We start from the raw sequence: 551,950 nt of genomic DNA, 5'->3' as shown, positions 1-551,950 counted from the left end.
TAGGCAATATAAAAAATAATGATTTCAACAACTCAGAACTTCTCGGAAAAGAAAAAATTTCTACGGGCTAGAACTTTTTCATTTCTGAGTTTACGGTATTTTCAATAGCAGAGAACTCTAGGCAATATGCCAATTAATAATATAAACATCTCAGAACTCCTCGGAAAAAGAAAAAATTTTTTAATAAATAATAGATGAATATTATTATTCGAAAACATTATTAACATTGAAAAATAAAATAGCGCGCGCCTGTGTTGTACTAGTGTGTATAAAAAAGAATTAACAAACTTTTACAAAATCTGTATTCTTTTTAGGATTAAATACATCGTTCCACGCTGGTCGTAGAAATTGCGCTGAGATACAAGTCGCCTAATTGGAGACGAACGTGAACCCAACTAGGACAACCACTACGAAAGGAAGTGGTTGCCGCTATTATCAACATCATAAACACGGTCCGTTACAGCGGACTGGCCATATCCTGGGTTCGTATACGAGCGATAGTAGATTTCGAAACGGCGAGTCGGTTTGGCGGCGCCGAAACGAGCGCGTTACCGACTTTACCGGTAATTCCGGTGATTCCTTCTTCCCTTGTTCTAACAATGGCGGAATACTACAGCTGTGGACAAGAATAAGACCGAAAACCGGATACATTGAGCAAACTCGTCAGTAACATTGCCAAATCGCTTGATTTCGGTGCTGCCATCAGAATTCTGCTCGGGATTATTGTCGTGCTTAATTGTGTGAGATCTATCGGAATAGCGTAAATGCCACTAAAGGAATCAGAGATTCCAGTTTATCCAAATCTGCGAAGATTAATCAGAAAATCAGGGAATATTAATGAAATTTATGGTGACTTAATTGGACCACTGATCAGTCATGGTTGCGATGGTTCCCGTCGCTGATAAATAAACGATAAAAAAAATGCATTATTCTCTGATAAATATTTTTGCCCAGCATATCGAACACTCGATATCATAAATCAATCTTGCCAGTCTGGCCGGCCGCATCGTTGTATTCCACACACGTTGATTACTAACAACTAAATTTTAATTATTGTACATTCGATTAACGATTAATACACAACAGACACAGAGGATTGATTAAAATGTTGATTGCCATGCCGGTGACCAAATTACATGGTGCTTTGTAACAAAATGTGGAGCGCGCCGGAAAAATACGAGCGCAGAATAAATGTAATTTTAACAGCGCACGCTACCTAAAATCTTGTCCCGCATAACAATTTCGAAAACAGCCAGAAGATTTAATATGAATCATACGTAAATTCAACACGTGACACGTTGACTCCCTCGTTGCCGTGCTATCCGAAGGGGGTTGAAAGCGTTCGTGACCAGCGTCGTGAACCGAACGGCGAACGAAGGACGGCAATCATACAGCCTATCCCTTTTATGACGTCATAATAAAGTTCCGATATCGCTCAACTTTTTTCTTGGTGATGACGAGGTCTTGTGTGGTCTTTTTGCCTTCCCTTTCTCTCTCTCTCTTTCCCTTTCGGTCTCCCTCGTCTCCATGCTATTGACTGCTGTAATTTTCCTTGCTCGCACTAGCACGAAACCGAACACAATCGCGGTAAAATTGCCATGTAGTAATTCCTGCCATGAATATGCAAATAACAGATTAAATTCTGCGAAAAATAACTTTCTTTAAATCAATTCATACAAATATAGAATTTCGTAAATTTCCTCCGCGATAGAGTTTTTTAATATTCGATTTCAATCAACAAATGCCGCTATGCAATTCTGAGGAACTTTATTATTATATTATGAGACAAATTGTGAATTCTGATCATCAGCACGCAATTTATCTTGCTGCAATAAAAAATCACTATACAAAAGATTGCTAAAATTCAGCAGCTTTTGGTACAGATATCCCTCCTTTTATAAAGACATTACAAGAGTAATTGAATACAGATGGCAATATATCTTGCGATTGGGATGGAAGGAGCAGCGTAGCTTTACCATCGTTATTTCGGCCTTCTTGCCTTGAAGGCCAAGCCGGAGAGCGTAGCCGATCGATTATCGCTTAACCGAGTTAATTCGGGAACGTGTATCGTGCTTACCGTTCGGGATACGGGTACACGGACGTGCACGCCAAGAGATCCGCCCTAAACTGGTCCGTCGCCGGCGCGGATGGGGTTTTAACGAGAAGCCGCCAGGACGATAAATCTGCTAACGTGGAAAACGATGAATAGCTTTCACTAACGTGTCGTGCGCTCTTTAATAATCCGTTTATTTCCACGTCAACGTATGGGATGAAACGATACCGGAAACAAGAGAGAAAAGGCATTGGAAAAGGCAATAAAAACGCGATACGAGAGAAGAAAACGCGGAGAAAGCGTCTAATAAGTTTCGAGGGGTGGCGCAAGATAGATTCGCGCGGCATACACGTGGAAAATGACGAAGAGAATCGAACCAAATATCGAGATTGAATCGAGGGGTTCTAGCCCTCGTAAATATGTCATCAAGCCGGTAAACAAGGACGCATGAAGCCGGTACAAGCCGCATTTCCGCGCACTCCGTACACACACGCATTGCGGAAAGCGGAAGCGGTCGACGGTCGTGGTCGTGGTCGCGCATCGACCGAGATTTAAGTCCGGGAAATTTATCGTTCCGCGAGAAGGCGGGTAGGAGCGACGAAAGGGATGACACCGGGGTTGCGTGCGTCGGCAATGTGTGTCGGAAGGGCAACGGAAGAGAACGTGGTGGAGGTGGAGGAATGAAAAGAGAAAAATAAAGAGAGAACGACGGGGAACAACGATGGGCCAGAAGAGCAGTACAGGAAGAAGCGAAAAGCTCTGGCGAACGTTCCAAAACTAGTCGTCCCGAATCTTGTTTCTCCACCCTCCGATTCCTGGCTGAGATTCAATGACCGATCTCCCGAATCTGAACCCGGTCACCGATTCCGTAGCGTGCGTACGTTTCTCGGTGAGACCGCAACTGTAAATGCCTCTGACTCTCGAGCTAGCTAATCATCGAACGATTTCCGATACAAGCGCGCGTAATATGGAGTGATTAAAGAATACTCGGGGCAACGGTTCCCTTCAATCTTTCATGGTTTACAACAGTTGGTTGAAAACCACATGTTCACGGAAATTAAAACCAAATAATGGCATGCAATTGTGCGAGATATACAGTATTTGTAAAAGGTAGGCCTGTAAAACTTTTCGTTTCTCTACGTCTCTACGTTACTTTTAACGGTAAATCAGAATTATGTATAAACGCTGGTAAATATCTGGTTTTCCTTATAAGAAAATATTATTTATAATTTTGTGTGTAATGCAAATTTATAGCTAATTGAATAAACGAGAGAAAATTGGCAAAGATATTATAACGAACAAATAGAACGCAACTATCTGTGTTTCGTAATAAAACCCTCAAATGCGCGAGTAAAACCTGAAAATGGCAACGTTTTCAAAAATAACCAAGTTGGTCGAATATTGTCCAGCCGCGGTAAGGAGCTTAGCAAATCGCGCGCACACGCTGCGTCCAATATGGTGGTCACACGAGACCGAAGCGATATAAATCCTGAAACGCTTACAGTTATTGCAGATCCAACGTAATATCCACTCGAACATCGCGCGGTCGGTTTACGCGGTAATTCGCCTCGATGACAACGTCGCGATAAAATGAAATCGGTCTACGGCTTTTATAACGGTTTTAGGCGTGCAACGTAGACGATAGTCGCGCCCGTAACTGTCCCTGCCGTTCTCTGTAAAGAAAATCGACTGGAAACCGCGGTTAAGATAAGGTGGATACGGCATGATTTTCCCGGGCACAAAACCACATTTTCGCCCCGGTTTCCACCCTCAACGTCGTGCTCTCCGAGGAAATGTAACTCGGTCCAGAATGAGCCGCGTTGACACAACGTCTCGCCATATCGCGTGTTCGAATCAAATGTCGATCTTTAAAACGACACACACGACACAGGCGGACGCGACTATACGATATTCATGAAATCCGATGTGGTTCTCAATGAGATGGCTCATGTCTTGAAATATAGACCAATGAAAGTCACGGGGGTGAGACGTGCGAGCGCCTCCGCTCGCGACAGGCGCGATTCACGCGCCTCGCTCTTCCCCATCTTGCGTGTCCCTCTTTCGTCCGCTTTTTTCCTGGTTTTTCGAATTCCTCCCGATTCGCAAGGGATTGGGATTTAGCCGGGTGTTACAACGCTCTAGGTTACATCATCGTCGTGAAATGATCGCCATGCCGCAATAAGACATACCTACGCGTATCGCACCGCTTAAGATTTCTCATTCGGTATTCATAGCCGAGAACTTTTTATTCGTCTATTCCGAGAAGAAATACGGGACGCAAACGATTAGAGTTTTTCTCGCGGAACGATCGGTAAATAAATCTTGGCGTATCCGCGCGAATTCACTATGCGCCGGGTGAATTCATACGAATTCATATCTCCACGCCTGCATCCGCGGTTTTTTCCCCGCGCCTATTTATCATCCACATGTCACGATAAAATATGATAAAAATTCCAAGCTAAGCCGGAGGCGTATTCTCGCAACGAACGAAAGCTCGGGTCGTGCGTACACGTTACGGCATACGTTATTTGAGTTATTTCACAGATGTGACGACCGATCGATAAATATCGAGTTGTGTTTGAGCGGTCTCCGTTGTCATGCGTCTAAGTCTTCAGTGTCGCGCGTTTTATGCGTGTGCCATGCCTGAAAATGCGTTCGTGCCTGCGTATGCATAAATTACGGCTGTTCGTTGTAATAAAGCTCCGTAAGCACGATAAAGCAGGAAGCGAAGAAACAACATCGCGCAAGGCAGGCAAGTGTCATCGTTGCTTCTGATCAAAGCCCGAATCGGGAAAAGGAACCGGGGTCGAGTCGCGACAACAATAGTCTGATTGTAAAACAAATCGCTTTACAGTCACGCGCGTGCGCGCGCGGCTAATGAATCCGTCTCATTAAGTCGGCGAAATGAAAGTACAACGGCTGTCGTTTACAGATACGCGCAGCGATCCGGCTGCACGCGACTCGCTCGCGGCTCCGTCATAGTTAACCGCTTCGCGGGGGCACGGGGGTGCGGGGGACCGCGGCATTTATTATATCCCAGTAAGCTACGCAGGGGTAAATTAAAGCTCATCGAGGGGGTCCGGGCGACGGCAAATACCGCGCGGGTCCCTTATTAACCCACTTGAGCGGCAGTCATTTCTCCCGCGATAAATGAGGAACGCTCCTATATTCCGGGAGCGAGATTATCGTCGCGACGGACCCGCGCTCCTCTCGGTCAAAAGAAACTTTAATCTCTCGACCGTAACCGGTGGCACTCCGAAGAAACGTGTCAGCAGTTCGAGAAACCGAGCGGAGCGTGCACACGCCAACGATGCGTCCGCGAATAAACCCACCCCATTTCACCCCTGCCGCGCCGGCGGTACTCGAACGGTTCCTGCGACTCGCGAGCTGCACCGGGGCGACCCGAGAGATTCATGGGACGTGAGGAAGCATGCTCTTGCTATTAATTTATGCATCGAGTGCAGGTGGCCAAGGGAGCGCGAGGGCGATCACGTTTCCCGTGGTGGTACCTTAATGGAGCATCGGTTATCGGGGCGGAATTTCCAATAAGAGACTCGGGGCCACTCCGTTCGCTTTCGGTGGATTCCTAAGGTGCTGAGCACGGCGACGCTCGCATCACGTAGCTACGTATCTTGCGGAGGGACAGTTTGGTGCTTACCGCACTCTCCGCGGCCAGAGCGTGGATAATGTAATGCGTCAATAAAAATGCAGAGTACGGTGTGCCACTCTCAAGCCGGCTGCTGTGGTCGCACATGCCAGAACGGGCCCGCGCGTACACACACCACAGATCACGCGCCACAGACACATACGCACACGTACACGCGTATAATGCGACCACTCTTCCTACGACTAGCGGCATCGGGAGAAATCTCGAAGCTGCGCATTTCAATTGAATCTTCGGGAGATGCTCGCGAGAGTGGCTGGGAAATAAGCATCACAAGTGCTACGGCAGTCCGCAGCATCCCTGCCGTCTTGCTGCATTCATGGAAAGCCGTGAAAATCAACGCGCACGAGAAAGATAGAACTGTTGGCCGAGATACTGGGAACAGGGTGAATTAAGTGATGCGTCGATCTGATCAAAGTATATAATAATAAAGGAAAGAGATTAAAAGTCATATAAAAGGAAAAGAATATGATTAAAGTGTTTTATTATTGCATAAGGTATTCGTTTCTGCAAATATTCCTGCATGCTTTTGCAGCGCACACAATGCATTTATTGTTGAATCAATATCTCGATATTACTCATATTGTTCACTCGTATTAGTTTACAATAGTACATTGAGAATATATATGAAGAAATAAAACAATAAATAGGAAAAACGGATACAATATGTAAACGATCGTTGAATAGATTCAAGTATACAAATTTATAGATTCGTAAAATCCTCAAATAAAGAGATGCCACATAATTATCCGATACATTTAATAATCCAAACGAATCAGTAGAAATTTATTTGCAGACTGTAATCAGCTGCAAAAAAATTGGATTACCATAACAACATCGCAAGTGTCATCCGCACACTTCCGCTCGCCCGCTTCCGCGGCACGAAGTACACAGAGGGAAACAAGAATCCAGACTGCAAAGGGGAAGTTGAGGAAGTCTCTCTAGTTCCCGCATTCTCCTCGTGCCGTCTGCGGCGGCCAGACTCATTAAGTACGCTGGACAAGTGGACGTTGGCAATAGGAGACGTCCAGCGTCGGCTTTATATTCGCGATGCAAAAATGTCCCGCACCGAGGGACATTATAAGCGCAAGAGAATGCGGTTAATACCGTCTACGATCACGCGATGCGTCAGCTGCGGAACACCGCTATGCTATTGTCAACGACGACACAACGTAAAGCACTACGCGTAAAGTACTACCGGATCGCAAGATCGATTGCACGGTTGCGTGAATCAGAGCAGTCTTCGACGTTTTCTTGGCGGCCATTCGTAACCGCTTCAGAATCCTCTCTCTCTCTCTCTCTCTCTCTCTCTCTCTAACGTTATTATTCCGTTATCATTCTACGCCGATACAAGTGCGCTCGCTCGCAAAAGCGCCGCCGCGATAAAGGAAACAACGTCGTGGAGCGAGATGCTCGGAAGAGCAAGCAGACGGAGCCGCGTTACCTGCTCACGGCTGCCGGAGATGAATGCAAAGCGAGCAGACTCCTCGCATTAACCGCGTTACTCGTCTTACTCTTTCCTTAATTAACTTCGATTGAATGCGAAGACCTCGAACGTCCCTCGAGAATTCAGCACCGTCGTACTGAGTATCTTCCCTCAAAATGCTCTTTTTCGCTTTTAACTCTTCAAGCGAGTTGATCTCATTTCGCAAAATACACGGATGTTACATTGATAGAAATTATCGCTTAAAATCGTATAATTTCCAGTTTCCTTATCTGCGAAATAAAATTAAATTATGCAAATACGAACAAACCCATGATAGGGGAATGTTAAATGTTCTGAACAAAATCGAATTTCAATTTAAGCATGCGAGATCGCAAGATAATCTTCACACTTATATAATAAAAGCAAGAAAATTTTACACGGGACGCGCCGGTTAATGGTGAGATTTGCGCGATGCTGTTGCGAGGAATCATCGGCAGTGTTGTTAGCAGCCTGCTTAGAAGCATTCTTAAGTTCATTCGCGTCGCCTGATTACGGGATTATCCCTGTGGCATCGCTCTCTGCCGTCTGCGCGGGACATCGGATTTATAACTTTAATGCTGGCAATAGAGTAGCATTAGCTGCTTGCACCTCCCTCCGTCGGCGATGTTAAATCGTGTTTCTATCCATGAAAATAATCGAGATTTATAAACCGTTGCGCGTGCAGCCGGTCTCCCGACGGATGATGGAAACTCGGTTGTACGCAGAAACCGCCAACGGTTTCTTCGCATACCCATGTCGCGGAGAACGACCTTTATTTTTGCTTGGTATCGGTCCCGCCATTCCGGAGCCGCCGCGGCAGAAAGTGTAATCGATTCTATTTCAGTTAAAATAACACAAATAAACGTGTTATTTTCCAATTACACGAGTAAAATGTATCATGTACCACACCTAGGTCTATCCAGCGTGCAGAAATCGAGCGCGGCTACCACGCAGACGGCAGGCTGCGATAATCGGCGCGGTAGCGCGATTAGAATGCGGTTGCTCCGTTATGCATAATCGATCACGTAAGGACGTGGCGCGAGGCAAAGCGCCGCTCATTAGATCGTTACATCGCACTAAACCGGCCATTCCCTTAATAGCTTATCTCCGTTTTGGCTCGTTCACGTGTCGTTCACACGGGGATGGAAATAGATCGAGGGGGAAGATCGTTTTTAATCAGTAACCGTGTGCTCAATCGCTGTTCACATGTTAATCACAGTGCTGAGCGAAGCCTGAAGGGACGACACGGCAGCGGTACTTTTACGCGTGCTGATGCATTTGTATCGTATGTTTTTGTCTGATTTGGCGAGACGTCGCAACGCATTGCGTCGCGTCGCAATTAAAGCCCACGAGTTCCGTAGTGTACCGCGTTCTTTGCTCGCTCGTAATGCGCGATACCGATCTTCACGTATCGCGGGACGCCTGAAGCGCGGTTGCTCGCTTTGAGCGTTTCGGATTACGTTAATTAACGAAACGAAGTTACGGAGCGAAAGGAGAGTTTCCGCGTCGAATCGTTCCGTGGAAACAATTCGCCGCCGCCGCCGCCGCCACCGCCGCCAACTCGCGCGATTCTGTCCAGTTTCGGGTATTACGAAGTTGCATACGTAACAGGTACACATACCGCTACGCGTAGGTGGATACCTACGTGTGGAGAAATACGCGCAGTTCCCATGATTCATCTCATTACAGGGGAACCAGATCCTCCGAGGCACAATGCGCGGCTGCTGCACGCGACAACTCGGCGAACGCGCGTCCTCGCGCGCGTGCATTCGTTTGTAATTAATTACACGCGCGTGCACTGTCTCTGCGACACACAAAGTACGCGGAGGGGTGGGCAGGGTACTCTACAGCGTACCTACCCATCTACCTAGCTATCGCCCGCGGTTCCGCAGGTAGAGATGCGTGTAAATCGGCGGGAAATAATCAAGGCGCGCTCCGTGACGGCGCATACTTAATGCCCGCTGATTGAGTGCCATTAGCGTATGCCGATGAGTGCGCGATTGGTCCTCCGGTGGCCGTCGGACGACCGGCCGGGGGACTCGATTACTCGCATTACACAGTTTCCGCCGCTTTCCGCGCGACGCGATCCTTAACGAATGCCATTAATCGGGTTATGAAACCTGTGAATCTGCAATTATGAAAAAATGCCGGTATGCGGGGCATGCGGCCGCGGAGCGGAGCCCGCCGGAGGATGCGGACGATTACTAACGAACGCACGGCGAGAATAATGAGCGGGCGGAACGACATTTTTGACGTTGCCCGTAATGGCGGTAACAGTAACGTACCGAAAATAGCATTCCTCGCGTCGCTCGGACGAAATGCTGGAAATGAAATGCATAATAGCGAAACGGAATCCCTGCTTTCCTTCCGGCGGTGTGCGTGTCGCGCGTGATTCGGCCGGCGGATTCGCCGCGCGAGTCCGCGGTGGTTGCTCGCTTTTTCGTTGACACTGAGGAAATTGCATGACTTTGGCGTTTTAACATATGTACGTATCGGGAACGTGCCAATTTACCGGGCGAAATTGCACCCGCGGGTAATGACATACACGATAAAAAGAAAGCAAATGAGTAATAACAGATTGGGGAGATCCGAAGCGGTTTAATATACGTGTACACTTTTGGAGATACGTGCACGACGACGCGCGTGATGCATGTAACCGGCCGGTTCTTCGATCGCTCGCCCATAAAGGGACTTCCATAATAGGTGAGTTCCGCTGCGACGGCTGACGCTATCTTTGCACCGGTAAATCGTGCGCCACGTCGTGTCACGTCCGTTGTGCTCTCATACGCTGTCACGATACACGGGACACCATGGCGTAATCTTGCTTCGGATATCAGCCCGTATTACTGATTTTTAACCCAACGATGCCTCGCGATGGCTCCAAGCGCACGCTTCGCAGATCGTAAATCATGTTGTATATTAATTTCAATATTTTTGCATGCTTACCCTGCGTATTTCGCTTTCCTTATGTCGTCGCTAGAGTACACGTCGCGTCGCGAGTATTTACTCTTTAAAATTGAGTAGCGAGGGGAAGTGTAAGCGGGAAGACGTTGCTACGAAGAAACTGCGCAGTGTTTACAGAAATTACATGAATAGCTTGGTATTTTCAGACGTTCGCACGGACGAGTCGTCGCGACGGCGCAAACGTTTCGCAAGGGAAGTGACCACCGGCGAGCGTTTGTCACGCAATTAAATATGCTCGGGGGAGACAGAACATATTTTTGTCAATATTTATGCCGCACCGGGCACGACGAAAAATGAAAGTCCGCTCCTGAGGGAATACGGAAAAGAGCCGAGCAACGAGAGCAGTAAAAAGACGGATAAAGTTACTGTACACCCCACTGAAATAAATGTCACGAGTTAGTTACTGCCCCGTGAAGTGTACCGCGCACACCCTCGTACACCACACACACGTACAAACGTACACGTAGATATATACACATTCGCGCACTTACATGTACTCGTTGTTCGGCGTGGCGCAAACTTAACATACCGCGCATTAATTCATCTTTTTCTTTACTTTTGCGCCTCCACCGCGTAATTTATACCACGCTTTACGTCGACCTTTATATTTCGTGATTGCGACATTTGCTTAATTGCGTTTACATACATTTGCAATTAGCCGCATATATCAAGTACGCCACTGGAACGGTATAAAACTCGTTTAGCTAATAAATTATCGTTGACAGACATAACAAAAGAGTAACAAATTTTGTCTGCTATTGCGTCGACGAGCTCATGGCATAATGAACCCTGCCGGAAAGCTTAAGAAGAGATCTCGTTCGTGAGAATACAATCATGGCGTTACTTAATCATTTTCTAATTGACTCAGGGGACCTGAATATCGCGGGACGCGGAAAGAAAATCACAGCAAACGCCTCGCGTTGGAGTCCGGAACAGAGTTCGTATCAGTGTGGAATGTGTTTTCCGTCATTCAGTTTTGCAACTCCTTCGTGTAATCCCCATCATTTATAATCATTTTCCGATGCGTATAATAAAAATCCGGATGATTTTAACGATAATGAAGCAACGTCAAGCTCGAACTCGTTTTCCTGCGTCCTTCGCGCACGGTTTTGCATTTTTTTCTTGTTCTTTTATCCATCTTGCATGCCCGGCTCTTTCTCATTTCGTGACAGCCGCAAGATTGTACCGGGATTGATATGTAGCGGCACGTTAACCGGCTGCGTAGTCCCGTTAATGTCCTCCGGGCAATTAGCATAGTGCTCCTAATTAAAAACGCTCAGCGGCTTAACTGGGTGGCCGGATTGTGCATCTCTAGCACTGGGAAAAGATCGCGCTCTTTGCAGGTGTGAACACGGATTTGCGACTCTTTATTTTTCCGGAAAATCTTATGCCCGCAAACGTCAGCGCGTATATCCGTATTTCTTTTCCATACGCTAAATTGTAGTAGCAATTTAGTTTTAAAGTGCGAATGGAAGAGACGAGCTCTCGTTATAGCATCATCGGGAATATCGGGAATAACAAAATAAAGGTTCTCGTGCAAATGACTCGTGCGATGAATGAAACTTTACTTCAGTCCCGTATACGGGCGCTGACAGCAGTGACAGAGAGAGAAAGAGAGAGAAAAATCTCTCCGTAATTGCTAATCGCGCCGTTTCAATGTCGCGCGTGCGCGATTAAAGAACTTTCCGAGGGAGCGTTATTAAATTCTGAGAGGACCGACGTCGGAGATATTCTCAAGATGAATCCCGACGAGCGACTTGGTAGTGACAGAAAGTTTTGCGCTCTCCTGCTCTCCGGCAGCAGCGGATTATTATATCGTAGATTACTCCCGTTTAATGAAGCAATTTCAACGTGTTTAATTAACTCCACTTAAATATTCAGATCCGCATCCCCGTTAAAAATGCGTCGTCCTCCGCTTGATCGTTATTGCGGGCAGTGAGTTATTCGCCGGCGTTCCGTTGCAGCTTCCTCGTGATACTCACGCCGCCCTTAGTATCGCGCATATCATTACACGCCTCATTACGTCACCATTATCTCGGAAATTAAGGAAACGTTATCATGAGTTTCATCGTAAATTGAGCGTGTTAAAAGTAGCAAACATCAAAAATAGCGCATGACGGTGTAAATATTTCGTTGCAACGAACGTTCGAACGCAGAATTGTAAATAACACAATTCGTTGATGGACCCCATGTCCGCGTAATATTCGCTATCGTAATTAATACCGGCAATTACAATTTTTTTTTCAATTCGCTACCTCGCTGCGGATAATGCATTCGGACTGCCGATAATCCCCTCCTCCTCCTCTCCTCCTATCAAGTAATACGGCCTTTAGGTTACATAATTCACGCGAGATCAATACGGGAATATGCAAGAGCCAATATTAACGATCTCCGAAATATGCTGGTAAATATTTGGCGACTATGCCCGAGCTTGGCTCAAGGATATCATGCGCATGCATGGCGCGTCTATGTACAGTGCATGCACGTGTGTTTGGATCGGTTTGCCTGTGTACGCGATCGTGCGATCGGCTTTTGGCGCCTCCATGTCAGAACGGCGAATGTCCACAGTCGATTTGAACCGTATTACGCCAAGAGCGATTTCGCCGAGCTCTCCCAGCGTAATTGATTCGCAACGGTTATGTCATCCTCGAGAGGGAGAGAGACAGAGGAAACCGGAGCAGTTCGGATGAATGTTCCTCGCGTACCATTACAGCTTGCGCAAATCGAGCTCTGCGGTCTTTTTCTACGCGTATCGTTACGCGAATAATGTACGAAAACATTATTCTGTTTGTTGTCCACGATTTGGTACGCCCGCAACGCTGTACCAATGCGTTTTTTAGTGAACAGAATGCATCTCTGTTTCATGCACTAAGAGAGTCTCCTAAATATTAATGGCAAAGGCAAAATGCAAGAGAAGAAAATCAAATGAGGCAAACAGGAAAATGCACAATACAATTGCAACAGCAAATATTCCTTAATGCAAAAATAAAAATAAAAATGTAATAAGTAAAAAAGCAAATGTAAAATCTAAATACGTAAAAATACTTTTGTGGAAACTACATTAATTATGCAGCACAGCAAATGATACTTTTCTCAACGAAACTGTACATATTATGCATTTATTATAAATATTGCACGAAATAGAAAAGGGGAAAGAGAAAGCAAGATCCCGTTCGCGATTCGAATTTAATTCTGCTGAATGTTTACGTCACACAAAACGCGTTTAAACGTGGCATATGCAAGGATGGATGCAAATGTCAACGTATCTGCGACATTGCTTTGACCAGAGGAGGAAACCGCGTTTCCACGTTTATATGGAAATCCATGCGACAGGAAAGGGACGAGTGATTTTGCTCACGCGGCACGTAAAGGGATCGAAAGCGAGAGGCAATATTGCTCGGGAGAAATAAAAACCACCCGAGACGTCCGAGAAACGTGAAGGCAGACCCATACCATCCCTACGAACGAACGACCGAATGGGGAAGAGAGAAATTCGACTAATGTGTGCACCAAATTGAACCCATTCGCTCGTTCGTTCCTCGGTGCAACACATACACACACATACACATGCGCGCGCGCGTATACATACACGTACACGTAGGCACATACCCTCGCTAACCAAATTCCTTTCGTCCGTTTATTCGTTCGGTTAGTGTGATTCCGCCTTAGGAGAATTCTTCGCGTAGCTGCGCGGTTACGCTGATTTAGGAAGTACGAAGTTTTCCTGTGTTTGCGCCTGAGCGGATGAAGAGCCATGAATGAAACTACAGTTACGTAAATTCAGACGATGTCTGCGGTGCATGTTGTGCAATTCATTTGTAAGAAGTGTGCCGAATCGCGCGATTATAAGGTGCCGATTAACGGTAGACAAGCAGGAAGGAAAGACAAAAACGACGGCGAAAGAAACCGTCCGCGGATAAACCGGCGGATATAACGCGCGAGGTCGTGAGAATCGTCGGATAAAACGTATCGATCTCCCTGCCTCTCTCTCTCTCTCTCTCTCTCTCTCTCTCTCTCTCTCTCTCTCTCTCTCTCTCTGACAGATGCAGGTCCTTCGCGGATTCATTAATACAGCCCGGCGCGTTTGATTTATCGTACGCGCATTGCGGATACCGCGCGCCATCGTTCATACTTATCCTTATCGTCACCCAAGGCGTTTTTCGGTATGCAAATCCTCTAAAAAATATGTGTGACGTGCAGATTCTTCGACAACGTAGCCATCTGGAACATTTTCTCAAAAACTTATAATAGTCACGAAGAACGTGAGAAACTCCCTGTCTTCCGCATATAATTTATCGTACATTGAAGAGCACGTTGATCATTCCTTGATAGTCTCGATGTATTCCTAGCAGAAAATCAGGGAGACTTTACGTCCCACGTCAACGTCACGTTCCGATCACGGCCACGACAAGAAATAACGTGCACGTTAGTGTACTTGCGTAATCCTGCAGCAGCGATTTCTCGAGAGCGATTAGCGTCTGAAAACACCGTAAGCGTAACTTGCTCGGATCGCGGTTGGTTTACGCTCCATCGTGGAAGCGTTGCGAGGTTCATTAAAACGCGACTTCGAAATAAAGATCTCCATCAAAAGAACATAAAGGATCATCGATGACAAGCTATTAATTGATGAATAATTTAAATGATGCAACAAAGCTGCAGGCGTGGATCGCGAAACTCCGTCGCATCTCTGTCGACGACCACGTAAACATTGAGGGGAGTGTCTACTTGCCTATAATATCGCAGGCGAGGGTATTCAAGCAATTAGCAATTACGGATAATCTCCCGCGCGCGATCGCCTAATAGCCCGGAATATTATTGTTGGCGAACCGGCGAAGGATGCGCGCGGCGCCGCCGTTACCTCGTCTTTCCTCGATTACCATAAATGGTAATGGCGCACTTATATGTGCGTCAGTGCCTAGCTCCAATCCAGTTCTTGACTTGACACGTGCACACACGCATTTGCGTGTCGAAGGAATTCAAGCTTTGCTCCTAACGCGAAATTCCTCTAAATATGAAACCTTTACGTGTATATTGCCCAATAAATATGTAATGTTTCTTCAAACTATAACTGAATATAATACCGATATATAAAAGAAATCAGCATTATTCTATAATTACACCCTCCTATAAAATTTCATCTAATTTTACGTAACAATCTCGATTAATAATCTCGCACGGAGAAAGCTCTGAGCAAAATTGCATCAATCCCGAACGCTTTTACAGCGGTCTCGCTTGTTCATCTCTGTCTGACGTTTCGCCAAAGAATCGATGACTCATACGTCATCGCAGTCGCGAATACGGGAAGGGTGCGAAGTATGGGTGGCTAATTAGTATTTCGACGTGAACGACAGGGGTGGGTTCTCGTCCGGATACCATGTTACGCGGGATTTCGCGCGTCACGACGAACGCGCGAATCCGATCCGACGCCGGTTAACCCTACGCACGTCCTGACGGACCTATTTGCAAATTGGTTTTCCTCGGCGTCGGCCGAGTTGTCCCGGCGATATAAACGCAGATACGCGCGCCCGACGGATGAACGACGTGCGTTTGCCTGATTGGAACTGCGGGCATCGCGCTCCGGGTCGGAATTGATGAGGAAGACGACGGTGTCGGTCCCGCGAATTTATTTCCCCGCGATGGCGACGGCGATGGCAGCGTCGGCGTCGCCGTCACTTCGACACGTAGCTGATGAGCGCCGACGCCGCCGTCGGAACGCCGCCGAAGTCACGTCTCCGAATGGTTGCCTCGTGTTGATTGCATTTGTTCCACCGGCCGACTACCGATGCCGTGTCCTGAGCTGGATCGTAAAGGAGCACCACCTGGAAGAACGGTATAATAAGCAGTAGAACACAGCGGGAGACGCATCGACGCGCAGCAAATCCAATGAGACTGGGTGGAAAGCTAGTATGACACAGCTCGTTTATGTATGTCAGGTACGACACGAGACAATTTACAAAATTGGCATTCTCCAGATCGACGTACATGACGCACCGCTGCGGAGGCTGAAGACGGGGTGAAGCCAACCCTTGCGTATGTGCTTCAGCCGGCTGGTTGCTGACGAAGCTACCGTCTCGTTTCGAGTGTACTTTTGTAAAATCCATTCGATCACCTTCCCGTTCGAATTATTATAATCATAGATCGTTGTGCAACGTGTACACTTGTATTCTCATGCTGTTTTCGCTTGATGGACGCCGAGATTCTTTACGGTCCGTCGCGTAAGAACGCTCGGTGTCCATCGCGCGTTTCTGCCTTCGCTAAGTAGGTACCCTTGATCAAAGGAGAACGTGCGAAAATGTAAAGCTGGATTTTTTATAATCACCGGATATGTTTTATCTTGATATTATAACTGGAATGGTGCTTCATGGAATAATTTATTTCGATTCACACGATCGCGATCGTTATGAAACGTTAATTTGTGATTGAACTAAAGTAGATCTCCTCCATTTTTCTCCTGAGAGCAGCATAAAATTAAATGCTATATGGAAATATATTTCGCACCTTTAAATATGAAAAAACTTACTGTAATGGTAATAAAAAGTTATAGTTTATCAAACAGTCCATTTGTGTGCACATGTGTATAATGGCTCTGTACGATGATACGTACATGATTTAGGTAATTATGCCTCAGACATAAATGACAATAATTTCCAACCCCTGCTAATTACACACTGGTTAATAACGTGCGTTCATGTAAACAATTGCATGCCGTGTATTGAGATAAAACATGCTAATTCTAATTATAACATTTATAGCTATAAAATGCGAATTGCTTTGAATGCAATTACATGCATAAACAGGATCATGCGAATCAAGTAATAATCACGTCATAATATGAATAATTTTTAATTATTAATAAAGTTAATTAATGCTGGATGGCTTTTGAGGAGCACAATGGGTGGGTTGACTCTTACTCATACCGGAAATGTCAATGTCGATTGTACGATATTCTGTGAGTTATGAATCATCGCTACAATGGCCATTACGAGCGTACCTTTATGAATAATATGCTCCGGGCGAGAAAGATATTCATTTCACTCTTGCCTAAGCACTAATATTTGTCCATCAGTTTTATTTCTGAGAATAATCATGTGAATATCAAATAACACGTTGCCAAAGCAACTAGTATGAGACAAGTGTCCAGAAAATTACCGAGATTATAAAAACATATATGCAAACAGACTTGATCATTATGTAAGCACATGATCGCATTGATCACATCGAAATTGTGCAATATTGGCATTTTCAGAAGAGATGAGAATTTGATAAGTAAATCGCGAAACCGATGACATCACTAGTGTAACTTAAAAGAAAAAAAAACAAGTAGTACCCGTCATCACGCAGCGTACGTCGTATGATGCGAGATATACGCCGGGTTATTCTTAGCACACGCTGCGATACAGGTTTCTGTAGGTCATTCAGAAAATGCGTGCTTATAAAGTATGAATCAGCTTTACTACTACGGCCGCACACGTGTTCGTTACATAACGGTCTTCTCACCGCTCAAAGCGATATTATCATATTCGAGATGTAACATGCGTATCCACATATGTCCATTTATCTTCTAGAACGGTTACGAAATTATTGCTTTACGCATATGCACGCGCTAAGACGATCTTCCGATTGTTGTACGTGATCTCTGCGCTCTCAGATGGTCCTCAATCCTGCGGATGGATTCCTTTGTTAGTGTGTAAGTTAATGCACAACATCGCGACAATCGAGGCAACAATCTCCACCTGTAATTGCCGTCTATACAATTTTAAGGATGTCCGAAATTTTATATGCATAGAACGCGTTTATCCCACGCTCATGCACGTTCCTCCGCGACAGCATAATCAACGTCTGTCCCTGAATCCCACACGTGATAATTCGCGCGATGCACGATCCCGACTTCTTTTCGTCCGTGAGATTACGTAAGCGCGAATCATTTTCGACACGACGAAAACGCACACGGACGCAGTTACGAACAATATTGCAAGGGAACATTCTCCGTCCGTGTACTGGTGGTCTTAATAATAATCGCTTGCTTGCGTACTCATGAGAGCCGTTATCGTTACGGTGATTCGTGCGCTTATACACAATCGCTTTGTAACAACTTCAACGTCCTCTTTTTCATTCTTATCTCCCGCATGTCCCTCCTTCTAAGACGCTCATTGCACTGCTGCTGCATAAAAACGTTAGCGAATCAGAAAGTATATTTCCCACCAGCTAACGTATCAAAGTGCCACATTCTTTCCTTCGAGACTGGAAAATTAAAAAATGGAATAGTCAAATCGAGAGATTTCTTAATACAAGTTTCTTAATGCAAAATACCATAAAACTGTAGTAACGTAAATGTAGAATAAATGTAAATGTACACGTAAATGTAGAATAAAGCATATAGATCGTGATTAATGGACACGTTACGCGTATATTTTCGTGACACATTTATCTCTGCAAAATATAGCTGTATATAAAACGACAACTTTTTCTTTCGCGCGATGAATGTATCTGTATTTTTCGACTCGGCGAGACTCGACGGTGGGCGATGCCGTTGGCTAGAAACATGTGTGTCATTTGCGTATATCTCGTGTGCAGCGTCGCGTGTATACATACCGCACGCAGCTGCATCTCGGCGCACGTACCGATCCGGACAATCGTACAGTCCAACTGCCGTAAGCTTTTGCGTGTCTTATCGCACAGCGGTTGACACGTACGAGCCGTGATTAAGCCAGCCACTAAAAGTTTCTTATGGGGAGAAACATCTATGTGGCCTCGGTCATATGTGCCGCGTTATCTCGCTTATTGCATGGCTCGCTCGAGTGGTCATTACATGCGCGTCGATGACGTTCTGCGGGCAACAGATGGATTTGCAGTGTACATTAACTATGTTGATTAAATGAAATAACGATTAGGGGAATCTCATTATCTGTCGAATAGATAGACGCGTTTGGATGATTTCCATGCATAATCGGGCGAGCGGGTGAGAAGCGGCATCTTTAGAGGTATAACAGGCTCGAGGCGGTTTTCTTGTTAATGGAAACAGTTTGTAGCTTGATAAAATATGATTAGCTTACAAATTTCGACTCGCTGCAACAACGCTGTATCCTCGTATGTAATCCGCCACTATCTTTGGTCTATGACAAGTTTTCTTTTGTTTCTTTTCGCTTGTAACTTAATCAACTTTCCCATCAACTGTCTCTTGTCAGTTATCGTACTTCATGTTTATATATTGATCGTTCTCACCGAAGATCCTTTTTTCGATTGAATCTCGTTAGTTTCCGTAATCTCTGTGCTCCTATTCCGTCCTCTTACGTTATGTCTATTCAATTCTTTAGCTGCCGCCTTATCGATTTGTAAAATATATTTGTCCCATTTGTTTAGTGTTTTTAATAGCAATTACATGTTGCAACCCAATATCTTTCAAAATTCTTACACTATCGAGATTTGTAGTCCCCATAGTCTTGAATACGCGCGCTGCGAACATGACCGAGTGACATATCTGCATCGGTGTCGCGGTCTCGTTTCACTGTACACTTTTGTTGCTATTTATCGGCACTAGGTATGCCGCATACGCGAGTCAGCTATGCGTATTAGGAATTTCAATGTTCGATGCTGCCGCAATCGTCTTTCAAAAGTGGACACTGCGAGCGATGCGGCTATGTGGTTGTCAGCTTTATCACAGCGTGATTCACTTGAGAGCGCGCAATTAACATTGCTGATTGTGAAACAAAAAAAAAGATTTACATTCTAATGACAAACGCGCGAGATGTCACGTGGCAGATGTTCTCTGCAAGGCATCCGCGTAAGATTTTTTGCCGCCTCTCCATGAACGGAATTTTCCTTATCAACGATTTCATTCGTCTGTAAGTACTCTCTCAAATATATAATATCTCACTGAGTATAAGTTTGTATGTGTATTAGTATCTGTATGGTAACTACGAGAGCTGTAATGCATCGCGATGTAATGCTCCACGTAGACTGGCCTACGGCGAGAAATATTAATAGGCGAGTAAGCGATGCGCGATGAGATACATTAAATCGCGTTCATAACGGGATGATATAATTCCTCGCTGCAAAAATCCGCGTTGCAGTTAACTCGCGTCCATAAACGCGGCCGTAGTCTACCCCGTTGCGCGCGTGAATATTATACTCGTCGTGATTTTCTATAATCGAAGTACGTGACCGCCGGTGTAACCGGTCACTTGGAACCCCATTACGTACCATATCCGCGCGATGCACAAAGCAATTTCTTTCTACGTCACGGAGAGCCATCGCCGATCGCGAGAGAGAACGCGCGCTAGCGCGCTAAGAGAGAGATACAGAGGATTCGGAAAGAATTGGAATCCAGTTGAAAATCGCTTTGAATTAAATCCATATCCTGTGAGAGATCCTTACTATCGTCGCGGCATCGTTTATCGTGCGAGCGAAGCGGCTGAGGGAATATTGGCGCGAGGATTGTCTCGTTAATAATCGCACGCGGGATATTGCCTAACAGCGAGTGGCGTCCTTATTTTCAGTTTCACCGGCGTATCTATTTTTCTTTTTCTACTCACGAACGAACGAATGAACGAACGAACGAACGAACGAACGAACGGCGCGCGAATAACGAGCTGCGCGCGCGAGAAACGCACTCGTGCGCCAGTATCATCTTTGAAAAAGAGCCGGAGGAGAGGAAAGCCGCGGTCCAGGGCCCGTCTCACTACAGGCCAGCCACAAATTATTATCGGAGTGCAGCGTGCATGCACCACGAATTTTTTCGTCAGGGATCTCACGCGAGGATGATGCGCCGCGGTGCGCTTCTCGACTCTCAACGCCGCGAATGCGGCATTGGCATTCACGCCGAAATAATAATTTAACCCAGCAAATTGCTGGTGACGTGAATTACGAGAGAGAAACCGACGATGGTGATGTATATTGTCCCCGACATCCCATCCTTCTGCATCGAATAACGCGCCGAGAACGTTGCAATGATCTCTGATCGCGCGGCGATAAGTGCAAAAGGTCAGGAAAGATCATGGCGAGACAAAGGATCGAGGAGTAACGTGAGGACAGCGGAAAATCGCGCTTCCGCTCGTTCGTGAAACGGGTCGGACGTGCAACGAGGAAATGCGATTCGAATTACGTGCTAGGTCCCGCCCGCGTCGTCGTCTAGTCGGCAGGAAAAAACATCGTGATCCTTTTCCCTGCCCGTTATCCCTTCCCCTCTTGCCTCCCTGCTCGACCTCGTTGCGGCTGCACCGCGTGACTATGCGTACGTACCGGTCTAAGATTACTCACCGGATGCTACGTGCACCGCTCAACACCACCGATTGCGCAATTGCATCGTTCAGCGCATATGCGCGTTATACGTGCAGCGAAGTGTACGCTCGCTCGAATAATCATTGTCGTCGTCGCCGTCGTCGTCGGAGCCGTCGTTGTCGGAGGCGTCGTAGTCGCTGGCACTGCCATCATCATCATCATCATCATCATCGCCGTCGTTGTCGCCGATTGGTCCCCGAGTCGTCACCGTTCCTCGCGAACGATCGTGACTCAATCGCAAAGGCACGTACGGCTAATTGGTCGTTTGCATGAGAAAAAGAGGTTTCCGGTGGTGGCACACAGCCGTGCGAATCGAATCCAGGTACCCGGTGAATGGAGACCCAGCAAGGTCTCCCGCGAGGGTATTAATATGCAATCGTTTGTCAGGCATCTTGAGAAATTAAGGAAGATAACGCAGCGGCCTGAACGCGCTCGCTCGCGAGAGGCGCAACGCGCGTAATTGTGGCACTTTTCATACGCAATTTATGGGCACTTTGATGGGCACTTTGCCAGTGAAAATGACGCCACATGGAATTCTCTCTTATTGCACGCGCGACTTTAAATTTTACTCGCTTCTGAGATTTCTATTGTATTCCAAAATTTTTTTAATGTAATGCTGTTATAGTAATAAAATTAAATACAGTGTAACATGCAAATCTAATCCTACCTTTAGGACAATTAACTTTGAACTAATATTCTTGCAGAGAGCAAAAAGAAGAAAATAGCCAAATATTAGGCATTTAACATGCTCAAATATTAGACATTTGCTCTTCTGTCTACAACACGCGGAACGGATATTGAAAGTTCGAACGTTGTTCAAAGGCTAATGTTGACTGTTCCGAAGTATTGATTTGACTTGATTAAGAAAGAAGGTACATCCGCGTTAATCCGCCGAACCATGAAAATTAATTTTTAGATGCAACTACGCGGGAAATTAAAAATACAGCGCAAAGGTCCGCTTTGAATGTACGAGATTGTTTAGAAAGATATAACGTTAACTAATGTGGATGCGCAAATCTGGATAAATAGCACCAGCGGATTATCGTGTTTCTGTCAGCGATAAACTGTAAGTCGTGTAATCTTCGTAATAGAGAAAATTCCAAGCCAACGCAACGAAGACGGTGCAACTACGCAGCTTCGGCAAACTGATGCGTTACATTTGCGGAAATTAAATTAGCCGAAAGTAATCTTGGCGATTTTCGCAATCTCTCGGCTTTACGCGTGCAGGTCGTAGCAGCCAGGATAACGCCAGATTACACGTGTCTCATTGAAAATATTTCCATGAGCGCCCATGCGTGGATGACCTCGTGCAAGATTCCACGTTTTACTATACAGAGCGTAAGATGAATATTTCTCTTTTGCGGCGTGGAGAGAGAGATGCTGCGGAGGCGCGGATAAAAGTGAATCCGAACATGAGATTTACACGCAAACGCAAGCCGAGCTTCGGTAAAGGCAGGGGGTCTACCGCACTTCAAAAAAGTGTACACCTATTGCCGAAAACGGTAATAAGTTCCGCATTTCTGCAGTTATTACCTTTGTTTCCTATATTGCCCAAATATTGCTTTTATTACCATTATTAATTATTACCGTTACATTGCCGTTATTGCCAAATATTGTACATATATTTCCTTATTTCTGAAGCTATTGTTTTCTATTTTCAAGAAAAAGAGAGTTAGAAAAGTATGAAAATTTGCATTTTAAATATGAAAGAATCAAAATTAAAAAATTTATTAGTCCTTAGAATGGAGCAAACACAAAATAACATAAAATAAAATATTATAATAACATATATAATAACATAACATATTTTATGCTAAAGAAATAATATTTCTTTTATAATAACAAACCAAAATTTTTTACATTAAATATTAATATTCGGAAATATTAATATTTAATGTAAAAAATTTTGGTTTGTTATTATAAAAGAAATATTATTTCTTTAACATAAAATATCTTATGTTATTATATATGTTATTATAATATTTTATTTTATGTTATGTGTTTTACATTAAATATTAATATTTTCGAATATTAATATCCCTAAAAAACCTTTTTAAAAAAAGAAAAAATATATACGCCAAGTACATAAAAACTCCCAACTTGTCAAAACTCAAAACTAAATATGAAATCAATAATTAACTAGCCAAGTATCTAGAAGCAGTTTGAGTATTTTACCCAAACGTTTTCCATGCATACTCTCTTATCGCATGACGACATTGAAGTACTTGGCGTGTCCGAATCACATTAAAACGTCCTGTCCTACCTATAAGGCCCGATACACACTAGCGGTCCGCTCACGGTCCGATCAAATATTCTTCCATTGGTTATAATGGACGTATTCACATTACGGGTAACGCTCAAGTCTCGCTCCGCTCCATTATAACAATAGAAAAATGTGATCGGACCGTGAGCGGACCGTAAGCGGACCGCTAGTGTGTAGCGGGCCTAAGAGACACAAAATCATTTGCGAGTCATTATTGAAAATCATGAAGATACAAGATACAAGATACAAGATACAATACAAATCAAGATATTGTACAAATTTACAAGATTTACAAAATTTACAAGAATACATGACCACTGCGATCCGGGCACGCCAAGTACTTCAATGTCGTCATGCGATAAGAGAGTATGCATGGAAAACGTTTGGGTAAAATACTCAAAATGCTTCTAGATACTTGGCTAGTTAATTATTGATTTCATATTTAGTTTTGAGTTTTGACAAGTTGGGAATTTTTATGTACTTGGTGTATATATTTTTTCTTTTTTTAAAAAGGTTTTTTAGGGATTATCTTTTAACAAAAATGTAGTAGTATTATTGATGTATTTTTATCTTATACTATCTTACCGGTTTGCATTAATGCTGCAATACTGTATCCGATACATAATGTACTAAGGCCCAATTTCTTCACCTCTCGATAACTTTATCCAAAAGATATCTCGTAGAATCAGTTTTCTTCACCTTTGTAATCTGACAGAATATGGTAATTTATAATAACATTCTAGACACTTTGTGTCAAAAGTGAGTAGTATGAAAAATAGCTATCCGTTAAATACGTAATCAGAGGTTTCAATGAAGAAATAAATTTTTAGTTATCTGGAAGATAGCTATTGAGAGGTATGAAGAAACCGGGCATAAGTGGAGAATGATAAAGGAAGAGAGATATCAGTCTGTTAGTTATCTCTGAGAGTTTTTTATTTTCTATGGATATTGCGGATACAAGTGTTGTATACCGATACTTTTGTTTTGTTCGCTACCGCGTCGCTTGAATGAACTTATTGGATTGGATATTGTCGTGCAACGTCGTCGTCGACGACGTGGTGCAACGTCGTCCCCGTCGCCGTCTGGCGACGTGGTGCAACGTCTTCGCCGTCGCCGTCCGGCGACGTGGTGCAACGTCTTTGCCGTCGCCATCCGGCGACGCTGACGCAGCGCGTCTCTGCGCCGCCGCCTTCGTGCTACGCTGGCGCCCAGCGTCTCTTCGCCGCCGCCTTCGTGCTGCGCTGGCGCCCAGCGTCTCTGCGCCGGCGCCTCTGAAAAGCTGGCGCCTCTGAAACGCTGGCGCCTCTAAAACGCTGGCGCAGCTACGCTGGCGCCTCTGAAACGCTGGCGCAGCTACGCTGACACCTCTGAAACGCCGGCGCCTCTGAAACGCTGGCGCCTCTGAAACGCCGGCGCCTCTGAAACGCCGGCGCCTCTGAAACGCCGACGCCTCTGCTACGCCGGCGACGCTGGCGCGGCGCGTCTCTTTATAGTGAGTATCCGGCTTTACGCCGTCGCCGTCGCCGTCGCCGTCCGGCGACGTGAACCTATCGTACGTATGTGAACGCGCCTTTAGGGACAAACTCGCTTTGCTTGTGTGCGTGCGAGCGTACGTACGTGAGTCTGAACCTGAATCTGGAGAAGAATGAAACGTCACAAGTGTTGCATACGATTACGGTATCTGAGGATGGAGTGCACCAATTTTTTTCGAAGTGGTCGCAATCGAAAGCTTGCATCCACATTATGTTATAAAAGTATCGTTAGGTTTTTCAGTACGTCTTTAGTTCCTGAGATATTGTAATCAAAAGTTTATTTGACATGAATTTAACGTAGAATTCCGGATAAGCTACTTGGTAGCGCGCGACGTCTATGCAGTGGCTCTCATTGCTCAGAACCTTGTTCTTTATGTACTTGGCGTCGCGACGCTACCGCGTCGCTTGATTTAATGTAAAAAATTTTGGTTTGTTATTATAAAAGAAATATTATTTCTTTAACATAAAATATGTTATGTTATTATATATGTTATTATAATATTTTATTTTATGTTATTTTGTGTTTACTCCATTCTAAGGATTAATAAATTTTTTAATTTTGATTCTTTCATATTTACAATGCAAATTTTCATACTCTTCTAACTTCCTTTTTCTTGAAAATAAAAAGCAATAGCTTTAGAAATAAGGAAATATATGCACAATATTTGGCAATAACGGTAATACTTAATTAATAACGGTAATAAAAGCAATATTTGAGCAATATAGGAAACAAAGGTAATAACTGCAGAAATGTACCAGTCGCGACAGAATGTGTCGTAGAATCCTGAATCTTTTGTAGGAATCAAGTTTTATGTATACATTCATGGAGATCACTTTTTTTACTGTGACAGTTATACTATATATACTATATAAGTAAAATATGGTTAAATATTAAATATTAAAATAATATCTGATTATTTACCCATTTTGACAAGAGAGAACACCAAACTCTTACTAGACTGAACTCAACTCATTTATTTGAACTCAATTTATCAAGAAATTATTAAGCACAGTTGTGAACTGTAGTAAGCACAGAAATAATAGTGAGGATATTTGCGCGCCGGCTCGTGCTTGTTTAGCTATTTCTGTTGTATTGCTTATTTATTTCCTGTTTATTTCCTCTATTGCTGCTTTATTATACACTATTATTTTTATTTCCGTCTATTGCCTACTATTGCTTTTTTGCCCAATATTGCCGCTTATTTCCCAATATTGTGTAGTTATTTCCTTGTTATTATTATGTATTGCTCAAAATTTGTACACCTATTGCCGAGTGCGGTAGACCCCCTGGGTAAAGGTCACGAACGTGAATTTCGAAATGCGTTAGGCGCTTCCGCGATTATTCCGTTATGGTGGAAGCGTAGGCGAATACTCGTTGAAAGTATCAGGAAATCGCGACGCGACGGTCATCGATTAACGTGAATATCTTGCTTATTACCAGCATCTATCTTTCGAGTCAGTCAAATTGACTAACTACGGATTACTATCCTCCTCATCGATCATCACCGGTTATTTACGCGGAATATAATGATGCAACTATGAGGTATATTTAATTGCGCGGATATTGTACACGATCGTGCATATATTTTCTTATTGACAGCGAAGATTAAAGAAAACTAACACGTACGAATATAAATTTTAGGAGAAACGCCGTTTCTCGTAAATATAAATATTCCTCTTGGCAGAAGCATGTTTCATGACTCAACTCTCGAAAAGCATTTCCTTTACTTCTGACGTCGCATTAAATAAAATAAATGTGCACTGTGCGTGTAAAAAAATAGCAACATCATTGTATTGTCCATGCGGTGCAGAGATTGTCATCGATCACGTGTGTGCGCGTCACAGAAATGTCATCTCATCTTAGAATTATACCGATTGCGAGACCTGACCTAGGATTGCTTAATTCGAGATCGAGGTTTTCGACTGGCTAACTATGAGCATGTTTTATCTCTCTACGATGTCAAGTCAAGTCAAAGTCGCTTTCACGGATCGTGCATAACGCAGCCCAAATAAAATGTTCCCGTCGTCGGCATATCGTGCCCGTTTCATATTCAGCATATTATTGTGTGACTAACATGTGAGCCGGCGGGACTTTCACGCATGAAATAATCACAGAGTCAAGCGGCGCGACTCCCCGATTGCACAAGCAGATACAATCTAGCACGTGACGTTCTGAATTCACAAAGCACGTCGGGGGACCGTATGGAGGAGGCGAACGAGGTCGAGTGACCCGCGGCACAAGAACAAGCTGCATTCGGGCCAGCAGCCGAAAATCGCGAGCGGACGGTAAGCGCCGCGAGTCTCAAGAGGTGTATTCGGTTGCAAGCGTCGTCGTGCCGATGCCGTTGCGAGCGGTTGCAAAACAGGAAAGCACGTTACGCGCCTGGCCGCTTGACGCTAATGTGATTTGCGGAACCCGGTAAATACGTGGAGAAGTGAAAGGGGGCCAGACCCGGGGAGACGGACCGAGGGAATCAGGTGGCAGGACGGAGACGCGAGACGGCGGGAATTCGCGCCATTGTGTCGTGTCCCGTCTCCTCCGACCTAGGAGAAACGTCGCCGCGACGAAAAAGGGAGCCGCGCGCGTAGGTGGCCTCTTAACGCAACGCGCGTCCGAATTTTCCACCCGACCATATCCCGCCAGAGACGCCGCATTGTCTCCGGAGGAGACGCAGCGATGCGGAAACGACGCAGAAAAGACGGAGAATCGGCGCGCTCGCGACGTGCATCCGCAGGCATTAAGGCTCGTCATTCTCCGGCCGTTAACGATTCACGCGATAATAAAAAGTAGTGAGAGAATACCATTTAATAACTATTCAATTGTATTTGATGATACCAGTGTTTCTTATCAATCTTGCTTTTTGAATCTGATTTCGTAATATCAAGAATGCCGCTCAGTATCTTATACAAACGCTCGCTTGTAACTAATTGGTACTGTGATATCTATGAAATATGCACAATTAATGATGATTAATATCATTGGAAGTAATTTAAATATCAGATATTTTCAAGTAATAATATTAAGAAATTCTGCCGGAGACTCTGAGAGACTTGTTGATGTCTTGATCAATGTTCCGAGCGACTTTTTAATTCTTTTCAGATGTCGATATCTGCTGATATTGGAAAAGATAAATATCATATCGATAGCAGAGGTAATTTATTGGCGCTTTATCTTCGGTATGAATACTTGGGCGGTATCGAAATATCCTTACTACATGGTTGCCTTACGCAGATGCGGAACGCGGGTGCAGTACAAAGCTTGCGCGCACGTGCGTAAGCTACGTTTCCGTGGTGTGTGCCGTACGTACGTGCAGGCACGCATGCACGTGTATTCGCGTATGCACAAGAGTCACAACGTTAACCGACGACCGTTCCGATATACACGGCACGTACCGGCGATGTATCGCCCGATCGTGTTCCCGGCGCGAGGAAGAAACTTTTCACAGCCCCGAAGCCCGATGTTACGGCTCCGTCCTCCACCGAAAACGCCCGGCGAGACGTTAGCGTGCAAGTATGTACGTAACGGAATCCCGTGTTTTTCATCGAGATGTGGAAACGCTCCGAGATTCCTCGGGTCTTTTCCCCTGCTGCAGCTATCCCGAGGGATCGCGAATTAGGGAAGTTTCCCTGATGCAGCCCCCGTCGAAGAGATTTCCAGGAAAAGCAGGAGAAAGGATGGAAAAACAGCATGTGCAGAAATCAACACTTCTACGTATTTATTAAAATGTTTATTAAAATATATAAAAATGTGATATTTTTTATACACCTTGTGTTGTTTCTTGCGCATAGAATAAATACATGTAAATGTTATGTAATAATGAGTTTCTCGCAATTCTTCATTTCCTGTTATATATTTTTTCTATCAAGAGACACGGTAGTTGTTTATATCGTGAATTAGAATTAGAAATAACGTTTCTATCGTGTATATTTCAGAGAGCGACACTATATTCGTAGGTATCTATAGGCATGGTACGTAATACAGGCTCTCACATGCGTAGCTTTTACAAAATTTTATTCAATTTTCCAGAGAATTTTATATTCTATCGGAAAGGTTTAAAATATTCTATACACTCGAACGCGCGTGAGAGAGATATTTTACGTTCTATAATTACATTCTATAATTGTTCGTCTTTAAATACACACGATTAAATCTTAATTTTTGAATATCCAATTTTTCATAATCTCTTTTTAAATATCTGTTTAAATTTGAAAGTTCCACTTCTCCCTCTTACGAATTAAATCCAGCTCTCGTGGAATTGGCTTTATGAAAAATCGCAAGAGCCCGACAATTCGGAGTGCACTCAACGTACCGCGCGTGGAGCACCTATCCGCACCAATGCTTAATTAACACCGTTAACATGGACATTGCACATACACCCGAGGTGATTTTTAAATCTATATCGCTGTCGCACCCAGAAAGCCAGCAATTCTCATGCAAAGTTTAAACGATTTATACGCGTGTAAACAGTTGCGATTGGATTTGCGTGATTTCACGGAGTGCGCGTCGCGTCTTCTTCTCCGCACTGTCTGCGTCTGCTGTAATTATCCGTGTATTTTAATTCCTTTTTTTGCTGCGCCGTCAAATACCATCGATAAGATTCTCGATGCGCAGTATTTTCTCGGAGGGTCAGTCATGGCAGCGGGAGAGAGCCGAAACGCGTCCATTAATAAAACCGTTGGAAGTACTCTCCTCTCCTCCTTACGGAGGCGATAACGATCGCCCGTATATTCCGGCCGTGATGAAAAATGGACGGGAGTGCAGGCTGGTGCGTCTCGGGAAGCGGTCCCCGGAGGATTTGCGGAGGTGGTACTACTACGGCTGGGCTCTCTTCGCGCGCGCAGCAGTATACGAGACGGGAGTGCGAAATCTGCCGGAACCGGAAAGCGTGTCATCGTCTGCATATCAACGAACGGCGCACCGCAAGGCGCGAAGCGCGCGAGGGATGCGCTTTAATAGTGGCGCATTTCCAACAGCCACATCGTGCTGGTGTTCGTATAATACGCCCGCGCGCGCGTGCACGCAATCACCTGGAGAAGATCTCCTCTCCCTGTTCTCTCCCCCGAGCTGCAGCAGGACGAAGAAGCCCGAGCCGGCAATCGCTCCGCTTCATGCTCGACTGGAGAGCGTCTTTTATCATTTAACATCCTAGCGAGGTGTTCTTTGACGCGCGCGAGAAGCTGTCGATTCCTTCCGGTGCTCCCGCTGCGACGCGGCGACTTAGGAATTCGAGCGTCGTCGTGGTGGAAACGCCGTCGCGAGCCTTTTATCGTCGCCTTTATCCATGATATTACAGGCGATGCGCTCGACGACAGACGTCGATCGATGATTCGCCGATGGATCCCTCATTCGTATCCGTTTTCATTTCGTATCCCGTCGACGAACCGTCACGCGATCGCGTGGCTCAAAGACTCGAAATGTGCGCGAATCCGACGCATCAGATCGCATGGTCCAAAGCGCGTCCGAAGCGTCTTACATGTCGGCGTCGTCCAATATCGCGGCTGATGCAGCGATGACACGCAAAGCAGCGGTTCTCCGAAGATCCAAGACGAGGATGCGCTTCCGGTAGAGTCGGCTCGCGCCCGTCTGTCTTTGCGAGGACCACTTGAACGTGATCGAATCGCGACAAGACTCGTGTCGCGGCTGTTCTGTCGCGACCGAACGCCGCCGAGCGTATCTATACGTACAACGTATACCCGTACGAAGTGTAGCGAATAGGTTGAGCATGAATGGGCGGCATGTTGATTTTTATTGCTCTTTCGCTCGCGCGCGCACGGAGTGCACTCCGTCCTATTGTTAAGTAGATTTATACGATGTACCGATGACTATCGGAAACCGCATCTACGGGGTCCTACACTTATTGCCTCTCCATCTTCTCCGGTCGCCCTCGTCTCGTTCTCGCTCTTATGATTCGCGTTTACGCTCTTGCATAAGCTTTTCCCGGACCGTCGAGTGGCACCTTTGCCTCCTCGCTATTTTCGTGGCGCGCGTTGAACACTTTTAGCAAATCGTTCGATTCGACTCGACACTCTCTCGTCCCCGAGAGTTATTGCGTCGCCGCAGGGATTGCGGCTTGCACGACCGTGCAGGAGAACTCGCGTGAAAGATTGAAAACCGCGGTGTCCCGATTGTCATAGCCATGCAAAGTGCAACGTGTACATTTGCAAAATGGTTGCTTTAAAATTACGTTCCTTTTTTGGCAATTTAGTATTGTTGCACTCTTGCATTATTAATATTTTTTAATCGCCGATTGATTTCCGGTGGGCAAAAGTCTTCTGATAATCAGTCTCGACTGCTCGATTAAAAAATTCCTTTTCTTCCATTGAATTTATTCACAATTTTTCAGAAATCATCTTTTAACGCTCGTTTTTACGGAAATGCGATGTAGCGGACAAACTTGGGAAGGCGCCTTAAAAAGTAGATCGTCAACGTTGTGATAATTTCTCAAATCACGATTAGCGTGGATTAGACGGAAGATTTATAGTCGCCAGGAAAGGGAGAGAAACAGCAAAGCGCCACGAATGCACCATGACGCGGTAATTTCGGTTACTCACGATTTCTCCTGCGTACGTTCGATTGCAACAAGAACTCCCTATCCTTCCGTCTTCTCTGTTTTTCCTTCGCTTATTCGTTGTGATTCCGCGTTCATCGTTTGCCGATATTTCGAAAGTAAACTTCTACGAAACTTCAGCCGTAGAATCTAATGAGACTTCTCACGCCAGCGTGAGAACTTCCTCCTCGCTTCGTCGTAATGAAGACTGATCAATAGTGAATCTTGTTTTTCAGTCCTCTTTAGCTTTTTCGAACTTTCCCTGATATATTACAGCGTAACCGCAAAAAGCTACGTGAATCGATACATTGTTTAAAAAAACATCTCTGCAATCTTCGGGTAACCGTTAATCGTATTCTCCAGCGTGTTTCCACATGACATGAGACATAGACACGCAAGATATTATTATCCGTCACGATCGTACGTTAATGCGCCTGAAAATCGCTGGACAATGTATTACCCTCGCTAATTCCGTCGTCCCTTATAACGATGTGAGGAAACATAAAAACACGGACGAGTAGACGAGCCGCCGAGAAATGAGGCGTTTAATTTCTCCGTTCTCGCGCTGGCACGTGCCATGTACGAGCCATTAGCTTCAATCGCATAGGGCTCGGCGTTTCCTGAAGGATCACGTCTTCCCGAAAAGACGATCTTTTAATCCAAATTAATGCTTTCAGCGAAATTACGTGAGAAGGGGGTAAGGTGCTCCCTCCCTATGTGTTCGTGAATGCTTTTTCCGTGTTACCCTCGATTTAGCTGTCGATCGATATCGTGCATCACGGTTTTAATCCCTTTGCCAAAAAATAAATGTTTACCTCTTTGTATTTCATCCTTGCATCAGCATTAAGCGCTACTTAAATGCTGTCATCCCGTCAGCTCCGAGTTCAGTAATTGTTTATTTATCGAAAAACCATTCTCCAGTTGAAAAGTTAACTGTTGTTGTTTGCGAGAATATTTAATAGCTGCGTTTACACGCGTATAACAAGATTCATTAAAAGTTGAACGGATGTATATTGTGGCTACAATTGTGTGCAATATACATACAGAATAATATCCATGTGCACGGACACGGATTTTAAATTCTGGACAAACCACAGAATCAATTTCAATAAAATTTAAGCAATATATATAAGCATGTAACGGACATGACGAGGTCCTACACGAGTTTGCAAATAACACGCTGTAACAGCACGAGTTAAACATAAATTGTATGAATATGATATACAATCGTATTTAAATTGAATTTTTGCAATCCGATAGTACCGTGCGCGTGAAAGCCATTGTTCGTAACCATAGAATTTTCTCCAAATACGTGAAAATGCACAAAACGTTGGAGCTATTTCGTTATCACTAACAGTAACTTACATTTGCAAGTTTAGAGGAACGCTCTAACGCATTTCGATTTTCAATTAAATAATTCCGCGAGTCAACGTGCTGTGAACGCTCGCATCGCGCCGGAAACGTATAATTTCTTCGCCTGAAACGAAAAAATGTCCAACGGTGCATTTATGATACACGCACTTTGCCGCAAAAACCAACTAGGAAATCCTACGAGCTGTGTGAATAACGGAAACGGAAGCGTGGAACAGAAACGACACGTATTATATATCTTAACGGTGCGCGTTGAGTATCATTTTCAATTTTCGCACGTGTGTTAGTCGCGTTAATGGCCATTTGGCTTGGCGTGCGCCTCGATTTCGCGTATTGACAATCGCTCGGACCGCGACAATAGCCGCGGACTTCATTGAGGCTTCATTGAGTGTCATTCGGCGAATGACGAGGTTTATCGCTCGCAGGGACGGCCGGCGCGCGTGCACTCGCGTTAGGAATATACGAGTACGCACGATGCCATTTCCTTCGATCAAGGGACCGTGCTTTCATCCAGCTCGTTCGCCCGGAGATCGTCCGTTCGTTCGGTCTCGCCACTAATGCCGGAGCAATGACCTTGCCGTATTTCGCTGCGCAAACTGCAATTCATTCGACTCTCCCGGCCCGATACGCGGTGTGTGCCGCCGTCGGAGAGATGCACCGTGGAGGTCTCTTGTGCAATCTGTAGCCGTTGCAACGACCGCTCGAGAGTGAGCTCGGCGCGGATCGGACTTAATCGCTTTAAAGATCGGGACCGTGCTTAAAGAGGATATGTCAGATTTGCCACGGTTATCCCCCGTGAGCACGACCGATTCGATTTTTTGATATTGCGTAGATTTATGTATCCTGAGTAATGCAGAAACGCGATAAACGCGGGACAGGAATCGGGTATTAAGCGCTCCTCGCGCCTTATTTCATTATATGATACACAGCTGACATTAGTTACACGCTAATTACTTCGATCCGCAATGATGATAACTTGCATAGGTGTGCGCCGACAAAATCGAACATCACGGTAATAAATGGAATAACTTGGATGATATTTTTAATTTTCAGTGTTTCTCGCGCGCGAGTAATGCGTAACGTATGTCTAGCTGGCCACGAACATTTATTTAATAAATGTATATTAATAGATCCACAGGAATTTTTTGTCAGATGGCGTGATAATATTTTCGATAAAATTGATCGCGCAGATACTTGCGAGAGCGGCATCATCGTAAATAATAGAAACACTGGAATTATTCAACGTGAAGCAAGATTGAATTACGTCTTCTTTTTTCGAGCGTTTCCGAAAGTTTCGCAGAGTAATCGACAATGCCGTTGCAAAGAACAGCAGATGCGCGATATAAACTCGCTTCGCGGAGCGCAAATCTAATTACTTTCGAAGCATTCGATTCGTCCAGGCTGAAGAACGCACACAGCCAATCTATTTCTGGTAATTGCAGTTATACGTACATACGTGCGCGGTACCATTGCCTGTAGAAATCGCAGTTTGATAGATGCGAATTCCACGCGATCGCGAGCAATTTCCGCGTCGCGGGCAAAACAGAGATTGTGATCCCGGCGTGAGTCATCTCGAGCATGCTACACTATCGTAACTGCGACCGTAGCTCATTGAGCACGTTACTGCGCCGCTCGATGATTACATTCCAACGACTTAGGAAGTTTTTGTTATTGCGAATCTGGTGAGAGCGTGATGGTACGCGTGCACATGCACGTGGCGTGCTCCCACAACGCGGACCGACGATGTTACGTTCCGAAAGTGCATTCATTCGAGAGAATACCGGAGCCGGATTAATGGTCAGGGGAGAGAGGAGAATAATATCCAGCAGCGTTTTTCTTACGTACGGATTTATTGGGCCGGATAAAGGGATTTCCGTCCGACGACATCATTTCCGCCTCGAGGATCAATCACCAATCGTAATGCGTCATTTCGGAGTTAGAAATGTGATTCTTCTTGAAAGGGCGCTTACGTATTCTCGCGCAATTTACGTCTCTACATTGTTCGTGCAGGACGGGGACAATATTCGTAATGCTCGCTGAAGTGGCTACGATTAAATGGAAATTAATAAGTCATGCTTTTCTCGATAGTTTTATAATTATTTTTTTCGCGGAGAAGACACATCTCTGGTTACTACTAAATATTTTTAATGATGGTATTAGAAATAAAATATAAGATAATTTGTTAGTAAAAAATATAAATTGTAATGCTATCTTTGAAGAAGTATTCGAAATAATATCTCGAGGCGAATCGTAACAATACCGCGGTTCATTACAAAGAGATAATAGGCGAAATTATGCAAACGTAAATGCGGACTTGCATTGCGAAGCTCGGAATAAAAGTCGTCCCGAACGGATTGAGATAGGTTGACTGTGTCTGTCCAAGGGGACGAGAATAGAACGCGAAGAGAACGAAGGAAATTGTCGAGAATCAGTCTCTCATAGGGGCGACTGCGGGTACGATTGCGACGGTCTCTTGTACTCGCCCTTAACGAACCTTTAATGCTTGCCGTAGCACGATGACGAAGGGTCCCACAATTTCGTGGCGCGGCGGTCGAAAGTAACACCGAATTCCCCGGCATTTAACCCGGTGCGTTAACCTTTCTGAAACCGAAGCAATTGCACTCATTGTCGGGAACGGCGGCTAAGAGAGCGAAGAGCGAGAGAGTCATGCGTCGTAGGGCGACGAGGAGTAGGAGCGAGTGAGCGGCAAAAGAACGAGAGAGGGATGGGTGATTCAGCGTTTAATTGGACATGTGCTTTTTTACCAGACCTTCCACTCTGACCGCTTCGAGTGTGGGTGCATCTGATCTGGGTGCCGGCGCGGAGAGACAAGGGAAAGGAACGAGAGCAGAGGAAAGAGAGAAGAAGAAACAGAAAAGGAAAGACAAGGAAAGTGGCATTAAAGGCCTGGCCGAGAGAAGGGCTGAGAAAGGGACAGGCACATCACGTGCGACACTTGCCCCATTGTACTCTCGCACCGTGTTACGTGTGTTCCACTCGTTCGGTTCGTGAAGCTTGCACACGCGGTCGGTATGCGTGTCACGCGGCGCCCGTGGAAGGTTAACAAATACGGTCAACGCTAATTGACTTTTTAACCGCTAATTAAGCCCCGCAGCATGTCCGGCCGTGATAACGTTACGCCCGGCCACGACGAAAAAGGCATGACGAGTAGGACCCAGCCGGGATGGTGAACGTGTATTTTTACGTGCGAGAGAGTGTCTTCCACGACCGAGCGAGGAGCCGCGGCCTCTAATCCTCGGACACTTGTTGTCCGAAGTGATTCAAGACAAACAGATTGAACGGTGGCACTGTCCATAGAGTTTAACGGCTGGCCGCGATAAGTTTGATCGCCAATGAAACTTCCATGTTTACTGCGACTGTTATTTCAGGGTTCAATGACCTTGCAGTCCTCGGCTTAATCGCATTAGTCCTTGAAAGAAGATCACATCATGGAGGATGGACTACTATAAACCGTTGACCATTATCGTACTGTCTTTAATTCACTATTAATTGTTGCTAAAGTAAGAGTTATATAAACGTAGCGTGGAGATAAGAATACGAGATAGGATGGAAATTTGTGATGTTAGAACGTCTAATCTTGATTCCGTACGATGGAGTGTGCATGTGATGACACGTAACGAGATATCATTAAGATAAAATTATATACTTATAGACGACAAAATTTATGGATTTCCTACTATAAATCTTGTTCCACGCAACCAAGAAAAACGCAAATAATTATATTCATTATAATTTATTCGTGCATGTACTTTCTCGTCTGCATTTCTATAAAGTTTAGCTAGTGATGAACATGTGTTAAATGCAAAATCGTGCAGTGACTACTGCGAACTGATCTCTATGCACACACAAATTAATCACGAGAGCGGACATTATCTTACGCTCCTAATATCATTCACGTTACCAGGTCAGGAAGAGAAATGCGTTGGCCTCGCGCCACGTGCCACGCCGGGAGTTGGATTTCGGAAATGCGCGTTTACCGAGAGAACCGCGCCAGTCGTGGTTCGTTATCGTCGATATTATTGACACGTCATCGGCCGGTCGTCCGTTTACATAAAAGCCAGCGGTAAATCGGCACTTTGGCGTGACGCACTCGAAAATGTGGGTCAACAGTCGCGTCGATCTCGCTGGGAACACGCGATCCGTCCCGTGATCCGTTGTTTTTTATTCTCTTTTTTTTATTTCAGACTGGAGAGATTCGCACGGTTCTCACTCGTTCCCTCAAGGTCTCGTACATGCATGGCACGAGCGCACGAATGCGTTGCAATAACGCGCAAGTCGCACTGGACTGACCTCGTTAGCACGTATCCGGACGTCTCCGCGTGTACATGGTCTCTACATGCATGGCGAGGAATTAGCAGCGCGCGACAGAGCGGAATCGAGCGAACGGCTCCGTCCTCGGCCCTTGTTCAACCATCCGAGAGATATTTCCGAAAAGACAATAACGCGCACTGCCGGCGCGCGATTGTGACGCTGCAGCTTGAATGCCGCGCGAAAGAGTTATTCGTAATTCACGACTGACCCCTTTACAGCGCCGCTTCAGCCACCATCGTGTGTGCCTCAGACAATCAATTCGTCGCGGTAACGATTATATTTGAATAATCATTCCCCGTAATTGTTCGATTAATAACAGGAATTAGCTCTTTTAAGCACCAATGTACATAGAAATTAATTCACAAGTGTCTTTTCTGAAATTCTGATCGAGTAATCTACATAAAATTTTAATTTTGTACCGGAGAAAGAAAATAAAATCTTTATGCAGTGCATCCCGTACGCAATTGTTCGACTTGGTTTAATTTCAGCTATGGCGCCTGATACGTAACCGTGCCCGTACGTCTCGCATTTACGCATTTAACGTAATTTAACGATTAGTGCACATGTTTATCGCGATAATCTTTCGCCATATATAGAACGTAGAGCGTGTCTCTAGATATCAAATATAGCTGTATTCATTCTCTCTTTTGGCAATTTAAGATATTGTGGCGTAACTCCAGGATACTTATAAATCTGCGGTTTTCGTGCGATAAATTTCAATTCGGCCGCCGTAAAAACGCGTATACTAATTTATCACGATCACGCGTCTCCGCGCCGGTAGTCCATCACTGTTATCTTACCCGCGAAGAGAAAGTGTAAAAGAAGATTTTGCAGAAATTCTTCTCCGGAGGAAAGATAGCACACCGGGTAGCGCGCGATATCGGTCAAATAAAATAAATTCAACTCGAGAAAGTGGTGAGAGAGTGCGGGGGCAGAAGAGCGACGTAGAAATTCGTTACTTTCCTCTCGCACGTATCCCAGGCTTGCCAGGATAACGGCGCCCACTCTTAGAAACCTGAAAACGTGCAATCCGAATAATACGAGAGGAGATCGTCAGTGATGCGGTTGTACGAAATCGTTACATCTGCTCTTGAATTCTCCTGCCACGAGTTATAAGCAGCGCGGTAACCCAACAAATCTTCTTATCGGCAAAAAGGATAGCAGATTGTATCGATCGCAATCTTCACCCTTATCCTAATTCCGCTCGGTGAAATCAACGCAAGTTATCTCGACGTTCACGTGACGCCAGGACGATCTCATGGGTACAAAAAGCGGGGCGGAGGTTCAGCGTAAACGAGATGGTGAGGGTGAGGGTAAGTGCCAAATGAGTTTCGCGTGTACATTTTTTGTTATCTGCTCCGCGGAATGCGAGGGTGTGCGCGAGAAAGAAGGAGCAGGAAAGAACCCTCGAGCACAAGAGCACGAAACCGTAAAATACTTCGAACGCCGTGCCGTCGTGACATTTCGCCTCCGCATCCCTCCTTCCGGTTCGCGAGGAAGGGAAAAGTAAGCGGCTTGACCGGAGCGCGAGGGCAGACGAGGTGGCGGCTGCGAATGGAGGAAGAGCAAAAGAAACGTCGGGATAACGTCAGGAGAATACAAAATTGATCGTAACATAAAGAAGCGGAAGGTGCGATGACGGCAACCCCCTCGTGAAGGGGAACTCGTGGTAACGTGCTCTGAGTATAAGTACCAGGCGTCTTCGCAGACGTAGGTGCATGTGCGCATAAAACGAAAGCGGAGAACGTTTCCCCAAGTGATTTTCAAATGAAGAGTCAAACTTCGCAAAATATTTCTTCGTTATTATTTATAACATTTTCGCAAATTGATTAAAAACCACATAAATTTTATTTTATATCCACCACTGCATGTCGGGAGCTCTCAAGACAGTATTAACGATGAAAGTGTCGCACGGCGACACGCCAGGCGAAAGTTTTCTCACGCTGCTATTAACGCTCGGCCAGTTCTTCCACTCGCGCAAATATCCGCGTTCCACGCGCGAAATCTCGAGTTTTCTTCGGAATACGTCACGCGCGTAGTCAACGACCGTTAATCACGTCCGCGATCAGCCCGACGGCAACCCGGTGGCGGTTTGCATCCTCCTATCCGTGATAGCTGAATTTAACGGCAAGTTTCATGACCCACCAAATGACGATATCGCGGCGTCCAAGAAAAACTGCTCCCCTGCGCCAGAATCGTGCCTGCCGCGCCGAGGATACTGGTAATCTCGAGGCTGTAACCCCTGCTTTGTAAAATTGGAACCCCGGCTCTCTTTCTCTCCTTCTGTCTCTTTCTCTCGCGGATGCCACGCTTCCCCGGTCCCCGTAATCATCATTGTGTGGCGAAGATAGGATCTTCCGTTAGAATTAGTACGGCGTAATCACGACCAAGACGCGCGACGCAGGCCCCACGGCGGTCGCTCAGGTAAAAAGGGGGCGTAATCTCCGGGGCGCCGAGGGCGACGATGTTCACGCTGAGAGTCACTGTCGCCTGATGGAAACTACTACTCGACACAACGGAGTTGTGCACCGACATACGGAAAGAGAGGCGTGCACTCAGCCCGAATTTACGCACGGGTGTTTACGGGGTAAAATGGCGCCAGGTTGCCACCCTTACGCGCATTAACGGCGGTCTGAGGGATGGTAAGCGCGGCCCCTTCGTCTTCATAGACAATGGAGACGATACTGCTGTCCCGACAATAATACTCTGACAGCCGTGTGCCGCCATCATCTCAGGCCTCGGAAAAGAAGAACGACGACAGCAGGAACTGGACTGTTCCAAGGACGATCTCGAAATTCAGCGACGGCATCTGTGCGATTCATATCGCGTTCAGTTTGCGAGTGCTCGAATTCTGCAGTTTCTTGATAATGGTGTATCGATGGGGCAATCTCAAATATTTGATCTCGCCCGCGAGTGTGAAGGGATAACTTATAGAGTTATAACAAGAACCTTATTTCAAGATGAGGAAGAATAGGACAAAGATCAACGCCTTGATCAACGATTATCAAAAATGTAATAATTAAGTAATCAGAATTGTAAAAGTTGCAAGGAACAAAAACGTTATTTTGGCGGGAATTAAATGTGTTATTTTGGCAATTTTTATATTTATTTATTTAAAAAACGAGTAAGAGATTATTTGAGATTTTGTCAATAGTCCATTGGAAGATAGCAATTTCAGAGAAAAGCTGCGGATAATGAACGAATGTTTCTGCATCGTTGTAGGCAGCAATAATCCATGCTTAATTTTACATGCATACCGGCTCGATACGCTCTACGACCAATAAGTAAGTCGGTGCCAGTCGCGCGCGTCACCACACATCCTCCGTTCACCATAATCCATCGGACGGACTGCATAATTCATTCCGTCATTGGCAGGCCCCAGAGTCCGATGACTCGTTACATCGCGGCACACCAACTACGACGATCGAATGGTAATGGCCGCTTGTGCGCATACTTGGCGTATGGTTTGGCACATAATTCGCATCATAGTCATCCAGGAATCGCTCGGACGTCTCTAAATAAAGCCGACGGGACTTGATGTGATGCGAGCTTTCATCCCGGATATGGAATAAAAGCTAGCGAGTAATTAGCCAGTGTTTGATTTTGTTTTAAATCTCAGAGCGCCCGGAAATCAACGTTCTTTTTATACTTTTATTTCATTGTTTTGACAAACACATATATGTATACGTGGATTAATTACGCTCGAGATTTATGTAAAGAATATAGTATAATATGTCTATATGAATTTTTTAAGAGAAAAGATTTATCTATGCTGCGAGGTTCGTGTTGGAATTTCGCCTTTCATTATTGTGTAGGGTTTTTTCGTTATTATCCGAGTGTTTTAATATTAATATTTCACTTTTTTCAAGGCTGGCCCGTGAAATTACACGATCAAAGTGTCAGCTGTGCCAGCACCGAAAGCTGCAATGTAAAAGATAACGGGGCTTCGCGTGAATCAAAATTACGAGAGCATATTCGTCCTTTGACTGACGTTAATTCTATTTTCCTGGAAAATTGAAGCGAAGCGATAAAATCGCTCGCTCGAATACATCGTAGGCTTTTCTTCGTTCGAGATCTCTGTCGATAAAGCACACGAACTCAAGATTTCCATCCTGAGATTGTCTTTGACAAGAATAGTCTTAAATTGTAGATAATTTATGAAGATTAAGACAATTTTCTCAATTTACCTGATATAACATTTTTTCGTTATATTTCAATTTTAGATTCATCATTATTATACTTTTTACAATATAAAATAATCTATGCACATAGCAAACGGCTAAAAACTATTTTTCAATGTACATTTTTGCAGGACTTGCGTGTGAAGTTACACTCGCGCAGTTAATATGTGTCTCGGCATTTCTTTCTAAATCTCGATCATTCCAGCCCTTTGTGAGTCTCGCGAATCTTCGTGAACTACTCTCGAATCATTCTTAGTAGGCACTTTGGGCCTCCCGAAAGAAGCGGCACTAACGTCGAGCGCCATTAGCTACGTTCTAAGGGCCGGGTTGCGCAACCGCGGTCCTCCTTACCTAATGGTCGCTAATATATCATACTTTTTTCAGCTGTCACCTGTACGACATCCATTTTGCGGCAGCGTGGTTCACGTCACTACCGCACGGCAGACTGGCATTTCATCTATCCACCGTCACTTTGCCGCCACGCAGTTACAGCTTCTTACAAGCCCTATCGTACCTGTTCTCCCTTGATTCTCCGTCCTTCTCATCTTCATTCCCGTTCCATTCGTTTTTGTCGGGAGCAGGGGATTCTCAGCTTTGCGAACGACGCAATTATACTGTCGAAAGATCTCTTTTTGTGTCAGCTTTATTATCAGCGAATTAATCTCGCAAGAGTACCGACATAATTTTCTACATGACATTTTTATATGCCAAGATAGAGATGTCAAGCAGCACTAAGATGTGGTAAGTGATATGTAAACGTGTACGTGTACATGTACGTATCTGGCGAATAGAAGCATAAGAATTTTCTTATCGCTAATTAGCGATAACGTATAAGTGGCATAGTCCATCCATATCCATGAATGATAAAGTAAAATCTATCTATGATTTTCTCTTTCTGGGAAAATTAATATAATTTACTCTATTTATAAAATTCTTCATTTATAAAAGTTTTAAAATATTTCATAAATTGTATCGATAAAAAACTGTTTCGGCACGATTTACCATTAGATAAATGTGCACAATCTGTTAATTGTCTCGAGTAATATTTTGTGATACAAAGTAAGAGTCTTTCGTGCATATCCTAGCTGATATATACCGCGAGTAAACGTGCATTTGAGCACTCGGGTCCTAAGAAGGAAGAATTTGCACGTACGAAACGATGTGTGCGTGTATGCATTCGCGTGTGTATACACTGCGGGATCCGGCAACCACACGTAAGCGCGACGCGGCATCCTCGAGGGAGGCGCACTCAAGGATCGGAATGCTTTGCCGCCCTCTTCGTGACCCTCCCTGCTCCTTCTCCGCCCCCATAGCAGCGTCTACCCAGAAAATCCAAACATTCTTTCGGGTTTATCAACTTTGTGTTTAATTCACGAGATTCCACGGTCGCAGAATCTGAGAGCTTGCGAGAGACAGCGTAAAACCAGAAGTCGCATAAATCCCGCTTTGCAAAGAACGATGCGCGGCCGAAGAAATGCTTTTATGAAGAAACGTACACTCAAAGTGATCATTCATCATTTATTTTTGACTGATATGAGACTTCTCTTGGTTAGTGCTATCAGTACATTGACTGATGATAGCAAACGAATTGTATTATATATCTCTTCGTTACAGCTTTAAATATTTCACACACGTCCCAATAGATATACATAAAGAGGAGAGCCTACGCGTTCCATTCAGTCTTCATATGAAACGAAAACTTATATCGATAATACATAGTTTTGTTCGTTACATTGAATCCTAAGAATACCACACAATGCCGAATGCACAAGTTGCATTACTCCGCATGTACCAGGCTGGATAGAAAGCGTCAATTCGGTTCAACAACGACACTCGAACAACAATCCGGCGAGGCGATACGAGAGTCTGCGCTCGGCCGTTCCGCTATTATCGGTTTAAAGTCAAACGAATTTCGCAAACTTGGCAATCCGGACTCTCTCTCTCTCTCTCCCTCTTTCTCTCTCTCTCAGCCGGTTCGACTCGGCGCACGCCTTTGTGCGGTCGCGTTCCACTTTATCTGCGCCGGCCAAACGGCCGTCTAGTCCAACTTACCGATTCCGACATTCTAATCTCGCCAGGATACCAGCGGCTAACGTACTTTCCCGACCCGATAAAGACCGCATCCTTCGCCGAGAGATAAAGAGCCTTCGCCATCCGTCAGTCCGCGTTTCCCCGACGTTGACGCTGATGTCGGGTTGAAAAACGTTTCACGCCGCGCGGATGTAAATCCCCGAGCAGATTTCAACGCGAGTTAGACTGCCGCGAGCGGCAGGCTTCACTCATGTCGGGGCCCTTCGGACGTGGGATTCGCCCTTCATCGATCTTCAAGCAAGCTTTATGAGCTTGCACAGCAAACGCGGAATGCGGAACGGGGTACGGGACTCAAAGTGGAGCGAAGTACACTTTTAAAAGCTCGCGGGGTTACGACGGCTGGATGATTCGCTTACAGCACTTGGCACACTTTCAACGTTGTCTCGGCAAACTTGGTCGAAGTTACGAGCATTCTCTTTCCGCGAGCAAAATGCACTTGATTATCGGTGCATGCTGCGCACGAAAGTAACCAGAGATCGGAAGAGTAGCGGATTTTATATCGGGGGCTCGATATGCATAGAAATCGGCCGTAATCTCGTCGGGTGCGCGTTTCGTACACGCGCAATTACTCGAATTTTATGCTCGATTTTCCGAGAATGGAACGACCGAGCTTATATTCTTACTTCTTTGCTTGCGCAGTCGGGCGGCACGGTTTAACGTCCACGCCGGATGAATTCTAATGTTTGACGAGAAAATTCGCAACTTGGGAGATCCCGCAACAACGGGGGTGATGTAATAATTCTCAATTATCAATCATCTGGCCGCGTGATTTTCGCAACATGCGATCATGAAAATTCATGGAGGATACCTTTCCATTATCCATGCCTTTCTTCGGCCGTAGTCTTATCAGCGTTGAAACTGCGCGAGAGTGACTCCATAAGTTTAGCAAGTATCGATCATGTGTCTAAGTACACCCGAGCGGACTCGCGCTTCTCTCGCCGTAAAGCGCGCATAACGCGTTCTTAATTTGAATCACGTCGACTTTATTGGTAAGAAGTTAACGAGCAGTTTTCGTAATAATACGTGAGTCAGCGTTCTTAAAGACGTCGCGACGTCAACGGGGTATGAGTCGGAGGTGACAACGGCTTCTCGAAAGTAGAGAGTCGCGTGTTTGTGACACGGACGGTGTACGTGCACCCGGGACGGGATTAATTGAGTACTCGGGGAGAGGCGGAGGAATGAACACGCGCACGGTTCATCGATTCTCGTCGGCTCTATGAGCTTATACGTGCGCGCGAGCGAGCGACGGGGTACGGGCGGGTTAGATGAATGGACGGATGAAATGGATTTACACGAAACGGCGGAACATTTTTCAGGAGCTCATAAGAGCGAGCCGGGAATCTCGAAGGTAGCGGCGTAGGGCGAGCGCACACAAGGAAGGACGAGGGAGAGGGTAGTACGGGAGAGAGGGCGCGGGATATCGACCGCGGGAAGTGACAGCCTCTCGAAAGTGGAGACCCTCGGCGCGCTCTCCTAACGACAAATGTGTGCTACCAGGATCAATTGAATGCTCCGGAGAACGCGCTCCTCCGGGGGGCGTAACGGGAAATCGATATCGTCCCGAAAACGCGCCATCCCCTTCAACGGCTTCGAGCGGCCGTCCATAATCCGTGTTCGCGGGGTATCGTCCGGCTGTGCGAATCGCATCGCGCAAACCGGCTGTTTTATCCGCCTGTCTCGCGTTTCGCGACAACGACGATGTTTCATCGTCGACGCGATCAGCGCCGAATAAAAGAATCAGCGGCACAAGCGAGCAATTTAACGCGCGCACAGATTTATATATATACATACATATATATATATATATATATATATATATATATATATATTGTCTGCTCGTCGGGCAGCACCACGCGCCGCAAATGTAGCACCGCACACTTACATTTCTCAAACTTTACGAGGAGTGAAAGAGACATCTCTTGGCGCGCCACCAAGAAAAATATTTCCGGAAGGAACGTATATGGGGCTTTTACGACGGCGCGGAATATGGATGAATACTTTTTCACCGAAGTGAAGCCGTTTCTCCCTGTCGACACGGTTGGGAATCGCGCCTTGCGATTTGCGCGGGCGAAACAAGAATCGCTCGCAAAAAAATTATAATCTTGCGCGGCTCCGCTCCGCCCGGATGAAGGGTGCGATTCGATCGATTCGATGTGCGAATCGCGCGCACATTTTGGCCCGGAAATCCTTGCACGAACTCGAGCGAGGTTCGATGCCTTTTCTATTTTTAGGTTACCCGATAGGACCAATCGTGTCCTTCCTTGAAACACGTGTAGTCATCCCAGCCGATGTGACGCATTGCCGGGAAAGGGGCTATCACGAAGACCGGCTATTACAGAGGAATCCTACTCCGCATCGATTCGGCTTTCTGTGTTTTTTTCCCCCGTAAGGCACACTTCTCTCCATATTACGGATCAGCAAGAGGTGGAAAAACAAACACATTCCGAGCCCCCTCGTAAACCGAGCGCTCGATTGTGCATTTCTATCTTTCGCGACGTATGTCTCCCCGTGGAGCAATTATCATCGTTATATCTGATTACATTGCACATGATGCAAGGATACATGCATAATGCACAATATAGTTGCGCGATAAAATCCCTGAAACTTCGTTTATAATAATGTAATATGCATTATTTCATATGCATCAGCTGCGTGATATGACGTTTCGCTTTTAAACTTGGTCAAATACACACAAGTATAAAATACGGGCAAACTACGTTCTACGCTTTATTCTTCCGTACCTGCTTTAGTTTCCATAAACCTGTTTAGCTCTTCCCATTGCTGCCTTGCCTGGAGTCAAATCCCTGGCACCAGGGGTCCAACAGGATTATCGTAATGGTTCGCTGCGACCTTCGACCCGGGCAGCTTTCCACACCTGCAATGGTTTGCTCTCGAAATACACCCGCAGGACTTTACGGACGGATTTATCGAAACGAAGAAACTCTGTCATTTGATCATAGTGGTTCATTTGATGGGAAACCTGTAACTTTCTCTCTCTCTCTAAACCTTACACTGGATGTAAAGACCTATTTTATCCTCGATTTATCGAGTTGCTCACGTACGATACCATATAATATTTTTCTAAACGATCGCTATATCGTTATTCTGTGTACAAACAGTTTGTTTCTTCAAAATTTCAGAAACTCTTGAGGCAAAAAAGTATTATTAATAAAACTTTCCTTGCAAAATGTATCCGATTTTCGTATATGGGAAAAATGATAAATATGGCATAAACTAAACAACGTGGCCGTCTAATCATCGTCGCGTCAAAGCGACTCTCATCAAATAAATATATTTTTTACTTGTCATCTATTATACACTGCTCACAGCATAAATAAACGGCATGAAACGACGAAGGTTGAGACCGCTTATCGGCGAATCTGCCGCCAGGCAAAATCGGGTATCAAGACCATAAATTCCACGGCGCCAAACGCGAGGTAACTATTTATCTAGTTATCCGTCGGGTAAGTCACGTATAGTTCCGCCCTCGCCGGCTTCATTATCTTCGCGGGACACGTTCTCTCCCCTGATGCAACGAGATTGCCGGATGTGCAGGACGGAGAAGCAGGACGCGGTGGATGAGCGAGCGGTAGTCTCGGCTTCTTCCTCGCTCGCGCGGACCAAGGGAACGAAGGGCCCGGACGGGTCCAAACCCGAGTCGTTCCCCCAACCTCCCCTCCCCCCGCCCTAGCTCGTCTCCCGTCCCATCCTCGTGGTTCGTTCGGGTTTCTTTCTCCTCCTTGCTTCCTTTCTCCGTTTCTTCCTCGTTGCCATCCGATGTCTCCGGTTAACGTCCCGAGTCACGTCGTGTCAGAAGGGTTTTGCGAGTCGGCGGATGACTGCCGGCGGGTGATACGTCGCTTTCTCGCGTGACGTCAGCCCCATCGCGAAAGAAAAGGGGCTGGCAGAGACGGTTATGGCACACGAACCGGAGGCGAAGAGAGAGGAAAAGAGAGAGAGAGAGAGAGAGTGAGTGAGAAAGAGAAAGAGAGACGCGGAGTAGATTCAGCGCCGCGAGAAACCCGCTTAGATGCTGCGCCAGAAGGGCTCAGCGTTACAAATGACCGTGGCGCAATGCATACCCAAACAGACCGCACGAGGACACGTCGACGTGTGGAGGGAAGAGAGGGAAGAGAGACATTTACTAGATTTACTAGATACTCAAGGATTAGATTTCTTCACGGTGCTAAGCAGCCGTACACGAAACGAGGATAACTGACAATAAACATAGGATGCACGAAATTGGACGATAAATGCGGGTATAAATGTCCATACGTATGATACACTTGAAAGGTGTAACGAGAGAACGGTTACAATATCTGTTACAATATCTGTCTGTGAAGAGTACTGACTATAAGCGGAAGTAACGTACGTACACATGGTTTGATACACATACTTGACACACGCAAGAAGAGGGATCTGGAAAAAAGCATATGAGCAAACAAGCAACCGACGAAAGAAAGGGAGAGATAGGTGGCTTAAGAAAAACCACCCCAGCATGTGAAACTTTATCTTCTTTTTATTCTTTACGACCTCCGCATTTTCTATCTCGATCTAATAGAAGTAATGCATTCTCCTCCCCGTGGAGAGCAAGCATATATCTGGCACCTTGCTATTGGAGAACGTACCCTCTTCGATTCCAAAATTTAAAGTCACATATCGTATAAAATGTAGCGCAATACAAATATACAATATACTTGCGTATGATAAAAAAAAAGGTATTACTAAAGCTACCGTGCGATACAAATTTTTATATTATTTATATTATAATTGTAGTATCAAGATTTGCATCGTGGTTTTACGAAGAAGATTAAAAATTTACGTAGTGCCGTACTCGGACGTTTCGTCGAGAGAGGATCGCAACCCTTTCTTGCTTCCCGTGTCAATTATACATTCGTTGCCTACTGCATTTGTTCGCTTCCCCTGCGATTACAGTGTCACTTATTCAGCCGATATGATGGCAGAGAGTTCGAAGTTACGAACAAATAAGAGCGTTGAAAATCGTTCATCCTCAGAGATGCAACGGATCGAGGAATCCTCGTTTCCGCGACGCGTAATGGCGCGTGCCTCCATTATTCTTAGCGCTCTCCCTCATCTCGCCGGCGGGAGTGACGCATGGGCATTCCGCGGGCACTTACACGCGAGAACAGAACGCGCAATCATCCCGGATCAATATTTCATTAAAAAGAGTTCGGGGCGAGAACTGATGCGTGCATGCATTCCTGCCATTGCACTAATTCCCCCAAAAAATCGAGCTTTCATGTATTCAGGGAAAAATCTGAATTTTCACGATTCTGTATGGATACAGAAAATAATCTGAAAATTTTCAAATCGTTTGTCCGGACCAAACATGAGATCTGGATTGTTCCTGATGGTGAGTAAAATAATTTAAAAAATATATCTTTCTCTCACATATTTCATATCTGAAATGATATACCATATTCGTTTATCTAATAAATGAAATAGTCTTTTTACGTGTTGGTTACTTCATTTATTAATAATACTGCTGATGACGCAAGTCGTAACTCAGAATATGCGAGCAAACTTGATGAATACCACTAAGCGAGCTAAACAGATTATGTGTTCGCATAATATAAACGAAAAAATACATTTCCATAATTTTGGATACAGGGGGACAAGGTTTAATAGAAGATCTTCATCGATGTGCTTGCGATGTTTCGTTGCTCCTTTTCTCTCTTAACGCGCTGGTATCAGCGTTGAAGGAGAGAAGGAGAAGAACCGCCAGATAAAGGCGAGAAGACAAGGTAGCCGAGTAGGCAGCCCCTAAGAACGACATCCGGGGGGAGAGATGTGGCGCAAGAGAGGACGACGGTGACCTCCGTGTCGCGGGGGAAACGCAGGCGGCGGAAAGATGGGACACGATCGCGTTTGCATGCAAATGTCGAGCGCCGCGCGGTAAATGTTTCTGCGCGATAAAAGTCTTGTAGCGGCACGGCAGCCATCGCGCGAATTTACGTGCTTTTTCGAGCGACCACTACCCCAAGCTTGCGAGTCGCGCAAGTCGCCACCCCCTTGCGGCGCGTCCGTCGTAAATGAGCGGGCGTGCGTGTTGTGTGTGCTCCGTGCATGCAGGTGCACGCGGGCGCACGTTAGAAGAGCCTACTGCGAGGCACTCTGGTGCGCCCGAATTATTAAGAGCCGCTAAGCCACACTTACCGGCCTTCCATATCCAGCCGCCTTCCAACGTGCCAGAGCTGTCTGTTACATTATCAAGGGAACGAGGAGCCGCTGCGAGATGCGCTCGCGGGCGCACGTACGCTGCTCGTACGTTGTCGGCCATCATTCTCCGTCATTGTCTCGATAACAATGCACCGCGCGGAGATCCGACCGCGGCACCGAACGTGCCGGCTCCCGTGGCGCGGGTGACTTCGCGGCGCAATTACACGTCGTTCTTGGAACGTTTGAGATGCAAACCGCAGGAGTTTCTCCTTCGCTCCTTCCTTCTTGGTACCCTTCGATGCTTTTGTACCGTAGCACAGCGACGAGGAAGAACCAGATCAGAAATCGACCAAGATGCGAGAAGATAACAGTTTTTCTCTTTTCTTTTTTCTTTTTTTCGCGTTGAACGCTACACCTCTTCGTATAGTAAAAAGATTTAACTCGCGTAAAGTTTGACTCGAATCCCTCCATCCCAACTTTCCCGTCGTGAACGACGATGGCGAGGGCTGCGAAACGAATCACTGCCCCGCCACCGTGGTTTTAGCCGCCTTCGGCTAATTTCTCTCGCTGCGAAAATCCTAATTAATGAGGGCGAATTATGCGGCCGGGGTTTGTTCTCGAGGCGCTCGCACGAAGGGTCGAGAAGCGGGGATGAACAGGAAGGAGAAACAGGAGCAGGAAAAGCGGCCGGAGCGCAGTGGTGGGTCGCTGCACCTTTCGTGGCGAGAAGAGGGCGGCGGAATAAAGGCGCGGTGCGGCGGGTGCCAACTAATCGGGTAATTTTTCCGGCATCAGGTCGGTGAATATCAACGCCGCCGTTAAGCCCTCCCACGGCGTTAAGAAGGACAAACGATCGTCGATCCATCTGGCTCAACGCGACTCCGCGTTGAGCGTCAGTCTTCCTTCCGTTCGCCGACCTCCCTTCCGCCCTTCCTTGCCGCCCTTCGTCGACGGATCTCTACCGGCTGTCTATTTCACGGATCGAACCGCCGATCCCTTTTCCGACCTGCGAGACCTCGCAGAACGTTCGTCCGGAACCAACTCACAAGGGTGATCTCTGAGAGTCCGATACGAGCGAACCGATCCGAACGTGGGATTGTTTTCTCACTCACCCTTTTGTATCCCCTGTGTCCAGCCCCATTTCGAGAAATCCACCGTATCGGGATAATTGCTCGGGCTACGGAGCACGTTAACCTGCCGAGGGGAGCGTACCGTGATTCATTGAGGACGTTAGATCGCAGATGAGACGCCATTCGTCGCGTATTAAAACTTCGTCATCTCGAAGTCATCAAAAACTGTGCGCATGCTACGCGAATCAGTTTTCCTAGTTGTTAAAATTTTCGCAGTCGAAATGTTTTCTTCGCGAACTTTACGGTGCGAGGGATTAATGTGAGGCGCAAAATGGAAACGCAGCGTTAATTGAAATTTTCGTATTCAAAAAGCCCGGTTTTATCTTTTATACTAGCGTGTACGACTTGGTGCGTGTAACAGCGAATAAATTAAGAGCTTTTTATTATGATCAGGCTACGCGTTAACGAACAAAGCTACGTGATGTAAAGAGCAATTTGTCGGGAGAGATTCTGGCGTTCGCTGCAAATGTACGTTAACGTTTTACGAGACCGCGGATGGGAGCGGAGAGGCACCTGAGCGCCGGTGGAAATTGTCGCTGGAGAGAAGAATAACCAGCTATAGCGCGCGGTTAACCGGAAGCGGAAAAGGTCAAATCGCGTCGGTGGGCAAGCTCGCTTGGTCGAGGGTGGAGCCGCGATAATTGGAACAAAGAGAGTTGGCTCCGAGAGTCAGGAGGAATCCTCGTCCTCGGGGCACCCTCTCCCGCCTGTCTCTTTCATTCCCTCCGCTTCCTCTCCGGTAGCGATAAAGTTTAACTCTTTCGAACTCTGTTAGCGGTGTACTCCTTCCGACGTACGAAGAAAAATTCCCTTTATCTAGTTCATCATTTCTTTTTTTATCTCCTTCCCTTCGTTTGTTCATTTTGCCCCGCATGTTGCTATGCTCTGTACTGCACTTGCAAACATATAATTGACGAGTTGCGAGAAATTGTGAACCTAGTTACAATGAAAAAAAATGTAATGTGCATCCGTAATTATGTGGAACATTGTGATGTGCGATGGATTCTTAATATTTAATTCGATCATCCACAAGTCTCTCTTGAAAAAAAAACAGTAAGATATTCTTAATGTCAATTTTTTAAAATAATATTTAATCTTTCTCTAATTTGCAGGATTAACTTTTTTGATAATCGTGTCGACAATTATCGACGGATTATATTCGTAATACAATCGATAAAATTCATGATTTCAATTAATTATGACATAAATTAGAGTTTAATATTACAATCACGTATTAAATAAATTATTTTCTCTCGTATTTTCGAATAGAGATTCATCTAAAAGACCGATAAACAATTACAAAACGCTCCGCGTGAATCTATACGAGATATAACGCAACGTTCAATCATTGCTGCAACGTCATAAATATACTTAAGGTTTAATGTCACTAGAGAGATCACGATCTTCCAATTTTAACTTTACTTGTGTGGAACGTGCTCGGATCTCTTCTTCGGGTACGGTAGGTGATTCATCGTACGGTCGAGTCACTCGATCATTAAGCTGATTTCTTCTTCGCGATGCGTTGATAACTGACAGTCATGCTACATGAATATCATTCAAGTGTGCTCGTTGTCCGTGTTACTAACTACGTGTCAATCAGTACGTTTTGAAACATAAATATACATCAAGCGTTTGAGACGCCAGATTTAATGCGGTCGGTACTTATTAATGACAAATAAAGTAGCGGCGAATATTATGTCCGACAATCTCGCTTGACGTTTTAATAAGACTTGGGGGATATTAACAAAGGCAGTCAGACCTAGGGAAACCGTCTGCGCAAAGGCAAAAGCGGCAAGTATGGCCCCGCAGCAGTTTACCGCGAACAGCGCGCGGAAACAAACTGAAAATTTCTGCAAAAGTTCCTTATGCAAAAATCCACCGCGCGACGTAGGAAGCACCTTTTATTGCGTCGACGAGACCGCAGCTTGCGTTGCGGACGAATTCTCATTTAATGTTCCGTAAGAAGCGCCGGTTCCGTTCTGAAGAATGTCTGAAGCGCGCGGGAAATCCTAACGCGAGTGGCTCCCCATAAAATACAGCCCGCGTAGGAGAATCGTCAAAAACTATTCGCGGTCGCTTGTGTTTTACAGCCTTTTGCATAAAATATGAAGTCGCCGCGTGTAAAATATTATCGCGCACGCTCCTCGCTGAATAATATATTACAGCCGATATCGGCGTATCAATATTCACGCGGCTGCATATGGATCTCCAGCCCGATGTGTTTTCCATCGGGGAGCCCCGCGTACCGCGATTCCCCTCACGACTCCCGCGGAATACCATTATTCGCGGTGGTTCCCCATTGCACTCTCGATGTGGCTCGATCAAACATTCGCGGAACGTTCATCTCGCAGCTATTAATGAATTTAATCTCCCGTTCTTTGCATTTTTCCTTCGCCACTCGATTCTCTGCGCTTCGGGGGTTGCATCGTCAGGCGATCACGTAAACGCACGTGAAAGTCAGAAATCCGACGTTTGGCATTGTAGCTCGGACAAATCGATCAGTGCTGTTCCAAACCGTAGCGAAAGAATGTCGACGAAACGGAAAATAAAGCGGAAGTGATAGCGCTCCAGGTGGTTGGAAATTCGTTTCGTCCATTAAAACGTGCGGCTTTCTTGCCGGCTTGTTTTTTCGCTCGTCCCGTCGCGGCTCCGGATGCACCGCTCGTGGCGTCAAGATGAACATGGGGAAAATACGGGGAGACGGTACGTACGGTGGCGCGATGTCGATCCCGGAATACTCACAGCGGCTCATCCTCGCGATTCAACCCTCGACAAGAGCCTAAGTGAAATTTCGTGCCGGGCGCGCGCTTCTTTCTTCCTTGCCGCGTCCTAGCCTTTCAGTCTCCACTCACCGGTCGTCTCTGCGGCGAGTCGAGATAAAGGATCTGACCTCCCGCCCTCCCCGGTCTTCTTCCGCACTACATCCCACGAGATATCTTATGCTACAGAGAAATTCCCGTACCCCGCTCATCGCAGGCGAAAAGAAGTTTGGCACGGGTTCTAACCGGTCGTGTCGGGGGGTTAAAGTAACGACGATCTTCCGCCACGGCCTAATATAAAGTTAATTCACTTTCGTGGCAGTGGCGCGTATCGCTGTATATGGTCGTATAAGGGAGAACGTGCGCGTGCACGACGGGATTTGCTTATCCCCGGAGTGGCTGTGGTGCGGCGAAAACGCTATAACGATGGAAAATAGCGAGGGAGAACGTAAGAATAGTTTCGGCAAGCAAAACCGTCAGACTGGGTCAGCGAGCCAGGATATCTAAATGCCAGAAAGAGAGATAAAACATCCGAATATTTCATCTGTTCAGCGCACAATTGTTACGTCGGAAAAAAGATTCGGAAGAAGTTCCGATTTTTTCAAATTAGATATGTAAACGGAAGAAGCGAGAATGACAAAATCGATGCGATCGATCGGAACACCAGACGCCTTTTTTGTTTTACTCCTGCTATGAATTATCATTTTTTACCCTTGCTAATCCGCTGAAACGATCAGGAAGAAAAACGGAAGCGTGAAGGGGAGCAACCAACGTAAGAACTTTGATCACGACAAAGCTCCAACATGGAATTATCCTATCTTTCGATATTAATTTTACTTTTTTAAATTATACGCGTCGCATTGGTATCAAGTTTTATAAATTACTTGATAAAATATTATGAAAGCTAGAGTAGAACGTCTCATTAAGTTCTCGTAAGCTTTTTAAATTAATTAATTTTAAATGAATTTTAAAGTAAATAATGCGCGTCATATTGTTGATATTCTTGTTTCTTGATTCATACATGTTGATCATATTTTATGATATCTGTTATTGATTTCTGTTTTATTTTTGTTTGCATTGTCACAAACGTAGATTTGCGGAGCGTGTATTTTGCGGAGGGCGAATGGACAAGTATAAGGATCGCGCATCGATCAAACCGTAGGCAACTTCTTTCAAGGGTTGTTTGCTTTACCCTTAAACTTAACCCTCGCTTATAAAGATGAAGGATCGTGGAGTAGGCGTGAGCGCGTTGTTGGTCGAGAAACCGGGCACGTTTCGTGTGACGAAGGTTTCAGTGGTATATATATAACGCGTGCTACGACTCGAATAAGGGGGATATAAGATTCGAGTTCAGAAATATCGCTAAGATATTACTTTAGCTTCATATTTTAGTATTAACGTAAGCCAAAGAGATACGTTTATGTTTCTTTAAGTATAACGTCTTATATCGTTCCTTTCGTTTGTCTGCTTTTGTGTAATATAGCGAATCATTTGTTATTTCTAAGAATTAATATATTTTTATAACATTATTTTTTGTTAAAAAGAAAACATTATTGTAAATGTGTATTGTCTTTTTCTTTGGTATTTCTTCTGAATATTAATGGTAGTATTTGTTTAGAAACTTGAGAGAATGCATTTTTTATGTGATTTTATATCAATGTCAATTTTATGCCAATTTAATTTTAATCTGAGTTTGATTATCAGGTGTAACTTTCATGAAGGGATGAACTTTTTGTGAAAATAATTTCTGTCAGACGCACGACGGGGAGTTTCGTGTCGGAAAAGGCTAAGCCGTGAGGACCAAGGGACTATCTTGTTCATTAATGTATGAAGAATGTTCTACGTCTAGAGCTTATTAAGACGAATTAAGTAATGCCTAAGTCCACATTTATTATAGATATTCCGTTGTCATTGACATTACACTACACTTCTTCGAGATAATAAATATATTTAATATACTAAAAATATTCATCCACACAAAATTGATGTTCAAAAAATGTGTGAGCATAATAATTGTCATTGCAACCAATAGTTTTATTAGATGTTACATTGTTTTCTTTATGAAATGCAATTAAATATCTATAAAACATATTTAATTATAATAACTGTTTTATTGAAAATCAGTGCGATTTATAAACTACGGCATGCATTACTGCTACTCTACAAGCGAAAGAATTCAGCACTCATCAATGCGCGATGAAATCCCACGCAACCATCCTAGTCCATCCATCGATGAATGTGACTGTCTGGAATCCCCTCAGCTCCTGGACTTCCTTCTCTTGTGGCGCACCTCTCATCTTTAGTCTTTAGTCTGCACTCTATAGTCTTTAGCTTTTAGTCTTTAGTTTGTTTTGTTAACACTCGCGACGCGATACGGTCATCAAAATTATCTCTCAGTCTCCGATTGCACTCGCGAAAATACTAACATCTTCCGGAAATATGGGTTCGCCGACTAACGAACGTTCACTTTATACCTTTTACTTTACTCGGCAGTAACACTCGCGACGCGATACTGTCATCAACGTGATCGAACGAATATTGTCTGCACAAAAGTCACTTCACTACACTTCACTGGCGGCGTGATCCACGATGAAGTGCTCCGCATAACAACAGCGAAGCTTATTTCCGCCATAGCGGACATTGGTTCGCAATGTATTTGCGAAGATTGTTTGCGATATATTTAGTACTTGTTTGTTTTTAGAAGGACTTTAGTTTTATTAACAACGTTTTACGTTTTTCTATTCGATATAAAAGTTTTGACGCGATCGCGAAATCTTCTAATATATACGCGAGGAGCATATAAACGAATCAATATTACGGGATAACGAAACTTGAATAATAAAGTATAATCGCGATTAGTTTTGCATTACTATTCTTCTCTAACTGTTCTCCGATCGCGTGTTTTAAATCGCGCCGCGTCTCTAATAGTCGTGCCTCTAATAACGTCGTGAAAAACTGCATATTCGATAAAATGAATGAATAACTAAATACCCTAACAATTACTACAATTCGAGAAATTTTATGAAATCTGTGTAGCGCCGTATTCGGCGCAACTGCTGCGCTGAAATTCAGTACCGCCTCGTTCGACGGTATTTGGATAATTATGTCCACGGCGAAAAAGTAAATTAATGATTGAAGTGATATAAATCAATCATGAAAATATATATAGATATTATAATATAGGAAGATAAAATATATTCAATAAACTGACAGAAAAATATGTTGGATCTAAAAAGAAATTTGCCCATGAAAGCTTATAGAAATATTATAGAACACGTTAAGATTTATACCAATCTTCAATCAATAATTCGTATAAGCATGCACAACTCTACATAGAAAAGCATCTACTTCTATTACAGTAAATCGCACTGTTATATAAAAATATATCCACCACCATAGAAAATACTGTTGCTCATCATTCACCGATCAGCCGCAATTCAGGATCGGCCGCGTAGATTCTGCTACTTACTTCTGAAACAAAAATGATGAAAAGCTGATTAAATTTCAGACACGCATTCAATAAATACATAAAGTAAATAATATAATAAACTTAATAAAATAATTTAATAAACATTTAATAAAAACATAAAATAAATAAATACAAAATAAATATATAAAAAATATCTATATAAAATATATTTAAAAAGTATTAAATCCTTGCGGCGTTACGTTGCGATTTGAATTAATTTACCAATGCATTTTGGATCACGAAACCGTAAAAAAGTATACAAACATAAATTAGAGTTTGCGAACTTATCTTCGAGCCGATCCTGCTTGGCCCGAACCGGATCCTCTGGTGCTGCGAATCTGTCGCAGAAATCGTAAGATACGTTTAATCTGGAACAGAAATAATTATTCCAACTTGTATTGTTGCAATTAACACTTGTGATTAATTGATGCAAGTCACATTTCATAGGAGAATTGTATTTATCTCATTAATGAATAATAAAACATGGAAATTTGATTTTGTGTCAAATAAATCTATCAATTACTCACCTTACGATTGGTGTGGTGATGCCCATCGTAAGGATGCGACGGCTTTCGCGAAGTGCTAAAACGCGGCTAAAATTCCCTAACTTGCGTAAAGCGTGCGGGTTCTGTCAGTCGCGGTATTTTCAACGCGCGAATTGGCGCTCGTAATCACCTCAATATTACTGAAAACGAAAGGAAAGACGATGTTAGTTTTATTATTGCTTGAAATTTTACTTTATGTTATATTTCGTATATATTTTTCACAACTTATTTGTATATATAATTATGAATTTAGTTTCGATATTTGCTACTTGCGATGCGATTAGCTTCTTATCAAATTTTATTCTGAAGTTAATTTCATTTAATTATATTTATAGTCAGGCGAATATTATTCACACTTTATTGTATGGAATTATGCAAACGTAATTGCATAAACGTAATTAAATACGAAAGCTATCAAGATATTCATGATTTGCCGTATCGCCACTTTTTATGTTCAAATCTCCACGAAACTAGCTTACCCCGTTAACGCGGTAAGAACAAATACGAAAATCGAAGCACCGTTGACAAAAGAATCCACTAGGCGCGCATCCGCGACTATCGATCCGCTAACCTAATATCCTAACCCTTCTAACACTATGTGAAAAAAATTAGACTCTACGCACTTAGAGTGCATACAAGATCGCATTAATAGCTCGTGTCTGCCTTATTGTTAATGCATTAAATGATTTGTGTCAACTTAATGAATAAATCTGATTTTTCTGGTCGAGGAATCAAAAAGATTTGTGGAGGCGATTCTTGATTTACCTTTCCGTTTGGACTGCACCGAATTCTTGTCTCGGCGCCGCAAATTTGTTGGAATCGCCGCTGAATCTGAGAAGCAGCGACATTGTTATTACATTTTAATGCAATTGTCTGATTAGTACAATCTTACAATCCATAATTCTTACATTCATGCGTTCGCATAACACGCGGTACGACGGAGATTGATAGCTAGTCCGCGAGACTTTGTCGAAGCGACCGCCATTTTCAGAGTTAGAAACTCGACCGCGAATATTCGCGAACTTCGTGAACTCATGTCTTTATAATATCTAATAAAATCGGCGCGCTGAATGTCGCAACGGGTTCGCAAGATTCACGCGCGTGCAATTTTGGCGGTAATAGCTAAAATACAAACCTTAGCGTGTCGTGAAAACGTTATAAAAATGGACTGCAGAGTGGATAACGCGATACGTAAGTCGCGCGGAGCGTAGTGAAGTTGTGCGCAGTGACGTTGCCGCGGTCATGTGACGCGACGGCGAACGGTGAGTGGAGAACGAGAGAAAGATCGAGAAATCGAGAGATCGAGAGATTACGTATTAACTTATCTATAATTTTTTAATCTATAATTATTTATCTATCTCTAAGTTTTGCGTTAAAAGATCAAATCATATTTAATTATAATTATAGATAAATACTTATTTATCTATAATTATTTTTGACCGCGGCAACTTCACTGTGTACAACTTCACTAGTGCTTCGCGCGACCTACGTATCGCGTTATCCACCTATTTTTATAACGTTGTTGACACCCTGTATATAAAAATAAAAAACCGGTGGAAAATTAAATTAGTATTCTTAAAATTTTGTGGAGTGACGGAAAAAGTCTAACTCGCGGATGGCACCGCAGGTGTACTTATCGGAGTTACTGGAATTTCGCGAGGGAGGGCGAGAATTCTTGGGACTGGCCGGCGGGGTTTCTCCGAAACGCGACCGACCGCAGCTGTATGTACGCGAGACGCGCGAATGCGCCCAACTCACGGAATTCTTATTGTTCGAATCCCAATCAATGTTATCAATGTAATCATGAAATTTACGATATGTGATGTTTTTTGGTTTATCTTTTCATAATAATATTAATATAATATTATGGAGAAAATAATATTATATTAATAATATTAGTTTTATTATATTAATAACAATAATTATATTATATTATATTAATAATATTATTTTATATCAATAATATTAATATAATATTATTGAGAAAAGTTAATTAATATTAACTATCTATAAAAATCTTTAAACTTTACTCAATAAAGACATTTCATAAACGTAGGGATAGCAATTATCAAACAACAATTAACAAAAGAAATGCGATCGGTATTCATAATATAAAAGCGATGATGGTCACAATATATAATAAATTGGTTGCGCAGCGAGATCTTTTCCGATAGGCACGTGCAGAAATTGTCATGTTGGGATTTATCAGCTATAATCCGACCCATGCATCATCCTGAGGAATGTGTATCGTAGTCGGCCTTAATTTCGTCGAGATCCCCGTTTGTGGGAATATTTACACGCACGTTCAAAAAAGCTCTCAGTCGATCGTCCCATTCTGCCATCGGGAAAGAGGGTTCCTTAAATCGGCGGCTTTGTCAAAGTTATAGCGTCGAAATTCGTGGACACAAGGGTCGCCCCTAGGATATCGGCACCCTTGCGCGTGTCTCTTGGCATTCTCTAGCGTGCTTTACGCGTAGAAAGGACTCGAGATATACATTCCCGTGCACATTCTTTCATCTCCTTGATCACGCGGTAATAACATGTGCGTACCGGTTCTGCAGGCACCATTAAAATGTAATAAAATCGAGGCAAACATTAACCGGAAGTATTCGAGGCGTTTCGAGCGTCGAAGCGTAAACGCGAGTTATCAAGCGCAGATGCAATCTCGTTCACCTTCTCACCGACTACGCAACGTAACATTTCCATAGAAACAGTGTGGTAAGAACGATCACGTATACACCATTTCCAATTTTGCAATATATATGCCTTCGGCATTTCCCCATTCCGTAATCGAGGATCATTAACAGCAAATGAGTCTCTCGATCGCGAGAAATTTCAGGAGCCGCTGCCGGAGGGTTTAGATGCGTCGTCGACGTTAACGTCGTCGTCGTCGCTCGGCGTTTGTCGGAATCCGTAGCGCAAATTTTCAGCACGGCTTGCCGGAGTCATCTGGCGCGCACAATAGGATTACGAGATTAAGGATTTCCTCGTTGAGAACCGTTAATAATAATAATCGCCGTCACTACCGGCGACGAGACGTGGCGAACGCCTTCAGAAAGAACGCTCCTAATGCCGCTTACCGTTTCGCGAACGCTGTTGGCGCGACAACGTCGAAAGAAATCCTAGACGAGCACCTATATACGACCTCGTCCCATAAATTCCAGTCCCAAGGATGCGCGAGTGCGCAGCGTGGCGGACGATGCTGCGTCGAGGGTCGTTCGAAGAATAATAGTTGACACGAATAGTTGGTACTATGCGCGCATGCTGCGAGCGTTCGCTACGGCATTATGCAACCGGGGTTACGTCATTCTTAGCGCGTTCTTGCGCTCTAGGCTCGTCGAAACTGCTGGCGCGACAGCTAAAGGAAACGTGCACCAAATATCGGCGACGTGGCCGTTGCTGTTATTAACCTTGGTTTGCGGTATGCAGATAATAGTAGCGACTACGAGGAAACTTGCGTTACAGGAAAACACACGCAGGCGACACACGAGACTCGTTAAGCGGTTTCAACGAAACGTTTTCTAGCTCTGCGGATTTTCTTTGAAGCCACCACGAAAGAAAGAGAAAGAGAAGAGAGAGAGAGAGAGAGAGAGAGAGAGAGAGAGAGAGCTTTCGGCGATTCGGTTACGCGTTTAAATGTTTTCGTGCTGCATAATTGTAAACGTTATGAAATATTTATTTATCATCGGCCGTATATTGTATCGTTTAATTATTCGGGGTAATAATTGGAATGTAATAACGTCAAGCTGGAATAAAATCCACTGTGCTAATTTTAATTTTTATTAATGCATTAGCGCTGCATGAAAAACTGCAAAATTACGTAATAATGCCGCAACTGAAGTATACCAAAGGAAAGGATTTTTCTATGCCGGCTTCCGCGTTATTCGGATTACATACATGATGCTTTATTTCTGAAACGCGAATCAGTGGAGGGTTGAAATTCGTCGTGCCATCCCGCTAAATTATTTACGTATGCTCGCAGCATTTCATGCTAGAAATGCAATACGGTTTGCAAACATCGATCAGCGTAATATAGCGTTCTAAACTGAATAATTGAATTAATATGTTAATGGCCCTGGACGCCCGGTCGGTCGGTCGGTCGGTCGGTTTTATTGGGACATGCGCTGCGCGGGAGAGCCATTTTGTGTCTAACAAACATCCCGCTCGACTCGCCGCGGCGAAAATCGACGTAACGCTGTATCCCGCTACAAGAAATCCCGCTGCTCTTGGAGGGTTGGGCTTGGGTCCAACTGCGGCCGCGCCATGTTTATGGTGCCGGTCGTCTTAACCCAGTGAACGGCGAATATATCCGGAAAACGAAGTTGAGGGGTTACGCGAGGTCAGGCACCAGTGTGCACGCACCGCTGTACATTCTGCTCGCAATTTGGTAAAGCAGATAATATCCGCGCTCGGTCGTGGCATAATATCAAGATAAATGTGCGTTGGCGGAGCCTCCTCTACTTGGATTCATTTAGGACGCACCGATGCGCATGCTAAATGCGAACCTAATGGAAAGAAGGGGATGGTAAAAGTGCCACATGCACAATCCACTTCGTTCATGAGTCTTCCGATTAGATTAAGGGTTGCGGCGGACCTGGAACATCTTTGTCCCCGCGGAGAAAATGTTTCAAGAATATCATTAGGTAGTATCGTCGATCGAGTCGACGCTGTCGATCCTGAAGCCCATTATACGGTCTCCCATGCAACAACAACAACAAACATTCATTGTTCGTATGACGCGCGCTTCGCGCAGCGCGAGAGGAACGACGAGCTCGCGCAAACAGAACGATTCGAGTACAATAACCGATTGAAAAAATATTTTTCGAATTGCAGGCCAGCCTCCCGGCGTGGCGATAGCTCGGACGGAAACGAGCTACGAGTCTGATAAGCGGTCAGTCTTCATTCTATTCGCCGTAAACGCTTACGTATCTAATCTGGTGTTCCCGCGTGCTGTACGCGCGTCTACAGAAAGGCCTTAACGAACGCATAGAATCCATGAATCATGCACGGAGACATAAGGCGTCCTTCTCTCTCGCTCACTTTCTCTCTCTCTCTCCCTCCCTCCCTCATCTAGACTCTCTGAGTTGACTCACGAGAACGATTATTCATTTGCAAATAATTCTCCGCGTCCGTGTGCTCCATACTTGTGCATTCCTCGTAGTCGATTCGCTGAATGAACACCGTTTCTCTCGGTTAAATCTCGACGTTATGCAAACGTAAACCTACGACCCAGGGCCAGAATCGGCTTAGGGGATGGGTTCATAGTGATGTCCGCAAAATCACGATAACGTTAAGTTTTTTTAAATATGCACGCTATATTAAAACAAAGGTAACAGTAAACAAAATGAGAGAATTGCTAATATAATAACGGAATATAAATGCATAGAATAAGTATTAAGCAGGCTCGTGTCTGTGTGCTTGATTTGTTAAACTTGATTTCTGCAGAACACGATTGGAAATTACTGAACTTTCGCTATTCATTCAATAATTTATTTCCGCATGACGTTACGTACGTAAAATTACGCAACAGCTTTAAATATCTCTAGCATCACGTGGATTGAACACGAAAAGGATGACGAATGTGAAAATTAGCTTAGGAAAATAAACTTACGTCTTTTATTGCTTTTCGTAAGATTCCCTGCGTGACTTCTGGCTCTTTTGGGTCTCTCGCAAAATTTTTAGTCGAGTTTGCCTCTGGTACATAATGCACCAGTTGCAATCCTTCCGCGCGCGTGCTGAAACCAGAATCCTGAATGGTCGATCGTGGCCACGCTGTGAAAGTAAGACAGATGCATAAGTTAGACGACCTTTACTCCATAGTCACTTGATTGGGAATTCGAGGCACATTTGTCTATGCGTAATTCGAACAGAGCGTAATATCGATTCGCGCAGATAACGATTTTAATGTCGTAATGAAAACAACGCTGGACTTGTATGTATGATTGTCACGGAATTCTGCAATTAAAGCGCAAATGATAGAAATTTTTCTCACTGTATTGTGTGAAGAAAGAGACACGTAACAAATTATTTTTTCGCTATATTTAATTGTAGAGATACGAGAAATGCACAAGAATTTCTATTGCGCGTAAATCAAAACAATTCCACCATGAAATTATTATTTTCAGAATTACGACGTTACCGCAAAATGGTAAAATTACTGTTTTGTTACGTATAAAGCAATAATTAATATAATTTTTGAAATATTATTATTTAAAAAATATGTAAAACATTAAATTATATTTTACGCATTATCTTAAATATATTGGAAACTGATATTTTAGTATAAATACGACATATGTCCCAAACAAGGCTAATTACGATATTTTAAATTAAAAGAGGAATTTTCAGCAATAATGTCATTCATTTCAGTTTTTTAATATTGGAAACCGATTGTTACTATAAACATTTCGCGGGAACATGTCTTTTAAAATTAATAACAGTGCAATATTGGAAATAAATGCATGAAATGTTAATAAATAATATTGTTGAATGCGCATTATGCTAAATCAGCATTATTTCTCATTTACATTGTCAAGATGAAAAAATTAAAAGGAACAATCTGCCACGATATGGAAAGCTTGTACAAGAAATTGTCGTTACATCGAGAAATCTCGTTTAAATAAAGCCATTTTCTCGACTCCATCCGCGTAGCACTTGCGCCTCATTTCCACATAACGTGCAACCGGCGTCGCGACGCCACTGAGCAGTGCTGCCACGGCGTCGCGCGGCCGCCGATAGCGGTATCGCGTCGCCGGTGGCTCGCGCGTTCTCGGTTCCGCTCGGCCGTGTTCGGGCCTCCTCGCGCGCAGTTACGGCGAGGGAACGTCAGTCACTCTTCGGCATTCGCGCGGAGGAGTCTGTGCATTTAGCGGTTGGGGATATCGCCGGTCCCTTACGGAGTGTTGAGTATCTTGTAGGTGTTAACTCGCGGTCTCTACCCGGTGACGTGCGGGGACCCGGGCATTCGTGCCGTGATACATCGCGATCTCGTCAAAGCGATCGAACCGTCGGAGTTGAAACCGGCGTCGGTCTCGGCGCGCGTGCAGGAGAAAAGCCGGTACGCGACGGAGCGACAGATAGGGCAAAGAGGGTGAGAGAGGGGAAGAGAGAGGGAGAGACGGTCGCGTGTGTGTGTCAGCAGTGAGTACGAGAGCACGAGAGTTTCGTCGAGAGTTGCGCGCAACGAGACATCGTTCGGATGCACATTCGGATATCGGAAGAGAAGGATATCGAAGAGATCGAGAATCTGTAAAGGGGAGAGATAGGTCTCGGGAGCGCGGCGCGACAAGGACGACGACTCGCGAGCCGGCATCTTGACGTTTGCTGCGTGCGCCCAGCCGCGCTCCTCCTCTCCCCCGCGTGTGATGGATACTGTCGCGAGCGAACCGCGCACGCGACGCCAGCAGCAGACAGAACGTCGAGCCGCACGACGGGTGACGTCGCCGTCGCAGTGAGTTCAACCCTCGCGAGTTCAGTCTCCGCGCGCGTGTTCCACGGCACGGCGACCGGCAGCGGCGACATAGCGACGACAGCGACAACGCGCGATCTGTTCGCGACCTGCGATCCCCTCGCGCAGTAGTGCGTGCGCATCCGCGGATACCGGCGGCAGAAATCGGCTGCTTTCCGTGACCGTCCCTTTAATCCGTGACTCGCGGCGACGCGTTATCGTCCCGCCGTCGTACTTTCGCGTCTACTACGGGGGAGGGGAAGTCCTCTCTCCCCGATGATACGCACGTGCGCTCGCCGCTACCTGCTGCGTTTACGTGCGTGCGTGTGCGTGTGCTGCTGCTACGCGATTCGTCGCGAGTAGCCACGGCCGCGTCGCGTTCGGCGCGCGCGTTCACGAGTGCGAGTTCGCGCGAGCGTGTACCGTCTGAACGTAGCTACGAGTGAGTGACGCGAAGCGTCGTCGCGTCTCGTTCGCGTCAAGTTCGGTGCGCTTGATCCGCGTTGCTCTCGTCGCGCTCGCGTTTGTCATCGCGTCATCCTGTGCGGCGCATCTATCTGTGTGTGAGAGAGAGGACCGCCGAAGCGGAAGGCCGCCGCGAGGGACGTCGTAATCGCGCGTAGCCATGGATACACTTCTACCGAGCGGCAATATATTTCGGGAGCTGCAGGACATACACGACACCGGATACTTCTCGGCCCAGCCATCGCTCGAGGATCATTGGCAACAGGTAAGACGCCCCCGCGCGTGTTCGGCCAACTTCAGTTGGATCAACTTCGCATCGCGACGATCGAATTTTCAGTGCCGCCGGCATTGTGCGTATCGACTCTCGCCGTGTCGATACTCGATCGTAAAACCAATGACACGAAATATCTTACGTGGGACATTGATGGCAGTGAGTCGAATACTTTGTGCGATCATTTACGTTTTGAGTAATCGATAGTCACACCTGTCGCCGCCTGTCGTTGTTACACTGTTATTTTCATTCTCACAATTACCTCTTAAATGAGATTTGCTATTTGAGATTAATGACAGTCGCGTCTTCGAGCAGTCGTTTCATCCGCCTAATGCAAGCTACACAAGTATCGAAACAAGATGAAAGAATTTTCCTGTTCCATTTAAATTTCCCGATGTCACTTTGAAAAAAGACCAAGTGTCTGAAATAAGTTATAGCCAACTCTTTCGCGCACGCTGCGCGCGTGTTATTAAAAGATCTGTCGTCTAAACACGTCGAATTGTGGGCAGCACTGTGTCACGTGAGGACTGCGATGTTGACAAATGTCAGTATCTTAATATGGCATGGAACGCCGCTAATGGCATTCTAATCCTACTTGCATCGTTCGACTGTTGTCGATTGTCCACTTTATTATCTCTCGAGTGGAATGGTAAGACGCGGGTTCGCGGCTACACATCGTTTGTTCGTCATTCATTCATCGCATTTAGGTAAACCGGTCAATGCGATGCCGCTTAGCTGCGTTTGGGCGTACGAGCGTGGTTAGTGACCTTTGACCTTCTCGTTCCGGCCGGTGTCGAACGCTGGCGCATGAAAGAACGTCCACGCACGTGAAATGGAAATTGTTGCATCGCGCGAACACCAGCCAGCTCGGGAGTTTCGCGTCGCACAATGCGAGACACACTGGACGACGGGCACGGTGACCCCGCGACCTTTGCGCTCTCCTCCGCGTGTGATACTTGTCAAAACTAAGCGAGTTTCGAGATTATTATGGCGATGCGTGGGCGCGGAATGATCGCCGAGCTTTTCCGCGAAGATCTTAATGTCGCGGTATAAATTCCGCATTATTTACGTCCGATGCGCTGGTTTCTTCTCTTCTTTACACTAAAATAAAACGTGTTTTAGACGATCCATAAATGTTATATTGTTCGTATATATATATATATATATATATATATATATATATATATATATATGTGACTATTATTCTTGAAGAGTTTTTGCGGGAATTGTCAGGTTTACATAACGGATCGCGATTGTGTTGTTTTTTTTTTTGAAGCAGCAAAACTGCATTGACAGCTAAGTCAGTGCTTACGTTCTTTTTTAAGGCATTGTATTTTGCGAGTGCTCGTGGCGTGACAGGTTTTAAAGTCGCGCCATTTAATCTTTAAATTCGACGTACTCCCGTTAAAGGGAATATGTTGTGGACTGAGAAGTGCTTTAAATGTATGTCAATCGGGTTTAAACATCCATTCTGTTTGTGCGCTGTGTGTGTGTTTATGTTTGCTACAGACTTATGACATATTCACTATGACAAGTACAGCGGACGCAGTGGCTGGTTTACTATGGATTTACTAGTATCAGATTCGAAATCGGATCCTGAATGACAGCCGATTGTCCGTCTATTTATGTATTCGTGAAGCGACGTAGATAATAACTTCGAGCTACCTCATCACCGTGCATGTCATCGTTTTTGGAAAAAGAACCCGTTATTGGAAAAATTCGTTTTTTTTCATGCTGCTCCGGGTTTGTCGATATTTTTCTGTTTATTTTTTCCATTTGATCTGTGTATTTACTTACACTTTGGCATTTAACGAATTTGACATTTCGCGATGGGCATGTCATAAATAACCGTCACATGCCACGACGCACAGATCGCGTCAAATTAGCATATAACGACAGACGTATAAAGTCATTTTACAGACTTGGGATCGATCTAATCGGAAATATTAAATGTCATCTCATAATTCATCGTAATTTTTTAACGCGATCGTTATATGTATCTTCATGGTTAATCTCCGCGTTAAAATTCGAATAAAGCCGTGATAAAATCAGCGTACAGCTAGCTGAAAAATTGTTATCCCTTTCAGCTATTGAAGCTAAAGATTCGTCGCATTCGCCTGTTACGTGAGCATCGATGTTTAACTGATATGTCTCTCGATGAGGAAAGATAAGTAATTGGACAATTTTTGCAAGTCGCGAATGCAGCGTTGCGTCTCGTACATCGGCGAGAATTTGCGAATGTGCGGAGCGATCGAATGTGAAGCGTGGCGTATTTAAAAGGCAGCCACGTGTCAAAATCGCTCGTTCACGGAGCCACAGTGGAACGACCTTGAGCTGCCACGGCATTAGATCGGTGTGTACGTTTAGTGACGGCGCTTGGTCACTCGCTATAGACGCCACGCCGCGTCCTGTTTGTTTACGAGTGTGCAATGACCTTACTACGGTGCGACCGACCAGCGTATAAGAGGGACGGCACTCGTTCCCCATTCAATATCTCAGGCAGTAGAGTGCACTTCTTTTTTTTTCTACCAGTGCGCCACGCCGCGCCGCGCCGCGCCGGTGTGGTAATAGTATATCGCGCACGCTTTTTCAAGTTCTGCCCCGCCGCGAAAACTACGACCGACATCGTGATCCGTTTAACTCTTTATTTGCTAACGTTGCCTCCGAGGATTGGCATCGATTTGTGTCGCGCGGGATAACCTGCCGGTAGCATCGAGAGTCCTTCGCCCGCTAATTGTTTAATTGGATCGAACTATTTGATACTCTCGATATTAATTAAAAAGTAGATTAATGAAATTGTAAAATAGTATAAAATGAAGAATTCAATATTAATTTTTGTTGGTCACGGAATTCATCGACAATGAAATTTTCATAAATATATAACAATTGATAAAATTTTAAAAGTACGCATTTAAAATGCATGTATTTTCATCAATTTCGTTAAATTATAATTTCACTTGTTTTTACAAATTATGACAATGTATGTGGAATATATATTACAAAGGCTGTGAATTGACAGAATTTTAATGCCGACCAAAAAATCAGTTATTTTTGTGTGGAAATGCGAGCGATTAATTTGTTTGCGCCATATTGGAAGCAATAAGAAAAACTAAAATATTGATAAATATTCTGCTCGCACGTATCCCTCGCGTAATTTGCATGTTGCGATGAGTCACAGTTCGCCCGATTACGGATGACCAAGGGGACGTTTATCGCAAGAAAATTTTGATCGATCGTCTGGCACTCGTACATTCGACCTGCTCTCACCCCGGTTGCGATTGGCGAGTTGCCTAATTGAATGTCTCGAAGCTTTTCCAGCGGAAAACCACTGGCGCGCGAGGCGTCTCCCCTTGTTTGCCGTTAATTACACATACGATCGCTTGACCATGGGCCGCTTATCATCGTCGCTCGCGAATTCGCGTGGAGATGCGCGAAATAAAGAGAGAAACTAACAATGACAGACACTGTGTCGGCGGATCGGTAAGTCGATGTTTCGCGTAACCACGCGATCATGCAAAACACATGGCGCCAACGCACGTGTCGGCTGTACCCAATAATGCGATTTGACAGGTGCTTCGTCCCGTGTTTTTGTATTTCGAATTTTACACGATCTCGTCCGTCAAATTGTTTCAACATCAGTTTCATGTCCGCGCGCGACAAAGCCGCCCGATGCGTGTATTGTATTCTATCCGCGCAGAATATTCCGCTACCTATCGTGGATTACATTTTTTTTTAAATATTCGGCTTTTTCTTGAGGGCTTTGGATGGCGCATCAAGAGATCAATCGAAAAATACTAGATCGATTCTCAATTGATTTGAAATAAAAACGTAACAATTTTTATGTAGCGGGAAAAGTAAAATTAATGGTTCCAATTGCCTTCAGATATCTATTTAATTAGTTTAATTTTTAACGCATTATATATACATTTGCTTGGTCAGTAAAACTTTTATGGCTTTATTTTAACATATAAATTCTCAGTTGAGTTTTATCGATTCTACCCTCGTTCATTATACGAGACTGTCTCTAGTGGCGAATCTTTTTTCGTTGTCTCGATATCGATTCGCCACTGTAGAAAGAGCCGTAATTACATGCGATTGTTTTAAATGCTAGTTGTATGCAGCAATGCAGTTCATATCGAATTTAACATCGCGGAAGTTATTACTCAGCTTGAGAGACAGTTCTGTGGCTGCGGAAGATACGCCAACGCGCGTTTCCCCTGTCGCTGCTGATACTGCGGATTCCTGCGACGTGGACATTTATTTGTAGTAATTGTCGTAATCTGCGTTTTCTACAGGATTTATTAATTTTCCGTTTCTTTTAAGGAAGGATGCAAAATCAAAAGAAGACTCATTTTTTTCAAAAAATCTAAATTATTCAAGTTACCATTCATATCTCTCACGTTTCATATTTTTTCGCAAAATAATTTTTAAATTTTTCGAGGGAATGAGATCCACGCATTTCATCACGCAATTTTAAAATAAACTCTAGAAGAGGAGGCTGGAAAATGGAGATTGTGAGATTTATCGAAATGAGGAGACTGCGTAGTGTGTTATCTAAATTGAAAAATGTAAGTGTATAGCATTTCGTTGCGAAATATGCGACATCAGAACTTTCTAATAAAGCATTCATACGGATGACAGTATCGCAAGGATCATGTCGAAGCAGGTTGTCGATGTACATCGAAATTCAATATTTATATCGTAATAGTGCGCGTTCGTGTCCGGTCCTGTATTCGATACGGCTCTGTCATAGACAGATATTCCGTGAATTAAAATTTTCTCCTTTTCGAAGCACTATTTGCACAATATCCCAGATTGGATCCCGGCGCCACCCGGCAAGTCGCGCCGATTGTTTTTCACGATTTGCGATTTACCGAGCCAAATGCGTGTCTATTGCATGTCGTCTGCTCTCCTCGCTCCTTTGCTCTTCGTTCCAAATAAATACATTTACCGCGAGCCTGTTTACCGGGATGCGCGATATATAATATCGTCTTCATAATGATTTAGTCATACAATCTCCTTCGAATCTCCGCGTTTTATCATTATGTGTAAAATACACATAAAAGCTTCAATGATCCTAGACAAGAACTGGTACAAACATCGACGCTTACGCCTCCGCTTCGCAGTATTGACGATCTCTCTTTCTCTCTCTCTCTCTCTGCATCTTTCCCTCTTTTTCCATTTGTCCATGTCCTCTCATCTCTCTCCGCCATTCTCGCTCTCTCGTACTCGTCGAGTTAACATTTCCACTTCACGTGTCGCATTACGACACACTTCGTCCATGCGATATTTTACGGTCCGCATCGGTACACATACGTTTCACAATTCTACCCGTGCATATCGGCGGCAATATCTTCTCCTGTACGCGACGGTCGGTTATCGATCTCGATGCGATTTTGCGTATGCTCAATTACTTATCGCTTCGAACGCTCTCGCGATATTCGGCTGTTACATCGTACGCATTATCGAATTGTATGCAATTTTGTCGCGCTGTTGTGTCGCCGTGCAAAAATGGGGATAAACAGAGGCGGATCGATTTATCTTTTCGTAGTACGGACACTGTTCATCGGGAGCGGAGTCACCTTTATCCGATTTTCGCGAATTAAAAATACAAATACGTGACATTGGTGCTTACTGATTTTACAAACATAAAATTCGCTCAAAAACGCTACGAATTAACGAATCCGGCGCAGTTTTATTTAATTCGAGGAAGTATAAAAAGCGCCAGAATATTTTTTCCGATATTTTTGGTACAACGCTTTCCAGCGGAGCGCGTAGTTTTATTTGAGGCTCGGAAAAATTAAAATAACGTGCCGGATTTGTTTTCACTCGTTGTTAGATTATCGAGTAATGTTTTCCATACAAAAATACAATGTCGCAAAAATACTTTGATTCGTTCAAGCTGGAATATCGAGATTCTTTGATATTCCTGGCAGGATCAGAATTAATGATGATGTGTCTGATTTTGATGATGATAGTTCAGAGTGATTATACGGCTCGCTTGTATACGGCGTCGCGCATTCTCGAGAAGTTGCACTTCAGGAAGTTGGTGCGGTGCATCAGGTAGTGTCGGTTCTTCGATCGTTCGAGAAGAATGTAAAAGACCGTGGCTACTTTTAAACGGTGTCCGACGGACGAGCGAGCCAGCGAGCGAGCAAGTTCCGAAGTTCTTTTCGCGCTCTTGTCTTTCCTTTCTTCCTCTCTCTACGGAAGATTTATCTTTAATGTAAGGAAGGATGGTGATCATACTTTCTTACATTAAATTGAAACGGCTCAAAACCAGCGGAGGAAGAATTTATTTCGCAGCTGTATAACTTTGCTCAGTTTTAATGACTTTAGAGCTCTTCTTATCATTGCGAGGATTTCACGGGTTTGAAAACTGAATACTTAAGCAAGATCTGCGTATAGTTTGGTACATGTGGAAGCGCTACATTTCGTAAATCCTCTTTAATTAGAGTGCCTCTAATGTCTGTTCTTTCGTGCGTAATTGTCATCTTTTATTCTCGCAACTTTATAGGATAATTTCTATTTTCTCGTTTAATCTGCAGACATTTCTCTTCCTACATATTTCTATAACGCGTGCTGTTCATTATCCGACAGTGTATAACCTCGTATTTATTTAGTTCACGCATCTCACTCTTCACTTTCCTTTATAATGCATTCCACCTACTTTATCGCGTGATACATCACATTTATCTCCGCTGTTTAGTGTCACGGTGAGATTTATATCGTACTTCTGCTGCAATAAACCCCACTCTGCTCCGCTGTCCTCCTTTTTCTTCCGAAAATATGCGAATGTTCAAAGACATTTTTGGTAAATGGGCCTGACGTAACTCTTTTGTCTGAACTGGTACGCGAATGGGTCCCGCTCACATTCGGCGTCGTGTTCTCTCGTTCTCCCTTACCCTTTCCCTTATGTCCCTCCCGTATTCGCACCCGCGAATGCACGCGATGACGCGAGAAACAATGGTTCGCCTGTACAATGGATCGCGATGTGAGTGATGCGAAAGAATTCCACATTGTAACCCGCCGTGGCTGCGGAACGTGGCATTGTTAACCTTCGACGCGATACAACCTCCTTTTCGAATTGCGTCTTCTCCGGTATTACGCCGACGGCACTTGCGGAATTCGTGGCCCTTGACGCTCATTGACGTTCGTTTGTCATTGATTCATCGATTTTCGCCGCCAGGCGAATCCGAACGTAGCTCGCGTCGTCGTTCAACTACGAAACACGTAGCTTTCGTTTCAAACGTTTCGACATGCAGTGACGTTCCGTTTTTATAAAATTTCACGTCTAAAAGGCACTCAATAACGTATCGATCGAACGTGTCGCCACGTTGACCCACAAGCAGTGCTTCGCGTGGGTGCGGAAATCCTCGAGGACTTCAACAGAACTTCTCTACAATCTCTCAAACTCTTGATTTATCTTGATTTGTCTCCAAGAGATTAGCGCGACGTGCGAGAATTGAAATCGTTAGAAACAACATCACAAAAGGAAGCGTAACTTATTGGAGCACGTGTACACGGAACGCTGTCATGTCGAGCTGATCACGCACATCACGTTGCTGATTCGTTTGCTGATCCAGTGTTCCTTTTTCCCTTTCGCAATGACGCGGTGCGCGCGAACGTCGGCAACGGGATCTGTTTGGAACGTGGCGGCGGGTTATTTCTGAGTTTCTGCTAGTGCGCTCACTGCCGAAGCATTCGCGCGTTTTATGTTTCGCGCGTGTGTGCCAGAACGAAATCGTCGCAGCGGCTTGCGCTCATTCGCGCAATACGCCCGTGGAGCCGTACGCGCGATACGTTCCCTCGTTCATCATAGCTGGGTCACTCGCGAGATGGATCTATTAACCCTACCATCGTTGCGGGCGGGAGGGTGACGAGGAGATAATTTCGAATTCGCACACGCGCCATGGCCGAACCTACCAGCTTCCTCGGTCAGGTTGCCTGGAACGTTCATGATTATCGGGTAACCAGTATATCGTAGAGTTCACTGTGGCATCACGCGCTGTGGATAATTGAACCTTCATCTGAGGAATTCATTATTGCACACGAACAATAAAAGTATAAAGTAGATCTGTTGAACGATAGTTCCAGCTATCAGCGGAGAAAAGTGGGGTAGATTACGGGAACAAGAGATGGTTCTTTTCTCCCAGAGGAGGAAGGGAAGGGACGCGTACGTACGTTCGTTTATAATGTTGCGATCCGGGTCGCGGAGATCGGCGGTAAAGCACTAGAACCGGAAATGCAAGAAGGCGACCGCGTACAAGACAACTACGCGTTCTACACGGGGAGAATGAACAAGAGGGCAAATACGGGAGAGAGAGATAGAGTGACAGAGGGGGAAAGAGATGAGAGAAACGTCGGGAAAGCTAGTAGAAAAAGACGATGCAGGTGATCAAACCGGTCGCTCGGTACGCCAAAGCCGCGGCAGAGATTACGTGCTCTGAAAAGAGACGCTGCCTCAAGAATCCATACCTTCCATTTCCAATTAAGATAACTATCTCGCACGCACGCTATCGCCATCGCGCGTCCGCGGCGTCTCTCAATATTTTTGCATCATGCGGATTCGGAGCGGTGTCGGAGCGGCTTTGGAACTCACACACTGGGCGAATCGTCTCGCTATGGGATACTTGAAAAAGAGTGAAGCAATCTAAATACGGTAATATTGTGTATGAGTTTTTAATTTTTAATTTTCTACTGATCAAAACTATCGTTCAGATCAGAAGCTGAATTTATTCTTTACATATCGAACTTGCGCTGCATCAGGATAATTGAAAGAATTGCATCAATAATACAGTACTTGACCGAAATATTATTGAAACAGCTACCGCGTTTTCGATTGCACTCTCGAGGTATCCAAATGTACATCGACCTAGCCGTTGGTTTTGGCAAAATTTAAACGACGGTACTCGACGACGAGGAACTCGAGCGCAAACAGACGCTCACTCCTCCGTTAATAGTTGACCATTTCGATAGCACAATCGGCGGCGGAGGATTCGCCCGGCGGATAGTCACGCTCGAATTAACGAGCTTTGCACGATGCAGTGAACGAAACGCCGAGAGCGGAAGGATGAGCAAGGGGACAGGGGGCAGGAGCAATGCAAAACCGAAAAGAGAAACAAAGGACCGATAAAAACAAATTGGTCCTCCTCTCCGCATCCCTTTGTCCATCGTTCGGATCGCCGTCGGGCTCGATCGGTTCGACAAATTTTGCGGTCCTTCTGCAAACACACACGCATATATACGCATGCATCCAGATACGCGTACGAATGCGGTATAAGGATGCGCATAATCTTGTTAAAATTTGCTTCCGAGCATGCGCACGTCGCGCATAATATCGGCTGTTTGTCGAGTATGCACGCGAACGTGACGATATGCCTCGTTATGACCGCTGATAAACGATCGTGTGTGAATTACGTCGATCCTGTGCGGTATGTGAACGTGAATTCTATGAATGTACTTGATCCTACGAACACGAAAATGCCCGACTTCTCTCTTATCATGATGCTATATTTTTTGAAATTCTTTTTATTGAATTTTTGCATATTGAGATAACATTGTAAATAAATATTTGCACTAAATATTTTCTGTTCTTTTTAGAAAATTGTATATTTACATAATAAACAGGAGAAAATTCTTTATGTGTCAGACGGCATAACGTATATATACATATATATTGTATTTAAGCTATACGTAATCCCGCGGAGAGAAACACAAAAAGACATTACTCTCTCTCGCTTCCGGCTTGAAAACCGCGACATAGCGATCATCGCTTCACTGAGTTCGATCGTCGTATTGTTCCGCGTTCGCGTACTTTGCATTGAATAGCAACGAGTGAGAAAACTACTGCGAGACCGCGAATTGGGTTAGATTATTGTTACCTCGTGACCTTTCTCACTGCTGCGTCTTCATCAATGAATCATGAATCGCTAACAGATCGGTAACTAAATATATCTCGCGAATGCTGCCAAACAGCTTAATCAGTGCATCGCGTACATTTATCGTTATTTCACATGTTTCATCGTGCGAATGTAGCGGACGTATGTGTAAGTATATGTGTTACAATCGAAATTTGAATCCGAGATGCATACACGTGAATTTCATTAATTACTGAATTTAATCTCGCACACATGTATAAAATCGACCCATGATTTTTTCGTCCAAACGAAATCTCCATATTCTCTCCGAATACATTTGCATGCCCTTTTCGGCGGCCGACGCGTGGATATACCGCGCTTTGCATTTTTGCATTCTCCGTACCGTGAATTTTGCATCCTGCGCTTTGTCCGTCGTATAAAAGAATATTAAGGATATTCGTGGTAAACAAAAAGGGGATTTAGGTATTTCCAGCGCGAGCCAGCCGGTGTTAGAACGGCGTTGTCAGTTGGTTAGCCGTTCGTCGCGAATTACGTGTTGAAATACAGCAAAGTTTATTCATTAACACTCGTGCGTGCACGTCAATACGACGCTCCGATTTCACGTGCATCCATTATGCACTGTGGTGTCGTGTTATTTAAAATAAATCTTTGGGTTTGCGAGCCGCGCGATTTGCAAGTTCCAAAATCTGTTATACTTCGTTCGATATATTCGGTTAATCGTGTTTATTCCAAGACTTTTCTGTCAATTATTTTTAACTATATTTCGGCGTCTCGAACAGGTACTGCATATGAGAATTTACAAAGCTACTTCAGAGATGCATTTTCACTCTGAATGAGTTTTATGCAGAAATTTACAAGGTTTTATATACGTGCGTGTCTTACTCTTGCGAGAACGAGAACGTTACTGTCCGTAGTAGCGTGTACTACCGTAACAATTAACTTTGTCAGACGTTTTAGACGAGTGTTTGCACAATTTCTATTACGTTCTATTATACGTGCGCGCCGTACGTGAAAGCTGCTCGAGCTACGCAATTTGAGCGTAGCTTTGTAATTTCTTATTTGCCAATCCATCCCCCTTGTTAACTTAAGGAAAAGTGGCTTACGCCGTTTTCCAGAGGGCTGCCGCCACGAAACCCCGACTTACTCGTAGACCTCTGGGAATGAAACGTAATGCTGCAACTGCAGGCATGTTTACTTTGTCCTTAAATATTTGTTACTTACATAAGGGTTTGGCTATGCGCTCTGCGTTGCTGCCTATGGAGAAGGAATTTACAGTGCATATGTCGCGTCGCTCGCAACTTTCCTGAAGAATCACGATAAAGCGATCCGCGATATGAATATCTCGACGATTTTTCGCAGGATACTTGGCGGCATCGATTTCGCACGACTCGCGAGAGACACGTGCAACACCAGTACAGATGCAGAATCAACTACAGCGAGATTTAACAGCGAGGGTGTCACGGAATCTCCAAAGTTTATCACACGCCCGCGCTGTTTGTTTACACGACGACGTGCTGAAGTTATTCTTAGCGCTTGGAGTGCAGAAACGCCGTCTAAGTTTAGCGCGGCGCCTTTAAGTCACGTTTCCAAATATCAACGCCGCGAGATCCGGGCGCATGAGAGCGAGATTCAGGTGAAACGCAATCACGGCCGCATGCTCCGATTTACTTTATCCGACCGGTCCACTGAAATCCGCACGCGCGAGCTACAAATTGAACGGGAAACCGCGAATTATGTGTGCACAAGTGCTATAATGCGATAACGTAATTCGTAATCGGATATTTGCCGTGACTGTTTCGTGGATTCAAGGACGGAGCGCCGAATTCGCACGATCGTCTGGAGTATCGTTGTGTGCCGTTAATTGGACATCTGACATTCCCGACAAATGTCAGAGCAGCCTGGCCGTGTTTTTAATTTTGATCCCGCGCACGACACGCACCTGTGTTCCCCATCGAGCCGGTCTTGCGACGCTGAAAACCGGCTCTCAATGTGGCCCCGCAGGTCGGAATTCGGCGTTAATATTAGTTTCGTGCATGGCGATTCATCTTGAATAAAGTCGTAATCTTGATGGCTCTGTTCTCAAAGGGAAAGCTCAATCTGCGCACTGCGAAAGATGCGGATTGAAGTTATACTCCATTACTCATCCACAAGTTGCACTTCCATTTACCGCGGCGACATTTGTCTCAAACTCGTAAAACAGTTAATTTCTCTCCCGGTCGGCGTGTGATCAACAATGTATCGGCATCTCTGCTGTGATCTCTATATCCACTGATTTAACGATCACCGTATTGGAAACCTCTATTTGTCGATCATTAACGATCGATAATTTGGCATACCATGTATCGTTGCTTTGTGACGAGATCTGCGATCAAGATGCGTATTTGTCCAAAATACGTGAACCGTACACAGATGATTTCATTGAGTCATTGATAGGCGTTGTACGATTAATTAATAATCCATTTGATTTATAACCGCTGAGTCATTAGTGCACAGCAAACTGCGTGCGAGTATCGACGAAACGACTGAAACTTTTAATGATGGAATATAGGGTGCAAATGTTTGTAAGTCCGCAGGAATTCTCTCTCAGAAAGAGCAAGCTCATGTTGGTTATTCCGTTGAATAAAATAATCCCGCCCGAACCGTCGACTATCGGAAAAGAAAGTTAATATCCACAAAAAATAAACTTATCCGAGGAGAATTTGCTTTGTGTACCTGATTAAAGCATAAATAATGTGTCCAAACTTTGAAACTCCGCAGCGAAAAGTATGAATATAACTAATGTAACAGACATTAACTTTATCATTCTGGTTCCACGATCTCTCCGGCATATAAAATTCGTCGCCGACGATCGGCGTAAGCGGATCGAAGAGGATTTTCCCCCTTCGATCCCAGCCCGAGACAGATCGCAGCTTCGATAGGAGACGTGCAACGCCTTCAAGTTGCGACATCGGCGCGTCGTTCTCACGGCCGGAAGCGAAGCGATAAGTCGTTCCTCGTTGAGGCAGCATCAGCCACCATGCCGTTAACAACTGGCAGACACGCGTTAATGGGTTTCAGCTCTGTAAATACATTAAGGCTGCTCGTCGCGCCGTTAATCGCCGTTACAACGCGCGCCCGCGCGAGCGCATTCCGCGCGACTTAGGCGCGTGTATTAATCATCGGCGAGCCATGCGCGCGATTACGTGTGGGACGATTAATTTCGGCACGCGGGAGCTACGCGTTTAGAGCTTGCGTCATCCGCCGGGAAAAGAATCACCCTCGACACACTTGAGCGGTTAATTGAATCGCGATAAAATACGCCAGACGACTTGCGTATTTTATTTACGTCGTTAACGAAGTTACTCTCATGCAAATTTTCGATTGCGACGGTCGTCAATCGATGTTGTACGCGTTAAATCGCATTAATTAAATGCTGCGATTTTAAAACGTAATGCACGAGTGTCCATAGGTAACGACTACATTATATTTTTTCTAAACCTTTTATGACCTATAGATGCGTGTATTTAGATTTCAGATATTCTATTTTAATGTAATGTCGACGATTTTATTTTTGAGATTTCGTGAATTGAAACGAAGCATCTTTTAACGAAGATCAAAAGGTTTCCTTAATTTCGTTAGTCTGATGGTATGCTTAACGAGCCCATGTTGCCGCCAGGCTGGCAGCCGCTGAAAGGCGTTGCATTAGTAATATGGAATTTCGTTAGAGCATCTGGAAACGATGCAACCGTCTCGATCCGCTTTTTTCGATGATTACGGACAAAAAGCTGTCTAACACAAAAGTGCACCAAGATGTGCACATTTTTTTACTCTTTTTTTTTAATGTCGTGATGTACATTCTTCTCTCGTTTCACTTCGCTCGTGAGAACAATGAATAAGAAAGGAATACTTTCATCGCCATTCTAATCGCCGTTTGAAGATTGCAGAAAATAGAACTTTATTATATGCCTCTCACGTATCACGTAACACTCGAACATAAATCGCGATACTGTAGTTTATAGCCAGCCTTGTGATACGCACTGCCGGTCCAGAAAGGTAAGATAGCTTTTCCATGTCATCGATTAATTTTATCGTCTTTATCGTCCTGAAGAATTCGACGTGAATCAAATGGATATTGCTCGGCGATTTCTGGCATAGGAAAACCTAAATTGATAGTGTATCAGTATTTTTACTTGTTGGTTATTGAATACCATCAGTATTCACAATTCTCTCGACAGTTTATATAGAAAACTCTTATTCTTTAAAGAATAATAATTTCTCATATTTGTTTAAACAAGTATGAGAAGCTTAGAGGCTAGCTTAGAGGTGTCTCAATGCGTAAAATTGCGTGCCAGATTTATTTTGATTTATGCTCAATATTGATATTAAAATTATCATTCAATTACCGTTCAAACAATTCTGTTTTGCTCTCAACGAATGAGAGCCACTGAAATTTCTCGAGCGCAGCACTCGTGTCGCAACGGAGCATCATTGATGTTAATGAGCTAGATTGGAAAGCTGTCTCCGCGTTTGAAAGTTATCGAGCTACGAGCGTACAATCGATGTCTCTCCAGTATCTCCGGTATCGGGGAACGTTTAAGGCGGCAATTGCCGTACATACGCAATCCGCCGATCGTACGCCAATGCACGTACGCGGTCGGCGTGCTTAATTTCATGAATGGAATCTAAATAACTCAGCACACCGTGTTATTACGAGGCGTAGTGCAACCGATAAATTTCACTGATAAACAATGCGTCAGGATAGCAGCCAGACAAGATCTCAAAAGGGATGTCGACGATGACGATGACGATGATGACGACGACGACGACGACGAGGAGGATGACGATAACGACGAATGATGATGATGATGATGATGATGATGATAATCATAACGAGGTGACGATTTTTCAAGGTCGCGTGCCATTTACTTATCCTGCCTCTTCGTTATGATGGTGTTCGTTATCGTCGCGGGAAAATCAGCCATTAGCGATCGCGTGGCGCCTGGTATCTGAATCTCAACGGAATACGAGGAAATGAGTTTTTCGTGATGATATTAACGATTTACGGGATTTATACGGGTCTTGTGCGTGGATCGTTAAGAAACATCGGATTATGGCACTTGTATTACGTGGTTGCGTCTGTTAATCGTACCGTAAATATATCCGTCAGATGGTTTTCTTCCCCTTCGTACCCTTTCACCGTTTAAGCCTCGGTCACCCGCCTCGTCCATAATAACTTGGGCATGTGCGCACCGTGGATTTTATTAATATCTCATTAGTGTCGATTGGTTTGGGCGAAACTTCGATAAGTGGTCGATTCTCCGTTTGTCGTTAATCGAGTTGCAACGATGACTAGGTGCTCCTGCGTTTAAGTGTACTTAAGTATTCCCAAGTGTGATCCGATGTTATGTACGCAAATTACCGTCTTTCACGTGTTGCTTCATGTTGTTCGTCCAGTAATAATATTTACGTACTACTTTGTGGACACATAAGCATCGAGTGCACTCCAGCGTGTCCTGTTCTAAAACTATCAAGCGATTAGATACTTTGCCACGATGAACTAAGAACTATATAGACACATCGGATTTCTACTTTCTCAACTCATATGTCATCATATCTAGTTGTAATGTAAAGTGCTTTTCCTCCGCGTATTGCCACTTTCCTCTACACACGGTTTCCTGTCCTACAAAGCTTTCGATGTGCATTGACTCATTTTGTTAGATACAATTTATCGCCAAGATTCTCTATATACAACTCACTCTCTACAAAAATCTGACTTAAGCTCGTATCAGACCACGCGTTATAGATTGATATTTCGATTTGGATATTGAGATTTGTCCATTCAAAACGTTGTCTGCAACATTTCGATTTGGTCATCTCAAACCTTCGAAATTTCAAATCTCCGAATCGCAATCTCAATGTCTAATACGAGCTCTACTACTCCTATTACGATCATCCAAGAATAATTTCGAACAACATAGATACTTGCAGACTACTAATTATTGCAGGCTTTTCTTCTTCAACATTACGGTAAATAGGCTGATCAACGGGACTCGCGCGTGTTTCCATGAATCGTGCGAGCGTTGCTTAGCATTTTTATTCCTTCCACGTCGCTATCTGCCGTTCGCTAATTGCCGCACGAATTGCATCAGAGTGGAAGTCCCGCGTATCCGGCGTGGGACTTTTCTCGTTATCGGAAGCTTCGTCCATCAGAGGGGAAGCTACATACGTGGTCGTCGCCGCGTACACGGACGGCGGCGCCGGCGACGCGGACGGATGGAGTGGCTGGAATCGAGACGAGAAGTTGGAAAACAGATATTGATCGCTTTCCGGCATACGCGGCCCTCTCTCCCGCGAATACTACGCGTACGCACGTGAGCGCTTGCGGATATCGTAATGATCGCGTGTGCCGGTATATTCCATCAACGATGTTGCCACTCGAGCATAACGTCGAATCGACGTCTGATGTTAACGTTGAATCTGAATACGACAAGTACAATATCATATAGAATCTTGAACGCGCAAGCTTTTTTAATAAGCTCGAACTTCACGCGCGAATTAATTGCTTGGAAATAACACACTTCATTCGCTTTCGGTTCTTAGCGCAAAAATTGACAGTCGGGATCTGATTAGGATGATAAAGCGTCCTTTATCACGGTACTCAGCGTGTATCGCGTGGCATTCAGACCGTAAGACCCGCAGGCGTAGATTCTGCATCTCCCGTGCGTACAATCGAATTAATATTTCCACGTTACTATCAAGCTCGTAACCTGGAAGTAGTTTTGCGTATGAGGAGCCGGCATGTCGTTTACGACTGTACGTACACTATACAACACGTGCATAACCGGATAGACGGAGAGAAAGAGAAAATTACAACTGAGAATTCCACTTTCTTTCACCGCATCATTACTTTGAGATGAGGACGATCAATGTTATTTTCGACTAGAATTGCATGAATTACCTTTCTACGACTTAACGACAGATAAAATAATTCCGAAAAATGCACTTTCTCACTTAATTCTGCATTCTGCGTCGACATCAATCGTATCCCGTTCACGTCGAACGCGCCAACTTGCTGCACTGCTCGGCCGAAACGCGGTGGCCAAAGACACAACAGTTGTAACGCGATAGGAAGCTAGGAAGCGGGGGTTTAATTTGGTGCAGCCGCTACGCACGCGAGTACACACCATGACGCGCGGGTGCATCCGTGCACAGGCATGCGTGCGCGACGTGAATCCTGGTCTCTCGGGAAACACGATACACGCATGATATCGATACGGTAGTAGACGCGGCACAATGTTTTCGTTACGGTGCGTCGAGCTCGTTACTACGTTTCCGCACTTCTGTCGCGTGTTTCGTGCGTCGCGATACGTATTTGCACGCACGTGCACGCGTGAGGCCTCGTCGAACGCACGAACGGGAAGTGCGCATTGACTGGTATGCAGATACTTTCGGTTCCATTGATTTAACAAGTAACGATAAGTGCTGGATATTTTCATACGCACGCACGTACACGACAGTATTAATTAATGCCAAAGCCCGCACTCTTAATGCTTTTAATGCTATTATCGGATGGTTTGCAGTCGCGTCCAATGATGCATCAGGTTTCCGGTGATCTTTGAAATTCCTGCATGACATATCGACGTGACATTCGCGTGCTTATGATATATGCTTGCTGGAATATATTGAACTGTGCAATTAAGATCTGCGACGTTATTTATCATATCGTATATGGTAGGTACGTGGTTAGTAGACGACATTTGTTTATACAGCAATCTAAATTGCAAACATTTTACCTGCTTTGACTGAAGCATCATATAATTAATAAGCGGAATATGGTTGTGACCGCTCCTCTCGTAAATAGTAATCTGAGCAGTTCGATATTTAATCATTAAATTTTTTCGTCGAAGCTATCTCATCAATGTACACATTAATAACTGCCGTTGCTAGCTTGACGAGAGAGATGCTTAAATAAATTACACTTAGAAATTCAGATGGCGGGGAATTAAAAATATACTAGCAAGAGTATCTTGACAACTCCGACGGCAGTATCAGCTTTACTGCTGCTGGCATATCGTCGGGCGAAGTTGACGCATGGCAGTAACTCCACACAACTGTAAATCACAAAAAACATTCGGTAGAAGACAGCATGTCAGATACCTTTCCGCGCACACGCTTACCTCGCGGATACCATAAAAATGCAAGAACATGGTCGGTGCACTAGCGTGTTGCTGCTGCGTCTTGCTAATAATGTACCGCTTCTCGCGAAGCTACGCGGAAACGTCCTTACAAACCGTCCCAGAAATCATAAAATCGCCAGGCGTAATTAAACACGCGGCACGGAGCGCGATATTTTTCTCCGCGCTCGGCTCTTCTCTCCGCCGTCGCGTTTTTCGTGGGGTTCGAAAAATACCAGCCATTTATCTCCGAGGGTAACTGTCCACCTTTTTTCGGTAAATTATCGTAGCTTTCGGTGGTTTTAAAACATAACGTTCGCGCGGTATAAGATTCCAACGAGATATAAAATTTCGTGGAATGTAATCGCTCGGCGTAAGATTTCAACGGGATGCAAAATTGCTACTCTCTCCAGAAGTTTCCTCCTCAGCCGAGATACATACATTTTCTGCTAGGTAATAATGAAAATATTCTTCCCTCCTTGTTTTAATTTGCGCGCCGTGGATGAAAGACGAAAAGGCGAAATCATTAATAAAATAAATGCCACGTTACTTGATGCTGTTTTTATTCTCCGCTCTCTTTTACTTCGATAGTTTACCGCAATTCATTGAGAATTATTACTCTCGCGAGTGCATTGGCGAATCTCCTGAGGGTACCGATTTTTTGGCTAATTATCGTGACTCAGATTGCTGGTTTCTCGAGGCAGCCTCGTGGTTTTCCTTGGCAGGATCAATAAATCGCGGAACCGCGGGTGCTGTGCACGTTCGTTCTTCCGCGCGTACCTCTCTTCCCGCTCGCGCCTCCCTCGGTCCTCACCCCCTCAGTCTCACGGGCCCCCACCGGGAGAGCAGCCAAAGCCGGCCGACCGAGCGATAATAAAATAATTCTCCACCACAATAGACAATGCTCGGCGGGATGATAGTAATTCAAACCGGATGGAGGAAAAAGAGGCCGGTCGTCGTTTTCCGTACTTCCGCTCGGCCAGCGTATACGCTCCGGCGCTTCGCCCGTTCCGGGGCCCGCTCCCTTCTTGCGCCCCTGTGTTCTTCTCTTCCTACGTGCCTTTCATAATCCCGTGCTGGTCCTGCTCTTTCTTCCTACCACGGAAAATTTGTCACCGAAGGAAAATAATACGGTCCACGTAGATGGCATTGTCGTAATTCACGCGGGTGTGATCGGTACCCCTGAATATCTCCGTATCCGCTCGAGAACAGGTTGACATCGCGCTGCGAAAGGGCTAGCAAAAAATTCTTTTAAAATCACCATGTGAAGGTGAACAGAGGAATTCAGTAGCCCAAAGATTAATTATTACCGGCCAGGATGAATTGGCGTTGATCAGCGTTGAACGTTCATCATACAATTTTCAAAATCGGCATAATTTTAGTGACTTTACAGTTTGTTATTCTACAGGTACATCTGAAAATGTCGTTTGCGTTTCAAATAAGAAACCGATCATTAAAGCTGGTGAGGAGGTGGTTTTTCCGGGGCTGTCGGAAATCATAAAAAGCTGATGAACAGCGAGGAATCGAAATTGCATGCTCGTTTGAATTTTTCTTCGTAACGATATTCCACCTGCTGATGGTCGGTGTTAGCGGTGGTCCGTGGGCTACCAACGCTGGTCGGCGATAAATTATGACCGTGCTGCATCAGTGTGCCTGAGCGGGTTCCGCGCGCGGTAAAAATGCTCGCCATGACGACGACGACGACGATGCGATAGTAAAATCAGCCGTTTCAGCCGCGGAAAGTACCACGATAGCGGTTATTGTTATTGCGCCGCGTTTGTCATGGTAACGAAGTCGCGGTGCGACGAATCCCGCTTTAGCGCGGCAAACCCGCGGCGAACGAATACGACTCCGACCTTAATGACACCGCGAACGCGAAGGCGATGAATTGAATATACGCCGACATCCTGCGATGGTTATGGCAGCGCTTACCGCCGTTCTTCCTCGCGTTCCTCTGCGGCAGCAGCACCGTTTACACGAATATTAATACGCCGACAACGATTGCGCAACTGCTATTTAAATTAGCTACTGGAACCGCCTACCTCGAGCGTGTAATAAATGAAAAAGCATAGGATGCAGTATATTGAAGAACTTGTTTGTGCAGCAATTTTTAACTGATACTAATGAGATAATAATGTAATATTGACGTGTTCCATTATGTTCCTGTAACGTACGTTCAGAATGACGATTCGTATTTGAAAGCTGAAAATCACTCGTCTGATTTGGTGCTTCACTCATAACGTTCAGTTATGAGGCACGTTTCAAGATGAGTTTCTTCTGGTCGACATCATGATGATTGAGAGAATACACTCGCGCTGGCACAAGACACTGACAAAAGTATGAACGGTCATTAAACTAGCATACTGCACGTTAATTCCCGTTGCAAATTGTCCATCGCCTGTAACTCGGTTAGGAGAGGGAAGGCTAGAAAGAGGACAAGGGGGGGAGAGTCCGAACTGTCCGGCTAGCGCACCAGATTACGATGGCCGGTGATAAAGTGCTCTCAGGTGACTGTCGCTTCGTCCGCCGTAATTACTTCCCCGTCGCGAGAAAGGAGATCGTCGCTCGCGTCACCATGGCGAGGAATCCCCTCGCCGACGGTGCCTCGCCATGGAGACGCGCAACGAGTTTCTCCTCGGCACTTTTCTTCCGCTAACGCCGTCGTCGTCGTTGTCGTCGCCGCCGTCACCACCACCACCGTCGTCACCGTCGCCTCCTTTTTCACTCCTCTTTCTTCATCCACCGTTGTCGGTTCTTCCTGCGAGCTTCACCGCCATCCCTGTCGTCCACCTCGCACCCCAATGGTCGTACTGAGTCCTCTTCCGTGCGGCGTTTCGAAGCGGGGCTGTCCTGGCCTCCTCTTCCTCTCGACGGCTCTCGGCGAGCGAGTTTTAACGAGAAATTAATATCCCGGATAAGAGTTGGCTGCGTTTCAGAGAAGCAGGATCTCTCCTCCGTTTCCTCCTCGCACTAGTATTGTCGTCTCGGACTTTGTCTTTATTCAACCTCCCTGTCCCGTTCGCCGTTTCCCCCCCTCCGGGAGAAAACGGCGCGGCCGTTTCTTCTTCTGAAAGACGTTCGCGATTCGCGTCTCGTCTTTTCCCTTCGTTTCGCTCGTCTGATATTCTGACTTATCTGCCGCCTCCTCGATGTTTTCTCCCAATGTTCTTCGCGCACGTTTCTTTTTTTTATTGCCAACGCCTCCTACGCACTGCACCCTCCATTATTCTCGTAGACACAGCCGCTCGATGTTTAATTAACTGCGCGACTCGGTCAATTAGCTAATTAATGCCGGTAGGAAGCGTAAGGCATCGTAACGAGGATACGCACGGTTCACGTAACTGGGTTAACAGCCTTTTCATATCGAGGATTTAAGATTATAACAGTAAACTATGTTTCTATAGTTACGTCGCATCGCATCGCACCGTAAAATAGCGCTGATCGATCGTATCATCGACTGATATTTAATTTTAGCACCGATATTTTTTTTCTTGAAACTGCCCGCTGTAGAGCGATGGGAAACGATAATGCGATGGCGTGTTTACAGCGAGTGTGAAAATAATCGTTAAATCACCACGTCATTCTGCTCGTCGTAAAGAATCGAGCGCTGAAAGTTTCCCGCGACATATATTCGTGCTCGGAAACTGCTCCGCCGCTTCTGAGATTCACGGATATTCGGAAAGTTTGTCAAAGCTACAGTAGAAGAGAATTCACGAAATCAAATTTGAGTCTCGGTTATTATGCGCTTTATGTGCTATGAATGCTATTCATTTTCCTATTACGTCTTTTAACTCCCCTGACTGTGAAGATACGTATCAGTCTCGATTTATGCAATACTTAACTGTTAACTGCATTACGCACAAACATTTATCCGGAAAATTTGCCCGATTCGCATCTTAATAACTTCCTCCTTCAATCAGCGAAGATTAATCAGATTTCTCCATGAGCGGAAGAGGCGAAAGCAATCCTGAAATTCGGCACGGACGCCTATCCATTCTCATTTTATCTCCGTATGTCTACGGATACGAGCGCTCCGAAATTTCGTAAGTTTCTTTGGCGACGTCGGGTCGCGTCGCGTTGTCTCAAGAATTTCCAGCTCTTCGTGTCACGTGGCAGGCTGGTGACATCACGATCCCTCTTTTATCCTTCCTTTAATGCGCATGGTGACGCATATCTTTCCACAACCGCGGCGTTTTCCAGAAAACCGTAGTCGAAGATTTACGAAACTTTTTCCCGGGCGGGTGCGCATACACGTGCAACCCCTCACACGTACACGCATCACAGACACAGACACAGTCACATGCTCAACTTCCTCGATAGCCGTGTATCTGGCTCGTCGCGCGTGGTTAATACCAACTGTCGCTCCGTCATCGGCTTCTTCGGGAGAGTTGTTGGGCCTCTCCGGCTACCGCGACGTACAACATACCCCGAGTTGCGGCTTTGCCAGACATCTGGCACGCATCCACGGCGGATACTCGAAAACCCTCGTGCATGCCTAGTACACACCACCTATACACAAGCCGGCATTACGGACGGTCGCTGTCGGCACGACACGGATATCTGGGTCTAGGTATTTCGAGATACCCGCGCTTGCTTGCAAGCCGCGTGCGATTCTCGCGCGAGTGCGCGCACGCCCGCACGCGTGACGCAGAACCTTCTTTTTTTGTGTGGATTTATCGACGAGTCTATTGGGGCATCCTTCTGGAAAAGAAGTCGTCGGCGAACTTACGTAACTAAGGCCAGAATAAAATTCTAGCGCGGGTGAAAGCAACGGTTTTGGCAGACCGAAAGCGATTTCGATCGTACGTTGGTAGTCATTACGATTGTCATTTGGTCTGTCGGTGAATCGAGCGGGCGTTCCGATATTTGACAAGTTGTAAGATTGTTATAAATACCCGAGTCGAAATTTTGCGCCTACTTTAATGCTTTTAGCAGTCGTACGAACCTACTTTTAGGAAAATAGAACCTAGAACTCTTACATTGAAACTCAAACTCCTACAAACAGATGTTAAGATGCTATTTTGACCCTGCAACATTCGGCTATAATCTTGATCGTAACCTGCTTTGACGCTCTAGCGGTAAAAAAGGAAATTTCGCACATATTTTAGTATTAAAGTAGTAGCTAAATAGACGCTGAATAACGCCTCAAATGAAGAATTCGAGGTTCAATGTAGAACTAAAATTTCGACTCGGGTAAGCATTTCGCTAGATGCCTCGCGGTGATGAAAGACACATCTCGATGTGATATTTTGATATTTGATAATTACTGAAATATTTGTTTTGATATTGAAATAGTTATTGCACAGTTGATAATGACATTTTTTAACAAATTATTAGGTAATATATATATATATATATGTATATATATGTAATATATATTCGTTATTAAAAGTTCTAAACTAACTTTAGAAACTATTGTGCTAATTTTCACAGACATGTTGATCTCGTGCATAAAAATTCCACAAGGGTATCTCTCGTAAAACGTTATCGTCTATTTGATAACATGTCTTCTCTATATTTACTGTCGTCATCCTCAAAAGCCAGCCGCCGGAAATTGCTGTTCGTCGAAAAGACGCGCCTTATCGATAAAAAAATCCAAGGAACGTATCCTCGTACGTTCGCGACTCGACGGTCATAAAGCTCGTCTGGCACACACATTATTCGCGTTGTTTGGCGCGAATTAAATCGCACGTGTGTGTATGCTCGCTCTCTTTCTCTCTCGTGACTCTCTATATCGAGTGGTCTCGCACGTTTCTCGTCCGCCAATAGTTTCTGATCGGTTTCGCTGCGATTTTTACGACGACGAATAAATTCGTACGAAAACGTGTATCTCGCTAAGCGCGATCGCATCGTCAGACATCATCCACGACTCTGGAATTTGTCCTCGGCGGATCTTGATCGGCTACGACGCAATGAAATTTCGTCGCGACGTTCGCGGCTTTATTGCGTATGCTCGTATAAGATTCCGTGTTTGTGAAACGACCGTGGCCGCCGACGCGATCGAACGCGTCCCGGTTGGATGATGAACGCACGCGCAAATTGGATTGCCGTATAATGATGGGGCACGATAGGATCGGGTTTGAGGACGTATTAACGAAAAGGCCATAACCGCTAATTCGATCGTTTGCTTTTTTCACCCTGAATCACCCATCGTGATTTTCCCGCAAGGATGATATAACCGGATCTTAAAGCGAAGCAGCTCCTTCCGTAAAAGTTTATTACCATGCACACCCACCGTTCCACCGTTCCACCGTGATTTGTCCAAAACGGTCTCTGGCGAAGGTCGAGGTATGATTCACGGCGAAGCCTCGAAACACGCGAATCTCAAAACCGATTCCCTACGCGAAGACACGCGATACTCCCGAGTAAATCGCGGTTGACTTCGTATTTTTCTGTATCGTTGAACGCTTTCGTCAGGACAGCTCTCCGTGTTTCTCCCTTGTTTCTTGTGGCTTTCTTTTTCTCCTTTCTTTCTCCTTTCTCTTTTCGAAGAAAAGCACGTGGCGACCGTGAGCACCGCGGAGCGTTTTCGCCCACAGGCCACGTTGCGGAGGGAGCGAATTCGCTTTAATTTTAGCCACGCTCCTCTCCGCCCATGCCTTGGGCAGGCCATGGTATGCATGGTGGTGCGCTCGGCAGCAGCCTTGGCATCGCAGACGCATTATTCATACCTTAATGAATTCTCTCTTGCCCCCTAACTCCTTTCCCCCGCCTCCCCCTTTCCCCGTGCCATCGCCCTGTTTCTTCTCCCTCGCTGTTGCCGCGACAACTGTACATCCTCTGACCACAGTCGTTCTTATCGACAACAGTTTAATTTTGCGATAATGCACCTACTTTGTCTCGTTTTTTCCACCACCTGATCGATTCTCTGCGCTTATCTCGCTTTTGATGCATACGTATGAACCTATCTGATATCTTGAAATTGTGAGAAATAAGTAGATTTGACGGCGGAAGGAAGAAAGTGCTTTTATGAAATATAGCTGCGGCATGACAGAATGCACAAAGATTTTGACGTGTTTCTTGTGTAAGGATTAATGGAAGCTAAATGGTGGATATCGCCAGTGTTCTACTTCTGTAATCTGCGCGTTTTTTGCGAAACAACTTTATCCGACGTGCACGGGAAATTCTACCCATCATACAGGTTTGTTCTGTGTTGCACAGAATATGTAACCTCTGTTGTGGGAACTTTAGCAAGACGGTAGGAAATGTAACGTGAGCGTCCAGGTTACATTAGCTTGGAGAATGCATTACTTATGTCTTCGTGATAACTTACAGAAGTGCATGGGAAATATTATTCCGCGCGTATTTATAATGTACATGATACGGGAAAGAGATATAATGAAGCAGCAAAGCACCACACGCGTGATTTATTTCTTAATTATAGCACCAAATAAAACATGCGTACGCTTGTCGTTTCAACTTTTATATCTCGAAATGGAAACCGACTCCGGCTTATCTCGTGAAATATAGTAGTCATGAAGCGTATCACGTTTATTACATAACTGAAAGTAATGTCCTATTTTTTTCCTATGCATTTATGAAAATTTTCACTTCTCTCGACCCAACGTTGGTCTCTCATAATTGCGCAAAAATAATGCATACGCGCGTGCTCGTCAGCGTGTCGAGGTATTGCGACGATACTGTCATTCTCACGCGAGCAATAATAACGTGAAATAACCGAATCATCAAAAACTGTCCGAGTTGCGTAGCACATACGTTACCGCAATAGTGTTTCTATTCTACGATATTAACTAAATATTACTATTTCAAAAGCTAATGTATATTTCTAGCTATAATATAAATCATTAATATCAAGGTACGCTTGCAACTGATTTGTCAAAAAAGAAGACCTCACAGGTCAACGTGCATGATCCTGCGCGTCGTCCGCCGCGGCAGTCACGCGTCCTTGCATCCTGTCCTCTCTTCCATGCGCTTCTCGGTTCCGACGCAGGGCGTTGCGGCGTCAGAGTAACGCCACGGTAATTCTTCCGCCGGTGCGGGAAAATTCCGGTGACCAGCCCGGAACGAGGAAGCCCCAGTTCTGGAAGGTGGGGACGACGCGAAGAATTCGTTGGTCGCGGTCGGTGCATCGCGCGCGATTCACGGCGTCACATTTCGGATTCTACCACGCTTCCGGTCGGCCGACGTGTCGTAAGGAAGAGGTAGCCCGAATTCGGGCTCGCGAAAGAAGGGCGAACTTGCCGCGGTGCGGTAAGCGGGGAACGCGAGCGCGCGTGTCCGCGCAAGCGACGAGGGAACGTGCATGAGAGAGAAAGACAGGGACTGAGAGCGAGAAAGAGAGAGAAAGACGGAAAGAGGTCGCATAGGTGGATAAAGGGAAGCCGAGAGGGATGCAGTGGGATAGTATATGGGGTTAGTTAGCCGACCTCGTGCGTTGCATATTAAAAATATTCAAATGCTGCCACCGCCAGGGGAGCGGAAGAGGGAGAACAGAGAGAGAGAGAGAGAAGAAGAAGAAGAAGAAGAGAGAGAGAGATATATATATATATGGAGAAAGTGAGGGATGGAGAGAGAGAAAGGGCGGGAGAGGAAGAGCACCGCGACTCGCGCCAGAATTTACGGGCTGCACGGCGCGATAGTGCAAATTATGTTCATGAAACAATGTAACGGGCGTCGTCCCCTGTTTTCCTCGTCGTTCGCTCGCTCGCTCGTCGCCCGTGTATTATGGCCGTGCACTGTATTCGTTGGACATTGTTGAGGTGGACCCGTACTTGCGCGTCGCGCAGATAGGTAATAGCAGCCGGAATTCGCGTGCCGATGCAGCATGTGACAGGCCCCGGACGTGGACGCGCCCGGCTTTCGAACGCGTCCGTTAGGATGCATTTATGCGCTCGTGGCTGCGAGATAAGAAACGACACCGCGCTCTCCCGGGGGCCCCGGGCCAATCTTCTTGCCATCTTCGCCCTACCCTCCACGTAGGTCTCGTACCGGCGATAAGATTTGCATGAAGCTCGCTGCTACCTGCTATCCGTGCTGCATGCTTCGATCGTGGCGACGATTTACGTCCGCGTGCTGCTGCCATCCCCGTCTTCTTACTCTTCCCCGCCTAATCTACGTCGGGCTTTCGGTAACATCGGTGACGTTGATCGTGTAGCTCGGAATGCTACATTCTACTTCGAGCAGAACGATCCGCCATGCGATATTGCGCCGTCATTCGTCAAACGGAAACGAACCCGCGTAGAACGTATGCGTTCTATCAAATCAGTTCAAGGATCTTGCTGAATAATTTAGCCTGGTGTATGATAATAAAATTTCCTCAAGTACTTGACGAGTAACAATTGAGATTGAAGTTTTTGAATGCTGGTATCGGAATAACAGTATGAGAATGTACCATCGAGTACTAGTACATGCGAATTGAAACATGAAAGAAAACATCTTTATCCATATTCCGTGCAAAATTGTGTATTTTAAATGAACGATTTTGCATGCACGACGTAATACTGTAATTAATTTGATTCAGTGTTTCAAAACATGTACGATGTCTCGCGTGCTTGTCTGCGTTTCTCGCTGGCTAGCAGATAGAATCCCGAAGTTGGTCCGTCGTATTTGCACGGAAAAGAGGAAGAAATTAGAGGGTACTTTTATGCAATCGTTATTTCGTGCGAAGTACCCCGCATCACATTGTACTTGCAGCGTAAACGGCGAAAGTAGCGTAATTGAGGCATTTTAATTTCACGAGACACAGCAGCGGAGAAAAAGAGGGTGCAGAGTCCGCTTTTGTTCCGACTGAAAATAAAGTTAGGATCCTGTGCCTCATTTGCCGCGATACTGTCGGACAATGGCGGGGAATGTGCGGGAACAGGTTTTCCTTGAACGCGGCTCTCTCTCTCTCTCTCTCTCTCTCTCTCTCTCTTTCTCTTTCTCTCGCATAAAATAGCCAGTTACTTAATCGTCGTTTGTATGTAATGCTTAAATGTCATCTTGTGACTTAACATATTATCATCTCGCTTATGTTAACTCGCCGGTGAGATCATTGGTGACGTGAGTGAGAAAGATTTCGTGTTGGTTATCGAAACGGTAGGATCATTCCGGCTACATTCTTTCATTATGTGTGTAAACTTCAATTTTCCATTTTTTCTTTATACATTTTTTTCAAAAATCGAAGTTTAATTTTAAATTTATTTTTTAAATATTTATTTAGAATATGGAGAGCTGGACCGTGCGAAATAATAATTCTCGTAATAATTATATTGTGAATATATTACAAATGTGTTTCTATATTCTATATAAAACACTCTCTTTGTTAATATTATTCACTCATCGATGAATGAGAAAATGAAATACGGGGATTGTTACAAAATGACATGTCGCTTTTAAAGGATCTTTTTTACAGGCGCGATATTTTTGACCGTTCACATGTATAATATTTCGCTGCACGGGATCTGCTCGCACAATAGAATCGGAAGGTGTCTCGTTATTCGTTTTCATTCTTCCCTCTGCTGACGCAGCGTGAAAGGGAGATCGAACTACTTTACTATCAGAAATTTCACGAGACATTCGTATTGAGCGGTGCGCAAGGAAAACGTGTCTGCTGAGATGTAACTGCAATTTTATGCAAATAGGTAGGGGGGGATACGCGTGCCTGGCTCGAGGAGCGATATTGCAAATATTGCCGACGTACCATTTTATTCTTTCCACCGGTCTTATTTAGATCGTGGACTTCTTTGAACTCGGTTTAAGAGGAGTGAAAAATGTCGCGCGCTACCTCGACAGCCACCTCATCTTTTATTACATCGTCCTGTTAATTATTTCGATCACGCGCTTTTCGTTTTACGTCGCACGTTGAGACGTATCTCACGATATAGCGTAGATAACGATGGATCGCTAAATACTGTATTACGCATCGTCGTCTCAATTCCTGCCGATGCTATCTTGCTCGATTTATTGTGACAGCGCGAGGATAACTATCGCGCGCCGTTGATGTAATCGCTCGTTTTCACGATTCTTGTTATTCGTGGCACTCAAGTCTTCTTTTTACGACAACCTGAATAATCGATCAATCATAGTCTGGTAATCAGCGGTTGAAGTTGAGCAGCAATAGCGTTAGAGACTATTCATGAACTCGCGACTAACTTGTTTGACGTTGTAACTGTCGAGTCGCAGTTATAAGGCATTATTACGATGGAAATGCAAACATGTGTGTACGAATATAAATTGCAGCACTATGAATATCGTTCAATTTGTAGCAACAATGTGCATGATATTTAAAATCGAGATATAGTCAATCATTTGTATAATCGCGCAAGCAGCTACGCACAAATATCGTAGCTGCGCCTGTATATACAACTGATTACATCGTGAAATTTAAGTTGCTCGGAGAGTTCTTTGGATACTTGTTATATTGTTCCCACCGCGCTAAGAAACGAACAGTAATGCGATTATTAAATTCACGAGAACTCACGCGGCCCGCCCGTCGAATGGCTTGCTACGGTATTTCATTAAAAATTCTTAAACGAATTTTTATCGCGTCTCGCTGAAGTCCTTCGCGCTGTACTTCGTGCATTTTACTTATTCTCACTTCGTCAGCCGGCGGAAGAGTCAATTTACAGCAACCGCGGGGTCGGTTATACACGGTGAAACATGGTCGGTTTAAATTCACACACGCCGTTTCTTTTCACGGCGTCCGCGTCATCGTCGAGAATTCACTCGAGTTTTGTACGAATTACTTTCACGTATAAAGAACACGTATACACGAGGGCGGGGGAGCGACAAAGATATTCCCGTCTTTCCACATCTGCCGACTGTATGAGGAAACAAAGGAGGAACGGTAAGAGCAAAGATACTCGAGACACACCGAGCGAAGTCGCAAGGAAATCTTGGAATTTCCTTGTCATCGTGAAGCTCCAAAAATCCGGATAATTTCACGGCGGAGACACGAGCGATTTATGAGCGCGTTTTCATCGTCTTTGCGGAACTGTTCTCTCTCTTCGCCACCCTTCTCCGCGGAGCTTGTGTTCCCCTCCGTACGACGGAGGACATTTCTAGAAGGAGCCGGTTGCTAACTAAAGTTGCTATCCGTATTTAGGTCGAGCACGCCCCTGGACCGCGTCGTCGTTGCGTCGCATTTCGTAACGATATCGACTGGGTGCACGTGTTCACGCGTGCAACTCGCCCCTCGCACGCGTGCACCAGCCCCCTCGTTGTCGCACGCGCGCGTGTGCTAGCGATATAAATTTCCGTGCGCGAGAAATTCATGCTCCGCTCCACTTCTGCCTCGTTCGCGTCGCCTTCGCGGAACACTGAAAAGGAACGAGCACCTCTCGAAAGATCTCGTTTTCTTCAACTCGGCATATGGAGCAGCAAACGCTCGGCTGCGTTCGGTGTACATACATACGTGCGTATGTATCTGCGCTATCGTGACATGTGCATCGGACGTAGTTAATTACGTTGTCATGTAACCATTTTTTCTTTCTATTGACCATTTCTTTCTAGGTTGAAGGAATTACGACAATGTGGATATTCTTGTATTATTCTTAATCCTAGAATCATGATATAAGTTTAGGTTTATTGACTTTATTGTTAATTTTATTTTCTTTAAAATAATATATGAATAGTATATTGTTTGAAGTAATTTACATAATTTGAATAATTTATAGAGTAAATCTAATATTTTTAAATTGGGCGATATGTATATTAGAAGATGGCAATTACCACTTCTTGATCATATGTGAGATGATTACGTGTTGCGGTTGTTAGGTTTAACAATTTTACGCACGTCCTGATGAATAATCATTTATTTGTTTCATCGAACGTGTCTTTTTATCAGAACTTGCACATTTCCTCGTACCCTCATCGTAATTATCATTCGTGATTCAGTGCAGCCGTGATTCATCGTCGACTGCTAAGCACCGCTACAGTCATTTCCGGCAATCTCGCGACAGTCAGAAGTGCTGGAGTAGTAATTCTTGTTGAACCAGCCGCGTTGATTTTAACTCATCCTGCTCTTAGACTTGTTCTTCTTTAACCAGCACACGACGCTGCCACCTGAATAAATAATACTTGCTTTGGTCCTGGCCTTCGAGCATCATTATTCTGTTGAGTTCGGTTGAGAAACGATAGTCAACATGCCACAATGCAAAAATATTCGCTTTGTTCATGCGCGTATTTTAATCTGAAGCGAGGACAGCTCATCGCATTGTACACAAATCAAGGATTGAAATCGCAGCGATTTCTTCAAGTTCAATTTTCGATTCCACGGACTTACGCGAATCCTCTCACATTTCCATTATCGTAAATGTATATCATGTGTCTTATTTCCCATCTACGGCTGCGTCATGGAAACCTAAACTCGCTGACGTCACATCGTGATATTTCGATTCCTGGTATAAACAATTTATCTTTTTTATCTTGACACACCTGCGTCGAATCATCGTGTACGGTTAACAGAATCGTGCGGATTCCTGCATAACAATCGTGTCGCGCGTCGAATCGCGCCACATGTATGGTTTATCGCTTTCCAGCATTTTCCGTCGCGCGGAAAGACGCATCGCGATTTCTCGCGACAGCGGAATGCGGCGAAGAGGGTGAACGACATCTCGAAGAGAACCGATAATCCCCGCTTGCAGTCGGTCCCGGAGGGCGACCGGGGTGCATCGTTCCCCGAGTTATGCGAGACGTAATCCAGTTAGATTCGCCCGGTTCCCTTCCCCTCCGTTGGTCTTCGGTCGGAACGCGCTATACTTTCTGAATAATCAGTCCCGTATTCAAAGCGGTACCGGTGCACCGTTTTGTCGGAAGGGAACGCATAGGGTACGCACACGCGGTACCACGCGCATGGACGCGCGCGTGTACTCGCGTTGCAACGAAACACTGATGGCCGAGAGGAGAGGAGAGCAGAGAGAAGGTGCGAGATGAAGGACCGAGAGGGCGAGAGAGGTCGCAGCTCTCTCTGGCCCGGCAGGGCTGCTGCTGCAGCGGGAAACGAAGTAGAGGGAGAGAGGGATCGTGTGGCATTATCATCGCTAATGAATATTCAATTCTGCCTGGTTCGGCCATTGGCGGCGCGGCGGTGGGCTCTCAGCCGATGTCGTGACTCCGGCTGCAGGTCCCGTGACGATTATCGCGATTACTCGCGGTAATCGTCGTACCGCTCGCCCTTCCCCGCGTACCTCGCAATTCCCTCTCTCGCGTGTCGCTCTATCTTCGGATATTACTCGGAACATGATAAAGCGGGCAGGGTCAATCGGGGCAATCTCGTGACAGCGAGCGAAACGCGACAACTGACCTCCCGTCTTTTAATCTTCCGCAATTGTATCCGTCGTTTCACTTCGTCGTATCCGACTTTCAACCGCGTCGTTTGTTTCTCTTTTCTCATCGTGCAGAGTGTTTTTCTTCGGCGAACGTTGTCGATCCGGTCTCCGATTCCATTGATAAGTACGTCGATCATCGACATATTCGATTTCCAATGAGTCCGATTGAATCATCATACGCTTTACGGAGAATTCATATCTATTTGTAGCCTCAGCGTATTACTCGGAGCTCGTCGATTAGTATTCAATAACAATTTGCGTGAATCACATATTTAGCAGACATTTTCTGCCATGGGACTAACAAATACATGATCTCTGTTGCATTTGTTTTTTGCATAACAAAATGTTATCATAAAACTTTCACGGGCAAGTCAATTACGCTTCGGGGAAGATTATTTTCGAGGCAACTGATGAAACGGGTTCTTGTAATTAAGTGTAATTACCAGTTGCCTGGTCAATCGTCACCGACCCTGAATAAAACCCCGAAAATTGGAACGCTTTCGTTTTGCATAATAAGATCTTGTTTTCGTTAATTATAAAACTCACGTTGCCCGCGATCGCGACGCACTGGTTATGACCGGTGGCGCGCAGTGATTGCGCGCCCGATACGATCGAAACCTGATTAATTATTCGTGTGTGGACAGATTGTCGATGGCGTGAGTATAGTCGGAGCTGCTTAATTGATCCTCCCGTGATTGACGTGCTGTGTATCACCGATTACTATGATCACGTTGTTACATTACGCGAACGGTTTTCGTACTCGCCGCAAACGAGACACGTCTCGTCGGACGAGCGAAGGGCCACGTCGCAGAAATCGAAGAACTCGCACTAAATCCTGGTTCGATTTGTTCATCGCACAGGGTGATAGTCGATCCCTCGACATCGGCAGTTTCTGGTGCGGAGGCTGTAAGGGTGCGAGAGTCCTGACCGCGCTCGTACGCGAACGGCCGGGAATGAGCGCCCGGGGAAACTTTATTGCCGGGTTCCCCGAGTCGTTATTCCTCTGATTTGCATTTGTTATTATAATTGGGAATAATCGATGTTGCTGCAGTATAACGAGCGAGCGGTCCCAGACTCGTACGCGCGCTGCCGCCGGAAATGGATAGGGACAATTACTGTCGGAGGAGAGCGACAGAGAGAGAGAGAAGCGACTCGCCCCGGTGAAGTTTTCCCCGACTTTGCAACAGTTCTCTCCTAACTTGGCACCCCTGCTACATCGTCGTCTCTCGTGGCTCTCCCCTCGCGAGGGATGCACAATGATATTTCGGCAATTAAACAGCTCCGCTTACACGCACTTCGCTCGCAAATGCCGTTTATTTACGGCGCTGTCAATCTTTGTTTGAGGCAAAAATTTAATTTCGACGCCGGTCGCTCGTCGATTTTATTTCAATTAAATGCCGTCACTCTCAGCGACTTCTTTCGTTTTAATTGAAACGTTGAAAAATTATTTTCTCTGCTGTTCCGAAAAGATTTTAAAGCTTTCGACCGGATTTTTTCTGACAGCTTATGCTTTGTAACGTTCTTGAAACGGTGCGTCGGCGCGAAAAAGCATATAAAAACGTAATTGCGCAGCTTTACGACGATTAATTAGACGGAGAACGTAATAACTCCATTATGCTCGCGAGCGAGGAAACGGAAAGCGTGGCCGCAGGTTCACGAGCTTCGAGGATAGAGTTGTATAGTTTCCATTTAAAAGCTGGAATGACTATTGCCGCCACTATTAATTGCCGAGATCTGCATTCCAGCTCTCCCGACATTTTGGACGGAACGAGATTAGCATATCGAATTGCGTTGCATCGTTATACATGGAATTTCAATATTTTTCAACGCGATAAAAAGATACAGTGATAAATAACGCATGCCTGTGTATAAACAACAGCAAATGCGTTTTGCAGTAAGGTAAACAATACATTATCATCGAAAAATTGGAGAAAAATGTAGCGAGTCGCATTTGTCAAAATTATTGAACATCTCGGCGAGCGAGGATCGAAGCGAAGATTAACAAAGCGAATTGCAGCAATCAGGAGAGGAATTCGTGATAATAAAACGTGGCGAGATGAACCCCTGAGGACAAGTTCACGGAGTCTCTCCACTTAAAAGCCGGAGCGACTTATCGCTGTGTCGCCGCCAGTAATTGCCCGGATCTGCATTCCGGTTCCGACGTGATTTCGGACGGCTGTCGCGGAGATCGCCGGCGAGTTTGACAAATCGCACGGCGGTCGAGATCCCGGGATTCTTCCGGGCGATATATGGCGCCACGGTGAGCAATGTGTCGCGTGTGTGCGCTTTGTTGCTTCGCACTTTGTTGCTCCGCACTTTGCTGCTTCGGAGCGGAGCAGAGCGAGCGATGGGGCGCGCGCTCGCGCGACTGACAAAGTGGATCGCGAGAACCGCCATCAGTCACGAGTTCCGCGGCGCATTCGTCCCCGTCTTTCTTGCCGCAGTCCGCGTTACTTACCGTTATTAACGCTGCGAACACGCGCCGCCGTCTGTTATCCACCGACAAACGCGAGCATGCACGCTCGCCGATATTGCGATTATTTATAAACCCGCGCGCACGCCCACCGCTTCCGTCGTTGCTTTTCCGATCGGCCGTGAAATCGATTAACCCCCGCCGGGCATCGACTTTTTACATGGTTCCGTCGAAACTGCGCACGGTACATTTCGCGGTTTCATCATTCGACCGCCATTCTATCGCTCTTGTATAATTAACATATGCCTGACTATTTCTCTCTTTCGTTTCTTTTTAGAAGGAAGTTGCAATATTTTACGAAATACGAGAATTCCGCGTTGTCTGACGGATGAAGCGTGTGTTATTCTTAAAAGTCTTAAGTGCGACGTGTAATGATTTAGCATTAATCGATTAATCAATTTTCTTTTTATTTTACAGGTAAGAGATGCAAACACGCTCATTCAATGTTAATCCGGATTCCAATACATCACGAGTTTCGCTAAAAGAGACTTTGGAGGTGTAAGGTAATACAAAATATAATCTATTTCAGTTAATTTCAATTAAATTTTACTGTGATCTCAATTTAAGATTTATTTATCAAGGATGCATGTCTGATGTTGACTGGTAATTGAAATTGATTGTGTGTTTCGTGCTTTTATTCCTTCTATTTTGCACTTTTCTGTGATATAAAAGAAAAGAAACGTGCATTGAATTAAAATTAAAGTTAACCCTGCGTGCTGATGAATCTGATTTTTCTATGAGTTACATAAGACGAATATGCAACGTGATAGGCAAGGTGTATTATTAACGCCAATCTTAGAGTTTAACTCATAATTGTTATTTATTGTTAGTTGATACGACGTTACGTGATATTCTTGTAACGTAGATACCGTTGATACGACGCTGCTGATGATAGGCGTAACAAGGGGACAGGGGCCCCTGATGGTTGCTCCAGTTAACGCGGTCGAGCACTTATCGGAAATTATCAGTGAGACGTAATCTCCATTACGTAGGCAAATGCAGCTCGTTAAGGTCTATCTTGGATGCAGGTTAACGCGATGCTATGCATCCCGTCGTCGATGTATCGCGGGGTCTGCAAATATCGGGTAAAACCTTCTCTCACTTTTCTGCGGCTTCCTTACGAGGATACGATCGCAAAATGCGCGAAAATGGTATTTTCAAATAATGAATACTCATGTGACTAACAGAGAATCGAATATCTGAAAATGCTAGTAAAAATTACAAATCACGTTAGTTTTGCAAGATTATATACGAGCATGATGAAAATACGATAATTATAGTTGTTTTACTTAGATGTTTTTGTATTAACAATTTACTCGAGGAGAGATTACAAAGCAATCTTCCGTGAATTTCGCCTATATTTTCTTTCTGCGAAACAGACTTGATCTGTTGGTATTTTCAGTGTTGAATTACAGACGCGATAAATGAAGATGGACGATTCATTCTCGTCCGTACCGCGAAATGGTTATCCTCAGGTGTTGACTTAATCCAATAATGCCTTAATTAGATTATTTGGCGGGAGGGCAGAGGTATTTGACTTCCCTGCGGTGCTTACATCGCTGCATTCTCCAGCGTGTACGATATTTAAATGCAAATGTAAACGAGTTATTTGCCGCGCGTTTTTGATTTAATCGAATATATGAAGCAGTGATGCAAATTGAAAATATTGCAATGGAACATACAATGAAACATGTGTGATACACACACATACATACGCATGCACGCGTGCACATATGCTCGTAACAAATAACGGATAATAAAGAAACGACAATCCTCGAGAGATAGATGTTAAATGAGCGGTAATTATCTTAGTAAAAGATAAATAATAATAAATTCATTAATTTAGTTATCTTCCTATATAAGAGATATTTAATCAACGTGTGTGGATGCCGAGAGCAGTGTCGCGCAGCTTCCCGCCGACGTTATGCCGCGCGATCAATCCTCGACGAATAAAGAGAAGGTAGTCATGGTGTATTAGCCTCTTCTCTATCTTCCGCGCGAGTATTCTCTCATTTTCTGATATTTAACAGTACCAACTACGAGGCGCCCCGCACGCTGGTTTCATTATCGCCGCGGACCCGCTTTCTCCCGCTTGTCGAGTCCTTGAAAAATAATTACGGCGATCATTTCCCAGGCCGTATCGGCGCAGGAGAGAACCACGTTCTCCCGACAAATTGAGTAATAAATTGCGGAGTGATTACTTGTCGCGCGCGTTCTCTCGCTCGCTCACTTATCTCGTGGTTCCTTGCTGGCGCGCTTGTATTCGCACGCTTCGCAGAGTCTTCCTTCGCTTCGATGTCGGATTGAGCGACTCGAGCGAGTGCGTTAATTGGAAAGTCAAATATTGGGAGGACGCGCGAGCGTGGGAATGCGAACTCGTTACCCTTCGCTGCTGCGAACCTAGCTTGGTCGCGGACTTGGAAATTCGGCCGACACTTCCTGTTCCGTACGATCGCAAATGCACGAGGGGGTTGCCGGTGTAATCGGGCCGAGGCATCTAAGTGCGCGACGGGAATGTCGGTTTGGTTTTTCGTCACGTCATGCTGGCTGAGCGCACCTGCTCGATCCACTACGTTTCGTCTTGTTTCCCTTTCTGCGCGTAAGAAGAGATATTGAAGTGCGCGTCGGTTAGATCTCTCTGCAGTGGAAGCTACGTAGATCTCACGGCGTTTGAGCTACGCGGTATTTTCTATTTAATTGATCAATATTATCCTGATAATAATGAATACATATATCGACTTTTCGCTTCACTAAGCTTCACTTTCTACATCTTGCTTGATTGATGGCCGATTATGAGAGAAAAAGAAGTATCGTTTGTAATACCAGCAAATTTACCTTGAATCATGAGCACGAGTGATTCTTCGAAACGATTTCTCTGCAGCTATCGACGATATTAGATTCAACGCGTAACGCGTCAAGACGCCAAGGAAAGTGCATCGTGGCTTTGAGGTGCATCGTAAACGTATCGACGTGGTCGTCGATCGTTACCGATCGTTGCGCGTGAGACGTTTACAAATAGACGCGTCTGTCACGCGCGGTACAATATCGTTTCTTCGTTGCCGCTGTCAAGTAACTCCGATAACAGCGTTTCGTTCTAATGAGTGTTCGATGCGCGCCAACTTCTTCCCGTTCTCCCTGTTCTCATTGTTATTCTGTCGTATTGTCACGTTGCTGCTGCGGATCACGCCGGCTCTCTTATTCGCCGAAAGTTCGAGCTCTTCCCTTTGATCCGTATCATTTAATTACGCGATGCCGTGCGCCGATCTGCGCGCGTGACCCGTGCACTTCGGTACGGCGATACGTGAAATAGCGCGGTCGGAGACGACCGGACGAGACGACGATCTCATTTCCGTCGGGGAATGGCCGATCGCGCTCGAGAGGAATGCAACTCGCGGCTCCATCTCTCCGTTCCTGGATCCGCGAGAGTCGTGTTGCTCGAGATTTTTCGCTGGCCGAAGAGCAACGAGCGGAAAACGATGGAGTGTAAGAGATAAAACGTTCCCTTTTCTCTCCTTTCCTCTCTCCCTCTCTCTCTTTCCTCGTTTCTTTACTCTTTTTCTCTTTCCTTCGATTCCACCTTGCTCTTTTTGAACTTGTCTTCCCATTGCTCTTCTAAGAACAGCTAAAACCTCGTAAATCGACGGCGAACCAGTTATCGGGCGGGTAACGGAAGCGTTAGTTACGCCAGCGAGAGGTTGGATAACGTTCGGCAGGATAGTCCGTCTGTAATGCGCGCGGCCGAGGGTAGATATTTCCCATTTTCGTTCTATTTTCGGTGCACCATCGGATCTCTCGATCTCCGATGCGCTCGGATATCCCGTCGAGCAGATATACGCGCCTTTTCGCTCCATTAGGAGAGAGAGCGAGCGAGTGAGCGCCCTCGATGTTGCGGATCGTGTGGGATCGTACTAAATTAACAAGACCAAGAGAAGAGATGATTATCGGCGACTGCTCGTTCAATCCTTGAGATACCGTGTCATCGATTTTCACCGTCATACGATCGTCGTCGTCATCATCATTGCCATCAGGCACTTTCGCAGTATCGCGTGGTCCGGAGTTAGGCTGGAACCTTCATCGAGTTCGCGAGGGCTAAGCGGAGGTCGGACGAATCTTACGAGCTAGGTCGACGAGAATCGCGTTACTTTGATGGATGACCCGAGGCTTTCGAACTATTTTGCCTCGACGGGAGCTTCGGGCAAAAACGGTTATGGATCGAGTCGGAAGGCGGCGCGGGGGATAAGTTGAGTGCCGTCGATGGTGGTGGATAGGCGGGAGCCGGCGGTCGGAGGTGAGAGTTCGACGAGCGATCGCAAGAAATTCCCGAGGAGAGACCGAGACGCGCTATCGATTTTCCTCTTCTCCGTCCGCGCGGCGCGCGCGGCTCGCTCTCTCGGTGGAGGCGGCGCATTCGTCCTGCCTCGATTCATGAAATTTTCCTTTCCTTGTCGGTTCTAGTCACGAACTGCGAGCGACGGCGCACCGAGCGGAAGATACGAAACGAAATTGCGGTGCCAAGCATCAGCCATCTCGACCGCTTCCGCCGTCCTCCGGCCGGAAGGTGCCGAGCTCGAGATTAGAATGGCTATTTTTAATCCATCTCCGCCTGTAGCGACTTTATAATCCTTGTACAAAAATACAAAAACTTTTCTTCGGTAATCAGAGGTAAATTAGCAAATTAAAATATTGTGTATAATTATCTCTTAGCGCCGAGCAACGTGAACTTTTGTCGAGTCTGCGCGTTGGAACAATTAAACAAAAAGTTTCACAAGGTACTGTCAGGAAGCAAATTTCTGCAGTAAATTTAATTACGTGATTCTTTTATTGGTGCTATAGGGGGACAAGAAGAAGAAAAGAATTCGGCTCGATAGCGTATGATGTGGCTTCGATGGCGGGCGCGCTGATAAGTCGCACTATAAAAGTCTGCAGCCGGATGAAAGAGTTGGCTTTTATCTAAGCGTTTCCAGACGCCGGTGGCACCGAGCTCGCGCGTATTTCGACGGTACATTCAGGCAGTCCAAGATAAAAAGAAAAAAAAAGATATCGAAAAGTTACGACACTGTCAGAGGGATGAGAGGAGGGTCTCGCGAAACGGCGGCGGGCGATATATCTCGACGCGGTCCTTGCGGGACCTTCGGGGTATAATGCAAGCTTAAAATACTCTCGCGCGCATTTCATCCTTTACGGCTCTGCTGAATGCAATGAAAAGGTATTGTCAATAAAATATCAAATTCTCTACAATATAAGGAGAAAGAGAATTAGTAGAATATTACTTTTGCATCTTCATTACGACCCAACTTGCGTTGGGTACACAAAAAATTAGTATATACTCATCACTTGTTCCTCTCCACGGAAATCTTTAGTAAAAGGCGAAAGATTTATACGTGAATTGAAGAGAAACCAGAGTTGCCTGAGCCATCTCGTCTCTTCACTTATATTACCAACGTAGCACATCTTGAGTGCGAGTATTTTCGCCATCTAGTTAATGTGACGCGTACTATTTTCCCTCTAAGATAGGATGTAAGCTCTCAAAACATTTCTTTTTATTTGTTTCTTCATGTTGATAAAATAATAAAAGAAATAATAAAAGCCAATTCAGACGACCGTACCTCGAGCGTCATTTTGCGCTAATAAACGTGTTATCGCTTGATGTTTGATAATACTTATTATCGATATATTGCGACGGCGAGTTATGTTACAATAATGACTTTTATGAAGATTTAACAGATATCGATAATATCTCGACAAGATATCCTTTATCTCGATGAGATGATTCCAGCTTATCGAAGATTAGAAGACAGAGAAGCTTACAGCCGCAACGTTTGCAAATTCATACAGCTTACATTCATCTGAGATAATCCGCAAGGAATTAAACAGGACGTGTAATGTATAAATAACAAACTAACACGCGTGTGGCGAAAACGTAAAGTAGCAAGAACGATCAAAGAAAAACATTAGCGAAATGAGACACTGAGAATTTTTCGCGGAACGGAAAACGTTCTTAATATCGGATGCGATCTTGCTGCGCGCATAATGTACTTGTATCTTGCATATCCGGTATAAATTATAAAAGGAATCCTATATTTATAATTCCTCACTTAAGCGATCGAAGTCGTTATAGAGCAGGAAATTTTAATTTCTAAGGAAGATATATCATTCTCTCTCGCTTCCTCTTCTTCCTTCCTTTTTTTCTGCCCCGTCTCTTTTGCTCCATCTCTCGTGCACCTTCGTTTCCTTCGGTTCTCGCGTGCCCTTCCGCGTCCACGTTCTTCGTTTCTTCCTTGAGCCCTCCGGTGTCATAATATGGTATTCCCCGCGAGTTCCAGGGTCCCCTAATGGAGTTTGCGTGTAAGAGTGAGACAGGCTCGCGAAGGGGCTAGAGACAAGGAGGGGGACCGTAGCCGGGTAGAAACGCGGCGGTGAGCAAGGCGCAAAGGATCCGGGGGTGAAACGACGGCGATCCACCCCTTTCTTCCTATCTGCGTCCTTTTCTCGCTCGCGTCATTCACATAGACGGTGGGGTGCATAAAATGTTACGAGCGCTAATTTTATTTTGCGTTAGCGGGACGCCCGCGACGCGGCGTCGATAATAGTGAAGCCCCCACCGTACTCTTCTTCCTCCGAGATATCTCATCCTCTCTTCGTCTCTCTGGTTCACTGCACGCGACTCGACGGTTGAATCGATGGAGAAAGGCTGACAAACAGCCCTTTCCCTCGTTCGGCGCGTCTCCGGGGAGCGCAAGCGAGCGAACGAGCGAGTGCAATAATCGTGTCGAAGCGGCACGGAAAGAATGCCAAAGAGATTACGAGAATGACGCTGTGGCGACGATATTGACACTTTCGCAAAAAACAAAACGAATCATTTGCGAGTAAGATGGCTGAATACTCGAATGGTGTCAACTTTGGCAATACGTAGGGCGAATTAAGAATGGTATCGGGGGAAATGAGAAAGGGGCATAGCAGACTGCGTAAAAAGCACTCATTGCGCCAAGAATAGCAAGGCATCTTTGCTACTTCGTCCCTTCATCATACGTTCTTCTTGTAATATCTCCCTTTTGCTGGTTTTGAAAATTAAGGTATGAGCAGGAAGTAAGCGCTGTCTGCGACAGTCTTCTTGAATTGGTGCATAGTTCTCTTTGATAAAAACAATAGATTAATTATCCTCAGGAGAGAGCAATTCGAGACTTTTTATTCGTCTGATTTGCACGGATCTATACATTTTATTGAATATTTGTAATGGAATATTTATATATTTATATAACTTGATTGTTAGGTTTTAATTACTGGTGATTCTCGAATAATTATTTACTTGATAGCTCATCTCAATTAAATATTTCAACATTGAAACCTTCAAAATTAATTAACGTTTCTAATGATAATTACCCTAATAATCAGTGACTCATCAAAGGCCCGACACGGGATTCATGAAGACGACTGAACTTTGCGGAACGAAACTGAGGTAGCCTCAGCTGAGATTAACTTCTTTGGGTCCCCTTCTCCATTGCGACGAAAGACTTCGTCACCCCAGAGTCGACCTCTTTTTTTTCCTCCGTTCGTCGTTGGTGCTGCGGTCGTTTTCTCCGCGAATTTTCCTCGCTCTATATCGCCCGTAAGTAAGATCTCTTGAAGTGTTATTTTCACCGGCCTCGGCCGCCGGTCTCTTTGCCGCGCGTTGGTATTTTTATGAGTAGAGTGCCTGCTCTTCCGAACCTCTTTGCTCGGCGCGAGCTTGCTCGCTCGCCTGTGCCGCTCGTAATAGCGCGCGGCTGGGGTATACGCGAGAGTTTCGCAGTGGTACGTACGAGGCTCCCTTTAGCACTCGTTCTGAATTATGGTGGTCCACCCTCCTTTTCTCTCCTCTTCATCCTCCTCCTCGTCCGGGTCCCCCTCAACGTTTATACGTGCCCACGCTGCCGTCAGCGAGCCGCGGAAAAGCACGACGAAAGTGGCTGTTCCACCGAGCTATACCGGCTTAGCATGGAAGTACGGCCCGTGGGTGCATTACGACGGAAATTCAAGGCTCGCTGTATGCGCTACTATGGTGGAGGGAATTGAGTCCGCGTCGCTGTTCTCCAAAGATTCAACGCTATCCTCGGATCGATTTCGTCGATGCTCCACTCACGGAACAATTGGCTGATCATTCCGGTATCGAATCGAGAATCGCGATGTTAATCGAAATACTGCTTTTGCACGTTTTACGGAAAGAAATGAGATACATTCATCAGCTATTTGATAGGGTTAAATTTATTTACTTTGAATAATGTATATAACTGTTTCTGTTGTGTACGATATAGCGTGCACTTCTTAAGACTCTAGAACGATTCCTAATACTCTCACAACCATCATGCATCGTCGCGTCTCATGAATCGCTACGTGTTTTATCGGCGTTTATCATTTATCGTATAAGTAAATAAAATTGATTATCGAGAGATAGAAGATAAGAAAGAGGAGGAATATTTGCTGGAAGCTTAAATTCACGGACAGTAGATAGTCAGACGTTTAATTTTGCTCGCACGAACGAACGAGGACGAAAGGTAGACTCTAAGAAAAGACGGTGCTTCGAAGAGAGAACAGTAATCATGATAGATATCGGCCGATTAGATTATTCGAGTTTCTTTGCTCTTATCGTAAGGCTGAGTGCACTCCCGTTCCTAGAATCGACATTTTCGATTGCCTCAGGGTTTATACGAGATTACTTTCTTGTCTTTATCCCGCCTCGGCTTGCGTTAGCCGATAGCTCTTAGGATCCAGAGTAGACGGGTATAAATGACGCATCCGAGGGGTACTCAACATTTCAGAGCCCGAGTATTCTGAAAATTTGTGAAAATATTTAGAGATTAAAAATGTACCATAAAAATTCTGCGAAGAATGATATTTCTGTATCTCTTTGCGAAAATACTTTGGAGAATCATAAATTACAAGTATCTTAGTCGTCACAAATAAATTCCTTTTTCTTTTCTTTCGTAATGTCGTAAAGATGATGCATCTTGTTTGTTACTCGGAGATCTATTTTTGCGAAGGCAATTTAATACATGATTGCTTATGATGTGTGTGTATGTATATTCTACATCTGTAAAATATAGTACATGAGATATAATTGCTTTATGCATACGCAATCAATTTTGCATTCTCGCTGGCGGATGACATCGGTCTAGGTAATCATTTTCTTGTATCCCGTTTCTGTTATATTGTATGTATACATCACAACTGCGCTACGTGTCCAAAATTATTATGAAGTCTGTTCTCCAGTGTCCGGAGTAAATACTGCACAGTCCGAGTATCGCTTATAATTAAAACCCTCGGTGGTGACGTGTTAGTCTCGAATACGAGCCGCGTATTCGGACCCTCGCGATTTAAACTAATCCGCTTGTAACTCGACGTTGGATATTCCGGGCACGGGCTGTTGTTGCCGAATTAGTTCCAGGTAAAACCGGGGTGGCGACTGGTCATTTGCCGGGACCAACTTGTCTGAGGGGTTTCGTGCGACGAACGAATGAGTCACGGAACTTCGTTGTGTGTGCCCTATGACGTACAACTCAGCACGCACAAGTGTTACTTATCAGTCATACCGAGCTGTGCTTTACACGTGGTGGTGGTCGTCCTCCTTTCCTCCGTTCTATCACCTCCTTGCGTGTGCATGGTAAATACGAATGGTGTACACATCGTGCCTGATACACCGGTGGAAGAAGCGCTCGACAGTCTTGACGCAATCCGTATTTACGCAAGAAGATACTGCGCGATCCATGTAAACCTTCAGCGTCCGGGACTTCGCTATCTAGAGAAAGAAAATTCTTTCCCGCTGCTCGCGAAACGAACCAGCGGAAAAACGATGATACAGGTGCAGCTAGTTTCACCACGGAGTGTCTCTTCTTGGAGATATGCTGTTTACGCTGAAGCGATAGCGCCGATATTGACTGAGCTTTCGATCGACTGCATTGAAAAAAAGAACAGAGCGCAAATACTGCACGTATCGTGCGGAAGAACTTTATAAATTACGTTTATGATTAATTTTTATCAGATTTTATATATAAAGTTTTGTTAGGCGATCGCCGTTAAATATTTTGCCAGGAAAAGAGAATGTTAACGTCCACAAATAAATCTCGTATAAACATTTATATTACAACATATTACAAAAAAATGATTTGAATATAAATTATGTTACTATACGACTGTGACAGAGCAAACCAAAAATGTTCACTTCCGAATACAATACCGCAGTAGATACGCTTATCGCATTTGTTCCAAACGCAGGCACATCCGCTTTAAGTTCGAACTACAGAGACACTGATAATGCATGACAGTTTTAGCAACGATAAATTCACGAAAATAATTTGCACACTGATTACGCACGTGCCTGCACGAACATCAAAACAGATTTAAGCTTGTTCATTTAGTATGCTGCTCGGATTATAATTGAACCAGCTGATTACGATGCAGAAATTGATAAATTGATTTTGCTAAGAATCTTTCCTTTTGCACCAGAAATATGCATTATACAAGAACAGCAGACACGACAAGTAAAGTAAGACAAGAGGAAATTTTTGCATGTAATTGTCCCGCTTCTAGTTTGCAAAGTTGTATTTGCAGAAACCTTTTGCACTCGTGAAATATTTCTGCTTTGCGAAATCCGATTGGTAAGAGGCGCGAGGAAACGTTTAAAAAAATGACTTGGACGATGTTTACGGGTATATGTGCATTGCTGTATTTATGACGTTGTAAATATCGGAGCTTTTTGATTGTGGCGATACTCGAATCTTTATCGGTGATAAGAGGCACAGGTACATGGCTTGCGCAAGAAAATACTCACGCTGTACCTTGATCGCAGCTGTGATAGTGTGCGTCAGCAATTTTGTCCGTGTGACTGGTTCAGCCATCGCTGGCGATAAAATATACAACTGCACGTATTTACGTAATTTACGTAATACACGAGGAATTTGTATAAGTAGCGGTCTTCGGTTCAAACGAGTCACGTACGTTGCTGGTAGCAACTTCCGGTATTTCTCGGAAAGCTTGGAGAGCCTTGCGTCGATAAGCGATATGACGCCACGAGTTTTTCGCGATCTTGAATCCGTTGCACTTGCAATGTACAAAATCGAGTCGTCAAGTTACAAAATTTCTCCTAGGAAATACTCGCATACGGTCAGCCATTACGAAGTTTTGCGTCAGCCAGATCGGCCAAATCGGCTCGAGGAATGCGTCCATCTACATCTTTCTCTTTCCCTCTCGTACAAAACCGGAAAGATCGTGAGAGGCATTTCGCGTAACTTTGCCAGAGCGCAAAAATTTTCACTTGCGGAAGAGACACGCGTGATCCGCAATTACACGGCGCATTGCTCGCATAGTCCTGGAGCCCCTCTAACCCCGTTATCGAGAGAACGAATCGTAAAGATAATATCGTTTCATTAAAGAGCCGCACATAGTACAAATATAGATACACGAAGCTACGGAGAACGAGTAGTCACGTACCAGTTACGCGACTGAGAACTTCGATTCTCGTGAAATCGCGCGAAAGATAACTTGTTGCCCGGTGATAATTGCATTATCGTCGCGATATGTTGCAGCTTTAATGACACAGTAGTGTCATTATCCGAACACTTTTGCAGCAGCTTAAAGAAATTCAACATTTTCTCTGCTATGGGAGAAATTTTGCGATTCAGGGGCCGTGCACGTTAAATCATTATTGATCAACTTTGTTCGAATGATTCAAAAATTATATACGATTCAGACTTTACTGCGTTTGCCTTTCCGTTTTGGATAACCAATTTCTTCTTTTCACAAAGGATTTCTGTTTGGAAAAATGAGCGAATTCGCGTATAAGTTATTTATTTGAATCGCACAATCTCTTTACGTGGCTTTTCCGATTAAAACTTACTGGCTCAGCTGGACATATCCAATCCCACCAGTGCTCTGTTTGTATGCCGGTAATCCTATTACATTTATCTCTCTTTATTTCACTCTGGCTCTTGACGTATATCGTCAAAGATAATCAGGATGATGACGTAAATAAAACGCGGAATGGCTACGTCCTTCTTGCAGGAGATTCTCGATGCTATATCGCGCGACGATCTCGGCTACGAGGCGCAAAGAATTCGATCCTCCCGGTCGTTGACTACTCCTCGCTTCTTCGTCGACTGAGCCTCAGCGACGTCGTCATCGAAATGAAAAGAAAGCTTATGTAAATTACAATCGTCACAACTCCGTGGGGACCGCGGCCAGGATGCGTTTCTCGTTCTCGTTCCCGCTCGTGTCGGATCGTAAGCGTGGTGCACGGGCGACGAGTGTCGGACGAAAAAATAAAAAGGGAAGAGAGAGAGAGAAAGAGAACGAGGTCAGAGGATAGGACGGTGCGGAGGGATGAGAGAAACGGGAAAAAGGAAACCGAGAGTGGAATTGCTTCTCCTCCTCTACGCCAAGTGTCATTTTCTTTTCGTCATCCATTTACTTTTTCTGTCTTTTTTCCTCCGCGCTTCGGCTTAGCTGTATCTCCGTGTCGTATGTTATGTACATGGGCGAGTGTACGTAACAATATATCGTTAGGAAGTTGTATACCTGTCGCATGGTGTATCGCTCCCTAAGTATGCGAAATACATCTACTTGTTTGTTAAAATTTGTAACTTTCCTGCTAAACTGTGTTGCTCTTAAAAATTACGTTTCCTTTTTTAGTGCAGTTAATTTGTATCTCGGAATTTAGAAGTCATCTAGTAAAGTCAAGTAAATATTTAAGATATTTTGATGGACGAAATTTTCTATTATTTTTTAATAATTTTGTCATGAAAATATAAATAGTTTTTATTCGTCGTCGTGTTTCATTCGTCGCTTTCGATTAACTTTACATACATGCCTGTCGGCACTTTCATGTCATGTTGCACTCTCTAGTTGTACTTTAGTTTACATACGAAGAATGCCAAACGAACGAATCCCTCGAGTGTTTCGTTTTCTATTCTCGCCATCGATCAATTCATTTCACCCTCAACCGCTCCTTCGTTTTTCCGCTTTTTCGCGGCACTCTCCCCCGCGGCAGCGGCAAAAGGAGAAAGCAAAACCGACAATACATTCGCGGCAGAGTGATTAGCGGCACGATGGTGGCAGCGGATGGAACGAAATGGAGGGAAACAGAGGGGATGGTTCAGGTTGAAGAGGTTGCTCCTGAACGTTATCCAACCATCCAAGAGGTGCTGTATAAACAAAGAAGAGAGAAGGAGATCCCGGAAAGGCGGAAAAGGTGGAGGACGTGGTCCGGTTTTTCCACCTATAAACTCTGTCCCTTCTCTTTCTCTCGTTCTCGTTACGTGTGCGTATGTGTATTTTATACGCGTACTCCTATACGGGGAAGTCGGCGCCCCTAGCTAGTCACATCAAAGGCGTCGTGGAAAAGCTGCAAATGCATGAAAGAATGGGTTAAAAACCCGGGCACCGCCGCGTCGCTGCACTCACCGGGTGAAAAGAAGAGCGGGGATTTCCTCGCGGGAAAGCTCTGGAGGACGTTGGAGGATCTCAAAACGAAAACATTTCGCTCTCAAAGCGTCTCCGCCGCTCCGAATGCACGTACAATTCCCCTCGAGTTTCGCTCCTACTTCGCGTCACCGTTCCATTTTTGAAGCGCGTGTTCCTGCTCGTGAGGCCGGAAGTAAAGGCCGATTGATAAGCAAATCGTTTAAGGGCGTAGTCACGTGTACTCAAGATGAGATACTCGATTTTGAGAAATTCTAGCAACGTCTATGTATATCTTTATTTTATTTCGATAACGTGCATATTTGTTTACTAATTTATAAATGGAAGTAAATTATTTTCTTTATTTTTTCCAATATAAAAAATACATTTTTACGCTGGAAATGTAATATTAAAACATATAATTGATTTCTTTCATCGTAAATCGCGGCAATATCGTCAGCGTTTACCTTACACTTATGCAAGCACGTAAAATCTTTGCGACGACTACTTCTCGCTCGCTTTCTTATTTAAAATTAATGAAACGCTTATGCCTACGAATTCAATTATCAATCGTCAATTAGTAATCAAAGATTCCGTTGTCGTCGTGCAAGCTTTTTTTTCTGTTTTACTTCGGCGGGCGATATTGCCGGGCCGATTCGAGGAGAAGAGAGAGAAGGGCGTTTGTTTCATTCTCATTACCAGAAGTGGCGTTGAAGAGATGAAAAGCGAGCGGGAGAGAGAAAAAGAGGAGCGACTCGAAATTGGCGCAATTACGACTTTAAACGACTCTCGCTGTGCCCGTCTCGCCCCCGTCCTTTCCCATCCCCATCTCTTCATCCCTCCGTTCCTTCGGGGCGGAAAAAAGAGGACGCGCGAAAAGCCCTCCTCCCTTCTTTTCCATGCGCGTCGCCGAAGTTGCCGAGGTTTATTACTGAGTCACAGCTTTAAACTTTTATCCGATTCGGATACCGTTCTCGCGCGCGATACACAACCGGACTCCGTGTGTGCATGTATGCACCTCGCACACACGTGAATATGTATGCCTGATCCGACATGAGGCAACAATGTCAAATTGAATCGGTTCAAGTTTACCCTCAAACGAAACGGAAACTTTTGTCGAAACTTCCGACTCACGCCATGGCCACCCCGTTACTTCTCCGCGATTATTCACTGATGTATGACCATGTGTGTACGCACGTATGTGTATGCGAGAAGGAGTGGATATTTTGGGGTTTTCCGAGGAGCATCGTGGACGATTGCTTCTCCCTCTCCTATGGTTTTTCCACCTGTCTTTTTTTAGTTTCAACCATCATGTTCCCCGGGGGACCACGTCGTGGTCCCTGTGCGATTCGCTTCTCGCCGGTCGTGCCACGAGTCGCGATACGTCGTTAATCTCTGACGGTCTGCGGTTTTCAGGCGGAACCGGAAGTCGATCGCGCGCAGCGATGTCACTGCCGGTCATCATCGTGCGCCGCGGCGCAATCTTCGAAATTGCACGACGAACGACGGAGACTGGCTCCACGACGGATAAAACTGATTGGTCCGTGGGACATCGCGTCAGCTGTTCTCCGATCGTAGTTGATTCGACACGTAACTTCCATATACGTACGTACGTTCGTATCGGGTATGTAGCACGGCCACGTAGCTGTCTGCTGAAAATGCAATACGCGAGTATATCGGCCCGTACAGGTCGTGCGCGGCCGCGCGCCGGAAGAAATATTCGGGGACCCGGAAATGCTCTCTCGCGTGCACCCGACGCGAAATGAGAAAAGACGCCGTGCGGATTGCCAGGTTGTTTTTTTCCCGTGGTGCATTTCAGTTCTCGTAAAAACTGCATTGTAACGAGCACTATATTAAAGTCAAGGAATAAGAAACGCGGTAGCTACCGATTCGTTTGCGTATAAAACAGAATCCGACACAAGGCACGCAACAAATATATTTATTTTAATATTTTATTTCTGATTATGATATGACTAATCACTATTCCTATATAAAAGCAAACACTGACGATTGTTATGAATTTCAAAGTGCTCTCCCGAGCTTCGTCAAATTTAGATCTTCACCGATAATTCGGTGAAGATTGCAAAGAACCGATCGCTAAGGTGAAAATTGCGAGCGGATGAGTTGTATGCGCAGGGAAACGTAGACGAGGTGGGTGGTAAAAGTTTCGCGGTTGCACGGGAGCGATGCACCCTTTCGACGCGCCCGCGGGAAAGCGTATACGTTGTGGCACATATGTATTCGCATAGGTGACGTCACGTATCTATCTCGCGTATTTACCTATCGCATCGATGCGAGACGCAGGAGAACTTTTATCCCCCTGTCGGCCCTGCCGGAGCTCGAGTTTCGGTGCGGACCGGCGTGGCCACAACTCGACTCGACTCGACTCGATTCGACTCAACTCGACTCGGCTCGTTTCGACTCGACTCGACTCGACTCGGCGTGGCGCGACGCGGTGCGGCGCGGCATGGCATGGCACAGCACAGCGCGGCGCGGTGCGGCAGAATGGTAGTCGATCTCTCTGCTCGTTTTTCATCGGTTCCAGTCAATAAAGCTCGTGGCTCTTGTTTTGCCTTCGGCTGACCACGCTGGCGCGGTTCCGTTCTTCTGCTCCGCAACTACCTCCGTCGTTTTTCGCATCCCGCCGCCCGCGCTTCCCGCCTTTTATTCTCGCTCTGGTTGATCCGCCGTCGGAGGATGCAATCCTCCGGCGTGCTCCGGCGAAAATAATGCAAGAAAAGCCTTTGTGGCTTCTGGAAAAAGGGAGGATTCGGCCCGAAACTTTGCCGGGGCGCCTGCCACGCGCAAGAACCCGACTAGCGGAACAATCGAATTGATTTTGCGCATCTCCATTCTTTGCCAACGGCCATTGCGGTTATCGCGTTTGTCATAATAATAACAGTAACTCGATTAAAGTGACGCTCAGGAAATACCTTCTAAATATTAGCAAAGCTTTTAAGCAAGTATACGCGTAATGTCGACATTTTCTTAGTTTTTTAGATGAGGAATTTTGTTAATTTTCTGAATGCACATAAATTATACGTGAATGTATATGCGTAAAAGATATCACGCTGTAATACACGAAATTCATGCTTAATCTCCTCCGGATCAAATTCCATAAGGCAAGGTTTTATTTTCGCCGTTCACTTTTATTGAAGACAGATTTGGCACGAAGTGCTACACGGCATCCACGTGAAATTCCAAAGTCGTGGACCGTGTTTTCGCGTCGTGAGCAGGAAGAGCGACGTGTACAGATACTCGTACCGGATTCACGGTCGGTGCCCTCGATACAAAGGGCCCTTTCCCCCCTTGACTGTCGCACGAAGAACCACAGTGTCCACCCCTGACTACCCCGTTCTTCCTGCGCTCCTCCGTCCCGCAGCTCCGGTTACCCTGAAAGGGGCGAAAGCCCGCACCAAAAAGTCCCGCGACGGTCCCGCGACGCGGATATCGGGCGCCGCTTCTGTGCACACGCGTTCATAACGGAATCCGCAGGAAACTGCTGAAAGCAGTCGAGGAGTAAAGAGAGAAAAGACGGAAGAAAGAAAGAGTTGATCCTGTGGCAGGAAGGATGCCAGCAAAAAGAGAGAGGGCGAACGATAGAGAGATAGTGAGAAATAGTCAATAGTCTCGAACGGAACATTTATGCTATTTTCTATTGTCTCGTCTGTATGTGTGTGTGTTTTCGCATTATTTTTCAGGTTACATTTTCCGTGTTTTATCATTTCGAGAGATTAGTATATAGAAACTTAATTAACAATAATCTTGCTTCTAAAGATATTTTTCGAAAAATTTAAAATCAAGACAAGATATATTCCTAATAATTTCCTTGATTTGATCACAATTAGTTGTAACGTAGAAAATATATAATTACAGAAAAAGTTATCAGATTTTATCGTCATCTTAGCAATCATATCTCGCAATTACAATCCATATTGATTTTCTCACTGTCTTTCGGAAATTGAAGTCGGTAATTCGCTTGGGAATTCTGGTTGCCGTAGACACGCCAATTAGACCATGTTAATCTATGTCGGATAATCAGTGTCGAATAACTATGGAGATGGTTACTACTGGAACGAATGGTTGTCCGGGAAGCTAGCTAATACCTTTAACGGTCACGTCATAATTTATGTGGAGCGACCTTAACTGAATTAAACGGAAGTTGCTTAAGCGATACGCGTCATTTTATTATACCGATTTAAAATTCATTTCAAGCTTGATTCAAATTTTCCCTTTGTTTCACCTATTTGCTGCGATGTAACATTATTCCACAGTTAAAATTGATGACTGTTTAATAACTCTTAAATAAATATTAATTTTAATAATGATAACTAGTATAATTCGTCTAAAAATTCTTTATCTCTATCGTGAAAAAAGTAGTCAAATAACTTGATAACATGATTTACCTCCCTGCTATCTTCATGTAAACTTGGCACGACAGCAAGGAACAAATCGTTCCCTCTTCTTTTCGATTTGTCCCGTGTCATTGCGGGAGTGCTGTCGCAATGACTGATCGGAGGGGGGCCGACTTCTATCTTTTTCCAAACTTAGAAGAACGGAAGACGACGGTGCGTCGTGTCACCCTCGCTTCAGGTTTTAGATTTATTCGTACGAGCATCAGAGTAGATCCGTAAGCCGTCGCGCGGGTCTGTACGAGTGATCGACTGACTTTGGATCCCAGGCAGGCGATAATGAAATTGCCGTAAAAAATAGGAGAGCGCAGAGCTGATGCTACTGCATCAGTGTACACGTGGCGTATCTTTCTAAACGATACGGAATATGGATTCTTCACGCTTGTTTCGCCTGCCCTTCCTGTGATGTTCGTCAGGTCTTACAAGATTGCGATCACCAGTCGTTATGCATCTACGTATCTCGAATAGCAGTCCGGCACGATACATCTCGCCTCTTTTTTTTTAAGTTTCCCCATCATCAATATTAATCCCGCGCAGTCCGACGCTAGAAGAGGGATCGTTCTAGATGTGTCACCGAGGCGACACAATCGTCGCCTCCTCCACCTTCCCTCGACGGCGAAAAAAAGAGAAGAACCAAGAGATCTCCCACGATCCTACGGGTACCTGCCACGCTGAGGGATAAGGGAAGATTAAGCGAAACCTTAAGCGACCAAGTCGTTTTTAGCTTATACGGATTGGGCAAAGGGGGGGGGGGATCAAGGTTTCAGGGAGGACGCGGGCCGAAGGTACGACGGTAACCTGTGAGGGAGGAAAGGAACCCTGCAGCGCCAGGGCACACTTCCACGGATGAAGAGAGGAGCGGGGGCAGGAGCTCCTGCAGTGTGCGACCACGCGTATATACACATATATATATATGTGTGTATGTGCGCGCTCGCGTGCGTCTGTATCCCCGTAAAATACGGGCATGCCGGAGTTAAGCCGGCTATAGATTGTGGAAAGCGAAGGAGAGGGAAAGGTAGGACGTGGGGGAGGTTGAGGGTGAGGGCTTGTGCAACCTCACCTTTCGAGGGTGAGCTACAGGAGTCTGCTCTTTCAACTCCGGAATCTTCTTACGTTCCGTCGGTTCTGACTGTCTCTCTAGACACCTCCCTCTGTCCCCCTCGTCTCTATCTGTCTCGTGCTCTTTTCTGTTCCTCTCGCGCCTAGCGAAGGAATCCGTGACTTCTTTGTGCAATTGCCTCCGCCATTGGAAATACTCGCGCAATGCTCGAGATCGCAATATCGGTAGACTGAAGCGGTCCTTCCGTTCTCTCAGCAGCGATCGCTCTTTCTCTCCGGCGAGACCGAATCTCCGCCTGCGAGATGGTAGACCGAGCACGAGTTAGTTATTTATCCGAGCATCAAAACCACGTCTTTTGACGCAAGTTTGTGTGAAGACAAACAAGCAGAGCCCACCTTACAGAGAAATTTATAAAGACTGTAAACAAAAGTCATAATGCGCTAGATATGCGTATAATCGCACAGCTTGTACCTTTTCTTGGTCTCTTGTTAGAATTAAAATCAACTTAGCGTTACCAATTTCGCGTTACTACTTAAACTTTTCACCCGAATTTAATTGCACGGCAATTGTATCATGTCAATCTCGCGCTAATTTCTCGCTTGAGATGCTCATGACGAACGCAAATCGCTTTCTATTTATAACGTAACAGTGCCGTGATTCATAGGGACACAACATTCTACTTAGCTTACGGAACACTGCGCGGAAAGTAATTTCGGAGTATGGCATTCTCGTTCGTCTCTCGGTGCGCGCTTTTCTTCTCGGCAGATTTAAGTTGAGCACAAAAGTTCAGACGTTCGTGCGCGCGCGCACAGGGATACAGATTAATGTTCCTCGTGGTAATACGGATATGACTAAATCCGAAACCGTCCATTAGCGACGGTGCGGTAGGAAGAAAACGTTGCGCGGTTCTGTTTTCACAGGCGTCTCGGTCGTTATTCATTCGTCGCTTTTTCTCGTCCTCTTACGATTAGACGCGTTCCTCCCAGCGCTCGTTAAGCCAATCATTTTCGCGACCGGACAGTCGACCGTCGTGAAAAATTCCTTCTCGTTACCCACTCGCCATAAAAACCGCGTAAATAATTCCTGCACATCTATACGCACGCGCTCGCACCTGAGCGACAAAGAAGAATGATTAGTTCGTTAAGGAACATTGCACTTTAATCGTGATGCGAATATAAATTCTTATAAAGTCTTGATCACATCATCCATTTTTTAAAAAGTACTTGTTAGTATATAATAGATTCTATTTTTCTTGCAAATAATTCCTTCGCAATGAAAACGTTCACATAACAATGCTTGCAGCATTGCCACCCGGCATCATATACCGAACGCGTCGGGAAAGTTTATAGTTTCAGTGTAAAAGTTTAAAGTCCCACTTTTTACAAAACCGCTTTCTCGATCGCTATATTTCTCATCGAAAAATATTTATAGAACTTCGTCAAAGTTGAACGCAGTCCCGAGCAACAACGCAATTGACTCCACATGATCCCGGCGTATCGGGATCCCATAGCTAACCGGAGGTTAAATCGGAATTTCAACGGTCATAAACATCCACCCATAAATACAGACGCGTGGCGTGATACAGAAAATCGCATTTATCGCGGCTATTATAAAACATCGCGCAGTTTCGGCGGAACGTGAAACGCGACGACAGCGTAAATCTCGATTTCGTCTGAATAAATGCGGTCACTTTTACCGGTCGCTCCGTGTGACAAATGTTTGTCAGTGAATGTGCATGCGAATGTGCACGCACGCGAACGTGTCGCGAACGAACCCTCGCGCACGTGCAACAGCCGGCCCTCTCACATTCGCGCGCGATTTAAATGGATATTAATGTGCTTAACACACGGACGGGGGTAGGGGGGTGGCACGACCCGGCCTTAAATCCTGTCTTATGCATGCACGATGACCGCGACTGCAATTCCTCGTGAATGTCACGAATGCCGACCGCGGCTCTGTGCGCGTTGCATTTCGCGGGAATTAAAATCGACGCCGACCATGCGCATCCCAGCGATCCCCCTTCCGCGGCCGCCGGCGTTCATTTATTTATTTTTTTCCCTGACGGCCGTTTATCGTGCTCGTGTCGACGGTAGTCCGATAACTTCATTTACGATCGCTCACGACCGTCGACGTTTCAGCATTCCCTTTGCGCCGACGGCGCGTCGGCGTTTACAGCGATTTTGTTATCAATATAGAGACGTTAATGACCATCGATCGCGCGCGAGCGGGCGCGAGTATGCGCCGATTGGACGCATTTATTAAACGGGTATGTGATTGCCGGATCATCCGCGGATTACTGTGCGTGCAACGACAGTGCTGACTTAATGCTGGCTTATCGCAAATTTAGCATCGCGTGATAAAAAAAGAAAAGAGAGAAACGGAGAGGAGAAACGTCGCAATGCGCACGTGTTATCAAGCCGGTGATGCCGACGCGACGTCGCGTTGAGAGGATGGGTATCGTGCAGCAGTCGTTGAATTTTAAAGCGACCGTGGAAGCACCGGCAAAACCACTTTTCAATTGAGCCCGCAGAATGCGTCGCGCGATTATTATCCGCGCTTATAAAACCACCGTGATAAAACAAGTCTATGCCGCGCGGAGGAACGATTATTCGGAATGCTCTTTATGTAAAAAGGTAGAAGAGCCGTCCGTTGCTTTTCGCTGTCTACGCCGTTGAAGCGCGCGGTCGGTTATTCTGTTTTATGTGAAATTAAAAAGAAGACTCGTTATGCATTTGCATGCATCGTCCGGCTTCTCATATCATATCATTTTTCGAGGAAGTTACGGTTCTCGTATGACGCGCGCATCGCACAATCAGTCGTCTTACGTACTTAGCCGCAATAACTTAGCGAAATATCGGCAGCGACTTCGCGCGAGAATCACGATACATGTCTGCTCGGCGAAATCTCATACTGTTCGCGTTGCACATCCAAGTTGCATTATTCCCGACTGAATAAATTCTTTCGGCGTCATCTCTGAGAAACAGTGTCATCGAAAATTGCGCCACACGCTGTTACTTGATGCGAATCTACATGATTCATTGATGATTGTTTCGAATAAAACATAACATACGTGATGTAAGTTGCATGCTGTATAAATAGGTTTTTGTAAGATGACACATGTGTCATCAGAAGGAAACTACGAGGGGTTGGTCACTGAGGTAATCTTTGTACAAGGGCTAGGTAATTCTTGGGTAGTTTCAGATAATCTGAGGTAATCTAAGGTAATCGTGATGCCATGCGCGATATATATTCAGTATATCTAACCGCCGAGAGACAACCAAATATCGGAAACGCAACCTTTCATATGTTTTCGGATCTATATGTCCACCGAGCTGCCTACTCTGTGCTTGATTCTTTTGCTCTGTGCTAGTTTATTATTTGTTTCTGGTTTTATTATCGAAATTGATCAAAATGGAAAATTCTGAACAATGATCGAGGGAACTACCGGCTGAAATCAATATGGAAAATACGGCATTGATGAATTTTGACAGTAAATTGAAACTTTTGCCAAGTTATTTGATCGAACTGTTGTAGTATTAGGTAATCTTAAGGAATCTGAGGTAATTTAAAGGTAATCCGTATCAAGGGTAATTTTTGTACACTATAACTGCTAGTGACCAACCCCTCGGGAAACTATAATATAAACTATAATATAATCTAATGAAATTCGACCAACATTTACAACTTCTTGAAAAATCTAAAATGACTAATGCATGCAATTTTTTGTATAAATAGCCATTATTTTGAAATATCAATTTGTATAATAATATAATATGAATTACTTAAAATAATATATGATTTGCAAATACACCGTAGGTGATTCATCACCGAATGATTAATCACAATGAGCAGAAAAAAATAACAGCTGCATTCCTTTTATGATTCGTGGATAATTGTTTCTGTGTAAATATTGCTTACATTTTGCTGTTTTTACATTTGGAATTATTCATTTGGAATGAATATCGCATAGCTACGGATACCGAAGTCAAACTGTTTTGTAAAATAAAACGTTGCAGAGGCTAAGTATTGTATTTCGAAAGTTTAATATTATAGATAAAACAAAGTATTGATATTTTATTAATAAGAATTTTATTTTTTTAATCAGTTTTTATTATTCTCCGCATATTTTATAAACAATATTTTGTTTCATTTAATTCTTCTCGATGTTCGATCAAGGATAAACACGAGGAATATCATTATCGTGTTGTCAGCGAGGGCACTTGGTGTACATTTCAGCATTAGATTTCAGCACGCGTATAGACCCAGTCTACCGATATAGTCCCTTCCTCACGGATATTTGCACGCAACGTGTATCGTAAAATTCCACACACACATACACCCAACAAATTTTAATACATGCAACAAATTCTCGCACGCATGAATCTGTATACTTAAGTAGAACTTAAGTAGACATCAATTTAAACTCGATTTACACAAGAAAGATAAACAATATATTTGATACGCAAAATTATTAATAAATATTTTATTTTAATAAATATGTTATTCGTAAAGAAATTTTTATTTTTATAAACAATTTGCAGTACATCATAAGAGTATAACTGGCAAGTTCTTAAAAAAGAGATTCTATTTCTACAGACAGTACAGACTAGGAAACAGTACATCACTTATTATTCTTTCGTGAATCAGTTCGATATTTCAATTCACGTCTCAATTCTGATATTTCCTCTCTCTCTCTCTCTCTCTCTCTCTCTCTCTCTCTATTGTTACATAACAGGAAAATTACATCGATAACGTAACGCTATAGACAACTTTTTTAGGAGAGGCGAAACATTCTTTAGCACTCTCACACTCGTGTAAGCTCAAGAAAATGAACGCTGGTAAAGAAAGCTTACTCGACAGGGCGAGTCGTCTTCGAGTCAGACTGAAAATTCAACGATTTCACAGATCTTTCATTTCACAGACCTTTTCCCAATTCTTTTTTTTGCATACCTATATCGAACACGTGTGTATAACGAACACGCAGTTTTACAACGCTAGGAAACTCGTTAAAAAAAAGAAAAAAAGAGGAAAGAAGAAGAATTCCGAAGCAGTGCTTTAAAAGACGAGGCAAAAGCTTTCATGCTCGACACGGTTGCTTCACTTGCGGACGCAGAAGTTCTGTCACTTCGCCGACTTTCGCGCGGGACAGAATTTTTATGCGACTCACTTGCGAAATGATAGCATAGATGTTTCTTATTACGGTTGATGAGCCAGCGCGATAGCGTCAGAGATCGTGGAAAAATACGCTTTACTTGCTTGCGCGCCCGTAAGTATCCTGGTTTTATTTCTGCTAAGCGGTGTGTGCGATGTGCTTTATCGCGTTGCATATTGCTTTTACTTTTGTACACTGTCCATTTCAAACCTTACGTTTTTTTATCGCGGTAGTTAAATGAAGAAACATGTTATATTAATCAATTTCATTCTTCATTCAATATTTAGAAATCTTATATGCGTTCAAAATAGTGTACAAATTATTCATTGATATAAGTATGATTTATATAATATTGTTTAATACGATCTTTTAGTTATAAAATATTTTTAATTAAAAAAGAATATGAACCGAATGACGAATTCCTGCTTTTTCTAGTATTCTTGCTTTTTAATCCTTAGTATTTAATTCAGGTGACAAGTCTCTGCAAAATCACAAACTTTTTTACATCTGATTTACCTTATTTCGTTTTCTTCCAGAAAACTCCTTAACTTTCGAGATAACACGATACGTGTTATGTTACCCATACCATAGCAAAGCTTTTGCTTTTAGTACTGCTTGGCTTCCTCTAACTTAGCTCCTTTCTCTCTCTGTCGCACTATACTACGGTTAAACTCGTATTTCCGAAACGCGGAATAATCTCGGTGTGCATGTAGTAAATTTTCGGCGCACGTTAGGTGAAATATAGGAGAAGACAGGCAAGGAAAGGGAGGAGAGAGAACAGACGCTTACAAGCTCTTCCCTCATGTTCTTCCAAGATTCCGGACACGTAACCGTCTTGCGGCCCATGCACCGAATCCGATAGAGAGTCTCATGAATGGCGGCAGAAACATCAGACCATTGTTCTTATCGGAGCTATCGTGGTCGTGCCTTCGTATCTTGCCATTAACGCGATTTATGCAATAGATTTCTGAAATGCTCTTGACATGAATCATAGGCTCCTGATGTGAAACAACGGCGGAAAATCCTCCTCACGTTTATGAACGATTGAGAAACACAGTACGAGCGTGGAGATATGGAGACCAGCTGATAATATAATTTTGCGAAGGCTTTATCTTTGGTGTCACTCGTCTATATCGAAGATATATGTCTCTAACCGAACTGGGAGCAATGTGTGTGGGATGGTAACTGCCTCAAACGGATAACAAGTGTCGAGTAACTAGATCCATTCTCCCTCCCAAATAGCAACTCGTCAGTTCGTTCCTCTGACCATCTGACGACCGTCTTTTTGGCCTTATCGACCATAGCTTCCTGTTTAATTATTGCTGATATGCTATCGCGTTCTAGATTCTCATCTATGATGCATTATAAATAGTATCATGAATAACCATTTAAATTAGAGGTGCATAAAATGTTCAATAAAAATTCATATGCAATATAGACACAAATACAAAATTAAATTGTCAATATAAACAACAGATTTTACCAAATTTATTATTTTTTGAAAATAATATGTTTAGACGGAATTCAAATGCTCTTTCAAATGCTTTTATTTTTTTCTATATAAAAATTAATGATATATTGTTTGACAAACGTTTGAGGAATTAACTATCAAGAAGATATCAAAAGGTCAAAAAGGAAGCGTTGATAACGTTTGGTCAAATGACAGAGTCATGACAACATTTTATTATCAGTAAGGTAAAACGTCACAGTGGGCTATCGTTTTTTACAGAAACCGATGTCGCCCTAGAGGAATGATTGACACTTCCAAGTAACTGCACTCCTTGGAAGAGATATCTAAGAGACAAGCGATAATCAACGGAAACGTTGGGTCAACACACAAAAATAGCTATCTGTAGGATGGAAATCGCAAATCGACACGGTAGTGATAATAGAGTCAAAGAATGATGGAATCGCAGATCTGCGACCGCTTGCAATTCGGTGATCGATGATAATTGAAATGAAACTTGGCAGTTAAATTAATATTATTAGCAGTAATAGGAGATCTTTAAATGTTACAAATTGTCTGTGTCGGCAAATTCACAAATTGACGGAATTACGATTACGAACATCCTATTGAATATCAACAATCTCTTGAAAGCCCTGCGAACACAAAGGGAACAAGCAGAAGTTAGAAGACTATCGGAGACCGGCGGCGGTTGAATAATGCCGAGCGATTCTGCGAACGAGACGAATGATTTGCGGCTAATTAGAAACCTCTCCTGGCACGTGCCGCAGGTACTTGGTCCCTTGTCCTTTCGTCCAGCGCGTCCTCAAGAGAAGATCTTTGACTTTCCGACTTCTCCGGTTGGGATATTGGCCTATACGGAGCTATAGGGGTTCAGCGACCGAGCGAGAAGGATCCTCAGGCAGTGAAGGGCTATCGATTTCGAACGGGTCGTCGGCCAATCCATTTGCCTCAAAGGATCGGGGATCGAGATCGAGACGGAAATCCTCCGGTGAAGACGTGCTGCAGGATTCGGTTGGTGCGCGACGCCTTCGTCGTGCCGCGACGCCCACCAAAATCCCTTTTACGGCGTGTCCTTCGACCCCTCCGTGCCCGTAAACCTCACAAATTACGTCCCGAAGGGCGACACCGAAAACTTGGTGGGGAGCAGGTGCGCGAATTCCACCGCACACATGTGAAAACGTGCATGCATGTCCACGTGCGCATTACTCCACCCCGGTCCTCCCCGCATCTTCTCGCCCGACCGGTCTCCTCAGAAAACCGGTATACCGGGGTGAGAAGAGGGCTGCTCCCGCGCGACACCGAGTATTATATTAGCATAATATCTGCACCCTCCCCTCCCCTCTCCTCCTCCTCTCGATGCTTCTGAATACATCGCCGCCGAATACGGAGTCCGGGATAGAGAGAGTTTTGGTCCCGCCTTCGGAATCGCTATTTACTATCGCGCGTCGACCAAATTCTTGTTCGTGTACAATACATAATTTGCTTAATTTAATCGAATAAGAATCGCGGCTAGTTACACTTTTTGTGTGTAAATGTCGTAAGAAGAAAAAGAAAACAATATAAAATGTATTCAATATTTTCGCTTATCGCGAATCGCAATTAACGTGCAATTTTTATATAATCGCTGAAAATGATAAGCAGTCGAACATTTTATTATTTCTTAGAATAAAAGAGAGAAAAAGAATATTTTTTATGTACCGAAAAATAATAATATAATAATCAGTAATATTCTGATCTACTAAAATATAACAAAACAAAAACGGGAAAAAGATTTTAATTAAATTGAAGTAATAACACGATTGTTGCTACTACAATACGGTGTTAGTTACATGTATGCCGCGTGTTCTTATTACGTGTTACGGTGGCTACGTTGCGTAGTTCGCCGCAAGGTATACAGACGATGATGATCACCTGCGTGCTCACCGGCGATTTCGTGGAGGATCGCTCGGGCGCGATTCTACGCCCCGGTCCGCGAATTTATAGTAAGTGGATTGCAAACAGCGAAAATTGCACCCGTCCGTGCCCTAAGAAATATCGTCTTCTACGCAACGCTTGATTTATGCGCACGCTGCCGCACTGTGTTTATGCGGTTCCCTTTGCCGCCCCGAATATTTACCCCGCTTTAAGCGTTAAACGTGGAGATGATAAATAGATCGTGCTGTGATTCTCCGCGAAATTAGACGCACTGGAACAATTCTGAGATTATCTTTGGTGAATATGCTCACCTGAAGTATACAATACTTGCTAACAGAATGGTTTTTCGATAATCTTTCGTATAAGTAGACGTAGTGGATTATATTTGTACATTTGAGAAAATACTTATCGAAAATTTATTTCTACCAAACAGCAAATAAGGAACTCAGATTTTAAAGTTAAATATTTGAACATTTAATACTGATACGCTAAGATGTAAACATCACAAAAACAAACCTTACATTTTCAAGCGGATTTCTCTGTGAAGGGAGTACTGTCTTCAAATCTTTTGAAAAATCTACACTTTCTAGAATGATACGCGAGCTTTCATGGATATTTTCCCGTCCTCGCCTTTGAGGATAAGTGGATGAAGCGCGACTGTGTGTCGCGCCAGGTGAAATCCGTGGGTAACTCTCGTGGTGCACGTCATACGAATCTCCTCTGTAGTGGCACGTACATATGGTACCAATTTTAACACCTTCGTTTAGCCGCGGCCTCGCGGCTTGTAGCCGTCGTAATTTCGCATAAGGCGATTACTCGCTGCCGGAAAATGAAACGTTAAGGAAGTGAGCAGCTGGAACGCGGACGCCGCCTCCTATTTCACTCTTGCTCTCACTCTCTTTTTCCTAGCTTTTTTCCTCTTTCTCTCCATTTTCCGACTATGTTCCTACGGCTCGCCGCGCGCGCGCAGCCTTGCTCAGCTCCGCGCGCTCGTAAATTACTGGCGCGCACTTTTTGCCGGCATCTAAATATTTTATACTTCGGACGCAGGCGGTGCCCGTCTCTCCGCGGGCACTTTCTGCACGCCGCGCCGCCAGCTCAATAATTGAGCAATGTTAACTTATCGGCGTACTCTACCCGGCCAACCCCCGCCGAGTCCCACTTTTCCCCTTACGATATGAGGCTGGTACCAGCAAGTATGAGCGGGCGCACCCCAGCGAGGGTACCGCACGAAATAACGCTTCGAACGACGGCCGTTCGGATATGCGTGGCGGAAGATTATTTTCCAGACGTCAAGCAAGGAAACGCGTTACCGCGTAACCAGTGACCCGGAGAAGTTATGCATTTATCATGACAAGAGCGAACGGGTGGCGGGATTTCAAGTAAAAAGATTGATAATTTGATTAACGTACCATGATATACAAGGTATCTTCTCAGAAGAAATAGATTTTCTTTGATCTCTCGGATTCCATGGTAAATATGCAATCAATTCTGTCGAAGATAAATTAATAAACTAGGAGCGAGTATCATCGCGATAATGCGCTCACGTGTATTTATAAATATTTATTTATATTTTCGAGAATTATTAAAGTATTACGAGAGTGAAGTATCGACTGTCATGGATCATTGACTTGGCGCGTCGATGTCAAGCTCGATGCACTCTCTTCGGGCCCGCCACATCAATGATACGACCTGCTCTCTGTAGGCTGTACACGTAGTTTACGACTGCACTTCCGTTTCGCCCTATATCCGGGCCTCGCGAGCATTTGGCGGCGGCTACGCGCATACTGGCGCTCATCCATGATATTTCGCAATATTTATTATCACGTCAAGCGCACCCTCTCATACATCCTGTCGTCCGTTGGCGTCTCTCAACCGTTGTCGTATATCTGGGATAGTGCGACGCATTTGTTATTACGACTATCAGAAAATTGCGATCATAACGTCGCGTCGCGACTTTAGAGGAACTCTGAGACCGGGGGGGCTACTTTTACGCAATGTAATGAATCGCAGAATAGAGGATTCCGTCTCCATTCAATGAATTGAATGAATTCCATGATATCTGTTGCTTCTTGTTCTTATCTAGTGTTATGAGCGATATTTTTATTGATGAGAAATTATGAGTATGCGTATGTACGCGAAGTTAACTGGAAAGATGACACATAATGGTACCACGCGATACAACTCGCTGTAGAGCACGCTTGATAATTCCTGATAAAACGTTTCAGCACTTGGGTGCTTATCGGCGGGCGTGCTATTGTTATTTGCTAGGTCGACGCGCGGAACAGTCGCGGGCGCGTGTCGTTGGTTTTAAATCGCGGGCAGCTCGCAGCCGATGGACGTAATTTCGCTATTCGGTGGCCTATGTCGTCGCGGAATTACATGTTTATCAATTACAGCTTGATTACCTCCGCTCAACGGAGTACGATATTACAACTAGTTTGCGTGCATACGTGCGTGCGTGCACGCGTGCGCACGTGTGGAGGCTAACTGCGTCACCGGGTACGTTTCATTAGCGAAATTGGATTGCCTCAAATCGAGTAAACGCGAATCTACCCCTTGTCGATTGTACGTTGGCGAAGCGCTTCCGATCCCACGTTGAACAATTTTTTCTTCCCTTCTCGCGCTCCCTCCTTCGCCTCTTGCACGTTCTCCGGCTCGTTCCACTTCCCTTTTCCGCTTCTTTTTCTCCTTCTGCTCTCTGTGCATCGCGCGAATACCCGTGCGAAAATTGCATCGAAAGTTCCGCTCGCGCGCGGCTTGTTTGCTCGCGAGAGACTCATCTAACCAATGGATTTTCTCCGAGAAGTATTCTTGTGCCGTTTCCATAAAAGAATTCCCCGCCGGTGTAACCACGTTTCCGCTTTCCTCCGTTTCGTTTCGTGCAGACGCAGAGAGCATGCGACCGCGATTTTTATTCGGAGCGCGTTGTTCGTTTACGCAAGCAATTTTTAATTTCGCCGCCAATACGCCAAAAGCGATTGAGTTTCTTTGAGTTTACTTTTTTGCAAAGCACAAATGCGTTACGGCGAAATTTAAAGAGAATTTTACGGAAAAAATAACAGTTATTGCTAAATTATCAAAAATATCGCTACATCCATCTCATATTTTAAAAAATTATGAAAATTGATAAAAAAGCTATAACTACTAATTTTATCGTCAGAAATTTATGGAATATATTTCATTTAATTAATTCACTTGACTTTTTGCTTTGATTTTATCGAATATAACTGGCTTCGATATTTTTTATTACGTTCGAGATGTTATCGATATCCTTGCATTTGTCGTTCGTAAAAATATTCCCATTTTAAACCGTATTCCGATGATTTGCGCACGTACATGTTATACATATATAAGAGTTGACACATTTAAATGTCTTCGTGCTCTAAATTTCTCGCAGAAGTTTTTGTCTTGTGGCGTTAATTATAAACGGCAGATTTAGTCTACTATATTTCCCAGGAATACGAAAAAATCCAAAAAAGGTATCGCCTCTGACAATGTACATTGGTCGAAAAATTTCGCGACTACCGTGATTACGATGTCGGAATTACGTCGAGCAAGGTGTGGAAACCGCAAGGGCGAAACTGCGAGATTATGACACGACCGCCTCGTATGCACTGCAGGGAGGATCGACGTGAAAATAACCGAAACCCATTGTCGAAGGTTGTTGGAGATAAAACGAGGAAGACAAAAATCCACCACGCGAATATGTCCGAAATGCGATTCTTTCAACTACGAATATTAGAGATCAAACTAATAAGAGTAGTAGCCTTCCTGTCATTATTCCTTCGCTATAATATAATATTAAAAATTTCTGCAAAGAATTTTTGCGTGAATTAAGTTCAAAAGTTGCAGAAATAACATGAATCTAGTTCTATTTAGTTATTTATAACAGTTTTATCTAAACAGAAAACAATGAAGTTTTGGCTTCATTAAAGAAGCCTGCAATGATTATTAACATTTAAAAAGAGACTCAATTAAAAATCAATAATGGAATTCGCATTTGAAAAACAAAATTCGGTTTTTGCGGAACGATTCAGCAATACAAGACATTGTTGGATATCATCTGGCACGTCGAATAAGAGCGATCAACAAATCACACGATGCGAAGAAGCTACTCGTGAAGGAGGGAAAGGAAAGGCAAATAATCAGAGCGAAGTAGCCACCCCCGCGGTCGCAGTGGCGGCGATTTCCCGTGCTGGCGAGGGGGCGACGGCGGCACGGCGGGTAAACAGTGCGGCTGCTGAATGATAAAATTCGGGCGTTAATCAGAATCTTGTTTCCACGGCAGGGCTCTCTAACGAGGGAACGTCGGCCATTGTGCCATTTACACAATTACACGTTCCCATTCCCTGCGGACGCGTTTCCGCGTTTGTACGCCCGCCGGACCGTCCGCCTGCACCTGTGTGCGCGCGTACGTGTGTGTATGTATGTGGTGCGCGCGCGTTCGCTCGCTCGCAAGCCCTCTCTCTCTCTCTCTCTCTCTCTCTCTCTCTCTCTCTCTCTCGCATGCGAAGTACGCGTGTGCGTAAAGTGTAATGCACGGGGTGGCCTTCGCGTCTGGTGGTGGCACGCGAGAAGAGGGGTTGAAGCCGCTAGTGCGTCGGTGGTAGTGCCGTTAGCGGTGGTGGTCGTACAGATCGTTCGGGTTTAGGGGTAGGGAGCAGAGGGCAGCGAGGGACGCGGCGGGAGGGGGCGTGGGGGGACGCCGCCAGCGTGAATGTAAAAGTGCGTGCGGGGGTGTGTGTCGTTGCGTACACACGTGTTATTGATCGCGCGCGGCTCTCTCTGCTCGTTCCTCGTTGCCGGCTTGGCCGTAGCAGGACCGCCAACTGCATTCCCGCTGACTCTATTCTCTTAGGAACCCTCTCGTGTGCCCGTGTGCATGCGTATACGCACATACGCGTACTCCAGCGACAGGAATCCGCGCGCGAGCGCCGTCACGATCGGTCACGTGAGACATGGGATATAGCTCAAACTTTTAATTTTCTCCTTCATCCCCCGGGAGAAAGTGCAAGTTTGCATGAGGGATGCTATTCGAAATGAGATTAATGTCTTGAGAATGTAATTTTTGCACCTTTTTCTTCTGGCAGAATATATTGTTATATTTGCAATGCTTTCATGTATAATATAATGTTTGAAATAGTTGAGTTACAATCGTGTTTTCGTCATCTGACAACGACAGTTTGTCGAATGCTCTTTGTACGTCTTGAGATTTCTGGTCTCCAAAAAACACGTAAACGTGTCACATTTGTTTTCACTGTGTCGCATGTTCCACTGTGTTTTACTCTGCGAGTCACGATGGAATTATCACTGAAGATACTTCTGGGGAAGTGAACTAGCATTTCGCTATCTGGATAGCGAATCTTTCGGTAAATATCACGTGCATCTCGAACAACGTAGAATCTCGACATCGAATGAACGATATATGGAAGTGCGCAGCATAATACGGTAAAATTAACGACCGAGTCTATGAAGTATGTAATGAATTGCACACTGAGTCATCCTATGCGGGTAAACAACTCGGGTACCAGCCGTGAGTCAAGATCGAATGATGTCTAGTCGAGTCATAAGTGCGTAAGACGCAAATAACTTGTGGAGCCTGTAATGGCCGATGATTTTGTAATCGTGAAGATGAGTTATGGGAAGACGAGAGCGGACGTGCACGTGCACTTACTAACACAAAAACACGCATATCGGTAAGACTGATATTTCGTAAGAAGAATTTCATTGCACATTATTGCGAAAGATCTCATTTTACCTTTTCTCTTCGTATGTAGCAAATAATGGTTTAGATTATCGCAAGCTATCCAATTATACCGTGTTGCAATTGACCCGATGCCCGCTATAACGGCGTAATGAGAGAGCGAGGAAAAGCGCGTCCGCGCGGCATAAGAGGGGTGCTCGCAACCGCAACAGAAGATTATTAATTTTCCGACGGACAATAGTCCGCGCGAATCCATAAGCGGAACTCCAGACACCGGTAGTCACCCCCGCCGAGTGGACGAACCAAAAAATTGCCTTATCGAAGATTCCATCCGACTGGCGTTGATCCGGCTATAAACCCCCTGGAAATTCAGCATCGAGACTGTGTAGGGATTTGCGTGACGCTGGATCGCGCTTTCGCGCTCGCGCCACGCGGCGGAACGGTGCGACGCGACGCGGACGCGAAAATCTCTCATTCCGGCGCGTTGTATTGAACGCTCGTGAAACGAAATAAATCTCTCGAATTCGACGCGTATCCGCCGCGGGCAGCGTCGCGTGCGAAAGATCTTTGTTCCGGAATCGATCGTGGAGTCGCGCCACCGAATTATCGCGCGCGAGTTATCACTGGCATTTCTCCGCATTTTCGCGATGTCACACGGGCTGCGTATATATCGGAATTTCCGCTCAGTATTCAGCTGTTACGAATCTAATTAGCCTACGAGCTAATTAAGGATTTTGTTTGCATTTCACGTTGACGCTGGATAGTTCCGCGCAAGAACCGTTCTGTCACCGTTGCTTTCACTGCATACCTTTGTTTCCCCGAGAAATAGCCCTCATTATTTACGCCCGAACACCTTTCGATCACGAAAACTGCGACTCGACGCGACGCTATTAATCATAGTACTTCGCCGCTTCTTGTCTGCGTTGCGTTCCAATGGCCGGCGCGCGCTTCCGATCGGCAATCGCGATTCGCCCGCGCCTTCGCTCAGTGTCACGCGGTTAACTCCGGTGATACATTTGCACGACGAATAAGGCACGACGCATACACGGACGGCTGAATCTGACGGGCAGACAAAAAGAGAAAGAGAGAGAAACAGGAAGAGAGACTTTGGTGGTCGCAATCTGCCGATGTCGCGATAGTAAATCTCGATGTATACACCACGATACAACGAAGCTGTTCTCCGCTCTCTTATGAGCTCTCTTGAACTCGCATTCTCACAGTCTTACCTTCAGCTGGCAGATTCGGTGATGCCAGTCACTCGAGAGGCAGTAGAATGCTCGTGGGATGCATATCGTAGGATGAATTCCGTTCTGATTACGAATCTGATTACGAGAAAGAGAGTCGTAGAAAACTAAAAAGGAATTTTTTTTAACTGTGCTATGATTCAGAAACATCATTTATTAGTCTCATGAATGTTCTCAATTTTGGAACTTGATCCGCCAACGGGTCTGCATAAAAATATCGCTCACGTATAATATCTCGGCGTCGACGATTTCGCATGCTTGTATACAAAGCTTACGAAAGCGAGGCAGCAAGGCGAGGAAGACTCACGGAAGGGAAATTACCAACGCGCTCTGTACTCGGCAATATTCTGTGTATTCTTAAAAGTTACTCAAGGGATACCTCATACCTGCGGGCGATGCCGAACGGGGGTTGCGTTCCCCCTTTGTTGGCACAGGGGAAGAAAGGGGCGGCAATTTTGTGGCCGTGGCAATTGCACGATTCATTCTCGGTGCTCACGCACGGCGCCGATGCACGCGCAAAACGTAGCAATCATTAAGTTCTCTCTCTTTCTCTTGCTTCTTCCTCTGTCTCTCCCTCATGGTCGCCGGCGACCCATTCCCTCCGTTCTTTATCTATACATCGTGTCCCCTCTCTGTGCCGGGATTCGCCAGGAAGTCGGACGGTAATTACAGGGGCTTCAAAGGGTCTGCTTCTGGCCTCGGCGGACAGTTTCGTGGGAATTCGAGGCGGCCCGAGCATTTGCGAGAGGGTGCCCTCCGACGAATCGACACGCGAAACTCCGCAAGAAATTGGGATTTGAAAGAGGAGCTCGGCGGATGGGGCTGGTGAATGGCGAAACGACGAAATGCGCCGGGCTCGCACGCCGGAGTTAGTCCGGCAGGGACTCTTAAAATCGAATTAGGCGAAGCCGTTTGCCGCGGTCTGGCCTTCCGTCGTTCATTAGCCGCGAATGGTCACAGAAACAGGCACCGCGGCTTCTTTCTCTTGATAATGATATCTTTTCATTACAGAAACGTCCATATTCACGTACATATCTACGAATTTATTCATGTGATAGTTTGCGTTAAACAATCTTCAGACGTGTTTCACGGAATTTGAGTTTGAACTATGTTATATGATAATTATGAGAATTTAAACTTAAATGTATAATGTTTTTGGGAAAATAAGGTAAATTTGTAAATGTTAGTATTTTACAGTTTTGTAGAGATACATTTTACGTATGGTAGAGTAATGTGTAAAATTTTAATTATGACTGTAAATATTGTAATATTTACTTTTATGGCACACAAATTGCTTATTACCCCTGCGCAATAACAATTATTTAACAAGATTTATTTATCATTATGCGATTGTAAAATATTTATAATTGAACTTTTTACGACCTTTTTTACTGTTAAGATATAACACTGAATATTAAAAGTTTTATGAAGTTGTGTGACGTTTGTCCGTTCATCGGAAATATGCGAAATATTTCAACGAAAAAATTTCATTTAGCAGGTTTGTTCTGTTATCCTCGCAAAAAATGGTGCACGAAATTTTCATCGATCCTGATACCTTAATACCCTCCAATGCTGTGTGCTGCAGAAAGAAAGCCGGTTCGATAACGACACGGATATACGAAACTTTTCTTGCTATTCGGGAATCTCGACACAATGGCTGCCATGGGATAGAGGAGAAAAAACGCGAATATCGAGTCGGAAAGATCGAGTCAGCAACGGGCTGCGAGACTCGCTCGATTCCGGCAGCGTGTGCCTTCTTACCGTCGACTTTCTCTTGCGAGTTTTTCACGATCAAGGGAACACGCACCGGCATAAAGGCCCTTCGCCCATTTCCATGCAAATACATGAGCGTAATACGGAATGTTTGTTGCTCGCTTTTCGTCATCTCGTTTCCCGGGTAAATATCCCGCTTGTCGGATCGCCAGTCAGGTAAACTAAGTTTATCCTCTATCTCTCTCTCCAACATCGATGTCCACGGGTGAATTAATCTGATAATCTGAAGAAACGTGCAGAGAGGCAATTATGTGGTTGATGAACTTGCGTCAAACTGAGAAAAGAGCAATATAATTCTTGAAGTACATTGCGTTTTTGTAATTATTGAATATCTACTCCGTTGAATACAGAATAAACTAAGTATAGTATACCACATATAATATACTAAGTATAAATAACTGAAATAATAGTTATTTTGCGACTAATTTTGGCTGCATGTAAATCGAATGTAAATAGAAATTTAATAATTGTCGAGATTTCTGATTACATTTAGATGTCTGCGATACAACTTGGATTGTTGTTTTATTCGCGTCTTCCTATTTTCTTTATAACAGTGAAACAGCTTGTTTCAGCGTTTCGTTAACGATAACGGGGCTGGATATCAGCGCACACGTTACGTTAAGGCAACAAACGGCTAGCTACGCGTGGTAGACCCGAGGGAAACGGTCCGCGAATTCTGTTTGATTAGCTCGCAACCATCCTCGTCGCGTCTTTCGCGCCCTGAGCTAACATCTAACAGGATATAAAGGCCCTTCGTCGTTCCGTTTCTATGCAAATACACACGCGCAATACGTGCCGTACATACGCGACTTGCGTCTCGTCTAAGCTTGTTTGCCGAGGAAACACGTCGGACGCCATTACGGGGTCCAATAACATCGCTCACGATAAAGTGCGCGATGGCAGTAATACCTGTCTTACACAAGTGTGTACCGACATGCGTAACACCTCGTCCTCTCGTAGCACAGGCGCAAGGCGCACCAAGATACAAGCGTTAAGTACACGGCAGCACGTTGTAACCGTCAGAGATAGATGGATCCAGGCACAAATTCACCTTCTTCTCGTTTTTTCTTTCCTTCTTTTCTCGTACACAATAGCCGCGAAAATGTATCGGATTCCCTTAAATTCGCGACGCTCGTATCGCCAGAGATTCATTTCGCTCGTGTTTTATAACATTCGATTTACTCAGAATCCCGTTCGCGCACGTAATGCCGTTACGATTGGTGAATTACTAGAAAGCGAATCCGGGATTTCAGATTAAAAAGTTACTCATCGATTCACTTCGCCATGCGCGCTTCAACTTATTCCGTCGGCTCTCACCAGAAAACGGTTATTCATATGCCAATCGTTCTACCTTTCTCCAGCGACAGCGCAAGAGTTTCCAACTTTAATTCAATTTATCTCCCGATCCCATTCATATCTGTCACTATTATAACTGTTTCTACGGTATCAATTAAACCGGGTATTCACCAAAGTTGCATAAAAAATGTCTCTGCCGCCAAGTATACGCGTATTCGCACTTTGCGACGCGTCACTTCTCTACATGCCCGTCATTATATCGTTTTCACGTGTACGCTCGTCTCATTCGCGCGTGTACGGCTATTGTAACGGTTGCACGCGATCGATCGCACGCACGCTCTGCAGCTTCTCTCGCTTCTTTTCCCTTCCAAGATAGGCTCGACTCCGTTTCTTCTCACACGGGAAAATTTACAGATAATTTACGGTATCGCCGATCGATCGAGACGAGACAGGTGAGATTATCGTGGTTTTTCAGTTTCGAAGCATGTTCATCGTTAATCTGGAAGAATGGCGACAATTCTACTGACTTGAGCACACGTAGGGGATTTAGATATCCTTGATGCACAGATGGCTTTGAGCAAGAACTCTGTGTCTTGCGAAGAGTCGTTTTTATACTTTACCTTAATGAGCATCGTGCTAGAAACACATACGAACACGCGTCGCATTCGCAATCTGAAGTATTTTACATTTCACTCTCATTTAAGTCCGCGGTCCGAGTCTTTTGAATCCGCATACGTTTCTGAAGGTACGTCTGCATAATTAAACATGAATGGATTTTTGTATAATCTCGTGATATTTTTACACCCAGAGAAAAACGGTTTCTAACGCAGGAAAAAACACCGTAAAATTACAAGATCTTGTTTTCTTACGTGATTATATTTATTCTGTAAGATTTGCCGAGGTTACTGTTACATTGCATATATACAAAAGAAACGCGTAATCTGAATGTGCATGATAGCTACGAATGCTTGTCTATATATGCGCGCATGCATGCAAGTATGTGTTCGTGCACGACGAGCGTATAAAGCAGCTCGCTCAAGCAACCTCGCAGTCCGTTCTCGCGCGTTAAATTAATTACGGGCGACGCTATCATTTATTTTCATTTCCCCCACGGCGAATCGCCCCCAGCAACGTCGCGTCGGGACGCTCGCACGATCCTGCCCGCCAACTCATCTCTTCCTCTCTCTCTTTCTCCCTCTCCCTAGTTTCCCCTTGCTCTCTCGCCCCCGCGTCTAAATCATCCCTTCGTTTCTCACCCCTCGCCCACAACTGATCCGTTAACGGAACGTGGACTACCGACTGCTTACATGGGCCGCGCGACTATTACCAGCCGAATTATCGCCATCTGACCCCCAGATTTCTGCCTTAAATGAAACTAGATACCTTGCTAATACCCCAAATGCGTTCACGCTTTTAGCCGGTATACGCGTTCAATGGAGCGCGGCTATCTGCGTTCATAGCACAAGAAATGTCGGGATAAGAATTTATCGAAAATACACAACGATGACTAATGCATCACATTGCACGCATCGTTCTGTTTGTTCTTTCGTTATTCTGAATCGTTTAGTCTTACTCGCACCGTTCGCGCTGTTAACGCTAGGTTATTCAAGACGGCAAGTCGAGTGGTACCGCTAAATAAATAATTCCGCCTGCGGGTTCGCGGGCGGAGATGTTGAATTGTGGCGTCGCTCGGTATTGAATTACAGGATACGTAAACGTTCGTGTTATGTGTGTCGGGAAACTCTCCGGGACGCGCAACCCGGGACTCCGCGAAAGTTGTTTCCCGGAGATCGCGTTACGTCGCTCAGGCTACTACCCTTGGCGGGATACGTGGTAGAAGAGTAGCCACTTCAGATTAATTCTGATCGAATTTCCGCCATCTGATCCCGACCGTAATTCGGGCTGCATATGAAAATGTACGGCCTGTTAATGGCGTCGGCCAGCCGCTTCCTTGCATTCGCCATATGCGCATTGGATTTTCGGCTCCGCTGGCTGGGGGGAGAGCAGTTCGAATAACTGCATTTCGATACGCTGGGATTATCGGGATTGTAAGAAAGGGATCGAGGGCAAAAGAACCAATTTGTTCGTTATCGTGCATTGGCGCATCGGCATGATGATCTCTAATGGATTAGAGACCACGTGGCTGCTTCTTGAACCATTCGATCATATACGCCTTCTTGTTCGCAAAACATTTTTCAATTTGCTATTTGATACTCTTATCCTCAAAGTTATTATTAAATTCCGAGTAAAACAATTTTCAGTTCTGTGAAAATTAAGAAAAGTTTCAGCCATATTTCTTTCGATTGTTTTAATATATAAAATTGAAAATACGTTTTTATATATAGTTTTTAGTTTTAATATAACTAAATATATTTGTAGATCTAATTTTTAAAAGTATAAATATAACGTTAATTCTCTTGATTTCATCGAGTCATTTTTCACGAAAATTAACGGGATAACGCATAAAATACGATAGAGAGGAGAACAGAGTAGTGCAAGAGAGAGAGAGAGAGAGAGAACGAGATTCGTAAATATTATATTAACTCGTATTATTTAGTATTACATTACATGTTAATGCACATCAATAATGTATATCGCATAAAATATATAACGTAAACATAACGTAAACGCCTGTCCACGATGATGGCATCCAATTACCAATATGTATTTAATCTGTGATTACTCTAACAAATAAGCATTGGATATAATTTTGATATATTTTTTCTCGATATAATCATGTTAATTGAGATACCTATATTTCGGTCTCTTCCAATTTATCGACCGTAATTTATATAGCGGAACTTATTATCTAACATCCTGAATATGTCGCGCGAGATTAGAGATTTTTGTCCAGCGGTATTTGCCCGTCAATTTATGTCAATCGTCACTATTCTCCGTTTCGTCGGGATTGACATGTGGACGTTTGGCGTTACGGTGGCTGAAACGCCACGCGCGTCCACGAATCTCTTGACCCGGCGGTTATTCCGAGAGTAATGGGCCAGGACGGTGGTACCGGTGCGGTTTTTGCGGAGGTTTCGAGATGAGATGAAGCCGTCGCGTAATTACTGGCCTCGTTAGGCGGGCCCCGCCTCGTCCCGGTGTCACTGCGACTCGTATTTAATTAGCGTTATCGCAGGACGTGGCGACCCGCACGTACGGCGCTTTATTAGAGACGGCTCTTATTTTTATGCACATGCGTGCCGAAGACATGGTCGCGCCGTGCTCCAGCTACTTCCGCATCATCTTCGAAGAAGGTAACCGTGCGGCGCGTACTTGAATTTCCTATCGCGGAATTGCACGGTAGGATACGGCAATAAACGTTAGAGCGCGACATTAAAGCCGCGGCCGCAGAATCACGAGGATTGCGTCCGGATTTATTCTCGCCCGGTACATGATGCACTTGAAGCGCCAAGAGAACTAAACGGCGTTAACTTGCAAAGAAAATACTTTACGAGAGTGCGCGCAAGAAAGATTTGGAGCGTTGTGTAATTTAGCTAAGTGATTTTCACCGTACTGATTCTTACAACGTGAAGTGTCGAGCAATTATCTCGCTAGTTGGATTGAAAAAATAACTGAGAAGCATGTTTCGTACAGCTCCCGCTTTAAATAAGGTTTGATATGAATTTGAATCATTTTATCACAAATATGTTATTTGTATATTCAATTTATATTTAAAATCACGTAATATATAGAGATATCCCAGTTTTGCAGTTCCGCAAAAGATGATGCAGTTGATATTTAAGCCGATTCTGTATCAGAGGTCATATTTTTCTGTGAAATAAATTAACTTGACATACACCAAGCGAGTTTGCGGAATTAATTGAATTTCTAGGTTCTTTATAGAAAGCGTATAAATGGCACATACAAGTCAGGATAAACCCGATGGTGAACAGTTGTATAGTATAAAGTTCATCGTTACGCGTGTTTATGAGCGATCGTTGGAATGTCGCGATTACTTCACTCCGCATCCGCATACCTACTCTCGCAATTGTGATGTCGTGATTGTTTCGCTAATTCCAATCTGTCGTTCCATCGGCACATTGTGATCACGCCAGCGTGCATTTTTATCTAAAACTCAACAGTCGGATGTAGTAATTTCGTTAATGAATAAACACTCTGCATCGTTTCTCATAAATTTAAATGACTCATAAAAGAGATATTTGATGAGTATGTGACAAGCTTTTTATACATTGCATTTTGACTGAAATAATGATTTTACGCAAAAATCTTGTTATATTTGTTATTTCCCACTAGAATAAATTGCAATATATATAGGAATCAATATTAAAATCCAGAATCATGAAAATTAAGTTGACTCTTTTATTCAATATCTGAATAATGTGAAAGCTAGCATTTATAATTTAATTTATTAATACTTCATTAATATTGGGCTATAAAGCTGTTTCCTCATTACGTGTCGATGATTATAACGATAAAAACTCGTTACGGTATCTCGACACCTAAAATGTCAAACAGAATCGAGCGTCATCAAGAGCGAAAGGAGCGGATCGTATAATGCAAGTATCTTACTCGTTTTCTCAGTCTCTCCCTATATATACGGCGAAAGCAGACACCTCTGCATATACCCCCTACCTACATATTCACGCCCATATACATTCTCATAGCACCGACAGAGGTTCTCACTCACCCGCTTTTCGAGCCCTTTCACCCTTCTCACCGCAACGCCTTCCTCTCTCGTTACCCCACTTCCTCGTTGTAGTTCCCTCCGTCGAGCGCGTAATTAATCGCGCAACGAGGTGGTGTTGTAATACGTCCTGAAAGCACTACCGTGCGCCTGCACTTTGCGCGGTAATGCAAGAAAGTCGTCCGGGGCCCTTTGATATCGACCACACCAGCCACGTGATCCGTAAGCACAAAACTCGCAATTTCTTCATTATCGGGATCGCGATCGGCGAAATTGTAGGGAGGAGAGTTGCATGTGCCACCGTCTTGGATTTATCAAAGATAATAGCGATGTTCTCCGCAATTGCACGAAGGAGGAATTACAAAAATAAACCACGATGCTTCCGCGAGGGAAGAAGAAGCCCTTACGGGCTCGATTACCTCACGATTGCGTTTATTTATAACGTGCTCCATAGCTATGTGTCGTTAGCCCTAGAGAGAAATTTTTTCTCGTCGACACTCGAGCAGCGTCGTGTCAATCGTTAACTGCGATTCTTTATGATCGAGGAACACTGTGATCGAGCCGCGTACAAATCACGAGAAGCGAACTGTTTAATTACGATTGTCGGAGGAAGCGTCTGAGCGGCGGATGATGCTATCGACACTTCTCTCATAACGAAAGTTTCTCATCCACGCGAATCTCTGTAATCGACGTTTCTATCATTGCATCCGAGTTCGGGCAGTAACTCGCTCATCATCCTCGTCATACTTGCATCTTCCCTGATGTCGAGTATCGTACACCTGCAGCAATGTGTTATCTCTCTCTTTATTGGTATCAAGCTCGATTGAAGCTCGATTGAAGCTCGATCTTCAAGCACGTTCAAGCGCGAGCGTATGACCGACATTCGCTCATAGCCGCTTCCACGTGTCGACGACCTTCGTCACGCGGAAGGCGTAGAGCCAATACAGTACAGCGGTGCAACGTGAGAGTCTCGGAAATAAGGACACACCGGTTGCTGGTGTGCTCGATGTTGCGTCTCTGACTATACGCCACTTCACCGTCCTCGTTGCGCGCTTGCACTTTGTGCAATAATGCGGGAAAGGCACGGGACCCTTTGATATCGACTATCTGATCGCGAGTCGTCGCTCGAGTGAAACTTCGCGAAGGGATCCCTTCGTCCTCGTGCGAATGTATATGTATATGCGCGCGCGCGCGTGTGTGTGAGACTTTTATTGGTTTCGCGTTGCACTGCGAGATACGCCGATAACCATTTTTCCTGGTTTATTTAAATGAGCTGAATCGATGTTTAATTGAATTGCTGATTTCTGTAAGAATGCAGAATGCGCTGGATGACGAGCTGACATTAGTAATGTATTAATAACTATGATGTATTTAGAGGAAATCTCCAGGGTTATTAGACGTTACAAACTTGTGGCAACTTTGGCTTGGTATAATATATAACATTATAATTGAGATATTTCAAAAAGTGTTTAATACTTCATATTAACATTAGTTTATTAACATTTAAAACAAAAAAATTTTGATAATGATATATAATATATATCTTCCAAGTTTAATTACTACGTAGGAAATCTCGACCTCTATCTTATAATTTCAAAACTCGGTCGACAATTAATATTGATGGAACCATTTTTCAATTTAATATGACACTATTTCTAAATATAGCTGAATTGATAGAATGTTACGCTTCGATGTGCTTGTAGAGTGTTTTGCCATTCTTGCTTTCGGTTTTACTCGATTACTCGTTTCGCTCACGCAATTGCATTGTGCAAGGTTGCGATGCGTTCGATCAGAACGACGTCGCTTGCAGGGGTCCGCCGATCGACCCATAATTAATCGCGCGGCTGTGTCGTAATATCGCGAGAGAGCCATGCGGTTGCATCGCCGTCACCGCATCGCTGCACGCATCGGCGGAAAGAGGTGGTCCTTTTGATGTCGCGATGCCATTAACAACATTACGTGAGAACAGCCCACTCTCCCCTTCTCGTGCACCTCTCCCCTCGCAACTCGTTTCTTAACATCCGCTCAGAAAATCATTTCCAGCGTATCGAGCGATACTCCCGCGATCGCAGCCTCACTCGAGCGTTCTGGTAATGAATTCGATATATTAGTGCGCGAACAGCCAGTATCATTCTTGAAAGAGCAGGAAAAGGGTAGGATGCTGCGACAGACTTGGTTCTTTCACCTCCGGGTCGCATAATGACTTCGTTCACTCTCGTTACTGTAGGCATAAGATATCGGGTTTATCTCCTTTATTACAGCTCCCGCTCTCGCCATTTTATAGAGCTAGAGCGCCTCGACCGGCTGCGTTGAACGCGACGTTTAACACAGAATCTCTATCTAACGCGGCGTGCCGACCGGCGTCCTTGCCGCGTATCTTTTCACGTTTGTCCGTGTGTCTCGATTTAATTTTCGCGTCATCTCTCTTTCGGCCCTTTGCCTGACGCTCGCCCGAAGGGACGGGCTGCGCGGTGGAAAGTTGTTCCAGAGTGAATAAATAATTATCCATGTCTCTTGCGCCTCCCCCGTTCGTGATATTGCGTAGCGCGTCGCTTCTGCAGCCTCCAAGACATTCCTCGTTCGCTTTTGGGTCGATCTACGCATCCCGCGTTCCACTTACGGAGGAACCGGTTTTTACTCCTGTCTCATTTTATCCCTCCTCCCTTTAGTCCTTCTGCTATGTCCCTCTCTCGGTGGCGTGCCGTTTGTTGTTATTCTTCTTCATTCTTGCTCCTTTTCACGTGCCTCGCGGGAAACGAAGCGAAAAAAGAAGCGCGAGAGGAAGCCAGGTCTTGTGCTCTCTCTCTTTCTCTTTCTCTTTGCATTGTCCGCGTCATTTTACGGTAATTCAGAACGTTTAGATTCGGAATTCTGGCACGACTGGAAAATGTCTCTTGAGTGCGCGCACATCTCTCTCACTCTCTGTCTCTCGTTTTCTTTCTCTTTCTCTTCGCAGTTATCCTTGCGATGTAACAGAAATGTTCGACACTCGCGAAATTCTGACTGTTCGCCAAGCGGCGAAGTGCTATTAATGCGCGATGAACGCGCGACGATTTTGAGAAAATGATGTGCGCGGGCGTCTCAAGGAATATCGTTTCTTGTACTTCTATCTTTGCAGCTGGATACCTAGTGCTATATCTATTAGTAACGTCAATAATTGCAGATCAATTTTTACTCCGCTATATTTCTCTGTTTTCGTTTTTGCTTCTCCACTTTGTCTCGGTGATTTGTTATACTCGATCTTTTTCATAATTTCCTTTTCAGCCGTTTTTCATTGTCACCGTTCAACCTGTGTTATTTAATAAATTAATCTCCAGAGGTTGTGCGAAACCGACGAGTATTGCGACGTAGGGTTACTCAACGGGAGCGCTGCTTTTCGACCAACGACGATCGTCGCCACCCTCAAAAGGGCTCCACGGGTACGCGAAAAATGGCGGAGAATTGGACGTCGTATTTATCGGTTACGGAGCACTGAACGTCGTCCGCGATCGTGAAATAGGAAGGTTATACTCCGACGTTTCTCGGGGACGAAACATGGGTAGAAAGGGGATACGTTCACGCGGGGGGTAGAGGAGGCAGTTAGGAACGAGTCTTCGACGCAGTTAAGATTGGAAATGGTCTAAGAGCGGAAAATGAGAAGTTAAGACCTCACCCTGTATCGTTTATTTTCATGTTGCCTCGCTGTTTGGTTTGATCTCCGATCTCTCGAGGTCTTTACTGAGGAAGTACATCCGAATCCATTCTGCAAAGATCTCCCTGAAAAAGACGATCTTGCACTAAATGCGCGGAAAGAAAACGCCTATTTATAATGTCACGACAACAAATGTCATTTGCCAAATAGCACATAGCGAAGGACAGACGTTAGATGAGAATGCGAGATTAGGAACTTCGCGGAAACAATTCCGTTTTATTTTTGGATTCCTTTCTGCGATACATCGATTCGTGTACCGCTCGTAGGTTCCCTCTTTGCAGCCACGCATCGACCGACGGCCTTTGAAGACACGAGTGTGTCACAGGTATCGACCACCAAGATCGATTGGAGTATGTGGCACGTATTCATTATCTTCATTGCGAAACGTACTCGGTACATCGATCACTTTCGAGGTAAAGATGGTTAACGCGCTATCGGGTGTTTCAGCAACGTAGCTTTTCCAAGAAGAGTCGGAAGTCATAAATTGTAAATATTCGTACTGTCCAGTCCTAAGAAACATGACTTCCTTTTTGCATTAATTGTAGGAAACATGGTTGTTTAAATCATTTCAATCAATCCGACTTTTATCAAATATCGGACTTTTATTTATCAAAAAATACATACTTGTTCAATTTTTATTAAATTACAATTTTCATTATTTTTCATTTCTTTTTATGTTTATTTTGCATTCTTTATCATTGCTCTCTCAAATTAGAGCAACAAACATTATTCGCAGCATTAAGTCGTACACGTTAAATTCGACGTTCCTTCCCCTTTATTTCTTCGTCGCCTACTTTATCTCCCCAATTCGCACGTATTCCGAAATAATTCGCTCTTTTCTATTGTCTTTTTCTTTTTGTCCGCGGACCCATCTCGCATCCCACCATCCGCGAGGACGCGCGCGCGAATAGAAACGGAAAGTTTTAATTGCAATTTGGGCGCGCGCTTCATCCGATAAGCTCGGGCTTCCGCGCGGCGGGTGAGAGCGCGACGTGACGCGGACGTAAATAAATCTCGCGCAATCGGCGCCTCATCGCGAAACTTTCGCGAGATAGGGAACGCCGATGAAACCGGGCCAGAGTTGCGTTCTTCTTGCGACGCGGTTTGTACGGTACGCGCGCGTTTGCTCGTCTCTCCTGTCACGAGGAAGGAGAGGTTCGTTACGTCGATTACGAAACCGACCGGCACGGGGAAAGATAACCGTGTGTACAGCGGACAAACTTTGCCCTCTTGTATCTCGAATTGAGGCGCGACGGTAGATAAGCGTGTATAGGTACGACGTACGCGATTGTACAAGGTGTCGCGAAACTTCAAGTATGAATCTGTGAGTACTACATGGCGAGCACGTACATTCCCATTTGCACAAGTCTCTGTAGCTGGATATATAACTATGATTATTTGTTAATGTAATTTCATATTTCCATGTTTGTAGAATTCCATACCTTAATAATATTATTGTTATACATATAGAATAATGGCAACAGAAAGAGCTACCAGCATTTGCATTTAGTTTACGAATTATACACATATATATCAGTATTATAATATCACAATATGATTCATATTCATGATGATGATCTTACTAAATGAGAAGTCATTTGGTCTCAGTCCATATTTCAAGAGAATGGATTATTATGAATCCCTGTCTATGAACTTGGTCCCTATCAGGACAATTACATCTTAAATGTTATTATATATAAATACTCTTCTTAAAGAAATACTCTTATCACCATCCTCAAGAAGCACACGAAAATTTGGTCGGCTGAGAAAAGTTTGCGGTATACTTCTCGCCGTCATCGAGCCTCTTCACGATCCTCGCGACGTAACTCACTCGCGATTTTATCGGCTCGCTTATCTACAAACACCTCTTGCTGCAATCAGGTAACGGTACGCCGATATCAGTTTGCGAGGCTCGAGTTATCGACGCTGGCGAGCCAGCTATGTACGCCGCGGCGAATCGAAGGAAAAAAATGATACGATTGAAATCATGGAGGTAATTCAGTATTACGTGGACTCAGTTTCCGGAGAAATCGTCCGATGGACAAGCGGAATAATGAAATGGATCTTGAAGGTGAACGCAGGCAGGTCTACTCGCGCGTCTTGGTGAACGAGAGCACGCTTGCGGGAAAACGGTCGCCAACCTGATGCGTGCAAACCATGTGCAACACCTCCGTTGCTTTTCCACGTTGCTCTTTTCGCACGAACGTGTCTGCATAGTACCGGGTAACGGTGACCTCCGATAAATTCAGAGTTGTTCCATAGCGGGAAAGCAGCGAGACTCGCGCTCGCAAAGAGCCGCGCTCGACGGCCGTAAAGTGGCTGGTAACCGCATTAAATGCAGTGCCGGTGCAAGGAACCCGTGCGGAAGGTGCGCTCATTAGAAAAATCGCAACTTGATGATCACCGCTCGCAAGTTTGCGCGTTTGTGCGTTGTCCGCCTGCCGCGCCAGGGTCCAGGAATTATGGTATTATGCGTTTCGGGGACGCAGGCGCTCACGGGTGTTTTCCTCGCGATGCTCTCGCGATTGCCGAGCGCGGATCGCGCGACGGTTTTAATTAATAGTATTAATTGCGACTAAACCGCGCGCATCCGCTCGGCCGGCGACTGTTTAATTGCGAGTTATTCAATTTCAGCGCGACGACGATAGCCGCGTATTTCGGGTGCGCTTACGAGGGTGATTGTGTCAGCGTAGTGAATAAGCGACGTCGCGTCGACCGATCGCGGCGGCGAAGCAATAAATCGAGAGAGAGAAGGAGCGAGGGAGAGAGAGAAAACGATAACGCTTAAAAAATAGCACCACGCTGCTGTGGCGACGGTATTTTCGCCATTAGACGCGCGATGCACGACACCAGTAATTACAATCTAATTTCCTTCATCTTTTTACGTTGCAGGTAAGCTCGGCTAATTGACAGCGCGCTCGACGTGGATTGATCGATCGAAGCGTCCGGTTTCCCGCCGCTCACTGAAGGAGAAACGACGAGGAACTATGGAACCCGATTGTTATCGGGACAGGTAACGAAAGGACGGCGAAAATCGCGAGAATTATTCCGCGATCTTCGCGTGACGTTGATTCCTCTTCCTTATCGGACCGGTTGATCGTTCTTCTCGGCAGAAGCAGCACGGCATCTGTCAGCGAAATTGACACGCGAATTAGGCGATCGATATAGTAAACTGGGGTGGTCGTGATCCCGTCAGGATCAAATACTTACGACAGTCGAGGACGTTCCACGTTTGTCTCCAATAAGAGACCGTCTTGATTGTCAAAATACGTGACGTCGACGTGACAAATTGTCGATGCGAAGATATGTCGGTGTGATCGCGCCTCTTCATAGCTTTTGCAATCCTACGAAATTCATCGGACGACTAATAATACTGTCAATATGAGAATATTGACAATAAATATTGATCTTTCCGGCCTTAACGAAGGCGCGCATGATTTGTTGGCTGACCCGTGCCAGGTATCGGAATTGAATCGATATTCGTTTGCCCGGCATTACCATTATGTTGACCGGAACACGGAATCGAGAGAGACCGTTTTACGACCTCGCGGCGCATGAATATTTGAGCGCTACTGCCGGAATCGCGGAAAAGATCTCAATAAATACAGCACGAATTCGCGCTGTTAAGTGCCGCAAACAATCGGGCATTATTAACCGTACGTGGTTTCATGTATCCGCTAATCTGATTTTTTCCGGAAAACGTGTTTAGCTTTCGAGCGTTCGTTAACATCTCGCTCCTGTTACGAGAGGTATTATGCGAAATACACAAAATCGACGAGGATACAAATTCTCGAACCATTATCGGTTAAGAGCAATATGCGATTATACACAAACGATAGTATTATTCCGGTAATAATGATAATCCCAAAGCCGGAACACGCGTAAAACGTTTAACCGAAACTGCACGTACTTTATTATAATCATAAACAGAAAATCTTTTTGTAATGAGAATTCTCGAAAATGAATTTTCTATTTCATTGCAACATGGGTATATGCATGTTATTCAACATTTTCGCGACGATCCTTTGGCCACATGTACATGTATCAACGAAAACCCGTTTTCTTCTGGTTGTTTATCAGTTATACGTAACGTGTTCCGCAAGCATGTGTCGATCAAGCTGACGGGTTAAAAATGACGAGTGAGAAGAAAAGATGAAGTAACGAAAAACGAGCAGCGAAGCCAATGATCGATGCATCAGACGACCGATAATTCAGCACGCGAGTTTAATGGTGAGAAATCACACGGTTTCGCAAACTTTTTAAAAAGATGATACAACAAGCGAAGAAAACGGATATTAATTAGAATCCTCGAAGTCATGTCTGTTTCCCTTTATTATCTGCTTAGCGCTTTTCAGTTTATCTCTAATAATTACAATCACGTTTGCCAAAGCGTCTCGGCGAGAAAACCGGAAATTCGTCATCGTTTTCGAATAGGCTGCGCTTACGTAGGAAGGATAGCAGTTTGTTGCTCACTTTCTGCGTCGGAAAGCCATGAGGCAGCCCCGCGGACCTTCCTGATTTATTATTGATCGAGTATCCTCGTTCGACGCATCGCCCATGCCTTCACATCGAGCTTGTATTACGCCGTCGGATATTCCGAAAGTGCACGAGGCGGAACAAAGCTCCTGCCTGATTTATTATTGAGCGTAAGCAGGTTTTCCTTTCGGGGTTTGCCGCCGGCGCGAGCTGCAGGGGTGGTATCCGGACTGACGTTAATAGCCGACCCGACGCCCAGCGTCCGCCCGCGTCGGGAAATGTGTCGAGAGTCGTCTCGAGAATTTTCCAGGGGAAAATTTCATAAAGGCGCGGAACACCTCCGCCGTTAACTTCCTCGCGATGCCGTGTGTATTTAATGTATACAGCGAGCGATCGCTGAGAGTCTTTTCCTTTTACGTTGGTGACGTTTAAAGTAATATAATTATTATATTACTTATTAAATCAGCGCGTAATATACTGTTAGTGACTCATTTATGAATTGAGACGCTTATACTTTATTATTCATACAATTGACGGTCTCGTTATCTTAATATTTATTTATTTAATTTTTATCATAAATTGTAGATGGCGTGTTACATGAGTTCGTAAATTTGGATATTGGATGATTTGCTATCATAAGCGGATTTTTCCTACCTTTGAAATATGTGAAATCGGTCAGTTAACTTTTCGCATGATCAGAATATCTATTCAGAGCTGCGTGAAAAGCATAATTAATAATAATACGGAGGAACAAACAGCGAAAATCAATTTTAATACGAACATAATTTAAAATCTAATTTAATGATGTAAATAATACATGTAATAAGTCAGTCCAATTTGTACACAATTCTTCGGCTAATGAAAATTTAAATCTCATTTCCGCGCAACAAAACAGTGCAACGAAAACCGTGTCTAATTCTGAACACAAATACTTACAAGGCATATTATAAAACAATATTATAACTTTATTCTCTTATAGCTATTAATTTTTTTATAAGGATCAGAAATAGAAAGTCGTTGAAATTTGCATATTTGTAAACCATTGCGATATACAAACCAGAACGACGCGACGTTTTTTTTATTTTTCCCATCTCGATTTAATAAGGATTATCGCATTTTATCGATATTGAGTATCGCGTTCTGAAATATTAGTTTATTATATCGGAATCCACAAGTTTCAGACGGATTTAATAGAACGTTATACGCGCATAGCAGCCTGGTTGATCATATCCTCCAACTCGAGATCGTTTTGAATTGATTGCTACTGTTGGTGTTAGCACGAAGCATTCTCTGTATCGTTAAATTTCTAATAATCCGATTATTGTCGTTTCTGCCTCTTTCTTCTTCCCTTCCTCTCACAGCTCTTTTTGCTCTTTCTCTGACGAACAGTTCAACGACCTCGTCCGATAAAAAAATAATTTCGTCTCGATGTACTAACTCATTTTCACTCCCTAATGCGTTGTTGACCATTCGATATCGTAAATCTCCGGTCGCCGCGTAATTGTGCGATTACCATCCGGTCGACTGTATTATTTCACTGACCTAATTTTAACATAAATTATGCGTAATATAACATTAATTTTTGATAACTGCAAGTATGCTTGTAATATTGATTCGTTAAAATATGTTGCGCCGTTATTGCTTCCAGATAGATCAAATTCAATTTCTTATTCTCCTAAGAGTCGTGTTTTATTTCATTATTATTATATTTCTTTAAAAGCAAACAACTTTTTATTTTGCATGCTCGCTCCAATATCCGCTCTGATATCGATCATGATATTAGAGCACTTGCAATACTTGCATGTTTTAATACATCAAACGCTAAAATCGCCGTCAGGTAAGGCAACTTCAGTTAGTAACGGTCACGTAAATAATTCATGCTTGATCACGAAGAACGCTAAATAAAACTCGCAATGACGTAAAATTGAAGCAACGGTATTACGTAAATGAGATAATGCAATTACCGCGCAATGATACGAAACAGCTTTCTCTCGTTCGCATGGAAAATGTAACGAAGGGAATTGTTCTATCTCGTACTGTGCGCTAACTGATCCGAGGTGAGACTTTTAGGATGTGATCAACCGCCTTGCGCTTCCTCCCCTTTCGGCGACTTATCGCGCATTATCCGCGGGATTACTGTGTCGCGATTCCACGATACTCTTGGAACTTTTAGTTGGCTTTCTCTGCCACTCGTTCGTACTGTAGTAAAACTCGGTAAACGCCGTCTTGCAAGAACTTAAGTGGCAAGCCGCGACGAAAGCGCTGTTCTCCTCCGTGACGAAGGATCAAATATCCCGCGATCGTACTCGCCGGACGATGTTCTGCTTGCAGACGCTTCTCATGGCTATCATATATGTCGTGTCCCAGAAACGACAGCGCCGTGAAGAGGCAGAAGGTTGGTTTCTGAATCGGCGCGATATAGTTACGCGACTCGGACTGGCCAACTTTATATCATTACGTCATTAACATGACATTAGCATAATGTGCTTTATAATAAAGAACTTGAAGATACGGTGATTATAAAAATATTAAAATACATTCAGTAGCAAGCACACACGTGCGTTACATTAATTCCTTTTGCAGCTTATCTCGTTTTTTAAACTGTGGTCAACAAAACGCCTATAGTCATTTTATCTTTTTTTATCTTTTGTTATCATTACTTATTAAGCATGAGAGAAACATTTTATGTAAAATCTGTCATTATATGACAGAACGCATTCGCGAAGAATACTTCCAGCGTCATTTCGTCGTGATGAATATGAATGAAATTATTTTTGCATCAGAAAATATTCCGGAACTGGTTATAGCTTCCTGGCAAGAGCGTACGTGCGTATACGTAGGGCGACCATTCCTACGTGTGCGGATATCAGACAGCGCTTGGTCGCGATTCATGGTGCCTCCGGGCGATTTATCGGGAGATTATGAGCTAACGTATCTCGTATCATGGAGTCGGCTCTCACAGGACGTACAGGACCGTCGGTCAGAAGAAGGTGAAGGGGCCCGTCGGTGTAACAGTATCGATAACTCGCCGAAGAAAAATGAGCTCTCGCGGGTCCGCACGGTGCCGAGGACCTTGTGAAAAATCGGTCTTTGATACGGCTACGCTTCGTGATGTAACGACGTGTGCGCGGCAGCGGTTTGTGATGTTTGTTGTGAACTGCCGTGGGGCAATCTCATCGTAGCCGAGTTCGAGCGGATTTTGCTTCTCTCCCAAATGGTCGTTCCATCTTTCTAGCGACGCGACACCCATCTCCGCATGAAATGTCTCGGTAAGTGCACATTCTGACCGTCTCCGAAGCGATGCGAAACGAGCGCGAAACCAATCGATTAAAGGATCGATGTGTAACTGCGACGAATCGTGGAAAGACGCGGACTCGGAGTGGCACGGGATTTTATTTGAGACGCGAATTAATCGAATTCGCCCGTTGAGGGGAAGCTGCTCGCGAGTGCGATGAATAAAGGTAGACCGAATTAAATGGATACACGTCGGAGCTTTTTTATCACCGTGCAATCCGCAATGATTTACCGGCTGGCTTGCGGTACGAGAGAGATGGACGATAGCGGTTAATTCGCCCAGACGTTTATTTGAGGAGTGAATTATTGATTATGCTGGCGTTGTACGTTGCAGTTGCAATAAATCGGCAGCACTCGGTCGCGTGCACCGAGAGCATATGACAGTTTCATGTAATATTAATAAGGTAATAAAGTTCTTACTTATTATGCGAATGTTTACTAGTTAATCGAACTCGTTTTACATCGGAGCGCTTTATTTCCTCATCTTTTTATCTTTTTATCTACAATCATTGCCCTCAAGCTGCATTAATGTAACGTAGGATATTTCATATTTTCTGCACTTTTTTTTAATCTCTGATTCATCAATCAATTTACAGTTTTTTTCTTAATAGAAACATTCGTAATGTGTTAACTGTATTAACTGTATTTTGCATATTAAAAGGTGTTGAAATATCAAAACCTGATTATTTATTTTATTAGATCTTAATAGATTTTATCCTATCAAAATTTTAGATTATGCAATTAGTACGCAGATAATTTACAATTAAATAAAAGTGCTGAAAACTTCCTCACGAAATGAAAGGTAGGAGTTTTTGAGGAATCCAAGAATATCGTTAATGCAATTTGACATAAGACGGCGACGATAGCAATTAACGGAAATCGTAAGCCTACTTATACACTTGTCAAAGAGAATTTATAAATATCATGCTGGAAATATCTACTTAGCGAGGGCCGTGATCGTCATCGGGCGCGACCCTGGCACGCGTAATCGTCTTAAAGGCGACACGACGACGTCGAGGTAATTAACTCGATGATCATCGGAGCCCGTTACGGGGCGAAATCGATTTAGATGCGGATCTGTGCGGCCATCGTCCCGACCTGATATCGGCCATGGGGATGAACGAGTTCTACGACCTCGTTAATTACCTGAGTTACCGCGAAACTTTTCTACGATTCAACGGTAGAGAGAGCTTCGAGGATCCCTAATGGATCCCGTAATGGGTTCGCGGCGTGGTTAGGGGATTCGCAGGATCGTTCGCGGTACGATCGTGGCCAGGGCGATTTTTGCACGTGGATTAACACTTAAATAGTCGCCAGATCCAACACTGATCCCACTCTTATAAATTTGGATATGCTTCTGCCATCAGGTGCAATCAGATAAGATTCCACGTGCCGTTGTCCGAGTTCTCGCGGTCTTTTCAATCTCTTTTTACATTTTTTATATCTTATATCGCTGTTGTAAGAGTCTCGTCACAGTTAATGAATAATGTTAAATTTCGCCAGGATAATTAACTAATCACTAAAGGCAACTCACCTTAAACTGTGTTTAAGTGTCAAATGTTCCGTTGAGAGACGCATCTCCATGGCAAATCGATATGTCTACAGTTCGCTAAACCATACTCGCCCGCGCTAACAGATTCTTCGCGTTTCTAACCGGCTTATCGAAAGCTGCTCACCGCGTTCAACGCGTCCAACTTCCTCGATCGTGTATTCCATTAAATTGCTTCCCACTGAGCGCGAACGCAACGCCTGGTACTCTGCCGGCAGCCAAGAATATTTATCTTTAATACGCACGCTCATCCGTGCACCGCGGAAGACGCAAGGCGCTGCAACGTCTGGCTTATTGCGCGGAAAAATAGTTTTCGTTTTATTCGAAAAAACACGAAACCACCGGGTGGTCGAACGGTGTACCGTTCGACGTGGCGGCCACTGCGTGCTGCTACATGGTTACCCGTAAAGCCTTGCGATACCATCGACTCTCGGATCCATAAAGGCTGGTAATCGAACGGAGCGGAGGAATAAAGTGAATCCCGTCGCTGAGGGAACTGCGGAGATCGATACTCCCGTCTTGCAGGCGAGATAGTCGCGCGAGACAGTTTCCGGCCGTGCATTGGTTTGCGGCACTTTCAAGGTCATGGTCGTTTTATGTATCAATCTCTCTCTCTTTCTTCTTTTCTCATCAGTTCCTCCCTCTCTCTCTCTCTCTCTCTCTCTCTCTCTCTCTCTCTCTCTCTTCCTTCATTCCTAGTCGAACTCAGCTGTTCCTGTTGGAGAAGCTACGTCGGATTTAGCGAGCGAGAACAGTTATAGAGTCGTTAGACAGAGGTGAGATAGAGGAATCCAAATCAGTTCTCTCTCTCCGAGACGCCGCGGGATCGTAAAGTCGCTTAATCGAATGAGGCTCGAGTTCCACGAAGGCGGAACGAGAAATGGAAATGCTCGTAAAATCGTAATTCCTGCGGAGCGGGATCCAGAAACGGTCGCTATGAGCGAACGTTACGCGCCTTCTCGTTGTTCGCGCAAGTTCCGCGCAAGGTACGAGCGAGGAGATACCCAAAGTTAGCGCGGAACACGGGCCGGGCAAGAGAGAGAGAGAGAGACTTCCGGATGTATACTTGATGAGGTATACACGGTTCCGCGGAATCGCGGCCGGGGAAAGTTTTCTATTTCAATCGCCGTGATCGATGCGCCCCCGGAGTCGGAGCGCCGGCATTGTGTCGCTCGTCGCACCGTGCGTTGTTGCAACGACACAGTCCTCCTTTCCTCGACTTTTCTGGCTATGGATCCCGAGATGGTCTACTGGCGTACGTTAAAAATACTCGCGTACGGAAATTTCACACGAGTGAAGTAAAGTTCGTGCGCGTTCTCCAACGTAGCTGACGCGCGAATAGAATAGATCAGATTCTATCGCGTTCTCCACTTTCCGCGGGACTTTTGTTAAAGGAAGATCGATTCTGAATCGATAAAAGGAACCCGCGGAACAAGAGGAAGCAGATAGCTCGGAGCCTCTCCGGTACACACAAGCACCGATATTTTTCCCTGTATTAAGCGTTCCACTTTACCGCGAGACATGTGGCAGATGCCGCGGATCGATATCGTTACGTTCGTCAAAATTTCATCGCGCTCGTCGCGAATCTTGTTCCGAGCGCCAGGCGCAACGGACGTCTGATCCACGGCGATCGATCGCCGGTCTCGATAACGGAACGGCTTTGCAAGGGCTTTTACTCGCGCCGCCTCCCGCCGTCGTTTCGAGGTAGCTTACCCTCTCGGCGAAATAAGCGAGTGTGGAAGTCCTTATCCGCCGTTTACACCGTGCTCGTTAAGGCGGACGTCTCGTTTCTCTTCCTTTTTTTAACCGGCTGTCTCGCTGCAGGTTTTTTCATCGCGTTCTCCCGTTGTAGTAAGTTTCCTCCTCTTCTCTCGAAGTTGCGCGCTGCTATTCGCGTTGCATTGACAACCTTATCCGCTCGTCGGGTGGTTCTTTGTGGATCTTTGCAAACGCGCCGACGCCGCCGTCGCCTGCCATTGCTTCCGCAGAGACGCGAGCGAAAACCGGGCAGGAAGTTCATTATTTTTCTTCCCTCTCCGCGAGTAGTTTTCTCGGTCGCTGACGCGCCTCGTGATCGTGAAACTTTAACGCCCGCCCGCGCGAGACGCGCGTCTACGTTTACGATTATCTCATCACTAATTCATAAGTGTTTATATTCTCATCGCATTGCCGGCGTAATAGTGCGCTTCCGTTACTCCCGTGGCTCCTAATTACCGCGAAAGACGTAATAAACGCCGCGTATCAGATCGTCGTTGATGACGTGCGAGATTTAATTGCCGCGTTAAACGGCGCGATTAATACGTGGCCGTCTTTGCGAGTCGCGCAACACCACTGATATGAACGTACACATACACGCGCACAAAGAACACGCATACTCATACATCTGTGTCGATACCCAGCATCCCCGCGTCAGGATTAAACGACGACGGGCACGCGCTCCCGGGTGGGTACGGCGCCATTCTGGCAGGTGCGCCTCGGCTGCGTTTGACAGGTGCGTCATTGTTAGCGAAGCATAAAGAAAGGAAGTGGCAGGAGTCAATCCAGACCGGAGCAAGAGCGAAAAATCGAACGCCCTGGGGAGACGGACGCGCGAATGCATTGGCGTAAACGCCAGCATTACTGCGACTTTTTGCCTGGTACCGCTGCGGTGCGCTTGTGCACTTGTGGAATTTCTTTTCAGATTTTCTTTTATTATTATTTTATTATTATTATTTTATTACATGTTTAATTATAGATAAAAATGAGTGCATCCCGTTTTAGGACTTGGGAATAATGTTACTGATATTAAATTGATCAGTCGTCGAAAACTTTCTCATTTGTTATCTTATTACCTTATTCATCTTCAAAGTAAGCTATATACGTCTCTCGGAAATGTTTCGTGTTGGAAATAGGTTTCTAAATAATAATGAAATGTTCTCGTCGAAGATCACGGTTCCACGGACACGGTAGCGCGGACCAATGTAATATTACTGAATTACAAGTTGCTGCGCAGATCTCGGCAGAACTTTCCGGCAAAGTTAGACCTCGTAACATATTGATGTGGCTCATCAACTATCGATGTGCCAAGCAGAACGTCTGGAATTTCTGCTCCGACATGTGAATTCTTTAATACACTCGCTTTTGGGCCAATTGGTTTAACCAGCAGTAATTCGTCGATTCTGTAAGATTTCCTCTCGGAAGCGTATCAATGCATATGCGAAGCCCACATATCGAGAAATCGCAGCGTTCGTGCTCCATATTCAACACGTGCTCAGCGTAACATCCCTTGTCCGGCGCATTATCCATTTCGTTTTAATGTCTACATTCACGAACTGCTTCCACAGATTTCACGGGCGAGGAATGCCCGTCGACGCGCTGATGGGCATGCGGGTGGGAGGGAGGGAGGAAGGCGGAAACCTGCCGTTGGAGAGAAAACGGGGCGAGAAAAGCAAAAGTTTCCCGAGGAGGGTGGGCAATCCAGTCAGTCACTCGGACATTCACAATATGTATCCCTTTGGTGTAATCGCGACGCGGAAGCCCCTTGTTTCCATGCCTTCGGCGAGAACGTACCCGACCCTCCAACAAACCTGCCTACCCTTCCCAGCCCCCTCGCAGTTGGACAGTCTCTCGCCCCATATTCTCTGTCTAATTTGCCAACCTAAGCCGTCGGGACCAGTCGGACGGAGCAGCAGCGATGGTAGCCCAACTTCATTATTCTCCCATTGTATCAGCACCCCCGCGGACATAAATCATGGAGGGTTCACTCCCGCGTCCGCGGCCCGCCGTTTTCCCCTCGATCTCGCTCGATCCTCGTTTGCGAAAAGTGCGAGAGACGGCCACCGACTTTCTGCTCCAATTTCCGCTTTTCGGCCGTTCGACGTTCCGGTTGGTGTCCGCCGGTAATTCCTACGCGGCCACTTCCTGCGTGTGATTCGTGGCCGGCCGATTTTCGCGCTTTTCACACATCACAGGGAAAAAAGGGATGTGATAGTGGCGTTTCCCCCACGTACGAAGGGACGTAGGTTTCGTTTGTTTTGTGCAGGGAAGTGTTTCGGGTGTTTTCCCGATTTTTCTTTGCGATCGTGTCTGAATTTACTGCACGATACACAGTATCTCTAGTGACGCGGTGCGTGTTTTATCGATACGGATAAAATTGATTTGTCTCTCGGATAATCGCGCGGCTGTAGATAAAGCGCACTGTTTCTGCGCTTTCATGTATGACGTTAGATTAGCGACGTTAGCGTCACATGTATTTTCTAATAATATACACACTGTGTACATTACCTTACATGTACATTTTGTCTACTTTTTTAAGTACATATCAACATTAATTTATTTAATATAAAATTACGACAAGCGCTTGTAATAGGCTTTATGTATTTACATCTAAATTTCTATGATAGTGAATTATCTAAGATATCATAATGCCTTCGTATATATAGGATAAACAATTGGAATTTTGCTAAAAACTTTACTCTTCGGTAATCCTTAAATAATAAATCTGAATCTCTAAGAAAACGCTCTCAACGCCGGCAGGATTAACGCATCGTCTTTTATGGCGTTATGCGTATCCAATTTTTATTACCTAATTGAATTATGCAGCACGCCGTGTGATCAATCGTGCGATACTTTGGACGCAACCATCCCGAGGTTAATGGCGGATATTAACCTTTCCCGACGAAAGGACACACGTACGATCGATATATTTCTCTATTATTCACGAGCGCAGCATCCGGGCGACGCATTGAGAGCTCATTGTAAACCCTCCGATTCGCTGCATGTGCATCCACTGTCCGTTCCAGCATAATTACCGCGCGAGACGCGCGCATTTTTGCAGACGGAAACGGTAAACAGATATTTCGGTGATAAGGGAATACTCTGCAGACTCCTATCGGGGAAATCGGAAATTGTTAGCGAATTTATTCGTCGTTCGTCCTGTAAGCAGTAAGTAGAGTCCATTCGGCATCGCGCCCTGGCCCGTACGAAACTTATAACAGACGATCAAATTTAACACGTGTAATAACATTGTATCGTTAATGCCGGCAGATTATATTACGCACTTAAATGTAACTTACGCCGGCACGTGTAATTATGTTCGGGCTCTATAAAGCCGGGAATGTAGTGCATACATCTATACGCGGCCGAGGTCTGAGTCGTTACAGGTGTTTGCGTATTAATTTCACGATCCTTAGTCCCGGCGCTCGCGCATCACATAGCCACGCTACGGCGCCTAAACTCTCGTAAGCGGGCCAGCGGTGGCGTTAACTATCGAATTTCGAAGCGATCGAATTAAATTCAAGGAACGTTATCCTTGATGAAGTGCGGCGTATCGTGTTCGATCTCCACATTCTCGTGTTTGCTTTTGAGAAGCAAATCCCAAACAGGATTCCCAATTTCATATTATCCTTCGAATGCAAGTTACGCACGAGAAATTTGCGCGGAATAATTTCGAATCTTTTCCCCGATATTTTTGCGAATCTCATTACTGTTCGCAATTGTATAAGAAATTTGCATTGTTTCGGGAATCTGAGCGATCCCTGAAAAATGATTGTGCTTCTCTCCATTCGAGCAATTCTCAGATCTCGTGAGAGATGTTCCCGTAATCGAAGGTTCGTGATCGGGGAGTCTCGGTGGACAGTCGGAAATTTATTTTCAACAAATTGGCCGATCGTTCAGATTTCGCGCTGGTGGACAGCCGGGGTTGCAGGGTGGCAGAGTGGCGAAACGCGGGCGGGCAAGAGCACTGATAGGGGATAGACGGGATCGCATTAGGGTCTGATGGCGTCACAGGGTCGTCCGACGGAAGTAAAAAGGATAGGCGATCCGCTCGAACGCTGTCGCGAAGCGCACATGGGCGCCGAGTGCAAGAGTGATGCATTACACCTGCATGGGTCCTTGAAAAAGCAGAGCAAAAAATAGTTTTAATATTTTAGTTGGAGTGCTTGTCTATTTACAATCTCCTTTAATTGCTTGCTTAGACATTATTGACAGTGGTGTCTGCAAACAGTTATGCATAAGATTAAAAATTTAAATATGCAAGTCTCTGATTGCAAGAATTTTATTATTAAGACGTATCAGAGAGTTTAGTAAAAATTCTGACGTATTTCGCCAATTACGGCAACGTGAAAATCGATGTTCATTTGCCAGGTGACAACAGTGGTAAATAATAAACGCACTGAATATCATACATCAAATTTTGTTATATATAAATCCTATAGTCAATAAATACGTAAAGCTGGATTTGCTTCTTGCATAATTGAAACATTAAAACATGAACATTAGAGGCGTAAATATTTAAAGGAGTCACAAGGAAATATATTTATCCATCGAAACAAGTGATAAATTTACTGCATCAACATTTTTTTTAAATAATCGCAAGAACGACGTTTTAACGAGCTTCCAACGAAAATCGTGTCGACCAGTCACGAAAGCTCACGGAAGCGCTTGAATTCACGAAGCGATGTAACCATCGTCGGTCATGAAATTGGAATATGGATCCTCGAAATAATTCGATCAAGTTCCCTGGATGAACGAAGAGAATATGGGGAGGAAGAGGGACAGAGACAAAGGAGAGAGAGTCATCCGATGACGGCGCGCAATTTACGTCCGGCTGGGACGTCATTCGGAATTCTCGGCTGATGCACTATGAAATGACGAATCACGATGAAAGATTCATTTTTATGAGCCTCGCCTGGCACATCACGGCATCCCGCAGGTCTGTATTTTCTCATTAGCCGCGTATAATTATCGGGATATAATGCGGTGGTGATACGTCAACGTCGAAAATTAAATGGCGACGCAACAGGCAACGCGTCGCCTGTTCCCGGTATAGCGAACGGGATGCCTGGTCGAGACGGAAATGAAAGGACACGGGGATTTTTATTGCGTCGTTTTCGCGCGCGGTGGTAGTTTTTCAACGGTATCGCACCGAGGACTCTACATCGACGAACTACACAATGATAACGAGTTGCGCACGCGCGCGCGCGATTACGATGCTTAACGCCGTGAATTTTCCTCGCGACTCTGCAGTTTTCCCGTTTAAATGCGTTTCGCAGGTTAATTTTTGCCGTGGGGTCCGGATGCATGCGACTCCCATGCATCATAAATGAGTTACTCAATACGCCGGAGTCCGGCAACGTTCGCGTAGCCACGTAGATCAGTATTTATTAGATTACGCCCGTGTGTTGCGCCGTTTCGATAAAGCGATAAAACCCAATGACGATAAAACGCGAAGCCTTCCGTTCCTTAAACGTAGCCCAAGACCGATAAAGCCGATCGCGTTGATCCGCTGAAAAACAGACGCTAATCTCTATCGCGTGAACGGTGTTTGTCGACGACGGCAATAATCTCGAAATCGCGTTCTTACGAATGGCTCGCCGTGGGCAGAACGGTTTTTCGCGAGCATGGCGAGATCTCGATTTGATTTATAAGCGAGACGATCTCCGATGTTTGTCGATTTCGATGATTTACAATCACCGGGAAAACGCATGCGAATTTGTCGCCGACGAGACACGGACGGCGGGAACGATCGCCGGTTCACGTGATCGAAACAATTTATCGGGTGCCAATAGATCGGCTAGCGATACTGCCAGTTTCGCTCGTATAAAGTTGTCCGTACGAAATGAGTATCGAGAATAACTTTGTCATGCGAGTTACCGTATTCCGCGCATCTAACCGAACTGCATCGCGTTTTCTCCGTCCGCATAGTTCGAGAATCGGAAGATTGCGTCGCGTCGGGTCAAATAAATGGGATGACGTAACTGATTTGTTTAAAATATTACATTATACGTTGCGCCGCTCGACGACCCAATGATATTTGCAGGTTGCGGTCCGCGATTCGTAGAATATTTTCATAAACGCTCCGCTTCCGCGCGACGGATATGTAAATATGCGTATAATGAATCCGGAAGCTTGTAGCTTGTGGCTCTGGACGTAATAAATTCAAAAGCGTAGCGAGGATGAATTTACATAAATTCGTAATTTGACTTGTGCGTAACGCGAGGTATTCGACGTTCTTCGAGATCCACTGGAAAGTACGAGTCCGTATAATTCTTCATGAAGGAAAATATAAACGTTTATACAATACGCCTACAAACGCGCATTTATTGCGTATACGTTGCGCGATGACAGATCGATGCGATTTCCAGTGAATTTTTGGTCAATCTGAATCAATTGCTGAATGATGACTTAATCGACATATCCTGCAGGTGTCAAGCCTGCGTTTTAAAAAATGAATACAGTCAGATAGGTATTTCGCCAACAAAAACATCATCTGCCTGGCGTCAATCCGTTGAGTGTCCATCACGTAATATGCTTATCGTGGATCGCGCAGTATGATGGATTTATAAATATGCAGTTTCATTAGGGTAACGTAATATCCTGACCACGGTCATCGCCGTCGTCGTTGTTCGGTGTCACGAGTCGATTACAACCGAGAGATCCATTAAACCTCGATATCCTGATACACGAGTGTTGACCAGTCGGATCGTGCGAGAGCATCGTAATATCAACAATGGCCCGTGTCACCCCGACAACTCGAATATGTACTTTAAATCGTGTTCTCCGTACCCGAGAGAGTTTATTACCGTAAATCCATCCGGATCTACGCGAGCAAATACCGTCGAATCCGCGATGCATACACGTATGCTCGTACATATCCAGTCTGGCCGTCAACATGAAGAGGTGTATCCGGATTAGAGACGACAAGGAGATATCGATATTTTAGGAACGTTGATGCCTGCTTTAAAAAAAAACATGTCAAATTTTCCTCGACCTTGCTCGATTATTTTACCAATGATATGTACCAATGGATCGGCGGTAATAGATCATTCGCGATGAAGGTACATACAACAAATGTTGACATGAGTGATTTATTCTTCACTTGTTGTACATAATAGATGTAATCCGATTTGTTAAAACGGAATTTCTTTGACAGAATGAGTAAATTTACATTTGTTTGTTTCATTCTACATAATTCAGCTTAATAACAATTGGACATTTTAAACAGGAGTAGCAAAAGTAAAACTGAAGAAAAGAAAAGTTGTTCCGCCGAAAATAAACCCAATTTATATCCAATTTGTACCGACAAAATAATTACACAATTTATGAAAAAATACAAGAAATACAATTTTTAATCGTAATAGGAAAAAAAGGTTTTTTATGTTTGCGGGTCCAGAAATTCGATATTCCACATACGCGGTTGGCGCATCTGAAATGCATGCGCCGACTCGCTCGGATTGAAACATCCCGGACCATCCGCAGTGGATTTACACGGTGTTTACATTACTTAGCAGCCACCGTCGAGCACGTACGTTGCAGTGCGTGGTCACTGCCGTTTCCGGTAACTTTGGAGAACGTTTCTGTCCAGCGGACGCTCGCTCGCTCGCTCGGTTCTCGGTTCGATGGCCCGTGATGCTGCACCGTTCGCCGGCAGGAAATGTCGCGTCTACAAAGTTTCCCCCGCCGAGGCCTCCAACGGTACCATCATCCTCGCCGTCGTCCTTCCTCGTGGTGTCTCGCTCGCTCACCCCGCTTTCATCCGCGGCCGCATCGTCGCTTCTCTTTCTGATCTACCTATCCACCATTTGCCCTTGGACCGCCACGGTTCCTCCTTCTTCAACCCTTCGCCCTTCCATCAGTTTCTCTCTCTCGTTTGTTCTCCTCCTCCTCATCTACGAGCAACTTCGTTTCTCCTGATATACCAGAGCTTTCGGTCCTCGCGCCGTTTCCATAGAAACGCCACGGCGAGAGAAAGGCGGAAGATGGAGCAGGACAGGGACTCCCGCGGCTGGAAGGGCGAAGGGCACGATTACGTGAATATGACAGAGCGAGATGGGGATCCCAGTGAGCGTACCAAGTTCGTCCTCACCGAAGAAAGGAAAGAGAGAGAGAGAGGGGGGGGGGAGTTCCCAGTTTAAATTCTATCGCGCGGACAATACGGTCACGGTAATGCCCGTTCGGCTTTGATTCATTGCCTGTCCGCGGGGTGAGAGACGAAGTGAAAGGTACGGTCGGGCAACGTGAAGGAAGCCAGGGAGAGAGAGAGAGAGAGGTTCGCGCCCTTTCACGCGCGCTGCAATTCGCGACCCAGGGACATTAAGCCTTTTCTCTCGCCGATTCCGATGTCGTTATTCTCTCGTCATCACCGGGTGCGCGAACGCGATCGGCGCATCAATTTTCACTCATTCCCACATACACACACATCTGTTCACGATGTGCGCGATTCCGATTTAAACTAGTTAAACTATAAAACTGTAGCGCGCGCGTGCTGCGTGCCATCGCGATCGATTTATTAAATACAGTGCGCTTTCATCGAGAGAGTTCATTGGGATAATGGGTGTTCCATCGTAAAACTAATTATCGCATACCGATGAATCACCGGCCCGCGTACTATTCCCGCGAGTTATTAAATTTTTCCTCGCCGTTAGAGAAGTATCGTTATTATCAGGAGTGGCACAGGCTCCCGGCCTCGTGCGAATTTCTTGCTGCGTTTCCCAACTCCGGCGCGCTTCTTCCACCCTTCATTTGCCTTCGTAGATTACGTTTACAGAGACGAAGAGGCGCGGGGCGAAGGGCCGCGCTAAAACTGCGTCGGCGACGTTCCCGCGGGAACCTGAAAGTACGGATTACCCGTGCACGCGTGCGTACGCATATTTTACAGCACTCCGCGCGACACGAATGACGACGAGAAAAGTGATGAGCGCGCGGCGAACGAATCGATATTGCGCCCGTGAGATTTACGGGGAAACCCTCGAAGCCGATCAACGGAATGCGCTTCATCCGTGACAGCAGCCTTCTACCGATATCCTTTCGTCGTTTGATTCCCTCTTATATATGCGCGATTCCCTCTTTATGGCATTTCCGGAATTGCTCGAGATCGGCGACCGATCTGGCCAGTCTTATGCTGATCAAGCGACGAATTTGCTTCGGGTATTCGCGGCAAAAGTGAGAGTGGGTCATATAGCTTGATCGGTTACGGGGATAGAGCGGGAGGATGAGTGGACGGAGTCTGCAAGTATTTCCTAATGACTGTTCGGCGAGAGTGGAAGCGTGGTGGTGGCAGTGGCCGCGAAGGGGGATGGGGTAGCGCGGAAACGACGGTCGATATGCCGACGTACTAATGACCCGTACGGAGTCGCAGCGACAGACTGCCGGCTAGACGCGATGGCACCAGCGCCGGTGGTTTTCGCTCAATTATAAATTGAATTACTCGCCGGTCCGGCTCAAAATGGCCACGGTTATGCGCCATAAAAGGGGAAGCCGACTCGACGGACGATACCGGGGTGGAAAAGAGGCGCGGGGGTGAAGCAGGAACGAAAAGCAGTCTTTCGTCTCTCAGGGATGGTGGTATCGATACGTATCGGTCGTGCAGAGGTAGGAGGCGACGGTGACGGCGTCCAGGTCGATCTACACGTTCCCTAATTCCATGCATTCGCAATTAGCTCATTAATCGGACGATCGGACGATCGGGTAAGTGTTTACGGGGGTGGTCGCCGAGCGGGGTGCGTAATGACACGCGCTGCGCAATGTCGATTGTATTTCGGGGAGAGCCCGTTTTGTAAGCCGGCTGCGTGTTTCGGGCGTGAGAGCTAATCGCGCGAGCAATTAAGATAAATTGAAATCGATAGCGGGGTGACAAATGACCGAGAGATTCTTCTAACAGCGCGCGCGTTGCCGCTTAGATAGAGAGAGCGAATAATTAATAATATCACTTCCGCATACGTCCCGTCCGGATTATCGCGAACGAATCGATTATGCAGGCGCTTGAGAACTGAAAAACATCAGATGTGACCAATCTTTTCAACGCGCGTGACACGCAGTGCGCGTCTGACGTTATCCCTTTCTTTTATTGACGCACTTGCGTAAGGCAGGATTAAATATGATATAATAAACACGGCATGAAAACATCATTTGTTGGACTCGAATTCGTTAATGTTGCAGATATTTGATACGATAAATGGCGACATATCACGTTCGCATAAAAATTTCATGCGACATGAAATGAATAATTCTTATTTGCACAATTCTGGTGTCTTTCGTAATTTCCCTGAAGACCGGATTAATCTTAAACAAGTATTGTCCGAAACCTGCATTCTGAATAATACATAGTGCGTAAATTAAAACTGCAATTAATTGATTATTAAAATAATAAAGCTCTAGAAGTATTCTTGTTGTCTGCATATCAAACTACGGAAAATTCTGCGAGAGACGCTTGTTCGATGATCCGCGTTAAACGAGACTCGTCGCAAGTTTCCGTCGCATTCCTTCAATTTATCGCTTTTATCGCATACCAGCGCGGCACCGGTGATTACCCTGGGCTCTAGAAACGCACGTGCGCCAACCGGAAGTCCCGACGTCAGCAAGAACTCGCCGGATCGGTCGACATCTCGGTGCGTCGTAATCGTGACGCAGGATGCATCGGTAATTAGCGATGGATAGACGGTCGGCCTACGGCGATCCTCGTTAACTGCTTTACGACGTACTTATCGGGCAGCTTCGTGGACGTTCCGGGCGGTCAATATCCCGGGCTATTTACTAACCGCTGTTGCCGTTAAGACGATTAGTTCTGGGACCCGTGGGCGGCAGCACTCCTATTCACAATCGGGAGGAGGGAAGCCCTCCTTTTACGCGGCCGGGCGTTCTCCTCACCGCGTGTGTGAACACGCGCGTGATATCCCTCGTGCAGGCTTCAGGTCATAGGGAGACGAGATAGGTTCGAGTATTCCCCTTTGCGATATCATTGTTTTGCACACTTGTCACGTGAGTAAATGCGAGTGTTTCCTGGCAACCGCTTGCTACGAGTTGGTCTGATTGAAAGTTGGGTGGCCGATAGCACTGATCGCAAGATAACACGCTCCGATCTGGATAGATTAAACTGATGTTTTCTTTATTTACATTAGGGTATGATTATAGGTTGCCAAGCGGCAACAGGCTGTTAACTCGGGATCCGTTTAACCCGGCTCGTCGCCGGTGCAAGAGGTCAAGAGATTTAATCGTGCTATAGTTTGACTTGACGCGGTAATGCACCGCGAGATCTTAATAGTCACCAGTAAATCATTATTTCTTTGTTGTTGAGGAGAAACTGTGCATTGTCATGATTTTTAATGTTTGGCTTTATGCTTCGTAATAAAGGCCAGAGAGGACCAAAGGGTTTGCGTGCAGAGAAAAAGAGTGGTGTGCGCGCGAAGGGTTGGAGTTCAGTACACCGTTTTCCGCGAACCGATGGCTATCGGTAGAAAGACCGGCAATTGCGATCGTATCTTCGTGGTACTTGATGGACGACATTAAATGAGAAACGCGCGTTATTTGAATTTATTGCCGACACGTCGGAAGAACGTTACATCGCGCGTGCGATCGTAGTGTGTTTTTTATTTTTGTCCGGTATCGGCTCTTCTCGAGAAGAAAAAGAGAAGAAAAACGGTGTGTGTGAAGCTGGCGTATCATTTCGCGGAAAATCATTACTTATTGAGAGTTCTGGCTCCCTTTTTAATAGTTCTAGAGTTCCTGAGAGGTTAAACACATAGTTCTGGCCATTAAAGCGAAAAAATCGCATAGTGCAAAGTGAGACGCCAACTTCACGCAGCGTCTCACTTTGTCCTGCGACAGTTTCCGCCATAATTCCGGCTAGATTTTAAAAGATCTACAGTTCTACATGAGTTCTAGAAAGAGTTCTAGCGAAAAACATTTTTTTTTCATCTTTTTATAATTATTAAAGCTAAAAAATGTTTAAGGGAATGACGACTGGTTAATTTCAGAGAGTACTGTGTTTTATGAAATATTTCTCGTGTAGTTCTGAACATATTTAACCATTTTCCAAAGAGTTCTGAATGCAAACATTAACAATTATTTAATAAAAAATTTTTATCGTCCGAGAAAGACGTATCTACGGAAATATATGTGAGACGCTGGTCGATTTTCGAGAGTTCTGTGCAGACTAAAATATTTCTCGTGTAGTTCTGAACGTATTTAACAATATTCCAAAGAGTTCCGACCGCAAACATTAACAAGTATTTAATAAAAAATTTTTATCGTCCGAGAAAGACGGATATACAGAGATATGGGTGAGACGCTGGTCGATTTTCGAGAGTTCTGTGAAGATTAAAATATTTCTCGTATAGTTCTGAACGTATTTAAGCGTAGTCCAAAGAGTTCTTACCTCAAACATTAACAATTATTTAATAAAAAATTTTTATCGTCCGAGAAAGACGTATCTACGGAGATATATGTGAGACGCTGGTCGATTTTCGAGAGTTCTGCTTATTCTAAAACAGTTCTCGTATAGTTCCGGACATGTACAATGCCTTTCTAAAGAGTTCTGATAGAACGAGTAGAAAATGTTTTAAAAAATTATTTTGCCCAAAGAGTGGACGTTTTCGACTTTACCAGTGAGACGTTGGTTGATTTTTGAGAGTTCTGCTTATTCTAAAACAGTTCTCGTATAGTTCCGGACATGTGCAATGCTTTTCCAAAGAGTTCTGACAGGAACAACGATTAGAAAATTTTGTAAAAAATTATTTCACCCGAAGAGTGGACGTTTTTGACTTTACCAGTGAGACGCTGGCCGAAATGTCGGAGTTCTGGCTTTCCTAAAATACTTTTCGTATAGTTCCACACGTAATTATGAATTTCCTAAAGAGTGCTATGCACCAGCGACATTACACAATTTAAAAAAAAATTAAAACTACTCGAAAAGTGAACTTTCAGACAGAAAATGTGAGACGCTGGCCGAAATGTCGGAGTTCTGGCTTCCTAAAATATTTTTCGTATAGTTTCGAAGGTACTTATGAATTTCCTAAAGAGTTCTATGCACCTCTCATACATAGCACTCTGTAGGAAAATCATAAGTACGTGCGGAACTATAAAAGTATTTTAGGAAAGCCAGAACTCCGACATTTCGGCCAGCGTCTCACTGGTAAAGTTGAAAACGTCTACTCTTCGGGTGAAATAATTTTTTACAAAATTTTCTAATCGTTGTTCCTGTCAGAACTCTTTGGAAAGGCATTGTGCATGTCCCGAACTATACAAGAACTGTTTTAGAATAAGCAGAACTCTCGAAAATCAACCAGCGTCTCACTGGTAAAGTCGAAAACGTCCACTCTTTGGGCGAAATAATTTTTTAAAAAATTTTCTAATCGTTGTTCCTATTAGAACTCTTTGGAAAGGCATTGCACATGTCCCGAACTATACGAGAACTGTTTTAGAATAAGCAGAACTCTCGAAAATCAACCAGCGTCTCACTGGTAAAGTCGAAAACGTCCACTCTTTGGGTGAAATAATTTTTTAAAAAATGTTCTACTCGTTGTTCCTATCAGAACTCTTTGGAAAGGCATTGCACATGTCACGTTTTGTCAAGTTCTGATTGGCTTCTGTTTTTCTGCTTTCTGCTATTCTGCCAAGGTGTGAATCCGCCCTAAGAGTGAAACTCTTCACTTTTTATCTTAAAGTGAATGAAGTCACTCTATTGGAGTGTGTGGCGACTCGGCGCCTAACAACCGGCAGTCAGTCGACCACTATGCGGAGCGAGGCGTAATCACAAACATCCCCGATACGCGAGATAACACCTTATTCTATCACAAAACAACGATAGAGGGCGAATTCGCGGATCGTTACTCGTAATTAAAATTTCCCCCGGCTGAGGATATAAGGACCGCGAAGATGAAGAGCCGACACTGTGGGCAATTGATACGAAAGTCTCGTACTTAATCTAATTTATTAAAATGTATTGTTGTAAAACAGGCAGCATATGAGAAAGCTATTACTGCCAGAAGACAGGCAGAGATGTGCAATAGTATGCTTCATAAGAAAATGAAAGAATTTGTAGAAAACGTGGAAGGCAGTGGCGTAGCCAGACCTACGTTTTTGGGGGGGGGGGGGCTAAAAAATATTGCAACACACTTGCCCACAGTGCAATTGCGCACAAGGCGCACTAGGCCAATAAAATCAATCAAATGTAACCTAACCTAAGTATTTCATTACTTACTGCAGGTGCTGTAAGATCGTAAAAGCCACTTCCACAATGTATAAATTGGCACGACTTGTAGGTAAAACTTCAATCTGGTCAGAAAGCCACCGAATCCAATGGATGCTAGCCTGAGCTGCGAATTATAAATATTATTACGATTAATTAATTAATTAATTAAGTAGAAAATAAAACAGAGTGGAATGTAAAGCGGACATCGTTTTACCAGTGTAAATACTGTGTAATACACCCACGTCGTCGGCATTAGGAACAAGAAAATAGTAAATGACAGTGTTCCAAGGAACAGTTGATCCGTCTGATACTGACAGGAGTCCACTCTTTGGCGCAGAGGATTCTTCTTTCCAAGGAAAAGTCTGAAGAGCGCCGTGATGCCTCTTAACTGAATGTTGAACAGCCTGTGACAAACGTGGTTTTTGATTTTGAATTTTCCACTAAGAGATAAAATATCTTTAAGAAATATCTTTTTATGAGATTACACCTTGCTGATTGAAACTATACGAGAACTGTTTTAGAATAAGCAGAACTCTCGAAAATCAACCAGCGTCTCACTGGTAAAGTCGAAAACGTCCACTCTTTGGGCGAAATAAGTTTTAAAAAAATTTTCTAATCGTTGTTCCTGTCAGAACTTTTTGGAAAAGCATTGTACATGTCACGAACTATACGAAAACTGTTTTAGAATAAGCAGAACTCTCGAAAATCAACCAGCGTCTCACTGGTAAAGTCGAAAACGTCCACTCTTTGGGCGAAATAAGTTTTAAAAAAATTTTCTAATCGTTGTTCCTATCAGAACTCTTTGGAAAGGCATTGTACATGTCCGGAACTATACGAGAACTGTTTTAGAATAAGCAGAACTCTCGAAAATCGACCAGCGTCTCACATATATCTCCGTAGATACGTCTTTCTCGGACGATTAAAATTTTTTATTAAATAATTGTTAATGTTTGAGGTCAGAACTCTTTGGACTACGCTTAAATACGTTCAAAACTATACGAGAAATATTTTAATCTTCACAGAACTCTCGAAAACCGACCAGCGTCTCACCCATATCTCTGTATATCCGTCTTTCTCGGACGATAAAAATTTTTTATTAAATAATTGTTAATGTTTGCGGTCGGAACTCTTTGGACTACGCTTAAATACGTTCAGAACTATACGAGAAATATTTTAGTCTTCACAGAACTCTCGAAAATCGACCAGCGTCTCACATATATCTCCGTAGATACGTCTTTCTCGGACGATTAAAATATTTTATTAAATAATTGTTAATGTTTGAGGTCAGAACTCTTTGGACTACGCTTAAATACGTTCAGAACTATACGAGAAATATTTTAGTCTTCACAGAACTCTCGAAAATCGACCAGCGTCTCACATATATTTCCGTAGATACGTCTTTCTCGGACGATAAAAATTTTTTATTAAATAATTGTTAATGTTTGCATTCAGAACTCTTTAGAAAATGGTTAAATATGTTCAGAACTACACGAGAAATATTTCATAAAACACAGTACTCTCTGAAATTAACCAGTCGTCATTCCCTTAAACATTTTTTAGCTTTAATAATTATAAAAAGATGAAAAAAAAATGTTTTTCGCTAGAACTCTTTCTAGAACTCATGTAGAACTGTAGATCTTTTAAAATCTAGCCGGAATTATGGCGGAAACTGTCGCAGGACAAAGTGAGACGCTGCGTGAAGTTGGCGTCTCACTTTGCACTATGCGATTTTTTCGCTTTAATGGCCAGAACTATGTGTTTAACCTCTCAGGAACTCTAGAACTATTAAAAAGGGAGCCAGAACTCTCAATAAGTAATGATTTTCCGCGAAATGATACGCCAGCTTCACACACACAAAACGTCGAGAACGAGAGCAAGACGTAAAAAAAGAATGGAAAGAACATTTGATGCTTATCAAAGTATTATTCTGTGGACTGAGGCGATTGCAAGTCGCTACAAGCTTTGGCAGTCTACCTCAGCAACAAATTCAGTCACCGTGAGGTTGTCGCCACTTTTATGAAAGCTTGAACGAAATCTCTCGTGCATTTCGGAGGTCCGCTAACAACTACATGCACAAGACGCGCCGGACAGAATCGTACATTTTGCATTGGTTTCGGATTCGTGGATTCGTCACCGAATACTAAAGTGAGTTTTCCGTCCCGGCAGGGATGGCACTTGTGCCTGCAGATTGTTATCCTGCAAATTTTAGGCGACTCGAATATTTTTCGGTGTCCGAGGATCGCTCGTCGAGTTTCCCAAGTCTCTCGTACACCGCCGTAGCTACGGAAAAGAAATTGCTTCACGTGTGTTTGGACGGAGATACGCGTCCAAGATGAATACGCTTGCGGACTTTGTTCCTCAAAGTCCCTCGCAGGATCTCGAGAATGCTGTCGATCATTCATAACGCGCCGGGCAATTTAGAGCGGGCTGGAGAAGTTGCGGCGATTTCTCATATCCCGCCAGAAATTTTTGCCCGCCGGTGAAATCGTTAAAACTTTCTTGCCGGAGTCCGCGGATTACCTGCGCCGCGGGGATTATCGATATAACTTTACGGTTGTAAATACACCGCACTTTTTATCGCATTTGACGTGTCTGATGAACGCCACTGAGGGTGACACACGCACTATTAATCGAATTATTCATCGAAGTATCAATTTGTCTAATCAAGAGAAGATCGAAACGTGGCGGAACTTCTGCAAACCTCGACTGTCGAGCATGAAAATTTCCCGGCTACTTACCCATCAGATGGAACTCGATGATATTCTCGCGAAAATACGCCATGTGATTCCGACAAAAGACGCGAATAAAAGTTCAATGGGCGGATAAATGAGAGAACAATTTAATACGGAGTTCTCGGATACTTCAACGTTCCTTCATCCGACTACGATAGAATTATATGGATATCTCTCCGGCCTGTCCCTGCCGCTTCCATTTGATTCCGTAATTCCTGTTGGAGGCGGGTAATTCCCGCCGTTCCGATCGATGCTTACTTTAATCCCAGCGCCAAGAGTTTCGATCCGCCGTTCCACCGCCGCACCAAGTGCCGTTCGGTTAAGCGGACGGATATCCCTCTTTCGATTCCCGAGCCCCTCGCCACGTACGTCGGTCTCCTCCTAATCCACGGAAATGGGCATGGTGTCGACAAGATTCGTATTTGCATTACGTCGACGGAAGCGCGGAAAGTAACGTCGTTTCGTAATTTCCGGCGAGGGGCAGCAAAGGATCGTTTGTGACTTGGATGGACGACCGTTTCGGACATGTTGCTCGGATCGTGCGTTTTCCGCGTGAAAGATGCAGATATTTCTTTCTCTTGGGCAACGTATGTCCTAACAGTTTTCTAAAACTTTTCTTTTTGGTTTGGGACTCATTCAATGGTCTCATTCAATGATGATGATATGGACAAAGCGACTGTTGCTCTGAACGGTGAGTTAGTGTATTTCTTTATAAATGGAGTTATTATTTTATCGCATCTTTTCGTCTGAAGGTTGGAAATACTTCCACGCTGACAACTGGCACGTAAAAGTCGCCTTATCTCACGGAAATTATCGTCGTAGAATTATGCTGCAGCATTGTTAATGGAGAAGATTTTTCCCGCGATATACTTCCTGTAACCTTGCACACGGTGCACACCTTTTGACATCGTACTTTCGCTCGCGGCCGCTCACGAGTTACGTGGGTCTTACCCAACACCGGGCAGAACCTTGCGGAGTCGTAAACACCTCGCATACAACACGGTCGTTACGTAATAAAATGTACCGTACTGTACCGTTAACGACAGCGACATTGGGACGTCGGAACGATTATCACGATAGTCCTTTCCTTTATCAAGCGCTCATACGGCCATACTGTTACGGATATCTTTTCGATTACAAATATCGGATAACGCGCAGAAATGCCGCGTTTATTTTAATGGTGATCATCGATAATTTTGATTAATTGAGATTTGACGATGTAGAATGTAGATAATTAACAAACCTTTTGTTTTCCTGTTAATTTTAATTGGTTTTAATTCGAATAAAGATCGAAGTCTCTCTCTCTCTCTCTCTCTCTCTCTCTCAAAATGTTTATAATCAAAGACAAAAAATTACAAGAAACGTAATTTACTCTATTAAAGGAAAATTGACTCCAAACTCAAGTCGATAGTGAAAAACCGTGTTTAGTGATTCTGGGACACCCCGTATATGAGCCTCAAGCTCGGCGACCGGCGCAACCGATCCATCTGGCCACCTACCAACCTACCGACCTAACTTCCTCCTCACGATCCGTGCCGGATATTCCGGAAGTGACGTCACGCTCATTGTAACATCCCGTACAGCAAGCGAGGCGAAACGCTTGCTCTCTTTCGTGTCCCACGGGCCCAGCTACGAGCGTGCAAGCGAGCGAGCGCATGTGTGTGCGGAAAGTGCAAGGGACGGCTGCGGGGAGAGGGCGAGGAGGATACGGTGCGTTGCGTTGCACATACGTGCGTGGGTGTGCGAACGCCGGCGGAATGCGTTAAGTCTCTACGCGGCGTACCGTGTAAATACCTGGCTTGGCATTGGCGGCATTTGTGCGCGTATACGCGCACTTACGTAAGCGCAATGAGAAAGGTGGTTTGCCGCGTGCGTCTCGCGAGACGGCATGTAAGGACCGCGTGAGCCCTCGGGGCCTTCCCGAGTACGCTCGACATTCCGTTTTGTCGTCACGTCGATCGATTGATCGGATCAAAGCGACACAGAATAATCATGAAGAGATCAGCCGAATCGGAAAACTGCTGGAGATTTTTTTGTAGGAAAATCAACTTGAAATTTTGTGCAATTTGGAACTCCGCGTGAGAAATCGACATGCCGAAGGCAAAGCTCTTCCGGAATTCATATCTTGAAGCTTTTATGAGTCAACGTTTTAAGATTCCACGCGATAACGATGACTCTCTAAAAAGTTGGCTGCACGTTCGTTAAACTCAAGGGGATCGTCATGAATAATTAACGGTGTAATCGCGCGAACTTATGCGGGTCACATCGAGTGTAACGCAAGCAAGCGCGCGGTTCTCAGGAAGCAGCATCGGGAAAATTCCACGACGAGATTAATAGAATTACGACATGGGAAAAGCGTGTCATTTAATCGGCGTATCGTCGCCGATCTTTCCCCATCCCTATTTGTACGCTTCGGCTTGAGATGAGCGCGTGGGCGCGCGTACATCATATGTTTCGTCGTTACGCATCGACCGATGTAAACACCTAACTGGCGCATCCTATTGGAGCTATTGCTCGCACGCGATGGATTACGTAAAGCTCGCATAAAAGCGGTCTTCCACGATAGCGTCTGCGCTCGCGCTTTTCGATAGTTCTCTCATTGTGCGCGGCGCCGACAGATGTTCGCGCGCGCGACATGCCATGCGAAATAAAATTGAGGCTTTTATCAGACACGATCGTTTTACAAGTATATATAAAATTTCGTTTTAATAAATATTTCCACGATGTAAGATCATGTTGACATGCATCATAGCAAACGAGATATATCGATATCAACAAGCTCCTATTAACTTTCTCTAATAATACATAACAGATTATTAAAAAGTGGCTCTCTTGAACCCTCCATAATTTATCAGTGTAATGTACAATATAATTAATTTATAATTAATTTATAATTAATTTATAGTCTATAATTTTTATTGATATTTACCCGAGTCGAAATTTTGCGCCTACTTTAATGCTTTTAGCAGTCGTACGAACCTACTTTTAGGAAAATAGAACCCAGAACTCTTACATTGAAACTCAAACTCCTACAAACAGATGTTAAGATGCTATTTTGACCCTGCAACATTCGGCTATAATCTTGATCGTAACCTGCTTTGACGCTCTAGCGGCAAAAAAGGAAATTTCAGACATATTTTAGTGTTAAAGTAGTAGCTAAATAGACGCTGAATAACGCCTCAAATGAAGAATTCGAGATTCAATGTAGAACTAAAATTTCGACTCGGGTATTTATGAATTTTTGTGAGAACTATGTAAAGTTTTTTGAACTTTGATACGTTTTTGTTAAAATATTATTTATCAATTGATTTATTGAAATATATCTCGATACCACTTTTAATATCGTTAAGTAAACGTTCATGCCTCGGCAGAGCATCGGAGCAATAACGGCGATGTTTTCTAACATCGAAGTTTGTTAGCAATCCTCCATGCTTACCAGACGCTCGCTCGGTGTACTCTGTTATCGTGCGAACGTTTGCGCGCGAAACAAAACCGCGGCGTTTATGCTTCTCCCGCACAGGGGGAACGTGTCATCCCACAAGAATGCGCTTCCTTCGTCGATAGAGCTAATTATACGCGCGCGTGTAATCGCCTCGTTGCCGACACGAGTCGTTCCGAGGCGATAATTTAATCGACCTCCGCTTTGTGTGTCGCAACGACCATCGTGACGAGCTTTTTTCTCTTTGCTCCTTCCCGGCTGCTCATTGTGCTCATGAGAGAAAAGCAGTTGTTAACAGTACAGTCATGCGCGCAACAAGATGTATTGCAGGAAGTAATTTTGATAGAAGCTGTTTTTCTTCCAACTGTCGCGAGAGGCCTATCCGAGAGGAAAAGTATGAAAAATCGAAAATATCAAGGGAACGCATCGAGTATAATTTTATATTTCATTTTTATATTCTTACGTCGTAATTACAATAATAGTAATAAATAATAGTAATCAAATTCTAAATTCTATGTATTATTACAATCGTCTTTCTTATTACATGCTTATTGTTGCATTTCAATTATACAATTTAAAGACTGGAATACCATTCGCTGTTGTTAAGGCTATATATATATATATGTCCGTTCTTTATTTTCTGGTTATTTTAAATGCACCGTCCGCGCCAAAAGTTTCGCGCCCATTCGCGTTCGTTATAATGTATCCTCCGTTCGGACGCTCCCGTGATCGTTCGGCCACTCCCGTACCGTTTCGGCCGCGTTCGTTTCCTTCCGTGCTTCTTCTCGCACGAGCGTCGCGAGCCGCGAGCAGATGCGTGCGACCAACTCGATTCTGGTAACGAGCACAAGTCATTTTTATAAGCGTGGATAAAGTCTATTGTTAGCTGGTTCGTTCGCCAAAGTGTCGCGTGTGAATAAACAAGTTTTGTAAAACGAGTATTTCCTTGCCCGCGCCGTTCCCGAAAGAAGGAAAACACCGGAGAGTACCGCGCGGAGGGCACACGCCCGCGGTATCCAGTCGCCATTTTTACGTTTGGTGTAAACACAGCTGTAAGTTCGCATGCTTGTCACTTAGAATTATTACATAAATATCTTTAACGCGCACACACATGCTTTTTTCAAGCTCACGTTCATAATGGCCGCGTGAGCTTAATAAACATTGATTATCTAAGCAAATAACGCACACATTCACTCCGCTCGAAAATAGTTTTAGTTTTAACCGTGTGCGCGCGCTCAAAGGTTCGGCTCGCGATGTAAATTCCGCGCGCGTTATTCATGCTCCGAACGTTTCTCGAAAGCGCGTATGTTTATGAGCGGGATAACGATCGGAGGTTTACGAACTTTCGAGATTCATTCAGACGATCCCGAGATTCCGGCGCACGTTAATTCCGCGTAGACGCGATGATTCATTGATGAAACGCGGCAAGACTACGCGCGTAAAGGAAAACAAGAGGTTAGATTATCCAGTATCTGCGGCTGGCAAGCCGCGCGCGCTTGAGGGGACTTTGTATCCCAAGTCATTAATATTTCCCGCATCGTGTCACTGATTTACGCCACGTCGTGGAGCACAGCATTCGTCGCCGCTCGACGAATTCCTATCGTGTAACTTTAACGGCATCGATGTAAGAACGACGCCGATAAATCATCGTCACGTTACCACTGCCGGAGAACGCACCTCTGCACGATTAACGGTCATGCAAATCTTTCTACGACGTCTGAATGGTACGTGATATAACGCGGAAAGTTACACAATCCATTATCACCGTGCGCATTATAAAATTCGCGATAATTTTACTTTTCCACGATAAAAGGAAAAAGATTTATCTAGTAAGCAGGAAGAAAAGAAGATTGCGCGATTGCGTTACGTCAATATTTGCTCGGCTGTTACGGCAAAGTTTCTGCAACGCATTCCTTGCACGGAAATTGTACATGTCGACGGTACGTATTATAAAATCGATGCACATCAGCTGGAGCAATCGATTTTCTTAGTATCGTAAGTTTCGTAATTGTTCGAAACTTTAACAGTTAAAAGAGAATCGCTTTGTCAATAACAAGGTCTTCTTCAGATAAAGCAAGTAAGTAAAAGCTGACATTTTACGTACATATGTTTACAGATTAGATCACCAAGCTTAGGGTCAATTGGCAAATTTTCTGTAGTTGAAATGTGAGGCGTACCTTAACACAAAACATGGAGTCAGAAATACACATGATCGTTTACTCACACAAGTGCATAGACCATCTTGCAAACGAGCGTCATTTATATGGCAGCGTGACTACCCTTTGGTAACTACCCTTCGGTGGAGGGTGGCCCTCGTGCTTCCCTAGACTGCCTCGAAGGAACTCGTCGAAAGAACTCGTATCGATTTCATTGCAGTAAGCACGAACGCGTGCACGCGTGCACATGATTTGCCGTGCGCGCACGGGGAGGTCGGTATTTACGCGCACGCGAAACCAGCTCTGGATTAGGATCGAAACAGGCGGAAAGGAAACGAGCTTGTGAGATAATAGATCGTGAAAAACGGTAGTGAACTATTGTTGAGCGAAATTTTATGAGAGGAATATTTAATGCTTACGATTGATGTTTTAGATTTTAGTTAATCAATCACGTTTTGCTCATTCTTTCTTATATTTTATAATATAATAGTTATGTTATAATAATTATAATATAATTTAATAGTTTTTGAGTCAAATAATCGATTTCTCGTACAAATGACTGATAGTTTACGGATACCGTATGACTCGCGCGTTTTAGCGTTTCTGAAACTGGAATCGGGTGACGACCATTACCGTGGATCAGTGACAGTTTTATTTTTCGCGCTACGTTACAACTCCTATGAGACGGGCAATCTTTCGTCCTCGTTGTTGCACGATATGTCGTCCGGAAATACATAAAACTCGGATATACGACTAACCCGTAGTCCCTTGTTCCGTTCTGCCTTGTAATTTTCTCGGATCGTCGGTATTCCTCGCCGGACGAGTGGATCGTTGCAAACGATCGATGCTTCACCCTTCGTGTTGCAGGACGGCGACGGAGGATACGAGGGACGATTTCTAAGAAAGATCGTTACTACGCCCGGCGAAGGTCTCGAAAAGTTCCTTCGTTTAAGGGTGGGGTCTCCGTATCGAGTTACCTCGATTACTTTCGGGCAACATCTGCATGAAATATATCGGCTGCGGCGAGGAGCACTTTGCGCGGGAAGTGGGAGCAGTCGTAAAATACAGCGCGCACGGTAAACGAGACCGATACGTCTCTTAAAATTGCGGAATCGGCGAGGGACATTTTACAAATGGCTCCGAAGCCGCGCGGCAGTACGTTACCGGCGCCGCCACCTTTTATAGGCGAAGCCCGTTGTGTCGATCGCCGGCTAAACATTTGTGCGCGAGTTCCCTCGACTCGCCTCGATCGGCATACCTTGCGTCACGATTCCGACTCGGCTGAATAATGAAGTGGACTTGTACGAAGTTTCGGCCCGTTGATGATGATCGATGTCGAGGTATTTTTATTGCTGGGCCGCAAGTTTTAACGAGACCTTTTAATACGCCAAGCTTAGTTAAGATCACTTACGAGAAAAAAACGTCGCCACGATCGAGCATTACCAGCAACATGATTTCCGCATTGGATGGCGGAAATTCGCAAATAATATGATCCATGCACAAATACACGCAGAATAAGCTACAACGAGTCGGAGTGGGCAGGGTCGGGGAGAGCCAATTCAGGGTAGTTTGACCTACTCTAATAAAGCGCTCTAGCGTACTTCGGCAACCTTAATCTCGTTTACTTCGGTTGCCATCAGGGTGCCACAGTTACTTTGGCGTACCGTATCGTAATTTGGCGGACTTTAGCGCATTCCACCACACTTCGGCGTGCTTGGCTTAAAAGCGTGTGCTGGCGCAGCGTGTAACAGCCATAGCCAACAAACTGATATACTCATGCCTCTCTCTCTCTCTCTCTCGCCGTTTCTCTCCTCCGCTGCGCTCTTAACTTTATCTTCCATTTATTTATTTTGCATTCCACGCGATAAGAATTCAGAATCTATGAGAACATTCCGATAATTTTTCCAAGCGCGGTGCACATTGCGCGTCAGCAACTTCGTATCGCACTGGATCTTTTTCCCTCTGAAACGTCCCTTTGTCAAATATTTCCCGAATGGCTCCACTATTGTCGTTACGGGTGGTGGAAACGCACGCGAATCCGTTTTCTCTTTTTACAATATACACACGCGCAGTTTACCCGATCCTTTCCGGTTTCCCGTTTTTGCGCACGTGTAATTCTGCCTTTCCCGAACAAATGATTTTCCGGGAAAGGAAATCTTCAATGAAAGAGTGGTCTACGTATGCGTAAATCTATTGTAAGTCCGCGTATTATAGTATAAATAACGTCGAGATACTTTTATGAGCTACATAAATCACTTTATAGGCCAATTGTAGGATTTATAGTTTACATACGCTCACTTTTTGGTTTATTCAAAGCTTCTCACATTGTATGAGAATTTTGTAGTCTATCATATAATTGAAGAATCGAAGCTTTTAAAAATCGTATCACAAAGACATATTTATTCTTATTTAAACAATTAAATTTGCTATTTGTTATTCATTCCGCACATTGTTTTAGAAAATCTCGTCATCAGCAAAAAATTTTAATAGCCGGTACTACTTAGCTAATTAATGATTATCTCGAATTATGAAGATACCGATAAAGAGGAAAGATCACACCATGATTGCGAATAAATCGTTTCGATTTATCACCATGGCGTTAATATATCTAGATTACTATACTCTACGATAAGATATCGAGGAAACACATTGACGTTACGCAACACAGTATTCTTTGATTCAATTACTCGTTTCATTGGACCGTTTCTTCGCTTATCCGGTCGATCAATGTTCACACCAAAGGAGCCTTGAAAGACGCCTTAACAGTGATGTGTGCAACTACTTCTCACAAGAATCGTGTTTTGGAAAGACTAAGTCAGTGGAGAATATGTACAAGTATACACATCAGTCAGATAAACTTGACATCGAGAAGGGAAATAGAGAGAAAGACAGGAAAACTTAGAGAATCCTAAGAGAATTCCATTATCCAGGAAAGCTTTCATGAAATTACGGTCCCTCGTTTCTTTTTTCCAGCGTGGACAAGCTGGAGGGTTTGTGAGAGGACGATGGACGTAGTCTACCATCGCTGACCTACGCTAATGTGGGCCGGCACGTCCAGTCGTGGTCGCGCGATCGTTCAGATCATTAGAACGCACCGGATAATTGGAACGACCGGGCGGAAGTTAATCCGGTGGGCGCTCATACCGTAGGTCCGTCTCGCGTTGGAGAGCTACTAAGGAATTCGGGTCATTTACCTAAACCGGTCATTAGAGCACGTAATACCTTATAAATCGTCGCTGAGCTGTGGAGTCTCGCCTGTCCTGTCGCGCTTTCATTACTGTCCACGTTATTACAATAAATTATCACGTCGCCATTGCGGCCAGAAATAAACTCACGTTGTGTTTTAACGCATATGTATATTCGCAAAATATAATATTATTCATACGAGAGGACGCATCGTCGTATTATTTCCTTGCCTGCGATACTTAGGTACCGTTTGCTACAATGTACTGTTTTACCCTCATTCGAAGTAGAATTATTTAAAATCGGCTGATTACGTATAATGTGTAATATTTTGCTCTTTACTGTTTGCTGTTTATTAATGTAATATCTGCTTATTAATATCTATTAATAATATTAATACAATTTTGATTTCTTTCTGTTGCAGGTAAATCAATTGAACCATCACGTTCGTTGCATGACTGAAAGATATACACGCGACTCTATCGTGAGCCAAGAGATTCTCTTCGGACATGTTAAGCCGGATATTCCCATATTCTCGCTTCCACTCTGCACCACCACCACCACTCGACAGAAACGGACTGCACGGGCGCAGCTAAGGTAGGCAAATTTCCCGTCCAATTTCGCATCCGCACAGCTGCCGGTGAAGTCTTAAATCAATTGCGGGTCAGGAGGGGGCCTCGGAGGGTGTCTGGCTGGCGGTAGGTCCGCGTTGGAGCGGTGGAGTGGTTCGGGGCGACATGGGGCGGACGAGGGTGGGTTTAAGGTTGCACTCAACTCCATAATTAGTTGGGAACCCGAAGCCCGACGTAGCTCTCGGATTTAATATCTTAACGCCCTCCTTAACGCGCCTTGAAATTTTGCCTCGCGTTGCTATCGGCAAGTACGGTTAGCGGATAGTGCTCGACGAGTGCTACGCGCGCACAAACTTCGCCCATCACTTCCCCCTTTCGCGCACCCTCTACCCTTTGCCGAATCTCGGGATACCGTCGCTGCAACCGACGCTTTTGATTCGGCGCGAAATCGTTTTGACGGCTGTTGACGGTTCGAGAAGGCGAGAAGCAACCGGGAGACCAAAGGTTTTCGTCCTTGCTAAGCTTCGTCGCCGAGGACTTTTTCCACGCATCGCGCGTTGCGGAAAAACGCCGGGTTTTTACGCTACGATATAGCGCGAGGTCGCATAACGGCAGTAAATTGTCCGTCGTCTCGTGAGAGAGCAACCAAGTCAGACTGAAAATGTTCTGTCCCGCAGTGAAAAACGCGAGTGGCAAGATATTTATTTCGACGAACGGTAAAGCGCAAGAGAACCGCGGCGGTTGTCGTAAGTCGCCTGACTTACTGGAAAAATATATGTGAGTGTACATTTTTCCTTGGATTTTTTCCAAGGCGGGTGTATACTTCGTTTTACCATTTTATAAGGAAATAATTAGATGTGCTAGGAAAATAAGTAGGAGTTTTGTATAATCAGATAAGAGAGGTACTTTTTTAATAGAAAACTATTATTCCCGCAATATCTCGAGTTTTTCTAAGTTGATCGAATAATTCCGTTGTGGGAAGTAAGTCGACAGATAGAGATACGGATTATTACATATAAAAGGATATATCGGTTTTACCGTCACCGGCAGCGCGTGCATTGTTCTATTAAAAATTGGGTTTGAGCATCGTATCTCGTTTTATCGAAAGTACCGGCAAATACAAGTTACGTAGTATGCGGAATAATTACGGACGGTCGAATGTCGAATCATATTAAAACGACGCCCGACCCGCGATCGTTGCAATTCCAATTACAACGGCGCAGCTTTGTTTACCGCGCGGTAGCCCCGAGCGCAAGCTTCAACGTTTACAGCATTTTCAACAACGCAGTCAGTAACCCGCCGTTGAAATATTCCGGTGCAGTAATGCTCGCTCACACAGCGAAATGCATCGTTATAATTAACACACTAGCGTTCGCGCTATGAGAGCTTCAATGGAAAATTATGTTCTTCTTAGACCCGTGCGATATTGCGATACCATCTGCTAAATAATTTTATTCCAGTTACTGCAGTTTCAGAATGTTTTACAAATAATCTTCTTTCCATCCCTCTTTTTGTAGTCAATCCTCCGGAATAACCGGCTACCTACGAATGTCCATGATTCAGTCGCTATTTGAATATATTTCTTAAATTTATATGTGTGTGTGTGTGTGTGTCTTGCTTAACATTTTTAACACATCAGAGCATATTTTAAGAACGACATGTATCTTTTATACGATTTTTCAAAATATTTTCAAATTCCGATATATCCAATTATATTTAGCTGGCTATATCAGACATGAATGTCAGGGTACAAGCTGGAAGTGCTTGTATTACGTGACGCAGATACATTTAATATCGATCACGCGGGGTACATCGACATCGACATAGATAAGCCACGTGCATCGAAGTACACATTTATCCCCGAGGTTAAGAAACATGACCGGGTTAAAAAGAGGAGGCCGACTGGTCATGTATGGAAATAATTCCATCAGCTGACGACGTTGCTTGAAATGTCATGTCGCCTCACCGATCACATTAGTAGCGACGCTATCTCTCCGATCGGAGACGTTACTGCTGTTATTGTTAGCCGCCGAGGATTAATCGCGCGGTCCAGATTTCAAATTTAGAGCCGCGGCATCGTGTGTTCTCTACCGAGGTCGAGTTGAACGATAGGCAAAAGGTTAATTCGCCGTTTTCGCTCGGTGACCCGATTCTCCTTTGTCGCTTCCCCTCGTCCACCTGCAGTGTATGTATTTTTTAGGACACCTGTGTCTAGGTGCAAAAGACGCGATCGTGAATATTTCACGCGAGGCGGGAGTCCTCTTAAACGGGAGGTCAGAGAGTCGGCACCGCGGCGGCAGAAGCCGATTTGGCCAAGGTTGTAAATAAAAGAACGGCAAAGTAAGGACGGATAAATAAAACAGGATGACGGGGAAGGGTTGGAAGGATCTTGGCTGGATTTCAGTACGAGGATTTGCATCGCGCTGGCCCACGCAATCGGACTCGCGAGTGCGATTTATTTGGATAAAGTCATTTATTATTTCGCGCTGATGGTGGTCATTTTGGTGTCCCGCGATCGGACTTTCCAGGCAGGTAGAGATGTCTGTTCTACCCTTACCCTTAGCCTTAGGGGACAAAGTGGATGAAACATATGCAAAAGCAGATGGTGGACGCGATGTTTCCGCATTCGGAGCAGATAGAGAAGCAACATGGCAGATGGCACATGTCTATTTTTGTTATCTCGTTCCGTGCGGTTTCAACTTGGCCCTGAAATCGTTTAAATTGTCCGAGGGTGTTATCTCTCTTTCGGTGGGATCGATTCAAATTAGTCTCACCTGGAGATCAGTAGTCGCGCCTGGAGATAAATTATGATCCGCGTATTGCGCGCGCGCGCGTGCGCTAAAATCTGTTTTCGACGAATATTTTCGTATTTCGCACGCGGGGCGATAATTTAATTTATGTCTAATAAATATTCCGGCACCGGAGGAGTGCGTGTACGTGTGTCTTACAATCGATTTATCATTTCATTTCATCCGAATAAAACAATGCGCCGCGAATAATTCGATTTGCTCTCTCGTATTACGGCGCTTGACGTGAAACCGATGGATTTACGGGCGACCGTTTGACCCGGCATGTGCGTTATCTGAAATTTTTCAATTACGTGCTACTTTAATTAGCACGGGAAACGCGACCGGTCGGTCCTCGTGGCCGTAATACGCGAAATTCGGCTCGGGTGAATCGTTATTCCCCGAAGCGCATTTTACGCGTATCGAACATTTTCAGGGGAGCGTTCGTACGCGAAATTTCCGGCTTTTCTGCCCGTTCGTTTACACTCATCCGATACCCGGGTATACTGTTGCAATTTGCGGCTGTCACGCAATACGGACACATAACAACGCTATTCCAGCGATCTCCAGGTAGCTAAACACAGTTATTCGCCGTTACTGAAAAGTCAGGCTGCTGCTGTTAGCATCTTTTATCTCTACGGACGAGGGAGAGAGAGAGAGAGAGATCGTCACGCACGCTAATGTTACGCTCCAACTAACATCAGCAGCACACCGCAGTCCAGTTGCCGGTTTCCAGCAGGCGTGATCCCCGATCCGGCGTGATCTCAGCACCGTAATCTCGTTACCCGGTGCTATCAGCCAGCTAAATTATCCATTCCCACCGAGATAGTAAAGCCGTGGCGGGTCACACCTGGGCCGCGATAAATCCCGTTTATCGGAGGCGGGGTGCCGTGCACCAATGTCGAATTATTCCATTGAATAATTCAATTCCACGAGGTGCCCCCCCCCCCCGCGATCCTCGTTCCGCACGAGGAGAATAAGTTGGACTCGATTTTACGCGATTGCGCGATCGATGTCGCGCATGAAGCCGCGGCGCGAAACACGGCTTCGTTCGCGACTCGCGTTTCAGATGCAAACGAGTCGTGTGTGACGCGGTTCCTGCGATACTCGATTATATTGCATTCACTGGTGAGCTCAGGACTTTGCGTGAGACTGGTACGAAGGAGCGAGTCGAGTTCGTAATACAGGGAAATCGTAAAGTCCTACGGCGGAGTCGCGGCTTCTTCGCGACGCCCGATCGTGCTGCTTCTTACACGCCACGAATTTAATTCGATGCACGCTATCCCCGAGGAACGTAGAACGACGTGAGGCACGTTCTCGTGCCGCGGGACAGTCACTTATCGTGAAATTGCATAATCGCACAACACCCACGTTATCGGTCAATAGTACGGTCAATAGTGCAGCGTATCATAATCTTGGAAAATCGCTGCATTGTCGCGATCGAATAGGAAGAAGCGAATGAAATTCATGCTTTGGATCGTCAGATTTGCGTCTCGATATGATGAATTCATATCGGATTTGAGATTTTGACTTGGTGAAACGCGACGACAATGTCGCATGTAAATCGGATTGCCAATAATCTGAATCCTCTGTGTGTGAAGGGGATTTTTTTGTATAGTTATTACTGCTTTAAAGATTTGTTTTGTCAACCATGAATATGTTAATGTTTGTAATATCGTCTGAAAGCGAAATTCCTGTAAATTTTGGTAACTTTTTTCCTGTATCTTACATCTTCTTGTCCCAACGAGTTCATGAGGTTTACCATCCTACTGCAGCATCGCGCCTTCAGCATGCTTCCCGTTATAAAGTCAACTGTTGAACGCAGCTACGTAATCTTGCACGTGCAGCAGTTGCGTCGTAACATTCCTCCTTTAATGGTTTCAGTTAATTAGTTTAATAAATAGTGCCAGAAAATTTACGCTGAATTTTTTCCGTGCCGCCTGCTGTTCGTGCAACAACTCCCGCACAGATACTTTGCAAGATGATTTGCACGCAAATGTATAATACAAAGTATCGCCGAATCTTAGCTTTTTTATTTAATAATTTCGAGGAACTCTCACGTATTCTTATAAGCTAATGGCCGATTATTCGTGCGCATACAAGCCGCTCTGTACTTTTTTCTTTTATTTTCTCGTATGTAGATACACTTATGGAATTCCAGGGATCCTTTAAAAGACGGCTTAGTCGATGACACGGTTATATACCAGCCTGACGTGTGGTCCCGCGTGCTCGCCACGACAATGCGGCCAATTGTACTCAATGACGTGCATGCACGCGGCCGTTATGCTCTTCTCGCAAAAATAGCCCTCGGCAATAAGGAGCCGAGGCAAGGAGAAAGCGTTCATTGATCGACTCTGCAGTCTGGGCTCGAGGATGTCGCTATTTTCGTCGCTAATTCCGCTAAAGGCTGAATTGATTACAGACGGCCGTGCACACGCAAGAAAAATGGAACGACCATGGAGTCGGTGATTTTTTCTCGCCTTCCGATGATTCCTCGAGGCTGCGATATCCGCCGGATGACTGTTCAATGACACTAATGAGACGGCCATCTGTCATTTAGTCGTGCTTCGCTACGCATGCAAATGGAATGTTAATAGCGGTTATTTAACGCGCGCCGCAAGACGACGCGAGATCGCCAACATAGGACTGCCGATCCCGATAACGATTTGGTTTCAATCGAGTCGACACGGCTGATCGATGACACAGGTGTCGCGTTGAAAATGTATCGTAACCACGACGATTGCGAGCTATCTTTCATACGCCGTTTGTTTGGACGTTACGTCGCACGCGAAACACGCCACATTGCCGCGATGAATGTCGTATTGCTGATGGCACGATCATTGCTGATGATAGGTATCAGATATCCCCCTGATTCACATTTGTATGCTCTTTTATTTCCCATTTGTTTTTTTTTCTTGGCCGCTGAATTGTGTTGCATGTGTACGCCTGCAATTTGCGTGAACAGGATGAGGTATGAAAGGAGAAAAACGATATTTATCACGCTCCGATATCGAATGGTATGCTGAGAGTATCAGGAGAAAAATACCGGGTGCACTTTTAATGATGAAAGAGCGATATGCGATATTTAAATGAATGAATATGCTGAAGGGAAAATCGCTTTTCTCAATGATTTATTTGCTAATGGTTATTCATTGACTGTTGATGCGATATCCCTGAACGCATTACGCATTTTCAGATATCTAGTAACATCTCGTACACGTTCTTTCTAGACATGTTTTTAAGTATAAGTCATCAATAGGCGTCATTGCTATTATTACTGTAATTATCATAGGAATGGCGAAAGTAGATTTATAAATGGCCTGCATATTTTGATTAGCATAAATCTACTTGCGCATGTATGAACACTGAACGCTAACGCATATATGCATCCTTTAGAACGCTAGCTACTTATTAATCAGCATACCACTGTAAACAGCATAATCGCTAAATGAGATCAGCTGTTGCTTTGCATTTCCGCTGCAGAATTAAAAAAAATTCCTTTGGCAAAAATACACCGTTTCGTAACGTAGGTGTTTATCGCCGTTACTTTATATATCAATCGAGAGCAAATCTGAATATCTTATTTGCACTTCTCATTATAAGCAATTGATTACAGCACCTCGAATACATATTCATCGTAATTTTCTATAATTACGGGTATTAAAATTATTCGCGTAACATTATTGTTCCACGCACACAAAGGTAATCTTTAATAAATCAGCGATATTATTCGAGCTCAATGAAAATTAATAATCATCCTTGCAAAATTTTGAATCTGTCCATCAAAACCTTCGAAAAGAATGCGCAAAAAGCTCCAAATTATGACGACGTGACGATAAATAAAATGCGAAGACCCTCGTTCACAAACGCGTATTATTTGTTTCTTCCTGGCGAACTATGTGCTCCGCGTTTTTCATTTAACGTTACGTGGGACTCTCCATGTATATATAGCGGCTAAAATTCTATAAACCACCGAGGCTCCAAAATGTGCTTCCTCTTCTCCCCTCGCTCTCTTCCTCTCGTAGCCGATAATTAATCTCGCTCTCGTACCACCGATCGCGGTTGGCCCATTAACTCCCCCGAGGTAGCAACGCGATCGGCAAACTTAGGTCGACGTTCTCCGGCGCGGGAGCGCCGATATATCGGTCGATCCACGAGAGGACGGGCCGCCGAGACGCGTATCCTTCTCCCGGAGTATCGACTTTCTGTCCTCCGTGCCATGGCTTGTCGTGCTCTCTCGCGTAATCGTATATAACGCGACTCCGACGCCTCCGCGTGCACGCTCCCTGCAGATGCAACGCGTCCAAGTAATATCAGAGAGCTCCGCTGGAGCAGTGGATGGTAGCTGGATAGATGGGTAGGTAGAGGTGGCAGGCGTGAAGTCGGCGCGTACAAGACGGAAATAAGAGACTGAAAACGCAGCCGCGGTATCGGGTGACGAAGGACGCGTATTCGGGAAATGGCCGATCCACCCTCGTGCTCCGATGAAGAAGACACTTACTTGCTCGCGTCTCCGTGCACCTGACGCGTATACTCTCTGCGGTAAGCACGAGAAAAAGGGGGAGAGTTATAAAGTAGGCAGTTGCATCGAGATAACATCAAATGTAAAAGTAGAATACGGGATATAGGAAGTGGAATATACCCCGAGTTAACGTAATAACGGAACCAGACGTTTTACGATAATTGAAGATGCGGAGGCGCAAATGCGACGTGTCTCAATATTATCGCGTTATCGATCTCTCTCTCTCTCTCTCTCTCTCTCTCTCTCTCTCTCTCTCTCTCTCTCTCTCTCTCTCTATGGTAAATGCATATAGTAATGCACGCGATTACCAAGTTGGAAGCACCGAACGAAGCGAGCAGTCTCTTTGTTCAGACGGCGCGATGTTACATGTATTCGAGCGAGTAGAGAAAGTTGAATCTTTGTGCCCGGCTGATGCCGGATCGGATTGGTATTTAAGAGTTCGATGCGATAACAATATCATAATGCGAACGATCGTATAACTTTATAGCCGTTGAGTCACGCGGCACCCGAGACTGGCTTGCAATGCGAGCTATAAAAGATCGCGGCCGAGCAGGCGCGACGCGGATATAAATGGCGATAACCTGGCCGATAAGACGGTCGGTAGTTTTTACCCTGTCATTGGCAGAAGGCGTAATTATAAACCGTGCGGGCGTGCGCGCGGGGGAACGGGGGAGGCGAAGATTAGAATATCGGTGCCGCGGTATTTGGGTCGCGCTGTGTGCTGAAGCGCGCACATCTGTCGGACAGCCGGAAACGGTCTGCATCTGCATAAACCCGTATCGATTATGCTGACCAACGGACTGATGGACCGACCGACCAACCAATCCCTCGATCACTATGCGCCGCGCGCCCGGACCCGCGTTCCTCTTCGCTCTTCCATTTTTCATTCCTTTTTCTCCTTTTTTCTTCTTTTTTTTGTTTTATTAATCCCCGCTATCCCTTTGACGATCCCCGCGCGGCACAAAGGAACGCAGTTCCGGCGCGCGGAATTGTTTCAGTCTCTTCCGCGCGACACTCTGTCCCGTTTATCGTGCATATTCATACGCGGTGCATCGTTGCATTCACCGTTGCCCGCCATCGTCCCGCTCGCTCCCCTTCGCATCCCCTCTGTTTCTCTCCCTCCTGTCCCTTTCCCCGTACCCTCCCGAGCCTCTTCCACTTCCGTCGTAGTCGCCGAAGCGCATTGAACTCTCTCTACAATGCCCCGACTATCGCGCGCGTTGTCCGCGCGCAACCCTCGCTCGTTGCTGCGACGCGGCCTCCGCGAATGCGACGCATGCCGCTCGCGCGTGCGAGCGCATTGCGTAAATGCGCTTTCCGCATGAGAACGCAATCGGCGACTGGTTTATTCGGTTGGAGCTTCCGGTCGATAAGGTTCTTCGCGCAGTTCCGTCTCCTCGAGCCTCGTGATCGAGCGTATGGCTGCACGATCGATCGCGGATACCACCGAATCCGGTGTGAGTCGAAGGATTGGAACGTCGATGCACGTCATTCTCGCAGGAGTCGCGGATGACGGAAGTTCTCCGTTGTCAATGATAGCAAGATAGATTCTCATGCTATGTATGTGTATAAGCATGATGTTGCACGCGTTTCGAGAAAGAACCCTATTAGAGAGAATTCCGTTCAATCGTTTGAGTGTTGACCGGTTTCTCGAATGTTGGCGCATTTTTTTAACGCTGGTCCCGTTCTTTTGTCGCGATTCGCACTCGAAATGGCTTCGGCATCGAGGAACGGCGCCGCTCGGCCTTTCGCGCGGTTTCCCGGTTCGCCGAGCGTGATCGACGAGCGGCCACGGATAACGGATAAGGCCCTCGGTGTTTGCGAAATCCAGTAGATCGTCCGTGAGATAATCCGGTTTTCCTCTTTCTCTATCTCTCTTTCTCTTTCTCTCTTTTCCCCTTTCTCTTGTGCGTTCTCCCGGTTCTTCGTCGAATTTGACCGCTACCGGATGCGGGGATTGTCACGCGCGGGATCATTGTTGCGGCATGACGGATTGACAGCGGCCGTTTTGTTTCTGGCCGTGCGATTCGTCGGTAGCTGTTCCCCTTTTTATATTGCGAACGAACCATTTTGGATTTCGGAAGTTGGCTCGGCCATGCGCACGATTGATCGAGCCGTTCGCGCGAAACCACGCGCGGCGAGATATATCGTGTCAGATTCAATACAGTTTTCGTCAATTTGAAGCGCCACGCTCGCCAATGTTCGTTTGCATATTATTGCTATTATCTTGAAACGTGAGTATACAGGGTGTCCCGGGTTTTAACCGACAAACTGCGGGAGCATATTCTACTAGTGGAAATAAGAAAAAATTCTTATATCGAGTTTGCTTAGAAATGCTTTATTACAAAGTTATAAACCAATATTGAAAAGAAATATGAGATAAGTAACAACGGAACATAGTGCAGAATTTGGAAGGTCGAAGATGTTTATGTTATGTGTATTCACATGTATTCATGTTCACTATGTTGAAACGATTCAGTATGATTGTTGCTTTCACAACAGTAGCTGTTAGATTTCAATCGTCGTGTGAACTAGCAATTACTATCAGAATGCCAAAAGTGTTTTCAAATGAGAAATACACTGATATTCATTTCGTGTACGGATTCTGTGACGGAAATGCACGAGCTGCCGTACGAGAGTATCAACGTAGATTTCCTAACAGGAGAGTACCAGATAGATTTAAAGCAACGAATTACTAATTCAGTTACTGAGATGCAACAAAATTTTCAGGAATGTCGTACTGTAACAAATTCTGTACTACGTCGATGTCTAGCTTGTATCGATGTGCAAGGACATTTTGAAATGCGTCACTAAATCATTGCGTAGATAATTTTTATTTTTGTGAAAAAATCCGTTGTTACTTATCTGATATTTCTTTTCAATATTGGTTTATAACTTTGTAATAAAGCATTTCTAAGCAAACTCGATATAAGAATTTTTTCTTATTTCCACTAGTAGAATATGCTCCCGCAGTTTGTCGGTTAAAACCCGGGACACCCTATATATGTATAGTTCGAGCGAAATCCCAATGTCTGATTTTTGAAAACTTGACTGAATTCGAAAACGCGTATCCGAGAAGTACCATGTGCATCAATTTCCAAGAGAAACCAAATCAATTATATCTTCAACAAATCTGTTTAGTCTGTCACAAAATCGTTTTTATATCGGTTTTTAATTTTACCGGATATTGTGTTTGCTATCCACGCTTTTGAATTCGATGCAACGGAATTAGATTCCAATGCTGCAATCGTACAAATCGCGATCTTTGTCGCTTATCCTCGACAATAAGAAATGCTTCAATTATCATCAACTTCTCGTACAGTGAACGTCGTTCTGCGACTGGTGAAACTATGAAACTCGGTAGTCGCCGTTATCAAACTATCGACCAGTGAACGTGAGATGGAAAGCTCGGAGCGTAGTTAAGTCGGTGCTTGCTAAAGGAAGGTGTCTCTGAAAAGGCAGTTAAGCGCTGAATAGAGTGTCTCCCTCGAGAAGTCGGAGGAGAATCATCGTGCTCGGGGGTCGCGCGTAACACCCTGGTAGACGTATCATGTACAACGCGCTACGAAGCAGCCATTGTCGCAGGTCGCTCTCGTTGCAGCGTAACCGAACGATTACTCTGATAAATTTCATGAATGGACTCGGGCGTGTGCGTGCGTGCAGCTGTCGTTGGCTCCGCTTGCGTGCGTGCGTGTGTGTACTAGTGCGGAGCGCTGCTGAAAGAAGCGAGAGGAGGGAAAGAAAAGGGAGAAAGACGAGCGCATGGAGGTCTATACTCTATAGAATGCCACCCCCTCGTTTTGCGCTGTAGCTGTCGTTGTGTTGTGCACGCTCGCTCCACTTGCTCGTTGTAGCCAGTACCCCTCTTGCCCTCTCACCCTACCGAAGGGCATAATGCACTTAGCGGCCTGACGCGTACGCCGTTTCGCGTTTCGCCATTGTGAGGGGCCCTTGTTACACCCGGCACACTTCTCATTGTGGCGTTCTTCGGCGAAGTCTCGTCGGCGAAATGTGCCGCGCACAACCTGCACGAACCCGGGCTCCTGGCACACGTGCGTACGCGCACAAACGTATACCTGGGCTCTTTTAGCACGCCGCTCCCTGTTCCTGCGAGATAAATTTCGACTGTCACACGTACCGGCCGCGATACGTGGAGCACTAACGGGAGGTGAAAAGAGAAGATCGTGGCGGTTCCGCGGAACGGAAAACTGCATGCTATGGAAATAGCACGTTAAAATTGAAATTTTGTCCGTGTGCGTACTTTGTGGCATGTTGCATTGTTTCTCATTGTTTTGCTAATGTGATCGCAATAAAATTGTTATGTAAATGAGACATCGACAGATGAGCAATGAGAAGAAGAATAATAAAATTGTGATTCTTGAAAAGAATGATTTTCATAACAGTCTGCTTCTCGAAATGTTTTCGTATACGCGAGAACGTATTTCATTTCTGTTATTGAAATTGTTTCGTATTTTGTAATTTGCTTTAATTGTGGAAATGTAAAAACACATAGATATATCATAATCACATGATGTTGTTCTTATCTCGTTTCCATTTATCGCGCATATTTCTAGATTAGAAACGTCACTTAGAACATATGCGCCAGTTGTCACTAGTTTCTTGTCGCCACTTGTCCGCCACGTGTTTAGCTTGAAATAGCTTTTTATCGAATTGTACTGCGCGATATCAATTGGCTTCTAATAGAGGAGCATAATGATACTTTGTAATTATACATGTAGATTACTGTGTACAGACATAACTAATTAAATATTTGCATCACCTTCTATCAGCGCATCGCAATGCAATTTATTATGTCTATAACGATACACGAGTGGTTAACGTGCTTAGAATCAACACGACGTTTTAGATAGATATTTTGGACAGGTGAATGCTAATGTACATTTTTACGTGACATTCTCCGTCGCATAGCATCACGTGCGAGATTTATGTTTATTGATTCATACCATTCTTCCATATTAACTGTATTTACTTTGAAGAAACTAACGTTCTTAACATTATAAAATTCTGATTCGTATAAACTATGTATGCATCACTGAATAATGTACGTATTTTATGGCATAAAATTGATAACATTTTTAAACTCAAAATGAACTTTAGAGACCCACTTTGACCATTCTGCGAGAATTTTCGATAAGCGTTATGGCAGTTGGCTTTCTCTTATTGGAAAAATAGGTCGTCGTTTATGCGCTTGCAAAAGTAAGCATTCAGTAAACTTCGTGTTGCTTTACAACGGTTTTATCAGCTCGTCTACATCGTAAAAGACAAAACGCAGGTGTTTTAATTTACTGTCGCTCGACATAAAGAAGAACTTTCGTAATCTGTTGCGTATAGATAACATAATGAGCCAAAAAAACGCGTTGCGTTGCAAGACGTTGTTTGCATTAGGATAAGTCCCTCCGAATCACTTTACATAATGTTTCTCGAAGCTTATCGTAATATATGTGATGGAAAAGTAATCTGTACTTCGCAAAATTCGCAGGTATCTGTATTCTGTGCTTTTGAAATTGTTCCTCAAGGAAATCATTTATATCTCACCTTTTTCAAATCCGATGGATTTCTTTATCTCCAAGTTGATTTCCTGCTAGGAAAATAGGGAAAGATTGTTATTCGATCATAATTCCTAAATTCACGGCGAATACTCGCACGTCATATTGTTTTTGTTGAGCAATCTTTCAGAACGTTTTGCCTTCCAAATGCGCGGTTGCGTAATGTCTAGGCTCTAGGGTCATTCCACACGTCCTACTTTCGGTAGGACAGTCTTACGGTTGCATGTATCCGAGTTGCGTGTTCTACATTTATGTTTGAAGATACTAATTATGTTGAAATGTGTCAAAGTGATACGAGATATAAACCTAGATGTTAAAACATTGTAACTCTACAATTCACAATTTTGTATTAATTCTATTATCTTGCTATTATTTTGATATATTTTGATTGACAAGAAAATTTCGAGAAGCAAGCTATGGTAAAAATTATTTTAATAATTCTTTCGAAAGATCACAATTTATGTATTACTTTCATATTATGGCCACATAAACTCAAAAGTTTTATTTATATCAATATATAATCAATGTATTATATAATATTTTCCATTATATTCTTATAATTACATAATATAATATATTAAATATTAGTAAAAAAATCATTTATTATAAAAGCCTTATAATAAAATTAGTTGTTTCTCTGCTATATTTCTCTATATTTCTCTATATTTATGCTGTATATATTGCATATTTATTTTATTAATTTAGATAACATAATAATGAAATATTGCATGCTGCTGTGCACAGTGTACGTTTACGTCATTGAACAACATGTGCTCTCTAATTGGCCAGCGCTGTCTCAGTAAATAGAAGATATCAAACAATGTCTCTTTGTCGCCTATTAGTATTGTTAACTACCTGTATTCACGTTGTCTCATTGTTAGTGGTCCACGTGCAGCAGCCTAAAGCTGCAAGCACCGTTTTTTAACAACGCGTTCTTTTACAGAAAGTTAGAATCGTATTTTTTTCTAACAATTTCGAGACCTACGTGATCGTGAAAATGTTCGACGCTGAATTCTGACCATGTATTGTAAATACATAATACGAACTGATTTCTCTTTTAACTGTTGGTGGATTCGTATTTTAACGGGGAAATGTAATTCGGAGCTTAATTACCGAGATATTGAAAATTTAAACGTTTGCAAAAGAGGCAACACTCGTCAAAGAATCTATTGTCGAAAAATAATGCCGTAGTGTTTCTCGGGACGCACTGTAATTGCTTTCGCATTGATTTTTCTCGTGATTTTTCATCATATTGCGTATAGAGCGGCAAAACGTCCCTACAAAGCGGATATTGCTCTATCCTTCTCATCGTGCATACTCGCGCAAGATAAGGGCAGCGCGCAGTGCTCGCTGTAGCCTGCGCATTGGTAATTCATGCGCTCGCAACTCAGTGGGGCGGAGGGGAAGTTGCGTTATAAGATTAATGAACAAATAGCCCTCCCTGCGGAGAGAGGTTCGGATGAGACGGGGCCAAATATGGCGTTCTCTCGCCCTCGGGCCGCATGAATGATGCAACGCACGGGCATGGATTTACAATCGAGTCATTATGCGGCGTGCACAACGGGACCGTCGATCCCCGTCGTATGGGTTTCTTTCCACGCGTCCGTAACTTTCTCTCGGCTATGTGTGTGTTACGTGCCGACTGCGAGCCGTGCGAGGAGATCATAATTTTTTACTGTTTATATTAATATCATGCATGCGGAAGCTCAATCTCGTATTGCTGCGTAACGTTTCTAACGTTGTATTTCTGCATTTGATACTATGGTGATCGTTTTTTTATTAACTATCTTTATTTATGCAAGGCTGGTGCTAGATTTTTCTGCCATTTAGCTCTCGTGGATTTAAAAATTAATTGTTAACGGAGTATGAAATTTTAATGAACGATACGATTGCGTGCCAAGAGAATGGCACGTAAATCCTTTTTTATGTAAGTGAGCGAATCGTGAAATGTTCTCGTCGAGTGCTTAAAGCTGAAGAATTGTCATATCCTAAAGCGGTTCTCGTATCGTGAAGAGACGCAATCTCGCGACCCGGTCGGACCGGCGCGATTAAGCGAAAAACGCCAGTACCAGATACGTTCGCCGGCTTTCCCCGGACATTACCATTAATTTTGCATAAACGAGCTTTTAAGCGATCCGCAATACGATTCGCTCGATTTCTTTTATCATTTACCGTGTAATCGCGGTCGCTCTTCCTTTTTCTCTTGCAAAGGCAAGGTTCCCCTTTCCTCTCTTGCGCGCTAAGTAATTATAATGCTTGACAATTATCGTGTTTCCACGTCATTGCTATCATGATCATTCTGTTCGTGTTGTCATCATCGCAATACTCATCTTTATCAGTGCTTCGTATTATGAAATGATCGTTAATTATTATATCAGAATGCTCAATAATGGTGTTCTTTAGCTACCAAATAGCACACAAAAACGCATCAGGAAATTAAATGACATATTTACTTATATATGCAAGAAGAGAAAGAAGGACATTGATTTATGGAAAAACATGCTTATGAGGAGAATAATTATTCAAAAAAACTATTAAGAACAAAACTATTAATTGCGATTGTTGTTATAGAACTGTATAAAAAAATATTAGACTGAAGAGTTAAGAAATTTGAAACATGATCGATTATATGTTTCGATATGAAACTGGATATGTACTGGATATTTTAGTACGAAATTTAGTTACATTGTGTCGTAATGTACGCGAATGATGGTGTATATTTACAACTTGCTTCCTAGCCATATTCCCTCGTTTAAGGGCTAGATGCTTTAAGGTCGCTTAACACTAACTTTGACTAAGTAAATTATCTTCCACTATCTCTATCGTAGGATGGACCATTATCCAGAAAGTGTTAATTACAGTGCGTAAACGTGATTACGTTGCCACACACGTTTCAAAGCGCAGATACGTATGGAAAACATCGGCACATTGCGAATGCGAGAGGACACTGTCGGCAGGGGGGGAGAGGCTTTTTATTGGTGGTACAACACGTGGAGTGTCATTATAATACTTCATTACCGCCATGTCGGTTGCATTAACAAGCCACGATTGTTCTCGCGATTCGTCGGAATACGCGTGCGTGAAAGTGCTCCAACGCTGCGCAATTAACAATCCACCGCTTGCGCGCGCGCGATTTCGCACCGGGTTTATAAAAGGCATCAAACGATCGGCACGTTTATACAATATGCACGCGCTTTTGCAGACGATGGTGGCCGCTGCAAATTTAACGTGTCATTCGTAACGTTAAGTACTCCCATTGGATATTCCCCCCCGCATCATCGAGCGTTTGTTCGTTTCGACGGGTTTATCGTGGAATCACGACGGCGACTACATTATTATTATTTCGCGAATTAGAATCTGGCGCACGTGTGCTTTTGTAATGTACGTACAGAGAGCGAGATATAATCTCGCCTCGTGCGAGTACGATGTAACTTGCAGTTTTAATCGCCACTTCCGTGCCACAACGTGCTCTTTTAATATCTATAATACCATCGCGATACTCTCTCCCTCTGATCTTCTTCTTCTCTCTCTTATGTGCAGCAAGTTATCGGAACTCTCCCGTTTACTTCCAATACCATCTTCGTCCGGCATGCTCGTTGTTAAAATGACTTCATTCATTTTCCCCCGAACGACACATGCATGCGTGTTTGTTCGCACTCGCACACTCGCGGCCTGTCGCGTGAGCGGCACGAGAGTTCCATGAGTTTCTGTTCTTCGTTAGCGAAGTCGCTTGAGTGAAAGAGGGTTCAGTGAAGGGTCGGGACGCCGTGCTGAAGCGGGAATCGTGGAACTTTCGCATCAAACACACTACCGGTATTGTTTCGTTCATACTTGAGAGACACGAACAAAGCGACGTTGTGAGGTCTTACTCCTCCCCGGTCCTTTTCTCGGCGGCGATAACCCGCGCGAGAGTTCTCCGGTCGGAAAATATCGGCTGATTTTGTAGCGGATGACTTTCCGATGTCTTCGCGTACTCGAATCAGAGAATCACGGAAGCCACTTGGAAGACTTTTTCGTCCGAAATGGGCATAGACATCTCTTTGAGAGATACCTGTTTTATACATTGCTGCTAATTTTGTAAATTGCGCCTTTAAACATTATTAACTTTTGACACGCAGTTTAGCGTGTATCCTGTAATAGCGAGAAAGAGAGAGATTCTATTATTAACGAAATTAAATTTCGGTCTGCTTGATATTGCTACCCTATGCGATCCGAATATTGACTTCTCATTAAACACGTCGTTTTCAAACACGCCGCCGAATACATTAAACGAGGCATTATGTTAATAACCGTTAATTGCTGTTATAATCGGAGCAATATGGCTTTTCGCGTTGTTTTATCGTGCATAATCAGGGATTACGCCCGTAGCGGTTCATCGAATCAAGGATACGATTGTTTTATGTTTTATTGATCGCATTACTACTGTTAAGCAATACTTATATCACGTTGTACAATTCCGGAAAATAAGACATAGTGATGTGTAAAACATTTCTGTCACTCTCTCCTCTCTCTCTCTCTCTCTCTCTCTCTCTCGCGCGCGCGCGCGCGCATGATTTATAGTGCGTGATCGGCAATTAACTTGCTAATGAACGCTGGATAATAAAATGCACTAATCGAAATCCGATACAGTATTATCGTGTTTATTGCACATTTATGGCACACCATGAAACAAGTATAACTATTACGCATATTCCTGCCGAGAGCTCATGTATTGCCGCGTGTCGAACACCGGCAATTATGTTTTACCACACGTCATTGAGGACTGAAATCCTTCCTTGATACATAGATTCCGAAGCTATGTGTTGGTAGCTAGCTAACATTTTTAACATCATCCAACTTTAAGATGCTCGAGAGCGTTCGGGCTCTTAAAGATCGGACGAGTGTTTGACAGTGATCTTCAGCAGAACCAGTCGGAGATGAGGCGGGATAACATTGATTCATGCCTCTCGTTCGAGCGCGTTTATTTACGCCACATAAGCGAGGAGCTTAGCATCTCTGATCATGTCATAATTTTTATGTTACTTTGCCGCGGAATTGAAACGCGAAATATTGATGCAAATTGGATTGCACACGCGATTTCCCTGGAACTGTAAACGTCTTATTCATTACGAAAATTTGTACGTTTTTCTATTGCATCCACGAATAGGTTCCGTAAAGTTGAAGAGTGAGCATCAAAAGAAAGACGAGCGAGTTGTCTCTGAAAACTTTCACCACATGCATGTAATGATATCGTAAAATAAAAATGATTAAAGTTCGTGGCTTTGTATGAAAGAGGATCTGACAAAGTGCTCGCGCACGGATACCCGCTCGACACGGAAAAAGTTAATGACGTTTCTTGCTCAATCGAGAACAGAGACGCCAGCCGCGCAACGAGACGTAATATAAAGACGCGAGTTTAGAGGATAATAACGTTTCACAGTGAAGCAGGAAACGCGAGTCCTCATAAAGCGTGTCGTTCTCAAAGCAGATAGTTTTTCGCAACAGCATGATTCAACATAGGTACATAGGGGCACGGTGACAGCGTACTCATCGTCGAGTGCCGACATTAGGCAAGTGCGTTAGAAATTGCGAATCACAGAAACTAGTTAATCACCCCTTTTGTCTTCGTAACGGCATACGGAGTACGTATCACTTATCTTTACGCCAAATTAGAATTACGAGACAGAACGTTAATGATAATCATAATGAGCGGATGCCGAAATAACGTTCCCAGGAGCAAAACGGAGCCTTTCCGTTCGACGCTGACGAAGCAGGAGACAAAGCGAGATTGAAAAGCGACGATAGCGATGTTCTATACGGGAACATCGACATGTGCATGTAGGAGATATGACAATACGAGATGTCCAGGTTGTCTGTCGATTACCTGCTCGAGTGAACACGCGACATTGTCCGCCGTTATCAGATAATATCGCGAGTCTCTTTTTCGGCACCGTCGTGTGCATCTGCCTGCGCGCATCCAAAAGTAGCATAAATGCGATTCGCAAGGAAGAAGACGGACGGCGTAGATGCGCGTCTGTCCGCCTTTCGGAGCCTGTTGCATCCTCATGGCGCGCGTACGCTCATCCGCGACGTGTCCCGCAGGTCCTGTTACGCGTTTTGTCGGATTTACAATTTAAATCCGGATCCGATCACGCCCTGAAAAGACGAGCCATTCCGTGCCACGTGCGATGGCAATGGCCGTTCGTTCATGAGAGGATCTGTGCATGGGCGGAATTTTATTTTGTAGTGAATGAAAGGGACGCGGATTATGCAAGATTTTATTTGGAGGGCCAGTGCATGTACATGCTTTTTCTCTCTCTCTTTCTTTCCTTTTTCTCTTTCTTTTGTTACTCTTTTCGTGAATTGCTTGTGGAACAGAATAGGAAAATCACAGAGGAAGGAGGCACACTCACGTGTGTCGCGAGGTTTCTGATGATTGATGCGATTTTTGTAGATTTGAGAATCTTTGATGATTGTTAGTCTATTCTATATATGAATACTTCGCGGCGTGGCTAATTCGGAACGGCGTTATGTATGTATGTAGAATTGCAACTGAATATTTTTATTCACAGAGTGACCATGTAACATCTTTTTTTACAACGGTTTCCAAAAGTGGAACGCGGTCATTTCTCGGCGCGGTGATTCCAACGCAGCTATTAGACATAGGAATTGCATATTGCAGAAATATTGACTCGCGCTGTGGCAAAAATAGTAAATAGAGTCCTCGAGATTTTAACGACAGCCGCATTTCGCCTGTCGATCCGCTTACCGAAGATTCGCAGTGGAAGATATTTTATTATGCAAATTTGCTCTTATAACCAGACTGTCTAAGTATAAGTATAAATCTTAACTGGCCTACATCATACTTGCGCGAACTTCAAGAGAGAGAAAAGGAAGAAATCACGATGAAAGTATCGATCGAGAGAGCCAGGGAGCAACTGATAGTTGATTGCAAAGGGACGATAAAAATGTAAATCGGAATCGGCGATGTTATCATCAGAGATTCCGTCGTTTTTTTATTACTTTAACTGGATCATCGAATCTGGATGTTGAATTGTGCATTTTACTTATCGTTTGCCAACTGTCCTTTTTATGAGACGCGCAATAAAAAAATCCAAACAACTACATGGCTATTAAACCTATATTAAGAGTAATCGATAGCAATTAGTATATTAAATTGATAAAACTATTTATTTCTTAATCGGATTTAGTAATATTTGAATTTTATATAAGATTTAGTGATATTTAATCGCTCAGGATGAAAATTATGACATTAAATATTAACGATTTACTGCAGGGAACAGATATCAAAGTTTTAAATCAAAGAATTTGTTGAAAATTTATTCGATAATGTGAAGCGCGCACGCAATTTGTGCACACCTATATCGCGTTGCTTATTGCGTTCGACGACAAGACGTTCCTCTTTCGCGTCGCGTAACGAAGTGATAATTAGACAAATTGAGAAAAGGTCGTAACACCCGGTCATCCCCGAGCGATGCAACAAGCGAGATCGATTGATCGCATGGGGGACACGACTTATTGGTCGAGACCGACGCTAAACCGTAGGTAATTAATGCCGACCGCGTTTCCACAGCTCGTCGCATTTGCTCCGGCTCGTTATCGGTCGAGGAACGCGCTAATGAACGTAATTACGGATAAAAGGTCGCGAAGCGCCGGCGGGCGCGATACCTGACCACCGACGGTGTCGCTTTGTCGTCGTTGCGGATCGTATGCGCGATCGATCTCACCCGCCTCGAACAGGCAAATCACAATTTGCCGACGGGTGGCATACCGTCGGCTTCCGTCGAGGAAACGTAAGCCTCTCGTTTAACGAGCGCCTCGACAAAAGCGGAGAGAAAGAAATTGCTTTTTCGATACGGCCGGGCGCGAGACGGTATTTCCTTTTTGCCACGAGGGGAAGATGACAGAATGGGAGAAAAAAAAGAAGGGAGAAAGAGAAAAAGAGAGCGAGAGGGAAACAAAGCGAATTTAAGGTTCTCCTCAAAATATGGACCGAGTGCTCGACAAAGGCCAAAGTGCTCTTACTTCCGGCTCGACTGCTGGCGAGAGCGCCTTTTAATTTTCTTTGCTAAGTAGTCGAGCAAACAAGTCGCGGTTTACGAGTGTGCTTATCCCGTTGCTGGCTGACCGCGATTCCTACTTTGCTCAAATGAGATTATCGACCTGCGTATTAACTCATTAGACTCCACTATCTAAACAATCAAAAATATCGCTTACTAGTATCTGTTTTTATCTCGTTAATACAACTAGTTACGATTAATAAACGGACTGTGCTATCATATTTTTTATTTTAATGTAAGCCTTTTCAAAACGCATTTTATTACGCATTTTAATAACGCTTTTTAATACACATACACATAGGAATCCAGTAGATCTGGGTTAATAAGATGCAGCAGTAATACCCGTCGTTCATATCGAGCACTATTTCGTAATGATTCGTGAAAATACCGAATGTACTCCCGTGTGTTACGCAATGAGCGAGATAATTTGCGGCCGTGCCTAAAAGGACAGCGCGATCTTTCGCATTGTGAAGCGAAAACGGCGCGGGAGGCGAATCTACGATTTTCATTCCACAGGTGCCGTCTACCCCGGTTCGCGCTCTAGGTGACTACTCTCTTTATCGAGGATGAATAATTTCTCTCCAGTGAAGTGCGCCGAATCGATTGAGCCACTGATTTTCCCAATCCCCGGGAATTTCCTCGGGGAAATTAGCCTCATCGGAAGATTCCCATGGTTCGCGTCAGGCGAGATCGGTGGATTATGGGGGAAAGCTTTACGAAGTTTCACTTCCCTCGAATTCCGCGTCCTGAAAGCTCACTTCCATTATGGCGGGGTCGTGTCTTACGCGGATTTTCGCGACGTTATTACTTTATAATTTGCGCACGAACGCTTCGGGACACACTTTCTTTCCGTCTTTCTCTCTCTCTTTTTGAATATCTCGTGTCATTCCATCTCCATAATGACACGGTAACCCGCGCACGGTCGAGCCGATCGTTCCCAACGTAATTGAGAATTTTTCACCAAGTCCTCAAAGTTGCACACCCGGATTACTTCTTTCTGACGTCACCGCAGTTTTCGCGGGCTTTCAATTAAGCGCCCTTCTAGCAGAGCGTGGCTAACTCGTCCAGAACTTTGTCGGGAAACACATTCGATTCTCATTTAACTTGGTCCCTTTGATTTGGAAATGAATGAGCAATAGCGGGGCCTAAACTATTTCCTCCTAGTCGCGTGAGCGGGAAGGGAGGGAGGGAGGACGATGAGCGCCGCTACCACCACCGCATGCGGAGGAAGGTGCCACTTTTAGGAATTAATCGGGGGAAAATCGATAGCCGCCGCGGTGTCGTCGTCCCGTCGAGCGATATTTCGTGCGACTGCCGGCATTCAATTAAAATCAAACCGTCACGGGATGGAAAGAGTTACTGACCGTAGCGCGCGCCGATCGGCGTTTCGTCCACGGGGGAGAGGGGGAGTGAGTGAATGAGCGAGAGAGAGACAGAGAGAACAGTTTCAAATTTGAATGTCTGATTGGACAAGCGAAATTCAATTAAGCACGCCGCATTGAAAGGAGATCAACATAGGTATCCGGCGGAGCGCGAGGAGAGAAAGTCCATTTCGGGGAATCCTCCACTCGACTTGGGAATTCTTTGCCGGTGCATCGCCGGCAATTATCTCTCTTTTAATTGAACGCTTAATGACACTTCGATCGCGCTTTAACGGACTGCGATGTTGCCCGTATTCCTCCGTGATTCCGCCACGAGCGCGTTATTAATTCCGATCGCTATTAATTATAAGTCGGACACTCTCCTGTTTTCGAGTCCTGCCAGGTATTAACCGAGTACATGTAGCATACCACGCTCCGAGCTCGTCCGTTTCGCAAATGGCGCACGAGATGCATTCTTCTTTCTTTTTTTTCAAGATCCACAAGCTTCAGCTAGACGCGGATACATGCAAAGTGCATGCGCCGCGTTCGTATCCATTTTAACGAGATTTTCGAAACTTAACTTGCGGCGCTCTCACAATAAACGTCTCATATCCGTTGGTCGTTATGTCGCGCGCGCGCGCGCCCGCCGGAATCGCGACAGCGTTAATAATTTATCATCCAGAGCCGTTTTACATCGTGTTTGCCGGGTCCGGAGCATGAATAATTTTCAGGACTGCTGAGCGCACTGCGCGCCGCGCGGCAGATTAGCCCCGCGAGCGTTTTCCACGCTCGAAAAGTCGGCGCGCGCGGCTTCTGCTGCTGACGCGGTGAGCTCTTGTCGCGTCGCGAAATGGCCAGCGAAAGTTGGTCAACTGTTGCCGGTTGACCGTGGACCAGCGCGTGGCACAAATGCGGACATTTCGGCGGGCAAGCGTTCATCACCGGCTGATGGAAAATTTTCGCGGCTCCGGCTGCATATTAATGCACGCGACGCGCATTGTGCGTAGCGAGCGCGTAATGCGCGTCTCCCCGCTCGCGCGATGCGAACTTATCGAGAAAACAGCGTTTAATACAATTTACACGGATAATACTCCGCCCGCCAAATCGCGCCTCTTCGGTTCTGCTGCGTGATCACGCGAATTACGGTTTGATCTGTACGATAATGTAGCATTGCCGATTGCAATGAACAATATTCCGTCGAGTAATACGAGTTAAATCTGTCCCCGGATTGCACAATTGTTACATAATGACGCGCGTTATTTATACGCGGATGGAAAGTTCGAGATCGGGTTTCGGATTCGGTGAAATTCGGATTCGCGGGTTTCTCTCGCAGCCGCGCGCCGTTACGTGATCAGGCAATTAAGATAAGAATCGTAATGATCGATACGATGGACAATGACTGAGATAGATGGGAAGGCTCAATAACGCAATCCTGCAGGATGCATCTTCGTTCTTGTCGTTTGTAGTTGTAATTTCCTGATCTAAATGTGCATTTAAATTCGTATCTCTCTCAATTTATCACACAATCGTAAGCTGTAATTTATAAACAACGCGTCAGAGAAAATTCGCAGTAAGGGAAGTAGTAATTTGGATTCGTCACGTAACGAGTTGCACTGTGTCTTTTTTCCGTGTAATAAAGCCAAGTTCAAGCGCAGTCTCGTGAAACATCGATCGGATTCCAGTCACGTCGAGACAATATCGTTAATTAGACTGACATGCGTGCATGAGTCATTATCACGAGAATCTCAAGAGCGGCCGCAAATCCATGGGGCACACGGTGAAGTCCAGCGTCTAACAAGTGAATCTATAGCGTGTACATATATCAGCGCCTTCACGTGCGCCGGCCCGAACGGAAATTCGTAACGCTGTAAATCAAACGCCGGCCGTCGAACAGCACTGTAAACGGTAAATCGATGCGCCATGCGGGGACATTAATTGCGAAGTTTTATGGACGAGGCGGATGGCGAGGGGAAGATTCCGCGGTCTAATTTGTAAGCGACACGCTCGTTCGCTTCTTTCTCAGAAATTTATATCAAGTTCCAAGAGCAACTCGTTGATCTTTCTTTTTTTTTACAAAACATCGAATACCTCGGTCATTATTATCTATTAATGCTCAATACACCCAGCAAAAAATGAGCTGAATAAAGAACGAGTTCTAGAGTTGATCGCACGTTGATAATTACTCTTTTCTTGACACGTTTCACACGCGAAATTCTACAAGATGTATTGCTAACGGGACAGAGTTATTTCCGTCTTTCTGATAGCAGCGAAAGCTGCAGGCATCGAGTTAATACCAGTGACAGCAGTCTCGCGCAAATCGTCGCCATTTTTACGGCCAGGTGCAACGACGTACACGCGACGCGGGAGTGGATTTTGATAGAGCATGTCACCAGCAACGAGCAATATCCCCGCGTCTTTCCCGCAGGATGTAAGGTCCCAATAAAAATGCAAATTCTTTGGCGTCACCTCCGAGCGGACTGGGTGGCAGGACGGTCTCTAACCGACGTATTTACCCGTCGGTGTGTCGGGGTCGAAAAGAGAGGAGGAGAGGCTACGGTGCGAGGGGAGAAAATAGATTTATGTGCTTATGCATGGAACTCGTTGTGTTACATCACCGCGCGACTTCGCACGCATATTCTTTGCCGGTTCCCGGCGGTTCGGCCGTGGAGAAGCGAGAAATGGCCGATGTGACTACTGACGCGATTTCCATCTGCGGTGTCCGACGCACACGCAGGTATTCACTCACGCACGCATGCACGCGTAGAGGCGAATACAACCGTGTCACCCACGCACGTATGCTAGAAAATAGCTTTATCCACGGCGCGAGCTCGACAAACGGATGCTGGAACTCCGCGTGGACCACGCATCGCGCTCGGTGACATCTTTCAATCCCAAACTATAATAGTTTCAACGTCGAATCATTCTCACGTTGAACGAACCATAAAATCGTATTTTGTATTAGTGCGATTGCGGTTTAGATTTTACGTGCGCTCGTTAATGCAAAAACGGATTTTCCGATAAAGAGGAAACGCGAAGAAAACTTTTTCGCGCAAAAACGGAGAGATTAAGATGTCAGTCGTACGCGCTGTTACACACAGTACATGCGCGATTACCTACAAAACTCAAAAAATACCTATTCCACGTTAATTATAACTTTCCATGTGCCACGCGATGAAAATGGACTCTCAACGACTAAGTGAAAAACACTTTGCAAGAAGAAGTTGCGACACGCGTATTTCTGTGCATTATGCATCAGACAACGGGGAAAGTTCCCGAATAGAGGAGAGGGGGTTCTCCTCGGCGTTGTGCACATTATCGCATCTCGCGCCTAGACAGACAAAGGCAAATTCTCACCGTACATTTAGCACTAAACGTGGCTCCCTGACTCTAAGTCTTTGTTTATCTTGAATGCGTAACGTACTGTCCAGGTAGAACTTGAAACTAGACGTGCAAATGCAAGTCTGATGAGTCGGAGCCGTTATTTACCTCGAGCGTAAAGTAACGCATTAAACTTCTGAGCAACCTTATTTGGAAATATGATAAATATGCAGGAAAACGTATAGCTGTTATTATTATTTACATATGCACTTTCCTAATTTTATTATATTTCTTTAAATTTTTGATCTGTTAAATCTAAAACCATAATACAAACAAGAAAACAGATTTTTAAATATTTCAGTTGGTTAATCAAAGTTAATCGTAAGCAATATTTGCAACTAATTCAGATTTCTTCGTACATCATCTGATCAAATGCTAACATTTCATGAAGTATGTAATTGATTAATTGGTCAATCGATAACATTATTCTTGCGTTTCTTCCGTGGGAAGTAAGAGACTCCATCTCCTCTTCCGTTTTCCCTTGCTGATCTTTCTCGTGGGCCGTTACCATGTCTCGAGGCCGTCGAGTTCGCGTCCACGTAAAACAGAATTCTCAACAGCCGTAAACGCGACGTACCATAAATTAAGACTCCAACGGAATCTCGTCGTACATTCGATATTCAGTCTGGCTCTCGAAGGATTCGCGCGATCGATTTTACTACTTGCTTACTTTGCACACATGTGACTGTATAGTAAACGTAGCACACGCATCGACCATAAGACATAAGTTGTTTCAGGATAGGTTCTGTTGACAGAGACGTAATGCTCAATTAGTGCCGCGCTTTGAGCCTTTGGTATACCTGTCAAACTATTTTTGCTATATATTGTATAACTCAACTTGAATTTCTTTTTATTGATTAAAGAGACGTTCAAAATACGACATATTGTGTTCTTTAAATAAAAAAAGTATGATTTGTGAAAGTTTATATTAAAAGAATATAGGAATTTTAAGTTTATTCCGTAGTAATATAAAAAAAAAAAACAAATTATATGTCTTTACATATTCCAACTTTTCATATTTTTATGCAGACAGTCTTATTCGCGCCTCTTGGTTTTCCTATTTTTACATTCTTTTATATATTCTTTTCGAATTTATTTTATTGGTCGAATTTATTTTATTCATCAATTGAGGATTTTGCGACTTGGTGCTGCGCTCGATGCAGGTATATAGCTGTTCGAATCGGCCACAACGATGTGAGTGAAGCGAGAGCGTATCGTTAATTCAAGCGTCTCTAATCCGCGCAGAATTTTACGGCCATTACGTAACCCGTATTTTTACACGCGGACCTTGATACCAACTTCTTGGGGCTATTTTAGGATCAAAAGGCCGCGTGAGCCTCCTGCGCGTAGAGATAACGAGTTACTTTGCACGTGAGATAGGCGAATGTTACGAAGACTGATAAATACCTCTTTCAGAAGCGAAAGCACGTATTTCCTCGTACCTGAAAATGTCGAGGAATGTTATCAGTTCAATAAATTTTCAATTTACTTTTAATTTCTCCCACATATTCCACAGATAATATGCAGTATTTTAATATTCATAATACTTTTGATATCGGCAGACTTTGACGTTTTCGATCCGTTTCTGATTCTCACGATCTTTTTCGGTTTTTTTACAATCCTGATCTTGAGTGATGAGACACGGACGACCACAGAGAGACCCGTCATTCGCGCGAGGGGGACACTTGGTGCCCCTTTCGTTGGCCAGACGGACATATCGAGCCGGCCATCCGTAAATTCGCCGTTATATGTAGACATATAGCCGGGCTCCTATGCCGTTTTCTTCCCTTGCCGCTTACCGTCACGGCATATTGTATATATACTTCGTATCATTTAACGGGCGCAGGCTGCGTTAATTTAACAGTCGCGGACCTCGATGGGTATTCCTAACGGTGGCCTCTAACGCGCGCGCGCACCCGAGATGCAGGCGTTCATAAATTTTACAGTCGAGATGCCGGGTTTCCGCGACCCATTAGGCGGTTTGGACCGTGGTGGAACGATTGGATTATGATCAAACGGCAGAAAGCAATTTCGCGGCGGGGACCGTTTCTCCTAGATGGTATATCCGACCGCGAGAATGCGAGGGGGATGCGGAACAGTGATAATAATAATAACGACAATAATCACAGGTGCCGCAACTACGCGCGCCTAATGTGCGCGAGCGCTTAACTTGCTGTGAAATTATCGTCTTTTCGTGTTACGTATTAGATATGAGTCGCGTTAAATGCTATGAAACGCGTGCACTCTCGTTCGCGCCCGTTCGCAGGGAAGAATGGATGGGGTGGAACGTTGTGAAACAACGATCTGGATGCCGTACGAGACTTTTATGCATACGGTAAATTTTCAATTTTCCACGTGCATACATTTTGCGTTCATCAACGCGCAAATCTGGGACAGCAGCTCCGTATTTTTTGAGGACACAAAGATGCCACGGATTTACAGGTATGATTATCATTCGTACGAAACTTTTCTGCAGCTTTTGTCGAAAAACGTTGTATATTATTTCAATTCATTGAAATTTACTGCCGTGATCTTAATAACACATTGGAAGCAAATTCGATGCACAGTGACTTATCAACTAAAATTCATGATTAAATAAACGACGTAGAGAATTCGAATATCGGAAAATGGTGCTTTGAAGAGCACTTCAGGAAAAGCGATAATTTCTAAAGCTATTACTGATCGCTCGGAGGAGGGAAAAAAAAGATAAAGCACAAAGAATTATAGAATTCGAACTCGCGCGCAGTTGCCTGCACTACGTACACGCTCATTCGGAGCGACTCGTTATCTCATTTAGACGTACGCTCTATTACGCGTGCCATTACGATCAATAAATGATATCCTCTCCACGTTATTGTCTTTTCACTCGTGCACACAGCGCGCTATTTTCGGCGTCAGGCTTCGTGCTCTCGCGCTCAGCGAATTTCGTGGTTACGATGCGATATTATTCTTATTCGGCGCCGTACCTACGCGAGAGTGACGATTAAACGTGTATGATAAAGCGGCGCGTACGGGCGGTAAAAAAGGGCGGATGGATTATCCATCCATTAGCATCGACAAGTATTGCTATGAAAAATTGAACAGCGAACGTGCGCGCTGCTACGATGGATGAAGAATTACTGTATCGGTATCGATCATCGGCGAGAGAGATCGATATGGTGCAGGACCACGCGTACATACACATTTACACATCCGACCAATGCATTTCCTTGGATGGGACTGCTTTTGCCACATGCGTATCCTTGCCAGTGCTTGCCAGGATCGTTTGCTACGTACGGCATCTTGTTTAACGACTGATTTCTTCGCCTGTGGATAACTTTATTTGTCGGCAACGTATCGCTGTTGTTGCAACAATGCGAGCGGCGCGATCGCCGCCAGAGCGGGACAAAAGAGTGGCTGATCTACCAGTTGTAGCCGGTAATTGGCGAATAAGGACGAGGTATTGCGCTGATTGTTCGGGGCCACTTCGCTGATTTTCTCACGAGCTGAAACGAGCGGAGCTGCGGAAGTTGGGCGGAGGATGTGCGCGCACCGCTATGTATGCGCTCGTCTCTCTCGCCTATTACGCGCGTCGTTTTCTTCCTGTCGTTATACATTGTAATTTGTGACTCGTGCGACGGAACGCTGCGCGAAGCGCTCTAAAATCGCCAGGGTCTACGACATAAAGGTGATTTTTCCATTTTCATAGTTTATATGATAATTTTAAACATTCAAAAATTAAATGGGTGTGAAAGTCTCAAAAGTGAAAAGCAGCGAAATACCGTTTGCATTCCATTATTTTTTATTTCAGACTTACGGACGCAAAACGTTCGGTAATGGAAATGGAAAACGCGCAACGTTTATACGCGAAAGTAATATTTGAATCTCCGTATACTCACCACAACCGACTTGTCCGCATTTACACGCACGCACGCACACGCATGGTATGTAATGTGCAATTGGATTTAATCAAAATTGGATTTCATTACACACAGCGAGCCTCGCATTCCCGTGATTCAGCACGAAGGTCATTCGGCGTTCCTGAATCTCTACCTTTCTCGAGACGCTCGCCATGAAATTTCCGAGAGAATTCTCGCAGACAACACAATTTCGTGATTTTCCTCGATCCCTGACGTTCCCGAATTTGTGGCTTTCCGGTTAACCCGACCACACACGGCGAAGTTTACGCTTTCAATACTCGCGCTGCCGTAAATGAATCGTGACAGATCGTGGAAGGTACGCTTATACGCTCGCGCGAGTACATGAGGTTCACGGAATCGATAATAAGTAGCTGGAATTTATGCTATGACGGGAGATAGAATCTAAAAGTTCTGATCGACTCAGTTGGGATAAGAAAGTTATAGAAGTCTGTGCGCGAAATGATACGTTCTATTGTATTATGTTTCTTATTTATTTGTCTTCTGAACAGAAAGATTATTTCAAGGAAACTCAAAGCAAAATGGAAAGACAATATTTGATAAAGATATAGTCGTGAACACATTCAAAATATGTTATATATCGTGCACTCTTTATGATCTTCGTTGAACGAAGAATAGACATATAATATAATAGTCTAAAAATCTATTCTAGAATCTATTAGTCTCTATATCGGGAACTTTTTGTCTTGGAGTAACTTTATTGAACGGCAGATTGAAGCAGCAGTTTAATTAATGCATCCTCAAAGTAGCTGAAAGTACAATTACAAATTTCTCTATCGGCTTACACAATATCGTCTTAACTATATAATTAGCGAACCGCCCGACACGAATAAATTCGTGTAACCGCGAATCGATAACATGTGGTAGCTTCGTGGTCTGAAGATACTCTGCAATCCACCTTGATGAAGCGGTTAAGTAATTTACGAGGACATTTACACGGGGTCACAATCGACTCCACACCGGTGGAGCAGTCTGATTAAATCCAGGACGGACGCGAATCACCCGCGAATTCTGAGCGGATCCTCGTTAGCGAACCGTCCTTCCGCAGTAGACGTAATTAGTCGTCGTACTCGTACTTGTTGTACGCGTGTAAGTACTCGCCGATGCTCTTCATCGCGCTATTGGGAAGCAGACCGGACAAGCAATAAACGTCTAAGCGCTTCGCAATTTTATCGTCTAAATTCTTTCTCATTCTTCAAATGTTCTGAAGTTACGTAGAGTATAGGAAAATGTGTATAGGGGATATAAAATAATCAAGTCACCAATATCAAGTTACAATGTTACTTTTGTCTTTTATTACGATTTAACAATTTCATGACGACTATAGGGCAATTTTCCAATTTTTCTTTGAAAATTGGTATTCGTGATATTTGATACAATTTTATACAATAAATATTGTTATAAAAAATATGATATTGAAAACCTACGGAATTGTCGCTGATATGCCGTTGCATAACCGTGCACCAATAAAAAATGTTGCGCTTACTATATTTCACCGTATACAACATTCGTAGTCCCGTAGCTGATGTCAGAGCTGACGCGTCACAAAGTCAGGACCGAGGTAGTCGGTTATCAAATATTTTGGCATGATATTCGATTTCAGCTCTCGTGCACATTTTTCGTTTAATAAGCAACAGACACGAACATTGCTGAGCAAGCGTAACTTAATCGGACTAAATTTCCCATACTTTTCGGAGACCTTTGTACCCGAGTTAGTAACGCTACTCGTGAGCTATAAAAACATCTAACAATAAGCGCTTTTAACACGCGTCTAAGCGTTCTTTTTTTCTTTTTTTTTTATTTCATAATATTCTGCGGCCATGTAATTCTCAAAGCGCGCGCAAAACGAGGGCTATTTTCACTCACAACCCATAGTCCACGGGAATCTTTGGCGAGCTGCACGATGTTTCCATAGTTGAGGTGCGCGCTCGCGAATTCGGGAGATGCACGACGAGCCCGACGATGACAAGAGCTCCAGAGAAGAGCGGAGCGGAAATGCGGCGTGGCATGCCGCTCCGGCGAAAAGCCGAGCGGTTGGAAGCCCGGTCCCAACTTTCATTCCGATGGAACTTTCATGAACTCCGCGAGAGCGGTATGTAACGAGAACTTAAGCCAGTGGCGTAGAGAATCACTTTCCCATTCCGCATGGTTTGGTTGCCGCGCCGCGGCTCGAACGAACAAATTATTAACTCATTAACCATCATTCGGTAGATTTCTGAGAACCATGGTCTCATCTCCTCAAGATGGTGATCTCCTTCCTCTTTATTAAAGATAGAGGAATCTTTAATTAAGAATTTTTGAGAAATTACTGAGAATCGCATAGAAGAAATTTGAGTCCTACAAGATGCTATTTCGAATTTGTAAGATTGATACAAGGGAAAACCTGATTCTAAAAGTTTCTGAAAACGACAGATTAAATCGAGCGAATACAAGCTGCAGGATATTGCGCATCGCGATCAGGATATTGATGCAAATGCTTTGTGATTGAAGTCACTATACATACATTTATCAAACAGATCAATTTGTTCAACAATCAAATGTTTATTACTTATATCGCACTGTCATTCGCCAAACGTAGCTAAAGCCAGATATAAAAATCAAATTAAATAATATCGCTCGATTAATTATCTGTATAACCATGTCTTCTATATTGCACTTTTAATTCGAGACAGAAGAAATGTACAAAAGTGGCACAAATCAATCATTAAAGTTACAAAAAGGCTAAACGATAAACATAAAAAGAGCTTCGCTCGGATGAAGGAAAACGGATCTGAATAATACCGTCGTAAATTCGATTCAAGTGAAATAAAGTGCACTGAAGTGCAGTCAGCAGGGAAAATCATGAGAGACGGTATCGTCGTATTCATATTTACGTCCCTTAACGTCGGCGCCTTTGAATCGCATGGACCCAAGCGGGTATACGCGCGTCGCGTTTTTCCGTCAGTTTTCTAGGTTTCTTCCTGGGCTTCCCTATGGAACTTTAAAACTTTAATCTTGACGTGGTCAGCGTCCGAAGATAATGCAACAATGGAGCCGTCGAGCTGAAGGCGGATGCTCGCGGAAAGCCTAGGAAATCGTGATTTCGCAATGTGCTGCAACGTTGACTTAACCGTAACGAGATTCGCCGGCAGCTGCGTGTTAAGGTGTAAACAATCTCGCGCGTGTATGTACCGTGCTGCGCTTAAAATTGAATTTTTTATTTCGAAAGCCCGGGGGAGACACTCGCGTGTTTCCCTGTGTTGTCCTGCTAAAAATAAAATTCGCCCTCGCAAATGGTACTATGTTGTGCTCTCTGCCCGGAGAGCTGGTAGAGAGGCTCCGGACCGAAGCGTTTTCGAAGGCCCGGAAGATCCCCAGATACGCCGAGTTACCGTGCAGCACGGTATCGTGCATCGGATATTTGAGCGAAAATTGCGACGTTAATGAGAAATTCGTTTTGCGCATGTTTTAACGCGTCCGCACGCGGTGAAGGCATACGATACGCTATCGCACTCGTGACACTTATTCCGCATAAAATCATGAATTTTTATGTAACGCGTATGCATTTTGCTCTTTGCCGTAATGAACGAGATATTGTAAGAAAAAAAGGAGAGGATTTAAGATTTGCCATGTATAGGATATTTCTTAACACATTCTGTACCAAAATTAAATTTTTCAAGTGTTGACTATTTATCGGTATTTTTAATAAAAATTGCTGTTTCATGCATGCACTTGTTTAAAAATTTATTTCTCCGCTTGAAAAGCCTTGAAAAAATTGTCGTTACAGAGCAAAGCCTCGACTACATCACACAATAGCCGTGCGCTACAAAAACGTCGACAACGTTTGATACATGGAAAGACGGACATGTTCGTCTTCCATACACAATGTGTTCACATAGAAAATCATTCATATCGCACACGAAGTTATATACACAACGAAATATTTAAATATAAAAAGAAGTCTGTATCTATCTGTCTCTAGATTGTTACTTTAGAGAGTGGAGGAGAGAGAAAGAAATATATATATATATATTTATGCGTTATTCAAGTAGTAAGGGATCATTTTTGACTTTCTGTCATGTTGAAGGACAGCCGCGCGACCATAAATTTGAGCGAGCTTCCACTTCAGTTACGACAGAGTTTCTCGACAATAATTCGTCAGTGAAGTACGAGCGGGTCTTGTACGCGAGCCGCATCCGTCACGATTTTCGCATAACGACGTGTTTAGATAAAGATAAAAACGATACGCCGAGCATTTCCGCTTTAATGCAAGTCAAATAAAGCGATGACGCTGTATTTGGGGAAAGCGCGCGCATTTGCGCGAGATTCACGAACATTACTTCGTAAATAAACAAGCGATCTCTCCGTAAATAGCCTCCAGATACAACAAGGAAAAGAGAGAAAGAGAAAGAGAGAGAGAGAGAGAAATACTGTAATTTGAAACTCTTTTTCTGAATACTTTTCCGCAAAAACGCCAGCAGCGATCTAACTGTAAATTTCAAAATACCACTGTTGTTATCTTAAATCGAGAACATTTTAAGGCAACTTTATACCACTCGTGCTTGGAGATCGTCTCGAACTAGACCACCCCTCGCTGATATATTAGATGAACTCTGGAGAGAACAAGTACCGATTGTATTTGCTGTGAATTATACGTATTATCGAAGATGAGCGCAGAGGCGGAATATGTGTAACGTTCCGTCTATGAAAATCATCCGTGATTGATCGGATATTATCTGCTCTCAAATTTTATTTTACGCAATTGACGTATTGCGTAAATGCATTCCACGTTCTACGTATCCACCAAAACGCAATAATCCTGTTCTACTTCCCTTTTCCGATGCGGCGATCATCTTAATGACAATGTTCGCCTATACGTAATCCACTTTACCTTCATTTTCGATGATACGTCCGAGATGATGAGCAAAAACGAGTGACGTAACTTTGACCCAATATACACGCCGTGTATGCGTGCATTCATCGATGTACAACGCGGTATTGTGCCGAGTATGCATCACGCGAGGAGTCGCGTATCCAGTCGAGGTCGAAAGCCGTTTCCTTCTTCGATGGGGATCTTCGTCTCCGGAGCGCGCGCCGGGCCCTTAATAAAGCCCCCCGACGTGGAGTTACGACGGCGGTGCTTCGCGAGTTCTATTCATAGAACAGCGGAGCGTTTGCGGCGTCAATGAGACAACGGTGGCAGCAGCTGTGACGCTTGCAGCCTCCGTTCTCGCTGCTCGTCGTGTTCGAGCCGGCGAAGCCCGTCATATCTACGTTGACAGATACGAGCATGTAACGGGTGGAACGTTAAACGCTCATGTTCGCTGTCATCGATATATTCAGATGCGTCCGGGAAGTCTCGCGTCTGCATTGTGCGGTTCTATCGTTCGTCGACAGCTTTGTTGGATATTTGACTCGATTTTTTTATCCATTCGCCATTGTTGATGTAATCCGCAAACGAATGCTGAACGATTTCTGCTTGTGGAATGTTCTGATATCAGTGGATGCTCTGCACGCACGCCAAGGGAACTGCTCTGCTGATAGCTGCATGTCACGCGTAATCTATAATAATCTACGTGAGATCGCTTTATAATGTCGCATTATTATTTATGCAATTTTTATTTTCGGAAAGTCAGTATTCATTCGTTGTAAAAAACAAACACTAATCTTGGAAAGAGAAATTTTTAAATGCAGCAAAGACTTGGATGTAATTATTGATTTTCAACGTCGAAATATTTGCGTTCTTCGATCAGTTTGCATGGTTGCAAGATCAATTAACTTTTGCGAGAAAGCCTCGCGCAAGCATTGCGCAACCGAGGGAGCTCCACGCTATGCGTATCGATCGCGCGGCAACGCACCTCGTCCTCGCAATTCCGTGTTTTCCTTTTTTCCCCTTCTTGCTCTTTCTCCCTCCGCTACCCTCCTGGGCTTTCGTTACGCACCGCAGGCACAAAATCGTGTCGAGACCCACCGTGAAAGTGGACCAATAGGGTAGGGTGGGTCGTGAAGTCCCTGGGTCACGTGAGCTTTGACTAGCGAGCGTTACGAGGGTGGATTTGTGTACTCTCGTAATTATTTTCCCTCTTTTGATTTTTTTAATGAGCCGACTGCTGTGAACGAGGATCCGAAGAAGGATCGAAGAATGAGCGAGAGAGCAAGCTAGAATCGAGAATGAATTGATTGTGAATTGCTTCTGCGAAGAATTGAATCTTAGATTTAAAAAGAGATGTTCCTATAAATAAGCAATATATACAATCTAACAATAAATAATTGCTTATCTCTTAATGCTACGAAAAATTCAAATCCTGATTCCATTTTCTAATTTCTAAATCTGGTTCTTACGTTTGGAATTTAGTGCTATCATAATGATTGCACAAGATGATGAAACTTGTTCCACGGGATTTTTCATTATCTGTTTTCTTAACTAAGAGTTAATTAAGAGTTCGATTCCGAATAATAATCCGCTGAATAATAATTGTTTCTGTGAATAATAATTACTTCCTAAGTTGGGTAAGAGAATTCATCTCTGTTTCTCAGTTAAGTCGCTCGTTAAAGGGACGAAAAGCAGCTTGATCACCCCTCATCTCAGAAGCTCCGCTTTCATTTTATCGGCAGGATCTTAGACGTGAACTTCGAACGCAAGATGGTTTCAAGTGGTCAATCACCTTCGCGGTGCAAACAGCGATATTAATCCCCCGGAACCGTCGGGGAAAATATAAAAGTAACGCGATATCTCGCGCATGCCGCGGCGCGCAGCGGCGTAATTACTCTCACGGTAATTGCGGCTACAGATAACGCGCCGGCGTAGTCTCGATGCGCGTAATTTCGCGCGAGTAAACGACTCGAATTGCTACCAGGCATAAAAGCCTCGTTCCCGCGGACGGTTTTATACGCCACGTAAATTCCAATCGCGCGTATCGATGCACAACATTTTGCCCGTTCGTTAGAACCTTACATCGTATCACAGAATGATACGCGCGGTATATCGGGTGACGAGAGAAATCTGATAGCATTATCTCGCGCGGGAATGTAATTACCGCTTTTTGCGCCGGGCGCCTTTGTTCGCGGCGCCGCGTCGTTAAAAGGGGAAAAAAGGGAGGGAAGAAAAAAAAATGGAACGCGAGTACCTTCGTCGGCGTCTGCTTGGTTGCGGTTTTTAAACACCGCATATCGATGCTAATGGCTCATTCGTTTCGACGCCGAGCGTATGCTTCACCGTCGCGTATTCTCCCTCGCGACCTGTGCGGGCGTCGAAAAAAAGGGGTGAGACGGGACAAGCACGCGCGTGGAAATACGTACGATTTTATCATTTTTGACGCTCATGCATATTCATCGCGCGGCGACGTATCCCTTTTCATAGGAGCGTGTGTGTCGATGTTCGCCACGAATCCGCGTTCGCACGCTCGTGCACGCGTGCAAATGTCACTACATGACGTCGCAACTGGTGGCAGCATTAATTACCCTTCGCCTCATGTGATATTGCCCAAGATCACGCGAAGTGTTTTTCCCCTGAAAAAGCGAGAGAGAGCGAAAAAAAAGGAGGAAGATTTTGCACGCTCGTTAAATGCAACTTTGTGGCGCGCGAGGTAAGTGCCGTGTTTTTCTCTCTTCTCGCATGCGGCAGATAGCCGCCCCGCGATTTACATACATTCCCGGCCGAGTAAACAGCTCTTGCGCGAGACGAGGGAAGCTTGGCTCGCGGAAGGTCCCGTGGTATCTCGAACTCTGGCTTTTTCGGTTCAACGCGCTTTATTTAATGCGTCACGATTATCATCCCTGCACGCGACGACGATCGCGCGGCGTATCTGCGCGCGCGAGACGAAAAAAAGAACATCCGCCGTCGCGTTGCATGATGCTGTGCGCAAGATCTCTCTTCCTCCCTTCTTTCTCTCTCTCTCTCTTTCTTCTCTTACTTCCTACTCGTACCTTCTGCTCGCGGGGTTAAGTTACGGCGATCGTAAACACACGCAGATACGGACGAAATTACCGCCGGCAACGGGAAGTCATACCGAGCGTTTATTTTACGAGCGGCGCACTCGGCGCCCCGCGCACCTCGAATATCGAGTGAAATCGCTTCTACGTCAATTACGAATTCGCATCTCGCCCGTCCGGGCGCCATTCCGCCGAGCACGGAGGATTCTCAGCACGTTGTCCACCGAGCTGTTATTTCGGCAGTCCCGAAAGTGACTTCCACTTCGACGGATACCCGCGCATTTCAATGGGCACTTCCCGTGCCGAGCGAAAGTTCGCGCACTGCGGTCCAAGGAAATCCCGGAAACGAGTATCTGGAGCAGAAAGATGCGCCGATGCGCGAATTATTTATCGTGTCGATAACAAATTAGCACCGGGACAGGTTTGTAGCGCGCAAGAGGGAGGGAAAGGGAAGGAAAGAAAGAAAAAAAAAAGAAAGAGATATGAGCGTATTAAGAAACAAGATTATTAGACTGCCTGTTTCAACAACGAAGTTGTAGCTTTACAAACTTTGCAAATTTGTCTCCAAGTTTCTCGTAGAAGAGGGTAATCGACATTTCCGTAACTTGAGCTACGACGTGCCCAAATGCAGATGAAAGGTAGAAAGTGCGAGAGGAGACTGTTTGTCCGAGCTGTCGATTCTCGTGAAAGCGGCTGTACGTCTGCATATTGATTTACGTATACAGTATAATTACAATTTATGCAACGAATCGGCATTCTCTCGCACCATCCTCGAGAGCGTTCCGGGGAACAAAATTTCGCGGCACGGCCGCGTCGGAGCACGGCGGAATCGACATTTTATGAAGTGGAAAGTCAATTTTGACAGTCGAACAATCTGAAAGTATAGCGAGAAAGTATCGAGAGAGAGAGAGATCTTCAGTTTGCATTATTATTTTGCACTCATAGTACAATTCTCGCACGACGATCGGCAAATCGGCGACGGTAATTTTCATGAAAATCACGATTGTTCTCAAACACGCTGCTGGCGATTGCATATTTACAACGCTTTCATTGTCGCGTCCAGCGAGCGTTGCGCCGCGTTTTCCCGCGAATAAAACGCACTGGATGGTCCATCCTTCGCTGCACACCCTCTCTGTAATCCCGCGGATTCATTTACGTATCGCGTTTCGATCGGCCGCGTATCGATTTTCGAGCGACGGAAACAGAATGCGGGGAACGCGTAATCCGTTCCCTGCCCATTCACCGTGACCGTATGGATGTACGGACGTGTACGTAACTCCTCGACATCTAACCTTGGACGGGGAAGCTTTCCATTGCGCAGTAGGGCACGCATTCCTCCGTATGCCCGGCTGGTATGCCGAGGTGAGCAGCGGCATGCAACGGCATCCAATATTCGCCGATAGGTCGCGGTTACGACCCCGCGAATTCCGGCTGCTGCATACCGCGTCGCGGACTGCACCGGCTGGTTTTAAGAGTGCACCGCGCGGGCCACCGCTTCGAAATCGGATACGTGATTCTATCCACCTTCCTCCGCCTTTCTCCCTTCGCCATTCGCTGGTCCATCGTTTCTCTGTCGCGCTGCCGACAGTCCCCGAGAAGAATCCGTTCGTCCATGCGCCTTTGACGCCATTCTATCCGCAATGATGCACTACCACCACCACCACCACCACCACACCACTACCAACTACCACCACCAGTACCATCGTTGCATTGGCATAGCAAAGGCGAATTTCACTCTACCGAGAGACGATGAAGTAACGAAATTCCGAATTCCGGTAAGCGAGTTTTATATTAACTTGCCCAACGTCCCGTATGTGCACAGGGTACATGTTACCGGGCGATATTTTATCATCGCAAAAAATTGCGAGCGATATCCGGACCCGCGAATTATTGGAATATATTATTTTCAGAGTACATACACGCGAACACGTGGCACGGAGTGCTCTCGTTACCTTCCGGAAGATTTAGAAGTCATCTTTCATCATTCTCCGATATTGTGTCCTCCCACGTTTCCGCCTATTGGCACCCTTCCTCGTTTGCTTACGGCGTGACATGCCTGGATAATAAAACAATAAAACATTTACTGTCGGTAGCGTGCGCTCTTACGCATCCCTAAAACGCTCCGCGGAAGAAGCGTGCCCGTGTGCCCGCGCCTGCATACATATTCATACAGGCCGGGCCTTTTAGCATTCTTAGTGCCCTGGAGGCTCGTCCTAAAGCACGTGAACTCGGACAGTTATTACCCGCGCTAAAAACGCGCAGCATGCAGTATGCAGACGGACCTAAGCATGGGCGACGATATGGCTCCATTAGGCCTCCGCGTGCGCTCTCGCGAGGGATAAAACTTATCCCCATAAACCTCTGAAACGTACTCGTAAATATCCCTTGGTCCCAACCCTCTGATCCGCTGCGCGGACTGAAAGCTCGCGCGCCGCGAGCGATCAATTAGAGGATTCAGCGTGCTTTACTTATCACGCGTAAGCTATTTGATTCCGAGCGTCGTAATTCCGCTCTAACTGCGGCTTCGCGCGCATAAATTAACGCGCTTTCTCGCGTCAGGAAAAAAAGTGACCACCGCCTTTTTCACAAAATTGAATCACGCGCGTTTGCTGCGCGCTAAAATGTACGCGCGGATCACTTTTTTGCATCTCTCTGCGTTCAACTGCGCGAATTCAAACTCTCGTGTCACCAAAATGTCATTTCACGAAGTTACAGTGACGCTTACTTTTTTTTTGGTCAGCTCGCGATGACGTACTATCAGAGAAACGTTTTCACGTAATTAATTGATATAAAAATCCGATATCTATTGTTTCAAAAAAGTTATTCGACTCGTTATTCGATCTCTTCTCATATGCACGAATATCAAATATAATTACAGAAGAGATCATTTAAGAGGATTCTTCGCCGATTGCGAAAATGTTTCAAATTCTCCTGCGTATTCGGTCGCATTTTGCGAAATCGATCGATTTCTTCTTGTACGCATTCTTGGTCACACTCGATTATTCTCGACGGCCGCAAAAGCCAGAATCCGTGCTGTGTCTGATAATGAAACGGTTTCGTCGCGTTGCGCAAGACGGAAGGGGACGGAGGGAAAGAGCACAAATTGCGCTTGGCACAGGAGTAACTCCAGCAACACTCGGCGACTCAGCTGCCGAGAACCGCGAGAGAGTCCACGGACAATTAAGCCATTCTGTCATAAAAACTCCCGTTATAACGTCCCCGTCCATCTTGCCCTCTTTGCCGCCCCTTCGTCCGCCTTCGCCTCCCTCGCAACGGTGCTGCTTTCCGCATGGCGTTTCTCTTTTCGCACGTGATTCTTCCTATTGGCGCGATTCCATCCGCGTTTCTCTTATATCTATTCAGAGACGACACGCTCGTGCCCGTGTTCGCCGCAAATAGCGCAAGCACTTCCTTCGTCTCGGAATAATGAATGGGAAATGACGGTGTCTCGCGCGACAATCGGTCCTCGCTTGCCTGATCGTTACTGCCGTTTAAATCTTTCGCACTGTACAAAGGGATGTGCTCGCCGTTATTCGGCCAACATGAGTTTCTCGGACGCGTTATGAAGTTCCTGAATTATCGTCGAAATAAATCTCTTATGAGATTTGCATGGGGTTTCGCTTTTAATTGTAACAAGGTGTAGTCGTACGCTTGTACAAATATCTCTGTCCGTGTTCACTTAAACGCTCCGTCTCTAAACGAGCGCGAGAGCATTGAGATCGAGTAGGAATGTTTCGTTATTATTTAAGGGATGATGCCACGCATAATTCTCATAAACGGTAGAAATTGAATAGTACATCAAGAGGGTCAGGTTAATCGGCACGGAGCGTGCGAGAAGAAAATAACAGGCTGACGGTCTTATCTCTGGGAACTTGCAGACGGGCTGCAATTACGCGGTAACATATGTGGTGGTATGTAATAAATAAGCGTTTATCGCGTTATCGGTGCATGGTGTAGCTTGCGTTCTGTATCATCTCCATCACGGTAATGTTATAAGAATTTCCCTTCCCTGCCTATCGACGTGTTTCACGTGAATTAAATGTCTTACGTGATCTGACGAGCGCACCATGCTACTGCATATTACAGATTCCATTTTCAGATAATTACTACGACACAGAATATGTAGAAGATAATGATATAGATAACGTCCGTCATATTTCAAACATGTACAATTGCGATGATGAATTTTTTTATCGTTTTAATATAATGTGAATTAGAATTTTCGATATTTTTCATATTTATGTTTTTGTTTCACATACACAGAAAAAAGTAAGTGTCACATCAAAACTTATATACTTGTATATACGCAACAATTTATAATCTTCGTAAAAGAATTTAATAATCTTACAAATATATTTTTCTTGATTGAACTATACAAAATTGCTTTATTTAAAAATTGTTTTCTTCGTTTAACGTGATATAATTTCATTATTTCATTTTAGTTGAAATTCAAGATTATTAAATTCTTTTACGAAGATTATAAATTGTTGCGTATATACAAGTATATAAGTTTTGATGTGACACTCACTTTTTTTCTGTGTACCTACGCATATTAAATCAGCGGAAAAACAATAAAATTTATTTTACTTTATATTAATAAATTTAATTAATTTTATCTTAATTTCGAATATCAATTATACAATAATTTTTAATTGCAAATTAAATACAGGAGATACGTGAAAATGTACGCGTTGAGTCAAATCTACGCTAACAGAGAAGTTAACTTTGAATTGATGAGGAGTTCTGGAACGAAACGATAATATCGTACACACGTATCAGAGATGCGATCAGGCAAAAGAAATAACTCGTAGCACGAGATCCTTATTCGGAGGCTTTCGCAAAAGTTTCGAGAAAGGAGACGCATACGTCCCTCGTGGATTCTCGTGACGATCAGACTGTACGTATCTAATCATGGCCTATAAATAGCTACGTCGAGTTTAACCGTAGTCGGGTCGATGGTAATGCGAACCCGTGGGATGTCGATTGTCTCTCTCGCTCTTTCTCTCTGTCCTCTCCTACATTTCTTCTTCTTCGGTACTGCGATCTCTTGCTGCTCGCTCTTGCTTTCATTAAATCACACTTTATCTAAATTACAACACGTTGTTATACGATATATTCAATTTATCATTACTATCATTGATTGTATCTCGTGTTTTGGCTTTTCTTCTCTCTTCATTCATACCTCGTCGTACACTGGCACAGAAGTACGAGAAGCTTTGCGTGTAGATGTGGTGAATATCTATTTCGTGAATACGTGTTTCGTTTCCGTGGGCTATTTAAGATAGTCGTTAGCTTCATTAACCAGCATACATAATCGTCCGACTGGTTCATTAAGAATGATCTTTCCGGTTGATGCCATCATATAAGCTCGACCTTAGGAAGGCTTTATCGAGTTGGCCATCCATTATTCTCGATAGTGAATTCAAAGAGAGAAATGTTGTTGAAATATGTTTATTCTTTGACTTCTTAATCGTTAGGTTTTTGACGCGCATAATTTTATGTAATGTGATAGATAGAATGTTCATAATTCAATAGAGAACGCATAAACAACAAATATATTAGTACAAAAATGTGGACGAATAATTAGAGCACATTACTAGAAATATTTAGCACTACCAATTTTTCAATAGTTTGCAAATGTAGGTTTATCGCGATACAAAAACATGTGCATTTAAAACTTCGAGGTATGCAGTCGGAACATTTTGCAGCAATAACGCAATATTAAGTCACGTGAAACAAATCTGACAGATACATAGCTGAAATGGATTAAACATTATTAACATATTTGAAGTTTATTTCTCTGGAACTCGTCGATATTCGCTGGACATAATTAATTATCTGTAAGGTGAACCGAATGAAACTTTTATGTCATGACGATAATAGAGTCTGCAGTTAATTGATAAGTGTATATTTGGTATAGATTTTCACGTAATTCGCAAATTGTCTTGATTCTGCACGTTGTTACCGCATCAGCGCAAACGAGATAAATGAGGAGAGGCGCTTCATTCTCTACTGAGATAAATTTTTATCTAAACGTACTCGTTCGTAAGTTAAATTAATCGTCCCTCGTTAATTCAGGTACATAGCTCGGCGGACGATGAACGATTAACGATTAACTTAAATCACGAATAGATTTTACGCGCCGCGACTAGGATAAACGATTTATTCATTTTATTGGTAGTAAAAGCAGCGCTATAGATGGTGCGGGCTTTACATTTCGCGGTGGTTGCTCTCTCTCTTTCTCTCTCGCTTCGCTTCGTTTCTCTCGCTTCTCGTCGAACTGCTGCGCGTTTCGAAATGTCGTGACGTTTGAAGTAACACGCCGCGATATTTCACGAACACGTGCTTCCGGCGGCGCGGTGCCCGAAACGCGCGCCGTTTCGTCCGTTTCGCCGAGCGTCGCTCTCGGCCGCGAGACAAATCGACCTCGAAATGAAACGCCTGTCGTCGATTTGATTTACACCCCCGCCAGCATACCGGAATTCATTATTTATGCGTCGACGGATCGGGAATTATTGAACCGCAGCGTAAAAAATACCCGGCGACCTTTCGAAGTGTGCTGTGACGAGGGAGCATACCGAAGCAACGCGCGCTCGTCGCCATTTACTTTTACCGTGAGAATGCAACGAGATTGCGACTCGTTAGAAATCCCCCTTTTTTCCCCCTTTTTCATCGTTTCGCCAGCGCAGTTCTATTACATTACATTATGCGGCAATTATGTTTATCTCTCGCATCGCAGAGATTATATGCTACGACGCTCGCTTTAATGGGGGAGAGGGAAAGGGGAGAGAGTTAGTCCGCGCGGGTAAATTCCGAATAACGGCGATTTAATAGAGGCGCAATAATATCGTATAATTATAAATGAAAGCGGTGATTTAGCGGTTGCTTATTAGCGGCCGCGTTAATTTAATGTTCTCCTTTTACCAGCAATTTTGAGCGATACATCTTTCGCGTAAACTCGACGTATTCGAAATCGGAATTTTGCTACCTGGAAGGCAGCAGGGTACATGACGGGAACATCTTGGTTCCTCTCGCAGGGAGATCGAGTGATCTAATAAGATCCCTTAACCAGCCGCTCATCGATGACGTATGCATTTTCTATTATCACGAGCTCGCGCATCGCGACGCAATCCAGTCGAATACCGTCTCGTTACATCGAAATGTACATGCCCGCGGGATGACAAAAAGGTTCCGAAGAAGAAAGGAAGGAAGGGAAAAGAGAGGAAGACAGGAAAAGAGAGAGAGAGGAAAAGAGAGGAAGAACACAGAAAGACCGAGCGCGTCTCTTTACGTCCGAAGTCGTAGCCATATAGCCGAGTAGAGGAGATGCGTTCCCATCGGGAATCGATATCGCTTATCAAAGGCGAAACCGGAACCGGCACGCCCGTCGCGAGGCAGATACGCGCGCACGCATTCAAAGGCGGAGGAAATTCATGCCTGTTCCCTGCAGACGGAGGCAGGCTTACGACGTTCCATCTACGGTATCGCGCGGTGTACTCGCGCCGATCTCCCCCTTCGTTTCCTCGTCCCACCGTTTCCTCCCGGTCCCTTCCTTCGTCTGTCACCCCTCTGTCCCTTCCCCCACATCCACCCTCCCGTTTCCTCTTGCTAGCTTGCCCGCTCGCTCGCGCGAGCGCCGATCATTCCTCCCCGTCTCCGTCTCTGCGAGCGGAGAGCCGCTTTCTAAGAGTTACGCAACCCGGCGTTCGCGTCGGTCGTCCGTTGATTATTTTTCCAAGAGCAGCGGTTCCAGAATTTTTAAATGGCGGTTGAATGAAACCGGTTCTCGTCTCCCTCCCCGGTCCCCTCCGGCCGCCGCCGGTCATGTGAGAGAGACTCTTTACCTCCGCGGAGCTGGATCCTGGCGGCGTTCGAACGTCGCGTTCTCCGGGATCCTTCTCTCTCTCTCTCTTTCTCTCTCTCTTGCTCTCTCTTTCTTCACGTCTGCTCATCGCTCTCCCGTGTAGACATCGAATATGCCTGTCCCGTCCTCGTTCTAGCCGCAGATACGGTCGCGATATTCCTTCCTCCCGTTCTTCGGCTACGTAAGACGCTTCCCGGGATGCCGCCGTAATGCAGTACCTGCCTCGTCTTTGATTCCTTCGGCATACCCGCTCAAGCGACGAATACCGATGTTCTCGCAGGGTACACGGAGCGCGGATGTAGCAAGGGCAAGGGAGGAGAGAGGTAATTGCGAAATTTCGGTCGAAAAGGACCGGGTAGCTCGGCTGAATTAAAACCCTTTTCTGCTCTCGTGTATTCGCGTTCCCGCCCTCTCTCGCTCGTTCCCTCGTCGCGTCGTTGTACGTGGGGGTCCCCCCTTTTTTTGCGAGGAAGAACCGCGTGCATCCGCCTCGACGATGATCCCTATATCGGGAGGGACCGATTCGGAGGAGCAGTTAACGAGATATAAATAGCACAGCGGCGGGGAGAGTCGAGAGATATATATCGTGTCCCTCGTACCGGCGGTTGTTACATTTATTTTGTCCGGCCATTTGCTGCTCTTATCGCGTCGATTTCTCGTTGCAACAGATATTAATTGCCGCGAGAGAAATCGCGATAATCGTGCATTAAAGGCGGTATTCGCAGTAGTTTGTTGAGTTACCGCTTTAATAGTTTTGCGAATCTGTAATTTTATCTGTTATCCATGCTTGTCGCGCTTACAAGTTGACGGAATTTGTTCCTTTTCCCTTTCTCTCTTTCTCTGTATTCTCTTTGCGTGTTGGATGATATTTGCCGACGTCGTACGTCGGCAAGGAGACGTCGGTTTTCGAACCCCATTTTTGCAGGCGACAAGAGGAATGTAATTTTTACATCAAAGAAGTAAGGCGCAGGAAAAGTGTGGGGAAGCACAAAGAATAGCCGTCATGTAGAAGATTTTCTATTTGTCTTTGTCCATAGCTTTCCACGAGTAGTTTTCATCTTTCCGAAAGGAAACGAGAACGCCGTCGCCATCTGGGCCACGGCGCTGCGCTTGTTTGTAGCAGCGAGAATAAGTAGAAGAGGTGCTAAAATACCAAATGCGGTGGGGACGGAGAAAGCAGTCGAGCAAACAGAGCCGCCCTCTTTTTTCACATTTTCGCCAATTTTGGTTCACGAGGTGGATGCATCTCCACGTGAATTTCATGCATACGGTGGCACATGATGCATGCCTATAAGCAACTGTAAAAGACAGCACACATGACATGTACTGGGTGAGTGTTCAGTCTTCCGAGTTTTGACATTTCTGATGAAATAATACGATCGAGATTTACTCGAGAAACAACTTTACTTATATTCCTTTAGCTAATAACATGATGAAGAACAAAATTTGCGTTATAACGAAATATATTTATTTAGAGCATTTCTCTGAAAATAATCGAGATAAATTCTTTGCATAATTTTGCATTACGTTCGTAAGAATATTGCAATAATCTTAAAAAAAGTATTTGTTGGTCCTGCATCTAGCACATATTGAGATTATTTCTGACTATTTCCACCTGGCAGGATATATTCGACGAGCATAAATTTTGAGACACCCTATAAGTCGCGCGAAACGCTACTTTATATTCGGCATGCAGAAAGTCTGGCGAGGAGTTGTTTGACTACGCGATAGTCGTCGGGAGAGTACTGTCTTTCCTCACATAGTCGGGCAACAGACCTGTGTCTCTATGTACCAGGTGCCTTGGAGGTAAAGCTATTCGTGATATTGTCTGATGGCTATAAATAAAACGGCCTATATACATCTTTATCATCTTGCCCTACACACATATGCTTGGACAGTATTCCAATACTCTTACTGCTTTTATTAATACCCACGAGTATTGTTCAGGTGCTTCATGTTTGTCGCACTAGATCGATAAAATAATTTAATCGAAATTATCATTTATAACATATTCATAAATGTCACTTAATTTTAGGTATCAGAAAATGAATATTAGCAGAGAAATTGAATATTATTGTACGTAACGCCAGGCAGAAGTAAAACGATACAAATGTGAACTGGGAATTCGACAGCCGTGAGCAATTTTGATATTAAGTCGGTAGCGGCGGGCGAAACTTTTCTTTTTATACACAGACCATACAATATTGCGGCTGAAATAATAAAAATTCGATGCTCGGGCAGTAATACTAATTCCGTTATGTAGCGTACCGGTTCTTGTTGCAACGCAAACAACTTTTTGCTTTGATGCATAGGGATTCTTGACGTCTACTGCAAACTTTTTCCATGCCGTCTCATTATCCCGAGAAACGTCTTAAACATTTCCCGGCGTACTCTTTTCGTCGTCGCGGCCTCGGTTGTGGATGGAAAGTGCGCGTGCAACTTCCCGATGTCGGTACAAGGTAATTTCTGCTATCTCTAAGAACTTGTCTTTCCGCGTAATCGAATTATGTCGGAAAAAGTCTCGGAATCTGCTTCGACAATATTTCCTTTAACCGTGTGTGAATATCGCCCATTTCAAGAAGATGCAGAAACCGTAAAATCTGGATTCGCTATCTTTTCAACTCTTACGAACAGTAGGACGAGAGTAAAAGAGTCCGAGAGTTGACTGAATAGAATTGTATTTTAACACAAGAATGGCAGTCACGCTACTTTCATATTTATCTCAAAAGTTTTCGCCTTTGTTGTTCGATACATTTTTGCAACTACGAATGACGTATATCAATCGTTACATTGAGAGAAGAACGACGAGCAAGAAAATTTGTTTACTTGCAACATACAAATACATTTAAAATTCCACACATTGGTGAAAGATATTTGGAATAAGAAATGTAATGCATAAACCTAGGAAATCTAGCGAGAGATAATATAAGAAACAAAACTGGATAATACTTTGCGATAAAAATAACGAGAAAGATACTCTGGAGAAAACAGGACAACCACTAATGCTTAAGCTAGCCATTTGTGATAGTAGAGGTAGAAAACAATGAAAAACCGGAATAACAATCGCGCTGGTACAGATAAACCGGAGCTAATTGCATCATGTGGCGGATAAGCGATAAAGCACAATCGTGCTGGTGAAACTGAAAGAATTGTTCGAAGGCGAGGGAATACAAAGAAGACAAAGAGATTCCTGATGGAATGGGACGAAGGGCGCGAGAGGGAACGACGCGCGCTTAGCCCGGGAGCTAAAAACGTGCCAGAACAGTTGCAGGTCGGGAAAAGGGCGAGATACCGGCGCGAAGAGTGCGAATTTCCCCGCTGTATTGTCGGGTATTGTCAACTGCGGTTAACCTACCTGTTGGAGCACGAAAGACAAGCCTGGTTGATGTAGCCTCTGCGATCCTGGCACTTGTCCTACAGGAGATTTTCTTGAAGGGTCCTGTTCAGCCCATGCTGAATCCACTTCTCTCGCTCTCTCCCTCTCTTTCAGCACCGCCATACCAATTTTATCGACTCTATTCCGATATATAGAAATTTCTTCGTAACACGAAACATTTAAATCTTTCTCATCGATTTGAAGAGAAAATAATACGCATTTTTATTAATGACGCAGAAAATCGCATAGTAATTTAAATGTAGAAACTACTTTACTGCAATATTTTATAATGAGAAACTTTGGTTTGACCGAGAGATTTTTATGCATTACTAATTTTTTATTGCATTGCACAATATTAATATCGTCGTACAATATGTTAGAAATATTTGAGATATTCAATTATACAAGAAAAATATGATTACGGAAGCGACTTGATCCGGTAATTAATATCAATCGCGTGAACAAATTTGGGATGGTAATGCGACGCCTGCCTCCCCTCACATCCGAAGTTTATTTAATCCGGAAAATGTCCAGAGAGCGGATAATTAGCACGACAATTGCCAAAGTTTAATTGGAAATCCAGGCGAACCTTACCCGTTCCGCGAGTTCCTATCCGGCATGCGCGTGTAGGTGAATTGTGGTTGTAAGTGGACAACTCGATAGGCATGACGGTCGATGCGAGAGTAAAACCGGCAGGAACCACGGAATGATAAAAATCTGTCGGTCACGATTGCTTCGACGGCACAATTTCGAGTTTCATCGATACGATCAATAACTAGAGACTACGTGTTCCCGTTTTCAGCGGACGCAAGTTAGATCACCAAAACTGAACCACTTTCTCTCGACGAGCATTACAACTATTACACCGCACCCGAAACTCATATTTCGTTCTCGGTTCGTGATTTGAGCCTAAATGAATCGTGACTATACCCGCGGAGTTTTCGATGAAATTAAATTCTATTTGTTATTGATATATTCTCTTATATATTGTATCACGTCGATAAACATTGACGCAGTGTGATATTTTTTTAATCGTTTGCGCAAATGTTGCTCGGTGTCAGTATGAAGCAATGCAAATGATTCACGTTCTGCGTGCTTTATTTTTGTAAAACTTATACATGATTTCACGTCGTCGAAAAATATTGAATATTATTGGAAACGAAAAAAAGAATTTTCTGAAAAATTACTCCCTCAAACAAGAGAGATAAAAACGATTTTTTCAAATAAATACGAACATTACACGGAAGAGCTTGTTATCTTATTCGCGAATCAGAAAATTGCATTAATATAAATTCCGCTGAAATTGCCAGATATACCTTTAGATATATTTGTCTCTGAAGTACCATATTATCTCGTTTTTAATAAAAAAAACAGCGCTATTGGAGCACAGCGGCTGGCTTTCTCGTCGTGCGATTGTTATTCCCGCAGCAAAAAGGGGTTCAAAATATTTCAAAGAACGGGGGAACTGAAGGAGGGAGTCATAGTTTTCTTCCCGCGGGCGCGGGAGTACGCCGACGGGGATGAATTAAGATCGATCCACTTAACCGCTCGTCGGGAATTCGGGGTGCGTTCATGGGATTTCGCGTGGCCGAATCGAGCGCGACCGAAGGGACGGGAAAGCCCTCGGCGTCGAAATAAAGTTATTAAAGGTCGACGTTCGGCGGGAATGTAGCGGGGCGCACCCTTGTCGACGTTATGCGTACGAATGAGTTATTCCTTTGCCTTAATTCCACTCCATTAACCCGGGTACTTAAGTGCCCGTGAGCACACGAGGGGTGGGCACGTCATTAAAACCGGCATAAACATACGTATGTACGTGCATACATGTCGGGGGAGGATTGCGGATCGCGCCGATGCAATAATTCCAGGAGGTTGGCGCGACCGGCCGGACTGTCAGCAACGCGTGAGACCATGGCGGCTAAAGGGAAAATATTGTGCCGTTGCGTAATCCCTCGTTTTGCATTGTATGATTCTGCAGCTGCATTTCGGATTCTCGGTACACCGCGGATTGAATTGTTTAAAAAAAGTGGCCGTGTTACACTCGTTCGTCAGATTCGATCGCTCGCGCGTTTTACTCCAACCTCGCGTTCCTCGCGTGATCTCATTTAGCTTTCGCAGAGTTGTAAGTCAACGGCAATGCAACCTTGCCATTGTACGTAGAATCGGTTATTTTCGTAGGACAGGAAAACTTTCGGCGAAGTAGACGCAGCTGAGTTAAGAACATTTAAAGTTTGCGTGACAGTCAGCTTTATAGAAGTAATTAAAACTTGCTTCAACTAGAGTGACTTTAATCATTAATTAACACGTCATTAACAGCGGCAAAGTTGGGGGCAACTTTCTAATTCCAGTGGCATTTTTGAGTGGCGGTCCACATTACGAATTATTCACTGCTGGTGCGGAATAATGTAACATCGCGCAAGAGCGATACAAATAAATATTTCGCTTGTTATTATGTTATTGTTGTTTTTCAGATCAAATAAAGCCAACGATACTTGGTTCACGAAACGAAATCATTTATTTTCCATTAGTGCATTCAATGTACATGTCCTGACGGGTATCTGTAGGGAAATTAAATCACTAGAAAATCTGCAACGAGTTTACAGACAGCACAGATGAATATTGTATAACGTATATTGAAAAAGTTGCTCTGGGTCAGGAAGGAATTAATTCGAGGAATTACCATGACCATAATCGCTTTAGCTCTCGGGCGTCGCGCAAAAAGGCCGAAGGTATAAGAGCCTACAAATTAGCGGCGGTTTTTAACACGGCACTGGCATTTAATCCCATTGACCACGGCCATTTCTTCTTTTCTCGGAACTGCTTTCCGCCCGAGATAAAATCGGTTTTCTTAATCGAGTGCCTAATTTTAGCCATAATAATGATTGTAGTTAAATAGCAGGATAAATAAGTAGAGTTTCAGGAAATGAATAAAAGTTGAGAATATATCGATAATTTATGTTTATAAAATACCAACATTTATCTACGAAATCTTGATTTAGTATTTGACACTTAAAATGAATTACTTGAAATGACATCACGCGAATCATCAAAATTTCAAGAAAAAGAGAGAGAAGCGATACTAAGAGATTGTTACAAATTTGCAGTACGTTACCTAAGGGCTGTGAAATTTGCAATAGCCGCAGCCAAGTTGCTAAGAATGTCTGCCTGACAGAAGTTCGCCTACTACCTACCGAATTACCTACCGAACGATAAATCGAACGGTCAACAAATAAATCGCAAACAGATTGCGTAGTTCGATGTAAATTTGCTTGCTATTCGAAAATAACATTTTGCTCATCAGCAGTTCATGGTAATCGGTTCAGTACGCCTCGGTGAACTGACATTAGGGGTGTTGCAGGATACCGATGTTAAGCGATCGTGGTATTAGGTTATCGAGCGAAAGGGAGCGAATAAGATCACCGTAGCAACGGGGAATAGGTCGGGGGTGGTTGGGAAGGTAAAAGGGGACGCACATTACCTGCTCAGAAAGAACGACCTACCGAAATGGAGGAGATGCGGCCCGAAAGTCGACGTACGAAACGAGCGTTCCTCCCTGAAAAGTGGACCGCGCTATTTTGAGGGCACCATAGGAATTGGAGCGAGAAAAAAAGGCCATCGAAGGCCATTCTCGCCACCCCGCGTTTATTAACGACGATACGAACGCCATAGAGCCCGCGATATTTCGCATCTGTTCTCAACGAATCGCGTACTTCGAATAGATAAATCGTGCTGGACCTACATAAAAAATAATGTCGATAGGGGAAACGTTATTTATCTCACGTGATAAGATTAAGTACGTGATAATAATTTATTATTGAGGTTTCAAATAAAGCGAAGTTTGTAACTTCTTAGTTGACAAGTATTATACCTGATATCCTGAGTTCTTAAAATAGTATGTCATTATTAAAAACCAAAGGTTTAGCTTATATACTCTTGTTTTCTTATCGATAATAATTCTATTTTTTATACGCCGGTATATTTTGAAAAGTATATTTTATATCCACTGTTTCCTATGTCATGGTTACTGTAAAATAAATATATCGATAAATATGGAAGAAGGAAAGAAGGGCGAGAAGTGGGAAAGCATATTATTGGATTTCAAGAATCCGAGGATTTCCGCCGTCTTCCAAGTCGCCGACTCGAGAGGGTAAAAGGGAGACGCTTACTGAGAGAAGCGTTTATGCGAGAGCAACTTTGCGAGGAGAACCACACTTGCAAATGTTTCACAGGAGATCCTTTCCATTAAGATATTCGAGCGAGCATTGGCTAACTCATATTACATAATCATATTACATAATCTTATAACCGTAGATAGTTATAATATTAAAAATATATGATGAATTTATATTAAAGAAGACGTTTCAGTAGTTCAAAAAATGAAAAACGATGTAAAGGCATAGAATCATACATTATATATAGCACGACAATATCTAATTTTTAAATATAAAATATGTAATCCTTCCATAAACGATAATTTACACACTAATTTACACCGTTCAAGCTCTAAATGCGCAAAATTATAGAAGCCTTTTCTGATATTCAAGTTTAGCCGTTGAATCGGCATTCGCCGTGCACCGTCCGAATAATGGATGGCCCTGGTTTCATCAAATTCAAATCCTTGAATAAATTCGGTCGTCCCGCGCAGGAATCCGTCGTCATCGTCGTCGTCCTTTCGACAGTTCTGTCGCAGTGGCGCGGCACGACGGTCGCGCAAATTCGACCCCCGGCAAATCCCTGAATCACAGGCAAGGCGTCGTCGCCCTTTTTCGGAAACGGGCGGAAAATCAGGGATTCGCCGACGCCACGAAGGCTCGGGGAAGCTCGGTTGGATGGCAGAAGGATTTGCTCGCCGCCCGAGAGGAATGAGATTCGGTCGGTACTCCTGGTAACGTCGACGTCCTCCTCCTTGCCTCCCTATCCTGTTCGCGGCTCGAGACATCGGGGTTGGTAATCGATATACGCGTCTAGCATGCCGTCTCCTGCATCCTCCAGCATTCTCTTCGGGTCCGGACTGTCTCTCCTCTCTTCCTTGACTCCACTTTTCGGCGTGCCGTCGCGTCCCCTTTGTTTTCCCGACTGCTTTCCGCGGACAAAATCCTCTTGCGAAAAAATATCCTTGAATCCTTCGAATCTGCCGTCATCCGACCTATCTTGCGCTCTCTCTCTCTCTTTCTCTCTCTCGTTCTTTCACTCTCTTTCTTTTTCTCTATTTCTCTCTTCGGATTTCCCCTCTTCATTGTTCCAAGTCCAGCGGCGTGATTGTGATCTCCGCATCTGCGGCCGAAAGGGCCACTTCTCCGCAAGGTCATCCGTTATCTTCTGTATATGTTATTTCTCTCCTGTAGCCATCTTGCTGTCCCTTTTGTTCGGCGCATGTGAACATCCAGGGTTTGGTTTATGGTTATCATTCCGCGAGATAAGAATCTCTCGGGAAGGCTGTGGCAACATCTTTATTTGCTCAGGCGCTCCTCCGCGGGCTTCTCTCAGACAGCCGCGTGCAACCGGTAGTTAAATCCTGTTATCGTATACGCAAACACACGCGGTTTTATGCCGGCGTATGAATTATTCCGCGCCAGTTTCGTCCCTTCGATGGAGAATTGTTTTCCACGCGCGCCGGGCAGAGCGCAGGGCTTCAACGATTGTAATCTATGCACCATGGAAACGTCATTCCGATCGCGCGCGTACGCACTGCCGGTCACTCTTTTATTTCAATTTCGCTCCCATTAACCGTGCCGTAAAGGTAATTTTTTTTGTGTTCCGAATCGCAGATATATCTCTATAAATACGTGCCCAGCACGCATACGCGCGAAAATATTATACGCGGCGTGCGCGAATTATTACGAGGTATTATTGGTTTACGTGTAACGACGTATTTACGTTTTCGCATGACGGCGACTGCTCACGTAGAAACTACGTACCTGTTTACGGTTGAGGGTATTGCAATATAATATAGTAGCCTGTAACAGGCGGTTATACTGTGTTTACACGAGCGGATGGCGATGTGTTAATCGAAGCGTTCGCGCACTCCAAATTACCCTTAATAGTACCGGCTGCGAATCCACTTGCACGTAATTGTTATCAAATATGACAATCGAAATTTATTATTATTATTATTATTATCACCAGCATCGTCATTATTATCGTCGTCATTGCCCGATATCACATACGCCGGCAATTCTCTCTTGATTCTCTTGTGATTGTATCGTAAATACGTAATTCGCAATTTACTGCTGCAATCGGATCACCATCGCGTAGAACAGAAGTCTTGAGTTTCGGTGCGCGCGAATGCACCGAGCCGGTGATCTGGCGCGAAAATGCTCGCCGTGAATTGGAATTATGTATTAAATAATAAAATACTATGCTCAACACGCACGTGCGCGTATAAATTATGCCGAGAAATAAGGTTTGCCACTTATGTATTTCCCTCATCAGTCATTTGCGTTCTGAACACGCTTTCGGGTACATTGCGAACAACATGACGGATTGGCTTCACGGTATGATGCTCTGGGAATTGAGCGATGTAGCTTTTTTTGGTGGTTGACAGCGATACAGGGCTAAATTTAATTTCTTTTTCGTTGCTATGTACGATTTGCCTATGGAACATGTGCGCATACGCTCTGTTTCAGGGCAAAGGAACGAATATTTTCTCGGATTTAATTTCTCGTGATTTGTGCGACGTATTTGCACATTTCGGGAGTTATTTTCATAGTGTAATTTCCAAGTATTAATATTTTATTTTTTATATTCGTACACTCTGTTTTATTTCGTTTAATAGTTTAATCATACAATATCTTGTATTACTATTCTGCCTTACATTCATTATATATATCTTTATTTCCGCTTAAAAATGTTTGCTTTTTAAACATTTTTATGGCGGGTGCTCTACGTCGATTCACAACGTCGCACTCTCACATTATCATTACATGATTGAACAGGCATGCAGTAAACGGAATGTCACGTTGCAACTTTTCGTGATAACAACGGAAAACGGTGATTCAGATACTCGAAAAGACCAAATTTCCGCTTAAAGGGATCCACGAGTGTATCGGTTCGTGCCAGGTCGTTACGCGCGCGCTTGTGATCCTGCTCGAAGACGTTGGGGTTGTAAATCTACGGTCCTTGTGGGCGAACCCTGCGGGTAGTATTCGGAGAGGGCCCAGACTGGTAAGAAAGTTTCCGTTGCCGAAGTTTCGAACGTAGGCACAAGAAGAGGGTTGGAGAGCACCTCAAAAGGACTTGCAGTTTCACGAGGGGCGAAGCGGAAAGGAGACAAAGCGCGAATCTTTGGATCCGGACCGACCATTCCTGTGGTCCTGCTCGTAGATTCTCACTCTCGCCCTCCGTCGCTGATTCAGGATAAGAAAACGAGGAAAACTTGAAGAGCACACTCCTCACGTCGCCCACCTACCATCCGTGCACTTTGCGATTATTCGGGAGCTGAAATTTGTTTTTCCTGTTCGTTCGATAAATGGCACGCTCTCTCGTTTTATCGTTCTTGTATTTAAGACACACGTGTTACTTCTTCTTTCTTTATTATGTGAATTTTCTCTTCCTTGCACTTTTACATTTACTCGTTACATTGTGTAACTCAGAGATGTTTCTGTACTGAGTTATTTGTTGTACCTTTTTGGCTGCTTTAAAGTTCTTTCTCCATTTAACGTTTTTGTTCTTTTCTGTTGCAGGTGAGTGTTCTCCAAAAGAATTCTACGAGGAATTCAAGAAAATTTGATACAACGTATGCGTAAGATTTTATAATTCAAATAATTGTTTTAATTTATCTTAATCATTTGATTGATACATTACCGGCGAATGTGATGATATCCTATATATAATTATTTATGAAGATTTAATAAATATTCGCAGCATTTGAATGCTTTGACAATTGAACACGAATTTATTCGAATATTATGCTAATTCTAACATGGCTAGTACCCCTATTATAACGATATTACATAACATAATGGAACATAGTGGCATCGAGAGAGAAAGAGCTTTGATAGTGGAAGAGTTAATAGCGCAGCAGCTCTTTGTGAATTCAAACCGACAGCCAGCACAAAAGTGTCCGGCGCATTTAACCCCTCGCGTTCGAGTGCGTGATTCGATCGAGGAAGGGTCAGGGGGCGATGTTCTCACGGAAATGGACACGGTGGCGACTTCGCCGCTGTTCGCTGCTCTATTCACGTTCTAATCTGGGCCAATGAAGCGCCCGTTGCCAGCATGAATGAGTAGAGTGCCTACTCTACCATGCATATGAGGAAAGGCGCGTGTGTGCGAGTCATCGTCGGTGAAGGGCAACGTCGATGGCGATGACGACTAACGGCGATGACACATTTACTCGAAATAGAAGCTCGCGTAAGGCCCATAACGGCACAACACGAGATGCATGAAAGTTCGTGGTCGAAGCTCGCGCAAGTCGCATAGTAATTCCCTGTGCTCGTTTGCGGCGGTGTCCCGCACTTAGTGCGCTCAATTTTATCCCGGCGGAAAATGGAATCGCGGACGAATAAACGCGTTTCGCCGTGCACGCGTACTCGCCGTTGCTGACGGTTCACGTGAGAGAGAAAAAGAGGGAACGAGATATCGCCAATATCATGAAAATGGACAGAGAATTGGGTCATTCGTTCCAAATGAGAGAAATTTTAAGTAGGAAATTAAATTAAGCGACGAGAATACGCTGTTTAATTTAGGGTCTGTATGAAGAGCATGTAGTCCACAAATTATTCGTACACATCCTGATATGTATGATCGCGATTAAAGTTAAACAGTTGAAAAGGTCACAAATGCACATTGGAAGCCGTCCGGCCGGGATTCATCTGATTCGTCATCAATAAAATATTTTGTAATCAAAGGAACAACGAGCAGTTTGACGATGGATTGTTGCGAGAAACGGGAATCAGCTCGACAGCTTGTGCATTTGCGCGTAATCCAAAATGCGTTAATCTCACAGAAGATACGCCTTGAGGCGAGTAAACGTGCGCGCGCGAGTACGTATAATACACTCAGACGTGCGAGATACCGTGTAAACTCATAATCTTGTTCGGGCCGAGAATCTCGTTCGAAGTTCGCGCCGAGAAACTCCGTAGGACTGGTTTTGAATATGCTCGGCATTGTCCAGGGGGACTTGGACGTTTTGTCGTCAGAACACGATTGCTTTAGAAAACCATTGAGAAATAGAAGGAATTTTTCAGGATGCACTTATCTATCACGAGAATGTACGCGAGAGTGATGTGTCGCTGTTAAAGATTTTTCTCGCGATATTCAATGCAACATGTGAATTGAACGAATTTATTGGAAAATTATTACTTTAGGTTGAAAAAGAAGTTTGCTAAAAAATGCACCATAGTACTTTGGAATATATAAAGTTTTAAAGTAATATTTATATATCATTTTCGAGCATCTACTGTTTTAAAATACGTTACGATATTGATAACAGGCTTACGAAGGATTATATCAGATGTAATTCCTCATATAAGCTTTAAATATATAATAATATTTATACTCTCTTGTCTCTTTTGTAATCTGTATATTGTACACGGTTATTAAAAGTTCTGAATAATTTTTACTCTCGGCGATATAAAATTCCTGCTGAAAAACATCTAGTAATGCTATTTCCATGAAATGTAATAGGATTATCAGACATCTTTCTCCATTTAATTTTAATGATATTACCGTTCACGCTTTTTCCAATTCTTGCTTCTTGAATGTTGCTCTTGCTGCATTTTGATCGAGTAAAGTGATGTGACGATCATTGAGGCCGAGAAGAAGCTACGAGAGAGAGAAGGTCGATAAGCTTACATTCAATTGAACGCGTATGAAGGCATTATTCATGAAAGGCCGAACATCCGAAGTTTCTCATTCGATCGCTATCAATGATTTAGTTCGGTAATAATTAGGTCAAGGTATCGTTCATCATATATGACTGAATGACTGAAGCTGTTTTTGCTGCTTCTTGTCTTCTTCCCGATTGTCGTCATCCCGCAGACAAGCTCGAAGTTCCTCGTGACAATTACAACAGTGGAAGTCAGTGTTATCCGCAGAAACGTGTCTCGCAAAAAAAGTAGTTCTCTCACATCTAGTTGCGCGTTTTCCTTCGCACGCTTTTTTTACAACCGTGACAACTCGTGCTTCCGAGGTAAATTATTATTGCGTGCACTTCTCTTGGCGGAATTAAAAAAGTCCACGTGGCGTTATTTGTCCCAGTTGTCGGGCTTCAATCTACAAACGCCACGTCGTTTATGTACGTTTCTTTCTCGCGATTCGGGAAACTTTCGTTTGGAGACGCGCCAATCAGCCGGGAAGGCAACGTCGATCAGACAGAGATGGAAGACATCGATTATTGTAATCGGGCATATGTAAATTACGCCAAGATTAGTCGCTGGACAATCGATCGAAGATTCGCAGGATCTGGTCGGTCTCGCGCTAAAATCCTACGCGCAATGACGAGATAAATGAAAGCGGAGGATCGATTTTGGACGCGTGGCACTGCACTGCATTGCGTCGCACGAGAATATCTGCAATGCTGATCGTTGATGTATCAATTTCCGTCGCCGGATGGTACCCCCGTCACAAGAAATCGCCGTAACTCATATGCGCGCTGAAAGACGTCCGGGATCGGTAACGTGCGCATAAATCAGTAAGTAATGCAAATGTCGCGTATCGTATACCATCCTCCAGACCCATCCTACTACACGTACATATTACATCTCTTACTGAAAGTGGCACAGCTTAGAAGCGCCGGCAAGCGCGCGCGCAAACAACTACGGATCTATGATGGAGAAGGAAAGATGCACGCGCGCGGTCCGGGGTGGATTTTCGACGATCTCACAAAAAACTGGGTCGATTTTGAGCACGATCCGCAATGCGACGTGAATAGCAACACGTTCGTCCGTCCGTTTTCCTCGCTTCTGCGCATCCTCTCTTTCGCCACTTAATTTCCTTCCTACTTTAACGATCGCGATTTTTCCTTCGACATTCGTTCATTGTTCGCTGTGCGTGAGATACACACGCGAAGGGCGAGAACTGACGAGAGGATGCAACTTCCCTCCGTCATACACAGAGATCTACTCTCTTCGCGTATCATTCCGTAAATCTCGACCTGCGTTCAGAACATGTATCGGATGCACTGACAGCGACATGAAACCCTTGACACGTATACGCTCTTCTGCGAGCGACAGAGAACGTGCGAAATGCGGCGGCATAAATTTTCCATCTATTTTGTATGAAGCGTATTTATATTTAATTGCATCTCAACACCGAGCAGGATAAATTAATTACACTTAGTTACCACTGCGAGATTTATTAACGTACAACGGTGAAGACGGAGACAGTGGATATGGAAAATGGGAAAACCGTTCACGCGGAAGGTGAGAATAATCGCCGAGCCATCTTTAATGAGCGTCGAGCCACTCGACGAGGCGACGAGCGACGTCGGAAGGATGCGAGCGGCTGATTCTCCGACCATTAGCCGCTCTCGCGGGGAAGCTTCTCGCGAGCGGAGTCGTCCCTTTTCGCTCCCTTAATTAGCGGCAGCTGGATCCGCGCCAAGAACCCCCGGCTCGGTACCGCGAGGGCGGTAAGGCCGCGAAACGACATCCGGACCGCAAGCGCCTCGCATTCCGGCCAGCCGCACAAATCTCGCCGACGCGCGTGACGTTTCGCCCGAGAATAGTCGGTGCGGACAACGACGCGGTCACCCTCTCGCAAGGGACGCTCCGGGGGATGCAACCCCGCGGTTTCGGGGTGCAGCCCGGGGTCCGTCGTGTCCACTTCACGGCTTGGTTAATACGTCCGCGGCACTCGATTGCAGTCTCACCGTGATTCGCGGCCGAGCGGACGCGCGACTAATTATAGACGTTAATTGAAGGAGCATGTGGATGAAAGTGTTGTCCTACGCAGACCGATGTGCTATATTCTTATATTTGATTATAATTTAATGATACGAAAATATTGTTTAAAGAGAAAAATTAATATTCGCGGGTTTGGTTATGTATATCTCGATGAATTTTAAAAGTAATCTTAATGTACTCTACTATAAAAGCTTTAATAGATAGAACGTACATTTTGATTTTTATAAATAAATGTGTGGTCCATATACCATGTATTAATATTCATGTATTAGCTATTTATTCTATAAAATATACATAGATACGCAAAATGTAATAATGTTTCTACATGTTGCGAAACGAGAGCCGAGTATAATAAATGAGGCGAATGGAATTTCTTTCATAATAAATATCACGCATTACGAAATTGCTAAATTAAATTGAATATCAAATATCTGCAGCTTATAATTATTTCACATACACGAAAATACATGTATCGAATTTAATCATTACGTGCCTACGCATAATTAAAGCGCTTAAATAAAACGTTAAATTACATCTAACAAATTTGTAATTTTCATCATCAAAGCATTAATGAGGTATCTTGCTCGCTGTCAATGTCGAACGCGTCCCGTAATGTATTATCTCGAAAAGGGATCTAACAGGAATCTACCTGAAATTTGCGCGATCAAATCCGTGAATAAATGCAATGCACCTTTATGGTTTCTATTTTTCATGTGATTTAGCATGCAATCGTCATATTCAATCCAACGATAGAAGGAGTGGCGGCAGACAGGAAATTTACGGTACAATTCCGTGGGGTAAAACGCAAGATACGATAGAGCGAATAAACAATCAGGAAGGTTCTCGGATACGAGCTCGGAATAATTTTGTTTTCCGGAGAGCTGAAAGCAAAACTGGCACCCTTTCTTCTTCCATTTTGCTCTTAGCGTGTCCCCTCTTCAAAATGAAGAGGGGAAGGTGGCCGGGTCGCCAAAGGGCCGCCTGCGGGGTTTACGACCCTCGAAAGGCCCTTGGCTAACGACGTTACGCGTCCACCGACGCGCCCGGTATACTTTAGGAGCTCTCCAATTAATTATTCCGCGGGATTTCGCTCCGATTTAATTACGGTTCTTACCGTTTCGACCGTTCTCCACGGTCTTTTTCTCTTTCTGTCATGAGCCTGCTACCTTATCATACCTCGGCTGCGTCGCTCGATCTTGAAAGGCGAAGATGTGAACGGATTTCTTAATTAGGCGAGGCGACGCGCCGTAGTTTAATTTTCTGGAGAACCATCCGTCCGCGTTCGTCGTTCGCTCGCTCGGTCGTCCGTCAGTTGCCATCGTGTCCGTTTCGCCGATCGTAATTAGTTTTGAAATTGTAACGTTAATACCGGTTGCTGTAAATAGGAGTGCGAGGAGCAGCCGCGGAGCGGTTTCGCGAGTGCACACCGTTGCTGAATTCTGGTATGAAATTGGGCGCGTTGCACCCCGGAAACCCGGGAAATCCGACGACGCTAGGGTTGCACAAGATACCAAGACTAGTCTTGGTATTGTCTTGGTCTTGTCACACATTCCGAGACAAGATTAAGACGAGACTTTGTAATTAATTATCAAGACAATACCAAGACGAAAGTGTCGAGATTATTGATCTTGTCAAGATCTTGGTTTTAAAAAAAGGTAAAATTAAATTAAAAGTTAGCAATATCTTTCCCAGTATGCTTTCCATTTGATGGTGTAATGTAATGAAAATCTAATGTTAATGACTGAAACTTTCAATTGTTATCTATAAAATGTATAGTAACTCCGTAATATGACTCAAAATTTGGCGCAGTCCAGCCATCAATTGTAAAAGAAAATTTACTTTCTCTTTCATAGCATTCTTTTAGGCATATTTATATTAGAATTTATTCTTCGAAAAAACTGTTGCGTCAATTCGTCATTGAAAAATGTAAACGGAAGTCTTTTGTAACTTCACACGTATAATATAACAAGCGAAAATCGCGTACATGTGAGCTCGGCTCTTGGGCTAGCTTGGAATAGCAGAAGAGGATAGATATATTATTTTTCTGTCTCCTACCAAGCGGGTAACGTTACATATAAATACATATATATGTATTGTTTTGAGAAGAGTAGACAAATGACATAAATATATATAATTATTTTCAATTATATTATAAAGTTAACACGCCTTTTTTAGAATAGGATTATATTAAATATTATTGTAAATAATTTACAATACAATAACGGTTAAAATGCCTACTTACTGCCAAAGAAAGACTGATAGAATACATGAAGACAATACGTGACGTGCAGAGAAATACATCCGCAATCGGCTGAGATCAGCAAACAAGTGAGACCAAATTGAAAACAAGCCTACAACTTAGTCAAAACAAGATCATACATATCCGAAAGGTTATCCGTGTCTTTGTAAATAATTGTTGAGTATATAATTGTTAACATTTATTAACAATTGTTAGATAAAAATTGTTAATTTCGATTAATTGTTAAAATCGAGACAAGACAAGACAAGACAAGATTTTGGTCCAAAAATTCACTCAAGATCAAGACAAGATTAAAATTTTCAAGACCAATACAATATTTTCACGAATATTGTCTTGTCTTGGGTCTCGTGCAACCCTAGACGACGCGTACGAGTTATTGGTCGGTAATCGAATCGCGACATCGGGGACGCACGCCGTCGTTCCTTCCCGTCGATTGGCAATTCCCGCTCAGCGCGTCGGACAATCGTCGGAATCCGAGCGGAAGTCGTATAAATAATTCGCGAGGGGGCGAACTCTTTGTTCTCTGTTCCGTACGTGGGGAGACGAGTCGCCGATCGTCGATTATCGTCGAGCGCTCGATTTCTGCTAACTAATTCGGCGTGAACTCGACATACGCCAAATTGGAGAAAGGAAACGCGCGTCGCCGCTATCTTCTACCTTTCGCCTTAATAAGACGAAGGTCATCATGAGAAATACCGAGTGCCGGGCGTGGGGTGGCCGTTGGTGAATATGTACCACGACTAAAACGATTCCGCGCTATTTCTTAACGCGGAGGCCATTAGCTGCACCGGAGCCATTTGCGGATATCGATAAAGAGCGACGGGTTTCTGAAGCCTCTAAAGAGACCGAGTACACGCGAACCATTTATCTCCCTCTCTACGTGCTATGACAGGACATCGGTTGTGTCGACGTTCGACGAAAATCGCATTTCCGATATATTTAGACTTTACGCAAGAAGCGGAAGAAGGCTGAAATGGTTATTGCTTATCAGAGAGATCGCGTCTTTTGGATATATTTTCTGTATTCCTGTATATATCCAATATATTTCAGTTCGAACAACTTTTCTCTCATAATCTCATAAACAGAAAACTTTGAACTATACATTTACATCAAGATAATTATAATGCACGAGGTCCGATATGCCGAAAATTTATATCTACTTGTTTATTGATTTTGCAAGATGCGCGGTTCATGCATGTACCGCGATCTCTTCCGCGTTGATTATTTTGATTGCATGATAGATGGATGATAGATGAACGTGGCATACTCCAGAGAATTATGCACAAGTGAAACGACCGGGACCGTTTCGTGGTTGCACATGATCGCAGGAACGCACTAACGGGTGTTCGCACACGAAGGGTCAGGCATCCCGCACTGACGTGGCATAAAATTTCAACGATACCCGCCCTCCCCGGGGTAATCTTCACGGTAATGTCTTCTTCCATGGCCCACGCCACACACATATATATATGTATATGCACATACTATCACCCTCGAAATGAATTCAGAGGCTGCGCAGTGCGGCGTTTGCTTTGCCGTCCGTCCTGTTTAGAAATTTCTGTCTGGAACTCCAGCCGCGACGCACCCCGCCGGTCAATATGCGCGAAATTTAATCTCTCGGATGCACTCCGTAGAATTAAAATCCACGCGTAGGGGAACTACGCGGGCTACGCAATGAAATCGGAAGATTGTTTCGTTTGCGAGCTTCAAACGCAGCCTGCTCGTAATCGCAGCGTAATAACTCTACCGAGTGATTAAATTAAAAAGGGATCTTGCTCCGGGTCCCGGGGTGCACTACCCTGCGATACGCACCGCGGAACATCCTAATGCGAAAACGCGACGATGCGCATGCAAGAGCTGATCACAGCGAACATGTATTACGTACGATACGGGGATGAATACGCGCAGTGGGACTGGCGAGAATTTATGAACGAATATCACTTATGCATATCGTAATGAAATATTAATATATATAATAATACTACGCACGCAAGGTTTAATAAGTTGTCAATGTGCTGAATATGTATTTTGTTATGTATATTTTATTGAGATAAATTTTTCCATCTTGTATATGCAAATTTACGTATATTACACACACACACACACATACGCACGCACGCACGCACGCGCGCGCGCGCGATGTTTTTAAAACATATTAGCATAACATCACTTGCTTGCGAGGGATGCAAGTGGACAAAAATAGGAAATCGGAGAACGGAGGTGAGGATCTCCTCGTCCTGGCATGGAAAATGTCCGTCTGACTCGCTCGATAATCGCTGCAAAAAAGCTGGGAGAGCTAATGGCGCGCGTGATGCTGGTGATTCGGAAAATTGTGGATCGGAGGGCGTATAATCGGGCTAATATCGTCGACCTGATTCCCACTCTAACGTACCGAACAAACCCGTCCTCTTCCCCTCTTCTGATCGCAGCTTTCCCGTCCCTTGACGCTCTCTTGCCATTTGTGTCTCCTTCCTTCAATACGACGGGACGAAGATCACAAGGAAATCTCACTAGGAAGCTTCATTTTCCACGGCGATGCCTCCGCTTAAAGCCCGCATCTTCCGCTTTCGTCATCGTGGCCCTTCTTTACGCGGCCCCGCGGGATCCGCAAAGGATTCTTCTCGCGAACCGACCCTGAAATCCGCACCGCGGCAATCCTCGTGCCTTCGACGGCGGTTGAAGGCCACCGTATCCCTTTGATGGAATACGGGCCAGACAGGGATTGCAGAATATTACGTTATCGATTTTATTGTCCTTATTATTTTATCGCCTTATCGTATTGACGTTCGCGCTAATAATGAGATTGATATTGCTGATAAATACAAGCTGCTTCGCTGTGATTTAAGGATCTAACGAGTGCTCACAGTGTTCTCTCTTTCTCTCCTATTACATCAAAATTACATGTATTACGCTAATTACATTTCTCTAATACAATTTTCTAGTGCACGGTTGTAGAACCGAATAATAATACCTCTGCATCAGTAAATCCGCTTGATCATTTAAAATTTGAATGGAAAGACACACATAATACATTTTAAACTTTTTCGCTAAACTGTTCTTAATGCTATTTTATGTAAGTATCAATTATTTTTAATCGGCCCCAGAAAGTATTGTGACGGTTGGATGACTGCAAGCTGAGACGTAACTGTCCTATGCACCGCTACCTAATCGGAATGCAAGTTGCAACACGATGATTTGTATTTAAAGCGATAGCAATAGAACCGTGGACTTGGAAGACGTACCCTCTCGGTTCGTCGTGAGAACGGCGCTAGGCCGACGCGGTTGATTCATCGCACTTCCTGTTTCTGGAAGAACCGAGGATCGGGAGGAGCTCGAGCATGACGCAGGTCTTATTTATGTTTAGTTTGGCTGTGTCGCACGGAATCCTGCGGCCGGTTTGCATCCTTGGTCCACGATTATGGCGAAGGATCTCATCCCGTGCAATGGAGATTAGTACTTGCTTAATTGGTTATCCTTGAACGGTCATTGAATTGCTTTCCCCTGACCGGAAAGTCTCTTCCTTTTCCGGTTCTAGGCGAGGCTCGTTTACGTACGTTCAACCCTTTACCTCTTAACCGTTAAGCTCCGAGTGAGGAGGCCCTTCTTTCTGAAACCTTTCCCTCGAGAGAATAGCGATCTCTATTTTTGACGCAGCGATTCGATTTGGTTCGTGCAGAGACTTGCACCTTCCGAGTAACCCTGAAATCATAATGATCGTCGCGGATCGATGCTCCGTTTTACTCGATCGCTCCGAATAATCGCTCGCTCTCGTCCGGAGCGTCGAGAAATCTCCTCTCCGCGAACCGACTCTCCGCCGATGATGATGTAGACACTCCGCGCTCGTGTTGTCCGTCCTCGTGCTCTCTCCCTTATCCCTTCGCTCGACCTCCTCTCCGTTTCCATGCGATCCGGCATTCCGCTGGACGATCCTCGGAGTCAGCGTTTCTTGCGCCCTGCTGATTTCTCGTACCGTCGTACCTCGTACCTCGTTCCCGAGCGACAACGATGATGACGACGATCACGGCGTCGGACATATCCGCGACGCGGTGGATTCCTCCACTGTTCGCTGCGCTTCCGGGACCGGATAGAGCGTACACCTATTTCACTTTCCTCGACTACGCCGTACTATGGACCGAGTCCGATCATGTCGCAACGAGGTTGTATACCTTCCCCTTGGCCGTACTCAATTCCCGCTCGCACGCTCGTCCTCGCTCGGATCTCATTACCCGCCTCGTTCCGTTCCGGGGCGAGCATTCACACGATCGATATTCTCAGCTCGCGCCGGTCAACTTCCGGTCCAAGGCTATATCGTCGCCGGAACGAGGTAATTCGACGAAACGAGAACGATGTGCAGCAACAGCGGGCAGCGGTTACGGGGTAGGACACACGGACCCCCTCGCGGGAGGCACCATGCGCGCGCGATGCATCTGGACGATGTTCGTACCATTTGGTAGCTGAGCCTTACCACTCTCCTGGGCACCATTCGTCTACTCTCGCTCCCGCTCTTCCGCCACCCATCCCGCAGGAGTAATAATACCCTCGACTCTTCGTTCACCCGATCTCGCTCTCTCCCTTTCCCTTTGGTCCTGTCAGTGTCTTTCTCTTTCTCTCTCTCGCTCCTTGTTTTGCTCGCGCGCGCTTTTCTTTCTCCGTTTCCAACACGACATCGTTCCACCTTCCTTGTTCTCGTACTCTTCTTATTCCCGACGACATGACCGCGTATTCTTTTCCTGCGCGTACTTGGGCGTACCCACGAGCGCAGAACGGAAGCTCTCGCGCATGTACGACGGCGTCCGCGACGATCTCAAGATACCGTCTTCGTGGCAGGAAACGTTGAATATTCCGCAGGTATCTCGAGGTGGTTCTTGTCGTGTCGCTCTCTTTTTTTCTTGCTCGCGCTGGGTCCTGGTTATCATCTTCCCGGGATAGCAAGCGTTCCGGCGTAATGCCGTTATGCTCGCGACCGATGTAACCCGCTTGCTTCGCGTCGCTAATTGGATGAAGACGTCTTCCCGCTAAGACAGATGATACTGGCGCGCTTTCAAGAAAATTGGGACGTACAATCGAATCTCGCGTATTCGTCCTCCTCCCGCGGATGAAACGCGATATTTATCCCGTGAGATATGAGGGAATTTCGCAACGCGAGAAATATCACCAAAGTGCGAGAATCCTCTTGACATCGTGCACTTAAATGCATACCTTGCTGTCGTAAAGTGCCTCTCCGAGGGAGTGTTTTATAAAGGTGTATTTGATAAGTTATATGTGGCGTGTGATTTACGTATGTATGCGTCACATGGATAGAAGTAAAGTACGTCAGATGGGCAAGCGATCATAAAAACCAGCATTCGACACCAAAGAAGGGGTGGTTAAAACGGGGGAGTTTTATGTGTGACTTAGATCAAATTGTGGCTCCTTCAAGATTAAGATAACTGGCTTACACGCGCAAAGCCGGATTAATTAAAGGCTATTCCACTAAAATCATGAACCTTGATCAAGCGATTGCAATTGTCGATTCTGTCTTGTCGCATGGACTACATAGTTGTTTTCTGGCAGCACCAATTAGATGGAAAAAGTTTTTCTGTAAATATATGTACTTTATAATCTAATTATTGAAAGCCCGATATTTACAAACAACAGATATAAAAAGTTTTGTAGACGTTCTCGTTATTTTCTTTACCTCTTCTATACGTGTAACTTTCTAAGTATGATTGTTGTTCTATCAGTGCGTTAATAGATATTAAATAATTTATATATTTTAATAGGTTTTTTGTTTTTGGTAAAGCGTCATTCAGAATGCCGTAAATACGTTGACCTTTATCGAAAAGTGGCGATCGAATGATGGAGCGATTTTCTCATTTTAAAATCCTCCATTTCTCGTTTCGCGTAAGCTCGCCGAGGTAAATGTTGAATTATCTCACGTTTAATTATTCCCTCAACCACGTTCGCAATCGCCCGCGAGCGCGATACGTGAACACACGCGCAAACACGCAATGGCGGCGAGCGCACTCCGGCGAGTGTCAAGCATGCTACGTACATGGCGTGGCTCGTGTTTGTAGACCATTGTCGAAGAGCCCCGTTCTCGCTTTAATTGCTGAAACACGTGACTGCCTCGTTAAAAAAAGCGGCAGATGAAATCGCTTCTCCTGTCGCTTTCGCTTTTCGCCTGGTACCGTTTGTATCACTGACCATTATATTACAGTGTATGTACCCCGTGGTAAACCGGATCAACCTTTTTGTTTGAAGTTCAATTACATTCATAGAGCATAAAAAAATTATGTGGTGCACGTGTAATAAAAATTCGGAGATAGCAATTGGAGGATGCGAGAACGCTCATCTGACACGAGTCAGAAGCTACAGGGTACCGTAACAAGTACCTCAAGAGACTTATTCCAAGCGTAGCATCTTAGCAGAAATTCTTTAAATTAGCAGGATATAATAATACTTCACAGAGAGTCAGACGTCTTTGAATGAATCGTTAGAGAAGTTTAAATTACTTTGAACTTTTGAATTTTCATAGCCAGGATATTACACCCACGATATTACGAAGCTCACTTAATTACCTTCACTCGATCGATATACTCCATCCCTAAAATGCTTCTTCTCGTATTTATTCCTCCAAATTATTCGTCGCGACACAACCCCACGCTGATTGCTCGTCGCGATACACTCCGATCATGCCGATTCACGAGTCATTTGACGAGACGAGCTTAAATTCCCGGTAAAATACACCTCCGTATCACGATACGCTTCGCCAAGCTCATCGTGCGTGTTCCGCCCTCTTATCCCTCGCTTCCGGCGTTCTGTCCTTTCACTCTCGTTATTCCGCACGTATGTAGTACGCGCTCGTGTAAACAAACTGGTCAAGAGAGAGCGAGGGGGTGATAAATGGACCGGGAACCGCGCGCTTGATGACCGGTGAGAAGGGACGAGCGGAAACGCACGGGGGTGATGGTCTGGTGGAAAGAAATTTCATTATCCTCGCGTCGAATCGAGGGGAGGATGGGATCGACCATGGATCGGGACGTCGCGGTGCCCCAGAAAAATCTGTCTCTTCCGTCGTCGTCCGCTCGACTTTCGATTCGCGCAGAAGTTCCGCGAAAGACTCATTTAACTTTCTTCGTTTCGAAAGAAATTATCCAACTTGTAACGCGGCACTGAGACCGCAAATCGCGGAATAATGGAAAATCTTCCCCGTCGCGAGCACCGTCCATTGATCCGGACGGATCATTCGTAGACGTGACGTTTTTAATGAATGATTTCTCTTGAAATAACAGAAAAATGTAGAAAAGTGAGATATTTTATTACAGGAAGTGAGGAGATGTCAAATTTATATGAACGGTCAAAGATTGTATGACTTTTGGTATAAAAGTATATTGCATGATATGTATTATATTAATTTTATCTAAAATGATAAGAATATTTTGCAAAAAATCTATAATTTAAAAAAATATACGGTTCAACAGATCTATTCAAATCAAGTATGATTTTACGTTACTGTGATATATACGTTGGCTCACTTTATTATTTCTGGAAACATGCGATTAGATCGCTTTACGCGAAAAGATTGCTGCTGAATGTTTGAGTGAGAGATTAATTTACACAGATAGCTGGAGGGTGATTTAAAGAACGTATAAATGCAAAATCCAGCGAATACATCTCGCTTATCAGGAGCGCTTTAAAAGCACCGGAAAATGGAGGAACTTAAAAATGCATTTGGCGGAAATCCATTACAATCGGTTACATCGCGATGAGAAGTCCCGTTAAACAGACTGAATTAGAGGGAGAGAGAATGTCGGAGAAAGAATGGCGAAGGGATAGATAGCGCGGAGACAAAAACGGTGGGAAGTGAGAAGGAAAAGTCCGTAATTACGGCCGGCAATTATTTTCTCTGAACCGAGCGGAGAAGCTGAAGGCCGGAGGAAAAGGCGAGAACGAAATCGTAGTTACTGGAAGTTAATTAAACGCGAACGGCGACTACGTGATCCGCGGAATATGGCACGACAATTTCAGCGCGTTTCCGCTATCAGAGTCTCTTCCAATCTTCTTCCGATCCGCTTTACACATGTCCTTCGCTTTCTCTCGAGCAGCGAAAACTCTCAAGCGTACTGTTAACGTTACCTTGACGATAACTTAGCAGTGAACGAGCTAAATCGAGTGAACGGGGAAGGAGAAAGTTATAACGACGATAATTAATCAAGGCAGATTTGGCGAGAAATGTCGACAGGCATCCACAATTTAATAATATCCCGCTGGATCTTTAACAACGTGCGTTCTCGCGTGATTACACGATTATGCAATATTACACGTGCGCCCTTGCAAGAGGTAAAATTTTCTCTAGATATTGTCGTTTCATTCACGTGTCCTTCTTAACTTCTCATTACGCTTTGCACCAATTATTCCTCTAACGAAGCGTTTGATATTATGAAAAAGGTAAAGAAGGAGAGAGGAAAAGAGGATACTTCGAATATGTACCATGGTAAAATTGCATATAATATGTGCACACAAATTCTCGGACACTCGACTCTTTATTAAAAGCGGAATGTCCACGTGGTTGGTACATTTTCGGAAATCGTGCACTATGTATTCCGGTCCCGTGCGGTCCCGCGCATTTCGTTAGTGGATTTTAACTCTGGAGATTTAAGCTCACGGGTTTGCATGAGAGAAACTATGTGGACGAGAAATCTCAATGCAAATAAAAAGTAAATTACTAGTAATTGAATTATTTGCAGAAATAATCTATACGTGTACGTCTCTCTCTCTCTCTCTCTCTCTCTCTCTCTCTCTCTCTCTTCTCTCGAAATCACGGTCAGAATAAATCATCTCTATTTTAATATAAAATTTACGAATATTTACGGATTCCTAAAATTGATTATTTTATATCAAGATACTTGTTAAATAATTTTACCCATCCTGCTGAAATAAAACGTATCGATATTTCGATTTATCTCACTAGACATCTGTGTCTCTCCTTTCTCTCTCTCTCTCTCTTTTCAATATTTAAATAAATTTATTCATTGTCTAGACTATTTTATTTCGAGAGAGAAATGCTATATAAATAATGCTTTATGTAATACTGCATTACTATCATCACAGTAATGACGATTTTATTATAAGCATCATATATAGATTCACAAGAATTCTCCGTCCTTAATGTAACTCTCGTAAAGTGTACAAAGTTCTCTTTCGTTTTTTAAATCCGTATCTTGGCTTCTTTTCTTCCCCCATACTTATCGGCCAGAGTTCTCTTTTCTTCCTCCTCGCTTTTTTTTCTTTTGTCGTGAATTTGCATACGATTAAAGTTCGAGTGACACGTCGTCGCGGCGACCTCGCGGCTCAGTGTCGTCGTTGCTGTCGCGATGCCGGATGCGGTTACGAAGCCGACAATAAGTTCTCGTCAGATGCAGCGGTCCAACTTTCCGAGACGCGAGCGTCCCGAAGTTCTGCTGGAAGTTTCGGGCGTCGCGACTCGCAAGCACGAGGACACTCTCCGCGGCTCGGCGTGTCGCTCGTGTTGAACTTTGTGTGTAGGACATAGCTACATTTAATTGCTGATGCTGTCGCCGCCGGATTCCAAGCATGGTTTCTTCAGTATTGAATACCGCTCTCAAAACGAGTGTCGTATTGGGAGTAATGGCAAGTACAATTCGTCATTAGTTCGTACTGATTCGCTATTATCATGATTTCAATTATGGTGAATTATCTTTTATAAACGATAAAATCCAGTTTCGATTATTTGTACGATATGTATAGTTTCCATGTAAAAGTAGAGACAAAAACATGAAATTTTTGTTGATCTCTTTGATAAAGTTTTTTTCAGACAAATTTTTATAGTCTCTCAGAATTGGATTACTTCTTGATAAAAGAGGATAACTTGATTTTCATTGTTCGCCAATAAAGAATAATGGTACATTGATTTAAAATTGAAAATAGACCGAAACGGTGCCGAAGTGTAAAATTGTATTTTATCGGTAAAATGATATCACATCTTTTGACCCTTGCACTTTCTAAAATGATTTTTAGAGTTTCCGATTCGGATCGAGAGCAACGTATTTTTCCAAGTTTCAACGACACGAATCTTATTTGTTGTTGTGATCACTATTCCAATAATACTTTTCATTCTTGGCCTCGCTTTGTTTTATCGTTGTTGATAAACGCGCTAAATTGCGGGCGGATCAGATATTCCGTTCAACGGCGTCTTTAAGAAAGTACATAGCGTGGCATTGCCTCTCTCCCCTTTTACCTAGGTTCAGATATCTGGTTTCAATATTCGACGTGCCGTGTCTCGCGCCCTTTCCCGAAAATGCATTCTTAGCGAGCGTAGACAACTGCGAGGGGTACAATCTCGGGGGTGGCGCGAGCGAGCTCCGAGGTTTACGACGCGGGCTGTTTCACCGAGAGACCAATTCGCGCGAATTCGACCAAAGTCGACGATAAGCAGCGGGGCGAAGGGAGGGAACAGGCCGGAGGTTCAGTCGGATGAATTGAGGGTCTGTGAGAGTCTCCTGCGCCCTTTGGGCGAGTGAAGCTGCTTTGAGAGGGCTGCGAACTCCGCGAGACGCGAGGCGAGGGACAGCAGAAGGATCCTTACTTCAAATTAAAGGGAAATTCGAAATACCGACCACTTGCTCAAAGCGACGAGCTTTCCATCACCTCTTTTCCTCATCCTTCTCTGCGTCTTTTGTTCTTAATCGAGTTTCGCGCTCTTCGTCCGCGATCGATTTCCTTCCTCTTCCATCCCATTTACGAGTTCTTTCTCTCTCTTCCACTTTCCCAAATACGGTTTCTTCTGTTTTCTTTTAGAGATATTTAAACTTTTCAAGTTGAGACTATTTTCGAGCATTCAGGTGAGTGCTCTCGGAAAAGAGAGGTAATTCATATCATCTCTCTAAAAATTTCACATAACTTTGAAGCGAGATCAACCGCTTCTTCTCTTATGGTTTTTCTTTTCGTGAATAATTTAACGAACTCGATGTTGTGGTCTACGGTATACTGCGATGTAGTTTCTTAAATAGCACTTTTGATACGTTGACATTCTAATATTTTTAAAAGATGTGATACTTCTTCCATACTGTCATAAACTGTACTATCAATATGTAGAGAAAAAAAGCAAGAGAGGAAGAGAAGCACGGAACACAGAATAAAATTGTCAATTTGCGATTGCAAAATGGGTCTTCTCGACTTGATATTTGATTCGTAGTTATACGATTGCATGTTTTTACTAACGCAACTGTGTTATAAAAGTAAAAAAATATTTCGTTTCCTGTTTTAACAATTTGCTGATAGTGAAATGTCAAAAGATAGTTGTCAAATGAAAAGATCACATTTCAAACGTAACTGGGATATCGTAAAATTAACTTTTGCAAACTGTAGCAACAAGTACCGTTCGCAAAATTCATATCCTTTCATATCGCTAGGCAACTGGTAACAAGTTCGAACGTAACATTTGGCGAAGCGCTTTCATTTAACTGGGTTATACTCGCGTTTGATATTTCATTTCATTCCCAACAAAAATAAATGCCTCCTCGCGCGGCGGACGGCCGGAACGCGCGCACGTGAGGCGGCAGCTTCATGCAGCGACGCAACGCGTAAACGCCTCTAACGATATTTCCGGGCTATTTAACAAGCGACGATTTTTCAGCTGACGCTTTATAATCGCGCGCGTGTTCTCTCCTTAAAAAAAATGAAAGTACCCACGCATTTTGTCCTCGACGCTCGAGCGGGACCGAACGTCACAGCGCGCGGAAAGGTACGCGGACAACGACGAGGGAAAAATCGTGTTTCTCCCTCACGCGACCTCCATTCCGCCTCGTCCTCGCCTTTTCCGGCTCGCAGGTGCACTCGCGGCTCGGCATCGCTTGCTCGCTTGCTTGCTCGCGCGCGAAGGTGCTTTTTGTCGGCTATTGTTCGGACGGAGCGTGTTTTCCAATTGCATGCGCGAGCGTCAGCCGAGCGGTGTCATTGTGCACCGACTGTAGACTGACGGCGTTGCGTGGCGGCACTCTCCCTCCGCTGATGCTGGCAAACAGAAATCGCATAATAAAGTAGCACGTAACAATGTTACGCGGCTCCCCATACGTTCCGCATCTCGTTCCCTTTATCCTCGCGATATTTCCCGTTTTCCCTCTCGTTCCGGCCGCGGGAGCGAGCGAAAGCATGTGCGACAAACGACGAACTCTATCGCGAAGCCCTAACACTCATGGGCCTGTTTCTTGTAATGCGTATCGCATATCTGCGACTTCCGTTCCAGCCGAAGCTACTGAAATTTCAAGCGAGCATCAAGATAATGAAAGTTATTCATGAAATTCTCCAACCCGCGACAATTGATACTGCTGTTGATATAATCAATGGAATGCACGGCGATGCAAGTATGCAGGCCATTTATGAAATTTATAAATTTATTTTAAGAAGCTAATCAGGCTGAGTAATGCCAGTGAGTAGTTCTGAAAATGTTATCGCATGATTAAAAAATTGTTTTCCAGATAACAAGATTATTAGAGTCCACACATATTTATTTTTTAGATTGACTGAAGCTTAATTAATTTATTATGTACATCTGCTGTGTCATATATGCGATTTTTCATTCTTCTGTTTTATACTTGGGATTTCTCCACTCGGTACTTCGTTTCTATTTATGTCTCAGCGGAACTCAGCGGATTCGGGATTCGGGAAGAAACATGTTTTACATCAAGTCAGAGGCGGTCTAGCCGGTTTTCGTCATACCTCTTTTCTTCGTTGCGCCGTATAAATAACTAATTCCGGATCCGGGCATATCGAGAAAACTTTGATCAGTTCCCGATTGCGCGCACCGTGCACGCGACGTCCCGGCGCGTCGCTCGAATGCAAACGCGCCGCTCCAATCGCACGAGGCATGCATACTTCATTACCCGTCCCTCCTAAGTTCTGCTTCACTCGAACAAAGTACGAACTCGCTGAATCAAACACTGAGGTACTTCGATTCCATCCCTCTTCTTCGACGTAACTACCGCAACTCCTCAATGTAATACGTTACTTCTTGACGACATGTTCTTTGCGTGCGTGCAATTGCGCTCATGTTGCAGGTATCGGTACCAGTCAACAGTTTAGATTAAATATGCTATTCTTTATAGGAACAAACATGATCTCTGCGAAACACTTGTTATTGCCATGTAAAATTGCTGCGCTCACCGATATCAATCGTCTCATGATATAGTATTACCAAAAATATTTCATATTTCCACAAATTCTCGAAATTCCTCACTGACTATTAATTTCGCAAAAAATTTTTAAAAAACATCGTGCTATGAAAATGCGTTGCGTATTAAGAATTTAATCGCAATCGATTTTTTATGATCCTGCATTATGAGAAGATACGATTTACAGGCGCGCTTAAATTTTCAGGAACACGAGTACCCAGACCTTCGTTTTGAACGCTGTCCGTTCTCGTTTATGGCATGCGTTTATATGAGTGCCAGTGCACTTGCTGTACAGGTCCTGGTACTCTCAAGAAGTTACTTAGCTCGTGATACGCGACGTTTGGGGGACTTCCTTAATTTCCGGGAATACGGGCTCTTCCGGCTGACGTTCTACTCGACAGCAGACAAGCCCTCATTAAGGTTTTAGCAGATGGAGTGCGTTCTCGTACGGAGAAATATTCGCGGATAGTTTCGCAGTCGGAAGACAAAGCTCAATCTTTTATAATGAATCCTGCGGAATGGTTTATCACGCTCGATAATATTATTATTGCGAATAGTAATATGTTACCTTGTGAATCGTTCAATCTTTATTGGAAAATTGATCCAAATACAAACAAGCACATTTTCATTTTCCTGCAATAAAAAGACACGAATTTAATGTTCCAACTAAAATTCACTTTGAATGAATTTATCTTGTTTCGAACCTCTCGCGAATCTCGTTTATTTCGAATTTCTAGCTCTTCTTTTCTCGCCCGTTCGTTCCAATCACGCAGATACATAAAATGTTTCTATGTGCGATTTGATTTCAAGAAGACACAGATCTAGTAGCAACTCGTAGCACTTCGTAGCAGCGTTTCTTCCCGCTTCAAGAGAGAGAAAGAGAAAGCGGGAGATTTTCTTTCAACCACGTAAAAGGATCATCCTCGAATGTCGGCGTCGGATCGCGCGATCTTTACGAGCGACCTGTGATTTCCGTTTGCCGCATTTGTCGATTCCCGAGGAAGATCGACTTCGAGGAAAGTATCGATATGGCCGGCACGACTCGAAAAACTGTGGCTTGCGAAACTCGATACCGGGGTAGAGGTGTAGAGGAGGCAGGGAGAAGGGGTAATTCGAGAGCCGTGAGAGAGGGTTGTCAGGCTGTGAGAGCTATAAAGGCAGGAGGGTGGAGGAGAGTGCAGAACCGGCTGCGGCGACGTGGTCGTGCGGACGAAGAGGAAACGGGGGCGGAATTTCGAGCGGGGGCTAGGTGGGTTCGCCGTTCGGGTTTCTAAGTTTATTAAGTCCGACCGCGGCTCTCTTGCCTTATCTGGCCCGAGGACTCGACCGCTATCCGTTGCGCCGCCCTGCGCTCTCCACCCCTATCCCGTTACCGCCGTTCCGCCGTTCTTCTTTCGCCCTGCGCAACCCTGCGTCGACCGTAAATTCATATCTCGAATAATTTTCACCCGGCGCAGACCCGAGCGACTTGGCTAACTGCCAGGGTTTCCCGTAACCTCATCCCCCGCCCGTTCATTCTCTTTGTTTCTCTCTTTCTCGCGGACAACCCTCCAGCTCTTTCGGTCCCGCGACTCTGATTCTTTCCCGCCCGCCCTGGTCTCTCATTCCTCGCACTAGAGCGAAGTGCCCTTATTCTTCTTCTCGCACCCTCTGCCTCTCCCTTCCTCTATCCTTCGCTGATTTTATCAGGATATCGCCTTGCTCGTTTCCGTGCGCTCTTGCCATCCGATATTTCATCCGCAGACGGCACTGGGACACCGCTGTTGGAGGTATCACCGATGGAGGATCACCGCTGTTCGCGAGACTCCGTAATCTATCTCCTCAATGTCGAAGCAGAGCGTTGCTTCTACGATATCTACAGTTACAAGAAATGTTCAAGTTGCTCACATTGACACGTCCTTAATTTAATAAATCTATTAAGTAATTATAAATGAATTATATCAGTCTCATCAGCATTGAACTTGAAGGAACGATTTCTTTCGAATAGATCAAGTCTGCGCAACGTAATACATATGATTTTGTTTCTGCGTAGTTACTGTAATCGATATTACTTACAAATGTACGTATGCCCTTAGAGCTTTACGTAGCATTATCAACGTGCAATCGGAATGACATGTGTAAGGTATATAATCATTTTAGAATACAGGTTGCGTTTTGTCGCTTCCACGAAACGTATAAAGCCGCCGCTGTTTACCATGTGCAATTCAAGACACACGTCTTGAGGTCGCGTTCACTTCCGGGTGTAGTTCCTGAAGGCGGCACCGTACGAACGTATGGAACATGTGCGTGGCATACGTTTAACGCACGTTTGTGACGCGGCTGAGCTGCGGGATTTAGCAATGCAAATAAATGCCCGAGATCTTTTACAGCGGAACGTTCTAACGCAAATCTGCTCAGCTTTCTCGTTAAAATGTATTTTCTATCCTATGGCTTCATGGACGCCATTACACTTGCGGCGTTAAATTTTTACGCCGTGGAAGATTAAAACGCTTTCCCTATATTTTTAAAAATATGGATTATAATTTATGAAAGATGTTTGTTTAATCAATCTAAAAAGCAGAATCAAGAGAAAACTCGAAGTTGATTTTTAATTCGTAAATTATATTTTATTATTTAGAAAATTACACCGTAATTTTGATATTATTTTTATTTTTCCCTTATTTACATTTTGAACTTTCACTCTATATAATATCAAATTCTTCTCTTTTTAAAAATTACAATTGAAAAACTATTAATATGTATTAACTTCGCATTAACTTCGCATTAAAAAATAGAGAAACTTGAGGGAATACAGCAAATTGAATTGGAATAATCGACATCGCCGGAAGTGGGTATTACGGAACGAATGTGTTAAGTCACTGTGGAGATTTTCCACCAGACGATAACTGTGGTTTTAGCGATAATTAAAATCGTACAGTCAACTGGGCCTCTCTCTCTCTCTCTCTCTCTCTTCCTCTCTCTTTCTCTCTCTTTCACTTTCTTCCTCATTGGCCATATCTTCACGTGCGATATATTCTTCAGAGTAATTTCTTAACCAACTTCGATCGAAAACCCGAATTAGATAAGATTCCGTGCTATAATTGCGGAAACGTGGAAACTCCACAGCTCTCGCTGTTACGCCGTAATCGCGGTTTGCTGGCACTACTGCAATAACGTCCACTTGCATCTATTCGAAATGACGTGTATCGCAGCCTACTAACGACGTCAGGCAAAGGGCGCTTGTTAGCGACACGCGATTATACGTACGTACTTTATGCAACGATTCGATCCTTCAGGCTTACTTGAAAGTACTATTTTAAAAGCCTTGAGAACTCGGCATCTTGCGGTAAATACACTTGTGTTTCTCGAGCACAAGTTTTCTGCAAAGTCGCAGAAAATCACGAAATAGAGAACGACTTTTTTCGTTTCAGCGAATCAAATTGTCGGAAATCTGAGAGTGAAACAAACTGTTGCGAAATTAGGAAAACCGATTTTACATGAAGAAAATGTGGAAGATGTATAGTTAATTGCACAGAATGATTTTTATTTTTTATGTTGACACTTCCGTGTATGTGGTGAAATGGTTTCTACCCACACGAATCTTATGCAGTCTGATAAATGCGTTACAATTGCATTTGCGATTCCAGCGAGACGTAAATAATTTATACGAGCGACCGTTGTCAACGTGGGCTAAGTGATGCTGAAATACCACGCGAACCGGCGGTATTAGCTTACATCGCAGTCGTAATATAGTGTCAACGCGCATCTTGCGAGGTCGAAGCGTATAAATGTGCTTGTACATAATTACTTGTCGGGTATAATTGGTGCGATATCTCGTTGCGTAAATTCGCGTTTTGCGCGGGCCGAATAACGAGCGGCGCGACATCGATTTCGCATCATCATCATCAAATTTCCTGTCATGACGCGCATATGTTTGCCGTATCTGAATTTAATCCATTCAGAATGCCAATGATAATTGCCGCCTCACAAATAAATTAACATGCGATCCTCTGGTCCATGACGACTCCAGACGCGGCCGATTATCGTCGCCCGAATTTCGGAGAATCGTCACGCGCAACAAGTAGTAGTTAGTAATTATTAAGTAATTATTGCACCCCCACTCGAGCAGTTCGATATCCTTGCGATAGTCGCGACACCTCCGTTCTGCTCCCCCTAATTTACCGCAAACAATTAGTTCGAGCGGATCGATGGACGACGTTGTGAAGCGGCGTTTATTCTCCTCTCTCCCCTTGATGAATTCTACTTCAACCTCGTCGATATCGGGCGTCGTTCTCATGGCATCTCCCAGATCCTCCGGCACCCACGTGATTTTTTTTCGCTGCCCGTTTCGCATACCAACCCATCGCGATGGCACGATGGGTGTGCGGAGGAACGTAATATCTTCCTCGCGAGCACGTCCTACGTTATGTGAATCGTAATGCCGGGCTCGTTATCATTCGCGAATCCAGAATGACGGTGTTCCCCGGCTGGTGTTGGAGAGAGTTCCACACTTCGTAGATTCCTCACGATCGGCAATATGCCACGGGAACAGCACCCGCGGGATCGGGCGCGAACATTAGTATTCCGAGAACACCATGGTCGGCCCGTACCTCCTGGTGTTTTCTGCCTGCTAGGTCTCCACCTAGTCCGTTCTCCCTCTATATCTTTGTCTCTTGCCTCGTTCTCTCGCGTACATATAGTACGTGCGTGCACGAACACGTGTGTATGTGTGCGCGTGTATATGTGTGATGCGATTGCGCAGCTTCGCCTTGCACCCCAGCCTCCAGGGCGCCGACCAAATATAAAACATTTTACCTCCGGCTCTCGCGCGGTCTGGCGTTGCCTCCCGACGGTAAACACAGACACAAAGCTAAGTTGTATAACTGTCCCTCAAAAAGAGACAAATCGAAAAATATTTATACTCATACGGATGCTTCTGCTCGCGCGAATTTGCCGCTCTTTATCTCGCGACTTGCTTTTAATGGACAGAGTTGCGGCATTTATGTTATACTAAATATAGCGAAATTTAATTATACGAAATAAATAAAGAGATCAGTAAAAGAGTTAATTACTTTCGAGATGGAAGAACTCTTCTCTCCCCTTTTGAGTTATATTCGATATCGTCTGAGATGCCTCGCGCGCGTCTTGCAATCTGGAGCGGGAGAGGGAGGACTATATCGGGACCGTATACGTCCCCCAATTCTACTCTGCATATTAAGCGATCCTCGGCGCCACCCCGTGGACCCGATATATCGAGTATGCCACCCCGGATCGACAACGCTGGCACGTCACTTATGAACTCCATACCGTGGCATATGCCGATGATTGGCCGCCGGCTCATCCCTCGCATTTCGATCCTCGTGCGTATCCGCACCCTTATTCCGTATTCGGTCGTGTGATTGTGTTGATCCATCCTCACGCACGCAGGTGCGTGTGAACGACAATTGGCGAAGATTTCGATTCGAACGAGCGCGCGGTTCCTCTCGAGAGTTTGGCGTCTCGTCGCGACTTTCGTGGCTGATCTTTACATGGTCAACCATCTGCAAGAGTTAAAGGAAACTTGGACATTTGGATGGCACCATTCGAAACTTTCGCAGCAGTACGGTAAAGGGAAATGACACGAGGAATATAATCGTAAGCGTCGCTATAATATCGGCTTTGAAATGTCTGGGGTATACGTATGTTCTTGCGCATAAAATTTTAACAGTCGAAGGATTTAAAAAGTGCAACGTTATGCAATTGTAACATTGCGGCTCGTTACAAATTCTGCTGAATTCTAACTGCGATTTGACTAAATTGTGTAAATTTTCGGATCCAAAACTTATTCACAGCAATCGAATCCGCATTATTGATGTTCAGACGACCGTTCAATTTGCATTTTCAGTTGCGTCCGTTACGAGACCGATCATCCGCAACTGCGATCGATGCTCATCCGGCGCTCTAATGTACTATGCCTCGGATCGATTACTTATTTATCTCATTCAGTCGTCTCCTGTCGATTCTCTACTCCCTGCTCTCTTAATGTGCTCTTTTCCTCTCTTTTTCTTGGTCTCTTCCTCGGCCCTCTCCTGCTCTTGAAACGTATTTTGCACGGCAGAGTGCGCGGACCGTGTTCGCAATTTGATGGCACATGGTCACCCACGCGGTCGTGACACGTCCAACCTAATGAACCTCGCATGATAGAGTGCGAGCACGGGCCAGCTAGCTAACCAACACGATCAAAAAGGAAAAGGAAAAACAAGCCCGCGACGGAGAGACGGCAGAAGTGGAAGCGAATCAAAAAAGCAGGGGAGGCAGAATAGGAGGAAAGGGCTGCACGACGAATGAGGAAAACGAACAATGAGGAAGAGAGACAAACCTACGCACGGACGTACAAGAAAAATGAAAACGCATCGACGGTGATTAATTGCGTCCGTGTCGCGCGGCGTGTCGCGCACGAGCGATTAATTATTATCGGATAATCAAATCGGCTGCTCTATTGCGCTCTGTTTCCCCCTTGCTTCTTCACGCTGTGATTCCCCGCGAGATCCCGCGCAAGTTGATAGCCGCGATTTTTAATTAGTCGCGTGCGCTGACATTATTACACCCTCGCATCCCCCTTACTGTGTGATGAACTGCTTTGTTGCGTCGCGAGCACGTGTCCCCTGTCCTCGCGTATATCGCATCGGATGATAAAAGCACTCGTTTGTGATTTGCGGGAATGATACACGGCAAGTGGACGAGTACAGTCGCCGTCGTTTTATCGCCCTTTATTCTTCCTATGCACGAATATCGAACGTGTTTTCTTGATCGTTTGACTTGCATTCTCAAAGTACCACTCGTTCTTGTAGAATTTATTCCTGTTTGCAGTAAAGCTTAAATTGTTAACTTAAATTTAGCATATCTATATTATACATGTAATTCGGTTTGTAACACGAACAGTTTTTAGTTCACTGGTGAAGATAATTTCAGTCAACTTTTCTGTGCGCACACAAGAATTTATCGGAGATTAAAAAAGATGAAAGAACAATGTAATTCGTTTCGCAATCAGCGCAATCTTCGACTATGTCGCGACTGAAAAGCCTTCGTTTTCGAAGAGACGTTCCATCATTCGGCGCGATTTTCCTCATTTGCATAATCAGCACGAGATTTCTATGCGCGAATGAATCCTCGAAAGGGAAAATTTTCTGCGAGTGTTCGGCCTGCACGAAACTTTTCCTCTCATCGCTTATCGCTCATCTCAATTCACGTTCCCGCTGCGTCTCTATCCTGTCGCGCCCCTTTTTCCTCCGTTCTTCACGTCACAGAGTACGCGACCGAATCTTATCAGTCGCAATCGTCGATAAATATTATGCAAACGGGTGATCGAACAAGTTTCATCCACAATCATCCTCATCGGTTTTCGTTCTAATCGAATCCAGTATCATGTATATACAGAATCTTTTGAAAGTACGACGAATGTTATGTATGCATAATATAGCAGATAACATAAAATAACAATAAGAGATGCATCGAATAAATTGACATAGCATGTAGCAATAATTCTAAAAAAATATTTTTAAAAAATAAAGAAATCTTGACTTGACGTTAATATTGAATATAAGATTAGAAATTAGAAGTTTAAGATGATAAATAATTGATTTTTTTGGATTACTCAAAAGAGATAAAAGAGCTTTACGCAATCACGTTCGCGACCGAAGAGTTTAATAATAATTTCAAACAATCTTGTTTCTCCATTACTGAATTTCCGATTGACCTTTCAAGCAAATCGCAGTCCAATTTTCGCGATTTATTAGGATTGTGATCGAGTTTCGAAATTATATTCCGTCTGTTGATTTATCTGCCTTCGCGTTCGGGGAAAATACGAAAAATGCGTCGTCTAGAGACAGGACTTTTGCGCCACGGCATGGTGCAATCTCCCAGATTCCCCGCAATGATAACGCTCAACCATTCTCGCCTTCGTGGACTTAGTCAGCTGCAATCGCACGCACGCGCACGCCTTTTTCCCTTCCACGTTTTTGCGCGACGCGTGTCCTCGGGGGTGGATACGCAACACGCGAGCATGCAAACGAACGTTGTGACTCATCGAGTCCACCGAATCGTATTGAGGGTGCGCACTGGGAGTAAGAACGACAAGGATAGAAATTACAAGTAGAGCAGAGAAAAAAAGGGAGAGAGAAGGGTTGCTGTATTCACGAAAGCGAACACTGTATGCGAGAAAATATGACGGTGCAAAGAAATCTCGCTAGAGTCTCACTGGATAAGAAATAAATCCATCGCGTGCGATATCGCCTCGGTCACGGAAGTATTTGGCGTGCAAGGGCGACCATCGAGAAATTTACCCTCCAATTTCCAGGCGGATTTTCGTGCCGCGAGAATACCTGGTAATCCTGGCACTGAGTAATTACCACGGTATGCCGCGAGTACTCGTTAGAGTCGTTGATTTGCTCTTGGAGCACGCGTGCACGTCAACCGTACGAATTGCAAATTGACGAGATTCGCGAATTAATTCGCATCGAGCGTAAACTCGAGTTGGTATTCTATCGCGAGCGCGCTGTCAGCTACAATCGTACGTTTAATGCTAAAACAACCGATACCTAAACGCACATGAGCAATTTGTCCGCTGTGACGATTTCGATCATCCGCAGTAGTTACAGTTTATAACCGCACGGATACCGTTCCTGCCATTTCATCGTTTCCATGGAAATATTATTGGAGAGCGCAATGATCGCGAGCGAGCGACGCACGTAATGCGAGAGCGCGATGGCCGAGCCGAGCGCGCGATAATCTGCATTAACAATTGATCGAGATGCATTGAGCGCACGAGGAACAACGTAAAAGCAAACTGATAAATTGCTCTCGATAAATATTCATCTTTTATTTCACCGAAATTTCCTGGACGAACAAGCTGTACAAGTTATTATTATGACTCTTCCCTTTCTCATTGGAAAAGTGGCAGACGGATGGGGAACGGGCTGGGAACGAAGACAGCTTCGTTTAACATTTGAAGATTTAACCACCGCTCCGTGCGACGAGATATAAATCCGAGACGGTTCTTCCGCAACTAAATACATCGGCGTCCCTCGCCGTGCTTTTTAATTCTCGTATCAACCGCTCTCTGCCGTGCTTACTCTTCTCTTTCCTCGCGGTCGATTATTATTCGAGCGCGCGAGTAACGCGAGTAACGCGCTCGTCCGTGACACGGCCACGTTCCATCGAGGGAAAAGAGCGTGACGCAGTGTACGGAAGCCAGAGAGAAATCAAGGGGAGAGAAAGAGAAAGAGGGATGCATGTGTCGGCCGAAGCAAGCACGCAAAACGACATGTACGTAGCAGCCTCTCGCATACACAGCCTCTCTCGTGCATGCATGCGTGCGCGCGTGCGACTACTGGCGTCTCTCGGTCCCGTTTGAGGCAAATCCAATTATTCGAAACGAGACCGCAAGCTTTCACAGTCTCGTTCAAACCCATCTATTTATACTACGCGGCTGGCCGGGGGTGAGAACGGAGGAGAGAGAAAGAGAGAGACAGTAACTGAAAGGGGACGATGGTTGAGGGGGCGACAAGAGTTGAGGTAGGTCTGCGGGGCGTACAGGGGGCCTCGTATGCTTCTCTCTCTCTCTCTCTCTCTTCCCTTTTCCATCATAGCGAAGTACGTGCTGGAAACACTCATCGACCACCCTCTACATCCGATCTCTCTTCGTCGGAATTTTCGTCATCCCCGTCTCCCTGTTCTCTATCTTCCGCTCGCTCCTTTCTCCCTCTCTCATTGTGTCTCTTCCTGTCATATTCGACCGCGTTTCTCTCGTAGCGTGCCTAAACGCCGTAACTGCATTCGCGCGTACACGCACAATTGTCGCGACCAGTGTGGCGGCGTGGATGCAACGATGTCGACAACCGCATGTCGCAACGTTTAGCGACACGGTGGCCGCGAGGAAGATTCTGGTCGGACGACGATCCGAGGGAGCGAGAGAGCGAGGGAGCGAATGTGCACACTTAGTCGTAATCGTGGCTGCAAGCGCGGTGCAGGCGGCTGGTCGTCTGTCCGACCGACCGGCCGACCGGTCGTCCGGCTAGTAAGCCGACGACGACGGCCTCAATAGCTCGCTTCCGTGCTGACTGGCCGCACAGCGTTATTGCCTTGCCTAATGGCAAGTACATACATACGTGTGGCGAAGAACCGGCCGGCGACCGATATCGCCCGCTAAATTGAACGCTTTAGCGATCATCAGCTCCGAGCAGCCATCGCGAAAACGATCTTTCTGCTTCGCGGAGTAGTCGCGCGATTATCACGTTTACGCGACGTACAGTTAATTGCCGCGTGCACCTGCAATTGGCGTAATCCGTTAAACGTCAGTCGCGCTTGCGGCAATATCTGCTCGAACGCACTTCCGTGATATTGGCATTAATTAATTTTGCCAATGTTCAAATTATTAATGATAATGCTAATTATAATAATAATATAATTTGCGAATCTCGCAAGAGCATTATATTTCGATATATACCTACGTACATACCGGAGAACTCATTAATTTTTTGCAGATTAAATTAATTCCGAAAGATTTTTTTAACACGACACACGAAATTATATGTCCGCGACGAAAAGTAATCCTGTCTAACTATATTAAAGCAGACTCTAAATTTTATAAGTGCTTTTTTCCTCTCTCTCTCTCTCTTTCTTCCTTTCTTTATTCAGTGCTGAATTCCAAGTATGACATAAATAACATGGGAAAGGACTTAATATTATTAAAAGATATTTACTAGTGAATATGAAAGGAAATTAAAAGAAAGTCAAATAAAACGGCATAGCGGAGTCGGGAAAGAGAAGAAAGACGAGTGTCGGAATATATAAATATTATACGCTTTTCTCGCAATTCTGTACGCCTGTTTCAACAGCATGGAATTTTGTTACACGCAAACTGCGAAGAGTCGAAAGAAGGACTTAACGAAATATTCAAATCTGAGCTGCATAGAAGAAGAGCAACCTCTTAAATAATAACGCCAGCTCTCGGTATGCTAAGGATCCTCCCCTATTTTCAGGGAAGGAACACGATCTCGCGGATTCCTGCTTCACCCAAAGTTTCGGGTCAAAGGAACGCCGGGTTCGCAAACTTGGCCGCGACGCGCCGCGAAAGAGAATGAAATAGTCATCAGAGAAGAGTACGGCGGTATAAATCCCGCGCAGCTTTCATTTCAAGCGACGTTATACATGGCGGTACAGACGCATCTTTTAACCGCTTTGAATCGCGTGTTAAGGGAATCCGCTTTGGTAAATTATTGCGTGAAGTGCAAACACAATCGAAACAACTTTTATTGTGCATTATGGAACAAATTAATTTGGATGTAAAGTGAGGTTTGCTCGAAATTCATTGACTTTTCAAATTACGGAGCAAATTTCAAACAAACATTTTCAAATTTCGTCGTGCAGGATACTGCACTTTCGGAATCGAAACGTGGAGAGATGCTAAAATATTCTGTGTCTCCAACGACATTATCGCCACTTTTCTTTCATTTTACACGCGGTCAAATGTCGCTCCTTACAATAAATTCCTATGGATTCCTCCTCGCTCGCGCGGAGACCAAAATTTGTTGGGCAACTTGTCGACCGTAAAGCGTCTGGAGATGCCTCCCAATCTTGCGTAGAGAATACGAGTTTGGCAGCAAGAAAACGAGCGGGGCGGAGGTGACTTTCGCTCGCTACCAAAGAAGATGAAACAGTCATCAGGGAAGAGCGCACCCGGATATAACTCTCGACTTTTCATTTCGCCTGGCGTGTCCGTAGCGCGCACGTACGGAGAGTCGTACGTACGTTCGCGAATCCAATCTCGTCGTTCGGCGGGCTCGCGTTTTTCGCGGATTTTCATCCAGGCTTCAGCTTTGCCTTCGCCCGGTCGCGCTGGTTCAATTTGTCGAGCGAACCGTTTTCTCCGCTCCTTCGCTCGCGCGGAGGCTATCGCGCTCCTGTCGCGGCTCGCTTCCAGAATCGATGAGGGAACTGCTCGCTGCCGCTCTCTCGTTGCCATCGACAATTCACCGTCCCCGGTATCGTTCATATTTTAGCGCCGGTGTTTGCGATCGCCAAACAATCCCAGTCGGGCTCGACGGGCATTCGGCATTCCGGTGCGAATTCGAATCCGGGGCGCGTCGAGTGCCGTTTGTTTGTCATGCCGCGCTCGTTTAATGAGTCAGGAATTTCGAGCGTTTTATCGCCGACAACGCGGCGCACACCGTCCACAACCGGATTCGAACACGCTGTTGCATTTTAATGGTGGCGTCGATCGCAACCGGCTGCGGCCGTATTCCCCCGTTGACGAGCCCGCTCGATCGCACGAGAAAGTGCAGCGGCGTTAATCTCCTCCTCCCGCCCGCATCCCGTTGCACCCGTTCCGTTTCCTTTTCGTGTGACTTTATGCATTGTATTTCTCGAGTATTTTCCGATTGTCATGATTGTCATGATTTTCATCGTGACGCAAATGTGTGCCTTTCGGATATCTTGAAGAGTGCCCGGGAAATTGATAAACTACGACGTAAATTGAGTTCTAATAAAAATTGAAGTAATACTGATTGAAAGCTCGAACGACACGAGAGCTAATTGGTTTAACCATTTTATATCGGATGTCGATCACGGGGCGCGCTCGATATGAAATATCGCCAAGTGGTTCGGAAATTTACAGGAAAGGTCGGCGTATCGGAAAACCTAACGAATAACGATCCGGGGCGCCCAGAGACTTGATTGAAAACTCAAGAAGCTTCCAACGAAATAAATTGTATTATTATTCGTCGCCTTGACTCCGACACGTAATTACCTAATTCGTCGTAGGCCGGTATCGCCGATCTGAAAATTGAAATCGCAAATCGCTTAAATTAAAAGTCAAGTCTTTGTACAAAAACAAGAATTATTTTCATTAAAATTTCCCTCCAAATTGCAAGAAAGAATTTTACTCCCCGGGATACGCTATACGTCGTCGTGTGCGTTCAATAGACGTGCGCGTAATACCCGCAACTGCCCTTTACGAAGCGGCGTGATCCTTCGTATAATACGGCACGTCGGTAGGGAAGAAATCCATGGGAGGCATGAAAATCCAGATACATTATCCAACGCAACCATAACGGTCGGTCAAAGAACCGACCAAATGGAAGCTCGCGCCCTTGGTGGTCTCCCATATATTGCGTACACGCGCTCAGGTTCGTACATAACACTCGCGTTACGAGAATCTCCCTGCCGGTCTTTCCTTCGATCCGCCCGGCTTTCCTGGACGTGTCCCGCTGGAAATGTCCATGGGACATGTGGAGGACGACGCGCAAACCCCACGACGGAGTTGACGGGCAAGCAACCCCCCGCAGTGTGCCTCGGCCAACTGCACCGTGTTCACTCTGTTAAAACAGCAGGACGCGTGCACGTCGATGCGTCGCGGTTCCGCAAGAACATTTCTGCGATACCGCGATCTGCGTGCGTCCACGTAGATTCTGGATTCCGTAGCTGTCGTGTGTCCGCATAACGTTGTGTCAGATTTGGCATTGTACGCGAAAAATTCATACCTAAATGTCAGAAATTTTTTAAGAAGAAATTGTTGAAAATTGAAAATTGTTGAATTTAACCCTTTTGCTGCAGTAGCGTTGGTCGAAAAATGATTGTAAAATACGGAAATGCAGGCCATTAACGTTATGTATCTGAGCAATGGTATTTACTTTCTCGTTTTAACTCATTATATTAGAGATGTAAAATTTTCTCTGCATAAAATAATAAAATAAAATTTACATAAAAACAATATTTTTATAAGCTTGTTTTTAAGCGTTAGGAGAACGAAAGAGTTAAACTACTCTTTTTAGCAATTAATGATTCAACATAGATACACAAATGGTTTCGACGATATCGAAAAAAGTATGTATATTGTATAATTGTTGATATTCTGGTTGACAATCTTATAAAAAAAAATCTTTTACGTGTCTTCGCGTATGCCGCTATGCATTTTCTCTGATGATAACCATTGTACATTTTAAAGATCTTAACAAAATGCAATTTTCTTTAGCCGGCAGTGATACGATTCTACTCGCGAATGGTTATCTCAGAATTGTACAGGATCCAACGAGAACGACGAGCTAATGCAACCATATTGTCGGAGCAAATGTGGACGCGTCTCTGCAATGGCATGGTTAATAAGCGTCTTTAGCGCAGCACTGCGACATTACCTTAATTAAAAGTACGCGACGTCACGCAACATTTAAAGTCGCGCATGGACCATCACCTTTCTCGTTGCGCTGCTATCATGCTCCTGGGCGTCGTGAGCGCATAATTATTTCCGTAAGTGTAATCGATACGTGCAATCCACGTGTGTAATGAGTTTTTATATCTGCAAGGACTCGGGAATTACCCGTTATCAGCGTCTACGCGATACGTACTTGCAACTTTATGCGTGAGTTGCGGTTTGCATATTCAATGTTCACTCACTCATTTTCTGAGTTACCTTCGCATTTTAATTGGTTTCTCGCGCATTCAAGTAAATAATTACATACTTTAGAGTTGCACGTGATATAAACAAGACAAGAAGATTTCTCTAAATTACTGCGTTTTTTCTGTTAAAGTGTCTCGCGACTTTGTGATAAACATCTGTCGCCACTTTTGACAATGCGCGATTAGCGACCTCGTTTGTGTAACTTTTTGTGTTAATTGATACTTGAATTATATGCTGATAAATTAAAATCCTGGTAACATAATGAATATATTGCGCACTCTACCTTTGAAAGATTTTAGCGTATAATTTCGCTGAACGCTGCATTGCGTTGCATCGGTAGCCATAAGAGCCATCTGCGTCCAACAGTTGTTTTGTTTAATCAGAGAAGAGGAGATTCTTTGCTGCGCACAGTTTACCGTCTGTTGGCTTATCTCTCCAGCTTTCACCCTTCACCATCTCTTTCCAGGTTTTTTTCTTAGCTACCTCTTTTACCCTCGCTGAGCGAGAGACGCAAACTCTCGGATAGAATACACAGACCTATAGAAGGGTCCGTTCCAGTCGGCTAAACACAGCATAGGTCGGCTTCATCGTCCTTTCGTCTATGGTTTTCATAGAGTTTCCAGATCCCCTTTTCGATAAAGCGATATTAAAAATTAACGACACACACGATGTGGCATAAGCGAGAACGGCAGAGACACACCCGTGTTCCTGTATGAATTGAAATATTCTGCAGTCTTCGTGCAGGCGTTATAAAATGGGATAAAGTAGAATATTTCTTTGGAAGGCAGGATGGTTGAAGAATACGTCACGTCTAACTCCTCGAAGATTTTCCACGTTGCTTTCACGTAGCAGCCATGTTCCATCCATAACCCACTGTCTGTTAGCATTTATTTAATAGAGAATCTCGCCTCAGAGAACCAGTAAGTTCTCCGCGAGGGGCACGTCAGGGAAGGTAGAGGAGGGAGGTACAATGCAAGAATCACACCCCCCGTGGAATTCGCAATCGCGGCGGCGACATGTACGGGCGGAAATCCCGCTCCATTGAAACCTACCTACGTGCGACAGCCGGAGTTATCGCCCACGCAGTGAATCAGGCTCATAAATTTTTTTCCGCGTTTGTCCGCGACGTGCACGTACCTCGGTCAGAACTTTCTTCTCTTCGCGCGTGAGAAAGCTCCTCGAAAGAGAAAGAGAGAGAGAGAGAGGGAGAGAAAGACAGAAAGAAAAAGAGAGTAGTAAGCTCCGGCACAGTAGTCTCTCATTTTCCTTAGCTTCCGGCGAGCGTGTTCGCTACGAGGCCCCTTCGGGATTCAGAATATGTGTGGAAGGGCCACCCCCTTCTGCCACCCCCGTCATCGCTCTCATCCACCCCCTGTGAACCGCCTGCCGTCGCTGCCACCGTCCCCAAACCACCTTCGTGTCGCCCCGAAATGACCAACGTGACATGCCACCGGCACAAAGGAAAACTTTCATCTACCACCCGCCACGGAAACAGGGTCGCCTCACCGGCCATGCTGTCGCGACGCGAGAAGAAAAGAGCGGAAGGTTTATTTCTCAGAAGGGAGCACGGGCAAGATTTATGTCGACACTCGCCTACTGACGGCACTCGCGGTTTCTCGACGCGGTGCTTCGGCTTACAACAACAAACGATGCTGATTTATGTCTTTTTGCTAATTGTTTTTTAGTTTAATATCCGTGAGAGCACATCGGGAACTGTACCGGTGCGTCCGCTCGATTTATCGGTTTTGCGCGTTGCTCGCATCGTTAAGCGGAAAATTAATTTCTACATACTGCGATGAGCGGGCACAGAAATTTGTTATTCCACAGTGTTGTCAGATGATTCAACTTGCGACAAAAATGTTTGTTCTTTCTACATAGAGAAAATTAAAACTCGTTTTTGGTTTTAAATCGGCTAATTGAACCTACATACACATAAAAAAAGTAAGTGTCACATCAAAACTTATATACTTGTATATACGCAACAATTTATAATCTTCGTAAAAGAATTTAATAATCTTAAAAATATATTTTTCTTGATTGAACTACACAAAATTGCTTTATTTAAAAATTGTTTTCTTTGTTTAACGTGATATAATTTCATTATTTCATTTTAGTTGAAATTCAAGATTATTAAATTTTTTTACGAAGATTATAAATTGTTGCGTATATACAAGTATATAAGTTTTGATGTGACACTCACTTTTTTTCTGTGTACGTACTTAAATTTCGAAAATGTTTGTACAATATAATAAAATAACAGATCGGTTTGATACTTCATATTGCTTTACATTACACGATTATTTGATATAAAAAATGTTATAAAATTGGTATACTATTACATAGTATATTACACATATGCGTTATACACTTGCGCTTGTTGCATCAAATATTTCCAATGGATTAGTAAACTACGAAATTGAAACGTACTCTTCTCATCTTTTATTATTCATTATTTAATTATTCACTTATTTAGATTTAGTTATATCGTCGAATATACAACAGAGTTTCAGTAGAGCTAAATGCGTGCGTCTCTGTGTGCTCGCGTCGATCGATCGAATTCAAACGTTTTCCCGGCAGTTTAAGGCGACAGGTTTCCGCGCATTGTGCACTGCATCGCAGCTTTGCACTCTCGATGCTTTTATGTATGTATGTGCACGTATGTACCGATGCTGTTGCGGGCATCGAAAGGTTCTTACTTGCTCGCGGATCTTTCGATATTCGTTCGACGCCAGCTATCGGGCGAGCGAGCGAGCCGTGAAACGGCTCTCCAACGACTTTTCTCGATATCGATCTCGCGGCGAATGGAATCGCCGGACTGCGAAGTTTCCTTTAACGTCGCACGAGTCTGGCACGCTTCTGGATACGGTTTGTGCGATGCGGTAATTTAATCTCTCTCGCAGTAGCGACTACGGATTTACACGTATGACATCTTCGCTTTAACGAACGCGTGCTCGGTCCGAAAGAAAGAGTAACTGGAAACACCATAAAAATATGCATCGCAGTATTCCAAGCTTTTTCACGATGATCGGACATAATTTCGCGACTATTTGTTATTTACGTGTATATTTAATACATCGAGCAGAACGCGGTGGTCGAAATCGTTCCCGAAATTACTAAAATTACTGAAATTACTATTTAAACACGTTTATCACGATTGCAAATGGGTGCAGCAGACTCACGTGTGCGTGTGCATCCACGAACCAACTCGTTGGTGCCTCTGGGCCTCCGCTGCGTCGAGTAATAGGTCGAAGCTCCTAATTAAAGATAAATAATCTCACATGCGCGACCATCGCACGTGTACGAGACTATGGGGACACAGGGTTCGTCTGGATACAGTATTACCTCCAGGCGTCCCATAACCGTATGAGAGAATTGCGGTTATCGTGAGAAGTTTCTGGAGACACTCGCAACCTGATCGGCGTAACACATGACACACTATTTTTTCATAAAAAATTTTGCAGTTATTTCGATTATATCGTATAGTTGCGTTCTGAAACATTACTCTGCGTTGATTACCCTTGCAATTTTCAAAATTCACATTTTACGTATAATAATGCATTTGTACAATACTTGGCTCTAAGCATGGCCGTTTGATCATTTACTGGTGGTGTGACGGCAGAAAATCCGCTTTTCTGACACGGTACCTGGCCGGAAATACAAATCGCTTTTTATGCGCCGCGCTTTTTCCCCCCTCCTTGGAATAGACAGTATCCGCCTGCAGCTTTTTGCCGTTGCACTCGTTATCCCGTAGCCACGGGAAGTCATCAGGGACTATCGTCGCCGAATGAGATTTCAAATCGAGGTTTGATTCGCGCGATCTCGCGGCGCGAGAGCACCGCGCGCAAGTGCACGCTTTTTTTGCAACGACGCAAGCATGTTATCGTGTCGCGTCGAAAAAGGGAAAAAGAGGCTGGTTTGCATCCCCGGCTACCATGTCGGGAAAGCGGGTTTTCCGCGTTTACCCTCTCGCCGCCACCGCTATTCGCACCATCGAGCTATTTTTCCAGGCGGATTTTCGCCGGTCGTCAGCTGGCGCGCGACCGGTTATCAGTGGTCGGTACCGCTCAAACTGCCGGCGACCGGTTTCAATTTGCAGGTCGGATTATTTCGTGCCTCCCAAACGCGCGACGGCCACCGAGAGCAGCCTGCTCTCGCCGGCAATTCGCAATTTCCTGCCAATTCTGCTATCTCGTGCTGCGTATGCCCACTGCGCAACCCGGCGTGCGGTAACGCCATATTCTGTCCGCCCTTCATTCAGAATCGCGCGCAGGGCGTCAGTCCTGCGGGGGGCCTATTCGCATCGCTACCCGGTGCAACCTAATCGCAGTAACGAATTCGATGAGTGCAGCGACGCTTTTCAGTAGCCGTAATCCGCTCGCAAGCGAATCGTGGATCGCGACTCGTGGATCGCGACGAGATTCGGCGGATCGTGACGCCAGTACACGGAAATAGTAAATCCATAGAAGCAAGAATCCAAATGTAGTTATCTTATCTTTTTAAAAAAGATGTAATTGAAGTTATATCGATATTTTTACAAAACTAATTTTTTTGAAATTTGTATCGTAACAAATCGATAAGAGTTTGTTGTTATACTAATATATGCTTTTTTTAATTATGTTTAAAATTCAGTCTAATTAATTTTATTCTGTAATTTCACTCAATTCTTGGCTATGGAAATATTGATGGGATGCCTTCTTGATGATTCTTTCATAATCGATATTAGATGCATCTAGCCTGTCGGAGCAGTCTCGCCTCGCGCAACTCAAGAGACGCATGAATGAACTGGAGAATGCTCCAAGGTCGATTATGGATCTCTCGTGATGCTTGCACGCGTGCACACAAGGATATGCATATGAATGTCCCGGGAGACGCAGATGTGTTCTCTATCAGTATACCGTCTGACTATGTCTACTCAGTAGAGAGATAAACCACCCATATTAAGCTGGGCCCCCCACCAACCCCAAAACAATTCGGACCTATCAGACAATTTAGTGCTAATTATGTGCTAATTAGTTGCTCTATTCCCGATTTTGTTGCTCGAACCGTTTTGCAGGAAATTGCAATCAAAATGGGTGGGTCCAGCTTAATGTTAAGCTGGACCCCCCATACTGAAAAATTTATATATAGAGTGCCGGAATCGAAAAAACAACTACACTGGAATTTGTTGCTATTTTGTTGCTCTAAAATAGTATAAATTAATCATAAAAATATAATGTTGTTAACCATGTACTGACATCCATGACCAAGTACAACGCAGCGCGCAATATCATTCTCGACCAAACACGTTGCAAAAAGGTATTGCTCACACTTACTCACTCACTAATAGTTTTAAATACCCAAATATACAACCGTAACCCCATAGTTATTTATTATTAAACGAAAATCGGGTAGTCACAGACTAAGGAGTTTTCCATGACATACATTACTTAAATAATTTGTTGCTCGAATGATTTTGGTCTTAAACTGTTGTCTGTATCACGGGCTATCGCAAAATATCAAAAACTGAATTTGTTGCTAACCGCAAAGTGAAAAAATACTCGCTTATGTGGTCGCGGACTTTGCCGGCAGCGCCTGGCCAATGGCGATCCGCCACAGTTAAAGTTAAGAAGACTTGTTTAAAGAATTAGTTGCTCGCAAGATTTTGGTCTCAAATTGTTCCTCGCATCAAGGGCTATCGAAAAATACCAAAAACTGAATTTGTTGCTACCGCGCAACGATCACCATAGAGATTTCCGCGAGCCTTTGATTGTCCCCGCTAGGATTCCACTAGCTCGCCGCTGTCGCCGGTACGCACTCCATTATAAAGATTTTGGGTATTTTTTGATAGCCCGTGATAGACAACAGTTTCAAACCAAAATCATGCGAGCAACAAATTATTTAAACAAGTCTTCTTAACTTTAACTGTGGCGGCTCGCCATTCGCCAGGCGCTGCCGGTAAAGTCCGCGACCACATAAGCGAGTATTTTTTCACTTTGGAGTTAACAACAAATTCAGTTTTTGGTATTTTTCGATAGCCCTTGATGAAAGGAACAATGTAAGACCAAAATCATTCGAGCAACTAATTCTTTAAACAATGTACAGCATCTTGAAGGTAAGAATAGCGCGTGCCCGTCCGCGACCACGTAGGCGAGTATTTTTTCACTTTGCGGTTAGCAACAAATTCAGTTTTTGATATTTTGCGATAGCCCGTGATACAGACAACAGTTTAAGACCAAAATCATTCGAGCAACAAATTATTTAAGTAATGTATGTCATGGAAAACTCCTTAGTCTGTGACTACCCGATTTTCGTTTAATAATAAATAACTATGGGGTTACGGTTGTATATTTGGGTATTTAAAACTATTAGTGAGTGAGTAAGTGTGAGCAATACCTTTTTGCAACGTGTTTGGTCGAGAATGATATTGCGCGCTGCGTTGTACTTGGTCATGGATGTCAGTACATGGTTAACAACATTATATTTTTATGATTAATTTATACTATTTTAGAGCAACAAAATAGCAACAAATTCCAGTGTAGTTGTTTTTTCGATTCCGGCACTCTATATATAAATTTTTCAGTATGGGGGGTCCAGCTTAACATTAAGCTGGACCCACCCATTTTGATTGCAATTTCCTGCAAAACGGTTCGAGCAACAAAATCGGGAATAGAGCAACTAATTAGCACATAATTAGCACTAAATTGTCTGATAGGTCCGAATTGTTTTGGGGTTGGTGGGGGGTCCAGCTTAATATGGGTACATAAACCTTCTAGCGATCTAGGAATAGGCCAATCTTGCGAAACGAATCCTATCCTGACAGACAGAAATCTTTGGGTAGCCTTGATAGTTCCCGTTCGCAAAGCAATGATTTACGCGCAACAATGGCCAAATAATCCCGCACGTTTCGCGAACGTAATCTTGATGAATACGCTCGTGGCTTTTTTGTCGAGTTTCATAATAAAAAATGAATTGATATATTTCACATGGATTTATTGCATATGAAACATATCTGAGCATGTATACATCTTTACGTTTATACGTGTAACACGCATAATATAAGTACACCGATATCTTTTACGATGTCGTAATTTTACGTGACGATAGTATTCGAAGAATATTACGTACTTGCCTCGAGAAATTGTTATATGAAGGAGAATTGTTGCATAGATGGAAAATATAAAGTTATTCCGTATTTAGAGCGCTGCAGTGTGCAAAATATCGTCAGGATGCAATCGATTGCATGCCGCATCGATAACGTCGGGAGACGCACAGAGCGAAGAATCGATACCAATTAAAACGAACGCATAGCGCCGGGCTTTGCACATTGATTACGGATGTGCTCGATGCAAAAATATTTGTCTCCCGAGAGCGACACGGCGCGTCATCCAGAAAATACACGGGGATAAAAGTTCAGCGCAGGCTTTTAACCCTCGCTTTATCGGAAAAGTTTGCCGGCCTTTATTTACCACGAGCTGCGCGCTTTGACCCCGTTTCTCCCTACGTTCCATAATATAGTTAGAAATGAAGTTACGCTTAATCCTGGCGATACCGTAAGGGGCGAGAGGAGTATGGAAGTCCATAATTAAATATTCCATTCACGTCTCGCATGTAATCTGAAAACGTGAAAAATATATCTGTTGTCAGAAACATTTTCCGGAGGAAAAACGGCGAAAATGTCTCGTGCAATTGTTTGATGTAAAAGTCAGTTAACCGTGTTCCTCACATTAATGCACGAGACGAAAAATATTTCAGCGTTTCTGAAATTAAAACCATTCTCTCTTTCTCTCATAAAACTCGCGTTTGTATCAGTACAGAAAATCTGCGTCGTGGAACTGTATAAACAACACGAAAGAGTATAAGTGCACATATAATATGACAAGGAAGGAGAGTTAACGTGAGCATGCTTTTGGATGGACGAAACCTCTACGTGAGACCGGAAAACACATGCGACACCCGTATCAAACACTGTGGAACACTGACAAATATAGTAGCCTCCTTTCTCTCTTCGTTCCCTCTTGCACTCTCTCTCTCTCTCTCTTGTTCTTTAGCTTTCTACTAACACATCTCGTCACGGTTCGTTGACCAAAATAATAATTACTTTACGTATTGTTGCTCCCGACTCGCCGGACCGACGGTCCATGCTTCGCACGATCGCCAATTAATTGACGAACGAGCAACAGCTCGGCACCGGTACATTGCCTTGATCATCGTCTCTTTTCACTTGGTCGATATTAATTAGCATGCTTCGCAACGGAGCGTCGCTAATGTCATCTTCCTCTTTGGAAAGCGAGCGGATAGTCCATCCGTGTTAATTGTCGCGGTGATTGATTATGATCGGTCTATGCGTGAGCGACAGTTTATGAAAGCACGGAAGCGCGAGGCGCTGACATACTAAATGATGAAGGCGCGTTTAAATCGAGTAAAATCGAACTTTGAGGTTGAGCTATATTTTCTATCACAACTGCGTTTTTATGCTCAAATATTACATTAATTTTAAGTATTAAAGATTTGGGAGCGAAAGAGGGAAAGAGAGAGAGAAATGATAGGCGATAATTTTCAGCAAATATTGAACATGATAGACATGCATGTCTAGATCTATATATTTTATAATATAGAGGTATACAGTGTATTTGAAGAATGCCCTGAAACCAAGCAGTTCATTGCGCCTATTATCATAAAACATCAGCAGTCGGTATTCCGATATTAAATAAATCTCATTATTTCTCTACGCGGAGTAAAGTATCCGGTATTCATTGTCGGAGGTATTGAAGCAGCCTCTACTGCGATCTATACATTCCCGTTATCTCGTCCCGTTATTACCGCTTCATATTTCCGACGATCAAGAAGCGCGGAAGAATTCCCATTGTATCTGGATTCCCGTCCTTCTCAATTTCCGCTTGTAAAGCACGGACGTCGCGCGAGACTTAATGAAATTCCCTCTTGTGCGTGTTACAGGTAAGAGCGGACGATTTGCACCGGGCTGAATATTTCCCCGCGCTATTTCCCGCAGCGTCATTCGTCCAGTCGGAGCAGCGGACGTTTCAGGTAGGGTGGTTACGGCGTTTTGCGGGTTCCGCAGTTGCGACGACGACGACCATGAGAAAGAGAGGAGACAGAGGCGGAGAAGCGTCACCGAGAGACAACGGTCAGAACGAGGAGTATCCCAGCAGGTATCCCAGCAGCCGCCTTTATTTCTAATTGCGTCTCGACTTAATGGAACGTGTTTGGCCAGCCGGCGGAGCTGGTGCAATCTCGGACGCGATTCTACCCCGAAATTAAGCACGCGATTCCACGCCCTTTCCACGTCCATAGAAAGCTGTCCCGCGATGACGGTCCCGCGGTTGACCACCCGGTATCGCGTGCGTATCACGAGCGTGATCGTGAGCACGTTGTGCTTGGATGGGACGGCAAGGGAGGGAAAGGAGGAGCGAGAGATTGCACGACCCATGTGCGCTCGTTCTCTCGGGGGGTGGCGGCCCTTCTCAAAGGGACAGAAATTCATCCACCGTCGACGCGCGATACGCTTCGCAGCAGTTGTTCCCCGGAGCGGTTCCTCTTTACGTTAACGCGAAAACGCGCTCCTCGTTCCTCGTGTACTTTGTGTCGATGCCGCGGCAATGCGGTATAACGTTGCTTGCGAAATCGCTCTCTCCCGCCGGGCACTTTTTGCGTAGACACGAGCAGACGCGAAACCCTTTCCGGGGGATTATTGCGTGGCAGACTTTAATGCGGGTACTCGTATTCTCAGATTCACGTTCAGGGATGAAACATGCGTAAATACTACGTTTGAGGTAGAGACCTGGGACGCAGGCGAAACACGAAATTGGTTCGTTATATACGTGCACGACGATGTATCTCGCGTATTTCGCATCTCTGACAAAAAGAATTTACAACCACTGGCAATTGATTTTCACAATTTGTCGTATATTTGGAGGGAAGAAAACAATTATTTCAATTCAAATTAACGAAATATCGAATATCGAACATAAAAATGATTATTCGGTGATGAATATTCGGTGTTCTTCTCTTTTTCAAACCCACTGCAACTTTATCTAAAATTTATCAAACGTTTATCCAATATTTTCAGTTGGAGTTCAATTATTTGATTACATTGTGCTGATGCATGCGAGTACGTTAAGTAAAACTGGTATGCAGCATTTTAATTAAACAATTGTCTGATACGCTTACGCCTTGCTTGCTCCTAGATCATGGGAGAACACGAAAACTGTTTCGTAATTAGTGAACGCATTGTAATGCTCTTTGATCTAGCAATGATTGAAGACATATCAAATGCTCATATTATAATTTATTATATTGTGCATGCGTTTCTTACTGCCTGTTTTGATTTCAGTGGTATTTCGTATCGATAACTGCAATATTGCATATCTCGACGAAATATAGAGACATATTCATGTACAATGGCATATATAACGTGTAAAAATGTGGAAATATCACGTAATGACGTATCATAAAAATAAAGAAGGGAAAGAAGTGACGTCGCTCGCCCCTTTTTGATGCCAGGACCTTTCCGTACCTTCGTGACACGGTGGGTTCATAAATCATTGCACCTACAGAATTTTTTCGCGAAATACGGCACAGAAGAGCAGCGGCAAGAGAGCAACGCCAGTAGCTAAAGTATCGATCGATCTTACGAGAGCCTCAGTAGAGAAACCTGGTCCCTCGCACAAAGGCGGGCAGCCAAAAGAAGAAGCGCGACGGCGTAATTTCCACTCTCGGTACGCGAAGCCAAAGTTCGCGGGGGTTTGTTGTTACTTTTTGGCGGTCCCGCAATTTGTTTCCCCGACTCCCGTTAACCCTGTCACCCCGGCGAAAGAGGCGAGCAAAAACTCCTTATCTCGGCGTAATGGCGAGAAACTTCGTGCCTCGTTAAACCGCCACGGATGCACGCTTGCATGCTGCACGCGCGCGCGCACGTACGGATGAACGCACACGTTCGTTGCGAGAGTTAGTTGCGTGGCCCTTTGATGCCGCCCACAGCATCGGAAAATAAACCGCGGGCACCCTGCAACGATGCTCCGTTCATGCCGATCGTCCTCCGCTTTCTCGCTTAGGGTGTGCTCGAGTTATTTAGATTAAAAACGAGGAACTGACCTCGTTAGATCGCAACCTTCTCTGCCGGACATTGAACGCCCTACATAGCGTAACTACGGGAACGACTGCGTGTTTATAATCTCGCGATAAATAATGGAGGGAAAATTAATTTAAGAAACTAAAAGAAAAGTACTACGTCCTGAGTCGTGCACGAGAGTTTTTCCTTTGTTACTGTGTGTGCATGCATTAAATCGATATTATTTTGTTATTTATTGCTTTATCAAGCTTAGATTTGATCCATTCACGCCATCGTAAAAGATTGTCTTTTTATTCAGCTCTTGGCACTACGCTCGTCAGGAGGATTGGAAGTAAGAGAACAGCATTTCTCCGTACTCTCGAACGAGCGCGTATAAATTATACTGCCGTCTTATTTAAAGACAATACTTGCCATGTCATTTTCCTCCGGTCCATTTAGCTAAAAGCCACGCGCACGAATCTTAATTGCGTTAAGGATCGCAGCATGGTACACTAAGGTCCGCAGCATGCTACCCTAAGGTGCGCCATTATTACGCTTTTCTCCATTTCCCGGGTGCGTGCTGTTCGACACGCACGTTTAGCGACAGAAATTGCTTTGGATGAAGCACGACGAGGCTAAAGCATTTCGATTCTATTTCGATGGCGATTCTATTCCCGTCATTTTAATTCCTGACGATTCCCGGACTTATTGATTGGCGTGCTTATTTAGCCGATTCCGAAAATATCAATTCCAATATTATGTCTTGTGCGTGGTGGGAGCAGGACGACGAACTGGCAGAATCGTCCGTCGATCTCGCCCTGTGAGATCCGAAACTCTCGGATGTCACGTAAAATCGCCGTGGAAGCGCTGTGGCGCGCTGCAATAATACCGAATGACCCGGGGAATCGATTTTCGATTTGTTTATCTTGCAGTCGCAGCGTTGTATGCACGTATGTATGCGCGACACGGCTGGAACACGAAGTACGCTAAGGGATCCCTTTCCAGGAGACTGCGCGCCGGGAAAAACACTCGTCGGGTTTACGCCGTGAAAAAGCACGACGGAGCTCGTTCGCTCGCTCGCTCGTTTGGCGTCGGGAGCTTTACGAAGCTAATCGATGCTAACGACGCTTTAATCGTACTCCGCCGCCGCCGTTGCCGACTCGCGTTTTACTCCGCTTCCGAAGCTGGCGCACGAGAATTTTGGCACGAGCAATGAGATCCAGCTCGAATTACCGGATACATCGATCCGGCTCGCTGCTCCAAATAACCGGGCGAAAGTATAGTTTTTTCCTGCCCTCGTCCGCGTTCTCCTCCTGCTTCTTCCCTACACTCTCGTTCCCTTCGGTTGTTCCGCTGGCTACGATTAATTAAAGCGCGCGCGCGCACAGGCCAGGGTCGAAGTTCAACCGGAATCGGACCAAAGGGGGAAGAGGGGCTGCAGTCCTGTCGCCGCTTATCTTTTTCTCTGTTTTTTTTTTCAATCAGGAATATATTCATCATGCGATATTCCGAATAATTTGGCTGGCTCACGATTTCGTTCTGTATTTATCGCATAAATATGCATAAAACATGTGGACAAGTGTGACGCACGCGGTGCGAGGGTATTACAAAAGTCGCTCGATCGGTTTCTCGCTCACGTGAACTCGTTATGATTTTATTGGGGCTTAATTGACATTAATATCTAGGCGTATTATCGGATCGAAAGCGAACCGATGATGCATTCACGCTCTCGTTCCGAGGAGGATTCAGCACCGCTATAATTTCGATGCGGAATTCTGCAAGGGGTCGTTTCCATCCCGCGCTGATGTTTTCCATCTTTTTCCACTTCATTGTTCTCGTTAAGCTCGCATAATTGTACATCGCGGTACCTGACTTTGTCGGTGCATTCAGCAATGCTAATGACAATAACAATAACGAGTTTAAACAATTCTGCATCGCCAAGCAACGTCGTCTGTACTAGTTTCGCGAGGATGAAAATCTTTTTGTGCTCACGCAGCCGACGCTATTGGCCATGCGTAATGATTGGCACTCAGAAGTGCAGCATTGCAGCTTATTTGATCAAATTTCGAAAACAATAGTCATATTGTTATGTATCCATGGCTTTTTGTGAATGTGTAAGATAAAAGATTTACACAAGACATAACAACATTGCTTTCTGCCTATTGCACTATTCTTACTTCTTATTTTAATTTTTTTTATTAGAGAAATGCTAAATTAGTTATTTCACAGACCTCCATTGATCTCAATATATACATATGTTAGAAGCGTTTCTAATTACTAAGGCATGATGAATACAATTAAAAGCGTTCGCGTGAAGAATCGTGCGACGCGAAAAAAAGAGCAACAAGAATTATCTCCTCTAGTTTCGTAACGTTTTTAACGCATCCCACATTCTGAAATTGTTCGCTGCGGCAAAGTACGGCAACTAGATTCTCCCAAAGTGGAAGTACTCCGACATCCCCGCACTCTCTCACTGCGGATGCAGCAGACATTCTGTTTATACGCGAAATCTCGGGGACGATAAAGGGGCAAGTCTTCGCGTTCACACGCGGTCGAGATTATTCGTCGGGGCGTGTGTGCAAGGGCGAGGCACGTAATTCAACTGAGAGTCTCTCTCGTAAACACATCGTCCACCCCGTGGCCTGCGGAACCGCATCGGTGTGCAGCCGCCCGTGCCTGTGGCATAAAGCAGCGTTGTCTCTGCGAGACCGGCGCTAGCCGGTGTAATTTTTCTCACTTTGCAAGTTGCCCCGTAAATAATACCGCAGAGGGAGCGCGACCTTCGCGCCCGCACACTCGAATAACCCTCTCTCACTATCTCCATCTCTATCCACCATACATCCACCGTATATTCATCGTGCTACACCGCTCCCCCTGCTCCCTTCGCAACCCCGAATGCAACCTTCTATTTCACCGGCCGCCTTCTCTCGTGGTCCAGCGACATACTCGCGGAACCGCATCATAATCCCCGACACTCGTAAGTTCCAGACGACCGCGGACTCCCGTTCTACGTTACAATTTGCCGCGAGCCGCCACGCGTGAATCCAGCCGATATTTACGGTAATGCGATGGTCGGTCTATCAATCGTGATATTACCGGGGAAGAACCCGACGGTTGACCGTATAACTTACGGAGGAAGGTTGAGCTATCGAGATCGACTACGAGTCTCTGGTCGGAGGAAGCTCCGGGGTTGTGAACAGGGTAGATTAAATTTTTTTTAATAAAATGGGTACTGGGGCGTGAAGTTGATCTCATCCGTTTTTGATTTATGGAAAAGAGGAATGAAGGGGATATTGATATAAGATTTGTGCGTTTATCGTGAGAAATTGAGCAAATAATCGTATCTGAAGATTACACAGGCGGGGCGAATTGCAATGTCTGTAAAACGATGATACCGTAATCTATGATTAAAACGTTAAGTTGCTATTATTATGTCTTTACATAACGCGTGTAAATGTCACGGGGAATAATTATCCGGTCACAAGAGTGTGACGAAGTGCACGTAATTGAGACTGAAGGCCTGCTTACAATACACAATTTTCAGCACGATACGGTTGTGATAGCAGTGCACACAATGTGCTGCGCCATAACATATTCAATGATACGTTGCATAAATCTATTTGCTCGTATGTGCGCAACGCTTTATTCACATGATTGCTGCGCTAGTCATGTACGAGCGGAAATTAAAAATTTCGTGCGAAAATAATAATTCCGACGAAAACTGATATATCAAGATTATCTGTTATTGATTTAAGTCGCTCTTATCTCTTATTGGTATCTGTGCAGTGTATGATTCATATATGATTTAAATTGATTTTGTATTATCGTTCGAGGATCATGCAAGAAAGTTAAGATTTGTTGCGATGTATTGTAACGTTTAATCGAGCGCATACAAAACGCAGCACTCCTCGTCTGCAATTAAGATAAATCATTTCACGCGCGCGTTCTCCCCCAAAGATTTCCGCTGCTCACCTCACCTCGTTATCAGAACAAGAGCAAATAATGGAAATCGTCCTCATAGGAATCTACATTTTTCCGCTCAATTTCGTGACCCTTTTTTGTCGAATAAATTTGTACGAATCTCGTTATTTTTCTTCTTGCAAATCTTTTCGCGGAGTTTCTTCATCGAGGAGGAACACAAAGAAGATATGAGCATGGCGAGCAGTCCGGATTTAGTCAAACGCAATTAGCTGTTTTCGTCCTGTTTGCGACGGATTGCATACTTCCGGAAATCGCTATACCGACCAGCGGTTGTGCCACTTTGATCGTATGCACTTGCTGCGCGATACATTTTTCATAGTGCCAACATGGGATGAAAAAGGATCAGGAACGGTTGTGCCCTGTGGCTGGATTATCCACCGCTGACGGATGAATGTCGACCGGTCCAGCCGGCTTGATTGGTGTCGTCCGTGTCCGCGCGCCGAGATTCCGCGGACGAGCAAATATTTTATAAGCGCGCGGGTAATTGACACGGCCCGGATTCCCATTTTCGCGGATCCGCCGGAATTTCGCGTCGGCTTACCGTCACTTGGGCCGCGGATTTTACCACGCGGCGAATTTCACCCTCTTTGAAATCCTCGTCTTGAATCGAAGATACGTTACAGTTGAGGGTGCATCTCTGCTATGTATTGGAAATTGCAGTTTCTTTCCTGCGGGAAGTATATCTTTGAGCTTGAAATGCATCATGAAAGAATATTATCCGCTTTATTTTCTTTTTCAGTTTTCTCCTTTTCTTTTCTCTTTTATTTGTCTCCATCATAATAAATTTTCTCACTTGCTCTTTATATCGTTAGCTTTCTGTTTAAACAATATTTCTTTTATCTTCATTGTTTTATTAAGTTTTATTTCTTTAGTACAATTCTTCGGTCAGCAATGTGCGTTGGAAATGTAATTACTAATATTTTTACGCGAGCGAAATTGTGTTTTTAACATACTGCAGAACCGCAACGATGATATAATCGACCATTATCTGCTAACGAGATTCTAATTAAAATTACATCGCAACGGAGTACCTGTTCGGCGCGCAATACGTCTTTCGCATAACCATCTTTGGCCAGCAACAGGAGCCCTAATGCTTGCCTAGACGCGCCGCTCACGAGCTATGCACTGCACCATTTCCGCAGAAATGTTGCCATTACGTACATCTGGCTACATTGGAGCGGTAGCTACATCCAGTGCCACGTCTGGAAATTGACATCGGGTTAAACATAGCCACGATATGCTGCAGAGCCTCTCCCTCCCCCTCTCTCTCTCTCTCTCTCTCTCTCTCTCTCTCCTTCCTCATACACGCAGTCGGAGAAACTACACCATCTGCATTATAGATCGTCGTACACGAAGTTATTTCGCGTTATAAAGCATTCTCCACACATATTTTCAATCGGAACGTCATCCTCGCACGAAGAAACAAACCCGGCAATATTCTCGACCGGCGATTCCAAACTGTATCTCGCAGAAAAAATATGGCGGATTATTTTTTATCCTTTATTAGTGAACAATCTGTCAACAAAACAAGCGAGAATGATTTTTAGATGAAAAATTCTTCTCTTTTTATAATTACAGCTCGTATTTCGTTTTTTGAATATCAATGTAAGTAATACATGGAACATCATATTCTTCTTGACGATTTCACAGAGGATGCAATCGATTACGATGTTCCGATCATCGATCGACGCGAAGTTCAGAACGGCTTCATTTGATCTGATAATTTAGACGAACACGCGCGCGCATCCGTGGGATCTTTTGAAGGCAATTCCGTGCAAATTCACGCGTGTGTCCAACGTTCCCCGCCTCTTTCTCCGGCGGTGGCGGACGATCGGAACGGCCGAAAGTACGTCTTCCGGCCTTGTTCCCTCGCTTTTGTTCCTGGACGACTCCGCTTTTCTTCGCGACGGAATGGAAGACGAAGTACCGAGTGCCACGCGAATTCCCGCCCTTCGTTCCCTGATCTCGCTCCGGTCGGTATCTTGGTGATCCAGAAGGTCGTGCCGATAGCGCCGTTGGAAGCATTCGGAAGTGCTCGCCCCTCTGGTGAAAAGGGGTTGCAAGGGCGAATTTCCAGGTCAAGGGACCTGGAATCGCTATCGTCTTAGGAACAGAGGGCTAAGGATTACAGATCCAACGGATCCCCCACTGAATCCGTATCTTCCGCTTTAGCTTAAACTTTGAAGATAGGAAGCTTCTGGCGTGCGATGGGTAATTCAGGATGTATTTGAGTTATTAGTTGTAAATTGCGCGTAAAATCACTGCCGTGCCTAATCTTTGCTTAGAATGATAAATTATCGCAATCGGAATCTCCCTCGTATGTAGCTATGTCCGCAATTATTCCAACACGAGATTTGAAAGGATCGTGTGAAATTTTATTGACAAAGTTTTCTGTTTATTGCAAACTGTGCGGCAAACTATCGATTTTCCTATAAATCGCACATAAAAATAATTAACACGTGTAATTTCTTTCTTTTTATTATTTTTTGTTTTGCTAGAGAAGGGTCTAAACGAGGATCACACCTATGTGTAAAAGATGTTTATACAGTTTATTAAATTTCTAGGTTAAAAGCCATCTTGAAATGATCTTAGGGTCTCCAGACGGTTTCGGATTAGATCTAATAGATTCACAAGAACTTGTAGCCTCCCCTCTCCCCTCTGGTTTAGGATATACCTAAGGATAACTCACCGCGACAGGGATCTCGTATTTAGGTAAAATCCGTAATAGGACCGATTAACGAAGGCCCAATTACTGGGTCCTCGTTATCTCCCGGGATTGAAATTAATAAGCACAACGGAGATTAATTAATTAAATTCTGTCTCGTACATGAATCAGGCGAAATTGTGGCATTAGAACATTAGAAGTGTACATAGAATTGTATTTGTTCAAAATCATGTAATGGAATATTTAAAAAAATATTAAGAATATTAATTCATTAAAATTATTGATACATTAATATCTTAATAACTTTTTTATTGTGATTATTTATTATATAAACTGCGGCCGATTGGTTAATTATGCAAAATGGAATTTAGACAGACCAACGTGGATTTCAAGTTCCGATTTCATTAGTGCGCAAGATCTGTGTACGTAGTTGCATTGGTGAATGTGGCGCGAGCTAAGTTTCCTGTCGACGTGTTGGTGCTACCGGATATGATGTCATCCACCACTCCTATGCCGGGTCTTACAGGCTGTTCCTTATGCGAGGACTGGGTGTAGAGCCATCCTCTTGTCTCGCCAAGCAAGCTTCGAAATCCCATCACCATGTTGCTAGCTCGCCTACTTCAGTTAATAATGCCTAGCTATGCTATTACGAGTGCCTTGAAGAGCTTAAGTAATTATAGGACTTTGTCTTTTACTTTTCTAAGTACTAAAGTAATCATTGTTCGACCTCTTTTCTGCATGATGTGATTCTCTAAATTAGATGCGTGACTATGTTATTAAAATGGCGCTTACGCACGAAACAAATTCTACAAATATTCTTAGAAAAAAATCTTAAGAAGTTTCTAATTCTAAGAAAATATCTTAGAAAGTTGATTCAATGACAATTTCATATATTTTTATGAATTCAAATTTAAGCAGAATTTCAGTTCTTAGGCGCAAACTCTAAATAAGCGAGAACATTTTATTCGGTGTAAAAATATTTAAGCTTGATCTGCTAACGTGACAGACGTGTCATTTATTCAGTTCGCAGGCTTATCGTGATCACTTGCTTCCTCGAAGCGAAATCGAAACGATTAAGATGCTCGATTCTTTTCCGCATTTATCGTCGCATCAGCGAAACCCCAGTGTCTTCGAGGAACAGCTGCGATAATTCACGGCCCACGATTTATAACGCATAATTCCGGGTCTCTCGCGCTCGCATCTTTTCCCGGCGTTATCTCGGAACGTACGGATGCAGGATTAAAAAGCCAGGGCGGCGATGAAAGGGATCTTTCCATCGAGTTCCGCGAGAGACGACTCCTCCGGGCGCTCACTCCTTCCACACACACACACACACACATGCACACATACTCGTCCACCCCCGTCACACCCTTTCTTTCAATTCTTCAACGTCACCGTCGGCCGATAAACATTCGAGCTCGGTTCTCCAATCGCATCGGGCGTAAGAAATGGAAAGTCATAAGTCTGCGGACGATCGATCGTCGCGTTTCCGCCAACGGCGCGGCCGTTAAGTCGCTGTCACGACTCGGGCTCGTTGCAGCGAACGATCGCGCTTAACCCGGCGGACAAATCGGCGACATTTTTCAAGTCCTATCCCATCGTGCCCGTGCACCGAGTACTCGACATCGGTAGGAGAAAAGATTTTATTCGGATCGCGTGGTTATATCGACTTGTCGCGACTCTCATTAACGTCTACCTATAGAGATTGCAGTTTGCAGGATATGACCGTTATGGGGTGCATCACGTTGCGGTAAGTCGTGCAGTTTCACTACGAGAATCATTTCGAACGTATCGCGTTGTTACAGTACATTGTTCTGTTGTATTGCGTATATTGATGAGCTAACTCGCTTTATACAGAATTAAAGATGTAACAGTAATTGATATAAATTCATCACTGACAGGAGAGAGAAAGAGAGAAAGAGAGAGAAAGGGAGAGGCGTTTTTATGTGCTGCTGAACTGTGGCTCGGTTGCTCTTATCCTGTTTATCGTGATCTGAATTGCAGGCTTTACCTTCGTGCGATTTATTCATGGCTCTTATTGCCCGTCGACATGCTTGGTATATGTGAGTAAAGCGACCGATAAATAATGCCAGGATAAATATCCTCGAGAATGAAGAGAGAGAGAGAGAGAGAGAGAAGAGAGGATCGAACCATTATTTAACTGATAGAATCTTTTGCGTGTGATAAAATATCGTGTTCCAATTTACGAAGCAAATGACAATTTTGCTATAAAAACAGTGGTGTATGAATAATTCAAGAAATTCAAATGCACCAGTGCAAATATTTAATTTAATAAACCTATTACCTGTAGGTTTTTTCAGCTTTATTTAGCAAAATTTCAGATGTATCGATTACGTGTGGAGTTAACAGCAGCCATTCGTATAAAAGAAAATTGGAAACTGCAGAATATAGGCTGGTAATAAAAAAACAGCTTTTCGTAAAACTACGTTCAATAAATTATTGTTTTTCTAAATGTACCGATACCGTTACGTCGCGTTCGCGAGGAGCTATTTTATACCTTTTGTTTTATATCTTCATACTTTTGAAACGATATCGGGGAGGCTACTACTTCGAAAGCGATCGTTGCATGTATGCTTACATTGTTATAAATTGCATCCCGTTCCATTCATTTTTGTCCGATAGGAAACCCGTATATCTTTTCGTAAAATTTCTCTGTCCAGCGAGGGCGAGGCGATCCTTCATAGGAATGACACTGAAGATAGATAGATCTTCGGACAGATACAAATGTTTCTTACGTTTATATTTTAAACGTATCTTTTTTATAATATAAACATATAGTTGCTGTATTATATCAATGATTATATCAGTAGTATATCATTATTAATATCAATGATATCTATTTTTATATTTTATTTTGACATTATTACATAAATGTAACACGCTTTTCTAAAATGAGCATATGCGTAAAATTTGGAAACATAACGGACGTAATAGAAACGGATATAGCATATTGATTTCTGAACTGGAACTCGCGACTAAACTTAAATTATTTTTAAAATAATTCGTACACTTTTTTTGGTACGTCGAATATATTTGTCTGATTTGACATCTATTATTATCAATCTATAAAATAAAAATACTTTGCAAAACTTTATCGATACTGTTTTTCCTAGAATTGAATAAGAATTGAGAAGTACGGTAGATGTAAAAGATAGTAATATCCATAGCAATGAATGCGCGCCGCGAAGCTATTATTCGGGAATTAAAACGCCAAGAATCGTTCATTTCGGAGTGCCGCCCATTGTGAGCGGGACCGCAGACTTTTACTTTCCGGCCCTTACGAGGCCGCTTGTTCTCATCAGCAAACGTGAATGGCTCGTCCCTTTTTCCCCACTTCGCCACTGCGGTCGCTCGCCTCCGCCATTGTGCGAATGTGGAATCGATAGAATCGCGTGTGTACCCGGCATTATCTACCTGCCGATCGCAGGAGATCCGGCGCCGAGTAGACTGGCCACATCCTTACTCTCGTAATTTAGGTGATCGATCGCTCGCTGAAATCCGCGTCTTATCGCCGTATTCTTACAGAGAAATATTACTGTTGCAATTGCGCCACGTAACGGGACGTATAGCCAGAAATTGAATTTAAACGGCGTAACAATCACAAGACTAGCAGTTACTCAATCGTAATCGTAACCGAGAGCACATCTATCGAAGGGAAAGGATTTCCGACAACGTGATAGTTTACTGAACCTTCCAGGAGTCTGCCGCATTTTATTGAATCGCTTATAGTTTCCACGAATGATCCGTAACTTTCTGCGTTACACAATTTAATTGATAAAAGACTGATCGAGAAATCCGCGTCTCGTTGGATACATGCTTTTCTTTGGGGAAAGTTAAAGGATAATAGGCTCGTTACAAGTCGACTTCCGGCGCGGGCTGGTTTGAAGAAGCGTATTTGGAATGTAAAGGTGCGCGCGATGCCGGTGTTCTTTTCCTCAGTCGGTTTCGAGATTGATTGTTAGCATGAACAAACACTTTGAAAGTTTCTTCGCTCGTTCCGCTCCGTCATTCGCTTCTGCGAGCGGCGCGATCGCTAACGCGTCGAAAATTTCTGTATCCACGAATAGGACAAATAAAACTTCCGGCAAAGTTTGAAGGATCTTCTGCTGCCGGATTTCCGTCTACAGGTGTAGGGGATTTCGAAGTGGAAGATGTGCGCGTATCTGGAAGATGAGAGCGGTTAAAAGTTCTAAAAACGGGCTGTGCGAATTTTGAACGCTGTAGTAATTAAGAACAGTACGGTAATTAATGTCGATGGAATATTAACTGACTGCCGAATGTAATATCAGAAGTACCCTGAAATTGTGCGGCAAATTCTAACGTGATTTTGTGCATCAGAGCTTTCACGAATAAAGCTTCGTCTCTGCTCTGATATTTTTGGAGCGCGAGCGGGCAAATGTGGATAACGAGTGGCTTATAAAATTGCTCATATCGTCAAATTAGCGAACTTCGATGAAAAGCGCTTTATCATAATTCCGCCACCGAATCCGACTGCAATGCTGCACGCGCGCAGGGCAAATCACGTTCAATCGCGCCCGCGTCCAACGTCGCGCTCATAGTTTTAACGCGTTTCACGTGCGCCCACCTTTTTTGCGAGCGGCCTAATAAACCGAATTGGATTCACACCTCGGTATCAACCGGCAGTATTTACTCACACGTGAATATATATTTATGTGCCTTTCTCCCGGCCGGCGGAATATTCCATTAGTCGCGCCGCTCTGCGCATATTTCGAAGCAATTTCGCGATACACCTATGTGCGAACCCTATCTATGGCCCGCAGTGACTGCTTGCCATCTCTCTCTCTCTCTCTCTTTCCTCGTCCATCCTCAACATTGCTGCTCGCGAATTTACCGAGTACGAGCGTCGTTGATGTAGCGCGCGTCAGACCGCTTCGGGAGCTTGCTTATTCGCTCGCGGGGGTGGATCATCAGTTTCTCCACCGCGCGCCGTCGGAATATCCATTAGTTACAGCACCGCTGTTGACGAAGCATGTTATTTCCCTTGTGTACGACGTCTGGTCCCACCTCCTACCCTCTGACCCCACGGTATATACACCGCCACCTCCTCCCGCACACTCTCGCCTCCGCGCTCGTACGATCTTCGTTGACCTGTCAGAAAGGGTATCTTTCCGAGACTGCCGTTCGCATTTGTTCGTGGTCACAGATATATTGTTCAGACAAAACGTGTTGCACTTTCTGCCGGGAAAGCGAGCAGAGAGGGTTGTAAGGAACGCAGGGAGAGTTTAGTCAGACAGTCGAAGCCGCGGTAACGACGCCCATTTCTGTTTTTATAGATGTACGTACGTCGACTAAAATTGTAATGATTGGAGAACATTGTGAAAATGTAAATCGATCTTCCCTGAGAATTATAAAATTGAATTAGTTTTGATCACGTTCTCACACCGTTAATTGCGGTTACCAATAAATGTTAGCACAACGCGGAATACCGTCGTGTTTTGCGATCGGAGCGGATGCCACGTGATGGTTGGATTCGCGTTTCCGATTAGATTCTGTAACGAACCAGCGCGAACGAGGTACCTTGTGTTGACTTTTCGGGCGAACTAATTTCGAAACGTCGTACTCCGGCGAAATCTCGTTTTCGTGCGGGGCTTTCGAAATTCTGGTTTACCGAGCGACTTTCGCGCAAGAGATTGCGGCTCTCTTTCCACCACTTTTCTTTCGTCAAGCCCGCGGCTAATTCGCGACACTCAGTACCCTCAAATTTTGTTTCGGTATTATTTTTATGTGCGTGTGTATGTATTTTTATTCACTGGAATAATAAAATAACAGTGAAAAAGGAGTATTTGCGTGCGACTTTGTAGCTTTATATGTAAAATGCAAACATTTCTTAGGAATCAACTTAGTATAAAATTTTAAGGAGAGCCGAAATAAACGAGTGGTGTTAATCTAAGTTGCTAACTATAGTAGCATCTCGCTGAAAATTTTCAACTAGGGATTGTTAAGTATCCAGTAATTAGCGTTTTTGAGAATTCCCATCACTATTGTAGCCCTGTTATGTATGTAAGCCTTGCCAAGCAAACTTCCAAAGATCCTGCAAGTGTTTACATATTCATTAGTTTGTGTATGCACACAGAAGCTACGGTACTGCTAGACTCCAGGAAATATCATAATTACACGTTGTAACGGTCACGTGGCTACGTGATTTTCCCGTCTTATCATGTTTGCATTGCGCAACGAGAATTCGCACACGCGAATTTCCTGGCTTGCCTGCGGCAAGTCTTATCGAGGTGTGCGAAATTATTTAGCACGACTAACCAGTTTAGTTGCTTCATCGAATTCACTCCCGCGAGAACTCTCGCGTGTTGTCACGGGACTTCGCGGAACGTATCGTGCCTTCAAGTGCTCGCCGCTCTTTCTCTGATTAATGCACCGCCACCGGGGACCAGCGCGCACTTTTGCACGTCTGTATGCGAAAACCGACGGTATTTGAAACCGTCGTCTGCCAACTTCCGTATTTCTGAATTTATACCCGCGCGAGTGAAATGTTGCACGAGCGAGGCAAGTCATACCCGTCGTCGAATATTTACTGTCTCGAAACGGCTGTTACAACGAGTGTTCGATAAACACTTCACGTCAGAAATAGTGTCACGCCGCCATCGAAGGCGACGTAAAAGATCGACTAGAAAAATTGAAGAAACTTTCTACCGCTGAAATCTCCGAAGCATTACATTTACAAAGTAGTCGATACAATCGTCGTTGACATTAACTTCACATCTCGTTTTATCGTCGCAAATTCGAATGAAACGCATCGAGAACCGAAAACAACAAGTTGATTCCATCAATGAGACCTTGCTGTTGGAATGTGATATTCGCAATATATTTCGCGTTAATGTCAGCAAAATCCGTTTGCAACATAATGCTGACATCCTTCTGCAGAATCGCCGTTTCTACCCTCGCAGCAGACGGTAGCACGTGCGGCATTCCGTTTATCGCCGTCCGCCGCCGTAATTCGTCGCGTACCATTCGACAATCGTCAGCCTTTTCCGGAGATTGAATAAACAATACATCACCAGGACGGACGCACCAGGGGGAGATACGAGAACCAAGAGCAAACAGGAACGAAATGAGTGGGTGGCTGTAGTCGAGAGTTTATCATTGCTCGCGGCGGTAATATGCGAGATCTGCCTGCCGATCGATTCTTGGAACAATGAGAATAATTCATCATATTTTCAGAGGGACTCCGAGCACAGGACTGTTTTGCAGACAGTCAACGATTTCTCAAGTTACACTTTGCACTGTTACAGTGGCGCTATTTGCGCTCCCGCTTCACTCTTCGCTTCCCTTCACGCTGGTTAGCTCGATAATTTAAAAGAAAGCTGGCAAATTAGTTTGTCGAATGCGAAAGTGTTTCTCTTGCGCCAAACGTTCCCGAACTGGACGACTTACTCTCGCGCTAATGATCTGAATGAACTCGGCGCAACCGTTCCGGTTCTCCACTTTACTGTTCTCGTTAGCTCGAGCAAAGGTACGCAAACTGCAATGGCATATAACTGATCATGATCGATCGTAGAATAATAGCGTCACTAGAAAAAAAATAAAAGATAAATTTCATCCTGCAGTCATGTAACGACGAGACAGCCGCGACTCCTCGCAGCGGATGAGCATCACGAGCGTATATCGGAGGTGACGTGTCCGACGAAAATCCCGACAGTGTTAATTTTCCAGTGGACGGTTCCCGACCGACCCCGGGGTGCAGGGATCTGCGAGGAACAGAGAGAAAACGTAACGTGGGACTGGTGGCCACTGATCCCGCGTCTGCCGACACGGAACTCGCCCTCTCTCTCAGTTGTCCCCCTGATCCGCGAGCCCCACCGCGCTCGGAAGTCCCTCGGATGTGTGCAGAATTATTGTTGATTAAAGGCATTGTCGAACGGCTCGTTGAAAGGCCGCGTCGCGGACGCAGTCGGTGAAATTGCATTTGGCGGTTTGGTTCCGCGGAACTGCAGCGCGCGGAAGGGGAGCCTCAATGGTGCCGGGGAGCAGTCGCGCTCGCTTTTGTGCAGGTCGTGACATGGTCCGCCTCGACCACCCCGCCCTGTCACGAACCGGTGGACCCGCTGATAGCAGCAAGACGAACCTTACCGGTGCACCTTGCGCGGATAACCGAATTTCAATTTCACGGATGGGGTGAGCCCGCCGCTTCGCAGGGGTAGTCCCCGACGTCTCCAAAGCGTCTCCAAGGCGTGTGTGCCACGTGGGAACACGTCGACCATCATACCATGTGCTGACATCGAAATTATTTATAGTTGGTTAACTCAGATTGCGTAAATCTTGATTGAACATGTGATCATGTGCTGCTCTGGCAGTTACCAATAAAAATCGTAAAGTTATATTGCAATTATACAAGTTGAATATTTCAACAAATTCTTCTTTTTTTAGCACAAAGAGGACTTTAGCGATATGGCGCGTTCTCTCTCTGCTGGAGACTTGGCGCGGGATTTGCTTAGTAGGGGATTTCTTACTTGCTTCTTACTGGCCGCTCGTATACGGCCGACGACGATGTAAACAGCGCGTGTGCATTACGTGAAAGGTGGACATGAAGCCGGGTGTGAATTCTCTAGTCCGGCAGAAACGAAGTTCACGTATACAGAGCTCGTAAAGCGCTCCCCTTCCGAGAATGAGTCCCCATGGTTACCTGCGCAAAGCTATGACTCATGGTTTGGAGGTCGTTCTATCTCCCCTAGTTTGAGTAAGTCTGTTATCAGCAGAAACAGCCACTGGGAGACCTAGAACGATTGCTAGCGCGATGGCGGAGAGCAAGTTATTTGCCGAACTCTCCGGCAACCGTATCCCGAAGAAGAAGTGCACTTTGCGAGCGGTACGTGTGTACACTCTTCTTCCCCTTTGACATTTACTCCGCTCTGACTTTCATCCATAAGCGCGTTTCGCGTGCGCCATCAATGACAGAGTCGTTTACCGTTCCGCGTACGGCTTATCTTAAGTATTGAGTTTCCTCGAGATTCTGATATTCGGAATCGCGTGCATGCGAACGCAGCGAAACCTCGATCTCGTACAGATACTTGAAACCTCTCTCTACTAAACTAGAGACGCTCGTGGGGAACAACGGGGAGTCTAATCGCGCGCGAGTTTTATACGCCAAGTATCCGACTCGTTGAAATAAATAAAATTAAAAAAGATCCATGAGGACTAATAATGGACGTGCCATCTCCCTTTAGGTTGAAACTCACTTGATCCACAGCATTACACCACTAGGACCAAGTTAACTGCCGAAGGGCGCAGCGAATAGATATTTTATTTCGAACCGCGCAGGCGGTCATAAATCGCGTTAATGGGGCGACCCTTCAGGGTGGGTTCGCGGTGCGGGGCGACCTAGACGACCGCGCCCACGTGCGCCGGATGAGTCTGAACGAAAGAGGATAACTAGAGGAGGCCTACGTGTATGCACGCGGTCGACTTATGAAGCCCGCAACCCCGTCGCATCTCTATGGTGGTGTGATGTAGTAGCGTTCCCGTGCCAGGAGGAGGTGAACCCGAGCCGAGGCCAAGACGTCTGTATACATGTCTTCGTAACGACGTCGTTACGACGTCGTTCGTTACCAACCGGCATCGACGACGCCGTGAACGTGCAGAACGCCATCTCCTCGTGTTCGCCGGCCTCGACCTCGACCAACGCATTCCCGATGGACACGTGCTGGCGCGGAAGCTTTTTTTAGACCATGGGTTTGTGTGAAATCCATCGCAGAGCGATACGCGTGGCGATATCGAGGAGCTCTCAGCGCTGCATGCGAGAATTTCACCGATCAGCATCCGTCTATACATCGACGCGCGACACTCCATACCGAATTACCTTTGAATGAACGTCGCGTCATATAATCGCGTTATATCTTCGCGGTTATTTCATGAATCGGAAACGCCGTTTCTTTTATGAATTGCCTGACGAATGCAATCAACGTTGAACGATCGATACTACTGGCTGTAGTTTTATTTTAGAAGTTGTATTTTCTTTAGATGTTATTTATAAGTTTAGTATGAATATTTTTATGAGATCTATTACACACGATTATTATTAAAGTAAAAAATTAAATACAACTTTACTCTCGATTAATATTATGTTAATTATTTATTATTCTATTAATTTATTCGATTAATTCTATTTTAATTGCATTTTAATTTCCAGTCTTATAAACCTCTCTAAATTCTTGTTCATTTCAAGTGATTTCAAATTTTAGCGATGGTCTCCTGTAATTTATATACAACGGAAGGAATTTATGAGGATTCCACCGTACTTTCGTCAGCGAATAATTCCCTCGCGTCTCTTTATGAGAGGCTTTTTGCATCAGCCACCACGTACATTCGCAGAGAAGTATACGGGACGCTTCTATTTAAAGATACCATCCGAGAGACATTACCTGAAACATCCCCGAGAGACACCGCGCTGATAGTCAGCGTGAAAGCCGGGAGACTTCATTAGCCAGACACCGAGAACAACGACCTAACCGCGAGCGCACAATGACCGAAGAAATTAGGGAGTCGTTGTCTGATATCGATCGATTAAAGCGCCTTCCTGGATTTTCGTCTGCGTGCTTCGTTACACATTCGTCTTAACTTGTTTGTTGCCATGTATAAGTTGGAAGTTGAACGTTTCCAAGAATATGCGCAAATGCGTGAAATCTCGAATTTTCTCTCTTCACATTAATAAATTACGGAATGAGAATAAATATTATCGATTCTTTAAAATAGCGCAGTTTAGATAAAAAGAACTTAATTTCTAGTTACATGCGGCGAGATATAAATTCACGTTTTCCACGTGGCGTCCTGTAAAAAATATGCACCCGTTTTTTTTGCAACAGCGATCGAACGACTTCGAAAATGTATTTTTTAAACGTCCGTGTTCGAAACAAGGGGAAGTACTTGAAAAACGCATTGCGTCGGTACACCATTATTCGGATTGCAGTACGATGAACTCACACACGCGCGTACCCTGCAATTTCTCTAATTGCGGGCCTTTATACCCCGCGCAATACTTTCCACGATCATATGGCGCTGGATATTGAAGGGTACTTGATTTCTGTCAATCGCTTTTATCGCCGTTGGAAATGTTGAAAACATTTTCGTTTACTGCGGGACTTCGGCCGCGTCGTTTTTCAAGTGGATATTAAATTGCAGCGTTCCGGTGTTATTTTTCAATACGCGCCGACTGACCGATACACGCATATATATGTACATACACACACACATACACACGTACACACATACATACATACATACATACATCGGTTGCCGCTTTCATCGTGTTTTCCAATTTCACGAAAATTAATCCATCTCAATTATCTCCTCCTTAAATTGAATTATCGCACATTATTTACGTCTATGATTCTTTTTTACATTTTACTCGAAAATCTTCTTTAATATACGAGGTAGATACATAAATCCGAACATTTACATATGCGTGTAATACAATTTGACATGGTTTCTAGTATCAAATAACGTGCACAGGTAATACTCTGGATATCACGGAGAGTGCATTGTCCTTCTCGTGGAAATTACGTGCGATCCCCCGATCGGTCATCTATCGATCTCTCAACTTCCATCCGAAGATGCGATTGCAAATCTGTCTCCGTTCCGCGAGGTCGGGTCATCCGATAGGATGGAAACTGTCGAGTCCGCGCATCGACCGGATGACCGAGCGCCGTTTTTTCGGACTTACGGGCTTTCCGACGCGCGGAAAACGGGATAACAGGAAGCGGGATACGAAGTCGATCATCCCGTAATGTTTTCGTAATGCCGGCCGATGCGTATCTACCGTATATACGGTTTCATCATGAGGAAAACACGCTCCGCGTACCTCGAAATAAAGCTCCCGCCGAGAGCTCGGATCAGCACGGAAATGAAAAAAAAGCGCCAGAGAGAGAGAGAGAGAGAGAGAGGAAGAAAGGAAAGCAGGGGAAACAACGGATAGGAGACATACGGAAGAGGAAGAAGGAGGCAGAAGTAAGACACGAGCGGAGGAACGAAACCGGCACTCTTAATCTTGAAGGTTTATCGAGGCCGACGTAAATCTGCCCGCGCGTGCTACGGTACCTTATCGACCAAAGCTCGATAATCGACTTATTCCCCTTTTGCAAGTCGTCCAATGGCCTCCTCCGCGCGACTCCGCCGGAGGAATCAATTACAATAATACAGCCAAAGCAGCTTCCGGTAGAGTGAATGTCACTTGCTATAATACGATTGCTCGTGCCAACCTCGGTGAGGTGACATCCGGCACGGGAAATTTTCTTCGGGATGGTCTCCCGTCCGTTACCATAAAGCTGAATCGATTCTGTTCGCTGTTTATATCGTGGCGACTGCTGGCTCTAGCTTCCGGGATTATTATTCAAACTGTGTGAAGAAGATTTTGATACGGTACTAGGGCAGTGATCTGATAATCAGATTTTTCAATAGTTTGACATATTCGGAGTCTGTGCTACAACTGTATTTAAATTGGCAGCTGACGAGAAACTTCATCAACCCTTCATACTTCACGCGAGGATAATGAGTTTTTCTGCTCGTGGTATCAATATCGGTTATAGCGCATAAAATAATGGAATGGTCGGTGAACCGATTCCGTTGTAATTAGTATGTAAATATCCAAGTGCAATTTTTATAAAAATTGTCAATTTCTCCAATAGCGCTAGCGCACAACGATGCCTTTGCGTATGCCGAAACAAAGTTATTTATAATGTTATAATTTACAAGAAATCGATCTGTCGGCGAAACTTGAGAAATCAAATCGGATGAACTTTTCGGTAAACTAAGAGAACTGCTTGCTAACGTTGAGATACATTTTCCAAGATTTTTCGATTTCTTCGCTCGCAATTTCGTAACCCGCCATCGAAGGGCGGCAGAAACGACTTTCGTTGTCTTCGATCCTGATTCGGGTCAACCGGAATTTTCCCCCGAGTCGTGACACCATCCTCCCCAGGACGATGTCCGTAAATAATTCAGGAGGAAGGACGCGAAGCGACTTTGTCGGTCGCCATGGCGACAGATTACAGGCTTTTCGAGGATGTGTACGGCCTCATCAACATCGTCGTCTCTCCCTTATCTCTCTCTCTCTCTCTGGAAACCTCGTTTAGGGAGGATACCGATGCCTACTTCTATTTCTCTATCTCTACTATCGATAGTCCGGTTGAGGGAAAACGAAAGCAAGGGGTGAGATCGAAGATCTCAACGTATTGCGCGGAATATGTGTACTCATTTTCACTACTCGTATATCTATCCTATTTGCGAAGTACTTTTCTATATGATTTTACTTTATTTTATTTTTATTTAAATATAAATGTTTGAAACACATAAAATATAATATGTTTGAAATAATTAACCGTGTAATAGCGTATCAAGAATTTTTGTGACATAAATTACAATCAAGATCGTTCAAATCCCGGAATTTTGCAAAAAAGATTTAACAATCATCCAAGGAATTAAGTAACACATCTGCAAAGATAGCAAGATACATTCTTTGAGATCTATTAGAGCGTTCATTAAAGCAGCAAAGAAACCTTTGTTTAGTGATACAGTATTTCGCTCGCGGTACACGACCGAACGTCGTGTTGAGTGAAATGTCTACGAGGCCAAGGATGGCAGACGGACGCAACAAGCTGCTCTTTCTTCAGCAACTTCCTAATCAAAGTAGGCTGCCAAGCATTCACGGCCTAATTCGAGAAAACACGCGGCCCCTTTCAAGCCTTTGATCACCACTTACCATCACGGTAGGTGCATACACATGAGGCCGTGTACGAGGCTTTCCTTCGCCGGTCTTTTCACAGGGCACTCGTTATTTTCTCGTGAAAAGAACCACGGAAGAGAGAAAAGGAAACGTGCCAGCGCGAAAATTTTTCCCGTTGCGTTTTAAGCGCACGATGATTGTTTGCATAATAAGGAGCTCCTAATAGGTGGCAGACACGATAATATTACGTGAAGTATGAATTAATAATTGCATTGGAGTAAAAAAACATGGGGCCGTAATTACGAATGTATTTTCATTTCCGCGCCGCCGCCCGCGCGCCGTCGCGGCGAACTTCTTTATTCTTCTGGTTTTTCCTTTTTCTTTTTTTGCGAAATATCGCCGCGCGAAGTGGAGTTCACTGCCGAATGGAAATTGTTGAAGAAGTAAAGAGAGAAGCAATAAAAAAAGAATCGAACCCTGTAGCTGGGTTGTAAAGTTTTGCATACGAAAAACGTTGCGTTCATTTACGTAGGCAAAAACGACCGTAAAAGAGAACGTTGTAACTCATTCACGAGAACAATTTTTTTCAACGAATCTGCGAAACGCAATTTCAAAGGAGCAACGACGGATAGTACAATAGTTTACCGCCATCCATTTTTCAAATGGTCTTTATGAACGTTCTCAGACACGTTGTACGAGTATTTTATTTTTATCGAAGAACACCGACGGCAGTTTAATCGTCCTTAATGAAAGTGAAGAACTAACCGAGCGATGAATTTCTATCGCGAGGAGACGAGGCGAGAGGTTGACTTTAAAATTTACATTAGCCGCAAATGTATTACTGGCGTAAAAGACCACGAGAAAGAATGGCGGAGAAATGTAAAGCGACGAAACGCGAAAGAAAAGAGTAAAAAGGTAGGATAACAAGAAGTTTATATACGCTACATTTAATGCTATCTAGACTCACCTTGTGTCATTGAATAGTCGATTATGTCTGCGACAAATATTTGCAAATATTTTCACCAAAAAGGGATACTAAACTCTGATGAAAAGACAGCCACCATGACGTCACATAATCATAAAGATCGCGATTTCAAAGTTAGCAATCCGCGAGGAGGAAAAGGACGTTGCAATCTCGGCGCTTATCTGCTAATGCTCTTCGGAATTTCACTTTTATATTACATCACTTTCAACAGCGTAACAATCTCGGTGATAACGATCGTCGTCGTAAAAGCACGGTCCATGCCGTATCGTAACGTACCGTAATCGCGACGACGACGCACCGTCACCTGCGTGCAAAGTTCTCTCGCGCGAAAGTTCCACGCGCGCGTTATTATTTTGCTTCGGGCGTGCCTCGCTTACCGTCATAAAGCGCAGGAAAACGATCTCTTGCCGTGACAGTAATGCCGACCTCCCGGCGATACTTATCGCGCAAGTAAAACGCCTCCGGTAAGGCACGATGCGTGATCGCGATCCATGATCGACACGACCTTTCGTTGGGTAGGAGAAATATATAAGAACCACGACTGGTCTTGTATCACTAAACAAATATAAATTATGTTCATACATGATCTTTTTTACATGTATGTATGTGCACGAGTTTATAAGGGCTCTTCCATTAATGAATTTTATTTTTTCCCATTCTGTTGTTCGCCATAAAATAATGTTAATATCTTCATAGTGCATCTTCATCGAAGTGAATGTTTATGATTATTATAAAGTCTCGCGGGGATTTTCACTCATTATAATCGCACAAGGAATTCAAGCTATTATCATGTCGTTTTGCGTTTCATGCCTCATTCGTCATCGATATGGCGCAGAAAGACGTGGTATTCAGACCTACAAACCGAAAGACACCGGCCCGTGTGCGAGGGCGACTCGTGGTATTCATCGTAATTGAAAACGGGTTTCGCGGCATGTGGAACAGGAGACTTGTACAGCACGCGGAATTCGTTATGCGCGCGGAATTCGAGTGCTCGCGTTTTACTATGTCTGATTTTCTTTCTTCTTATTTCTCTAGACGAATAATAGACGAATCAAAGTAAACTCGCGTGCGATGTGCGTGCCAATCGGTGATGCTTTTCGTACTTCTTAACTCTTATTTATCTCTTTTGGCTTTTGGATCATAAAGAGAAGGATTGAAGCAAGCCTGAAAACTCCTTTGAGAAAACTCCTTAAATGTGGATATTTCATCCGTGTCATGTTGGATGCTTTTGTGATGCAGTGGTCGTTCAGCCTCGTCCTCCTGGAAATTCAGGACACGAACCAGAGGCTGGTCCGCACTTCATCGTTTAGAAATATCCTTCGTGGAGGATGATGGGAGGATTCATGATTGTGTGTTCGACGCGACAATCTTCCACGAGCGATCTTTTCGCAAGGGAACTTCGCTTCTCGTGCTTCTGACGGAATTTTGGATATCAATGTTTAATCTGAGTTTCGTGCTCGTCCGTCCATCCGTTCCGCAATTCGACGCACTCGAAATTTTTCACGCTGCGTCATGTTTACGAGCTCGTTGTTTTTCGCGGTTTACGTAACGCCGTCGAAAACAAAGTTGCTGGATGCGCTGGCGAGAAGAAAGAGCGGAGTCCGTTAACGGATCAACGAGGTTGCCAAAATTTCGCGCAGTCGATAAAAGCTGCGAAATGCTTGCCTGGCTCCTGGATCGCCCGAGCATTCTTCTCGAGAGTTGGGAGGACTGCCACGATATAGAAGAAGAGAGGAGAAACGGGAGATATCAGATAGCCGGCCGTGATTACGGGGAATTGCAAGTAGGTCGCGCGGAACGGTCCAGCTACTACTCTGTATTCATCGCGACCTTGTGCCTTCCCTTCGCGAGAGTACAATCCCCCGTTCGGGCAATTCTCCCTTTGTAAATCCAAGTAGAAGAAAGTATGCTCGAGTATGCCACTCGATCGCTTTTAGCAAAGTTACGTTGATACCACTTTCGAGAAATCCTCGGTTGTCACGCAGTATCGATCGTACGATCTCTTTCGCTCTCGGCGATAGACTCAATGCACTTGCATATCGACAGAGTTTGATTTTCCCCGAATTCCCATAAATTTATAGAAGTTCCCTCGCACGCCGCGTGCATCGAACTGTTTACCTTTGTTCTTCGCCGGTTAACGCAAACGAGTTTGCGGTAACTTATCGTCTCGCCGCTTTGATGTAAACGTCACAGATTTAATTAATTATCCGCCGCCGGTTTCGCCGCAGTGCGGAACAAGAACGAGAAGTACTTTCCATGCATTACCATCGTAATTAACTAATTTGCTTTAAAAACCGTCCCCATTGAGCGCGCGCTCGCGGAAGCGAATGCACGGGCTCGTGCTATCAAGCTAGCGCTCGCGCGCGCGCTCTGTAATTTCGCGTATTTCCTGCCGCTGGCAACGACATGAAAATGCAAACATGCCCTCTCACCTCGCTTACCGTTTGTTCTCGTTTATCCTCATTGTGCGCGATGACAACGCGCCGCGCCGGCATCACATCCAGCTTCCGGCCTGCACAGTCACTGAATTAGATGTGTCACCTGCGAATATCATTAACGGCCCTTAGGATGCAGCTGCGTTTCTCGTCCCGGTACCACCGCACGAGCTTCCTGCTTTAATCCCGAATAGGCAAACACGTCACGTTACGTTCGCAGTCGCGCGGACGCGTCTGATTTCAAGTCGCCGAAGAAGATCCTGCGAATTATACGGCAGCTAACGATTCTATAAATAATTACGCGTCACTTTATGTGCTCGCGACTCGGCATTTCCATTTTGCAGGAGCGTACATCCGCGCGAGCGCATTAAATCTATATGCAAATGTAAAATCGATGTTATACATAGTTGATATGCAGAAAACTATTTTTTTTTACATATCTGAGTGATTAATATTTAAAAACTGTACGACGCAGCAGTTTTCGTTCGTGTAACTTTTAATTGATCATCAGTGGTAGAACGCTCCATCTGAATAGGAAAGTACAATACCGTGAATCGATTTACGTAAGGCGCAAAGTCGTGATTTTAGGCGTTGCAACACCTATCGAACATCGGGGATGTGACAGGAGGGAAGAAGAATAGGGGTTGGCAGTTTTGTCATATACGGGGATCGTTAAGGCGGCGGCGTTATCGCGTGATTAATCTCCCCGCTGCACGTCGGCCGCGCGACAGATGCGACAGACCGCGTTATTTGGAAGCGTCACAAATGCGAGGTCAGGATAACGCGCCGGCTCCCCGATACGACACATCGTCTTTTAGGCATGCGACAGATATGATAGATACGACAGACCGTGCACTTCCGATAAGTATCCTTACATATGGCGCGCATGTCCTCCGGGAAACGTTCGAGATACAGAACGCTTTGCGCGCTCGAGCAAATATTTTTCTTCGTTCCACGCGCGTCAGTTCTATTCTGCAAATTTGTTTAACAAGAAAATGTACAAAAGGGACATTCCATTCTTGCGCTGAAACTAACTTTGATCTGCGGAACATCTCACGATCGCGCGCAATGTTTCAAGTCGAAAGATATAATAATATCCAGTTCATATTGTTGTTGCAACGCTGGACAATTCCGTTAGGCAGGATGACGAATTGGCAAAATAATAATTTGATTCCGATCATTTGCCGTTTTTCATGGATGATCAAAAGTACCGCCACGCGTACTCGCCGACCTCGCGCACTCACGATACCGTTGCTCACCTGTACTACCGATAATAATTTCACGTCGCTACGTCGATTAAATCATAGTCACCGTAATGGCGGCCGGTAAGACGAGACAAAACGAGGCGGTAAGACGATCACCGTATAAGCCGCGCGAGTACGCGCGCGCGTGCACGGAGGATTCGCGTGCAATTACGTTTGTTTGCCCGGAGAAGCGAGACCTCTCGCTCTCTCTCCTTCCCTCCTTCCCTCCCTCCCTCCCTTCCTTCCCCTCTCTCTCTCTCTCTCTTCCTCTCTCCCCTTACATCAGCGAGGCCGGTAATCCCGGGCTCCATTAAGATTCCTGGGGGCCACGATCGATCTCCCTCGGAGATACGGGTACGACTTCGACCCTCTTCAACGTCTCGGCGCGGCCCTGCCTACCGCCTCTCGAATCCCTCGCGCCGCGGGTTCTTCCTCCTCTTGCGCGAGGTTCCGCGCGCCGAACACGCGCGCGCCCCGTTCGATCCCGCGAGCGGCGCCGTAGCCTTGTTGCGCCATTTCAAGGTCAATCGCTTGATCCGGGAAATATCCCATGCGCGGTGGCTATATCTCATTTACGATGGACAGGCTTGATGCAGCTGGAAGGAGGAAGAGGCGGAAAAGGAAGAGGAGGAGAAGAAAGAGGAAGAGGTGGTGGTTGGACGTAATGGTCCAGCGGCATTCCGCCGAATCGCTGCCACGGTCGCTGCTCCGGGATTAATAAGTTGACCCAGCGAGCATTCCTGTCTGGAGGATTTCTTGTGGATAATAATAACCTGTGTGTGTGCGCGCACGTGCAAGGGGAAGGGGTTGGAAGATAAGCTGCTCTTTCCATCACCGACAGCTTGCGCGCGTGGATGCGCCGCGAAGCGCTTCAAAAACGCGTCTTAATCCTCTCCGGTCTAGTGATTTCAATTAGAATCGTATGGATTTAATTCTACGTAGGCTAATGCGTACAACGAGCGCCAAGAACGGCTAACCTTTAACTTCTCTTTAATGGTTACCTCTTTTTCTTTAGATGCAACGCCATTAGCGCTTTAAATTGCTTCCCCGGCTAAGAACCTGGAAAAGACAGACAAGACTAGAGAAGACTCTCTCCCTCTCTGTCTGTTTCTGGTGGATAATCTTTTGATAAGTAATGGAGATAGTCGCGTTTCCATCAGAGTGGATGCGTACAGCATGAATCGTTAAAGAATGCGTTAAACAGAAATTCAGCGAGCGCCGGGCAAGTTTGTGGCATAAATCGTTCGTGAAGCACAGCGAGGGTGAAAACGTGCACCCACGCGAGCGATTCCTTACCAGTAAATTCGCTCGTTCGCCGGAACGCAGCTGGGAAATGACAAATTACAACGGACAGATGCTGCGAAGATAAGTAAGGGACGCGACATCGCGGTGGTAGACACAGCTGAAGTGCTAGTTGTTTTTGCGCGCGAGCCCGACAAATCATTGGTCTACATCTGTGCAAATACATTTGCCCGGCGACCACAAAGAACGCGCTCATGTGATTTATAATTTTTCCGTTTCACAGCGCGTATGTAACACTTATGTACCTATTTAGATTATGGCGTAATTATCAGTTGATTCCAACTTGAGAAGATAAAAAAATCATTAAACGTTCTGCAGATGCGATCCGAATGTTTCTATCCTTTTCTTCAACTTATCTCAGCTTTCCCATAAATATCCAATGCGTCTTGAATTCGCAAGAGATAGATAAAAATACCGATTTGTATTCACGCGACGATGATATCGTTCCGAATGTTCGACGCGCGGTTTCGTGTTTCTTCGTCTGTTCTTGTGTCGCACGGAAGTTAAAAAATTTCAAAAAACAGATTTATTACCGAGCGAAATATTAAAATGACCCTCTTGCTGTAAAAAAGAAGCATATACACATGATTTGTATCGCCATCGAGCGCGCGGACGGGACAGCGCGCATAAAACTATTTTTAATATGGACATAAAACTCTTTTCCAACACGTAGACATCTCGGCGCCAGTATTTTACTCCCTGAGAAGGAGTTAGTTCTCGGAGCCAAAAAGCTGAAGTAGAAAATATCTGCCCTTTCCTAAAAACACGTTGATCGCGTGCCAACGTCGTGAGCACGAAATAGATAAGAATAGTCTTGTTCTTCCTGATTTAACTGGCATCTAATAACGTGGAAAGTCAAAGAGTCCATGTCCATATTCAATTTAGAACGTGTCAATCTTCTTTAGAAGCTCCTCTTCTCTCTGGTGTTACCGAAACAAATTTGGAGCGCGAGAACACGTGTCATACATGCGAACATTTTTCGAAATCCGGCATTCCATGATTTGTCATATTTATATATCATCAGGAAGCAAATAAAATCAAGGACCATCAAGAGTATTATTTGATACATTGATACAAAGCGAGAGCTAAACTGTAATCAAATTTGGATGCTATGGTTTTTTGTTTATTGTTCCAATTTGTCTATATGCTTTATATATTGAGTAACGAGAGAGAGAATCTGTATTTAGATTATTATTATACGTCTCGTGATACGCGGACGGTAAAACGTTCAAGCCGATACTTCGAGCTCGTTTGGCTCACGCTCGTTTCATCAGGACGAGAGCCAATCATCGCCTGTCCACGAGGAGGCATCGATCGTCGAGCGAGGTTTGACGTTCGCGTCCACACAATCGCATCCGGTTACGCCTCGAAGATTCCTCCGGTCGGTGAAGAACAATCCGATTACCGGAGACCACGGAAGCCCCGCGGATAAAGGCGGAAAGAGCAATCCCTTCCTCGATCTACGTCTAATACAGCCGATAATCTAATACACCGCTGGTTCTGATCGACCTTTGCACCTTCGTCTTCATTACCCATCCACCACGCCTCGCTCGTTCCATAAGATCGTTGATCTCTGGCGTGGCGGAGGTTGATCGCTACCGCGCAGCTCCGGTACCTGTACTTTACAGTATCTTTCCGGGAAACCGCCCCACAAGTGCTTCCACTGCGATCTACGATTAAAGTTCTGAAACGCTACGCGTCCATCAGCTCGCTCGCGCGCGTCATTTTTGCGGGCAGTAATTATGGCCGGACGTTCGTGGAACGTATTTGCCGGACGTACTACTTTGCTGTTCAAACAGAGATCAGGAGGAACCCTCTCGTCTTTTCCGCGTTTCCGGACTTGATTATCTCACATCGCTGATAACGAAACAAGTCAATGAACGCGAACGGTATCAGGAGTTACTCTCTGGCACCTATCTCACAGATCGAAAAACGAGTCTTACCAATCTTAAACTCTATTCCTAGCAGTCAGTTATGATTACTGCGATAAACTCGTATCGACGAGACCGCGCGGATTTTTTGTAAGTTCCAAACGATGCGGATAATCATGGCGATGTACGGTTGCATCTGCACAGCTACGGTTGCCTGCAGCTTCGTCGTCGTGGAAAGTCTTGACGTTTCTTATTCCGTTCGTCGATTTTTAATGAGATTTCTCCTTTGCCTGATAAAAAAGCATTCCTAACGACATTTCCGCGGCACGAGGGGTGTGTGTGTGTATGTACATATATATATATCCATTGCCGCGGATCCGACTGTGTCGTCTTTATCCGCCCCCGAGCGTCTCGAGAAACTTGAGGGCGACTTGTCTTCAGGAAGAGGTCAAGAGAAGGTTCGAAGAGTCGGCCATGGATTACGCGACGATTTTAAACTCATTTCGATGTAGGGTTTTTGTTTGTCGAGAAAATAACGGACTCCTTAACCCCCGCCTTTATTTTTCTCTTTGTGTCTCGGTTCCTATTGCTTTTCCATGGCACGTTCTGCCGGCGACGTCCTCACGGCCCCGGGCTCCGCCAAACTCTTCGACATCCTCCGGCCCGACTTCGTATTTTCCTTCCTCTCGCTCTTTTTTCATCGGAGAAAACTTCTTACATATTTTATATTCCGCGTCGATACCTCGAGGCCTCGAATTTCCGCCATCGCGGGATTAAGCGGGAATTAGAGCTGCTCGCGGGTGACACTTTTCTAATTTATCGCCGTGCTGCTCGTCGCGTCTATTTCGAGCGGCTATTCCTTATTCCCGCGTACAAGATACCCGGCGTTTCTTGCCCGGCCCTCCCGGGAGCCAGGAAATGATCCTTTACTTTCTTGTCGGCCGCAGTTAAGCTCGAGCAAGAAGTGACGGGCACAGGAATGTACCGATGTATTCGCTGACGTGTTCGCTGACCTTTTTGCCGCGAATGGTTCGGATCGCAAAGAGTATAACGGGCTCTGCACTTCTAATTTGGAAAGTATGTGTGGATTGCACATTTTTATCCTATGATATACAACGAAGCAAATTGCATTAAATTATGAATACAAATTTATTGCTACAGGTAAAGTTTTCTATTGTGTTTTAATCTAGTATTTTTTAAAGATTTTTTTAACAAATTTAACTATGATCATCCTCTTCGTGTCGATTCCAACGCTTAAACAAATATCTTCTTCACTAATAAGTAGGTCAGACTGTACAGAAAATTGACAAACGAGTGAAAAATAAAACTTATAAGTAGAATCAAACAAGCGAAAATACATGCTCGCTTTGCACATAAAAATTCAACAGAGTAATTGGGATCCGGGCCCTTTTTGGCGGGACGAAAGCGAATTTCATCTGTTGAGTGCGCGAACCAATTATAAAATCTTATCCGATCCAGGACTAATCGAATATCGATCCGCGGGTCTCTCACCCTGAAACAGGATTTAATTTTACATCCCCGCGAGAGATATCCGCTGGCCGGAGAGAGATCACCGGGGCCAGAAATAACTTTCGCGAGCGGAGCGCATGCGAGTTTTATCAGTTTAAGTACGCGCGTGGCCAATTGTCGCATCCACCTTTTCTCGACCGCTCGCCTGTTGAACGGGAAATATCGACTGGCAATCCCGCTGACTAAGTCGCGGAATCTGCTATAATCTCTCGGCTGGGGAGAAAGAGAATACGACGCGACCCAAACACCACCCAGGTTTCTCCCGTTCCGCGAGGCGATCTCATTAATTGGTCGAAAAAGTTCTCGGTGAGCTGCCAGCGGGATCGACGGGGGGAGGGACGCCTGTCGGAGAAGCTTTCATCCTCTCAAAGCTCTCTCGCCCTGGAGCAACCTGTCATGGAGTGGAATGCGCCAATAATGCGGCCGTGACGTAACGGCCAATCGCAGAGTTCCTCGATCTACCCCCTCGATCCAGCTGTGCTCGCAAAAGCTCACTCGTACGATCACGACACACACACACACATACACACACATGGGCGCAGCACACACACATTTAATACATACGTGGACACACAGACAGCACTCGAACGAAAGGGTGGAATGCACGCACACGCGCGGCGCGGTGGAATTAGTCGGCGGTCGATGAAGAACTATTTTCGGTATTTCTAATTCCAGGGCTGCCTGAAGAGAGGCCCGAGAGCGAGAAAGACGATGGCAATGAAGGGTGGGAGAGAAGGAGGGAAAGAGAGAGAGGGAGGAGACGGCGAATACGAGGGTGGAGAGTCTGGGCCGGAACTTTTAAATTGGAGTTTTGACTGGACGCATCGAGACGGACTTAATGTGATTTCGGATTGGCCGGGGGCACGATCTGCCTCCAGGGGATGCGAGGACCAGGATCGAAGGGCGCGAAGGGTGAATCCCGGTATCTGCTGACATCGGGCCTGCACCCGCGTCTTCCGATACCTACCTACTGCTCCTCCCTTACCACTCTCTCGGTTTTCCTCTGTCCGCAGCCGCACTTTCTTTCCCGTGCTGTTGCCTCGGGCAAAAAAGGGGAATCCGTTGAATGAGACCGATTGACTCCGTCGCCCCGATAAAAGGGACGTTGAATCGCGCCAGGAAATTCCGCCTAGCGCGGTTCTCCAGCCGTCGAATTCGCCGAAGGCCCAGGTGGAGCGAGGTTACGGGCAATGGATATGTGGAAAGGATCATGGAATGGTTAGCCAAAGGATTGGCCGGACGAGGCTTGAAAAGGACGAGTCGTTTACGTTGCTCCCTCCCATAATGAGATTCTCGTTTGCCTCAAATTTGGGGCAAAGCGGATTTACTGAAACAAAGAGACTGCCAATTGAATAACAATGTAAAACACCTTTGATTCTGATTAGCAAAAACAAGATACATTCAGTGTACTGATAGTTTTAATTTATTGCGTAAATATCTAATTATTATTTCAGACATTACATGTCACTATAAACAATGCTCATCACTATATTTTTCTTTACAAGCTCTTTAGATAACTCATGAGAATTCTCTTTCCAATTTCAAAAGGATGTTGATTCTTGTAAATGTGATGCATTGCGATGGACAGTGTAATAATAATCATAATAGGATGATTTTTATCGCACTATGATATTTCAACGACGCGCCAATAAAACGGTGTTGTCGTCAATTTTGTCAATATTTATGGCAAAAGAAATCCTCGATTCGTGAAACGATTTCACGTAGCGCTCTATGGACATTCACATTTTTATCGTCGCGATTTATTGGATGATAGCGCAACGAACCTGTAATTTCTCAAGTAATAAAATCATAATAAAAATCCCACGTCCGCGAGACACATCGGGATAGGAATCCGATTAGTTTTAATTGAAGACTAAGATAAAGAGACGAGCTGAATTAAAACAGACATGCCCACACATAAATATAACACTTTTATTGGTGAAAAATTCAGAATGATGAACATGCGAAATCCTTCATGATATGATGGATAATGTTAAGACAATACGCTAGGAACATTGTTCTGCCTGAACTAGGTATCCCGCTGCGCGAGAGTCATGTCGGCGAATCGACAATAACAACGCAACTCGCAGAGTAATCGCGTCTGTCATTTTAATGAATTTTCATCACGATAAACGGAGATTGCGGGCCGGCACTTCAGATCGCGCGATAAGGGTTAACGACAGTTCGTTAAAGGCCGCCGGGCATATCGCGGACGTCGATCTCCGTAGCGGAGGTACATAATCGATCGATCGTGTGTGTCCTACCCGTGAATGCGATATCCTTACAAGCGCGCATATCCTAACGAAATTTGCGCACATTTTTCTAATCACCCACTTATTGTAGCATATAATTAAAAAAGCCACATAATTAAAAGAGCAACTCGCGTCGCAAACGTAGCGCAATTGCGTCAAATCGATTGGTAGCATAGATTCAAGCTACACGCAGAAACTCATAAATCATTAGTATAAGATATCTCGATTACATGAACTGCCACGAACCTCTTGGCAAATATTGTTTCTTTAATGAAGATCAATAACAAACCATCATTTTTCACAATAGCATTAATTCACATTCCGCATATTCCGCAAAATAAAATAGAATCTAGATCAACAAAGAAATAAATTCAAATTGCTTATTTACTGCGCCCTCAAATAGGATCTGACGATTGTCAATGCCAATAATTCCGTAATTGTTAATACCACAACTGATAAGAATTATATAAACCGTTTTTCCAAGACTGTAGCATCTGTGACAGCTGTAAATATCTCGGGCAGATCTAGCTCGCAGCGTGCTACGCGGATATCACACATTAACCCTCGCAAACGGCTGCTTCCTCCGCGCGAATTACGCAAGCTTTGCACGAAGGTAACAGCGAATAGCTCGTTACAAATTATTGCAAAATTGTTTTCGCGCCTGGTCTCCGCCGCCTCTTCAGCGTCGCGCCGCTCCGAAGACAGTGTAATTACCATTAATCACAACGACGATAATAACCGGCGTGGATATCCGTGCAAACTCCTCGCACGTCCACGCGCACGTGGGCCTCCTTCGGCGCCGACACGCGCCTATCTTTTCCCGCGATCGCGAGACAATGGACTCGTTTATCGGCCTGACCTAATCTACACGCGCGTGCACGCTTTACGCGCTTTTCCCCGCCGCAGTAGATAACGCACTTTCCGCGCTTTCCGCAATTATCGTCACGCGCGCCGACTTGTGCGCGCGATAACGTCCTGCCGACTCCAAAATGCATCCCCGAATTGTTATCGCGATGTATTAGCACGTCGCAATGCTTGTTTCGCGCAGAATTATAGCCAGGCATAGAAACTTTGCTCCGTCTTTGTACGCTTTAAATATGAGGACATACATTGTGCGGTTTATCACGGTCTTCGAAATCGGTAGATTTTCTTAATATTGTAATACCACTTATTGTTGACTTGTTGTTGCAAAATGCGCATTTAATTAGTGGTCGCATTTCTGTTCAATTTTTTAAGTATCATTTTTCATTTATCGATTTCCGAATTGTACTATAACAATAGGTATGTCGAGCAGTTGCTGAACGATGATCTGTCTAATAGTGAAAGGTGTTTTCGGAGAAATCTTTCATTTTTTGGCATGCAGCTTAAGCATACTTTAAGTCACATTATATAATAAGTGATTATATTATCCTTTGACTATGTCTGCAAACCTTCTAGAGAGACTTATCATCGCCTGTACCTTTAATGTCGGGAAATGAGTCCGTAAACAATACCCCGCGATCAAAGGCAAGAGGCAAGGTGAGAACCATGAACGATTAATCATCGTTAATCATAATCACGTCAAAGTAGCTTGATAAACGTTCCTGCTAATGTGAAAATCTAGTATGAAATAGACGGGGCGATTTATTGTGATGGGACGCTATTATCAAAGTTCGGGGCCAACGCCAGGTCGGCCGAATGCATAGGGGAAGCGTGAGGGATGGTGCGGCAAAGCTGACGCTATTGCGTGGCACTATCGCGCCACTAATAGTAAGGGTATCGCCCTACCTGCGCCTTGTGATTGCGATTTCATTCACCCTCCGTTTCCGCTCGCCTGGCGTCCGCCCCATGATCCACCCCACTCCGATCTAGCAATTAACCCAAGTGCGGGATTCGCAAAAACGGATTTCCCGTGAGCGTGGCGTTAAATTAACGTTTGCCGGTTCTGATTGTCGGCCCGGCCATCCCAATCGGAAATCGTGGCTCGACGGGGCCGATTAAACGATCGTTCAGCGATGACACAGGCTTCCCGCTCAAGCGATTATTGCTGCTCTCTGTTGTGCACAGAATTGTAAGTTTGTAAAACATTGTTAATGAAATCTGAAAATACGTATACGTAGCAAGACCAGGAAGCTTACAAATTACCAAACATGTTTAAGAAGAAAATCTTGAATATTTTAGTGTTTTATGATGACACTTGCGATACATTGTATGTTTCAATTATTCATTTTATTTAAGTTTATTGCTGTAAGAAGAATGGATATATTACTCGCGTATGATTAGAAATCTTAAAAAAACATGAAAAGATAAAAGTGATGGTTATCTAAAAGAAAAATAATATTACTGTTACTACTTACGGTCCGTATTTTGTCGAGACAACCCGAAGAGTCTTCCTTCCCGTACACATAAAGGATATATTACATCGAATTTCGGACACGATCATTTATTCGCAGAGAACTGCAAGGTTTTCGCGGGAAGGGAAACGATAGCGAAGAGCGGAGAGGCACGTGCGGTCAGATAAGGGCTTCCGATCGAAACTTGGATTTCGTTCCGCCGATCGAAGGTCGATGTAGGGTCGAGTAGTACGTTGCCAAACGAGTTTCACCAACGGTGCACACGCGTGCAGCGTATCGATGTTACATACGTACACGTGTACGTGCGGCTATCGGGGAGGAAGGCAGATAGAAGAAGGATCCCGTGCTATAATAGCTGATTCGATAACGAGTTCTTTCTTCGAATGCGGAGCGCTTGCGCTCGAATTGCTTGGATTTGTTTCGGAAGCGGGACCGCGCGCCCGAACGAGCGAGGGAAGCGAGCAGGATAAAAAAACATACACGGGTGTATGTACGCGAGGGGTGAAAGAGAAGGATGCGAAGGAGGAGGATTTGGTAGCGCGCGCCCGTGCACGTCCGCGTAAAGGAAGAGAAACGCGGCCACTGCTCGAATACGGCGGGCGGTGCAAAAATAAATCCTTTTTATTCAAGCCCTCCGCGGAGCTGAATATATCTGGTGGCGCTCGATGCCACCCTTCGAGGATTAATCTGCCGCCCGTGAAGCGATAAAGCAGATTTGCGATCCACGGTCTCCGACTATTCCTGCGGCGGGCGAGTCCCTAATGAGATTTGTTGTCGCTTTAAATCGCACGTACGGGCCAAACGAGTACATCCGCTTTTCCGATGTACCGGTATATATTTCTGCTTCAGCTCCAGCGTGATTGTTTAGTTATTTCCACCCAGGTCTTCCTTCGCGTTTCCAAAAATTGCGCTCTCCTGCTCGCGATATATCTGTCATCAGTTTAACTTTAGTTCGTTTCGAATGCAATTCCGTAAGTCTTCGATATGTGGTATCGATCGCGCTATTTATTCCTCGGTGGCTTGCTTATAGACACGAGTTCCATCTAGTCCACTCGCAATCCCGAATCGTACCTATCATTGACAGATCGTTCGTTTGTTATTAACTGAACCACGAAGTTTCAAGATGATACAGACAGAGCACAGATAATTGGTATTCGCGATGCCACGTATCCGCCACGCTCATAATACCATATACGTTCGCGCTTTTGTTCGCGCCTTGCACCATCTCGATACTTTTATATTCCGCCAACGATCGCCTGTTTGGCACCAGTTTCCTTTGCGCGATCGTTAGCACACGAGATCGCGTAAACGAGCACTTGGCTCGTGCATATCAAACAGCGCGTACACGTTCCTGTTTCATTGATCAGGGTTCATTGTGATGCGTCGTATGCGACTCTGATCCACTCGCTGAGAACCCGTGGCATTGGGTCGCCTACATATTCCAATGCGAACGTGTCGCATTTTTTTACTTGCGTTCCTACGATTGCGATTCAGCGCGGTTGACGCGACGATCGTTCTTAATTAAAGTCCGCTCCGGATTGCAATTAAGCGACCATTACGCGCGATGATTTGGCAATGAGGGAAAACGGAAAATGGCACGTAAGAGCGAGAGGTGCGTGGCAACGCCATTACAATGGTGCACTTAAAAGTACGGCATTTTTATTTGTAAAAACAGCGTTATTTTTGTCGCTTCGAGTTTGTCATTCATGAGAACTATAATGAAATTACTCCAGAGTGGTTTCTCCAACTGTAATTTAATTCTGAACAAATTCTCGTGTATCTCTTGAAAAACATAGACGCTTATTTATTTTGCATTAAGATATAATGAAAAGCTGTCGTGGAATAATGTTTTTACCACTAGCATGAGGAAGAATAGAAACCCTAGAAAATCCGACGAAATTTTTAGATTCATTATTACCAGAGTTGGAGAAGAAGTATAAGCTTACCGGAGTAGCGGATATCACGCGTTTCACGTGCGACGCGATGGTGAATGCGAAACGAAACCGCGACGCAAAAACGCTAAATAGTTACGTGATTCACGAAATCGCCCGGCATGGACCATCGTGTGCCATCCATTCGGCCGGCGTGCGTTTCATGATTACGTCGCGGATCATAAATCGTCGCCGTGTCGAGCGCGCGTCGCTCTTCTGCACGGAACGCTCCCGTGAACGCCGCCACTGTTAATGTGCGTCTCTGTGGAATTCCGGTGGCTGTTCGTTATCCCGGGACCGACCAAGGACGCCGCGAATGATGAATGTGGGTCAATCGTGGTATCGCAGGATTACCCTGACCCGGCTGCATTGCACGCATTCGTCTTCTTAGGACGAGGCTTTCGAGCGCGGCCGCGTTGCAAATTGCGACGCTCGTCGGCGCGTCGTGACCGGCATGCCTCTCCGGAATAGCTATGCGAGTGCATAACGACCCAATCGTCTCGCGATATTCTGGCGATTATTTAACAATGACTCGCGATAAAGCGCCGCGCATTAAGGCCAACGAGCGCGATAGGGGTGCTACAAGCCAGCCTGCGCGCACGATAAGCATTGCAAAAAAAAGAAACGCGGATTCAGACGTGTAGCTCGTTTATTCGTAGGCTCGAATAATGCGCCTCAATAAAAGCGTGAACGCACCGAGACGAGTCCCCGCGACGGTCCCGCGCGTGTAACAACTAGATTACGTTCGGAATCACGTAATGAAACGGAGAAAAGGCCCTGTACGTTGCGTCTGCTTCCAATCACGTACAAGATTTGAGATGTGTAACTGTTTTAGGTATGCTTCATGCATTCGATTAATATATCTTTCTAAGCAATTCGTAATTACATGAATTCCTTGATACGTATTCCTTGTAGTACTTGCATCGCAACCTCCTCTTGATCCCGCTTCATTGAATTCCAGCGATTACGCTCGCAAACTAGTTTTTCAACTTCTTCGCGTGAGGATGCACGTACCGCCGAGTTCGCGCACGGCTGAAAAGGCTGCTTTCGGAGTGGAGGCAAGCCTCCGGCAAGGCTTTCCGCAAAGTTTCGCGCCAGCTTTCCTTATAACAACCCGGGTACCCGCCTCCAACTGCTAAACACGCGCGTTAAAGCGCGCAGGTTCCCTTAATTTTCGCGTCGCCGTGTGTCATTTCGTCGGCTTCATTAAAGTTGCTTACGACGAATTTGCCGGCTCGTGGAACGTCGTAATGGAGGGAGGAGTAACAGGACTCGGCAAATCACCGTCGGCGGCGGCATTTCCCGTCGTTGCAATCGCATTTCCGGGTCGCGTAGGCACGTGCAGGCGCGCGCGCGCGTTGCAGGCATTATATCGTCTCGCAACGCGAGGCCGCTCGGCGTTAGGCCACTTTAATGAAGTCGTACGCGCGCCAGCGGCCAACAGACCACGTAACACGAGTGACATTGGTCTGGCACTGTATTCCAATTCCATTCGAACTTTATGGGCCACTGTGATAGCGGTCTCCACACGGCGCACGCGGAGAGCACACGCCGCTCTGCCCTACCGTACAAGCTGCAGCTGTGCAGTTCTCGAAGGTGCATGGGAGGTACACGCACACGTAGACCGACTACTTATGGCACGTCTACGACGCCCGTTACGCGCACGACGAGTTCTCTGTGTCCCGCCGCATTCCATCCGGAGATCTATACGCACACCTGAAGAAACGTACGCGTGTATTTAAGTACACGCACCGGGACGATTGCAACATGCGCATGGCACGATCTCCTTTTCTATGTCGGATTGAGCAATTAAGTTGGGTATCAAAATGCCATAGAATAAAAAGAAACAAGGCTATACGTTATCACTATAGTGATAACAGAATTTGATAATTATTGAAATTATTAAATGTCATGAAGTTGTTGGAAAAGATATCGGCATCTCTTTATATCTAAAAATTTCGATTAATCTACTTTTCTAGATTACTGTGGAATACTATGCAATAGACGGAATAATAATAGTAATTTGTAATCTCTCAATAGCCACTTCTCTCTCTGTCTCTGTTTCTGTCTCTCTCTTTGTAATTTCGATACAGGTTCTCTAGTAGCGTTCTCCAGCGCGCATCACGATGAGAGTACACTTCTCGTGAACGCCGTTGCACGCATGCAGACGCACGAACTTCGATTGCCTCGTCGCTGGAGGACATCCTCCAATCCGATACAGCATGAGTGTCAATACCGTTCGCGGATCTCGCGCAGACGTTGCTAACGATTCGCCAAATATGTGTCTTAACGCGTGCACGTACGTCTGTTATCGCTAATAAGGCTCTCATGAGTGGCGAACGCTATCGGATCATCGCAGCCAGACATGTATCTGCAGCTGCGCGTGCGACAACGTACTACATATACATGCAATTGACAGAATATGGGTATCGATACTGTTCCATCGATATGGTTTGCACGCGCGTATATCGGTTCGCCAGATGCGTACGTCTCCGCGTCATCGTACCTGCACACGTCTGGTGATGCGCGGATATCACGACCCAGTGAAGCACAAGGCACTGATCCGCCGTAACTCCACTGGGACAGTCTGCCGTCATAAGGTAACGCTATTAATCAGACCGTTATGTGCAAACAAGTGAGTCAACGAGGACGCGATCGCTGTCGATTGGTGCATGAAGATGAATGCCTGTTTGCATCGCTCGATGCAGCATCACAGTCGTTCGTATCGTCCCATCCAAAGCGAGTACGAGCCAGTTTTTCTGAGAGAATCTTCTAATCGCAGTGGCACTTGTTCTCCATGAAGAAAAGGGAAACTAGCTAGGTCGGAGTCGTGAATTTTCATTCGTATTCACGTCTCGTGTTCATCGCCAATCATCATAATCGAGTTCCAAACTAAACGAGAGACCCGCGAGGAGCTATGCACGCACTCGCGGCGTTCCATCGGCTGCACCTGCGTCGTAAAGCGTTTAAGATCCGTTTCCACGGACTTGGCTCGGGAGCGAATCGTAGTGATAAAATTCCAGAGAACGATTAGAGCGGGCCCCGCGAATAGATCCGGCACGCAACTTCTCGACGAAGTCGGAATGCCAGTCCGACTATAAGTTACGGAATAAGTTACGGAGTGGCCGATCGTGATGCACCTGTCCTGCACACGCTTGCGATGTTACTTGCCTTCCGAGTACTCACCGGAATGCATGCTACTTAACTTACGAATGCGGACACGCGGAAGTAGAGGCTGTGCTTCGCGTTGCATCCGCGATGCACGCCGATCACGCGGCACGCACGCGAGGGATATCCCGGGCGATGTACACCATGCGTGCACTCTGGGTGCATGAATTCTGCACGGTGAGATAAGCAAGATACGTATAATGCACGAGTGCCTTATGTTCACGAGAGGAGGCCGCGCGATATACATAATAATCCCCTGATTTAATTGGGGCTTACGATTCGGGAACATGACGACGGTATTTTGGGTACAAGTGCCGATCGTTACGGTAATCGTCACAAACATTTTTGAAAAAAAGTAGACATAATTGGTCACTTTTTTGTCTTAAACGCAATTGGATGTTAAAGCGATTCGAAATTTTCATCGATGTTTAGCAAAGTACATTTCTAATGTAAATTAGAACAGAGTACGAGCTGTCCAAACGTGGCTTCGATTAAAGCGTCCTTATTGATCCTGACAGGACTGTGAGCATAGGCCCACAATCAGACCGCGATAAGTTAATTGGAACTTGATCGAGGCACATGCTGGTTTATCGGTTTACTCTGATCTTTGCCATGAAATTACATAGTATACCAGTCGCGACGACAATCTTCATGTACGACACGTTATTACGTAACAGTGATGCGCGTGTGGTAATAAAAATACGTCGTTTCGCCGCGTAGAGCGCACGCAACGATAACGACTATGGATTACGACCGCTGTTGGACATACGCCGACAAAATGTTTGACTTGCACTTTTGCAATTTGGCGCCACCGCATCGACATGACACACGCGGTTCATCGACCGACTGGAAATTATCGAAATTTAAATCATGTGAACAACATAAGAGGTACTTGTGCGAGAAGCTGGTAAATTGGAAGGAATTTTTGGAAATTTATTTGCCTTGCCACGAATAATGAAAAGAGTCTACTTCAATGTATCTTGAGATTTTTATTAGAGAAATAGATTCTTCTAACGCCTGCTATTTCAAATGGAAAATTGATATCGTTCGCGTACGACAAGCAATGCGAGAAAAAACGATATAAAAATCATTCATTGACTTTGAGATAAGGGATTAGGAATAAGAGATGAGAAATTCACTTTCATGAAGAATAAATTTCCTGCTCGGCTCCTGTTTTAATTTATCTAAAATCGATATGCCGGCTCATAAAAGTTCGGAACGACGAGCATTAATTCGCGATTACATTTTCCATAAAGTTTCCGAGTATTCGAGAGGAGTTCGGAGGTTAATATAAATAAATTGCTTAACGGAGAGCTACCTCCGTATGAAGTATGTAAGATGCAGTTGGCTTAAGAATCCTCCTCCAAGTTCCGCCGTTATCGCTTCCCGCGGCGCCTACGGGCACAAGGATAGTCATAAAATTCTTTTGAACCCGTGAAATGTAATTCGCGGAGGCGATTAACTGCCGAGGGACGTTCTTTGACTATCCTTTCTCTGAATAGTTGCCTCTCGTACGCCGCTGTATGCCAAGCGTGCATTAAGGATGATGAGTAACCGTAACGATATTACGAGCAGAGATAGGTCACACACGCATACATACAGGTCGAGTACAACGGTTCTCGAGAAAGGTGGACTCTCCACGCGGCAAAGTAATTGTACACCCGTTCTCCTCCCCCATCGGAGAATGTTTCAGGCGAACTTGAGAGACGAGGGCGGTCTTATCGGTGTTTGCTCTATAAAATATTCACCTTTCTAAACGCTGGAGAACACTCGCAAGACGCTTTCTCTCCTCCGCTTCTCTCTCTCTCTCTCTCTTTCTCTCTCTCTGTCACTGTCCTCCGTCGATATCCGTGATCATCGAGGACATAAATGGAAGACTAGTAGACGTGTAAAAGTTTGTAGCGTTATCAAATATCTCATTGGCTCGTTTCGAGATCGTAAATGTTACTCCGCGATACATCTGATCGCGTATAAGGTTCCTTAAAGTTCAAGAAGCAAGTGCTATCTCAATGCTTTTGTTGTACTATAAAAAGTAAAATATATAGATAGAGAGAGAGATGCATATGTGTTATATGTCTAAAATAAATTTCTATTGATTTGTGTTTAGCAATTTAGTCACATAGACTGATGGAAGTTTTAGCTGCATTTTTCTGCAGTAGACATTACAGCGCACGGATAGTCGCAAATTTCGGGCGCAATAATTCGCACCATTATTCTACGCTTCATTACGGAAACGTTGCTCTTTTTCGTAGCGATTTAAGGGAGAAAAGTTGTCCTTTCGCACACTGTTGTCCCAAATGGGCTGTCCCGTAGCGGTGTGTGTATGCATATACGCGCGCTAACGATGGAAAACGAAACAAAAATAACGGGACCTCGCAATATATCGCCAGCAGTTACGCTTAGAGGTGTGCTCGCAGGTCGTTTTCTGAACGCATGCATGCAACGCTCAACGGCCACTATCCAACGGCCAACCATCAGCGTAACCCCCTTGCATTCTACCTATCCTGTGATACTGTTCTAATTTTTATTGAACTCATAAAACGTCCACGTGTGACATTTTAACGACGCAACGAAACACGTGATTCGAGAGAGAAATTATGGCACAATCGTAACGTCGTTTTGTAGACGAGGGAACTTGAGAAATAATCGATACTGCGATTTGGAGAATTACTGTCATGTATGTTTCATTATTTAAATTATCTCTAGTTTTTTTTTCTTTAACGTAATTAAAATAATCCATCAGAATTGTTCGTGATCGGAATTGTGACATATCGTCTTCTTACCCGATCGATTCTATTTCATTTCTTCGAGTTCTTTCCAAAATTACTGGAAACTCTTCTTGGATGAAAAATCTGTCTCACGTTTTAATGACGCATTGTCGCGATCCCGGCGCAAGAAGTTAGCCGATGTCGAGGGCGTAACGAGAAAGAGGATTTAACGTCGTTTACGAAGTCGTCGTTTGATCGTCGCTGGTTCGTGGAGGATGTCCGGGATAAGATGATATAAACGCGGGCAGGTGCCGTACGTCCGCGCCCTCGAGTCTCTTTACTTTGATCCCCCCTTGGTTCACCCCTTGGGAGAAAGAAAGCAAGTGGACGAGGACGGAGAACGCGGTTGGACGCGGGGGAAAAAGGCGAGAGGGATGACTGTGCCGTTCGTTCTGATTGCAAGGGGGAGGGCTCGGAGGAGAGGAACTCGATTCGGGTGGATAGAGGTCCGCGGCGGTTCGTCCCCTTCTCGCCTCGTTCGCCGCTCCACTCGCCCCCGATCTCGTTCATCCCCAAAGAATAAACGAATAAATCGCCGTTTCTTTATGCAAACTTGCATTTAATTCGGACCGAAATAGAAAGGCATTAATTTCGCATGCAAATACTACCAGACTACCAGGCGGCTTCCAGTGTTCGTATGCTCTCCATCGTTACGGAGGTTTAGGGAGACAGAAACGTGGACGAAAGAAAAGGGCGACCGTGGGGAGTGAGGATGGGTGTGAGGCTCGAGGGCGAAGTTAAGGGAAACGGGGGATAAAGCGGGCAAAGAGGCAGGGGGAAGATGGGGAACCTCTCGGCGGCTCCGATGGGCGAGTCTTCCAGCTTCTAGTCAGGACTCGTAGTCGAGGCGGCTTTCACGGTATAATCAAGATGTTTGTTGATGTCGACGGTGAGGGTGGCTACGGAGTTTCCGCGAGAGGGTGGAGAGAGCGTAGAACGAAATAAACGTAAGAGCCGAAGCGAGAAATCGAAAGGGATGAAGAGAGGCATAGAGAAGGGAAGCACCAGAGGAGACGAGAGGCGGGTGGAACTCGCGTAAAGGTATAAACGTTTGTGCTGAAGGTGAGAGAGAAAGAGCGAGAAAAGATGTCTGGAACAAACGGAAGTGCAACTTGGAGAGAACGCGAGAATATAGAAAAGCTTGGTAAACAGCGAAACACCGGAAAGTGGCCTCGACAGGCGACCATAATTGCATAAGTTGCATAAATCCGCGCATATTAAATACATCGAAGTTGACGATCGCGGAGCGAGATAACTCCTCCCCTTTCGTCACGCCACTTTTCTCTTGTCATCCGTCTCCACGATACTTGTTCTAACTTTGGATGAAAGTGTAAGATGAATTATTGTGCACGATTTGTGCGCGGCCAGCTTTTTTTCATGCAGGAATTTTAGCAATAAATAATTGCGGTTCTTTTCATGTCAATTCTTCATGCTACTCCGTATTATCCGTCATGGAGTACTTCGGGTTAATCAAGAATTCTTTTTCTGTTTCAGGTAATGGCATGTGTCCTCGAAAACTCTTCTTCTCTATGTAATGGATCATAGGGAATCTTGAGAATCTGGTGGTGAGTAAGAAAGAGAAAGAGACAGGAAAATCAAGAACGCGTAACGAAACTTTCATTTCTTGGACGGAACGAGACGCAAGCTAACTGCGACGGGTTTGCTCGGCGATGCGTTAAAAATATACTAATTTTTCGTGCGGAAATAAAACCGGTAGTGGTACTCCGGTACGAATCGCAATCAACGGCGACCGGGTGCGGCATGCATAATACATGCCGCTGAGGGCTTACGGCCGCGTGCGTACTTGCGGAAGAAACTTGTCTGCGTCCTTGTATATCCGGCGGTCGACTTTAGACATGAATGGAACGGTGACAACGGTCGCACTAAGAACGAATCGGATGAGCTAGAATCGCGCTTAATTATCTATGCACACAAGTCGATTGCTGATAAGCATGCGTGCGATTTACAACATACGTGACAGAGAGAGATAGAGCTAGGAACTATTACACGATTTAGTGTTGTATTTAGTGTTAAATAAAGAAATCGGTTGCAGTTATCTGATTTATTGGACAATCTGAAATTATACAGACGGTAACTTGCAACAATTAAGGTACGATAAATCGTAATAACGAAGAGTGCAATTATTTCACGACGCTTTTGCCCTGCCCGGACGTGATCGTTAATCAAAATGATTCAGTGCATCGATCCGACTGGTACACGTGCATTCACCGTTAACAGGAATCGCTGTAAGACGCCGAATATATCATGTTCATCTCATCCTCTGTATTATCACTTATCTCCGGCGAACGAGTGTTTCCGTTGGCGGAGCTTTGTCGCAGTTTAATCTCGCGCACGTGGTACGAGAGTGGCTTTAAACCGCGATCGGGATTCGATACCGCGTCTTTTCGCGCCGAATCATAGGTAACAGCAGGAAGCCGCACGAAGTCTTGAAGACGTTCACCGGCTGGAGATCGGCGGAATGGTTTACGGCGTTCCAGTAAGCACTGGGAGATAGTGCCTATCCCGGTGGTAGCGGTTTGTATTCCGGAAGACGGTTTACGACCTCGCCAGCTGGGGGAGCTCTTTACGTGCCAGGTGTTAGATCATTCGGCCGGAGTGGGTGGAGTTAAAACGCACATGATTTACGATCGAGTTTCGCGGCTTCGATTAATTTCGCCGGGACGGAGAGAAGCTGGCGAGAGTTCAAGGCCGACCGGACGTGGGTCCATTGCAGGATGGGTCGTCGTTTCTGTCTTCGTGATCCCTTCCAGTCGTTGCCATCGTCATCGCCGTCGTTCTCGAGTCGCATTCGTACTTGGCAATCGAGAATCTTGGTCTTCATCGTGTTGCCCTTGCCTCTCGAGATCGACATAGAATTTCATTACACCGGGATCTCATCGTTTCGATATCGAACTGTTTATGCCGCATCCATAAACGCTTCGGTTCTTCGACTGTTTATGTCCGTCTGGAATCGAGGATTCACTGCGTGGGACGATGGGTAGACATCATCCGCCGTCCTTCTTGTTCCGTCCGTGGATGTCGATAGTGAAATGCGCAGTGCACGACGTCGTCACGAGCGGCATAAAAATTTGTTACTTCTCGCCGGATCATCAGATGCTTCCGGCGCATTCTGTTTGCATCCTGTTCGAAGAATCCCGCGGCGTGCGGTACAACGAATTAGACTGTCGCGAGACACGGAGACTTTTCGTCGCGATGCAATAAAATGTCCTTCTTCGTTTCTCCTTCCTGTTCCGGAAAAGACGGCTGTTTTCTCAGCGCCATCGACATTGGTTCCACGAGGAATATAATTCTTGCGGCCGACGACCGACCGTCGACGGTGACCTCCTCGAAATTTCACAGCTCATTATGTACCGTAGGAATGCAGCAATATCTCCTTGCTCTCCTTGCGGCGTCCCTCGTCGCGCTCCCCGTTCCCCTGTCCCTGGGCGCGCGGGTTCTTAAAAGAATTTGATATCGAATTCTTTGGCCGTAGGTGGCTCAGGATAAGGGAGCAGAGGGCGACCGAGAAAGCAAAGCGCGAGCAGATCGCCGGGTCCAGTCGAGAGGAAGAGAAAGAAGTAGGGGGAAGGAGAGAGGGAAGGTGGAAGTGCATTATCTCGAAGTTCGGCACGGAATCCACCCTCTCGCCTGGAGTTTCCGTGCCAGGGTCTGCGGCTCTCGGTCGGGACTTACCGTCGGGTACCGCGGAATTATGACGGCGGATAATAACGTTTTATGCCAATTTTAATACGCGACTTTGTCCGCTCCCTTTTCTCCCGCTTCCCCGCTTATGCTGATCCCACCCTCCGTCTTTAGGAGTCACCTCGCACCGTTACGGGATTTCGAATCGTCGATTCTGCGATATCGCCTCGCTCGTTCGCTCGCTTGCGCTTACTCGCGAACGACGACGACTTCTCTTTTCCGTTGCGTTTCTTTTCTTCGTTTGATTCTCCACCACCCTCATGTACCAATCATCGGCGATGCGATTTCTTCGGCGATCGATCGAGTGTTTGCGGGTGCTAGATAGGAACGGCAGGATCCAACGGCGATAATCCGCTTCGAACTCGCGATTTCGCCGGCGGCAGGGGAGCAAAGTCGCCTCCCTTCGAAATCCTGCCCCCTCCTGCGCACGCGTTTTCCATGTCATCGGCTTTAAAATGTGTAATAAATTGCCGTCGTAAATCTGCATACCGCTCGCGGACGTTAAGACGAGTATTAAATTCGCCGGGATTTACGTGCGCGCAGCGTAAAAAATTTCAGGACTGCGCGGCGAAAGGGACGCGAAAGCGATCGCGCTGCCGGCAACGACACGATGCATTCCTTCTTTTTCGCGCGTTAACGAGCTCCGTAATGTCCGTGCATTTTTAATGACACGAGCCGGTGCTTAACAGAGAACGTTATTCGTATTAACGGTCGGCATTCATTGTGTTACATCGATTGTCGCAATACGGGCACGAAACCCTTATTTATTCGCATTCCATTCATTACACCTTGTCTTTCGATAGCACGACAGTAATTGAAGTTACGATGCATGTCGCTACCTGCCTTTTAATGTATACATTCGTATTCACGTCCGAAATAATCCCAATGTTAAAAAAAGTAATTACATGTTTTTGGTTGGCATGTAATATTATATAATAAAGAACGATTCAGAACATCGGTCGTTGAAAACATGGCACGGTACCAGTGGTTCCAATCAAATCCGAATTGTAAAAGCTGTAAAAGCGGAAGTTGCAACCACGATTGATTTCTGGTTGCACTAGAAGTGTTTCCGATACGTGCGTGACGTCATCAACCATAAAACCCGAAGTGCTTAATAGCGAATAGTTAATTAAATCGAATTGGATTATTAACTAATTGGTTTCCAAGAACTGGATATTGCCTTCTCCATTTCTCCTTTTGTTTTCTCTCCAGTCTTTCTCTATGTCTCGCGTTTCCCTCTGTCTTGCTACCTAAGTTTCGTTGATGTACGTCGGGCTTTGCGATCGCTCGCGATTTGCGATCGTATCGTCTCGACGAGACACGTCGTTACGAGACGAGCAAACAACCGTGCGCCGGCCGCGAGAATAATCCGTAAAAATTTTTTACGAGTCGCACGAATTTTTATCGCGGAATTAATTCCTGTCAGGGAAGGTTGCGCGTTGCGTCGCCTCGTATAAGCGTGTGAATAATTGCCCGTAGGGAGGATAAATCGTACGACGCGACCGTGACGCCGTCCGCCGATTTATGTGCAAATTCGACGATTACGCGCGAAAGTTTCCGTATCCCGCATTGTTGCTCTGGCTCGCATCGGCGTGCAGCTCGCACCGGCTTACACCACCAGCGACTGCAACGGGAAATGTTCCGCACCTCGGCATGAGAATGATTACGAAGTTATAAACCGAGGGATTGTTCCGGGAAACTTAACGATTAGCGGCATAAAGTTTTCGTGCCGGAGAAACGGTAAGCTAATGCGCATTAAAAGATATATCGTTAAGTTTCGCATAATCTCCAGTTTTTTTAAATTTCAGTTAATTAGCAAGTTTGTTCTTTCGAAAGCTAGAATATGTACGGCACACGCATGATAAATGTTTATATAATTATTTGAGTAATGTAATTTAATTTTTCACTTGTTAACAATGCAAGCAAAACTCAAAGTACAACGTGATATTACATACAACGGCAATAAAATTTCATTGAAATAAATGCATGCCATTCATTAAAGAAACCAAAAATCCCACAGATGTGGAAAATTTCGGGAAGCGTTCGTGTTAAAGCATCGGTCGCTTTCTTTCGCCAGGACAATTTTTGCGAGCAACGATCTCGTGTATTTGTTAGTGGAAATTCGTGCTTATTAAGCGGTTTACCCGAGCGTCCTGTATTCAAAGACGTTCCTTTACTTAATGAAGCCTGGCGGGATAAGCGCATAAATTATTCTATCGCACGGTCCGACATTATTCCGTCCTGACCGTGTCGTTCTGTTCCGAACTGATTTAACGTTCTATGGTGTTCATCGGGGTTTACGGCCGTTTGCGATGTTTGATCGCATTACCGCATAAGTTGCGGTCAGGGTCGACGGGCGAACGAGCGCATCGGAGAACCGGGGGCGAGACACGTAAGACGCTCCCGTAAAAATCTTTATGGCGCGGGAAGATTTCCTTGCGTAACTAACTCGTACGACCTGCGGCGCGCTTCCCATAACACATTCGCCGTACGAAACTTCGTGCAAACAACGACTACGGTATTATTAAAAAACTTTGCTCCCAGGCAAACGGACTAATTGCACGATTATGCGCGAACGCGCCCGCTTATTAGACAACTTTCGATGTAATTCATTACCCGCTCGTTCGTCAATGGCGCAAGATTTCCTTCATGAGAAATCCTTCCTTTTTATGACACCACTTATATAACTCAAGTACAACTTTTTGCATTCTGGATAACTTACAGTATTCTCTTTAATACTTCTTATTATCGCAACGCTTTTCTAATGGAGCCTGATAACTGTGTATTCCACGTCCTCATCACGAATCCGGCGTGCGCAAAGCCAGTCAGTATGCATCTAATGCGGTACACTCAACGTATTTTCTCGATCGCATAATGCTCGCGTGTATACCGTTAATTGATCGAGCTGCATAATCGCGCGCAAACGAGGTAGATATCGGATGACGTTATCGTGTCCCTCGCTTCGCATTCTAACGTTGCCGCGATGGTGTTCATCGGGTTTTACGAGTGCCGGCAATCCTCCTCGTCGGTATTAGACCGCGACTGAACGAGGAGTTGCGGTCAGGGCCGGCGAACAAACCGAGAGACCGCCTGGTACCGCACGCGGGACGTCCCCATAAAAATCTTTATGGGGCGCGGAGATCCCCGTTGACGACGTGCGCGCGCGAGCGTGTTACGTATATGGACGCATTGCGGCGAGCCTTACGCGGCTTGCACGATAACGAAAGTAACGAGATCGTGTCTCGGAATGGGAATCGTTAGCTGCGATCGTACGATCCATGCCGAGAGCCTGGCGGAATGTATAAGTAGATACGTGGAACTTCGATTTCCTTTTTTTATTTCTTTCTCCGCAGCCGCTAGAGAGATGGAACGCTTTGCGAAAAATAGTACGGCAAAAATAATTGTGCAATTATTGGTTGCATATTCTCGCGAATTTTTCAGTACATTTTCAGGTAAGCACGTTGCAGAGATGAGATTGAAATTTTATTGCGGTGATCGTATCAGATTAGCAGGTACGCCATTGTCACATATTGCTTTGATAAGCTTTTATGAAGCGGCTGTCAATCGTGTCGTTCATGGTGGTGGCAATACATCTCGAAAGTGGGTAATCGCCACCGATGTAAGTGCGTATATGGAGCAGGATTGTGCTGATATCGTTAGTAAATCAGCACGCTTCTAAGTATTATGGGTCCCAGTGTGCTCTAGATAGATATCGCTCTCGAATAGTTATCGTCAGAGCGGGTGCTGGAGCTGTGCTATCTAATCTTTGACACGGAAAATTAGAGCAACGTTTTACGGGCCGTCGTAATGAAACGTCTCGGACTTTCGCGATAGCGACGGGATAAGAGCAATAGCGTTTAACGTCGGCAATTAATTCGCACTCGCAGAACGTCACGGCAAAACGAAATGGTTTCTTTGTGTTCGCCTAAGGCGCAACAAGTGAAGAGGAGACCGCGTGCGATTCCCGAATTGCATGTGTTGTACGTGTGCGAATGCCGTCATACTCTCGTTTTTAGCTGCGGTCACTAAGAAATTGCATCGTACCTCGTAAGTCGCATTACACCATAAACGTAATCCTCATATATTTTAGGTACACATTCAGATCATGACTTAAGCCGTTGTCCCCAGACGGCGAGGCTCATATCGAGAGAGTTTTATATTTGAATTAGTCGTTTCAGGTTTTTCATTCAGGTTTTTTTCGTGCAATTATTGTAAGATTATTGTAAAATTATTGTAAATTAACTTATTAGATAAATTTATAAATAGAAAGTTTGTGAATATCTCTGGTTATAGCATCGTTCAATTAAATATTATTCAACGTAGGAATAAATGAATAGTGCACGAATTGATTCACAGATTTGCACTTACGCTCGATGCTTTTTTCTCTCATTACATGATATAACAAGGACTCACGTCTCCCCTTTGCATCAAAGATCAAGTTTCCTTCAATCCAACGCGAAGACATATATTTGCATCAAACTAAAAAGGGGCGGCGAAACCGGTTAACGCGCGTAAACTTTAATAAGGGGACCCTGGGAATCGGGCCCGCGCGCGACGCGACGTTGATATCGCTGGCTGTGTCGCATAAATTCCCGAATTAACGTGGAATTGCGGGTAAATAATAAGCGCGGACGAGATCTGTGCGCGGGAACGCGCGATTACGCCCGTTTCGCAACTTACCGTTTGCAAGATTATGGCGCGGCGTTGCGGCTTTCCGGTCACGCGCGCACACATTTTATTACCGTTCCGACGTATCGGCGCAACGCATAAACGCGCTGAACTAGCAAACGGTCGCTATTTTGTAACACGTAGCCCATCAGGCCTGCGTAAAACTCCAGCTGAATTTTTCGCGATGACGCTTGTAACTCTCGACCGGTATCGAACGTAGCTGATACGCGCCGTGATAAACGCGAATTCAAACGCTCTAACTTCTTTGCGGTACATTAATACATTACGGGTATGCGTGACTTCGCAGCCGAGTCGGGAGCTTATGCATAATTTGCATGATAAGTCTCCGATAAAAAATTTCAATCTTATACTTCCAGGTCTCGTCAACTTTATACAAGTTTGATGTTGTACAATCATTAATCAATGAATATGTGTAAGAAAAACTACATTTGCTTTGTTAATTATTAAAAATTGAGGCCAATGATATGTAACGCTTTCAAAAATTTCTTTAAATACTCATTATAATAGCAGCCAAAACATCTCAAAGAATAAAAGAAAAAAGATTTTGTTCCAGATTTTACATTGTAATCTGCCTTTCACTGTTCTTGAAAATGTTGCGCAAGATCCCAATTAGTTTAACGGCCGAATCGTTCGCGATATAAGGTATGCATATCTGTTATGACACTGCTGCAAAGGGGAGAGATAAGTGGTCGATGGCTACCGCGTGTTCGGCGGTGCCTGAGAAGCGGCATTCTCGTGCGGGATGAACAAGTTGCGAGCGGTCGGCTTCGCGGGCAAGATTGGCCGATACGGGGTCGCAGGTGTTCGGTTGGAGGCACGCAAACTGAAGAACCGTCCGGAGAAATTACCTTCATCTTCAGCGTCTTGAATCCGCGAGCGTTCCCTCGATTGCATGCGGCGTCGGGCCGACTGCTAACTGAATTTATGGACCGTGCTCGCGATTGCGATCGGGACGCCAGATTCGGTGGTACACGAAGCTCGGGACTGGAGAAGATGTTAAAATTCGAAGTAACGGGCATCCCGAGATCCGCGTAGCGTGAGCCGCCTGATTGTCAGCAGGGAGAGTCGGATCGGGAATTAATTGAGAATTTCATTGTCGGCCGTGGGGCTTGTTCTTGAGCCGCAAGTCGAGAAGATCGGATAATCGATAGGGAAAAACACAGTAATCAGATTGATACGTTCAACAGCTACCTAGCAGATGCGATTATGTTTCAGGAAGTACCTTTCCCAGGGGAAAGCGGCGGTACAATCAATGTTATCGTTTAATTAGCCTTCCATAATTGAGACATGGTTTTATGCGGACTTGGTATAAAGTACGCGAAACTCCAGTCGTCATTCAATGTGATTATGAATTCTCGCGGATGTATGTGATGTAGTTTATTAATAACTGAAACGTGTTCGAATAATGCGCTGGGAAATTCCACAAACTGCGAGATAATCTAAATATACAAAATTCGTGTATATGTATATTTAGATTCGATATATTACAGAAATTGAAAACTTACCTCTTTCTCCCTTTTTTTCTCTTAATATCAAGGAAGATTACATCACACTTAGACACGAAACTGCACACACGGTCTCTCGCACGCATGATCTGCGTATGCAGACGGGAAACGTGCATGCGTGTGGATGCGCGTCATACACGTATTTGCGCACGGCACGGATAGAACACACCGTCGCTCGTAAGGGGGTTGTCTCGTTGTTCGGAAGGTCGAAAGGGATCCGAGAACCGAGGGGGAGGGACATCAAAGCGAGATTGGCCGTGTAAACCTGCGAACAACAAAGTCAGTTCCCTTTCACTCCCTCACCCCCCGCTTCTTGGTCCTCGTGCTCTTCCTCATCATGCCTCGTATCGCCGAATCCCTTGTTGCCTCTCTCCGAACCTGTTCAGAGCCGTGGACTAGGGAACATCAGATCCGCCCAGGACCAGCCCCATTCGGGAGACCCTCGAGAGCGTCGAGTATATGCACGGTAAAAAAGATTTATCGGGGGCATTTGGTCCGGGATAAGATTGAAATTTTTTCGTTGCGTCGAGGATGGAACCGCTAGACCAAGGGAACGAGCGAACAGAACGAGAAAAAACTAAAAGAGGGATGTAAAGGCATCGCTGCGCTCCGTAAATATCATCCGCATTTAAGCTGTTTGTCGCCGATTAATCACCCAATATCGTGGATCGCCGCCTCGCGATATTTTGCCAAACGATATCCGTAAATAATTATATAAAAACACTGTTGATTATGTATTTACTCGAAAAACTCTTGGATTGGTGAATTTTCTTAAAATTAAAAATCTCGCTTTACCGTATCTCGGAAACAAGATCCGCTTTAAGATATAATATAAGAACAAGGTTCACGCAATTTATTACGAAATACTCACTGCTTGCTTCGCGTCTGCTCATCGAACGAGTGGCGCGGCGAACGTGAGAAAGATCATATCGCTTTGAACGCTACAATTACGTTACGGTAGAATTCTACCTCCGCGCAGTCCGTCACGGTGATCTTTTCGCGCGGAAGCGCGTAAACGCGTCGTGACTCGTCCCGTTCGCTCGACAAATCACCATTAATGGTTATCGCCGAGCGTTGGAAGTGGCATACGAGCGTGCGGACACGGTCGAGGGATCGATCCGCATACCCGTTTTGCCTTACGAGCGAGCGTGGAGCGCGCTTGAATTATGCATCGGCCTGAAAAGAGGATAGAGACGCGCGCAGAGAGGCGAAACGGTAACGCGGGCTAACCGAGTCATTAACGAGCCACTCGGCAAGAGGCGTTCTCGCGAAGGACGCCGAAACGTAGAAACTTTAAGTTATCGCGCGCTCAACTTTTTAATGAAATAAATTACCCGCGGGAAAAATCGCTCTCGGCTTTAACCGACGTCGACTGTGCCAGCAATGCTATTGCTGTTGCTGTTGGGTTGTTCGGCGCCGGTGAGATTTATTTACTCGGTTTATCTTTGACAGCTGGCGGCTTACGTGGAGGAATTTTTTCCCTCTACGCGAGATCGAGACCGCGGCCGTTTCCCGAACGCGCAAATTGCACGGCGAGGAGTCCATGCTGCGCTACGTAGAATGATAGAACGGAAAGATATGAGAACCCAATAAAGTATGAAGGGTTGCATGATTAATGATACTTTCATCTGGAATTTAATACCACTTCATTAAGATATTCCGTGGAAACTTTAAAGGGTTGGCGCGATCGACAAATGAAATAAATGCTCGCGCTCCCGCAATTTAAAAGCGCCATGTGAAATTCCGCTCTCGCAAGTAATGGGAACATTAATAATATCGCGAAGATCATTAATATATAATGTTAATAGCTGATTATTTTAGTTTGCATAACGAGGAAGAGATATAGAATTGGAATTAAAAACGTAAAATCTAGTTGTACACTTGCGATATTATTAATTTGCATAAAATATATTACAAAATGCTCCTATTTGAATAGAGATTACGTTTCTTTATTTTGATAATTTTATAGTGCAAGATATCTCAAATAGGAAAAACCTATGATTTTAGTTCGTCCGGTATTTAATTGCATCCTACTTTCCTCCAAGTCACAGATGAGTAAGAGCCGAGCGCGGCCATATTTTAATGAAAATTATTTCACGGGAATAAGTGAAATAATTCAGCGTGTAGTACATACGGTGCGAATGTACACGACGATTCATTAAAACGTTAATTACGCTGCTTTAGTGCACTTGCCTCTCTGGTTTTCATCTCGTACCGACCGCGACATCCACACGACGGGATCGCGTCGTTCGTGAAACGCTTTTGAGAAAGATCGATTTCCTTTCAAAGGGCCGGTCAAGGTTACTCCGATCTCACGCTTTCGAATAGATTGCCCAATCGACATATTGCATAACTTTGTGAGGTCGGATGAGGAGGAGTATCGATTAATTTTGGTCAAGTCATATAGATATATCGGATCATTCATCACCAGATTCGTATCGGCAACCGAGCAAATTCTGGATTCTATATAAAATCACGTGAAAGTTTACGTCAAACTCAATTGCATTATATTTTATTACGATTGATCAGCGTAGATATTTTTTGTCTTAACTGCTCCAATATCGAGCAACATTCTTCTAATTCCGCAAGAAAATAACACCGCGAATTATGAAAGTGTTTCCTGAATTACTTCATAAAAAAATGTGCAATATAAAATATTTGATAAAACATTTTATGTAACTCAAGAAAGTTTTCATAAAAAATGAGCCATATTTGGTACAGTCCATCATCAGCAAGAGTAATGGCGAGAGATGAGCGCGTACGTGCATGCATATCCCGTCATGCGAGCGGCGATGCGGGGTTCTATAAAAGGTTCCATGTGCCACGTCGCGATAATAAAAGGTTGCCTCCAGACTGAAAGTCCACGGTTACGTCGGTGTCATGAAATAATCATCCGTCGGACGGAGGCATCTGGGAAGACATACTTTCACGCGCGCGTTCCATAAACGGCGCGTACACAGAAAGTGAATCACGCACGCTACGATACGTCTCTTCAAGATCTCAGATGAAGATTGTAATCCTTTGCCATGTCACATCCGCAGTGCGCTTCACACGATGAAAAAAATTGTATTAAAAAAATACATTTAAGGGAACAACTAATGTACGTTAAAAAGATTTAATAAACAGTCAGAGTTTGTTGATGAAGGAAGACACATTTTTCAACGCGCACCGCACTTCGCAGTTGAGCATTCAATTTCGCAGGATAAATTTTCTAATTTTGCTTTATGGGACAGAGACTACCTTTATGTATTTTGTTTAAATAATCTACGTGAAGCTCTGCGCGCGTATTTCATTACGGGCGCGCAGTGCGCGCGCGAGAAACATGCAAATAAATTTATTACACCGAGAGATTATATATACACGTGCATCGCATTTACGTGCACACACAGGTACCACAGGCAGAACTGTGACAATGCGCTCGCGACAAATTGCGGGACCACGGCAATTTTCCTTCTTGCTCGGCATCGTCGAGGGAAAAACATTCTCTCTCTCTTTCTCTTTCTCTCTCTCTCTCCATCAGTGCGCGTGTCCCGTATTCAGTTAAGGCGGCAGACGTAACGTATTCCCCAATTTCAGCCCGTATAAAACAATCGCTCCTGGCACGGGCGAGGGTACCGGATCGTATCGCGCACTCTCTTGCACGTAAATGGAATACCGGAATCTCGGAAAGTCGGCCGTGCACGAGTCGGTGCGCGGCTTCTTCGCTGCCGCCGTCGTCCTCGTCGTCGTTGTCCTCGTCGTCGTTGTCGTCGTCGTTGTCCTCGTCGTCGTTGTCATCGTCGTCGTCGTCGTCGTCGTCGAGTAAGTCGAGCGGTTTAAAGTTATGGCCTCCGGCTTCGTCGCCCGCTCGCTACAAGCGGACCCGAAGTTTTCTCTCCCCCGTCTCCGCGCCGGTGATTTACGCGCTCGTACATTCGCGGCTTCGCCCTATATATGTTGGCCTCGGGCCCATCGCGCGGCTTCTTCCCTTCCGCTCGGTCGAGCCCGCTTAGCCCCGTTTTCGGTGCTCGCACCGAATCCACCCCGATCGGCGCGGATCCGCATGATGCGATGCGATGCGATTCGATTCGATTGAATTCGATTCGATTCGATCTGTTCCTCTGGAACGTCGGCTGGCGTCGATACAATTTTGCGCGAACGACGTAGACGTAAAGTCAGATGAAATTTACGGACTGGCTAAATGAGCGTGAGGATTGAGAGCGTTCATTATAGTTCTTGGAGAACGTGCTGCGATTCATATCGGACAAAAACTGTGATCGTGGAACACGACGTACGCTGGTATCTTGAATTCTGAAATGGTGCTGCTTATTATCCACTTTATGGCATTAAAACGACGCTAGAATGAAGCAATTCTCCTTGCACAACGAGGATAACGGTTTATCGACATTTAACATAGTCATACATGTGATACCGTAATGGCATTTCGTAATGAGCTACGACAGTTACCAGCGACAGTTGTCAGCGTGTAATTAGGAGGAGCGTCGAGAATGATAATGATACTGTAAATCATGTGATGTATATAATCTTATATTTTATTTGACAACTACAAGCTAACGTTATTAACGTTTATATTACAACATTACAGGCGTCTCTTTCAACACAATATTCTTCTCCTTGCATTCTTTCGAGAAGCGTTTTTTTTTTTAAGTAAATGACCACTCGCACGCCTTCCTGAGTGATAAACGCGACGAGGACGGTTTTCGGCAATAAGAGGGCGAGTAGATCACCTTTTTTTGTTACTGAGGAAAAAGCGGTATCCTCTGCCACCCACGTCGTCATCAGATATCACGTCCGTGCTTCGCGAAGTCCCAGCACCGCTATAGCTCTCTGCCGCTGCGTTATGGCAATTGCTAACGACCGTCTGCCTCCTGTACGACGGTCTCCTGTAACATTATCCTTCTTCCATAGCGGTAATGAGATTTGCATTACGGCCGATCGCGAACGCATCGAAAGTAGAACGTCATTGAATTACAAAATGGCGGGCCGCATTAGCAGTGTAATTGAAGTAAATTAGAATCCACTTACCGCCTCATCTCTCTTGGTGTACACGTCGCTACATGATAGATGAATTCCAGCACTTAAGCTACTCGAATAGACTCTGTGCAGACTCTGTTATGCTAATGCGACATTTATTTATTCCGTTGATTATCCAATTTCTGTCTTAGCTACTTACTTGGTTACTCAATTGCGCTGTGTTACACAAACGTGAATGCCGCCGATGATCGATAGATTCGATTTTCACAAGAATCTATTAAAGAACTCTTATCTTTTGTGACAAACTCTCTGAAAAATGTCCGATTTAATGGAACGTTAATTTCATAAGCGATTTCTTTGGTCTATAATATATTTGGTCTATAATCCTAGTGGTACGGAGTACACTTTTAATCGAGTTCTTTTTCTTGTCTTGAGACTTCAGATAGCTCAGGCAATCATGACGAGTGCATGCCTCACGTTGATGCTTCCTCATGTCGCTGGAGAACGTTTCCTCTCGACGTCGGAGCGTGCTTCATGCGCTCATCACGACAAATCTCCGACGATTGACTGAATCTCGCGCGATGGACGGATGAGCGGCCGCGCGCGTATGGCAGACGTATAGAATTCCTCATGATCGAACGGCACTCTCCTCCGATGGACGGTGGCAGAGAAGTTTCGGAATCGCTCGTTACATGCAGTCCGTGTTCTCGAATAGGATGTCACGTCGCCGTGGAACGTGCGACACGGGGCTCACCCCCGCTTCCCACTTCGACGTTCACTCTATCAGGACCCCCGCACATACGCCTACCCTTCTCGCGTATGTGTGTTCTCCAGCCCTTCTCTCTCTCTCTCTCTCCCTCCCCCCTCTCTCTCTCTCCCTCTCTCTCTCTCTCTCTCTCCATCTCTCTGCCATGTGTCGTGCACTCGGCTCCCTGCGGTCGTACGGGCGCGAAGCGTACGTGAAACCCGTGGGTCCCATAACGTCGTGCGCGCGCGTGCACACGCGTCTCCTCCGCATCTCCGGTACTCACCCGCTTCCGTACGACATCCATAATGTCTGTCTATTCACTCGAGCGAGCGCGCGCGCTGCCTCTGACAGCGTATGAATTCCAACTTGAATATGTATTGTCGGCGCCAAATTAATATATACAGCCCCGCGGCCGCGCGTAGCCCCCGCGGCCACCCCGCATCGTGTGCACCATCGCCACCCCCGTTCGCCATCTCTCTCCGTCACTTTTCCTTCGCTGCCTCCCTACCTCGAGGTTCCTTTCTCCGCGTCGCTTCTAAATGTAATTTAATAATGTCTGCCGCCGCCGACGCCGTCGACGACGACGACGACGACGACGAGGAGAAGGACGAGGACGAGGACGAGGACGAGGACGAGGACGAAGACTACCTGGCCTCCTCGGGATCTCTGTGACTCAACGACGCGGAATAACGATTTTTACAAGGAACCGTCGGGACGTTAACTCACTCTCACTCTCGCTCTCTCTCTCTCGTTCCCTTTCTTTCTCTCTCTTTCACGCAGTGCGCCTTACGGCAGATTAATATTCTCTGCTACCTAAGAAGCGAAGACGTGGAATACGTCGACTTTGTGAAACGGGGAATTAAATTTCACGGCGACGCGCGCGCGTAGTGCGCTAGACGCGTTATTGTTTCTAATTGAAGGCTACAAGATAAAAGAACGTAAGCAGGCGTAAGGCTTAGACGGCTGAAACTTTGTGGAGCTTCGAGGGAGAACAGACGTGCCGTTAAACGGGAGTAAATGTGGTAGATGTAATTTACGAGGAAGTAGCGAACTTGGAAAATAGATGTACGTACGTTGAAACGTTGCAGTTCGATTTACGTACTTGGGGCAACGTCTGGGTAACCTTGAATGTCAATATATCTAAGCAAATTTATATATAACATCATTTATATCAAATTAAAAAATATTGTGAATTGGACACACAAGACACATTATTAACAAATATGTCGTGTGTAAACATTATGCTGAGATCTTTTTCTTCAGCATTTCTTTGTACAATTCTTGTTATAATAGTGAATGTATAAAATTGCATAACTTCTTAATTAATTGATATTCTCTATAACTCTTGATCGCGGACTTTACTGTTACGTAATACGAAGTTGCTTTCCTCGCTTCGTGTGCAAATTTCTTGAATTGAATTCCTTCAGCATCATTTATTTAGAGAGAATCGATAGGGACCCAGAAAATATTCTACCAGAGCGCGGTAGAACACATGGCGGATTAGATGACTGAATCTGCCGTGAATACAAGGCGAGATCAGAACCAATCGTCAGTCACCGGCATTACAGTTCGTCAGGTAACTCTCTGCATTTTGTCACGCCTCATTACCTAGATTTACGAAGACTGAGGTAGGCAGAACTGCACGCGAATGCTGCGATTGCCAACTGGAAACCGGCAGCTAATCGGACGAAATAGAGAGCATCAGAGAGGAAAGAGCAGCGAGAATGAGTGACGAAGAAATCGTTCTCTCAAAAGTAATATGTGCCGAGACGATTTTGAAAACGCAGTTTTTTCGCAAGCTACCCGACGACGGAATTTTGACCTCTTCCTCCCTGCCCTCGATTTATATTTGTTATATAGGTATTCGATTTATTTTATATATATTTTAAATATTTATTTATTTATTTTTTTAAGAATCTGTCATCGTGCTGTTACTTCTCATTCTGACATTTTATCATCATCGCCCGCGTTCCTTTCGTTTTTCGTTTGTGTCCTTTCGCTCGTTCTAGCATCTGCATGATGCGGTAGATGCATTGGATGACGTATTGACACGCCGTCCACTCATCCTCGCCATTTATCGCGAATAGGAGGCTCAAACTACTTCGCCATTCTGTCGAGCGGACACGACGGATACATATTTCACGACGTCCAAAGCCGTCGATGTGTTTTACTCCGCTCTAACATCCGCCATATCGCTTTTTCTTCGTCATTCCCCTAACACGTATGTTACAAAACAGGTTGTTCTTCAACGCATTTGGTCGGTGAAAATGGTCGATAACGTGAAGATCATTTTTGTAGTTTTTGAATCTTGCATTGTACTTCACCGTTGCTGTTGTTACAGCAAAACTGCGTTGTAAATAACAACTCGCCAAAGTTCGTTCACACAGGAACGCATGAACGGACTGACTGGCATCCATGGATGATCAAATTCGTCGTACCTGAACGGTCTCGGATCCGTTCGCTTTTATTAGACACTTCCTTATATTGTAACGAAGGATTTATGGGTCTTTATGGGTCACTGAACGTCCATTACAACATGCCAGCACGCGATCAATTAACCCTCTCTCCTTGACTTGATGGAACACCCGGTGCAGAGATTTGTATCGCGATGGCTTTGTCCAACGGCGATTAAATCCAGCACGACGAAGGAAACGTGGAATACACGTGTTATCGACATGTCCGTTTATTTTTCTCATCTTTTTTTCTCAATTGAAGATTTCATTTCTCCCACGAGTAATTGCTTGGTGTAAATTTTGAGCGGCCATTCGGTCGCTCATCAATGTCACCTGTCATTACGGTGTATCGTCGGCATCCGCCAGCTTCGACGTTTCAGTCGATAACGCTCGGCGAATTAAAATCGTTGAGATTTATACGAGAAGACCTGGCGCGCGACGCTCTTTCAAAATAATTCGATATGTTTTACCGCATTTACTCTACACAAGTATGTCGTTAAAAAGATACTTTCATCATTTATTTCATCGAGAATGTCAATACTTTCTGTATCAATTATAATATTTCACATCCGATGTATACAACGAACGAGTGAAAATTACATGCACATACAGTATTTCCAAATGGAAATAATTATTTCCATTTAACAACTACTAGTTGGAGAATGATGTTGTTTTCAAACGCTCCTGCACAGTTGTAAAATTAATAAATGTAAAATTAGATGATCGCGTTTGCGAGCAAGACGGAAAAGTCGTGAATGATTAAACGGAGCCAGGAGGGAGGGAAAAGTCTGCCGTTCTCGCGATGATGGAAAAAAAGCGCGGAAAATGGCTCAACGGGTATCGTGCGGTGACACATACAGGAAAAGGGGGCTACCACGAAGAAATCCCGAGGAATGTGAGCGATCCCATGGAACGTCGGTGTCGATGTCGTCGAGAGAGAGAAAGAGAGAATGGAGGAGGAGGAGGACAGGGAACGGCGAGTTCTTGCTCGATTTGCTCGAAAGCAGAGAAGATTGCGACCTACGGTGGTAACGACGTCTTCGGAAGAATCATCCAGGGCGGGTAGTGTGAGACCGGAATGGTTACGCAACGTGCGTCGTCGAGCGATCGATGCCGCCATCCACGAGTGTGTACTTCCGCCTGTGGCCACGTGTGTGAGTCCCACGTGTGCACTGGCTCGTGGCCGAATGCCATTTTGGTATCGACTGTACGCCAGTTAGTTTGCGGTTCTTCCAGGAATTTGAACCCTATGATCCTTGGCACTGATCCCTCTCGTGTTCCTCCGAATCTGCGTCGAGGGCTGCCGGCGCGCTGGCTTTGAGGCTGTGCGAGAAGGGGCGAAGGGCGGAGGGCGCCGGGCCGGCGAGCATGAGCGAGCGCAAACGGCGCAAGAGGATTCCTCCTCGACGATAAGCCTCTCCTTTCACAAAGGAACCTGGATGAGAGATCGGGTCGGGGCGGGCTAATAAAAATCGACCGTTTGCTTAACTGCTATTACAGCCGATGTTGTAATAGTACGCGGCTCGCGGGCAAATCTGCGGTACCAGATTTCCTCGCGGATGCACGAGCGAACGCGCAGAACAAATAATCAAGCCGGTACTCGACATACAGCTGGATGGGAAGAATGGATAACTAACAGAATAACACGTTGCACGTAGTTTGAAATCGCGTAACATGGGTCCATTCCGCACATTCCGTGGTATGACTCCATGTATGCGAATCGATTTTTCTTTTGGAAGAATGACGATCACCCGGCAATTGTATATCGAGTAATATGCACTGAACTTCCGCTTCTTTTCCTTCATTTCCTTACTGCAGACCACGCAACAAATTATCGGTTAACAAGCTTAGAGGCACGAAGGAGCTCTTAACGAGATGACGTCACAACAATAATAAACAATTGCATCGTCTCGCCGTTTGTACGACTGCACCCTAACGAGGCTAGCTGGCCCGCATCGCGTTCTATTGGCCGAACAAGAGAGCCGGTTGCACTCTCCGCCGGTTTCTTCGCCTCTCTTTCTCTCCTTAGGCATTCGTCCGAGAATGATTGCGAGGCGCGAGGGAGGGCAGGGAAGGAAAGAGGGATGCTGAATTAGTCGTAAGTCACTCAGCCACGGCTTGTTAGCATCGTTAACCCTGACCCCAGGACATGGTCTTCGCTGTAACGGCGTTCCGTTGCATTTTCGAGTGGACGGTCGGCATGGCGAGGGAAAACCATAAGCCTCGAAACACGATCAGACCGAATGGTATCCCTCCGCGATGTCTCGCATTCTAGATGCCATTCCGTCGAATGTCCCCTTGACGAGATCTCCTTCATGGATCCGGTCCAGACGTTCGACGATTTGACATCGTGTTCGAAAAACATTTCGTCACTAGTCGCGTAGAGACATCTCTAAGTGCATCTAAGATCTCAGGTTTGCAATATTGTCCAATAATCTGTGACTATTTATGGAATAAAAATGTTTCCATTAATTACATTAATTTAAAAAAAACTTTAAATCTCTTTATCTAAAGAGACATTTCATTTTCTTCGATTTTTTAAATTTTTATTGTAATTTAGTCGATTATTTATTTCTATGTTTCTCTAACTGAGAAAAGACAGGTAATTAGAGATTGCAGTTGATGCTAATTATTAAAAATAGTGAAATCGAGTATGCGTGTGTAATGAATTAATTACGAGCGAATTGCGCTTATTCCTTTCCGCAATGTCATTAAGCGAACCAATCTCGCATGAATACCTCGTATTGACACAGTTCTATTATTGGCACAGTCTGGAATGGGCGAAACACGCGATAAGAGATTATTATCGCGTGTCTCCGGGCTTTCTCAGCAAGATGTCTCGCAAATGTTATGTGGAAACAATACGCATTTACCGTCTCGGCTCCGAGTGTCGTTAGGGCGAGGGGCAATCCGCGATATAAACCGTGTCCCGCGCCATTCGATACTTGTCCGACTCCGGCTACGACAAAATCGAGATAGCGATTCAAACGCCCGGAGGACCCAGGATCGTAAATCCTCGCGCTGGTCCCGACATCCTGTCGCTCCCAAGGTTTCGTATCTCCGTTGCGCAGAACAAGAACCGCACGCGCGTACGGCACGAGATTAAGATACGGTACACTCCATTTAATCAGGGACCCAGCGGCCCGATATCCATGGAAAGCACCTGATCGTTGTGCCTTTCCTCCCATCGCGACATCCACTCGAAAAGAATGGAGACGGAGAGAAAGCGCGAGATAGAGAGAAGGAGAGGAAGAGAGATAGGAACCAGTGGGACGAAAGAGGGACGATTAAGTGGAGGAATAGAATAGGAATGGTAGGGAACGACCTCAATCGAGTTCCTTTCCAAATTTCGCTCGGAGAACGAGGCGTGGGAGGACGGGAAGAAGGACCCTGGCGGGGTGAGAGGGAACGAAAGAACGCGCGGAGGATGGAAAAGTAGGAGGAAAGGACGAGATAAATTCGCGGGTTTACGGCGCCCTTAAAGTCGCGGGGATCTCTTTAACGACCTGGCAGACCGCCACCGGGGTGGCCCTCCTGGCAGGAGGGCTGAAATGCATCGACGGTCGCTCGCCTCGCGGGCTTCGAGCACGAATGCGAAAATTCGTACGGGTTATCATTCATTCGCTCTCGAGCGAGCCGCGAGAGCTCTGTTAATGACAGTCCCGTGGAATTACTGCGGAACTTCACGTCCGCCAGGACACGGTGAGAGCGGTGAGCGCGTCTGAAAAACGCGCGGGAGGAAGGAAGAAAAGGTGAATCCACGGCGTGAAAGAATCCCGCCGACGGGCACAGATTATCGTTCTGTTCGGGGGTGGCTACGCCGTCGTCGTCTCTCCTCATCGCTCTATCTCTCTCCCCCCTTTTGATGCTTCCCGCTGTCGATTCCTTTGCCAGCATCGCGTTCTCGACGTTCGAGCCTGCCGTTTCAGAGACACGTTCCTCCTTGAAAATGCTTTATTTTACTGTTACCGCCAGATCCAGGCAGGTTCCAGCCTCGTTACTGTCGAAGCGTCTCTATGAGATGAGTAACGCAGGATTTGAGTTTGCGTAGACCACAGTCAGGAAAGAGAGAGACAGAGAGAAGAAGAGGGAGGCCTCTGGAGACGGCAGTCCGGTTTTCGGGATCTACGAGCGGACCTACGATAAGAGATTTTTTGAGAATCCAAGATGGAACTCTCGATGTTCCCTCTATACGGATTTCGCCCTCCGTTTCACGATTCGGTCAGGATTCCCCTTTCTCTCCCTATTCTTTTTTTTTCCTCTTTCTACTGTTTGTCGGATGTTATAGTCCGCCGACGAATCGAGTTCTATCCTGCGCAAACTCCGAAATGACGCCGTTATCATTAAGAACAGCCTTATCGGTCGTAGGGAGTGACCATTATCTCCGAACTGTTTCTGCGCCCATCCGACGAAGACGTTCTCCCCTTTAGATATGACCTCGTTGGCCGGATCCAGAAAGTCCTGGCGGTTCCGCGGGAAGTAAAGGTCCACAAATGTTCTTTGATATCGCAACATTACGCGATACCGAGTGGAACGCAATTGCAGCTAGGTCGCCAGAAAATCAAATTGTATTCCTGGCGAAGCCATACGAGTCTCGCACGATTTCCTCTTAATATATCTGCTTTCAATATCGCCCTCTATTATTGCCATCGGAAGTCCATGAAGATACGTGGGTAGCAATCGGCATAAGACTTGATATTTTTCTGGACTACGCGATTAAATTACTAAAGCCGAATGTATTAATTGATGCACTTTTTTAATGATAAATATTAAAAGATTGATATTAACTGTGTATTGTGAGTTCACGTCTGATCATTTTATTCATACGTATAATTGTAACAGATCTGAGATAGATATTAACGGTGCTAGCTGTAAAAGTTCCGAAATCGATATCTCCATTATCTGCTAATGTAAATTTTTTAATGCATCTTTAGCTGAATTAAATAAAGCGCCTATTACACATCTATTTTACAATATTATGTCAATATTATGCTAGAAAAGATGAACACGAGAATGTCAGGAAATTCGAAGAAAGTTTGCATAACTATAAGAAAGCGTGTTGAACTCGTGGGAAGAAAAGCGTAATATCGGAATAACCGGGAAAAGAGTAACGGCTAGGGACGAAACGCGTTACATCGCCACGAAGGTACCGTAGAAACTCCTGCCTCGGCGAAAAACGAGCAAATTCTCCCTCGCATCACGAACATGAGTTGACTTTGCTTTAGCTCCTACCTCATTACGTCGTTTGTCGCGGAAAAGAAGACTGCGGTTCACATGTGTCCCTTCTATTCACATCCGTGCCGTCCACATGTACAACATGAATAAGACATCAATTTTTTTTCTGATCTGCAATTTTTCATCTTGTCGATATCTGAAACTTATACACGTTGCGTTCCGAAAATCGTCCGAAAGATAAAAAATGTCGTTATACATTATACGTCTAAAAGATAGACACGAATATATACATATTTATTTAAATAAAACAATCGTAAATTCTTACTTTAAAATAATTTTGCATGGATGGTAATGTTTATGAATGTGAGAATAAATGCTGAGATTTTTTCATCGTTAATTAAAATAACGTGCTTTGATACCTAGATAATCATATTTTAATATTTAACGTGACAAGTGACGAGGATATTTCGTAACGGGATTACTGGTACCTCATAAATCCGCTGCAAATGGTTCACAGGTTTACCTATAAAAAATATAATGGCGAGACGGTCTTCTCTCGACATCCCCTTTCATCGAGCATTCGGCTCATCGATCCGTGGAATTTTTTTATTGCCATTGTCCCTCGCTTGCAACGATCCCTTCGTCAGCTAAAAGAAAGCAAACATCGTAAAAAAATTCGCGCTCCCCGAGTGTTTGCTTAGGTCCCGCGAGAGGAATATCGTCCGGTGTCGCCTGAGGAAATTGGCGACATAACTTCAGGATCATCCATACTCGCTTATCAATATTGAGCGCGACGACACGTTTATCGCAACACTCTCTCTCTCACGCAGAGTGCCGAATAATTAAGTTACATTAATGGAAAACCTGCTCGATCAACAAGACGAAGTAATGGAAAATAGGTAATGTATTCGATATCCGAAACAAGCACGCTGATGAACGAACGAGCTCTCGAGTCGGTATCGTAATCTCGTTGGTGAAATTCCATGGTACGATGAAGAGCACGAGATGATTCGAGGAGGTTCGCGCAAATTCACGAGCGAATATATCCGGCCGATCGCGAAAAGCGTAACGGAGGATTCCGCGATACGAGGGAAACGTTACTGCAACCATTGTGATCGACCGCGGACCCCGCCGTTAAACGTCCAAATTGTTACGCAGTTTCGGATTTAACGATATAAAATGGCGAAAGGACGATCGCACCGGCCCGTCTCCGCGAAGTCGTAAAGCCGTGCGCGTTTTACCGGAAAGTTCGCGGTTATTTTTCCCAGCGTGCGGTTCCTCCACACAGCGTACTTTCAAGCGGCCGGTTTTACGCGGCGGGAAAAAGGAAATCAAAATACCTTCCGCGAAACAATCTACCTTCGCGGAATAATCTAGAAACCACGAAAGGTCAACCCCGCTTCTCTGAACGCGGGTCGTACGTAGCCCCGTAACTGCATTTCGCTTCCTGTTTTGCGGTGGGCTATACGATGCTGCGCGGAATCAATATTAATGCGATCCACGTTATTACGGGCGGGATGGGTATGCAAGAAAGACCGATCCGGCAAAAAACGAGGTTTCCGTATCGCTCGGTCGCTCAGCATCGGTTCCGTAACCGCGAAAATCTTTAACGTTCATTCCGTTGACGAATTATTTGAATATGGATCTGTAAATGGCTTTATCTTTGTCGAGCGATGTGTAACCATGAAATCTCGTTATCGCAATAATCGTTAAATGTTTATCTACATGTGTTTCGAAGCTGCATAACACTGACAGGATTGCTGTTGCGCCAATCATGATGTATTTTCTTCGTACTTTTATTCTCGATACTCCATTCAATATTTATTCGTTCTTTATCTCAACAATGAGATGTTGCTTAATGGAGATATTTATTTATCTTCATAAGTTTTCTCTTCTCTCTGCTTTATCTTCATTTTCCCGTTCGCGTTGTAACGTACTTTATCGACAAGTATGTTTTCAACGTAGTTTACTTATTAGCCAGAAATTACATACACATACACAAATAGCCTTTACTTAAGCCAGAAATTACATGCACACACACACACACACACACACACACAAATAGCCTTTACTTAAGCTGTTGCAAAATTAATCAAAATCCGTGCAGGGCTTTGGACGCGTTAATGTTATTTGCGACGACGATTAACGTTGTTTTCCTCAAAGATTTTCTGACAGATTAGGTAGATGGGATAGATCGGCCGGGTCTACATAGACCTGTACTTCGGCGGTCCGGATTAGTAAAGTTCAGTTGACGCCGGAGCAAGCCCCGGGGTAGGAGAAACGGTCCCTAAGCGAGTGATAAAATTCCTTTCCAAGTTATATTAACGCCGTTAGTCGTACCCACGGTGCCCCTGGACGAACTTTAATCGTGAATAATGAAGGAGCCCGGCGGCGATTATTTTTCTCGCAAAAGGGACCGCCGGCATTAGACGCAGCCCTCGAACTTCGGCGCGAAGCCATTTTTTGCAGTTGCCGAAGAATCTTTGTCAGCCGGGGGAAAATAGACTTGACTTCTTTCTTGGCCGTTGTTTGATTCCGGACGTAAATTACGGTGCTAGAGATAACCGTGTGGATCCCCCGCCGCCCCTTTTAATTTTATGATTGCGGTTTCCGAAGTCGGTCCACTTAGTGCAAACGGCGCTTCCTGGTCCACTTAGTTCAGCACATTGCTTTAAATTGAGAGTGTGACATGAAACAGACCGCTATTCTTGAAACTTGGTTCTTAAAAATGAAAGATGATCATATCAGCATTTCGCCGTTTATTAAAAAAGATGGTCTAATTTGATTGCCCATCACAAAGACACTATTAGGGTACGTTTCTCGATTGCATTATGGCCCGTATCATCAGCGTGTAACAAAAGTTCTTTGAAGTAGCTTTATAGAAGGTGAATAGCCTCATTTGTAACTGCGTCTGACAAAAGCACACACGTTGCTCGTGCGTCGCGTGGAAAAATGAGAATCGAAATTCGGCGCGGCCATTACCCAGCGATTATTCGGCGCGGACAAAGTGTTTTCTCAGAGACAGAGAAGCCGACAGGAACCGAAGGACCCCCGAAGGAGACTTAGGCAGAATGGGGTGCTATAATCTCATTTGTGGGGTATAGTTGGTGCATAATTCCTCGCAATGAGTAACATAACTTTGTACTCTCTCCAACTGTACCAAACTAGCACAGCCTACGGGAGAACACCAACTTCTCGCAAACTCGCGAGTAGTTGCATTGACGGCAATGTACTTCCCCATATGGGATGCCCGGCTCCTACATATAATTTCTGCAGCATTTGCGGACCCGCGATCGCCGCAGGTGCTTGTTGCTTCTTCACGTGCTCGGGTCAAACGTATTACAAGAATGTTTTGCGTTTCGATTCCGCATTGCGCGATCTGTAGCTCGCGCGTGCGGTCGAGGCGTGGTTCGCGCTCGCTCGATCTCGAACAACGCAATTTACTAGCCGTGATTACATCGAGATGAAGCTGATGTGCGGATTTTATTAACGGTGGTGAGTTATACGTTGGATCTGTTGGATCATTCTAGCTGAATTTTTCTCTTACGTGGAACTCTTCAAAATTTTTCAGCGTGTTCATCAAGTACACAGAAACGTAAAGGATCCACAATCATCATTAAATATTAAAGTAATATATATAATTCGAGCAATCATTTTCCTCTGTCTTTCTCTCTTTCTCTCTCCTCTCTCGCTTTTGTAGCCGTGAAATTTAAGCCACGCAACATCCATTGCCGTTGCTTCAGCGTGAGCAACTCGGCGGGATACTCAAGTCGCTTCAGGCTCCTAACAAGCCCTCTTGTCTCCTCTTTCAGACATGCTACGAGATGGAGAGGTACCTGAAGGACGAGCCGAAGCTACATTCGTACAAAAAACTCCCCACGGAGCTGGACACAGCACCCTGGAACCTCTTCAGGGCGCCATCGATCTCGTGGACGACGTCCACTGGAACGAGCGCACAATTCGACCCACCAATCAAAATGGAGGTGTGTAATCCACTATGATCGCTATTAATTTCACCGCTGCTTAAAGTATCCTAAATAAGATTTTCCTAACTTTAATATTATCAATTATTTATTGTTAATTTTGAATTTTTAATTCTCAAACTTGAATATCATGTCACTAATCTTATATTATCATTTCTGATGTTACACTGGTATTATATAATACATCAAAATAACACGTATAATTGTACTAATAGTGTCAAATTAAAAACAAGTCTCAACAAGCTTGAAGTTTTATTTGCAACTTTATTTTACAAGCATCTCTTGAAACAACTGCATTTCTTTTTTGCAAATCAGGTAACGTCGTCAGACGAGAGGGATCCCCTCTGTTTGGACGATATCAAATTCAGTCCCAGCGATCATAACGACAATGGCCGCGACAGGGATCTCCTCGACCGTCACCTCGATTCCTTGTCGATGTCCTCGGCGAGTTCGGCGTGTTCGGCGCTGTCCTGGGACAGCTCACCCTCTCTCTCGTGCACGGCGCTCATTCTCAAAAAAGAGCCCGAGGACCTCGAGGAGGATGAGGAGCACGAGGTACGTTGCATATTTCTGAGAAATCCAAGTAATCACTAATTTTAATTGACAAACGAATTGAAACAAGACTCGTTTGGAAGAATTTTGTTGTCATCGTCAAGTCGAGCTAATTCTCGAATCGTTATCGACTTTTTGCCAAAATATCACTTTGAGTCAAAGTTGCGGCGATGTTCTTAAATTTTTTACAAAGATAAATTTTAAGTGTCAGAATTCTAAAGATTGCGGTCTTGGATTTCCGATTTATGATTCAATACCGTGAAATATCGTATCGGCGCAACTGAGCGTAACGAACCCGCAAGATCACGCGGTCGCTCAGCTCTCGACGGTTTATTTGTCCGGCTTGTGCAACCCGTTGAAGATCAATGCGATTTCCAGCGGCGACTCACGGCCCGACCGACCGCGCCGATCGATCCCGTTATTGTAGTCACGTTGCATAACGCGCGCGATTTTACCGCCGCAGGAGATCGAGGAGGAGGAAGACAGCGGGTGCGAAAGCGAAGGTCAAATCCTGACGCCACCATCGAGTCCTGGGTCGGGTCAAGGTCATTCCAACTCCAGTCACTCGTCGAGCGGGAGTTCGATGCTCGACGTGCACAACCTCAACCTTCACGGCACAGGTGGCAGGAGCGCTATCGTTAGGGTCACCACCAGCAATGCGCAGGGTGTCGCAAGGTAAGCAACCTCGCCGTGCTCGCTCGGCGAACTATTTCGCGTAAGATCCTCTTACGTCACGCGAAGATGAAGATCGGCGGAGGGGAACGTCCGCTTTTTCCGGGTCGGCGATTTTTACTTTGACGTTCTCTCGTTACCGCCATAGTTCTTCTTTGCCCGATGAAAACTTAATTGCCTCCGCAATCGTAAGAGGGCAACGGCTAAAACGCGACTGCTTACCCTTGCGAGAGACGGATGTGCAGTAGTTACGTCTCGCTCGGAAATTATCTTGATTAACTGTAACCGGAGTTACCCGACACAAAGTGGCCGGTACTTTCCGGGTCGGTTTATCTCATCCAATTCGTTCCCGACAATTTTCTGCGGAATTCGCGAAAAAAAGAGGAAAGCTCGTTAAAAAAGTCGACATTGTCGGGAAGCAGCTTCTGAGCTGCCAATGGTAGTTCTTGCCGTTATTTCTCCCGGAGTAAGAATCCTAAGACAATTCATCTCCCGTGGCAATTCATCATTAACGCGTCGCCGGAATCGCGCTCGATTCACTCGCGTTTCCAGACTTGTCGAAACCGCGCGCAGATCTCGCTTGATCTCGCTTCACAAAGCGGGACACGGCGCGTTTGTCACACCTCGACGCACAATGGGCTAATTACAACGAGACGCAAACGATGAAAAGAGACAAATTGTGTTTTTGCAGACTGATTTCCGTCACGGCGAACGGCTTCCCCGCGGTCGCTGGCACGCAACATGCGCACGCGGGCGCAACTGCGGCCGCAGCGACCACCGTGGCCAACAGGCATCACGCGAGGAGCAACGAGCATAGTCCACCCGACACGAAGCGCAGGACACACAAATGCCAATTCCCCGAATGCGAGAAGGTGTACACCAAGAGTTCGCATCTCAAAGCTCATCAGAGGACGCATACGGGTGAGTGAATCGAATGCAACTATCTGCATGGCACGATACGTGACGCAATAGTTGACTGAATTGATGAATCTGTCGATTTGAGATCGATACAAATGTACAATGTACTAGATCATTAACTAAATCCGGATCGCGTCTAGATGGCAATGAATCGAACATACTATACGTACTAAATGACAGCATGGCTTGTCATATATTAATTTTACAACAGAATAGACAACTTATGAAAAACGAACAACAAAATTTTCCAAGACGTCGCGTCGCTACGTTGAGTTGTATCGTCATCTAGACGCGACTCGGATTACTTAGTTAATGATCATTGTTAATGCAATGGTTGATCATACGATAAGTTACGTGGACTGCAATAATCGCAAGTGCACTTGAGTCGAATCACGTTTATGGCAATATTATGCATGTTACACGCAGACACGCACACGAGAATACGTCATTTACGAGAAACATTTATGAGCGTGGCGCGGTGTGAGTTACGACGAGTTTTTCGAACCGATGCGCACCCGCCGCCGGAACAAGGGCGCATAATTAATTACGGGACCGAAGTAGGGGTGCTTCGTTATTCGCGTCGACGCGTTCGCGAGATGGTATCTTGCTGACGAAACGAAGCAGACAAATGTAGCGCTTGTTCGCGCTCCGCTCCGGCGCATTAATCTCCGACGGAATCAAAACGTCCTGCCCGATATCGCGCGCGCTACTCTGATTGACCATTGTCGTCTGTGAATATTTCGCCGCTTTTTCTACAGATAAATAAATATTTTCTCGAGTACGAGTACAACATGTAAATTACAGTTATTTAATTTACCTGAAGTCGAATCTTTATATTCTTATTTGATCTTTTACGTGCTTTACTTTCCAGTATCACTTGAAACTTTCATAATTTATCTCACTGGCGAAATGTGTCGTTTAACGCCAGATATCGTCGGAAATGATAATCATAAAAATTGATAGGTTTAATAGTATCTGATAAATTTGCATCATACAATCAAGAAGATCAAAGTGGCAAGATCTTCTACACAAATCTCTGCGCTGATACGCGAGATCTTTGCTAGTTTGCGAAGAAAGGGCGAGAGTCCTCGTCTATCGTTAAAACCCTTGCGCTCCGACGAGAAAGAGAATCAAGCGAAGTTTTCCGCCACCGTAGAGTGACTATGTCCGCTCCGCTACGTCCGTGATCCACGTTGACGGTGCACGTTAACCGTCCAAACGCGATATTTCCGGGCGCTCGTGCTCTCCACTGCACCCCGAGTCTCTTCGTGGTCGCTTGCGGCGAGCGGTGACGGCGGGGGGACTGTAATTAACGAACTCTCTCCTGTTCTCCTCGTCTCTTTCGGCTTCCTCTTCCTCCAGCAGTCGTGTGCACAACCCGCGTTCCTTCCTTCTACCTCTTCTCTTCCCTCTGCTCTTTATCCATGGTTTTTGTCGCGTCACACTCAGGCCCTCCTACGGTTTCGCCAGTCGTCTACCGCTACCCTCTACGTGTCGCTAGGTACGTGTGTACGTGTATAGTTTAGGTACAGTTTCCACGTTGCGCGCGGAGATAGCGAAAGGGCGGGAGGGAGGGACGGCATGCGAGGAAGGTAATAAGGGACGAGGTTGGCCGGGACGCCTCCATCCTGCAGCGTGGCAGGTAACGTCGGGATTGCTTCTCGCGGATCGTTAAGCAGAATTGCTAACTACGGGATTATGCATACTACGGGGACCCGTCCCGCAATTATGACTCTGTTATGAATTCGTCCTGACACAAGGATCCCCCTGTCGGCGGCGGAACGGCTGCGCCAGACGACGGACAGTCGCGACACACGTACGGCGACGACTCGCCGTTTTAGGACACGCTCATCTCGAGACATTTACGCGAAAAAGGGGTGCGAAAAACGTATCACGCATCCTCAGCTATCGGTTCGCCCGTTTTCTTCGCCTTCCGCCTGAACGAGTGCTTCATAATGCTATCCGTGCAGCGTCACGTGCGACCATCGAACGTATCTGCCTCGGAAGCGGAAATGTTCCTCTCACCACGGCTTCTGTGTTCTCAAAGATTTTCTTTCCTCACCGCGTTCCTGCTTGTTCATTGAATATTCGAAATGCAGTCTTTGAGAAAAATTAAGACATAGTTATATGCCATGTAGAAAAGGTCAACTATATTCATACGCTAAAGCATTAAAAAACATTAAAAAGATTTTTTCAATTTTATAGACATTACTTAGTCTCTTTGTGAAGTACTTCTGAAAAAGCATTAATTTCAAAGTAAGTAAATGTCTATTTCTTTTTTAGAAATTAGTATCTCTTTCTGCGATTACTTAATATGATGTAATTACGCTGATCAATCTCTTTTTTGCCGTAAAAGTATTGAATCGAGAACGGACAATAGAATCGAAGGCTTTCACGACCTTGCATCTCGTGGAGCGCTATGACAGAGACAATTGTGCGCAACCACTTCCGCACTTATTGATTACATCCATCCCCCCGTACGGGGAGGTTCCCGTCGATCTCGTCGTCGAAAAAGTTTGGCGAGCCAGCCGCCGGGAGAAAAACGACCGCGCCGAGAAACTTTGGGAAGCGGGGCTTTTCGCAGGGATGGAAATGGCAGTAGACTTTGATCTCACTCGACGGAATCTAATTACCCTGCGGACAGAACCTCGCGGTAGCAAGACACGAAACGAAGCGAGTCGTCGATCGTCAGTCGACGACGACGACGAAGACGAAGACGTGAAGGTTCGTTACGGATTCCACCAGCAAAGTTTCCCTTCGGAGGACTTATCTCGATACGTACGTAGATTCCGAAGACCGGAAGGAACCGTTACCTCTGCTTAATGTGACCTTACATTCGACGACGAGGACAACCCTAATGACATGCCCGTCTATATCCGCCTGATTATGTTACTCGCCGAGGACGAGCTTAGCAGCGATGTGATCCGATTCGACGATTTAATAGTCGCAGTCTGTCTGCGCCTGCTAATTCCCTCCTAACGAACCGATCAGACACTGCCATCAAACAGCGAGCTCATTCATCGCAAGATCGCTGTCTGTACGATCGGCTCGTCACAATCTGACTTTTCACTCTGACGAACGTGCAACACGCTTTGTTCGGCTGCGAGAAAAACTCGTCGGGATCCTTCATCCTTGAATCCCTCGCTTGCTCTAGCAGCTCGGGATAATTTCGCTGCATCCTCGCGCTGTTACACGCTGCGATTCAAAACGCGGCTTTTCGCCGGCCGTCTAAATCGCATCGTTCAAATCCGCGAGTTAATTAAAACGTTTAACGTTTCGGCTTTTTGCAAGAGGCCAATTTGAGCGGAGCCGAGCGCACCCGCGAACGCGCTCGCCGGAGCGGCCGCGATTTTTCACCGTCACTCACAGCGCGAGTAGATTTACGTGGAATTTGTGTAATGCGCGATGAGAAGAAAGCTTCCCGTAATTGCATTAATTATAAATCGTAAAGGGGAAATCCGGGCGGGAAACCGCTATGGGAATGGATAGTGCCGGAAGAAAAATCCGCGGATAAACTCTTTGTCGTGCCTCCAGGGTGGTCTTCAGAATAAAACCAGACTAATTCCTCCTTTTCATCATGCTTATCCTTCCCGCGTATATTAGCTCCATGTCCGAGCGGGTTCTTTCTCGTCGCGGGGGCTCTCGCAGGTCTCTCGTATCCGATTTTCCCACGAGTGTCAAGGAACTATCGATTCTGCCGTCCTCTCACATTGCCTGTATATAACGTCGAGAGAAAAGAGGGATAGAAGGGTAGGAAGAGAGAGATTTCCAATTACAGGGACTTTCCGTTCTGGAATTCCATTCCGAACGTCATTGTTCTCGCGTGCACGCGCGCGGACGCCGCGTACAGGACTTTGATCCTTCGACGATGCGATCGCCTCGCCCGAGACACTTAACAGTCCACTTCGTTTCCGGAAAGTGGATCGTCAACGTAACATAGGACAACTTAACGAAAAGCGGTTTTTACCCCTTCTTTGTGCTCGCCCGACAATCTCGATTACGTGTGAGTGTTGGAAATGAAACATTAGCATCTCTTTGGAGTCCGCAAAGGTACAAAAACATTTATCTTGGGAAAAAGGATCTTCGTTCAGTCGAATTTCATTTTGTATTTCAATGCTCGATATACTCTTCTAAATGCAAGGGACAGTTAAATAATTGTGTTTGTACATTTCCCATTAACGTGTAATCTAGCATAGATTGCATTGACAAAACTGTAACGGAATTGCCGAGATGAAGAGTATACTTTAAGAAAAATATAAAATAACGTGAATAAATAAGAATGCCAGAAAGCACAATAACAAAGAAGAAAAATTAAATCTGCGATTTATTGGGAAGGAAGAGCACTATCGAATTTGAATCATCCCAAACTGCAAAGGAAACAGGAGTACAGTGCGATTGTGAGAGCGACAGAGAGAAAGGCGATCTGTGCATACGTATTTTCGCGCAATTGGAAACTCCGCTTTAACGGCTCGAGGGGCACAGGGGAGGCAGTTGCAGTCGCTAAAAGAAAACCGAGATTACGCGTGTATACGGGGATCGGAAGTGGGTCAGCCAAAGTATAATAATTCAGCATGAGAGCGCTTTTGAGACGTACAGCTTCCCGCGATCTTAAATCAAACGAAGAATGGAACGAGCGGCGGCGCGGTTCTGCGAGCTTATTTATCAACGTAGCTCCGCGACGATGAATCCGCGCTGTCGAAAACAGTCTGCTTATATGCATTACTTACTTCTTTGCGTTTCCTGAGATACGCGCGTCGGTGTATCCGCGAACAATGGGGAACCGTGGGGGTTTATCTCGCGCCGAGGAGAGCGCGGTGTATAATCGAATCAACCATAAATCCAGCGCATTTCCGCACAAACGGATATTCGTGATTTATACTTGGCGAACGGGCCGGCGCGCGAAAGAAACGAGCGATGCAATCGCCCAGCTAAAACATTACGATGAAGCAAGAAATAAATTTCGGAAGCGGAGAAACGAACTTCCTTGAGTGTCGCCAGTGCTTGTGCGGGAGATGCATCTCTCCTGCAATCAATTGCCGTTGTGCTACTCCTTGCCTCTTCCACTTCTCTTATTTCACACCGATCGCGAATACGTTGCCGCGTTCGTAGAGGCGACGTGAAACGCGTAACTCACGTTTGATTATTAAAATGTCAACTGTGATATCGTGGAGAGAGGACTCGATTAAAATTGATCATACATAAAATTCCGGGTTTGCATAAATCCGCAACAGATAAAAATAATTCGTACGATATCGAAACAACCATTAACGTGTTAATGTGTACATACTGACTTCATTTAATACGTATACACGGCGATACGTATGTGCCAGACCGGCATCCCGGTCGCGTGATCGATGCATCGATGATGATGATGGTGTTGTCTTGCACACGAAAAAGCCTGCTATTTTTCGTCGACCCGCGGGAACGACGTCGCGACAGTAATCCGAAATTTGTCGGTACATTGATTTGGAGAGACGAGGGGCGATTCGCGGGGGAGGACCGGGGAGAGCAGCACGTCGTCGAGCCGCGCTCCATTACTAAAAGTTTCTGGTCGCGGTACATCGTGGTAATGCGATTCGTAAATAATGGTTCGAGAAACCGAGCCGGGCGGCCACCCGCTCGCCTTCTTCGTCTTGTCGTCGCCATCGTCGCCGTCGTCGTCGTTGTTGGCGTCGTCGTCGTCGTCGTAGTCATACGAGCCAAGTGCATCTGCGCGATTGAGCACGTCTCCTCTTACGTTTAACCGCAAGCTCCAAGTCTCAGCTGCATCTCCCAAGTTTCCCCCTCGCGAGAGACCGCAGGCGCCTGCGGCTGTGAGCGATCTCCCCCTTCTATCCCTCCTGCCGTCCTTTGCGTCGACGTTAAATCTTGGATACGTTTGTCGGCGTGCCGCGCGACGCCCCAACGCGACATGCATACAGCAGCCATTGATTTCCGCAGCTGGAAAATCGCGTGCGGATACGCGAAAATTAGCTGCCCCGCTGCGGGGACTCGGCGGGATTAATTATGCGGAGAAAGTCGTCCATTTTATATCGGAGTGCGTTTCCGCGCCGCGGTCGGGGGTGGTCGATGGAACGACCGTTATGGGTACGCCGAAGGGAGCTAATCGATTACTTAATGCGTGTAATTCGAGTAGCCGCGGTGATAAAATGCTTCGCGATTCTTCAAAGGGTTGCGCGATACGCGATGCACGCTGGAACGGACCAGCTCTCCGGGATTTATTTTCAGGAATCTCGTTCATGATTCACGAGAACTTGCCGGCGAGTCTCAATCGCGCGCCGACAAAAGAACACCAGCGGGAATCCTGTTATTGCACGGGCATTGTGCAGCACATACATCCGCCGCGATGTATTTTCGCGTTACATTCGCGTTGAATGTTTCAGCGAAATTGGCAGGTCGCTACCGACGATACTTTGGCAGCGCGTTCGCTTAGATTCTCATGCAACAAACTGCAACGTACCGAAATCCGCATCAGTTGATCGCGCGGATTATTCCTCGCCGATAATCTCGATTACTTACGAACTATTTACGCAGTTTGGATATCGCATATTGTAATGCGTTTTGCCTCGAGCGAATCCTCTCAATATCGCGTGCACGTGTACACGTCGATTCGCACCCCGGGCACTGTTCGGAACACATGATCGCGCCAAAGTTGGATCCGCCTGCCGGGGTTTGTGTACTGCAAACAATTGGAAACGTCGTCGAAGTTCCGACCCCAGTTGACGGCGAAACCGCACTTTGCAACACGCGAAACGCAAGAGGTAGATATCTGGCGGTTTCGCGACATGACGATGAAAATCTTCTATGCATGCATCATGCCGACGTGGTAGTGAAAGGTGAGAGTCTGAAGAACGTCGCGACTCTTGCGTGAAGCGCGTATATCACGACACTTTTGATGGATGTTACTCTAGTGTTATCTTTCGGCGTTAGGTTTTTGTGATTTTCTAGTGGAAAACGATCATAATGATCATCACCAAGAACGCTCTCGTTGAATAATTCAGCAGGGAAAACAGCACGATATACAAGAATCAGGATATGTGAATGACGATACATTATAAATGTTCTAATTTATTATTTCAATTCTCACACGTAATTGTGAGTCACACGCCGTCGTAAAATAAAACAACGCAGAATAAGTGAATAACAGCTCACTGAAAAATGCGTGAATAATCCTCGACGTGCACAAGTATCTATATATTTTTTTATATTACCGCGTCTGGTTCCACGAGCGAGATCGCACAGCAGTTTTCACGGTGCGATGCTTCCGGAGGAGATCTCTCATTTATCATTTCTACGGCGCGCTATCTTGTACCGGCAAAAAGAATGTCGTTCGCGAAATCCGGCTGTTCAAAACTGAGAGTACGACGCGATATCGCGCTTCGTAACATCTCGTCGGACCCCGCACGAGCCTCGGGGGGGAGGCCACTCTCGGTAAAGTGGAATGTCGAAAAAAAATAAAACCACTATCCCCCTTGTAGCGCGGGTAGGGATAACTGCGTTGTTTTCCGCGGATCTTTTTCTGCTCGTCGGGGGTGCGTCTAGTCGTCCCTCGCACCACGATCTATCACGCGGGTCCTGTAGGATATCCTCTGATATATTGGGCGCGTTCACAACGACAAACTTTCCACCGTGCCAAATACTTTCGGACGTAAGGCAGAATTTGGTACTCTAATCGCGCAGAAATTCACGACGCGTATTTTCGTCCGTGGTAAAAAATCGACCGTGCATTCCGTCATGCTCGTGGCATCGGCGATACTTTTGTCTCTCAGATTTTTTCAGATATTCGTCGTTTTTCAGAGATCGCTGTTACAGGGGATTGCGCCTTGTTTGCTATTCGAGCGGGGCACTTTTAGCGATCACCTTCGATCGTATTTCCGCAAACGCGCCGTGCGATCCGCGCCATTAGAGACCGAAAGATTCGTGCGCGAGGAACGTCTTTGAATATGCAGGGCAACGCCGCACTATCAGAAAATCTCATCTCCTTTGCCGGCGGGGGCAATGAAAATCTTTTTGTGAATAAGGTACAAGCGTATCTCCTCCTTTATAGCACACGATATTTCTTGAAAGGAAATCCCTCTCTTTCTTACTCCCAGCGTTTTTCATTCCGACAACGGGGGGATTTCTATTCTTGTCTTGTCTTGTAAAAAAAAGCGGAATAAAAGAAAAGAGGGAAAAAACGATGCTCCACCGAAATTCGGTATGCGAAAGAGGAACGGGTGTAATACGTCTCGTAATTTGATACGCGTCACTACGAGGAATTCTTCAGATTGCACGCGAAACGCGAGGTGCATAAAAGCGACTAATGTAAAGTACGAGTACTATGCTGGCGGTGCCAGAAAATCGTATCTTCCTTCCCAGGGGGCATGAAGCAAAATCTTTTTGTAAAAGAGATACTCTGCATTTCCTCTTTTATAGCGTACGATATTTCTCCGAAGACAGCGTTCTTCTTTCTTTTTGTGCTCGCGGTGACGACCATCCCGTTCTAAAAAGTGAATTTTCAAGATATTTCCTCCTAAAACTGAAATTCAAGTCATTGTCTGCTTGTAAAAGTCCGTGAAACACGTGTTGATACATTAATAATACATTGATACATTCTCATACACACGATGAACATTTAACTTTCATTATACAAACCTCCTGTAAAATGCTGTATTCTAACAAATGTAATAAAGCACTCCGAACATGTCATAATTATTGCACATTTTTGCTTTTCGACTTGATAATGCAAAAAGCGATCATTGATTTGAACGACGCGTGTTTCTCGTTAAACTCGCCGATAATGAGCATCGCAGCAAATTGACGCTTTGCACGATGATATCGCGAGTCTCACGACGCAGCCTTGCCGACGGGATCCTCGAGGAAAATCTCGAGTCGGCCGGCCCCCTCGAGCGATCCGTCACGCGGCTGCTCGCGATGGCCTCCGGTATTAGACGCGCGCTATTCGCCGAAACGTTTTCGCGCAAAATGTCCTCGGATGTAAAAGGCGGACTCGGGGGCGGAATCCTCGGCCATAAATTCCGGTTGTCCTATCCCTCGGCGACATGACAGAAGGTACCCTATACATCCTCGCCGGCGGCGGACTTAATAAAATGCAAAGACGACGGGCACACGTTGCCAGGACGGACTGACATATCGACGCAATACCGACCCGCCGCCCGGACCCCCGTCGGTGTGACGTCGCCGTCCTTGGCAGAGGGAGGACGTAGAAAAATCGCCCTTCCGCCGGAAAGGACGTCCCGGCATACCGTATAAGGCGCGACGACGCTAACTTCGTTATTCACGAGCACGCGAGCGTGCCGCGTTTTTAGCCTTAGGACGATTCGGTATTCCGGCTCGTTTACATGCAAAGCTTAAAGGTCGATATTTTTGCATGTTTCCTGACAGGCCATTCTACGCGAAATAATGTTTATTGGCAACGCCAGGGTAACGTGCGCTGCCTGGCAATTTTAGTGACAGATCTCGGGATTTTCATATCCATAAAGATCATCTAACTTGCAACAAGGAGTTCCTTAATGTTGCACAAGACATTGTGAAATAAACTACATCAATTACATGTTAAATTTGATTAGGTTGATATCTATATTATTATTGTAGTTGCAAACTTGTGGCAAATTGCATTGACGACGTCATTTACCTTTGTCAGTATTGCGACTAAACAACCGTCAAGGATTTCGTTGAGGAATCATCATTTATTCATTATGATGAGAATTGATGAGACGAGGATGAGAAATTGCAGAAGCGGAGAGGCGAGAAAGAATGTGTGCTAGAGGGCGGATTTCAGAGTTAAGTCGTCTTGTTTAATATCGTCCTATTACGTAGAAATGGTAAAGCACCGTCGACAACGGCAGGTCATTATGCGATAATAAAACGCGGATTACCGGAGCGTGCACATTGTTCTCTCTACGCAATAACAATTTCGCTCAAATCTCATGCGGGAGCCACTTATCAAAACGGGGCGAAACGACCTCTTCCAAGAGCTGGACCCCGTAATTGCATTACATACCGCTCCGCCGGAATTCTGATGTACTCCGTCGATCGAAGCTGCGGGTTATTTTATGCGATACTCACGGCAAACAATGTCTAATATATTATGCGTTTCGCGCGAAGTATAAACTAATCGCATTAGTTTCGCAACGCTCATGAATAACGCGGCATGCAAACGCCTGAAATCGCAACGCGCATCTAAATCTATTATATGCCGGCGTAAATTAACGATTTAACGTTTAACGCCGCGCGGGCGCTCACACCCGAACGAAAACTGGCAAATGCGCCAAAACAGCTACCATAATAACGCCAAGCGTAATTGTTTTACAACAATTTCCGCACGCATCGCCGCAAATATGCGTGTTCAAAAATGAATATCCTTCTCTCTCACAAATTATGTATAATCCTGCATGGAAAAATATTTCCTGCGCACAGGCACCAGAAGTGAATAGTTATTTAATACATTCTGGTTTTGGTATGTACTTGTCTGATCCTCTTTTTAAACTAGATGAGGTGCACGTGTACACTAATTAATAATGATTAAAGGATTTAATGCAAGAGCGAGAGGCACATTCGTGAAATAAGACATAAATCGATACGCTCAATGTGCAATTTTCCATCGCTGTAGGAACGGATTTCCATAAATTCATCCTCTCGCTATCGGCACGACGAGGGAAGGCGGGGGCGCAACGAGGGGACATCCGAGGGGTAAATGCGCCCTGATGCGCGCTTAAAAAGTACCCAGGAGCGGCGAGGATGCGAGAGATTTTCCATATCGTGTCGTTTAGCAACGTTCGTTGTCGACGCGCGCGAAAGCGACGAGAGGGTGGCCGGACGGGGAGGGGGACGGGGCGAGGGGCGAGTTAACGCGTTAAGCCGTCTTGTTTAATATGGCTTTATTACGTAGGTGGTAACGAACCGCCGGGAGGCCATTATGCGGCGATAAAATGCGCAATGCCCGCTGCACGTACATGTCGTTTCGCGTGTACCCCGACGTGGACAACCCCCTCACCACGATACGCTCATGCGCGCCGAACCGACGGACCGGACCGGAAGGGGCACGCGTTGGCGATAACGCCTGCGGTCGTGTAAAGCGTTACGCCATGGTCGCCATGGCTACGCGAAATTTAATTCGCTCCGAATCGAACATTAGGGGGTGCGAGCGCACGCGCACACGCGCGCGAGATTTTTTAGAAATTGCGTTATTTCCGACCCGAGTACGCGCGTGAATTTGAGTTTCGATTCTTCGATGGCTTCAGTTAAAATTGTTTCATCTGGATTGGTATAGCTCTTCGTTATCGTACAGTAAGGATTCTTGTCACTTTCGAAGATATATTCCGACTTTCGGTACCGGCTCTGGTAATATTAGATCTGGACGTAACTAGTACGACGTAGTTTCGTTAATTTCTAATTTGTTGCCGCGTGGAATAATTAAGAATACACTTCAAATAAATAAAGTATGTTAGTTGCTGCTTCTTCTTATTCGATACAGACGGGTACAATAAATACCGCGCGCATGCATACACGATGCGAAGCCATTCTTCTCTCGAGAGTATCGAAACGGCGATCCAACAGTCCGTGGAGTCGGCGACGATTTTTCTCACCACCAACCGGGCCGCTTGTAATACATACGCCGCCCGGCACCTTCCTCTCCGCCGCGGTTTATTCTTATCGCTCCCGGAATTTCCTTCCGACGCGAGCCCGCAATTCCCGCCCTCGCGAAGGAGACCCCCAGACACATTCGTGTCGCCATTTCTCTAGCTGAGTTGCAAAGTGAGGGAACGGTATCCCGGGGTTGGTTTTCCCGAAACGCGATGGGATGGCGAGGCAGGAGGGTGGGTGGGTGAGACCGACATGTACGGCGTGAGGTACGTCAAGTACGTGTGCCGTATTTTTCGGGGAAAGTCGCGGCCTCTCCCCAGAATGTTGGGTGTTGGTGGCGGAGGCGCCGGAAACAGCCGCGCTCTCGGGGGTGGCGAGGGATGCAGGTAGGGGAGTGACGGGAAGCGGACGGATTTGGTTATGCGTCGCCACGTCCCGGCTGGATTTGTCGCCGTCACCTCCCACCGGGGGATGTGAAACTCGCTGGAAAAGAGGGGATCTCGCGCCGGTACCTTCTCAGAACAACTTGGAAAGGCCGAACCGCGAAGTAAATTCCTTTTTTCCCTTTGCCCCTCGTCGCACGAGGACATTGAGCTCGTCGTTTGGAAAGACGTCAGTCGCACTAGTCGTCGTGACTGCGTAGTAAAAGAAACACGTGGAAGGTTTCGATCAGTTCTATGTATATCTTTCGGTGAATATGATCATCTCGGAAATGCGAACAAAACTTACGATTATGCATTATTGCTTTACTTATTAATTATTGTAATTTTATAAATCTTTGTAATAAATAGGAATATGTATTCATCGTTACGTGTGTGATAAAAACAGTAGTAATATAATTCGTTAATTGATGACGGTGTTAATTCTACAAAGTTTCTTCGTTAGAAGTTTTAATACATGATGCAGTCTGGTGCAACATGATTACATCTGCTCCTCCAAGCGTAGTGTTACGCAGATGAAAAAACGCAATATTTCAAAATTATACTGGAACAAAACAAGCGCGCGCCGTTTCTCGAAATTTTTTAATATAAAGAAAAGCTCTTGTGTGTATATGTTATTAAGTGCGAATATATATTATTAAGAAAAGTATATTAAAATCAAAACATCTCTTTTTAAAAGTAAAATCGTGCTTTCCGCGCAACTCACGCAAACAGACGCACGGCAATCTAAAAACAGCACTTTGCGAAGCCGAGAATTCCGCCTCTTTTTCGGATTTATGAAAGCCGCGCAGGGGGGTGGGCGATGTGTTAAACGTTCCTCTCTGGGGTTTTATGCACACATTTATATTACTTTTATCTCGACGGCGGTGTTGTGAAATATACTCGCGCATCAGTTCCTAGATGCAGTCGGATATGCGCGACAAATTTCGTGCCTTGACAAAAGTAATAGAAGATCGTATTTCAGTGCGAGCTCAAGGTACTTTACAACGGACATATCTAGATCGCGACAAGCGACACGTCTGCACGGATACTCCGAAAGTTTAAATCAAGGTGAGACAAGGCCTTCGCCCTTGTAACCTTTTTTTTGCGCGGGCCATAGTTTTCCATTGCCTCTCGGGACTTATTGAATAGAGATGATCTACTTTCCTACTGATTATCGCAGTATAAAATGCAATGATTATTGCAGTTTTTAATTAAATTGAATGATTTATTGAGTCAAAATGGTAATACAAAAAGAAAAATAGCTAATACTGTAGAATCTATGTATGTTCGACGTACATTCAATACATTCGTAATTAATAACCACAAGAATTAAAGTCTATATGATAAACATTTAATAATATTTTTTACCACAAACCAACGCTCTAAAAATAGCATAATTTATTCATACGCGACCATCGCGCTGATTCGTATAAGAACGGATTGCGGAATTGAATCAAGAACAATATCGTAATCAAGCACACGTAATCAAGAATCAAACGAAAGATGATGCTTGCGTTACAATTCATAAAGGGGTCGGGAATCGTTTGTTACCGCGGGGTCGATGAGTCGCGATACATCGGCGAGGGCGGCGCAACGCCAGTCGCCCCTTCCCACCTACGCAGCCACTGTGATTCAGTATGGGGTTCGCAGTCGTTGCCGCGGCCTTCGATTCAACCCCTCCGCTGCAACTCCCGCTTCTCTTTCCACGCCGCGAACTCCCTCGGCTTGTTAAGCTCGCTAACATTGCGCCACAGGTGGTGACCTCGCATTGTCTCTTCTCCGCCATGGCCTCATCAACGTCAGCCGCCTTCTATATCGCCGAATAGATTATTTACGGATTTAATAACACGGCCTCTCTCTCTCTTCCTCTATCTTCCTTCCTCTTTTTTTTCCTCTTCAATAAATGTGTTGCGTTTTTCGCGTCTGGTCCCTTTTTTCTCACGTGTCGCGCGCGAGTCAGTGCCGATGGACGGACGGACGGATGGATGGATGGATAGATGGATGGATGGATCGGCGTCGCAAATTTCGGTTTTACGCGGGTTTTTAAACCGGATTCAATCGCCGCGTGACAATCCCCGAGAGATTACTTCGGATTTGCGATGCGACGCGGGGATTTGTGTATCGTGTCGCCGCGCTGTTGTTGCCATTGTGCCCGACAGCAACCGGGCGTGGATTCGAACGGCGTTTCGCCACCGTTAACGACGTCAGATACTACTCATTGTCTTTGATAGCCTGTTTAGGGGGATAATAACGTCCAATCCTCGTATTATCCCGCGGAGATCTATTGAATCGCGTTTGCTACGCAGGCTTATGCCTATCGCGTTTACGTTTACTGCTTCGCGATCAAGGAGTACCCCTCTGGTGTCGCGATCGTAACGTTGAATGAACGAGCTTTCTCAAGTACGAAGGTCAACACTTCGCGATTTCGCTTATCGTCTACGTGGAGCGGACATTATCCAATGCCAAATGCCGCGCGCAAATGCTCGCCGCTTGACAATGGCTGTTTGTTGCAGCTGGACAAATGCGATTTGCAGCGAGTCCAGCTCAACGTTCATCTAATTGAATCCGCAGAGTGCAGAATGGACATGTACACATATTAATCCGTATATTTACACACATATATGTATATATATATATATATATATATATATATATATATATATTGATCTGTAGCTCTATTGTAATCTCTGTTACAGCGATCATCGCGGCAGGATCAAACGTCGGTACTGTTAATCTGCTAACGGGTCTTTCCTGTCTTCTCTGTTTCAGGGGAGAAGCCGTACAAGTGCAGCTGGGAGGGCTGCGAGTGGCGATTCGCGCGTTCGGACGAATTGACACGCCATTACCGCAAGCACACCGGTGCGAAGCCGTTCAAGTGCCGGCATTGCGACCGATGCTTTTCCCGCAGCGACCACCTAGCCCTCCACATGAAGAGACACGTGTAATCAATCGTCTCCGCGAACGGTCCCGGCCGGGTGTCGCATGCCGCGCTCGGGACCACCGGGACTTCTTCCTCGTGAAGATCGCGAGATCTTCGTCGGGGACCTGCGCGGAGATTCACGCGATCCAGCATCTTCCGGGAGTCATCTCAGCAGCGCGCTGCAAATGGAAGGGAATCGACGATCGAGGATCTATCTTGATGAACAGACACATCAGCGGAGATCTCGCGGAAGTGGCTGCATCAGGTGGTCGCGATGAGACGTCGGACTCTGTCATCGACATGGGAATTTGTGCTCTTGAGAAGATTGATGATCAGCGAGACGTCGCTTCGGGGAGCGAGCAAAGATCGAGTTTGCTATTTGAGACTATTTGAAGGAAACGTGAAGAGCAATCGCGAATGATATGCTTAGAATGCGGCATCTTGTCGGTGTCCAAAGAGTCACGCGTGCGCTTTTCCCTCAAATTGTGTCAACGACCAGGAGCGAGAGCAGTGAGCAATCAACGACGATCCTTTTGGAGGACCCCGAAGCGGAAACAGCGAGTAACGAACCTTCAACTGACTGATTTGAGGAGACGGAGTCATCGATCGGTCAGCAATGATTCGAGCGAGGAGGCCGCGTGGTGCCCTCCGCATGGAGTTTGGAGATATCTGGACCAGAAAGTCACCCGGGAAGTCTCGCACGCATGAGAGACGTCAATCACTGCCAATTCTTTACATTCTAAGATCACAGCGCTACCGTCGAGGATCTCAAGCTGCGACTTTGGTCCCCCGGGAAACCAGAAGCGGGATGCTGACCGGAGAGAGCCTAAAATATCTCGCCGCTCCTCAAATCGTCATCGAAGCGCGCCGGGTGCGGACGCGCATTCGCGAGATTAAATTGTATTGCCAAATAAAATCCCTCTTTACGGCACGATTTAAATTATCATAAGTTATCAGTCTCTTTCTGAAGCGATTAAATCGACGATCGTCGCGTCACATCTGCCGCGTCGAGACGCGCGTCGGGTGTCGCCGCGAGCGCAGTCGCGCGTGCACCGAAAACTAGAGAAAAAGAAACGAATCGTAGCTTTCGCAAGGACAATAATGCAAACTGTCGGTGCCAAACGTATTTCCTTTTCCTTTGCTTCTCTTCGGGAGCTTCGCGAGGCAGAACTCGCAACTGAAATCGCACGCGCGTGCGCGCAGTACTCGTGGCACTCCGGACGATCTCTCGATGCGAGCGGAATCAGCGCTATAATGTAGCGAGGAGAGTCGAAGCGGACGCGACGCGTAGTAATTGGATACGTGATTTCGACCAGTTTCGACGGCAACGGGATTTACCGTGCCGGGTGCTAATCTCGAATTTACAGTACGAATTACAACGCGGATCGCCGCTGATTGGTCGAAAGCTCATGAAGAAATTCCCGAATGTTGCGAGAGTTAACCGTCTTGCTTCGCTCCTTATTGCTGCTGATTTTTTTATCAGTTTTGTTAGTTTTGCATTTTGCTCTTGTAGATAGTCACTCGATCGTAATCGTCGACGTGGTCATTTTTTCTTTCGACGAAAGGAAGAATTCTTCCGAATTCTACATGCGGAAAGCGTGGAAGACTTTTTCCTCTCGTGATTTCTCTTCGACATGTGCATTATTCGGAACGTACGCGAGCGGGGGAATCGCTCGCCGAAGCAACTCGGAAAACGTCGCGAAAAACTCGGAAGCAGAATACACACAAAAATGATACACACACACACACACACACACATATATATATATTTTGGTTAATATTCTCGTCATACGCATGGAAATAATATAGATAAAGAAGTACATGGACAAATATAATAATTCATATAAGATCTTCGTGCACTCTTCCGCTGAACATCTCACGAGCGGTTCCCTGCCTCGGGCATGATCAACACTTATCAATTTGTATCCGCGAGCGCGTTAATCCTCCAACGCACATCAATGAAATTGCTCGTCTCGTTCGATCCATACAAGGACGATCCCGACATTGCGATATGCAATATATTATGCGCGACGATATCGAAAAGCAACAGGGAGCATGAGAGAGATCGACGTCGTTGCAGCGCGCGCGACCGTCAACACGAGGGAAGCAGGAGACTTCAAGAAGATTAATCTTATCGAGAGATGCGAGAGAGAGAAAGATAAAGGCAAATAGCCAAGGAGATGAGAAACGAGAAATAACTAAATTTTAAATGTTCAGTGGCCAAATAAATTAATTGATACGCACGTAGAACATAAAGATACCGTACCTATTGAGTAAGCCCGACTGACAAATGCCGGGCACAATTTGTGCAAGAGTATGTGTGAGAAAATGTGTAAGAAAGAACGAGAGAAAGAGAGAGGGAGGGAGGGAGAGAAAGAGAGAACGAAAGAAAAAGATCGTACGACTGTGTGATGCCTGCGCGGAGCGCGTGCATGTGAGTGCATCGCGAAGTAGGGTATGCGAGTGTGCAATTTTTTCCACGGGTATTCCGAACCTGAAAGGTGAGGAATCCAAGGGTAGTAGAGACAGAAGGAACACTGAGTTTGTATATTGTGCAATTTTTTCAATGTTTCATTATTTGTTACCATGTTCACGATTAATTATAAATAAATATATATATGTAGCATTTACAGTTTTAGGATATAATGGCCGTGGCGGCCGGACGTCTTTTTGATAGCCATATTCGGATAATGTGGTCGCGGTTTGCGACATCATACCCCCCGAAACCCAACCCCCTCACTCACCCCAACCCCGATCTTTTTTTCCGACGAGCGTGATGTAGAACTAAACAAGTACGCGGGAGAGTACAAGAGAAGCGAAACGACCGCGCGAAACAGAGGAAGGAAGGGGAGAAAACGCGATATCTCGTCTTTGGCCTCGACGATCTCTCGTTAAATTCCACGCCGTCGAAACGAAAGTAACAGGAGATAATGGCTGCTACTTCGGTTCTTGTTAGGGGATCAGGGTCCACGCATATATTATTTGCTCTCGAGCTCGTGCACCTCCAAACGCTGGGTTCGTATTTAGGCACGTAGTGATGGGCAAGGGGGTGACGAGTCGAAACCGCAAAGGGGGAGGACTCTGTCCCGCTGAAAGATCTCTATCGTGTCACGAGTATTTCCGATCGAGGTGACCGATGAGTTCCGTAGATGCATCGCTAAACGAACGACGTTGTCTTAAAGCGAGGTCGGTAGCAAACGCGCGATTGTGCGAATAATCGAGGAACGGGACGAGAAAGAGAGAGAGAAGTGCGGGTATGTTGAATAAAAAAGTAGCTAGACGTTTAGATAGGTAGATGGTTAGCAAAATCGTTAGATAGGCACTTAGATAGACAGATGAATAGATCGACGAACGAGGATAGAGCGTGTGCGCCCAGGAGTGCTTGAGGCAGATAGAAAGAGTATTATACATACATACATATGTACATATGTATATGTATGTATGTATATATGTATGTAGCTACATGGTTATACATAGGTATAGAGATGTAAGTACCTAAGAAAAAATTTTAAGGAATATTAGGAGAAGCAGTATCGTTGTACGAGGTACGATAAGTGAACATAAGTGTTTTATGATACTCGCGTACAAGGAAAAAACGAGACAAACACTAAGAAATAAAAAAATAAAAGCATACATAAAATTAAGTGGTAATAAAAAAATTAAAAAACACGCAGTACGATTATAATTGTATTATTGTGGTCTAAGGTATTTTCAGTCATGTTGTATAGTAATTGTAAATTACACGACTTTAAAAGAAAGAGAGAGGATGCGAGGATGCGAGAATGCGAGAGAGAAAGAGAGAGCGTGAGAGAGAGAAAAGATGAGAGTGACAGCAAGAGCAAGCGTATGAAACAGCGCGATTCGTGTTAGATTAGCTTCGCGTAAAAAACAAGCAAAGAGAACGAATCGAAAAGAAAAAGAAGTTTAACAAAACGAACAAGCAACATCGATCGAGTTGTGCGAAATTTGTATAATATAAATGCCCCTTCTCCCCCCTCCTACCCGAGATTTCGGTGCGAAATGAGCGTATTGCGAACGGAACGTGAGCTGAAAGAGAGAAGAGTGTGAAGAGCTCCCTTTTATAATAATAATATTAATGATAAATAACAAATATACTTGCGGCAACAGGGCACTGCGATGAGCGCGACGCTGTATAACTAACCACGGAAATTTCAAAGAAACTTATCCGTACGAGCTGGAAAGAAAAGAATTTGATGCTACTACTATAAAGTTACGAGAAAGAAGAAGTATTAATGGTCGATTTGATACAATTCAGGACGTCTGCAATATCGCCGCTATAATTTTTTTCTTGTGCGTTTCTTTTTTCTTCAGTATTTATCATCATTTTATCGATCTACCAGCATTTTTCGTACACGAAAAACATTTTTATTTCTGTTACGAATTATGTTGAGTTTCTTTTTTTACATTTTTCATATTTTCACATCTATATTGGAAATATTGAGTTATTTCTAAAGCCAGATCAACTCATCAATTTATTCATTTTCATTGCGGCGGACGTCATGCATTGTCAAATATGCATTTAAAACGCTACACTGATAACCGAACTGATAGAATTAATATTATTTTTGGGGAATTTCCTCGTTAGAAAAAAAAGAGTTAAATAAATAATGAAGAAAATGAATACTACTGATACAAGATTTTATGAGGAAAGACTTAAAAAGAACAGCGAGAGAGGGAGAAAGGAAAGAAAGACAGAGAGAGAAAGCGAGAGAGAATGGGAGCGAAAGACGTGGAGAAAGAAAGCTGGATAAAAAAAGCGAGAAAGAAATGATGAAAGTGAATACGAATACACAGGTGACAATGAATGAATGCGAATGAAACTAGAATGAAAGTGCATGAGAGAAAGAGAGAGAGAGAGAGAGACGAGATGCGCAAGGGCGAAAGACAAAAGAAGAGATGATATAACTTATATTTTTAAAAAGTGACCTTTGGCATTTAAAGACTTGTAAAAATCGTGCAACGAGTTAAATAAACAAAATCAAGGACGCAGTGTATTAAGAGGCGTCCGTCCTTCTCCGTGTCTCTATTTCATGTACCATGATGTACATATAACATGCATATATACATACATATACGCACACGTATACACGTATACGTACACAATACACTCGTTGAAATACTCGGGAACACAGGTGCGCGGCTTGCAATTCCGAGACGTTTTCTAAACTATGGTACCATGGTACCAGCGTTTCTACAAACCATTAAGCGCGCATACAGTCACACAGATACACAATACGAGGTCCGCCGAGATTAAGAAAGAATCCGGAGACAGTCGAATACACCCACACGTTCTGATGTTCAGAACGAAAAAAGAATAGAGGCACAGGGACAAACGAGAGACAGCGAGAGAATTCGAAAATCGATTCGAGAGGAAAAAAGGGATACAAATGCGATCCTTTAAAAACAACCAAAAAAAAACAAAAAGAAGTAGACTAAAGGAAACACATCTCACAAGACACAGCCAATCAGTAGACACCAACCGGGCGCGGGCGATGATTCTTGGGCCTAAGAACAAGCGCAGAGGCAAGAGATTTTTGGTTGATGCTCGATTCCCGAGCTTCGATCGCTCCCGATCAGCGCGAATAAAATCTCCTCGATTTCGAATGCAATTCCTGATGCTTGCGCGATGCAGAAGTCAAAGATACACGCGGATGATGACGCGAATGAGGGCATCGGGGGTGAAAGCTCCTCCCTCGCAAGCGCGAGACGTCGGGCATCGAAAAGGAGAACGGAAGGAAATGAGCCAACGGACAGTCACCGCAGTCACAGTCACTAATGTCATCCAGCAACACAATTCATGGTAGGATATAGTATTTTTAGGAATTTTATACAGGCATGCGACGGCGTTCTATGTTTTAGCCGGGATTTACTGTCGATGATTATTGACGTTTCTTCGTGTATGTGTGTGTGTATGTGTGACGTGAGACGTATGCGTGCGAGTGCAACGAGTGTGCGACGGGAGGCGGTGCGAATGAAAATGTATGCCGGGATGATTCTTGAGGGAGCGAAGAACGTTGCTGCAGCAGGAAGCGAGTGAGAAAGAACGAGAGGAAAGTCACGTGAAAGTGAGGGACAAGTGGAGATCGGCGAAAATCATTTTTCCAGAGTTCTGTACCTCGTGTTGTGTATACATTTCTATTTATATAACTGTGCATATTAATATATTATGATAATGTGATCTTTATTACGTATGATCTTGAGCACGCGGAGAGATGTGGAGGAAATCTTTAAGGAAGTATTTTGTACTACGAGATAAGACGTGCAAAAGGAAAGGAAACGGGAGAGTGCGAGATGTGAAGCGATAGGAATTCTTGTAAAATATCGCAGCTTCTTTGCCGCTGAGGTACACGATTGTAATAAAGAACGCGCTTGCGCAGCCGTCGCTCCTTTCTCTTGGCGTCATTTCTTCTTTTTCTTCGTCTTTTTCTTCTTCTCCGTATATTACCGCTTCTCGAGGTTTCCGTCGAGGTGGGCGACGACCGCCTGCATACGTTATTCTCCAGTATTATTTTTCTGCCATACTTATTCAGTATAAGAGACGCGACAACGAAAACATGTCATTACGCTAGTGAGTTGTTGAAAACTCGTGTGCATTCCGCCATAATTAACAAACGAGCTTTCCACTCGCGATATCTCACACTTTTTGCTCTGTAACACCTCATCATCATCATCTTCGAGAAGTCGCGAGACTATCGAATGGACCTTGATGAAAAAACGGGCGTTCATTCTGCATTGCATTTCGTGGGGCTCTCTACGAACGTTTTCCACTCTCCTTTCGGAAAGTATCCGCTTCTGTACCCCATACGGGGCATCTTGCATAAACCAATGCTCCGTGCCATGAATTGATTCGCACGTGTCGATCGCAAAAGATACGTGCACAAAAGCTTGAGCCTGTCAACTCGAATCTTCTCGATCATGATGCGGATTGTACGTGTTTTTTTGAATTTAGCCATTCAGCGAGAGCCTCATGCTACGGAGCGAATGTCAGATGTATCAGCCAAAGGGAAATCGCATAGCCGCAACAGACGTCTCGCGGAGAGCGCGAAACGTGAACACGCGAAAACGTATTGTATACGATTCTAGGAACCTGATTGTCCCCGCGACGATAAAATGCAGACTACATTTAAAAAAAATGGAAAATAACAAAAAAAATTAATTTTAAAAAAGGAGAAAAACGTGAGAGAGGAACATCCTTCTGAAGTTGAGACTAATCGCTCACCGCGACTGTCAAAGGTCGGAACACGCTGATTTACTTCGAAGACTCGACGTTTTGTACAAGGTGTAGCGAGTACGCTCGTGTGACGGGCGCAGTAGGTGATCACATGTGATATTTGTATTGGCTATTATATATATAAATATATAAATATATATATATGTAAATGTATATTATATTAGAGTACTCCGTTAGGATTTATGGCTGGTAGTTAGAAAAAAAAGAAAGAGAGGAACATAAAGGGGTGAGGTAGAAAAAGAAAGGGAGAGAGAAGAAAGACGGAAAAAGCGTCGAGCCCCATGGAGAACGTCCCGCTGTGGGACGAGCTTACGCCTCGTGGAGAAAGCTGAGAGGAAAAACGGAGGAAACGGTCAGCTCCTCGCGGAAATACACTGCTCACGCCTGAACTACGCCTAATTGCGCTATGCGCGGGCCTATTTGCCGATTTCGGGAAACGGTTCGCCAATTCGGGTGGGAGAAAGTGCCGTCTGACAGAAACACGAAAGAAATGAAAGCGTGACAGGCCGGAAAGTGGGCACGAGCTTTGAAAGGAAATCAGCGCGAGTGCAGCTCGTCCGAATTCACCGAATGTGACCGTAAATGATCATTAAAGTTAATTCAGGTTTAATTGATTCTTGACTCAAACGTCTAGAATTAGTTATTCGTTTCTTTCCAGAGTAGAAGCGCGAATCAGTTGACGTGACTGAGTTTAACTTTAGAGATTCGTTTACGGAAACGATCCGATCAAATTTTCACACGGGCGAAGCGCGTGTCACTGCATCGACGAATTCATTAGCATCAGGACGATCGGTCTCCAATTCACGCACGAGGGGAAGAAGATATCGCGAGGGACTCAACCTCCGAGAGCGGTGCCGTTTGGCATTTTTTTCGAGAGGCGAAGTAGTTTCGCGATGAATTGATTTTTTCTTCTTTTTTGCTTATTTCTTTTCTTGCCTTCTAGTGCAAGACGTGTCGCTTTGCGACGCTTTTGTGCCGATGCGCACGAGTTGTGAGAACGCCAGCGAATAAAAATCACGTGTTTCGGCCGTTTTTGAATTCCTCACTTTCCTTCAGTTCCCCAGGACTGTCTGTCGTTAAATTGGCAACTTTTATCTGCTTTGCGTTCGGAGTCAAAGGGTTCTCACAGGTACGAAGGCGCGCGAGCTCGCGCTGCTCGTGTCGAACATCATTTTTCCTTTCTTTTTCCTTAGTTCGTTACGTTGCTTTCGCACTCATCGACGGAGAACAGGGAAGCGACGCGAAGGAGAGAGATTAGCAAGCGCCAGCGATGCTTCGGCGAAAGTCTGCTAAGCTGTCTTGTGTGTGAGAAACACGCGCGATAAAAGAGAGACACGTGCGCGAATGCGAGAGTGTGACAAAGGTGCGTGAGTATGTAAAAGATGTACAAAACGAGGGAGAACAACCAACTGTATGTAATTGCTTGCGTATGTGTGTGCATATGCGTGTGCGTGTACGTATGCGCGCCCAATTGCGTGCGTTAGAAATCTTGAGTGATGCGAGAATCAAACTTTGTGCGATTTCTTAGTGTTCGCCAGAATTTTTATATAAATTATTTACTACGCAGAGTCTTTATTAGATATTACCTTTATATTAAAAACGCTATAGTTAATATTATTAATGTTATTATCATTATTATTATTATTATTATTATCATTACGATACTATCGCTGTATTGTTCTTTTCTAATGTCGATTGTACAAAAGCGGAGGATGCCGTCTAAGTTTACATGTTTAGCACGTAGATCATTTGTAGTGTTATGTACACATATTATGATTGATTGTTTAACTAATTATATTTTATATAATTAAGCGTAGCGCACGGGGACTGCTCTGCGTCACCGACGAGCTCCCCTTGTCTACATTCGCGATTGAATCTTTAATTCGATGTGTGCACGCTGAATCGCTGAAGCGGTCGACGAAGTGCGCCGTGGAGTGAGCGACATTGATCAGCGCGGATTCCGCGTCCGCGGTTGAACACGCGAGCGCGCGAGTTCAACGACAGAACCGTATCATCCCTCGGCGAGAGACGCGACGCCGGACGCGGCGGATTTCCGTCGTGGCGCGAGGGTGGAAATTTTATTTTTATTATTTTCAGAGCCCATTCTCGCGCGCGCCGCGCGCGTGCACTCTCGCCGAGGAGATCCCGCGCGCGTCAACTTCGCTCCGATGGGGAGTGCCGACCGACCAAAATGATCGGATCCCGAGGGATCCCTCACTCGCACGAGCGCGCCGCGTTTCGTCGATTGTTGTAATTGTTGTCCGCCTAGAGATTTTTGCGTTGTCGAAAAGCGCACGCTTCTTCTTCGGCTATTGGAGCGACCGGGCCGGCCGCGCTTTGTAAATAATTCATTAATAAACATGTTTCTCATCGTGCTTGAGTGAGCTTGCTTTCAAGAGACCTTCTTAAGAAGCGCTTTACGTCCCGCATCATCCGCGCGAATAGCGCATCTGGCAGTACGCGCATGCCATCGTCAAAAGAGCGCCGCGCTGAGCGCAAACAACGAGATTTCTGCGAATTCGCGAGCTGTTCGGTTCACGCTACAACGTCCAGCCTTCATCCGAGGTCGCTTTTAGGTGAGGGGTTGATTCGATATTAAAACTGCGCGAAATTGCCCGAATCGAGCCCGAGCTTTCGTATTATTAGGCATGAATTAGCGCCACGGGCCGGCCCATCCGCTAATAACGTATTCTTCATAGTGCGATATATTTCAAATCCTGTTTTTAACTTGTATCGACTGCGCGGCTTGACACTTGCGGAAAATGTGCGTGCGTGGAGACCGTTCGAGATATTTGCCAACGTGAAATACTTGGTGTTTTGCACCGAACGTCAAGGAAGGTGTTGCAGAGCAGGAGTAATGGAAATAAAATCGCTAAATTTCAACCAAGCCTTTGTTGATTTTCCGTGCCGTCGTCTCAGTCGGGGATACTCATCGCCCTCATTGACGCAAAGTTAATTGATGTCTGTTTCACACAATTAATCAATTAATTAACGCTCACGCCACATGCATCAGCTACCCTCTGGCTCACAAAGACATTGTGCGCCACCTTTCGTTTGCGTTTGCCCTCTGAAGCGCGACGCGCAAAGATTGTCGGAAGACGTCTTTCCGCTTCAAAATCGCGTGAGAATGGCTGTATCCAAGCGGTGGAGGTGAAGGGACGAAGGGTGTCAGTCCGCGAATGAGTGTGCGAAAGAGAGAAAGAGAGAATGGAAGGAACGTCGGCGAGGGGTAAACGTGCACGAGGGTGAAAGCGGACGAACGAAATAGCGCGGGTGAATGAGAAGTTGGATGAATTAAAAAGCGGAAACGTGCGCGCGAGAAAGAGAGAGGTTGCATGACACCGAGTGCACGCGTGAGAGAGAATGAAACGAGAGAGAGAGAGAGAGAAAGCGGCTTGGGCCCGCTTCGCGGCACTTTATTCCTCTTCATTCTTTTCTTTCCTCTCTTGGTGGCTCTTACATTACACCGTAGCGTACTCTATATAAATATCGTTATTTTTTAAGGAGAATTACACGAAGATGGAGAAACGCGCGAGATATTGAAATATATATATATATAAATATAAATATATATATATAAATATTTATTTTCTAAGATATAATATATATCATCTATATGTATATTAAATTATGATAATGCACAAATGTAATTATATGTACATGTATAATTATTATCTTGCTCTACATTTGGGCGGTGGTAAGGGAAGGTGCGTAGGATCGGGGGATGATGTAACACCGGTCGTGGATGAGATTAGGTGGCAGGCGGGATGGAAGAAGGCAGGGTGAAACACGAAGAAGAAGGCATTGCGGTGCGACGACAAGCGAAAGGGACTCTGTGCATGCGCGCGAAAGGGAAGGAAGGATGGGGGATGGAGAGGAAAGGGGCGACAGGGGGGCTTGCGGCCGCTGTAACCTCATCTTTCAATGAATAGCTTGTATTTCTGCTCAGTGCAAAATAAACGTACGTTCCTGTTGAAAAAAATGAAAAAAGGAAAAAAAACAAAGAACGATCATTCGACTCGTCTTCTTCATTCGTCCCCTCGTCTTCATCGTCCAGGTTCCCGGAAATTGTCCCGGCGTCTCGAATGAAATGTCCTGTTGCGGTTTCACCCATGGATGTCGGCACGAGTGTTTGATTCTGGAAAATCGCAACGCAGGTAAGTATGCGATACTGTGAATTAGATATCGTAAATATTATAATTTCGTAAAATCTTACGAGATAGAAAACACGAGAATCAGTCATTACGAAAAAATTAGCTGATACCTGATCGAATGAATTTTTCACGCGATGCTATCTGAAATTACAGTTCCAGATATTTAATCGTCTATTGCCATTTGTGATGCATGAATGTTTTAAATTACGCGACAAATATCGCATAGGCATATTATTAACGTAGTTGACGTTGAAGTACACGAACCAGAGTTGTTGGATAATTATATCGCAGTAACACGAGAGAGGAAGAAACTGTCTCGCGTGTTACACGTGCGTGGCGCATGTGTTGGCCAGTTTTATTGCGAAGATCGTCCCTAAAACTATAACTCCCTCCAATGGTCGTCGCAGGAAGACGTTCACGGCGTTTTGTCATCGTAAAGCGTTTTATGGGAAATTATAATGTGCCCTTTCCCCGTGAGGGTCTCAGCGCACGTCCAGATACGAAGCTATTCCCGGCGAAATATAAAGGGGGCATTCACTGCGCTTTTCATCCGATCGGCCCATAAACGACGTTTTACTGTCCTTACACTTCCTTATTCTTTTTTTTCTTTTTGCACCCCGTTCGTTTCCGTTGGCTCTCGTCCATCGGCACGACGCGGGAGCGACGAAGGATGTATCAAGTTTCGCGATCAAAATGGCCATTTGTTTCGAGGCGATACGGCAGAAGAGCCTGTTCTTACGGAGCAATAACACCGTGGAGTGATTGCCCCCCTCAAATCTTTCCCGGATATATGTAAGCATACTTCCAAATTATAATGGTGACCATTAGGGTGTCCACTGCGCGCGTTTCGTATTTCAATATCCTGCCAATCTTCTTTCGTCACGTAACATGATCCGAATACATGAGCAGTAAAACCTCCCCCAATACTTTTCGGATCCAATTTGGACATGTTATCGCAAAGTAACGATGAATATGAATATCAAATATAATACAACTGATTTTGCTGTCAAAACCGATGCTTCGACTTTAAAATGATTTATACTTTATTCTATATATACGAGGGTTGATTAATTTTGTTAAAATTTAAAAAGTGCATTTTTAATCGCAATATTGATAGGAATAAAAAATTCTATAGTATGATTGATAAGATCAATTACTAGTAGTAATTGCAGATGTCTTTCTTTCAATGGAACACTTATATTTTACAATAAGATTTTATTGTAACCTGCATAATTCTGATGACTGAATTATTCACAATTTATTATTACGCCACATTAAGTCACAAGTATTATTATCACAGTTTCCAGCAGAAAAAGCCACCTATCGAATCGTCCCTTCTTACGCGGACTGTAAAGGGCGTCTCAACACGCACAATTAATCTCCCAAGCGGTATTGTTTGTCGCGAGCTATCCGAGGGTGGATCTGAAAAGGAGAACATTTATTTTGAGAAACGCTTTCGCGGGTTGGGGGATGAAGGCATTATAAAAACGCCGAGGCATCGCTCCACATCTTCCAAGAGGATACGTTTGAGGACCAACCCCTTTTTCTCTTCTTTTTTTTTTCTTTAAGCCGGGGATTAGGGTCAGTGGTTCCTCCTCGCATGGGGGACGCGTGTGACGTAACTCGCGAATGGGAATGATCACTTCAGTTGGCTACGCAAGCGAACAGTAAACGCAAAACAGAGGGCCGCACCCGCTGCGGAAGTGATGCATTCCACGTTACTGCAAAGTGCGCTGTAGCTACGTAGAACACGTTCTTGGCAGTGCACGCCAATTCTGTCCGGATGTACACGCAGCGCTCTGTAATACGGTCTTGTGTATAACGTTCAGAATATTCTGCATGAATCGCCGAGGGCCTTTTGTTCCGCAAACGGCGTATATGCGAAAACAACTTGTTTGTGCGGTATTAACGCTGTTAACGTACGCGCTGCCACCACATTGTTTCGTATGATCGATGTTTCCTATGTTTTCGTGCAATGTTGAATTCCAACGGGATCATTGTGCAACTGATAAAGTAGCGTATAAAGCATTAGATTATTAATACGTCTGTTTGCCCAAACAGTCGCTGTTTGATCTGTTTGTAAGCCGAACGTACATTTGTAATTATGACTGGATGTTAAAAATGATATCGTACGACACATGTGTACATCGATATTGCGTGCTACAGGTTTGTTATAACTCAGTCTACTTGATATTATTTTACACATGTCGACTTATAAATATGATAGAGATTAACAAAGCATGAGATAATACCCGCGCAGTTCTGCGTCGAGAAGAAAGCAGACGAAATTAAGCGAAGAGAACGAGCAAGGAGATAACAAAAATTACAGGCGACTACTCTTTGTGCGGGCGTGCGGCGGTTACATTTGTCTCTGTCCCGGCGAAATCGTGAGCGTATCTAACGGCAGTCAGCGGAATTGCTGGAAAATTTTCGGAGTGTGTATCCCCGCCGAAGAACCGCCAGGAACCCGGACGGGCCAGCGGACTGTAAGAAAATTATTGCGAGTGCCTGGCAAAGAGGTAAAACCCTTAAACGTCTTCCTTCCTGAGAGGAAGGGAAGGGAGGGAGGGAAACAGTGCCTTTCGCGTGGCGAGCCGGATCCGCTTAATCCGAGGCACTTCAGCCGATTCCGGATACTCTGAAACTAAAGAACTGCCGCTCGTACAGGATACAGGCAATGGCCGGGGAAGGGACTTAAAAGGGTCACAATGGTATCTTCTGGCACTAGATTGAAGAAACCGTGAATTGATCGTTTGTGAAGCCGCGGTTTTCTCCACAGTCTTATTGTATTGAAACGTTTATAATTTTTCTACTCGTACGATTAATGATCTAAAAACGAGCGTTTAAAGATATGTTTAAAATATCATAATTGAGAATAAAATATTCTATACTTTTATTCGCGTTACTGTTATTATTACAATTCTTCTGTCTTTTTATTCGTATCCATAGAATTTTTACAAAAGATCCATAGAATGTTTAGAAGCTTCCAAGTTTAAGTACAATATATTTTTATTGTACAATGTTTTTATCTTTTTATCTCAACAATGAATTAGTCATTCGACAATTAGTCATTCGACTTTTTTAATTATTTTTCGGATCGATTTCAAATCTAAGTAAGATGGGGCCGAGAAGATCACAGAGAGATGGGTATTGCATATCACAAATGTAGAAAAGGACCATGAAGAAACAGCCTTGTCGTTTCCGCGTGCAGTGAAATCGCAGACCTATCCCTATGCATCGTCCTAACACCGGCGAAAAGTCGACGGTTCTCAAGTGTCTCGCCGGAATTTAATTCCGTCGGGCACGAGCGCGCGCCCAGTATGCAGCTATTTGATACCCGATATTTTTCCTTTCTCGCTCGCGCGCATTCACGTCGAGCGAAATCGGTCTGCGACCCTGTCAGTCGACACACAGGGGATGGTCTCCTCAGTCCCCGCTGCCCCGCGTGCTGGAACGAGCCGAAGAATCTCACGAGGATGTTCGGCAGGCGGGAACTAGGGCACGCTCGGTTTTTCGTCATTCCCTTGAAATCACGCTACAAGCATCCGTACACGCGGAAATACCGCCGCCGCTAATGCTTCCGCTTTGTGCCGTAAAGAGAAACGCACCCTCGTGTTTTGCGCTTCCATAAACATCCCAGTGGTACTACCTCGACATACTACTGTCGAAAGACAAACAACCAACCCAAGCGAATAGTCCGCAGCGACGTAGCCGCGAGCCGGATCGTTATCCTTCATTCTCTGTCGTATGTCAATTGTTTGCGAATGAAAATCGAATCGCTGTAGTATCTTACAGTACAAACACAAACATAATTTCATCCGTAGCTTTGTTTTTTTATGAGTCGTTCCGCGTAAGATTTCGTGGCCGATAGCGGAAAGAAAGTTTTATTTTATTTATCTCGATGATATAATAAGAACTACATCAGCTTTAACTTATATTGGAGAATATATTGCAGTAAATAGTGCTTACAAAGAGAAACTATGTGAATTTTATATATTTTAATGTGTATCATATTAAAATTTTATATTTTAATACATATGATATTAAAATATTAATAAAAATTGCTCCACAGTGTACAGATAGTATCAGCAAACAAATGCGACGGATAGTTGTAGATCAAGAAACATAGAATTTTGTTTATTGTAAATAATAAAACATTATTACAATCTTAACATAGTAATCTCTTTATATCTTTCAGAGAAAGAAGGAAAGAGGAAGCATTTTTTTGAAAAGGGAAGGCCAGCTCCCTTTTTTGTGTGATGGAGAGGATTTTGCATAATTTGTCGTGCCTCGGTTATAAACATCTGCAATGCCGAGCCTCCCTTGCTCAGCATCCTAGGGGAAGATGGCTGACAGCAATGAGCGAGAGCGCCAAATTGTTAACCCAGTTACACGACGCAAGATACGGTTGGCGAAACTAATGGACCTCTTCCCCTTCGTCCGCAATCTTGTTGTTCGACCACCCATAATCTAATAGCCCGCCCTCGCGGCTCTAACCCTCGTTGCCGACTGCGAAGCTCGTATTTTATCTGGAATATCGTGTCCACTTATGCCTAACAACCCTGGTCATGTCTGGCCTCGTCCTTCTCTTCCCACTTTGTGGATTCTTCGAAATATGTCTTCGTTTTCACGGTCTATACACTTAAACACGTTAATTACTTTTCTCCGTTTCGTCTAGTTTTACATTTGTTTAATATGTCTGTGTGCGTGTGCGTTATGTCGCTAGAATTATATACACAGTGAAAAGTATTATATTCTTCTAAACATTTCTTAATTATTTCAAAGTTCCTCTTTTAAAATTATTAAAAATGTTTTTCGAAACAGCAAAAAGTATATATTTTCCTATATATAAATATTGCATTTGGCAAATTGTGTATCGCTCTTGGCGTACAGTAGTCTAAACGGTAAGGAGAATAAGATCAACTGCAGTCAGACACTGGCGCCTGCCGATAATCTATCCTATTACACAAGCGAGTTTCGTGCAATCATAATCCAGGAGTTTCAGAGTACACATATATGATACATCGCTCTTTTTAAGTATTTTATAAACATTGTTTTACATTAAATTATATATTCCATAATCTATATAAAGGAACATATTAAACGATTATATAATAAAACGAATGCTTACAACGAAAAGATAAAGCGCATGGAATGAATACACGAAATATATATATTTTTTTGTCAGTAAAAATTAAGTAAAACATTATTTTTATTTACTAAACTTTTTTTAGTGAAAAATTCGAATTTTTTAAAACTAATATCGTTTGGTTACTCTGGCCATCAACGTCACACGTCAGAACACTACAGCATTTCATCGCCTCCCGCGCAAAATTTTCTCAAAGTATCGGGATCCACGTCGATCAATCTTTCGGATGAACCTTTCATCTCGATCCAACAGGCACGTCCATGTCCCATCGACGTGTTATTTCGATTCGCGTTCCTTCGTCGACGTCCAATAAACGCCCGCCAATAAAACCACGCGGAACTTCTCGTCCGTACATTCCTTGATCATTTCGAGGGATGAGGTACAACGAGGAAAGATCGACCTCAGCCCTTCGGCTCTTACTACCTGCCGTATTAACGCCCATCGTAAGTAAAGTCAGAGGTGCTTGATAGCGCGCTCGCGCTGGCTACGAATCACAATGGAGCCCTAATCAGTTCCGTATCCAGGGAAAAAGTGCAAGCGGGAGAAAAGAAAGGGTGCTCGGACACGGTAGAGCGAACGCCACGCGAGGAAGCGAAGTTGCCAGGGCTCGATGTATCGAGCCGAAAGTTTGATAGCCCCGAAGGCTTTGCCGGCCAAGTTACTTTCATGGAACGTGACCCTGCCTTGCCACCCTTCGCTCCCCGAAAACCGCGTTTCCTCCAACTCCTCGCATCACCATCACCTCGAGAATCCTCTCGCGCCGCCGATGCACCACGCTTCGATGCTGCGCCCTGTACGTGATCTACTCCACTCCCTTACGCTTTACCCCCTTGCTTGGCAGCGTCTCCAACCCGGATGTGTGTGCATACCGGGTACGTATACACGACACCTCTCAGCTTCTGGCATTTCGTCGCCCTGGAAAATATTGTCGTCATTCCAGCACGCGAAATCAGGCGTTCGTAAACCGATGTATCGGTCTTTCTCCCTCGTATCCCTATATATTTAAAGATGTTCTAAATTCTTCGCATATCGTACTTCCGTTTATCCGTGGATTTAAACAATTTAGAGTTTACATTTACGCTAAACTGTAAAATATGCTTATCAAATACTTTCATAACTCTCTCAAATTGAAGCTTTGTCAGGTGCGCTTAAAAGAGCATAAAAAATAAAATTCTCATTCTTACCAGCTCAGACTCTTATTTCACGAAACTTTGCAGATTTTAGCTCGAATATAACTACAAGAAGAAAGCGACTCAACAGTCTTCTCCTAAGGAACAAATCCATTCAAAGCTGATCAGAAAATCTCCGCATGGAAGCGAGTACATAATAGCGCTAGGAAGGGAGTGCAGCACGCATGAAGGATAATATCTTCCCAGGCACATGCACGAGCATAATTTTCGCAGACAGGTTCGATGGATCCACGACGGGAACACGAGAAGACCTCGTGTTTCAGGAAGTCCCGTCTCGCTGTGGCGCGCGAAATCTCCCTGGGGGTAGCGTCTCCGCTGTCTTTCCCTTAATATAATTCCCGGCGAGGCGCCCGCAGGGCCTCCATAATGCAGGGCTCCGGCGGTCGGACCGTATAAAAAATCCAACGAAGTGCTCCCACGGCACGCTGAACACTCGCCGCTTACACGACCAGCACAAAACGTACGGCGACCGTATCGCGATGCCGTTATATCGCGACGCCTTACGTCGATAGGGTGGCGTCGCCGTGCCACGGAAAATCCTGTCTCACTGCGCAACGCCTGTCGATATTACATCGCCGAGTACCCGACGGAGCTACGGTAGTCGTGGACGTAAAGTATATATCGACAGACAGACCGAGAGCCCTCCCGTAAGCCCGCGTCTTTGAGCGCATCCTACTCACGCGCAATTTCCTCTTTAACGGACAGTTAATTAATGATCCTTAAGTGGACGAGCGTACGCGTGACACAAGTCGAAATTACTCTTGTAATTCATCCCATTTGCAGGAAAGACAGACGGGGTGAGCATTCCTTTTGATTAGAGAGCTGCTCGCTAAGAGGACATCTGGAAAATGAAAAATATGCGCGAAGGAGTAATAAAAAATACTGCTTGTAGCGCAAGATGCAATTTATAGCGTTAGTGTCTCCGTATTTCCAAGACTGTTCTTCTTTCATACGATTAATTCTCGTTTGAGCACTTGTAAATGGTTTAAGATTCACAATCGTTCTACGTTTTAACTCGCGGCGAGATAAATCGTAAGCCAATTAATTTGCGTCGCGCTTAACGCATCATAATTCAATTTTTTGCCGACGCGCTGTAATGTGGAGCAGATAATGGTGCGCGCGCGCGTATGCGAGCGCATAATTTAATACAAGAAGCAATTTTTGAATTTTTAAAGTCTCCCTTAACGGAACGCGCTCCCTGCGGGATCTCTATAAATTTCAGCTCCGAATGAAAGGAGCAATCCGACCGGCAAAGGAACAAGACGAAGATCGGCAGACGGCACGTAACATCGTCGCCCTTGCATAAAACATGCCAACGTCCGCGCAAATATAAAATTGTGTCGGATGTATGAGAGGCGGAATTAAGTTTCATCAAACCTTGCTTCTCGGAGTCGCCGGAGGCCTTATTCCGCCGCACTTGCAGCATCAAATGCGTACTCGCGCACACGCACGTCACCGCGGTTGTTCGACTGCGTTTGATATCTTGCAGATAACACGCTCGGGACATATCTTATTTCACGTGCGGAATTACAGTCTCGTTACTCGATTGCTCGCAGCTGCGTCCAAGTATTCGAAGAGTAAACTCTCTCAGTACATTCCTTATATTGAATAATTCTTCACTTAGTCGTCTCGAATCGAAGATTTATCGTTTCTGATGTGTCATCATCTATCTCTCTGAAATTATCTTCCGGTACCGGCGACAAATGTGAATTACAATTCTGTAGATCGTGTTAAGTGACGTCGAGCATTTGGGTGGACATCCGCAATATGATGGAGATGCGATCGGGATACTTGTGCAATCGCGGTCGCAAAGCACCGACGAAATGCGGAACAATAGCGAGACGCGCGCGAAGCAAGAGATCGATCGGCGGGGGTGAGGACGCACGTAGCTCGTCTGACGGTGCTCGCGCGGTAAATTTATGTACCCCGGAATGCGCCCGCGAGCCGTAAAATGCAATTTTGCTAATCCGAATTCCGCGCCGGAGTCACAAATCCGCAGCTTAATGTATCGGAAGTATCAGACAAACGAACTTTCGCGCCGCTTTAAGAGGGTCGTTACCGTCTTTGCTGCCGCCGAAGCGCGCGTCCCCGAGCGTTAACGCCGGTGTCGCGGCGATTTGTGGCCCTCCGTTCTTCTTTTCCTCGGAGAGGAAATCGCACGCGCGATTCTCCTTTTGGGGCTCAGGGAAGAATGCCCGTTAATAATTCGCGCATGTATGAACGCTGCACTCGCGTCACGCATGATTGAATTTGTAGCTCAGTCGCTAAATAAATATATTATATTTTATAATTATTGAAAAGTATGTGGAAGATTTATATGCTTTGTTGCAATTGATGCAATAAATTATAAATATTTGTTACATCAAATATACAAGATAACGTCGGTTGTGCAGAGATAAAATTACGAGTACGCTAAAATCTCAAACTCGAGCGCACGTGAATACTTCCCACGATTAAGGAATTATTGTACGTAGAAATATCATCGTTAGAAACTGACATTTATTTTGCATTTTTCCGGTAGCGGTTCAGTGTCGTCCATCAATCCGCGCAGCGGTTCCGTGAGACCAGGTGGTATCCATCACTTCTGCTTCTAAATCTCGGTGTAATGAAACCGTAGATCCACGAAAAATACGCGTGTCATGTCGGTGTGTTCTCGATGGAACACGAGCCGTATGCTTCGTCTACATGCCCGGCCGGAGCGGGACACAATTTAATGGGAAGGTGGCGCCGATCCATCACGCGACACCGATCTTCGTTATCTAAGACGTTGGTTTACGACGGAAGGGAAGCTTACGGAAAGACTGAGGGATGGCACTGCGCGGGGCGCGCTGGCACAAAGGGGAGGAAACAGGGAGCGAACAAGAGAAGCGGAGGAGGTGCAGGACGTGGATCGGTACAGGGCTTAGATTGGCTTTGCATAGTTTCGCGTGTCGGGAGTTGAGTTATAATTACCTTAGTGCCTGTAACGGGAGCACCGGCATAGCCGCGGCTAACGCGACTACGGGATAATAAATTAATGCGGCACGTCGCGTAAATGTAATACGAGCCTAACTACCCACTACGGCTAAGAGCGCGTCGTCCTCGTGAACGATGATCCTGCGAAGGTGTAATCGTACCGCGGTGCGTCTTTCGTCGCTGAAATTTTCGTCCTTTTCGTCCAGAATTAACTCGGCGTCATCCGCATGCAGTCTCCCGTCCTGATCGTAGTGGCGAACGGGCTAGTCCGATACGAACGCGTATGGGTATCATCACCTAATATCTGAAAATCAAACGTAGAGTCGTATTCTCTAATTTCTCAGATATATTTTCTTGGATTTTATTGGCTGGTCTACCGTTGTATTAAATGTCACAAATAGTAACAAATATACTCTCGAAATGCCGCGTGACAGGAACGTCGCCATTTGCACGCGTCCGCCTGTTGGCGTTATTGTATAGTATTTATGAGCGGCTACACCCGATGTAAATGCAAATCCGCGGGAGGGTCTGAAGTCGTTAGCGGAAGATTTCCGGCCTCCTTAACCCACGGCGATATCTAATTTGTTATTCGCGGGCGTTATCGCCGTGCGCGTGTCCTTCGCCCCTTTTCGAGCGTAGGCAGAAGTTAATGTCCCCGAACATCAGTGTCATCCGTCTTGCATTCGTGTAGGTCCTCCCTCTTTCTCCCTCTTTCCCTCGCTCTCTTCCCGGCACATTCGCCCCTCGTAAATTATAACTCTTCCGCGTGGATGCGCCAGCACAGCAAGGGGGATGCGGGAGGAAGCGACGTTTTCCGCGTGTAACGTCGAGAGTTTGTGCGGTCTACAACAGACAGAGAAATGAACAACACTTTGCTGCGTCTATTTCCATTCTCGAAGGGTCCTAAATAAATTGACCGTGTCGAGCAAAGTAAATTACATTAACATCTAGTTAGATTATATTATGCAATCAGAATTGAAGTGGTAGAAATGCGACAAGATATGGTTTATAATAAGATCCATATTTATTATAAAAGTATTAAGAAAAATGATTAAATTATTTATTTAATTATTGCCAGTAAGCCCGAGAATATTATTTCTTCACAAAGAGCTGTTTCTGTTTACTGTTTCAAAATAGGTTATTTCGTTGGGGAAATATCAATGTAGTGCATTTCCGCAATAAGCGAACGAGATTGTAGTCCATTTCTCTAATCAAAATATTTGACTTTACGCGATATGTATGCATGTAAAACCGGTATGTAATATACATTCCTTTGTGTATGTCGCATCAATTTTTTTAACTAGCCAAGCTAACTTTACTCTCAAAAGTTGTCCTTTCCATTAGTCTTCAAAGGACGGGAGTATTAGCAAAAATATCCTTGATTTTTAGCAATTATGTCCTACTGTTTAATCAAATTCTGGAAGCTCTTCTGCTAATGGCTCAACTTAAAAACTGCAGAAAACGTGATAAAAAGATGGTCGCTTTAAGATAACGAAGAAGAGGGGAGGAGGCAGCTCGCACTTGTGGACTTCGTGGACGAGACATTACTTAGAGTCTCGTCAAGTTAATTAAATGCGAAACTAACGTGTCTAAATAATGCAACGTCCCGACGCATCATAACTTGAAACTGATTTATCGGCCTGTAATATAACTTCAGCTACTTTATAATAATTATCTGCGCTACATGACCGCATCTTAACAGAGATAATTATCATTTCACGTCCCGTTTATTCTGTGGAACTTTTAATCGCATTAAGGCTCATAATCCACCGAGTACATGCACGGTGCTGTAATTAAAATTTTATCGGGGCTACAGGATACAAGGAGGCACTGTTTATCATCAAGTATTATTACGGGCGGCGCTGCTTCCTTACGGAGTGAATATCGATAAAAATTCTTGGCCAAACCCTTATATATACGCGCGCAGATCCCTTCCGCGACGAAATTCCCGCCGCGTGTATCAATATTGAACGATAATCGATTTAACGGCCCGTTATTAGTAGCTCCGCGACGACATCGTGTGTAATCCGTTTTACATCGCGAGATTAGTCGCCCTTAATAATTTTGCGAGCAGCTCGAATTAACTTCTCCAGCTGTAAAAATCAACTAAACCTTCTCGTTTATTCCTTCGTTAACACATTCCTGAACCGACACTCTCGTCATGAAAACTTTGTCGAACAATCTCGAAAATAAGAGCACAAAGGATGTTACATTTGCGAGAGAGTAATTTGACTGCGAGCGTTGACTTAGCACGCGACTGGACCTCTCATGAAACCCTGAGGAGTTACGGATCTCAACACGAACTCGCATCGCGAGTTTATCCCTTTGTCCTCGAGCAGGAAGCCTCCCGACGACTTCTTCGGCACACAGAGCGCATTCGCGTTGAACATTTCGTCGTTGATGGGAAACAGCGATCCTGAAGATACACCCGGCACGTAAACGCAAATGCACAGTAAGAAGTTCAATGGTCGTGCATGGGTGAAGGGAAGGAAAAGGAGGAGGCCGGGGGTGCACCAAGACAAAGACGGCGACGCGCAAGACACCGGTGAAGAGGGTTAGAAAGGTAGCGAAAGAGTAGACGCGTGTATTGATTACCGCTCCTTGCCGTTGGAAGAAGGAAAAGGGCGCGTGGGTAAGGTAGAGCGAGAACCTACCGCTGCGGTACCTTCAAGGATCTCTTGTGTCTCCGAACAAGCTCGCTGCTTGCTTTCGCGCCGATCCTCCCTTTGCCGATCCACCCTTATTTCTTTAGCTTTCTCGCCTTGTGGGAGATGTTCTCGCGCTTTCGCTCGTATTTTCATCGCGGTTGAAATTATTAATTTCAACGTAGCGACCCACAGGATCTCAAAGATCACATTTCGTCATCCTTGACGAACTTCTATCTTTTCGAGGATACGTTCGTCTTTATTCTCTATCTGCTCGTCTATCTCGCTCTACGGCGGAGACGTGCTGCCGACGCGACGTATCTCATAGCATGTAATATCAATTTGTCCAAATCATAACCTGAATGTTAAAAATGATTTGATTATTTTTATTTTGTAATTCTTCGCTACAATTGCCGACCGTCACAAACCTATCCTCAATATTGAATTATATAGGCGAGGAACGTTAATAAAACTAACGAGATTATCCCTTTATTTATACTCACTTATATTTCGGCCATTTGTCTATCTTAATTTTTTAACGCCATTATCTCCCTGCTGTAATTCGTGAATTTTTTTCTTTTGACGTAACGATAATCTGTAATGTTGAGACGTGTTAGAGATGAAAAGATGGAAAGAGGCTGTTAGCATCATGTGCGCCATCGTCTTCGTGGGTACAAGTTCCATCCGGCTTGGAGAGCCGCTGAAAAAAGACCATAATCTGGAGAATGAAAATTCTTCCTTTTTCTTGCTATTCCCATCTCGTCCACTTACGGAGTAAAGGAACGAGGAGGTTTGCCGCAATGGTAATGAGTAGAATCCTTAATTAAGGAAAACCTTGAGGAAGCTAAGGGAAAAGCCAGGATCTTGCCAACAATCTTGCTTATTTAGCGATCAACTTAAGTTTTGCAAGTTTTTCCTGCCGGTGCCGGTTAAGAAGTTCACGGAACAAAGCACGTCAGAGTAAGGAGCCTTTTTTGTCGACGCCGCACTTACGATTAATTATCTTCACCCTGGAATATAAATTACTTCTTTCGCCATTGAGGTTTTAACAAAGAGTTAATAAACTACCATCAACGTTCCGCGCTCAGACGCTTGCCTGTAATTATATCCTGCAACTACATTAATTAGGAGATAAAGGATTTGACAAGATATTGTACTAAGTGGATAATTTGCTCTCGCTAGCTCTATAACAACACGAGAGGCAAACTTGTAACAACTGTTTACTAAATCAGACAGGATGCAATAAAATAATAAAATGATGTAAACCCAAATGAACAGTGGAACCGTTATTGTAATTCGGAATTATGCGCAAGATATGGATTTATTCCCCGCATTGAAATGTAGATATTTTAAAATCTCTACTGCGCGGGATCGCGGTTGACTGTTAGAAAATTTCTGTAATCCTTCGAAGCTGCATTTTATCAAACCAACTCCACTTCGCCGAACTAAACATTTAAGTAGTTTAATTTTGCGGCATCTTGGAATTTGCAAGTAGTGAATGCCGTCGGTCTGGGCGATTCTCCTTGGTCCCTGATCCTTGCCGAAAATCCATTTTCGCGATTTGACTTGCAAAGCCTGGATTACTGTCCGCAAGACGGCGGTTTCCTGTCGTCAATGTAAGCCTCCTCGAGTCAAGATTATTTAGAGGAGAAGATTTTCTCGTGTCGTCGTCAAATGTTATTTTATCGTGACGTCAACTTTGTATTTGTAAGTTATACATCTATACGTATATTTTTATATGCATTAAAGAAAGATATATTTCAATGCAGATAGCAATTAGAAGTACGTGTTATTATATTAAAGCGGAAGAATTGCCAGGAAAATTTCGAATAAATATGTTACTAACTTGCGGAGCGGATTTTTAATCATTAATTCTCTCTAATGAATATAATTGATGATACTTAAAATTATTCCCGATGTATTATCAAAAATATTAATCTTTGTGTGCAATTATATATCCACTGTATTTTATCGAATATAATCGCGAGCGTAATATTTTATTTATTGTAATATGTAAAATTTGCGGAATTTTCAGAATTCACTCGTGTAATACGAAATTTAATAGCTGTAATTAATATTTCAAAAATCTCAAATGCCTCCATTGTTCGTGATTTATGATGAATTATATCGAAATATTATTACATTGTAGTGAAAACTCGTCATACGCGTTTCATCGGAGTCGCATCTGCGAGTAACAATGGAATAATCGCTCACTATCGTGCATCGTCGATTCCAATGTACTTCTCGGTCGTATGGAAATCATCGTTAGTCAATATCGTATCAGTGAGGGTGGAGGGAGATTTCTCTCCATCGGTACTCGGGCGCGCGGAAGTTACGAATTCCATTAACGCGATCGATCGGCGTGCGACTCGCTCGGTCTTAATTCGGCAATTAATTCTCAGTGCAGTGTCCATGTACACCCAACGCGATTTCCCAGCCTCTGCCGACGTAGGTAAGCGGGTAAGCGGGTAAGCGCGAGATCCGAATCATTCTGTTTGCTGATCGTATCGATGATGTCGCGTCGAAGGAAGCTGTCCCGCGAATGTACCCTCGTTCGCAGACACGGAAGAAAAATCGGCCGTTTAACGCGCGCTTCGAATGCGCCGTTCCTGCAACCCTCCTCCATTCCGTGGCTCTATGCAAATAATAAATCATGATAAATCACAGATCAAAATATGGCGCATCCGCGCACTTCCAGCCACGCTTCAGCGAGTTGTCGATTTCACGCTTGATCGTAAATAAAACGTACATTATTGTCGTTCGTCACGTCACGCTGGGATTTTAAGTACTATAATATAATTCGGACGGGTTTGCGTTTTCCCATGCAAATTGGAATTGCGCGGGACAACAAAACGCTCGCGGTTATCTATCATTAACAGCGCTCGTGGATCGGGAATCGATCGAAATATATTAAAGCGTCTTAATAAAATTCGAGCATTACATTCGATGTAATATTTAATAAACTTTATTCATCAATAATCACTTTTGATATTATACATAAATGCGAGAAAATATATCTATGATAATTGTCGCGTTTTTTCATTGACACTAATGAACATTATTTTTACTTTCGCGATATGAACTGCGATCGAAATTATTTCGGATATTTAAAACTTTGGTTCTGATAACGATGAAGCATACGAAAATCGAATAGGAAAACTTGGTAGTAACTATTATAGAACGGAGCGCGTTTGGTAGGCGAGTGGCATTTGCGCCATGCGTACGCAGCACGCAACTGCTACTTGGACGCATAAATCACGACTAACTAAGTAATAATTTATATCCAGCACTTACCGAAGTTGGGGCTTATGAGCTACAGCTTCGGCGGTTGTACCCAGCGTGTGCCAGCCGGGCCAGGGTCTCCCTAGTCTTTCAAACAGATTGCCACACAAAAGTTCGTAGTTGTCGGTATCTTTCAAGGCTTCCAACTATCTTAAGCAATTCCCGCCGACTAATTCGGATTTATGACTGCTGGCTGGCACGCGATTACACCGGAAACGCGTCAGGGCCGCGCAAGAACACCCCCGGAGTAACTTGTCACCGCATTGCGAGGGGGTTGCACGTATTTACCTTTCGTTACGTCGAGCAACCGTTGCAGACATCTGCCATACGAAATCCCAAGCCGTCGTCTAGCAATGTTCCCGATGTTCCCGGAAGAAGAAGAAATTTATTGCCGGTCTGTACTGCGAATCGCGCGTGTAACACCGTTAAAGTACATGCACACAGACATACACAAATACACAGCCGCTCAATCAGCGCCGAACGTGCAAATCGGCTATTTCGCACTCACGGATTATCGGGATCCAACGGGCTCCAGGATATTGCGGCGGAAACACGGAAGCACGTAAACGCGTCGACGTTATCCCTCACTTCGATACGCCTCGTTCGCCACCGAATAAACGGCACGCCACAATTCCCATCAACCCTCCTCCTCCCCCCGACTGTATGCGACATTCGTTTATCCGTGTCATTCGTCTGGCAAGACTCGAACGACAGCTCGATCGATCATTCGTCAAAGCAGAGAATCTTATGTGATCGTATCTGTTACATCCCTCGAAAAAGGGGTTGTTCTGAAATAATTCCTTGTTTTCTCACTCAATATTTTGATGACCTTCTGGTATTTCTTCTTGGTTTATGATGTAATGTACTCGTACTTTTTATTGATTTTATAGTGTTGAATTCTATTTAAGCAAAAGAAATTAGCATGAAATGATTGGAATATTAATAAAAAGCAAGCAACAACTTTTGTTTCTTATGCTTTCCTCTTGTATCCTTGGATGCTGAGTGTTTCCCGCTATTGGTTAAACGTATTTTGCAAGCAACAAATTCTAACTTGGATATTTCGAGAGCAACAAATTCACAAAATGTTCCCCGACATGTATCAATGCAACGTGGTTGCTCTTCTCGCTTTTGTGCTTTTCAATGTGTTCATATCCATGTATGCTTGTTAATGTATATTTACGCTCGTTCAGGTCCGTTCATCGTCGCATGCTTGTCGTATTTTCCCGAGGAATGTCTAAGGCTTTCTTGGAAATGGAAGGGCAGCCCTACAAAGCGCCGGTCTTTCATGCAATCGGCATTTTCCACAGGCGGAGGCGCCGTGAAACAGTCCGGTAAATAGCCTCAGACCTTTCGTTTCGTTTGCCACCGCATTGGCTGACAGTTGTTTTCCCAAAAGCATCGACGTCCGGCATAGACGGGAAATTGAATTTCTACCACCACACGACGCGTGCCTCCTGCTTTCATTCGGCGCCATGGCGTAGCGATGCTCGCATTGCTCCCCGAACGGAAACCGCGGAACGGGAAAAAGTGGACGAAGAAGTTAGAAAATACGCGGGAGATCGCTGTCTCCTCGGGGTCGGGGACCGTCGTGCACGCAACTTCTTCACTATGCTTTTATTAGCGGCGGTTTGTATCGATTGATGGAACGCGTGCAAAATAAAGGACTCCGCTCGTCGATCTGGGCAATTCACTCAGGCTATTGCAATATTTATTCTACTTCAACTTTAATTAGATCTCACTTTTTCATACTGTAATCTCACAATGCTTTTTTAACTTTATGTAGTCTTCTTTCATTTCACGTTCTTGAATCAGTTTTGTACTGTTGTTCAACAAGATGCAAAATATTTTATAATAATATAAAGAAATATAAAGAATATAAGAATATAAAGAAATACATAAAATGTTTTTTATTAGCTTCCAAATTACTACAATACCAAAGACGTAAGAGATTGACTGTTGATGTCGACAGACTTGTCTGTAAGTTAATGTGCTGCCAAGCGTGCAAAATAAATCTGTTCAGGAATTTCGATCGTTTAGCAAGTTCCGATGTACGAAAGCGCAACTAGTGGCGAAGGCAAACGGGAAGAGAAACGAGAAAAAGGAAGTCCCCTTTCTCTTGCCTTGAATATGAAGGAGATGAGAAGAGATGAGGAGTGCAGGCAAGCAAAAAAGGGAGCGAAAGAAAGGGAACGAGCGAAACGGCATATTTATTACATCCCGGCGGAATTGCTCGCGAGACAGTGATACATAAGTAACCGGAAATACAAAATTAGAAATGAATATTAAGCGAGAGAGCGCACGCCACCGTCGGCAAACAACGTGTGACGAAATAACGGGGAACACAAATAAACTCGCGGGATGGAATTTCCGGAAATTGTACCGGCATGGCAAAGGTTGTGTCATACACGCAAATGTTATACACCGGACCGGACGGCGAAATTGCGAAATCGAGTCAGAGCGCTGTTATACACGAGGCTGCTGTCTTTGATTTTACTCGCGCGTGTGTCCGACACCGTATATCGGGGGTATATATCGCCCCGCATTCACGAGGGAGTTCGCATCGTCTGCGAAACTTCGCGGACGAAAGCGGTTGTTGTGGAATTCGGACATCAGATGTCACTCAGGCGTGGTGGCCACCCTCGGGGGCTTGAGATTTAAAACCGCAACAACGGGGGTTGATCGGTGCGCGGATTCGACGGATAAAATCGCAGACATCCACCCACCCTCCTCCGTGGCTGCCACGTGTTGCCTTTCATCTTATCCCGACAGTTTCGTCTACGTGCATATCAATAATTTTGCATCCTTGCATTATTTTTTAAATCAACGTTTTTTAAATCTCTTATGATATAATTCTGCACGTTAAATTACAAACGGTTTGTTTCTCTTTTCTCTCCGCTACGGAGTACGGTGTTTCTGTTGCCGTATATTTATTGCGTGCACGCTGAATTGCACGATTAATATAACAAACGAACAATTTTATAACGCATATTGACAACACGTATTTTTACGCGTGATTGTTATTTCAGTTGCAACGTAATACATTGTTTCGTACTTCGTGACTACGTCACGTTGTATTTGTATAATGTTAATTAAGCATCGTTAACTTTGCGCATTACGCGCTGCCAGGATGCAATGTTTATTATTATGTCATTCCATAGCAGCGATGGAAAATATGAGAAACAGCGGCGAGAAACTCCGCCGACCGAGCATACCAGTGCGCCCAAATCATATTACACCATGATTATTCGAATTTATACGAGACTGCAGACCTACCAGAACTGCTATCGTTTAGCTCGGGTATTTCGGGGTTTACGTGATGACTCTATACGGCGAGTAAATAAATCTAAATTCACTCTGCAACCCGCGCACGCTAGAGACACTATAAAGCATTCTCCGCGTGCCTTCTATGATGACAGAGCGCGTGTTTGTAAATCCACTTAACGGTGCATTAGCGATCATATTATGGCGATCATACGCAAAATGCTGTGTACGTATCAACGAATTTCACGAGCGTTTCGAATTACTAACTGCGAGTAAACCACGTAAATGGCATATTTATAAACGCGTAATGGAATATCTATTTACTCGTTTGTGTATTTGGTAATAAATATACTTTCGGAAAGAGAGAGGGAGATTAATGTTATTATTAAATCGTTATTATATCGGTGTTTTAATTTTCGAAAATTGCACAATCTTGTAACGATATATTTTACGTCAGACATTAATATTTGAAAAATATGCATATTAAGAGTTTACAGGAGCGTAATTTTTAATATTCAACGTTATGTATGCAGATATAATTTCCGAAAACAGACAGAAACGTGCAGCGGACAGAAGGGGCTAAATACAAGATAATCATTTCAACCCCAAAGCTTGCGTGCCTGCTATGTAAATTATGTAAACTGGAGAAGATAACGAATCCAACTTCCGGAAACCCGAAACGTAAATCAAGCTGAAATGGAACGTACCGCTGTACGGATTGTAAATACCCTAAGGCAAAAAAATGTTCAATACATTTGCGCAATTAATTGCTATTTTTTACATTCTAGATTCGTTCAACGCTTAAAATCGTTATATCCCGGAAGCTATATTTCAACAGCTAACACCGTCGCCTGGGGGGTTGACTGTATACATTGTCGACGTTAATAACATGAACTTATTTGTTAACATTTTTAACTGCTAGCGTTCCGCATCCAAGCAATGAAATCACATTATTTACTCTCCTGTTTTAACTCACTGTTTTAAAGATATTATTTTTCAAACGTAAAACAAAAATGTAATTTCCGCAAAAACAATATTTAAACTTATATATTTAGTCTGCGAGCCACTTCACGAATGACGACTATAGTCGGAGTTAGGGGAGCGAAATGGTTAAACTGCCAATTATTCCAGATCAAGCCGGACCGTGAAATATTAAAAATACCGCAGTGCTCGCTACAGTTTCATTGACTGGCGCACACGCGAGGAGAAGCCTGGAACTTCGGTAGTTTACATAGATTTCTCTCACAGAACGCAACTAGTGGTTACGAACGGAAGATGGTCGAAGTGCGAGATAGACGCGCGATTCGCGCAGAATTGCGAGTCTCTTCGTTTCGGCATTTTCGCGAGTGCCACGTGAGGATACTGGCGAGCAGCGATGACGGGCATAGATTAAGGAACGTAACATGGCGACATGGGACGAAGAGGGCACTGATGGCGCGGCGAGGGTGGTTGCAGAGGCAGAGAAAATGCATGCCTAGGGAAGGCACGCATACATGGCGCACGAATTATGCGGTGAATCTTCGAGTTTATACTCGTACACGTAACAATGCCGGGAACTTCGGGCGTTTACACGGATCCCGCGGCAACGTGCATCCAACTCCCCGCGGGCGTTGGGACGGGGCGCACAGGGGGCTTCGGCGAATTATGTGGCGTTCCGCGTGGTTTATGCGGGCGGCGCGCGCGAAAAACGTCGGAACTTCAGTTGTTTACATCGGCAGCCGTAAGCGGAACCGCGGCGAGCACCGCCACGATACGGTAACGAACGAAAGAGAAAAGGGAGAGAAAGTGCATATGCGTGCGTGGTGGGGACCAGGGGGGGGGGCGGCAGAGGGTGGCGCAGTAGCGAAAAGGGGAAGAACATTTGCGTGTTTGCGCCGGTTCCGCGCAGTTAGCGGTAACAAACGGCAGACGCGGACGCCGGAAAAAGTTTCGGTCGCGCGTTTTGCGAGAGTGCACTTAACGAAAAAGTCGAATATTTATTTTTCCGCTGGAGCGCGAAACATTTCTAGAATTTACTTTTTGCAACTTTGCGCTACGAGAAAGAGAAAAAGAGAGAGAAAGGGAGAAATAGAGCAAAGAAGAAGAGAAAGAAGAAAACAGAAACAGAACATACGAAGCTAACAGGAATAGACATTAAAAAACAAAAAAGAAAAGAAGAAAGAAAAAGCATCACATGAAGCTTAAGAAGCTTGGAAAAGGACAGATAGATACTTTCATGCAGGCGCAGATTTCATACGCAAAGGGATGAGCGGGAGACTCATTTGTACCGATCGTCCGATCGGTCAATCATGGCGAGTTGTGCATTACGTTAATTCGCGACGAGAGCGAGCACTGCAATTGCAGGTGCACACCAGCGGTGACGCGGTGACGTCGCACGAAATGTCCGCCGTTTCGTGGGGGTCTCAGTCCTCGGTAGTATAAATTATCGGGTCGAGCATAATTTAGAGGGTGACGTCGGACGTGGGCGAAGGGTGCTGCCACCCTCACACGCGCGACGCTCGAGCGGACTGGTTTATGCTTCCGTTTCCTCTTTCCTCAACCTTCGTTTCGTCGTGAGTTGAACTTTCTGCCCTTCTCTCCATCCAACCCCTCGTTCGCCCTTCTCTCTTTCTCTTTCTCTCTCTTTCCCTCTTTCTCCGCTGCACTCTCATCGTCTTTCGCGCTCTCATACTTCGACGAGAGGTCTGCCACTCCTCGAGGACGACATAGTTTTAATTGGTTTAGCAGTGTTCACTGTCGGGTGTCAGGGCGCCGCGACGCTGACGATGACAAATGGCCGCAGTAACCCCTTGGTCCCCTTCCCTCCCTCCCTCCCACGCCGAATTCCAGTAGCAGGCGCAGGGTGAAGCGAGGGAGATCGTTGCGCAAGACGCCAATATATCCCGAGGGAACCGCAGGCGAAAATTTTCTTCACGTCTTGAAAGTTTTGCGAAACGAGCTTCTTTTTTTTACCTGTAGGACACTCTGCGAGGTATTCTCATGAGATGGGCCTGTTTAACGTCTGGCTTCAACAATGTTTCGTGATACTTATGATAACAGTTATGAGAAACTTTAAATTGAAGCAAACGACATTTTTAGGATGCATTATGTAGATACTTTCGATCAAGTATATCTAAAAAGTACCGGAAGTTTATTCAGTCAAGTAATTATTATAGATATTTATACGTTATGATATTTTGCATGGTTATATGCTTAATAAGAAAGCAAGAGATTTAATATCTTGGAATATTGTATCAAATATTTGCATCAAATCCTTAGTATCGGATTTACTCGGATTTCGTAAGCACGCCTTCAAGATCTACGACTTGCAATTTGATTGACCTCACGTGACGGATAGAGATTCGATTATTCGGTCGCGAGCTTTGCGCGATTTTCGACTTTCGTAGATTCTGTATCCTATCGGATGCAGGAGATAGCGAATCTCTCTTTCTTTCCTCCCCCAGCGGTTTCTACCGCGGAATCGTACGTATTTGCGTAATCCCCTCCAAAATGGAAAAGAATCGTGAAAAAGCCCAGGACCGCCTATATTTATTCATATGTGTATCGTGCCAGTATTCCGAATCATTCTCGAATTGGAATAAATCGGAACCGCCGCTGTAAAGATATAAAGCTTATTCCACAAGCGAGTTTTACTCGATGGAAATCTCCAAACGGAAGATATTGAAATCGCGAGCAAAAATAACTGTAAGCAATGTCTTGTAATCACTTATCTATAGTCAAATTTCTTAGAAAATAAAAATACAATATAAATTGCTTTAAATAATAATCATGTTTAAATCTACTACATTTTGTTTTTAATTTGTCGGGATAAATATTTTTTTCTTCTTGCCTTAGAAATATATATTATAAAATATATATTATAAAGCATTTCCCACGTGTGATTGCGATGCAACACGCAATTTGAGAGAGTCGTCTCGTTACGGGAATCAGTGTCCATCAGCGAGAAATACGTGAAACCGTTGATGAGAATTACGGTGCGGCAAGAGAGGGAAGAGACAGATACGGAAACAAGGTAAGCTCTCGAGCTCGAGATATAATACTTCCATAGTCGACGAGGTAACCGTCCGAAGACAATGTATTTTGCTCGACGTTCGACGAAATTGAATTATCGTCAGATCGAGAGAGGGAGAGAGAGAGAGCCCGGGCACTTCCACTCCTCGTCGAGGGTTCCCGGTTTCAATTCCTACGCGCGGCTGCAGCGCGGCGATTGGACGAGCGTTGAGAAATTAAATAAGCGCGCGCAAACACAGAGAGGACGTAAGAAAGTTCGTTAAAGGGAGACCCGGGAAGAGACGTGCCGGGGAGAGGAGCGAGACCAAACAAGACTCGCTTTTTATTTCCGCCCCCGGATACAATCGAATCTTCCTTCGCGCTCCTCCAGGATGACGACGAGATATATCCATTTACGTCTAACAAGCGAGATAAGTCGCTGATGCAACGATCGACGGTACTGCGTCCTAATCGTTTATCGTGGAATTCTATTGAGGGATGCTGAGACGCGCAACTTCGAGGATTCGTCGGAGACGTCGCCAAGATACGACGAGTTTTCTCAGCTAAAATTAAAGAACCCCGATTGACGCTGCTGCAACTTGATTTTTAAGGCAACCCATGGCAGATTTATATCGTTATTTCATCGTTTGCAAAAGTAGGTAAACAGCAAGTCATGAAATCGTGTCAGATAGTTTCATTCAATTTACATAATTTACAATTCTTCTTGCAAAGAGAAGAGACGCATGTTTGAAAAGGTCCACGTACAACGACGTTCGTTATGTTTACGAGCCTTATACAAATAAAAGTATATGCCATAGCGGATTTCTCGCTTTTTGCAAAATGAACGTCGAATGGAAATCGATCGCTCGTCCGGCGATATTTTCCCCTCCATTGTGAAAAACTTTGATGAGTCGATTTCACTCGAGTTCGTGCTATCTCTCCCACGAATTTCCTGATAATATTTGATCGTTGATCTTGCTGTCAAGAAGCCATCAAAAGATGTTTATCAGCCAATCATAAGGTCTCTCAGACAGCAACAAGATATAAGATAGTGTCTGTGAATAATATCACACATTTTTTATTTTATTATAATCCTCAAAATGATACAAAATTTACAACGTTATCATTTTTCAAGTTCAAAAGAATTTATGAAGGATTAAAATAATACTTAATATTCAATACAAATATGCTATTTATCTAATATAACATATTATATTAGTTGTCAATCCGTATATTCAACGTGTACACTATTATGCATTATTTATAAATTTAAAAGAATATATATAAAACATATATGCAATATATGAAGAACATTTAATCATAAAAGAACTCGACAAAAGCTAATAAATTAAATGTAGAAGATTATCGATTCTGCAGAACTTAAGTAGTTAATTGATATCAGATAATCAAGAGTCGATTATCGGTGACACGCACTAGTGATATAAGTGATAGTGAATTAAGATATCGTGAGTGGAATTTTCCGGCCAGCTATTATTGGAAACGACTGATCCGTGATATTCAACTCATCACCGCGCGTAATCTGTTCATTCCTGAGACATGCATTTAAATGGATGCTCCATCCCGCGAGACGCTTTTCATGCAGTTTCCCTCGGTCGCAATTTACGACGAGTCACTACGGCAAACTTTTTTTCGAGGGGGATCGAACGTCTCACGGTGGATGCGACGCATCTGACTTCCAGCGCAAAATCGCGCAACTCCTTTGATACGAGCTCCATGAATTTCTTATCTCTCTAGTGCTACCGCCACGGGCGTCTTTGCCCGGCGATACTCGCGCTCTTACTGCGACTTGTTCAGCGAGCAATTAGCGCGATATTAGCAACTCTTTAATCCCGGGCGCATCTCACGACTCGTTTCACGGTGCCTCGTTCCTGTTGAGACACGCCGATTAATAATACAACCGAGGAAGCCACCCCTCCCCGGTTGCCCTCATTGCTTTCGAAAGTTCGCTTCCTGATCCTCGGCGGACGGGCGGGGTATTAATTATGCTCAGTCGAGTCCCGTTTATTGCCTCGCTGCCTTGAAAAACGGCGAATCGCATCGCAAAAAGCTCGCTACGTAACGAGCGAGTCGAAACTTGCAATATTCCCAGTACCGAGACTCACGATAAAAATTACTTTCTCCTTGGCGCATTACGATACTCTTCCGATAGAAGGTGCAACTATGTTGCCCACGCAGCAGTTACGTAATTCCGTAATTAAAGATGTGACGGACGGTAAAATTCCCGTCATTTCTCTCACGAGCGTCTTGAAAAACGGCACCGCTTTTTCTTTAATTGCGCGCGGGCGGGTAAACGTCGGGAGCCGACAATAACGTGTGCAAACAGTCCAGATTTCTTTCGGGTTGCTTTCACTGCGCGGGGGTTACTTAGCCATTGCACACGCCTGGCGCGATGCAAGGAAGCGCTCTGCGAGTGTACGCGTCGCCGGCAAACACGGCGCGGGACAGGTTTCATTGAAAAACAGAGTGGCAATTCCGGTGAGTACGTGGCGCAAAATGAAAAGAGCATTTCATGCACCGACGCTCTTTTCACGGTTTCTCGTGATAAATTCCTCAGCGTCTCATTACGGCGAATTTCCGCGCGGAGGAACACAACACAAATTGCAACCGCCTCCTTCTTCCCATCCTCCACCGGTACAGCAGGGGTTTAGATACGGCTGTTTAAAATACGTTTTCATCAGAACGCCAACAGCCACGTGTCTGAAATATTTACTTTTATGCACGCACGCTCCTTTATATTTTGAATAACTTGCTGCATTTTTTACTCTTACAGCATGCTGCTCGTACTGTTGCGGTGAATTTATGAAAAAGGATCCGTTTGAAAAATAATAGATAAAGTGCTAAAACGTTATGTGTAAAAGCTAACTTTATGAAATTGTACGTTTAAGACAACTGCGCGAGTTATTTCCCGGGTTGAAAATACAGCGCGGCGGACTGTTGTGCGAGAAAATCTTATTTATAACTCGCAGAGGATTGTCTAAGGCGACTTACCTTCTTTTCGCAAAGGATCGTCGGGAGAAGGACGTGAAGGGCCGTCGGACGGGATGGTTCGAGCTAGAAAACGACTAACCCCCGAGACTTTTGCATCCTAATTGCATAATCCCGAAAGTTCAAAAGTTTGCTTGCTCAAACTGAGATACAGGGGATCCTCACTCGCGCAGTGCACTCTCTGCGAAATCCTCCGCTGGATGGGATTTGACGTTCGGTGCCTCTTAAATCGCTGTAATGAGATAAAACGGACTCTTTAAGCGACTCTTTAAATAATTCCTCGCACAAATCGCGAAACGATTAATCAACATTTAATATTAATGCCATTCCCTTTGGCCATTCCGCTTTAAATACTCGCACTCGGCAGTGCAGCGAAGAGAGAAACATAGGGAAATGATAATCAAGGAAAAGATAATCTCCGTGCAACCACAACGCTTAAGGCTGAAAGCTGAAAGAAAAGAGAGAGAGAGAGAGAGAGAGAGAGAGAGAGAGAGAGTCTTTTTAAGAAACGGAAAGAAAACTGGAGATCGTCGAAGAAATATTTCTTTCAAATTACGTGTCTCGCGAATGGTTACGGAAGCCAATTACTTGAAAAGACTTCGGTCACGTTCCGTTTACTTTTTCTTGCCGCGATGCTCCAGAAGAATAAGAAAATATTACAGTCGGTGAGCAACCCTCCAAAGCATATACTTCAAAGTTTCTCAATTTGTATCTCAGCTTGTAATTTTTCCGTTCCGCGCGTTGATAAATGAATGCGCATTTATTTAAGATAATGATCTACGCTACGAAATCTACGCTACGAAACGGAAAGGAAAAAGAGAAAGAAGACAACTCAAAAGTACGAAACAATTTTTTTCGAACGAATCTCCTTCGATGATGTATCCGTGAATCAAGGAACACGCTCTCGAACACACTGAAGAATTCTCCGATCCTAAATTATCGTGTAATTCACTTTGCTTTACGCTTCGAGCGACTGCGAAAACGACAATGCCAACGGAGTAGGCGGGGAAAAAGGAAAAAAAAAGAAAGACAAAGCACGAAGCACTAGGGTATTATGCATCATATTTTACTCCATCAACGAGCGCATCGCGTTTCCGCATATCGCATGTCTCACCAGCAACCACTCAGAACATCCGAGCCCGGACGAAGCGAACGTGTCAGCTGTTCGCAGCATCTACTTTACATGCTTATTCCAGTCTCGGCTTATAACGTCTGCCGCGTTACATCGCGCGGATGCATCCGAGCGGGTGTGCGTGCACGTGTACGTATAATGTCTTCATGTGGAAGATCGGTGCATGTGCATCGCACGCCTCGATTTGCATAATACGCGGGTATTTACGGATTCGTCTATGCGCATACGGCTGTCTTCGTTATCGAGTCCGACTGAAATTGCCTAATGAAATCGTTGTCCGTTAAACCGATTAACTGTGATTTGTTAGTCGTGTTGTATTATTGTGGATTGTCTAATATTAATGTCATGCGCGAATTCGATATTTGTCAAAATTCACGTTACCGCGCGCGCGTTCGTGATTTCTCATAAAATAGTCGGTCTTCTCTCGGGCTTCTGTCGTAGTCTCTGCCACATGTTTTGCTCTAAGCGGCTTATGGAAAGCTTGAAATAAAAGCGAGAATTACTTTTTATCTGTCAAATTTACAAAGTCCTTTTAGTCTTACATAGTAATCCTGAAGCGTTTCACACGCTTCAAGACTACAAAGACATCACTGACTTTCCGCGGATGCATTCTTTAAATGGCATCTTCCATTCTGAATTTTAGAGAAGATTCTATAAAATAATGAAATAGTATTGTAGCACGTTGTGCTTCTTGAAGACTGATAAGTGCAGCCAGAAACTGTACATTTTTAGGGATAAAAATACGTGTAAGCGATGAAGCAGGGACCACTAGCTGTCCAAACCTCGCAGTCTGTCACGGACATTTCCACTGCGACAACTGGAATTAGATAGCACGCTGTATAATTCTGTCAGTCTTGAACGCACACGAAACCCAATGTCGCACCGAGTCGCCGAGGATAAGCGATAAAGCGACGCAGACGACGCACAATGTACATTTCGTGAATTACATTCGCGGATGCCCGAGACGACCAGGTATCTCCGAGGACCATCGTTATATGTGTTTGTATGTGTGTGTGCACCCGTAAAAGTTTCGCCCACGGAAAATAAGTAGCGATGTTGCTACTCCAAACTGCAAGAACGTTTAGATCTGACATTTATGGCACGACATTTCTCTCCGGCACTCGATGCTGCCAGTATAAACGGTTAATACGTCCGTTTACAACTGGCTTTACCGACGATAAAGCCCTCCTTTTCCTCCATTCTAAGGTACCGAGCGTTATTATACTTCCGTAAGGAGGGCGGGAGTCCGAACCGAAAAGAGGAATGAAAAATGCGAGCGGCGGAGAGAATGAGCGGGACGATAAATTCCGCGGGACCGCTGCCGGATCGATGGGGTACTGTGGGGGTGGATCCGAAAGGAGGACCCTGGGTGAATTCACGACGAGCATCCCGCGTCTTGCGAAACTGCGCCTGGTAAGCTACGCCGAACTATTTGCAGATTTATCGCCGCCTCGGCTGTTATTGTGTTTCCGCGAAACGAAATTGGATGGAAAATATTGCGAGAGAAAAAGGAGAATTAAGAGGACGAAAAAAAAAAACAGAAAGAATGCACCGGGCATTAAAGGGAGGAATTCGGAAAATATGCAAAAGCGCACAGGGATCAAGATCGCAACTGGACTAGACTGTCTGGACTGTTGTCTATGCAATGCGTGACATTTTCCACTTGATTCTAGTTGAATTTGATGTTGAATCGACATCGCTCACGAGGAAGAATGCTCCTGCGGAATCTTACGGAATTTATTCGATATTGTATGTGAATCTATTGGATATTTAAAAATATAGCACACGTGTGTATCCTTGGCGGTACCATCAGTTCTAATCTAATCTGTCTTTTCCGGATCTCTCAGGATCTTCCTTATTAAATTTTCACCGTAGCACATACTCTGAAATGATTTGTTTGTGAAACACATACTTAAAATAAGAGGAATAGTCTCCTCCCCTTCTTCCACGATATGTATCTCTAGTGATATATTCCTATTGGTGTTCCACATGACTTTTAATGTAAGAACGTGCGAAAGTTCGGTTTTATTTCACTTGTCGATTGCTAAAAAGCTTGTTCTTGAATTTATTTTTGTTACTATTATCTTTATTCTTGTATCTTGGTAATTTCGACGTTTTATTATTTTTTATAGAAATGCTTCACGCATATCAGCTCTGCAGAGATTACTGTTGAAACGTATCAACGTTGGAAGAAGCGTTGATAGTTTTAAATTTCTTCAAGTGTCCGGAAACTATTAAATTGGACGATCCTGAGGGATTTCGATTCAAACCAAATGTCTTGTTTGCAGATCTCTCACAGAGGAGTTTTACGATTGCTTCGAAGTTTCTCAGGGTTCAGGCATCCACCGCGTTCTCTTCGGAAAAGGGATTCTGATGGCTGTTTTCATACTGGAGCGATACATGCTCGAAATTACAATATATTACGATGGACGTGTACTCGAAATACGACGTCACATTTACGCACACACGCGCGTCTACGCCTAAGTTCCAAAAGTTCGTCAGCAGACGAGGATGCGCGCATAAACAAATTTGCGTAAACTTGCGTAAACAAGTAGAATCGACAATTTGCCGTTATTGAATCTGGCGTGTGCACGGGTCCGCGTCGCAATTTGCGAGCACGCGAAACGGATTCCGCGTAATTGTCGCTGCGGCGATGATTTTAATTTGGCGGAGCGTGCTTTCCCCCGTCGATTCTCGACAACTTCCGCAACTGCATTTCGCCGGTATTATCATATTGTGCACGCCAACAAATTCGAGGCAGCCACGTGCGCCGACGACACCGACGGCTTCGCGAAGCGACGTAATTATTTCGTTAAGTTCCCCTAAACGCGAACCGAAAAGGGGAGGCTCGACGCGTCGCGTCGCGACGCATCCCCTTGTTCGTCGCAACATTACCATACTTATCTGGCATGCCATCATTACGTCAATCACACTTACACGTCAAAATTGCGTTACGTCGTGAAGTATATGCGCTGCTTCCGGTACCGGAATATCGCAGAGCCAATATCAAATAGTGCATCGGCATCCTAAATGATTCCTAAACTAATGGCTCCTGATGGAGTCACCATAAAGCACACACGTATTTATACCTGGAGACGAGCATCGAGCGAGATTATCGTCGTCGTTATCCTTATCATGTGCTGGCGTGGCTGCTGATGTGGCGAATTTAAAAAGCGACTCGCGCACGTCGCATAAATTTCTTTCCAACATTAATCCTCGACCCATTCCTCTCTCTTTCTCTTTTGTGATTTTCGAACGTAAAAGGAGAGAGATTAAAATGCTACTGTTTTCCTGGACACGTACGTTACGTTACGTGTAAAATGGTAATCAAATATGTCGTTACTATAGTGATCGCAGAAGACATTGCCAAGCTCAAACTGATAAAGAATATTGTAAAATTTGATAAAATAAGTTTCAGAAAGTATATTGAAATTGAAGTAATATTTTATTGAGAAACTCAGTGTGTGTAGCAAGTGGATGATAATTGTTCTTAAACAATTATATAAATAAAATAGGAAGTACGATTTTGCTAGTTGAAGAACTAGGCTGGTACATCAGGGCGTGAATTGTGTCTATGCCGCAAATGTAGCCGTCATTGTTTGAAGAAGGTTCCTTCCTTCGAGGATTCCCGTTGATTTTTGCGAGAAGAGAAAAGTATGAAGCACGGTGTTGCTGTCCATCGGGGATCGTAAATACTTGACCACAGTCAAAAGTCATGCAAAAGATGGGAATAAATAAAATTAAGGCAGGAAGACAGGAAGTAAGAACTAAGATTTGTGATATTACGCCGGGACTCGCACGTACTGGCTTTCCTTTCCTGTTTGCGACTTAAGTTTATTGCGGCAAGCATTTACAGTTTGTATTCACTGGATCAAGCGGATTATTCAGTTTGTATACAGCGATTAAGTGGATTGTCTCCTTAGTCGCTGTAATAAGAAGCGTCGAATTGCATTTGCGTCGCGTTTGCATGCGAATTTAGATCTTGAAGTTTCGAGTTTGATAAATTTCGTATTCAAGCATTAAGTTCTAAAACAGCTAACAAAGACCACCGTCGTTTCTTGGCAAAACTCATTGCATTTGATTAGCGAAACAGAAGGCTCGTTAACTTTAATTAATCCTGGAAACAGTTTTCGATGTCTTACTGTCTCTCTCTCTCTTGTAGGGATGATTGCGAACGTAATTTATTGCGCTAGATTTCGGATTCCAATAACGTCACAAATGACATGTAAATGCGAGCGTGTTTCTATCGAAAATGTACATAAAAATATCTTTAATATAATATAAGTGCAAGATATGCAGAAAAAAATTACATATGAAAAAGTAAATCTTACAGTCGAGAAGTAACCACTAAAATTATATCGTTGCGACTGCGTAACGAGTGAAAAGAACTTGTCTTTAAAGAATTTAAAATAACAACAGCATATTCGGGATAAAACGTATGAAATGGAAAGCAAATATTTGCGTTCGTGCATGTCTACGCGTCGTGTATTGTTTCAAGCGAGTGTTGTACGTTCAGCCAGCGCGAGAGAGAAAGAGAAAGAGAGAAAGAGAGTGTAGGATTTTAAAATGCGTGTACATTTACCTTACCGTTGCCCGTAGTTTATTTACGAAATGACATTTTTTTTCCTTCGTGTACATAAAACTGCAGAATGTTCGCCTGCGCTCGTTACATACTTGTTATGAGTCGTTGTATTTTTGGAATTGTAATATTTTGCGCACAGAGAATGAAAAAATACTAATAACACTTCCATTTTGATTATAAAGAGAATTTACAAACCGGAGCATGTAAGCGTATGTGTGCCGTAAAATTTTGCAACGATATGCACACAAGTATCAAAATAATTGTGCAAAAAATACATGCAAAATATTATTTGGCTATTCTTTTTCCAACTTAAAGCGCACTTTTTATTCATCACTAATAAGTTTCATTAAGAGTATATTTGATAAAAGAAACATTTGGGAAATTTATATAAGAGAATTTGATATTAAATATATTAAAAGAATCCCAAAACAAGATAAGCGGAACTTTTATTAATTCGTCAAGAGATCCGCAGATGAAAAGAATCACATGGACAATATGAAACATATGTATATTCTGCACATCAATGCATGCAATTTCATCTGCCGAAGCTCACGGGTGATGCCTTGGATTACGTCACTTGCAAAACTGTCCGAACGCCGAAGGTTCTATTACTTGCGCTTAATTGATGCGTATTAGAAGGATCTCTCAGCAGCTCTATTAAAAGACTAGCGTAATCTTTCCACGTCGCGTGTACCTCGTTAGGGATGCAGGCGGTGCGCTCGGTGTCTGGCGATGAATCCGCAGAAAAGCATCGTCGACGAAGATGATAACGACGACAACGAGGACAGGCTGGATGGCATGAAAGTGTCTCGGTCGTCTTTATAAATTACTTTATTCCCCCGCCCCTCCACCGGGCATAACCGACAGATATAATGCTTTGATATATCGTCGTCGCCACAACCATCCTCGTTTCCCGCGCGAATGTTGGCTGGCTGTAAGGTGAGAGGATTGGGGATGAGACGGTGAGAGGGTAGCTGGGTGTCCGTTCGTATGCGTGGTTCGAATGTTACGGGTGGTGAGAAGAAGTGGAGGCAAGATAAAGAGAGATAAAGAGAAGAACAAAGCGGAGATAGGGAATGAGAGGAGGAAGAGAGAGACAAAGGGGAAGAATAGGATAGGATCGGAACGAAGAACGAAGTAGGGGAGGGCGAAAGTCGGTTCGAGAGGCGGGAAGACAAGGGTGGCTTCCTAATCAGCTTACTTCCGTAGCTCACACCTTTTGTACCCCATGCCAGCCCCCGGATTAAAGCATTGCCGCTGCCGGTTATTATATCACGAGATACGAGCGAGCGGTGCGCCCGTGGGGCAAAGTACACAACAATAACATGTGGTTCCATGCAGATAAACTGCGCCGGCCGAAACAATGCCGGCCTGACCCTCGTGGGGCCGGCGTTAAAGGTATACGCCACTGGACCGAACAAGAATTACGGTCTCGCCCCAGTAATTTCAGAACCATAGCTAACGGGATTAAGCCGCCTAGAAGTTCGCAAGTACGTGTGCAACATCGGGAGTCGCAGCGTGTTCGAGTAATTTTTCAATACGTAACGCGGCTGAGGGTGCAATTTGCTCTCGTCGTAAGGAACCGGTTTCGTAAGGAACGCTGTTTTCAACTACGAAAACTCGAAATCGAAAGAGAGAAGTTTCTCGCTTCTCGGAAATAAATAATCGAATACTATATCCGATACTCTCTCTAATACTGTTTAATGCTGTCTAATACTGTTGTTCAAAGATATTTTACTTTGATATTTTACGTTAATAGAATTCTAAGTTAAAACGTTGAAACGTTCATAAAATTTATCGTACACACATATACATCTTTTTACAAATCTCACTTATTCTAAGATAAAAATAATAATATCAATTCATATCCTTGAAAACACAGAAAGTACTTTTCTTCGTTAAAGTTTAGAGAAATATACAAACGAAGGCAGCTTCTCGCGGGAGAGTCTCGAAAAATCATGTGGCATTCAATAGTTGCGGATCGATTGAAATTTCATTTCGTCGCCGAAGTTGTCGCAGAATCCTGGTGCCTTATACATGGGGGTTGCCTATAGTCATGTTGCCTTCTTGCGTGGCTGTTCAAAGTTTAATGCATGCGAGAAGGTCGGCTTGTTTGCTCTCGAGAAAATTGCTCCTGTAGAGCAGAGTGTATCGAGGTGAAATGTGATTTCATAGATGACCTGAGGGACGTTGCAACGTTGATCGTCTTGCGGAGCGGAAGTGGCATCTAGAGCAGCAAAGTGGATTGCATTAAACTACGCATATTTGCGATATCAACTTTCCATTTATGTATCAAATATCTGCTTTTTGCCAAGTGAACTATATCTATATTTACATATTATATATAGTTTTATTTCCTTAAATTTTATTAACTCAAATTATTGATGCAAAATATGTGTTATATATTCTGTGACAATACAACACAAAAATATTATCTTTGCACGAGATTAGTTACATTGCCAATATTACAATATATCAAGCGACGTGGTAGCGTCGCGACGCCAAGTACATAAAAATAAAAAATAAAGCTCCGAACAATGAGAATCACTGCATAAACATCGAGCGTTACCAAGTTCAGTGCATAGACGTCGAGCGCTACCGTATAGCTTATCTGGAATTTATATCATTTGACAGGTCACATAGACTTATGATTAAAATATTTCAGGAACTAAAGCCGTTATCAAAACTCTACCGGCACTTTTATTATATAATATGGGTGCAAGCTTTTGATTGCGACCAATTTGATCAAGATTGATGCAGTCAGTCTTGAGATATTGTAATCGTATATTATAATTGTGACGTTTCATTTTCCTTTTCCATGCAATTCAGGTTCAGACTCACGTACATATGTTCGCACATACACATACAAAGCGATTTTGTCCGTCAAGCTGCCGTTCACACATGCATGATGTAATTTATTATAAATTAAAACTGATTTTAATACTTTTGGGTAATGTTTTATTTTAAGATAAATATATAAATCGCAAAACCTATAAAAAATTTAAATTTACTTGTTTAAATGAAATCATCGTGATAGCGTCGCAATGATAGGTAAATAATTCTTCTAATTTTGAACGATATATTATGACAATTTAATTTGAGTACAAATCAATCAACAAACGTTTCGGTCTATTCGTTAGACCATCTTCAATGTATATCAGTAAACCATAAGCGAAATCAAAAATTCATATTAATAGTTACAACGGTCATTTACAAAAATGTATTGATAGTCCATATCGTAATCCAAAATCCATGTTAGAACAGTCCTTTGCAAATGTTTATTCATAGACCCAGTTAAAAAATCTTTCCCAGTTAAAGAACTTTTTCATTTCTGAGTTTACGGTATTTTCAATAGCAGAGAACTCTAGGCAATATAAAAAATAATGTTATCAACAACTCAGAACTGCTCGGAAAGAATTGCATAAACGTCGAGCGCTACCGTATAGCTTATCCGGAATTTCATGCCAAATTCATGTCAAACAAACTTTTGATTAAAATATCTCAGGAACTAAAGCCTTATTTAAAAATCTAACGGCACTTTAAAAATATAACATGGATGCAAGCTTTCGATTGCGACCAATTCGAATAAGATTGGTGCAGTCTATCCTGAGATATTGTAACTGAATGTTAGAATTGTGACGTTTCGTTTTCCTCCTTTTCCGAAATCAGTTTCAGACTCACGTACGTATGCTCGCACATACACATGCAAAGCGATTTTGTCACTCAAGGTGCGTTAACAGATGCACGATTTAATTTATTATGAATTAAAATTGATTTTAATACATGGAAAATAGTTTATTTTACGATTAAGATATAAATCGCAAAAACTATTATATAAAAAATTAAAAATTACTTGTTTTAAATGAAATCATCGTGATAGCGTCGCAATGATAAGGAAATAATTCTTCTAATTTTGAAATATAAATTATGACAATTTAAGATATAAGTTGGAACATTTTATACTCATAGAATGAAACCGAGAAAAAAAGAGAGAGGGAGAGAGAGAAAATTTTAAATTGTCACAATTTATATTTGACAATTAGAAGTATTAAGAAGATTTGCACGATTAGATAAATCTTTAATATCCAAGATTTTTATGTTTGATGAGATCTCACAACAGAAATAAAATGACATATTATTGTGGCAATACAAAAATACATAAAAACATTTAAAAGTAATGAAATGTAAAAAATTTTTACAAAAAGTAATGAGATCCCTCTAAAAAAACCTTACAAAGGTAAAAAAATACGCCAAGTACATAAAAAAGCAAAACTACATATGATAAAATCCATAGTTAACTAGCCCTAGCAAGTACCTAGACGCAATTCAGTTTGAGGATTTGTAATTTGAAATAATACTTGGCGTGCCCGGGTCGCATTAAAACGTACGTACCTATAATTTGTGTAAACTCTGTGTAAATTATTTGTATTGAGTGAGTAATGAAAAGGGATATTTATAATCACTCCGCTAATGTGCAAAACTGTAAACGTATTTGTTTTAATATTACCAAATACAAAGATTTACGAGTCATTAATGAAAATACTCAAGGAAGTACAAATTTAGAAGAATGCATGTCCAATGCGACCCGGGCACGCCAAGTATTATTTCAAATTACAAATCCTCAAACTGAATTACTTCTAGGTACTTGGCTAGTTAACTATGGATTTCATCATATGTAGTTTTGCTTTTTTATGTACTTGGCGTATTTTTTTACCTTTGTAAGGTTTTTTAGAGGGATATATATTATATCAGCAAATTATATCGATTATCATGCGATATCAATATCGTAACACAGGCTACCATAAAATAATATGAGATACAGTTAATTGTATAAATAAAATATAATTATAATAGAAATTAAATTATACAAATATACATATTTTTGCCCAATTCCTTTTATCATTATCATTGATTTATAAGATATATTAATTGAAAATATATTTCAATGTGCTCTGTGTATCTCGGAACGTTTCCAACAACTTGTTTCTAGCGTTATCATGAATACGCGTTTCATCTTATTGATGTTAAGTATAAACACACGTGTCTACTTTACAAAGGTTCTTCTCAAGGATACTCCTAACTCGCGAGTCACAGTCTCGCCCTGCAGCCGACGTTAATTAATGTAACTCGACGTGGAATACGAGCATAATTACTTTGCTCGAGTGGCCGGGGCCGAAAGTTTGCTCGTTATCGAGGCACCACGCAGCTACACGTAGATGACGCAAAGGCACATCGATAATCTAGTCTTAACACCAGGTATTATGATATTATCGCCTTGCCCAATGCTCAGTCTGCATTTTACCGCACAGATGCAATCGATTTGTTAACAGCTCTGTATCAAATGTCAATCTTGGTCTTCTAAACAAACCCGATCTTTCCTTATTGATCACATCCTTATCGAGTGATTCATTGAATGAGACAGTGATAACATTGATTTTTTTTTGAAAATTTTCTTGAAAATATTCTTTCGGATATACATATTTCTGAGCGAAAATTGCAAAAAACTACCATATTTTTATATTTATTCGTATATATTTACGTTGCCATTTAATTCTTAAGTATAATGGATATTGTAGCTAATTCTCAATTAATGCAAAATTTCATTGGTATCGATATATTTAATAGTTTAAATTAGGTAGCTTGTATGAGAGTATACAAAAGAAGAAAATAAACAATAATGACAAGCGATGCTTGAATTTATTTCGCCAACTGTAGAAAAGATTGTGAAAGGGGATTATGAAAGTAATGCAGCGTGTACGCGGTATTTAAATGATTTAAAAACATAAAATTCATATCTCTCCAAATAATGTATATTTAATGAGAGGTATTAACAGATATTCTCCAATGCGCCGAGTATCCAATTAATACAAACGAGTGATTGAACAATTTACCTGCATAATCATGTACACTATCGCAATTTTCAATAATACAGTGTATTATTAATTGTCGCGCACAAAATTGTTATTAAACTGAATTTCACAAAATAATATTTAATGAGATTTAGCACAGTCACATGCAGCCCGTATTACAACGGTATTAGCACGAAGATTGAAGTGGCAGGACTCTTTCTCTTTTTCTCTCGTACATGTTCTACGCGTGTGCTTTATATTTAATATTAATCTCGTATAAATGTACAGAATGTAACAATATTAAAAAACCAATTGATAAGTATCGGATTTGATCACAAAGTCGTGAGAAAATATTAACAGACTCATCAGTTTAAGATACTTTTCCTTTTCTCTTATAATTAACATACTTAATGACACATTTAATTTACTCTTCCCGATTCATTCAAGAAATCTGCAATGCTATTTTTATTTTAAACAAACATAAAAGAAACTGCGAAATTTTTAAGTTTAAATGCAACAGAAATAAAAAAATAAAATACTACATATAAATTCCATATTTTTTACACGTGTATATAATCAACGCGCACGGAACGTAGAATTACAATTTCCTCGGTAAACTGTCACTGTTGTGCACGCTTGCACTCTGTTCTCTGAAGCTTTAAGTCTATTTATGAAGCCAGTCAGGTCGTAAAGCTATATGGCAAAGACGTTGTCAACGAACTTTGTCCGCCGGCTTTGCTTGCATTCTGCTCGCACTCAAGCTCTCTCTACTTTACTGCAACATTTTTCGCGGGCATACGCGAGTGTATTGCCATGCAGCCCGCAACTACGCGGTTTGCACGTCATGGGGTTGAAGGGTCGTGCGTTAGCCGGTCACCTCGTGACAGTCAGGCCCACGGCGCCGAGGAAAGTTGAACCGGCGCAAACATACGGGAGAGTGAACGCACACGGCGGTGTTTGGCGACGACCATCCCACCCCCGCGGATGTTACGAGGGTAGCAGACCACATCACTCGTCGGTCCGGCCGGATGTCCCGACGTTGAAATACAAGCGAGCAAGCTTGCGCGCGCGCACGTCCACCACGGGGTTGCTAACCCCTACGGTTCTTCACCGCGCCTCTCCTCGACGGTTCTGCGTTCCTGTAGTTCGCAAAAATGACATTTCCAGCAACGGCCGCTAAGAATGCACTATCGCTTGTTGTCTCGAGATAACTGCGAGCTTTTCAAGATTATAAAGACTTTCTCAGCGAATCTTAAAATGCTCATTTGACGTTTTGTAAATAAAAAGATGTTATAGTTTCTCGGTAGATAATATATAATAAATGTGACATTAATTATATTGTTAAAAATTGATTGCTAAGTAAATAATTGCACAAGTATGCATCGTACATCTAAGTACAGCAAATGCAACTTTCATCAATAAAGCTATTTGTCAATAAAAATTTACAATCTTCTTCTTACTATCGCTTAAATCACTGTATAAATCACTGTACAATTTTCAATGTCATCAGAGTATTCCGTGTGAAGGGTTTCATCTTTCTCGACATGCAATTCCGCGCGCGGAGTTATCTAAAAATCTTACAAGACTGTGTAAATAAAATTATTTACATTTTCTAGTCCACGTGGTGATACATGTAAAGGACTTGCTGCTTTGAAATTGTCATGCATTTAGTATCTCGTATTGATATCTCGCAGCGATGCCTCATCACGTCGACTACGGCATGATGCTGTTCCCACGGACTTCCTATCCAACCCCGCACACTCGAATACACTCTCCCCGTATGCAATCTTTAAAAGTTCCTATTACTGTTCGGGGCACAATCCTCGTTGCGTCGTTTCTTACTGCCGCACCTTGTCAGAGTTCATAGCGGTGCCGGCACTCGGAACGACTGTCTCCTTCGTCTCCGGGGTATTTTATCGTGTCGCCTGTAATAAGATTTCCACGTGTAAGAAACCACCGAGGTGTTCCGCGATATAGGTGGTCGGCGAGCAGTACAGAAAGAGAGACAAAGGGGGCACAGGGACGGGTACGGAGGACGTGCCACTGCCGGGACGCGAGCGGAAGCGGAAGAGTAGCGAGAAAACGGAACGAGCGGGACGCGAGAGGATAGCGAGCGTGTACTACAGGCAGCCGGAGAATCCAATCGCAATAGAGTTAAGTGTTCGAGAGTAAAACCCTGCCGAGGCACGACCTCGATTACTTGCGGAGGATTTGTTACGGCCACCTTTTCTGCCACTTTCCAGCGGGCGACCTCGTCGCTACCCCCGGCACCATAGAATCGTCTCGGAGTCTCTCTTTGTCCCCAAGCCTTCTGAAAGGCAAGCAACGTAACACGGACGTAACACTAAAGGGAGTAAAAGAACGCTTTGCCGTCCCCGCCCCGTCGGTCCGCCGGGCTACTCGGACTTTTTCTCGCCATCAAACACGAGAGACTTCCGATTGGCCGAATTTAGTCGGTCTACCAATTCTCCAGCATCGCCGTTGGATAACGCATCGCAAAATACGAATCCTTTTTCGTTCCTCGGGCGTGTTCCCGTTCCGTCTCGTGAAAGCGTCTTTATCGGTACGCTTTCGTTTCCTCATTCGCTTGGGAAACCGATCGGTTTTTTTGCATCAACGTCAAGAGAACATTTATCGCAGTGACGGGAAACCCAAGAGATATACGTTTAATGATAAATGTGCGAATGATACCGATCGTAATGTGGTGCATCTGATTTCATACTGATGCATACTGTCTATAATATCTCATTATCAACATTTGCTTCTGTTTCTTAAGCAGACTTAAGCTGTTTAATAACTCATACGGAGATATGACATGAAGCTCTGATTGGCAGCTGATTGAAGCTTTAAACTTTGACTTTTATTTAGATAACATCAGCAATTTTATATTTAATTATCTAATATACAAATTTGTACCTATTGAGTACAATATCAACGTAATTTTAAATAAGTAATATGTGTGCTTTAATAGAAGTTGCTGCCAAAATGATAAGCATTAAAAGTATATTTAATGTTAAATTTGATATTTGAAAATGCCTAAGCTGTTTTTTTGCATACAATAATTCGAATCATTTTGTCTTTTTTTAAACTACTTTGTAATTCTACAAAATCCCAAGATGCATTCACGTGTGTTCACATTCTTCTACGTATTGATACAGTAGTGAATGAAGTATCGAAAGATTACTCGTGGGATTCTGGCCGGCGGCAAGCCGCCTTAATGCAATTCCGAACACATTTTCTTAGTTGGCTCTTCTTGTTTCGCCGTGGAAATCCTCGAGGCCGTAACGTCGGTAACGATAGGACCAGCATGGCAGGCTGTTACCGCCACATGCCGCCATAATATCGGGCAAAAGTTTTCTGGCCAACAGGAGAAAATAATTTGATATGACTCGCAACCCCGTTGCAACCCCGTGCACAGGTGGAACTTCGGTGGAAACGGGGATCTTCCAAAGCACAATTATGAAGCTGATGTTACCGCTGCTGCCAATTAAACGTAGTGAAGTACGCGATGAAAAAAGGACCACGAATTTCTTCCACTTTTCTTCTTCCTTTTCCTTTTTCTTTTTTCGAAAAAGTTTGGACAAGTAAGATCAGCTGCTTTCTGGAACGCAGAATAATTAAGAGATCGAAGAGATGTCCTCACATAGCAAAAATTGGCTCTTTTACGTTATTAATATAATATATTTAAAAAATATACAATTTAATTGTCTACAATTAAAAGAAAGGATGAATCAGAAAATTGATGCAATTTATCGAGAAAATAAAACTTATGTTTGTCAGAAGATTGATTGATAATTATAATTGTGCAGTGTCACATATTTCTTTTGTTATATTGATGACTGTATCTTAGCAATGAGATTGTTAAATGATAGCCTGTGATTATATGCGATTTCACGAGAAATTGAGAAGATAAAACCACACCTGTTACTATACGCATAAAATCTGATCAAGAGGAGATATGTGAAATTCTTTATATCTGTATACCAAAATACTTTTATAATATTATAAATAAAGATTATATCAATTAATAATTATTTAAATAAACATTAGTTTTTATCGTTCTTTATCGTTCTTTTCTAACCTTAATCCAAATAAATTTACATTCTGGATATAAAAGATAAAGAAACAAGAGAAAAGAGGGAGCACCAGAAAACAAACGGAAATACAAAATTGCATTAAACATTTGCAAAAATTATATCCAATAATTCAAGTAGGTAGTAGCGTGCAGCTTCATGATCGCTCTTCATGAGTATTGAGCAGAAAAGTTAAGAGATCGTGAAGACGATTTCTCCTTAGCGCCCACCCCTCCTCGCGCCCCGTTTTCTTCACCTCGTTCCACTTTTCCCTTTCTCAATCCTACTGCAGTTCCTTCACCTCCACCATCCCCCAAGACGCTCGTTTAAGCGTCCGGTCTCCCTTTATTCCCGCCTGGAAGCCTCTCGCCCGTTTCGCTCTGTCTCACTTATTCTTCTCACGACTTCCCATTACGACGCGCCAATGGTGAGTTCCGAGGCTTATTAAATTGTAACAATTTTAATTAGAGAAGCGCCCGCGTCGGCTCCTATGCTCTCCTCTCATCCCCCCGTTTCTTCCTCTTCATCTTTCCGCTTCGCTTTTGCAGAATTTCACTTCCTTCGTGCTACACGTAACTATCCCGCGACTGAAGGTATTCTTTTCGGTCCCGGAGCGAGAACCCGAATACCGATTCTGGTACCTCTTAGTTTTCTTTTAAAAGTTAGCGCTATGTATTTCAACATCACCTCCTCTTATTTATCAGATAGATGTGAGAGCTTCGAGTCATTCTTAACATATGGTGTTCATGGTCTTTCTCGGCGCAACTTTCGGCACACTAACGAAAATGCAACAATGAGTTCTGTCGTTAAACAAACTCGAAACCGATCTATCTTTGGAAATTGCGAGAAATTGGATACTTTCGAAATTTAATGCTTCATAAATGTGAGGTATCTTGAAGTCGATATTGTGTTTAACGTTGTTTACACTATAATTATTCTGTACGTGTAACTGTAATTATCAAATATACATAAAGACCAATTTAAAGCGCAAATATGTAATCTATATTTCTTCTCTGTGGATTTTTAAAGAGATATAAGTTAAAATCTGTGTTTCTTGACTTCAAATCTCTCACGCATTATCTTTAATCTTATCATCGTGGATTAAACAAAGAAAGCTTAATTCCGTGTGTGTGTATATAAGCCGGCGGCAGGACTTGCAAAAGCACACTTTCCTGAATCACAAGTGGAAGTATCACAATATCACTATTCCAACGGTAAGTATTGTCCGAGCTACATATTTTGACAATACAAACTTTTATTATTAGACTATACATGTAAACAAGATTTAAGAAATACAATATCATAGGAAATTTTTTTATTTGACAGCTAAATGAAATTATTTTCTTTTATATTAATTATAAGCTATAATCTGCATTAAAAATCCCTTGATACGATACTGAATTAGTGAACATTGTACTAATATTTGCTAATAAATCACAATTTGTTAATACATCACAAATATCATAAAAAGAATTTGCTGTATTGCTACATTTGATGAATTTAAAAATATTACTTTTAAATAAATTTAACACAATTGATAAAACCAGTCTCGTTTACTCTTGCAGATGAAAACTGCGCTGGTGCTGTTTGCCCTCGTGGCCGCGTCTACGGCATTCAAGATCCCGAATATCGGCAGAGGCGAGCTCGCAAAGGAACTTCAGGATTTCGCGGACATCATACCGGAGGAAGAGATACTCGGGGTCACCCTTCAATATTTGTCTGAAGATGTCGAGTTCCAGAAAATGATTATGTATCTACAATCCGCAGAATTCAAGGAATTGGTGAGAGATGTCGAAGCTCTTCGTGAAATTAAAACTTTGATGGACTATGTTCATCATGCCGGTGTTGATATCTACTACTTGGTGAACATACTAAACGATTTCATCGGCCTGCCCCGTCTCACTGCTCCGGAAACCTTCCGCATTGGCGAACAGATCACTGGTGGGATCAACGGATACTTCAAGGACATCGAGGCCTTGATTCCTGTAGAAGAAATCAAGGCTCTTTACAAGAAAAAACTGGCAGAATCCGAGGTGTTCCGTAATTTCATAGCTCAGCTGTCGTCTGAGAATTTCCAGAACATCGTCAACAAGGTCTATGCCAACCAGAAATTCCAAACGCTCTTGCAGCATGCTAAGAAAGCTGGTGTCGATCTTGAACGTATCAAGGACTTGCTGAAGAAGATTCTCAACATTGACGTTCCCTCTAACTTTGTCTTCTACAGAAATTATTAAATATTACTGAAAAATCTGCAGATTTCTGTTTATTGTTAAATGTATCAATTCCTATTTTCGGCCTTGTAATAATGTGTACTTCACTTGTGTAAAATAATAAATACGAAATTTTCTAGTATGCATGTCGAATTATATTTCTACCTTTTAATTTAATTGAAAGTTTCTTTCTTTAATCTGCGTGATATAATAAATAAGCGACTTTGAAAATTAATTAGATATTAATTAGATATTAATGAATAATCGTTCATCTATTATAAAGAGAAATATTAATTCACGACATTACATATGATTTACAAAAATTAACTTTTAAACTAAATGGGCAAGTTGAATCTTGGTTGACGCGATTATTGGTGCGTACTTTTACGATTGATTATGTATGTGATCACGTTATAATGATCACGACTATCAGTCGCTGAGGAGAATCCAAAATAGGATTGAAAAGTTTGATATTTTTTTCGCACACAATAAGTCATAGAAGTATGTCAATCAATCAAGATTTTCTACTTGCTCATTTAGCTTGAAAGTTACAATAAAATCTTTAATTAAAAATTAAATATATGAAAAGAGAAAATGTCGCTATTTATATAAAGATTAAAAATTTTGCTGATTTTTAAAAATAGAGATAAAAGAGCAAATCCGATAAAAATATTTTGCAATATCTTTCCATTACGTTTATTATTATCCCAAGTATTATTAACAAACGAAATGTGTAAGTGTATTTTCTAATTTGTTATGTATATTTATTATATATACATTATTCATTTTGCATATATTGTTAATGAGCTTAGAAAATTGAATAAGTCGATTTTTGGATATAACTTTAATCACAAATATGATACATTTACGATGAATACATAAGCAGTATCAAGACTTGTGATGTGACAGAAACGTAAACTAGTAAAGCTAGTTTAATGAAAATATGTATGGAACAAAAAGAGAGTTAAAGGAAAAAGATATCAAGTGGATATGAAATCTTGTATTAAAGTTCATATGAATCAATAGTACGTAAGAAATGTTTGTTCCTCTAGCACTTAAACTAAAATTGTTTCTTTATATCATCATTCGTATTGACAAGCAAACAAAATTATTGGTTTATATTAAAGTAACAAAATCATTATTTTTATGCCATAAATAGCTAATTATTATAATTATTTGATTCAATTCTTATGTTTTATTATCAGTTCTGATTTCTATTCGCGTTTTTGGGCATTTTGATTTAAACCCTAAACTGCAAAAAAATGCGGCTTTAACCCGGAAACTTCAACCGAAACTAATAGTAGTAACTAGCGCAAAAGCTTCAAAATCTTATTTTACTATCACTTATACTTTACTATTAATGTGTAACAATACAAATAACGCATCGCAAATGTTTCAGACATTAATTGAAGCCAATTGTTCTGAAGAAAAACTTCGTCAGGTCCTCGAGCAGCAATCCTTTCTCTTCAGATCTTCTGTTAAGCTCCTTGTAGGCCTCCTGCTTTGTCAACTTAACAATGATTTTCTGCATTTTCGGGGCCTTCAGCATCTCGATAAAATAAGAAAAGCTTTTGGAAGTACGTAGTTTCTCCTGGTGAAGATTGTTGATCTCGGCCAAAGGTAGTATAGTAGAAAGATCCTCGAGCATCGCTTTCATTCCACCGCCGACTTTCTGCACTCCGATTTCTGATCTGAAAATGTTCTCTATCTCTTTGGGTGGCACGTAGTCTTCCATGCCAACAGTCTCATGGAATGATTGAATATATTTTGCCATATTGAATCCAGCCTTGTGCATGTACATTACGAGTGCTTGGTGCTCCTTAAGAGCTTCGACGGCACGTACCAGGATGTGGAATTCGGATGTATACATGAACTGCATAGCGTTCTGTACTTCTTGGTCTCCTTCAAAATACGTCAATATTATTTCAAGAAACTTTTCTAGCGAAATGAGTTTCCAAAAGTCAAAGAACTCTTCTTCTAGCGTACGTTCAAAACCGTAGCTTGGCTGGCTCGGTACATCGATACCGAGAACAATGAACATAATGTCCGCTACGATCCGCAGGTTCACTCCGCTATTCTTCAGGCCATTTAGAATAGTCTGGAAGGACTTGATTTCGAAAACCTTGTTAACGACCTGCTGGAAGTTGTCGGACTTGAGCTGGTCGATGAACCCGACGAAGGCTGGAGAGGTCTTCATCTTCTTTACGTAGATAGTGATGTAGTCGTCATATTTGAACTGCTTCATGATGTCTTTAAACAATCCTTTGAGTCCACCAGTTTTCTTCATGACTGCAATGTACGCGTAAGGGACAGGTGGTGGCACAATTTCTTCGATATCGAAAATCTTGTTAACGCTATTTAATACGGTATAAATATCAACTCCTTCTCTTTGCAAATAATTAAGGAGATTGATCACTTCCGGGATGGCTTCAAAATCTATCAAAAAGTCTTTGATTATGGTCGTAGTTGTGAGGTATCTAAAAGCAGCTTGCACTTCGGGATCTTTCGCAAGATACTCCAAAGCGATTTTAGTAATTTTTTTTGTTGGGACTAATTTTAAAATGTCCACAATATCGTCATGGAGAGGACCCTCGCCAGGCAATTCCTGAATCAGTGATCCATGAGCTTGCCCCAGGCCAATAATGGCCAACACGGCGAACAGCGCTAACGTGGACCTCATCTGTAAATATAACGCATATCATAACTTAATATTGAAAATGTAAAATCGTATTTTGCAATGACACTTAATATTCTTTGTCTTATTTTAATTGATCTAGTAATTTGTGGAAATCAATTATAAAACCTATATATATATATAATCTACTTATTCGAAGAAATAAAATATCCAATCAAACTTATTAAAGAAAGCACTCTATTGGGTCTTTAAATCAAATGTAGATAATAGAGTTGAAATCAAGTTTGTTAAACACGTTCGAAAAATGTTTATTTAGGATCAATGGACATATTTTCTTTCCTTACCGTGACAGCTGTGAATATATACTGTCTTTCTTAGTAAATATCGTAAATTTATATACTGAAAGGATAAGTATTAATCATTAAAAGAATAGATAAGATTGCGACTTTATTCTGTGAACAAGTTAAGAATTGCTTGATAATAACATGACCATAACAGGTGCTAAATTACACATTGCTTTTTCTATTTCTAATTCGCGTCTTATTGTAGAAAAATTTTACGTGGATTATGGTACCACTAAAAATTTGCAGACTGATACAAATAATGATATTTACATAAAATATATCTTATATAATTTATTTATCTAAATAATAAGAAATCAATTAACTAGAAGAAATGAAATAAATGAAATAACAAGGAATGAAATGTAACGCAAATAAATCCTTTTAAGAACATCTTCCTACAATTTGATTATCATAAAAAGTTCAGAAAAGAAAAGAAAATTTTGATTACCGGCATATCTCTATTACGTCTAATAATTCTGTAATCGAAAATCTAAAAAGCAAAAGTGTTATTGCATCAAGTGTATTGTATCAAGAGCATCTAATCTTCTTATAAGATGCGAATAAATGACTAATATGTTTAGCACTTTCAATAAGATATTAAGCTGTCTGAGAAGATAACGTAGCTTATGAGAAATGATTACATTACATAAGAAAAGCACTCGACACACCGGGAGACAAGTTTTTTTAGGTTTTTGTTCTTTATCTTTAATGTAACTTGCATCAAAACAGATAAAGATAATAATAGCAACTTTCTTAATATCACGTTATATTATAAATTATTGTAAACATATACTATCGTACATTTTAGCTGCAATAAATGTTGTTGAATAAATCTAATATACATGGAGTTGGTCATAAATGATATAATAATGCATATATTAACATATAATACAAACTGAAAATAATTTTAGCAAAGGGCATTATCTTAAATAAAAACGGAATGTTAAGAAAAACAATCAATGCTGGATTTTAGATTTGTTATTTGCTAAAAAACTTATCAAGTAATCTCCTTAGATTTCTGATGTATCAATATCTTCATCTGATTATAATCTTATCTAACCCTCTATCCAATCCCTTTACACAGTGATATATTTCGAGTATATAAATGTACGGTAATTATTCTCAGATGTCAAAGCACAACACATCCATAGCTGTCACGGTAAGTAAAAAGTATTTTTTTACGTCTCTGCAAAAACTTTATTTCTCCTTTATATAACACTATAGTTTTATTATTATAGTCTATCTATTACAGTTTCAACTAATGCACAGAGATGTTCTACAAATAATATAAAGTTAATTTATTTTAATAAAAACGTATTAATTATAAGCTCCAAACTAATAGTTATTGAAATTAATTTCGACTTAACTTCTATATAATAAAATCTCTCTCTTTGTACAAATAGGCTAAATAAATTGCATTTTTCTTTCTTAAACAATTATTTAATTAAGAAATTGCTCAAAAAGAATTTAATTAACCAATTGTCATATACTTGTCATTTATTTTAAATTCATATGGAAATGTTCTGCATAATTCAATCATAATTGCAAACATTAATAGATTTCTAAAAATTTATATATCATATTTATGCACATGAAAAAAATTCATATTTATATATGTTGTATTTTTCAGATGAAGCTGTCATTGGCGCTGTTTGCCATTTTGGCCGTCATTGGTCTGGGACAAGCTCATCAGTTCCCAGATTTCGGCAGTGGTTCCCTTCACGAGGATCTCCAGGACTTCCTAGATTTAATTCCTGCGAGACGAGTTGCAAGAGTCTTCAATTATTACTTGAAGCACGATCCTGAAATACAAGATGCTGTTAAACACCTCCAGACTTCAACCCTGATCAAAAATTTCATAACAGAATTCCAAACCATCCCCGAGGTGCTCAATCTGTTTAACTATCTGCAGAAAGAAGGCGTCAAAATTTATGAAGTGGTCAACAACATCAACAGAATTTTCGGCATCAAAGAACTTGAACCACCTGAGATGAGTTTATTTGACATGCCCATGCCATACAGGAGGACCGGTGGCATCAGAGGCTTCTTCAGAGAAATCAAGCAACTGTTCAATTACGATGTTTTTATCACCACCTACGCGCAAAAGATAAAGTCCTCGCCAGCCTTTGTCGACTTCATCAACCAGATCAAGTCCGACAACTTTCAGCAGATCGTTAACAAGGTTTACAAAATCAAGTCTTTCCAAATTATCCTGAACGGTCTGAAGCACAGCGGAGTGAAGGTGCACATCATAGCGGATATCCTGCTCGTCGTCTTCGGCATCACCGTGCCAAATACTCCCCAAGAGCGCACGCTAATAGAAGAGTTTCAGGACTTCTATGATCTTCTCCCGATGGAGAAATTCCTTGAAGTAATGATTACTTATATGAATGAAGATGAACAAGTACGTAACGCTTTCCTGTACATGTTCACAACCGAATTCCACGATCTGTTGCGCGCTGTCGAAGCTCTCGATGAATTCAAAGCATTAGTTGTGTACATGCAACAGAGTGGACTCGATATGATCAACGGTTTGAAAGAGTTTCATAAGGCTATCGGCATGGAGGATTATATACCACCCGAAATAGAGAGTCTCATTGATTCTTCGATTGGAGGGCTGAAGATTGGCGATGGCATGCAGGGTATGTTAAAGGATCTTTATGACTTGTTGCCTCTGGACAAAATCGACGTTCTCTACAGATTAAAGCTGAGGACTTCCAAGGTCTTTTCTGAATTCATTGCGAGGATGAAGAGCCCGGAATTGCAAATAATCGTCACTAAGCTGTATGTTAATGAGACCTACAAAAACTTCATTGTACAGACTAGAGAAAAGGGGCTGGACCTCCATGGATTGACGAAACTTGCAAACAGAATATTTGGTATTAAATTCCCGTATTAAAAAACGGTGCTAATTATACTTTAAATGACTGAAGACAAGTAATTTATGTTGGTAATCATGCTGATGTGATAACGCAATACTGAAACTTTTAAATATAATAGATTTCCATAACAATAATAAATTCATATTGCTTTATAATAAAATAGTTATTTTATTTAAGATACCTTATGTACCAATCTATTTGTGTTAAGTAATTAACCATCATTTTTTCATAATTACATTTTATATAACTATAGGTTATTTATATTTAAGCTATTTAATAATTATTCATTTTTACATTTTTAAAAATATACGTACTTTTATAATTACGTATATGCACTTTTATATATATTTAGACATGCTTTTACAAAGACGAAATTATTCTCTATGTTTAGCGCTGTATAAACATATGACGGACTCGTTTGCACAAATAATGCTTTAACTTCAGTTCAAATATCAGTCAGTTCCATTTAATTGGCATGCGCATTTTATCCAGTCAATCAAATCAAAATGTTTAAAAGTTAACATTACTTGGCTTTTACGCAATTGGCGATCTAATCACAGGATGAAGATCATAAATAGTCGAAAAATATTTCCAGAGAATAAAATATTTGATTTTGACCAATGTTATCAAAAATCTAATCTTCACAATTATCTTCAATAACATAGAGGTTTTATCACAATGTCATTTATATCAGTGGACAATAAATTCGTGAAGTGATGATGCAAAGAATTAATTCCGCGGTGATGTAATTTTGGATGTCTACGACGATAACATAAATTTTGACTTGCATAATTCTCAAGTATATGTAATTTTACAAACATTTTTGCATTAATATCATCAATATCCATGAGATATCTCTACGAATTCAGACAAGTACATGACGTGTTGTAAAGTACACATCGATCTTTATCATATGTTGTATCATGATTTATAAATTTTTCCAGGCACTTCCAATAATGAATTTTACTTATAATGGATCGCTTATCATGTTAGGCGTAGCCGCCATGTTGTCAATCGTCCTTTTTAGCGTCATGGCCTATCATCTTGGTTCCGTGGCAGACGATTTCGCATTGTCGGACTCTATATCGTTGAGAAATAATACTTCACTGGAGGAAGATTTGAAGGATATATTAAAGTTTATACCTCTGAGCGAGATAGGAATAATTATTAACAATTATTTAAAGTATGACCCGCAGATCGAAGACACGGTGAGCTTCATCGACGATCAAAAGAGGTTCATCATGAGAGAATTCCAGCGTATGCCTAAATTAGATCATTTTGTGAATCTCTTGCGAGAAAATGGTCTGCAGATTGATAATTGGAACGCAAAGATTCAAGCATTTTGGAGGACAAAGGTCACTTTCGTTAAACCAGATCCGACTATTGCCACGGGTGGTCTAACTGTGATGATCCAAAAGATTTTAAGCACTGTGCCGATAGAGGATCTCGATAAACTTCTGCGACAGAAGACGATGCATTCCGATAGTTTCCGTAAATTTCTTCAGATATTGAAGTCCACAGATTTTGTAAATCTTCTCGATGCTATCGACAAGAATATCGTGCTGCAACGTCACTTCTTCTGGGCGAAGCAAGAAGGCATCGAAATCACTTTCGCTTTGGAACTCTTAAAGAATTTGCATGTTTACGTAACGGAAGAAATTCGATAATCTGATAATTTTAAGGGATCTATTTTAAAAAATGCAATATTTTGGAAAATCTTACTTCATGTATAAAAATACATATTTTCTTAATTATATGTGCGTAACATAATAAAAAGTTATCGATAATTAAATATTATACCGCGCGCTGTTAATGTATATACAATACATTCTTTTTTATAATGCACTTGTATCGTTTGCACAGCATTTTCGCTTACAAAAAGTTGATCTTATTACACGATGATAACCTAGATTGTTCAGCCAATCTCCAATATCGTTATAATTAATTAAACGGATTTTTTATCAAAAGAACGACAAAAATGTTATGCATTTTTTCGACGAGGAGACCGCTCAGGTAGCTTGAAAAAACAGCGGCAAGTATTTTGACGAGAGGCTCTTGTCGAGCACCGGCTTCGTGTGGATAGTAGAAATTAATTCCTCTCAAGATGTCAGGAACTGCATGAACGCGACGACCGCCGCGCTGGGGTGAGTTCCGTGCTGGAGTCACGATGGCAGCAGCCACTGGAGGGAGGGGACCGGCGACAAAGGAAGGTGCTGCTCGAAGTGCAGGATTCAGAAGGGCGCGAGGCCAAGCGGCTCGCGGTGTCTGCAGCAAACAATTCCAATTAACTTGCTGGAATTGGAATAGGACTCGTACTCGTTGGCTCGACTGACTCTCGGCTCGTGGATGCCACGATGCCGACGAGGACATGAGCATTCCTTCATCCGTCTGCCGCTCTCTGTCTCATTTTTCTCAAATTTTGCCGCTAACTCTCTGTCCGCAAATTATTTACCCGGCTTAACCCGAGGCGCAAACAAACGACTTTGACTTTGACAAGGATATGGTCCACGAGAACTGACCATTATGGAAAATCACACCATTTCCTTGTCACTGCTTTTTGTGCATAATAGTTGCTTGTAAAGTTTAATTTTTGTATTTTAATTTTTAATTGCCATTTACTCAACTCTACGATGGAAGTTAATGTGTCAATGCTTGATCCCATGATCCAGACTTGATGTACGTAAATGTAATCTATTATTTAATTCATCAGCATTAATTTTAATCACGGCTTTTTCGTCACTTGACAAACTTCGAAATATCGATCAATCAAAAACACATCATAACGGGATAGCACATCAGAACGCGCTTTTTGCGACCAAGTTCCAAGCAGAATGACAGAACACACTTCCTTTGCGGGGACAGCGGTTAATGGGATGGGAGACCATTATTCGCTGCATAATGCTCGTCATCGTCGTCATCGGTGGAGGCGGTCATAAAGCACGGGGAGCAGAGCTGCATCGTTGCCACCCTGAACAATGCTGCTCCTGAGCTGCTCAGATATTGAAGACGTCCGAAAGCTGTGTGTACCAATCCCGATGTGTACACAACGTCTAGCCCGCCTCTCAACATTATTAAATCCTACCTGGCTCGTGGACCAACCACCCGGGACAATGGCGTTCTTTAAGCGTCCGTCACGTCACAGTAACGTGTCGCGAATTGCGAATCAACCTTCTCGCCGGGAATAAAATCATGAAATTGTTTCGTACATTCACCAGCACGCTTTCGTGTCGCGCTTATATCGTAACGTTAGCATATCAACACTGGCGATTTATCATGAATCTGAGAGATTGAGTAGCTAAAGCGAATCTTACTAAATAAACTGTCATCTCACGATATGATGTACATATCTCTTGTCCATCTTCTCTTGTTGCGGATACTTAGGTATCTATTTTTCTTTTGCCTTCCAGTAGTTTACTCGCTGCGACATTTGCCATTGAACAATAAGGCAAATAAACATGTGAAAAGTCACAAGATAATAGTCTAATCTAATAATAATCTTGATAATAGTGTTCTGAAAGAATAGTGTTCTGAAATGAAAGATACGATGATATCTCGTCTATTTATCAATACTGTGCTCTCGCAAAATTGTTATTTAAAGCTTTATTTAAAGAAAGATACGATGATATCTTCGTTTATTTATCAATACTTTGCTCTCGCAAAATTGTTATTTAAAGCTTTATTGCTTTATCTCGTAGTGTAAGCAATTATCTTTTTCAATCGGAAGTCTCCATTGATCTGATCTCCGCTCTTCACCTTGGGAGAGTACATTCATTATCCGGCACACAGCCGCGGCGAGTTTACAGGCAACGACCGTTTACGGAGACGTAATTGCCTACACGATGATCGCACGGCCATCATATAATTATCGGTCCCATAAGCCTCGAACAGCTTAATTCGTGAAGCATCGCGTCATTACCCACGATCGCCGTCGACGAGCATCGCAATTGCTATTGCGTCACCGAAACTCCAGTCAAAGAGAGGCAAGACACCCGAAAGTGAGTATATAGTCAGACAGATCCGCCTAGCGGGTTTAAAAGTCAAGTGCCAAGAGTGCAATTTATCCTGTCCATTTGCCGGATGAGGCGAGGGGACGGGAAACGTTGGAAAGAGAACGGCCACTGCACGAAGTCGGGGACTCGAGGAGGGATGAGAATGGCTCGGGGCTGGAGTCTCTCATCCCGCTTTCACCCTGACTCGTTGCGCCGACGACCACTTCATTGAATGACTCATTTTATTTTCCGGCATGGGTAGTATCATTTTTCTCGCCCGAGATTCTTTTTGCACGGTCCGGGCCTTCATATTCCGTCCTCTTCCTCGTGGTGCGGCCGTGCCTCTGATGCACTCGCTTCTCTCGCTGATCTCATTACATCCCGTTCCTGTGTCCACCCCCCGTCGAGTGAGCAAATACAAGGAGTACGCAAGTTTTCGTCCGACGAGCAACCGCGCGAGCGCGTTTATTGCAAGAGCAAACGTTTATATATTTTATTACCGTAGCTTTGTGAAACAGGCTGACCAAGAGAATGAATGAGACTGGAGCGTCTACGAAATATCTCAATTTCTTCAACACGAAGAACACCGAGGCGCGAAACGAAACGGAAAAGAAAAAAAATGCCTACGTTTCCGCCAACAATCAAGTCAAGAACCGAAACGCACTACGCGTAAAACGTACGAGTGTTTCTGAGGGTGAAAGACGCCAATTACTGTTTCATCGATCGCACGGCGAAGATGTCGTGATAGCTATCATCCGCCTTCATACGGCCTGAGTATATCCAATATCGGAAATTCTATACCGCACGCTCCGCGCTCGCGCGCACTCGTCCGTAGCGTAGCCGCTCACGTATACACCCGCACAATCTCGATATAGATATGTTTATTACTGGGAACGATACACACACACACACACACACACACACAGAGAGAGAGAGAGATACACAACACCCTCGCACTGGCTATGACTTATCGGACGCGACTTGTTGCGCGTACACGTTCAACCGCGAAACAATTGTTTCCGGTCTTTCCTAGATTACGACGCTACGTTGTAGCGATTAATAACGCGATCAATGATAAACTACCGTTACGAAACCGCGTCACGAAATCGCAATTAAACGACCGTAAAAGTCTGATAACGAACGACCAATTTTTTACAGCAGTCTCTTCCGCTTCGGGGATACATTTGCGAAATTGTGATTGCGAGATTCCTTAAACTAATAAGACGTGCGCACTCAAATGACAATTCAGAAGATGCTTGTCTTCTGAAAGTTTCAAAATGTTTGTAAAAGATTTACACTTTCAAAGATTTTAGACAATTTAAAAATGCAGCTGCTTCTAAATATAGAAAAATCTTGAAAATAAAATGATGATTTAATAAGCAGAACAGAACAAATGCTTTACAATCTATTATATCGTGCACCAAAGTTTTTACTAATAAACATAGGATCTTAAAGAACAAATTGAGTCAACATACATAAATCTGGTCTAGTTAAATATCACGCGAAATTCTGATAAAGTAGCTTTGGTAGCAAGTCGCTAATTTATTTCTGTAAGGAGCTAAATGTGAGAGAAAAATCCATCGTGAAGCAGGTTTAATCGTCCAACACGTGTGTGGACTGATGAACGAATGGGAGGCACGTGGGGCAAGAAACAAGAAAGAACGAGATCGAGGGAAGAGGACGAAAAACGGGGTTGAGCCGAGTCAGAGAAAGTACGAGTGCCGTTAGAATGCGAGAAATACGTTCGCAATCAGCGGTGCTGCTGTCTGCTGGTCTGGTAGAGAGAATTCAGAAGGCGCGTCACGTCGTTACATAACGAGATTATATCATTAACCGGCGAGACCAGGCAACGACTGTTATCTGATGGCAATATGAAGCCTGTGTGTGTGAGCTCCATTTTTCCTGGTTAACGAAAAAGTCGCAACTCTCCAACTGCGTAATGCACGCGCAATGCTTATCGATAAAATTATATCATATATCGAACATTCATCGTTGTATCAAAGATCTTGCAAGATGCGAGTAAATACATTGCAGAAAGCAAAAGAAATCTCAGTTATACATAAAATTCTTGATTCGCTCATGCATTCCTAATACTACGCATTACAATTTTTTTACTGAGAAATATATTTTTTTATTATAATAATATAATATTAATTATAATTAATATTATTAATTCAATTAATTGACTTATCTTCGGACTTCGCACTTCGCAGTTGTATTCAAGACATCGTAAGTAAGTCATTAAAAAAGAACTCAAGATTTCTCTAAAATTTCAATGATTATTTTCGAGAAATAATCGACTTTCACGAGATATATAATGACTCCGATAAACCTATCCACTTGATCACGTCTCCGAGTGATCCATTCCAACGAGTGCGAGTGAATAAATGAATTTCATGCGTGCCTCTTGGAACAAGCAGCGGAATGCGGCAATAGGAATGGTCCACGGAATATAGTGACATCATCTTCAAGCTTCTCCGGTCTGCAAACGACTGGTACCTACATTCATCCTCATAAAGAATTCTTGCTGGTCCGAGAGACTCGAGAAACCCTGCACATGAAACGACAAATAATAATAAAGCAAGGAAATAAAAATAAAAGTCAAATAGGGAAAAGCGGATAGTTAAGTGTTAAATAAACTGGAAGAAACTTGCGGAAAGAAGCGAAAGAACGCTCCAAAAAGAGGGATACCAGATTTGCAGTACATTCAATTTGCTGAATACGATGTTCGAAGCTCTGCTCTTTTTTTCCTTTATGGGAGGAATAAGGACCGATAAAATAGGGAGAAAATAAATCAGAATTTTCATTAGAGAGAAAATTATGTTTCATTATATATTATTAAGTATATTAAATATAATATATTATAAATATGTAATTATAATATTGAATAATTATTCGTATTTTACAAATTAATATGTGAACTGAAATTTTACAATTCTCATGAAAATATTTATTCCACTCGCGGATTCTCTTAAACGTGCACAAAAAGAATATCAATTAATGACAAAATCAACTTAGGAAGGAAAAATTGTAATAAATGAGCGATAAAACACAGCAAAAGGAAAAATTAATTTTTGCCCGGTTACGATGCAAAGTTACCTATAAGAATGAACCGGCTGGTAGATGGAGACCTCCGAGCATTGTGCAGAGAATTTCTCTCCATCGTAGGAAAGGGAGATGGGAAGGGAGCCGAATTCATGGGGTAATTCCGTATTCGATACATCGTGCGCGCTTAAGGCTGCGATGTTACCGGCGTCACATAAGCGTAATGCTGGATAAGCCGCAATAATGCAGACTTGTTGTGCGTGCATGCGAGAGCGGAATGGATCCTGCTGCTCGAAGAGCTTCAAGGGCCAAACGTTCGTGGTGCAATCATTGTACCGAAACACGGACGCGGACATGGGAGTGACGTAACACTTCGCGATAATCCGGCGAGTCGAAAGTTTTGAGATTTCCCGACGAGAATAACGGCGGAGCAGAGCATGAAAACAGAGCAAATCAGACACGCAAGAGGTAAAAAAGGTCGGGGATTCGGCTGTTACAAATGCAAGTTGTTCCTTACGCAATGTCGTCAGTTTTTCATGCCGTGCACTTTCCTTCCGAATGCGAACGCAAATGCGGTGGAGCAGCAGCGACGATTGCTCTTAAGAGGAGACAAGAAACGGCGGATTTTAATCCGCGACGCGAGTGCACAATGAATAATGAACGAAAGATTAACTCAACTTTGCGTTACACTAATTTCACTTAAGAATCTATTTCTTTGCTGTTGTCGGATTCTTATGTTCGCGCTCGTCTTTACTGCGGGCGGAACAATACGTGACGGCCGAGAGATTTCGTCCCGGCGAGAAAAGGTGTATCGCCTGAAATTAAATCATAAAAAGAGCCGAGGATTCTTTCTGAGCCCGCGCCGACGTAAAAACGGCGAGAACAATGAAAGAGTAAGATCCCACTCCAAGGTAATTAGCGTGAGAAGCATTAAGAAGACACGGGGCAATTTTGGTCGGCCATTTTTCACGGTAATCTGCGGCGTTCGTGTGGCGTCGGCTCGCTCGAATTGGTGTCTTCATTTTGCCGCAGTGCAACCGTGAAAACGGAGACAGATGAGAGCCTTGAGCGAAGGGTTAGAAACCGGTGGTGGGTAGGGTGGCCGACTGGAGGACAGGGGCAGCAATATAAAAGCAGCGCCTTCATGAAGACGAATGAATTTAAGAAGCCCGACGATAGATTCAGGCTTATGGATTGTAAAAAGTTGTCTGTCGCGCGGAAATCTCGTCCGAGAAAGAAAAATGCTGTCCAACGGCGTTTTCCTTCCCTTCCTCGCGATATTAAATCATCTGTTGCGTAATGACGCTAATCCATGATCCATCATTGAATTTATTGAGAACGATCGTTATTGCCATTTAAACGCCGTTTAAACGTGATATGAGTATAATTATAAATTATATCAATTATCAAACTCGTAATTGTAACTCGTTATTAAGATAAATATTAGATATTACATTACTTTTGTTAGTCAGGGTAATATTGAAACTGCACATAAATATTTAATCAATTAATTTTGTCTAAATATGTACATATGCTATGTTGAATCGTAACACCATTTTAAATTTTTATTAACATAGGTATTGACAATGACTGCATTAGAAATTCCAGAGATATACTCTACGTATCTAGATTGTAATAATAAAATAAAGTAGTCGCACAGACTCATCGATGTACGCCACATTATTAAACGCTGCAAACATCCGGATCGCTCGAAACTCGAAGTCGTAACGCGATTATCCAGTTGCGTTCGTTTCTTGGTCGTCGGGCAGATTCTCGTTAAAGAAGACAACGCAGCTAAAGACGTAGACAGAAGAAGTAGAAGGGGCGCATCTGCGACTCGCTTGAGGATTTAACTCCATTTGAGTTGGAAAGGCGACTGAATACCGTTTTGCTTGATTATCTTCCAGGTTTTCTCAGGTTCGAAATTCGTTAATCCCCTTTTGCACGATAATCGTTTTCTTAGTTAGCGTAAGAATTGCTAACAGCAATATAGAAGTTGTCTCGAAAACTTGAGTCCAGAATCTTAATGGCTTGCTTAAGGAAGATTTACAAATGCAAAAAGAATACTTGTTAAAAGCAAATGAAACATCCTTTGCACATCCTTTTATCTTGACACTACTTATAATTCGCTCTTGTCTAGTTAAATATACAATACAAGAAGCGACTTTATTATGAATGTTTATCTTCCAAATAACACGGAATATTAAATGTTCTTTTCTAATTGCACATATTTAGTAATTGTCTCCAATTGTAAGACGTAAACCAAGCATCACCGATTATTCTCCAAACTGGTTGCGTTCTATATAACTGGTTTGTTATGATCTGTATAAATTTTATCCGAACGTCAACAGAGTACCATCCTAGAGCTGATCTACCCAGATGGCGGATAATCCAGCTTTGCACGATCGGTCCGCAGCTGAAAAGATTTGGATACCGGACGCGAAAACCGCATTCCGGATAATAACTAGCTGCTTATCAGACATCTAAGACGATTTCGTGACCCTGGATCTATGAAATGCTGAAGATCTAGATAGCGGATAGCGGTCGAAGAGAGATTCAAGTATCGGCGAGAATTTATTGTAGCCTGGCGCAATGTTGTCTGCTGATTTCCGTGTTAATCTATCGATTGTTATCAAAATTGCGACTCGGAGAAAGAGAACTGTTTATTCGTGAGATTATGGATGTTACTATGTTATTAGTTGGACTTGCTATCAAAAAGCGCTGCAGAATATAAGATAATCGGATATATAAATATAACTTAATAAACAACTTATTGTGTCAGCAATGTTATTGACAATGGAATATCATCGCAGCTTCGTGCTTATTGCAGATAAGTAATACACGTGTACATACTCTCGTTCGCTATCGTCCCGGCTGTCAACCGCCACTCTTATCTCCTTCAGAAAACTGGCTCTCGAGGCAAGTAACATTTTCACCACTCCAAAAGCTCTCCCTTCTTTTCTCTCAAACCGCCTTCGAAACCTTCTTTGACTCTTGCGCGATGAGCAAAAAGTATTGAACAGGCGGAACACTTTGCCAACTTCGAACGAAAAATGTAAGAGGCAAGAAATAAGAAGTGGAGCATGAGTCGGGATCCGATGTGGAAGTAAGATAGGAATTCCTGTGTTCCGGAAAATGTTAAAACTGCGACTTAGTTCCGGAGGCACATTCTTACTTATTGATAGACGTTTATCCATTTTTGACCTCTACGTGAAGAGCTTAAAACGTGTTTCTCGTCACGAAATTCTTATCTGCAGAAAGAAAGCCTTTTCTTTCTGATAAAATTGAAAAAGAGGGAGAGAGATTTAGTAAGTACTCGATAATACGCGTAGCTAGCAGTCAGTGCTAGCTGCAGGGGAATTCGGAGCAATTAATTGCCGGTGATGGCCGTACGCTCAATTTCCTGTGCCGAAAAGAAGATACAGAAAAACAATTCGCGTTTTCACACGCCTCGCGGATTTCGTTTAATTACTTGCATCGCACTACCTTTGTCGGTCTCTCTCGTATCCCACCAGGCCAGCCACTCTTCCCTCATCGGCCAACCAGACTGAAAATAATCCGATGACAGTCGCGCCTATATTTGTCTTCCGTCGATTGATTAATATTTCAACCAACATCGACCCGGATACTGCGACCAGAAGCGACATCAAAGCCGGAGTGAGATCCACCCTATATCATGCTCTAATTCGATTTCATTAACCATAAGCATCTCGTCCCTCTGTATGTCTATATGAAACACTCGCACAAGCCCAAGGTAGACTTCAAAAGTATTAATAAAAAATTGCTAACCGGAGAATCAATGCAAATGTTTCGAAGTAATGATTACAAATTTCTTGCCCTCGAAGTATAATTGAACTATTTAGCTTTAATTCTTTTGCTCCTGATGCCGGCTATAATTGTTATCCATATAGTCTATAAATTAAATACAAATTGAAATAAATATTATTTTTGCGTAAATTCTATTCTGTTTTTATGCACAGGGGAATAGTTACGTCTTTAACATATAGTAAGCAAAATTTTAGAGAAGTCGCTAATAAAAGTTTATATTATTAAATATTATTTTTGATAAAATTGATATAGTTTACAGAAATCAATACTTCATTTACCAGCCACTTATTCACATTGAACATCAACTTTACTATTACGCGAGGGACTTCAAAAAGGACACAATACCCCGTATATAAAATTCGCAACCGTCGGGATGGCGTGTTTCGTATTCACCCCCGTAGCGGCGAGTTTTCACCGTTATGAAAAAGAAAGGAAAGAAATTTCGCGGCGACCCGCTTATCTGCCAAGAATAAACGACGATGAAAAACTGCATTCAGAAAGCGCGCGTGCGTGCGCACAAGCATGCATCTACATACAAGCATACATCGTGATACATCTACATACGTGTACAATACACGGGCGCACTGGCGCGTTTCGGAACATTCGGGGCTGGGGCGCGTATGCAGCGGCGCGTAGGCGGGAAAGGGGCAGCAGGGTAAGGGTTGTGCCGGGGGTTGAGGGGGCTGCATACACGGCATATTTACGTACGTACAGCTCGTCGTGTATATTCGCGCCATACTTTCAGAAAATATAAAAAGAGATTGCATGGCTGATTTATGTAAATACCTTTGGCCCGCGAATAAACGAGTTCTTGCCGAATCGAAGAGGAAGGCGGAAGGATAGGAACCTGCTCGGGCGAGAGTCGGGCCCGAGGGGTGGTCCAAAGGGGCTGACGGCTGGGACGAGGGACAGGGCTATGGTAAAGACTTACGGGGTAGCGCGGGAGTGCGGGACGTCCGACGGGCGCGTTCAGGGAATAAATATTTTTCGACGCCGTCACTCGCGGGGATTCGCGAGAGAGTTTATCGTATTTCGCGCCCAGCTGCCTCGACTGCCGTGAGAGCCCGAAAGGAAGCTCGCCGAGGCGGAGGAGGCGCCGTCGCTTGACGGGATGGAAACACGACGATGGAGAACGAGAGACGAGAACGAGAGTACGGGGTGGATTCGCGTAGCCGGGGTGCACGCTCTCTCATCCGGACAAGCGTATTCCGCCGCGTCGGAAGTCACGACCTACTCAATTTGCGAGTCGACTGCTTATATGCATACCGCCGCATGCTGGCGAAGTTTAAATAATCTCGACGTTCCTGCTACTACCGGGGAATGCGGTAGCAGGACGCCCTGTGTGTAACGTGAGTATTTAGAGCGAGATAAGCGTGTTCATTATGATTCCGAATTCTGTGCGAAATGAAGGGGAAGCGATAACTTGCCGTTGCGCCGTTTCGGTACGTTTGTAGTTCTGCAGAGAATTTGGATAATGTAAAAAGACACAGGCATGAGTCTTTGACGCAGTCCGATCTAGGAACCGCCTTGAATTAAATTATAAATAAATTAATTCTGGAGATCCTATGTATCCTTTCGCGACCATATTTGAAGATTGTGAAGATAAGAATAATCGCAAGCATTTGATAGCATTTACGTGACTATCGGATAACAGATTTTCTAAGCAGACAAGTCGATAAATCCATATACTTTAAATTTGAGCGCATTCTTGTACATCTTGCCCACAGACATGTAAATGTCTCGCGATCCAAGATTAAATGATCAACGTAAAGCCATTCTTCCTCTTCTGGCAGCCGAAGTCACATGTCATCATTGTCCGTGTGGATACAACGAAAACATCCGTTGCAAAGCCAACATCTCCGACATCGCGATGTCACTCGCTTTATGATCAGGACGTAGTTGATTAAGCAGTTTGCGGATCGCAGTCGCGCGTTGGCACATCGAAGCGAAAACGGAAGGCGAGAGAGTAAGGGAGTACCACGAATACGTGCACGGAGCTATCCTGATGTGCGGAATAATTACACGAGTATACCTCGGGCGACGCCGAGGCCGACGACAACGACGACGACGACGACGACGACGACGACGACGACGACGAAAGCGTCGTTGGGCGATCCGCGCCGATTGCCATACGCGTGTCTATGTAAACGCGAGATATCCGCTAAGAGCTTGCGTATCCGTGTGTTAACATAATGCATCGAGCAGACGTCGCTTTGATGTAAAGGATATATTCCTAAGGGTCGGGCCGACCGGATACGAGCGGAAATATCATCTCCAGCCTAGCATGCGGCGCCGAGTCTCTGCTAATCTTACACAAACGGAGCAATTTCGGCGTTCTTCGATGCTCGACATCGCCGATGCACACGATTGCATGATGAAGTTTACTCGGTTTACACTCGCGTTTAACACGCGCATCGCCTGGGGTCAGTTTTCCACACAGAGTAGATGAAGTTTCGTGATGAAAACGGAGCAGCGAAAGAAAGATGCGAAACAGACATTACGCTAGTATAATTCGCGAGAAATTACATAGGCAGCGCAAACGACGCGCGTTCACGCGTCCGATTAGATGAAAGATGGTAATTTAGCGTCTCGTTCGCGTCATTGCGCCTCGAGTACTTAGCGTCACGTAACACGTAATTGCAGTAAATTTACGACACGTTACGCGTCGCTTAAACGTTAGCATGGAAAAATTTATTCCAACATAAACGCGCAAAAAGGAGGAAAAAGTATCGAGATGTCGTTCGCGTCTCGCACGATGATTCTGTAATTCTCACGCGTAGGCGTATTATGGCGATAATATTTTAATTGGTAATTGGAGATTGTCTGTGCAATATTTGCATCGCATTATTGCGAGACATGTACAATTTAATTATGCCACACAGCGTACGGTAAGGCGAGTTTGCTACAGCTGTCTAACGTAAAGACGACGCATTTGACATACGTTTCTAACGTACACGGCGCCGAATATACTCCGCGGCACTATTACGGTGCTGAAATTACATTATCACCGGGACTCTCTCCATATATGCTTACCGACATTCGATGCTCGTCGACTGTTTGCTAATCGATTTCGCCCTGAATTCGCGACGCGAATCAATCGGGTGCTGTGTGTATCGGATACACATCGTAACGTAGCCTTGCGACGTCGCCTCACAGATACATACGTTTCGCACTTCTCTAGATGGTGTACATCAAGTTTTCCATTACAGAAATGTTCACGCAACTTAAACCACCTTGGCATCAAGTTTCTCGAATCGGAGAAATCTGTCGAGAGATAGTCGCGAAGTTGTGAATCGTTTGTTGATACATCGATTGAACATGTGAAAATGAAACAGAAAGTATACATGAGACTATGTACTTTAAAGTGTATAAGTATAAAAGTGTAAGCATGTAAAGTAAAAAAAACATAAAGGTAATAAACGGAAAGTTATGAGAAATATGGCATTTGTTGTGATTATTGACGATTTTATTTAAATGTAATGAATAATTAATTTGACAAATCATGTGCTGCAATACTTCTCGACAATGCTTCTCAAAATTAACTTTGTCGTCGTTCCCGCCATCATCATCACCGCCAAGCTCAAACTTGCATCCTGTTCCTTCATTTTCGCAGCTGATGTCCGACAACTCCGTCATTAATCTTTCGGTCAGCCATTATCGCGCTTTAAACGCTCGCTCTTGCGCTATATTTCCTTTCAATATTCCAGCGCGATCCCGGCCGCGGAATAATTAGATCAGTCTTGCGCCTGGAGCAGATGGAAGAGGTCAATATTGCGACCGGAGTGAAATGAGAAGGGAGCCAAGTGAACGAGAGAGGGAGAATAATCTCTCTGTCCTCCTCGTGCCGCGTGAAAAAGACTTAATCACATTTCAGCGCAGCGGAGTTCTCGTTTTTTTGCGTCCACCTTTTCCATTAACTAATAACGGCCCGGCGGGTGGATGGTCCCGGGAAATAATTTCCCAAGTATTATAAAAATATCACGGTTCCTTGGAGAACGGTGACGCAAAGTTTCGGCGAAAGACGCGTACAAAGTTATGATTGGAAATTAACGCCGCTCTAATTACAGAGAATCGCTTGAGTGTCGCTTCAGGCGACGTCGTTTAATTGATCAAAGTTCGACGCTGATGCACCGGGGCTTTTATGATTCGAGTTAATCACATTTAAGAATGTATAACAGTTAGTAAAGTTTCCGTGTCGAAAATATCGAAGTGTAATAAAGGCAGAATGGCGAATATCGAAACAACACCACGCGTATCCGTTATTTGAACGTAACATGAGTGAAGTATCACGGCAGTGTTATGTAGTGTAGCGGTTCCTTAGAAAATCAAATGCAGCACGAGATGCGAACTTCAATATCCCATTTTCGAGTGGGCGATATCACTTCCGCGGATGGAGCGTCGGTTGCGTTATCTCTGCATGGATTGCGGATGCTCCGAGAAAAATCGGAGGACCCTCAGCGGGGGAATCGCCTCGCCAAAGTACCGCGGTGAGCCACAAATCGTGGAAGAAACCGAGCCAGACCCTCCTGCCTGCCGGCACATACCGCCAAAGGAGGATACGAAAGTTTCTTCCGCGAGGAAAGTTTTGAATATTCAATACTCGCCGGCGAGAGCGAGCGAGATCGCGCGGAGTGAGACGGACGGTTGCGGGCGCACGGAGCAATTTCATTTCTCCTATTTCCTCCTCTTCTGCGCGTGTTATTCGTAGGACGCAACGGCGACTTACGAGGGGTGGAAAAGAAGCAGTCGGGAACGGAGCAGATAGGGTAAGGAGACTAAAAGAGAGGGTGGTCGCGCGGTATTCTGCATTGGCGATGCGTCTGGCGTTCCACGCGACCCCCTCTTATCCGGCTGCCTTCATCGCGATCCCGCGGAGACAGTTCCCCGGGGGCCCGCGGTTCCCCGGTCTCCCCGCGAGGGAGGATGTCGAGGAAGCGCACAAGAGGGTTAGATGTTTTCGATGAATCGATTCGAGGGCACTTCCGCTATGCAAACTCCCTTTCCGCCGGCGAGCGCTACGCTCAGTGCACATTCCGCCCCATGGACTACCTCTCGGAAAACCAACCCCCCGCAGGCTTGTCCCCGTTTCACCCACCTTTCCTCCTAGTCTTCCGTCGCCGAATCAACGGAGTTAAGGCTGCACTCTTGCGAGTCCTCCGTCCCGCAGCCAGCCGACTCGGCGCGTCGTCCGCTGGACGAGGAAGTTTCGGTAACGAGGTTGATTCCGGGCTGCGATGGTATTCCCTGGGCGTATGATCTTGCGGAATCTTATTTAGAAAGTGTGCGATCGAATGGAAACTCTTTCGCCGGTATTACTGGCATATGCCACGGGCAGAAACGTCATGCGGCGAAAACACACGGTCGAGCGGAAGCCGCTCGTCTTACGGATCACGCGCGTATCAAAGTTTTCGTGCTATACCGCCGACTGTGTGTATCCTGAATAAGCCCTAGATTGTCCGAGGAACCCTTTTTAGAATACTAAGATTTCAGGACATCGACTCTTTGATATTGCATTTTTTTAATCAACGCTTCTTCGCCTTACGTCCGTCTTGAATGATAAATGTTTTCATGTATAATTATTTAGACTTATCTTATATATTTGAAAGAAAGGATTGATAAATTCTAAGGTCGATACAGGATCTCTTTACTAAAATTATCTCATGTTACGATTTTTAATTTCATCAATTATCTCTCATTTTTTGACACACAACGCTGTTTTGATAATTTCGAAGATGCAATAGTTACTCAAGATCGTCGGAGAATATATGCCATGTACATGTTATCAATATTGATGGTAGCATCGTGTTTGCAAGGATTAACTTCGGTGTAACCATGTAGTAGCCTTCCTGGTGTAACGTCGCACACCAGCGGTTTTCCTCGAGTTCGCGAGGAGAAACACAGGCGGTTAACTTCGGTTTGAATTAATAAACGAGGCTTGGCTTCTAATACTGAGCTTAACTCAGTTTAGTTTGCCGATCGAGGTCTCCTGCACCGAATTCTAATCCGATTGTGCAGATCACGTGCAATATGGAGCGGCGATATAAGCGCGGTATAACGCGTTTGAGTAAAGTTATATATCCGATAAACGTAACTTTTTGATGAAAATGTGATTAAACATTCTAAGAAGACACATATAACGTCTATATATAAGAGGAATCATTTTTTAAAGACAATAATCAGAATATGTGTATATATATTTTATATTTTAACAGACCGAGTTACCAAGAAAATCTGTACAATAGCCTAAACTTAAATTATAAAGATTGAGAGATGATCTAATCGGATAAAGAGAAATTATAATAGAGACTAAGATTTCATCAGGAACACGATAAGATGCGCCTGCCATCTTGATGTCGCGCGATTCGAAAACACGCTCGTATCGCTACCCAATCTGAAATCACATCGCGGAAAGAATCGTTCAATGGTCCTTCGTCGAGCTGTTGGATGCGTGTTGCTGCAAAAGTGGCGGCACGGACGACGAAATGGGAACCGGCGCGGTAGGGACGGCTTGAATCGGGGATACAGATACTGACAATCGCGAGGGAAACCATTAAGGACTGTTTCTGAGGGCTTATCGTGGCCGCGCAGCGAGAGAGTCGAAGCAAGGAGGGCTCGACCCATTCAATTGTCGTGATAACGTCAGGATTCGAGTCAAGACGCATCAGACTCGGCCGGAAACGACGTCGTCAAAGAGCTTCCGTCCCCCGTTTAGACCAGCGACCCCGCGAGCGCGCTGATCTAACTCGCGTTTCCGACTTCACACCCTTCCGAGACCCTCCGTGCCGAGATTGCGGCGTTCAGATGTAGCATAGATAGTTGGTCAATGTCATTTCCTTAATTATTCCCGCCGCTCGATTATTACTCACTTCCTTGCAATCAATAGTTAACAGTTCCAATCTAATTCCGCAAGATCTCTGATGGTACTAATGGTATTATATAACAATAGATGTTAATAATATTATATACATATAACAAATAATATCAAGAAACGATAGATTAATATAGACAGACGTGCGCTGTTTTTAATTTCGCGAGCGCGCGCTCCTTCTTGCACGGGAATCTACTACAAAGGATGAATTTCACACTCTACTGGCAGCGCAAGTAACAAGTAAGAACGATTAAACACCCCTGAAACGTTTAGCCGACGAGCGTGTAATTAAAAACACGAGAAAAACGATAATCTGGCTTTCGAGGGTCGGCGGGAAGGCCGCGCGCCTCCCGGTAAGACAGAGCCGGTACCATCGATTTCCGCTTTGGCCCAATAACCCCACCTCCACTTTACGCCGCCGCTGACTTCCGCTCAGAAAGCACGGAGCGTTCCCGCCCGCCATCCCGGCGTACCTTGTCATGTGTTTGTGACAATAGAATCGCGAGGATTCATGCATAAATGCGACGTAACAATAAACAGAGCGGCCCCGAACCAAGGGCGCCGGGGTGGTGAGGGCGCGGGAGAGAAGTGGCTCTTCAAAAGCCATCATAGCCGGAGGATCAGAAACCGATATGAGATTCGGGTGTATATGAATGATGTATCGCGCTCCCACGCTGCGTCGCTATTTCTGTTGCGTTGTTGCGGAAAGCGAGGAGAGACCGCGAGAACGCTCCAACGCGAAACGTACATACACGCGCATTGCATATCGGTATCCGTCCTCAGAGCTGTCAGCTACCGACTGCAGCATGAAAAATTCTTTTTGTAAATTGCGAACCGGTGACTTCGATCAGCTGCACATTCTGCGTGATTGACCGCAGAGATTTACGAGGAATGTGATTAATGCATTAAAATTGAGAAATTATTTCCTGAATTTTGTAGTTACCGTGTGCTTCCTGAACTAGCTTTATGTATTATACTTGTACAAGTTATTCTCTTCCTATTCTGGTAACTTTTATCGTGCAAACATATCAAATGTGTTCGTAGGCGTTTTAATAAAAATTATTATTTTAGAAATTGTATTACAAAGTATAATATGTTATGTATGTTTGTACGTAGACATAAAATATTACTTTCTACTTTGATGAAGCTGATGATCTTGAGACCTGTGTTCACTTCCGCGCTTAACATGCCTACGTAAGAACTTTCGCGAAGAACACGGCGCGGAGTGCAGTTACGTCTCCTTTTTGCAAACGCGGATGCAATCCAGAAAACGAGCGCAGGAAATACGTTCTGAAGAAAGATAATTTAGATAGATGAGACACGAACATTTATCGACACGGGTAACGTTTATACGCGTGCATTTAGACTGACTACGTGTGCGTGCGAATCTGTGTTCGTGATGTTAGAGCACACGTATAAATCCAAGAAGATGAAATCTTAGAGACGATATGCGGCAGATGCTTGCCGGAGAAAGTGCACTAATAGTTTATGAGGTGAGCTGCTTCGCGCATGCAATCACGATAATGCTCGAACGAGACTCTGGCTGTCTCGTTCTTTTACTTTTTACCTCTTTCACTTTTTCTTTCCTGTTATATCTTTAGAATATTATACATAAGACGTACATAAAACGTCAACGTAAAATATCTTTTTACTGCTACGAATTAATCGAATTTATCATTAAATTTTAACGCGATGAAAAGAAAGCATCTTTTATGTCACGTTTCTTTAAGATTCAGAGGATTTAAAAATTCCGAGCAGCGTGACATATTCGGAAAACAGTTGTCAATTACGACACAGTGAGAAAATATATTAGAAATTAATTAAAACGACGCACTGTATCCCTCATCAAAAATCCTCGAAGCTATCGAATTAAAAGTTTCGACGCCCGCTTTGATTGTTTAGTGCTAATCGAGATCAAACGAAGCGTATAACGCATTACATTTCCAAACGGAGATTTTCCGGCCCTCTCACCCCTTATCGAGAGCTCGTTACGAGAGACTTGTCGGTGGAGGAGTCTCGTTTACAGAGTAAGTACCGTCTACCAGATTAGATACTCGTTAACTCTTACAGGTGATAGGAAGACGAAAAGTGTAGAGAAGAGGGTGGCCAGGCACTCAGGCTCATGAAGGAGAAGCGAACTGTTGGCGGAAGAAGGGGAGGTTCATAGCACGCGGGGACCGAGGTTACCTCAAGTGGCGAGACGGCTGGAAGTTCCTTTCATGTAAAGTAATTAACTACCGGCAACCATTGACAAACACCTTACCCTCGTTCGCGGGCCTTCTGGCCTCGAGTGTTCCGGCATCGTTTTCCTAGCACGAAATTTCCTCCCTCCTCTCCTCGTCCGTACTCTTTCCGGGGAGGAAAGTTTTGTATTTTTCATCAACCCTCTCCGGCCTTTCGTTTTTCTCGTTGCTCTGGTCGCTAACTCGTCTGGCTTTAGCCCGTGCCAGTGCGTTCCTTTTCGTCCTTGAGGCTTCTTCCGTCCTGCATTAAGCTCCTATCATCTTTGATCCTCTTCGGCTCTTGTCCAAACCACTGGCCGAGGAAAATCGACCTCGCCCTTTTGTTTTATGAGGGCCTTTTATTATCATATATTCTCGACAAGAAAACCTGTACTTCAAAGCGCCGCAAAAATTGTGTGCGCGCGTAATTTTTCGTCTTAACGTACGGGGAGATGCGTGCGGGGTCGTTTACATATTTAAGTGCCGGCCAGAACAACCTTCATTTAAATTGCAAATGCTTAAATTAATGAAAATTTCGACAAGACGTACGTCCAGCGATTTTACATAAACATGAGTACACGTTGTACTTTTCTTCGCGTATAAAAACGGGTCGTTAAAAATATAATGGAATTTAGATACCTCAAAATAGTTATTGTTCAGTGCTTAACTACACTAAAAGTCTATTTATGATCCTAATAGTTTTGCCCGCGTTGATTCTTGAGAATTTACCTTCGGCTACAAACTTTCGTATCTCTCAAGATATTTCTCTAGACTTTTCTGATCACCTACTCTCAAGAGATACAAGTCTGTATTTTTAATCAGTACACGATGAGTGCTTCCATTTACCCTTCCTTTCTTAACTTTATTGCTCAGTTACCTTCCGTTCCACCGCGACGTTGTCTATTCCTTTTACCTGGTCTTTCACTACTTCGTCATCGTCGTCCCATTGGGCCAATAAGCGTCGAAGTTTCTACGTTAAACAGATAACAAGCTTGACAAATAATTATGAACTTTGTACAACCTTGCCTGTACTATTTTAATTAGAGATTTATAAATCGAATAAGCAGAGTCAAGATACATTTTTAGAAATTTAAGTAACTTTGTCGAAAGAGAGACAGGAAAAACAAGTAATAGCAATTATTATCACAAACACACAAGACAAAGCTGAATTTTATTGTATAATATTTTGTATATTTGCTTACGAGATTTCGTTTTATCCTGAACACTTAAACACGAGAGAAAGAAGAGCGAGAAAATATTGATTGTTCCAACTTGTGATCTAGCAGAGAAAGGGATTTCATTTACAGATGAGCCGGTTTCAAGAATCATTCTTTCCTTTCATATCTTGTTTTGATGCGGCGCAGGAAAAAAGGACTTGAGCCCTACGCAAGAATCTGTGATTCTTCAATCTTAAAAATACATAAATAATCTACGGTTAAACATAGATAATTTATCTATAAAAATATAAAAATCAAATAACATATTGAATTTTTTAAATAAATTATTTTGCCATTTAATTTAAAAAATTTTTTTCCGCGGCGCATTGCTTGGAAATTAATCTGAAGAGTATGAAAGCTATTCTGCAGATGTGATGTTGAAAACTAATGTTTCCAGAATTATAATAAATCGACTAAAATGTCACATTAAGATTATAATAGGAGTCTGATGAATGCTAACAGAAGATTTATATTATTTAATTATTACCGCACGTAGCCTAATAATAAAATCAAGCAAAATCGTGGTCATTAAAATATTCTTGATATTTAATAATGACGTATTTAATAATATAATATAAAAGTTCCAAATGTAAATAAAAATACTTGTATTATTAATCATAAGACACATATTCTCTTTTGCATTCAACAAGCACTTCTCGCTTTAAAGCACTTGTATTATCCTGAATAATCCAGTATATTCTAGCATAGAAAACCGCGTTTAGTATACATAATATCAACATAAAAATGTATTTTTCATTATCTACAATAAACATAACGATATTACAGACATAAATGACACGCGATAGAATGAATGTAATCATTATGTTTTCGCAGGCTTAAATCATATTATTGTGAAATGTGTGTGAGAAATAATTTTATATGCGTAATGCTGAATTAATGACGATAACCTTTTCTAAGGCCAATGTAAAGATTATACGTACGTAATGATTATGCGATGCAAGAATATTTACAAATATGCAAAAATTTTCAAAAATTGATTCGCGTGTCTTTTTGAAATAAAAAAAGATCGAAGATTACTCGACAATTACCGCTCACATGCACTGCGCATGTGTATAAATATATTGATCTTTAGTTGAAGTAGCAATTCATAATAACTTTGTACATCAAAACTATAGACATCAAGTTTCGTTCAGTGATTGACATGATAAATCTGACTTTCTTTATTTATAATTTAAAAATGAAAAAAGAGTAAAAAATATTTCTTCGAAATAAGCAACGTAAAGTCTCAGAGTTCATCCCGCATTCCAACAGAGTATGTTACGCTAAAATCTAATCACAGATTCGTTGATGAACGAACGGCAATGACCTATCGTAAATTAGAATTTATCGATGAGCATTCCCGAAGTGATCGCCGATCTCCATGGACTATGCTCGCCACCAACTTCTCTCCATGACGAAGCGAACCATCAAGGACAGGGCCATGAGGAAGATGATTACCGCCGCTGCCACAAGAATGCCGCCGTATCCTGCCAAGTATTTTAGTATTTTAGTTATCTTGGATTCTTTGGATTCTTTATCCATAGCAACAAGGATATTTCTAGCGAACAAATTGCAACTAATGCTAATACCAGTTAAATTACCTATTAAAAAAGTCACTTTACAAATGCGTCGTCCACGTCACGCGATACCGCATAAATTGTGTTAATAAGAATCGACGATTAAGACATAGCGTGCATTCGCGGTGCACTCACGTTACGTCAAGGCTGAAACCTGCGAAGTGGATTTTGAACGTTGGTTTATGCTAAGCAACTGACGTGAATGTCATCGCAGAAGCTTATAATATTATTATTGATGACGTAACTGACTATCACTCGTTTACGATCATTCGAGCACGATCGGAAACGTATTGGGATCGGACAGAAATGATTATGTGACTGCCTGAGCAAGAGGTGGTAAAGTTAGAATGTCTATTTGTATCTCAGTGCACTAGATTAAATAATGAACCAACGATTCTTCTGTAATTTTTAGACAACGATTTTTCCAGGTCACCAGCTGATAACTTCACTTCCAGTCAAGAAAACTTTCTCTTCCGCGTAGCGCTGATGTTTAAAGCCAAGATTACATGAGTTTTAGAGTCAAGATCTCTCGATACTTTCACTGATTCCACGGAGAGGCGTAACAAAAGGTTTTAAACGCAAGATGAGGAGGCTCTTTCTTCGTATACGTTCATTATGTACGTATTTAACAACAGCAATTTTATAATAAATAATAGATCTAGTAATATGCAGACTTTATGATTGAGTTATACGAAGACCGCGAAGACTGCATCAGCTTACTTCGTGATTTCGTGTCGTCGATTTTCTCTGCGATCCCGTTGTCCGGAAATGACGTTTCCCTCAGAACAGAATTCCTGCGGCAGCCGAATTTGAAGAACTGGTAAGGCGTCGAGAAGGACGACGTGTGCTGGCCGTCGCTTCCTTCGTGATGGAAATTCATAGCTGTTGAAGTTCCTTGGAAAAATGCCGCCAGTGGTATTTCCGCTCTGCTGGGCGTCCCGTCCGTCGAACACGAGTGACTGTATGAAAAAATCCCATACGGCCAGCCAACGTGATTCGGGGGTGTGATCGCGCTGTAGGGTGGTGGATCATCGTTACACTGGTTATCGTCTGTGATGACTGAGGGCAACCTTATCACGACGCTCGGATTGTTCGAGGTTTCGCCGATCTGCGAAACGTCACCGTTTAATTCCACGGGTTTGTCTCGAGGTGTCGGTCTCGACGACGAGACGCCGCCTTGAAGGTATGTCTCGTCCGAGGACCATCGTTCTCCAGGTTGGGGTCTCACGCGTGCATCTGGCGTGTTACCGTGTGTACGAACGGATAACAGCTGCTCGGTTTCCGGGCTTGCCGGGAAATCTGCAATCAAAATGAAAACGCAATGTTGACTCGCATTTTTCTGCTTCTCGTCCTAACATGACTAATTTGACTGATGTCGACATTTTTATTGTTGTTGTTATTCAAGTTAAAGTAATTGGGTTCATACGTATATGTGAAATTAATATTGCGATTATGCTTTCTTTTGAACATTTATTTTAAATTATAAACTGATGTTTACGTACAGCGAAAACTTAATGAATACATTATATTGTGTACAAAGATCTTTCAGATTTAAAAAGTTTATTATCGCCTGAAAACTTTCAAGTAACTAGTCATAACATCTTCCCGACATACGTTAATTGTTGTTTTGATATATTATTTGATTTTATGCAATCCTACTTAGACATTCGGTTTTTTTCAATTGGTGATATCTTTGATTACATTATCGATAATCAATCATGTTCATATTGTAGGTAATCTTCGTATTAGTAACTGATCTGGTCAATCCATTACAAAAACATTACATCGCTAAACTTAGACAGACCACCACAGATAAGGTTTTTTCTCTGTGGTTATAATGCGCATGATATAATTACAGAAAAGCTAATTCTTTACACGTGCGTCGTCTACACGGCACCGTTGCGCGATACCGCATAGAATGTGTTAGTAAAGATCAACGATTAAGGCATAGTATGCATTCACAGTGCAAGGCTAAAAACCTGCGAAGTGGATTTTGAAATTCACGCTAAGCAACTTATGTGAATGCGTCGATTGTACTTAAAGTCTAATAGAATTGCAAAGAGTTCCAGACTTACAAAACTCAGAATCGCAAAAATAGTTTTGTTGATCCGCTATTCATTGTACCTCTCACACGATGAGGCGTAAAGTACAGGTTGCTCAGAAAAGATAACCGTGTATGTACGTGCCATACATGTCTCGCAAAATTGACTTCACGATTTAGAACGCGTGCCATTAATGCGGCATCGTCTTGACGAGTTTCAAGTCGCTCAAAAAGGTTTTCCCCGCATCTTTAATGCACTTTCGACATAATCACCGCAGCATATGACGCAAACAACGCTTCGGATAATCGTAACCCAGTTTTACGTCTCTGCCTTTTTTTCTTTCCTTTTTTCCTTTTTCAACCGCACGGCTTCCTCGTTTCAGACGACCAGTTCATTACGCAAACCACACCATTAAATATCGTGCGCGTTTAACCGTGTGTACCCGCATGGCCACATATCTTGCATACGCGATTAGCAAACGCCTTGAGAGTACCCTTTCATCCACGAAGGACAATTAACCGATGTAGCAGAGGCGCGATACGGTGGTCTATTCTCGGTTCTTTTCTATCTCCACGTATTTCGGTTTATTCGAAGGTGCGAGTTCCTCTGCTATTCTCTATTCCCTATTTGAAAGATTTGTTTTGCCACATATGCAAACTTCAGAAAATAAGTTTTTTTATATTACACGTTCGCCATTGGCATCGCTATTTGCTGCTGATTACGTGTGACAAACATCGAAAGAAAGCTTCATCGATCATTCCAGAGTGCTTTTACACTTATCACTGAGGACGGAGATAAATGACTCGCGTGCTCGTGCATGATTTAAAAATGACTTGTTATACTTTTTTCATCGCGGTTAATGAATTCATTAAAAACATGTTTTCAAGTTAGCGTGACCATCCGATATTCAGACACCAAAGGCGGCAAACTCCAATTTATTGATCGCTCGTGTACGTGAAATATGCTTAATCAGAACCAGTCCTTGAGAGCCCGTTATATTACCTTCGCACTGTTCAAGCGCAACAGCCGAAGAAGCACTTTCTATTACCGTTCTATACTCGTAAGTGGTAACGTGAGCCGAATTCCCGCGCCTCGCGTTACGTCAAGCGCATGTGTTTTAAAAGGAGCGTTTCGAAGAGTCGCTTTCCATTCCGCTCGGCATAATGCAATTTATTTATGACCAAATAACGTTGACCGAACGTTGATGACTACAAGACGAGGATCTATACGCACATTTGCATGTGTAACATTCATTAAAATATTTACGTAACACCCGGCATAGGTATCTTCTCAGCCAAAAATTAAGAGATCAGAGGAAATGTAACAGCTCGATCGGAAAGGTCTTTTTTCTGGAGTCCACGTTCATGTTTGTGCTATATTTGCTACGAAGGCAGGGAAGAATTTTTGGAAGAATCACGCTCTAGCGTCCGCACTGTCAAAACAAGCAAGGCTAAAAGCTTAAAACAAGACGAGAAGATGACTACTCTCGCCATTCCACATTTTATTTTACTACAGCAGCGTGTCCCGTATGTCACACCTGAGCGATAAAATTCTTTCCAAAAAATTGCGCGGTAAACAACATGTTAGCTGATTTCACCGTATCTCGCACACGATATCGCGCCGTGCCACTCAAGATTCGACCAATCGCGGAGATCACGTCGTGCGAAAACGTCGATGCGAAACGCACACGCGCGAGCTCGGCTTAACATTTTCGCGGGAAAAGATTCGAAGGTGGATTTTCGGATTTTCGCAACACCAATAAAAATCGCACAGCAAATCCCTCATACCTTCTCCAGCGTTTCTCAACATTTCTCATACCACGTGCACGACTCAAGCGACGACTGAGCGACGAGCGGAATGTTGCGCGCGTATCGCGCGAGTATCGTGATCCGACTGACGATCACACTGATGCATCTGTACGGTGTACACGCGCTATGTACACGTACGCACGCACGCACACACGCACGCACGCGTAGCCACGTGCCGATCAGGAACCGATTACGAGAGACGTGTCACGAGGAACATGACGAGGACGAACGAGCAAACTCGGTGCGCGACGCGAACGGCGCAACTGCGATCGCTAACTGCGACCGATCGCAGGCAAGCAATACGATCACCACGAGGGAGTGGACACGTGACCAGCCGTAGCAGCCGATTCCGCAAGACCATGAAGAACTCCTGGTGACCGTGGTCATTCAAGGTCGCAGGCACATTACCTCCCACGTGAAAGAAAAGGAGACTGGATGGTCGCCGGCGAAGGCAACTTCTGCTCGCCGAAACGAAATAAAAAATTCCGCCCATGTGCGAGACGCATTGGATTTAGGCATGTTCATGGTCGGCTCGTTAAGAGGCAGACGCACATATCTTTGGCGGATCTTTGGTGGCGCATCATAAAATTCCATCGTAAACGTTCAGGAGATTCGCATATCTTGCAAATCTCGTTTTTACTGCATTACTGCCTTCGTAATACTGTCAATTGAGTAATAAGTAGCTTTACCGCGATGACGTATCGATATTGTGCGATCACGATTTCGAAGTTTCGTGTGAAGCAATTAGGTATTGGTCGGTCGTAAACAACGCCACGCGATGATACTATATCAGCAGTGGTTTGCGTAAGAAATGGGTTAAGGTTGTCGACTGATTTAATGGGCGACCTTGATTCGAACAGGAGCAATTACTTACGGTGTCGCGATTCCGCATGAGCAACGGACGGCTGCAAACTCCGTCGTTTTACGGAGTTGTGCCGACAAAATGTTATGTCGCTCGGCGCGATAATTAAATGCAAATAATTGTATTCTGGAGTATGTGTTACGCGTGCAAAAAGAGGTACAAGAAGTCAAGTGCGCACGGTGAGATCTAAGATCATCAGGATTCACAACGACGTTACTTTTCTCACTACTGTTTACAGTGATTCATTAACATCGCGAGACACGCGCAAAAACTTTGAGCGCAGTACGATCAAATAATTGCATTCAAATTACTGACATTTGACATCACGCGTCGACTGGAAATGATTCGATAATCATCGCGGACAACAAATAAGCGTGAACCGTACTTCTTCTAAGAACAGGTATTGAAGCAAGTTTTTTTATTCCGAGTTATCTTTATTGTAGCAGACAGTGCGTTATTAATCCACCAGCGGACAATTTATAGCGGACGCAGCGTAGCTGCCGTTTGTAATTCCAGGAATAATCCTGTCGAACTCCTATTTTAAACAATATGTGTGAAGTGCAATTGTCTGCCGCACGTCGCCATTATATTCTTTGCACAACCAATTACGCTTAACGGATAACGCATCTCGAATAACTAATCGATCACGATCAGGCTTAACGGGAGGTCGAGAGCTCATCGATGGACGTGTTTTTAATCTTCAACATAGCATGCGTACATCTTCAACATGCATATGACTCAATTTCGGTGGTGAGGCAAACGAAATACTGCGACTGGTATTCGTATAAAAATTTATTTCGTGAATCCAGCCTCTCGCATGCGGTTCGTACGGCATGCGTAATCCTTCCACGCACGTTATGTTACATTCGCGATTACGTGTTTCGCATGTCCTACATCGTGTGAAGACGATTTCGGAGGAAGATAGAAAGAGAAAGAGAGAAGGAAAGAGTGGAATTCGCCCGTTCCCCGACCGGTCGTTTTACGGTCGTCGGAATAACTCCGTCGTGATTTCTCGCGGATTCGGGAGGAGACTCGTCTTTTCGACGCGGCGGCGATTTCTTGAGACCAGCTGCTATTCTCGTAGGTTTTATTTCTGGGGACAGCGGCGTCGTAAACCGACGGAGGAATGAGAGAGACGCATCACACTTTCGCGGTATGCCGCGATATGTGTGCGAACGATCCGACCGGTGGATCCGCCGGTCCGACGAATAATTGGATGTACCGTAACAGTTCCACCTCGCGAGGCACGAATAAATTAATTAATCAGGAGAACACGTAACTCGGACATAACGTTTACGCATGAGCAACGTGATTACGTAAGCAGCGAAGAAAGCCGCATCAGAGACAAATCAGATAACGGTGTTATAATACGGAAATTAACCACGATCACTACCACGACGAACAGATTTTTCTTAAGACTGACGAAACATCAGTCGACCTTCGTGAAGAGCCTGAGACCTCATTATTAAGCACGGGCCGTCCGACAAGCTCGGTACCGCCGGGCGGTTTAACTGCGCGGGGTGTCATTAAAATTATAATTATGAAGGTAGTCCTTAATCTCGCGGAGAGGGGAGGCAGGAAGGGTTGGTTGGCCTCCACAGCGATCTATCTCGCCTTTACTGCGGCTTGCATGGATGGCGCATGCGATGTAACGGGCACGAAGTAAAGGGAAAACGCGTACTCCGGGAGAACGTTGGTCATAAAGGTAGATTACTGCCGACATAGTAGTAGCGCACACGCTACGACTGACTTCGTCTGTCTACGTGAAACTGCACTCATGGCACATTTGTGTCCGCCCTTCTTTCCCTACGTACATATAACTGTCCGTGTGCATACGCGTGTCCTGTGTCCTGCGAGCGGCGCGAGGGACGTGCCTGTTAAAGTTTGACGCTGGTATCCCGGCTCGCATACGCGATGGACGACGCCTATATTCGGCGGACATAAACCGGAAGCGATGACGACGCGGCCTGGGACGGGAAGCTTTTATACACTCCGTAAATTAACCGATTAGTACACGAGTGGCGTAACTAAAAATAAAAGGCGCTATCGCGAATCGTCGTGATAGCTAATGCTATAATTATCGCCCGTTTTAGCTCTGACGAGCGTTCACGCTTTCGAGCGCGTAATTGCTGGACAAATGCGTGCAGGCCTTGTCGATTCGTCCAATTTAGAATATCGAGTCCCACCGAGCACAAGTTCGAAGGGAAGTCTGTTTGAAATTAAACGGGGAATGGTACGCGGCCGTTTAATGGCATCGCCGAGGCTGCCGCTTCATTAAATACCTATCGAATGAAGCCGCGAGACAAATAAATCTATATCTTCTACTGCGAAAAACATCGCTGCGGAACTCACAGACGGGTCCGTCGTCGCAGTTTTCCGACAAAATTCCTCGTCATCGATTTCCCCATTCTTCGGCTAACAACTTTGCAGCGGTACGGGTGCGGGCCAGGCGCTAACGACGCTGGCAAAACGAACGAACGAACAAACGAACGAACGAATGAACGAACGAACGAATGAACGAACGACTGTTTAGCCACAAAGGGCGAGAAACGGAAGCCCGCGCTCGCACACTCCGTGGCAATTTTGCGAAGTTGCGGCCAAGGTACACAAGTTCGATGTTCCGGGCTGCACCGGTTAGATTAGATTTAGCTTAAGAGTGGATGAACTGTCCCGCGATAAAAGCAGGTAATTCCACGACGCTCGCTAACTTCGACACGACTTGGGCGCCCGGAAAATAATCAGCCGCGGGGACGTTCGGTGTCGGTGGTGGTTGCGGGCCACCACACAGACAGACCCTCTTGTTCGAAAGAGCGATTACGCCACTGGCGACCAAGCGAGAAGGGGATCGTCTTTGTACGCCCCGTGGAAATCGTAAGAGTGGTATCGTCGCTCTCGGGGCCACCACCCAGTATTGCGCTTCACGACGCCGTCGTTCACCGCGCTGGTCCTCGTCGCCCTTTTATTTCGAGGGAAATTAACGACGACCGCCGAGTAATTGTCGGGCGTTAAGCTCCCGCGGAACGTAATTACGCGGGGACAAAGCGGCGCGCGAAGTAAATACGAAAGCGCGGCCGCGGGACGAATTTGTCGCGGCGCTTTCGAGGCGGCGAAACTTCTTCGGAACTCTGTCGCCGGCTGTTGTTCTCGTCGCGCGGCTACGGAGTTTTCCAACTGGCGAAAGAGCGTCTTTGCAACGAGCCCGACCGGACAATCGACAGTATAAGTGCTGGTCGTGTCCATGTAATTGCACGGGCGTAGCAGTAATGTCAATTCTTGAATGTGCGCGGATACCACGGTGACACGCAAAGTTGTCTTTTCTGCTGGTAAGCTCTGCTGACCGATTATCTTTTCTCGGACGGAACGCGCGTATGAGCAGAATAGATTATAAACCTGTTTAACTGCTGAAACATCAAGTTCAAGAATGTAAAGTCTCACCACAACGCGATGCAGAAAGTATTATGTTTGTTAGTTCGACATTCGACTTCTTCTGTTCTCGTTTATGCCATCGAGTTTTATTTTAATTCTCTAGAATCTTCTATATCACTTTTTAAGCCAAGTCACGCTTATTTTAAATTCACGCAAATTGTCACGCTTCCTGGTTATTCTGTTATCCTTTCTGTTATAACGAGCTATATCAATTCAAAAAATTAACTTTTTACATATGTTTTTAATTTTCATATATTTTAGCATTTCAATGTTTTTAACACTTTTAAACATCTCTACATTTTATAAAATAATGATTAAATAATACGTTTTATGAAATTAAATACATCTCCATATTCTACATAAAATATTTTATAAAATTATTATAAAAGTATGTAAAACATGAAGAATACTGGTATATAATAATAATAATAAAATAACTCGCTGAGAAAAAAATTTAATTTCAGATTGTTACTCGTGCAGGAGCAACCTCGACTTATCTCTACGTGTGTGGAATCATTGATTAGCTCCAAAATTCACGGAGATACCAGAGAGGATCAATCGTGGTTGGTTACGCCGCGAGAACGTGCTCGTTGCCGATAGCTTCCGACGTGAATTAAGCGTGCTGGTGCCGCAATTACGGCGAGAACAAAGCGCGAGGCACGCGTGGTGTGCGCGTCGAAGTAAACACGAAGATATAATGGCACGAATTTGTCGTGGACCGGCACGGAGGCTGGGCCGCTGCATCCGTTATCGGCGGCCATTGCGACGGCCGCGTGCCGATTACACATAGGGCCCGCGGCTGCAATCCAAAAGTCCATTTGTTCCCGAATAAAATCGGGAAACGCTGATGCTGCACCGGCGCGCGCATTTTGCTTGAAAAATCGTGGAACTGAAATTAGTTTACGCACCAGACACGAACCGAGAACCACAAGTGGATGGAACATAGAATACTAATTGTAAGAGAAGAAGCGGAAATTAAATGCATCAACAAATACAGGAATATTTTCTGAGACAAGATCTCAAGATTCTAATGACATCATCACTCACGATAGGTGTGCTGAAAAATATAAATATTAATTTCGTAATTCTGCGTATCATTTTGTGTTAATATTAATTAATTAATACGTTTTTTTCTTATTAACATATTCAATTTATTATAAATTGTTTTATGCTATTTTTTTAAAAAGTTCATTTACTGTCTCGAAAAAAATCTTCGATTGCTGTCATGTTTACGTAGTAGAGCCAGTTTTTGAATTTTATTAAATTAATAAATTTTATCTATAATATATAAAAAGAAAATGTTTTAATTATTTGATGCATTTATTAGTCTGAGAAGAATAATAATCTTCCCCACAGCTTGTGAATATTTATTATCTATAGTCTTACGTGAAACATTACATAATTATGTAATATTGGTTATATCAGAAAGTTGAATAATTGTAGGCTATAAAGAATTCGTTACGAAATATATTTGCATACGACTAGATATCAATATTTGTATGTGTATACGAATAGATATGGTAATCAGGATATATATTTCTTAGCATGTATAGACAAAATATCAATATGGATGGATGTGGCTTACGATCAGCAAACGACTTTCTTTTTCAAGTGCAATCGACTGCATTAATATTGTTTACCATATACATATTTGCAAGAGATATTTTATGACGTGAAAAACTGAGAATAGTGACACCTCAGTTTCTCAGAAGTATTGCGAAATGCAATGTGTAAATACAACTTCCTTTTGCGTAAGGAATGCGAGATGTGTAAGAATGGATTTCATGCCATGGGAATCTCAGAGCTGACATATTCCACATTCAATGATGAGCAAAATTTTATGGAGCTACATACAAATGATTACTATTGTTGTTATGCCAGATGCAACACATTTATATTGCATTTGGATTTACGTCATCGTTAATTTATCCGTGAACAAATATGATTGTATCAATGTTCCGTCAATGAATCGTGATGATGACATTCCATTTCGATATATTTTTAAAAGAATAGCTCCTTATTATTCACAATTATTATATTTATCTTTATTATATTATATTACACATATATTTGTTCTACAAAATTTCTCAAATTTCTCTTCCGTATGTACATGTTTCTATGACGATGCAACTCCAAAGTTTATATGGCAAAGTTTTCTTGACTTATCTCAAAAAATCATTTGTTTAATAAACTGATCCATGGGAGAATATCAATTGCACAACTCTTTGTCTGTTCATCGTGAAGTGCGAAGTGCGCGCGCGTGTGCACTATTTACGCGACCTTGATGAAACGCTCACATACTCGAGAAGACCTCGAGCGACCTCGAAGTGAGCATTTTATTTCTGCAATCGTAGAGTGACGGCCAGTGTTACACGTACCGCCTTTCCGCAATCGCGATAATTATTCTTCGTACATAGTATATTGAGGAAGACGTATGTACAAATCGATTTTAATACGTGGTTAGTGTGATCTTTTTCTATTCGATGTTCTTTATCATAAGTCAGGTCAGCGATTGGCAACCAGGATTTATGTGTTTTCAGTGACCAGTTAAATGACCTCAGTCGTATGATTATTGTGTGATGTCTTATTATTATTAAAGTTTCAGAGTACCGCGTTGTGATATAGACAAAACATGTATATATAAGTTGTCTACGTATCTACATAAGTATAATTATCTCTCGAATATTTTTTCAAATGTATTTGTTATTGAGAATTACATACACGTGGTTTGATAAATGTGATGCTTCTGCCTGGATGTTTAGATCATGAAATTCGCACTTTACTCCGCTCATTTTCTACTTAAGCTTCAATAGTATTTGAGTTTTTTTTTATAGATCAACTACAATAATCGACGGTGTAAGCAAGAGTCACTAATCGTAAGTTAGACTTGATGGCTTCCCGCGAGCAAACATGATCGTGTGAGATAAATGCGGAAGAGTTTTGATGGAATTTGCGCGGTTGCGATTGTTGATTTGCATGTACTTCGCAGTATACGTGAAACGAATAGGAAATGACGTATTTTGAAATTATGATTTAAATAATGAATTATACGGGCTTACCCAACAACTATGACTAAAAAAGTTGTGTTGTGAATAACTATCTTACGAGTTATTTTACAAATAAGAGGAGCAAAGAAATAATATAAAAGCCAAACATGCAAAATTGTAACTGGGAAATTTACAATATTATAAATAAATTAAAATAAAAGTGCAATTGAGAATTTAAGTTAAAATTTAATTAAATTTTAACAAAAATTCCATCCTTCATCTAAAGATACGTATTACATGCAATGTATAATTTTATATATAATAAAAAATGATATAAAAATTTAATTCACATTTTCTATAATATACATATAAGTTATTTTGCAATTTTTATTTAATATTTTATTCCAGCCTTTACTTGTGTATACACAATGTGTATATATGTTCAACACATCTTAAAAATTCAAATATCTTCTAAATAAAATTTGCGTCATAATTGCATTTTCAATTAAAAAATAACCAGTAGATGAGTCCTTTGGTTACTGATCGTTACAATGTTTTTGATCACGCAAGCTTCCGGCCGCATAATTCAACTTCCATCATCTCATCTAAAATTTATTACGGCCTTGATATATATTGTTTAGCAAGTTTACGTTCTTCCGGCTTTTGTTTTTTTTTTCGAAAACTCATTAATGTGCATTCGGTGGCACGACTGTAGCGAATTACCACGGATGTCAACACATTGCCATTTTGCTTCCTCGTTGACAGAAATCACCTTCACACCCGGAAATTACGTGGCGTGGATTCAGTACCTTAGCGTTCGACAGCCTGTCTGAGTACATTTTCCGGTGTCGCATATTAGACGTCGCGGAAGCGCGATACTTGACGTTTTAAGATCATATATTACCACGTTACAGGAGTTACACGTGACATTTTCCGTGTCACGTAAATTGCACTCGCGAGACGCGTTTCGGCATTTCGTGCCGATTGGTACGCAACATCGAAATCCATGGCAGAAACGTCATTATTCGAGACATTGTTAACAACAAATGACGTGAAAATGATTCGTTAATGTTGTGCCTGTCCGCACAAATCCAATATCTTGTTTCACCGTCTCCTCTGTAATTAGTTGATTAATATACCGAAGCGAGCCGCGGGCAAACATAATTCCTATGCTTACTGTCGATTCTTTCGTCACGAGAAACGATCGTGCGCATATACGTGCGGCCTCTTTTGCCGACATAGGTGGAGGTTTGATTCGAAGGCCGATGACATCATATACGCAACTTTTTGCTGTCACGGTACGAGCGTTGACGAGTGAACGACGAGTGTCACATGCGGCGCCGGGGTGACTCCCAGCGACGCAACGTTATTCGAAAGAAGGAAACAAAAAATGGAAAGAGATGGAGACGATAAAAGGACATGCGTGAGCGACGGACGGAGGGGCGATGTCGCATCGACAAGAAATATGGAGGAAGAGAAAGAGAACAAGAGAGAGAAAGAGAAAGAACAGGAAAAGAAAGGGAGACGAAGAGCGCACTCGATGAAGGCGCTACTGTGAAGCGAATGACAATCCGAATTTCCATCGTTATACGAGCGGCTCGTGCATTTTTTTTAAAGACACGCCTGGTTGGCGCCGGAACCATTGATTAAACCCCGGCGCCGACCCATTTTTCCCCCATCGTGACTTGCTCTGCCTTCGATTCTCCTGCCCCCCCCCCCCCCGCGGATTCACCCTTTCCGATTCTCTCGCGCATCGCCATGCACACGTCTCGTACGCGCGAAACTGTTTGGCAGCAGAATACGGGACGCGCGTTATTGCCGCGCCGATCGAGAATCATCGGGGATCACTTGGCTCGGACTAATCCATAAACACAGTTCTCGTTCTCGTGCAACGTCGCGGCATCCCTTGCGTATGTTCGCTTCAAAATCCGTGGGTCAACACTCGATGAAATACGAACACGACACATATCATGTACACGAGACCCACCTACCCGATACTGATAGCGATGCTTCACGCCATATGACCGGATCGGATGGCGCTCTGATGAAATGAAAATCAATTTTCTCCGTAAACGACATTAGGCGAATCACGAGATCGAATTCGCGAGACTGAACATCCGAGTTTACATTTGTTTAGCTCTAACTTGATTTTTATCATTTTTTATTTTTAATAAATTTTCCCTGAAAAGCGATATCATGTGAAAGTAACGAGATGTTTAAAAATACTAAGATATTTGCAATATGTTAATTCCTGGACTTATAAAACAGTCGCACAAATCGAATAAAAAAAAGTAACATGAGTTATCGGTTTTTTAAATTTTGAACCGAGAGTTAGATGATGAATTAGCTTCGTGGAATTTCATAGATATCTTATATAGATGTAATCAAAGAAGTATCGATCATTTATTTATATAATTGAAGAACATCTTGAAATTTTTATAAATTAATGTAATATTGCACATTAAAACGTAACTCGAATCTCTTAATCACAATTCTATATAAAACGTTTTTCACATGCGTTTGAATTTTTCCGCGTATTTCTTTCAAGAGATAAGAACAGCTCAGAGTGTCAGTGCTGATAATGGGTAACGTCAGTGTTGGTACAACTGCTCACGTTTAACAAGCAATAAAGTGATACATACGCAGCGTGTAGTAGTCAGATAAGTCAGGGACAGTCTAACAAAGCTGCACGTCACGACTAGTGTGTAAGTGTTCCTCCATTTTAAGATCGAACCTTTAGAACGCTTCGACGTATTCTCCATTAAATTAATCTAGCTCTATCTAATTTCTGTTTGAGTCTTCTTACTCGGACAACATTACTTAGTGTGACTAATCCTATGCCAATGTATTCGCATACTTTGATAAGCGATAGACAAACACATTCTCCATTTTAACCAATCCAAGCTGTCTAAATTATTGTGAGTACGATATTCATAACTTTCAAATAATATCATATTTCTGATAGATATGCGCACGATTAGATGCTCAAATGTTTATATTAAATCGTAGCCATTGTGCTGTAAATTATAATAAATTGCAAATATTTAATAATTCGATAGTGACGTAGCATTGCGCCGATATAGTTGCAGTCGATTGCAGTCACAAGTAATATTCGTTAAATAATGTATAATGCCGCGCAAAAACAAAACACCAATATTAAAAACTGATAATGTTTAAATGACGTACGATTATCTTTGGAACATTGATATGCAATCATATTGCTAATATTACTAAAACTCGACACTTGACTTTTACTCCGAGGTCGAGTGACATCGCAAGAAAACATAACTGAATTGTTTATAAGTTTTCTTGATCATTGTGACAGTTTCGCAGGTGTTACATGAGACTATATATATACATATATATATCCAACTGCACAAATTCGTGCTCGTTACTACGTCAGTGAGGTCATCTTTATAAAAAGTCCACGATATATCTGATATACAATCGCAAAGTTTTTCGTATATTATCGCAATCAGTCCGCAGAGTCACTCCTCTATCATTAAAGAATGTCTTGTATTGAGAATACAGTATTTAATTATCGCTTTTACTACGTATCTTATCATGTTACATGTGGAAATTTGTTTAACTGACATTTGAAAATCTATACATCTACGCCCGGTACAACTCCATTAATCATTATCGCGTTAACTATTTGCGTTATCGCAAACAGAAAATTTATTTTGCGAATTCTTCGTGTTATTTTTATAACAAATGATCGGCGAAGCGTATCAATTTCATTATGCGAATATACTTTCACCCGATGTCATCAATAAACAGGAAAAGATAAAAGGATTTAAGTATAGAAGTGTTTATCATGTATTTGTGGCGATAAGCTTAATATGAATCAGTCTTCATATCGCGGTATAAAGCATACGAATATTTCATCCATTTAAACTTAGCTCATTTAAACAAGTGTATTATAAGTATATTATATATAGAATATATATATTAGACGAAAATCATGATAAAGAATATTTAAGAAATTATTGTACATTTTATCTCGATACTTTCGGAAAATGGAGTTATTTTCCGAATGTATTCTGACAAAGTATAAAACATCTATTCATTTCAACTATCTTAATATTTACTCATAACGATTAATAAAGCGATAAATTGATTTAGATAAAAAGCTATATAATTTTTACTTAAAAAAGCACAGTTGTGCACATTGCAAATCCATTTATGCAAAAAAAATTAATTCTATTTATTGTGTGGCATCTATATAAAATTTATCTTCTCATCGCCATTTTTAATCATATATTTTCGGGCATTTTGTATCATTTTATCACAGCTATTGATTCAAACTGACACCTTGAAAAACTTTTATCATTATTTTCATGATAAATGATTCGTCTTTTTTTCAGGTAATACAGCGATCATGCATAAGTCAAGTATTCCTGCGGTTTACAATGCTGCGCCACCCTCGTACGCGGAGGCGATGGGGCAGCCCGTATCGACGACAAATGTACCTGGGTCTACACAATGTCAGTCGACAACGTACCCTCAAGAACACTCGTCTAGTTACCCTTCATCTGCAACAGCATATCCTTATCCGGATAATTCTTACTCGAGCATGACCGTCCAGTCATCTTACAATCCATCATATGTTACGGCGAATCAACAAAATCAATCCGTGAACACACCTTACGTCATCAATGCAACAGTAGTACAACCCGTACGACATACTTCAGGTAAATCGATTCATAATTAATAAAATTTGTGCTTTAACAAAAAGTGTATTGCAAAAAATTAGAAAAACCACGATCTTACAATTTAATTTCTACTCCATTTTTTAAACACAATCAGAGACTTATAAAATTCCAAAATGCGAAAAGTTACTAGCGTGTAACTCGTAATCGTTTTAGTATAGATACTAGTTATTTCGTTAATATTTACTGATTCTTAATATTCATAGTTAACTGAATTTGAGGATTTATTAATTGCGTGTAAAATTCGACTCAGTCGCAATATACCATAAGAAATATCTTTTTGTTATGTTTCAGTGCGCAATAACTTGAGACGTAGATTTTGGGTAACGTGTGTATTTATAATTTGGTGCATCATTATGGTATCGATATTTACCAGCATTTTTAGATTTAGATAAAGTATGAATTAGTATATAATACTTTTGATTGAACGTGAATACAGACACTTCTGTAAAAACAGATACTTATTCAGCGCATTTATTAAAATAAGCCATACGTTAAATAGTCTTTATAATATTATGGAGATGCAGTATTAAATTATTATTGATGTTGGTACACCGTATAATTAAAGAATTAACTCGTCTCTAGTAATCGTAATTAGTGTATCGACATCTCTCGTGATTTGTTTTATCAATAATTGTGAAAATTATTTTGTGGCTGCATACCAGTAATATCCTATAGTAACGAACAATCGATATTCGTGTAGTGCATTACAGTATTCATTGTAATATATATTTACTATAATATAATTTATTGTGATATTTAGTATGTAATTCTCTGTATTATATATGTAACATTCGCTGTAATATACGCACATCAGAAATGGAGTAAGTTTGCATTACGAGAATACATATGTGAATCATGTAATTGTTTCAACAAATGAGTATTCACGAGGCAATACAATTATAATAATAGTAATTGTATAAACATAATGTACATACTTAAGTGCGAGTTCATACACTGCTATACTTTTTATGCATTATATGCATAGGTTATATTAATTTATTAATTTAAAAATAGCGTATCATGAGTAATAATGAGCTAATGTATCGGACATAAATTTCACGCATCACATCGATTACTATAATGTGATATCATTTAATGTCAATAGAGGTGTGTGAGAGAGAGAGAGAGAAGCGATATTAAAAACAAATTTAAATAACTGTATACTGTAATTTATTTTGTGTCCCTCTCGTTACTGTTTATACTGTATTTAAAATTAATTGTTTCTTGCTGTTGCAACATTTATCATGTTGCCGCGAAAGAAATCTTTCAAGTTATCCCAATTCCCATCAAATCGACCCATCGAGCCCTTACACCACACTTATGTGATACCAATGACAATTTAAACGTCGCGAGAGTGACTCTTCGTTTTTTTCGCCGATCTCACTATAGTCGCCATGCGACAGCCTGCCCGTAAAACAAGTCATTACCACCCTCTCGGCCCCCCCCCCCCATGGCCGACGGAACGATAAGAATCGGCTCTTCCGCGCATCATAGTTCCTTCATTTTCCTCCATTCCGCATAAAAGGAACCCATAACGTCTATTCACGGCGACGTAACACGGTGTAAAACGACGCATCGGTGTGAGAAACGGGGGGAGAAGAGGAAGGATGGGTCATGCGGAGAGAGGCATGAGGAAGCGTTAACGGTCCTTTATCATACAAGATCGTGGCGCAACAAAATCCCCGCACGTTGCACCCTCGTATGTGTATCCCGGTGCGAACATTGAAGACGCCAACGAAGAGGAACCAGAGAGAAGGGAAGAGGAAAGGGGAGGAGAGTCGATGTGAACCCGTAGTATAAGTAACGACCATATTTCGCAGCTATAACAAAACGTCATGCACATACACACGTTAGTGAGGGTGGGTGAGTGGGTGACACGGAGGGTGAGAAGAAGGGAGGAAGAGAGGCGGAACGAGAGAGACGGAAGGCCGGCGGGTGAGCCGGTGGCGCACGATATCGCCCGCTTTTATTATTGGCGCAATAAAACCCCGGTAACTGAGTAATAATTTAAAAGTTGTGAGCGCTGTTCAGCGCGAGCACCTTCGGCGCCGCAGCCGAGCCGCGTCGAGGTGAGAGGAGAATAAGGCGGACGGTGTCCGGCGCCAATAAGCGCGACGCCGATGAAAATTTCGCGAGCGCGCCGCGTTTATCCGCGCGAGATCCGAGATCGTAACCGAGGCGTCGCTATTGTTTTACAGTCGATCATACGTCAAACATGACCATTTGAAATGATGCTCAGTGCGATACCCCGGCACGAGAGATACGCCGAGACGCGAGTAACACCGCTGTACCTTTTTACGTTGCGAATGTGTAGATAAGACGATGGCGGGGACCGGAAAGCGGAAAATTGTGTAACGTGATGACGTCGATCGTGTAACTGGTATATGTAGAGTAGAGAGAGCGCCAAGTTGATTGTATGTTTTATTCACAGCATTTAGCAGATTACGCAGCAAGTCAAGTGCTAATTTTATATAATACATCGGTGTTTGCGTAACGCGTTAGCCTTTGAGAGTCATTACTGTAACGATGAAGTGGAAGAAAATTAATGAATTCTCCTGTATCGCTGTACAAAACGTGCGGTTTCTTCCGCGTTATGAATGGTATATCCATAACACGGCAATAATAATGATTGAGAAATTGCCATATTAGAAAAGGATAGTACAAATTCAATAATGCACAGTAAGCCTTTTTAATCAAGCGTACGTGTAAAACACTGCATGGAGTATTTAATTCCGTTAATGATCGCACAAACGTACAGGCGATATTATTTAACAATTCGTTTGTGTAATACGTAGAGTTCCGCGTATGACGTACCGGTTCAATGTAATAATGCGTCACGGAGGAACTGAATTTTGCGAGCCGCTCACTTCACATCCGTCAAAAATTACGCAGGGCGTAATTAATTTGTCCGCGTCGCGATCGGAATTACAGAATGAAGCTTATCGAAAACTCATCGTGCCGTTCGCGCTTGTCGACGGGGCGAATTTACGAGGGTACGGGAGGAGGGAACAGAGACGGCTTTTGTGCGATCCCGGCAAAAATCGATCAGAAAAGCTTGAATAAGTGCGGAGGACGCGCATTGTCGAACAGGCGAGGAATACGAGAATTGTCGTTAGTCCCCCTCCGCCCCCATTCCTGTTCTCGGTGACATGGTCTCAGCCGCGTTGCGGGGGAAACGGAGGTCCGGGGGATACACGCGGTCGAACGTTGAGGGTGTAATAGGATTTTCCGTTATCGAGTCTAAGATATCTCGGAAAAAACGAGCGCCGATCACGGTGCATCTCCGCGTTGTCCCGAGGGATAGTTCGGAACGCAAGGGACGGGCGGAGAAGGGCACAGAGACGAGGGGTTTGGAATGCGAGGGAAAACGCGGTTTTGCCTCGCCTCGCCTCGCGTGTAAAAATAGATCTTCTTCCTCGGAGCTGCCGCGCTGCCGGAATTCGATATCTCTTGTATACGTTGCACTCCGCATACCATTGTACGCGTAAAACGAATTAAATATTTTCTCGCGAGCGCCGCCCGAAGAATTTCGATGTAACGACGGCGCTCGCCCGGCACTCGCGCGCGAATTTCGCGAATTAAAATTAATAGAATCCGCCGATAAGCAGCACATGATTCTGCGGCCTCTCCTTTGACGTGGATGCGAGTGTCCGCGCGTATCGCGCGTTGCTCTGAATTATCGTCACCATCGATCGGATCAAGCGTATACATATATGTAGAGACTTCTAAATGGCTGTTGAAAAAGCAGATTTCCCCGCAGCATCCCGAACCGTCGAACTCGCCGCGGCGAGATGTGGGCTCACGTGGACTCAACGTTTTTACCGAACCTTTTTCGGATAATTAATGTTCGTCCTCACGTGGCCGCAAAAGCGAACGGAAAGGCAGAAACGTAAAAGAAAGAGAGGGAGGTAGATCAGATTAATGATTGTTTTACTCGCTCGTCATTACGTGAAAGACGACGCTGGTTATCGCCGAGCGAGATAGCGCGAGAGGGCGAGCGGAGCAGAGGAACTGGAAGAGAAGTGAAACGTGTCGGACGAGAAATCAAAGAGCGCCGTGCGTCATTCTAACCCTGGGGGAAGAAAAGGGAGAAAAAGTCAGGAGACGGGGGAAATCGGCAAACGGAGCAACGCTTTCGTTCTGCGCGAATTATTTTCCGGGGCTTCCATCACGAGCAAAATGTGGCGCATTAAAACGCTCTCCTGGGGGCCTTTGTTTGTGATCCCCCAGTGTTTTTTTAACACACGTACCTCAGTATTATATAATATAAATGCTGCTTTTTATTCGCATATTACTTATTGACGTTTCTATCAATAAGAGATTGTTCAACAATCGTCACAAATTTCACGTTTGTCAAAATTTAGAATGTACACAGATTCCCTTTCGACTAAATATTTCCATTATTTTCATTTAGGCAGCTATAGTATATAAATAAAATCACGTAGCTCTTGTTATGAAATTAAAATTCACAACCATGTCACAAAATGACAAACTTAAAAATTATATTATACATAAATTTTATGTAACTGATTTTAAATAATTAATCGATAACAATATCATATTTGTTACGTGAGCAACAAAAATATTATAATTATTAGATTAGAAATATCATATGATAGTAAAACAATCGAATGTTCCGAAATCTTCTATAAATAGAAATTGATTCGCACTCACAATTCGCGATTATCTGCGAATTCCCGATGACATGTGCTGACAGAACGGTAGAATTCGCTAAAACATTCTCAATTATTGGAAAAGTCATCGGAAATGTGTGGTTCTCAGATACGAAAATAGAGGAATGAGAAAACGTGGTCGAATGCGAACAAGGAAGGACGATAATCGACGGAAAAAAAAATTACGAACTACGATCAGTTTGAATGTCGGAGGAAGTTATTTGCCTGAATCTGATGTGGAATGTAACCAGAATTACTGAGAGTTTTATTGTACAAATTACACTATTTCATTTTTTGTTACAAATAAAGAATCAGCGTTCCTCGCGGCATGCATTTTACTAAAGCTCACATATTGAGTTGGTTTTCGGTAGGGAATTTTGCACGCGTCGAAACTCTCAACCGCGTTAAAGTAATTATTAATCCGACGTGCATGTTTCACTATGAACACCAGCATTTGGTAGCTGTGGTGACCGGCAAAGCGGACCACATCGGAAAATTATGTGCGCGGTCGTGCAACAATGGCGAACGGAAGTGGCGACGTCGCGCCCTGGCATCGGGAAAGCCTTCATCCAACATAAACGATATAAAGCTCGAAACTTATATTCCGCCGGAACGACGGCGTGGCGAGTACGCGTTCGCGCAGCCCTTCGAGATGGAGGTGGCGTGGCCGCGAGTGCTGAAAGGGGTTGAACGGACGTGAAAAGTTGGTGTGTGAATGCAGTCGTCGAGGCGCGACGATGGACGGGGGTAGATTTGGCAAAACGTGCCCGCCTCGTCCAAGTCGCCGCGATCGTTTCTTTTCTTCTTGCTTATCCACATTTACGCTCTCCCTTAGCCCCGCGACTCTCGCTTCAACCCCCGTCGCTCTTGCCCGGCAGCCGCACGTTTTTCTTGCTTGCTGTCTCTCTTGCTCAACCGACGGCGCATCGTTGTGACAGCCGGAAGTTGAAGAAGTTGCTGCCGATCGATACCTGGCGCTGTTTAGTTTCATCCCTTGCGCCATCAAGAAAAACGACGAGCGCGAGCGTCTTCCGCGGACAGGAGAAAGGATGGCGGCGTTCCGAATTACGAGCGAGAACGATAACGCGGCGGGACGGCTTAAAATCGAGGACGGCCCAGCGATGGAACACTTCCACGAGCTCGCCCTTTATACGAGGTGACGTGCATCGAGCGACGCCGGCGCATGACGAAGAAACGCATTTCCATCGGTCGCGTTACCGCCGAAACGCGAGATTTCTTCCGCCGGGCGCGATCGAGAAATCAAATCGAAGAGAATCGGGAGAACGGAGACTTCAGATACGTAAGTGGAAGTACTAGTGTCGCGTCTAGTTTGGCAAGAAAGAAAATAACGCCAGTTTTCTTATAGCTATATGTATACTCCCGTTTTAGAATAGATATAGAATAGATATGGATATAGATAGATATAAAATAGATATAGGTAGATAGATATAGAATAGATATAGAATTGATGGAAACTTACTCACTGGTAAATTAGCATAAATTACGAATACAGGCGAAGATGAATCTCGACAAACTTCGCGAGCGAATTTGAATTACCACGACAAGGTTCCTCGTCTAGCTTTACGTATATTTTTTTAATGAAGAATGCATGTTGCACTCGCGAAATTGTTGACGAGTGCGTTTCGAGGATCGGAGCGTTGTAAATAAAGGGAAAGAGGACGCACGGAAGTGCCGGATAAGAAAGCAGCAGGAGAGAAACGTGGGAAAACGTTTCGCGCGCGCAGTGTGACAAGTCGACAATGCGCGCATCGTGCTTTAAAGCTAGATGCACTTTACCGCGACTAGACACGTTTGCATTTGCATGTATGCAACGAGCTGCAGCGCACGTTCCTCCTTTCGGCGGAACGTACGTAGATAAACGTACGAGGCAATTCGTGCAACTCGTATACTCTGTCACACGGTACGCTAGGATGGCGAATATACATGCGCTCGATATGGATGGATATTCCTGCACGCGTCGCTGCGTGCAATCCACGATCGGTAACGTTGCCGAATCACGAGTTCAGAGTCGGCGACGATGTCAAAGTTAATGCTGCCAGAAGTACCCTTCAGCTCTTGAAACGTTTTCGTCGAAGGCAAAATCTGCAAACTATAACAAAACACTATTTCACGGATCGACGAACGGTAAACCGAAATTTACGTTCGCATGTTCCGCTGAAATTCGAGATCGCCAATTGCTATTAGCGCAATTTCAGTAATCGCGGCAAGTAAAACAAATACGATGCAGTTTTCAATAAAATGAAAAAGCAAATGCCAATAATGTGTTTTAATAAATAATAATAAATAATGCGATGCGCGCGTATATCGACGCTGTCCATGTTAATGATCAGAAAAGTAATATTTCAAGCGATGTGTTATTCGTGAGAATTAAATCACGGTAATTCGCGAAACTGAAAATTTAATTTAATCGCGCGTGCTCCACGCGAACCGGAGAAGAAATTATTACTCGCGCAGTGCTGCGATGTACAACTGAAACTTCCGTCTAATACAATTCGCAGGCAGCGATGCTGTCCCTGCCATAAAGGGACGACACATACAATCAAGTTACACACGAAATTCATCGCAAATATGAATACGTAAGCCGCATGGAGCAGATGAAGTGCGCAGTTCCGCGCCGGAAAGTTCCGATGCCATCGGCGAGAGTATTTAGCGCGGGTTGCACTTCATGGATAGAACGATGGGCGTATCATAGAGGGTTAAATGCTCCCTTCCGACTTCACCGAGCAGTTAAGCCGCGAGCAAATACAAATGTCGGAATAAGTTCACGGTCGATGCACTGTCGAGAGTCGATGCTTGTAATATTTTCCCGAAATTATTAAATTGTATATTCCATCCGCCTCCGTAATTCATTGCAAGGGGAGAAGGGAAAAAAGCACGAACCCGCGAGCGCGAGAGCAATAAAATATGCGTGCGAGCCTTCCTGATAACAATCGCATCCACCACCTCTTCCCGCCAGGCAACGGGATCTCGGACTCGCATTTACATATGTGCGATTATACGAGAGAGCACTCGGAACCATAATTCACCTGGCGAACCGTTCAACCGCCATATTATCTGCACGCCAATTAAGTGCGAGGATTGTAATACAAGCTCATAACTCACTCATTTGGCCTTTTGATACTGGCGTTATCTGGGTGGAGGCCGTATAATTGTAACGTACAAATCGTCGAGATTGTAACGTTTATTTCATTGGAATTTCGCTTGGTCTTACTTCGCAATATTAGCTCCATAATTTATAAAAGAATAACGGCGGGGGGGGGGGGTGGAGCGAAGTAAAGATAAAAAAGGATTTATTAAATATTACATTTTGCGATTTACTACTTACTTACTTAAAGCAAGCCTTTCGTGCAAATAATGGACTTGGCACACTTTTATTTTTTTGGTACTGCCAACTCGTGCACTTTAACGTTCTTAGTAAACTGTTGTCTGCTTTTTTGAAGATTTGCGTAATAGTCTATGTGAAGAAAAAGCGAAGAATTCTTTAAAACGCAACGCTTTTCGTGTCACTTTGTCGTCCTATGTAAATATCTACAGCATTATTCATTAGTTATTTCAAAAGAGAATTTAACGAGCAGATAAACATCGAGAAAACCTCATTGAAATCTCACAATTACCATTCGTGATAAATGCAACCGCAATCGCAAAGTAAAAGTTACTGTCCTCGATACTAATCCTCGCAGAGAGATTCTCGCCACTGTTGCATTTCCATTGGCTGCGGTCGCTTTCGTACATGACCACCTGTTTGGCAAACACGATGCTATAATTTCTATAATTGTCGCCGTCTCGTCGTAGGCCGTGTCGAAATCTCACGTAGTAAGCGCATTACCGTAAGGCGCTTATCCGATTGCTGACCAATGCAATTACATATATCACGATTAGTTGGCGACGCCGGTTAATAACTTGCACGAGCACTGCGAAATCGAAGAAAGCTCACCAAGTACCGCTCAAAAAAAAGAAAGGACTCTCGAGGGAAGGATGATAAAAGTACCGGGAAAGTATTTTCAACGGAAAGACAGAAAGAGAGAACGCGACAATTCGACCATCGTTTAGTGCTAGAATGGCACAGGAGAAAAAGAAAATAAAAGGGATCTTCATTAAGATCTGAAAGACTACCATTTTAAGAGCAAACGGATAGGATTAACAATGAGGCGACACAGACGCCGTGAAAGTACAGGCAATGCCGGAATGAGAGAAAACAGCACAAATTTGTTCCAAACGTTCCACGTTCAAAAAGGCAATTCCTCAAGTACTGAAGCAAACATGATTCTAGGATCCCTTTAAATGTGATGATTTTCAAAGAGGAACATTGACGAAAATGGCAAAAATATGAAGGAAACTGGAAATGAAATTTGAAGATCTGTTCGACTAATAATATGGCACTCTGCATTCAGATCCAGATTTGTTAATACGTTCACGATGAAAAAACCGTTTTATTTAATTTCAAATACTCTTATGATAAATGGCAAATAAAATTGCTTCCATTTTTTGAAATATTCATGTATATGAGTAAATGTTCCATTTTACTTAATAACATTTTCCTTTTTCTTATTCGAATCCATCCTGAATTTAATTAATTTAATTCTATATGCTTTATCTTTAATACTTGAGTAACCGTAAAAATTATAATTTTAATATATACACACTAATGTTATGCATCCTGGAAATTATCAGTATCAAATATCTTTAATTTAAAATCGCGCAATATTCACGGCACTATCGATACACACATCGACGTAAGTAATATTTTCTAGTAATTGTATTATTAATTAAATTATTAAATTATTAATTAAATATTATAATAAATTTCGTCTTATTAGTATTATTAGAAAGCAGCACATGCCAGTGGATATATATTCGTCTTTAACGTGTTAATTTAACTTACAATTAGTTCTATGGACATTTGAGTACAAAAATTCGCGCTACAGCCCCGATAATGAATATTTTGATAACTTTGTTTTAATCATGTTTTTGCGATTATAGAATTCAATGAAATAAAATGTGAATAATATTTTCACATTTTATTTCATTCACAAGCAACTATAAATATAATTAAATAAAGTTAATTTTGCATTGAAATTTGTGAAGAAGTATGATTGCATTGCACGAATGTAGAAAATATTCCAACTCTACAAATATAAATATATTCAAAACAGCAAGCTAACATAGCCTTTTCTTTTTTCTGTTTTAGTGAAACCGAACTGATCAGCGAGTGGAAATACATGCATCATAAATACTGCGATCGATTCAACCGCGCGCTTTACGTGTTTAACGAAATTTTATGGAATAGTTTCCTATTAATTAAGTATATTAGTAAACCTTTGTCATTCTATCTATAATATATGGTTTTCGAAATAAAGTTCGATAGAGATTACAGCATCCCAAATCGACGCAAATTTCCCGTGTAAATTGCCACAGATACACATAATAAAAAATAAAGTAGAAACGAAGAAATAATCGTACGTTGAGGCACGATCGCACGAGTGAGCGAATATCAGCAATATTCGCTTACACGCCAGTCGTAAGCGAGAAATGATCCACGAACAACCGAGGAAACTTCAGCATTTTTGTCTTATGCATTATGGAGTAGTCGGTTATTAGAGAGAGAGAGAGAGAGAGAGAGAAGCGCAAAGTCCGTTTTCAATAGCCTTACCTCACCCGTCCACGTTCCGACCCACACTTTTGACGAGATATGTGATTTGAACCTCGGAACACGAAAGCGCTATCACCTCCATCCGTCCGTCTACTCTTCGTCCATATATCTATTTCCAATTCAGCCAGATATTTTCAATATCGTTGTCGTGTCCGCGCTATTTACCATTCCTCCATCTTGTCTATATTCGATGCAACTTCGAAATCCCCGAGTGGAGCCCAGCGCAACTAAGGCACCTGGTTTCTTTCCTTCGTCCTTTTTAGAATTAACTCCCACGGATCTAGCTAAAACTTCGCCTCCTCCTTGAAATCTTATTTTGATCATTATTGATAAAATTTAATAATACCTTGCCAATCTTATTATGTACTTAATATTTTAGTAATATCAAACGGATTGATTTTTATATACATTATGTTGTATCGTAAAAATGATGCTGCATCAAATCGTATCAATCTTATCAAATCATCCTATCAGGATTGCACAAAAAGAAAAAAACAAGAAGAAAAAGGAAAAACTAGAATGAAGCTATATCGAGGTCGGCGTGGAAAGCACGCAATCAGCAACATCGCGGAATCGAAGCCACCCTACCGACAACGAGACAGAATTAACGTCTCTCTGAAGGTGGATTGGGTCTAGCCCTGAAGAAGGAAGAAGAGACCGGTGGAAGTCGGAGGAAGGTAACGTGATGAAAAAGGAGGAGAAAGAATCACGAAAGGAGAGAAGGAGCTCGTGTGCTCTCCTAGTTTTCGAGTGCTTTACGGCCCTCCGCCGGTTAAGTACGTACCGGCAGCCGACGTTTGCCACGGCAAAACCCGAAGATCTCGGCACACGTAAAGTATATATCGTAAAGAGGCCACGGGCCACGGGGAAGGGCGGATGTCCTCGGCCGACTCACCAGTTCAATCAACTGTACGCCCGGCAACAAACCACCGCCGTTAATTGGATCCGAGCTCGCAGACCCGGCTTTACGAGGGCCAATCGCGCCGAATTATCCGACCTGCATTTCTCGATCGCCCCTTGCAACCGGCGGGCGCGCACTGTGCCGGATGCACCACTCGAAAGTTAAAGCGCCGACCGCGGAGCAACTTCCGTCTTGAGACAAGAGGGTTCGAGAGTGGCCTAACGCCGGATTAAGTTGGCTGCGCCACGGAATGCGGAGGCTAGCCAATGAGAGAATCGGCTCGGAATTGTATTTAGAATCGGATGTGGTACCGATGAAGACGTAGATAAAAGGCTTATTTATTGCCGAAAATAATTCCGTGTATAAAAATGACGTGAATCTACTCATTTTGTAAGAATTCAGAAATTTTCTGTTTTTCTTGAATGTTCGGATGGCGCATATTGCGGATAGAAAGAGTCGAATATTTTAGCATTGCACAAATGTTGAATAGTAACGAAACACTTTTACTTTGTACTTTCAGTCGATTTCTTTGTAATGCAATACAAGCAACTATGAAAACATACATGAAAGTAATTTTCTTTCAAGCGATTACAATATACCTACCTCTTGACGAAGACGTGCGAAAGACATTTGCGAAGAACTGCAGCAATGATTAATCCCCGAAGCTCAATAACTCACGATCGCAAAAGCGGGTACAGCCGACTGGCAGTACAAGATGCGCGGATAGTCAGGTGGACTCTGTAAACACGACGGAAATCAAACGGGATTCCAAATTTCCGGTACACTACGAGCTAGTTGGGAGAGGCAAAGTTTTGTTTTATTTCTTCCGCGAACACACATACGCAGCCCGTTACCGCAACCCCCTTCCCACGCCTTGCCACATCATGGTTCCCCGTGAAAACGCTTCCACCGTGCAAAGTATCCTTTCTGCAACGACCCTCCATTTCCGAAAACCTATAGAGAGACCTCTTCACCTTGACGAGCCAGGAAGGTACCAAGAAAAACGAGACGCCACTCGAACGTCGTCGTCACCCTTTATTTGCCACTCAGCTTAACCCCTTTTAACCGTCCAGTTCATACTGAAACATTAGATGCGACACCTTCGACGAGCGACGCTACAAATAATACTCTATACCTATCATTAGCTCGTACATCGGCGTTGCAATCGTAAATGACACGTTTGCGTGCGAGTGTCGTCCTGCGTTCACATTTCAATTCAAATTCATTCTAGACAGCCACGAGCGATTTAAAATGAAGGCTTACGTGCGTGCAAACGTGTCCACACGAACTTCCGCTATCGTGGCAACAACTGAGAGTTATGTATACTCATTCTATGTATGCTCAATGTGAACGCAGCTTTACAGTTCCCGAAGGATTGCATTTGTCCTGGATACGCGCGCGCATTCGCTTAGCCCGGGGAGAATCTTGGTTCATCTTACGATAGCGGTGGATTTCGTAATTGAAGTACGATACGCGCGATGCACGACGTAAGTTCTCTCTGTGTCCTCCGCGAAATTACGAGCGGGTCGTTAAACGTGATTTAGCTCAGAATCCCTTGCGAGAAAAAATTCCACGAAACTCCCACAGACGGTCTTGGCACAGACGCTTGAGTAACAAATTGGTGCCTCACGATAATCATAATAGATGAGCGCCGGTAAAACTCTCTGCATAGCAGTATTATTTACCTATGGAAATTGCTAAAAATAAAATTATTGTATAGAATAGATTATACACATATATTTTAACAAAATCTGGAATAACGTAAACTTTTTTAAATACATTCAATGTACATGCACATATAAATGTCGCATATCAGTAAAAATTGTCGTAATACCTGAAAGATACGATTGCATGAAAATATTTTCCCAAATAATCGCGCCAGCTGACTAATAATAAAGAAACTGAGATCGCAGAGAATCCGATTTAGTACTTAATGCAAAGGTTCAAACGACCCTTTGCCAATCGATAATATTTTTATCCAGCGTGCCCATTTACACGCACGGTGTAATTTGCATGGTTCAAAATCATAATCTCATAGCAGTGTTTGCCGTTCGTGACATGACGCCAGCCAGCGCAGGTTTTGGCGGAGGGCAAATGCGAAGGGGATGCAATATTCGCCTGTTTATCGCTGTTATCATTTTTCGACCTCCTACCTGGATTAGCTCCCGAACTTTCTTCAAAAAATTCGATTTGCGATGGAAATACAACGTTACATATAGGGAAACTATGAAGTTTGATCTCCTCTCCCGATACATCGCAACATGTAAAACATTCGAGTACATATTAAGATAGTCAAAAATTCTTATATCTTATACATAAAAACAGTTTGTAAGATATATAATTAACAAGGAGTAAAGCGATACGGAAAGTTGCATTTAATTAATACAAATTAACTGTTAATAAGAATTCATTGGCATATCGAATCGATTATATCGGAAACTTTCATCCAATTCATAAGCATCCAATGCGGCAACTGCTAACAGGATTTGAAAGGAGATCGGAAAGAAGACGCAAGACGAGCAAGGAAAAAGGGAAATATTTAAAAGCGGCAGAGAGAAAAATATTAAAGGATGCAAGAAAAAAGGCTAAATCTCAATAATACGCTGAGAGCGAATTTCCTCCGTAGCAGTTATTGATTCGGTTCCTGTGTCTAGCGAGATGGAGAAGGTATTTTATGAATTTTCGCAGATTACGGTAAAAACGAAGATTCCAGCGAAGATAACATCAGAACCGGCGTTTCCCCATCCCCGCTAACTGTCCTGTTCAATTATGTCAATGCAGGAGATGCCGACACCTTTCCATCCCGTAATAAAGACGGCAGAGCCGCATCGTAGAACGCGGGAATGGCCACGTCGGCAAGGAATAATCATTGAAGTAATAAGGAAACCTGATTCTCCCATCCCGAAGAATTCGCTCGTGATGGCAAACATTGCGATCGGGAAAACCGGAAAGCGCCGCACCAGTATGCAACCAAGCGAATCCTTCGTGCGGAAGTGCTAATGACCGCCGCCGCGCGAGGGAGAGAGCGAGCAAGAAAGAGAGAGAGAGAGAGACGCGGTACATCTCCTTGGCTTTCCTTCGAAGGTTTCCAGGAGCGGTCGGGGGTAGATCTTGTAAAGGTGGATCTCTCGCAGCAGAAGGGTGACAAATCAATGGCGGATGGTAGGATAGGTAGCGGCATATGAGCGCGTCTCCTATCTTATCAACGCATTATTCAACGGCGGAGGCTGCTCGGGACTCTAACTGCCTGCATTTGCATAAATCCATAGATCTCCCGGACCTGCTCGGCTGCCCGGCCGTGTCTATCCATCTCTGGATGCATGCATACAGCAAATTACAGTGCCCGCAAGCGGAATTGTGGGTGGCGGACCGATGTCTCTTGCTCTCTCGCTCACTCTCCGTATCTCTGTCTCTTTCTCTGTCTCTCTCTCTCTCTCTCTCTCTCCCCTTTGTCTGCGCCTCCATCTCTCTCTGTCGCCTCTTACCGATCCCTCTTCGTCTCTTTCACAAGAGGGTCGAAGGGTGTACTAGTGGCGGCAGGGGTGTGACATCCACTCTAGTTACGAGTTTGTATTAGATCGTTAACGCCACTCCGTCTCCTTACGTTCTCTTATCGTCTACGTTAGCGTAACTTTCCGTAGTCTTCGAAAAGTTACATAGATATGTATGTGTAGTTACGTATGCTAATTTTAAAATAAATGTGACGATATTATAAAGATAAATAACTCCCAAAATTGTCAAGTTACAGAGATATATTCGATAACAATCTCTCTTTTTGAAAATAAGAGATACTGTAAAACAGATTGATACACGTTTCCTGAGTCTATAATGTGTGTAACGTTCGTCTATTTCAGAAATTTTTCTCACATCGCAATATGAAAATTGCACAGTGATTGAGAGAACAGTGTTTACTCCAAATTCCGTCGTTCGTAAAATTTATCACATGTAATCTCAAATTCAGATCTTGCTTTGATGACGTATTCTAGGCACAATCGTCGTCAAATCACTAATCAGTAAGAGAAACAAAATGATTGCTACATTGTGTGTTAAGGTGCCACGAGGAAACCCGTTTCACGGTGTCAGGATTGCAGCCGAGCCTGCCGCCATGGTGGTTCGTTAGCAAAAGGAGACGAAACTGTGAGTTCTGGTGCAAATACGGTCGATTACGTGCCGAGCAATAGTCTCGATCCTTAGTAAATTTTCGTGCACGATGGTATTGATTGTTACGTGAGTCCCATGAAATCAGAATCCACTGACTTATCGTGCTACGTACAGGCAGCTCATTAAATTATTTCTCTGCAATTATGTAATTAATTTGTTCGTCGAGCTTTTCCAGGAACGCGCAACCCTTTGAAATGCGCCTCTTCGGAATGCAAATTAATACGCAACTTTACGCATACACGCGCACACACATCTATCAATTTTATCCATTAATTAGTAAATTTATACTCAAATTTATATGCAAATTTTAATTATATTGCACTCGCACGAAATTTTGTGCGATTTTACTATCACATATGAAATGTTAAAACGCGTCTTTGATGTCATGTAAGTTACTAGGAACATGTAAAAAATATTGGAGAAATATTTATCAAGGACGAAAAGTTTGCGTGCCGGAAGCAATAAATTGCGTGATTATCAAAAGAACCAAATTTCCACGTTAAAACATATAAAGCGAGAACCGAATCGGCTTCCGTTTCAACCTACCGCCAGTTAAAAGTTCTCATTTTGTTACTCGACCATTGGATGATCGCGTCGGTTTCGAGAACGGCTGAAACCGATCCCTGACTTCCCGCGAATACGGTGCAACGGACGCGTAATAAATTCCAGGTTTACCTATTCTGCTTGCGACAGGAATTATTCGGCGAGCTCGTAGGTGTACGATCGATTAAACCAGGAGAGATGAAATACGGGGAGCGCACCAATTCGTTGTGCCGGTTCAGTAGTTCTACGGTAATCTCTCTCTCTCTCTCTTTCTCCCTCCCTCTACGATTATCTCTCAATCCTCTCCTGATTGTTTCAACGGATCTCCTCCGTTCTGGCTTTACCCTTCGTCCCTTGTGATTACGCGATCAATCTCATCTCATAAGTTGAACGGTATTTACTATAAATTAATATTATATTATTCTCCCTTTTTGCCCATTACAACGGACAAATGAGGAACAATCCAGTTATTATCAAATAAAAGAATAATTTAAGATTTACATCTCAAGATGGCCGAAAAAAATTAAGTAAATTTTAGATGATCGTTATAGTTATATATCGCTTTCCGCTAAATGATAAATGATCACTCCAATCTATATGTAATGAGATCTCTGGTGGGATCGCTATGGTTCTTATTTCCGAAAGAAAAATGGAATGAATTATCTCTCTCTCCCCCCTTTCACGGTTGTGCAGCTTTCCTTAAACGGCCGATTCGAATGCGGGCTGATGAAATGGCTCGGGCGAGCGAGCGATTCGCGCTCCAATTTAACGCGCGGCACGCTCGAACTTGTCGGGAATTCGTGGGGAGCCGCATCGCGAATTTTCCCGTGCCCACGTATGTTACATCACGCTCGAGGGAGCACTTTCGCGGAGGGTGGAACGTGGGAAGGACCTAGGACGGAAGTTGCCCGTGTACCCCCGGCTCCTCGCCGGTACTTAGCCTTAAAAACTTCGTCCGCGCCCTTCTCCCTTGCACGGTGCATCATGAACACGCTATCTTATGAGCGTTTCAACGAGCGGCGGAACGACTGCGAGTGGCCAACTTAAGTCGAGCCCCTCGCTCGAATGTCCCTGACGGCGACGGGACGAGTAGTTAATTAACACCTCCGTTCTCCCTTCGCTGGCGGTGGAAGCCGCAGCAGACTGCTGGCGTGTTGCTCTGCACCGCCAGCCTTTTCCATCCCCCTGGAAAAGCTCCCTCCCTTCGCAAAAGGGATCTACTCGAAGTACTCTCTTTCGTCTCCCCCTTGGCGTCCTCTTTCGTTCATTCGCTCTTCTGCGGCACTTATCGAGTCTCTCTCTTCCCTTCACCGATTCTATCCTCTGCTTTCTACCCTCTTCGTCGCTCTCGCGAGATCGCTTGGTAATTAAGACGCTCGCGCGCAGTAAAAAAGAAAAGTCACCGGCAGGCACGAGACGGGATCTCATGTATTTTTAATTCAGATAGTGCCTCCCTTCTTGTCGCGCTATCGTTTATGACGCGAGAAACGAATAAAAGGTCACTTACATCACGGAAAGGTTGTCTGGTACGGATGTAGCCTTCGTTAATTTGACCTCCGCGTATCTCCAATGCCCTCGTAATCTTCTGCTCGTTCACGGTTCCCTTTTTGTATCGTTTGCATCGTTTTGCACTGTTTGCAAGTCGGTGGACTTTTTTATTTGCGAGCTACATAAATCGCGCGTGTTCCGGAAAGCAGCTGCTTCAATATCATGCGCGTCGAAGGAAAATCGGCGAAATCGACGCGAGCCTCGCATCCCTGAGAGCGCCGGCGGCAAAAACTTGCGCCCCCGCATACGATATCAACGAGGTAATTCAACAAATCCGAATCTCTTCGCCGCGAATTTCAGGTGTCCGCGGTATAAATATTTCCGGGAGTATTCGCCGGCGCAGTTGGCTGCAAACAGACAAGAACGTGACAAGAACGACAATATTCGGCGCCGAGGCGCCGCTGCTGCGGCTCGTTATTCGTGGATGTTAATGGTTTTATAATACCAGGACGCTTAAGGCGCGCTGATGGTGGAGACCAGCTACATCGGAGACATTCAGTGGCGCAAAATCGCGCGAAGAGATCGGTAAGCTGCCGGAGGGCTAACGGGGGAGAGGGTGACACGGAAGACTCCTTTAATCCAACGGCGACGTTAGGCGTCGTGGCGCTGAATAGTGCCTCGCCGTTATATCCAGACCGGTTATCGGTTTTCGATCTGTGCGACGAAGCGCGAGAAACGCCGAGTGATAATGCGGAGGCTAATATCGTAAATGATAATTTAACGGCGTTTCGCCCGACGCCGACGGACCGATCCTTTCGGTGGCGAGAACAAACCACGAAATCCGGCCATCGTTGTCGGCAGGGTGCAATATTGCAATTGTGTTTCCATGCTATACGTATTTACAAAAAAAACTAGAGAACTACCTAAAAAGAGTAAAAATTTGTACACGAGGCAAACAGTACAATCAAGATATGCGTTATAACATACATGGCATATTGCACTGCTGGTTTTTGTATATGTAGTAACAATTTTATATCTCCGGTGAGTGCAGATTAATCTTTATTGATATTTGTTGGGCATTATTTAATTAAGTAAAACATTGGGAAACATTTTAATCTATAAACTTTAATCAAAATTTGAAAAGTATAATGTAGTGTACAGCATATTTGTTAAACGGAATATGACAAGTAAATGAAAAAAACCATAAAGGAAGTACAATTATTCTTTGTTGTTGCATAAATAAATCAAGAAAATTAATAATATATTGAAAAATAATTGAACGAATGCTTTTATGTTGCTGTTACATAATTCCGTATTTCTGACTTTTCAATAACCTCGGCATTGTTAGCGCAGGTAGTGCTTCCCTCAGCCGAGTATTATGGAATAGCATAGCATAAAGCCATTTACGCAAATCACTAATTGATGCATACGGAAATCGGACGTAGGTTTATATACATTGGTAACAAGCGATGTCGCCATAAATAAACCATTGTGGTGCGACTGTGCGTTATAATTACGTGTTAACTATCCGTTAAACAGCACTTCGTTCTAATGACATCATATAACTCCTGCTAACGACGGGACACGTAGTAACATGCGCACAATACCAGAACCAAAACGTTGTACCTTGTAACTCGCTCAATCTAATCGTTCTCTTGGATTATCGCCTATTGCTCAAACTTGATTGCTTTCGAAGCAGGCGAGATTTCTAATACTTGATTTATTATTAAACAGAAATATATAATTCCTTATTTAAGAATATATATATATATATATACTATAATTTTTAATTTTGATTCCATAATTATATCCATAATTATATCGTATGATGTGTTATTGACTAATCTTAAATAATAAACTGCAATGAGACTTATTCGTTAGAAAATTATTATTAATTAGATACATGGCACAGTCGCTTCTTAATAAGTTAATTATGATATATAAAATATTGTTTTGTATAAAAGTATATCACCAACCGCAACGGACATTTATCAAATGCGAGAACATTTAATACTATCTAATGAAGATATCTAATGAAGATACAAGCCACGAAGAATATCAATAACGCTCCATCATGACAACAGACGGATGGACCGCAGAGCTCAAGATTTTATGAATCAGCCGATCCATTAGTCAATCATGTATCCCCTCCGGAGAGTACACTTTTAAGTACAATACCCGTCTCGCTATCAAACTGACGCGTCCCGACGCAAAGAATTTTCACGTGACGTACTGCGAAATGCAATTTCCGCGTATACACGGCGCGTCGATTTCCTACACTGCAACGCGCTTAAGTAATTACTACCCGCGCAACGCGCCAACCCTCAAATCGGATTCGACGTACCCCTGCTTCTCGCCCGCGTCCTCTCGCGCGATCCTCGTCGCTCAATCCGCCTTGCTCGACAAGATACGCGTCCCGATTCGCGCCGCTTAATCGCTCGAGTGATACAATTCTTCAGTGATCGCGACGCCGGATCAACTCGCGAGATCGCCAACGCAGATAGACAGATCGCGATAGCCGTAACCGTAATCATGGCTCCGTTGGATCGTCATCATTCTGCGGTGGCCAGGTATTCCACATCCAGCCGGGTGCAATCACCCCTCCGCAACCTGGCCGCTGCTACCCCGTGCGTAACAGGGCCGGCGTTAATTGATCAAATTACAGGGCCGTGAGCCGCCATCGAAATTGCAGGACTGACGGATGCCGCGTTTTCGGGCCGCTCCATGCCGAAAGGGGGCCGTCACGAGGGGCACCCCATGGAGCTACGTGAATATCAACCCCTACCCGCCCGATACCCTTCTAACCACCCTCGAAACGACTCTCCGTCCATTGGCGGGAGGGGAAGGTCGGAACGGGAGGTGGAGGATCACTTCAAACCGATCGGGATGATGTTCCGCGAGGCTGCTCGACCGGTCAAGTGTTCATTGCCGGTTCATTCGTGCGAATTCCGCTTTTAATTAATGACTACCCAAACTCGATGATTGATCGACAGTATCGTTGATTGGCGGCGTTGCCGCGTCGGTCGGAATTTATCTCCTATTCGACGACCTTATTGTCGAGGACCCTTCGCGCCTCGTCATTGCATATTTTGTGAGACGGCTCCTCTTTTAACGGTTCGTAAACATCCCTTCAAAAACACCCCCTCGATGCACAAGCTACGAGATTTCAATGAAAAGGAATTAATGGATCACCGTTGCAATCGGTGAAATAATAGACAAATTATGTATCTTTACCAAAAATGAAATATAATTTTGTTGTAAAAGATGTAAAAATATTAATCGTTTCATCAAATTTAACCATCTACAACGCATCTTAGAAAAAAGAATCGACGAGCGCAATTACTTCGGTGATAATTCTCAAACTGGATGCAAAACAAAGCAAATCATTCTTTGTACATCATATGAAAAAACAACGTGCAGTAGGGGAGACCGGGGCTCGTTGGCACCATTTTTATAATTTCGTCATTCGACTCTTTAAACAACTAATTATAATAATGAAACTGAACTAATATGATAGAGCAAACCTTTCTCTACATTTCCATGCCAGAAACGATCCTGTATACTGCATAGTTTGTTTGTAATGAGTGAGATACGAACGTATTGCATTGTAGCCAGCTTGCCCCGATAGTGGGGTAAATTGACATACATCACGGTATAAGTTGGCTATGCGTCGATAATTACAACAATTACAATTAGATTTGAGGTTACATTATTATATACACGCATAGAATTGTTCTAGCAGTCTCATATTATACATATATAAAGTTACTTACAATTAATCTTCTACGTATCACTTTTATGTATCACTTCTAAGTACTATAGCAATCGTAGGATCGTAGGTATGTTCTCACTTCTCACACAGCAACAATACATAAACGTACCTAACCTAATGCTATGCTAATACTATGAGCCAACATACCCCATAAAATGTGAGCCAACGTACCCTAGCTCTACATACATTTGATTTAAATCATTTTATTATAAATAATTATTGTCATTATTCAAAATAACATGTGCTAACAGTAACAGAAACATTTCTTTTAACTAATAATGCGATACTTAGATTTATTCTCTCAAGCTAAAGAATATTAATACGAAAGTTTGAAATGCTCAAAAATTTACTTGGCTGCTCTTGAATCAGAATGTTCCTTGTTTTTATTATAATACTTTTTTGATTTAAATGAAATTTTGAGAAAAGTATCTACGTTATGAAAGAGTTATTTTGAAGTAACTTTCTTATAGTGTTTTTTGCCACAAATACATTAATTGAACGCAATGCCAACTTGCCTCTTGTGCCAACGAGCCCCGGTCTCCCCTAATCATGTATAAGTCACAATTCATAAAGCCATCGCATTTATGCTGATTAATAGTAGCTCATAGATATCACCACGCCCAGACGAAGGAGTTAACAACGTCAAAGTGAAATTTCAAATTTTCAGCTTCTTGGCTCGACTGTCCGGTATTTCGCAGATGGTGGGCAATTAGCCATATCAAACGGCTTGACATGTTTCGGGGCACGTTCGCTGCCGATCCGTCGGCCGACAAACCGCCGGTCAACAGCCGCCAGAATTTGTTATAACAGTGACGAGGGTACGACGTAGTTAAATATGATCGACGTGGAACAAGTACCACCGGCGCCCTCGTATACTTAGTTTGCCATTGTTTATAGTTGTTTCCAACCAGCCACCATGGCAAGGAGCACATGTGAGCTTCAAGCGGATTATTACGTTCGTTCGCACGACCGATACGATGAAATATGATTCGAGGCCCCGCCAAGCGTGATTGTTCTTAACTGTTGCAACATAAAATCGACCGAGAGCCACGCGAGAAATTCGCGTGAATTACACGCGCGCCTCAGCAAGCATCCGCGCCGGAATATTTCGAGCGTCGACGTCGGGTTTTACGGCTTTGTTTCGTGTAATATGCGAAAGAGAAATGCATTTCATAAACGCAAATTACGTTGTGAAAAAAAGGTCACACGCGATATTCGCGCGGCATTCGGGTTTCAATCAAAATCAAAAACTACAGTTTCCGAAAATCACAAAAAATACAGCGTGCTTTCGATTATATATTATATTACCGAACAAAAATTAACGTTTCGCCCGCAGTAAACGTAATCGATTCGAACGCAAGGGTTCATTGCGCGCACTCGGTTTTTCCGATCCCTCTCCATGCGTGATTTTACGCTGCTGCAATTACAATCGCGGGGGAGGTTTCGTGAATAGATCAATTCCCATGGAGTAAGACATGGGGGGGCAACAGACGTTCGAAACGTTGATTCGCGCTACTCGAAACTCCAAAGCGACGCCGCGAGGCGTAACTTCCGCGGATGTTCGGTGCACGCACGTAGACGGTCAATAACACTGAAAACTGGTTGAGCGAGGGGATTGGAGGGCCGGGATCCAGGGGAAACTGACGTAATGAAATATGATCGACGTAGAGCGAGCGCGAGAGTGCCATCGCGATGAAGTTATCCAGCTTGGTTTTCACACAATGGGCGACTCCGTTGTGAAATCGTTACGCGCGCGCGACAGCACGTACGCGGTGCATATAACACATGAAACGTGTAAATATTGATTCGGCTGCTGTGTCAAACTCTTCTGTACGGACTGCAGATCCGCGTGTGAATGTGTGACACACGTGACACGCGCTTTCGCGAATTAAACTGTTACGCGCGTATCGCGCGAGTAATCGATGATATCCAGATGACCCTCTCAAGGGTGATATGCCGGTGACAGCTGCGAGGTCATCTGTGCAGCCAGCATCGATCAAAGCAATAGCGAGTTTAATTTTTACACAAAGCTTTGCGTCGCACTCTCCTTTGTAACGTGTCGCGAAATTGCGCACGAAACTGGCCTGGAAATTGACCCAGGGCGCATAACACACCATTGCCCATGACATCACCACGAATTTCTCCCTTGTTTTTTGTATTGGATGGTTTTTGTAAAATTCGACGAGGACGCGATTCCGTTTGCGAGATTTTCATATGTATATTGATTATTAATCGTTTACATAATCATAAGAAAATAACGCCCGGCTGATTATACATATAGACATATTAAAGGATACTGCTTTCTTCTAAAGTTATTAAAAAAAAGAGGGAAAAGGTGTTAAGCAATCAACGCTAGCGCCGATTCGATACTTTCGACTGCACCTAGTCGTGTTAAACAATTTACATGGCAAGCGGCCGAGGGAATATATACGTGAGTTTCATAACTCGATTCCCCCGATTGCGATACAAACGAAATCACTCGCTTTTCGAAGTTTCCCGGGCCAACACGACTGGAAGATCGCGCAATTCCGGGCCCGTTTATCTTCGCGAGTGTACATAGAGAACGCGGGCGATTGAAGTCGAGGGGAAAAGCAAAGAGTAACAGGGCTCGTCAAGGGCTAAATCGATTTGCTTGTGTGTAGAAGCCGCCGGCGCATCCACCTCTCGCCATCTCTGGTACCACCGACTTTTATTTGCCGGTTCAAGTCGTTCCGCGCACATTCACTGTCGTCGTCGTCGTCGTCGTCGTCGTCGTCGTCATCGTCGCCATCGTCCTCGTATGTACGCAAGTTTTTAAATTCAATGCACCGTACGCAGCAAAGTGCAACGCGGAAGATGTCATGGGAGAAACGCTGGCGTGGAAGACGCGGTGAAACGAAGGAAAAACGATAGACGCCAGAGACCAAGCCCGACGAAAGAGGATCAAAGGGAGAAAGGCGGCTCAAGGAGCGAAAGAGGAATTGGCACAGAGTGGAAGAAAGTCAGGGCGAAGAAGGAGACGAGAGGAAGAAGGAGGGTGGAATCTTGGGAAGAAATCGAAGTTACAGGTTTTCTCTCTCGTCGAAACGCTGGACTGGCCAGACGTGACCAAATTGCCGAAATAAGGGACACGACCTGCAGATCCTCCGTGCCAAGATAAATAGGATATTTCGAGATAAATGCTTACCTACGTGCTTTCAAACGGTATCGAGTGCTACCCGAGGCCACCTCGCGCGACGCACTCTCGACTACACTCTTGTCTTCGTCCTCTTCGTTCTCCTGCTCTTCCACCCTCGAGCTGCAGGAATTTTGCTTAGAGGAGGTGGCTCCAAGACACGGGCATACACGCACGTACACCCTCACGTCGTCACCGTCGCCCTGGCTGCAACGCGAGCATTACTCAGTCGGCGTTCCGAGAATTAAATGAACCGAATAATTGCATAGAGCACCTCTCGGCGCTCATAGTACCCCAAATCTCCTTTGCCTCCCTTTCGCGCCTTTTCACCCTTTCATAGTTACTAAAGTAACCATTTTATCTCGCACGACCGACTTGCTCCGAATATCGATTCTCGGAGAAACGCGGACGTTTTCTTGAATAGAAGACTTTATTAATCTTCCTTGAAGTCCTGTGGGCGTGCTTAATCGATTAACACTTTTCTGTGTCGAAGAAAATTCGGAGATGGGGTCGTTTCATTACTCGGAAAAAAATTTTAATATTAAATTCTCACATGTGTCACCATTTATCCATAAGAAAAATCGTTGATAATGATATTTAATTATTGCCGTATGTATTGCAGCATGTATTGCAGCGGCGACAATCGATAATGTAATCGCATAAACATCTGTATTATTAAAGTTATTGCAGGTTGACGATAAACATTTCCGCGAATAATTTCCGGCGTTTTCTGCATTATAAATACTGTACGTAAATTTGTCGAAGCGATGGAACGCGTGTTGTTAAAGCTCGCTCAAACACGAAGTATTGTATCTCCGTTATTGAGTGAAATTTGAATGCTGCGAAGCTGTAGAATTTTTTGTTGATCTGACAAGCGAATTGCCCTCTAAAAAAAGTCCATATCCACATACACACGCCAATTTTCATCACTTTTCCCGAAAATGCCAACAATCATCGAACCGTTGTCAAATAACGCTTCACTATTGTCTGTTTGCTTTCACCTAATGCGACCACGTCAATAATCTTCAACAATGCCGATATTCATTAATATCCGTGCAACACCCCGTGATTTCCGAATTTTAACGTGCCGATTTTGGAAATGATCTTTGATATCATCTGTCACAATCAATATACGCGCAATTTAGATAAAGTTACTTTTTAAATTGTACAATAAAACGAGCAATTTGTAATTTCGTCAATGTATCGAACACACAAAGTAAATAGCATAAATATTAATCAAGTATATATTTGAAAATATTACGAGCAAACTTAAATCTTTCTATGAACAACTTGAGATAAAAATTGGGCAAACATTAATCACAGTTGAGTGTAACTATCGTATTGAATATCCGAGAAAAAGTAGAACTTCTTTCATTTATCATTTGACAATTATGTGTGAAACTGAGCGAAAATTCTCGCAAGATGTCTTAAATTCTTGTAAAAAAAAGAATAAAGCTCGACAAAATTATAAGATTCTTAATATTGTATTATAATATAGATCATCAATGTTTCCGAACAAGAATTCGGATCGCGTGTTAAAGTCTATCTGCGTTTTATTCCTTGACTAGATAAATGTTATAAAAGAAAGTGACAGATTCCGAAGGGGACAGTCGTCAGGTGCACAACGATTGTCCTGAGTTCTTTTTTCAACTTGTTATTTCGTATTTCGTATTTAACTCACTTTTGCAATTGGCCATATCGAACCTGAAAGGGATCGAGTGCCATTAAACACTAAGAAGAAGAAGAAGAAGAAAGTGACAAACAAAATTACTTTATTGCCACTATCAGTTGCGTCACGCGCAAATTTGGGAGGGAATTGTCAGTGACAAATTGCTACTATTCACTTTTCTTAGAGGGATATATAATAAAATGATATAAAGTATACACATAGCGTAAAGTGGAATTTACGTTTCAACATAAGCGATTTTTCTTCTGTCTACACAGAATTTTTAAATTATGTTATAAAGAACAGAAATAATATCTATGCAATATATTTATACAAACTCGCGTTTACGTCTAATCCATATTATTGATAAAATAAATTACAGAAAGGTGTGTTATATTAGAGTATAAATTTATTAATGATGAAATCAAAATATCGTTGATTATTATGTAATTCTGTGCAAAGCATTCAAATATTACATAAAATCCGAGATGTGTTCAAAACGAATTTGTAAAGGGGTGAGGGTAGCCAGGCTAATTGCTTGATCGACAGCGACGTCGCTCGGACCCGGGAGAAGGAAAATTTCTTCCTCGATCCTTCAACGTCGTCGTCAACGTCACGTCAACAACATTCCATTACGAGAGCTGCGACGGCGACAATGTTGGTGAGTTCCCCTCGATCGATCTTCCTGAAACGGTGTACTTTTAGTGCCGCGCCGGCTTGACGGGTAAATATGGGTACTGCCAAAATTCGAGGAGAAGCTTAAGACGCGACAGACGCACTATATATGTACACATACATACACCCAATCGGATGATCCGCGCATCTTTTACGGCTTCGGTGGCAGTTGAATCGGAAGAGAGCCCATCTCGTGACCATTACGAAGTAGCATTGTACTTTACATGCATAATAGGGCGCTTTCTTTGGCGAAGCATCTGTAAACGCGGCAGCTTGGAGGAGAATAAAAGTCACAGGAACGTTAAAAACTCTTAAGGGCATTTTCGGCGAGTGAGCGCACGAGATTCAAGAGCACGTCTCGAGTGTAACTGTGTCGCGATTTATGTTCGAGAGAGCAGAGAAAGCGAGAGGTCGCAAAATCGTACAACTGCTTGCTTGGAGAGTTTGACGCCGAGAGCTTGGAGAGTACGCGCGAGTAACTTTCGATGTTGTATAGACGGACTCTAAATTTTACAGCCGCATGAACGTGAAACGACGTTTCCCTCGGCCGATCTCTTTCGCGACGTGTATACTTGGGATCCGACGCAATCTTGTACAACGATTGGATAACGCGCGTACAAATATTTCCCTTTCGATGCAATTGCCATTACTGGTGCTTGAGACCTTTTTCATTACGATGTTTCGATAACTAAAATAATTATACTGGAAATAAATGTACAGAATGATGAAAAATTTTGTAAAGGCGAAATCAAAATCACAAGAATCAGTTTATTATATTTATACAATTGTTGCTAAAATTGATAACAAGTTTATTATTGGAGAAAAAATCGTCAGACAATTTTTCTGATATCACGTAAATATTAATTTCCGTTAAATCGACGTGATCGATTTCTATAACACAACGTCGAATCCGCGCTTTAACGCAGCAATCTCCCGCCGCATTGGCGATTTATTTAAAGCACGTCCGCATTATCTACCGCAACCGCTGGCCCTATCGTTGCTTCACCTTTCATTATTATTATCAGCTCGTCTCTCTCGTTCCCTCTTCCGTTCTTTCTCCCTCTTGCTCTCGACACACAGCCAGCAATTTCACCGAACGATTTAACGATACCTTAATTTGGTATTCATTCAAGCGCGCTCCATCAAACTTCACGTCTTCCCCGGGCGAAACACTTTGCGTCGTCGTGGTCGCGCGTCTTCGCCCGTCTTCGCTCCCGATCTTGTGATTTCGCGGGAGAATATTTGCAATTTAGATAGGGCCGCGTATATAGAGCGATGGGGGACGACGCGGCACCCGGTGCATCTCCTCTGGGTGTGGACGAGGCGCGAAGGGGTAACCAGGAGACAAATGTTTCGCAGGGAAGGGCGAGAGACGAAAAGCTGGTCGCTCTTGCTCGCTGGCGTCGCGATGTTAAATAATCGCGTCGCCGGCACGTTTTCGCGTAACGAGGACGTTTATCAGGATCCAGCAACCGGGAACTGATTTACAAATAGGCCCCGTGAGAGAGGCAACTCCTCCTCTCCTACCAACAACTTCCTCGCATCCCAGACCCACTATCCACCCCCGGCCTGTCTGTCTCCTCGTCCCGCCATTTTCCACTCCCTTGCACTTTCTCTCTGTCTGTCTGTCTGTCTCTCTCTCTCTCTCTCTCGCTTTCTTTCTTTCTTTAGTGGCAGAGACGAATCAGTCGAAATTTTCGGAATATCGTTGGTGAACGTTTTCTATCTCGGGCTTAGCAGGGAAGATCGATCGATCAAGAGCAGAAAGTTTTCCATTGGTGCCTATGTATGACTTTACCTGTCAAATGGAGCACTTTAAAATTTATTTGAACACTAATCGTTCTACGGCATTAATTTTTCATGATCAGGACTGTTTTCAAAATGGACTCATATCTTAAAACCAGTGGATATTGCAGAGGATGACATCTATAGTTTAAAAATTACTCTTTCTTATTTAGAGAGATGTAAAACTACAATTGTGTACGAGACTGATACGTTACAGAAGGTAATTTACATGTAAAATGCTATTTTGTTATATGGTAATGACGAGCGTTTCCCTCGAAACATCCCGCAAATCCACAAAGAAACCGCAAAGTAATTTCCTTGAGATGAGACGAAGCGGACGTCCATCAGAACCTTCCATCAAGCGATGGAAGCGTGAGTTCGTTTCGCGGGTAGCCGCAAGTAGAATAGCATTAATTCGTAAGAGTTTATATTCCTCCCGCATTATCAAAGAGAGCTGAGAACGTTAAAGTGGATGCGGTTCTTTCGTGGGCTGCAGGTTAACCCAAGACGTTTCCTGTTCCCTTACCCGGCCTGTCCCTTCGTCCCTTCCCGACTTTTCCTCTCCAGGGAAATCATTTTCATTTAAGATCGTAGCCTACGACACCGCCCACGACCATCGCCGAAGACGAAAACTCGCTCGCTCTTGCTCGCTGAGAATAAATTATTTCCCGCTCTCGTCCCTTTGCCATCTGACGTGCGAGTCCCTTTCTCCCTCGTGATATTTCCACGCCGTGGCAAAAATAAACGCGGAAGCTGCCTTTCCCGAGCAGCGGGTCGTTTTTAACATACCATCATTGATACCGAACGAGCGTTTCTTTCTCTTTCTCCGCGAATTTATTACGACGTTCCTTGCCGCAACCGATGCATGTTAAGTGCACATCGAAGATCAAAAAGTACAGACAACGAGCACTGCACACACATTTGTACGTTAACGCACACACGAAACGTTAGAGTAAAGCGTAATATTTCAATTATATACTGAGATATCGAATAACAATAATCGCGGTTAAATGGCGCAAATGGAAGCGCTATCGAGTTTGCCGTAATCTAAAACAAACAGCCTACACGCGATACGTATTGGCAGAGATCAAAGTGCATAGCAAAAAAGAAAAAAGAATTTAACGGCGTTCTCGCGAGCGAAAATCCGTTTTGGCACAATCGGATGGCGTTTCGTTTTAACGAAGTCAAGTTGCATAGAGCGAGGCGAGAGGTCGTGCGGTTTCAACAAAGAATCGAAAAATACACCTGTCACGCCGTAAAATCCGAAAAAATCGGCACAATAATCCGGAACAACAGGAAGCAGTAAGCCTGCGTGACTGGATGCCACAGATAGCTAACAAATCCCTACGAAACTATGCCACGTAGAACTTTTGTAGTATCGTCGGTGACCGCGAAATATTCAATGTACAACGGTGCATCGATGCGTCGACGATGTTGGACGACTATGTTACGTCCGTAACAAAACTGCATTTCAATGAGTATTGTATGTAGTAGTTTCTAAACGCACAAAGAAAAATTCGCAATTTCGAACACCTACCCCGAGCTCTCTAAGCGCGTGACAAATGGAAAAGAGCGAGTTTTGTTTTGCAAATCCATCCGCGGTAATACAAGAGGTAATTCAAGAGTTATGTGAAAATTTTAGAATAACAATAGATATGTAATATATAATACAAACGCAAATGCAAACATGTATACCACGTCAAGAAATACTTTTTAAATATACGTAGAATGTCTTCAAATTACGTGCCTAAAATGAAGATAATCTTTATAAATTATACGTACCTTATTTTAATTTTACTCTTTTACAAACTTTTTTCTACACTTTAATTCTGCTAAGTATATTTATGCACTTTCTCTATCTTTCCTCCGCTGTATCCGCGTATTTCCTTCTTATGCAGCGACAGCAACGCGCAACTCATGGTAGATGACTTTCCTATTTTATCCTTATCCTGCGTCTACGCGGCGTTTCTCTTTTGCATACGACAGAAAGCTCTTCTCGATCTTGGAAGATTGACCGGGCAAGCAACACGACCGTCGGAACGATCAATGTTCCCGAATAATAATTCGTCTGTCCCCGAAGACTCGATGGTTTCCCGACGTATAGTTCCGACAAATCGGTGCGGTTGAGCCTCCGGGAGTACCGGGACGACCATAAAGCTCCTTGCCACGGGGTGAATCGAAGCGCGCCGTCCGCGATGTAAATCTATGCATAGCTTTTGTTCCCCTGACGTACGCGCCGCACCGTCCGCAAAAGTTTTCTTATTGCTGTGTCCGAATACAAGCAAAGGTGTATAGAGAAAGAGACGGTGCTTTTATCGCTTTGCTTCACGTTTCTCTTCCATGTAATCTGGAAATCGCTCAATTTGTACTGTATACAGTAAACTCCGCGAAAATGAAAAAAATACCTAATTTATGTTTGTATATGATTCCTAACGATTTTAATTTAGAAAAGGATTTTCTAACAATTTTTCTTTATCCGTAATTTATCATATTGTAGTTTTAATAAAGCGTAAATGTTTAGATGACGTACGCACGTCATACCATGGTTTAAAATTATTGAACTTCATTGAGCCTCATTGACGGACTAATAAACTGTAATTATAGGTAGAATGTGTGCAATCGACAAAAATAAATATTGAGTACTATTCTATGGATTTACCAATTTGCAGAGAGAATAATTTAACAGGAGCCCATCGCTTGTACATGCGAACTATCGAGCGCAACTTTCCTCGGTACAATAGAATAACAGATATCATAGCCTTTGAAGCGCGAACGAATTACCGGTTAAATCATTGAGCGCTTTCCAATTGTCGCATTGACTGCAGGCCGACTGTCGTTTTGCGAAGGTAAAATTCGCGCCACTTTTGACATCATAATGAGATTAAGCATCGTTACAAACGTATAAACACGTTCGACGCGCAAAGGGGGATAAAACGCGGCTTAATTATATGCAATTAAACCCGGATGGCACGAGTAGATAACAGAATCCCAACGAAAACGATTTAACATACCCGCTAATGGATTAAAGTTCAATTTTCTTCCGCTGAAAACGGCCTAACGATTACTGGCTAGTGTCATCGACAAGCGGATACAATCAACACAGCGGGATAAATAAATAATGAGGCTTTAAAAGATAAAGTCATTAACATGACAAATAATACTAAGACCACATGCGAAAATAACACACATTATATTAAATGCATTTACATGCGTTTAATGAATGGAAAAATAATTGGAATTTAATAGAAAATATAACGTGATGCAACAAAACTTGTCACTGCATGGTACAATCCGTAACATAATACTAAAATAAAAATATTACAATTATCAAAATGAGATATAATTCTATCAATTCAAGTATACAATAACAGTGGAGCATACGTATTATTTCTTAACATCTTTTCTTCCGCGCGATTGTCAAACGAATAAATTTTTCAGAAGACATCCACATGAATATATCTGACACAAGTGATTATCAAACATTCCGTCGCGCGAGCCTCTTTTGCGGAGCTCGTCCGGGCAACGATCTTGTTGTGAAAGCTCCGACCGTCGTTTGAAATTGCGTGTGCAGCTCTTGAAGACTCTGCTGAAGAAACACCGAGGCGGAGTCGTTAAACTTATCGTCGCCGTTAATGAGTAGGGACCTGTAAAGAGACAGGCAACAGCATTTATCTCCCGTCACGGGTCTTTGTGACGCGAACTGCAATCAGCGGTGTGAAGGAGTTCGGTCCACAAACCCCTTACACGACTAAACTTCGTTGCATCGACTTTCCTCCTTTATCTGCCGTGCACAAGAAATCCCGAAAGACATTCGGTATTCCGCGCTTAAGAAACTTGCGTCTTCTTCTATACAGGCCACGTATTTCCTTTTGTTCCGCCGTGTGCATTTCGTTGCCTCAGTCACGTCACGTCTTTAATCATCGAGCGTGTAGTGGCCGGTCAGGGAGAACAAACTTTAACTCCTCGGCTAAAACCTTTGAAGAATGGTGCTGAATCGTCTAAACGATTCATCGGCGATTATTGCACGTTCGCGTCTCTGATCAGCAAAGTGTTGGTATTACATACTTCGGCTTCGCTTGATGTTCTCCATTTCGTAATTATATGTATTTTTCAAGTCGATTTATTTTAAGTTGCAATTTAAATTATCATAGAGTTATGATGGTTTCATAAATCAGAAATGAATGATTTCGTAAAGCTTCCACGGTGCATGAAAATCTTTTTAATTACTTCATACATACATTTTTACACACGTCATCATACTGTTACAATATTTTTTGTGAACGCTCATAATGACTGAATGAGTAGTTTTGTTTTTGTGGAATAATATGTACATGATTTACGATCCGTTGGATAATTGGAAATGTTTGTAACGAAAAGAATTTTATTATACATCATTATTACTCTCATCGACTCGTAAATCTGGAGATTACGGAGACTTTAACAACTTGAATAAACTAGAAACGCGGCGTTAAATATCCGCAACTATACCATGATAAATTTACGTTTAAGGTATATTTATATTTATTTTAGATAAATTGTCTCGTAAGGTTAGCTTCAAACTATAAATTGTTTAATGAATTTCCTTTCCAAGGAAATTGTCTCCTCAGTTCATCTTCCGCGAAAATCTAAATGAGATTGTAGAACTGTGTAACATTGGAAATTAAAGGAAGTTGACAAACTAAGTATGCAAATAGATGAGAATTCCAATGCTTCAATCGACTTAACTGCAACATTGCTCCAATAGAAGTTTTAGGGAAAATTTGGCAGAAGGATTATATCAAAGTATTCTTGCTAAGAAAATGCTAACGCAGTTTTCAAAGCGAGATGTTGCGTCAAGTATGCAAGACATTTCTGCATCTGATCTGTCTCACGTTTGAATATCTTACAATAAGCTGACACATATCTTCGAAGTACAAGCGAGCGCAGAGAAGTTCCGCGGACTTTGCGAGCAGGAAACGCATCACGATCCGCCACAAAATCCAATAACAATGTCGATACGTCGCAGCAGAGTACTTTCCACCATTACGACGTTTTTAACCACCGCGGACGAACGCGCGATCTTTTTATTTCTTTCGTGAATGGGGCGCGCCGACCAGGGGGAGACGTATATAAAAGGGCGAAGTAAAAGGAAGAGAAGCCGTCGCGGCGAAGTCGAAGAAAGACAAACCGCCCGGTCGTGACGACTCGTAAGTTCCCGCAGCGGTGGTAGCGGGACTTCGGAACGAAACTAATCGAAGAGCACGACGCAGAAGCCTCTCATCCGTGGAGGGTCGCCGCTATTGACTTAGCAAAGTTTGGATTGCCGTGCGGATAAGGCGCGCGGCAGAGTCAGCAGGCAAACCGCGCGACAGCTTCGCCGAGCGTTATTCTCGTTCTCTCGCGCGCAGACGCTGGCACTTGCGCGTACTCTGCGAGTGCCTGTATGGAACCGGCGGATCTCGCGGACAATCAAACCCCAATTTTAATCAAATCGATGCTATCCACTTGCTATTGTGAATTGCGAAAAATACAAATACATAATTCTGCATATCAAATCGTAATTAGTGCTACGCTTTAATTACCAGCCGGAGATCAGCGTCAAATTCCGACGTTTTCCACTTACTGAAATCAAAGAGCTAGTTCGTCGGTTCTCCGACAAATGAAAAAAAAGAGATTTCTCTCCGTCGTTCGACGGATCCAACGGACGAGTTTGTCTAGACGGCATTTATGTCGCGATGCGCTAATAAAGCGCTCGGCGTAACTCGATTTTCGCGGCCGATTCAGGCCCTGATGGCGGCTGAACACGTGAAAACGTGGGAAGGAGCGGGATGGATGCTATCGTTCCGCGATAATGGCCATAATGACGACGATAATGCCTCGACACACGCGCGCCGCGCAACCGGGGGCTTGATATATCGTTTAAATCACGACCGGCGTCGTTATGCCGCTCGCGCGGACGCTCGTCGTCGTAACAACGATTCCGACGATGCAGAACGCCGGAGTTAAGCGCACCCTATGGAGAAGACGTAGCTCGTACGGTGTCGTTAACGATATGTCATCTCGGTGTCGTCCACCTACGCGAACGGCTGAATATGAAGTAAGCGCTCGTCGGAAAGAGGAGAGAGAGAATCACGGGGAGTCGTTTGCGGCAATAACGATAGCCTGGTGGTAATAACCCTCTTCGCCTATACACGTTAATGGTAGCTTATTGTTGCCAACGAGGGAGAGTTAATATATGTGGAACTGTACATTCGCTTTGTTCCTATTCAATTGCTGGAGAACGCTTTATTTGCACGATAACGTTTCTTACGTACGGGACGATTTACGGCGATTTCGCGAATCAACTAATCATCACATAGCTTTCCTTATGTATATTAATGGAGTAGAGTTTAAGGTTACTGTCTGAATTCTTCTTACTTTTGTACAGATGCGAATGAAGGACCGAGCAATCAGTAATAGCAATGAAGGACACAATTGATAGTGATACGTTTCTGCATGAAAAGTTCAGGAAAATCAAAAGAAGAATAGTTTATTCGTATATATCCATATGTGCATCCATACATGCATTTCCCATAAAACATTTTTAAAAAACCAGGCAATAATGTTGAATATATTTCTGCAATCTTTTTCCTTTCCCTACATAATCGCAAGTTCTGATATTTGATGTCGTACATCAGTTCTTATCAACTCCGTTCTGCGCCTTCGGCAAGAAAAGAGAAATACGAACTGCCAGATTGTCAAATCACCCCCACGGTGCTCCAGGGCACTTTCCTCTATGTGTTCTCGAACGAAATAACCGTTGCGCATGGAGACATTGTAAAACTCCTTGCGAACGACGTTAACGAAGGCGAAACTTCGTCGATGAATCCGATACGAATCGCGAAGGACAGGAATTTTCCGAGCGAGCGACGAAAAAGATGCGTATCGAAGGAAGGGAGAAAAAGATCTCAGATCGCGATTCCCAAATCAATTGAATGTTTGTTAATCTATTAGTAGAAAGCGATAAACATATGCCGGGCTAAGCGTCGCTCGTACGCAATATTTATTGCCGCCAGTTGATAACAAAATATGAGGTTTTAATCTAAAGCGGTTGTTAAAGCTGACATTTCATTGTTTGCAATAGTCTTTTTCAATTTTTGCAGGACTCAGTTGTGTATAGAGATGAATAATGACTTTTCATAGCCTGAAGCACACAATTTTTGAAAAGCTAGCAATTTTGCTTCGCGCGAAAGCATAAACAAGCAAAGTGTTGTTGTGATAACGTATCACTTCCTATATGCAATGTGTAATTTAAAAAAAAGTTGACAACTATTTCGAAATAATTATTCTTTCCTGATTCCTGTTAAAGAATATATTTTCACAGTCAAGTATTTCGCGTGTATTATTTAAAGAGTTCTCAGACAATTCGCGATTCAGAGATTATCGTATCAGATTTACACCATACGCGTTTGCGTTGAGCATTTTAATCGGTCATTCGCCCACAAAATCAAACTGATTCGTATTATCTGCATTATTGTAAGTGAAAGAGAGAGAGAGAGAGAGAGAGAGAGAGAGAGAGAGAGAGAGAAATGATATGCATAAACCTCTCATACATTCTAATCAATCGCAATCTATATTATTTTCGAATGAAATGGGATAATACCGATTACCACAATGCGAAGCGCTCAATAGATTTGACGCTACCTAATGTTTAATGTCATTGGTTTATTCAAAACTTTGAAAACGGCACGTGTGCGGCTGTTCGCTTAAGCAGCGAAGCTTTCCGCAGCACATACGTAAACGCAGAGTAATTGGCGTAGCGTATCATTATTAATGGCCGTTTTCTGCTTTACAGACCGATTGCGTTGTTTATTCGAGGATTTTCGTTGCCGTACATTTATATTGAGCTGTTACACACGTGCGCATCTGCGAACAGTTGTATAACAGTATAAACCACGCGCGGATATGGTATTTACATAAAATGTTTGGTAAAATCTGTCAAGCTATTAAATTTATAAATAATATTTTTCTCGGCAAAAATTTAAGTACTTTTATCAATTCATTTGTAATCTTTTTATTTCCGATATCTCAAATTCAAACAAAAAGCAATCCACACGTGAAATAACTTGAAGAATAACATTTTATCTTCTTAATGCTTAAATAAATATGTAATTATAGATTTATGCAAATTTGCATAAATTAATTCTAAATGTATTAGAAGAATAAACACATTTAAAAAATATAATATTAATTTTTCCGAGAAACATACTTTTAATAAACATTAAATAAAAATTTAACAAATAGAATGACTAAGTAAAAAGTTTAAAGTAAAATCTTGTTTAATTTTAATCTAAATATACATAAAAACACGACATCCAAATAGATTATACGAGATAATGTAATAATCATGTTGCAAAACAATATGCCACAGGATTACAAATGGCTGTATGCAAAAGTTTAAAAAAGAACTATCCGCAGCACGGTGAAAATAAATAATAATATCGGGAATCGCCGTTGCCGAACTGGCGCGCCAATCGAAGTGTGGACTAATGCCAAAGTCATGCTAGGTGACAAGAATTCCGAACCGGCTGTAAATTGAGGGTAACGTGAGAAAACGCGTTGGGGTGAGAACATCGTAAGTCGTTCGAAAGTGCCGACGGGTAAAAAGAAACCATCTCGATAAAAAATGACACGTAATAAAAGCGATAAAAAATCTCTCATGCATCTCGTGAATTCACCGATGATCTTCGGAGACTTTCGATCTTCTATTAAAATTCGACCTATTATTTGAAAAAAACGTATATTACATACCCATTGAAGATTACACATTGATACTAAAAATACGTATAACAAAATTGATAACTTTTTATTTACTTACATTTATCGCAACACTTGAAACAAATCAATTAATTATACTCGAAGATTATATTTTTCTTTAATTAAGTAAAATTAATATATTCTTTCAACACTCGAATATTAACATAATCGGATTAAATTGCAAAATCCCATGCTTGCAAATATGCGCTTAGCGCGAATTCTCTCTTCTCTTTTTAATCCGTGATGGTGTCGGCTATGTCAAAAATTATCTTCTCTTTGCAGTAATTATGTAAAATATAATTTCGCGCGCAACGAATTTTTTATCTAAGTTGCTTCACCATCCTGGCTGGAGTACAGCAACGCGTATTTAACGGTACAAATATTCATTATACATTCGATGTTTTAACTAAAAACAACACGTCCCTCGCGAAGCGAATCCTCTCGATTTAATGTTTCGCCAGATTGGCGAAGTAACCCCGTGTTTCCGCTCGAGACAGTATTTTCTTAACAGACCAAAACCGTGGGAGGGCGAGCGCACGTTCTCTCCGGCCAAGGTAAATCTGCGATCTTTCTTGTTTCTGTATCTTCCGAGCGAGGTAAACTTAACGACATTATTCAAATGATCCTTCGGAGTTCTCGTTTCTCAGCTTCGTCCGATATTACTCACAACCGTCAACCGGCGAAGACGGGGACTCACCGTCGGGGATCAGCGTCGCGGTGGATTAAACTACGTGCGGCCATGTCGGGAATGCGTTGATAACATTACGCGCATCTTTTTCCCTCGTAAATGTCGCCGGGATGATGCGGGCGGACGGAGCGACCGGCTTTATAGCGGAAGATTCTCGCGCGCATGACAGGAAAGCCCCGTGCTCATAATATCCATTCTCTGGAGGTAGCACAGCCCCTGTGGCACCAGGCGGAAAATCAAAGTCCAACCGCGGCAGTTACAACTTCCCCTTCCCGCCTGTTCCTCTTGCCGACTTATTATTCGCATTATACTAACAGCCCCGTCGGGTTCTTGCTTCGGCATCGCGCGCGGCATTACGCGCAAATCGCGTCGAATTCGGCGTGCATCGCGCGGGCCCGAAGCGCCGACACGATTAAATTCATACTCGCCATGCAAGGGTGGGAACTATTCCGCAACTTCTCCGCTTCGCAGTTTCGCAACTGCGGATTAAGCGAGAAGGGGTAGACGGCAATGGCGGCGGTGGTGGCGGTGGTAAGGAAAGGGGGCGACGGCCCACAGGGTCGCGCGAAGATTCCGGGGGATGGTAAAGCGACGAGATAACGCGCACGGTTTAAACTGTATTACCCAAACTGGTCGGCGAGCAGAATACATGCTATGGCCACCTGCAGCTGCGACGTTCTAGCTGCTGCATGTGTTACGCGCCGTTGCGTGAAATGCATCTTCTGATATTCGATGGAAAATAGCTGGGAAGATACATAGATTCGTCTCTAGAATAATTACCACAATTACGACTACTGACATTTATGTAAACTACAGGTATACCTTATTCTTCCTTAAACCATTGAAAGCAGAAAGTGAAGCGTGCACAAGTCACTTACAGGTAAATATAAAGGCTTTCGAAAATTCTTTCAAAATTAGTAACATCTGCACACACACACCTGAAAATTTCATCACTGTCACCTGCTTCTGTCCACTTCCACGTGGACGTATTCGAAACCACGTGATACAGTTGCCCCGGGAAAATGGCTTTCATCCGCGGTGGAATAATTGAGGTCACCACCGTGCCACCGCGATGAACGCGGAAATCGGCCGAAATCCCGGCCGGAAATAGAATTTTCCACCTTTGCTCCAATTTCCAGCCAGCTTTTAATAAGTCAACAGACAAGCTCGTTCGATATTCAACCCAACGTGTAGCGGTACGATGCCGTGCGAGCCAATACCAAACGATCGTCCTGCTCGTCGTCGGCGAAGACGCGCGCGCGACTCTGCGCGCGTGTTCATCTCGACGTGTCACGTGCACGCCGTCACCGCGAACCACTTCAAATCTGACACTACATTGGCGCACGTACGTAGCCCGGTTTAAGCGGGTATGTTTGCACTGCCAGTGTTTCGCTAACGAACCTATCCAGGCACCCCGAACCAGCCTCGCGAACTCTCCGCAATCCGACTGACTCCTCGTTGTCGCCATCCCATCCAGCCGCGCATTTCCTGTTTCGCTCTTCTCTTTGCGTGCTCGCTTCAGTGACATAAGAAGAAAGTGTGAAATTGTCGACGCATCGTTACAATCGTTTCCTAGATCGCAAGAGACTTTAAGCTCACGCTTGAAGAAAACGTGTCCAAGGAAATGTGTCTCCTTCTTTCGAAAATGCAGAGGTCAATTCAAGTCAAATTCAATTCAGTTTTTGAAATTATTTTATCAGATCAATCTTCTTTAATTATTTTTTCTTCATTTTAAAATTATAATGAATGAGTAGAAGCAGAAAGTGAGAAACACTCTCAAAGAGTCGCTGGTATGCAATCATCAATTGCTGAAAGCTACACATACAATATACTTGAAATATACTCCGAGATTTATTCAGATGCGAGAACTGGAGAAACACGGTCAAACAACTGTTAGCGTACGAGTTAGACGGGAAGAGAGAGTGTTCCCCATCAGAGACAGTTACGAACGCATTTAAGGAAGTTAAATCGGGACATTTGCTTACCGATATCTGGCGGCTCTTGTAAATTCAGGTATGTGCGACATTGATCCAAGTTTCGGAAGCAATATAATAGCCCATACATTTCACACGATACTATGAATATAAAAAATATCTCTAATCCCTATTTCGATTTATCATTTGGCTGAACTGCTCATCGTGAAGATAATTTCTTGAAACTTCATGCTAATTAAAATCAGTTAGTAATTTACAATGTCGCTGGTTTGCGAATAAGTGCCTGATGCATTTAACCTAAACATAATCTGTTGCGGAATGTAGACTGGCCAAACGGCAGAATTTGGAAGCATCAGGTGTTACTATTTGAGGAAGACGTAAAAAGCACGCAGGCACAATGGCGCGGTCGCCGTCCGCCGGCCGCGCGGGCGTCCCGCGTAAATAACAAGGTAATTTATGATCGTTACACAATGATCGTCATAAATCGCATTGCTGCTGGTCGACAGAATGTGCCGTTATGCGAGGTACTCCGCATCCGCCGTCAGCGTCGAGGCCTCCCCTTCCACACCCCCGTCGCGACGCCGATATTTTACTGCGGGGACGCGATGCACGGCCGACATAATTTATCTGTTTTCAAATATACCGCGCACGCCGATAGATTTACATATTTTAATATAAATTCCTAAATTCCGACCATCCCCCGTTCCCCCGTACAGACGGCACTACGAAGGACGAGTACGTCTTTATCGATCATCGCCGCCCCGTACCTCCGCGTCGTCCTCCCGCTTTACGTCTCGTTCCTTACTCCCGTCTTTCCCTAATGTAGCACAGCTAAGAGCACGTAAAAGCGAAGAATATAACGGATTCTTTGCATGGTTGCGTTATTAATTGCATCATAGTAAGCAAGATAAAAGCGCGCAACCATCATTATTCAAACACAGTCTGCAACTTATTTTCTGGCGTCTTGAAAACAAGAGTTTCATTAGTTAATGTGACAAAATAACGATCTTATCAGTCTCCATCTATCTTTATCGATCAAATAATGTTCAAGCTCTTATAAACATGAAATATCAAATGCCGCTTATGAATGTGTGACTACGTGAAAATTCATAGAGAATGCGATATTAAAACAATTTCAACATTGTGAGAGTTTAAGACGCCGTGGCGTTTGATGTAAGCGATAAAAAGAATTCGAACGCCGCCGATATAATAACAAACGATACCGGCCAGCGCGGCATAGCTTTGTTCGAATATCAGACGAGTCGCCGAATTGGCGACGGATTGTAATTCCGTCGTTTTTATAAAGAAACCGAGCGTATTAGTTAGTCTCTCTTCGACCGAGCTACGATTCACACTGTATGAAATACAGTATCTTTATATCCCAAAACCGTGTCTTACTCAACCATCCTACAACATGTTGGATTATACTACGCAGCCTCTCGGAATGTATTCTACTCACCACCGTAATGAATCTAATTTCATCAACGTAATATATCTTATTGCACCATCGTGAGAAAAGCAAGAACGCGATCCCGTACAGTATCTTGCGCAACCCTCGCGATGTGCGGTAAATCCGATCTGGTACTTTCATCGCAGCGCAGCGAGTAGCGAGATTTAATCGCGGGACTGGAATTCGAAGCTGTGCACTTAGATTTTCAGACGGGGTGCATCCGACGCCATGAGCCGGCAGAATCAATTCTCGTCGCGCACACCGATAACACGACGCGTCCCGCGTCCTGCTTCCCTCGCCTGTTCGAAGCGCGACGGAACTTGTTTGACACCTTAACTACCACTTGCACTCCCGAATATCTCTGCCTGTTTGACAGTCAACGAGATCGACACAATGCGAGTCGCTATCGTCGACGGAAGTTTGCGTTTAGAAGCGTACACGCGCGCATACGCGCGCACGCACGGCACGATATGTGCAACACATTGAGGAAATACGCGCTTCGATCATTCGCATAAATGCTAAATAATGTAATGACAATACTGTATTTGTCACGCGTCAAGTAGGATATACCACGCTTACGAGCAACCGTCTCCTCGAAATGAAGCGTTTTGTTTGGATGCAATGTATCGATAACGACGTCGCGATATGCAGAATTTGTCGCGCGATGAATTTCCGGCGTGTCTTTCCGAAGAGACACACGCAAGGGCGAGACATCGCGCGGGATAAGCGCGGCGACATCCCCATCAGCAGGACGTTACCTCCTGACAGCAACATATTGGCCATAAATTTCGGATATGCGCTTTTGCGTCATACGCGAAACGTCTCCGGCTTTTGCGTGTCCTGATGAAATAAAAATGGACACGCGTAAATCTATCTCGAATCTTACTAGTTTGCTCATTTTTATTGCGAATTGTTTAACCGCGCTGTCATTTATTGAAATATACGTGTATATATATATTAAAAGAAATAGTTCCAGTAAAACTATGTTAAACGGAGCGTATCACGAGCACGAGAATATATGCAAAAGGGGCATAAAAAATTTTACATTCGTATGATATAATGCAACATGAAAGCTTAGGTTGCGACCGAGTTTCTTCCTCTATTGTTGGCATGAATTTCTTGTAAAGTCGTTGATATCCGCCAAAACGGGCGCCTTCTATTGAAAATGTTCGTCAGTTTACATTCAAGCTCTTCATTTGAAACAAGCTCTTCATTCGCCGGTGCGCTGCACAGTCAACTCCGTTATCTAAAATTAGGCAAATGCATAAAATTAAGAAAATGCAAAATGATTTTCCTGTGCTCATTGAAAAAAGATCTACATTAAATGATCATTCGAACCTGGACTTCAGGTCGTGTTCCGAGAGCGTAAATAAGCGCATCCGCTATGTCATCCGGCTCAAGAGATGGCATTTTGTCGAGCACCTCTTGCATTTCTTTCCACTTTTTAGCTATATCAGTATTTACAAAACCAGGACTAATACTCTGTAAAGAAGAATCACATTAGAATCATCTGCATTGATAACGTGTAAGAATGTACGCGATATATTTCATATATTGTATTGTGTACGTATGCTTTTATGTATTTATGTATTTTATTATCTATTGTATCCAGCAGTATTTTATACAAAGATAACATTACAAAATTTATGATAGCGTGGTGGACATCTGTAAATCACAGCTACCGTGCATGGCATATCTACAAGTGACAATCACTGATTACGTCTAATTTCATGTATCAGTATTTTACTGTGTGTAACATATTTGTCACGTACCTAATTCATGTTTATAGTTCCGACGTATAATGTAATGTTGTGCAATAAATTTTTGAACGATAATTTTATATCGAGGTGACTCAATTTTTATATCTGGTCGTTAATATTTATCGTCAATACTTACTTATTTCTATTGAAACGTGATAATGTGCACGTTTGCATGTTTTCATATAATAAATTACACTCTTAAGCAAAATAGGTTTTATTTATACAATGAATACAATATCAAAATGCAGAAGGTAAATATAAATGATCGCCACTTACTGTAACTCGAATAGGAGCCTTGACTGTCGTTATTTCTTTTCTTATTATATTAGTCAGACAGACACTTGCCTGCTTGGAAGCGGGATATATATTAAAACCATTTAAACCTTCGGCTTCTGAAAGAGGATTCGGCAGCATTTGATGACCCGTAATACTGCATATCAAAATTGTCTACGTTATTATGTGCCATATAAATTATACAGCAAACAAAAGCCACAGTAAATCAAAACGATTTTCCGCGTTTCTGCTTTATTGTAAAGAATCTAGAAACTCTTGCTGCAAAAGTAAATTATTTACTTTTAAAAGAGAGTGCGCGGATCTATCAGTATTGCTAAACATCTTATGTTAGTTAATGAACATAATCATGAGCAACGATACCTGTTGATATTGAAAATGTGCCCTTCGACATTTCGGTCGCGCATCGAGCACACTGCCTTGTTGGTGCACACGGCGACTGCGAGGACATTAATATTTAACAGCCTCTCAAATTCCTCCCTGTTGCTGTCTGCAAACGTAATTTATGGAATTTTTTAAAATGCGCCAACGGGGGTGACCGAAGCCCTTCACTGTAATATTATCAGTGGAAGTTTCCATCCGCGAAATGTACGCGGTATAAAAGAACGGTATAAGAGCTTCTCCTTTTCAGTAATAACATCCTCAACATATAAAAAAACTGCTGCATTTTTTAATTATTTTAATGACATTTTTCGTGATCGAAATTATATCTTCAAATGAGAGTTTCGAATTCTCCAAATATTCAAAAATATATAGGTAGATAGAATATTCTTTACAAGATTCTTTATTAATGCCTCTATCAAATTTTTTTATTCTAGAAAATGGGGATTTTTAATATGTACTACAGCAATTTTGTGTAGGTATATGAACATACAGTAAATTAATAAACATTAATTTAAACAGCCATTTGTTTCACTAATCCATGATGGTATTTGTATATCATTAAGATGAAATGTATATCACACATCAATGAAATTAAGATGAAATTTATACCACGCATCAAATTAGTTCAATATGTCAGAAAAAAATCAGAAGCTTGCATTAAAGATGAAATTTTTAAACGTGATATTTTTAATAAAACATTTATTATATTTGAATGTTTAATGTTAAAATGTTTGAAAGAAATCTAATTCTTATGACACTTGGTATAAGTACAAAGGCGACATACCAATTACACGACAATAACTCACGACACCGGCATTGTTGACCATAATGTCCACACCGCCATATGCATCGATCTGCTGAAATGCTGCATCAATATCCTTCTTGACACTTATGTCACAATGAATAGGACGCAATACACCCAAAAAATCTTCCTGTTTCTTTGCGACGAGTTCGGTGAGACTCGCCAATTTTTCTTTCTGCATATCCAGAGCGACCACGTTCACTCCCTTTCGCAGAAGAGCACGCGTAATTGCTTCGCCGATGCCGGATGCAGCGCCGGTAACGACTGCGGTTCTACCAATCCAGCGATCCATAATTGCCTGTCTGCAAGTACGACGTAGCTCGACGGTTGACATTCCACTAATAAGTACCGAGCCAAAAATAATTTCGTGCACGTAACAAAAAAGAGAAGAAGAAGAACGTAATCATGAGCGCCTACGCGATCACAATGACGTTCAATCCAGCTGGGAGAACATGGAAATGGCATTTCGATTATAACAACGCTCGTGTATACTTATAATACATGCTACTAACTACATACTACTTGCTACATACTAGCTACTTACACGTGTTCTCTATCCGCGACCGTCGGCGGTCTAATACTAACTTATTACGAGGAATGCACTGCGCGAATTGTACGTCGCAAGCACTTTTATTAAACGCGCAGTCGGTCGAACTGGTTATATCAACGACTCAGCAAGAATCATGCATACTATATATAGATGTGAGAATATCTAATCGCTCTGGTCATTTAACTTATTCGCTCAAGTGGGGCGTTAATACATTTGTATGCTATGCCGGGGGAACTGCATGATCGTTGTGACGTTATAAGCCACGCGCTGCGGCTTAAAATACTCACATGTGTACTCAATTATATCACTAATAACAATGTAATAAATTTATGTATCTCAAATGTTTACACACAAATAATGTAGGTAATATATTATTACAATAATAAAAACCTGATGTATGTGCGTCAATATCTATAATTTTTCTAATAAAACTTTATACACTATTGTTATTGCGCGTGTTCTCTCTCTCTCTCTCTCTCTCTCTTTCTTTTCAGTATATTAAAACAGTAATGAACATATCTTGGTTGTTATCGAAAAGATAAAGAAGGTTTAAAATACGTTTTAAAAGCGGACGCATACGGTCCATTAACTCGCTTACGATCCACAAACGGCGAGCCGCTATATTAAAAGCTTTCGTATCCGTATCACAACTCTAACGGAGAATATTTCGCGGGATACGGCAAGCATTTTTCGTCGCAAGCGTGTCCCGAACGTTGAGCACGTATAGGCCAGACGCATCATGGAGGAAGACGGAGATCCTTCGGCTTAGGTTTATCCGTTTACCCACTGGTTCTGTCCTACGGTTCTGCCGCGGCCTTTACTTGTTTTAAGTGAAGCGCGACGTGACCTGCCGCAATCCCCGGCGTATCCACGTACAATCACATCGGCTCCTGCGTGCCGTTTCCTGAACCAATCTCTTCCGCGGGGACATCGGGCGGAATATCAGGATATTTCGAAATCCCCAAGATCCCGGTGGACGACTTTCAGAGACTCATCCCGTTCCGCGAGGGCAGGATCTTATTGTCAAAATATACAACACGAATATCTCAAGTTATGACCATCAGAAAGTTTGTACCTCGAAACGTTGCAGATTGCTTCAACGAGAAACATATGTTCAATGTGGGAGAATAATTTGAGACATTCCTGAAGCTTTTAACTTCATTTCCTACGTGTAGAACATCGTCAATGAAGCTGTGCCAGCAATGATTTTGGATAAGGCCAAAAATGTGGATGAACCAAATAATAAGCTGATCAATAATCAGTTTGCTACACGCCCTACGAAATCCTGACACGCAACCATCGACGATCGCGTGCAGAGAGCTAACGATTGTGAAACGACCAATCATCGGAATTTCGCCGTATTACGGTGCACGACAGCAAATTTATTTCGTTATCCTTTCTACTTGGAGGTAACGTCCGCTATCTTGGATAACGTTACGTCGATAATTTTGAATCTCGAGATCCTGGATGGCAGACATACTTCCTCCTCCCCCAAGTTACCTCCTCCTTCGCGGATAAACGATACCCGTTTCCGGACGCAATAACAACGGCGTGTATCGATCTTCATGCGCCGGCATCTGGTACCGGGTCCGGTACCGGGCCGAGAGCATTATTCTTGTTCACGTGGGACAACGAGGAAATCAACAAGAAAACCGAAGGAAGCTACTCCCCCCGACCGGGCCCGGATCACCAGATGCTACTGCTGTTCCACCATTTCTCAACGTTGCCGTGATTACGCGCATCGTTCTGTACTTACTGCCATGAATCCATGTTTTTTTCATAGGCAGCAAATTACGCAACGAAATACAGACGCGACTATGATGTCTCGGCTATGTCGAACTCGCGCAACATGGCACGACGAGATACAACACAAAAACTCGGTATACACAGTTGTATATACGTGTCGAAAGCTGCGTTTCCTGTTGGTCATGAAGTTTTGTCAAACTGGTCGTTGGTTTTTATTTGGCGAACATCTACGGTAAATGTTTAATTAAGAGAATCATCCGAAAATAACGGTTTTTACTTAAAGACTTTTATTTTGATTAATTCCTAAATTTTGTTTTAGTAGAATTTTTTATTCAGAAAATAATTCCTTCAATTCAATTTAAAAAATACAAAAAACCTTGCTTAAGAAAATATTTAATAAAAGGTTACTGTTAATAATAGCTAAAAAATATTGAATGCACATTTGTGTCAATTTTTTATTTATTATTTTGCATATATCTGAAAAGCAAATATTTAATTTTCAATTTAATTTGTTAAGATGTAAACGTTCATACATCAGAGATTATATTCCGTCTCTCGCGTGTTGTGCCTTCTGTGCGAAGCGCCTTGAAGTGGATGAAGGGCGAACGTATTTCTCGAGATATCAGAAATGTTCGGGCACACAACTTAAGAAGTAACGACTTTCGAACCAAAAAATATTATTATACTCTGCGCCAGCTGACGAGGAAATCAAAAAGAAAGGTGGAGGAAAACCGTGTTCTTCGATTCGGAACGCCATATGCTTCAGTCGCTTAGCTATTTTTCAACGGATTGTGATTACGTATACCAATCTGTATTGCCATAAAGCATGTATTTTTTTCTCTTAAAATATATAAGATCGTGAATTGCACACATTAAATGTGGGAAAAGAATTCATTTCGGCAAATTGAAACTTGTTTCTTTAATATATAAAAGTCTTAAGACAAATCTGTTACGAAAGCGAGCATTTTTAACTAAATGTATAATCTCTTTTCTTGAATCGATTGACACATAAAGAAGATATTTCTTATGAAATAAATTAGCTTGTTAGGAAGAGAACTTAGAATATTTAGAAAGTTGAGAAATTATTTTATTATTTATGTACACACGCACATACTCATATTATGCATTATGTTCCCGCCGATTTTAGCTCCTGTGGAAACGCATAAGGAGGTCAACTTCTGTCCAGAATCTTCGATTCTACAGAAATCGGCTTTACACGTCGTTTCCGTCGGCCAGATGTGAAGAAACGACCATTGGGTACCCATAATTTTCGAGTTATCGAAAAAACTTCAGATCTGGGAGCGGGCGTCCGCCGAGAATTTCCGAAACTTTCTTTCTCGCCAGGTGCAAACGAAATGCAAACAACCCGGCTGCCAGACCATTTTGAAAATTCCAAACGGGTCATCCGAGTAGCTCCGCGTGCGGAAAATGCAAAATCAGCTGGCCGCGCGCGTGCGGGCGCCCACCAGCTTCCGATAACTCGAAAACTATGACGGTGCGATTGAGGGCTCTTAAAATCTCAGGATGACAAATAGGGTTGAGAAGGAACGCGGTAGAAAATTTAGAAAACCCCGACTCGTCGACCCACTTCATCTCGTACTTGAAGTAGTTGCTGCCGGCACGATAAGACGCAAACGAAGTGCGACTTTATCCGGCAAAAACCCGGGGAACTTAAGAGCAAGTCCATCGTGAAGTTCTCCATTACCGGTCCTGCTTGGAAAACTGTTTGCGTAATATGTATATAGGACACAAGTGCAGACGAAATTCAGGAAAGTCGCTGCAAAGTTGCCTCCGCGCGACTCACATTTCTTGCGCTCGCTCGCTTAATTATTTCTCTATTTCTCCTGGGGATCCATATTTATCCCGCGCGAAAATAAACTCAAAAGTCTACGATGTTCGCGGCAAGAAAACGCTAACTGAGAAGCGCGCATCGTCCCGAACACGAATGAGAAAAATGAGGAAAGATCTGCCCGTTTTCTGCTTCAAAGAAGCCAGATGTTCTCGCTACCCAGCCATTTCTCAACGACGCCGTGATTACACGCATCGCTTTGTATTGCCGCAGCATCGCGTGTTTCTTTACATTGTAGTCGCAGAATGTGTACAACACAAGTGAAAGCATTGTTGAAATCCATTTCAGATTGCATCTCATAGCGATAAAAATAGATAAACATATATTTCTCAAACGTTTTATTCATTAATCATATTAATTTAATTGCTCTAGTAGTAATTGTACTGAATCAACGTCTAACACTTATTTTTTAACTGCTTTTATTACTGATTTACTACTGATTTTAATTGATTTTACTATTCGCTTCAATTTTCGAGTTGCAAGTTCGAAGCACGGCTAATTGTTCTCAAATTTCAAAAAATTGAAATTTTTTAAAATTTCCCTAAGGAAAAAAGGTATCCTAAATTTAATAAATAATACACGCAGTCAGAGTTGACACGATCATGGCGACACTTGTACTATAAGCCAAACCCAAGAATTATTCAGCACGTGTTTTCCAAACTGCAGCAGTGGATGTGCTATTTTACGAAGAGCATCGGTAAAAATACAGCAGGTCAAGACGTGCGGACCATGCGAAAAAGATGTCTGCGATGACGATCGATTCTTGATTTCCAAGAGTATTCCTGACTCCACTTGACGAGAACGGAGATTCCTGTGACAGCTTTACAAAGAGCTCATCTTTACCGGAGTTCATCTGAGGGAAGTTATTTGGAAGCTTATTCGGAAGTTTAAAGGAACTATCGAAGAATAGCTGAGAGCATAGAGCGAGGGGCGGCATTCAACTTCGTTTCCGAAGCAATAAACGGACGGTATCGACGTTCTTTCCCAGACTATATCGAACTAATGTATAAACGTGAAGTGGCCGGTCCGATTTCGTATCTCCAGTTCATCAATCTCGTTTATCAAACATCAGAAAGATAAATGAAGCGCTTACGAAGCGAAAATCAACGTTTCGCTAATGATATTAATAATACTGATAAGAAAACGGAAAGAAGTGTCCCAAAAAGGAGCGCTACAAATTGCTGCGTCTCCTGCCGACGCGAAAAAGAATAACTATTGAAATCATATCAAAGCCCTTCCTATCGACTGAAGCACCGATGAATGGGGTGTCGGTGCTTCATTTCATTTCAGTTTCCTGTAAAGTATCTTCCAGACGTTTAATGATTGCCGCGAGCGTCCCAACGCTCGTTGTTGAGTACATTCTGTATTGGAGACATTTTATGAGATGCCACAGAAGAAACGCTCTTTTCTCGATATTCTAATGAAAAGAGCTAGAGCGCGAGCGACGAAATACGCAAGGAGTACGTAGTTGCTTTTTGATATTTTGATTCCATAATAATTCAACGCTGAATTTAGTTTCTTATTTGTTGTTGTAATATGCAGACATCCACAAAAATATGCCTGCGATAAATTTTACAAATATTATTGCAACCAAATATATGAGATAAAAACGTACAATGTTCTTTTTCACGGAGCAATTAAAAACTTCCGATAATAGAAGCATCATGTCTCGCACAAGAATACATACAAGCGACTACGATCGTAATAGCCACACATGCCACAATTTACGCTAAATATCTCGACGACTGCGCACCCATGTATTCCCGTCATTATCAAAATACCTCTTCGGCTGATCAGTCCGCGGCCAAAAAAAAGGGGGAGCAAACGAGAGATCATACAAGCCTATAGTTAGCTTTGCCCATCACCACGCGTCTTCTTCAGTCATTTCCACGATCCGCTTGTTCCGAAGCGCGAGCCTTTCGCTTGCACTTCCACTTGTGTCCTCCTCTGTTTATCCCCGCGTATAATTTTCAACCGACCGGTGACTCGTTAATTTCTCGATGCCTCATTCGCGGTCATTCCCATCCCTCCCAGGCCGATCCTCCCCGAGTCCGTGTCCGTCGTTGGCGCGTCTAACGACCGGGCATCGCCGCAGCGGTACAGCCCTGAGAGCGATCTCTTCTATACATATTCATGAGGCAATAAGCCCGCCGCTGATCTTCCGGGGAATGGAACAACAAGGGAAGAATGGAAAGTAGGGACGGCGGTGCCAGCGGAGCAGACATTGTCGGCTCTCGTTCGCTGGGGAAACACTCGTCAACCCCTTTTCGACTGTTTCGGCATTCTCGCGCGTTTACGGGGCCTGGCCGCGTTTTATTCACGGGTACATAAGAGGAGGTGGAAGAGAAGAGAAGAGAGAGCACGATGAGGGATCGTAACCGATACGAGTGCAGGCGCGATATTATTTTACAGACCATTTACGTCGCACGTGCACGATAGCTCGCTCACTCTCATCCACGACGACGGTTTTTACTTTGAGTCGTCAAACGAAACGCTCAATCCATGCATCAGGCAGCACAGAAAGTTGAATTGATAAAGGTCGTTACCGTCTCAAGGTGCAAGATACGTGCAAAAATGCGAAATTGCTCGAATCCCAAATGTCCAAAGAGGATTAAATCTTTCATAAAGGTGGTTAGTCGAGTTCAATAAATCGATTATACACAACTATTATAAAATTAATGATTCTTTAGAGAGTGTGTAAATTAAACTGTAATACTAAAAGTAAATTATATACTAAATTGATTAGGTGAGAAATGTAAAAAATTACGAAACTTAAAGAATCAACAAACATGTATAAAATACAAGAATAATGATTATTTAATGATTCGAATTTAAATGCAATATATTTTAACAAACTATACACAATTGCTTTGCATAACCTATCTGAAAAAATCGAGTAGAATCTCATGTGTACTTTCTCTAGATATTTTAGATTCTCACACGATATCGGCTTACGATTCAAGCCGGAGAGAAATCGTGAGATATTTCGCGCGCTTGCATTCCGATGCAAATCGAATAAGAACCGCGCCAGCGTATATCTCAACTTTGAATTCGAATTTCGCGCACCGATCGTTCTGCATTAACTGCAGCCGACTCAAAGAGTCTGCATGTACGCGGAAGTATTTGCGACGCAAACATCGTGTTTGTCGGAGAGGCTCCGACGCCTCCATCTAACTATCCATCCTCTCGCCGTCGCCGTCTGTCCCACCCTTTTTCAACGTTCGCCATCTCGAACTGTCCTACCACTTCCCACACTCGCGGAAACGCCGTGGTGTGAATACGAAACCGCTTGGCACCTCTCTGAGCTGAATTCGGAATTTGCACGACGACAATGCGTGGCGATCGATAGAGATAGCTCTAATCTCGCCTTCTCATTAGCCGTGTTTGTTATTCACGGCGGTCTGACGTCGGCCAAAAATTATTACGTACCTGATGCGCTCCGTATTAAAGTGGCCGAATGCGAAAGTTGCTTGAGATTCGCGAATCGAAACCAAACGTGGTCGTTCATTTTAAAGTCACGCGGGACAAGCGCGTGAATTATTGATGATTATCGTAAGTAGAACCACGTAGACGTAACGATCGATCCTTCTGCTAGTGATGGTGCAAGTGTAGCAGCAGAGTCCATCGAAGTGCTCCAAAGGATTTTTCACGACGCGCAATTAATTCCAGCCGCGTTACTCGCAGGCTTCTAATTAGTTTTATATTAACTGTGGGGGAGACAAAGTTTAAAATAACTCTGTCAGATATTGTCAATAGCAAGCAGCAGCCTGTCGTCGACAACTTCTTGTCGCTCGGCCATAGCCAAAAGGCATTCGACCCGAACAAAAGGGTGGCTGTTACCGGGCGTCTGCGACTTAGCTAAAAAGCTTCATGGAAAAATATCCTGCCCGGGGAGAACGCATCTTTACCATTCTCGAAGAATTACATCAACGCCGTACACAAAGACCTACGCTATTGCTGTTCCGCTAACTCTATCAACTGCCAAGGGACGGGGGAAGATCCCATTCAATTCCGGCTTAATTAGGACCGCGCCAATTTCTCTGTTTATCTCGACTTGCCGCGTTCTTATCTCAAATCGTTTGCATAATACAGCTCGGTCGCGCGGCTTAATGCCAAACGCTTCCGCGGAGTTCAATTTCGTTAGAATCAATAAAAGTGTATTTCCCGCGTTTCCATTGGCGCCGCGGACTTCGCGGGTAAGGACACACGCACGCTACGTGCATACAATTTTCCATCAACAGCTTTTCCGTGCAACGCGATGTCACTCATCCCAGGAACAATGTATCCCGGAACCCATTGATAAAACGCACAATACTCGCATTCGAAATCCACCACCTCCCCTGACGCGCAAACACTTCCGCATCGTCAAATCGTCGCCTCTGTTTTATCATAAACGAACTGTGGCGTTGCAACGCTGTAAATTTATACTCTCGAAGACAATGACTCGTAGACAGAATAGCTTGATTGTATGTAATCATGATTAGGTACGCACGTTAATTATAATTGTATTGATAATCAAGAGTATTGATTAAGAGAATACCTAGAGCGTTTAATCGACACCTATTCTTCTATAATTTCATATTTGTTATATGAAGTTCACAGAAAAGTTATGAAAATATCTTTCTTTTATATTTCTAGAAAACGACGTGTTAAATTGCAGTAATTCTGTGCAGTGTGCAGTGCACAGAACTTCATACAGCAAATATGAAGCTAGGCGTCGATATTAACACTGCGTTAATACCTGCTTTGACTTAGACTTGAAGAGATTTCAACAATTCCCGATAGCAACGTGCACTATTCGCGACAAACGTGAATGTGCCACGTGTCCGGCAGGCACTCGACGTCTCCGTCTGAAGGACTTGAAAAGTTCCCTTTCAGATCGAGGAAAAGTCCATCCCTTTACCTTTGTCCGGTAGCACCCCCGGCGACGTTTCGCTACTATAACGACGTCCTCGACTACGGAACATCGGTTAGTCTCGTTCGATTCTCGCATCCTCGAGTGATGCAATTACGTTGTCGACGACACGCCACGACTCCTCGCTACGCGGAGGTGGTACATTGCGGTTTTGGGCAAGAGCTAAGTATAGCCCTGCGGCCTTTTCGCGTAGTAATTGGTCGTCGGCGAGTGCGGTTTCGCTGCTTCATTACACAAATTGACTGGCCGGGAGTAAGTGGCACGAGCATCTCGAAAGCTAGCACTCACGTTCATGACTTCGAATCTCGAATATTGCGTTAATCGTGACGAAATTCTGTTTGTGACCAAATCCTTTGTAAATTTTCCGCCTTTTAATGTCAGTACTATAGTCTAACGCCAACTACTTTGATAGTAATGTTTTTGTAGATTATTTTTGCCTCTTCGCGTTAACAGTCAAAGCTGAAGCTGCAAGACGAGTTTTCTCTTGGCGAAATTCAGCAGGATTGGGCAAACGACAAGGATCACGCCATTAAAAAGATTCCAAAAATTTTAAGATAAATACATTTTTACATTTCTCAGTGACATTAAAATATTAATGAGATACCTCTTGATAAACGATAAGCAATTACATAAACCAAATAAGTTTGTCTTTGTCGAGAGAAACGATGAGCATTAGCAAGAGGAGGGAGGGAATGGGCACTTAGAATATCATAAATTTGCGGCCGTGGTTGTGCAGCGGTTTGCGATAAAAAAATAACTTACTCCGTAAACGCGATTTTGTATTAACCACTCGAGGGATGGGGTTTGCGGCGAGTCGACCGGCGCGGATGAGGAAGGGCTGGCATGGGCGGACAGGTATCTCAACTTTTCTCATATCGTTTCACGTTCGTTATTACGCGCCGAGTTGCCGCGAGGCGGATGAGTAAAATTAATGGCTCCCATTTGGAACTATTCCCACGGACTTTTGCCTTTTTTTCCTCTCGCTACCTCTCGCGCTCCCTCTCTCACTTCGCGTTTACCGCTTCCTGTCTCTCTCTCCCTCTCTCTTTCTCTCTCCTCGTTATCGTTACACCGCCGGGATTTATAATTAACGTTAACATTCCTCGGCTCAGTCGCCAATCGCGAGGCGCCGACGCGAAGTTTTATCAAATTATTCGAACACAATGCTCTCTTTATCTTAACGCTCGGCGCTTTACCAAACGAAATGGGAGCTAAATGATTTATCCTATGGAACTGTTAATGCGCGCCGCATCATAACACATTTTCAAGATGATTACCGATGCTCTCTCACGTTTCATTTATTTCTCGAGTAAACTCACCCGCCAGTGTGTCGCTTTTCCGGCCAATTTTGAAATTAGTTCAATATTTGAGAGTATTATTTCATTTTCTGTTTTAATGCAATTTTATAATAATCCATACGCACTGTGCTTTCGATTACAATGATAAAAAAAGACTACAAAGCATAAAACTTTTGATTGAGAAAAATGACATAAAAATACTTGGAGAAAAATATTCCCATCGCGATTCAATTTGCACCCCTTCCGCTATTAAACTGTCGAGCTGTTAAGTGCATGTACATCCTAAAAAAATTTATTTCCACGTTGCATTTATTTCTCCGACGGAAAATTGCAAACACGTCTCGAGCCAATTTGCCGCGGGAACGTAATCACGGTAACGCGTCCGCTAACCGCGCGTCTCTTGCGTTCTGTTCTCATCCGACGTAATTACGAGATACACGTGACAAATTGCTCGCATTGCCGATAAGTTATTTACATTTCATTACCGGCATCCGAGTAATTTGTACTCTCGGTCGGCGTATCGGAGATTTTTTGCCATCGCACCACGTTGCCGCGGAAAAAGTACGAGTGGTTGGAGAACAGGTACAGATACCGGTGAGGCTGGAAACGGGGTGAAAAGGAGGAGGACGGTTACACTGGTGCGGATGGAGACGCGACACCTTTTTATTAATACTTACCCTCGTCCACGAGCACGTGACGCGTCGAAGGAAAAAGTTAACGAACTTCTCGGAGCGTTGCAACGAAGGAACCTGCCTGATAAATAGTGGAGAATGATGGAGGAAACGCGGCTGCAGGACCGCGGCACAGCAGCATCTACCGGCGAACCAAGAATGTCCCCGATGATATATGGGACAGATAACTCCGAAGGGTGACTAGGTAATTCATTCGTAAGTCATAAGTCCGCGCGATAAGGGTTATTTATCGATCTTTCCCTGTTCCCTTCTTGTTCTTTTTTGCTCTCTCGGTAGGCGTGTGTCGAACGGGGGCCCTTAACGGAAGCCATCAGTCGATATTGAGTTCGTTAGGGGAGGTACAAAAAATGAGGTAACTTAGGCAGTCGAAATTAATCGAAAAGCAATATTTCGGAGCACTGTTGCCTTGAAGATATTAAAGATATAATTAGATCAGTCATAGACATAATTGGATAAATTCGCTAACAGTGGCAAAAGTTGGTTTCGATATTACACGTTTCATTTGCAATCTATCTGCGTTGGTGCGTCATCACTTTAACTCAATACCGACAAGTTTCTTTACCGTACGGATAATATGATGTTAGAAAGAAAAAACGGTATCGTAAAGGAAACCATAAAAAGGAAAGACGGCGTCATAAATTATCGTTAATTGGAACAAATTGTAGTCATTCGCATAACTTTTTACTACGTTTATTATAAATCTGATTACACAATGTAATGTAATTAGAGGGCGAGATAGATAAGATGCGCTCGCGACGCGATAATCCGAGCGGCTGAGAGAACCGGCAGGATAATGCAGGCCGTAAACAGACGTAAACACTGTGTTCGTGCTTACTCGCGGACGTATACCGGTAATAAATCTAAATTTAGCGCGTAGCTACGAAAAACTAAATCCTCTGCAATTTCTGCCCCGCGACGGGAGGCAAAAACCTAGAGAGCGTCGCTCCAGCCTCGGCAATGTGTCATAATAACGTTTCTGCAGCCATGGTTTCCCTGGCATGATAACCATGGGTCACGATCCCGGGACGGTAACTCGTCGCCCTTTCACCATGGAAACCCTTAAGCCTTAAACCGCACCAAGACTAAGGAATTTGTGGCTCCGCTGCGCTGTGAAGCTCCTACGACGTTGTTGCCCTCCGTCTCCCTCGCGCCCTTCCGCCCTTAGCTCTGATTGTCCTGCCCTCCGGTGCCTCGTACGCTACGTGTTGACGTACGTGCACGCGTGAAGAGACGTGCTTCGCGACACAAAGGCGAATAGCAACTTTAAAGCGCAGTGCTTACAGCCGTAGTTTATTCGGCCAAGTGTATCATTTGGAAGAGAATCCAAGAGAGCTTCTATTCGAGGGTAGAACGAGAGTGGAACGAGAATCGTGCCTCGAACGTTGCAAGTGCATCTTCAAGAGCAATTTCTACATTAGATGTGTTATTCATATTATCAGTTGCATTTTTTTCAGTGCAATCGAAGTCGTTCATGCATCAAGGGCAAAGGACAGACAAGTGCCGGTTTCTCGGAAGAAACGCGGTTAATGAAGAGAGATGATGATTCTTAATCAAGGGCCACTCGCAGAATAGAAAACCGCTCTGGAGCGTGAATTGATTGGTTCTGGGATGAGGTAGCAAGGTGGTAGACCTGATCGATTGATTTGCCTACCAGGAGTGCCTGTGGTACCTGTGGTACCAGCGGAGAGTGCCTTAATTAATCTCGGAGTGGGGAGATATAGTATCCTGCGGTGCGCGGCTGGTTTCCAATAGATGAGATTTCTATTTCCGAAGCGGCTCGCTGATTCCCCACCGCGGGATGACATACAACCTGGGATTGAACAATTCCTCGACGTATGAAGATGTCTAGGGCACGCGCGACATTTTCAGCGATCGCGACCCACTTATTTAAGCTCTGATGTTTCAACGGGTCATCCAAGCTATCGTGATAACTGACACGGTCTCTTATTATCATCTGCGTAAAGAGATAGATGATTCGATGAAACATTTTTTAACCAAACTTTAACAGTTTAGCAAAAATGATTTTCATCACAGATTTATACTCGTATTTTATTAATTATTGATGTTCAGTATCTAGTGTGTGTAGGAACCGACATTTAATTTGTAAAATATAAAATTTGTAAAATTCAATTTCTGGAAGAAATTGTTAGGATCTTACGAGATAAGGCATCTGAAGAGAGATCATACTTGTTAAAAGTGGTCCGTTATATATTCTATATCTAGCGCTCCTTTAGATATTCTATATCTATATATTCTATTCTATATTTAATACATTTCTTATAAATGTTGTAAAAAATATAAATTATTTATTCTATCATTCATGTTAAATAAACAGAATATTACACTGATGTATATTAATAATATCTGCAAACTCACACAAATTTAGAAACAATGAACACTTTACAACAAGCATCGCGAACTTTTTATTCGCGCAAGTGATCGATACGATGAAACTCCCATCTCCCGAAATCGCGTCTACCTTTGAAGCGTTATTTCAGAATACTGCCCGCTTGCTCTCTTTCTCTTCTCGGATACCATCGCTCGTATATCCAGCCGAAACGAAATCACCGACTAAGGTACTTTTGACATTCAAATAACGCCGGCTTAATATGCACGATGCCGCTCAATCGAATTGCTGAGAGCTCGTTTCCTTGAGTCAAGGTCTTCTCCCACTAAGAATCTTCTATCCACTTTTGTCTGCCCCTCTAGCAGCCTCCTCATTGCCTATCCAACCAACCCACCAAACTACCAAGCTACAGATTTGCGCTTTCACCCTTGAATGTCTATGACCGCCAATCTTCTTACCAGATAAAAGCTTTGCCGCGTTGCACTTTCTGTGCTATTCTTTTGTATTTTGTATTCGATTGATTTTCTATAATATAAAAATCATTATTTATTTTAGATTGCATTTTTGACATTTTTTGTAATTATTACTTGTATAATATACTGCTTCACGATGGTATAATTCTCACTCATTTGCCACTACCTCATATTATTTATCTTATTATCAGATCATTAGCGAGATGTCGGACACCTCGCAATTCGCTTGCATCTGTTACAAGTTTAACACTTGCATAGAGGAGGAAACGTCAAGGGCTTCAAACACGACGCTCCCGGGCCCTCATTAGCCCTTACTCTGGTGCGGCGACGATCGTATTCCCTTTTTAGATTCTGGTTTCATTGTGAAAAGGGAGAAGATCGAAATTTGTTCACCGATGAACTGGAAGTGGTCCTTCTCGTTCTCGTTGTAGTCTATGGAAGACTCTCCCGGTAAATCGAGCGGCAAATCTGCCCTTTAATCTCGACCCTTCCTGCATAAAGGGTTAAAAATGACTGCCGTTACCCCCGATGGCCGAGCCTCCCCTAACAGGAGGGACCTCTTTGCACGTAACCATCGCGCTGCTCCGTGTGCGCGCGTACGCTCGCTCACGCGAGCGATCTCGCGTCGCTTCGCCCTCGTGCATGTAAATGAGTAATAAAGTGGGCCAAAGTAATGCACGAAATTTTATTCTCCGCCTGTGAGTCGCCACAACCGCCGAAGAATATCGTAGGCAAATTATCAACTAGCCGCGCGTTTTAAGTCGCGATTGTATCGCGGCTCGTACGTTGTCAAGAATAACTGGCTGACATGCAAATTATTGCAATCATACCACGATTAGGAATACCAATCGAGTTACGTCAAGTTAAAATTTAATGTTTCATCTAACAATAACGATCTACTACGAAAAATCGAATAAGCAAGAAGAGAAATAGAAAAAGAGAGAATTCAATTCTTTTAAACAAATAAAAGAATGAGATCTGAGAGAGCTATCAGAATACAAATATCGCACATCGTTTCATTCATAATTAGAAAGAAATAAAAAGAAGCAACTTTCAGCCGCCGAATGGAAACTGAAACTCTAAATACAGATTCATCTCGTGGTTTATCACAGTCCTCCCAACGTTTGCTCTCCTTCGCGGTGCAACGTTCTCTATTATACGAAGCGGGATGACCGCGCGCGTATCGGCGTCAGTGTACAGTGGTGGAAGCGAGAAAAAAAAAGCTCCAGGCGTTAATCTCTTTATGAGACACGATAATCGTTCATAACGTACGGTGGCGCGAGGCAGGCAACAGGCTCGCAGTATGACACGAAGCGGAGGCGCGTTAATTAAATTAAAAAACATTGTACCTACATTATATCTCTCCGCTTATTCGGTGAGCGACGAGACACGGACCGTGAAAAAAAAGCGCAGACAAAGAAAACAGAAACGAGTGCGACAGTGACGAGGGAAGAGAAAGAACAATGGCCGGATGAGTGGTGGATGGAGGATGAGGAGCGAGAGGAGATACGGAAGAGATAGCTTTTTCACGATTAATTCGACAAAAGTTGACTGCCAGAGGGAACGCGGCGCGAGAGAGTTGCAGCGACACGAGTATAAAGGCATCGCAATATCCGTAATGGAAATTAATGAGATTATTGGAACAGCTTCGACATAAAAAAAAGGAAAATGGGTGGCCGTGCCGTCGGAGGGCAAGAATCTTTTCGGTCTCGCCCTGCGAGCGGGATGCGGCACGTCGGCGATATTATTAGTATCCGCTGATTTATTAATTGTAGGAAATTCCACCTTTTTTTATCGATCGCCTCTTAATCGACAGGACTCAAACTGCTAAGGACGTTAATATTTTATCGATACTGTACTGATTTCCAGTATCGACAAGTGCACGTATACGCGCGCGCGTGCACACGTGCCGCACGTTCCTTCATCTCGCGTGACACGCAATAAGGTAACGTAATCTATCAAATTTAGCGTGCCATAAATTAAGAAAGTTTATGGCTGAAACTTTTTTAATTTTTCGAATGCTCGTCGATAATAGTATACGTATTTATACCGCTAACACGCGGCTATTAATAACACGATATTAAACATGAAATGTTTTTCCCGAGTAAAACTCTTTTTTTTCGTTAGTCCCAGAGGAGATTACACGAAACCGGCGCGTTTTGGAACCAGTATCTCCTCGTGAATAATCGCTCTAATGCAGTGTCGCGAATGGATTTCCCGCGATATATAACTGCTCGACGATACAAAAAGCGGCTCGATTAATTAACCTTCTTTGACTGCGCTTTGACTCCCGCGCGAGGGTGGTTTTTGCGTGGCCCATGTAAATCCCTAAATTTTCGAGTCGGTGTCTCCCCGTCCCGCGTAGCCACCGCGGGCGTAACGCGCGACGATAAAGTTTGCATTGCGCGCGAATCGGGAATCCTGCATTACGACCTAGACAATCGTTTATTGCGCGCCGCGCGCACGGCCGTCCTGCATTAATAATGCTAATCGCGTGTGTATGCCGTCGACGCATTAATTAATGTCGCGGGACGATTGTGCTCCGCAAACAATGAAACTCGAACGTGATTGCGAGCAACGTGCTATTGCAAGCCCATTAATGATTACCTCATATAATTTCGCGATCGGCGATCAATAATTTATTTATCGTCACGCCGGAAGTCACCGCCAGCTCCACGTAACGCGTAACCGCCCAATATTTTCGGCCGCGCGCGAAGGAAATTACGATCGCGAGCGCGCGAGTGTCCCGGCCGAGAACGCGTACGATAAATTCGCGCGCGACCACCAATAACGAATAAAACGATTTCGCGCGTCGCGTCGCATCACGCTTTTTTGCGCGATGCGATTGTTTATCCGCTAAACGAATCGGGTTTAACTTTTGCGCGACACCTTTGACGCCGATTGAACGTTCGATCGGCGCGCGCGTGTACACGCGAGGCAACGCGATTATTTAGCGTACACAAGATAACAATCGCTTTATCTCTCCTCCAGCGACTCGCTCTGTAGTATTTGTAGAGTAGGTTACGAGAGCGTTGAAATTCCGAACTCAGTCGGCGAACAGGTATTCGCACACGCGAATGTATGTGTATGTGTAGTAGACGAGAGAGAGAGAGAGAGAGAGAAACGGCGATGTATAAAGTGCTTTTCGATGGCTCGTGCGCGCAAACTGAAATCGACGCAAGTGTGCTCAGTCAGTAATCTATGATCATCAGCGTCTGGTAACGAGTGCTTGTTCACAGCGCTCGCTCTAGTCGGAGGGTACAACAAATCAGATTACTCGCACGGCCAAGTGCGTAACTCGTAAGTGATTTCGACGCAAAAAGCAGAATTGCACGTGCGAAATTGGAGACAGGAACGCGCCTGCAGAATGCGCCGTGTTCGCGCGAGAGACGAGGAGAGAAACGATTTGTCTAGCCGGCTGTTGAATGCGTTTTAACGCGATGCGGGATAAATCTCGCCCGTTAATTGCGTAGAATAGCATATCGGCGATGCAAAAAACATTAGCATCCCGTAAACTTTGTGGCTGTAACGCCACGTTGTCTCCTTTGACAAGCGGGTAGCTGATTATCTGTTAACGAGCTACAAAACGAGCTCCCTCAGCTTTCGAGACAAAAATTGAGCTGCAGAAATTCTACTGCTGATCCGCGATGTATTAGTGAACGAATCCAATCGCGCACGTCTGCTTTTGTAACATCTTGATTAAATATTCGTGTACGTACGACGTGGAATAATGCATTTTGCAAGCCATGATCGCGCGATGTCCGTCTACATCGATGCCGGGGAAGCAATACGGGAAAGAATGCTAATATTAACGCTAATATTAATGCTAATAGCGCGCGGAATATTAACGAGGGCGCGAAATGGATGAAAAATATTTGCGTAACCGGTCGGTGCGTCGGGGGCGAAAAAAACCAGTTCCTTAAATGCCCCGGCGAACATCGTCTCTCTGAACGCGCGTATCAGAATTTGCACGTTATGATTATCGGAACTGGTTGCGCCATACATACATTAGCAGTTAAGTTCTATCTCGGTTCTCTCCTCTTGCTCGGTCGACAGCAATTATGATTCGCGGCAAGATAGCTGAAACGCGATTCCAAAATTCGCTGCTCGCGCGCACACCTCACGCAGGGTGTATATGACGCGTGTTGCACGCGTGCGTGTGTGCGCGATACTACCCTCTCTCGATCGAACTCGAAACGGCCGCTCCTGCGGCTCTATTGCATTTACGATCCGCTCTGGCCGACGAGCACTCGGTTTATTGCCGGGTCGAAAAGTATTTTCTACCATCGCGTGTACTGATATTTACAGTGCCGCGACGTTTCGGGCAGAGCAATAATATCGGCGATGAGCTCCGTACGCGGGATAGAAAAGTCACCCCGCGTTTACGTCACTCGCGATTCCAGGAGCCCGCTTTTGGGATATCGTCGAGTGCATCGATGAAAAAGCAAGCAAAAATGGCGCAAACGTAGGTTTTTCGACTACAAGAATCGATACCTGGCGTTCTCTCGATGGTGACGGACAGACACAGAAATGATGATACAAACAGTTGTATATTAGAATGACATTAATATCTCAGTTTCCTTAACAGACTTGGACACGTCATTAAAACACGTCTGAATACGTCTGAAATTTAAAGTTCTATAGGGATTCTATAGGGAAGTTTTATTTGTAAAATATAAAATCGAAATTATGGAAGAAATTTGTTACACTGCAAAACATGTCCACTTTAACTATAACGGAAAAAAAGTCATTTTTTTCCGCTTTAACTTGTAAGTGTGAAATTAAAGCGGAATCATATATACATACTGCTGCTATATTGCGAGTTGCCATAGTTACGTTATTTTCGTCTGCTTTAAATCTAGCATTATAACGGATATTATAAAGGATGTGATCATCGGTTACGATTTCGGTCATACATATTTAAAGCGGACGAAAATAACGTAACTATGACAACTCGCAATGATTCCGCTTTAATTTCACACTTACAAGTTAAAGCGGAAAAAAATAACTTTTTTTCCGTTATAGTTTCGCGGAATTTAAAGTGGACATGTTTTGCAGTGTATATATGTATATAGAATCTCGCCTAATATACAGGGTGAGGCACCTAAAACAGGCCACCTGAATATCTCAGCTGTTATTGGTGATAGAAAGAAATGTGTTAGACCAAACTTGCATGGTTTCGAGGGACACATAATTTGTTCTAAATAGTTTTTTATTAGGTCATATGAAGGTCAACTTCGTTTTTTTAAATGGTATGATATGTTTTTTTACGTACCATCTAGTAGAGCGTTTGAAGATGCGCACATTGATCTACGGGTCAAAATCATTCAAGGTCACTGAAGGCTAAAATTTCGAAGTGCTAGAACATTTTCATTTCTGAGTTTACGGTATTTTCAAAAGCAGAGAACTCTAGGCAATATAAAAAATAAGGATATCAACAACTCAGAACTTCGCGGAAAAAGAAAAAATTTCTAAGGGCTAGAACTTTTTAATTTCTGAGTTTACAGTATTTTTAATAGCAGAGAACTTTAGGCAATATAAAGTAAATTATTTTCCCTTGCAGTTGGCCTTCAGTGACCTTGAATGATTTTGACCCGTAGATCAATGTACGCATCTTCAAACGTCTACTAGATGGTACGTAAAAAAACATATACCATTTAAAAAAACGAAGTTGACCTTCATATGACCTAATAAAAAACTATTTAGAACAAATTATGTGTCCCTCGAAACCATGCAAGTTTGGTCTGACACATTTTTTTCTATCACCAATAACAGCCGAGATATTCAGGTGGCCTGTTTTAGGTGCCTCACCCTGTATAAGGTCATACTATTATTATTCACGCGATAGAGAAAGAGATTCTACAATATTGGGTTGTAACAATCATTCGTTAAAAATACACTAAATACACGATACAGATATGTTACAATCCAATATAAATAATTTATTTTATTATTCTCATTAACGAAGAGGATGCTATAATATCGAAGACAGTATAGTACAGTATAGTATTCTTTTTATAATGCATTGATCAAATTTACTTTTACATGTACAAGCTATTAATGCGCGAAAAGGCATTAAGATTCACGCATATAAATTTATTTCAGCGTCTAACGAGACCACATGAGGAAGCCTCACCCTCAAAGCATCGCTCTGAGTTCGCCCTTAAATTTCGGCCCGTCTTATCGTTGTCCGTGCACGCACGAACGTTGCATGGCTATTTGTCACCCTAAGCGGTAAGAGTTATGCGAGAAAACACACCCTTCGCCCTGCTGTTTCATGCAGAGGCGGACGTCACGTCGTATGCGCGTGTAAATAAAACTTGCCATAAGTGCGGCCACTGCGATATAGCGGATTTCGGTCTGATCCTGCGTGCAAACATAATGTAACGCAGTTTTTTCATGGCTGATGCACTGCATGCAGTTACCTGCAGCGAGCGGCATTTTCTCGACTCAGGTTTGCAGGAACCAACATCCAAGTTTCTTCTTCTCTTTTTTTTTTAGCGCTTGCTAGATAAATCGCGATAAGCGTGCAAGATTTAATTCTCATGCACTGTACCGTCACCATGAAAGCGTCGGTTCTCGTACGTTGCGATGACGAGATGAGATTAGCATAAAAATTTCACGTTGTTTCTCCGAAATGTACACGTTATTAACTAATTAACGAGAGCAAATTATCGGACAAATTCTACTGTATGTATTTATATTATAATAATATAGTTCACAGTAATATTTCTTATTTCTGGATAGTAGAAACGTTTATCTTGTAATGTATTTCATTATATGTTATGTACAACTCTACAGATGAGCAACTTATGCTATTTACGCAGGACGCACGATTGGAAAGACAATTTTTCTTACTGTCTGAGGTATATCTGAGCGTTACGCTTTTTGTATCCCTCATTGCTTATGAAAAAAATATATTGGAAAGAGCACTCCTCTCATTATATCCCGGTTTAAGTAGATGCAAGATGCACGATGAAATGACATCGACGACGGCACCGGGCATCATTGCGTAATGTAGACACGAACGCGCTAATAAAAATTCTACGGGCGTAATTGAGGGATGCGTGACGTTACGAGCATTAGCGGGGATATTACTTTATTCGCGCACCGGCGTAGCAATAACAGCGCGTCGAAGATTATCAAGGGTCCGGTTACATTCCGCCGTGAAAAGTACAAGGGGCAAAAGGGCTTCTTCTTTTTCTCGTGCTAGATTAATACACTCGAGCAACCAGAACGGGTGAAGAACGTGCTCTTAGCGCACCGTGTACGTGACGTTATTCTCTCCTTTCTCTCCGTTTTCCTCTTCAGTATCATCCAGTCCGGATACTCGCAGCTTCCTCTCCTAAACTTGCTTTTCCATTCGGCTTACCTCCTCCGTCCTTCCCTTTCTCCTGTTCTCTCTCATTCTCGCGTCCTTTCCCTCCGCTTCTCGCAGATCTTTGCTATTACCCTCGCGCGCTACGCTTGCACGGTTAACTGCGACGGTCGGTTCTCCTCTTCTCTCCACTTTCGCCACCGCTTGCTACCTTTATCTCTCTCTTTCGCCTCGAGATTAAGTCGTACTCTGAGAATAAGGGAACGTGAGGACGAACGTTCCCATTTCCATAGCAACAATCCGGGAAGCACGTTTTCCAAATTAACCCACGCGCCATGCAGAATTAACCCATCCCCCTTTGTCGGCGTCTTTGTCCCTTCCCGTTGTCCCGCCGGACGAGCCCTCGCGCCCTCCTCGCGCGATTACGCCGCGCGTTAATTCCGCTCTTAACGAACGGCGCGAACGCAGCACACGAATTGAAATCTCTAATCGCCAGTTTGGAATCGTGTCCGACTCTCGCGTAACACAAATGGCATTTAGTGCCTCGCAGCATCCACTACTGGTATTCCTAATTGCGAGTAGAGGCAGTTCCGCGCGGCATTCGCCAAACATTAGCCGGATCTTATAGTTCCATTCTTGATCTTTTTATACCAAGGAAATTTCTTGAACCGTGCACAGCTAACAAGACTGGTGTTTCACAGCAAGTAACTAGGATGCTCGCTTGTACAAGTTGTCTTTTTTTTACATAATGTTCGATGAAGTTTTTTTTTAAGTAAGAGTTCCTTTGTGAATTATGATGACAGCATATGAAGACAGAGAGAGCCTCACTAAGCATGTGAAAGACAGATATCAAGATTTCTCAATGCATACAAGTTTTTATACATTTAATAAAATCGAAAAAGCAAACGCGAGCTAAAACGAGAATCGAATTATTGAACAGCATCCTGCAGAAAATTCAATAAAACCACCAAACCATTAAGAAACTGAATCCTCATCTCTCGTGGAGTGCGTCGAAGACGGCAAGACGACGATCGGGTAGAATTTACGAAGGACAGTAGATGGTAGGGTCACTCTCATAAACCAAGTAAGTTGACCTTCTTGGCCATAAAACTCAACTTCGAGGTCTCTTTGTGTGCAGGCAACCTCTTCTGGAGTAGAACGTGAACGCGATGAGGACGCTGTTGAAGGTGTTAGTCCGAGGACGAAGAAACGGAGTTGTATTAAAGAGCACGGAGAGGGACGATCTCGAAGAAAGAGGACGCGAAGGTAAGGCAGAAACGAAGGGTGCGCAAACACTTGGCCCAAGAACCTGCTCTATAGGCTTTTACCCACAGGCAGCAGTCTTCCGTTGGGCGATTGATTATTTAAGTCCTCTCCTGGCTTATATACCTAACGTTCTCCTGGTACCTCTTCTACCACCGAGACTTCTCTGCTCCCCGTTGACCCGTAATCCTTTTTTCTTACTCGCTGCCGCTCGTATATTTGTAAATTCACAGTCCGTTTCAAACCCGTCGCGGCGCACAAAGAAGTCCCGGAGTATCGAAAATCGAAGTCACGCTGTCGGATCGGAACGGAGGACATCGTCGTCGTCGTCGTCGTCATCGTCCTTGTACTCGTCGTCGTTGCCGCCGTGGTAGTCACTACAATTTTACTGTATACGAAGTGCTACGCTACAATCCGCCCTTTCCCTCTTCGCTATTCCTCCTGCCTCAGGCCACATAATGGTCTCGGGCTTTACGCCGGGCACGTGCTTCCTTGAATTAAAGACCGCCTTCGCACCGGTATGCCGCGCGCGGCCATCGTAACGCATACAGCCGGATCGTATACAAGGTTTCGTGGCTCCGGAAAAAGCAGCTGTACCATGAAAACTTGAGGGTGCGCGCGCCTGTGAGCGTGCCACACGTGCTATGCACGTGTGGTGCATGTATGTCTATATATATATATATACGTGCGTGCGTGTATGTGCGTTGACGCGAGCGCAACAAGACACGGGTATACGCATAGTGACTCGCAAATGGCCCTAACTTTTCGTGGATCTCGGCGGATCGAACGCCAATTTCGGAGCCAATCCGGAGCACCCCGCGACGGCACGATCGGCGCGGCTCCGCTCTATGGTGGGCGTAAATATTTTATCGCTTGATATGTAGCGACTAGTTTAACGGCACCAACTAGATGGATGTTAAACATCGTGATTTACGAGCGTGCATACGCATATCGCTTCCTCTACGAGCACTTTCTCTCGATGGCACTAGACGGCGACGGACGCCTCATTCGCCGACGTCGAGGCGGACGAAGGACTCGAATGGTACCCGTATAACATTTATAACACGATAAAATCACTTCTATCGGTTGCAGTGGCTGTGCAAACGTTATTTTACCATCACTCTTATCTCGTATAATCAGAATGCACATATGGCAATTCGTGTCAAGAGAAAATTTTATTTTCAAATTAAAATTATGACTCACGATATACATAAAGATAATCGATCAAGAGACTGACCCATGTTAAATGAATTTATGAAGACAACGTGTGAAAGAAATATCTTTCACCAAATAAAATAAATAAAAAATTGCAGATTTCGAATAATTGCACGTAATTATTAACGTCACGAACACAAGTACTTTTGAGTGGTACAGTGACAGCGAAACGCTCGATACTAGACGGCAATATTGCAGATATTGAGCATATGAAATATCAGAATCTCGTCTGGGCCGATATTTGTCCTCGGTTAAGGGAGAACTCAAAGTCCTACCAAAGTTCCCAACTTAATCCAGTAGCTTTCCAACCTGCCGCGTATCGCCCATACGTCTGTATCTCCACGGTCAACAAACCGGTTAACTATTCGAAGGGGGCCTTCCACGAGGCCGCGCGACCGACGACAAATCCGATTGTTCCAATGGTATCCCGATTCGTGGTCTATTATACGTATACAGTACATATACCTAGCGCCGGGACCCTTGAATGTAATGCTCTCGTCATATCGGCCGGGTTCGCGAACAACCAGCGTGTGAGGTACAGCGGCCCCGAAGGGGGTGGGCCGGCAGGATGGTTAGAAGGGGTTGGGGTCGGACGAATACATCCACCTCAAATTGATTGGAATTGTTCCCTGGCTGATATCTCGTTCCTGGTGGTTCGTGGCAGCTTCAGATAGACGGTAGGCTGCACCTTGCACGCGGTGAGAGGGACAACCTCGGCGCTTTGCGTTAGGTTGGGTTAGGCCGGGTTAGTTTAGCCCAGACTATATCCGTCAGACCGCTCTGCCCGTGTGTTTGCGCAAGGCTGAGGTGGGCAAGCGGGGCAAGGGCGAGCGACGACGAAGGGGTTCTTCCCTGGAATTAATTTCGAAGCTTCTACGGAGAGCGCCACTTACCCGCGCTTATCGTATCGCTCAACGGAAGGATCGCGTTAGCTTTACCAGCATCTGCGGAAAGTATCGAATGTTTACGCTAACTCTGCGGATCAGCAACGAGCCGAGTATTTCTGGAGCCAATCGCGATTACGTTATTGAAATTATATGATACAATCACACTTTCCCTCCCCCAACTGCGCCTTAATTATCTCCCGTACATTCTCGCTGCATATCGAACAGGCAAACGATCGGTTTACGTGAAATCATTCGGGTATTAAATGGATTATGAGGTACTCCAAGTGGATATTCCTGTAATAGATAATGATAGGTTCTTTGACTCCATTTTAGAAATAATTTTTTTCTTAGTAAAAAACTAAAAGGAATGTCAAGACAGTAAAAATTATTGAGCTGTGAGCGATTAAAACATACAACTATATGCGTATAGACATAAAATCTATACATATAGAAAATGAATTAATTATTCATATCTAATAAATATAAAAATGAGATGTGCAATCAGTTTGGCTAGACGCCAAGTGCGGAAAATATTGGAAAGAAACAATATGCTTTTTGATGCTTTTTGTGCGTATCAAAAACTATTGTATTTATATTCCAGCGAAATGAACAAAACGGTTTTATTAACAAGATCCTAATCCCGCATTATGTTCAAGAGGATAATTCATATTCATGAAGCGTGCAAAGCGACATTTATAATTCCGGCATGCGGACGTTTTGCTCGAAATGATTATGAATTACTGCACGATAAATTCACCAACAAATAGTATTGCGCCATTGTTTGCAGATATCAATGCACATGTTATAAAGTATCATAAGTGCGAAACTGATATCGATCACCCAGCGGAAAACAAATAGCCGGCAGTCTATCACAGTTTCTAAATGTAATTAGAAATAACGCAACATTCGAGGAAAAGATCATTATTTTCAACGTCATGTATTCGAAGTTCATACACTCGAAGTACTGAAACCTGTATTCAATAATAGCAACCACTGAGAGACATCGAAAAATTTTTCTTGCATGATGGAGCCGCTGAATTTCATCGCTGTAGCATTTGACACATCGAGAATCAGCTTTAAGCTCGGGGGGATGCCGAAATTCAAACTGGAAATCTCTGAGATGTCGAACGTTAATTTCCGAGCATCAAAAAACTTCAAGTTATACGTAACTTTATAAAATTTTGAATCAATATTAGAATTTCTATATTGAGTTTCTAATTACATCAGGAATTTTACTAATATTACGTTATTTTATAATCTCTGTATCATGTTATACTTAAAAAGTACGGTTCTATAGAAATGCATTACGTGATAGCCAATTTTCCAAAGCATAAATTTATAATTGCCATCAGCTTATTCGTAATGGCTACTTTCTTATTTTTGTTTTTATGCGACTTTTTCAGATCACTGTTGCGCAAGTCAAAGACGTCAAACGAGATAAATTGAACAAATAACTCTCGTGCGTTACGTCCAGGGCCTATAGTAAAAGATTATTTATGACCGAGCGCTTCACCAGCAACTATAAAAAGTTCGGAGAATAAAGTTGTAGTTTACAGTCTGCTAAACGTAGCACCGTGAAATGCAACGCTGCGCCTAACGTTTTACGGCGTACAACGGCAATGTGCGGTGGCGGAACGGTCTGTCAGAGATTAAGAGAAAGATTGCCGTTGCAGCCGATAATGTTGACTTGTCGTTTTATAGCTTCCAATAAGGCGCCGAACGAAGGAGCTTAACTGAGATTAAGACAAGAAGTAATCTCCTCAACCGAAATAGGTCGTAACATATTACGTAATTTCAAACAAGTACTACATTAGAAGATAATGTGCTGGATGCCGATGATTGGAAGCAACGGTAAACATTTATAAAATTATATATGGGCTCATTTTTCCAATACTCTATTACAAAGTAATTGATGTAATAGTATATATATACTTATGGCCATATGGCTCTAACGCCAATATTCATGTCCGTGCGATTGCGTCGCGGACATGCATATAGATATGCATAATTGATTCGTACGTTCCGGAAGCGTCGATGAGCTTTCGGTGATCGCTGATTCGGGGGAAAGTCATATATCATCCGCGCGTTAATGACATTAAATTGCACAAAACAGCGAAATGCTTTCAAACTTAGCGACCGCCGTATTACCGCGAATTCCGCGATACGTCACGGCTAATATGCGTACAGGCGCAGTCTATAACCGTAACAATACGTGCTTTGCTTTATATCGCCGCGGGCAATAATTACCGCAGCAGCAAGGTGAACTTCAGTTTCATGAATCCTCCAAGGAAACCGCCGCTGCATTAGATTAGGTAGTTTGACACTAAGGAGGTGAACGTGCATCCAAGCCTAATCTGGAAAGCAATAGTTCGCGTTTACGTCCTGGCGTATCCTGTCTTATAGCGTTACCACGTTTGATATTCAAGGAAGACTTATTTACCGAATTAGTGCGAATTACGCGAACCATTAAATGCAACTCAATAATAGTTGCATAACCCAAAAAACTCAAAAAACGGAACACGTATCCGTTGCTTAAAGATATCAATAAATAAATAAGCCTTTGCGAAATAAAAATCCTAAGTTGTAGACATCATAAGATGATTCTATCTGCGTGATACACATTATTAATATATTGATAAAACTGTGAAGAAATATGTTTAATCTCCTCCTAGAGTGTAATTCGCTATCATTAGAAATTAATTAGTGATCACGTAAATAACTATTTTATTATAGCATTGTTAATAAATATTACTGATTACATTGTCGCACGATTGGCACGAAATTGCTTTGATTTCGATAAAATATACATACAGTGAATGGCACTTTGATAAAAATCTAATTGCCTAATTAACGAGAATAACAGTCATGGAAGGTATTCGTGACTACCGTCGACAATTATGATTTCTCCAATTAATTGATAGGCCATGCACAGTTAAGAGAATTCCGTAAATTCACGCGCCGCACGCTAAATTAAATAGCGCCGTCAATGATATCTTTGTTAGGACGCTTAATCGTTCACCACGCGATGCCGCTGGAGGGGCTAAGCAAGCAGGATCTTTCATCTTCCTCTCGTTCCTCGAGGTAAGGGGCGATTCCAGAGTATGTTGAAAATACGCGTGAGGGATGGCTTCGGCCATTTTATATGACGTGCCGTAGGTAATCCCCATTGCGAAACGATCTGGGCCACGAGCCGAGGAACGACCTTTTTATTTCTCGACCGGTTTACGGCAGCTCGCTTCCGCATTTATCTCGGCTTCTTCTTTCCCTCTTTCATTCCATCTTGGTCCACCCCTCCCCCTTTCCCTCCGCCGCTTTGACTCTGTGTTTCTCCATTCTTCGTATCTTTACAGCTTCCACCATGCGACAGGATTTATAATGGCGCCCTCGCAGTTTCCCGTTGCCTTACTTATCCGGCTTTTTTTATCGAAGAATCGTCGATACTATGAAATATTATCGACAAGTATCGTCAGACAAGCGCGAGAATTAAATCATTCCGGTAGAGATGTACTGGATACATTCATCCATTCAATTTCAACAAATCAATTTCGTTCAACGATGATTTCAGAAGCTGTCGGTTATGAATAAGAATATGAGCAAAACAACAGTGAGGTGGAGTATTATTATGGATACGGACATTACTGCCTGTTTCTCTATATGTCTTAGACGCTACACGGCATGTAATCAATACGCTGCACATATCGAAGCAGCGTGAATACTAACGGATGGCAAATTCCAGCATTGGTAGGCATTGCAAGACGTATTCAGCATATATATCCCGTTCCTCTATATAACTAGCTCGAAGGATTCGACCAAGTGATAGGACGACAACCCCAAATCCTACCCACGTATATTCAAGATGAGAAGCTTGTGAAATAGATATAGGATGAATCGTACAAGATATCGAAGTCATGTGTAAACAGTATAATACGAAATAATCTCAATTAAGCTAAAATAAATACATTAATACACTCTCTCTCTCTCTTTCTGATTAAAAAATTGTTAATTATAAAATTTTTTTAATGGAGATCTCTCTAAAACAATAATAATATACGCTTGGCATCTAAAAGTGAAGCGGTGAATCACGAAGTATTATCGATTCTGTTTCAATTCATCACACACATGTGGAAAGAATCGAAATCATTATTAATTGCGAAAAGTATTTTCTTTATTACGTACAAATACTGTGCAAATGTGCATTCGAAGGTAGGACTTCAATCATACGATTCGCAAATGTTGCAGCTGTAACAATTTCCGACAATTCTTTTGAAACTGAGGAAATGCTATTTTAGCGACGCGTATGTATCCGTAGGGCCGGCTACGTCCGCTTTGGCAACAATACGATATTGTTTTTTTCTTTTTTTTCCTCTTTTTATCCTCGTTCGTGGACGACTACCGTGAAATAAAAATCGACACTGCAATTTTTGTTTCATATGGAAAAAAGGAAGGAAGAACATCCCCTCGTCCTTCTCGATTCGCGACTAAACTGGGTTGACGGAGGGCAACGCACCAAAATACATGACGACTAATAAAGCGCGCGCGCGGTTTTACTCTGTGTGTGTGTGTGTGTGTGTGTGTGTGTGTGTGTGTGTGTGTGTGTGTGTGTGTACATATATATATATATATAATATGAAGAAGAAATAAAGCTTCATTGTGCGGCGTACCTTGGGGCTATCGCAGTTTCATCGAGGGACAAAAGGGGAAGAGCCAATGGCGAGAAGTGAGGCGGGCGCGATATTATTACGCGATACGAACAGACCTTTTTGTCATTTGCCGTTAAGGGCGTCGCGCGTGGCAAAAAGGTCTCTTCGTCCGCAGATTGCAGCTGCTAGTATGCGGAAAAACTCAAGAGCTTAAAGCGGCCGTCCCATTGCGTGCGCCTTAATGCAATGCATGTTAAATTCGTGAGCTCACACCGATGTTCTATCTAAGAGATTAACTGAATTTTACATTGTGCTTTAACTTGGAAGTTGCACGGCCGAGCGCGCCTCGCGTTATTCTCTAAAAGTCCATCTGTGAATTATTGACGGTGAGAAAGGTAGCTCTGAGCGTGCGACATAAATTAAATCCTACTACTTCGTTAGGAGCGAGGAGCCAATTAAGATGCGCGCAACAAAGCGTCGTTCCATTTGATCCCGCTACTTTCTACCGTAGTCGTGAAATTTAATGCAGTGTCGTCATTATTCCTCTATACGCCAGAAGTGGCAATAAAATCTTGGAATCACATCACTCTCTTCCTTCCATCCCTCCCATCCAACCCTGTATCCTCGCGGTATAGTACATTATGAAGGACTCTCGCACACGACAGTATTGTAAAAATTGACGATAATTCTCAATATCGTAAAAAGACAAGTGCTATAAACAAAATTATTGCTACACATCGTGCACAACGGATCAACGATGAGTTTCCACTTTTTACGATGACATGGAATCTCGAAAATTCTGCTGTTATCGTTTTATCGGAAAAGTTCTGAAGCACCGATTGACAATAAATTTTCATGTAAAGTTATATGATATTGTTCATTCATACGTAAATTTAGGATATAAAACTAATCATGACAAAATGTCCCTAACATACAAAATAGCGGACATTATTATGTACACGCGCACACGGAGACACGACGGGAGATTACATGTGCAGCAATAAATATGATACAGCAACTACATATCGACAATGGAAATCAAACAAATTGACCATTCACTTGCATCAAAGCTATCAGAAAGTTCGGTTAACTTTTTTTAATCAAACGATAAATCGACCGTCCTGCATTGCGAGAGAGCCAACAATCCCGCAAGCCGAACTAGGTCGGCATATTCAGACATACACGTATCGCTGCATGTGTAAAGGGTGAAAAATCTATTATCAGACAAAAAATAAATATTCCACCAATAACGAAAGAAGGCCACCTTCACTTTTGTTTCCAATATATTCGGATGACGCAGGAGAGAGCAAATTCAGAAATATAATTGCTTTTTTCTCGATTTAAACAAAGTCCGTTGTCCAGTATTCGCTGAACAAAAATTGCACCTTCATAACTTATCATCCATACAATCGCTTTTACACAAAAAAAGAAAAGAAAAGGAATTGCAAAATTTGCAATTTCTGAATATCAATTCCATCATATATTATTACGCGGATACAAAGAAAATTAAAATCAAATACTTACGATATTCATTGTAGGTATAAAATAAAAATATATGAGAGATAAAATTGTTTATTCGTAGTGTTTATTGGCTACCCCAATGATCTTATCTCCACATCTTGATGGACCAAGGTCTCCGTGCTCGAGAGAATGTCGATGGCAATCATCGATCAGTTAATGGAACCCATAAACTCACCCCGAAGTGCGAAATGATGTCTCGCGTCGTGTGCCAGGGTTCAGTACCCGCACAGATACTATCCGTGCCCTAAGATTCAATTAGAAGGCAATAGGATATGCAGTTTATTGTCAGTTCTCCCTCTTATTCGGCCCTGCTCTTTTTCCCCGTGCCGGTGAACATTTTCTGAAACCCCCATAGAGACACGCGCGCGCCGAGCCGTTTGATGCCAGATGCTACCGTGGATATTGGATAAAAGTTTCTCAGTTCGCGGAGGAAATAATTTCACAAGCCGTGCGCGCGGCTAGGGCTGCTACCTCCCCCGCACCCTCACTCCTCGTTGCGCAGCGCTAGCTTGCTCGGCGCCCGAGAAGAAACTTAACCAGTATCGGGTAAGGCCCACCCTTCGAATTTTCTCGACTTGTCGTGTTTCTCTCTATAGACGGAACGGGCAACGGCACCACCTGACATTTAACATATATGGAAAAGTCTCGTTTTGTATAACGCAACGCGTGAAAACTTTGCGTTACTTTTCTCTCCACCGATTAAGAGACGAGGGTGTTCAAGAGGAAGTAGCTCCACCAAGAACAACTCCGATTTCTCGAAAAAAAAGTTGATCACCAAAAAACCAGATGACATGATATTTTATATAATTCTCATTCTTTATGCTATATTTCTATTTTAATTTTAATTATTGTCCTAGTACAAAATTCGAGAATTTGATGATTCTATTACAAGCAACATGTACATGACAAGAATACATATTTGCTGGCAGCGTTTCGAGGATTATTCTTGTTATCAATGGATACAATGCGCATAAATGTCCTGAGAAAGAATGTTATTTCGACATGCATTGGTGAACAGAGTTGCTATCTTCCTTCTCTACTGATACGATGCGACATCTGGATGCAAACGCTATGTAATCGAATCTCCGAGACATCATCAGAGAGACTATACCACCTATCCGTAGCTCCCTCCTCGTCAACGCGCATTCCGAGCTGCATACTGTTATTTACTCAATACAATTGTCTTATCATTGATAAGCTGGACGATTCCTCGCAGAATACATGAGAGGAAATCGATAAAGCAAAGTACGAGAGCGTTTCATGGCGGTATCGATTTGCTAGTATAAGACAGAACAAGTATACATCCAACATAAATTAACATTGTGAGAAAAATTCGCTTTTTTAATCGGACATTATGAAATATCGATTATTAGATGAAGGGAGATGAAAGTTATCATTTCATTCTTATTTATTTAAACTCAGTCATATCACAATAAGACATTAATAAATCACTTCAGTATATCTAATCACATTAAAAATATAATGCATAAAAGACTACATGTCGATATATCCCTTAACATCTTTTTTGAGAAATAGAAAATTCAAACTGAACTGATAAATTGAATAAATTTTTAAACGGAGAAAAATAAAAAAATGCATGAGAATATCTGGAACCCGGAATTATTTCCTAATGGTAAAGTTTTTTATTCCTTTTTGTTATTTGATTAATTTCATTGGTATTAAAAACAGCTATCATGTGTTATGCGAAATCAACGTGCAACAATCCCCCAAAAACTGCATGGGTTGCATCCGGTACAGCGAGACGTTAATTTTACTTGGAAAATCGCGCTCCACGATTTTCGAATCCTGATGATCTGGCAATACACATATCGCGTCCGATCGATCATGCAGTCCGCTCATCCGATGCGACATCGAGAATTTCCTGTTACGGTCAGTTCTTCGATACACGTTTCAGTTTTACGTAGCCGATCGGTCCGACTATTTTTGTCGTGGATTTGTTTTTGAAGCACAATAAATAGCGCAGGATCGGCCTAGCTAAGTGCTCTCGGCAGCGAGCGGATATTACTCCGTCACGGCGCTCCAATAATCTGTCGATAGCGCACGAGCGAATGTTTTTTTCAATCGCTCGTGTGGCAGAGGATGCAAATCGCGATTGCTGAGAAAACGATAATAATGTCCGATTTAAAGCAATATTTTCAACGAATATTTTCAGAATTTATGTACGATGTAATGTGTGTAATTAAAAAGGAGCTATTTTAAAAAAGACTTTATTTCAGAAATAATAAAACCTGTTTTATGTTATGTACTTTTCGTTTCTTTATATATAATAAAAATACTGTTTTCATTATAGCAGAATATCCTAATTGAATAAAATGATAATGACATTTTCAATTCGCGATGTATTTTATTTTATCGATAATTTAATTTATAGTCTGCTGCTGTGCGCAATCTGTCTTTCGTGCTTCATAAATTTGAATAGCACGATAATTATATCAGAGAAGCCACATAAAAGAATAAATGGCCTTAAAATTTTCCCATATTTCATAAAATGCATACGCGCACGTTCTGCCCGAGATTTGTTTACGCGATAGGGCACCATTGTTACTGCTACATTGATTTATTTTCCTATTACATGTAACGAATTTTTCATAGATTATATCATGGATCAATGTCGTGTCGCCCACGCTTTTTTAAACGACCACTCATCTTTTCTCATGCTCGATTCGTGTTGTACATCTATAGGAAGTCATAAAATCGACACGTAAATCAATCGGACCACAAGAGAAGGAAGAGAAAGGGAGAGAAAAGAGACATTTTACGGGCGTCATCAAGAGCCAACGGTTTCGCAATGGCATTCCTTCCTAATTAGTTTCATTTCGTGCTTGCTGGAAGCTTATTCGTTTCAATAAAGGATAATAAGAAAATCGTTAAATGACAGGAAAAGCAGGATGGAACGGATGTATGTATACATGTGTGTTCATATCTACACGAGCGCAGATGGTTCTCCTATGGAGACTCCACACATCTAGCGTCTAGGACCATAGCGGCACGTAACTCGACGTACATTAATCAAGAGATAAAGAGTTGCCGCGGCAATCTGGAGCGTCGAGCTATATACACGTGCACGTACGCGTGGCAAACATTGCACGACAAAAGAATTTAATTTCATCGTCCGCGATAAAAAGAAGCATGCGCGATATTTTATTGACTTGACGATACAGAAGGGCGCAGCAAGCGGACGATTATCCCAAAACGTCGCAAATTATTCGAGTTATCCTCTATCGGCGAGTATCGAGTAAAGAAACATTTATTCGAATTTTTTCAGAAGTAAACTCCACGATCACGAGAAAGAAAATGGGACGCGAATTCACGAATTATTAACGTCGTGAAGTAACCCCCTTTCGTACGGCAAATATTACAACGCCAGTGATCCCAGTTGCGAAGATAAAAACTACAACAATCTAATGGACCAGCGTTTACGTTAAAAGTTTGATGAAATCGCCACTGGCCGTGATGCGCAATTGAAAATTGTTGCTCAGCTTGACGCGCACGCAAACGGTTCCTAGCGATCGTCTGTTCTAAATTTAATTTCATGAATACAGCGCTACGGCCGTCTATTTGCTCGCCGCATAAAACATAAGAGCAAACTGATCGCATAACGAAGGAAAGCAATTTTTTAAATCTCATGAGTGATCTTATCCTAGGGTGCGTTCCGTTTCACGCATATGCGCGCATTATATATATTATACGTAACATTCATTATAGATAAATGCGCGCATATGCGTGAAACGGAACGCACCCCTAATAGACCGTTCGTGGATTTGAGGCCTACGGATTTATTTTATGCAAGAATTAGAGAGACGAAACCATTAAATTAAAATCGAAATACTTTTTTCAATATTTAACGAAAGTCATTTTAATGAGCTAACAGGATACGACATAAGAATGACCTCATTATACTTATTTAAAGGAACCAAGCAAAGATTTTTAAATGGCATCTTATGCATTGGTTTACACAATGTTTCTAATGCATAATAAAGTGTTAATTAAAAAATATGCACACACAAATTTTCATGATGTTAACAATCATATATTTTATTATCCAATTTCTAATTCATTACTGTATATTATTACATGCTGCAGCTGACAGATTTTATGTTCTTTTCTGTCAATACTAAATTTAATATATGCACGATATACCCAAATAATATAATTCAATTTGTTTAATTAATTGTTCTGCGTAAAACCGTATTAATAATTTCTATGAACTGGAATGCTTTACAATTATGCGTTTAATTTCATTATTTCCAAAATGAAAAGAAACTGCAATTTTTACGCTTAAATATTTTTATCGTTAAAACCAATAGTTACTACTTACTAATATGACAAAAGCAAATCTCATAGATCTTCTCTCTCTCTCTCTCTTTCTCTCTCAAAGCAGGATTAAATAATTAATTGCTCAACAGATATCGGAATATTTCAATAAATAAGGAGTTAAAATGAATGAAGACAGAAACCGGCTCATAAGCCGCAACAATATTTCATTCTTCTCGCAACAGTATTTCAATATTGTGTTCATAAAATGTAGGATTGTGTCTGCCGATACAACCCCTATGTTCAATAGGAGCCTATCAGTTTTACGTCGCAAACGACGTTAAAGCCACATCGGCTGAAACTGCCTCGCCTCGTGAAAATTGCGTGGAAAACTTCATCCCAAGAAGTCTGCCACTGACAACATTCGTTAATATTCGTACCTGTTGGTGATTGCAAAAAGAGAAAAATATTCTCGTCGCGACGTTATGCACAAGTAAACTAGTTATTGGCTCTGGCCGATCGCATCTGTCATGGTAAGGCAATAACGAAGAAGTTAATTCGATTATCGAAAGAGACACCATAACACAAATAATATAATACAAATAATGAATAGAAATAATGAATGCAAGTAATGTTATTATATCCCGTCGATACGATAATCAACGTGATAACAATGTTGATATGAAAAATTTCCCAAACTGCGAAATCATCTACGCTTTATTCCAGAAATTTCACGCATGGGTGGTGGAATTCATTTTAGATGACGAAATGTGCTTCAAATAGCACAAATACGTCGCTATGTTGGATTTCACAATATCGCCGGTTTGGATCAGAATGGTAAATTCGTTATTGAAAACGGGAAAAGTCTCCGCGCCGAAAAATTGAACGCAAATTTCGGTGCTGATAATACGCGGATGGCGAGCCATCGAACTCGACCTAGAGCCATTCTCGTTTCGTTGTATTAAAAAAAATAAAAATAAAAAAAATATAAATGCTATTTAATTAACCGGCGTGTGTATGTAACAGGGCACAAATTTGATTTGGTGACCGCAATATTGACGTGGCGTTATGGCGATGCAAAATTATACGTACGTTTCCCGGCGCATACGGCTGAGAAATATTTGAACACCCGCGAGTAGGTTGGGGGAGGGTAAGCGGGACATTACGCGACGAGGATTAGTTAAACGGTCAATGTTTAACTACGGCGCTGTGTTACGCAACTACACAATTTGGGCGACTTCGTCCGCGCGAGCAAGACGGCAATAAAATCCACTTTGCTAAAAGCACAGCCGAGAGAATTAATTCGGACGGGCTATTACTCTCCGGCCGGATGTCGCG

At 43.9% G+C, this 551,950-nt stretch overlaps 8 protein-coding genes, 2 long non-coding RNA genes and 1 other non-coding gene across 17 annotated transcripts; 7 read left to right on the top strand and 4 right to left on the bottom strand.

Moving 5' to 3' along the window:
- The first annotated feature begins 64,654 nt into the window (after window positions 1–64,654).
- Window positions 64,655–381,500, top strand: LOC105288123 (Krueppel-like factor 6). The gene is made up of 6 exons (XM_011354140.3): window positions 64,655–66,001; window positions 354,633–354,803; window positions 355,119–355,358; window positions 355,819–356,030; window positions 356,719–356,948; window positions 371,723–381,500. Exons 1-6 carry the CDS (start codon window positions 65,897–65,899, stop codon window positions 371,896–371,898), a joined length of 1,134 nt encoding a protein of 377 aa, XP_011352442.1. The 5' UTR covers window positions 64,655–65,896; the 3' UTR covers window positions 371,899–381,500.
- On the bottom strand, window positions 106,072–106,190 carry LOC113563567. The gene has a single exon (XR_003407490.1). It is a non-coding gene; the product is annotated as a U5 spliceosomal RNA (small nuclear RNA).
- LOC109611578 lies at window positions 283,538–301,216 on the top strand. The gene is made up of 2 exons (XR_002193997.2): window positions 283,538–299,554; window positions 299,649–301,216. It is a non-coding gene; the product is annotated as an uncharacterized LOC109611578 (long non-coding RNA).
- A 44,039-nt stretch (window positions 381,501–425,539) lies between the features above and the next one.
- Window positions 425,540–426,745, top strand: LOC105288149. Its single transcript, XM_020034507.1, has 2 exons — window positions 425,540–425,607; window positions 425,959–426,745. Exon 2 carries the CDS (start codon window positions 425,959–425,961, stop codon window positions 426,625–426,627), a length of 669 nt encoding a protein of 222 aa, XP_019890066.1. The 5' UTR covers window positions 425,540–425,607; the 3' UTR covers window positions 426,628–426,745.
- A 694-nt stretch (window positions 426,746–427,439) lies between these two features.
- On the bottom strand, window positions 427,440–429,601 carry LOC105288125. Its single transcript, XM_011354142.2, has 2 exons — window positions 429,583–429,601; window positions 427,440–429,283 (listed from the first exon to the last, which is right to left on the bottom strand). The coding sequence occupies exon 2, from the start codon at window positions 429,281–429,283 to the stop codon at window positions 428,006–428,008; it is 1,278 nt and encodes a 425-aa protein (XP_011352444.1). The 5' UTR covers window positions 429,583–429,601; the 3' UTR covers window positions 427,440–428,005.
- Window positions 429,602–430,550: 949 nt separating this feature from the next.
- On the top strand, window positions 430,551–432,624 carry LOC109611581. Its single transcript, XM_020034506.2, has 2 exons — window positions 430,551–430,741; window positions 431,213–432,624. Exons 1-2 carry the CDS (start codon window positions 430,688–430,690, stop codon window positions 432,479–432,481), a joined length of 1,323 nt encoding a protein of 440 aa, XP_019890065.2. The 5' UTR covers window positions 430,551–430,687; the 3' UTR covers window positions 432,482–432,624.
- A 122-nt stretch (window positions 432,625–432,746) lies between these two features.
- On the top strand, window positions 432,747–434,171 carry LOC105288126. Its single transcript, XM_011354143.3, has one exon. The coding sequence runs from the start codon at window positions 433,388–433,390 to the stop codon at window positions 434,129–434,131; it is 744 nt and encodes a 247-aa protein (XP_011352445.1). The 5' UTR covers window positions 432,747–433,387; the 3' UTR covers window positions 434,132–434,171.
- A 19,385-nt stretch (window positions 434,172–453,556) lies between these two features.
- Window positions 453,557–510,549, bottom strand: LOC105288127. Of its 4 annotated transcripts, none has more exons than XM_011354146.3 (3): window positions 509,941–510,043; window positions 455,931–456,509; window positions 453,557–455,120 (listed from the first exon to the last, which is right to left on the bottom strand). In XM_011354146.3, the coding sequence occupies exons 1-3, from the start codon at window positions 509,951–509,953 to the stop codon at window positions 455,020–455,022; spliced, it is 693 nt and encodes a 230-aa protein (XP_011352448.1). In that variant the 5' UTR covers window positions 509,954–510,043; the 3' UTR covers window positions 453,557–455,019. The 4 variants fall into 4 exon arrangements, with proteins under 4 accessions (XP_011352448.1, XP_011352447.1, XP_011352449.1 ...); XM_011354145.3 differs by lacking the exon at window positions 509,941–510,043 and adding an exon at window positions 459,040–459,361; XM_011354147.3 differs by lacking the exons at window positions 453,557–455,120; window positions 509,941–510,043 and adding exons at window positions 455,145–455,364; window positions 459,040–459,798.
- On the top strand, window positions 465,705–472,209 carry LOC105288129. 3 transcript variants are annotated; one of them, XM_011354148.3, is made up of 3 exons: window positions 465,705–465,807; window positions 470,703–471,029; window positions 471,342–472,209. In XM_011354148.3, the coding sequence occupies exons 1-3, from the start codon at window positions 465,783–465,785 to the stop codon at window positions 471,440–471,442; spliced, it is 453 nt and encodes a 150-aa protein (XP_011352450.1). In that variant the 5' UTR covers window positions 465,705–465,782; the 3' UTR covers window positions 471,443–472,209. The 3 variants fall into 3 exon arrangements, with proteins under 3 accessions (XP_011352450.1, XP_011352451.1, XP_011352452.1); XM_011354149.2 differs by lacking the exon at window positions 465,705–465,807 and adding an exon at window positions 468,938–469,040; XM_011354150.3 differs by lacking the exon at window positions 465,705–465,807 and adding an exon at window positions 469,079–469,253.
- Window positions 510,550–510,922: 373 nt separating the features above from the next.
- On the top strand, window positions 510,923–513,406 carry LOC113561648. The gene is made up of 2 exons (XR_003406335.1): window positions 510,923–511,015; window positions 511,261–513,406. It is a non-coding gene; the product is annotated as an uncharacterized LOC113561648 (long non-coding RNA).
- LOC105288130 (farnesol dehydrogenase) lies at window positions 513,273–516,315 on the bottom strand. 2 transcript variants are annotated; one of them, XM_011354151.3, is made up of 6 exons: window positions 516,168–516,315; window positions 515,606–515,925; window positions 514,801–514,927; window positions 514,423–514,576; window positions 513,725–513,868; window positions 513,273–513,632 (listed from the first exon to the last, which is right to left on the bottom strand). In XM_011354151.3, exons 2-6 carry the CDS (start codon window positions 515,913–515,915, stop codon window positions 513,597–513,599), a joined length of 771 nt encoding a protein of 256 aa, XP_011352453.1. In that variant the 5' UTR covers window positions 515,916–515,925; window positions 516,168–516,315; the 3' UTR covers window positions 513,273–513,596. The 2 variants fall into 2 exon arrangements, with proteins under 2 accessions (XP_011352453.1, XP_019890055.1); XM_020034496.2 differs by lacking the exon at window positions 516,168–516,315 and having other exon boundaries at window positions 515,606–516,135.
- Window positions 516,316–551,950: the final 35,635 nt, after the last annotated feature.

The sequence above is a fragment of the Ooceraea biroi genome, chromosome 1 (assembly GCF_003672135.1).
Source record: "Ooceraea biroi isolate clonal line C1 chromosome 1, Obir_v5.4, whole genome shotgun sequence".
Taxonomy (NCBI): Eukaryota; Metazoa; Arthropoda; class Insecta; order Hymenoptera; family Formicidae; genus Ooceraea; species Ooceraea biroi.
The sequence above is the reverse complement of the archived record's forward strand: the minus strand, read 5'-3'. Positions and strand labels throughout refer to the sequence as shown.

Excerpts from the sequence above, each read along its gene's own strand:
- LOC105288123 (XM_011354140.3), top strand. The coding sequence starts at position 65,897 with ATGGATACACTTCTACCGAGCGGCAATATATTTCGGGAGCTGCAGGAC. Across the intron at positions 66,002-354,632 it reads TCGAGGATCATTGGCAACAG|ACATGCTACGAGATGGAGAG; the intron begins GTAAGACGCCCC and ends CTCCTCTTTCAG. Across the intron at positions 356,949-371,722 it reads TCATCAGAGGACGCATACGG|GGGAGAAGCCGTACAAGTGC; the intron begins GTGAGTGAATCG and ends TCTCTGTTTCAG.
- LOC105288149 (XM_020034507.1), top strand. The coding sequence starts at position 425,959 with ATGAAAACTGCGCTGGTGCTGTTTGCCCTCGTGGCCGCGTCTACGGCA.
- LOC105288125 (XM_011354142.2), bottom strand. The coding sequence starts at position 429,283 with ATGAGGTCCACGTTAGCGCTGTTCGCCGTGTTGGCCATTATTGGCCTG.
- LOC109611581 (XM_020034506.2), top strand. The coding sequence starts at position 430,688 with ATGTACGGTAATTATTCTCAGATGTCAAAGCACAACACATCCATAGCT. Across the intron at positions 430,742-431,212 it reads ACACATCCATAGCTGTCACG|ATGAAGCTGTCATTGGCGCT; the intron begins GTAAGTAAAAAG and ends TGTATTTTTCAG.
- LOC105288126 (XM_011354143.3), top strand. The coding sequence starts at position 433,388 with ATGATTTATAAATTTTTCCAGGCACTTCCAATAATGAATTTTACTTAT.
- LOC105288127 (XM_011354145.3), bottom strand. The coding sequence starts at position 459,061 with ATGTTGAGAAACGCTGGAGAAG. Across the intron at positions 456,510-459,039 it reads GTTGAGAAACGCTGGAGAAG|ATTTCCCGGCAAGCCCGGAA; the intron begins GTATGAGGGATT and ends TTTTGATTGCAG. Across the intron at positions 455,121-455,930 it reads CGACGACACGAAATCACGAA|GATACGGCGGCATTCTTGTG; the intron begins GTAAGCTGATGC and ends AATACTTGGCAG.
- LOC105288129 (XM_011354148.3), top strand. The coding sequence starts at position 465,783 with ATGTACAAATCGATTTTAATACGTG. Across the intron at positions 465,808-470,702 it reads CAAATCGATTTTAATACGTG|GTAATACAGCGATCATGCAT; the intron begins GTTAGTGTGATC and ends TCTTTTTTTCAG. Across the intron at positions 471,030-471,341 it reads ACCCGTACGACATACTTCAG|TGCGCAATAACTTGAGACGT; the intron begins GTAAATCGATTC and ends GTTATGTTTCAG.
- LOC105288130 (XM_020034496.2), bottom strand. The coding sequence starts at position 515,957 with ATGTCAACCGTCGAGCTACGTCGTACTTGCAGACAGGCAATTATGGAT. Across the intron at positions 514,577-514,800 it reads CACATTTTCAATATCAACAG|TATTACGGGTCATCAAATGC; the intron begins GTATCGTTGCTC and ends TTTGATATGCAG. Across the intron at positions 513,869-514,422 it reads AGGCTCCTATTCGAGTTACA|AGTATTAGTCCTGGTTTTGT; the intron begins GTAAGTGGCGAT and ends TCTTCTTTACAG.